General features: G+C 35.5%; 2 protein-coding genes, 1 long non-coding RNA gene and 1 pseudogene across 4 annotated transcripts in view; 2 read left to right on the top strand and 2 right to left on the bottom strand.

The window, feature by feature from the left end:
- The window catches only part of DGKH (diacylglycerol kinase eta), a 308050-nt gene extending 306954 nt beyond the window's left edge, over window positions 1-1096 (bottom strand). For both annotated transcript variants that reach the window (XM_074191736.1, XM_074191737.1), the window contains exon 1: window positions 945-1096. The gene's annotated coding sequence lies outside the window, so the exon portion shown is untranslated. The remainder of the gene's footprint in view (window positions 1-944) is intronic.
- A 15990-nt stretch (window positions 1097-17086) lies between these two features.
- Window positions 17087-486488, top strand: VWA8 (von Willebrand factor A domain containing 8). Its single transcript, XM_074191741.1, has 45 exons — window positions 17087-17270; window positions 40978-41055; window positions 63323-63453; window positions 64922-65032; window positions 114624-114791; window positions 121031-121195; window positions 121632-121681; window positions 125110-125218; window positions 127355-127459; window positions 133592-133714; window positions 134710-134838; window positions 134923-135000; window positions 158103-158263; window positions 160639-160752; window positions 179229-179397; window positions 179796-179873; window positions 208016-208131; window positions 219717-219823; window positions 227801-227907; window positions 234453-234524; window positions 241592-241668; window positions 275434-275509; window positions 277739-277874; window positions 280786-280905; window positions 282423-282628; window positions 284987-285138; window positions 307060-307168; window positions 307802-307940; window positions 311651-311850; window positions 318502-318615; window positions 320010-320074; window positions 320167-320292; window positions 322883-322992; window positions 323967-324121; window positions 336694-336889; window positions 343300-343381; window positions 360087-360288; window positions 417516-417624; window positions 420774-420930; window positions 434110-434218; window positions 470064-470189; window positions 472061-472219; window positions 481553-481648; window positions 482358-482596; window positions 485102-486488. Exons 1-45 carry the CDS (start codon window positions 17102-17104, stop codon window positions 485208-485210), a joined length of 5709 nt encoding a protein of 1902 aa, XP_074047842.1. The 5' UTR covers window positions 17087-17101; the 3' UTR covers window positions 485211-486488.
- Window positions 98330-103759, top strand: LOC141491120 (creatine kinase B-type pseudogene; annotated as a pseudogene).
- Window positions 169684-218559, bottom strand: LOC141491122 (uncharacterized). The gene is made up of 3 exons (XR_012469465.1): window positions 218453-218559; window positions 216355-216429; window positions 169684-170038 (listed from the first exon to the last, which is right to left on the bottom strand). It is a non-coding gene; the product is annotated as an uncharacterized LOC141491122 (long non-coding RNA).
- Window positions 486489-526029: the final 39541 nt, after the last annotated feature.

Consider the following 526029-nt stretch of genomic DNA (forward strand, 5'->3'; position numbering starts at 1 on the left):
GAAAGGGGTTCCTCTAATCTGACAGTGTCTTGCCATTTGCTTCAAGAAAGGAGTGGGAGGATTGCCAATTAATCTTGGCATTAGGTTATAGAGGCAGTTGCCTAGGTTTTCAATTAATTGAAGAAAAAAGTCCAAGGAGGCTTGAAACTATCTCACCAACAGAAAGCTAATTGCAAACTTACTCCTCTCTACAAATTTCCTAAGAAAAGTTTCCTTAAAATAATTGCTCCCATAACCTCAGTGATAGGGAATCAAGGTAGAGAACAGGATAGTAAAGAAATCTCAAGGTGGAGATGACAGAATGAAAAAGTTTAAAACCACTGTTCAGAACTGAAGACAAAGCTAACAACAAAAAGGAACTTCTTGTTGAATAAAGATAAAAATTCCTTAGTGCATTAGCTTTGTGGAACCTGGATAAAATGTGTCTCACTACTTTCAAAAGTCATCAAGACACACGAGGCATGGAACTAGACTTAAATTTATTCTGTTTCAGGAAGGATCACTATCACTCTTTGTGATATTTCATAAACAATATGACACAAGGAAACTGTATTCTGCAGCACTTTAATGTCTATCTTTTCCAACCAAACAGCTACCCTCTGCCTGTTACTGTTGATGAATGTGCTTATAAAAATATATGCGGTCAAATGTGTCTGCATTTCCTGTTCATTTTCACTTTGTCAAACCCTACTGCTCAGACCCAGATTAAGACTTACATTTGCCACTATATCTTTCCTGCCCCACAGTGATACTTTTCGTATTTCAACTATTCTTCTAATTATAATGTGAACAAGCATATCATTCATTTGTTGAAATTTTATCCTGACGTTTCTTTCCTCCAGCATTCAGCTTGGGTGGGAGGAAGCTGCTTCATGTAACAGGATAGATTTTTGTTTTCTCTAGCTTTTTTCCAATCTACACAATTCCTGTTATTTCACACTTACATATTTTGGGTGCTTTGGAACTGTCCTCTTCTTCCATTCAAATATGTCTCTTATCTTCATTGTAAAAGAAAGGATTATGGTGAGTTCAATATCACTTGCCTCCTCTCTTCCCAATATCTGGGAAGTATTTCTGCTCTTATCAAAACATCTTCAGTGGGTCTGAAAGTTCAAGAATAATGGAATCTTAGAGGTCTTCCTATCAAACCTATGTGTCATCAAGAATCCTCTCTATGACATATCTGAAAAATGACCATTCAGTCTTTTGTTAGAGAACTCTAGTGAAGGAGAATCCATTAACTTCTAAAAGGTAGCCCACTCATTTGGAGATTATTCTAATTGTTAAGAAATTTTTGTATGTTAAGCCTAAATGTCCCTCTCTATCACTTCTGCCTCTTGCTGCTAGAGGAAGTCAAATCCTACCCCCACTGCAGGAGAGTTCTTTAAAATACTTGAAAATAGCTATCATGTCTGCTCCTATGTCTTGTCTTCAGTATCCCCATTTCCATTAATGAATCGTCATCATGAACTCAAAGTCCTTTAGCATCCTGATCCTCCTCCTTTGGGTGATCTCCAGCTCATTAATGAAAAAAATTCCTAAAATGAGGCACCCCAAACTGAAGATATTCTAGATCTGGTCTGACCAGGGTATAGTATAGTACAGTATAGACCATTAAATCCATTATCCTGGCATTCTACCTCTCTTAATGCAGTTTAAGATAACAATTGCCTTTTTTGATGACTCCTATTATGCTTTCAATCCAGTAAAACCTTAGGTATTTTGAGGATAATCTGCTGTTTAACTACACCTCCCCCATCATAAGAGCACCTTTACTATCCTTCTATCCCTTGTTTAACCTGGAGTAAACTGGGGATGGGAGGAGGGGAGGGTGTTAGTCAAAGTAGCCCACAGCTCCTTCCTGAAAGATCTGTGAAAGGGAAAGAGGGAAAGACAGGCTCATTTCTCTCAGCAGGTGGTGTCCTGAGGAGAAAAAGATTTTTATATTTTCTGCAGCAAACTGTTTAGTCAGAAAAGAAAAAAAAAGAATTGTGAAGAGTTAGAATGTGTCAACAATCAATGGTTTATAGCAGGCAGGATACACCCAGTGAACTTTGTTCTTAGAAGTGGTGACTGAAGTAGTACCAGAAATTTCCTTGAAATTGCAATCTCATTTACATATATATAATTTATATATTTAACTGTAGAAATGTATGTGATCAAATTCTGCAGATTTTATTCACAGTTGGTGAATTTGTGTCCATCTTTTAGACAAGGGTAGATGCACTCTTCTTGCCTTCTGACATTAAAAAAAGATAAAGCTTAATAAACATGACTGTGCTATTACCTAATAGTTTTGAGTAAAAGGTTTCTTCATGAGACTCTGCCTACATTTTCTGCTCATTTCCTCTTCTGTTTTATACTCCTTTGTTTTGCAAAGTCTAATAACTCAGTTTTCTTCTTTTTTAACCACTACTTATAATAGCACTGTGATTTCATTAACATTAGGGAATACTTAAAACACTTATACTCCAGGCGCAAGGTCCCTGTCCTGTAGGAGTTGACAATACAAAACAATGACAAAGAGCTAAGAACAAAAAGGTAAAAATAGACATAGACTTACAGAACAAAAAAAGATATGTTGTGAGTGAGAAAATCAAATGAATATCAGAAAAATTTTTGTGTTGTGTGCAAATTTTATGTCGTGCATTTTTCTTTTCTTTTGTTTTTGCAATCTGTTTCTGGTTTAAATAGAGGGAAATACTATGCACCTCTTTGATCTGACCAAATTTAACATATCCTAGGCTTTAGAGCTGTTAAGAATCATAGAAATCATCTAGTCTAACCCCATAATTTTTATTAAATATTTTGACGATGCTTTTCCAAACCACTTTTATCACTTTCCATTGCATCCTCTCTCCTCAATCCTTGTAACAAAGACTATTTAAGCAAAACAACAGACACATTGACCATTTCTGGCAACATATGACTACATTCTGTATTATGCCATCACTTACTACTGAGATGGGGGAGATATTTTCTGGTAGAGATTCCTTTAGGGAATCTGAAATGCCTTTCTTTAAATTATATGATCTTGTGGTCCTCTGAAGTCAAGATTGGTTATGGGATTGATGCAAATTCTAAAGTATTTTAATATTGTTTCTTTTTTTAAAAGAGCATGGAAATATGTAAACACACTATTTAAATGTTACTGTTATATTATTCCCTTCTTTCAGATAACTTTAATCACTTCATACAAATCTTCCCAAGTTCTCTTACTCAAATTTATCATTTTATATCACATTTTTTCATTCCCAGATCCATAGGCACCACTTTTGTTTCCACAGAAAGTGCTGCTATAATTGTTAATGGAGTTATGAACTGATCCAAGCACTCTGGAGAGCAATTTAGAACTATGTCCAAAAGGTTATAACACTACGCACACCCTTTGAACCAGCAAGACTGCTACTAGGTCTGTATCCCAAAGAGATTATTAAAAGGGGGACAGATCCACAGTTGCAAAAATATTTATAGCATCTCTTTTTGTGATGGTAAAAAAAATTGGAAATTGAGGAGATATCCTTCAACTGGGAAATGGTTGAACAAGTTGTGTTATATGAATGTAATAGAATACTAAAGTTCTTTAAGAAATGATGAGCAGGAAAATTTCTGAAAAACATGGAAAGATTTACATGAATTGATGCTGAGTGAAATGAGGAGAACCAAGAGAACATGGTACACCTTAACAGCAACAGCAGCTCTGATATACTTAGACCTTCTCAGAAATACAGTGATCAAAACTCATTCTAAATGCCTTTTGAAGGAAAATACCATTCACAGCCATAGAAAGCAATCTGAATGCACATCAAAGCATACAATTTTTAAAATCTTTTTTGTTTTTTTCTTTCTCATTGTTTTCCCTTTTGTTCTGATTCTTCTTTCATAGTTATATCAGATTGCTTTCTATTTTGGGGAAGGAGAAAAATTTTGCAAAAATATATGTAGAAAACTATTTTCTATCTGTAATTGAGAAAGAAAATTAAAAAATAAAGTTAAAAAGAGAAAAAGTGCTATTATAAATACTTTAGTAAACCCAGGATACTTCCCTCGATCTATGATCTACTTTCTTGGGGTATATAAGTTACTTGATCAATGATACACAGTTAATTAGTAGGAAATGTAGTGATCTCAATATTGGTTCTCTGACTTTTTTCCTCCATTTTTTTCTACTACAGGTCACTTTCTTGTCCCTTATTTTTTTAACAATCCTTTAAAAAAGAAGTTAGAAAATAATATGTCTGTAGACCACAAAATGATAGTTTTTATTCCTGAGTTTTCTGTGTAAACCATAGTAGAAAAAGACTTTACCTAGAGTGCAAAAGTTGAGACATAATATAAAGGTCATATGATACAAACACACACATGCATATATGTAAAATGATAAAGTAAGTTGCATAGCATCTGAGATTTCCCATAGCATTCCAAGAATCATTGTTTTTTATAATCTAGATACTTCTAAAATTTAGAATATTTTAAATTTCTATAAATAAAATCACTATAGAAGTTTGTTATTTAAAGTAACTCTATGTTAAACCCTTTTATAATATAAAGAATTACTCTCTAATTTCACTTTTAAAAAATTTGGAGCAATTTAAAAATTATAAATCCTAAGCAAATGTTTATTTGTCACTTAGTAAATCCTTCAGCCACCATAAAATACTGAAATATTGTATTGTGAATACTCACTATGGCTAAATCATCTAAACTTTTGGGGTCACTCATTTTTTGAAAATCAGTACTCAGCTAACAGGATCAGTTATTTAATATATTATAGATATATAGATATATATAGATGTAAGCAATAAAAGGAAAAGTTAAAATACATCATTTTGGTCACAAATTTGAAAAGCTTTTGCTTGAACAAAAATTAATATTTCTAGGATAAGAAAGAAACTATTGATTGAGAAGCAATCTTCACATTAGATTTCTCTAATAAGGGTCTGATGACCATGTTATTTGGGGAATTAATGCAAATAAGGTCAAGATTCATTACTAAATGGGTAAGTGGTCATAGTGGTCACAGTAGTCACATGAAAATTTCTCAAAAGAATTGCAGACTATTAACAGTCATTCTAAGTCACACATAATGAGAAATACAGGTTAAAGCACAAACAGGGGTTCTAAACAGTAAATTGACAAAAAAAAAGAAAAACTTCAAAATTAGCAGAGGTATAGTGTGATTCAATAGTTCTGAAAAGCAATTTGGAATTATACTAAGAAAAATAGTTACTAAAATATCTACATGCTTAATTCAGACATCCCAGTACTAAGCAAGCACACACACACACACATCCTCAAAATATCCTTTGTAGTACTTTCTGTGGTAGGAATTAGAAACACAGTATCTTTTGGTAGGAGAATGCGTAAACACATTTTGGCTTGTGAAAATAGTGGAATATTTCAGTTTGGTAAGACGTGCATAATATGAAGAATTATGAAAAAATTCATGTGAAGTGAGGTGAAGTAAACAGAACCAAGAATTCATGACTGAAATAACAATGTAAAATGAAAGAGTAAAAAAAATAGCAATGTAAAGGGAAAGAACAAAAAGAAATAAGATACGTAATTATAATGACCAAACATCTCCATAGAAGGGTTGAGAAAATGCAACTCCCTCTCTTCATCAAAGCAGTAACTATGATACTTACCAAAGTAGTAACTCCATATTGTTAGACATAGTTGATATGCTGGTTTCAAACTTTTTTTTACTTTTTACAATTTTTCTTAGAAGGGGAGGTTGGAAGGGATCTATTCAGAAAGGAATATGTTGGAAAAAACAAAAAGCATCACTTATTTTTTTAAAAAAATAGGCAATGGAAGTGGAAATGCTTTCTATTCTACTTGTGTTCTCCATAGATCTCATCTCTTACTAACTCATGAAGAATCCTCAATTACCTTATTTTCTTATGTTTTACCACATCTATATGTTTCTTTTTTTTTTATCTCTTAAACCCACTGTTTTCTCTATTACTCTTTAACTTCTTTGTTCTGTGGCTAAACTTCTCCAAAATGTGGCTTGCAACCATTTCATCATTACTACTGTCTTCATTAACCTCCTATAATCTGGTTTGTGCCCCAACTGTTCAATGAAAATTTTGCTCTTGAAAGTGACCAATTACCTCTTTATCGTAATTTTCAATTACTTTTTCTCCTTTCTCATAAGTAATGAATTAATGAAGTGTTTATTAAATGTTTTCAAAAGCACTGTGCTAAGCCTAGACATACAATAAAACAAGACAGTCTGTGCTCTCAAGAAGCTCACATTCTAATGGAAGAAATTCTAAATGGGAGAAACACATAGAAGGTCTCAACTACAAGTCAGATGGAAAGGTCCCATTGTCCTTAGGGTATAACAGCAGTGATGATGCATCTTCTTTAATGTTATTTCCACTGATAAAGTTTTATTAATTTCTTATGTTGAACCATTTGACAGTGCCAAAGACTCTAATGGGCAAAATTTTCTTTTTCTGGGACATCAGTAGGTATATCTATAGCACTTTGAGGAGCAGTTGCTAAGCTGCATCTTCACATGGCTTGCTTTCCAGGATTGATGTCTGAGAGTATTGGGCTGGAACTAATGCTATTCCCAAGGTTCTTGGGTTAAAGGTCCAAGGTTGTCTATTAGCTTCAGGATTTAAGGGTAGATAGCAGCTAGTGTGATTGCAGTGGTTTAACTCATGAGCTATGATGTCTACCTTGGTTGTTTACCAGGAGATACTGTCCAGTGAGGCCTGGTACCTCAGGAAAAATAAGTGGATCAGGAAATGATGCAAAGACTGGGAGCCTTTACAGGCCTCTTATGGCATGCACCACCACCTACAGGAAGATATACTTAGTGTATGGTATACACTAAGGAGAAGCAGAAAAGGAAGTGATCAGAGAAAAACAGCAAGGTCAAACATCCTTGTATACTTCTCAGTAGGTAAGGCAGAGGGTCTCATATTTTTTTTGAAACTTTGAATGGTTTTTATGAAACCATAGGCTATAGAGATGACTTTAGGCCTGGGGAAGTACCATAGCCATCAGGAATACTGATCCTCTGCAGTCAGATAGTTTTTCTAAATGCTGGACATCTCCAGCCACACCAGGACATTGGTAACTAAGTTTTTTTTTAATTCCAGGAAGCACTGCCTCAATCTGTCCATGGCTTCCAGGGAAAAGAAAGGTGGGGAGAGGGGAGATAGGTGATTGGATCTTAGTTGGTCCTTTGGGGTCTCTTGTTCCACCTCTATCCAGAGGTCCCTTCCTCTATTCCCTCTCTATATTATACCTCATCTTTTATCTGCAATTTCCTAAAGCATAACTCTCCTGAGATTTGTTCTAGTATCACTTCAGACTTTACAAATCCACCTAAACTTTGTTTCCTCTTCTAATTTTCCTTATTTCTTGTAATGATATTACTGTCTTCCAAACATATAAGTCCCCAATCTAGGAATCCTTAGCTTCATTTTCATTATCTAGTAACTCATTATGTCCTATTTTTCCTTAAAAATATTTCTAGTATGCATTAGTTTCCCTTCTTTCCCATCACTACTACCCTAATTTAAGTGTTCATTCATTTCTATATCCCTAGACTATTTCAAGGAGAAATAGTCTTGGTGATTAGTTTTTTTTTTGTTTTGTTTGTTTGGTTTTTTTGCTTCTAGGACTTTTCCTCTAATCCATCCTATACTGCCTAAAACACTGATTTTTATCAGGTCATCCATAGTCAACAATCTCTTCTAGTTAACAGAGTTGCAAGGAGCCTGAGGGACTATCACTGCTTGTCTTTAAAAAAAATCAAAAAGAATTGGATGGCCTAGGAAAAAAATCACTAAACTGCGTATAGCCTTTAACAAGAAAATACCATTACTAGGCCTATACTCCAAAAAGATGAAAGAAGGAGGAAAAGGACAATAATATATCAGTTCTCTTTATATCAGTTCTTTTTTACAAAAACTTTGAATTTAAGGGGATATCATCAATTGGGGATTAACTGAACAAATTACAATATATGAATATAAAGTAAATCATTGTACAATAAGAAATTATGAAACGGATAGTTGCAGAAAAACCACAGAAAACCAGTATGAATTGATAAAGTGAAGTGAACAGAACCCTGGAAAACTATTTTTAGAATTACAGTGTGAACACAAATGAAATTGGAAACTTTAAGAATTCTGATCCATACAATAGCCAGTCATGATGCAAGAGGACCCATGAAGAAGCATGAGGTGTCTAGTGACAAAGAAATGATAGATTCATGGTGAAATATGAAAATTAAAAAAAAGATTTGATCAATGTGGAAATTCATTTTGCTTGACTACATTTGTTCTTAAGAGTTTTTACTTTATATTGGAGGAGAGAGAAAAAAATTCTTAAAAAAAGAAAGATTTTTGTTTTGTTTTGTCTTTTTAAGAGAAATCCAATATCTTAAAATTCTAAGGAATTTAGCCCAAGAAGGACAGGAAGCTGTTAAGAGTAAAATTCTGAAGATACAAGAAGATATACTTAAGGGTTTAAAGAGAATTATTTTCACCATGCCCTTTGATAAATGCTGGAAATACAAATAGAAAAGCAGGTTCATCCTTGCTCTCAAGAAATATGTATATATTCTTATACTCCTGGACAACTGTGAAGATCCAGTGAGCCTAAGGATATAGCAATAGAGAGAGTAGATGGTGATGTATTGTTTTTAGTGTCAATTCCATTGATAAAACCATACTTGCTTCTAATATTTAACTATTTTGATAGTAAAAAGAACATTCTTTTCTAGTCTTTTGAATTTGTGCCTTCTGAGAACATCCTCGATAACATCTACAAAGGCAGTTTCTAGGTATTAACTCCACAAGGACTGTTAGAAGCAGAGAAGTTGGTCTGGAGAATGTTGCTATTCCTATGGTAATTCCTATGTAATTACATCTCCAGAGGTGCAGTTGGTCAGGGATAGGTGGTAGCAGATATTGTAGGTCTCTGTAAGGGTTGCTACCTTGCATGAAGACTTCATGTTTTAAAATTTATGGTCCTCCAATTTTAGTTAGTACTCTAATCTACAGAGTGACAAGGGGGCAGATAGTCTCTGATACAAGGATCATTTTGTGGCATAATAGATGGCCTACTGGGATTTAGTATCTTAGGCATTCTGGGATTTAGATTTAGGAAGACCTGAGTTAGTTCCAATCCTGCCTTACTCATATAATAGCTATTTGATGTTGGCCAAGTCTTAACCTGTACATTATTGTTTTCTTATCTAGGAAATGGGAGAAATAAAAGATCCTACATCCAAGAGTAGTTTTGAGGGGAAAATGAAAGAATTTATTTAAAGAATTTTGAAAAATTTTAATGAATTATATAAATATTCATTTTATTAAACATCAAAGTATATAATTTCTCTCTTCTAGCAACTTCTTCTATAAGTCAAGTTCCAAATCTCAGCTCTTAAATTTCAGTAATACTAAAGTTCATAATTTGATAAAATTTTCCAGTGAAATTTATAGAAATGAATTTTACTGATGTCTTCTTTGTCTTATATTATCGTGGTAATCTCTATTCTTCTGCCTCTTCCTTCTCCTCCCAGAAAAAGAAAAAAAATCTTATCACTACACTGAAAATGTCCAAAAACATATGTATTGTGCAACATTTAGACATCTATAGTTGGAGCTATCTTCCAATTCAAGTCATGCTTGATCTTTATAATAGTTATTTTACTTTGGATCATTAGTATATGATTGCTCTTTCCATTTATATTGCAACTATCATGTATATTGTTTTCTTCCACTCTTGTGGAAGAATTATCATGTATATTGTTTTCTTCCACTCTTGTTTATTCCACTCTGAATTAATTTGTGTACTACATTTTTTAGCTATTCACCTATCAATAGGTATCTACTGTTTATAATTCTTTGCTATTACAAAAATGATGCTTTAAATATTTTGGTACGTATATGGAGACTTACTTCTTATTATTTATTTTCTTAAGCACAATAATGGCCAGGAATGAAGTTTCTAGTTCAAAGATTGTAAGCATTTTAGTCCCTCTATTTACATAATTCTAAACTACTTTTAAAGTGGTTTCACAGCTCCACCAATCCCTCTGTCATCAACTATTGCATTTTTTGTCATCTTTGCTAATTTGCAGGGTACAAAATGAAATGTCAGTTGTTTTCATTTACATTTCTCTCTCATTATTAGTTATTTAGACTAATCTTTCATGGTTTATGAATACTTTGCAATTATTCTGAGAACTATCTGTTCATATCCTTTGTAGAAGTGAATGTTAAGGGCAATTAAAAAGTGATAGTTTGTTCCAGCTACCTTGGGGAAAAGAGGAGAATCAGATAAGAGATATCCCATCTATCTGGGATAGATGATGATGATAGTAGACCACGGTGAGAAGACAGAATCATTAATCTCTTATCCTGCTTCTGTTTATTTTTGTTGGGTAGAATGATCTCAGATTATAAGGACATGACAAAAATATCAAAAAGGAAATTGAAGTCCAAGATAAGTAAAAGGATATTTGCTTGCCCTTCCTTAGGCCAAGTCTCTAGGCCTGAGGGACTGACAAGGAAACCCCCCCACACACACACACACAAAACTGGTGGATGTGAGTCTCTGAGGCAGAAAGTCTCTGAAGTGGGAAAGGATGGCAAGTGTTCCAATGTCAGAGAAAGGGCAACATTAGTTTTCAAATGATACAATAGGTGAGTTTGCTTTTGATTTCTAGCAAAATTCTAAAACATGTTTTTAATAGTGAAGTTAATAAAGAGGTGGCATATAAGGTGGGACAGTGGTAAGAATATTAGACCTAAAAGTCAGAAGACCAAAGTTTGCATCCCATTTCAGACTCTCACTGTGTGATGATGGATAAGTCATAACTTTGCAGAGGCTCATTTTTCTGTAAAATGAGAATAATAATTTTACTACTCATATCAAAGTTAATATGAAGAAAGTACTCTGCAGACACATGATGATCACTAGATTTCATTCTATTCTAATTTAATTTCTTCTTTTGATTGGTAGAATTAAGAATTATATTCATAAAACACTTAGATATATAGATATAGAATATATGTGTATATATATCTTAGGTAAAACAAACTACTATGTTTGGTTTTTAAAGCCTTTCAAAATTGGGCTCCAAGCTATCTTTCCAGCTTTGTGGTAAACAACAATATCCAAAGGTCCTGCCCCATTGCAGGTTAGTGTAGTTTTTCCTTAAAGGATATTGACACCATCCTCTAGATTTAATTGGCTCTGAGGCTAAGGTCCAGTCCACTGACATAATTTCCTGCTTGCCTAAGAATAAAAATAGCCAAGACACTTTGGACTCCAGCTCCTCCCTCAGGCTTCTGATTCCAAATCATCAGCATGACCAATCCAGCAAAAGAGAATTTCACTCAATTGAATAAAGGTTATATCATCAGTGAACATCCCTTCTTTATTCTGAGTATCATTCTTTTGCTATGACAAATTAACATTTTTTTTTGTTTGATGAGACTACAAAAAGTCTCATTTCATTGCTAGCTCAAGGATGTGGTACCAAACTGCTCTAAGCCAGGGTGGACTTATTACAAGCCTCAGTATACATAATGTTACTCCTCTTCCCTCACTTGATGGCCAGCTTTCTCTTTATTCCTTCCACACAGATCTATGTTCAATTTTCCTGTATTTTAGGTCATTATGAAAACACATTCCAGGTTTAAAATGGAATAAATTCTTGAGCATAAAACACAATTAAAATCAACTCCATTAATACTGGATAAAAAATTTAATTTAATAAATGCTTATAGGTTTATTGTCTGGAATTAAGCAAATAAAACAATTGGTATTCTCATGCATAAAGAGAAAATGTAGAAACTAGCCAGGCAATAGTATAGTTAGAAAGATTTAGAGTTGATTGAAAGAATAATTACTTTGATGGTCCAATGTTAATTTTGAGGGGGTTCTTTGGTGAATATTTTTGATGCTATGCTTTTCTTTTTTTTTTTGCCTTGAATGAAAGCACAAGTACCATGTTTATCAAATGCTCAGATAATACAAAGTCAGGAGGGATAATTTACGCAGTGGATGAGATAGTTGGAGCCAAAATGAGCTCCACTGAGTAAAAGGGAAACTTGGATCTAGATGGATGATTTTTCAGTGTCACATAAAAGGAACAGTCTAGGAATCAGGAGAAAGAGTTGGCTGAAACTGTACCTCTGCTATGTTACTATTTTACTGCTGTGTAATCCTGATTAAGTTATATATTTTCTCTTAGCTTCAAAACTGATGACAATACCTGCTTTATCTACTTCACAGGCTTATAATGAGGAGTAAATGAGATAAAAATGTGTAAAGTGCTTTGCAAACTTCAGTGTCAATTATGATTCTAGGAAAGCCATATGGCATGGTTGGTAGCATGCTGGGATTGGACCTCTCTGACACTTACTAGCTGTGTGACCAGGAGCAAATCAATTCACTTTCTGAGCCAGGTTCCTCATCTGGAAAATGAGGATAATAAACATATCTCACAGGATTTTTGTGAGGCTCAAATGGATGTGCAACTTTCAAAGAACTCTATAAAGGTAAACTAAAGTAGCAATATTTTAATACTTGTTCCCCAAATCAGCTATTTGGATGTCTCATCATACTGAGGAAGTGATCATGAGTTTATCAAGGCAACATTAGCAGATTACAAATTGGTTGGTTTTATTAAACTGAAAAGACTTTGGGTATAACCCAGATAACAATGTCCACTGTCTAAAGCCCAGAGGCAGCTAGATGGCAGAAGGGGTAGAGCACTGGCCCTGAAGATTGGAGGACAAGAGTTCAAATCCATCCTCAGACATTTACCAGCTTTGTGACCTTTGACATATCACTTAACCCTGATTGCCTCATATTCAGGACCATCTCAAGTCATTCCAATTTATATCTGGTCATTGGACCCAGATGACTCTGGAGAAGAAAGTGAGACTGGTGACTTAGCACAGCACCCCCTCACTCGAAGTCAATAATTCATGTGCTTGTCATGGCATCACTTCCTTGATTTCATGGTTTTCTTTGAAAACGAAGGACAAACATTATTATTATTAATTCCACCATCTACTTGAACCTACTATGACACATTCCCTCACCAGTCCCCATACTTAGTGAACTCCAGCAGCTTCCTATTAATTCTGGAAAAAATAGAAACTCCAGTTTGACATTCAAAACTCTTTATAATTTTTACTTCTCCTTCACATATTCTATGGCAGAGGGGGTCATATTCTGGCTACTGTCTCCAAATACCTGCAGAACCAGAAGAAAACATAATTGGGAAGTGTTAAAACATAAAAAGTGCAGCATAGATAAGGTTAATTTGTGGTTTGTAAGTCAAAACCAGTTTTTTGTTGTTTGGTTGCTTCTCTTTATGACCTCATTTGGGTTTAATTGGCAAAGATAATGGAAAGGTGAGCCATTTCCTTCTCCAGTTCATTTTACAGATGAGAAAACTGAGGCAAACAGAGTTAAGTGACTTGCCCAGGGTCACACACCTAGTAAGTATCTGAAGCCAGATTTCAACTCAGGAAGAAATTGTTCAGACTCCAGACCCAGCACTCTATCCACTGTGCCATTTAGCTGTCCCAAGTACTAAGAAGTCACCTATTCTATTTGTTTGACTCCTGGTTCCAGGTTACATTCAAACTGGCCTTCTTGCTACATTCTACTTTCTATTTCTAGCTGTCTCCCAAATTCAGAATGTTCTGTCTCTTCACCTCCATTTCCTTCAGAACTTACTTCAAGCGTTGTCTCTGCTTGAGACTTTTCCTTTATCTTCCATGCTTATCTTGTATTTGCTTTGGATGTTATAGATACCTACATTACACATACCCCTCCCTGCATATATACATACATAAATACATACATATATATATATATATATATATATATAAAATCCTTTTATAGATTATATGTGACTTCATCTTGTCTTCTTATTTAAAATGTAAACTCGAGGGTAGTTTTTCATTTTTGTTTTTCCATCTCCAGTATTATCTAGGACAGTACTTGACATACAGCAGTTGCTTAATAAGTGCTTTGGTGTGGACACAATTCTAAGCCTCAGCCTTTCTTCTTGCTATTCCTGTACATGAGATGTCTTCTCCTATTTCTACGCCTTTGTAAGGACTGTCCCTTCTGTACTTCTTGGATCTCTTCCATTATGAACTCAATTGCTGACTCCTACATAAGGGTCAATCCTGGAAAACCCTTGGTATATATATTTTTTTATTTATTTGTTTATGGTATTCCATCTCTCTCTTCTCTCCCTCCATTTAATAAAGCTTCTTGAAGGCAAAATTTGTCTTTGTATCCCCCAGGGCCTAGCACCTGTTGTATGCTTAATAAATATTTGTTCAATGAATTATTATATAGTTTGAAATCTTAGGGTTGGAATTAAAGAATGCATAATTTACTTTCTGTACCTATCTAACCTTTTACTTCCTTCTCACCAAGAATTCTAAAGCTAAAAAGATTCTCTCATTACTCATTCTTATTATAAGCTCCAGTCTAGAATTGACCTTCCCTGCAATCCATCTGTTTAATGCTTCATGGTCCATTTAAAATGCTGTTTTCTCCACTGGGCCTTCTCTGACTGCTCTTATCCCCACTGATTCCCTTTCTCATCCTGTGTTTTTTGAACTACTATACTTTTTTTTAAATCTATATTACTTTTTTTTTTTAGAATTTGTCTCTTGTTGTATATATATATATATTGATCCTGAATTCATGTATATGCTAGAAGAAACTGAATAAATATCTGTAGAATGAGAGTCTCTGATAGTTTCCTCTTTTTTTACCACTGGCATAAATCACGTATTGGAAAGGCTGAAAACCTGCTTATTTTGCTATTGTTTAGACATCATGGGCTGTTTCTGAGATATTTGTGAGAGAGGTCTCTAATTCAAGAAACTAAGAGACTGCCCAAATTAAAAAAACTTGTTTTACAGATTTGTGATACCGCTAGTAGCTGTCTCAAATGCCTTAGTTCATGTGCTTTTCAAGTTTTAATTGCTTAAAACTTCACTAAGACTGTCAGGATATGATACCTATATATGTATATATCCATATCCATATCTGTCTGTCCATCTAGCTACCGTCTCTTTGGTAGTACCAACTACAACTGCTTCATATCTTCTAATTCAGTACTCTTGTCTATGACATCCAAATATCTGCCTTAGGGTTTCAGCCTATTATTCTGGGGATCTTTCTTCCAATCTCTTGGTGTTGTGTGCATTCCAAGGAGCCCAGGGATGTAAATTCTCACTGCATTTCTTTGATAGCCTTCATCCTACTTCCACAGTTTTGGTATTTTGTGTATTTTGGCCTTATGCCTACAAGGCACCCCTTTTTCATTCTTTGAGTAATTTAAAATCACTGTGCAATTTCCACAGAATAATTCAGCTTCTAGACTCCTAACTCAGTTTTGGGTCAAGTTCACTGTTTAATGGATATATTACCTTTCTAAGAGTTTTATATATATATATATATATATATATATATATATATATTCATTGTTTAATGGATTTATAATCTTTCTAAAATACATATATATATAAAAGTTCGCTGTTTAATGCATATATATCTTTCTAAGCTATATATATATAGGTTCACTGTTTAAGGCATATATATATAAGTTCACTGTTTAATGCATATATATCTTTCTTATATATATAAAAGTTCACTGTTTAATGCATATATAATCTTTCTAAGATATATATAAAAGTTCACTATTTAATGCATATATATCTTTCTGATATATAAGCTCACTATTTAATGCATACATATCTTTCTAAGCTATATATATATGTATATAGGTTCACTGCTTAAGTCATATACATATATAAGTTCACTGTTTAATGCATATATGATATATAATATAAAAGTTAACTGTTTAATGCATATATATCTTTCTAAGATATATATCTAAGTTCACTGCTTAATGCATATCTATAAGACATAAAAGTTTACTGTTTAATTCATATATATATCTTTCTAAGATATATTATATATGTCAGTTCACTGCTTAAGGCATATATATATTTAAGATATATATATATATAAAAGTTTGCTGTTTAATGCATATATATCTAATATGTATCTATAAAAGTTTGTTGTTTTATGCATATATATCTTTCTAAAATATATATATAAGTTCACTGTTTAAGGCATATATATCTAAGATATATATATAAAAGTTCACTGTTTAATACATCTCTCTCTCTATATATATATATAAAAGTTCAGTTTAATGCATCTATCTTTCTAAGATATATATCTCTATATATCTAAGTTCACTGTTTAATGCATATGTCTCTCTAGGACATATCTATATCGATGAAGCAGCGAATGAACTGATGAGATGACCATTCAACCACTCGTCAAAGAAAATAGAAATCCATTCACCCAAGGAAAAGGATAGGTAGTTTAAAAATAAATAAAGTCAAAGATCCCAGATGGAACAATGAAAGTCATATTTCAAACTTTATTGCAAAAACTAGGGAGCGGCGCTTACACTGTGCAGCAATAGGTTAATACCATTGGCAATCGCTAAGCTAATACTCGGGGAGTCCCGAAGGGCTTGGTTCGGCGCAGGCTCCCAGAGCGCGCACCTGCACTAAGACTTTCCCGTCCCCAGGCCAGGCCTGCGGGTTTGGTGGGGTTTTCTCCGCATTTCACAGCGGGGAAGCCCGAGGCTGGGCCGGGCCCCTCCCGCCAGCGGCTCCTTCGGGGCGACGCGCGCCCCGGACCCCGCGGGCCGGGGCGGTGGGCGGGCCCCGGCCGCGCGGGCGCTGCTGGGAGAGCTGCCGCGGACACGCGGGAAGGGCCGGGGCGGCCGCCTCAGGTGACTGCGAGGGGGCGGGGCTCCCCCGGGAGCCTCTTTCCCGCCGCGGCCGCCCTCGCAGGAACCCGGGGAGAGGCGACGCGGCGGAGGGAAGGAGTTTCCGCACGGACGCGGTGCGGCCCCGCTTCCGGTCCCCCAGAGCCGGGGCCGCCGGCCGGTCTGCCGGGCCGCGGACCCTCTTCCGGCCTCGCGCCCGCCCCCCCGGCGCGGCGGCCCCTCCCCCTCTGCGCCCCGGGCCGGGGGCTCGGGCGGGCCGGCGTCATGCAGTCCCGGCTGCTGCTCCTCGGCTCCTCGGCCGCCCCGGCCGGAGGTGGCGGCGGCGGCGGCCCGGCCGCGCGGAGAGTCCGGCTGATCCTGCGGCAGGTGGCGCGGGGCCGCCCGGGCGCCGAGGGGCTCCGGCTCCGGCACACCGGGGCGGGGGCCGACGCAGGTAACCGGCCGCCCCCCCCCACCCGCCCGGCCCCTTCCCTCCTGGGGCTGCGGTGACTCCCCCCAGCCCGGGCACGCTGCCCTGCACGGGAGCGCGGCCGCGGAGCCCGCCTCCCTTCCCCGCCCCCACCCCGTGACCTTGCAGAGTTCAGCAGCTCTGCACCTTGACCCTGCGGCCGCCCCGCACCTTGACCTTTGAGGCCGCCCTGCACCTTGACCCTGCGGCAGCCCTGCACCTTGACCCTGCGGCCGCCCTGCACCTTGACCTTTGCGGCCGCCCTGCATAGTCTAGTCTAGTCCTGCTCGCTGCTGTCCCAGCCCGCAGGGAGACGACCTGGTCTGTGCCCCAGAGGAGAGCCTTGGCCGTGGCCAGGAGCCATCCCAGCGCTCCTTCCATGCTACAAGTCCTGCCTTCAAATGGACGGCGCTGGCCCCCCAAGACCCAGCCCAACTAGGGTTTTGTAGACTTCTACATCTTTTTAGGCTTTTTTTTTTTGCAAGGCAATGGGGTTAAGCAGCTTGCCCAAGGCCACACAACTAGGCAATTATTAAGTGTCTGAATCCGAATTTGAACTCAGGTACTCCTGACTCCACCAAGCCGCCCTGACTTTTACATTTTAAATTTAGAAAAATTTATTTTTCCCAGTTACATGTAAAAACAATTTTAAACATTCATTCCTTAACATTTTGAGTTCCAAATTCTCCCCTCCTAAACAGTAAGCAGTTTGTTACAGGTTGTTTGTGTATAGTCGGGCAAAACATTTCCATGTTAGTCATGCTTTGAAAGAAGATGAATCAAAAAAGAAAAAAAAAGGCAAAAAATAGTATAGTACTCTGATCTTTATTCAAGCAAAGTTCATTCTTTCTCTGGAGATGGGTAGTATTTTACATCTTGAGTCTTTTGGAATTGTCTTCAATCATTATATTTCTGAGAATAGTTAAGTCATTCACAACTGATTATCATACAATATTTATTTTAATTTTTTTTTTTTTGGCAAGGCAGTGGGGTTAAGTGGTTTGCCCAAAGCCACACAGCTAGGTAATTATTAAGTATCTGAGGCCTAGGCAGTACTGACTCCAGGGCCAGTGTTCTAGCTGCCCCCTATCATACAGTATTGCTGTTACTATGTACAATGTTCTGATTATGCTCTCTTGGTATCAATCTTCACGAAAGCCATTCCATAGTTTTCTGAACTCAGCCATTTTTCTCATTTCTTTTTCTTTTTTAAAGATTTTTATTTAGTTTGACTTTTACAATTCTTCCCCCAGTCTTACTTCCCTTCCCCCCTCCCACCTCCCACAGAAGGTGATCTGCTAGTCTCCACAGTTTCCACGGTTTACATGGATCCAAATTGAATATAAGTTTTTTCTCATTTATTATAGCACAATTATATTCATTATAATCATATACTACCACTTTTCCAGTCATTCACCAATTAATGACATCTCAATTTCCAATTCTTTGCCACCACCAAAAAATTGCTATGAGTATATAAAAATTTTTGTACAAATAATACTCTGTCTCCCCCCTTTAATTTTCCTTTTTTACATATCTCCTTGTAGTCACTTTGTACCCACACTTTCTATGTATACTCTTATGATTACTTCTAAAAGTGATAGAGTTACAGTATCATCTCAAGTAGGAATGTATGTAATGAAACCTTACTGAATATTTTATTTTCTCTTTCCTGAGTGCCTTTTTAAGCTTCTCTAGTCATTTATTTAGAAATCAAATTTTTTTGTCAGCTCTGATCTTTTCAGCAGGAATGCTTGAAAGTTCTCTACTTCATTGAGTTTCCATGAAGGAATTGACTTAGTTTTGCTGGGTAGATGATTCTTGGTTGTAATCCTAGTTCTAGGATATCAGGGTAGTTTTCCTTGACTATTTCTTGAAACGTGGTTTCCTGACTTTTTTTTTTTATTTGGTTATGGCTTTCAGATAGTTTAGCAGTTCTTTTTTCAGACAATCTGGGTTGCCCAGAGTCATATGGTTAGTGTGTGTGTGTGTGTGTGTGTGTGTGTGTGTGTGTGTGTATATATATATATATATATATGATTGGATTTGAACTCAGGACCTTCTGAGATCAGGACCATTGTACTATCCACTACACACCTAACTGCCCCAAATTCATAATTCTTAAATTATTTCTCTTCAATCCATTTTCTACATCAATTGTTCCTTCAGCGAGATAGTTTGCATTTTCTTCTATTTTTTCATTCCTTTGATTCTGTTTGATTAATTCTTTTTTTTTTTTTTTTTAGGTTTTTGCAAGGCAAAGTGGCTTGCCCAAGGCCACACAGCTAGGTAATTATTAAGTGTCTGAGACCAGATTTGAACCCAGGTACTCCTGACTCCAGCCAGTGCTTTATCCACTGCGTCACCTAGCTGCCCCTGTTTGATTAATTCTTGATTTCTGGTAGAGACATTAGCTTCTACTTGCTTAATTTTAATTTTTAAGAAATTATTTTCTTCAGAGCTTTTTTTTACCTTCTTTTCCATTTGGTCAGTTCTCCTTTTGTAAGGAGCTGTTTTCTTCAGTGAAGTTTTGCATGTCTTTTTCCATCTTTTTTTGCTTCCTTTACCAAACTATTGAGTTTCCCCATCATGATTTCCCTTGTACCACTCTTTCTTTTTCCATTTTTCATCTACTTCTCGTTTTGACTTTTAAAATCTTTTTTTGAGCTCTCCTAGGAGTTCTTTTTGGGCCTGAGACCAATTCTAATTTTTATTTGAGGCTTTCCATGTAGGTATTTTGACATTGTTGCCCTCTTCTGAATTTGTGCTTTGGTCTTTCCTCTTACCATCATAACTTTCTGTGATCAGGTTCTTCCCCCCCACCCCAGCTTTCCCAGTCTATTTTATGATTTTAAGTTGGATTCTGTACTGTTCCAAGCTTCTTGTAGGGTCTCATGCTGATCTGCCTGGGTCCAGCAGGCTGCACTGAGAGCTATGGGGACTTGCTGCTGTTTTGTGCCAGAGGCCAGGAGCTACTGGATTTAGCTCCTGGGCTGCACTAGTGGTGACAAAACTTCCCTCCAGAGAGGTTCTGTTGCTCAGGAGCCAAGGGACCTTGCTGCTGTTGTGTCAGGGCTACAAAGTCTGCCTGCTCTGGTGTTAGAGAGGTGGTGCCTTGGGATCTCACCTGTGCTGGAGATCTGAGCCTGATTGCTGGCTTTTCCAGATTGCTTGCCTTGAGCTGTGTTCTTGTTTTACCCCACTGAGAAAGATTTTTCTTGTTGACCTTCTAAGTTGTCTTAGATGTGAAAATTATTTCACCCTGTTGTTTATTCTGCTGCTACAAAAATTGTTTTGAGGTATTATTTTATTTGAGCTTAATATGGGAAAGTTCAGGTCAATTCCTGCCTTATTCCACCAATCTTCTTTCCACCCCCACCCTCCCATAGATTCTTTTTGAGAGTTGATTTGGCTAACCTGAAGATGAGGTTGTCTGAACTCAACTGCCCTGGGATAAATCCATCAGCCTCTAATCAGTCAATGCCATTTGAGTTTGTTATGACCCAAATTTGTGTGTTGCTGCAGTAAGTTTTGAGAAACCAAAGTTAACTACTTTGCCATGACTTCCAAGAAAGATTTTATTTTATTCTTTTCCTTTTAAATAGTATTTTTTTCTTATTACATGTAAAGAATTTTTAATATTCATCTTTTATATAAAATTTTGAGTTATAAATTTTTTCCCTCCCTCTTCTCCACCCTTTCTAAGAGAGTAAGCTATTTGACATAAGTTATATATGGAAATCATTGAAAGAAGAGACAGAATAAAAGGGAAAAAAAGAAAAAAGTGAAAATAGTATACTTAGATCTATCTTCAGACTCCATCATTTCTTTTTCTTTTTTTTTTTCTTTTTTTGATGTGGGTAGCATTTTCAATCCTAAGTCTTTTGGTCTTGTTTTGGACCATTGTATTGCTGAGAACTATGTAAATTGTAATTGATCATTGTACAATTTTGCTTGTACTCTGTGCGATGTTCTCCTGGATCTTTGCATCAGTGCATTGAAGTCTTTGCAGGTTTTTCTGAATTCAGACTGCTCCTCATTTCTTATAATATATCATATTATATGTAACACAGCTTGTTCAGTCTTTCTCCAGTTGATGGGCATCCTCTCAATTTCCAATTCTTTGCTGCCACTAAAAGAGTTGCTATCAATGTTTTTGTACATGGAGGTCCTTCTCCCCCCCTTTTTTTTATTGATCTCTTTGAAATATGAGACTTATTGCTGAATCGAAATGTATAAACAGTTTTTAATAGTCCTTTTTGCATACTTCCAAATTCTCTCTAGAATGGATGAATCATTTCACAATTCCACTAACAGTGCATTCGTGTCCTAATTTTTTTTCTCTCATTTTCTTTAACTTTTATCATTTTCCTTTTCATATCAGTCAATCTGATAGGTGTGAGGTGGTATCTCAAAATTGTTTTAATTTAGGGGTGGCTAGGTGGTGTAGTGGATAGAGCACCAGCCCTGGAGTCAGGAGTACCTGAGTTCAAATGTGACCTTAGACACTTAATAATTACCTAGCTGTGTGGCCTTGGGCAAGCCACTTAACCTCATTGCCTTGCCCCCCCCAATAAATTAAAGAAGCTAAGGTCTTAAAAAAAGAGATTTAAAGCATTTTTTTCATATAATTGTAGATAGTTTTGATTTTTTCTGAAAACTGCCAGCTCTTATCCTTTGGCCATTTATCAGTTGTGGGAATGACCTATTCTTGTAAATTTGACTCAGTTCTCTTTTTATTTGAGAAATGAGACCTTTATCAGAGATACTTGCTGTAAAACTTGTATACCAGCTTTATATAATCAAAATTATTCATTTTACATCTAGTAATACTCTTTATCTTTTCCGTTTACTCATAAATTCTTCCCTAGACTGACAAGTAAACCATTCTTTGCTCTCGTAATTTTTTATATTTTCAACCTTTTTATCTTCTTGCCCATATCATTTTCTACCATACTAGTTTATAATGTAATTTTCCAGTTTTCCCAGCTCAAAGAAGACTTTAATAGATGAATAATGACTGCTTGCATTTTCTTTGTGGTTACATTATCTCATTTGATCTTCCCAATGGCATGTTACATAATTTAACCTTAGAGCAACTTATCTCCATTTAATGGATGAGAAAACAGGCACAGAATGCTTATGCAATTTTTGAACATTAGTTAGTTGACCAGGCTCCAACTCAGCCCTAATGATTTTGCCCCATATTACTTCTGTTTCAGTAAAAAAAAAAAGCAACTTAAATTTCATAATGAGTAGTTTATTTAAAATATAGTGATCAGACTAGGACATAAGAAGTGAAGTATAGATAGGTAAGTAAAGTTTACTAGGTGGAATGTTGGTAGGAACATCACTGAACAGTAATGAACAAGCACCTCTGTATGCCTGGAAAATTTAGCTCAGCAACTCTACTCAAATGAGGGAGGCAGTTGTAAGCTTCATATGGTATGTGATATTTTGAGACACTTGAGTTATATGGAAAGATTGTTGCCTATTGGGAAGCAGTGAGAAAAGCTACATTGTCTTGGTAAGCTTCTATCCAAGTAGGACCAATAGGCAAACATCAAAGAACAAATAGAAAGCAGTGTGCTATAAGAATGAACAACTGGAAAGGAGGATACACTTCCAGATACACTTGTGGATTTCATTCTGCATACGAGGTCACTTCATATTAAATGTGTAAACCAAATGACAGGAGAATTTATTTCATATAGATAGTATAATTGGCTAAAAGTATAGTTGTTTTTAAAATAGTATTTTATTAAACTGATTATACTGTTTATATAGCTGATTATTATATTTTGGCTATTCAAGCCAAATTGATATATACTCTTATACCATATCCTATTTTCAGGTCAAGATACCAAGGATTTATTATTTGTACATTTACTATTTGCCAAGCCTTTTGCTAATCCTTGAGGTTACAAAGAAAAACAATCCCTGTTCTCAAGGATCTCATAGTCTAATGAGGGAGACAATATGTAATTATGTTACAAACAAGGTATAGGTGGAATAAATTAGAGATAATCTCAGAGGGAAGGCACTAGCATTAGGAGTGAGCAAGAAATAGATTTTGGTAGGAAGTGAGATTTTAGCTGAGACATCAAGGAAGCAGAGAAGTCAGGAAGTGGAGATGAGGGGGGAGAATTACAGGTATAAAAGATAACCACAAGTGAAAATGCATGTAATGGAATGCCTTAGAAAGAAAATATTCTTTTAATATTTTATTTGGGAAAATGCTTCAAATTAATTTACACTTACAGTTTGACCTTGATTCTACATTAATTTCTCAACCTGATCCTAAAAGTGCCTAAAGATGAGCCAAGTGTAGCACAACTTCTGTCAGACTCTGCTAAGCTGGAGAGGTTTTGAATCTTACTCTGGATAGATTTTTTTTTTTGTGGGGGATTCTATGTAAATTCAAAGAGCTAAACACCAGAAGGTTGGCTGAGAGATGATACCTTTTTTAGTCACAGACTCTAGAAAGACTATCAGCTAAGACAGAGATTGTGAGTTGTATTGGTATAATATCTACTCTGATGAAATCATGGATCTTTTATTTATTTATTTTTGGATTTTGCAATTTTCCCCAAAATCTTGCATCCCCCCCACCCCCCATTGAAGGCACTCTGTTAGTCTTTACATTGTTTCCATGCTATACATTGATCTAAATTGAATGTGTTGATAGAGAAATATCCTTAAGAAAAAAAATAAAATATAAGAGATAGCAACATTACATAATAAGATACTTTTTTAAAAAAAAATTAAAGGTAATAGTCTTTGGTCTTTGTTCAAACTCCACCATTTTTTTTTTTTTTTTTTTTTAGATTTTTGCAAGGCAGTGAGGTTAACTGGCTTGCCCAAGGCCACACAGCTAGGTAATTATTAAGTGTCTGAGGTCGGATTTGAACCCAGGTACTCCTGACTCCAAGGCTGGTTCTCTATCCACTGTACCACCTAGCTGCCCCCCTTCTTTCTCTGAATACAGATGGTATTCTCCATCACAGATACCCCAAAATTGTTCCTGATTGTTGCATTTATGAAATGAGCAAATCCATTAAGGTTGATCATCACCCCCATGTTGCTGTTAGGGTGTGCAGTGTTCTTCTGGTTCTGCTCATCTCACTCAGCATCAGTTCATGCAAATCCTTGCATGCTTCCCTTAATTCCCATCCCTCCTGGTTTCTAATAGAACAATAGTGTTCCATGACAGGCATATATCGCAGTTGGTTAAGCCATTCCCCAGTTGAAGGACATTTATGTGATTTCTAATTCTTTACTACCACAAATAGAGCTGCTATGAATATTTTTGTACAAGTGATGTTTTTACCCTTTTTCATGATCTCTTCAGGACATAGACCCAATAGTAGTATTGCTGGATCAAAAGGTATGCACATTTTTATTGCCCTTTGGCATAATTCCAAATTGCTCTCCAGAAAGACTAGATGATTTCACAGCTCCACCAATAATGCGTTAGTGTCCCAGATTTCCCACATCCCTTCCAACATTGATCATTGTCCTTTCTGGTCATATTGGCCAGTCTGAGAGGTGTGAGGTGGTACCTCAGAGATGCCTTAATTTTGCATTTCTCTAATCAGTAAAGATTTAGAGCAATTTTTCATATGACTATGAATAGCTTTGGAAATCATGGATCTTTTGAAGTATCACTTGAATTTTGTGCTACATCTTAAATTTGGTACCATTATTTGCATGTCATGGTGCTATTTAACAACAGTATTTATTAAATGCCTTGGTACTAGAAGAGATTCAAAATATATGTAAGACTTAACAAATGTCAAAGTATTTACAGTTAAGTAGGGGAATAACTCATAATCATAGGTAACTATAATATGAAACACTCTGTGATAAATGACATTAGAAGATCCAGTAAACTTTTTGGGGGACAAAGAAGGTAGATAATTTTGGGTGCATTATATATATATGGAGAGTAATGATATGAAGAACTGTAAAATTAGGATGGCACCAGAGTGTTAATCAATAGATTGTGAAGTTAAGAAATAGGGAACCACTAAATAAAAACACTAATAACAATACTGAATAACGATAATAAGCATTTATGTGTTACTTTTAAGGCTTGCAAAGTGCTTTGCATATGTTATCTGATCCTTGCCATTATCTTCATTTACTGATGAGGAAACCTAAGCTCAGGGAGTTTAAATACTTTGCTTATGATCACATAGATATTAAGTGTCAGAGGTTAGATTGGAAGCCAGGTGAGGGACATGGACTAGAGTGCTGACAATGGGATCAGAGAAGAGGGATTAGTGGTAGTAGAGTGGATGGAACCTGATAACTGGTGGTTTTATGAGAGGAAACAGAAATTGAAGGATTGAAGTTAACTCTATGGATGTAGACATGGAAAAGTGGTTGAAGGATGACACCTTAGATGGAAATAGTGAAGTCTGAAGGAAGAGTACCTTTAGAAGGAAAATTTTAAATTATCTATTAGCTATATTGAATGTGCTGTACTGGTAAGCACTTCTACATAGAAATGGACAGGTACTATGTGGTATAAGTAAATGCCAGTTGCTCTCTATTATCTCTAGGATCAGATATAGTCTATTTGGCATTTAAAAGCCCTTCATAAACTAATCCATATATGCAGTTGATCCTTTGATTTCCAAATTAAAAAACAAAGTTCAATTTCTTCATGTTTATTAGGCAATACTAAAATTTCAGGGATTGCCTCGTTTTGCTTTGGAGTCTCTCATCCTTCCCCTAAGTGACTGAATATGTTCAAATATGGTTATAGGATTGAAGAATGAAGCTACACTCTGCAAAAACCCCTTCAAAACTGAATGGTTTACACCTTAAAAGCAGTAAGGCCTACCTTTCACGAGAACATATTTATATTATTTTCTTCATGCTGAATGGTCAAAGGTATTTCACTTTCTTATCTTCCATTAGATTGGAATTCCCCGCAGTAAGTAATTACAATTTACAGAGTTAGGACCAAAATCACAGGACTCACCATCCTTAGCATTGCTCATCTTTGACCAGCTCATCATATTCCATTCCTGCAGACTCAGGTCAGTCCGCTGGGAGTTTAGGTTTGATATTAGGACAAAAGGAAATACTTGTAAATCTATATTTAGCAAAAAAAAAAAAAGATTTACTTTGCCATAGTAGAAGGAGAATATTCAAGTGAGCTAGGTGGCTCAGTGCTTTATGTCCTGGATTAATAGCCAGAAAGACTTGAGTTCAGATCTTGCATCAGTCTGATTAGCTATGGAAATTGATCTCTTTGTCTTGGTTTCCTTCTCTGTTAAGTGGGGATAAACATAACACTTTCCTCCCTCGTTATTGTGATAATCCCATGAGACAATATATGTAAAATGCTTTGCAAATCTTTTGTTATATAAATGCTAGTTCTTATTGTTGAATCATCTGAGCCAACCAAGCGTCAAGCAATATCTTTTTACTTTTTGAGAAAACAATAGCTCACCATGCATGGGTGTAGGGATGAATGAGAGCGAAAGCATATTACTTTTAGCTGAGTTTTAGAGTGCTGGATCCCCATGCAGATGTATCTATCCTGTGGGCTACATGGGGCTACACGTGGCCTGTGGGCCCACTTCTCTTTGCATTTGTTGTACTCATGGGTGGTGGGTGTTGCATTGTAGTCCATCAGTGGGTATTGAATTCTGTGTATGTGGCCCTTTGTTTTTTGTTGGGTGATGTGTCCTAGAAGAGCTTAAAGATTGGACAGCCCCTGTGTGGGATGGCAGGATGGAGTGATAAGCATCTTGGAACCACTGACCTTGGCTGCCCCTCTTTGAGAGCTGTTGTGCCTACAGTGGTTTCCATAGCAACTTGTACTTCTGGTCACTTCAGACAGTTTAGCTGACCATCAGTGCTTACTTCAGCATATGGAGTCTTTCAGACTACAGGTATATTGGTTGATTCTGTGGTTTTAGTCTTATTTGCCTTTGTTTGGTATTGGATTTTTTTTTTGTTGGACCTCCTTTCCTGTTGCCTTTGGGCTTTTGGCTGACTTTCTGTGTAATTATAGGATGATGTCATTTATTATTTAATTTCTTAGTGGATTTTTTGACCATTATTTAGTGTGGTATTATTTTTAGGCTTTTCCTTGAGTAGGAATGTAGAAGCTGGATTGCCTGCCGCTGTTCAAGAATCTTAGCCTGGTTTGGGAGTCATTTTGTCTTAAGACCTAGTCACATCTGTTCTTAAGGTTAGGGTTAGGGTCTTAAGGTCAATTTACACTATCTCTGATTTTTTTTTTTTTTTTTGGTCTCCCCAATCACTCTGGACCCTGATCGGCCTCAGGGATCCATATACCTCCTTTTGGTTTAGAATGTGGTCTTGGCTGTCATCCACTTCCTTGGGAAGTACACCTTCACTTGGAGAAGGATGACTGATTTTTTGTATTTTGATTCCAGGTGAATGAAATCTATTATGATTCCTTTCTATTTCTTACAATGGACATATACTGTTTTTGTACCTCTTCGTTGGAGAGATTACTCATATGTTCCTGAGATATCTTCCTCCTACTTTGTTAATTCTACTCTGAGGGTTCTGGTTCACATACTTATGTCCTATTATCTTCTTGCTGTCTTGCTATCTTATGTCCTATTATCTTAATGCTCTTTCAAACATTTCATATTTTTTCCCCTCCATGATCTCTGGGAAATTACAGAATTTTTTTCCATTGGGGATTCTTGATTCATTTTCCTGCATTGTATTATGATAATTTTTGTGTGAATTTTTGCTATTTTTTCTTTTTGAATCTCACTATTATTTTACCCTCTTGGAAACAAGGTTTATACTCACATTTTTCCCTTTAGAAGTTTGGTCTTTTTAGTTTCTGTCTTGTATTTCAAGTATTTTCTTTGCCATATCTTGTCAACTTTTGATTCTTTCCTCTTCTATTTGCTGCAAAAACTGACTGTCATCAACTTCCTTGGGTTAGGGAATGTGGGGCCTGTCTAATCTCTATCAGGGGTAAACACCATGGGAGGGGTTCTGAATGAGAAGACCGACCCCAGCTAGGTTTTAATCTCCTTTTCTTCTATTTGGTTCTGTTCTATGTATGGTTTCTTTCCCTATCATTTTAATTCCTTTTTTTTTTCTTATGGCTGGGCAGAATAAATATTTTCCACCTTATATCAAGTAGGGAGAAAGTTTATACTACATCCCTTTTGTTGCTGTTGGGTAGTCGGGGCAGGGTGGAATAAGACAAGGGCCCCCTACAGCTGAACCTGAGACACATCCATGTGAGGGTGCTCATAGCATCCATGGATGGGGTTGGGATGGAAATGAGAAGATGAACTTTTAGTTATTTGTTCTCTGATTTATTTCATGGTGCTTTTAGGGAGTTAAGTTTTTCTATCAAATTATAAATTTGGCTTTAGGACTACAAGTTTGATACATATTTATTACTTTTCAGGATGTTAGTTTGGAGTGATGTTCATAAAATGACTATTCCATTTTACAGGTCATATGACCTCAAGAACGTTTCTGGGAGAGAACTACTAGTACCAAATATGATGAACGCTGAATAGCATAAAAATTCAGTTGATATATCTTAACAGATGAGAAATGAAAGATTATATATCTTAATTTTTGTGAGATCTATTTTTATATTACCTCCATCCTATCCAGAGAGCAATTCCTTACATCTGAACTATCCAAAACTGTATCTTATAATCAGGAATAAAAAAAATAATGCATTTATCAATGAAATCAGACAAATGAAGTGGGAGGGAGCTAGACTTTTTTGTCCTTCCATTTATATTGTTATACTAGTATATATTGTTTTCTCATTCATTCTTATTCTTCATTTCATTATTTCATATGGTTTAATAATATTTTATAGTTATATTTTGACATGAGAGATACTTCATTTTCTATGTCTCTTTTCTGAAATAGAAATATTTTCAATAGAATGAAGTAACAGACTTTTGAAATCAGTAAAAGGGGGAAGGGAGTAAACATTTAATTAATAAAATTATAGAACTCTGGCTTCAGATGGACTTACTGAAGAAATTTGTCCTTAGACTTCTATGTAATGCTTTCACATCAAGATGGTTTCAAAAGATATAAAAAGACAACTTCATTTTCTTTAATTTTATTTGGAAATCTTTATCTTTTAAAAACTTTTTTTAGTGTATTTACAAGTTAATATATGCTGTAGATGAAAGAGTAATGAAATATCTAATGTGTTTTTGTTTAATAGCATTTATGTGACAGATTATTTACTAAAAATAAATGATGTTCAGTGATTTAGTTAAGAATGATATAAGGTTCATTTTTTGAATTATTTGTTTATTCATCTAACAAGCATAATTAGATGTTAAATTGCATATTATCACATAACAGTACAATCTCTTATTTTGTTAAATCATATTCATAATTCACTAATTATTATGAATTGTTTATGTTACAAATAATTTCATCTTCAGAGGAGTTGGATTTGGCTAATTTTGTGTTCGGTATACAGTCAATAGTTTTTATATGAAGAAAACTGTCATTAATTTAATTTAAATTGAGATATATATCTGATATACTATGATGTATGCTTCATTCATTTTATTATTCATATTTAAACCCTTTCATTAAATGTGCAGTGAGCCCATATGCAGAATTTATCCATTTGCCAGTGGGCTGGCCTCTCTCCAAAATTGCAGATGGGATTTTCCCAGGCCAAGTATAGACAAAAGCTTGATTCAGCATTTTGCAAAAACATTTAAGTTAATTAAAACAAACAAAACCCCTACTAAAATATTTTCAAGTTAAAAAATTAGAATAATTAAATACCATGTGCTTGGAGTTCAGAGTAAGTTAAGCAATGGAATTAATAAAAATATTTGGATACTTGACAAAAGGCAACAAGGAATACTTTATAGGACAAAGTACTTGTGGAATTTAAATGTACTATAAATCTTTAATTCTTTAGTAGAAAAATGACAAAGAACTTCAATTATAGTTAGTACAACAGAAAAAAGAAAACTTTGCAAGTTTTGAAAATTGATAGGTCTTTTAAATAAACAAAATTTATAAGTATGAAGTAAACAAAGAATTCTGAAACATTATATAATGGCTTGAAATTACATTGGCATTTCATTTATCTAGCCTTATAGTTATTTTATAGGAAAGGAAGAACAGAGGCTTGGAGGTCACTTCACTAGTATAATTTGAAGTCATAACTGAATTCTAATTTTCTACCCCTAAGACCCAGGGCTGCTACTTTTTATTGATATCACAACTGAGCCATCTCCCTTACTAATTTCCTTGAGGGCAGAAATTGTTTTTCGTCTGCTTTTATATGGATAGACAGATAGCCTTTGCTCTCCACTGGTATCTGTGTAGTACTGAGGGAACTTGAGAAGCATCCTCAGCTTATTTAGGTGAAATTTTCAGGATAAAAAAGCATGTTGTGATTTGAATTGTTGTAGTAGGTACTTAGATGATATCACAGATTCACTGAAGCATCTTCCCCAGAGCCTGGCAACTAGCAACAATGTTTAATAATGGTGCTTTGGTTTTTTTGGTTGAATGAGTAGTATCACTATCTCAGTATTTCAAGGTTTTGTGATTTCCTTAGTATGGGTAACCTGTTCTACCTAAAGAACCCTAACTCCTGCTACTTCTGCTGGTGGTGTTTGTCCTTTATTCTCATGACATCAGGAAAGTAATGCCATGACATGTATGTGAATTGGATTTGAGAGTGCTAAGTCATTGACCTCACTTTCTTCTTTGGAACCATCTGAGTCCAGTGATCAGATATAGATCATGATGACTGGAGATGGCCCTGGATATGAGGCAGTCAGGGTTAAGTGATTTGCCCAGGATCACACAATAAGTGTCACATGTCTAAGGTCAGATTTGAACCCAGGTTCTCCTGACCTGGTATTCTATCCACTTAACCACTTAGCTGTCCACAACCTAACTACTACACAACTACATGCTAGACCTTAGTAGGTGGTTTTAATGAATGCTTCCCCTCACCTTCACCAACCGCAAATCTGATCTGGTAATTGCTCTGTATTGATATTATTTATGTTATCCCAGCTTCAGTAGACCCTCCTGCAGATGGATTGTGCATTATTACGCCTTCTTTTAGACAGAAAAGATTGGAAGAAAAGCTGCTTAATTGTCATTCAGGAAGCTATTATGTCTAGATAATTTGAGGAGATGGAACCAAGAAAACTTATTTCCTGAGAGACTCTGCAAGTTAATTGTTAAAGAGAAAGAATCTGAAGAGATATTTCCTAAGAAAACGGTGTTTAAAGCTTACTTCTCTTGAGAATTTTACTATTATCTTGAAAGAGCTGAATAGTGAGAATGTAAGTCATTGACTTCACTGATAACTGGAGGTGATTTTGACCAATGTCTTTGATACATCTTTGAATTATTTAAGTATTTAGATATATTTTTGTTCATCACATGTTAATAATTTGTGTAGACATTTATCATTAAGCTCTTAAACCATTGATCTCTTTAGGATCATTAAACAGTATTTTAAAATGTTCACTTGTGAAGTCATGCAAAACATTTCCCTATTAGGTATGTTGCAAAACTTAAAAAAGTTTATGATAAAGTTTAAAAACTTGTTCAAATTATTGTTCAGTTTATCACTTCTCTCTGGAGGTGGATAAAGTTTTTCATCATAGTCCTTTGAATTTGTTGTCTATCATTCTATTGATCAGAATAACTATTATAGTTGATTATCATTACAGTATTGCTTTTAATGTGTACAGTGTTGTTCCAGTTTTGCTTGCTTCACTTGGCATCCATAATATAAGTCCTCCCAGGTTTCCCAGGTTTATCTGAAGTCATTCTGTTCATCATTTCTAATACAATAGTATTCTATTACATCCTATACCACAACTTGTTCATTTATTCCCCAGTTGATGGATACCCTCTCAATTTCTAATTCTTTGCCACCACAAAAAGAACTACTGTAGATAGTTTTGCACATAAGGGTCCTTTTCCTTTTCCTTTAATGTCTTTGGGATACAGATAGATTTAGAAGCAGTATTGTTGGGTTAAAGGGTATGCATAGTTTTATAGCCTTTGGGCACAGTTCCAAATTATTCTCCAGAATGGTTGAACCAGCTCATAACTCCATCAACTCCATCCATTAGTTAATGAATTTTTCATACCTCCAGGATTTGTCATTTTTGTTTTCTATCATGTTAATCAGTCTAATGGGTGTGACATGGTATCTCAGAGTTCTTTTCACTTTAAAATATGATTATTGATAGTTTTGATTTCTTTAGAAAACTGCTTGTTCATATCCTTTGATCATTTGTCAAGTGCGGATTGGCTCCTAATTTGATAAAATTGTCTTACTTTCCTCTCAAATTTGAGAAATGAAATCTTTATCAGAGAACTTGCTGTAAAAAATTTCCCCCAATTTTCTACTTTTCTTCTAATTTTGACTCTTGTTTTTTTTTTGTAAAACCCTTTTTTAATTTCATGTAATAAAAATTTATCCAATTTTACCTCTAATGACCCTCTTTCTCTTGTTTGGTCACAAATGCTTCCCTCGTCTATAAATCTGACAAGTAATTTTTTCCATGTTCCCTAATTTGCTTTTATTCATACACACATGTACTCAATTTTGACCTTATCTTGGTATATAATTGGTCAGTGCCTAATTTCTGCCAGACTACTTTCCAGTTTTCCCAGAAATTTTTATCAAACAGCAAGTTCTTATCACTAAAAGCTTGGATCTGTGGGTTTGTCAAACATTAGATTGCTGTGGTCATTTCATTATGTACTTAATCTCTTCCACTAATCAATTATTCTTATCCTATACCAGATTGTTTTGATGGTTACTGCTTTGTAATAAAGTTTGAGATCTAGACTTCTTTCCTTCACTTCTTGGCCCCCCCTTGATATTCTAGACCTTTTGTTCTTTGCAATTTTGTTACTTTTTCTAGTTCTATAGAATAATTCTTTAGTAATTTTATTTGCATGGCATTTAATAAGTAAATTAATTTAAATAGTATTGTCATTTTAATTATATTATCTTGGTCTACCCATGAGAAATTAGTATTTGTCCAGCACTTTAGATCTGTCTTTATTTATAAGAAAAGTATCTTGTAATTGTGTTCATATAGTTCCTGTGAGTGTCTTGGCAGTTAGATTCCAAACATGGTATATTTTTGGTTTAAGCAGTTGTTATCTTAAACATTGCTAGAACAGTAATTTAGCTAGTTCCTTTTTTTTTCAGAGAGAGGTATTTTCTTTAACTGAAATAAGGCTTTAGAGCTCATTGATTAATTAATGAAAGATTCATTTATGAAGAGACATAGAATCATACCTCTTGATTGCCTTAGAATCTGAGTTGAAAAGAGTTGAGTAGGCTGAGGTGTGGGAGTTTGACATAGTATACTACAGAAGCCATTTAACACTGACCTCTAAGCTACCCTAGGTAGCTTATTGTCATCCCTCAAACACTATTATATTTATAAATAGCCACAACCCAAGTCATAGACTTATAAATAACTTTATTAATATTTGTAGTTTCTGATTAGTGGGAGAGATTAAGTATGCAATATGCATAAGTAAAAAATAGTAGTACTATTTGTAGTCTTTTCCAGTGTCTGGAATTTTTTGGTTTTATGTTTTTAGTCTTTATAATTAAAGAAAAAAAATAACTTCATGAAGAAAGTTTACCACTTGTCTCCAAGTAGAAAGATTACTTCTAATCTAAATAATGATCATTATTTACATTTTTCACCAATTACATATAAAAGCAATTTTTAGAATGTTTTTAAATTTTGAATTTTAAAATCTCTCTCCCTTCCTTCTTCCCTCAATGAGAAGACAAGCAATTTGGTATGTTATACATATATAGTTATGTAAAACATTTCTATATTAGTCATGTGGTGAAAAAAAGAATAAATCATTAACCTCATTTAACATTTGACCTATTTTGTTTTTTAAGGTATTATTTTCTTCATTTTTTTTTTTTTGCTTTCCAAGCTATTGACTTTTCTTGCATCATACTCCTTACTTTTCCCATTTTTCCTCTACTTCTCTTAATTGATTTTCTAAGTTTTTCATGCAGCTGCTTTCAGAGCTAGTTTAGGAGATCTTTGCCTTGAGATCTTCCAAAGTCGTGATATGATGTTTGTCCTTCATTCTTGAAGAGGACTATGACATCAGGGAAATGGTGCCATGATAGGTAATTGATTTTGATTTGAATGAGGAGATGTTATGCTTGGTCACCAGTCTCATTTTTTTCCTCTGGACATCTGGGTCCATTGACCAGATATGAATTAGGACGATCAGAGGTGACCCTGGATGTGAGGCATTCAGGGTTAAGTGACAACCAAGGTTACACAGTTAATAAGTGTTAAGTATCTGGGGGGCCAGATTTGATCTCCTGATAGCTGCCCTATTCCAAAGTGGGAGGATTTGGGGAGAGGGATGATTACTTCTTTCCTGGTTTTTGTTCTTGTCAATGAGCAACCACAAGAGCTTTTTTCCCTGCCTGGAACTTTGGCTGCAAACCCAAATATGGATAATGCAACAGGATTCTGTACTCCATGCCAGTAAAGGGACCCATGTAATCTTCTCACCGGGTGTCTGTGTCATGAGAACTCTGGAAGCAGCCTCTGTTACTGCTGGTTAGGTCACCTTCAGGGCCTGCTGCTGGTGGGCCTGTGCTAGCATAATCTGGATTCCACCTCTCCCCCTGATTTGATTGACTGTGCCTTTCAGCCTTCTAAGTTGCTTTGGGCTGGAAAATTGTTTCACCCATTTATATTATGGGTTCTGCCACTCCAGAATTTGATTTGAGGTATTATTTAAAGTTGTTTGGTAGAGAATTAGGGAGAGCTTAGACAAGCCCCTGTTTCTCAACTATTTTGGCTCTGTTCCATTGATCATCATTTATTCTATTTTAGCACTTTCTAGGGGAAGAACTAGAATACTATATAATTGTGAAATGTTTAACAAAATAAGGTAGGTGTGTGTGTATATATATATATATATATATATATAAAACAATAGATAATAACAATAATAATTCTATTATGTTTTCTACACTAATATGCAGTCCATAGGCATCTTTATGTGCTGTTTAATGGCCCCTGTTTTCTATTTGAGTGTAATACCACTTTTCTAGAGCATAAATAACCACGCAATATTTAGGATGTCAGAAAACTCTTTGTAATTAATTTCTTATACTTAAGCCCACCTGGAGAAATGGAAAGAATATTACAATCAGAATCAGCAAACCTAGGTTTAAATCTAGCTTTGCTATATCCTACTTGTGTTGTTTTGGATAAGTTAGTTAAGCTGCCTGAGTCATACTTTGCTTATCTGTAAAGTAACCAGAGACTGACTTCATAATATTTAAGGTTTCTTTCAATCCTAAATTGGAATGATTATTTCCACTTTCCCTTGATTTTCCTGTAAAGAAAGTGAATTCATTTTTTTCCTATAATTCCATAGACTAGGGAATTTTTTATATGTTTTAAAATTTTATTGATTTAAGGCAGTGGGGTTAAGTGACTTGCCCAAGGCCACACAGCTATTAAGTGTCTGAGATGGATTTGAACTCAGGTCCTCCTGACTCTAGGGCCGGTGCTCTATCCACTGGACCACCTAGCTGTGCCAGTTTTCATTAGTCTAACCCAGTATAGAAAATATATTTTCCTCTTGAGTTGCATAGTATAAGCTATTTAAAATATAAAAAGGCCCTAACTGTTGAATGGTTTAGTGACTTGAGTATATGAATCAGTCAGGACACTTAATAGTTTGGAACCATGGGCCAGTCATTTAACATCTGTAAAATGGAACTGATAATACTTGTAGATTGTATTTTGTGTTGAGCATCAAATGAGATAATATGTATAAAGAGCTTTGCAAACATTAAAATGATATGTAAATGCCAGTTGTAATTAATTTCTGTCACTAATTCATATACTTGTATACAGGAGTTAGATTTTGTGTTTCTCATTTTGTTTCTCATGTGGTAATATGGTAAAGATTTAAGAATGAATTTGAAGATTTTTAAATTCCTTGAATATAAGATTATTTCTTAGCATTATTCTGGAGGTACATTCATGAAGGAACCAAGAGCATCCCTATTTTTTTATATTGATTAATCACAGTTTCATAATACACATTCTTGGAGGAACCAAGAGCATTCCTAATTTTTTTTGTTTTTTTTTTTAGTAAGGCAATGGGGTTAAGTGGCTTGCCCAAGGTCACACAGCTAGGTAATTATTAAGTGTCTGAGGCTGGATTTGCACTTGGGTACTCCTGACTCCAGGGCCAGTACTCTGTCCACTGTACCACCTAGCCACCCTGACATTCCTATTTTTAGTATTGATCAGTCACAGTTACATAATACATATCTCTGATTTGGGAAGCTCATGATATAGGAAAAATTAACTTCATGTTTATTTTCAAATATTGATTTTTTTTTTCCATCCAGACGAGAAGAAAAATTCAGGATTTTTTTGTCCCCCAACACTTCTTTGATTTTTGGTGGTCTCCTGTTAATAGAGAACTTTAGTATGATGTTTTCATAAATGCTTTATGGAAACATATCATTATTCCATATATTGTGCATAGGAATACTTTCAAAATATGTCTAGAAACAGTTTCTCCATGTTTAATTTTCAGTAATTTTTTGGCATAAAATATACTTAATTTCCTTTTATTTTGTTCCAAATTTTCCCCAGTTTCCCTTTTATCCCTGAGATATTACAGACTTCCTGGGTCTCTCAGACTAATGCTCTTTAAGTGGTGGGGGACAATACATATCTATGAGGCAGTGGTGTGATCCCTAGGAAACCTGAATATCATCTATTGGAAGGACAGGAAGATAGGTCTCAATTAGTTCTCATTCTAAACTTCTCTCCAACACAACTGCACCATCTCTACCCATTAATGCTCAAAATACCCAATTTACCCCCTTCACCCCCTTCTTCAACATCCTACCATGGCTATTGGGTATTGGGCCCTCAGGGCAGTTATAACCTAAACTCAACTTTGCATTCTCAGTAGGAAAAGTTTTCTTACTCCTCTCAGTGGTCTCCATGCCCTCTCCCCCAGATTACTTCAGACTCTGGGAGTAGAGGCTGAAGAGTAACAGCTCTATACCCTTGGTTTTCTTTTTATTGGGAAAGAGGATAATAGACATGAATAAATGGTTATCTTGATTAGAAGTTTCATTATGTCTTTTTCTTTAAACTCCCCTCTTCTGAACTTTCTTATTTTTATCAAGAGCACCATTATTCCAGTCACTTATATTTTTAATGTTGGTATCATCCTCTTTGCTGCATTCATCCTTACTCCATGTATCCAGCTAGTTGATAAATCTTTTCCTCCCCATCTCAAACCATAATTATCCTAGTTTAGGCTCTTTTCATCTTTTGCCTAAAAACTCTGCTTCTGTGGCCCCTATAAGATTCTTTTAATATAGTTCAAATCCCAAAGTGTTTGTGCCCTTTTTGACTTGGTAATTGCTTACTTTCTTTGCTCAATTAAAAGTCAAACTTTATTAAGTAGCTACTTTATTAAGCCTTAGGATTTAGGAATACAGAGGTGAATGAAATGGTGCATTTTCTTCCCTGATAGTTTACAACCTATTCACTTTCAGTCAGCATTCAGAAAAACACAGCGGGGAGGCTAGGTGGCTCAGTGCATAAAGTACTGGCCCTGGAGTCAGGAGTACCTGGGTTCAAATCCGGTCTCAGACACTTAATAATCACCTAGCTGTGTGACCTTGGGTAAGCCACTTAACCCCATTTGCCTTGCAAAAAAATACCTTAAAAAAAAAGAACACTTCTTTATTTGTTAATTGAAAACTGCTCTGAAGAGCTGTGCTGGACTGGAAAAAAATAGACTCTCTCCTCTAAAAGCTTCCTGTTGAAGACAGATGCTTATTATATGTTTGATTGTGGACACATAAAAGATAATCAGAGAGCAAAAGAAAACTAGTAAACCAACACAAAGCATAATATGAGAATATCATATGAAACAGAAGGGGACTTTAGAGATGGGATAGTGTTCAATTACCTTAACTACATTTAGACAATTTTGTATTACTTTGGTCTAGTAACAAAGAACTTTTTATTTTTCTCGCAGAATTCAGCACTGATAAATTTTACATGTAAGTAGTTAGTAAACAATTAGACTCCTCTATGTTGTTATTTAATGTTACTGACAGAAGTAGGGACTGGATCTGTTATTTTATTAGTTTAGAGAGCTCTCCGATATGTAAGCTGTTAACCTATGCAGGTTACAATTTTCTGTACAGTGTGTAGCAGTGCTGTCAAAGGTTGTAAACTATCAGGGAAGAAAATGCACCATTTCATTCACCTCTGTATTCCTAAATCCTAAGAAAAAAAAGATCACTTATCTGTACATAATAATCCCTCTAAGGCACATCTTGACTTAGTTTTAAAATGTAATGTTATCTGGGTTCTGTTGTATTTTTATTTATTTTTAAAATATTTTATAATTTGTCAAGATTAAATTTTTTGAATTTTTTTTTAGATTTTTGCAAGGCAAATGGGGTTAAGTGGCTTGCCCAAGGCCACACAGCTAGGTGATTATTAAGTGTCTGAGACCGGATTTGAACCCAGGTACTCCTGACTTCAAGGCGGGTGCTTTATCCACTACACCACCTAGCCGCCCTGAATATTTTTTAATTTTTAAACTATATTAACTTTTAAAAATGTTTCTCAACTATATTTACATATATGTCTAGGAAATATTTAGCAAAATAAATAGAATATTATATGATATAGATAATGTTAATATGTGATTTTCTAAGTCAATATGTGGCCTGCAAGAATCCTTATAAATGTTTTAGTCGCCTGTTTATAGTTCAGTTTGCTCCTACTACTTTAGAGTGTACTTTCTCAGGGCCACATGATTAATATGTGTTGGAAGTTGGTCACACTTATGTTTAATAGAACATTTAATTTAAAAAATCACATAGCTGAGGCAGAGACCCTTTTTTCAAAGAGTTTGAAAGGCTTAAGAGACAAGCACAAGTATAAGAATAACAGGGATATGAGATTAAGTGAGAGGAGTATAGAGGAAAGAAGTATAAGTAAAGTGCTTTTGAGAAATATAAGAAGAGAAAGAATATAGAAGGCTTTGACTTGGATTCTCCACATAGTTGCTTAGTTTGTGTAGGGTCCCATGTTAGCCTAGAATCACTCTTGTCTGAGGAGGCTGTTCAGGTTTTTATGTTCATTCTTAGGTTTTTTTTTTCTGAAAGGAGGCAAAAGTAATTTGTTCCCTTGTAACAAATAAAAAAACAGTTAAGCAAAAGCAAATATTCATATTTTATAAAATATGCATTTCAAGCCATTAATATCTTATCTCTCTTATGAAAGGTACTGCATTTCATCATTTCTTCCCTGGAGTTTTCAGTTTTGTTTTATTGTCATTTTAAAATTTTGTTGTAGTTATTTATGTCTGTTGTTCTTACAGATTTACTTCACTATAATTTTGAACAAGGATCCTGAATTTTTCTTACTCTTCATTTATTATAACTTAATAATATTCTATCACATTCATATAACTCACTTTGTTTAATCTTCTTTGGTGTATTCTTGTTCAATTCATTTTGTGTATGAGCCTTAGGTCAGTCTCTTGACAATATATTTCAGGTAGCTTATTATCAGGTCAGTTTTATCATTGAAGAAACAGTGAGCTTTTTTTTTTTTTTAGTGGGTTTTTTTTTTGTTGTTGTTGGTTTTTTTTTTAGTTTTTGAGAGGTAAATGGGGTTATGTGTCTTGCCCAAGGCCACACAGCTGGGTAATTATTAAGTGTCTGAGACCGGATTTGAACCCAGGTACTCCTGACTCCAGGGCTGGTGCTTTATCCACTATGCCACCTAGCCACCCCTAACAGTAAGCTTTTAAAATGAGAATATTTGTAGAGTATTTAGTGCAGTACTTTGAATATAGTTGAGGGACATGGAAGATTTGAAATGCTACTACTGAAGTAAAGGCACAGTGAAGAGCACTTCAATGATTCGACTATCTCAAATGTTATTATGCAGAGCAATATATTTGTTTTGGTTTCAGGTCCATTTTTCAATATCCAATGAAAAAAAGCAAAGAGTAGTGTGATCTCATTGGAAAGTGACTACCAATAGTGAAGTGAGACCCAGATTAGGGGGCCTAAGGGCATGTTGAGTGGGGATGAATTTAGGATAGGCATAAGGTCATGATTGCTAAAAATGAATGACAAGGTAGGTTCCTAAGGTTTTTATGATAGTAAAACATAGACATATTGAGAATCATCAGGTACATTTTTGAAGTTTGGGATAAAATTATGTTCATGTTGTTAGGTACCTTAGTGACCTGCTGCTAGAAATTTCCTAAGTCCTGATCTATGTAGTAGTACCCTATAAATAATACAAACGCTTTTTTTCTTTTTTAAACAGAGATTTATTTATTTCATTGTATTTCAATGTCATTTAAATTAAATGGGAGTTAATCCAAACATCCAGATGCTTCATTCCTCTGTTATGTAGCAGAAACTTCAAGGAGGAAATTTGCCCCAAAGTCTTTATACATACAAGTGCTAAGGTTTGGGGGTGAAAGACATTGATAAATAAATGACCCATTTGTATATTCCTCCCTGAAGGTGAAAAACATTATTGAACGTATTTTAACATCTTTTCCTGCAATTGATTTTACTTATTTTTGTTTTTAGGTGATACAATTCATATTGGAGATGTGTCTTATAAGCTGAAAACTCCCAAGAATCCAGAACTTGTACCAAAGAACTACAGTAAGAAGCATTAATTTTCCATAATGGTTATTAATTCATAGTTGTTATTTACTTGCATCTTAGTGTTAAGCAAAGTTTGTCCTTTGATGTTACGAAGAGATAGGGGTTAAATTCAATGACCTCCAAGTATCCTTCTACCTTTAAAAAAAGTCTTTAAATAATGACATATTTTGAAAAGTTAATATGACCTTAAAAGTACCTTTGAAATATGCTTGTCTAATATTCCAGGAAAAAAATCTTTTGATTCAGATTCAAATTTTCTTGAATGTTTCAAATCCTTAATAATTGAATTAAAATAAGAATAAGAAAATTTTATGTTTGTGAAGTGCTTTGGCAGCAAAGTGCTACATTATTGTTAATTATCACTTATTATTGATGACAATTTCTAGACCATATGTTGCTTGTAATGATTAGAAATACTAATTTTTGACGGTTATCTTAAGCTTTGGTGAGAAGGGTGAAAATCAAACATGATCTTTTTGCCTTTTGTGTAGACTTTTTTGATAGATGCATTTTTTGACATAGTAGATAAAATATTCTTAAAGTATATTCAGTTAACTACTAACAGTTAAGTAGGAAAATGGAAAAAAGTGACTACATACATTATTATTATATTTTGCAGTTTGAATTTGTTAAAGGAAAAGTGACTGCTTTCATCTTAAAAGTGGATGCTTTCATCTTTTTCATTTAGTAACCCTAAGTTTTGTTGCTATTTGATGAAATCACTATTTATTGATGAAATCACTATTTATTTCTAGGAAAAAGTCACTGTATGGAAGGAGCTTCTTTGCTTTCCTTTCCTGACAGTTAGGTATGCACATGCTGGCAAATAACCCAGAATTGTAGATATCAGGGTTTATGATACTTGGGAAAAAAATGGGGAGAGGGATCATATAAAAGAATAATACAAATTAGTATGGCCTTAAGACCCAGAGGACACGAATTTCAGTAAAAATTCAAATTTGATTCATGCTTCCAATATTATCCTCTTTATTGCAGTTGATGTTCTTGGCTAACAAAGGTCCATTCCTGCAAGTTTAAGAATAACTGACAGGCTTTTGAACTCAAGGATGTTAAATTTCAAAAAAGTTGTGTACACTATAAAAATCTTGTTATTTGCTGTTTGTCCTATTTACAATTGATTTTGTATTCATTCTCAGTGGGGTAGTTTGCAGTGTCACAAACAGCATAGTTCTTCAAATACCATCTGCTTTCACTAACCCAAGAACTTTTTGTGTACACTTTGTGAAAAGGTCTTTTCGTCATCAGTGAAGCAAAAAAAAAAAAGTTGTGGTTACTTTCGGCACTCTCTGAAAACCACCAAGAGCAACACAGTCATATCATATGATAGTAACCATACTTAATTTAATAACATTAATTTAATAACTACACTAATACTTTTGGGATATGTAACCGTATCTTCTATCTAGATTAGAGTATAGCATTCTACAATTTTCAAAATCCTTTTATATATTTTAGCTAATGTGGCCCTCACAAATTGAAGGATGACAGGTCTAATTTTCTTCATTTTACAGATGAAGAAATAGAGATTTAGAGAGGTTAAATGATTTGTTTAAGGTCAGGAGATTAAGTCTTCTGATCCTTAAACCTATATACTTTCCACTTTGTCTCTCATATCTCATAACTACACTTTTTGGAAGTACCTAGAATGGCATGGATTTTTGCCAATCCTCTTGGGATCAGCTGAATATTTTGGTTTCCTGCTGCAGTCACAGAAACAATCATTTGGAGCCCTCACTAAGAACTCCCCCGTCACATTCTGTAGGAACCATTGAGGACATCCAAGCAGGGGATCTTGACAGTGAGATATTTTATATCCCATGTCATAGGTGTTTAACTTCTAGCTGAGAGAAAGTACAAAAGAGCAAATTTTTTCCCAAATACATTAAAAAATCTTTGAAAGGAGTTCTCTTTTAGAATATTCTCTCATTTCACATCTTTAGATTTTTGTTGCACTTTTTGATGTGCTATTTAAATAGGTCACATTTTTCATAGCTTACTCTTAAGAATATTTGTTTCAGGGCAGAGCCATGAAGGTAGAGAAAACTCTAAATTGAACTCTCCCAAACTCTTCTTCAAACAACTTTAAAATAATATTTCAAATCAAATTCTGGAGTCACAGAACCAACAAAAGGTCAAACCTTAGGAGTTTGGAAAGAAAGATCTGTGACATGAGTATGAAGGCTGGCCTAGAACCACATGGAATCAACTACCTGGGGTGGCACTATTTGATGGAGACAGAAGCAGCAGCAATTTTGAAAGCTATCAAGCCAGAGACAAAAGAAGTCTTGCTAACCCATTAGAAAGAGATTAGTGGATATAGGATCAGATGCTATTTACCAACTCCTTTGTCTATACCTACTTCTGGGTCACAGTTTAAGGGCAGAGAGTAACACTTTTTGGTCAAGAGGGAACAGGGACCTTGAGGTACAATATTATTTCTAATCCCAAAGAACAGGGAATCAGAGGAACAGTATTGATTGCAGTCCCATGGAATCAAGGTCCCTTTCTGAAAAGCAGCAGAGTGCAAACCAAGAGAATAGTGGCCACACCTCTCCCTAGATCACATTATCTTAGAAGCACCAAAAGACTTCCAAATGCCCAGAACTAGCTTTGAAAAGATGATTTTGAAAAAGCCCCTTCTCCTTACCCCCCCCACTGGGAAGAGAGCTCAATTTTAACAAAGTTCAAAAATCAAGAAGTAGGTTGGAAAATAGCAACTAACAACAATAAAAAGCTATATGACCATAAAATGCTACTATAGTGATAGTGAGGCATGACTCAAAATCTGAAGAAGTTGATAATGTCAAATCAACTTCAAGGAAAGCCTCAAAGGGAAAAAAAATGTGTGAGCTAGACATAGTCTCAACAAGAATTTCTGGAATAGTGGGAAATTAATTTTAAAATCAAATGAGTGGTAGAAAAATTAAAGAAATGAGATCATGTAAAGATAATTATGAAAAGACAGTTAACTTCATAAAAGAGGCAAAAAAATGAAAAAAGTATCAACCTATAAAATTGAACTGATCATTTGCAAAAAGTGGCACAAATCTTCGCTGATGAAAATGTCCTTAAAAAAGCAGAATTAGTTTAATGGGAAAAGTACAAAGAGGTCCACTTAAGAAAATTATTCCTCAAAAATTAAAATTGGGCCAGTGGAATTTAGTGATTCCATGAAATTTCAAGTAAAAAAAAAAAAAGAAAGCCAAAAGAATAAAAGGAAAAAAAAGAAGAAATGTGAAATATTTCATCAGCAAAACAGAAATGTGACCTGGAAATTACATCTGGGAGAGATAATTTAATAATAAATTTTCTGAAAAGCATGATCAAAGAAAGAGTTTAGACATTATAGTTCAAGGAATTTTCAAGAAAAATTGTCTCACCAAAGGGTAGAATAGATATTGAAATCTCATCACCTGAGAGAGAGATTCCAAAATGAAAACTCTCAGGGATATATAATAGCCAAATTGCAGAACTCCCCCATCAAAGAGAAAGCAACCAGAAAAAAAAAGCAAAACTATTGTGTCTTAGAGGCATTGCCAAGTTAACATAAGATTTTAGCAACTATCATGTTAAATGAATGGAGGACTTGGAATATGATATTATGTAAGGCAAAAGAGTTAGAATTACAACCAAGAAAAACATTATAATCCTTTGAGGAAAAATGAATATTTAATGGAATAGAGTACTTTTTGATGAAAAGACTCTAGGACTGAAAAGAAAATTTGACTCTTAAATATAGGACTCAAGAAAATCATGAAAAGGTAAACATGAAAGAGAAATCATTTGGGACTCAGTAGGGTTTGACTGTTTGCATTTTTTATGGGAAGATGATTCCTATAACTTGTAATAACTTTATCATTATTAGGGCAGAAAAAAGTATTCTACATTTCTCTCATCACACTCAATTTGGATCAATGTACAACATGGAAATAATGTAGAGACTGACAAATTGATTTCTGTGGGGGAGCTAGGGGGAGGGAAGTAAGATTGGGGGAAAAATTATAAAACTCAAAATAAATGAAATCTTTAAAAAAGTATTCTACATTTGTGGGAGCATAGAAGTGAGTTGATTATGTTAGAAAGATAGAAAAAAATTGGATTGATTAGAAAGAGGGATACTTGAACCACACTCTTACCTAAGTTGGTTCAAAGAGGGGGGAGTGTGTGTTGTGTGTGTGTGTGTGTGTGTGTGTGTGTGTGTGTATGTGTACACAATAATCCATTCAATTGAATTTAGAAATCTATCTTACCCAACAGGGAAGAGAGGAATGAAAAGAAATAAGAGAAAGATGGGGTTGATAAAAGGGAGAGCAGGTAAAAGAAGGTAGTAGTCAGAAGCAACACAGACTTCAGAGGAGAGACAAGATAAAAAAAGAAAATAGGATGGAAATGCAAAATTAATAATCATAATTGTGAGTGTGAATGGGATGAACTCTCTCATAAAAGAGAAACAGGTAGCAGATTGAATTAGAAGCCAGAATCCAACAATCTGTTGGAATTTAGAATCCATACAGATGCAGACACTTGTCCAGGCTCATACAGCTAGTTAATACTAGAACTGGCTTTAGAATCCTGATCATCTGAATGCAAGTATTCTTTTCCTGCAATCACTATTGTATTTTGATTTTTTGTTTTTAAGAATATAAGAATAAGTAATGAAAATTAAAATGATTGGTTATATAGTTAACAGAAAATGGAAAGGCAGAGAAGTTTTGGAGAACATTTTTAGTTTGTGGTGTGAAAAAAATTACCAATATTAGACTTGTCATGCTATTTATTTAAAACACTAGAAATCAGTATTTTTTTGGGACTTTTTTAAAAGCAGTAAAGAATACATTAAATTTATATGTACTTTGTTAGTGATCTGGATGGTAGCACTGATATCTGCAGTCCTGGAAGTGAAAATCAGTGGATTTCATGCTACTTATTGAAACAGTGGACTGGAAGTATCCTTGAACACAGTGTGCTTGAGTAAAAATAATTATAGAACATCATAATCATCTCACCAGAGTAAATTTTCTTGTATTATTAATTATTGGAATTGAATTAATGTTTGTTTTTCATAGCTAGATGTTGTCTTTTCAACAGTATTGTTTTCTTTCACCTCTTCCAACACAGTCCATTTTTTAATCTCTTGTGTTAACTACTTTTTACTTTTTTTTTAGTGGACCTCTGTCTAGCTTCTCACATTTTTTATTTATTTATTGCTAAGGGATATAGTTGAAACTGAATTTCTTATACCTTTTCTGAAGACTGTTGTATTTTAGGTTAAATGTAAGTTTATGTATATATTACTACTTAAATGTGAGTTTATAATTCTCTACTAATTGATTCTGATTCATCACTTTCCTTGTTCTATATGAGTTAGTGTTGTGTTTTTTTTTTTCTATTTTTTGGTAATACAGGATGATGTTCTATTTCTTGCTTCTGGACTATTTCTTTATGCCAATGTATTGGAACATATGCCCATCTCAAGGCATATCACCATCTACCTATTAAAATTATAGGTCAATTCTCATATTTTCTCAAAAGCTTTCCTTCTCTTTTTTTTCCTTTTTAAATTGAAATGTTTTGTTGATATTTTTTATTTTTCACAGAAATTACTTCCTTATATTCTCCTTTGTTTCCCCAGCACACTCTCTTATAGAAAAAAGCAAAAACAACAGTTAATTCAGGCAAGATTCTCTTCTCCCAATGTAATGATTGTGATGTCTAGTTTGTATAAGATTCTATACTTATCTGCTGCCAATTTTTAGAGAGAGATAATGTATTATTACTGTATTGATTGTCAATTCCTGGCAGTTTTTGACTCTACTTTTGTGTTTCTCAAGTATTTTCCCGTGGTAGTAGTCATCTTTAGTCATCTTTCTATGTTTTCCATTCTAATCTTTTTTGGTCTGAGGGGGTATTGTCCTTTCTTAGTTTTCATCCCTGTATCATCTTTATCATGCCACCTCCACCAGTCTGTGGGTGATCCACAATCATCTATTCTGAACTTTCTTCTTTTTTCTCTCTCTCTCTCTATTGCAACACTTAATATCATATCTATGCAGATGAATTCCATATATATACATATACATATATATACATATATATATGTATATATATAAACTCATTATGTCAAAAATGGAGGTTATTGTATTTTTTCTAAAACCCTTCTATTCCCCTTCTGAATTTCCCTAAATCTCCAGAAATGACTTCCACCCATGCAATCAATCGCCCATGCAAATTCAGTAATATCCTTAACTCCTCACTATCCTTCATTCCATATATTTTGTTAGTTTCAAATCTTGTTTTTCCAACTTCACAATGTTTCTTTCATGTATTCTCATCTTTACATACATGGTCACAACTTTAGTTCAAATCTTCCATCACTTTTCATCTGGATTACTTCCCAGTTTTTCTACCTTCATGTTTTCCCTATTCAAATTCACCTCCTTCACAGCTTGCTGCCAAAATAATTTTCCTAAAGCAGAGGTCATTTTACTTCTTTACTCCATGACCTACTATAACTCCTCAATCCCTTTAGAGTCCTGTTATAAATTCTTCTTTTTGCTTTTTTTTGTGCTTTTTTTAATTGAAATTTTATTTTCTTCTTGACACGAATTGGTAGTTTTTCAACATTCGTTCATTTTCAAATTTATGAGTTCCTCTCTTCCCTTCTCCTCCCTCCCCTTGGCAGTGAACAATCTGATAAAAATTGTACAAGTACATTTGGTTTAACATATTTATATATTAGTCATTTTGTGAAAGAGGAATTAGAACTAAGGGGAAAGAAGAGAAAACATGAGAAAGGAAGAAAAAACATGAGATATCTTTAAAAAACTGGACATATGCATTCAGATTCTAGGTTTTTTCCCCTACTGGATATGGATGGCATTGTCTGTAACAGGTTTCTCAGGTTTGTCCTTGACCTCTGAATTTGAGATGAGTTGCATCTATTGTAGCTGATCATCTCACAATGTTGTTAATATATACAATGTTCTCTTGGTTCTGCTCCTTTCACTCAGTATCAATTCCTGTAATTCTTTCCAGGCTTCTCTAAAGTCTTATAACTCATGATTCCTTATAAAACATTAGTCCTCCATAACATTCATACACCATAACTTTTTCAGCTATTCCCCAATTGATGGTCACCCCCTCAATTTGCAATTCTTTGCCATTACAAAAGAGCTACTAATTTTGAACATGTGAGATTTTCCCCATTTTTTAAGATTTCTTTTGGCTATAGGCTTATTATTGGATCAAAGAGTATGATCATTTTTATTTCGCTTTGAGCATAGTTCCAGATTGCTCTCTAGAATGACTGGATCAGTTTACAACTCCACCAGTGTATTAATATCCCAATTTTTCCACAGCCTCTCCAACATTACTCGTTTCCCTTTTTTTGTCATCTTAGTCATAGATAGATGTGAGGTTAATTTGCTTATCTCTAATAATGATTTGGAGTTTTTTTCATATTACTAGTGATATCTTTAATTTCTTCATCTGATTACAGCCTGTTCATTTCCTTTGACCATTTATCAACTGGGGAATGACTTGTAATCTTATAAATTTCATTTAGTTCTCTATTTTAGAAATGAATCATTTATCAGAAACATTGGTTGTGAAAATTGTTTCCCAGCTTTCTATTTTCCTTCTAATATTGGCTACATTAGTTTGATTAGTGCAAAAACTTTTAATTTAATAGTCAAAATCATCCGTTTTGCGATTTATGATTTGTGATTTATTCTTGTTGAGTCATAAATTTCTCCCCTTTCCATAGATCTGACAGAGTATTTCTTGTTCTCTTAATGATCTATGGTATATCCCTTTATGTCTAAATTCTGTACCCATTTTGACTTTATTTTGGAATAGAGGGTTGTGTGTGGGTCTATGCTTAGTTTTTGCCATAATATTTTCCAGTTTTCATAGCAGTTTTTGTCCAAAAGTGGGTTCTTATCCCATAAGTTAAAGTCTTTGGTTTGTCAAACAATAGATCTCTATAATCATTTATTACTGTTTCTTTTAATACTTATTCAAGTCCACTGGACCATTACTCTGTTTCTAACCAGTATCAGGCAGTTTTGATGACTGACACATTATAATGTAGTTTTAGATCTGGTACCCTCCTTTGCATTTTTTCCCATTAATTCCCTTGATATTTTTGACCATATTCTTGCTTCAGATGAATTTTGTTACTATTTTTTCTAGTTCTGTAAAATAGTTTTTTGGTAGTTTGATTGTTTTGGCACTGAATAAATAATTTAATTTAGATTTTTAATTTTTAATTTATTTGCTTAGCCTAACCAAGGGCAATTGATGTTTATCTGGTTGTTTAGGTCTGATTTTATTTATGTGAAAATATTTTATAATTGTATTCATATTGTTTCTGGGTTTGTCTTGGGAGGTTGATTCCCAAGCATTTTATGTTGCTACAGTTATTTTAAATGGAGTTTATCTTTTATTTCTTGCCCTTGGACTTTATTGTTCATATACAGAAATGCTATTGATTTATGTGGGTTTTTTTTAATATCTTACTACTTTGCTGAAGTAATTGTTTCAAGTAGTTTTTTAGTTGATTTTCTAGGATTCTCTAAGTATACTATCATATCATTTACTAAAAATGAAAGTTTTGCTTCCTCATTGCCAATTCTAATTCCTTCAATTTTTTTCTCTTATTTCTAAACCTACATTTCTAATACTATACTGAATAGTGGTGGTGATAATGAGCATCCTTGTTCCTATTGTTTTAAGGAAAAACTCCATTTATTTCTATACTTTCTAGTGTTTTTAATAGAAGTGGGTATGTTATATTTTGTCAAAGGCTTCTTCAGCATGTATGAGATAATCATATGATATTTGTTAGTTTTGTTATTAATATGATAGCTATGTTGATTGTTTTCCTAATACTGAACCATCCTTACCTACCTGGCATAAATCCTACCTGATCATGGTGTATTATCCTAGGAATAACTAGTTATAATCTCTTATTCTCTTATATTACTGTTTCATTAGGGAGATTGGTGTATAATTTTCTTTCATTTGGCTCTTCCTGGTTTAGGTATTAGTATCATATTGGTGTCACAAAAGGAAATGTGACAAATCTCCTATTTTTAAAAATAGTTTATATAGAATTATACAGAATCCAATTATATAGGATTGGAATTAATTGTTCCTTACATGTTTTGTAGAATTCACTTATCTGGCCTGGAGATTTTTTTTTTTTCTTGAGGAGTTTGCTGATAGTTTCTCCGTTTTCTTTTTCTAAAATGAGGGTTAAGTATTTTATTTTCGCTTTTCTTTATCTGGGTATTTTATGTTTTTGTAAATATTCCTCATTTTCACTTAGATTGTCAAATTTATTGGTATCCAATTGGGTAAAATTGCTTGGAATTGTCATTTTAATTTCCTCCTCATTGATAGTGAATTCACCCTTTTCATGTTTTGATTTGGTTTTCTTCTTTCTTTTATTAAATCAGATTAGCTATCTATTTTATTGTTTTTTTCTTCAAAAACCATCTCTTAGTTTTATTTATTAGGTCAATGGTTTTTTCAGTTTTATTAATTTCTCCTTTGATTTTCAGAATTTTTAATTTTGTATTTAATTGGAGATTTTTAATTTGTTCTTTTCCTAGCTTTTTTAGTTGCATGTCCAATTCATTGATCTCTTCTTTCTCTATATTATTCATATAAACATTAAGAGATATAAAATTTCCCCTAAAAACTGCTTTGGCTTTATCCCAGACATTTTGGTATATCTTGTTGTAATTGTCTTGGATGAAATTGTTGATAATTTTTATGATTTGTTGTTTAATTCATTTATTCTTTAAATTTAGGTTATTTATTTTCTAATTAATTTTTGATTTCTTTCCATAACCCTTTATTATACATGAGTTTTATTGCATCATGATCTGAAAAAGGATGTATTTAATCATTCTGCCTTTATGCATTTGATTGTATGGTTCTTATGCCCTAGGATATGGTCAATTTTGATATAGGTGCCATGTACTGCAGAAAAAAGGTATATTCCTTTCTATCCCCTTTCAGTTTTCTTCAGAGGTATAAAATTCTATTCACCTTCTTTACTTCCTTCTTGTTTGTTTTTTTTGGTGGTTAGGTTTATCTAATTCTGAGAAAGGGAGGTTAAGATCCTCCACTCCTATAATTTTGCTACCTGTGTCTCCATGAAATTCATTTAACTTCTCTTCTAAGAATTTGAATGCAATAATACCATTTGGAGCATATATGTTTAATAATGATATAACTTCATTGACTATGGTGCCTTTTAAGATGATATAGTTTCCTTCCTTTATCCTTTTTAATGAAATTAAATTTTTTGATGAGTTGCATTCTTTTTCTTGTTGGTCATTATTACTTTTAAAGCATTTGATTTCTTCAGTCAATTTTTCATAATTCTTCTTCATAGCTCATTTCTTTTTTCCATTTTTCTTCTTTCTTTCTTCTTTAGTTTTTAAAATCCTTTTTGAGCTCTTCCATGAGGTTTCAGATTTGAGTTCAATTCACAAACTCCCTTGAAATTTCACATGTAGGTAATTTGTTACTGCTTTCTTTTTCTTAGATGGTATTTTTATCATTCCCACTTGAATAATATCTTACTATGGTTAGCACTTTTTCTTTTCTCATTTTGATAGTAAAGCTCTGCTCCTGGGATATAGGGAATATAGTCCCAAGCTTTTTATTTTGAGGCTGAGATCTGGTCCTTGTCTGATCGCTTGCCAAGATGTTGCCTATGCAGAGATTTGTTCCTCCTTTATGCCCAGGCTCTGCCTATGCAGTCGTTTGTTCCTAACCTAGTCCTATCTGTTGCCCCAACATTCTCAGGGCTCAGACTTTGTCTGGGGTTGGGACCCTCCCTGTTGGTCAGCTCTCTAGCTGATTTACTGAGCCCAGACCTGTGGCTAAGAAGCCTTCTCCCCGCCAAAAGCTTTCCCATTCTCCCACCTTCACTGGGCTGTTTCCCCCTTATCTATGAAATAAAGAACTTTACTGAAGATCCCTCCAATCTTGACTTAAGAACTTGTTTTTGCTCTTCTTTTTGGTAGGATCTGTTGCTTTAAGGTCTGTGTAGAAGCTTCATTTAAAGTTGTGTCAGGAAAAGCCTCCAGGAACATGCTAGCTTCAAGTAACCATCTTGACTCTACTCCAGAAGTGGAATTCTCTCTTTGGCTTTTAAAGCTCTTGACAACCAAGTCGCCAATCAACTTTTTGATCTTTTTCTGGATTATTCCCCTTCCTTCACTTGTGGTCCAGCCAGGGTCAACTGTACCTCGCATCCAATCCTTGCCCTCCCATCTCTGTGCTTTTATCATGAATGTCATCTATGTTTAGAATAAACTTCTTCTCCACTTTGACTCTTAAAATCTCTTATTTCTTTCAAAACTTAACACAGATATAGCCTTATTCAGTTAAACCTTTCCTGATACATTCCAGTTGTTAGTATTTCAGTTTTGCCTTATGGCTTAAAAGAAAGTTTCCCAGAATGTAATATAGTGTCTAGAACAAGTCAATAAGCAAGTATTTACTAAAGATGTTCCATGTGCCAAACACTCTGCTAAGGATTAAACATTATGCCCTTACAATAATGTTATATTGTAATAAGTACTTGATTGATTGCTATCAACTTTTAACTTTTCTCCCAAAGATAGCAATAGAGTTAACAGTGTAAACTACCCCAACTTTTCCCTAGTGTTTGTAGATAACAAATATTTAGTTTAGAATTTTTACTTTAATTTGCCTGTATTTTTATTAAAGCTCATTTGAGAAAAAGTTGCCTTTTTTTTTCAAAATTTTTATCATAGTAGAGACAACTTTCATGTGACATTCTGGATGACAATGAATATGCCTATATTATTTACACATAATAACCTTGTGGATGAAATGTGTGCATATGTATTATGTATACATATATATATATATATATATATATATATATATATATATATATAGTATATCATAGTCACCATCAGTAATCATTTAACATTAGGAATGTCTTCAAAGTTCCTTATCAGTTATATGTTACAGCCAGCTTATTTTTATTGTCTCTGAGCAATACTCATTTTAATTACTTAGAGCCATAAGCAACATCCATAGAATTCTGAAAAAATGAATCTTTTTACCAGAAGAAACTTAGGTTCTTTTAAAGAGCGCTACATTTTCTGAAGGCAATGCAGCCACCTTCCTCCTTCTGTTTATTTCTGGGTTCAACTCATTCTCCATTTGTTTTGTCTATTCTAAATAGATATACTCATGGGAAAATATTGTAGATGACTTCAAGATTCATTCCCACTCTAGGATTATGATTTCATGAAAGTCCTTTGGAAGGAATGCATGTTGACTACAATGTAAATAGGAAATTTTTCTTGCCATTAAAGAATCATTATAATTTTGTATGTAAAAGGAAAATAATATTATGAAGCAATAGAAATAATTGATTGTTGAATGATTGTGGACATTGTCTTGATTGTTAATATTATAACTAGCAATAGGAACTTTTGAAAAAGAATAGCTCAGGTCTGAATATTTTGAATCTTGGAAATTTCTTTGATGTACACTGAAGTTTTTATTATGCTCTTCAGGGCAGTTTGTTTTTCAGATGGTACCGATGTACGATTTTACATTTTTGTTTCCATTTTTGGCATTGTTTCTAAGTATGACCTACATGTTTTCAAGGCCATCCTAAAAATATAGCAAGTTTCAAATATTAATGTAAAATATACCACAAGCATTCATAGCAGCATGATACCTTTTATAGTAGGGTAATCTAATTTCTTAATAAGCCAATATAGCTGTGCCTTGCCTTAAGAGAATTTTTTTATGTATAACAACCTGAATTTTTTTCAAGACAGATAAAATAGACACTGATATTTTTGGTGAAGCGTGTCAGGATCATGGTTTTTGACTTCAGAGATCTATCTATCTGTTAGGAAGGGTACTATTCATAACAAAAAAAATTTGAACTTTTAATGGAAGAAGTAACTATGGTTTGATCTATAATTGTTGGACTGGGACTGAAAACTGGAATATAGCTCTGTGTGTGTGTGTGTGTGTGTGTGTGTGTGTGTGTGTGTATGTATTAATAATCCCTGCCTGCCTTCCTTTCTCCCTTCCTCCCTCCCACCCTTCCTTTTTGCATCTCCCTATGTTGTCTAGGTTGAAAGTGTAGCAGTCACACACAGGCTTGGTTCCATAGTTTATTATCACAGAATCTTTGACCTATTTTGTTTCTGATCTAGACCAGTTCTTCCTCCATAGTGTCTTTACACTGGGGAGTGCAGCATACAGATGGTCAATTTTTATATAGACAATCAACTCTCTTAAGTACTTCTAAGATCAGTAAACCTAATAGCCTCAGCCTCTCAGTTCCTGGAATTAGCAAATTCTTTATTTTTCTTTTAATTAAATTTGTTATCATTCAGTTGTTTTTCAGTCATATCTGACTCTTAATGACCTCATGTGGAATTTTCATGGCAAGGATACTAAAGTGGTTTGCCATTTTCTTCTCTAGCTTATTTTAGAACAGAAAAATAAGATTATATACAACACTGTTAATTTTTATTATGTATAGTTTATAATTTTCAAGCATATAAAATAAATATGGTAAAAGTATGTAAAATACTTGGTGATAGTGGAACTATTGCATTTAGAATTTTAACATCTTAGTCCCCCAAGACTAAAATGAGGGCACAGTAATAATATTTAATAAATTGAAGTCAGGAACAGTGTCTAGACCAAATTAAATACATGTTGAAGAAATCCATACTGAAGTATGTATTTTAGAGTGCATAAAATAAATGTTTAAAATATATAAAATAGCTATTGCATGTACCTTTCAAAGCTATCTTATTTGTTATCCCTTCTAACCTTATTTTCTGTTCCTTTGCATTAAAAATGCTTTAATTTTTTTTTCCTTTTTGGCATTATTTCTCTCCCTCAGTTTTTTCCTGCCCCATTAAAAAGCAAAATCTTTGTAACAAATATGGATAGTCAGACAAAGCAAATGCCCACATGACTGTGTCCTAAAAATATATGTCATATTCTGCAATGTGAGTTTATCAACTCTCTCAGGAGATGGGTAGAGTGCTTATCATTAGTTCTTTGGAAGAAGTTAACCAGGATTTCATCAAGTTCTTCATATAATTTATACTCTTCATCCTCTATATTGAGTGTAACATGCAGTTATTCTCTTGGCAACCATTTTTTTTAAAATTCAAAATGGATAATAATTAGCTAAATTTATTACTAACATTGTTTAGTATATGCTTTAAAAACTATATAACAATAGGTTATCATTCCATTATACAATCCTCTTTTTTTGTTCTTTTCTCTGTGTGTTTAAGATCAAGTTTATAAAAAAAAATAAAAGAAATATCTGTGGGAAGATAGGAGACAGCAGTAAGTACTTTTCCTAGTATTATTGCATTGTTTTAGGGGCCAAACTATAAGATGAAAGATTGACACTGTCACAGCAACCTAGGTTAAATTCTCAAACTATAAAGTATACTGATTTTCCATAGTGTTGTTGCTAGACCTGCTGCTTTTCTTTTTTTTTTGTTTTTTTAAATTTATTTTTATTAGAGATATTGGAGTTTTACAATCCCCCCCCCCCCATCTTGCCTCCCTCCCACCCCCCATGGAAAGCCATCTGTCAGTCTTTAGTTTGTTTCTATGTTGTACCTTGATCCAAATTGGGTGTGATGAGAGAGAAATCATATCCTTAAAGAAGAGAAGTCTAAGAGGTAACAAGATCAGACAATAAGATATCTGTTTTTTTCTAAATTAAAGGGAATAGTCCTTGTACTTGTTCAAACTCCACAGCTCCTTATCTGGATACAGATGGCACTCTCATTTGCAGACACAGCCCCAAATTGTTCCCGATTGTTGCCTTGATGGAATGAGTGAGTCCTTTAAGCTTGAACATCACTCCCATGTTGCTGTTAGGGTGTACAGTGTTTTTCTGCTTCTGCTCATCTCACTCAGCATCAGTTCATGCAAATCCCTCTAGGCTTCCCTGAAATCCCGTCCCTCCTGGTTTCTAATAGAACAATAGTGTTTCATGACATACATATACCACAGTTTGCTAAGCCATTCCCCAATTGAAGGACATTTACTGGATTTCCAATTCTTTGCCACCACAAACAGGACTGCTATAAATATTTTTGTACAAGTAATGTTTTGACCCTTTTTCATCATCTCTTCAGGGTATAGACCCAGTAGTGGTATTGCTGGGTCAAAGGGTATGCACATTTTTGTTGCCCTTTGGGCATAGTTCCAAATAGCTCTCCAGAAGGGTTGGATGAGTTCACAGCTCCACCAACAGTGTAACAGTGTCCCAGATTTCCCACATCCCTTCCAACAATGATCATTATCCTTCCTGGTCATATTGTCTTGACAGCCATGTTGTTTATATTTATCATGAGCATTGTAAGAGATGACAATATGTCCCAAGAAATATTTTTTATTGTCTTTCAGACTATGTTGTGATAACTGCACTAATCCCTTTATTTGTTGGTGCAAGGAAAACCTTTGAGCCATCTTTCCACCTAGCTAAATCTTGCTTTAGTTTTTCTAATTTTATTATGAGAATATTAATGTGCTCTAATTCTAATATTGTGACAGTCTAATATTGTAACTTATTGAACAAAAATCTTGCACTTAAATGGTCTAAAAACTTTGTGGTTCTTAGTTCATCCTTCTTCTACTCCATACCCCTTTCAATACCATCCATAATTGTTCCTGTGGAAGCCAAAAGGGTACTTCATAGGACTTTGAGTCTTGTGTATTTTTAATGTATTTTACTTAGTTTCATGAACTTCTGTGACTAAAGAATTGATCACCTACTGGTATTTAACCTTCTTGCCCTTTCCTAGCTCAGTCTTCATACCCATGAAGATGAAGCTTTTCTAGTGTGATTGACCCTATTAGAATGTGCACTATTTATAGCAACTCTCCTCTTTTCTCTATATCCCTCAGCCTTTTTTTCTGCAGCCACATAGATTTACTTTAGACCTTCATCACTCTTCATTCACCTGGTCTATTGCAAAATTTTCTCTCATGGAACTTTTTTTTTAATTAAAGATATTTGAGTTTTACAATTTTCACCCCAATCTTACTTCCCTCCCCCACCCCACCCCCCACAGAAAGCAATCTGTCAGTCTTTATTTTGTTTCCATGTTGTACATTGATCCAAATTGAGTGTGATGAGAGAGAAATCATATCCTTAAGGAAATGACAAAAAGTCTAAGAGATAACAAGATCAGATAATAAGATCTGTCCCCCCCCCCAAATTAAAGGGAGTAGTCCTTGAACTTTGTTCAAACTCCACAGCTCCTTATCTGGATACAGATGGCACTCTCCTTTGCAGACAGCCCAAAATTAGTCCAGATTGTTGCACTGATGGAATGAGCAGGTCCTTCAAGGTTGAACATCACCCCCATGTTGCTGTTAGGGTGTACAGTGTTTTTTCTGGTTCTGCTCATCTCACATAGCATCAGTTCATGCAAATCCCTCCAGGCTTGCCTGAATTCCCATCCCTCATGGTTTCTAATAGAACAGTAGTGTTCCATGACATACATATACCACAGTTTGCTAAGCCATTCCCCAATTGAAGGACATTTACTTGATTTCCAATTCTTTGCCACCACAAACAGGGCTGCTATAAATATTTTCATAAAGTGATGTTCTTACCCTTTTTCATCATCTCTTCAGGGTATAGACCCAGTAGTGGTATTTCTGGGTCAAAGGGTATGCACATTTTTGTTGCCCTTTGGGCATAGTTCCAAATTTCTCTCTAGAAAGATTGGATGAGTTCACAGCTCTGACAGCAGTGTAGTAGTGTCCCAGATTTCCCACAACCCTTCCAACAATGATCATTATCCTTTCTGGTTATATTGGCCAGTCTCTCATTGAACTTCTAAATCCCATCAAGCCTCAACTCAAATAATACTTTGTTTAAAAGATTCTTCTTCTTTTACCTAATTGTTAGGTAATCACTTAATATTTATTTACTATAAGTCTTCCATTAACCCCCTTCTCCACAGAAAAATGTTAACTTGTTGAGGTAAATGACTATTTTACTTTTGTACTTTTACCTCCAGTGACTGGCACATAGCAGAGACCTAGGAAACCTAGGTCACCTCCTTGGCATATTGAGGCTTTTAGAGGAGGACTTGTGTGGATGAAGAGTATCTATAGATAAGAGCTGGTAATTTGTTAACATTTTATTATCAGTTTTTTTATCATTGGTGATAGGGAAACTATTGCATTTAGAATTTTAATATCTTAGTCCCCCAGGACTAAAATGAGGACTATAAAGCATTTAATCAAAGTCAGGATCAGTGTCTGGACCAGACTAAATACTTGACAAATCCATTCTGAAGGCTACAGAATACTGAAAATACTAAGACATTCCTTTCTCCTTTTTTCTTTTTTAAAAAAAATCCTTTGGCTATAGATCCAGTACAAGTATTGCTAGATCAAAGGTATATGCAATTTATAGCTCTTTCCAAATTGTTCTCCAAAATGGTTGGATCAGTTCACAATTCCACCAACAGTGTATTAGTGTCCCAATTTTCCCACTTCCTCTCCAACACTGATCATTTTCCTTTTCATATTAGCCAATCTGATAGGTGTGAGGTGGTACTTCAGAGTTATTTTAATTTGTACATCTCTTACTAATAGTGATTTAGCATTTTTTTCATTTGATTGTAGATAGTTTTAATTTCTTCTTATGAAAACTGCCTGTTCATATCCTTTGACCCTTTTTCAACTGGGGAATGACTTGTATTATTGCAAATGTTATTCAGTTCTCTATATATTTAAGAAAATTAGCCTTTATCAGAGATACTGGAAAACTAGTTTCTCAGATTTCTGCTTTCTTTCTAATCTAATATAATATAATCAAAATTACCCTTTTTACATCTTGTAATGGTCTCTGTCTCTTGGTCATTATTCTTCCTTTCTAAATAGATCTGACAGATAAACTCTTCCTTACTCTTCTAATTTGCTTATGTTATCACCCTGTATATCTAAATCATGTATCATTTTGACCCTGTCTTAGTATATATATTGTAAGATTCTAGTCTATCCCCCAATTTCTGCCATGCTGTTTGTCAATTTTCTTCAGTAGTTTTTGTCAAATAATAAGTTGTATCCCAGAAGCTGGGATATTTGATTTTCACAAATAGTAAATAACTGGATTCATTTACTACTGTGCTTTGTGAACTTAATCAATTCCTTTGGTTTACCACTCTATTTCTTAGTCAATCCCAGATAATTGCCTTGATACTATTTACCTTTGGTTCTTCCAGATAAATTCTGTTATAATTTTTCCTAGCTTTATGAGGAAATTTTTTTTATAATTTGATTGTGTGACACTGAATAAATAAAAATTAATTTAGAATTTTCATTTTTATTATTTTTGTCTTGGCCTACCTATGAGTAGTTGAACTTTTTTCATTTGTTTAGATCTGACTTTATCTGTATGAAAAATGTTTTTTAATTATGTTCATATAGTTCTTGGGTTTGCCTTGGCAGGTAGATTCCCATTCATTTTTTATTGTATAGAGTGATTTTAAATGGAATTTCTCTTTCTGTTGCCGGGGTTCATATATATTATATATATAGGAATGCTGATGATTTATTATGTGTTTATTTTCTATCCTGAAATTTTCCTAGAGTTGTTGATTATTTCAAATAGATTCTCTAGGATTTTCTAAGTATGCCATATATCATCTGAGAAGACTGATAGTTTTGGGCCTCGTTGCTTATTTTTATTCCTTCAATGTCTTTTACTTCTTATAAGATCAAGATTGTAAACCTTTTTTGAATTATGGACTCTTCATAGTTTGGTGAATACTATGAACTTCTAAGAATAATGTTTTTAAATGCATAAAGTAAAATACATAAGCTTTTGAAGGAAAGTAATTATATTGAAATACAGTATCAAAATATTAAAAAAAAATTTAAAAATCTAAGTTCATTGGGGGCAGCTTGGTGGCACAGTGGATAAAGCACCAGCCCTGGGGTCAGGAGTACTTGAGTTCAAATCTGGCCTCAGATACTTAATTACCTAGTTGTGTGGCCTTAGACAAGCCACTTAACTCCACTGCCTTGCAAAAACCTAAAAACAAAAAAATCTAAGTTCACTGACTTGAGTCAGTAAATAAACATTTTAAAACATCTGCTACATGCCAGGCACTGCTAAATTAGAAAGTCCTTACCTTCATGGAGCTTACGATTTAATGGACATAGCAAAAGCAAACAAATATGTACCAAAAAAACCCCATATAAATGATAAATAGAAAAGAATTATAAATAAAAAACCCTAATATTAAGAGAGGTTAGAAAAGGTTTCTAACTAAAAAATAAGATTTTAGTTAGGTCTTGAAGGGAGCCATTCAAGTCAGTAGGAAGAGCAGAGGAGGAAAAGCATTCCAGGTATGTGTGACACCAGAGAAAATGCCTAGAGCTAAGAGATGGAGTGTATCTTGTTTGTTCAATATTCAGGAGACCAGTCTCACTAGATCAAAGTGTACATTTTGGGGAATGTGGTTTAAGAAGACTGGAAAAGTAGGAGAAGCTAGGATATGAAGGGCTTTGAATGCTTTAGTCTTTTGTATTTGGAGGCAATAGAGTTTATTGAATTGAGGAGGGTAAAGAGAGTGATATAATTGAATTTACACTTTAGAAAAGTCTCTTTAGAGGCTGAGTGGAGAATGACTAGGTATGTAGAAAGATTGGAGGCAGGCAGACCCATCAACAAGCATAACATTATAAAGGATTGTACTAGGGTGGCAGCAGTAGGGGGGAATGGGGGGGTGTATATCTGAAAGCTGTTACATAGATTGGATATGGGGGTTGAGATAGTGAAGAATTAAAGATTGTAATCTTAGGAACTAGGAAGGTGCCCTCAATAGAAATAGGGAAATTTGGAGTGGGGAGAGTTTATAGAGAAAGGTGATCAGTTCAGTTTTGAACTCTTGACTCCAGGTTAATAATTCCCACTGTATATGATTAGATCTTCCAAATATTGAATGCCTCAAGTCCTAGAATATTACTGGACTTCCTCAATGAGATACATAATTCCTCAAAAGAGATTGACTTAACAAATTCATACTAGAAGTCACATGGATAGACAGTGCGTATTTCCCAGACTTTGACATGCAGTCATAACTCCAGGGAACTGAATTAGTGTTTCATTCTATAATTTGAGGACAGGCTTTGCAAGTAGACATTTGAATATGAGGAAGAGAGCTGACTGGATTTTATTTGGGTAATTGTGTGGTGCTTTTCAGTATACCAAGTTTAAGTATAGCAACTGTTTTAATATAGATGTTCTTGATAATGTGCATTTACAAATCTTGAAATGTCAATCTCTGAAAAACCAAAATTGAGCAGAGGGCAGTGGACACATGGATTAGGTTAGAATACATTTCCAACTTCAAACAGTAAGCAAGTATTGGAATAGGAGATATTGGTGAGGAAGTGTCCAGAAAAGGAGCCAGTGAGATCAAAGATGGACAGCAAGTTGGACAGCCAGAGTGCTTCTCTGATATCCACTATACATAATATAGACTTGGAGGAAGGACTCCGCATGTGAGGTTGTCCCTCTACTGAGAATCTATGTGAGAACATCCACAGAAGTTTCACAGGATAAGAAGGCATGGATAGGTTGGATTTTCACACACAATTTTCAGAAGTCATAAAAGTCTTGTTAGAAGGGACATCAAGGTCATTTGATCTAGGGCCATACTGGTAGAAAAAAGGAAATTGAGGCCTAAGGAGGTTAAGTGACATTTCCAAGGTCATGCAAAAATTATTTTTCTTTTTGTCTTATTAGCCAATCTGATGGGTATGACATGGTGTCTCAGAGTTGTTTTTATTTACATTTCTTCAGAAATTTTCAGATATCAGAATTTATAAGCTATTTCTAATTCATTGCCAGCATGGATTGGTGTTATTCTGCTGGTGAGGTAGAAGAGATATTGAAGTATGTGATATTCTTTCTTATAACTTACTTCATATATGATTGGAAGTACCCAAAATAAGCACACAGAGAAAAGTATTTTATAATTATATCAGTGACAGGCCATGTTACTGTATCTTCTTAAATAGAGCATATAGGATGACCTCTGCCTAATTGTAGGAAAATGAAGTTCTAGAAAAGCAATTTACCTGCTAATTGTTTTAAGATTATTATCTCAGTGGAGCCCAGTTACTACTGTTTGAGGTTTCTTAGGGAGTACTGAATAGTAAAGGGAAAATGAAGGACCATTAAGGTTAATTTAATATTCTCTTAGCCACAGAGAATTACCCACTGGGGAACCTGCAGAGGTGAGTGTTAAAGAGGTTATGTTAGAGAGTCACAAACTGACAAGATAAATTCTAGGGCAAGCCATAAAAGAAATCAGGAGGCAAGCAGGGTATTTTTGCTTTTTTTATACACATGTACATGGACATATGTATGTGAGTGTGTGTATGTGTGAGGGGTGGAGGGGTCATGTGTATGCTTTGAAGGTCAGAGAGTGAAGGACTTTTTGATGTCACTCTTTTCCTAAGTTACTTTGCTTCTCTCACAGAAAGGCTTTTAAGTCTAAATCCTCTGAGGGTCAAACATATTTAGAAAATGATTAATTTAAATTTTTTAGCAAAAATCCAGAAATAAGGGTTAATTAACCTGAAAATGAGACAGAAGTGTGTTTTTAGCATCTGGATAGGATTTGAAAAGGATATTGTTTTGAAGGAGACTTATACCTGATGCATAGAAAAATCTCATAATCTTGTGAGAATTTTTATTTCATTACCAACAAAATTTAGATAGATAGGAACTTTTTCTCTTGTGTTTTTTTTTTTAAGCCTGAGCTTGACCAGGGGATGGTCGGGGAATGGTTTAAATATATTCTTTGAAATGGAGCATATGAAAACTGGACTGATGCCCTATTGAGGGGTGATTAAATGGAAGTAATGAGACAATTTTTACAAACAAGACAAAAGTCAACTAATCATGTAGTTATCACAAACTCATAGAAGAGCTTTCTGAGTCTGTGATTAATCCCCCTTTTATTGTATCAGAAATTTAACAGTTTAATCTTGCATCAACTTTGTTTCAGTGAAATTTACTTACATATTAAAATTTAAAGACTTACCAGCAATATATGTACTCTCTTGAAACTAATTCATGGTTTGAGTTTTGTGCTACATGTTTTTAGGAGTCTAATTTTGACATTTCCCCCCTTCTTAACAGTTTCAGATTCATTGGCACAAACTGTAGTTCAGCATCTAAGATGGATAATGCAGAAGGATCTTTTGGGGCAAGATGTTTTTCTTATTGGTCCTCCTGGACCTCTTCGCCGTTCTATTGCCATGCAGTACCTGGTGAGCTATTTATTTTATTTCTGTGAATTAGAGTATTAAAGTAACAATGATTTTCTGTGATTAAGAATACATAAAAATAGCAAAATAAATTCATTGCTTAAAAGATTTCTTTAAAATCTTTGAAGTCACCAGAGAAATTGTTAAACTTTTTGAAATACGTGACAAGGCATGTGTTTACTTCCCCTTTAGAAGCAAACATGCCCTTCAGAACTTTGCTAATTTTGCTATTAACCAGGCAACACCAAAACTCAGTAATTTAGAAATATAGTCATAGGACACAAGTAAAAGACAGAATCAACAAATTTCTGATTATAAAACAAAACTCAATTTTAGGATCCCTTAGGGACATTGCTTAATCCATTTTAAAAGGCCAATTCTGTTGACTTTTCTAAATGTTATGGCAATATTCATTTAACTGTTTTCTATTTTCTGGCAGCTATAGTACAGTAACTTGAAATTTTCAGATCTTTTTAACAGTAAAGAAAAAAATCCTACTCAGAAGCAGTTGTCATCTTTGTAATTTCCTTTCTTCAGTATTTAGGAGTCTAACACAGCATTGAAATATACTTGCCCTGACAGGATCTTATGAATGAATCATGGTTTGACTAAGATCTTGTGGAATAATAGTTAAAAATATATGCCAAAAAAGATAAAAACTGGATTTTTATCATAACCTAGCTTCCAGTGTTTTCTTCAATATCCAAGACATTTCTGTGGAGTAGAGAATGACAACTTCTATCATCTTTTACTTTGTAGACACATTGAAGAAAAAGCAATTTGCTCATGATCACACAATGACATACTACAACTTGTTCAACCATTCCCTATTTGATTGGCACCCCCTCAATTTCCAATTCTTTCCCACCCCAAAGAAAGTATCTATGAATATTTTTTACAAATTGGATCCCCCTCTTTTTGAAAATCTCTTTAGGATCCAGACTTAGTAGTGGTATTTCTACATCAAAGGATATGTATAGTTTTATATAATCTTTGGAGCTCTTGAATGGTTGGAACAGTTCACAACATCATCAGTAGTGTCCCCATTTTCCCACATTCCTGTCAACATATTTTTTTTTCTGTCTTATTAGCCAATCTGATGGGTATGACTTGGTGTCTCAGAGTTGTTTTTATTTACGTTTCTTTAGACAATAGTGATTTGTAACATTTTTTCTATGACTATACATAGCTTTGATTACTTTGTCTAAAAACTGCCAGTTCATATCCTTTGACCATTTATCAGTTGTGGAATTACTTGTATTCTACCTAACTCTAGGTCAGATACTCTTTCCACTGCTATACCTAGCTATCCCTATTAAAGTTCTAGAAATGCATTGATAAGTTTTAATGCAAAATTTTTCTTAAAATGGCTAATTGACTATTTTGAACATTTATACTGTAAAATGATTTGGTCAGAATTTGATGTAGGTAATACTTTGTTTTGTAATAATTTCACACTCTTTTCCCACAGGAGCTGACCAGGCGAGAAGTAGAGTATTTTGCACTGTCCAGAGATACTACTGAAACTGATCTGAAACAACGAAGGGAGATCCGAGCTGGAACTGCTTTCTACATTGACCAGGCAAGTTCCTGTTTCACTCCAGGACTCTTCTGGTTGCAGTAGAGTTGAACATAGAAGAGTGTCAGTTGAATCTTAGAGACATTGTTGTAATGTACTATCTTTCCTAGACAGTTTTAATGTAGTTACTTTTATTTTCCTACTCTTGAGAATGTAGTGATGATTTAATATTGAGATCTTAGATAAACATTACTATACAAAAACATGTGATTACAGACCAGTACTGCTGACTTTGTAGTTTCCTTTTCCTTTCTCTTCATTGCCCTATATTGGATGAATTTTTTTTTCACGAATGAAAAAAATACTAGAAGCAATATATCATCAACTTTGCACTAATGATTTTTAATTTTTAAAATCATTTAAAAAATGTGTTCATGACTAATAGGGAAATATGTTTTGCATTATTGAGTATAATGCATGCATAATCTATATCAAATTGCTTACTTTCTTAGAGAGGGGAAAGGGGACAAAGGGAGGGGTAGAATTTAGAACTGAAGATTTTATAAAGCAAATGTTGAAAATTGTTTTTGCAATTGGAAAACTATTATTTTAATCAGAAAGTAATGAAATTGAGAAAAGTTTGTGTTCAACTATAAAATTAGTTTTTCTTTAGTTTAGGTACTGATTAAACAATCAAGTTTAATCTATAGCAATGGAGTCACTTTAAATTCTTATTCAGAAGATTGACTTAGGTGTTCTAGATGTTCAGTGTAAGGAATTCCTTTAACCAGGTCAATTTGTAATTTACTTTACCTTTTAAGTTATTGTTATGCAGAGATCAGATATAATTTGACTGTGGTGAGCTAAGTAACTAGTCCAAAAAAAGAAAAAGGAAAAGTTATTTTATTTCTTTATCCAAACTAACATTCATATATGTGTATGTATAGGAATATAAATATGTGTATATATTTTAACTTCCCATTGAAATTTAACATACAATTTTCTAAATGATCTTTTAAATTACTAAATATTAGTATTTACCTGATGATATTTTATTTATTGTATTTTCTTCATTTCTGAAAAGAATTTTACCTTCTCATTGGTTGAAAATAGACACAGTGGCTTTTGTACAGTTTGTAACATCACATTTGTATGTAGGTGTAGGACTCTCTTCAGGCATGTATAGAGAAGGAAAATAAAAACTTTAGTGTAAGATGTTGAAAATATAAATTAATGTTTTCTCTCTACTTAGTATATCATTTTCAAGATGCTTTTAATTATCTATTACTAAGTCTTAGAGCCTTGTGCAAACAATGTGGGATACTGCTTGGAAGGTGTTTTTTTTTTATTATAGCCCAGATTACATAATGAATATAAGACAAATCAATTAAATAGACCTTTGTAAATTCATGCTGTGTGCATTGCACTGTGCTAGTTGGTAGAAGAGATATAAAATTAAGATAGGATATGATCCCTGCCTTCATATAAATAAGTAACTGATTAAGAAAAATTCAGAGTAAATTTTGGGACCTGTTTATTCTCTGACTCAAGCTTCAAGGAAGGGAAGAAATTCAACATGATGTAAACAAATAATTTAGGCACAGAGAATACTTAGCAAAGCCATGGAGTCAGGGAAGTGTGGGGAGGACTGGTACTGGGGGGAGTAGTTTAGAGTGTGATGTATGTGGAGCAGAATGGTGGAGACATGGGGTGGATGGGCAGAGTGCCACAAGCCTATGAAACTTCTTTCATTCTAGACAAGGGATTTGGAACTTAACCTGCTAGGCAATTTGCAGGATTTTAAGGAGGAACAAGTTCAAACCTGCATACATACCTACAGAACTAGAGTGATAATAATATGAAAAGATGAATTGACAGTAGTGGGACCTGTTTGGAGGCTATTATAATACTATAAGCAGGTGGCTATTAGGACCTTTATTAGGATGGTTGAAATTAGACTATAAAATGAGTTAAACAGTGGAATCAATGAAAATATATTAAGTACTTACTATGTACTATACATTCTGCTAAATATTGGGAACAAAAAATGCAAAAGGACAATAATCTCTGAACCCAAGGAGCAGTAGGGATATATAGGACTGATGCCCAGGAAAGATTTTATGTGATGAGTTGATCTATAGGACATTTGATTGATGTGGCTTTTTTAGGAAAAAATATATTTAGGAACAAAGGATTGAGTTGATTATTAAACAAGTCCAAAGCACAAACTACAAAGTATTAGTGGTAAGAAATATGTGTTTGGTAGCAGAGTTGATGGCAAAATGACAAGTAAATGTGACACAATCTGATCTTATGGTCTGAGCTGACTAGATATTACATGCTAATATCACAAACTAATTGAATTTGTGTTTACTTACTAGTCAAGATATCCTGACTCAGAATGAGAATTTCAAAATGGAGAATGCATGTAAGTGAGAGGCACTAGAGACAGAATTATCAAAAATTAGTAACTGATTAAATAGAGAGAAGAAAGAAATTTAGCAGGGCAGGGAGTTATGATGCTAAGAACCCTTTCTAGGTGAAGGATATGTTTAGTTTTGGTTATAATGTATTAGAGCAGTTGGCAACTGAGCTCTTAATTAGAATGATGTTTGTTAATGTTAGATATATATATATATACGTCCTAAGATCTGGGACTAGTAACTTTCATAATTTTCATAAAGCATAAAAGTAATTTTTATAACTTTAATGAAGCATAAAATATTACTTTCTATTTCTAGAAAGTCAGGTCAGGAAAAAGAATTGCAGATTATGGTCTATATTAATGTGGGAAATAATGGAAAGATAACAAAGATACAAAATAAATTGTTGAGAACTAATTAAGTTGTGGGATCTGAAGAAGAAGGAAGGGTCACTGATAATATCCAACTTGAGAGCGTGAATGACTTCATGAATGGTAGGTTATAGAATTCAAAAAGAGCTGTGATTTATTTTAGTAAGATTAAATTCTTTTATAAAATGTGGAATTTGAGGTGGATCCCAATAGGTCTAGGATGGAATTACAAATCTGTGTCTAGAGTTTGAAAGAGAAAGTAAGGTTACTTATTTAAGTTTGTGTGTGTATGTGTGTAATATTTTAGACCTGTGATATTGATGGGCTAAGAAATGCCTTTAAACATTGCAGATCATAAATTATTATTCAACTTTTAGTTGAATTATTCAACTTTTAGTCTGGGGTCTTATCCAAAGCTACCCACCCATTTTTGCTTCATATTTGAATGACACAATACACAATAGAGACTATTTGCCACCACCTTCCTCTTTTGTTCTTTATATCTCAAAACTCTTTGAAATCATCTCTCATTCTTTCCTCCTTTATTGTAGTCTCTAATGGAGAGTTGATCCTTCTCACCAAAACTAACCCTGCTACTTTTACCCTTATACAGTCTCCTCCTGACTTCTCCATGAAATTACTTCCATAATTATGCTTACTCTTTAATCTTTAGTTTCTCCCTGTTTGCTAGTTCCTTTCCTACAGCTTACAGACATGCTTAAGTCTCTTACATCCTTAAAAAAAACTTTTACTAAATCCTATCATTCCCTCAAACTATCTCTTCTTTTTGGACAAAAGTCATTTACATTAATTGCCTTTACTTCCTGTCCTTTTGCTGAATATTCAACCTTTTGCAGTCTGGCTTCCATCTGCATCATTTAACTAAAATTGTTCTCTTATAAAATGATCTCTTTAAAAAAAAGCATTTTTTAAAAAATTTTGAACTTAAACATTATTAGACACAAACATTTCTATACATGGGGAAGACTATATTATTTCTTATTAAAATATATCATAAATTCAACACATTATTTTCAAAGCCTATCTTCCCTTGAATCGTCTTTTTAATGCTTCGTACACTATCGGGTTTCTTCTCTTTGTTTTTGGTATCATTAATAATAATTTCCTAATTGCCAGATCTGATGGCTTTTTCCTCTTTCTCCATTTTTCTTGTCTTTTCTGCAGCATTAGACACAGTTAACCCATTCTCTTCTCCTGTAAATTATTTCCTCTTTGAGTTTTGGTAACATTGCTTTCACTTGGTTCTCCTATTCCTTTTTATTCAGTCTCTTTTGCTGGTTCATTATAACTATATGACGTTGCTTCCCAATTATAGATGTATTCCAAAGTTCTATCTTGGGTCCTCTCCTCTTTTTTCTACATTTTTCTCACTTGGTAATGTTGTCAGTTCCCATGTGTTAAATTATCTCAAAGCAAATGACATCCATATCCATGACAGCCACCCTCCAGGAGTACCTTTCTGCACATGGTAGACCCTAGGATAAACCCAGACCCTTGGTGGAGCTGCTGACTAGAGACTTCTTCCTGCTGGGAGTTCCAGACCTGGGAAGAACTCAGATTTAGAGATTGTCGAGTCTCCTCCTACATCACAAAGTGTCTTTTGACGTTGAGTTCATCAAATTCATCATATATGAACACAATTCATTGTCTTTCTCTCAAAATCCATCCACCTTTGCAAGTTGCTTTTCATTATTGAAGCTACCATCATCCTTCTAGCCCGAGTTCCACAATTTCTGTGTCGTACTTGACTTCTCATTCTTCTTTACCTTACATATAAGATTGTTGACCAGATCTTGTCCTTTATGTTGCCAAATCTCTTAATACTCTTCTCTCATGGCTATATGAGGATATAGCCATGAAGTCTTGCTAGACTTCCACCTAGATTATTGTAATTGCCTTTTACTGGAGGCATAATCAGATGCTTAGTTTGCAAAGGTATTTGTCCATCATGATCCCATTTGAACACAATATTCTTGAGGCAGGTGATAGTGAATTAACGAACGTCAGGGTATGAACACATTACTTTTCAATGTAGCCTAAAATGATGTGTTTTGACTCCTATGTCAGATAATTGACTTATATTGAATATGAAATCATCTAAAGTCCTCGAGTCTTTTTCACATGAACTATTGTTTAGATATACCTTTCCCCATGTTGTACATGTGAAGGTGTTATTTTAAGCCCAAGCATGAGACTTTTATCCATAAGCCTGTTCTTGAAAGGATAATTTGGCATTTATTTACAGAGTACTCAAGAGGAAGAGAAAGATAAAGACCATGTCATTTAGCAATAATAAAAATTTAAAACAAAATGCTTGTTTTTATTTTGAAGATTTAAGATTTGCAAAGATTTTGTATAGATTATCTCTTTTGTGCCTTACAACAAACTCTGGGTATGAGACAGGCACTTCAGGTAATCATTATTCTTTTCATTTTGTGCATTACAAAACTGACTTGCCCAGAGCCACATCAATTAAATATCTGAAGTGAATTGAATGAATAGTTGAAAGAGAAGGTATTACGTGCTAACATTATATATTTATAGTGCTGTATAGAAAGTATTATAATTCTGTATATATATGTGTGTGTGTGTGTATATATATATATATATATATATATATATATATATATATATATATATATATGTATATATCCTTTCAAGTATTTCCACTGTACTTCCAAGGATATTAGTTTTGTATATAGAGGAGACCCCATTTAAGAATACTAAAACACTCTCTTTATCAATGGACTATTTTCTGAACCAGAAAATCTTATATGTGATGGAAGTCTTGAGACACAATAAGAATGTAAGCTTTTAATAGATGGAGGATGATATATAATCAGTAGCATAGATTATAAATATCACATGATTCTATTTCTAGTAGTAATCACTGATCCCATGACTATAAAGATTTATTGTTAAACCCTATTTTCCCATTGTACTTTACATTAAAATATCTTTTCTCATATGAGTAAAAAGGATAGTTTATCTAAAATATAAATTTAATACAAATAGTATTGATTCTGGTCAGATTTCTCTGTTCGGAGAAATTGGTAAGCTTGTAGTCTTTAAACATGTTCCCAGCTTTAACCCTTGGGAAATAAAAATATAGCAAATATATTGTTAATTGGTTTTGCCTATCAAATATCTTTTTTCACTTCTGGCCAAGATGGCAGAGAGAAGCCAGGCACTGTCTTAACCTCTTGTGACTTTCCCTTAGAACTAATGCGAACTAAGCCTCCTAACAGAATTTGGATCCAGAAAAACTCAGAGAAGAACCTAGGAGAACGTCTACCAACAAGGTCTGTAAAAATCAGGGTAGTGTGGGCAAAAAGGGGGACAGAGAGAAGAGACCCATCACATGCGTGGTGGGGTGAGGCTGGGGGTTCTAACCTGAGAACAGCAGTGGAAGCTTTGGCTGTATAGGCAGCAGTAGGGAGAGCTCCAGCATGGTGGGCAGGAGAGCTCCAGCACAGCAGCTAGACATCTATCTGGAAAACTACACTGGTCTGGAAGACTCAGGTGGCTCTGTGTTATCAACGAATTCCCTGTGTTTCCAATTGAGTTCCCTGCCCCCCCCCCCATCCTGTAGGAGAAAGTGACTCTCCCCTGAACAAACACAGTAATAACCCCCATCCCACCCAGGCTCAGGTGTGATCTGCAGGTCTCCCCTAGCTAATTGAGGATTAAGTAGATTAACATATAGCCCCAGGGCCAAGCTCCCATTGTTTGAGGACAACCCAGAACTTGTAAAATTCTTCATTGGCAAAACAACTGACCTGGAGAATAGATCCAGGAAAGACAATTTAAGAATTATTGAGATTCTTGAAAACTTTGCAGATTAAAAAAAAAGCCTGGACTTCCTACTTCAGACTAGAGTGAAGGGGAATTGCCCTGATATCATTGAACCAGAGGGCAAAATAGTTATTCAAAGAATACATGGATCCCCTCCTGCAAGGGATCCCAAAATGAAAACACCAAGGAATGTTGTGGCCAAAGTCCAGAACTATCAGATAAATGAGAAAATGCTGCAAACAGCCAGAGTGTAACAATTTAAATTCCAAGAAGGAATACACAGGATTACACAGGACCTGGCTGTACCAACATTAAAGGATCAAAGGACCTGGAATATGATATTTCAAAGAGCAATGGAGGTAGGAATGCAGCCAAGATTTCACTATCTAGTAAAACTGATCCTTTTCTTCCAGGGGAAAATGTTGACAATTAACAAAATTCCTGATGAAAAGATCAGAACTAAATAGAATAATTGGACTTCAAACAGTAGACTCAAGAGAGAAATGAAAGGGGGAAAAAAGGGGAAAAGAAAAAAATTTTCCAATAAGATGAAACCAGCTATATCCCCACCTGGAAGAAAGATTCTCATAACTCTTGAGAGTTATAACTCTATTAAAAGGAATATATTTAGCCAGAAGTTTTGACACTCATGAGTTGTCTATGACTCAATGATTTAAAAATAATATCACCTTTAAAAGAGGGGACAGTAAAGAGATAGAAGGAAGGAGGACATTGAATGAGATGAATTGCATTACATCAAGAGGTGCAAAGGATCTATTACAATAGAAGGGAAGAAAGGAGGAAATGAAAAGTGCCTGAATCTCTTATCAGATTTGGCTCAAAGAGGGATTAACATATTCTCTCTCTCTCTCTCTCTCTCTCTCTCTCTCTCTCTCTCTCTCTCTCTCTCTCTCTCTCTGTCTCTCTGTCAATTTTAGAAACTTATCTTTTCAAGTATTAAGAAGGGAATGGAGGGCTGCTAGGTGGCATAGTGGATAAAGCGCCGGCTTTAGAGTCAGGAGTACCAGGGTTCAAATTTGGTCTCAGACACTTAATAATTACCTAGCTGTGTGGCCTTGGGCAAGCCACTTAACCCCATTTGCCTTGCAAAAATCTAAAAAAAAAAAACAGAAGGGAATGGGGAGAGGGCAGGAAAAGAGGAACTGATGGAAGGAAGGGAAGAAAGAAGGGACAAAGGGAAGGGGGAAAGAAAGGGGAAGGGGGTTGGATATAAGGGAGCAAACACACTGAAGAAGGTGGTATTCAGAAGCAAAATACTGAGGAATATGGATGAGGTGAAAAAAGGGAAAAATAGGAACAGAGGGAAGTTAGCATGGAAGGCAATAAAGAATTAGAATTATAACTTTGAATGTGAATGGGATGAACTTTCCCATAAAACAAACAAATAGCAGAGTGGATTAAAAAACTAGAATCCTACAATATGCTGCTTACAAGAAACTCATTTGAAGCAGAGAGATACATACAGAATAAAAGTAATAGGTTGGAGCAAAATATATTATGCTTCAACTGAGGTCAAAAAGGCAAGGGTAGTAATCCTTATCTCAGACAAAGCAGCTGCAAAAATAGATCCCATTAAAAGAGATAAGGAAGGAAACTATATCCTCCTAAAAGGTACCATAGACAGTGAAGGAATTTCAATATTAAATATGTGTGCACTAAGAGATCTAGCATCCAGATTATTAGCAGAGAAGCAGAATGAGTTACAGGAAGACATAGACAGCAAAACTACTAGTGGGAGACCTCAATCTCCCTCTCTCAGAATTAGATAAATCCAATTGTAAAATAAAAAAAGAAGGAAGTTAAGGAAGTAAATAGAATGTTAGAAAACCTAGACATGATAGATAGAGCTTTGGAGAAAATTGAAGTGGGAAAGAAAGGAATATATATCTTTTTTTCCTTCAGTACATGGCATCTTCACAAAAATTGACCATGTACTAGGGCATTTAAAAAGTCAATCAAAATACAGAAAGGCAGAAATAGTGAATACTTCCTTTTCAGACCATAATGCAATAAAAATCATGTGCACTAATGGGCCATGGAGAGATAGACCTAAAACTAATTGGAAACTAAAGAACCTCATTTTAAAGAAAAGAACAAATTATTGATAGTATAAATGATTTCATACTAGAGAATAACAGTAATAAGACAGCATACCAAAACTTATGGGACACAGCCAAAGCAGTTATTAGGGGATATATATTATATTTCTAAAATGCTTACATGAATAAAATAGAGAAAGAGGACATCAATAAACTGAGCATGCAATTAAAAAAAATTAAGAGAAAGAACAAATTTAAAAAAACCCAATTAGAAAGGGGGAAAATTGTGAGAAAAATGTGGGTGTTTGGGTTCCACAAGAATGTGAGGGGAGGATTCATAGTTTACATTACAAAGACTAAGGTCTGCCTATATTGTTACCTATACATAAGTGACCTCAATCTGATCAAAAACTGATGAGATTGCCCCACCTGCTTTTAACTTAACCTAGAGTCTTAACTTTCTCCTTTGCTCAAGGAGATCTAATTGTTCTTGCTCATTAGTATAATGAGTAGCCTGGGGGGAAATGTATAGGGACCAATGTATCAATTAAATTTGTAACTCTAGCCTAGGAACAAAACATTTCAAAGTACATAAAAAGAGCTTGCATTTTGGAATTTCCCCACTCCTCTCTCCCACCTTGAGAGAGATGTGCCAGTTTGTTAAGATATCTTAATAAAAACTATTTTAATAAAAAAAGCCCAATTAAGTACAAAATAAGAAATTCTAAAAGTAAAGGAGAAATTAATAAAATAAAAAAGCAAGAAAATTATTGAACTAATAAATAATATCAAGAGTTGGTTTTATGAAAAACCCAATAAAATAGCCAAACTTGTAGTTAATTTGATTAAAAAAAAGCAAAAACCAAATTATTAGCATTAGAAATGAAAAAGATGAACTCACTACCATTGAGGAGGAAATTAAAGTAATTATTCTGAATTATTTTGTCCAATTGTATGCAAATTTTATAATCTAAGTGAAATGGATGAATATTTACAAAAATATAAGTTGCCCAGGTTAAATGAAGAGGAAATTAAAAACCTAAATAACTCTATCTCAGAAAATAAATTCAGCAAGTCATCAAGGAACTCCTTAAGAAACTATCTCCAGGCAGGGCCAGATAGATTCACAAGTGAATTCTATCAAAGCCTTTAAGGAACAGTTGGTTCCAATTATATATAAACTCTTTGGAAAAATAGGTGAAGATGGAACTCTAACTCCTTCTATGACACCAATATTGTGCTGATACCTAAACCAGGAAGAGTCAAAACAGAGAAAGAAAATTATAAACCGATGTCTGAATATGGATACAAAAATCTTAAAATGTTAGCAAAGCGATTACATCAAGTTATCACTAGGATAACACACTATGACCAAACATGATTTATTCCAGGAATGCAGGGTTGGTTCAGTATAAGGAAAACTGTTAATATAATTGACTATATCAATAACAAATCTAATAGAAACCATATGATTATCTCAATAGATGCTGAAAAAGCCTTTGACAAAATACAGCACCCATTCCTACCAAAAACAATAAGTGGATTGTTCCATAGAATGATAAACAATATCTGTTTGAAATCATCAACAAGCATTATATGCAGTGGGAATAAGCAATAAGATCAGGAGTGAAATTAAGGATGCTCATTATCACCACTATTCAATATTGTAATAGAAATGATAGCTTCAGAAAGGAGAAGAAAAAGAAATTGAAGGAATTGGAATTGGGAAAGGAGAAACAAAACTCTTACTCTTTGTAGGTGACATGATGGTGTACCTGGTGAACCCTAAAAAAACTTCTAAAAAGCTACTGGAAATAATTAGGAACTTTAGGAAAGTTGCAGGATAGAAAATAGAAGCACATAAATTCTCAGCATTTTTATATATTAATAGCAAGATACAGCAACAAGAGTTAGAGAAATCCCATTTAATGTAACTTCAGACAGTGTAAAATAGTTGGGCATCTATCTGCCAAGGGAGACTCAGAAACGCTATGAAAACAATTACAAAACATTTTTTATACAAATAAAATCAGACCTAAATAACTGGGCAAACATCAACTGCTCATAGATAGATCAAGCTAATATAATAAAAATGCCTGTTCTACCCAAATTAAATAACTTATTTAGTGGCATACCAATCAAACTTCCAATAAATTACTTTATTGAGCTAGAAAAAAATTGTAACTAAATTCATATGGAGAAAGAAAAAAATCAAGAACATCAAGGGATTTAATGAAAAATAATGTAAAAGAAAGCAGCTTAGCCCTACCAGATCTAAAATTATAAAGCATCAGTCATCAAAGCTGTCTGGTACTGGCTAAGAAATAGAGTGGTAGATCTATGGAAAAGACTGGGTGCAAAAGAGACAGCAGGCAATGATTATCATAATATGCTGTTTGCTGAACTCAAAGAGTCCAGCTTCTGAGATCAGAACTCACTCTTTGATAAAGACTATTGGGAAAACTAGAAGATAGTATGGCAATGGGGTGGCTAGGTGGTGCAGTGGAAAGAGCACCAGCCTTGGAGTCAGGAATACCTGAGTTCAAATCTGGCCTCAGACACTTAATAATTACTTAGCAGTGTGGCCTTGGGCAAGCCACTTAACCCCATTGCCTTGCAAAAATCTGAAAAAATAAAGATAGTATGGCAATAACTTGGATTAGACCAACATCTCAAACCCTATACAAGTTAAAATCAAAATGGGTGCAGGATTTGGACATAGACAATATGATAAGTGAACTGAGAGAACAGGGCATAGTTTATCCATCAGACCTAGGGAAAGGGGAGTAGGTTATGCCCAGGGAAGTGATAGAGAACATCATAAAAACCAAATTGGGTAATTTTGATTCCCCTAAATTAAAAAGTGTTTGCACAAACAAAACCACTATAATCAAGATCAAAAGAAATGTAGGAAACTGGGAAACAACTTTTACAACTAGTGTTTCTGACAAAGGACTCATTTCTAAAATATATATAGAGAACTCAGTCAAATTTATTAAAAAACAAGCCGTTCCCCAATTGACAAATGGTCAAAGAATATGCAAAGGAAATTTGCAGACAAGGAAATCAAAGCTATCTATAGTAATATGAAAAATTGCTCAAAATCATTATTGTTTAGGGAAATGAAAATTAAAGCATCTCTGAGGTACCACTTCACACCTCTCAGATTGTCCAATATGACCAGAAAGTACAATGATCAGTGTTGTAAGGGATGTGGTAAATCTAGGACACTAATGCCTTATTTGTGGAACTGTGAACTGATCCAACCTTTCTGGAGAGCAATTTGGAATTATGCCCAAAGGGCAATAAAAATGTGCATACCCTTTTATCCAGCAATACTACTCCTGAGTCTAGATCCTGAAGAGATCATGGAAAAAGAGTAAAAACATCACTTATATAAAAATATTCATAGCAGCTCTGTTTGTAGTGGCAAAGAATTGGAAATTGAAGGGATGTCCAATCAAATAGGAAGTGGCTAAACAAATTGTGGTATATGTATGTGATGGAACAACATTGTTCTATTAGAAATCAGGATGAATGGTATTTTCAGAGAAGCTTGGAAAAATTTGGATCAATTGCTGAGGGAGATGAACAGAGCAAAGAATATTGTATACCTTAACAGCAAATGGGGTAGTGACCAACATTAATGGACTTGTTCACTCCATTATTGCAATAAGCAGGGACAATTTTAGGGTATTTGTGATGGAGAATACCATCTGTATCCAAAGAAAGAACTGTGGAGTTTAAACAAAGACCAAAGATTATCACCTTCAATTTTTAAAAAAGTTGTCTTATGTACTACATAATTTTGGTATCTGTTATTTTTATATCTTCCTCATCGATATGTTTTATTTCTCAATACATTCAGTTTTAATCAGTGCATGTTATGGAAACAAGGTAAATCTCTCAGATTGCCTTCTGTTGGAAGGAAGGAAGGAGGGAAAAATTGTAAAATTCAAAACCTTACAAAGAATTGCTGGTAGAAATTACTATTATATATAATTGGAAAACACTTAAAATATTAATACAATAAAAATAAAATATTTCTTTTCTGTGTCTACAGAACTTGATGTTATTGACCAAGAAGATAGGGCTAAATGCCCGTTTTAGAAATACATTTTTATTAAATCTTTTGTTTTTACATCACCCAAATTTCTCCCTGCAACCTTTCCCCTCCCAAAGAGCCATCTCATCTAATAAATATTATTTTTAAAGGAGGAAGAGAAAAAACATCAGCAAAACTAACAAATAGAAATTATCTAAAAATATTTGCAATGCTTGATACCCAACCATCCTCTCAAAAGTTTCTTCTCATACTTTTTGTTTGCAGCATTACTTTTCAGTTATTTTTGTACTAGTTGTTCTTTCCATTTTCATTGTAATCACCGTGGATAAAAGTTTTATGTAAGTCTCTTCATTAATTCCCTATAGTCATCATATTTGCCATTTCTTTCTTCCATTAAATTTGTTAGGCAATTTCCAGTTCTTTGCTCTGACAAAATTTTTTTACTATAATATTGTCTATTTTTAAATGAAGCAATACATATGTTAAAATCATTAAGTATGGTAGTCAAAAGACTCTATTAAGTAGTTTCCTTACTTGGGTCTTCATGATACCACACACCATAAAGTCATTTTCCTGTGAGTCTCTGTTTTTTCTGGCCCCTTCAGTGGCTCTTCATAGTTCTCCCAGTCCCTAAATTTCAGTGTGACCCAAAGTATTTTCTTTTCCTTTATCTCATTTCTCTTACCTTTTCCCATGGTCATTCCATTCTCTACTATGACTTCAATTAAAGCTGCCCTTTGAACATTTCAGACTGAATGTCTTAGAGGCACATGTCCTAAACAGAACTCATCTTTCCCTCAAAACTCCTTTTCTAGACTTCCCTATTTAAAGACACTACCATTATTTCAGTCTCATAGGTTCATTACTTTGACTTTTGAAAGCATCTACTAAGGGACTTTTGGGCAGAGCAAAGATGGGGGAATGAAAACTACATTTATAAATAAATAAAAAAATAAAATGACCCATTCACACCAACAAAGCTAAAAAAGAACATATTTAATAAAGTGATTATAAAACAGGTAGAAATAAATCAGTTTTACATCAAAAGTAACCAATAAGTCCCAATATAATAAAAAGAAGAGCAAAGTCTACATAAACATAGATATTAAGAGAAAACAGCATCAAATTGGTGGAGCTTCAACATCTGAATCAACAACAGCTGGGGTGTCCCAGGGTACAGCCTTCAGAGTCCCTATTGGGAAGGCCACAGGCACTGCATCCTCTCCATGGGTGAGGCTACAGTTAGACTGGGGTCTAATTAGATCTTATATAGCTTGAGAACAAAAAAAGCTTCTTGCAAATTTTTGTGGAATAAAACCAAATTTTCCAGGTTGTCCAAGGAGGGAGCCACTCCTCCCTGAACCCCAAGAATTATGTTGTTTACATTCAGGAATGGCTAGTTTGGGGAGGCAGAGCCAAGATGGCGACAGGAGAGGATGGTCTCTTAGGTGCTCTCGAACAAAACTTATAAGCTAAGGACTCTACATTTTTGAGAGAACCCAGAGGGATCGAGTGAGGCAGTTTTCCAACCCAAGGTAACCTGGAAAGGAGCGGAAAGGCTCGGCTCCCCTGGGTTGGAGGGGTGGCCCACCAGAGGGGCGGCCTGCCAGAACAAAGGAACTTCAGCCTCCTGGAGGTAGCGCCCTTGGCAGTGAGGGCAGTTTCCTGACCTATTCCCCAGGGAATACCAGGAACAATTTGGGGGATCAGCGGGGGCACCTCTGCCAGAGGGAGCATGTGAAACCCAACCCTCGGCACTCAGTGAGCAGTGTGGCTGGAACTGGAACTAGAAACAGGCAGAACCAGTAAGCAGGAGCCCCTAGGGCATGAGTGCTGAGCCTAGGGAGGGCAGTGGAGAGAGATTGCTGAACTCTGTCCTCTGCCCTTGGAACAGGACTCTGTGGTTCTGACCACATTCAGATCCTGATCTGTCTAGCCCCCCCACAATAGAACAGCAGGCCCCCCCACCTCAGCCCCCTGGCAGAGGGGTGTGCTTGTGGTCATTCACAGACCAGGAGGGAAGACAGAACCTCACACATGGAGATCCTTGTGGGGGGGGTGTCCCAATAATACTCTGAAGCTCAGGAAGCACCCCAAAACCAGGCAAAGGCTGGAGTGATGAGTAAGCAGAGAAAAAAGAGGAACACCATTGAGAAATACTTTGCCTGTGATCGCAAGAAGGATCAAAACACTCAATCGGAAGAGGAGGAAGCATAAGCTCCTGCATCTAAAGATTCCAAGAAAAAAACAAATTGGGTTCAGGCTATGACAAAGCTCAAAAGACTTTGAAAATCAAGTGAGGGAGATAGAGGAAAAACTGAGAAAAGAAATGAGAAAGATGCAGGAAAAACATGAAAAAGAAGTCAGCAGCTTAGTCAAGGAGATCCAAAAAATGCTGAATAAAATAACATGTTAAAAACCAGCATAGGTCAAATGGATAAAACAGTTCAAAAATTTATTGAGGAGAAGAATGCTTTAAAAAGCAGAATTGGCCAAATGGAGAAAGAGATAAGAAAGCTCTCCAAGGAAAACAAATCTTTCAGACAAAGAATGGAACTGATGGAGGATGCTGATTTTAAGAGAAATCAGGACTCAATACTCCAAAACCAAAAGAATGAAAAATTAGAAGAAAATGAAAAACATCTCATTGAAAAAACAACAGATAGGGAAAACAGATTTAGGAAAGATAATTTAAAAATTATTGGAATACCTGAAAGTCATGATCAGGAAAAGAGCCTTGACAGCATTTTCAAAGAATTATTACAGGAATGGCTAGTTCCTGAAGAGATAGGCAATGGTAATCAAGTATGGCCTTGAGAGTCTGGCCAGGATCAGCCAAGGATGTTCAGCAGTTCTTTTAAATACTCAAGCCATTTTACATATATGCATAAGATGAATTTTGCTCATCTTCCCTCCCTGTGCATTGGGGTGAATTGGGCGTCTGTGATTCTCTGTATAACGGGCAAATTTAGGATCAGTAATTCTCTGTAGCTAAACTATAAGATCTTATCATGGAAAATATTATATCCTATGTATTACCCATATACCCCTTCACAAGAAAATTGGAACTATATTCCCTATCCCCTAGGAGCAGAGCTCAATTATCAAAATGAGCCAAAAAAAAAAGCAATAAAGAGCACTAAGCATAGAAAGCTATTATGAATATAGAGATGAGAAAGCAGTAACAATTACCTGCATTAGTTTATGAATTGGAATCAAATCCAAAACCTTGTGGAGGAACTTAAAGAAGATTTTAAAAACCAAAGAAGAGAGGAAGAAGAAAAATAGAAAAAAGAAATGAGAATCCCATGCAAGGGAATTATGAAAAATTGACTGAAGAAATCACCTCCTTTAAAAGTAAAAATGACCAACTAGAAAAACAATACAAAAAACAAAATCGTCCAACTGGATAAGGAATGCAACTCATTAAAACTAAAACGTAAGTCTCCCTTAAGCCAGTAATTTTGCTGTGAGAACATGTCCCAGGACATGTCCAACTGTGTTCTGGAGTTATATCATTCACCATCGTCTTTTCACTTCCACCCTTGATGAAGATCAAGATTAATGGCATAATAAAGTAGCCCAGTGATCAAGATTAATCAGTCCATTAAAAAGTCACTGGTAGAGACCTACTTAGAACTAGTCACTGTTCTAGTCATGAGAATAAAAAGATTAAAAATCAAACAGTCGAAGATGGCGGAGAGAAGACAGGCACAGTTCTAGAGTCTCCTGATCTCTTCCCCATCTATCACATGAAACAAACCTCTTAGAGGAAGTCCGACTCACGGAACCCAGAGAGAAAAGCCAGGAGAAAGAGCATCTACCTCAGGATTTGTCTCCCGCTGCAGCTTTGGTAAAAGTCGGGCAGGTGAGTATCAGACCCAGATCAGCCAGAGTAACAGCTGAATTGGAACTGGGAGTCTGAGGGCCGGAGAGCGGGACTTGCTGATCAGCGGTGGGGCTGGATGAAAGGGGCTTGGGTCCGTGGGGAAGCAGTGGCGCTGGTGTTGGTACTGTCCCCCTGGAGCTTGGGGAAGGGGCTGCAGGGAGAGGTCTGGTGCAGGAGAGCTGCGGACACCATCCCTGGGCTCCTTCGGTCTGAGAAATTCTGAGCCCATGCCTCCATTGCACTGAGCCTCCTCCAAAACAAACAATTGCAAACTTCTTCTGCCTCAGGCCCAGGTGTGTGAGCTGAAGAACCAGCCCAGCTGTGGAATGACCTCAGGCCAGGGTAAAGCCCACCATTGATTGAAGGCAAAAGAATTCAATAGTTCTAACTCCTTCCTTTGGGCAAAGGGAGAAGGCCTCTCAACCTAGGTCACAGACACTCCAGAGAGGGCAACCAGCACCTCCTACTGGCCAGCCAGAGAAACTGTACTCAGTAAAGCCGTTAGCGATCCCAAGCCCAGGTGAACCAGTCCCCCCAACTCAAGGTCTTAGCATAATGAAGAAGGGTCAGCGGAAAGGTGAATCCGTAGAAAAGTTCCTGGAAGGGAAAGACCCCAACTCAGAGAGACCTGGAACCTCTGAGGAGAATACAATCTGGTCTCCAGCACAGAAAGACTTCCTCGAAGAAATAAGGAAGGAGCTTAAAAATTCAGGAGAGACAATTAAGACCTTGCAACACAAAAGGAAAATAAATCTCTCAGATCATCAATTGGACAATTACAAAATGAGAACAATTCTCTCAGATCCTCAAATGAGCAAATGGCAAAAAGAAATTAATTCTCTCAAAACCTCAATTGGTCAAATGGAAAGCTCTTTCAAAAGTAGAATTGACTAATTGGGAAAGGAGTTGCAAAAGGTTAATGAAGAAAACTCCCCCCCCCCCCAAAAAAAGAATGTAGTCTACAAACACTAATGACTCCACGAGACTGCAAGAGTCAGTTAAACAAAATCAAAAAGTAGAAGCAAATGTAAAATACTTCATCAACAAAACCACAGACCTTGATAATAGATCGAGGAGGAGCAACCTGAAAATTATAGGACTTCCTGAAAACATTGAAGAGAAAAAAAGCCTGGACTTAATATTACAGGATCTAGTGACGGAAAACTGCCCTGATATCATGGAATCGGAGGGCAAAGTAGTTATTGAAAGAGTACATCGATCCCCACCAGAAAAAGATCCTAAAATGAAAACACCAAGGAATGTTGTGGCCAAACTGCAGAACTATCAGCTAAAAGAGAAAATCCTATAAGCAGCCAGAAAGAAACAATTTAAATATCAAGGAGCCACAGTAAGGATCATGCAGGACCTGGCTGCATCAACATTAAGGGATCGAAGGGCCTGGAACGAGATATTTTGAAGAGCACGGGACCTTGGAATGCAGCCAAGAATCTACTTTTCTGCAAAGTTGAGCCTATTCTTCCAGGGAAAAAGATGGACATTTAATGAAATGGAAGAATTCCAAAAATTTCTGATGAAAAGACCAGAGCTAAACAGAAAATTTAGACATCAAACAGGAGGTTCAAGAGACACATGAAAAGCTAAAAAAAGGGGGGGGCGGTAAAAGAAAAAAATGCAGTAAATGTAACTCTAACAGCGAGAATACACCTTGGCAGAAATGATGGACATTCATGACCTATCCATGAGACTACTATCTAATGTGATGTAACTGGCTTTAACCCCATTTGGGAGAAAGACTCTAATAACTCTCAGGAATTTAGACTCTATTCAATAGAATATAGAGAACTAGAAGGGTCAGACACTCAGAATTTTCTATGACTTAGATAGAATAATCTAAAAAAAACCACTACCGCCCTAAAAAGGGGGACAGGAAAGAGACGGGAGGAGGGAGGGGATTGAATGGGGTAAATCTCATTACACTAAGAGGTACAAAAAAACCTATCGAATCATAAAACAAACAAGAAAAATTAGGGAGGCAAATAGATTGTTAGAAAAATTAGATATGGTAGATTTATGGAGGAAACTGAATGGGGATAGAAAGGAATATACCTTTTTCTCTGCAGTACATGGAACTTATACAAAAATTGACCATGTACTAGGACATAAAAACAATGATCAACTGCAGAAAGGCAGAAATAGTGAATACATCTTTCTCAGATCACAATGCAATAAAAGACATATGCAATACTGGGCCAAGGAGATACAGACCCAGAACAAATTGGAAACTGAGTAACCTCATTTTAAAAAATGAGTGTACCAAAAAACAAATTATAGAAAGAATTAACCATTTTATCATAGATAATGATAATAATGAAACAACTTACCAAAACCTATGGGATTCATTCAAAGCAACTCTCAGGGGATATATAATAGCTCTAAATGCTTATATGAATAAATTGGAGAAAGAGGAAATCAATGAACTAAACATGCAACTAAAAAAATTAGAGAAAGAACAAATCAAAAATCCCCAATTAAGTACCAAATTAGAAATTATAAAAATTAAAGGAGAAATTAATAAAATTGAAAGCAAAAAACTATTGAATCAATAAATAAAACCAAAAGTTGGTATTATGAAAAACCAATAAAATTGATAAACCTCTGGTCAATTTGATTAAAAAAAAAGAAAGGAAAACCAAATAGTATCATAAATGAAAAAGGTGAACTCACCACCAATGAGGAGGAAATTAAAGTAATAATTCGAAATTATTTTGCCCAACTCTATGCCAATAAATTTGATAATCTAAGTGAAATGGATGAATATTTACAAAAATATAAGTTGCCCAGGTTAAATGAAGAAGAGACTAAATACCTAAACAATCCTATCTCAGGAAAAGAAATTCAACAAGCCATTACTGAACTCCCTAAAAAAAAATCTCCAGGGCCTGATGGATTCACAAGTGAATTCTACCAAACATTTAAGGAACAATTGGTTCCAATCCTATATAACCTCTTTGGAAAAATAGGGAAAGATGAAACTCTGCCTAACTCTTTCTATGAAACTAATATGGTACTGTTACCTAAACCAGGAAGAGTTAGAACAGAAAGAAAATTATAGACCTATCTCTCTGATGAATATAGATGCAAAAATCCTAAATAAAATCTTAGCAAAACGATTACAACAAGTCATCACTAGGATAATACATTATGATCAAGTAGGATTTATCTCAGGAATGCAGGGTTGGTTCAATATTAGGAAAACTGTTAGTATATTCAACTATATCAACAACAAACCTATCAGGAATCATATAATCATATCAATAGATGCTGAAAAAGCTTTTGACAAAATACAGCATCCATTCCTATTAAAAACACTAGAGAGTGTAGGAATAAATGGACTGTTCCTTAGAATAATTAGCAGTATCTATCTGAAACCATCAACAAGCATTATATTCAATGGGGAGAGACTAGAGGCATTCCCAGTAAGATCAGGGGTGAAACAAGGGTGCCTATTATCACCACTACTATTCAATATTGTATTAGAAATGTTAGCATGAGCAATTAGAGAAGAAAAATAAATTAAAGGAATTAGAATTGGGAAGGAAGAGACAAAACTCACTGCAGAATACATGATGCTCTACCTAGAAAATCTCAAGAAATAATCTAAAAAACTACTGGAAACAATTAGCAATTTTAGCAAAGTTGCAGGTTATCAAATAAACCCTCATAAATCCTCAGCTTTTCTCTATATGTCTAGCAAGAAACAACAGGAAGAGCTAGAAAGAGAAATCCCATTCAAAGTAACCTCAAACAATATAAAATATTTGGGAGTCTATTTGCCAAGACAGACTCAGAATCTTTTTGAAAACAATCATAAAACACTTCTCACACAAATTAAATTAGATTTAAATAACTGGGCAAATATCAACTGCTCATGCATAGGTAGAGCTAATATAATAAAAATGACAATTCTACCAAAACTAAACTATCTGTTTAGTGCCCTACCAATCAAAATTCCAAAAAATTACTTTGATGAGTTAGAAAAAATTCTAAGTAAATTCATATGGAGAAATAAAGTCAAGAATTGCCAGGAGCTTAATGGAAAAAAGTGCAAAAGAAGGTGGCTTAGCCCTACCTGATCTAAAATTATATTACAAAGCATCAGTCATCAAAACTGTTCGGTATTGGCTAAGAAATAGAGTGGTGGACCAGTGGAATAGACTAGGTGTAAAAGCAGGAGATGATTATAGTAAGCTGCTGTTTGATAAACCCAAAGAGTCAGGCCATTGGGATAAAAACTCCCTCTTTGATAAAAATTGCTGGGAAAATTGGAAGAAATATCCTAATATACTAGGTCAAGAATTCAGAATAGACATTAAAAGAATACCTCCAGGAAAAGACCCCTCCAGAACCAAAACTCCAAGGAGGGAGAGAATGTACCAGATTCTTTCTTTGGGGAGACTTGAATGTTTATAGTTGGATACTTTAGAGATGGAGGGAGGGAGTGTACTTAGAAGGACTGGATATGAAAAGATCATAAAGTGATTTTGCTTTGCTTGATGCTTTGGCTACAGTGGTAGTGTGTTTAGGGGTGGAGTGGGGAAGATATGAAATGATTTGATTTTGTATGATGTTTTGAGTCCTAAGGATTGTGGAGTATACTTGAAAAGAGAGGGCATATACATTAATTATAATTTGATGTGATTTATGACTCTTGAGAAATGTTTTGCTAATGGAATAAATGAGAGGAGTATACTTAGTGACTATGAGACAATACTGTTTTATCAAACAATCAACCTTTGAGAATGGTACTTCTATCAGGACAGATATTTTGACAAAGGGGTTGTGGGTACAAGCCAAAGTTAAAGCAATGAAAACAAAAAGAAATCTGTACTTTGAGAAGTTTGGGCATTAGTTGATAGGTAACACAAGGACCTATTGTAGTAATGGGAAAGAAGGGAGGGTGCAAACATTGAGTAAATCTACTTTCAATAGATTCGACCCAGAGGGAATAACATACATTCCCAATTAGGTTTAAGTATCTTTCCTGCCCTACAGTGGAGTAGGTGCAGGAAGGGAATGAAAGGAAAAGAAGGGACTGATAAAAGGGAAAATTTTAGTAAAGTAAAATTTAAGTTAGAAGGGAAAGGGAGCAAAACATTGCTGAGGAAGTATAAGAGGAAAAAAAGAAAAGTACAAAAAAGGAAAGATAGTTTAGAGGGAAATATAGAATTAGTAATCTTAACTATAAATGAGAATGGGATGAACTCTCCCATAAAACAAAAGCAGATAGCAAAATGGATTAAAAACTGGAATCCTAGAATATGTTGTTTATAAGAAATACATTTGAAGCAGAGAGATTCACACAGGGTAAAGGTAAAAGAATGGAGCAAAATATATTATGCCTCAATAGATGCTGAAATACAACATTGATTCCTATTAAAAACACTAGAGAGTATAGGAATAAATGGAGTTTTTTCTTAAAATGATAAGTATTATCTGTCTAAAAAACAAGAAATATTTTTATGTAATGGTGATAAACTAGGAGCATTTCCAGTAAAATCAGGGGTGAAACAAGGAGGCCAATTATCGCCATTTCTATTCAATATGGTATTAGAAATGTTAGCTTTACAAATGAGAAAGAAATTGAAGGAATTAGAATTAGTAATGAGATGATTTGATGATACATTTAGAGAACCCTAGAAAATAAACTAAAAACTACTTCAAATAGTTAAAAACTTCAGCAAAGTAGCATGATAAATCATCTGCATTTTTGTATATGAACAACAAAACCCAAGGGCAAGAGATATAAAGAGAAATTCCATTTAAAGTACCTGAAGACAATATGAAATACTTGGTAATCTAAAGTCCAGAATCTGTATGAACACAATTACAAAATATTTTTCACACAAAGTCAAATCTAGACAACTGGAAAATGTCAACTGCTTATGGTTAGACCAAGATAATATAATAAAATGACAAATTGCTTAAATTACTTATTCAGGGCTATCCTAATCAAACTACCAAAAAGCTATTTTATAGATCTAGAAAAAATAGTAATAAAATTTATCTGGAACAAAAAAAGTTAAGAATATCAAGCAAATTGATTTAAAAGAAATTCAAAGTATTATTACGTGGCAGTCATCAAACTTCCTGGTACTGATTAGGAAGTAGAGTAATGGACCAGTGGATTTGAGTAGGTACAAAAGAAACAGTGGTAAATGATTATATACCCAAAGAATTTACCTTCTGGGATAAGAAATAATTTGACAAAACTGTAGGTAAAACTGGAAAATAGTTGGCAAAAACTAGGTATAGACCCACATTTCACACCCCATACCAAAATAAGGTCAAACTGGTTATAAGATGTAGACATAAAGGATGATGCCATAGAGTTCAATAAATACTCTTATCTGTTGGATCTGTGAAAAGAGTTTATGACCAACAAGAAATGAGTACTTTATAAATTTCAAAATGGATGATTTTGACTATTATGTTAAAGTAAAAAAAAAAAATTGCACTAATAAAACAGAAAGCTGGAAGCAATTTCCATAGCTTGGGTGTCATTTCTAAGTGAATTGAATTGAATCAAATTTATGAGGTTCCAAGTCATTGCCCAATTAATAAATGTTTAAAGGATATGAACAGAAGTTTTCAAACAAAGATATTAAAGCTATATATAATCAAAAGAAAATGCTCCATATGATTAGTGATTAGTGGAATGCAAATTATAACTATGTGGGACTACCTCACACATATCACATTGACTAAGATGACTAAAAGGGGAAAATAATCAATATGAGAGAGGATGTGGGAATATTGGTATATTAATGCATTGTTGGTGGAGTTGTGAAGTAGTCCAGCCATTCTGAAGAGTGATATGGAACTAGAACCAAAGAGCAATAAAACTGATCATACCCTTTGACCCAGCAATACTCAAAAGAAATTAGAAATTAGAAAAATGGCAAAGAATTGGAAATTGAAGAGATACCCAACAACTGGGGAATGGTTGAACAAATTATGGTATATGAATGTTATGGAGTGCTATTGTTCTATAAGAAATCATGAATGGTTGGACTTTAGAGAAGCATGGAAAGAATGACATGAAATGATACTGAGCGAATGGAGCAAAATAAAGAGAGCCTTGTACACAATAACAACATTGTCAGTTGAGCAACCATGATAGATGCAACTCCTCTCAGTGGTTCAGAGGTCTAAGATAGCCCTGAGAGACCTGTTATGGACAATATCATTCACAACCTGTGGGACAAAAAAAGTAAAATAAAAACCCATAGAATCTGGATGTACACAATTCACATTTTTAAAAACTTCTTTTGTGTTTTTCCTTCCTGTACCATGATTTTCTTTCTTTTCCTTAACCCTAATTCCTCAAACAGAAAATGATTAATATGTAAACATGTTAAACATAACTATAAATGTACCACTTTTTATCAGACTGAGGGGAGGGGGGGGTGGGTGGGAAAGGAGGGTGGTAGAAAAATATGTAACTTAGAAATATGCAAGTGTATGAATGTTGAAAAACTTTCATAACATGAAATTGGAAAAATAAAATAAAGTATCAATAAAAATGTAAGTATTAACCATTAAAATTTTAGAAATATTTTGCAACATGTAAAATTCAAGTGTAATATCTTATTCTTTTTTGGTATTTAATTTTCATCATTATTTAATACAGTGCCAAAGAATAGGTAAGTTAGTTTTAGGTATATGTAAGACTAACCTTTTACTTGTAGTAGATGAGATATTAGTCTAGATTGACAAGTGTAATTAATTGAGCATTTGGTGACCTTGAAAAATAGTTGCCATTTCCTAGCCATGGATTTTTAGGGTTTCTACAATTATCATTAATTGGCATCCCTCAACAGTAAATCAATAGATCATAGTCATTTAAATAAGAGGTCATTCTTAAGCAAGACTGATACTACTTTGACTGAATGCTATTGAGGTAAAACTGCTTCTTTTAAGGGCTAGAATGAGGTTAATTACTCCTTTTACTTATATGACTTTTTCTTTTACAAAGGCCTATTACTATCTGCCATCTCTTTAAACCAAATCAGCAAGTCTGTTGAGAGGGTCAGTAAGATATTATAATCCCCATTTTATGGATAACTTTGTCAAGGTCATAGAAATAAATGCTTACATAGCCAAATTGCAGCCCAAGGTATTTAATTCAATTCTGTCAGTCCTATTTAATTTCTTTTCAAAAGAAACATAGATATGTTAACTGTTTTGCAGATTACAGAAATTAAAGAAATCTTATAGCACATATGGAATTTTAAGATCTCTGTGGCCCTTGGGAGTTTCCATGACAACATCCACCATTCTTTCAAAGAAAAAAAAGTATATGTCTGCATCCCCATAGCAATCCTTTCTTTGCTTTTCCCTCACCTTAGTATTTTTACAGTGTCCTGTGGAGCAGATGCTCTCAATTACTAACCTGTTTTGTGGCAATAAAGGAACAGGTACACTTTGGACCTATTCATTTAGAATTGGCTGTTAGTGTTTCAAATTATGTTTAACTAATTATCTGCTTCCTGAGATTTAGTAAGAACACTTCTGATTCTTAATGATGAACATTACCAAGTGTTTCAGCTCTTTGGAAAAATATTTATTTTATTTATGTCCTAAACAGTTTGATTTTTCCTTCAGGTTATTTTCTTAATATTGTGTCATCATACAAATTATCTACTGGGTAAGAAATACATTTGATTAATTAATCCCTTAAAAATGGTGCTTTTCTTGTTTGATTCATTTGTAAATATTTAGATAAGCTGTAAAGAGGGTATAATTTACTTTGAATTTGAAAATTAGTCTGATATAAATATATTATAGTCCTCTGTCAAACTTTTTAATGTTTCATATTTATCCATCTAAATGATGTTTCATTTATATTTTTAAATTGTACCAAGTCAATTTATTAGACCTGAATTTTAAAGTATTTCTTTTTTTTATTTTAAAAGGCAATGGGGTTAAATGACTTGCCTGAAGTCACACAGCTAGGTAATTATTAAGTGTCTGAGGTCAGATTTGAACTCAGGTCTTCCTGATACCAGGGCTGGTGCTCTATCCACTGCACTATCTAACTGCCTCTAAAATATTTCTTAGATAATTGCATTGCAAGATAGGTATTATACATATGGATTTTAAAAACTCAATAAATCATATTAGCATTTGGTGCAATTAACACAAATATGAAAATTAATATAAAATTATTTTGTGTCCCTCTAAAGAATAAATTCACTACATGTACATTTTTCTTTTGTAAAATTGTAACATTAGCTTCTCCAAACTTCTGAGGATAAAACAACCTAAAAATAAATTAGTCAATGTCAATCTATCCCTTAAAAATCTTTTGCTGATGAATAGAGCACCGGCCCTGGAGTCAGGAGTACCTGAGTTCAAATTCGCCCTCAGACACTTAATAATTACCTAGCTGTGTGGCCTTGGGCAAGCCACTTAACCCCATTGCCTTGCAAAAAAAATCGATTGCTGAAATTACTTTTACTTAAGGTCAGCTCTTTTGTTGAGATGATAATGACTTTGTCCAGCAAAAGAAGGTAGGCTTGCAAACCTTTCATTGTAAAATATATGTTTTTCCTACTACCCATGGAAAAATATAAACCAGATAGTGATAGATCTAACTGAAAGAAAAAAACAAACCTCTTATCTGTTTGAAAGGTGTTATTTTCCATTCCCAGCATGCATTCCCCCAGCACCAGGGGAAGCATGGGGGAGCTAGAAAGTTCTTGAGTTTGGTTTTCACCATGGGGCTGCAATATTTTAAGTGTTGATATACTCATATAAATATATAAGCATAAAACATGAGTTCATTTCATAGCAGGGATATATTTTGACCATTTAAAATGAACATATACATCAAAATGTTTTGAAATCTTGTTTCATCTAAAATTGGTCTCCTTAAGAGCAATATTTAGTACTTAAGTTTTATCATTTTCTAAGAATCCTCTCAGTCCTGCTTTGATTATTCTAAAATGCTTAGTTTCACTGTATGTCATCCCCTGGGGAAGTTCCTATTTTGTGAATGAGGACAGTAAGTCTCAGATTAAACCCATTTGCCTAAGGTTGTACCTTTGGCCAGGAACAAAACTAGAACTGGGGCATAGAAATTTCTTTTTCCTTTCTTTTTTTTTTCTTTTTAGGTCATACTGATTTTATTGTGGGCAGGCTTCTTTTCTAAATGTTGCTATAATAATGCCATGATGTTTTCTGTCTGATTCAGAAGAAAAAGGAAGAAATTTCTCAGGACTGTATCCTTTCCCAGTTTCTGCTTGAGACCATTAGATCTATAAAAATTTTGAATCTGAAAGGACTGAAAATTCTAGAAAGGACTTTTAGAGGTTAACCATTCCCTGCTGTGGGCAAGAACCACAAAAACTCTTCCATATTCAGACCCTCATATACTTTAAGGCAAGTAATATTTCCCACCAAGTCTTGTCTTCTCTAAAAATTTCTTTTTCTTTAACTGATCCTAATATGGCAAGAATTTAGGCTCATCATCATTCCCTTTGCCTTCTTCTGAATGTACTCCAGCTTCTTAAGGTCCTTCCTATCAAATGACCACCCGAGAATTGACCTTAAGAGCCCTCCTTATGGTCTGACTTGGACTGAGTACAGTCACTTATTCAGCATGAAGAAAGAAAAAGGAAAGAAAGCTCTTCCTTTGGAGCCAGAATACTTGAGCACCAGATCCTTGCTGTGTGGGCTGAATTACTTCAGGGCTCTGGACTTGGGTTTCTTCATCTGTCAATGGTTGGGGTTGGACTCTATAAACTTTAGGGCCCTTTCTAACTAAGTCTAAATTTATGAACTTCTAAACCATTCAACATATATGAGAATCTATCTCATCATTTAATATCTCCAGAAAAAGGAGATTCCAGCAATTACTTAGTGTTTCATTATAGTGCTCAACCACCAGTTACTCTCAGAAAATTTTGAAAATAGAAGAGATCTCTTCTATTCATTTAAACAGGTTCTCTAATTCTGTGCTCAGAGAGCAGGTAAACACTTGGAACATGGCTTCCTTCCAACCTCTTCTGTAGAGAAACTCTTTCTTCCTTTCAGATTCACCACTTTCTTCTGCACAGTCTCATTTCACCAGCTATTTGTGCCCTCCCTCCCTAATTACCAGGCAAATCACCTCTTCAGATTTATTCTGTTTATCCTTTATGTATATGACTTTCCCCCATAAGAACATAATATCTATGGAAGAAAGGAAAGCTGTATTGTCTTTCTTAGTATTTCCAGCTCCTGCCACCTAGTAAATGCTTAATACATGTCTATTCCTCTACACATTTTTTTCTCATAGACTTGAAGAATGTTTTTAACATCAGCTTGCTGACAGGTTGCATTCTATTTAGCAGTCCCTACTTCATGTTATCTATATCTAGTGCTAGATAAGCATATACAGATAAATTATAATGCTCCTCCAAAGGCCAACTGAGATCCTTTCCAGGGTGAATCCTTCTTTCCAGGTCCTTTAGGACTTTAGGTATGACTGTCTTAATGCATTGTATGCTTAACCTTAGGAGTGGCTGCCTTAATGGATTGTATGTTTAACCTAAACAAACTAGCTTCATTTTAAAGACCAGACCAAGCTGATCATAAAATGAGCTACAAGGTAATGGGCTTTTTCCAACTCTTCAGACTTTACTTATAATTTCTTAATGTGGAAAGATTATCCTCTTTATCCAAAGGAGTACCTACAATGATGAAATTCTAGATCTTAGAGGTACTGAAATTTTGAAGAAGGAAGTGATAATGGATGGTATCTTATGCTTGGGCAATGCCTTATGACTTATCCAGGACTGCCCTCAACAACCCTGTGATTCAAGTCTTGCATCTCCATAAATGAAGAGTGTGAGCCTTACAGAGGTATGACTGGTCCAGCATTATAGCTAGTAAGTGAATTAATTGGTACACCACTCCAGGGCTGGTGACTTCAGTGTTCTTTGCTGTGCTTTCTTCATACTCTGCAAATAGAATATGATATAATAGTGGGATAGCATGTAATACAAAACTTATAGAAATTCTCCAAAAGTTCATAATCTGTTTGAGAAGACAGAGTAAATGTAGCTTCAGTCACACTGCATGTTATTTCTCATCATACATGCTGTATTCTAGCCAAGTCAGTTACTTGTATGAAACTATATATGACATTTCATCTCCCATCTACTTCCTTTTTTCTTTTTTTTCTACTTGCTTTTGTATGGACAGTTCCCCATGAATGGAATATATTTCTTCCACACCTCTACCTCTTAGAATCTCCCTGCAAAGATATAATGAGAAGAATTTTAAACTCAGAATCATAGGGTCTGTACTTACCTACATACTAGCTGTGTAACCTTTAAGGAGTTGGTTGTTCTGAGGTCTGCTGTTCTATGTAGATGAGTGTTGGACTTATCAAAGGTTATTTCATTTAGTGACTATCAAAAGTTTCCTCCTTAACAAATATAATCAATTTGCATGAATAACATTTAACTTTACTGAATTCAAGATCTCAATGAAGAGCTTTTGTACAAAGGTACTTTTTTTACTTAGCTTTTGTACTAAGTTTCAAAAAGTGGTAGAGTGGTAACTTAGTTATTTATGTCAATTTGATTTTCAGCTTTTGTTAGCTGAGCAGCATCTTCCTTAAGGAGCCCTAAGGTCTCTTCTACATTTCAGTCTGATTTTTGATAGACATCTCCCTTAGTTGATATGCCAACTTGTTTCAGTTACTGAATTTTTATTCTATACACCTCTTGATCCTGTAACTAAGTAACAGAAATGTGTAGGAAGACCAGTTAAAGAGCTTTGGTTGATCATTTTTTTGTTCTTCTGAGAAAACTCAAATTCTTATTAAGGTTAGGTGTATTATTGATTTTAGAACTAGATGGCATTTTAAGATGATCTGTTTTAGCTTTCTATTATATACATATTTTAAATGTAGTAAATGAGGCAAAAGGGACTTAAGTCTACAAATGTCATTTTTAAAAAATGCTTTTCTTTAGATGGTGAAAATATTCAATATTATCAGAAATTCAGATACTATTGGCATCAGTAGAATAGTTTCTATTTTGTATTCATGTTTCCTTGATACCTCTATTCTTCCTTTTTGAAAGGTTTTATTCAATACAGAACGATTTGTGGGAATCTCTTATTGTCTTATCCTTTTGTGTATTAAAAATTAAAAGCAGGAAGAATTTCTTTTTTTCTTTTTCTTTTGTTCTTTTTTTGTTTTTCTCTTAAAGATTTAATTTATTTTGAATTTTACAATTTTTTCCCCTAATCTTACTTCCCTACCCCCACCCCCCACAGAAGGCAATTTGCCAATCTTTACATTGTTTCCATGGTATACATTGATCCAAATTGAATGTGATGAGAGAGAAATCATATCCTTAAGAGGAAAAAAAAGCAGGAAAATTTTCAAAAGTTCTTTTTTTACTTCTTAAACACAGTGTACCTAGACAGTAACATAAGCAGTATTTCACACAATTCAAATTTGGATTTAGTATTTAACATTTCATTAGTTACTTTTATGAAAGGGTAGAAAATGTGTCTGTGTTAGCAGATGTCACTGAACTGAAAGAAAGCACACCTCAGAGAAGAGTTTGCAGAACAGCAGATTGAGCAAATTATGCAAATACAAAGTGGGAGTGGATTGCTGTTTGCAGGTCTGAAACATAACTAGAAGAACCAATGGAGAACTAGATGTCATTAATATTGTATTAAAATATAAAAATAAAGATCATAATGGATTGTATAAATAAGATCAAAGTTCAAAATCCAATAACAGTAAATATCATTATTACAGAACTACTTTTTTAGTCAAAAGATTCCCAAGCCAAAGACATTGGTTTCTTTTATTTCTAATAAAATTCAAATCTCAGGATTTGCTTTTGTCATAAAGCATTCTTATATAGAAAATGTAGGATTGTGAGGAGATAATGATTGATATAGAAATGATATAGATATAGAAAGAGGATATGGGACTTTCATGAAACAACTGATAGAATTATAAAATAATAGATTCTTTAAAATTTAGAAAACTGCTACTCATAATTTAGAATACATTGGAGAGTGTTTTTGACTTTACTTCCTTGTGCTTACAGATGAAGAAACTGATGTACAGTGATATTAGATGATTTATCCAGGATTTCATAGCTAGCTGATGACAAAGCTGATGTTAGAAGCATTATTTAATTATCTAATCAAAAAACATTTATTAAGGGCTTATTATGTACCAGACATGCAAAGAAAGTGGAATAGAAGCAGTCCTTGCCTTAAAGGACCTTACATTTTTATAGGACAGGCAACATGTAAATAGGTACATACAATATAATTACAAAATAGATGAAAGTAAAGTTTGTGAGATACTTAATATCTAGAAGTGACCTTTTCAGTTATGAATTACTAGACTTTAGTAACATTACATACTATTTGCCTGTTCTGGGTTTTTTTCATTTCTCAAAATACAACTGAAAAAAGTCCTGAGACTTAAAGCTAAAACACTCACTTCAGTTATAAATCTAATTTTAGTGGTTTGTGGTAAAAAATCTAAAGAAACATTTCCCAAACCTAGATTCAGAAATTTGAGATTATATTTTAATGAGTATTATTGCTTTAATTAATATATTATCCTTTAATGCGTTACTTAAATTCTTAGAGATCTATGTTTTCATCAGTAAGCATGCTACTTCGCATTGTACAGATTTTTACTTTATTCATGCATTTGCTTTTCATTCTACTGCCCTTTCACTAATCCTTAGCAGAAGTTTGCCTAATATGCTAGAGAGCCTTTTTTGGTTTTTAGTACTTCATGAATACCATTGTAGCACTAGGAGCAGCTAGATTACTGTGGATAAAGTGCTTGACCTGGAGTCAGGAAGGCCTGGTTTCCAATTTGTACTCTGGCACTTTATAACTGTGAGACCTTGGGAAAGTCATTTAACCCTGTTTGCAAAGAAGACAACCAGTTGACTCAGTGGATAGAGTGCTGGGACTGAAGTCAGGAAGACCTAAGTTTAAATCCAGTCTCAGAAATTTCTAGTTATGTGACCCTTGGACAAGTCTCTTAACCTCTATTTCCCTTAAACCACTTAAGAAGGAAATGTCTAAACTGTACTATCTTTGCCAAGAAAATGTCATGGACAGTATGGTCCATGGGTCATGAAGAGTCAGATGTGATCAAAGAACTGAAGACGTGTAGCACTGGTACTGTCCATCAGTTCTCTTAATTTTGCTATATATCCACCTCACTTTTTTCCACTAATTATACATGTCCTTAATGGATTTTCTATCACTTTCATATCAAAGTCATTGTTGGAAATGCATTTTGCTCTACTTAAAGTCAAAGTAAATCTTTTCTTTGGCCCTTTAGTCACTTGTGATTTTGAATTTTCAAAGATTTTGATGTTTTGTGATTGATAGGCATCGACTCTTCAAGGAGAAAAAGACTTTTAGAGGAGAGAACTGCTTGGAGTTATTTAATTCAGTTCAGCAAGTATTTATTAAATGCTGATAAATGCACTGCTTGCTATATACATTTTTTTCACCCAGCTCATTTTCCATCCATGATTCCTATCTAAGATGGGTGTATCCCTGGAAAGCCTTATTAGGCTACCAAAGTTTTGTCAAAATCCAGGCAGTATGAATTCTTCTACTTGTTTTTTTCTCTGTATGTAGCTAGACAGATTTTTCTTTTTCTTTTTGTATTTTCTTTTTTCCCAATTAAATGTAAATATAGTTTTCAACATTTCTTTTCTTTTTTTTATTTTCTAATTTTTTTATTCTCATTTCATACAAATGGTTTTTTTTTACATTAATAAAATATACTTGTTTACAAGTAAACAAAATACCCCTCCCCCCCATGAATATAGATAGATTTGCTTGGGCGAAAAAAGTAAAGGGGAGAGAAAAAAAATTAAAATTGAAAAAAAATAATAGTAATAATTGTAGGTATGGCCAGGTGGCGCAGTGGACGAAGCACCAGCCCTGGAGCCACGAGCACCCGAGTCCAAATCCAGCCTCGTCAACCCAATAATCACCCAGCCATGTGATATGCAAGCCACCCAATCCCCACTGCCCCGCAAAAACCAAAAAAGAAAAAGAAAAAAAAAGACCCAAAATAAAATAAAATAGTAATAATAGTAGGGGTGGCTGGGTGGCAGACAGAGCATTGGCCCTTGAGCCAGGAGCACCTGGGTCCAAATCCTGCCTCAGACACCCAAAGATCATTCTGCTGTGTGGCTCCAGGCAGGCCACCCAGCCCCACTTGCCCTGCACCCTCCCCCAAATAATAATAACAAAAAATGTGCTTCAGTCTTTGTTCCAACACCATCAACTCTGTCGTGAGTGGATCACATTCTTTATGATAAGTCCATCACAAAAGTTACTTCCATATTTTTCCAACATTGCCATTGCTGACTGCAACTCCCTCCTTTCTTATTTCTCCACTACCATGTACTATATTTTCTCTCTCCTTTCACTCTGACTCTGCTGTAGGGTTGCTGAGTGGTGCAGCAGACAGATCCCTGGTCCTGGGGCCAAGAAGCCCTGAGCCCCCATACCACCCCTTAGGCCCAGAATCCACCTGGCCTTATGGTCCTGGGCAGGCCATCCAATCCCAGCCCCTTGCAAGAAGTAAAAAAGAAAATGTGTTATATCTGACCACTGTCCCCCCATGGTCCATCCTCTCCTCCTTTATTCACATCCCCACCCCTCCCCCCTGCTCCCCCCTCCTTCTTACTCCAGATGTGTATACCCCATTGAGTATATTTGCTGTTTCCTCTCCTAGCCATCTCTGATGAGAGCAAAGGTTCCCTCATTCCCCCTTGCCTCCCCCACTTCCATATCATTGCAATAGCTCATTGTAATAAAAAAAAATCTTATTATGTGAAATATCTTGGCCTATTCCCCCTCTCCTTTTTCTTTCTCCCTTTCCATTTCCCTTTTTTTCCTATTGACTCCATTTTTACACCATATTTTATCTTCAAATTCAGCTTTCTCCTGTGCTTCAACTATAAAAGCTCCCTCTACCTGCTCTATTAACTGAGATAGTTCATATGAGTATTATCAGTATCATTTTTCTATACATGCAGTTCATTCTCATTAAGTCCCTCATATTTCCCCCCTCTCCTCCAATCTCCATGCTTCCCCTGAGTCCTGTATCTGAAGATCAAACCTTCTGTTCAGCTCTGGCCATTCCAAAAGGCCTGGTCTGTGAATGACCATAAGCGCTCCCCTCTGCCACGGGGCTGAGGTGGGGGGGCCCTGTTGTTCTATGGGGGGGGCCTAGACTGGGATCAGGATCTGAATGTGGTCAGAGCCCCAGAGTCCTGTTCCAGAGGGAGAGGACAGAGCTCTGCAGTCTCTCTCCACTCCCCTCCCTCAGCTCAGTGGGCTCATGCCCTGGGGGCTCCTGCTTACAGGCTCCACCTGCTTCTGTTTCCTGGATTTGGGCTGCAGAAAGAGCAAGCTGCTGGCTGCATGCCCTGAGGGCTGGGCTCCATGTGCTCCCTGTGGCAGAGGTCCCTGCTGTTCCCCCACTTTGTGCCAGTGCTTCCCGGGGTGCAGCTCAGGAGACTCCCCCACTGCTGTGAGCCGCAGCTCCCAGCGCCCTGGGGCTGCCTCTGGGAGGCTGAAGTTCTTTGGCTCTGGCAGGCCACCCCTCTAGCGGGCTGCCCCTCTGACCCCGGGGAGCAGGGCCTTTCTGCTCTTTTCCAGGTCACCTTGAGTAGGAGAACTGCCTCACTGGGTCCTTTTGTGGGTTCTGTCTCTCGAAAGTTTAGTTAGAGTCCTTAGTTTATTAGTTTTTATCAGAGAGCTCCTAAGACTGGATCCATTCATGATGCCATCTTGGCTCCGCCCCTCAACATTTCATTTTTTGTAAGATTTTGATTTCCACATTTTTCTACTATCCTTCTTTCTCTCCCCCCCTTTCCAAGAAAACAAGTAATCAAATACAGATTATTTATGTATAATTATGTTAAACATATTTTCATATTAGTGAAGTTGTGAAAGAAGAATCAGAACAAAAGGGAAAAAAGAAGAAAAACAAAAACAATTTTTAAGTGAAAATAGTATGCTTTCACTCAGACTACTTAACTCTTTCTTCTGGATATGCATAGCATTTCCCATCACAAGTCCTTTGAAATTTTTTTTGATCACTATAATGTTGAGAAGAGCTAAATCTATCATAATTGATCATCATACAATATTGCTGTTGCTGTGTATAATATTCTCCTGGTTCTATTCATTTCACTCAATATCACTTCATATAAGTGTGTCCAGGTTTTTCTGTTATCTGCCTGCTTGATATTCTTACAGAAGAATAGTATTCCATCTCATTCATATGCCAAAAGTTGTTCAACCATTCCTCAATTTATGGGTATCCTTCAGTTTCCAATTCTTTGCCATCCCAAAAAGGACTTCTATAAATATTTTGGTAATTGTAGGTACTAGTCCCTTTTTTATTTCTTTGGTTTACTGTTGCTGGATCAAAAGATATGCATAGTTTATATTGTACTCTGAGTATAGTTCCAAATTATTCTCCATTACAATTTGATGGATTCACACATCTACCTGGAGTGTATTAGTGTTAGAGTTTTCTTACATTCCCTCCAACATTTATTATTTTTTCTTTCATGATAGCCTATCTGATTGGTTTGAAGTGGTACTTCACAATTTTTTTAATTTGCATTTCTTTAACCAATAGTAATTTAGAACTTTTTTTCATATTGCTATAGATAGTTTTAATTTCTTCATCTGAAACTGTCTTAATATCCATTGGCCATTTATCAATTAGGGAATGACTTGCATTCTTATAAATTTGACTCAGTTCTTTGTCTAGTTCAGAAACACTTGCTGTAGAACTTGTTTTCCAGCTTTCGGCTTTACATCTAATTTTAGTTGTATTGATTTTGTTTGAGCAAAACCTTTTTAATTTAATGTAATCAAAAATTCCCCATTTTGCATATTGTTTTATTCTCTCTCTCTTGTTTGATTATCATTTCTTTCCCTCTTAATATCTCTTCCTTAGTCTCTTCCTTGTGCTCCTTTATGTCTAAATCTTGTACTCATTTTGACCATAGAATGTGAGTTGTTGGTCTTAGTTTCTGCCATGCTACTTTCTAGTTTTCCTAGCAGTTTTTGTCAAATAGTTCTCATCCCAGAAAATTGAATCTTTAGATTTATCTAATAGTAGATTACTAGATCTACTAACAGTAGATTTAGATTTATCTAAGAGTCATTTGCTCTTTTCCATTGATCCACCACTCTGTTTCTTAGACAAAACCAGTTTTGATGATTGCTACTTTAGTTTTAGATCTGGTCTAGCTAGATCACCTTACTTGCATTTTTTTTCTCCATTAATTTCCTTTAAATTCTTGACCTTTGCTCTTCCAGATGAATTATTTTTAACTACTTTTCCTAGTTCTTTAAAATAATTTTTAGTAGTTTGGTAGTTTGAATAAGTAGATTGTCATTTTTACTTTAATAGCTCTGTCTATTTAGGAGCAATTGACATTTTTCCATTTGTTTAGATCTAGCTATATTTGTTTGAGAAGAATTTTGTAATTGTGTTCATATAATTATGGGGTTTTGTGGCAGATAGATTCTCTCAAATATTTTATGTTGTCTGCAGTTCCTTAAAATGGAATTTCTCTTCTTATCTCTTGCTGCTGGACTTTGTTGGTAATATGTAGAAATGCCAATGATTTATGTGGGCTTATTTTATATCCTACACCTTTACTAAAGTTAATAATTTCAATTAGTTTTTTAGTTTTTGATCTACAAAGTGAGATTTTTAATTCTTCATTGCCTGTTCTGGTATCTTCAATTTCTTTTTCTTATTATGCTAAAGATAAAAATTTTTTCTTTTTTCTTTTTTTTAAGGCTACCATTTCTAATATAATATTGAATAATGGTAGTGATAATGGGCATCCTTGTTTTACCCCTCTTCTTATTGGTAATGCTTCTAGCTTATCCCTGTTCCATTGAATGACTGCTGATAATTTTAGATACATGCTGCTACTCTCTATAGTTTTTTTTTAATAGGAATGGTTTCTGTATTTTGTCAAAAAGCTTTTTCAGCATCTATTAAGATAATCTTTTGATTTCTGTTTGTATTTTTATTGATGTAATCAATTATACTGATTGTTTTCCTAATATTGAACCATCCCTGTATTCCTGGTTAAAATTCTACTTGATGGTACTGTATTATACAAGTGATAAATTGCTGTTAGCCTTTTTTTAGTAGCTTTATTTAAAATTTTTGCATCCAAATCAGTGACTGAGCTTCAGTTATAGCGGCCTGAGAGGTTAGTGTAGCAATGGCAGCAGCATCTTCTGAAACTCTAGCTGACTGCAATGCCCAAAGCACCCTCTCCTTTTGCCATCACCCATTCTCCATATCCACAATATGCTGAAGTCCTGCTACTCCACTGAGAATGAATATCCTTATTTCTCTTCGCACAGCAACCACATAACTAAGTTGCTGACACCAGAGCTCTATGAAAAACTCCAGGATAAGGCTATGTCTAGCAGCTTCACCCTGGATGATGTCATCCAGATCAGTGTGGACACCCATTCATCATGACTGTGGCCTGTGTGGCCAGAAATGAAGAGAGCTGACGCGTTCAAGGAACTGTTTTATCCTATCATTGAACACCAACATGGAGACCACAAGCCTTTAGATGAGTATAAGACTGACCTGATCCCTGACAATCTGCAAGGTGGTATTAACCTGGATACCAACTATTTGTTGAGTTTTTGTGTTTGAACTGACTGGAGCATTTGGGAATTCTGCCTGCCCCAGCATTGTAGCCAGGACAAGTTCTGTGCCAAAGAAAAACTGTGTGGAAGCTCTGGCCATCCTGGAAGGTGACTTGAATAGGAAGTACTATGCTTTGCAAAACATGACCAAGTAGAAACAGCAGCAGCTGATTGATGACCACTTCTTCTGCAAACCTGATTCCCCACTCCTCTTGGCATTTGACATAGCCCAAGACTGATCAGATGGCAGGGGCATTTGGCAACAGTGTCAACAAGATCTTTCTGGTATTAATAAGTGAGGAAGCTCACATGAAAGTCATCTCTATGAAGAAGGGGGAAACATGAAAGAGGTGTTCATATGCTTCTGCACTGGGATCACCCACATTGAAATCCTTTTTAATACCAAGAACTACAAGTTCATGTGGAACTCCATCTGGGCTATTTCCTATCATGCCCTTCCAACTTGCACACAGGCCTATTGCAGGTATACAAATCAAACTTTCCTATCTGGGCAAGCATGAGAAGTCCGGTGTGGGCTGCAGAAGCTGAGGCTGCAGAAGAGGGAGATAAAGGTTATGCAATAACAGCTATTTGTGGTGTCTGACATCTCCAGGCTTCTTAGAGATGAAACTGGTACAGATGGTGGTGGATAATGTGAAGTTGGTCATTGAGATGGAGAAATATTTGGAGCAGGGCCAGTCCTTCGATGTTATTATATCAGCCCTGAAATGTGGAGTTTCCCTCTTGAATTTTGCACTTTCTAATTAATTGGATGACTGAATAATCAATATCCTACCACCTTTGGTGCCCCAGGAACTCTGAATACAGCCCACCTAATCATGCTGTAGCGAAGTCTTTTCTTCCTTCCTTCAGTTTGATTTTTGATGACTGCAGTGTTGCTAAATGCTGTTGTTTGGCCTATAAAAAAGTTTTTCAACAGTATTCATTTGGGAAATTGGTCTATAATTTTCTTTCTATGTTTTGGTTCTTTCTGGTTTAGGTATCAGCACCATCTTTGTGTCATAAAAAAAGAATTTGTCAGGACTGCCTGTTTTTTCCAAATAATTTATATAAAATTGGATTTAATCATTCTCTAAATATTTTCTAGAATTCATTTATAAATCCATCTGGCCTTAAAGATTTTTTTTAGGGAATTCATTAATTATTTGTTCAATTTCTTTTGCTGAAATGGGATTATTTAGGTATTCTATTTATTATTCTATTAATCTGAGTAATTTTCACTTAGGTTGTTAATTTATTGGCATACAGTTGGGCAAAGCAGCTCTGAATTATTGTAGTTTCCTTTTCATTGGTGGGTAAATTCACCCTTTTCATTTTTGATATTGGTCATTTGATTTTCTTTTTTTAAAAATTAAATTAACCAGAGACTTATCCATTTTATTATCTTTTCCATAGAACCAACTCATAGTTTTTAGTTTTTTTAACTTTCAATTTCATTAATCTCTTCTTTGATCTTTCAGAATTTCTGATTTTGTATTTAATTTAGGATTTTTCAATTTGTTCTTTTTCTAGCTTCATTAGTTGCATGCTGAATTCATTGATCTTCTCTTCATTTTATTCATGTAAACATTGAGAGATATAAAATTTCCTCTAAAAACTGCCTTGATTGCATCCCATAAATTTTGATATGTTATCTCATTATTGTCTTAGATGAAATTACTGTTTCTATGATTTGTTGTTTGATCCACTCATTCTTTACAATTAGGATATTTAGTTTCTAACGAAGTTTTAGTCTGTCTCTCTGTGGTCCTTTATTTCACATGATTTTTTTAGGGATTTTTTCTTTCATTAAAGATTTTATTTGTATTTTGCAATTTTTCCCCCAATCTTACTTCCCTCCTCCACTCCACCCCCATAGAAAGCAATCTGTCAGTCTTTAATTTGTTTCCATGTTGTACATTGATCCAAATTGATTGTGATGAGAGAGAAATCATATCCTTAATGAAGAAACAAAAAGTATAAGAGATAACAAGATCAGACAATAAGATATCCATTTTTTTTCTAAATTTAAGGGAATAGTCCTTGAACTTTGTTCAAACTCCACAGCTCTTTATCTGGATACAGATGGCATTCTCCACTGCAGACAGCCCAAAATTGTCCCTAATTGTTCCAGTGATGGAACGAGCAAGTCCATCAAGGTTGATCATCACCCCCATGTTGCTGTTAGGGTGTACAGTGTTTTTTTGGTTCTGCTCATCTTGCTCAGAATCAGTTCGTGCAAATCTCTCCAGGCTTCCCTGAATTCCCATCCATCTTGGTTTCTAATAGAACAATAGTGTTCCATGACATACATATACTACAGTTTGCTAAGCCATTCCCGAATTGAAGGACATTTATTTGATTTCCAATTTTTTTGCTACCATAAACTGGGCTGCTGATTTCATATGATTTTTATTGCATCATGAGAAGAAAATGATTCATTTAATATTTGTCTTTCTTCATTTGATTGTGAGGTTTTTATGCCCTAATATGTGGACAGTTTTGTGTAGATGCCATGAATTTGAATGCTATACCACTTAGTGCATTTATATTTAGTATTGATATTACTTCATTGTCTAGAGTAATTTTTAGCAAGATGTAGTTTCCTTACTTATTTCTTTTAATTAGATCTATTTTTCTTTTGCTTTGGGTGAGATTAGTTTTGCTGTGCCGTCCTTTTTTTACTTCAACTGAAACATAATATATTCTTCTCTAACCTTCAGTGACCTCCACATTGGTAACCAGACCATTCCATATTTGATATTGTGATGTTTTTAAAAAAAAATTGTTCTTTCCATGGACATGGATATTCAAAACATGTGGTTTCTGGGTTGTCTTCAAGCCTTTGGCTTTTACAGGATTCTTTGGACCAAAAATCCAAACAACCTGCAACAAAATGAAGCTTTGCATAAACAGTTAAAATAAATAAACTGGATCATAAATTATATTTTAATTTCAGTTGTCTTAGTTCCCACATCTGATTGAAATACAGCTGATATTGAGACCACAAAGATATTGGAAAGTATCCTCTCTATGAAGTCTTGATTCCATTATGTCTGAGGGGAGAGAAAATTAGCACATATAATTTATAATAATTTTGGTGCCTTTTAAAATAATGCTGTGAATTCTCTTACATTGAGTTTGAAATATTTATTCAGAACTTTAATTTCAATTTTCTCCCTGATTTTCAGTCTGTTTCCATTTTCATATGTATTATATTTATTAAAAGTTATACATTAGCAGTGAATCTTAAAAAGTTAGTTTGGTCTTGATTCTAAACCAAGTGGAAGATCTTATAAATCAAATGATTTTCCCCTAATTTCTGGTTGTGGTTGATTTTAAAACAAATCAACAGAAGTGGTAGTGGCTGGAAGAGAAGTGAAGAAGGAAAGAACATAACACTTGTCATATTTGTATTACCATAGATTCAAGGAATACATATTCATTAATAGTAGATTTAAAGACAGAATTCCAAGGATAAGGATTAATGGTTATCTTGCTGTTGGTGGATAAATGTTAGTTTCTTTGTCTCCCACTGTTTAATATTGAACATTCAGTCTTATTTAAAAACTTCCTAAATAAGAGGAGAAAGGACAGAGGGAAATCTTGAAGTTTACAAATAGTACTTAACTTTTTGAACAGTGAAATGTCAAAGTAATAGGAATAAGCAATAGAAAGAGCTCTCAAAGTTTTGAAGTGGAAGAAAAGTGGTAGATTTTTCATTTTATAGTCCTGTAAGACTGTGAATTTGGTAGATTTTTTTTAATAGCCTAGGAAACTTTTTTTTTTTACTTTGGTAAAGGTTAAGGGTTGTCTGGCTGTAAGCAAAGCAGACAGGGGAAAAAAAATAGATCACAAAGCCAGAGCCAAGTGTTGAATCTCATGTTATATAAGCAGACCCAAAATGGTGGTTTTGTTTATCCCAGAATTTTAAAAGCGGGGGGGGAGGATTTTCCCTAATTTTTTCCCCAAATTTTCCCAGGATAAATGACAAAGAATGGAGTGGTAAAGAACTATAATAAAGGAGTGGGTATGAGCTGGGACTAACAGGTCATATTCATGATAAACCTCAATTCTGTTGCATATTATCAAAACTGTATTTATAAAATGATGGATTTGTGCTTTCTATTATATTAGTAATAGTAGAACTAGAACTAGGTAGCATTTAATATAATAAAACAATTTTGCTTTACAAAAGTTGTCTCATTGTATCCTCACAACTACTCCTGAAGTTATGTGCTATTGTTATTCCCATTTTACAATAAAGGAAAATGAAACAAATAGCAGTTATGTGACATAACCAATTAGTAAAGTGTGAGTAAAGTTTCTGAGGCTGGGTTTGAGCTCAAGTATTCATGACTCTAGGTCCATTACTTAATCTACTGTGCCACCTAATTGCCCCCAAGCTTGGGGAAAAAAAGAATATTGACTTTATTACTCCTTTTTTCTTTGAAATGAATAGTAAGGTAAGAAGACAGAGTGGAGGGAAGAAGATGTTGAGTTGAAATGTTGAGTTTCTGGTAGAAATACAATTGGATATTTCATTGAACCCCAAAACTGATAGTTTAGTAAGATCTCTGATTTACTCCCATCAATAATTGCCACACCAATGGGTTATTTAACTTGATGTACAGACAACTATACTTTGGAGGGGGGTTCTTATTAATTTTTTTATAGTTCTGTTTTATCTCTTGCTCTCAGTTCCTACTTTTTGATATTATCACAAAACCTTCATGAACTAGTCTTATTCTAAGCCATTGCTTTGAATCTTCTCTGGGTTCTGATATCTGGATTGCCAAACTTGTTAGGATTATGTGTAACTGGGCCATGACATATGTAAAAGTAGAATCTGAATGAGGAGAGAGACTTTCTTGTGAGTAAAGTTCTTGAGCTTTAGTGTATTATGACATTCAGTTTGGCAGACCAGAGACCTTTTTGGTACCTTTAGGGTTTCTTAGTTGTGTTGGAGATAGTGAAAGTTGCCTGAATGCAGAGTTTGGGAGGGTTGAAATATGGATGGCTATCACACACACACACACACACACACACACACACACACACACACAGAGAGAGAGAGAGAGAGAGAGAGAGAGAGAGAGAGAGAGAGAAAGTTTGCTTAGTTTTTAATCAGAAGTCAAATTATTTTGTTTCAGTGCTATTTTCATTGTTTTTTGTTACCTTATTATCTGGAGGGATTCAACCCATTTGAATAATGTTATCCAGAAGTGTTCTCTTTAGAACAGTATTGAACATTTATACTCTGTTGTCTACCTGAAATCCTTTTCCATGTTCCTTACTTTTTCTGGTCAAAGTTAGTTTGTTATGAAATTTATTTTTCTACATTCATTTTAATGAAATATATCTGTTTCCCATTTGCAAGAAATCCTTCAGCTTTCTCAAACTTCACAATAATTTAAACTTCTCATTCTATTCACCCTTATGATCTTATAAGGATCTTCTTTCTTCTTCCTCTTATCTGCTCCTTCTCTTGTAAAACAGCTTTTCCACTGCTGTCTGGCTGTACCCTTTGTTCCCTTCCTTTGATTCCTTTCTGAGATTTATTTTCTCTGGGAAGCCTCCTCCCAGTTACCTATGGATCTAACCCCTTGATATGCTTAGACAAAGTTGAATGCTATATACCATGGGAGTATAGACTGAATTTTTGCAATTGCTAACACTTTCCTTGTAAACCTGTCAGAAAAATCCTGAATGTGATGATGAGATGGGAGAGTGGAATTCACATTTTGAAAATACTCTCAACCCTTGGGTCCTTCTCTTTGATTGATTTTCCCCATTAGGTACTCTGAAAAACAACATGCATCCCCCAGGATAGGTTCATCACCAGAAGTCTCATTGTCATGGAAATTACTTAAGCTTTGATACTCAACTCTTCTGATTTCCTTTCCCCTCTGATTGGAGGGCTGTACAGAATTGAAAATTTTCCAATCAACTGTTTATTTTACACTAGCTACTGTTTGGTTTCAGCTCCACAAATATTTCCCAGGACAGATGCATTCTGGTATCCCCTTGCTCTTTTCAACTTCCTTTTGTGTATTTTCTTCCCTGATTAGAGTGTAAGTTCCTTGAGGGTGAAACTATGTTTCTTTTGCTTATTTGTATTCCCAGAGTACACAGTGCTTAGCACATAGATGGTAATTAATAAATTATTTGACTATGACTATGTTGAGTTTGTCGTAACTATGACTATGGATGTCTCCCAGAACCCACATTAGGTGGCTAAGTGACTTAGTGTATTCTGTCAGCACTCCAGTGTATCAAGTAATAACTTGGACTATGACAATAGCTTGCTACCAGTGGGTCTGCCTACCTCAAGTTGTTCTTCCCTTCAATTTGAGACAGACACACACACACACACACACACACCCTTTCCCTCTATGCCTTCCTGCCTCTTTATTGCCTCCAGGATCCATTAGAAAAGATTCATTTTCCTCTTAAAAGTCCTTCAGAAAGGGCAGCTAGGTGGCGCAGTGGATAGAGCACTGGCCCTGGAGCCAGGAGTACCTGAGTTCAAATATGACCTTGCACACTTAATAATTACCTAGTTGTGTGGCAAAGCCACTTAACCCCATTGCCTTCCAAAACCAAAAAAATAAAAAGTCCTTCAAAACTTAGTCCCCATACTAACTTTTCAGACTTCTTGGGTGCTCTTTGAGTTACCCTAGTCTCTAGGCTACTCTACAAACATGATGCTCCATCTCTCATCCCAAGGCATTTTCTTTGCCTCTCTCTCATGCCTGGAATGCTCTCTCAACTCTACCTGCTGACTTCTGTGGTTTCCTTTAAGTCCCAACTAAAATCTCATCTTCTCTAGGAAGCCTTTCCCACTTCCTCTTAATTCTTTTTCTGTCTTTTAATTCAGTCTGTTAATTATTTCCTATTTATCTTTACTATAGCTTGTTTTCTATGTGTTTGTTTCCATGAATGTTGTCTCCCGTTAGATTATCTTGTCCTTGAAGATATCTTTTTGTTGTTCAGTTGTTTCAGTTGTGTTCAAGTCTTCCTGCCCTCAATTTGGGTTTTGTTGGCAAAGAAATTGGAATGTTTTGCCTTTTCCTTCAGCTCATTTCATTTTATTTTATTATTTTATTTTTAAGAAACCAATGTTTATTTTCCATCAGCATTTTTCCAACACTATTAGAGCATCTGGGTAAAACTTAGGACCACTCTGTGGTAGTTCCTACCCATTCAGTGGCCTGAGCAGTAGGAGCTGCAGACTAGTCCTCAGTAGCTGGCTGAGCACTCCAATCTTCAATAGGGAACTGCTGAATGGGCACAGTTGGCACCTGGAAGCCCTCAGACCAATCAGCCACCTCTGGCTGAGCAGCAGTGAATTCTGGGGCAGGTGCAGTCCATTCACCCTGAAATTCCTCCTTTGTCATGGCCTGCTCTTCCTTTTCACTCTTCCCTGGATCTCTGTAGAAGTAAAGATCAGGCATGACCTCCCATGGGTGCTCACGGGAGATGGTACCACGCATCCACAGGACTTCTTGGACCAGCATCCACTACATCAGACCCACTGAGTGAGCTCCCTTGTTGTTGCATAGCGAAGTGTGGAGTCTGTGTTGCACAGTGCAATGGTTGGAAGGTTAACATATGATGCTTCAGTCAAAGGCTGATGATCTGCCTGAGGATCAGTGACCACCAAGAGGTGAGGCTCCCTGAAAGCTGCCTGGATCTGGTTAGTGAAGGTGCCTGGGGTGAAGCATCCAGAAATAGGTGTGGCGCCAGTGGCAGCAGCAAATTTCAGAACAGCTTTCTGGCCAGTGTTCCTGGATGAGATGACATTAACATCAGCTGGATTTTCAATGGCAACAATGGCACAAGCTGCCAGCAGAGGCTTTTCCCAAGTTCTCTTCAAATTAATGATATAGATGCCGTCACTCTTCCTTTTGTAGATATACTGTTCCATCTGGAAGTCCAGATTGGTGCCACCCAAATGGGTGTCTGCAGCAAGGAGTTTGAGGACATCCTCCTCCTTCATCTGCAAGACATCCAGCTCCAGACATTGTGAAAATTTCCTTTGAAAGTTACGACGGAGGGGTGGCTAGGTGGCGCAGTCGATAGAGCAGTGGCCTTGGAGTCAGGACACTTAATAATTACCTAGCCGTGTGGCCTTGGGCAAGCCGCTTAACCCCATTGCCTTGCAAAAAAAAAGTTACGATGGAAACCGTGAACAACGCCATATGGACCCCTCTTCTGTGCAGTGCGGAAAGAGCCCTTCAGCTCATTTTAAAGATAAGGATACTGAGGCAAACAGGATTAAGTGACTTACCCAGGGTCACACAGTTAATAAATCTTACTAAATCCAGGCATCTCATTGCCAGGCATCTAATAGGAGCTTAATAAAGGTTTGTTTGTTGGATTAATTGGTTGGATGCAGCCTGGGCCTGGAATTAGGAAAGATCTGAGTTCAAATATGGCCTCAGATATTTAGTAGCGGTGTGATCCTGAGGAATTCAGATGACCTCTGTCTGCCTTAATTTCCTCATCTGTAAAATGGAGATTATTGTGTAGTATCTGTAATGTACTTAGCATAATGCCCTTCATATAGTATGAACTTCATAAATACTTAACTTTATCCTTCCCCGCTGTCCTTCTCTGCTTTCTTTGAAGGAGGGTCTCAAGACCAGTCCTTTCTTTATTTCTCACCATGCTGCAGTTCTTACTCTTCCACCATGCCCGCAGGAGCATCTTTCCCACTGTCTTTCCCCACCACCCCCAACTTCCTTTTATACATTGTCAGGTAGAATGCAAGTTTCTTGAGCACAGAATATGTCTTTTGTTTTGCTTGTGTTTCTTTTAATATTCTTAGTCTCAGCATACTGTCTGGTTCATAGGAAGCTCATAAGAAGTTTTTGTGGACTGATGACCATACCTTTAATTTCTTTCACCTTCCTTACACAATTATTTTCTTTATTGAATAGTGGCTGTATCCACAATAGGAAATAGAGTCTTTCCTTCTTCCATTTGATCTGTATCCATACAGAGGGACTGGACTGTGTCAAAGACATCTACAGTAGTTAAAGCAAACTGTTTTAGAAGTCATTTCTCTCTAGGGTTAGGTGTTTAATTATATCCTATATATTTTCCCCTTGTATGACATTTGGGGGAAAAAAAATCTTAATTTGAGTAAAAAACATCTACTTTGATCTGGGAGAAATGAGTATTTTTTAGCTCTTTGGAGTTTGTAAATATAGAGTAGGATACTTACTCTGAGTTTTATGACAGACATAATAGAATAATTTTTCTTATTTTTAATAATCTTGCTAGCAGACCATAACAAACCATGTAGTTTATTTGTTTTTGGTAGGACCAGTACTTTTTTTGGAGTAAACGATGACCCAAAATATTCTTATAAAAAAAACAAACAAGTCATTTGGAACCCTGAAATGTGAATTTTAAAGACATCTGCCCATGTTTTCCATTTTTGATAATTGATGTAACAGAAACTTTTATATTAGGTTGTCCAGTATTCTTCAGTAGTTAGGTAACTCCACTTTTTTTGACTGTTTATAAAGTTATAGGGTTTTCATATTAGTGATCCATTGGTATTAAGTAAGAATTTTAAACCCAGAGGCATCATGTCTCTGACCCCAACATGTGGAAGGGATAACTGTGTGCTGTAAGCATAATGAGGACATGGATTTTCTCTTATCTATACTTTGATAGCTGCTGAAAGACCTAACACAGTCTTTTTTTTTTTTTGCTTATTTGAAACAAAGGTTCTGATCCTATCCTCTTTTGACTTTTATAGTATTGTTGGCTTTTGTTAACAGTCTTTGGCATTTATCATCTATTCTGAGCATTGTGTCCTATGATAGTAAGATAACTTTAGTTTATTGAGAAGTTTTCCCCTACTGTTTTGAATATTACAACTCTATCTTAGGGGTAATTCAAGTTTTTATCCCTGTTTTCTAGATGATGACAAGAAGTATACTTGTATACTTCAGACAGGGTAAAATTACAGATAAATTGAAAAGTAGAACCCTAGGAGAAATACAAAAATAAACATCATCATTATGAAGTAAAGTTCATACATGAATTATTGACAGTTCAAAGTGGAACTTAATGGGAGGGAGAATAACAAAAGCAATAGAAACAAGAACTAGCTCGTTTTCTTTTTTCCAATCTCAAAGTCCTTATTATCAATTTTTAGAAAGAAAGTACTTTCCTCAGATATGTTTGGGCTTCCAGAGGTAGTAGAGTGAATTTAGTTCTTAAAAAAACCTGGCAGATGATATCCTAGCCTTCTCTCTTCCCCCTCTCCTTTCCCCCCCCCTTCCTCCTTCCCTTCCTTCCTTTCTTTCCTTGCTTTCCGTCCTCTCTTCTCTTCATACCAAGTATGAATTACCTAATTAGGTCCTTATAAGTACCTAAATATATTATTCCAAGTCTGTGACTTTTTATAAGCTATATTTGAATATAATACAAGAGAACTTCGTCTAGTGACATTTTGTTTATAATATGCAAACACTTAGAATGTCTCCCAGAATATTTACTAAAGTGTTTTCTCTGTGTGTGTGTGTGTGTGTGTGTCTGTGTAGTATGCCTCTGATCCTATTTTAGCTTTGGAGCAATAGTAGTGTCTCCAGGAAGTGCTTTTATTACTCTGCTTTCATTATCTGAGATGGGGTTACACTAAATCAATGCAGTGGGTTTAGCATTAATGTGCTTTATTGAAACATCCCTCTGTTTGTTATTGAGCCTAGGAATTTTAGATCCTTAACAAAGAACTATCTCTCTTTTTGTATGAATTCATTCTTATTTCCTTATTTTTGAAGGAGAAAACCTTCAAAGGAATAAGACACTTAAATCTTATCACATAGACAGCTACTGTAGATTTTTTTGTATTTCATGACTGTATATTCATCTGGGTTCAGGTCTGATTAGGTGATAGATATTTATATTAAAAGTTTATCCCTGGCACAGTGGATAAAGCACCAGCCCTGGAGTCAGGAGTACCTGGGTTCAAATCTAGTCTCAGACGCTTAATAATTACCTAGCTGTGTGGCCTTGGGCAAGCCACTTAACCCCATTTGCCTTGCAAAAGCCTAAAAAAAAAGTTCATCCCTTTTTTTATTACTGAATAAAACAGTAAATCATTCTTTGTAGACTCTATAGACCCTTTACAGAAAAAAAAATGAGAATTTTCCCATTCTTTTTATTTTATTTTAAAAATTTTTTTGAAAATTATGACCTTAAGAAATAAAACAAGCATTTCCATAACAAAGTAGAATTGCACATGAAACTTCAATTCTGATGTATACAATTTACTTTCCCTTTTAAGTATATAATAAAATTCTCATTCTTTTTTTACTCCCATCCTCTTCCACCTAGAAGTAGCCACCATTAGACACAAGTGTTGTGGGTATGTGTATGTAAAATCATCAAGCTCATCATTTCTTTTAGAACAGTAGTATTCTATTATAATAATATACCACAACTTATTCAGTCATTCCCCAATTGTTGGGCATCGCCCTCAATTTCCAATTCCTTGGTACCATAAGGAATGCTGTTTTAAACATTTTAGAACATATGGTTCTTTTCCTTTTTTCTTAATCATCTCAGAAATCATCTAATAGTGGTTGGTGCTGAATCAAAGGGTATAATCAGTTTTGTAAATCTTTGAGCATAACTTCAAATTGTTCTCCAAAATGGTTGGATCAGTTCATGGTTCATGCCATAATAGTAAATTAATGTTACAGTTTTTCCATATCCCCTCCAACATTTGTAACTTTTATACTTTTTAGTTTGTTTGTTAGGTGAATTTTTTTCCCTGATGATCCATTATTGGTTATATTTAGAGTAAGTGAGTTTTCTATCATTGATTCCCCACAACTCCATATATTTATTTCCTAATTTTTCTGAATAATGTTCATTGAAAAAACCCTGAGATATTTATAGTACTTAAGAGTTATTATTGCCAGTGACTTTTTTCCTTTTTAGATTCCTGACTTGATACCACAACTTTTATTTTAATTTTATTTTTGGAATTTTATTGATAGTTTTTTTCCCATGCTATAGTTTCATGCCACATATATTCCCCCTTCACTGAACACTCTTTTGTAATCAACCCACTTTTCCAAACCTCCTGAATAGACTGACCAAATGTGCTATTCTTTGCACTCTTTGGATCTTATACTGCATTGTTTCCCTATAATTTATAACTTCATTTTTTTCCTTTGACTTCATGTGAAATTATACCATATTTTGGTCTTTTCTATATCCTAATTTTGATATTTTATTGCTGTTGGGAAAAGTGTGCTGTTCGTGCTGCCACAGAAGGTAGAACCCTCGTGCTTGAAGGTCTGGAGAAAGCAGAAAGGAATGTTTTGCCTGTTTTGAACAACTTACTGGAGAACAGGGAAATGCAGCTTGAAGATGGACGCTTCCTCATGTCTGCTGAGCGTTATGACAAACTCCTCCAGGTAGGTAGAGGACCATAAATGCTATTGCTTTTTCTTTACCTTGATCCTAAGGTAAAAAAAGGGGGGGGGACTTCTTCTCCCAAAGGATTGTCATAACCCCTCCATTTCCTTAGTCAAATCCATATGACTCAGCCATTTGCCCCATGATCCTTTGTTGGATGAATTCATGTGGATATTCCCCTTGGGGAGTTTTTGATTCCATTCTAAGGTGTTAACTGTTTCATGTAAACCATTTTCAGTCACCTTTAATAAATCCTATAGAATGATGCAGATGCTTTGGCTATTGCTTAGTGAAATAATGTCTGCTTGCATTTAAAGAATGTCTAATAATCCTTCTCTTTTTTTTGGCAAGGAAGTATTAATCTTTCTACAGTTTCTTATTATTATGCTATTTGCCTACCATACCATCATACTCAGCAAATACTTTGGGATTGATTCATTAATATGTGCTTAGTGACTAACAGAAATAGCAGAACTTTGTGGGGATTGTTGCTACTTCGGTATTTTTCCTCTCTAATGTTATCTAGCTCATTCATCAATCTATCAATAACTTGGGACTCATAAAAAAGCTGGTTCAAGAGCTAAGACAAAACTCTCAAGAAATAAATTTTGTTGACATGGAATCAAATTATTTCATTGAGTAATAAAATGAGGAGGTTTCACTTTTTTTTCCTGAAGTTTATCTGACAGTCTTCTAATCCACCAATATAACAATCAACAGAACTGGTCAGGAGAGAGCTCATGGATGGACTCAGATGTATAGGGATAAGAAGTGAAAGAGAGGAAAGATAACTAAGGTCAATATAAGAGTGATTTTATCTTATTTAAAAAAAGTTGTCAGGAAAGATGGGGTTAGAGAGGAATCATAGAATTTTAGCTCTAGATCTAGAAAGGTACCTTAAAATTTAGGATAGTCAAAGGCTCATAGATTGAGAGTTCAATGGGATCTTGTTATTGAGTTGTCCAATTTTCTCTGACTTCCATTTTGCAGAAGTGGAAACTGAGATTCCCAGATTTGAAATGACTTACTCAGGGTCACATAAGTAATGAGGTAACAGAGCAGTAATTGTCTTTTTAAAGATAAAGTAAAGCAATAAAACTAATGATAGTTGACATTTATAGCTTTGAAGTTTGTTAAAAAAAAATTTACATAGATTATCTAATTTGAGTCTCAGAGCTACCACAGGGGCTATTATCCCTATTTTAGAGATGAGAAGAATGAAGCTCAGATGTTCAGCATCTTGTTCCTAGTCAGGTATCACATGTCAAAGGTGAGTTTCAAAACCAAATCCAGCTAAGTCTAGCCCTCTACCTTCTGTGATAGACAAATAGACTTGCTGTTTAGGATGAGTGAAATAATGATAATTTATCAGGCATGTAGAAGAATCTAGAATTGGAAAATGATTAACTGTTATTAGAAAACTATGATCAATGAAGAGGTTTTTTTTTTAGGTTTTTGCAAGGCAAATGGGGTTAAGTGGCTTGCCCAGAGCTACATAGCTAGGTAATTATTAAGTGTCTGAGGCCAGATTTGAACTCAGGTATTCCTGATTCCAGGGCTGGTGCTCTATCCACTGCACCACCTAGTCGCCCCCCAATGAGGAGGTATTAAGGGAGTGCAAATGCTTTTTTTTACATAGAGGGTACTGAAAGAACTAGTTTATTAAAAGAACTAGATTGCTGAGCTGCTGTTTGAGGAGTTATTAAACACTGCAGAGTTGAGATGAGCAATTGTTATAATGATTTTGAAAACAAGGAAGAAGGTAGATTATTGTGAATTTGACATCAATTCCTGGTTCCATAATAATTTGGATTGTGCTGACCACTCACCCACAAATGATTGTGCTGACAAAGGAATGTGGATTAATTCTAAACAACACATTCTGGACTCACCTTATCTCTTTTCTGAAATGTTTCTAAAGTCATAGGGCAAGAGAATACTTTAGACCCATTGTGACTGGATGTCAGCAAGGCACTTGACAGTCACAGATCCTTATTGACAGTAAGGAGAGTCATAGGCTAGATAACAGCACAGTTAGGGCCACTTGGAACTTGTTGAAATACTTAACCCAGAGAGAGGAGATGAATGACCAAATGACTATCTGAATGCCACCCTGAAGGAATATACCTGGTGGAGTGTCTTTGGGTTTATTCTTGTCCACATTTTCATTTCAGTAACTTGAAAAAGTAGTTATGGATAGAGAGGCAAAGATGATACAGAGGAAAGAGTATGTTACATCACAACCTGAGAATCAACTACCCAGCAAAACTGAACATTCTTTTCCAGGGCAAGAGGTGGACATTCAGTGAAATAGGGGAATTTCACACTTTCCTTTTAAAACGACCAAAGCTGAACAGAAAATATGATCTTCAAGTACAGGACTCAGGTGAAGCATAGAGAGGATGGATGGGAAGGACAGACTTTGAGGAACTTAATGATGTTTTTTCTGCATGGGAAGATGATACTGATAACTCATGTGAACTTTCTCATTTTTTAGGGTAGTTAGAAGGAGCATATGTAGATAAGGCACAGGAGGGAGCTGAATATAATTGTATAATATAGCATAAAGGTGGAGTCAATGGACAAGAAAGGAAGAAAAGGGAAATGAGAGGTAGAATGGGCTAAGATAGGTCACATAAAAAAGGTGAAAAAAAGTTTTTGCAATGGAGTGGAAAGGGGGAAGGTGAGGGGGAATGAGTGAGTCTTCATTCTCACTGGAAATGGCTCAGAGGGGAAACAACATACACACTTAATAAAGTACAGAAATCTATCTTGCCCTAGAGGAAAAAAAAAAGAGGAAGGAGATGAAATAAAGGAGACAGGGAGAGGGGACGGGGTTTATAGGTGCTAGAGGAGAGGGTAGTCAAATATAACTTATTATTTTTGCAGGACATTGGCGTTGGGTGACTTGTCTGGGGTCATTTGGCTGGGTGATTGTTGGGTGTCTGGGGCCAGATTTGGTCTCAGGGACTCCTGGCTCCAATACCAGTGTTCTGTCCATGGCACCACTTGGCTCCCTGACAACACACTTTTAAGGAGGGGGAAAAAGTGAAAGGAGAGAGAGAGAATGGAATAAATGAGCGGGGGGCATGGAATTGATGGAGGGAAATACAGTTAGCAATAGCAACTGTGGGGAAAAATATTGAAGTAACTTCTCTGACAGATTTATGATAAAGAATATGATCTATCCCAGAGACAGAGCTGATGTTAAATGGACACAGAGTGGAGTACAATTTTTTTCTCTCACTTTATTTTTCATAAAGTGTATCTTTCTTTGTGGGGGGGAGGGGGATTATGTTTACTTTTACAACAAGACTATTTTAGTAATGTGTAAATAAATATATAGGGGGAAAAAAGGTATTGATTCTGAATCAGGAGGCCTGATTTCTGATCCTTTCTCTGATCTCTTTGCTCTGGAACTCAGGTCTCCCTTCTTTAAAAATAACATTTGGTTGGACTAAAGGACATCTACTTACATCTATCTCTGAATCTTGATACTGGGTTCAAGTCCTATCTCTGACACATGCTACCTGTTTGATTATTGAACAAGTCACTGAATCTCTCTCTTAGTCTGTAGGTACAGGCAGTTTGTTGATCTGCAGTGGGAGAGGGAATTTTCTCACTCAGAATTCCCTATTCAAATAAAATCAAGAATTAAACAACAACAAAAAAAAAAAACCTAAGATGAAGCCTGATGGCCTGCTAAGTAAAATTGTAGGTGACACAAAGCTTAGTGAATTAAGTGATTAAATACATTGGAAGATAGAACTGGGATGCCAAAATACCTTGAGAGTCAGAATAGGAGTTGGTAAATGACAGTCCTCGACCTGTTTTTGTACTAAGAATAGCTTTGTATTTTTATTGAAAGTTTTGTTTTATTTTAAAATGTAAAAAACATTCCTAGCTCTAGAAACAGACCTGAACTTTGGTCCTCTGGCTGTGATTTGATGACCCTTGATCTAGAAGAGGAATATATTTTAAAAGATAAATAATATTCAGGCTAAGCATCAAGTGCTGCACTTGAATTTTGAAAAATCAGATATCCAAAGTAAAAGTGAAGAACATAGAAATAGGTAATGGTTAATGTAATTAAAAGACTTAGGAGTTTTAGTAGACAATTAACATTTATGACATACCTGTTCTGTGCTAAATGCTGATAATGCACAGAGAGGCAAAAAGCAGTCCCTTCCTTCCAGGACTTTATGTGAAAGCTAGAGAAGTGTCTTTAGCTTCCAATACATTCACAGAAATATAATGACTCTAATGAAGTAAACTGATAGTCCTGTTATACCGCTCCCCTCTGCAGACAACACTGCAAGCGTTATGTTCTTTTCTGGGTGAGATATTTTATAGAAGACATTGACAAGCTGGAGGGAGTCCAGAGAAGGGTGGTTGAAAGGAACTTGAAACCATGCCACATCAACCTGTGGTAGAGGAATTGGAAATGGGGAGTCCAAAGTAGAAAGGACTATGGGAAGTCAGGATTGCAGTCTTAAAACATTTTAAGGATTGGGAAAGAGGGCATGGTTCCTCCTTACCTTCGATTCATGCCTCTGGAAACCAGGAGAGATGGTGCTTAACATAAGGCAATAATGTCCCAGCAGTTGGAACAGACCTGAAATAGAATGGTTTCCTCTGAATGCAGTGAATTTAAATCATTCAAATTTAAATCTTCAAAGTCTTTAATGAGAGGCTGGCTTTTCCTGCTTCAAAAATGGGCTCGACTAACTTCTGAGGTTCTCTTCTACCTTCTAAATTGGTGATATGCTTGTGTTTCTATGGCTAATAGCTTTCTTTCAGCCCTTTTCTAAAAATGATCTCATCCTGGTTCAATTAGGAGATGTAATTGAGTATAACCCAATTACCAGGCTTTAAAATATTGTTGTAGTTAATTTCCAGAAATGAATATTGACTTTAAATTCATTTGTGGGAATTGATTATGCAGAAGCAATGCCAAGTGGCTTTTATTTGACTCTTGGAAGAAGCATTAGTTAATAGCGCTCATATTAGCTAGCTGATTAGAAAAAATTTGTGCTATGTTGTTGAAACAGTTTTTTTTTCCACATTTTACAAGATTTTTCTTATTCTGTGTCTTTATTGTAGATTTGAGCCTGGACTTGGGAAAAGTCATTATTTATTTAAAAGACACTGAGCATAATTTTGTATCAGGTGAAAATAGGATTGTTCTGGGGCGGCTAGGTGGTGCAGTGGATAAAGCACAGGCCTTGGAGTCAGGAGTACTTGGGTTCAAATCTGGTCTCAGACACTTAATAATTACCTAGCTGTGTGTCTTTGGGCAAGCCACTTAACCCCATTTGCCTTGCAAAAACCTAAAAAAAACCCATAGGATTTTTCCATCACTTGGACTAGAGCTGTTCCTTACAAATTATTTCATATAACAATTATCTTAACTATACATAATCTTCTTAAAAGTAAATATTGTAAACTCAGAATCCTTCTAGTTAAATTTGATTAAAAGTGATTCAATATATTGACTTTTTTTCATAGCATTTAGTGCATTCCCCACTCACCGCTACCTCTTGTCTTATTATGTTGTGACACTTTTGTACCTAGGAGATTGAATTACTTAAAGATGTGATTTTTTTTCTTCTGAGTCTAACACAATTAATAACACAAATTGATATTTCCTAAGCAGTTCTTGAATTAAACTTAAAATTTTGGGGAAAAATTCTATATCTGTGTTTCTGTCATATTTCACTTTAGTTGGACCTAAACCTTAAAGAGTCTGTATTTTTTTAGCACATAAATTGGTTCTGGTATTTAGTTAGACACATGTCAGTATCTTCCTAGAAATGAAGTGGACTGGGAATGAACTAGTTACTCATAATCTTTATTCAGGTGATGAGAAAACATTGTTAGATTCAATCACTTATTCTGATCCCCAGGTATTCTCTTGCAAATGATTTGGTTTTTTCTCTTTTTCTAAACTATGAAGTTACCCATGGTGTCCCCCCCAACCTATTCATTATTAGATATGACCCGATTTTCCTTTACTAAAAGATCCCATGAACCATCATTCTGATTCCTTTACTGTAATCTTGCCACTAATTTCAGTTTGGTTATTTTTGCTTGATGGTTTACTTTTCATATTCTTGATACTGAACTATCCTGAAGTAAGATTAGCCAAAATATACAGTAGAAGCTTCACAGAAAGGTTTGAATATCATCTCCTTGCACAATTAGTTGCATTCTAATTATAGTCTTTTGATACCTGTAGGATCACACCAAAACAGAGCTAGATGAATGGAAGATAGTTAGAGTGAGTGAAGATTTTCGAGTGATTGCTTTGGGTTTACCAGTACCCAGGTATTCTGGAAATCCTTTAGACCCTCCTCTTCGCTCTCGATTTCAAGCAAGAGATATATACTATCTACCCTTTAAGGTTAGTTTTTATATTTTCACCACTGAATCTAATGTTTTAATTACATTATTTATATCTTTTTTTGCTGTCTTTTTTGGGGGAGGGGAGATGATCCCTAAGTAGTTATAGGAATTAGTAGTAGTAGTAGTGGTAGTGGTGATGGTGCTGATGGTGGTGGTGGTTGTAGTAATAATAGAAGAATTAGGTTGGATACATTCTTTAGACTAAAACAGGAGAAATTACAGTGGTATTAAATGTTGAAAGATATGGGTGGGGGACAGAGATAAGAGTGAAGCTTGGTGTTTTTTATTTTAGAACTAACATCATTGTACATTGGGAAGACCTTTTGATATAAATGGCTTAATATAGTGTCTCCTCATTTAGGAGGGTAGAAATGCTATATTTGACCTATACCTGAATAATTGATTTGATGAGTGTTCTTCATATTCTATTTTAGGACCAACTTAAATTGTTATACTCAATTGGCCCCAATGTTTCTGCGGAGAGGTAAGTGGTTCAAGCTATATTATGTTAGGCCAGGTTGAATCAACCATAAATTTTCAGACATATCCTTAAATTAGAATTATTCTCTCTGAGGACTTGAATAAATTCAATAAAAAACTGATCTTGAAATGTATGCTGGATCATATAGAAGATGACAAGGAGAGAAGCAGAAGAATAATGGATTATATTGTAAAAGATTTTAAAGGCCAAATGCTCCTCAGGTTAACAGGGAACCACTGGAGTTTATTGAATGAGAGGGAGATATGTTTAGACCAAGATTTTTCAGTATATTAATTTGGTAGCTGGGTGTAGGAGGGACTGAGATAGGGAGAGACTTCAGAGAGACACAGCAGAAATCCTGTCAAGAAGTGTTGGTGATTGGGGCGGACAGTGGATAGAGCACAGGCCCTGGAGTCAGGAGGACCTGAGTTCAAATCTGGTCTCAGACACTTAATAACTGCCTGGTTGTGTGACCTTGGGCAAGTCACTTAACCCTCTCACCTTACAACCCCCTCCCCCCAAAAAAGAAGCGGTGATTGTGGCAGAAGAAAGGGATCACAAGAATGTTATACAGGTAGGATTGACAGTATTTGCTACTTTGAGTGAGGAGTCAAATATGGTACCTAAAAGTTGTAAGTATAGGTCACTAGGAAGATGATGATGCCCTCAATATTAAGGAAAAAAATTGAGAAAAGGAAAAGATTTTGAGGTAAGGTATCAGCGAAAGGTTAGGACTGGATAAAAATTAGATTTTAGAATCATCTTCATAGAGATGATCATCGAATATATAGGTGTTGATGAGATCACCAAGTGAGAGTATATAGAGGGACAAGAGAATAGAGCCCAGAATGGAGCTTTGGGGGGTGCTTCTGGTTAGTGGGCATGACCTTGACAAAGATCCAGCAAAGGAGACTGAGAAAGAATAGTTAGATCCAAAGGAGGAAAAACAGGAGAGAGTAGTAATGTCATGAAACCTAAAGTGAAAACAATATCAGGAAAAAAGAGCATGACCAACGGTATCATTAAATTTGGTTGTTTGGGAAAGAGCAGTTTCAGTTCAGTTATGAAGTTGGGAAGCCAGACTGCAGAATCCAATGAGAAAAGTGTAAGTATAGGCACCAATTTTAGATGACTTTTTCCAGGAATTTAGCCTTGAAAGAGAGGAGAGATATAGTACAATAGAAGTAGAGATTAATGGATTGATTTTTTTTGTTGTTGTTAGTACGGGGAGACATGGGCATGTTTGTAAGTGTCAGAGAAGAAATCAGGAGATAAAAAGAGATTGAAAATTAGTAAGAAAATAAATAGGATAGTAAATAAAAAAAATAAAGTGGGTCTATACCTTGAAGAGATGATAAAAAAGGGTTAAAAACATCATTTGTACGAAAATATTCATAGCAGCCCTGTTTGTGGTGGCAAAGAATTGGCAATCAAGTAAAAGTCCTTCAATTGGGGAATGGCTTAACAAACTGTGATGTATGTATGTCATGGAACACTATTGTTCTATTAGAAACCAGAAGGGACGGGAATTCAGGGAAGCCTGGAAGGATTTGCATGAACTGATGCTGAGTGAGATGAGCAGAACCAGAAAAACACTGTACACCCCAACAGCAACATGGGGGTGATGATCAACCTTGATGGACTTGCTCGTTCCATTAGTGGAACAATCAGGGACAATTTTAGGCTGTCTGCAGTGGAGAATACCATCTGTATTCAGATAAAGAACCGTGGAGTTTGAACAAAGTTCAAGGACTATTCCCTTTAATTTAGGGGGAAAATAAAACCTATCTTATTGTCTGATCTTGTTATCTCTTATACTTTGTTTCTTCCTTAAGGATATGATTTCTCTCTCATCACACTCTGGATCAATGTACAACATAGAAACAATGTAAAGACTGACAGATTGCTTTTTGTGGGGGGGAGGGAAGTAAGATTGGGGGGGAAAATTGTAAAACTCAAAATAAACAAAATCTTTAACTACAACAAAAAGAGAGAACATAAAAAAAGAAAATAAAGTGGATAGAGAGGTAAATGTGTTAGGGAATACAGGATTTACAGGACTGAATGAATCAAGAGCCTGTGTAGAAATGTTTACCTTGGTAAGAAAAAAAGGTTATCTCCTAATGTGAGATGGGAATGAAGGTAGAGTTAATGAGGGAAAAAAAAATCTGAGTGTCATTAAATGAGAAGAGGTGAGAAGAAATAATCTTGTTGAATGAATTGCTGCTTTAATATTTTTGGGGAGGTGAGAGAGAGTTTGACATTTGAAGAGAGATTTTAAAAAAGTGTAAAAGGCCAGTAGTTGGGAGAGAGGAATGGTAGAGAATTGATTAAGGAACTATAAAAGGATGCCTTGCTGCAGTTTGAATTTGTTTAACAAATTTTTAGTGGATCCAGGCCTCATGGTTTCATGATTTCTCAAGCTTTGTTCAGGAGCATATGACTAGGAGTAAAGACAATAGGTGGTAGGAATTTCCATGATCAGCAATAGAATAAGGGTGATGATTTGAGTATAAAGGTTAGTGTAGAATTGAATGGATTTGCAAAAAGGTCAAGACTGGAAGGGGAGGTAGGAAAGTGTAGCCAGTGCAGGGAGAGAATTGGTGATACCTTGGAATAGAACTGATGGATGGAGAAATTAGGTCATTATGGATACAAAAAAAACAGGATTTGGGAATCATAAGACATAGGGATAAAAGATTATGATCAAGTAAAGAAATTGCAGAATTCATGAAAATGAAAAGGGAATTCTTGTGAATAACTGTATGACCATCTATACAGTTAAGTTGGAGTGGTAAAATAGGTAATGGGAAATAAATAAAAGAATTAGGAAGTTGGAATATTTGAGAGAATATCATGATATATTCTGAAATTCTCTTAGATAAATGCAGGATTTGAGGTGGAGAGAGACTCATTTAGGCACTGAAGTCTTTGAAGAGAGAAAAAAATGTCTTGAGGGCTTAGTAGATAGCAGCTACAAGAAGACTCTTGATAAAGTGATAAAAATTGAGTGAACTTCAAAGGAGAAGAGATTTCTGAGTGATGAAAGTGGTAGTGGGATAAATATTCTGCCTCTGTAACCATGAAAGTTCAACCAGCATTGGAACGGGTGGGCAAGGATGCAGTATCATCAGCAGATATCTAGGTCTTAATGAGAGCCAGAAGATTCAAGACAAAGATTTAAGATGAAAGCTTATTCTAAAACAGACAGGGTAAATCTGAAAAATTGAAGTATAACATTGAGGTAGCAGTAAGCAAGTAACCAGTGGGAGATGAGGAGCAGTGCTTGTACAATGGCACCCCAGAATGGATCACTGGGATAGGGAGGATATCATGATCTTGAAGCATGATAATAGCTGAACTTGTTAATTATTTCTTGCTTAAAGTGCAATAAAATTAAATTTATATTATACTTTTTTTTAATCCTTAAGAGTTTCTCAGGTATTGTCATTTGCTACTACACTCTGCTCTCAAGAATCTTCTACACTTGGACTTCCTGATTTTCCTTTAGATAGTTTGCCAGCTGCAGTTCAAATCCTGGTATGTACATAGAAGCAATGACCATCAAACAGGGCAAAAACATTGTGACTTTTCACAGAACAAATTTTATATAATTTATGTTTTTATTTAATTATATTTTGAGACTGACTTTAAAATGGTTATCAGAAAAAAATGGTTTCAAAGTATAATTCTTTGGAGAGAAGGGATTTTATTTTTGTTTTCTAGATTTCTTGAATTATATTACAATGTCTAAATTCTTTATTGAGATTAGGTTATATATTATTAATAGCACTAATAATACCATTAATGTTTGCAAAACATTACATTCATGTGATTCTTATAATGTTTTGCAGATTGTAAAGAAAAATAAAACAAAAATATGTTTTTTAATTGTTATTATCCAGGAACTAACTGTTTTTAAAGTCTTTTCTAGCTCCAAATTTTCTGATTCTTTTATGAATGGGTATAGGGAAAGAAAGATACTTGGCATTTTCTTCCACCAGATCAGAGTTATAGAAGAAGTTTGGTTTATTGGGGAAAAAATGTATTTTAATCCCATTTCTAATACTCTGATCATGGCCAAATCACTTAACCCTTGTAAACTTGTTTCCTCATTTTTTACAAAGGGGATATCATTTGTAATATTTGCCTGACAAATTGTAATGAAATTCATATGTAAAGTGTTCAGCCCAAAAGCCCTAGATGATTGTGATTTATCTTTTCAAATGCAAATAAGCTACAAATTAGTTTATGGACACTAAGAAACATTTGATTTGGTGAAGCAAAATACCAACATAAGACCTCATCTACATATACTAAAATCTCCCTGCATATCCTAAAATTAAACAATATTGCTTGAATATTGTACTATGATAAATAATGTTACATGATATCCTTTTGATTATTATTAAATGAGGCATAAAACAGGGAGATGCTTGCTACAGATTGTCACTGACATGGAGAATATCCATCTTAGAAGTCAAATGGAAGGGGAATTTTCTATAAATGGTGAGATATTCTAGCTATTCCATATTTGTGAATGATCTTTGAAGATTTGGAGAGCTTCCTAGAAAGAATTATAATTACTCAAAAGAATTTAGCTAGGTAGTGAGAGAGGAAAATGACAGTGAATGAAGAATGAAATTTTTTGACAACTCATAGATTTTTGTCATTTAATACCTATATTTTGGACATACTCTATAGGGGCACAAAGAATTGGGCCCAGAAATGAATAGAAGGTGATAAATATGCTGTATTTCATTAAGGAAATATAGCAGTGTTTTAAGTATCAAAGCTTCTGTCTGAAACACAGGCTAATCCTTTTTCACCAATAGTCTTCTGGTGATGCTTATTTATTGAGAATCATGGAGTGCTAGGATGTCAGGAATTAATGTTCGATAATTGAAAGGTCTGTAGTAGGGCCTGGATGTGCAGTAGCAAAGTAATGAAAACTTTTTTTTTTTTTTTAAGAAAAGAGGTATAAGAGATAGCATTTGGAAGATATATGGCTGGGGAAAGGAGGTAACCTGGTGGTGTGACAGAAATTTATGGAGATCCTAACTCTATTCTTAGATATTCAGTATCAAAAGAATTAGAAGGATTCTTGCATACTGAAACAGAGGATGGAATACTGAACCTGCAGTCAGGAAGTCCTTAGTTCAAATGTGGCATAAGTCATTTACTATCTGGGTCATCATGGACTCTGTTTTTGCCTTAGCTTCCATATTAGTAAAAAAAAGAATAATGATACGGTCTAGTGTATTTGTAAAATCCAATTTTTATGGAATGCTTTGCAAACCTCAAAGTGCTATTTAAATTCTAAATTTATTAGTATTACTTTTATTGTAGTTGTAATTATTCTTATTATCCATAATTTTAATTATTATTATCATCCCTTGAGGTCAACTTATAGGAGGACACAGACAGGAGTCAGGCAGAATCAGAAAGGATCTATCAGTTGTAATTTGTATATTGATGACTCAAAACTCCATTAAAATATTGAAGAAACTATTTGAAATGAGAGAAATTCATTAATAAAATTCATATTTTTGTTCCCTTAAATGAGAACGTTTTTCAGTTGCCAAAAGACTTTATATGATGATTTGTTATTACATTCTTTTTAAATAATGAATATCATGTTTTATGTGGTTTTTTCATATTTTTTATTCTGATTAGGATTCCTTTCCTGCAATGTCAGTCCAGCATTTAATCCAGTGGCTTTACCCGTACACAATTTTACTAGGACAAGAAGGCAAGATGGCAGTGGAAGATGTCTTAAAAGTAAGGACTTGATGTGATATTATTTGAGCTCTATGGAAGTGTAACTATAGCTCTTTTGCCATTGGGTGGCTTAGAGCAGAGCTCAGCACATCTTTCTTGGGGTTTTATCATATGTGAAAAAGTTTCTAATGGAAGATTAGCAAATGAAAAATAAGGATCAGAATGATATATCAGAAAGATTCCGTGAGCTTGAACAGGAAGCAGAACAAAGAGAATACGGGCACAGAAGAGGGAAATTTCTGACTGAAACAAATAAGTGGAAATCATAGAACCAGATCATAGGATAATAGATTAGGAGTCTAAAGAGACCTTAGAAGCCTTGGAAGATAGCTGGATGGTACAATGGACATAGTCCTAGGCCAAGAGTCAGGAAGACCTGAGTTTAAATCCTACCTCAGATTCTTGTCTGTGGGGTGTGACCATGGGCACTAAGCCACTTAACATATTTGCTTTGGTTTCCTCAAGTGTGAAATGGGGATAGTAATGGCATCTATTTCCCAGAGTTGTTATTGGGATCAACTGAGATAGCTATATCTCTTAAGAGAAAATCAGGAACTTATTTAGACTAAATATGTGAAAAGATAATTGTCTCTATGGAACCTAGAATGTTATATTTATTAAGTATTTTATCTTCCTTAAATTAACTAGTTCACACTTGAAATTTATAGTATTTCTTCAATTGAAGCATAATAGATTTTATTCTAGCCCCTTATTTTAACTTCGTGTATGTCTCTCTCTCTCTCTGTTTCAAGTATGTTTCTTGTAAACAGTATAATGTTGGATTCTAGTTTCTATTCCATTCTTCTATGTTTCTTTATTTTGAATTTTTAAAAAATTTATTTAAGGCAATGGGATTAAGTAATTTACCCAAGATCATAGAGTTAGGCAATTATTCAGTGTCTAAAGCTAAATTTGAACTCAAATGGAGAGTCAGGAGGCTCCTTTCTTAGCTATACAATATCAAAAGAATTAGAAGAATTCTTCAGGCCTTCCTGACCCCAGGGGCAGTGCTCTATCCATCGCATTACCTAGCTGCCCCCATATTTGTTTCTTTTTTCTGGGCGAATTCTTCCCCTTTGCATAGTGTATTTTCTTCCTTTCTTTTTTTCTTCTGTTTATTCTTCTATGTGTTTTATTGTCTTTCCTCGAAAGTTTATTTTACTTCTGACCACTGCCTCCCTTAATCTGCCCTCCTTTTAATCATGCTTATCCTTTTTTGTTATCCCCTTCCCCTTCTAATTCCATGTTGGGTAATATAGATACTCATACTTGTGTGTTTGTGTTCATGTTTGTTCTTTCCTGTTTGAATTAATTCAGATGAGAATGAGGTTCAAACATTGCCTGCTACTCCCCCCTCCTTTTTTCTTCTATTGTATAAGTTGTTCTTTGTGCACCTCTTTTAGGTATGATAATTTTCCCCATTCTTCTCTCCCTTTTCCCTTCTCCCAGTAGATCCCTCTCTCTTACCTGTCCATGTTTTTTGAGATGATCCCAACATAGTCAACTCATTTCCATGCTCTCTCCTTACATAGAATACTTCTAATTTGCCTAATAATGATAAAGATATCATCTTCTAATATAGGAATGTAAACAGTTTAACTTTGAGTCTCTTGTTTTTCTCTTTCATTTTTACCTTTTTTATGTTTCTTTTGAGTCTTGTTTTTGAAAGTCAAGTTTTTCTATTCATCATTTCTATTTATTTTCTTTTCATCAAGAATGTTTTAAAGTTTTCTATTACAATAAATATCCATTTTTTTTCTCCTGAAGGGATTATATACAGTTTCACTGGATAGGTTTTTCTTGGTTATAATCCTAGCTCTTTTGTCTTTCAGAATATCATATTCTAAGCTTTCCTCTTCTTTAATGTGATAGCTACTAAATCTTGTGTGACTATATTTTTACATTATTTGAGTGGTTTCTTTCTGTTTGAAATATTCTCTCTTTAACTTGGGATCTCTTTTGATTTAAATTTTACCCTATAGTTGGATATTGGAATCGTTTTCCTTTAAAAATTTTAAAATATAATATCTAGAGTTTTGGCTTTCAGATAACTCAATAATTCCTTGATTTCCTTTTCTCCATCTATTTTCCAGGTAAGTTGTTTTTCCAATGAGATAGTTTACATTTTCTTTGTTTTTTTTAATTTTTTAATCTTGTTTTATTCTTTCTTGATGGCTTATGAAATCATTAACTTCCCAATTGTAATTTTTAAGAAATAATTTTTCTTCATTGAACTTTTGTACCTCATACCTCTTTTTTCCATTTGGCCAATTCAGGTTTTATATTGTATTATTTTGATGCCTGTTATACCAAGCAGTTAAATGTATTTTTATAATTATCTTTCCTTGCTCTCATTTTTTGCCTAATTTTTCCTTTATCACCTTTTTTGTAAAAATTATTTTAACCCTTTCAGGAATTTTTATTGGGCTTGTTGGTAATTCATTTTTCTTTGAGGCTTTGCTTATAACTTTTTTACTGTTATCTTCTGAATTTATATCTTGTTTTTCCCTGTCATCATAATAGATTTTTTATGGTTGGGTTCTTTTTTGTTGTTTTTGTTTGCTTATTTTTTCTATTTCTTGAATTTGAACTCTTTGTTAAAGTTGACTTCATTCTGGTGATGAATGTAGCGTGGGACTGTCCCAAACTTTAGACTTTTTCACATGACCGTTTTCAGAGCTAGTTCTGCAAGTTTTCAGTGCATTCCCCAGGTAATGTGATCTGGGGAGAGATGTTGGCACTGCTTTCTTGCTCTGCAAGTAGATTCTTACCAAGGAAAGCCTGATCTCTTGCAGCCAAGTGATGCTGTTCCTTAGGGCCCCTGATCCCTTGTGACTGCAGGAACTCCTCTCTGCACATAAACTGTCCCAGAAGTATGTATAGCAATTGCCAAACAGCATCCAGCCCAATGCCTAGTGCTAATACAGGTAATCTTTTCCCCCTCGGTTGCTGGATCTCTTTTCCTTCTCTGTCTTGGCTGCTCCTAAAATTGCTATTTCCACTGTCATCATCATATTCAAGGCCCAAAGCTGGTGTTACCTTTAAGTGTGCTCTGGGCCATTCCTCACCTCTCTCTCTATCATTGACCTCTGGGGCTGGAAAAATCTCTTATCTTGACCTTTTTTTTGGCTATGCTGCTCCCTAATTTGATTTGAGACATTGTTTAAAAGTTGTTTGGAGGAGAATGTTGAGAGTTTGATTAATTCCTTTATTCCACAATTCTGGCTCTGCCTCCAGAAGTAAAAATATACATTATTTCTGACAAAATAATTATATGGTTGTGGCCATCTAGTTTAAGTTCTTTATTGTACAGATTTGGGAGCTCACTTATATGAGCGAATATGGTTAAAGGCTATATGTATGGTTTCATTGATACAGGGAACCTCCAAGGTAGGGAATCTCCCCCCCACCAATGCAGGTTAGCGTCTTCTCTGTAATTTATAATCTTATTCGGTGGATTTTCTCAATTTCTATTTTGCCCTCTGCTTCTATTGATATCAGGGTAGTTTTCCTGTAGTAATTCTTTGAAAATGATGTCAAGGTTCTTTTCCTGTTCATGACTTTCAGGTATTTAAATAATTTTTAGATTATCTTTCCTAAATCTGTTTTCCATATCAGTTATTTTTTCAATGAGATGTTTCACATTTTCTTCTAATTTTTCATTCTTTTGGTGTTGAAGTATTGTGTCCTGATTTCTCTTAAAATCAGCATCCTCCCTCAGTTCCATTCTTTGTCTGAAGGATTTATTTTCCTCAGAGAGCTTTCTTATCTCTTTTTCCATTTGGCCAATTCTGTTTATTAAAGCATTCTTCTCCTCAATAACTTTTTGAACTGCTTTATCCATTTGACCTATGCTGGTTTTTAACATGTTATTTTCTTCAGCATTTTTTTGGATCTCCTTGACTAAGCTGCTGACTTCTTTTTCATGATTTTTTCTGCATCTCTCTCATTTCTTTTCCCAATTTTTCTTCTACCTCCCTCACTTGATTTTCAAAGTCTTTTTTGAGCTCTGTCATAGCCTGAACCCAATTTCTGTTTTTCTTGGAGTCTTTAGATGCAAGAGCTTGTGTTTCCTCATCTTCAGACTGAGTGTTTTGATCCTTCTTGGGATCACAGGCAAAGTATTTCTCAATGGTGTTCCTCTTTTTTCTCTGCTTACTCATTTCTCCAACCTGTGCCTTGTTTTGGGGTGCTTCCTGAGCTTTTGAGTATTAGTGGGGCACCCCCCCCCCCCAAGGATCTCTGTTTGTGAGGCTCTGTCTTCCCTCCTGGTCTGTGAATGACCACGAGCAGCCCCCTCTGCCATGGGGCCGAGGTAGGGGGGGCCCCTACTGTTCTATGGGGGTCCTAGACTGCGATTAGGATCTGAATGTGGTCAGAGCCCCAGAGTCCTGTTCCATGGACAGAGGATAGACATTGGCAGTCTCTCTCCACTCCCCTACCTAGACTCAGCACTCATGCCCTGGGGGCTCCTGCTTACTGGCTACTGCTTCTGGTTCCTGGATCTGGGCTACCACGGCCACACTGCTTGCTGAGTGCCCTGAGAGCTGGGCTTCATGCGCTCACTCTGGCAGAGGTTTCCCCCTGCTGATCCCCCAAGCTGTGCCCGGTGCTCCCCAGGGCATAGGTCAGGAAACTGCCCTCGCTGCTGTGAGCCGCAGCTCCGAAAGCCCTGGGGTTGCCTCTGGGAAGCTGAAGTTCCTTCACTCTGGCGGGCTACCCCTACAACCCTGGGGAGTGGAGCCTTTCCACTCTTTCCCAGGTTACCTTGGGTTGGAGAACTGCCTCACTGGGTCCCTCTGTGGGTTCTGTCTCTCAAAAATTTAGTTAGAGTCCTTAGTTTATAAGTTTTGAGAGAGAGCACCTAAGAGATGATCCTCCCCTGTCGCCATCTTGGCTTCACTCCCCAATTTATAATCTTAGAGCATTGCCATGAACATTAAGAAATTAAACGATTTGTTGGGATCCCACAGCCAGAATGAGATTTGAATTCAAGTATTCTATTCTAGGCTCTTGTGTTCACCAATCCATGATACCTTTAGGCCATCCATATCATAGGAATCATCTTCACATGTCTAATTATCTTGAGGTCTCAAATTCAGAATTAGAGGAGTCGATAATTTAGGAAATTTTACTATATAATAATGTATGAAAGAGGCAGCTAGGTAGCACAGTGGATAGATCACTGGCCTTTTAGTCACGAGGACCTGAGTCTTAACCCCATTTGGCTTGGAGAAAAAAAACCCTGAAAAAAAAAGAGGAACCTGAGTTCAAATTAGGCCTCAGACACTTAATAATTGCCTAGCTGTGTGACCTTGGGCAAGTCACTTAACTCCATTTGCAATAATGATAGTAATAATAATAATGATGATGATGATGATGATATTTGCAAACAGCAATTTATATGCATTTTGTAACCTATCAGTCATTTTTTGATGGAAGATAAGTATGCTGTAATTCAGTTTTCATAAATATTAAGGACCCATTCAAATTACCAAGCCAATAATATCTTTATTCACTAATTAGGAAGAGTATATTTTTATGCTGAAAATGTAGGGGATTAAAATTCACATCTTTCTCTGAACAAGCTATATAAAAGTGACTGGAATTGAGCCATATGGCATGGTAAAATATATGTAATTCCTCAGCTTGCTACTACTGTATAGTGATAATCTGCTGAAGTTTTTATGTAAGTTTTAATTTAAAAAGTTGTTAAAGGAAATGTTCTCCTTTCTTTTACTTGTCCTTGTGAGTAGTATTTTTATACTATGGATAAAGGTTAGTGCTTGTTTATAGCATCATATAACCTTAAAGTTCACTAGTTCTACTCTGCACTGTTGCAAAAATGTTAGATGTACATAAGAAATTTCAGCCAGGGGGCACCTAGGTGGTGCAGTGGATAGAGCACTGGTCCTGGAGTCAGGAGTACCTGAGTTCAAATATGACCTCAGACACTTACCTAGCTGTGTGGCCTTGGGCAAGCTGCTTAACCCCATTGCCTTGCAAAAACAAAATAAAAAAAAAAACAAGCAAAAAGAAATTTCAGCCAGAAATAACAAACAACTTTTATTGCATTCCAGGCACTGAGGATTCAAATGGAACTTATGTTGTGATTTTCTTCTAATTTTGCAGCGCTTTGAGCTACAGGATTCAAGAAACTCTTCCCTTCCTAGTAGGATTGTAAAAGTAGAAATCATTCCTGGAAACAAAGCTGCTGTGACTCTTCAGTTGGGGAACAAAGAAGCAACCATCAAGGTGGTGATTCTCATCTTCTTAGTGTTTTAAGATTAATTCCCTTTGCTAAATAATAGTCTTTTTTTTTTTTTTTTTTTACTTCATACAAGGCCTTTCTGGATAGTTACTTTTAAGAAAGCATATCATAGGTGATTTTTTCTTTTCTTTATTTTTTTAGGTTTTTTTTTTTTTTGAAAGGCAATGGATTAAGTGATTTGTCCATGGTCACACAACTAGGTAATTATTAAGTGTCTGAGGTCACATTTGAATTCAGGTCCTCCTGACTCCAGGGCTTGTGCTCTATTCACTGCACCTAGCTGCCATTCACAAGTGATTTTTTTATGAAAGAAAAATCTAAAAAAGAGAATGTGAAGACTGAATCCCTCCAAAGACAAAATTTACTGTGTTGTTATCATGCAGTGTTGTTGCATTCCCATTATCTTTTTTTATTATTTGTAAATTTTTTAGTTAGTTCCTAGTAAAGGCAAGATGAGATTAATTTGTATTCCCTTTTTAATGGATTTTAGAGGCAAAATATCATCTTAAAATATGTAATTTTAAGCAGTTTTTCCCATGTTTTTCTCTAAAAAGGAAAATATTTAACAGCTCTCTAAAAAGTCACCAGTTTTATTATTAAAAGATGGAAAAAATCTATAATAGTGGCATCTATAATTTTTAGATTATATGCCTTAATTTTATGGATAGCTAAAGTAGGGACTTAGAAAATGAGAAATACATCTTTGTATGTATAAAAGACAAAAACAGAAGAAAATATTTGCTTCAGGGAAATTAGCTAATAAAATGTTTGTTTGGTATGCTTTTTGATGGATCTTATTTAAAAACTTGTCTCACTAAGCCCCTTAGTACATGGTTTAGATTTAGTGGACTAGAGAGGTTTTAGATTAAATTCCTTAAATAATGTATATTTTAAGAAAAGCTTGTTGGGGTACAAAAAGGAATAAGCTGAAAATAGAATAGACTTATGTATTATCACATTTACTTCTGTTTCATTATAGGTGCCAGCTGGGAGCAGGTATCAACATTCTGGATCAAACCATTTCATAAAGACTTTAAGCCATAAGCAGCTATTGGCAGAAATGATGCAGTCTCATATGGTTAAAGACATGTGTTTAATTGGAGGAAAAGTAAGAAGGACTGCATAAGTGCATTATTTGTTTCCTTTGTATTGTGCAATTGTAAATTCCTTCAACGAATGTTTTCTTTTCTAGGGTTGTGGAAAAACAGTCATTGCCAAGGAGTTTGCTGATACTTTAGGATATGACATAGAACCTATCATGCTTTATCAGGTAAAGTATTGTTCATTTGTATGTGTGTTCGTTGTAAAAATACATGTATAGGGCTGTTAAATCATCAAAGAATAACCAAATGAGAGTATGATAATTGTTTATAATTTTGACTATTGTCCTGAGTTGCCTGTGGATTACAAAATACCAGCTTTGGTCTATTATTCTAGCATGCATTGCTTCTTCAATAAAATGTTGCAATTGTTAAGAGTATTGTGGAAAACCAAGTAGAGTGGATGGTTCTAGCAAAGAATGAAACTATCAGGGCAGCTAGGTGGCGCAGTGGATAGAGCAACGGCCCTGGAGTCAGGAGTACCTGGGTTCAGATCCAGCTTCAGACATTTAATTATTACCTAGCTATGTGGCCTTGGGCAATCCACTTAACCCCATTGCCTTGTAAAAACCTAAAAAAAAAGAAAAAAAAAGAATGAAACTATCTTGGTTTATGGTTATTATAGTGATTCAGGGGATGAATTATACAGGTATATTAATGTGTCATGAATGTATTGCAGTAAAAAAAGCACTAACAGTTGGTATTCTAGTATATTATAATCTTTAAATATGTTTTTATTCCTGAAATCCACCTCTACCTCCTAAGCATGTTGAATGATTATGTGTTAGGTCTTGACTGATTAATATTATACTCTTTCTCTCTTCTCTTGTTTCATATACATCAATTAAGTAGATTTAGATGATATCCATGTGCTCTTTAGGAGGCAGTTTTACTGCACTAGTTTTGTCTTTGCTTAGCTTTTCATTTGGCACCAATGATTTCTATGATCTTGTCCATATTATTTATACTTGGTGGGACACATATTTGATATTTATTGAAATAAATTTAAACTAATTACTGCTCTGGCCTTGGTTCTAATTGCATTTTGAATGTTTCATTAAGTTATATTTTAAGGGAGTTTAAGGGAGTCAAGAAACACTTGTTGAATTAACGTGAATTGAGAAGAAATTAGACAAAGTAATATACCAGTAACTTTGATGCTACAGAATTAACTCTCTTTTATAAAAATACATTTTCAAACTCTCCGTTGCTATTTCTTTTTTCTCTTTATAATTGTTAGCACAAGCCCCCCCCCGCCAACTCAAGAATAATAAAGTGAGAGAAAAAAAGTGTATTTCAATTTTTATTCACATACCATTAGCTCTCTCTTTGGAATGGATCACATTCATTATCATAAGTCCATCAGAGAAGTTACTTCAATATTTTTTCTCACAGTTGCTATTGCTAGCTATATTACCCTTTATCCTATTCCTCCCCACCCAATTTATTCTGCTGTCTCCTTCCTTTCACTTCATCCTTCCTCAAAACTGTGTTGTACCTGACTACCCTATCCTGTGATCTTCCTTCTCTTCTATAACCTACAACTCCCCTCCCCCTGTCCCCTTTGTCCCATCTCTTTCCTCTCCTTTTTTCCGCTAGGGTAAGATAGATTTCCGTACACTATTGAGTATGTATGTTATTTCCTCTCTGAGTCATTTCCAATGAGAATGAAGGTTTACTCATTCCCCCTCACCTTCGCCCCTTCCACTCTATTGCAAAAGCTTTTCTTGCCTCTTTTCTGTGAAATATCTTAGCCCATTCTACCTCTCCTTTCCTTTTCTCCCAGTATATTCCTTTCTAATCCATTAACTCTATATTTAAAATATATTATACCTTCATGTTTGCCTCCCTCTTGTACTTTGTCTATATATACTCCTTCTAACTGCCCAAATAAATGAGAAGGTTTATATAAATTATCAGTATCATCTTCCCATGAAGTAATAGAAGCTGTTCTGCATCATTAAATCTCTCATCATTTGCCCTTCCCATTTACCATTTCTTTGCTTCACTTGAATTCTGTACTTTAAGATCAAACTTTCTGTTAACTCTGGTCATTTCAACAGGAAATTTTGTCTCCTATTTCACTGAATATCCATCTTTTCTCTTGAAAGAGTATGTTCAGTTTTGCTGGGTAGTTGATTCTTGGTTGTTACCCAAATTCTTTTGCTTCCTGAAATATCATATTCCAAGTCCTATAAGCCCTTAATGTAGATATTGCTTAATCTTGTGTAATCCTGACTGTAGTTCCATGATATTTGAATTTTTTTTACTGGTTACTTGTAATATTTTCTCCTTGACTTGGAAGTTCTGCAATCTGGCTATAAGATTCCTGGGAGTTTTTATTTTTGGGTCTCTTTCAGGGGTGATAAGTGGATTCCCTCAATTTCTATTTTATCTTCTGCTTCAAGGATATCAGGGAAATTTTCCTGGAGATTTTCTTGAAAAATCAAGTCTAAGGTCTTTTCCTAGTCATGACTCTCTGGGAGCCCAATATAATTTTTATATTTAATATTTATTTATTCTCATTTTGTACAAATAATTTTTATACATTAACAAAATATTCTTGTTTAAGAGTAAACAAAATACCCCTCCCCCCAAAAAATATAGACTCACTTGAGCAATAAAGGAAAGGGGAGAGAAAAAAATTAAAATTAAAAAAAATAATAGTAATAATTGTAGGTATGGTCAGGTGGCGCAATAGATGGAGCACCAGCCCTGGAGCCATGAGCACCTGAGCCCACATCCAGCCCCATACACCCAACAATCACCCAGCCGTGTGACACGCAAGCCACCCCACTGCCCTGCAAAAACCAAAAGAAGAAAAAAAAGATGCAAAATAAAATAGTAATAGTAATAGTAGGGGCGGCTGGGTGGCAGACAGAGCATTGGCCCTTGAGCCAGGAGCACCTGGGTCCAAATCTGGCCACAGACACCCAACCATCACCCTGCTATGTGGCCCCAGGCAGGCCACCCAGCCCCATTTGCCCTGCCCCCCCAAATAATAATAATAATAAAAAATGTGCTTCAGTCTTTGTTCCAACACCAACAACTCTGTCGCAGGTGGGTCACATTCTTTTTGATAAGTCCATCACAAAAGTTACTTCCATATTTTCCCACTGTTGCCTTTGTTGATCGAAATTCCTTCCTTTTGTATTTCTCCACTACCATGTACTATATTTTCTCTCTCCTTTCACTCTGACTCTGCTGTAGGGTAGCTGACTGGTGCAGCAGACAGATCCCTGGCCCTGGGTCCAAGAGGCCCTGAACCCCCATACCACCCCTTAGGTCCAGTATCCACCTGGCCCTATGGTCCCGGACAGGCCTTCCAATCCTAGCCCCTTGCAAGAAGTAAAAAAAGAAAATGTGTTATATCTGACCACTCTCCCCTCCATGGTCCATCCTTTCCTCCATCACTCACAGTCCCCCCCTTCCCCCTGTCCCTCTTCTTACTCCAGATGTCTATACCCCATTGAGTATATATGCTGTTTCCTCTCCTAGCCACCTCTGATGAGAGTGAAGATTCCCTCATTCCTCCCTTCCATATCATTGCAATAGCTCATTGTAATAAAGAAAAATCTTATTATATGAAATATCTTAGCCTATTCCTCCTCTCCTTTTTCTTTCTCCTATTACATTTCCCTTTAATCTATTGACTCCATTTTTACACCACAATATATCTTCAAATTCAGCTTTCTCCTGTGCTTCATCTATAAAAGCTCCTTCTATCTGTTCTATTAACTGAGAAGGTTCATATGAGTATTATCATTGTCATTTTCCTATACAGGAATACATGCAGTTCATCATCATCATTAAGTCCCTCATATTTTCCCCTTCTCCTCCAATCTCTGTGCTTCACCTGAGTCCTGTATTTGAAGATCAAACCTTCTGTTCAGCTCTGGCCATTCCAACAGGAACATTTGAAATTCCCCTGGTTCATTGAAAGTCCATCTTTTTCCCTGGAAGAAGACATTCATTTTTGCTGGGTAGTTTATTCTCAGTTGCATTCCAAGCTCTTTTGCCTTCTGGTATATTATATTCCAAGCCCTACGAGCTTTTAATGTAGTTGCTGCTAAGTCCTGTGTGATCCTGACTGCAGCTCCACGATATTTGAACTGTGTCCTTCTGGCTGCTTGTAATATTTTCTCTTTGACTTGGGAGTTCTGGAACTTGGCTATAATATTCCTAGGGGTTGTTTTTTTTGGGGGATCTCTTTCTTAGGGGGGATTGGTGGATTCTCTCCATTTCTATTTTGCCCTCTGCTTCAGGATATCAGGGCAATTTTCCTGTAGTAATTCTTTGAAAATGATGTCAAGGTTCTTTTCCTGATCATGACTTTCAGGTATTCCAATAATTTTCAGATTATCTTTCCTAAGTCTGTTTTCCATATCAGTTGTTTTTTCAATGAGATGTTACACATTTTCTTCTAATTTTTCATTTTTTTGGTTTTGAAGTGTTGTGTCCTGATTTCTCGTAAATTCGTCAATCTCCCTGTTTTCTATCCTTTGTTTGAAGGATTTATTTTCCTCAGAGAGTTTTCTTATCTCTTTTTCAATCTGGCCAATTTTGCTTTTTGAAGCATTCTTCTCCTCAATAACTTTTTGAACTGTTTTATCCATTTGACCTAAGCTGGTTTTTAACATGTTATTTTCTTCAGCATTTTTTTGGATCTCCTTGACTAGGCTGCTGACTTCATTTTCATGTTTTTCCTGCATCTCTCTCATTTCTTTTCCTCATTTTTCTTCTAACTCCTTCATTTGATTTTCAAAGTCTTTTTTGAGCTATATCATAGCCTGAGCTCAATTTCTGTTTTTCTTGTAGTCTTTAGATGAAGGAACTTGTGCTTCCTCATCTTCAGACAGAGTGTTTTGATCCTTCTTGGGCTCATATGCAAAATATTTCTCAATGGTGTTCCTTTTGTTTCTCTGCTTGCTCATTTTCCCAGCCTAAGACTGGTTTTGGGGTGCTTTCTTAGCTTTTGGGACACTCCCACAAGGATCTCAATGTGTGAGGCTCTGTCCTCCCTCCTGGTCTGTGAATGACCATAAGCGCCCCTCTCTGCCACGGGGCTGAATGTGGTCAGAGCTCCAGAGTCCTGCTCCAGGGGCAGAAGACAGAGCTCTTCAGTCTCTCTCTTCCCTCCCATCCCTCAGCTTAATGGGCTCATGTCCTGAGGGCTCCTGCTTACCTGCTCCGCCTGCTTTTGTTCCTGGATCTGGGCTGCAGTGAATACCAGGCTGTTCACTGTGTGCCCTGAGGGCTGGGCTTCATGTGCTCACTCTGGCAGAGGTACCTCCCCCACCTGCTATTCCCCCAGTTTGTGCCTGGTGCTCCCTGGGGTGTAGCTCAGAAAACTCCCCCCTGCTGTGAGCTGAGGCTCCCTGTGCTCCTGGGGCTGCCTCCGGGAGGCTGAAGTTCTTTCGTGCTGCCACCCCTCTGGCAGGCTGATCCTCCAACCCCGGGGAGCAGAGCCTTTCTGCTCTTTTCCAGGTTACTTTGAGTAGGAGAACTGCCTCACTGGCTCCCTCTGTGAGTTCTGTCTCTCGAAAATTTAGTTAGAGTCTTTAGTTACGAAGATTTATGAGAGAGCCCCAAAGACATGATTAGCTCTTGTCGCCATCTTGGCTCTGCCCTCCCAATATAATTTTTAAATTATCTCTCCTGGGTCTATTTTTCCAGGTCAGTTGTTTTTCCAATGAGATATTTTACATTTTTCTACTAATTTTTCATTCTTTTGGTTTTGTTTTATTGTTTCTAGTTTCTCACAAAGTCATCAACTTCCCTTAGCTCCATTTTACATTTGAAGGAATAATTTTCTTCATTGAGCTTTTTTAATCTCTTCTTTCTATCTGGTCAATTCTTCTGTTTAAGCAATTCTTCTCCTTATTGACCTTTAAACTGCTTTTTCCCACTTGACCTAAACTGGTTTTTAAGATGTTATTTCCTTCAGTATTTTTTGGTATCTCTTTCACCAAGCTGCTGAATTGGTTTTCATGATTTTCCTGTATCAGTCTCATTTTACTTCCCAATTTTTCCTCTACCTCTCTTACTTGATTTTTCAAAATCTTTTTTGACTCTTCCAAAACCTGAGACCAGTGAATATTTTTCTTGGAGTCTTGATACAGAAACTTTGACTTTGTCATCTTCTGAGTTTGTATTTTGATCCTCCTTGGCACCAAGGTAATTGTCCATTGTCAGATTCTTTTTCTTCTGTTTGTTTGCTCATTTTCCCAGCCTATGACTTGATTTTAACTCTTTGTTAAGGTGGGGATGTTTCCAGGAAGATGGAGGATGCACTTTCCCAAGCTTTTAAAGGATTTTGTAGCTCTTTTCAGGATCACCCCTAGGGACCTCAATTCCTTCAAGGGCTTATAAGAGGCTCTGACCTGTACTGCGGTCTGTAGATGACCACAAACACTCCCCTCTGTCCTGGAACTGTGAGGAGAGTCCCTGCTCCACTATGACAGTATGGGGGCCCAGATTGCAACCTGGCTTGAGTATGGGTAAAGCAACAGAGTCTTGCCCCAGGGATAGCGGAGAGACTTCTGCAGTCTACCCCGACCCCCTTACCATCCTTGAACTGAGCAATCTGGAAGCAACTGCTGGTTGGTTCTGCAGACTTGCTTCTGGTTCCCAGGATCTGGGCTCTGCATTCACTCTGATGCCAGAGTTTTCCCATTGTCCTTCCAAGTTGTCCTTGGCAATCCCTGGACTGAGAGAGAGGTCTGGAAACCACCTCTGCTGCCATGTACCCAGGTACTCAGGTGCCCCAGGGACTTTGCCTGGATGGTTATGCTATGGTCCTTTCCAACTCTGATGGAACAGATCCCCTCAGATCTTCCAATTTGTCTTGGGCTGGAAAATTGTTTCACTCAGTCTTTCTGTGGGTTTTGCCACATTGGAATTCGGTTAGAGTCACAATGTTAAGGCATTTGGAGTGGTCTGGGGGAGAGCTTATAGGATTTCCTGCCTTCACTCCTCCATCTTGACTCTGCCCCTGTGACCACATTTCTTACTTTGTAGTACATTAACTTTTTCAGTACACCAAGTTGCCAATTAGAAAAGGCTTTGGGCTGGGGTAAGGGGATTTATTGATATATTGAATGCTAGAAGGCATAATTACTTTTTTTGAATGGTGTCCTGAGAAAATACAGAGTTGAGTTTTTTTTAATTTCAGAGACAAATTTATCAAATAAATTTTAGAACATTTTTGCATGTTAAGGAAAAAATATTTTTCTTAAATCCTAAAGTAAGCAGTAAAGATAAATACAGTGCTTCAAATTGAAGAACATGGTAGTGGGGGGAGCAAAAAGTTATAACCTTACAGAGAAGCAATTCTTAGAAAATTTTTCTTTTTTTTTAAAATTTTGATCTTGAGTAGTGGCAAATAAGTATTTATCAAATGAGATAATGTTTGCAAAGCATTTATTATAGTCTTTACTTGTTTTACATTTATTTATTTGCATTCTCATTTGTGGATTATTTATGTACATGTCTTATAATTCTTATGTTAGATCCTTTAAGAGCAGGATCAATATCTTATTTAGATTTTTATCATTTCAGCTGCCTTAATCAGGGTATAGCATTTTCTCTTGCATATCATAGGTATCTACAAAAGTTTATTTATTGCAGATATTTTGCAAAAACTAAAAACACATCACTGCCTACCATGAAAGGTGCTAAGAGCTGTAACCTATACTTCATTCCTTCAAGGAGAAAAAGGCCAAATTAATAGAATCAAAAGATTATTTTGTTTTGATAGTATTAAGATTTCCATAAATATGCACGGAGGTCTGACTTCTAAATAATATGTAAGTAGGAGTAAACTTTGATTTTCCTAATATATTTGCTTGGAGATTTTCTGTTATTTGTGCATTAATAAAGCTACCCTTAATCTGTGGTTTTTACTGATGTGAACACTCAGCTATTTTTAGACCTGACTATTTTTAGCATTGGGTTTTATGTGATAAAGGCATAGCCTGAATATCTAAATTTATAGCAGTGCATCAAATATGTTTTATAATGGGCCATAAAACAGTTTTAAAGTATTTTGGCAGAATTGTTAGGTCAAATTATTTTACTTAGCTTGTTAGCATTTTTTTCAGGTTTTGAAGTTAATGATTTAATGGTATTTGAGAAAAGATCTATTTCCTTTTTAACCCAATTAGGTTATATTTACAGACCTCATTTTTTACATCTACCCAAAAATATTGCTGATTTGGGAGACTTCCTTGGTATTTAAACATTGGAATGACTTAAAAATTAAGTAGAATTCAAAAGAAACTATTTTTTATATTTTATTTATTTTTCCAACTACATGCAATGGTAGTTTTTTAACAATTGTTATTCTGCAAGATTTTGAATTTCACATTTTTCTCTTTCTCTTCCCTTCTCCCTCCCCCTGACAGAAAGTAATCTAATATCAGCTATACATGTATAACTATTACAAATATAGATCCATAATAATCACAACATAAACATTTAAGAAAGAATTATTTTACCAGTCTTTTGGTTAAAATAGTCACTGTATGAAGTACATTGCAATCTCAGGGTCATCTTTGAATTCTAAGCCAAACTTTCCTTCCTATATCTAGATTGATGCCAACTCCTTCTATTTCTTCCTACACAGTCTCTGAAATCTACCCCCCTTGCTATTTTTTTCCCTATGATGGAAGCTTTGTCCCCTTTTTTTTTCCTCTTTGTCACTAACTTTTTGTTAGACATCTCCTAAGACACTGAAACTATCCTTTTTAGAGGCTTCTTTGTCTCTTTTTACTTTACTTTTACAGTGTGTGAACCTCCGAGTCTAAATCTTCTGTTCTCTTGTTTACCAATGGCACTATATCCTGGCTTATATTTTTTTTTGGCAAGGAAATGGGGTTAAGTGACTTCTCCAAGGTCACAAAGCTAGGTAATTAGTAAGTGTCTGAGGCAGATTTTGAACTCAGGTCCTCCTGACTCATTGCGCCACCTAGCTTCCCTGCTATTCTTACTTTTGACTTCTTTTTTTTGTGACTTGTATAATCTCCAAATGTCTTTTAAGAAGTTACTTCATCCCCTTTATATATATTTTCTCTATGGTATTTACTTCTAATAATTGCCCTGGAAAGAATCAGAACCTTCCCACCTACTAGACCTTTACCCCCCATTGAAGTGGATGTTATTCTGACTACAGTTTTTGAGTGTAGTTTCAAATTGTTTAAAATTTAAGAGTGATTATGTTTGAAGATTTTAAAGACTGTACTAAGTGTACAAATAAATAAAACACAGTCACTTCTCTCAAGGAGATTACAATCTAATGGAATAAGACATAAAAAAAAAAAGCTGTAAAGGGATAGAAGGAAGAGGGAACTGGTGGAAAAGGACCTCTGGTGCCATGTGGAATCCTTCCAAGTAGGGTAGCTGGTGGGAAATGAAGAGCTGACTGGTCTATAAGACGTTTTGGAATGAGACTTTCAGAGGTGTTCTTTGATTGCCCTTTAGCCCAAATAAATTAAAGATACTTTTGACTTTAAAAAATTCTTTCATAATTTCATATTGTATTAGACAAACACTATTTTTGTCCTTTTTGCCTTTTATTAAATGAATGATGAAGCTCCTTGAGGTTAAAATATTAAAGTGAAAATATGGTGTGGAACAGTTATTTCATTTCATTAAGCACATGAAGCTGCATATATTAAGTAGATCACAAGAAATCATAACTTTGTTACAATGATTGGGATATATAATAGCATTACTTTCTATTAGGAAAAATAACACATATATATCAGGAAATTAAATATAAAATATGTACAGACTAAATGCAAAGTTATTTCAGGAGCTGCTTACAGGCAACTAGGGAGGTCAAATAATTTTCCTGAAGGAGGTAGCATATGAGCTGAGCTTTGAATAAAACTAGGAATTCTGTGAATTAAATAAGAGGGTCAAGGATGGGAGATACAGAGCAGGGATGGATAAATGGAATGTTTTTGATAGGAAACTGGAAGCCAGTAGGTTTGTTTGGAACATAGACTACTATAGAAAGAGAATAGTATAATCCTGTAAATGCAGACTGCCCTGTTGTGAAGAACTTAAAAAATCAGATATGTCTGTAATTGATCCTAGAAGCAAGAGAGAATCACTGAAATTTATTGTTTAAGGGAACGACATCATCAGATTTGTGTTTTAGGAATATCTCTTAGGCACTTGTGGAAGGCCAGGAGAGTGAGTAGGAGGCTATTAAAGTAGCCCAGGTGCATTAAACTAACCATCCACTCCCTTCTCTCCTGCCTATGTACTGTTGAATAGAGCTGGAGAAAATTACACAATGTACTGACTTAGAGCCCCTGAAAATTTATGTCACACAATCTCAACTGAGCTTTTGCTGCAGCCAAGGCACAACCCCTAATCAATTTGCCACCACAGAGGCTATTCCAAATATTTTCACCCTCCTTTGAGTTTCTTATGGTATCCTCAGCTGAGGACAATGCCTCATGCTTCATCTAAAATATTGATACCATTTCCTAAGCTCTCTCTCTCTCCTTTCTTCTACATCTCACATAACTCAGATGTTTTTCCTCACTATATCCTCTTTTACACCTGTCTCACATAAAGTCAGATGGTAGAGGGTTTCAAACTTTGTGAGAAGAGATAAACTGTTGAAGAAGATGTTATGTAAAATAGTCATGGGTTGCATGGAGGGGGGTTTATTCATGGCATGAGAAGGACCAGAATCTCAGGGACAGCTCAGGTTGGGAATCTGTGAGCTTTTCAGCTTTCCCAAAGTAGCCTCATCCAGGGAAAAATCTGATCACTGGTTCCTTGGTTTGAGCAAGTTCCTGATCAGAGTTTGGTTCTGAGCAATAAGTAGATGCCTCTATTGATGCCTCTATTATCTAGTCATCCCTGGATCTGTGACCTGGAACTGGGTATTGGGTGACAAAGTTTCTATTTATAACCTGTTCTTGTCCTTTGTACTGATTTGGATCTGCTCTGCTAGATCTGAAACCCCTTTCTGCAATTACCCAAAGTACTTCACGACCTCTCCTTGCAGTTAAATGCCTCACTCTTGATCAGACCTTATCCAGAGTGTGCACAGATATTTCTGGCTGTCTTCCTATGCTAATATTGATAGCAAAAATGACTTGCTGAGATTTTTATAAAAATTTCCATAGGATTAGTTCTGATGTTTTTCCTAGATTTTTTGGGGAAAGATGTTTAGGGGTGGGATTGGGAATGTGGAAGGAGGAAGTTGTCTATATAACTTTCTTGCTGCTTAGCCATCTTGTCTCTATCCTTGATAATAACTTCTAAACTATTTCCCCTGCCTCTAGTCTCTCCCCACTTCAATCCCTCCTCTACCCTCCAAGGGAATTTTCTAAAGTCTACATTGGGGTTTTGTAGACACCTTCATCCAGAACCCATAGTTTCTCTCAGTCCATCATATATTTCTGCTACTATCTCTGCCCCATCTCCTAACCCAGCCATCCATGTCCATGGTCCCACTTATTGTGTACTTCAGCATTACTGTTGTTCAGTTGAGTTAACTTTTGAACTATATGCAGATTTTAAAGAACATATAATTTTATGCTCATTTAGGCTTGGTAATTTTTTGTATTAATATTTTAAAGTCATTATGCCTTTAAATGACTTATTTCTGTCTATGACTCTGCTATTACTCTATAGATTATAAAAGTCTCATTTGAGGAGGTTGTCCTATGGAAATTAAGCTTGAGATTTATGATTAGTAAGTTTTGTTCTTTAAAAATCACTCTTGTAATTTAATTTAATGTTTAAATCTTTCAAGTAATATTCCAAATCATAAGAAGTAAAGTCAAATTTATATTCTAAGTCAATTTTAAGTAAAGGCCTTTGCAAAGATTCTTGGGTGATGGATATTATCTTTCATGCTATCTTGACAAATTTAGTCATCATGAGGAATTTATTTATTAGATTTCCCAGGACACAATAGGAAGCCTTTGGGTACATGTATAAAAGTAATCATTCCAATTAAATTCTCGGGCCCAAAGAGAAAAAAATAGTAATGAGACAAAAATCCTTCCAAATAAGGAATTTCTACCAGAAAGATTATTTTTCACCATCACTGGTGGTCCACAAACTTAGGTTTAGATGAACCAGAAGAAGGAAGGATTCTAGTTGGGGACTTTGCATGAAACAATTCCAAACTTAAGGGACACACTGTAATTAAATCCTGGGTATTTTGGCAATATATCTGTTTATTATGCTTTCCAACATGTTTTAAATATTTTGATAAATAATTTCTTACTGCTTCTATTCAATGGAAGTCAGACTCAGAAAAAGTCAGTGAGGGAAGTGGGGGAAAGAAAAGCATTGGATTTGAAGTCAGGAGACCTGTGTTTGAATTCTGATTCTATTGTGGTTCACCATATTTATGACTACTGGTCTGTCACTCATTCTGGGCCATAGTTGTTTCATTTCTTTTATGGAAATAATACTTAGAAGTGATATGGTGGATAGAGAGCTAATGTTAGGTTAGATTCAAGTCCTATTTCTGACACATAATGAATGTGATTGCCACCAGGCAAATCATTTAATGTCTTAGTATCAAACAACTAAGACTAAAAACTAAATGACAGGTACCTACCTGTAAAAGTAGAGGAAGTTCTTTACTCAGGACTCTCTACACCAGTGAAATCACAAATATCAGAAATTGGGGAGGTACTGAAGATAGGTCCCTACTTCCCTCATATACTATTGTGGGGAAAGCATTTGATCAGCTTGATAAAATAATAAGAATTCTTGCACCATGTAGTGTTTTTTGGGTTTTGTTTTTTTTTTAGGTTTTTGCAAGGCAAATGGGGTTAAGTGGCTTGCCCAAGGCCACACAGCTAGGTAATTACTAAGTGACTGAGACTGGATTTAAAGCCAAGTACTCCTGACTCCAGGGCCAGTGCTTTATCTACTATGCCACCTAGCTGCCCCCATGTAGTGTTTTCTTATGAATAATTAGAACTTACTCAAGTTTGTAAACCAATTGGTGATGGAACTATATAATCATGAAGACTTGTGTCTAAAGGCAGCTAGGTGGTGCAGTAGATAGAACACCAACCCTGGAGTCAGGAGGACCTGAGTTCAGTTATCTAGCTGTGTGACCTTGGGCAAGTTACTTAACCCCATTGCCTTGCAAAAGCCAAAAAAAAAAAAGATGTGTCTAAATTGATTGAACTGAAAAATAAAATACTCAGAAAAATATTTACTTCTTGTTTAAGAGGGTTAATTTTGAAGAGTCCAAATATTTATTCAATCCTAGCTCTGTCCCAGACCTGCACTGTATATCCTAGAGAGGTTCAACTGAATGGCATCTTACCCTCTTCCTTTTCTCTAAAACTACTCCTCTCAACTTCTTTGGTTTTATTGAAAGTACTGCTACCTTCTTGGTCATCTAGGCCCCAAATCTTGGAGTTACTCTTCATTCTTCCTTCTTCCCACCCCTACCCACCATGATCCATCAGTTGCCTAATAACATCAGTATAGCTTGTATTTGTCCCCTCCTGTTCATTATGCCCTATCTATCCCTACACTAATTCAGATTCTCATTACTGCTCACTTGAACTATCAAAATAGCTTCCTAACTAGTTTTCCTGCTGTTAACTTCTGTCTGCCTCATTTCATTCTTCACAGCAGTCAAAATAATAGTTTTTCTGTGGAAGTCTGACTGACTCCAGCTTACCTTTTTACCCACAGTTCACATTATTCCTCTTTATATTCTAATCAAACTGTATTATTTCCAGATTTAGTTTTATAAGGAAAAACTTCCAAACAAGTCTAGTAAATCAGAAATGGAAAGGGAGATATTGTGTTTTCCCTCTTCGGAAGCTTTAAAACAGAGGTTGGAAAAACTATTAGCCAGGTTTGTTTTAGAGAGGTGCCTATTCAAGTATTCTGTCACTTCTGCTTCTGAGATTTTGAGATTCTGTGATCCAGTGATGACTACCTCTTTCTTCCAAGTTGGTCATCCACATTTTTCTGTTGAAATCATTGTCTTTCAAGGACTGAGTTAGCTGTTGCATGTTCTGTGATGTCTTCCCTTATTCCCCCTCAACTCAAAGAGTTCTCTCTTCTTAATTTTTAAAACTATCTGGTCTGTCCCTAGCAAGTTGTAAATGAGGGGTTCTTCTCAGGACGGCACTGTTACTATATTCTAAGTACAAAGTGAACTATTTTCCCCTGCTTGTAGAAACATAAAATTAATATTTCCTATTTTACTCAACGAGACTGGCCGAAAACAATGACCCTCCTGACCCACTGTTGCCTTGCTTCCTAGTATAGTAAAGAATAGCCCAGGAACTTGACTGTGCTGTTCAGATCAGGAATACCCAGCAGGAACAGACCTGTTGACCAGCCATAACTGCTCTCACAGACTGCTTCATTTCTGTGAGTTTACCATGACTCCATAAGAAAAACTGCTTATCTAACATGCTGGTCATGCCTAGACATAAGGGATTTTTTATTCCCATGGAAATTTGGATTTTAGCATTGTAATTTGGTGAAATGACAAATGAACCACATTTTCAAGACTTAAAATTATTTCAGAAATAACTGTGTGCATATAGAAATATTTAATCATGGAAGTGCCACTTTGCACAGAGAAGGTCATCAGTTGTGTCCTTAGCAGTTGGATATTCCTGGCAATAAACAACTGCTTGTGAGTAATTTTGATATTTTAGAATTTTGGAATTGGGAAATAAATTCATTTAACTACCTAAAAATTAGGATATAAAGAATTCTGAATCCTGGATCCATCTTGGAATACTAGCACCTCTGAGTTGAATGAAGGCTCATATTCCACCTATGCCCCATGTTGTTAAGCAAAATGTACTGAATTTCCAGTCAGAAGACTGTGTCATTGAACCCCTCTTCTACAACTTGCTAGTAATATGACCTTGGGAAAGTCAGATCATCTCTCTCTCTTCATTCTAGTTTTCTAATTTTTGAAGGTGAGATTCAGAAATGTGCCTTGTCCAATGTTGCAGAGCTAGTTTGGCTGGGCCACTGATTCAGTCTGCTCACCCCCAGAACACTGATGTGGCTCTTCCTAATTTGTGTCCAGCAGTCAGTCAGTGGCTCAGTTCTGGGAATGCAGAGAAAGGCCCACTCCTCAAGGACCTTACTTTGTAATGAGAAATATAGCATGAAAATACCTAGGTAAAGACAAGATATAGTATTTGAAAGATAATCTCAGAGCAGTATTAACAGCTAGAAGGATTGGGAAAGGTCTGTGCAGAAGATGGGGTTTCAGATGAGACTTAAGGAAATCCAGGAGGGATTGATAAGGGGAACACAGCACTTTAGTCATGAGAAAATTCATACCAAAAGCTTGAAGTCAGAGGAGATCATAGAAGACCTTGGAATTTATTGGAGAGGAGATGGCATGATCAGACTAGTGCTTTAGGAAAATTACTTTGACAGCTGAGTAGATGCTGGATTGGAGTGGGGAGTACCTTGGGGCAGGTTGAAAGAATCTTGAAATAGTCCAGGAGAGAGTTGATGAGGGCCTGAACGAGGTCATGGCTGTGTGAGTGGAGAGAAAGGAATATCTAGAAGAGATGCTGACAGTCAAAGATTATTTATAAATTCCTGCTATTTACTAGGCACTATGCCAAGTGCTAGAGATGCAGTAAAAGGCAAAAAACTTGATTGCTACCCTCAAGGTGCTCATGTTCTAATGGTGAAAACAGCATGGAAATAATCATGTACTAGAAGATTTAAATAGTGTAAAAGCCAAGGTAATCTTTGAGTAAAGGTGAAGCTGAGGGACACTGGAAGGTGGAAATTTGAAAGTAGAAATTATAAGATTAGGCAGGAAATCAGATATGTGGAGTGAGTGTGAATGAGTGAGCAGTTTAAGGTAACTGAGATTTTGTAGGTCTATATGACCAGGAAAATATTAATGCCTTCAGCGATAATAGAGATGTTGGGAAGAGAAAAAGAAGATTTGTGGAGGGAAGATAATGTAATATGTTTTGAGGATGTTGAGTTTGAGATGCCTAAAGGATTTGAACTAAGAATAGTTATTTCTAGATGATTACACCCTTTAAGAATTTTTGGAGGAACTGCAAGAGAGGAGGTTGTGAAAATATAAGTTCATTAGAAATAGATTTTATTAGGTAGCATATTTGAAGCTGGAGAAAAAGAGAACTGAAAATCCGAGTGTGTTTTGGGTCTTACTTATTTGTGTGTAGGCTTCTACTTGTGTGATATGATGTAATCTGTGGAAAAGCCTCTGTCCCAAACTATCTTCCCCTATTCAATTTCTACCAGAACTCTGCCAGTCAAATATCTTTGAGTTAATTTATTATCCCTTGTTAGAATGATAATATGCCTGCAGAGGGTAACAAAATTAAGTTATTATCTGCTGTTGACATTTTAGTAGAGCTAATTGGATCTTTTGCCTTAAGACAGCTAACTGTAAGCAGATTTCCACAAAGAAGAGAGTCTAGAGAAGAGGACTATCTAGAGAAAGCAAAGTAGGGGAGACGTTGTACAGTGTGGTATACCAGTGGATTGATTCTGTGTTGGATAGTGTATATACCATGGCATTGATTATCAACAGTGTCTAGACCATAGGAGAAAATTAGCTTCCAAGATGACATAATTCACCTCTGTCTTTATTTTTTGCCTGAATCTAGTTCTGTGCTAGGTTAGTCTTTAACAAATTCAACAAAGATTTACTAGATACTTCTTTGTGCAGTGTTCTCTGCTAGATGCAGAATGGATACAGAGTTAAGGTAAGATAGTTAAGCCCTCCTGCAAACTATTGTCTAATATGAAGAAGTCCTATTAGATGTCCATGTCCTATTAGATGTTCTAATGGGGAGATGAAAAATAAACACAGATAATAATAATAATGGGCTATGTTATATAAAAGGCTTTATGGTGGTACACAGTGCTATGTTAGATTCATGGGGCACAATAGGAGTCTAATAAATGTTTGTTGATTAATTTCCAACAATGAGAACAAGGGAAACTATTATATATCCTGGGATACTTGCCCTTGTCTGCCTTTCTAATAAATCAATGTTATCCTAATGTTTTAATAATAAATCTGATAATATAGAACTCTTGCTTGTTTGTAAACTGCTATGAAAAGGAGAAAAATGTTAATTATTTATGTTCCAGTGTTAGTATGACAGAAAATTTAGACTTCCCCTTTTCTCAAGCTATCTCAATCTCTTTTCCCCAAAATCTCCTTGCCTTGATCTATGTACTCTTTAATTATTCATAACCTTTGCATCTATTCTGGCATTGAATGCAGTGGAAAAATGAGTTCAATTTGGAATGTTAGCTTTATAACCAATTTTTAGGAACCTGACTATTCTGTATATTTATTGTGTGTGTAAAATCAGTATTATTGCTATGAATGGGAGTTCTTTTATCCAGTTTTAATGCCCCTTTCCATGTAAAGTTACCTGACCACTCTAGCCTGAATCAATGTCATCTTTTTCTCTTAGCTCTTCTAGTATGTAGTGAGTGGAGAAATAGTGAAATACAATTTCTTCTTGTCTTAAAGTGGTGATGACTATGAGTGTAGAATGGCTTATGTATATTACAAGAGCTAGGTTTTGTCTGTGTCATTTCACTTTGATTAAATGTTTTTCTTTGTAGCCAGGAAAGATTCAGTGTGTATGCATGGGGAGATTAGATAAGGAAGAGGTGGGGTTAAAACCAAAATTCCAAACTTTCTCCTTTTAGAATTATATAAGAAGCTACAATTAGACAAGAGAGAAAACATTTCTATGAAAACAGCCATTCTTTACCAAAGTTGCACCAAGTCACAGATAGTTTCACCTAATCCACTATGTATTGTACAGTTATTTTCTACCAAAATATTTTTTGAAGATAACTAACCTTGCCTTGATAATTTAAATTTTGAACAGTTTTCCAGTAGTACTTAATAAATAATTGTTGCCTTGATATAGGATAACTTCTTTCCTCATTGAGTCTTTATTCTCAATCTAAATCAGTCTGTTCATGAAACTGGCCATAATTTTATGTTTTATTGCACTATTCATAATCTATGATCATTCAGTTGGTTGGAGCTATTTTTTGGATTAGATAATTACATCTGTTTTTTGATATTAATATTGGGATCTAGAGGAGGTGATGGAGATCGTCTCGTCCGGCCTGTCATTTAAAGATGAGAAAGTTGAGACCCAGGAATATTATGATTTGCCCAAGCTTAAGATTTCTTGTGAAATATAGAAAACTTATGTCTGTAACATTTCCTTAACCTGCTAGTTTAATAAATCTATTTAAAAAGAAAATTAGAGCTATTCTGACATAATTAGTTTTCAGAGAATCCATCCTAGTTCCTATTTTCTTAAATATCTTCTTAAAATTTGCATGTAATTGCCATCCAGGTCACATCTGTTTTGTAGAATCCACTTGCCTAATTTTCAAAAGTGGAACATTTCCCCTAGTCCATTGCATCTCTAGAAAATAGCCTCTTAAAGAAAGCTGAAGTGTAAATCAAGAAGGAGTTTAAAAATGCTTCTACAATATATGTAAAATGAGAGACTTTTTTTCTTAGAGATCAAACATTTGTGACAGTGAGGGATGTTGGAAAACTGCCATTAAGCATACTTAAAATCTGTAAATAAGTGTGAATTTCTATTCAGAGCACCTAGAAATTATTAACATTATTTGTTTACACAATATTCTACCACTAACAAGTAGCCACATAATTAATCCTTAATTGTCTGGCTCATGGATTATATGAAGAAATCTCATTGGAGTTAATATTATTTGAGTCTGAACATAAAACTCCCCCATTGTTATGTTTGACAGGACATTTATCCAGTGGAATCAATTATTTAAAGTAGCCCTCAGGACCCTATAGAATTCCAATTTTTTTTTCCATTCTAACCCCATATAAGATAAATTATTTTTTTCTATATCATAAAATGAAAGCTAACTTTCATCTCAGTTTTGATATTCACTTAAATTTCACATTTAGTCTGAAAGATTACATTTTTATATTGAATTTTCCTCTTTGAAAGATATTTTATTAGTTGTATTTCTTGTTTGTGAGCCTATCCACAACTAAACTACTTTGTGTGGTTATTTAACTCATAATTTCCATCTTCTAGATTTTATAGGTGTCTCAGAAAAAGTCAGTTAACATTTTGAGTATTACAAAATTGAATTAATCCTTAGTCCATATGTTTATTTTCTGATGTTTCTTAGTTACAGAATTATCCAGGGCACTGCTGTTTTTCTTCTCTTAAAAAATTAAATTTTCATTTCATGTGGGGGTTTTCCTTTGGGAAATCAGAGATCAAAATTCTGGAAAATTACAGTTTGTAGTAAGTATTAAGGATGTTTTCCAGGGATCTGAAGGTGAGGCTGTAGGTCAGACAATAGTAGTAACCCTGAAGGAACTAGATTTCCACGTCCTGTTATTTTAAGACTTTTAAGGAAATGCAGAAAAAGGAAATGGTTCAGGCTCTGTGACATCATTGGTGCTATTTTTACTTTCTGAGGTTCAAAGACTTTACAATTCAGGGATAAGAAAAATGTATACAAAAATGGAAATATTCATCTTTGCTTTACAGGATGGTGTGGATAGGCAGGAAGAAAATAAGGATATCTAACTATATATATGTAACTGTCTATATATGTCTGCATATATAGTCTTTATTTTTATCTTAATTTAATTTTAATATTTAATTATATTTATATACATATATTAAATATATAATATTTAAAATGTTAAAAATCAATAATACCATTAATGAAAGAAAGGAAGGTCAGTTTATGTTTAAAATGTTGTATATATTAAAACAACCTTGTATTAAAGTGTTTTCAGAGTAGTACAGAATCATTCTATAGATATGGATACTACAGAATATCCTTAATTTTATTTGAAAAGTTAATGTTTTACTTCAAATATCTACCTTTATTAACTAGTAAAGTTCATGATGTGATGAAGAATGTATTTGATATTTAAGGTTAATGAAGTAGTTATTTATTCTGTGAAACATCAATTTTGTTTTTGTTTCTGTCTGAGCTCCTTAACAGCATGATATGATTTTGTAACTGTTTCACATAAAATAACAACTTATAACTGATACTGTGAAAAGTAAGAATGACAGTATCTTTTTGTACTCCTGGGAAAAAGTTAGCTTTCATCTTGGTTAACAACCTGGGATTTTAACTGTATCAACCAGTGGCTTTTATCAAGGGAAATACTTCCATTCCCCAAACCCCCCAAAGATTTTCCTTTAATATGTAGGATGTGATAGAAATGAATACTTAACTCCTCCATAACCATGATGAGTGGAGAATTTAGAGATTGATATTAAATTGAGATTTATTTGAAGAATGCTTTATATTTCCCTTTTTTATTGTACTTGTGTTACTTTAAAAAAAAGATAATGAAACAACATTTAGTGGTTTTGAGATATGTAGATATCTCCCTTTTTAGGGAGCATCAGTTTATCAAGTGATGTAGCATCACAGTGCATATAATGAATAGAGCACTAAGTATAGAATTAAGAGATATGAATTCTTTTTGTTGTCAGGGTGGTTGTCAGTAAACATTTATTGAATATCTATTGGAGTAACAACTAAGCATTAGTTGTAAGAATAGAATGCAAAATAAATTGGAATGAAAATACTTTTTTCAAGCCATCCTTGGATAATACCACAATGTTATACTCATTTACTATGTTTTGGGATTTTGATGATTAATTTATGTGAATTAAAAAAAGAGAAATTTCCTCTTTTTAAAATGAAATATTCAAACATTCCTTATTTCTACATTTGAGCAATTTCTTTCACCAAAAGTACATGTCACAGATTCCTTTTCTTGAGCTAATGGAGAAAGTGGTAGGCCTAAAATACTGGGAAATTCTTTCTCTGTCAGATCTGAAGTGAAAAAAATGCACAAGCATCAAAATCTTCTCAGTCCAATTAAAAAAAAAGAAAGATGTTGACTTTTTAGTTTCTTCTAGGTCTAAATCTATGATCTTGTGATCTTTTGTTTTTATACCACAGTAATTTTCTAATTTCTTACCACCTTCCTTCCAATGAGCAACTCCCATGCAATAAAAAGTTACCTAAAAGTAACCAAAACACAAATTGCAATTAATTGGAATTTGACTATTTGTTAATGTTACATTTTAATTATATTATTGTAGCCAGTTTTGCATATTCATGTTTTGGTCTGCTTCAAAACATATCAGTTTATTTAGGTCTTTTCATTTTTTTTTCAAATTCCTAATATTTGTAATTTCTTATAGTATCATAATGTTATTTTAGATTTATATGCTCCAGTTTGTTCAGCCACTCCTTAGTATATGGAAACTCATTTCTCTTCCAGTTTTTTCTATCGCAAAAAAACAATACTAGTCCTAGCCACATTAATATTTATATTCTATTTATTAGTTTTATATGCATAAATTTAAAAAAAAATTTAAAAATTTCCAGCTATGATCATCATCTCTCTTTTCTAAGGTAAAACATTTTTTCACATTATATGTGTATCCTATCTTTGTTGGATAGTATCATATGTTAATAATGTATGGTAAATAGTGTGAACTATTTGTACCAAAAATATTTCCTTTTTTTTTTTAACTTAGCTTTCTAAGATGAACTATTTAATCATTGCTTTATGTTATGGGTTTTGCCTCTATTTTTGAGAAAGTGGCAGGAGTTTTAGCATATACAAATAGTAGGTGTTTAGTAAATGTTGAATTAGATAGAATTTTAAAATAACATACAGTTTAATTTACAGTTTTGATGCTATATTTGTTAACCTTACTATTTAGTAAAGGGCATGTAACTCTAATTCAGTATGTTTTTTTATGAATACAAGTTTTTGAATTTTTATTATCATTTACTTCAAAAATGTTGATACTGGGGGTGGCTGGTGGCGTAGTGGATAAAGCACTGGCCCTGGAGTCAGGAGTACCTGGGTTCAAATCCGGTCTCAGACACTTAATAATTACCTAGCTGTGTGGCCTTGGGCAAGCCACTTAACCCCATTTGCCTTGCAAAAATCTTAAAAAAAAAATGTTGATACCATTTTAAGATTGTGTGCACTTAATATTCAAGGAAAGAAAAAAAATAAAATTAATTTATATGCAAAGCTATGGAAAGTGCCAGTTTAGATTGTCAATCTGATGGTTCCATAGGACCTTGAAGCACTAAGGGCTTACTGATGTTGAATATCATTATTTTTGAATATTTTAAATTTAAACATAAACTTAAAAATAATAAATTTGTAAATATTTTCATAATAGTGAAATGTTTGCTAGAATTGTAACAGTTTTGGGTAGGTATTAAGTGTGTGCAATGGAGTTAAGATTTTCATTGGCTTTGTGGAACAAAAGAATACATTCATGATTACAAAGTACCATTTGGTTGACACTGCTGATACAATTGAAAGTCTACTTTTAGTTAGTATTTGATATACTTAGTACATGATTTGAAACCTAGAATAAATTAAAACTCAGAATTAAAAAAGAATCCATTGCCTGAATACTAATATCTAGGGATGGGGCAACCCCCTAGGTAGAGCAGATTAAGATACAGTTCCACACTTTATTGCCTTTTTTATGAAAGATCACAAATATGTCAGACCTATTAATAACTTGCTTTGATCTGTTGCATATTTTATTGTTAGTACATTGTATCTTTGTGTCATATTTTCTGATTGCATGTTAATACCATGCCTGGTATTCCAATTTTTGTAATTCTATTTAGTTTCCTTAAATTTCAAGCCTCACTCTAACATATAACTAATCACGGTAATGGTCATAACTGTTGACTTCTCTGCAAAGCTCATCAACTTCAGGAAGATGCACAGCATTTGATAAGAATCTCTGGGCATGCTCTTGAGTATGCAAAACCTTTAGTTCTTAAAAAAGAATTGACTCATTTTTATTCCTTCAGAATTTAACATAACATTGAGCTAAATTTGTCATGTGGAAATTACTGCCAAATACATCACCCATATAGAATGAATGAGTATATTCCAAAAGAGGAAAACAAGATTGTAAAGAAAAATGAGGGATCTGTTAAAAGGAATTTGTAAAAAATATCGATGTTACTAAACTTTTGAAGAATAATATTAAAAATTAAAACAAGCATACCCATTAAGAGACCATGAAAATGCATTTGGTTAGCTTCTTTACTTTGATAATGAGTTTTTTCATTAAGTAATCAAAGAAATTTCAAATACTTATGACAGTATTCCCAATTTAACATTCATTTTTGTATTTTCTTTTGTGTATCTGGGGATCATATTTAGGATATGACAGCCCGTGATTTAGTACAGCAGAGATATACTCTTCCCAATGGAGATACTGCTTGGAGATCTTCTTCACTTGTTACTGCTGCTCTAGAGGGAAAGCTTGTTCTCTTGGATGGCATTCATCGTGTCAATGCTGGTACATTGGCTGTACTTCAAAGGTTGGTATGAGTTACAAAAAATATGACTAAAAAATTGATGTACATATTATATCATTTTGTTATCTCTAATATTTTTTTCCTTCCTTTTGGATCTGTTTTTTCTCTCACAGCATGTTCAATTTCCATCTATGTTTAGCATGATTATAAATGTAAAGCCTATATCAGATTGTTTTTGGGAGGAGAGGGGGAGGAAGAGGGAGAAAAATTGTAAAACTCAAAACCTTACAAAAAAAGATTGATTAAAAACTACCATTTTATGGAGTTGGAGAAACAAATAAAATGTTTATACAATTTAAAAAAGAGTTGGAAGAACAAATTCTTTGCTTTTGGAAAAAATATGCAAAAAAATCTAGATTTTTCCCATAAATATACAGATAAAATATATTTATGTATATTTATATACATATATGTTTGTGGGATATATATCTATATTTATGCACAAATGTATTATGAGATATATGTATACATATATGCATATATATGCACACATACACACACACACACACACACACACACACACACACACACAAGGGATTATATTTAGCCATGTGTGTTAATGATTACAAATTCAAGCTTTAGGTGAACAGGTTTTACTCTTCTAGGGGGAAAAAGGATAGCTGTTTGAAAAATCCCTAATCTTAATATTGTTCTGTATCTTAAATCTATAAAAGAAAGTAAAGCCTTAATAGTTATTAAATTTGGAATCTTTCTACTCTAACACACAACTTGACTTTACATAGAAATCTAATGAAGCACAGGTCAAAAATATGTTCATTTTTTTTTGCTTTTTGGAAGGATTGAAAATATAATATCCTAAGTAAATAGTTGTCAGAATGTTTTATGAATAATGACTGATAAGGTTGTTTTTGGAATTAAGTCTTTTTCTTTAGTTCACCTTAGAAAATAATCCCTAACTTCTTTATATGAAATTTTATTTTGAGAAGTAGAATCTCATTTTGTTATTTTTATAGGGAAATAGCTTTATCTTATAGAGTTCAAAGAGAATGATAAAAAAAATTACCTTTTTCCCCCTCATTTAATCTTGCAATTGTGGAGATAAGTGAATGAGTTATACTTTGAGTATCTAGAAAATTATGTTAACCAGAGCACCCCTCCTTTCAAGAACACTTACAACCAATATTTATATTGCAAGTGTATTCTTGTGCTAATCCTTACTCATTTAAAGTATTTATTTGTGTTTTAAATATTAGAAAAGGTAGAAATAATCATATCAAAGCTTTCTCTTTTTTTACCTATTATAGACATGTTTTACAAAAAGCATTTCCCCCTCAAAAAAATCCCTCATCAACCTTACTCATCCCCCCAACAAAAAAATCTGACTTCCACAGGAAATCTTCTAAGAAGTATTTTTTTCTTCTTTTTCAACTGAGTAATGATGTTCTGAAATAAATAGTAGCCACAGTAGAGAGTCCATGACCTAGGAATGTTGGGAATAGCTCTAAAATAGTCAACAGAGGCTTTGAAGAAGTCTGTGGTTTAATGATGTCAGAACAGAATTAAGGGCTAGCATCCAAGGAAAAAAATCATACAGGGGGCAGCCCAGTCCTGGAGTCAGAAGGACCTGAATTCAAATTTGACCATATACATTTGACAACTACTATTTGAGTAAGTCATGTAATCTTGATTGCCTAGAAGAAAGAAAGGATGAATGGAAGGGTGGGAGGAAGAAAGGAAGGAAGGAGAGAGAGAGGGAGAGAGAGGGAGGGAGGGAGGGAGGGAGGGAGAGAGAGAGAGAGAGAGAGAGAGAGAGAGAGAGAGAGAGAGAGAGAGAGAGAGAAATTCAGATGGGATAATAATCTCACTATTTGTGAGACTGAAATGAAATCGTGTATGTAGAAGCACTATCTAGAGGTGATAACAAAATATTCCTAAAAAGAGAAAACTGAACCATCCAGCCTCTTTTTAAAAACCACAGCCACCAACACTCAGTATTCATGATCTGTGTTCTCTGACATTAAAACCAGCAGTGTAGCCAGCAGTTGCTACAGTAGAGCTGTCTAAGATTATTCCATCCATGTTCTTTGTCCATCTTGCCAGTAGATTTATTATAGAACTGTACTATTTTAGAACTGGATAGAACCTTAGAGATCATGTCATTCAAACTCTTTCATTGTATACAAGAGAAAATAGGGGACCCCAGAGGAGACGTATCTACAGTTATAGATCCAATAAATGTCAGAACTAAGAATACAACTTTGATACAACTTTTAGCTGATACCAAAACCCCTAGTTTTTTGCCTCCCCCCCAAGGCTTTACCAACTTTTCCATAATGTTAACACAGGGATTATAAATGAAACTGATGGCTAATTACTCAATAATTTGATTCTTTCTTCTTCCTTCTTAATGCCAATAGATTAATCCATGATAGAGAACTGACTTTATATGATGGCTCCAGACTTCTGAGGGAGGACAGGTATCAGCGTTTAAAAGATGAGCTGCAGTTGTCTGATGAGCAACTAAAGAAGAGGTAATTTGAAGAACCCTTTATTTTATGATATAAAATGTCAGGGATTCAAACTGATTCTGTATTTGACTCAATTCAGTATTTTTAATGAAGATCAACATAGATTAAATTTTTGAACTACAAAATAATTGCATTTTGTTTGAACTTTTAAACAGTGATTGTATCTTTGGATTTATTTCATATATGAACTATATAGCTTTATATTCATTATAATAATTTATGTGTATTATATATATGCTACTCTGTTATATGAAATTTGAAAAATGCTTTCTTTGCAATAATTCAATGAAATAGATTGGTTTACTATACTTGTCCCCATTTTGCAAGTAAAGAAAATGAGTATTTTAAAACGTAATTGCCATTGATCACACCGCTTATAAGTAACTCAGATGAAATGTGAATTTATGTTTATATCTCTTATACCTTGCTTCCCTGCTCACCAGTTAAATCAATCATTTATTAAACTTTTTTCTCTTCCCAGCACCATGTTAGATGATGAGAATCTCCCTGCCCACCTCAAAAAAAAAATATATCATTTGCCCTCAAGGAGCTTACATTATAATGGAGGAGACAATATGCTATATAAGTTAGTATAAAAAATCCTGAGTTCATTTTTATTTAAGGCAATGGGGTTAAGTGACTTGCCTAAGGTCACACAGCTAGGCAATTAAGTGTCTGAGGCTGCATTTGAACGCAGGACCTCCTGACTCCAGGGCCGGTGCCTTATCCATTGTACCACTTAGCTGCCCCCAAGTTAGTGGATAGAATAGATGTAAAGTAGTCTTAGGAGGAACAGGCCCTAATAGTTCAGGAAAGGAATACAGGAAATTTGTGTTTGAGTTACTTCGTTAAGAATGCAGAGAATCACAAAACCATAAGTTAGGAAGAGGAAAACATGCTAACTGTTTGCAAAGGAATAGAGCCAAGAGATTCCCTGTTGTTGGAGAAATAGCACATTAGGGTGTTACGGTTAGATTTTTGAGTATTTATATTTAGGAGTAATGTGTAAAACAACTGGAAAGTTAGAAAGGGGCTATATTATGAAGAATTTTAAGTGCCAAATAGAAGAGTTTATATGTAATCCTGAGGGTAACAGGTAACCATTACTGGCAGTCATTGAGAAGTAGGGTGTCATGGTCAGACCTATGCTTTAGGAGGATCATTGTGAAAACTGAATTAAAACTGAATTAAAGAGAGATTTATGATAAGGAGTCTGTGTGTGAAATGGTAAAATTCTGAACCAAGGGTAGTAGCAGTGTTAGTGGAGAAAAGGTGATATGTCTGAGGAATGTAGTAGAGAAGAAAATTTGAAGACTGCACCTGTTTGGACATAGTATGTGAACATGAGAAAAGATTTGAAGATAGCACCAATATTTTGAACCTAGGAGGTGTTGCCTCTGAAACAGGGAAGGAAAGTTTAGAAGGGGTAGGTAGTAAGATGAGTTCTGATTTTGATATTTTGAATTTCAGATGCCTATAAGATATCCAAATTGAAATATCTAAAACACAGTTGACAATTCAGTAGTAGAGTCCAGGAGGAAGATTGGTATGGAAAGAGAAAAGAGAAAAGGACATAAAGCAGAGCCTAAAAGGACATCCAAGTTAGGGTTCATTGTTTGGATGAAGATCCAGCAAAGGAGACTCATAGGGAGTGAGACGAGCAGGAGAATGTAGTCAGGAGTGTCAAATACAACAAAAAGATTAAGAAGTAGAAAGTTAGAGAAAAGACCACTACATCTATCAATTAAGAGATCACAGTTTTTATTTTCCTGGAGAAACCAATTTTAGTTGAGTAATGAAGTCAGAAGCCTGCTTGCAAAACATTAGAAGAGAGGATAGGGAAGAGAAGCAAAGAAAGCCAGTGTAGATAATCTTTTTCAAGGAGTTTTCCTGAGAAAAGGAAGAAAGCTAAATAGGAAAATGGTCTTATGAAGTTTTTTTTTGTTTGTTTTAACAATGATACTTGAATGTGTTTGTAGACAGCATGAAAGGAAGTAGCAGACAGAGATTGGTGTTTAAAGAGGGAGAATGGGTGATGGTAGACTAAGCTATTGGAAAAGGTGAAAAGGATAAGATCAAGGGTACCAATAGAGAAGGTGAACTTCGAAAGCAGTAGCACTACTTTATTATTATCAAAGATTTGAGTAATAGAGATAGTGGCGGGATGACATCTGAGAAATATGAAATGAGGAGGGAAGAAGAATCTCTTGTTGGATTGCCTTAAATTGGGTGAAGTATAAGGCGAAATCATCAGCTAAAAGAGGAGAGTTGGTAATAAGGGAAGCCTAAAAAAAGAAAGGAAGGTTTGGAACAGCTGCTGTGGTTTAAGTGGGATAGGGAGTCAATTAGAAAGTTATAGTAATTTGTACTTGATTCTGTCAATTTATGATTTCCTTCAGTTGGGTTTAGTAACATGTATATAGGAGTGACAATTGATAGTGGGAGTAAGATGGGAATGGGTTTTGACAGGGACTGATCAGTAGTAAGATATGAAAATAAGGAATTTAAGAATAGAACATATTGTAGAATTGAACTGGTTCACCAAAGGGTTGAGGTTGGGAAGTGAAGAGGATATAACTAGACTTGAGGGTGGTGTACAACACTAGAGATGAGAAGTTAAGAGGATATGTTGAAGATGAAGAGTACATTTGGGATGAATAGGGCATAGAGAGAGAGAGAGAGAGATGAAAATATAAAAGATCATATTTGTATAAAGAAAATGTTGAGTTCTCAAATGTAGAATGTTAAAACTTATGGGTGTTGATAGAATCAAAGTAGCAACTATTCTTTTGTGTAGTGGAAGTGTAGTGAGGGAATAAATCTACCTTCAGAAGACTGAGGAATTGGGAGTTTAAAATATGTAAGGGAACATTGATATTTATGTCAAAGTCCCCTGGACTGAGAGCATGAGTTAGGGGCAGAGATGAAGACTGTCAGCCTGGAACTGAACTCATTGAAAAAGGAGGGAGAACATCCCAGGGCTTGGTTGGTAATAGTTAACAGAATTTAGTTTGGGTAATAAATTTGTATGTCTTAAAACCTTGAGGTCAGAGAGATTGCTAAATGTTCTAGCTCCCTTAAACCGTCCTTGTAGAACTCATGGTGTAGGGAGAAGGTGGGAGATAGTATTACTTTATATCTCTTTATTAACATTCTTTTTTATTAACTTCTTGAAAAAGCCAACTTCAAAGATCATTCTCCTATTTCCTGAACTTCTACTCCCTAATAAACTTAAATTTGATAAACTTTCATGAATTGTTCATACATGAATCACATCATTAACTGTTCATTGACTCTCAAACTCAGCATTTCCCAAAAGGAACTCATTATTTTCTGTTCTAAAACCTCTCTTCCTTGAAACTTTCCTAGTCTTGATAATAGTGCAACTTTCTTTTTCATCACCCTGGTTTGTACACTTAGAGTAATCTTTGACTCTTTGACCCAAATCCCTTCCTCAGTGTTAAATCAGTTGTCAAGTCTTATCAAATGTCCCTTACATCCATCACTTTCCTGCTCCGCGTCCTCCTTATTTCTCATCTGAGATATTGAAATAATTTTTTAATTGGTCGGTCTTTTGCCAGTATCTTCTCTCTAATTTATCCTTCACACAGCTGCTAAGGTAATAATCTTAAAATGCAAGCCTGACTTTGTAATGTCCCTGCTCAGAAATCTTCAGGGGTTTACAGTTGCCACTTGGATAAAATATCCTTCAGTATGACATATGAAACATTTTACAATTTAATTTCTACCTATTTCTATGTATATATTACTGGCTTACTGGTTGCTCACTGCACTCCACATTCCATCTTCTGTAATCCAAAGCCTTTGCATGGCTGGTCTCCCCTTGGGGAATGTTCTTTCTCTTTACTTGTGCTTTTTAGAATACTTTAGAATACTTCAAGCTTTGGTTCAGGTGTTGCTTTCTCTGTTAAGATCTCTTCCTCCGTTATTAGTGCTGTCTTGCCTTTACTCATATATTTGTATGTTGTAATGTTCCCTCCTTCCAGAACAATATAAGTTGAAGACAGATTGTTTACCATTTTATGTTTATATCTCCAACGCTCAACACATTCTACCTAATTTGTACATATTAGAAATTTAATAAATGAGGAATTGAATTAAATGAACTTGACATTCAGCACTCTTTACTTACTGCCACATGACTTCTCAAAGGAGCTAAGCAGCAACTCATGGTGGGAAAATGTGCCAGGTCCTATTAGGAAGAGTGGAAGGATGTAATTCTTGCAGATATCCTGGGATGAATTAAATGTGAGAATGTTTTACTTCACATCCTTCTTTTGTGAATGAATGAAAAAATTATTTTTAATGATCATAAATAGTTCTTTAGATGGAAGCACCTGCAGGAACAGCTCCCAGAATTATAGTGCAGGTTTGTCTCATAAGTGATTCAGATTGTAGCTGGCAGTTCTTAGCTGATTCCCCTTATTTTGTCTTTTCAGCTGTTTTAAGATGTCAGAACTAAGAATACAACTTTGATACAACTTTTAGCTGATACCAAAACCCCTAGTTTTTTGCCTCCCCCCCAAGGCTTTACCAACTTTTCCATAATGTTAACACAGGGATTATAAATGAAACTGATGGCTAATTACTCAATAATTTGATTCTTTCTTCTTCCTTCTTAATGCCAATAGATTAATCCATGATAGAGAACTGACTTTATATGATGGCTCCAGACTTCTGAGGGAGGACAGGTATCAGCGTTTAAAAGATGAGCTGCAGTTGTCTGATGAGCAACTAAAGAAGAGGTAATTTGAAGAACCCTTTATTTTATGATATAAAAATGTCAGGGATTCAAACTGATTCTGTATTTGACTCAATTCAGTATTTTTAATGAAGATCAACATAGATTAAATTTTTGAACTACAAAATAATTGCATTTTGTTTGAACTTTTAAACAGTGATTGTATCTTTGGATTTATTTCATATATGAACTATATAGCTTTATATTCATTATAATAATTTATGTGTATTATATATATGCTACTCTGTTATATGAAATTTGAAAAATGCTTTCTTTGCAATAATTCAATGAAATAGATTGGTTTACTATACTTGTCCCCATTTTGCAAGTAAAGAAAATGAGTATTTTAAAACGTAATTGCCATTGATCACACCGCTTATAAGTAACTCAGATGAAATGTGAATTTATGTTTATATCTCTTATACCTTGCTTCCCTTCTCACCAGTTAAATCAATCATTTATTAAACTTTTTTCTCTTCCCAGCACCATGTTAGATGATGAGAATCTCCCTGCCCACCTCAAAAAAAAATATATCATTTGCCCTCAAGGAGCTTACATTATAATGGAGGAGACAATATGCTATATAAGTTAGTATAAAAAATCCTGAGTTCATTTTTATTTAAGGCAATGGGGTTAAGTGACTTGCCTAAGGTCACACAGCTAGGCAATTAAGTGTCTGAGGCTGCATTTGAACGCAGGACCTCCTGACTCCAGGGCCGGTGCCTTATCCATTGTACCACTTAGCTGCCCCCAAGTTAGTGGATAGAATAGATGTAAAGTAGTCTTAGGAGGAACAGGCCCTAATAGTTCAGGAAAGGAATACAGGAAATTTGTGTTTGAGTTACTTCGTTAAGAATGCAGAGAATCACAAAACCATAAGTTAGGAAGAGGAAAACATGCTAACTGTTTGCAAAGGAATAGAGCCAAGAGATTCCCTGTTGTTGGAGAAATAGCACATTAGGGTGTTACGGTTAGATTTTTTGAGTATTTATATTTAGGAGTAATGTGTAAAACAACTGGAAAGTTAGAAAGGGGCTATATTATGAAGAATTTTAAGTGCCAAATAGAAGAGTTTATATGTAATCCTGAGGGTAACAGGTAACCATTACTGGCAGTCATTGAGAAGTAGGGTGTCATGGTCAGACCTATGCTTTAGGAGGATCATTGTGAAAACTGAATTAAAACTGAATTAAAGAGAGATTTATGATAAGGAGTCTGTGTGTGAAATGGTAAAATTCTGAACCAAGGGTAGTAGCAGTGTTAGTGGAGAAAAGGTGATATGTCTGAGGAATGTAGTAGAGAAGAAAATTTCAAGACTGCACCTGTTTGGACATACTATGTGAACATGAGAAAAGATTTGAAGATAGCACCAATTTTTTGAACCTAGGAGGTGTTGCCTCTTAAACAGGGAAGGAAAGTTTAGAAGGGGTAGGTAGTAAGATGAGTTCTGATTTTGATATTTTGAATTTCAGATGCCTATAAGATATCCAAATTGAAATATCTAAAACACAGTTGACAATTCAGTAGTAGAGTCCAGGAGGAAGATTGGTATGGAAAGAGAAAAGAGAAAAGGACATAAAGCAGAGCCTAAAAGGACATCCAAGTTAGGGTTCATTGTTTGGATGAAGATCCAGCAAAGGAGACTCATAGGGAGTGAGACGAGCAGGAGAATGTAGTCAGGAGTGTCAAATACAACAAAAAGATTAAGAAGTAGAAAGTTAGAGAAAAGACCACTACATCTATCAATTAAGAGATCACAGTTTTTATTTTCCTGGAGAAACCAATTTTAGTTGAGTAATGAAGTCAGAAGCCTGCTTGCAAAACATTAGAAGAGAGGATAGGGAAGAGAAGCAAAGAAAGCCAGTGTAGATAATCTTTTTCAAGGAGTTTTCCTGAGAAAAGGAAGAAAGCTAAATAGGAAAATGGTCTTATGAAGTTTTTTTTTGTTTGTTTTAACAATGATACTTGAATGTGTTTGTAGACAGCATGAAAGGAAGTAGCAGACAGAGATTGGTGTTTAAAGAGGGAGAATGGGTGATGGTAGACTAAGCTATTGGAAAAGGTGAAAAGGATAAGATCAAGGGTACCAATAGAGAAGGTGAACTTCGAAAGCAGTAGCACTACTTTATTATTATCAAAGATTTGAGTAATAGAGATAGTGGCGGGATGACATCTGAGAAATATGAAATGAGGAGGGAAGAAGAATCTCTTGTTGGATTGCCTTAAATTGGGTGAAGTATAAGGTGAAATCATCAGCTAAAAGAGGAGAGTTGGTAATAAGGGAAGCCTAAAAAAAGAAAGGAAGGTTTGGAACAGCTGCTGTGGTTTAAGTGGGATAGGGAGTCAATTAGAAAGTTATAGTAATTTTTACTTGATTCTGTCAATTTATGATTTCCTTCAGTTGGGTTTAGTAACATGTATATAGGAGTGACAATTGATAGTGGGAGTAAGATGGGAATGGGTTTTGACAGGGACTGATCAGTAGTAAGATATGAAAATAAGGAATTTAAGAATAGAACATATTGTAGAATTGAACTGGTTCACCAAAGGGTTGAGGTTGGGAAGTGAAGAGGATATAACTAGACTTGAGGGTGGTGTACAACACTAGAGATGAGAAGTTAAGAGGATATGTTGAAGATGAAGAGTACATTTGGGATGAATAGGGCATAGAGAGAGAGAGAGAGAGATGAAAATATAAAAGATCATATTTGTATAAAGAAAATGTTGAGTTCTCAAATGTAGAATGTTAAAACTTATGGGTGTTGATAGAATCAAAGTAGCAACTATTCTTTTGTGTAGTGGAAGTGTAGTGAGGGAATAAATCTACCTTCAGAAGACTGAGGAATTGGGAGTTTAAAATATGTAAGGGAACATTGATATTTATGTCAAAGTCCCCTGGACTGAGAGCATGAGTTAGGGGCAGAGATGAAGACTGTCAGCCTGGAACTGAACTCATTGAAAAAGGAGGGAGAACATCCCAGGGCTTGGTTGGTAATAGTTAACAGAATTTAGTTTGGGTAATAAATTTGTATGTCTTAAAACCTTGAGGTCAGAGAGATTGCTAAATGTTCTAGCTCCCTTAAACCGTCCTTGTAGAACTCATGGTGTAGGGAGAAGGTGGGAGATAGTATTACTTTATATCTCTTTATTAACATTCTTTTTTATTAACTTCTTGAAAAAGCCAACTTCAAAGATCATTCTCCTATTTCCTGAACTTCTACTCCCTAATAAACTTAATTTGATAAACTTTCATGAATTGTTCATACATGAATCACATCATTAACTGTTCATTGACTCTCAAACTCAGCATTTCCCAAAAGGAACTCATTATTTTCTGTTCTAAAACCTCTCTTCCTTGAAACTTTCCTAGTCTTGATAATAGTGCAACTTTCTTTTTCATCACCCTGGTTTGTACACTTAGAGTAATCTTTGACTCTTTGACCCAAATCCCTTCCTCAGTGTTAAATCAGTTGTCAAGTCTTATCAAATGTCCCTTACATCCATCACTTTCCTGCTCCGCGTCCTCCTTATTTCTCATCTGAGATATTGAAATAATTTTTTAATTGGTCGGTCTTTTGCCAGTATCTTCTCTCTAATTTATCCTTCACACAGCTGCTAAGGTAATAATCTTAAAATGCAAGCCTGACTTTGTAATGTCCCTGCTCAGAAATCTTCAGGGGTTTACAGTTGCCACTTGGATAAAATATCCTTCAGTATGACATATGAAACATTTTACAATTTAATTTCTACCTATTTCTATGTATATATTACTGGCTTACTGGTTGCTCACTGCACTCCACATTCCATCTTCTGTAATCCAAAGCCTTTGCATGGCTGGTCTCCCCTTGGGGAATGTTCTTTCTCTTTACTTGTGCTTTTTAGAATACTTTAGAATACTTCAAGCTTTGGTTCAGGTGTTGCTTTCTCTGTTAAGATCTCTTCCTCCGTTATTAGTGCTGTCTTGCCTTTACTCATATATTTGTATGTTGTAATGTTCCCTCCTTCCAGAACAATATAAGTTGAAGACAGATTGTTTACCATTTTATGTTTATATCTCCAACGCTCAACACATTCTACCTAATTTGTACATATTAGAAATTTAATAAATGAGGAATTGAATTAAATGAACTTGACATTCAGCACTCTTTACTTACTGCCACATGACTTCTCAAAGGAGCTAAGCAGCAACTCATGGTGGGAAAATGTGCCAGGTCCTATTAGGAAGAGTGGAAGGATGTAATTCTTGCAGATATCCTGGGATGAATTAAATGTGAGAATGTTTTACTTCACATCCTTCTTTTGTGAATGAATGAAAAAATTATTTTTAATGATCATAAATAGTTCTTTAGATGGAAGCACCTGCAGGAACAGCTCCCAGAATTATAGTGCAGGTTTGTCTCATAAGTGATTCAGATTGTAGCTGGCAGTTCTTAGCTGATTCCCCTTATTTTGTCTTTTCAAAGACAGCTGTTTTCAGGATCAGGTATTTTCCATGCTTCAACTCCATTTTAGTTGCTGCTGTTGTAGCTAAAACAGGAATAACAGACAGGGGAAAAAAATCAATATTGAGATGTATTGAAAGAACCAAATTCAGCCTTGATCTGCAGAGTTCCCTGATCAAGTTGATATGCTGAAAGGATGACTCTTTGTTTAGAACTTTGTATCTTCTTTTAGAATTTACTGAGACCTGGAAAAGATGTTAGTTTAATAAAGTCAAGGTCTCCAACTGGATCCATAGATTGTCTTTATCCATATTTGGCCACTGGGCCAAGATGGCTCCAGAGGATGAGAGTGAGGCATGAGACTTTGCACAGCCTCCTCCCCTTCACTGCAATCCGATTTTCTTGCATGTCATGGTACCATCTCTCCAATGCCATGGTCTTCTTCAGGAATGAAGGACAAGGGGCGGCTAGTTGGTGTAGTGGATAGAGCACTGGCCCTGGAGTCAGGAGTACATGAGTTCAAATATGACCTCAGACATTTAATAATTACCAAGCTGTATGGCTTTGGGTAAGCCACTTAACCTTATTTGCCTTGCAAAAACCTAAAAAAAAAAATATGAAGGACAAACAGCAATAATATTTCCAAGTAAATCCAAAGGAAGTTCAATTCTGTTTGTTTCTGGAGTCTTTCTAGTAGTTAAGATAAAAGTTAAAATAAATAAGATAAATAAGGCCATAATATTTTTCCAATTTTATATATATATACATATATTTATGTATATATATTGCATATCTGTCTTGAATAACTGCAGTTATTGGGCCTTGTCAATCAGCAAGTATTTTCTAAGCATTTTATAAATATTAGATATTACTATTATTATAATAAGTGGCTGATGCAAGATTCAAACTACTCTCTTCAAACGCTCTTTCCATTGTACCACCTAGATGGCTTCACAGCAAGTTCCAGCAATTGTTTCTCCACACCAGTTATCTCCAAATTTCAGGGCTTCTGTTCATACCATTATTGTTGTAACACATCCACAGTTCTTTCAAACAATCCAAATATGATATGGTTTCAGTTACTTTCATTCACCACTCATTCTTGAATGGTTTTTATTTTGCTAATATATTAGTTGATTTTTATATATAAACATTTCCCTTGGTTTCTGTAGTAGTTTGGATAGAGGTATTGTTTTGTCCAGAGATTCATCATGCCGAAACCTAGTATGGATTTACCCCTTTCCTCTTGCTAGTAGACCTAAACTGAGTCTCCTCTACCATAACTTGTTTCTTTTTCCAATGAGATCTGAAAAGCTAGAGCATCTAGTAAAGAGTTCTGTAGTTGGAGAGCATGTAGGTATGTAGACTTTCCTTCCCACACAGCTTATCTGCAGGTGCATTGCAGAAGAAGATACCTAATAAACTGATTGTCAGAGCAATATGTGTTCAGAAAAATAAGCATCACTTAGGTATTGGGTTTTAGATGATATACAGTATAAGTTAAACAGGTAAATATACTCTTAATTTATTAATAATTTATTACATGCAAAAGTATCCACTGTGCTACCTAGCTGTCCTTGTTTGACATTATTTTTAAGATATATTCTCTTTTTTTATTTCTCCAAGGAGTTTGTTCAAATTTTACTTTAATGACTACTTCAGATGAGAATAAAGGATATTTGTCCACCAAGCTCAAATAACCATTTTCCAATTATGTTCCCTTCCAGTTTTGTCTTTGATTAACACTTCACAATGAAACCAATAAAATTATAAAAATTTATAATTCAAAATTTTAAATTTTAGCATTATACACAAATGCAAAATTTAGTACTTAGAAACAAAATAAATTAAAAACTTCAGTTGAAAGGGTATTGATAAGCTGTTTTAAGTTTTGCTAGAACAAATTGAAAATGTTGGAACAGTCTGTGAAAGAATGGGCAATTAACTCTAATATTGTTGTCTTTGATTTCTTAGTTAGGGCACAGCTCACTTGTAAAGCTTTCTGTTGGTACTGATTGCTAAAATTCAGAGACATGGATCAGGACAGCCAATATTAGCAGAATTATAGTAAGGTGGAAATGTGCTTCCCAGATCCCCCACTACTGTCACTCCTCTGAGATCTAGAAATATGTCTGAAAACAAATAGAGATGAATTGAGTCTCCTGAAGATTCATTCCTCCATTCAGAAGCCCACCACCACCAAATCCTATGGAATCTTGAGATAGACAGACTGGGTAAATGGAAAACGGATTGTAGGGCCATTCTGGAAAGTGAGAAAGAGTCCACTTAGTACCAGTTGCATCAGACCAAAGGATAAAAGAAAGAGCTAATGCTGTTTGTGGCAATAGTAGCTGACCATCAGGGGCAAGCTGTAGAAGACAGGATTTCTAAATAATTCTCATGCAAAGACTAGATCTGCATAGATCTTTTGAAATGGAAATGAAAAGAAATATGAGCAGTTAAAATTTAACTGAGTGAATAGAGAATATCTCCCAAGAAGCCCATTATTTTTTAAAGATCATAGAGAAACATAAAAATGACAAAAGTCTTATGGGTGTTTCTGTTAGGAGGGACAGGGGACTATACTTGGGTGGGGAAAGGAGAAGGAAAGGGAGAGAAGTCACATACTCATGAAGGGTATATAATTATAGAGGAAAATGTCAGAGGAATGAACATCACATAAATTGACCTTTCAGTTTTCATTTGGACATTTCATTCAAAGGAAGATTGAATACAGTCATATATATATATATATATATATATATATATATATATATATATATATACACATACATATATATAGATACCAATAGTTACATACACTGAGAGATTTTGGTATAGAAATGCACAAAACTCAGAAAGTATATAGGTGGGGACAAGAGTAAGGAGAGGAGAGGTATCCAAGAGGGCAGATGGGATTGGCAAGATAATAAATGTAATAAAAAATAAATTCAAGTTTTGTAGAGAGAGGAATATGAAAATGACATTAAAAGGAATGGAAGAGGGCAGCTAGGTGGCACAATGGATAGAGCACCAGCCCTGGAGTCAGGAGTACCTGAGTTCAAATCCGGCCTCAGACATTTAATAATTACCTAGCTGTGTGGCCTTGGGCAAGCCACTTGACCCCATTTGCCTTGCAAAAACCGAAAGAAAGAAAGGAAGGAAGGAAGGAAGGAAGAAAGAAAGAAAGAAAGAAAGAAAGAAAGAAAGAGAAATAGAAGAGAAAAGAAAAACTTGCAATTGTAAGTAAGACAAGGAAAGAGCTACCAAAAAAAAAGCTGTTTTGTTTATTGATCACAAGTATTTACCAAAAAACACTCTTACAATTTTCTTATTTGTTAAGAAAGGTAGATGAGAGCAAAGAGGAAAAACTACAAGAGGACAGGATAGAGAAAAGAATATTTCAATATATGAGCATGAATGTTATAAACTAACTCATTAAATGGAATAGAATAAATAGCACATGGAATTAGGAAACAATATGATAATTTGTGGTTTTTTAAAAAAAACTTGAAAAAACAGGAATTCACATGGAGTCAAATCTGAAAGAATGGAACAAAATATATTCTTAAGCTGAACTCCAAAAAGCAGGAGTTTAATTCTTATTTCATATAATTTTATAGTGAATAAGAAGAGATGGGATAAAGAAAATTGCATTAGACTTCAATGTTCTATAATGATATAATGAATCAATAATACTTGATACAAGTGTGATGATGTTTGTCTTTCATTCTCAAACAATCCATGGACATCAAAGAAGGGATGTCATGACAAGTTCATGAATTGGATTTGAGTGAGGTGGTGCTGTGCTAAGTCACCAGCCTCAGTTGTCTGAGTGGCCAGATATAAATCAGGATGACTGGAGATGGCCCTGGATGTAGGGCAATCAGAATTAAGTGACTTGCCTGAGGTCACACAGCTAGTAAGTGGCAAGTTTCTGAGGATGGACTCACACTCTGTTTTTCCTGACTTCTAAGGTCAGTTATCCACTGTGCCACCTAGCTGCCCCAACACAAATGTACCTAAAAGCAGAACAACTAGGTGGCACAGTAGATAGAGTGCCAAGGCTGAAGTCCTAATTTCAATTCTGACCTCAGATACTTAATAGCTGTGTGACCTTGGGCAAGTCATTTAATCCTGTTTGCCTCAGTTTTCTCATGTGTAAGATGAACTACAGAAGTAAGTGGCAAGCAATTTCAACATCTTTGCCAAGAAAAATCCAAGAGTTGGACATGACTGAAACAACTGAACAATACCAGCCTAATAGCATTTCATATAAATATTTTAAGGAAAATAATCTAGCTTGGAAAGAGAGATAGATAGTAGATATAGCAATATAGAACCATAATGTACCGATTCCAGACCAAGATAAAAAAATTGAGACAGCAATTTATATTTTAATATAAAATAAATCCTATGTATTAAACCATAACTCAGCAGGAAGAGCTAGAAAGAAATTCCATTCTAAATAACAACAAAAGTTATAAAATGGGAGTATAACTATCAAGATATATTCAAGCAACTATAGGAATTCAACTATAGCATAATCTTTGCAGAAATAAAAACAGACCTAAGTAATGTTAAAAGATAACATGAGACAGTAATAAAAATGACAGAACTATCTAAGTTTATCTCTTCAGTCCTAAACCAATCAAACTACTAAATGACTGTTTTCATAGAACTAGAAAAAATAATAATGACATTCCTATGGAGAAATAAAATGTCAAGAATCTTAAAGGTAACAATAAAAAGGGGGAAGTTTAGATTTTATGAGTACCAGATTTCAAACAATACTGTAAAATCAGTATTCATTTCAGTAATTTAGTAATGACTTTTACCAATTTAGAGGTTATTCACTGGAATTACTATTAGGTATACTGCATACAAATGCAAACAATTACAATAGCTTAGTGTTTGATAAATCTAAAGATTTTTAGTTACTGAGAGAAGGACTTAGATTTTGACAAAACTACTTGAAAAAGTGACAGAAATTAGTTTCAGACCATTACTTCACACCACATTTCAACAAATGACTATATGATCTACATATATAAAAAGTCATACCATAAACATGTAAGAAATTGCCTTTTATCATTTTGATTCCATCAAGTTAAAATTTTTCAAACAAATCAAATGTAGTTAAAATTAGAAGAGAAACAGGGGACAGAATTTACAGCAGGTTTCTCTGATTATGGGCTCCAAAAGGAATTAATTCAGATATATATGGAACTAATTTAGATATATAAGCTGAAATCATTTTCATAATGGTCTTTTTAAAATACTTGTCATCAGCACTGAAATACTTGATAACCAGAGAGCCAGTGAAAAATATGACATTTTGCCTTTTTTTTTAATAAAACAACTCTAAATATTCATTACTTTTTTCTCCAAGGAGTACCCAAGGAGTAGTTTACCTTGTCTTCTAGTTTTGTTAATTAAAGCACAAGAAGGAGACATTAGACTGATGACTTGATTAACTTCAAGAAGTTACACAGCTGTTTTTAATGACCCTGAACTTATGATGGAATCTAAGTCCTATCTTAATAGAACCATTTTACCAAGATTATCAGATGGAACCAAGACATGGGGATACAATAGTCATCAAATTATTAACAATGAATATCACTCAGGGCAATAGAGAAGCTTGTGATTAGTGTGAATGGTTTGCAATATAGAATACCCCCCAATGGTAACATGTCAAAAGGAAGAGATGGCTGGTAAACAGCAACCCCCAATAGTAACATGACAAAGGAAAGGAATGACTGGTGGGCAGCCAGAGTGCTTCATAGGATATCCTTACAATGTAAGGAAAAGTGAGAAGGATTCACATCTCTGATGTGAATTCTGGATGTCTTGGTAGTTTGATTCCCATATATGTTATCTTTAATAGAATTTCCCTTCCTGTTTTTGGCCCTATATCCTGTGTTTTATTGGCAATATACAGAAAAGTTAATGGTTTTATGAATTTATTTTATATTTTGCTACTTGAGTATTTAGTTATCTTAATTAATATTTTTGATCATCAAATTATCTCTGAACCCTGGCTTTGCCTCATCTTTGCCCATGCTTATTCCCTTCCTTGTCAAATAATAAGCAATGGGGCATTCATGCTTTGCAACCATAATCTTTTGTGGAGTGCATTCTATGTTTCCTTATTGTAATTAATATTTGTTCTTCATTTTACATAAATGCCTTTGATTAGAGTACTTATAGTTTTAAGTAGTTTTAATAGAAACGAATGTTGTTTTGTTTAAGATTTCTGCACTTAGGGGTGGCTAGGTGACGTAGTGGATAGAGCACACTGGCCCTGGAGTCAGGTACCTGAGTTCAAATCCAGCCTCAGACACTTAATAATTACCTAGCTGTGTGGTCTTGGGCAAGCCATTTAACCCCGTTACCTTACAAAAACTAAAGAGAAAAAAAAAGAAAAAAGATTTCTGCACTTAGTAATATAACTAGTTCAATTTTGTTATTTTGTTGCTAATATGAAAAATTGAATTTATTGTTTTCCTAGAATTGGATGGTGCTTACATTATTGGTATAAATCCAACTAGTTGTAATAAAGATATTCATTTTTTGCCTTCGTTTCTTTGCTAATATTTTTGCCTTCATTTCTTTTCTAATATTTTTGCATTAGTATTTTATTAGTGTTACTGTTACTAATTTATAGTTTTTCCTCCTTATTTTGCTCATCCTGTTTCAATGCCAGGATTTGGTAAGGGACCTAACCTTCTCTAATTTGTTTCATTTTTGTTGGGGTTTTTTTTTTTTTTTTTTGCAAGGCAATGGGGTTAATTGACTTGCTCTAGATCACACAGCTAGGTAATTATTAAGTGTCTGAGGCTGGATTTGAACTCTGGTCCTCCTAACTTCAGGGCTGGTACTCTATCCAGTACCCTGACTGCCCTATAACCTTCTCTATTTGTGAAATTTGTTTTTATAACATAGAAAATATTTGATCTTTAAGTTTGGGGGAAATTAACCTATAAATCCTTGACCAGCAAAATTTTATTTGGAGTTTATTTATCTATGATTTAATTTATCTTTTTGAGATTAAGTTGTTTAGATTGTATATTTTCACACATATTTTTAGAATTATCATTTCATTTAAGTTTTCAGGGATTTTACCAAATAATGTGACTTTTCCTTCTGATAATTTTCTTTTATTTCTTCTTTATAGGAATCTTCGCTTCTCATTTTATTTTGTAATTATTTGGTTTTCCTCCTAAAAAAAATGAAGCAAGCTAATGTTTTTAACTGCCTTATCACATCAGTAGAGTTTGCTTTAAATTTATCTCCTAATATTTTTATTTCTATTTATTATTTCATTCATTTATTTTTACTATTCAGATTATTTTCATACTTAATTTATAATACATATTATAAATTAAGTATGAAAAATATATATATAATATATAAAATTGATAATTTCTGGCCCTTAAAATGGCATGTTCAGTTAATTGGTCTTCTTGCTGTCTTTTGTTAATATGTATCTAGAGATATAAGTTTTCTGATAAAAGATAGTTTTAGATCCAACTTAGAAATTTCTGGATACTGACTAATTGTTATAATTTTCTTTAATATAAATATTTATTTTTTCTGTGATACAATCGAAGCAAATATTTTTCTATTATAACTTGTTAATTATTTACTATAAAACATCTTTTTAAAATCTTTTTATTCAATTAGAGATTTATGACCTTATTTTCTATAAACGATACCTTTAATATTTCTGTTTTCTCGATTGATTAATTTCATAAATCAATTTTGGGGTAGTTACATGGTGCAGTGGATAGAACACCTGGAGTCAGGAGGATCTGAATTCAAATCCAGCCCCAGATACTTAATAAATGCCTATCTGTGTGACCCTGGGCAAGTCACTTAACCCCATTGCCCTGCAAAAACCCCCCAAAACAAAAAAAAATAAAAAGGGGCCAATTTTTATAATGGTGTATCACATATTGATACATAGGAATCTGACTTATTAATCTTATTCAGTAATCTCTAAATGCAGTTTTTCTAATATTTTGTTCAGATTTTTATTTTCGTCAATATCTCCTGTGAGAATTGTATACATATGAACAAGGCATATTGAAGATAATTGTAATTGTTGTTTTATTAGATAGCTATCTTAATAGTTCAGTTAAGTATAATTCTTAGAGTTTTACACTTTAAATCAAGAGAGACTGTTACCTCTTGTAATATTTGGGAAGTATATGACAATGGAAAGACAGCTTCTAGCATCTGAATCCTTATCTCTAAAGGACTGCAATCTTTGTAAGAACCTTTTCCCCATAATTTCTGTGAATTTTCCATTAAATTCAAGTTTATAAAGTATTTTGAAAACTTTAAAGTGCTTCATGAATGCTATTGGTTTTATTATTTGTCATGTAATATGTATTTAATGTTGATATTGTTTCATTTTCTAGAGTGTCTTTAAGCATAGTTTCTTTACAGTCTCTTTACAGTATCTATTTTTTAAAATTTCTTTTTTGTTTTGTTTTGCCTTTTGCAAGGCAATGGGGTTAAGTGACTTGCCCAGCAGTATGTATTTTTTTAACTGTCATTTTGTCTGAAATAGAATTTGCCACACCAGCTCAACTCTGCTTGTGGTTCATCTGTCTCCTTGGGCTTATGTGATTTCCTCCTATCCATCTTTTCTTATGGAGCCATAATATTCTTTTACCTCAGTGTACAGCAATTTGTGTAGCCATTCTCTAATCTGTGGGCATCAAATGTGTTTTCATTTCTTTGCTACCATAATAATTGCTTCTGTGTTTATTTTCTTTTTGGCTGTCTTAAACCTCTTGGGGGGATATGCTATGCTTAGGAATTAGAATATCTGAATTGAGGATAATTTTAATGTGAGAAGAGATTTGGTATGATGGTTGTAAAATTAGGTGATGGTTATATTCCAAGGAGACTTCATAGAAAAAAAGCTGTTTTATGGAAAAAACAGAAACAGTATAAATCCTTTGGGATTTATGAGTTTCAAAATATAATTCAAGAATGTGAATTTGCTTTATTGGCTATAGTAACAGAATTGCAAGCAGTAATTTTTTTTTCATTTAATCTTACCTTCCTACTCTTTGTTCTTTTTTTTTCTTTTTTGACTTAGTTGGTTTTTCAAAGAATATACTCGGAATAAGAATTTTGACTCAGATGCAGTATAACATGTTTTGTTCATGCTTGCATTTCTCCAGCAAGTAGAGACTTGGTTTCACAACTCAAAAAAGTGGGAGGCAAATGTAATTTTCTCTAAACCTTCCCTTTAGGTTCATCTATCCTATCCACCCATCCTTCCGGATCATTGCCTTGGCAGAGCCTCCTGTCATAGGAAGCAGTACACAGCAGTGGCTGGGACCAGAATTCTTAACTCTGTTCTTTTTCCATCACATGAAACCCCTCATCAGAAGTGAAGAAATGGAAGTGATTAAAGAGATGGTAAGAGTTTGTCAAACTCTTATAATAGCCTTTTTAAAAGGCTATTATTAGGTACTGTGATGTTTTTGGTGATATCAATTTATCTTCTCCCCAAACCTGGCATACTTGATCCTTGACTTATATCTTTTGGCAAAAATCCCTTCTTCTGTCTCTTCAGAATGAAATGATATAAGCTATCCTAGTCATTTTCTGCCAAAGTTTATCCTATTAAGCTGCAGCAGAGACCTTTGAGTATTTCAGACTTAGTATTTGTCAGTTTACTTAGTTTACTGGTCTTCCAGTTTACATATTTTTGGAGTTGTAAAATCTTCTGCTTATTATACAGTATGATTTTAGCAGAATATTAAATTAATCTTGACTTTATTTTTATTTTCTCTTTAAACTCTTTCATCAAATAGGTTTTAAGTATACCTCAGGATGCAGTGGAGAAATTATTATCTTTTACACACAAGCTTCGGGAGACACAAGATCCAACAGTGAGTTTAGTTTTTTCATGCTATGCTGTATTGCTAATACAAGGTTCTCCTTTATTTTCATTAAAATTCTATTTAAATGTGGATATATATATATATATATATATATATATATACACACCCATTGTTATCTCTTGTGTTCCTTTGTCCTGTGTAAAATTTTTATTCCTTAGAAAATTTAATTATGTATTTCTAACTTTTCATGTGTGATAAACTTTGGACTCTGACTAATAAGATGAGATTCCTTACAGTTTCCACCCTAGCACCCTCTCTTCATTGCCCTGAGATTTGGAAGTAATCCATAAAACTAGCAGGTTTCTGTGCTGAAGCATCTCATTCAGAATTGCTGTTTTGGTCAGGTAAAGTTGAAAGAAAGATGATGAGGTCAATGAACTTGCTTTTCTAAATATTTTGATGATAATTGTATATCTATATAATTAGTTTCCTTTGAAAATCCTATTAATTTTATTTTATATATTTGATAACATCATTTTGAAAAGAGGCCCAAAGCTTTCTCCAGATGTCATGGTTTTGTGACCCAAAAAAGGTTATGAATTCCTGCTATTAAGAAATCAAGTCCTTTATTTTCTTTTTTTCTAAGGCTTAAACTCTTATGAAGTGCCATCACCTATCCATATCAACAACAACAAAAAAAAAGGTTTACACTTTGGCATGGAGCCAAGATGGTGGTGTTAAATTAGGAAGCTCCTGGAACTTTTCCCAAAACAACTTTGAATGAAACCTCTAAACAGATCCACAAAGTGAAAGAACTTTTCAGCAAGTTTTCTTGGAGTTATCAGAAAAAGGCCTGTCAAATTGGTAAAAGGGCAGTATAGCCCAGTATAGACAGGACAGCTGGGCAACCAGGGAGAGGATTTTAACCATAGTGTAGCTAAGACCTTCCCACAGCTCGACCAGCAATGAGAGTCCCAACACAAGCTCAGAGGAAAAGATTTCAGGTCCCACAACTCCAGTGCTGGTGGGATTTTGGACTATTCTAGTGTAGAGACCAAACTGGGAACCAGAGCAGAAAGCCAGAACCAGAACCCCAGCCTCCAGCAAAAAAAAAAAAAAGCTTGGGACTATACACCCACTATATTACCAGAACAGAACTCAAAAGACAAGATGAACAAAAAACTCCTCTGAAAAGCAATAACCTGAGGGGGCAGAGCCAAGATGGAGACAAGAGAGGATCATCTCTTAGGTGCTCTTCCTCAAAACTCATAAGCTAAGGACTCTAAAATTTTGAGAGACAGAACCCACAGAGAGACCCAGTGAGGCAGTTCTCCAGCCCAAGGTAACCTGGAAAAGAGCAGAAAGGCTCCACTCCCCAGGGTTGGAGGGGAGGCCCACCAGAGTGGAGGCAGCCCCAGGGAGCTAGGAACTGTAGCAGCGGGGGCAGTTTCCTGATCTACACTCAGGGAGCACCAGGCACAACTTGGGGGAACAGTGGGGGCACCTCTGTCAGAGTGAGCATGTGAAGCCCAGCCCTCAGGACACACAGCAAGCAGCATGGCAGCAGCAGATCCAAGAACTGGAAGCAGGCAGAGCCCTTAAGCAGGAGCTCCCAGGGCATGAGTGCTGAGCTTAGGGAGGGGAGTGGAGAGAGACTACTAAGCTCTGTCCCTGGAACAGGACTCTGGGGTTCTGAAACCATTCAGATCCTGATCGCAGTCTTAGGTCCCCCTCGTAGGGTAGCAGGGCACCCCCCACCTCAGCCCCCTGGCAGAGGGGTACCCTTACAGTCATTTACAGACCAGGAGGGTGGACAGAGCCTCACACATGGAGATCCTTGTGGGGGTGTCCTACTAATACTCAAAAGGAAGCACCCCAAAACCAGGCACACACTGGAGAAATGAGTAAGCAGAGAAAAAAGAGGAACACCATTGAGAAATACTTTGCCTGTGATCCCAAGAAGGATCAAAACACTCAATCTGAAGATGAGGAAGTACAAGCTCCTGCATCTAAAGACTCCAAGAAAAACAGAAATTGGGCTCAGGCTATGACAGAGCTCAAAAAAGACTTTGAAAATCAAGTAAGGGAGATAGAAGAAAAATTGGGAAAAGAAATGAGAGAGATGCAGGAAAAACATGAAAATGAAGTCAGCAACTTAGTCAAGGAGATCCAAAAAATGCTGAAGAAAATAACATGTTAAAAACCAGCATAGGTCAAATGGATAAAGCAGTTCAAAAAGTTATTGAGGAGAAGAATGCTTTAAAAAGCAGAATTGGTCAGATGGAAAAAGAGATAAGAAAACTCTCTGAGGAAAACAAATCCTTCAGACAAAGAATGGAACTGAGGGAGGTTGCTGATTTTACAAGAAATCAGGACACAATACTACAAAACCAAAAGAATGAAAAATTAGAAGAACATGTGAAATATCTCAGCTGATCTGGAAAAGAAATTTAAGAAAGATAAATTAAAAATTATTGTAATACCTGAAAGTCATGACTGGGAAAAGAGCCTTGACTTCATTTTCAAAGAATTACTACAGGAAAAATAGAAATTGAGAGAATCCACCAATCTTCCTGAGATCCAAAAAAAAAAAAAAACAATCCAGGAATATTATAGTCAAGTTCCAGAACTCCCAAGTCAAAGAAAAAATATTACAAGCAGGCAGGAGGACACAATTCATATATTGTGGAGCTGCAGTCAGGATCACACAGGACTTAGCAGCAACTTCATGAAAAGCTCATAGGGCTTGGAATATAATATTCTGGAAGGCAAAAGAGCTCAGAATGCAACCAAGAATCAACTACCTGGCAAAACTGAATGTCCTCTTCCAGGGTAAAAGATGGACTTTCAATGAACTAGGGGAATTTCAAATGTTCCTGTTGGAATGGGCAGAGCTGAACAGAAGATTTGATCTTCAAATACAGGACTAGGTGAAGCATAGAGAGTGGAGGAGAAGGGGAAAATATGAGAGACTTAATGATGTTGAACTACATGTATTCCTGTATAGAAAAATTACACTGATAATACTCATATGAATCTTCTCATTTAATAGAGCAGGTAGAAGGAGCTTTTATAGATGAAGCACAGGAGAAAGCTGAATTTGAAGATATATTGTGTTGTAAAATGGAGTCAATAGAAAAAAGGGAAATGTAATGGGAGAAAGAAAAAGGAGAGGAGGAATAGGCTAAGATATTTCATATAATAAGATTTTTCTTTATTACAATTAGCTATTGCAATGATATGGAAGGGAGGAATGAGGGAATCTTCACTCTCATCAGAGGTGGCTAGGAGAGGAAACAGCATATATACTCAATGGGGTATAGGCATCTGGAGTAAGAAGGAGGGGGGGACAGGGGAAAGGGGGGGGAATGTGAGTGATGGAGGAGAGGATGGACCATGAGGGGGAGAGTGGTCAGATATAACACATTTTCTTTTTTACTTCTTGCAAGGGGCTGGTAATGGAAGGCCTGTCCAGGACCATAGAGCCAGGTGGATGCTTGGCCTAAGGGGTGGTATGGGGGTTCAACGGGCTTCTTGGTCCCAGGGCCAGGGATCTATCTGCTGTGCCACTCAGCTACCCTACAGGAGAGACAGAGTGAAAGGAGAAAGAAAATATAGTACATGGTAGTGGAGAAGTACAAATGGAGGGAGTTGTGATCAGCAAAGGCAACTGTGGAAAAATATGGAAGTAATTTTTGTGAGGGACTTATCATAAACAATGTGATCCACCTGTGACAGAGCTGGTGGTGTTGGAACACAGACTGAAGTACACTTTTTATTATTATTATTTGGGGGGAGTGTTGCAGTGCAAATGGAGCTGGGTGGCCTGCCTGGGGCCGCACAGCTGGGTGACTGTTGGGTATCTAAGGCTGGATTTGAACCTGGGTGCTCCTGGCTCAAGGGCCAGTGCTATTTTATTTTATTTGGGGTCTTTTTGGGGGGGGGGCTTGCTGGGCAATGGGTTTGGGGGTGACTTGCGCGGGGTTACACAGCTGGGTGATTGTTGGGTGTCTGGGGCGAGATTTGGGCTCAGGTGCTTCTGGCTCCAGGGCCAGTGCTCGGTCCACTGCGCCTCCTGGCCATACCTACAATTATTATTATTGTTGTTGTTGTTGTTATTGTTATTATTATTATTTTTTAATTTTAATTTTAGTTTTTTTCCCCTCCCCTTTACTTTATCACTCATGCAGGTCTATATTTTTGGGGCAGGAGGGGGTATTATGTTTACTCTTAAACAAGAATATTTTAGTAATGCATAAAAAACATTATCTGTACAAAATAAGAATAAATAAATGATTTTTTAAAAAGCACTAACCATTCACAGCTACTATTCTGGTAAGCATGATAAAAATATTATCTCAGAAGAGAAGTGACAAAATGCCTACTGTAAAGCCTCATCAATTGATGACTTGGTTTCTTTTTTAAAAAGATCTCTTGGAAGAGTTCAAAAAGAATTTTAAAAACCAAAGAAGAGAGGAAAAAGAAAAATGAAGAAAAGAAATGAGAGTCTTTTAGGAGAATAATAAAAAATTGTAACTGAAGAAAATAATTTTAAAAGTAAAATTGACCAGCTGGAAAATAAAATTAACCAACTGGAAAAAGAAACAAAAAATCTAACTAAAGAAAATAAAACTTTAAAAACTAGAGTTGGACAACAAATGAAAACAAATGAATCTGTGAGAGACCAAGATTCCATTAAACACAACCAAAAGGCTGAAGAACTAGAAGAAAATGTAAAGTGCCTCTTAGGAATATGACTGACTTGGAAAAAAGATCCAGGAGAGATAATTTATAAACTATTATTCTATCTGAAACACACAATCAGGAAAAAAAAACCTAGACAATATCTTGCAGGGAATTATCATGGAAAACTCTCCTAGTATTCCAGAACAAGAAGATAAAATAATCCTTGAAATAATCCTTGCATCAATCACCCCCCCCCCACCAAGAGATTCTGAAATAAAAACTTCAAGTAGTATTGTAGCAATTTTGAAATTCTCAGCTAAAGGGGAAAATACTGCAAATAGCCAGAAAGAAGCAATTTAAATACCAGGGAACTACAATCAGGATTACTCAGGATTTACCAGCTTCAACATTATAGGATCTGAGAGTCTGGAATATGATGTTCTAGAGGGCAAAGGAGCTTGGATTACAACCAAGAATCAACTTCCCTGCAATTTTATAGCATGTTCTTTCAGGGGAAAAGGTGGATTTTCAGTGAAATAGCAGATTTTAAAACTTACCTGAAAAAAAAATTGATCTTCAAATACAAGATTCAAGAGATATACAAAAAAGGCAAACAGAAGGGGAGGAGGGGAAATGTTACATCCCAATGTGTGTAGACAATACTTGTAACTCTTGAGAACTGTATTTCTCTTAGGACAGTTGAAAGGAGCTCATTTAGACAGAGGGTGTGGGTATAAATTGACTTTGATGTGATCAAACTTTTAGTTCTTGAAGGTTGTATTCCTTTTGGATCAGTGGAAGGGAAGGTAAATTGGCTGATGTAATCAAACTCTTAGCTCTTAAGGGTGGTGTTTATACTAGTAAAATGATTTGATGAAGCTTATCAATCAATCAATCCATCCTTGAGAATTATGTTTCTAACAGGACAAATAAAAAGACCATACTTTGACAGAAAGTGTGGGTACAAGACAGGTATAAAAATACTTAAGACATGAAAAAGAGGATTTTACCAGTAGAAGAAGGCTTTAGAGGATTATTATCCATTTGATGAAGCACAAACAACCTATTATAGAAAAGGAAAGTAGTGAGGGCGTGAGCACTGAGTACATTTTGCTCTCAACAGATTTGGTTCAAAGAAGGAAAAATATACATTCCCAAATTAGTTTAAAAATTTATTCTGCCCTACAGAGAAGAAGGGGGGGGAAGGGAAAATAAAGAAGATGAGACTGATAAAAGGGAAGGGGAAAGTAAAAGTCAAGGTCAAGTTAAAGTAAATGTTAAAAAAGTAAATTAAAAGGTGAGAGGGAGAAGAAAAGGGAAGAGGGTTGGTAGAAGAGAGGGTAGAAAGAGATGCAGCAGTTAGAAGCAAAGCATCACTGAGGAGGGATAAGGGGAAAGGAGACAGAAAAGTACAAAGAAGGGGAAGATAAGATGGAATGAAATACAGAATTAAAAATCTTAACTACGAATGTGAAAAATATGAAATCTTCCATAAAACAGAAGTGTATAGCAGAATGGTTTAAAAGTTAGAATCCATGGGTGTCTAGATGGTGCAGTGGATAGAGCACCAGCCCTGGAGTCAGGAGTACCTGAGTTCAAATCCAACCTCTGACACTTAATAATTACCTTGCTGTGTGGCCTTGGGCAAGCCACTTAACCCCATTTGCCTTGCAAAAAAAAAAAACCCTAAAGAAAAATGTTAGGCTCCTACAATATTTTGTTTGCAAAAAAGCACATTTGAAGCAGGAAAATACTACACACAGGGTAAAGATGAAAGACTAGAGCAGTTGAAGTTTAAAAAGAAAGCAGGAGTAACAATCCTGATCTCAAAGCAAAAGCAAAAATATATCTAATTAAAGGAAAGAGAAATACATTATAAAAGTAAACCTATTAGATGTATTTGTGAAATTTTGTGAAATGCTCCTTATAATGCCCATCAATCGAGGAATGGCTGAACAAGCTATGTTACATGAATGTTACGGAATACTATTATTCTGTAAACAATAGTAAACATGAGTGACCTGACTTCAGTAAAGCCTGGAAAGACTTACATGAACTGATGCTGAGTTATGGGCGCAGAACCAGGAGAACATTTACACATTATCAATAGCACTGTGAGATGATCAATTATGAGAGACCTGTTTAGGAGAGTGCCATCCACTTCCAGAGAGAAAACTATGAATTTTGAATGTAGAGCAAAGCATACTGTGTTCACTTTTTAAAACTTCCTTTTATGTTTTTTTCTTACTTTCTCATGGATTTTTTTTCTCATAGTTCTAATTCTTTTTTTTCATACCATGTCTAATATGGAAATATACTAAGAATGATTTTACATGTACATGGGGAAGGAAGCAAGGATGATAGAAAAATGTTCAGAAGTTTGCAAAAGGAGCAATGTTGAAAAACTATCTTTATATGTAATTGGAAAATAGATCAATAAAATTTTAAAACTTGTTGAAAAAAGTTTTTTGTTATTTATCTGTTCTCTTTAATAAATAGTTATCCCTTTATAATTTCTTCGTAGTGGCATCATGATGCAATAGATAGAGACCTGAGAGTCAGAAGGACCCATATTCAAATCCCACCAAGGCTAGGTCCTAACTGTGATTCTGAACAATTCACTTAAATTCCCAGTGTCTTGAGGCAGCTCTCTAAGACCAGCCTTTTATTTGTCATAATAGCTTATTATCTGAATCAGTGCTAATGTGAATGTCATTTATATCAGTGTTTAATTAAAAATGGAAAAAAGCAATGTATTTGTTATTGCTTTTAATTGATTTGTTGTAGTATATGAAGAAAATAAAACCAACCAATAGTTGTAAAGGGAATCCCTATAAGAAGCAGTTAAATACTCCTTCCCTAAAGGATAAATACATCTTGCCACCCCTCCACAAAGCTTTTTTTCTTTTTGTAAAAAATATCAGCATCACCAGAAGGAACAAAAAGATTTTTTTTTTCTGAGAATATATGTTTGTATGTGTATGTCTCTCTGTGTGTATCGGAAGGTATTTCTTGAATATATAATATGAGATAATATTAATCATACCAATAAACAGCCACTGTCATAACCATGGCAACTATGGTACTATATACTAAAAATTCTTTTTATGCAAGGAGAGAAACTAATCCAGAAATTTGATGACTTATTTCCTTTTTAAAAATGTCCTTAGTATAAGTTATTTTGAAATGCCTGAATGCTTTATATTAATGTCCACAGTAGAATAATATATACTTGAAAATAAAATATCTTTTCTCTCACTTATTTTGATTTTAAATGCTGATTTTATTGTGCCATTATTGCAAGATTAATCTTTTTGTTGCTGGGACAATTTTGGTAAGACTTAGTTTTAAGAGGGTAGTCCAGAATTAAAGGAATAAATAAATTATTATGTTTAAAAGGCTTAAAATATTACTTATTTCCTTTGGTTTTTATTACTTGCTATTATTAAAGTAAATCAGCTTATATTTGTCAAAGGAGTGAGTCACTGTTCAGACTCTAGGGAAATATCTACAGATCATTGACTTGAAGCTTTTAAGCCAGTGTATAATATCATGTCTGTGCTATGAATGTAAATTTATGCTTTGGGAATCTAATATTTATAATAGGACTTGTTATATGCAAATGCTCTAGTGGGGGGTTATTTGATTCATTTTTCTTTCATTAAAATTTTGATGGTCAGGATGGTTTAGAATATTCAAACCCTTTGTTCTTACAAATAGTAAATGCTAGCAGGGTTTTCCCCCTCCTTTTAAAATTCATTAAGGCCTTTGTAAAGTACACAGTATCTACAAAGCAGAAAAGTTTTTGTTTTGTAATGTAAAGCCTGACAAATTCAAAGTCAGAAGTTCTTAGTTAATCACAGCACAAATGGCTAAGTTACTAGATTTCTCTGACTCTAATCTCTTCACTTCTGAAATTTGGAGAATGATTCTTGCAGCCTTATTATACAAATTAAAAGTACTTTGTGTGGGAGAGCCAGCTATATTAGAAGGAGGTTGGAATAAGGAGATAGGGGAAGATCTGGGTTCAAAAGCTCTCCTGACATTTACCAGCTGAGAAACCATTGGCAGATGATGTAACATTTCTGAATCCTAATTTCTAAATCTGAAATGGATTTAACAAAGCTATAGTCTTTACCTCACTAGATTCTCCTGAAACATAAATGAGATAATGTAGCTCACAAATCTTATCAGGATATGTCAACTGTTATTTTTATCATTATCATTATTACCTTTGTGACCTTGTGGAACTCACCCATACTTTGAAACCTCAGCTTCTTCATCTGCAAAATGAATGGTTATTCTCTATTTTATCTACTTTTTTCTAATTCTCATTCTGTGATGTCATGATTATTATTCCAAGTAAAGAATATGCTACATAATCAAATTTATATTTCTGTACATTGGTCTACGGACAATACATTTTTTTCTTTATAAGCCAGCAGGCATTTATTCACTATCCCTCCCAGTTATTGTTCACTCATTTCAGTCATACTCAACTCTTTGTAATCCTAGATGGGGTTTTCTTGGCAATAGTATTGGAGTAGTTTGCAATTTCCTTCTCTGGCTCTTTTTACAGATGAGAGATTGAGGCAAACAGGATTCAATAACTTGCCTAGAGTAAATGTCTATGACTGAATTTGAATTCATGAAGAGGAGTCTTCCTGACTCCAAACCTGTTCTCTGAATCTGTGCTCTGTACACCATGACATCAGCTCCATCCTAATACCTTCCCCTCAATTAACCAACAATAGTAAAAAAGAATAAGCAAAGCTCTGACAACAGACATACATAGTCAGTATCCACTTCTTTCCTTGCCATGGACAAAGATTCATGTCTCATTTTACATTTTGAGTTTATAATCTCTCTCTCTCAGAGTATAAGTTACCACGTTTTGTCTTAGGTCCCTCTGGACCTGTCATTACATCAGTTGGAATGCTAATATCTTTCTTAGTTGTTTGTCTTTACCATGCTGATGCCATTATTTAAATTATTCTCCTAGTTTATTTTTTTTACTCACTTTACTCAGCATTGGTTCACACAAATCTTCCCATATTTCTCTGTAACCCTCCATTTTTATCATTTTTATGGTGTAATAATATTCCATTAATTCATATGCCACCATTTGTTTAGCCGTTCTCCAGCAGGTGTGTAACCCTTACTTTCTATTTTTTTGCTACTATGACAAGGACTGATAGAAATTGGGGGAGGGTGTGTTCTCATTTTTGATCTCTAGTAGTGGTATTTCTGAGTCAACCAGTATACACAGTTATATTTTTATATAAAATATGCTTCTGCTTAGCTTATTCTTCATTTCTTTATAAAAGTCCTCAAAATTTTTCATACTCATTCTAGAAAATCAAAGATGAAACATACTATTACGCAGAAGTGACAGGTTCAGGAATCCACAGAATAAGATTAAAATGGATGTAACTGTAGATAGGTTTAGATGTGTGTGTGTGTGTGTGTGTGTGTAGTGGGGGTTGAGTGTATATACACTCATTTACACAAGAAATTTGCTTTTATTCTTATCTAATTTTTTAATTGATGTTTTATTTTTCCAAATACATATTTTAAAATTCTTTTTAACAATCATCCATATGCCTATGCATATTTCTTTTTTCTTTTTGCAAGGCAATGGGGTTAAATGGCTTGCCCAAGGCCACACAGCTAGGTAATTATTAAGTGTCTGAGGCCAAATTTGAACTCAGGTACTCCTGACTCCAGGGCTGGTGCTCTATCCACTGTGCCACCTAGCTGCCCCCCTATACATATTTCTAAGTTAAAAATTTCTTTCCACCCTCCCTTCCCATCCCCCTCCCATCAGTGGCAGTTAGGTTAATATTGTACTAACACATTTGTGTTAAGCATGTTTACAGTTTAGCCATTTTTGGAATGAGAAATTAGGATTAATGGAAAGAAATACATAAGAAATTTTTTTTAAAAAGTGAATGTAGTGTTCCTCATATTCTGAAGGATTGTTTTTTTGTTTTCTTTCTCTGGATAGGAATAGCATTGTCCATAGCCAGTCTAATACAGTTGTCCTAGCTCTCTGAACTGCTGAGAGCAGCTGCATCCATTGGGGTTACTCATCTCACAATGTTTTTTTTTTTTTTTACATTAAAAAAGGAATGAATTTTATTTTATTTTTTTCCCAATCTTACCTCCCTCACCCCCCACAGAAAGGAATCTGTCAGTCTTTGTTTTGTTTCCATGTCTCACAATGTTGTTAATGTGTCATTGTTCTCTTGGTTCTACTCCCTTTGCTCAGCTGTAATTCCTTCTATGCTTCCCTAAAGTTTCGACCATTTATGATTTCTTATAGAACAATAGTATTCCATAGTATTCATGTACCATAACTTGTTTAACCATTCCCCAATTGATTGGTATCCCCGCAATTTCTAATTCTTTGCCACTACAAAAAGAGCTGCTGTGAATATTTTGGAACATATGGAACTTTTCCTATTTTTTTTATGATTTCTTCTGGAATTGCTGGGTCAAAGGGAATGAACAGTTTTATTGCTCCTTGGTCAATGTTCCATATTGCTCTCCAGAATGGTTGGATCCATCACAACTCTATCAGCAATACATCAATGTCCCAATCCTCCCACAACTTCTCCAACATTGATCATTTTCCCTTTTTGTTATTTTAGCCAATCTGATAGGTGTGAGGTGATACCTCAGAGTTGTTTTAATTTGCATTTCTCTCATCAATAATGATTTGAAACATTTTTTCATATGAGTATATATAGTTTTACTTTTTTCAGTTGAAAACTGTCTATTCATATCCTTTAACCATTTATCAATTGGGGAATGACTAGCAAACCTTATAAATTTGATGCATTTCTCTATATATTTTAGAAATTAGACCTTTATCAGAACTCCCATGTGTGAAGATTGTTTCCCAGCTATCTGCTTTTCTTCTAATTTTGGCAGCATTGTTTTTTAGTGCAAAACCTTTTTAATTTAAGACAGTCAAAAGCATTCATTTTCAATTTATAATGTACTCCATTTTTTGTTTGGTCATAAATTTGGCCCTATTCCATAGTTCAGATAGAATGTTTCTTGGCCTATTACTTTATCTGTGGTGTCACCCTGTATGTCTTAATTCTGTCCCCCATTTTGACTTTATTTTGGTATAGGATGTGAGATGTAGGTCTGTGCCATACTATTTTCTAGTTTTCCCAACAATTTTTGTCAAATAAAGTGTTCTTATCCCAGAAGCAAATATCTTTGCGTTTGTCAGACAGTAGATTACTGTAGTCATTTACTACTGTTTCTTTTGTTTATTGATTTTTTTTTTGCAAGGCAAATGGCATTAAGTGGCTTGCCCAAGGCCACATAGCTAGATAATAATAAGTGTCTGAGATCAGATTTGAACCCAGGTACTCCTGACTCCAGGGCCGGTACTTTATTCACTGCACCACCTAGCCGCCCCTACTGTTTCTTTTGAACCTATCCTAATCCACTGATCCATTACTCTATTTCTTAACCAGTACCAGGCAGTTTTTGATGACTGCTGCTTTATAGTAAAGTTTTAGATCTAGTAGAGTTAGGCTACCTTCTTTTACATTTTCATCAGTTCCCTTGATATTCTTGATTTTTTTGTCCAGATGAATTTTGTTACTTATTTTTCTAGCTCAATAAAATAATTATTTGATAGTTTGATTGGTATGGCACTGAATAAGTAATTTAATTTGGGAAGAATTGTCATTTTTATTATATTAACTGGACCTAATCATGAGCAATTGATATTTTTCCAGTTGTTTAGATCTGGCTTTATTTGGGTGAGAAGTGCTTTGTAATTATGTTCATACAGTTTCTGGGTTTGCCTTGGGAGGCAGATTCCCAAATATTTATGTTGCCTGAAGTTACTTTAAATGAAATTTCCTCTTTCTATCTCTTGCCCTTGGGCTTTATTGTTCATATATAGAAATGCTGATGATTTAAGTAGGTTTAATTTATATCCTCCTACTGTGCTTTGTATTTTTGTAAATATTTAGCCATTTCATTTATATTGTCAAATCTATTTGTATACAGTGGGAAAAGTAGTTCCTAATTATCTCTTCAATTTTGTCCTCATTGATAATTAGTCACTCTTCTCATTTTTATTACTGGTAATTTGTCTTTTCTCTTTTTTTTTAAATCGGATTAACCAACAGTTTTTCTATTTTATTGGCTTTTTCATAAAACCATGTCTTAGTTTTATTTATTAGATCAATGGTTTTCTTCTTTCAATTTTATTAATCTCTCCCTTGATTTTCAGAATTTCTAATTTGTTTTTTAATTGGGGATTTTTTAATTTGTTCTTTTTCTAGCTTTTTTAGTTGCATAGCCAATTCATTGATCTCTTCTTCCTCTATTTTATTCATATAAGCATTTAGAGATATAAAGTTTCCCCTCAAAACTGCCTTGGCTGCATTCCATAAATTTTGGTATTATGTCTCATCATTATTATCATTTTCTTGGATATAATTATTGAAAATTCCTATGATTTCTATGATTTGATGTTTGATCCACTCGTTATTTAAAATTAAATTTTGTTTCCAATGTTTAATTTCTTTTTCTGTGACCCTTTATTACATGTAATTTTTATTACATTATGGTCTGAGTAGTGTGCATTTTTTTATTTCTGCCTTTCTTCTGCATTTGATTAAGAGCGTTTTTATGCCCTAGTACCTGGTCAATTGTGGTATAGCTATAATTCTTTTCTATCCCCATTAAGTTTTATCCAGAGGTCTATTATATCTAAGTTTTGGTTTTTTTTTACATTTTTGGAAATCAAATGGGGTTAAGTGGCTTGCCCAAGGCCACACGGCTAGGTAATTATTAAGTGTCTGAGGTCAGATTTGAACACAGGTATTCCTGACTCCAGGGCTGGTGCTCTATCCACTGCACCACCTAGCTGCCCCCAACATATCTAAGCTTTCTAAGATTTCATTCACCTTAACTTCCTTTTTGTTTATTTTGTGGTTATATTTATCTAGTTCAGAGAGAGGGAGGTTGAAGTCCCCTATCATTAAAGTTTTGCTGTCTATGTCTCCTTGTAATTCACTCAACTTTTCTCTAGGAATTTGAATGCACTTCATTACTTGTGTTGCCTTTTAATAGTTTCCTTCCTCATCCCTTTTAATGAGATCTATTTTTGCTCTTGCTTTATCTGAGATCAGGATGGCTACCCCTGATTTTTTTTACTTCAACTGAAGCATAGTATATTTTGTGCCATCCTTTTTCCTTTACCCTCTGTGTGTATCTCTCTGCTTCAAATGTGTTTCTTATAAACAACGTATTGTAGAAATCTGGTTTTTAAGCCATTCTGTCTGCTTGCAGTTTATGGGACATTTCATCCCATTCACATTTATAATTAATATTACTAATTCTGTATTTCCTTTATTTCCCTCCATGTTATCTTTCCCCTTTAAATTGTTTTCTTTCTTCTCTTATTTCTCCTCATCAAAGTTTTACTCTCTTTCCCCTTTAACTTTACTTTTAAAATTTAACTTTGTTTATTTTCACTCATGCCTTCGACTTCCCTTTCATCAGTCCCTTCTTCCCTTATCTTGTCTTTCCCCTACCTCTTCCCCCAGAGAGCAAGATAGATTTTAGACCCAAGTGAGAATGGGCCAAATCTATGGAATGGAATTTCCTCAATATTCACAGCCTAACTTCTTTCCCTCTAAAATTATAAATCTTTGTGCCTCTTCAACTATTGTTATTTATCACTCAAGTACTATTAATCAGGTGTCATCAATCATAATTTCATTGATTGCCTGATAAACTCAAATTTTTATCAAAGTACCATCACAGATTGGTTGATGCTTGATTGTTTGATAAGTAGCATTGCCTCAAAGTCACCAAGTAGCTTCTCCTCTTCTATCTCATTAAAAGAACACTTTTCAGGGGTGGCTAAGTAGTACAGTGCATAGAGCACAGGCCATGGAGTCAGGTGTACCTGAGTTCAAATCCGGCCTCAGACACTTAATAATTACCTAGTTGTGTGGTCTTGGGCAAGCCACTTGACCCCATTTGCCTTGCAAAAAAAAAAAACCCTAAAAAGAACACTTTTCAAGAGTCTTGAATTACATCATATTGTAATCATTTTTTTTCCTTACTCCCCTTTCAAGTGCCCTCCAAAGACACACAATCCTCATGAGCCAAATTATCATCCAAAGCCAAATCATTTCATGAACTCTTTGTACCCCTCCCCCCAAGACTATTTTCTCCCACACTTTATACCACCCCAGGGTACTTAATCCCTTTTTAAGTGAAGTAAGAATTAAGACAAACACTGATTTAATTCTATAAGAATCTTAAAGGACTCTTAAATACTGGGAGGCCCTGAAGGTCTCACTTGAGAACTTTACAAATGATTGTAAGTTAGGTGAGACACTGACTCAGGACCCCAGCTTATGATGCCCTCCTCAGAGAAAGTGCTAGGCTCTATCAGCACAACAGAATTGAAGTGGATCAAAGGATGCTGAGACACTTAAGTTTAGAGTTAACACCTCAGCTTTTCATCAGGGCTTTTTGTCTCAAACATAGTGATGCCAGCTTGGACCTCTTCAATGGAGAGAAAAGACCCAGTTTTACCCATATTCTTTAAGTCTGGTCTATTCAATTATATTTGACTCCTTTAATTTACTTATTCTAAGAAAAGTAACATTCTCAAGATTTAGAAGTATTATATCATGCCTTTTAGGGTTGTATACAATTTGATGGTCTTGACTAACTTGTTTTGTTTTGATTTTTCCTTCCCTTTTCATTTACCTTCTTATGCAGCTCTTCAGTTGTATATTTGGTGATTGGATTCTCTGTTCAGTTCTGATCTTTGTGTGAGGAAATTCTGAAAGTCCTCTGTTTCGTTGAACATCCATCTTTTCCCCCTGACAACATATGCTGAATTTTGCAGGGTAGTAAATGCTTGATTGTAATCCCCAAGTCCTTTGCCCTCAGATATATGGTGTATACCAGATCCTCCAGTCAGTCTGAGACTGATAGGTCCTATGATTGTGATTGCAATATTCTCCTTTATTTGAGACTTCTGGAATTTGGGTATAACAGCCCTTTGAGTTTTATCCTGGGGACTCTTTCTGGAGGGGTTCTGTGTATTCTTTCAGTGGTTATATTGTTTTCTTGTTCTAGCCAATTTGGACTGTTGTCTCTGATAATTGACTGCATGATGTTTTCCAGCTTTTTTTTTTTTTTGATCTAGGCTTTCTGGCAGTCTGATGACTCATAGATTATCTCTCCTGGATCTAATTTCCAGGTCATTTGTTTTTCCTAAAAGGTACTATTTGTTTTCTAAAATTTTTTCAAATTTTTTTATTTTGTTTGATGGAATCTTGTGGTCTCATAGATGCATTGGTTTCTATTTGTTCAATTCTAATTTTTAGGATTTTATTTTCTTCAATTAACTTTTGTGTTTCCATTTTATAGGTCTTGGATTTTCTGATGAATTTTTCATAATTTTCATGCATAACTCTCATTTCTTTTTTTTTCCATTTTTCTTCTTCCTCTTTTCTTTGTTTTTTTAAAATTTATTTTTATTAAAGATATTATTTGAGTTTTACAATTTTCCCCCCAATCTTGCTTCCCTCCCCCCACCCCCACCCCCATGGAAAGTACTCTGTCAGTCTTTACTTTGTTTCCATGTTGTCCTTTGATCCAAATTGGGTGTGATGAGAGAGAGAAATCATATCCTTAAAGAAGAGAAGAGAAGTCTCAGAGGTAAAAGATCAGACAATAAGATATCTGTTTTTTTCCCCTAAATTAAAGGGAATAGTCCTTGCACTTTGTTCAAACTCCACAGCTCCTTATCTGGATACAGATGGCACTCTCCTTTGCATACAGCCCAATATTGTTCCCAATTGTTGCACTGATGGAATGAGCAAGTCCTTCAAGGTTGAACATCACTCCCATGTTGCTGTTAGGCTGTACAGTGTTTTTCTGGTTCTGCTCATGTCACTCAGCATCAGTTCATGCAAATCCCTCCAGGCTTCCCTGAATTCCTGTCCCTCCTGGTTTCTAATAGAACAATAGTGTTCCATGACATACATATACCACAGTTTGCTAAGCCATTCCCCGATTGAAGGACATTTACTTTATTTCCAATTCTTTGCCACCACAAACAGGGCTGCTATAAATATTTTTGTATAAGTAATGTTTTTACCCTTTTTCATCATCTCTTCAGGGTATAGACCCAGTAGTGGTATTGCTAGATCAAAGGGTATGCACATTTTTGTTGCCCTTTCGGCATAGTTCCAAATAGCTCTCCAGAAGAGTTGGATGAGTTCACAGCTCCACCATCAGTATAGTAGTGTCCCAGATTTCCCACAACCCTTTCAACAATGATCATTATCCTTCCTGGTCATATTGGCCAATCTAAGAGATGTGAGGTGGTACCTCAGAGAAGCTTTAATTTGCATTTCTCTAATAATTAAAGATTTAGAGCATTTTTTCATATGGCTATGGATTGCTTTGATCTCCTCATCTGTAAATTGCCTTTGCATATCTTTTGACCATTTGTCAATTGGGGAATGGCTTTTTTGTTTTAAAAATATGACTCAGTTCTCTGTATATTTTGGAAATGAGTCCTTTGTCAGAATCATTAGTTGTAAAGATTGTTTCCCAATTTACTACATTTCTTTTGATCTTGGTTATATTGGTTTTTATCTGTGCAAAAGCTTTTTAATTTAATGTAATCGAAATCATCTAATTGGATTTTGGTGATGTTCTCCAACCCTTCCTTAGTCATAAACTGCTCCCCTTTCCATAGATCTGACAGGTAGACTAGTCCTTGATCTTCTAATTTACTTATAGTATTGTTTTTTATGTCTATGTCTTGTAATCATTTGGATCTTATTTTGGTAAAGGGTGTGAGGTTATTGGTCTAATCTAAGTTTCTTCCATACTAACTTCCAATTATCCCAGCAGTTTTTATCAAAGAGGGAGTTTTTATCCCAATGGCCTGACTCTTTGAGTGAGTTTTGTTTCTTCCTTCCCAATTCTAATTCCTTCAATTTCTTTTTCTTCTCTAATTTCTCATGCTAACATTTCTAATACAATATTGAATAGTAGTGTTGATAGTGGGCACCCTTGTTTCAACCCTGATCTTATTGGGAATGCCTCTAGCCTCTCCCCATTGAATATAATGCTTGTTGATGGTTTCAAATAGATACTGCTAATTATTTTAAGGAACAGTCCATTTATTCCTACACTCTCTAGTGTTTTTAATAGGAATGGATGCTGTATTTTGTCAAAAGCTTTTTCAGCATCTATTGATATGATCATATGGTTTCTGATAGGTTTGTTGTTGCTATAATTGAATATACTAACAGTTTTCCTAATATTGAACCAACCCTGCATTCCTGGAATAAATCCTACTTGATCATAATGTATTATACTAGTGATGACTTGTTGTAATCGTTTTGCTAAGATTTTATTTAGGATTTTTGCATGTATATTCATCAGGGAAATAGGTCTATAATTTTCTTTCTCTGTTTTAACTCTTCCTGGTTTAGGTAACAGTACCATATTGGTTTCATAGAAAGAGTTAGGCAGAGTTCCATTTTTTCCTATTTTTCCAAAGAGTGTATATAGGATTTGAACCAATTGTTCCTTAAAGGTTTGGTAGAATTCACTTCTGAATCCATCAGGCCCTGGAGATTTTTTTTTTAGGGAGTTCAGTAATGGCTTGTTGAATTTCTTTTTCTGAGATAGGGTTGTTTAGGTATTTAATCTCATCTTCATTTAACCTGGGCAACTTATATTTTTGTAAATATTCATCCATTTCACTTAGATTATCAAATTTAATGGCTTAGAGTTGGGCAAAATAATTTTGAATTATTACTTTAATTTCCTCCTCATTGGTGGTGAGTTCACCTTTTTCATTTATGATACTAGCAATTTGGTTTTCTTTTTTTTAAATCAAATTTACCAGAGGTTTATCAATTTTATTGGTTTTTCATAATACCAACTTTTGATTTAATTATTAATTCAATAGTTTTTTGCTTTCAATTTTATTAATTTCTCCTTTAATTTTTATAATTTCTAATTTGGTATTTTATTGGAGATTTTTGATTTGTTCTTTCTCTAATTTTTTTAGTTGCATGTTTAGTTCATTGATTTTCTCTTTCTCCAATTTATTCATGTAAGCATTTAGAGCTATAATATATCCCCTGAGAGTCGTTTTGAATGAATCCCATAGGTTTTGGTATGTTGTTTCATTATTATCATTATCTAGGATAAAATGGTTTATACTTTCTATTATTTGTTTTTTGGTCCACTCATTTTTTAAAAATGAGGTTATTCAGTTTCCAATTTGTTCTGGGTCTATATCTCCTTGGCCCAGTATTGCATATGACTTTTATTGCATTGTGATCTGAGAAAGATGTATTCACTATTTCTGCCTTTCTGTAGTTGACCATTAGGATTTTATGTCCTAGTATATGGTCAATTTTTTATATGTTCCATGTACTGCAGAGAAAAAGTTATATTCCTTTCTATCCCCATTCAGTTTCCTCCATAAGTCTACCATATCTAATTTTTCTTATAATCTATTTACCTCCTTAACTTCTTTCTTGTTTATTTTATGATTTGATTTATCTAGATCTGATAGCGGGAGGTTGAGGTCTCCCACTATTAGAGTTTTGCTGTCTATGTCTTCCTGTAGTTCTTTCAGATTCTCATCTAAGAATTTGGGTTCTGTCCCACTTGGTGCATATATATTCAATATTGAAATGACTTCATTGTCTATGGTACCTTTTAGGAGGATAAAGTTTCCTTCCTTATCTCTTTTAATGCTATCTATTTTTGCTGCTGAGTGTCTGTCCCTTCTAGTTCAGTATATTCTATCAAATAGAGTCAAAATTCCTGAGAGTTATTAGAGTCTTTCTCTAACGTGGGGTTAAAGCTAGTTATATCCCATTAGATAGCAGTTTCATGGATAGGTCATGAATGTCCATCATTTCTGGCTAGGTGTATTCTCTCTGTTAGAGTTACAGTTCTCAAGATTTATGAGAATCTTCCCCCCCCCATCCATGCTGGGACATAGCAAGTTTCAACTTACTGGATTGCATTTTTTTTTCCCTTTTACCGCCCCCCCCGCCTTTTTTTACCCTTTTTATGTGACTCTTGAACCTCCTGTTTGATGTCCAAATTTTTTGTTTAGGTCTGGTCTTTCAACATAAATTTTTGGAATTCTTCCAATTCGTTAAATGTCCATCTTTTTCCCTGGAAGAGAAGGCTCAACTTTGCAGGAAAGTAGATTCTTGGCTGCATTCCAAGCTCCCTTGTTCTTCAAAATATTTTGTTCCAGGCCCTTTGTTCCCTTATCGTTGATGCAGCCAGGTCCTGAGTGGTCCTTACTGTGGCTCCTTGATATTTAAATTATTTCTTTCTGGCTGCTTGCAGGATTTTCTCTTTTATCTGATAGTTCTGGAGTTTGGCCACAACATTCCTTGGTGTTTTCATTTTAGGATCTTTTTTTCTGGTGGGGATCGATGTACTCTTTTAATAACTACTTTGCCCTCCAATTCCATGATAACAGGGCAGTTTTCCATCACTAGATCCTGTAATATTAAGTCCAGGCTTTTTTTCTCTCTTCAGTGTTTTTCAGGAAGTCCTATAATTTTCAGGTTTTCCCTCCTCAATCTATTCTCGAGGTCATTGATTTTGTTGATGAGGTATTTTACATTTGCTTCTATTTTTTCTATTTTTTGATTTTGTTTAACTGACTCTTGCTGTCTCATGTAGTCATTAGTTTCTATAGACTCCATTCTTTTTTGGGGGGAGGAGTTTTCTTCATTAACCTTTTGCAACTCCTTTCCCAATTGGTCAATTCTACTTTTGAAAGAGCTTTCCATTTGACCAATTGAGGTTATGAGAAAATTAATTTCTTTTGCATTTGCCCATTTGAGGATCTGAGAGAATTATTCTCATTTTGTATTTGTCCATCTGATGCTGTGAGAGATTTATTATCATTTTGTAATTGTCCAATTGATGATCTGAGAGATTTATTCTCATTTTGTATTGGTCCAATTGATGCTGTGAGAGATTTATTCTCATTTTGTAATTGTCCAATTGATCTGAGAAATTTAGTCTCCTTTTGTATTTGTCCAATTGTATTTCCTAAGGTTTTGTTTTCTTGTTGCAAGGTATCATTTTCTCTCCCAGATTTTTAAGCTCCTTCCTTATTTCTTCAAGGAAGTTTTTCTGTGCTGGAGACCAGATTGTATTCTCCTCAGAGGTTCCAGGTCTCTCCGAGTTTTTTATACTATTACTTTCTAAGCACTATCTGGAGGTCTGACCTTGGGAACTCCTCTTTGTTCCTATGCAATGGCTAGGGTGCCCATCACACTTTCACTACAATCTCTCATTCCCTCTGATCCCTCCCCTGGCTGCAAACCTTAACTCACCCTTCTGTCCTGATACTGAAACCAGGGAATTTGCTCCCTTGCAGGTGCCCACAGCCAGCAAAGTCCTCATTTCTACTTTTTCACTCATTAGGCATAAGCTTGCTCCTTCCTGTCCACAGTCAGAGCCCAGGCCACATCAGGTCAGCATAACTAAACCTGGCTTCCTACAACAGTGGAGAATGCTTCTCTCTTCCCCTCCTCGACTGTTTAACTCCCACATTGTGGGTGAGGTTAATAATGGTTAAGTGGAGTCTACCTGGAGGCTTTTTCACTTGAATTTCCCCTGGTAGTTTAGGTCTTTCCTAAGGTCTTCTCAAGTTATCTTAGGAGGACAACTGCTGTCCCCTGACTTTAATTATTTCTGTGACTCTAAGCTTAATTTGTCTTCCTTGTGAGAGATATTTGAAAAGCCTCTTATTTTCTGACTTCCCCCCCTCTGTTCATATTTTCAGTCTTCCAGATGGAAACATTGGAGCTATCCTCTGATTCTTTATTTGCCCTTCATATCCAAATAGCTGTCAAATTCTGTTCATTTTTGCCCTTGAACTTCTCATGTGCTACAGACTTTTTTTACAAAGCTACCAGAATCAGGAGTTGTGAGTTAAGACAGCAATGTTAACACTGATATATATATTCTTCTATTGATGTCCTACTTGCCGGAAGACCTGTTTGATTTTCTTCAGTTGGTGCAACCTTTGGCTTCCATACTAGCCACATCGTTGGGACTAAAAATGAATTGGAATCCTCTGACAAGGTGACCTGAAGGAAGTTACATCAAAATTCAGTTATACTTAACCTCAAATTAGGTTTAAAAAATGTATCAAAACTTTTAAAAGAATTAAATAAAATTAGGAAACAAATTCCATAGGAAAAAATTCTACAGAGGTTTTCCTAGGAGCAATCAAATGTAATGAAGAAATAAAGTGGAGTAAGAAAATGTCTGAATAAGAGAAAATACCTTCCAATAGGTACAACTAGAATAAACATGTGAACATATAGAAATCTTAATAATATAATTGAATTAAGAAGTACATTACTACTTCTAATAAAAAACTTGGAGAATTTATGCCTTAGAACAGAAGCAGGTTAACAGAGCAAACAAAATGGAAGAGATACAAGTAACATTCATTAAGATAGTTAGATTAATGTTACATCAAAAGACAACAAAATTATAAGAAAATATTACATAAGAATTTTTTTAAATTTATGTAGAAAACAGAATCTTGAAAGCTCATATAAAAACATTGACCTTTCCAAAAAGGGCAAAGTGTAGACTGATAGAATCTATAAGTTCTCATTAGATGAAAACCCTGGTTTTAATGGAATTTACAAGTCAGGAACAGATACCAAGGAACTGTAGTCATAATCTTGTTAGATTACTCATCAGAATGGGCAGCTAGGTAGTGCAGTGAATGAAGCACCAGTCCTGGAGTCAGGAGAACCTGAGTTCAAATGTGGCCACAGTTACTTAATAAAAAAAACAAACAAACAAACAAACCTCATCAGCAATGAAAATGAAAAAGGAAATTAGAAAATAAGATACTGAAAAACAATTGAACCTTGTTTTTACTCAATAAAACTTTATCTTTCAAAAATGAACAAAATCCTATGAAGGAATAAAATGAACTTTTAAAAGAATTTATTTTCCAAGTATTCCTTCTGAAAAAACCCAGTGTTGTGTAGCTTCATTGAAATGTAGATCTAGTCTCATAAAACTCATAAACTAAACTTTGAGAGACAGAACCCACAGAAGGGACCCAGTGAGGCAGTTCTCCTACTCAAGGTAACCTGGAAAAGAGCAGAAAGGCTCTGCTCCCCAGGGTCGTAGGGGCAGCCCGCTGGAGGGGTGGCCCGCCAGAGCAAAAGAACTTCAGCCTCCTGGAGGCAGCCCCAGGGCGCTGGGAGCCTCAGCTCACAGCAGGGGGGAGTTTCCTGAGCTACACCTCAGGGAGCACCAGGCACAAATTGGGGGAACAGCTGGGGGACCTCTGTCAGAGCAAGCACTTGAAGCCCAGCCCTCAGGGCACACAGAGAGCAGGGTAGCCAGCACAGCCAAGTTCCAGGAACAGAAACAGGTGGAAACAGTAAGCAGGAGCCCCCAGGGCATGAGCCAATTGAGCTGAGGGAGGGGAGTGAAGAGAGAGACTACAGAGCTCTGCCCCTGGAACAGGACTCTGGGGCTCTGACCACATTCAGATCCTGATCGCAGTCTAGGCACCCCCACAGAACAGCAGCCCCCCCCACCTCAGCCCCATGGCTGAGGTGGGTACATATGCTCATTCACAGACCAGGAGGGAAGATAGAGCCTCACACACTGAGACCCTTGTGGGAGTGTCCCAAAAGCTCAGGAAGCACCCCAAAACTAGGCTCAGACTGGGAAAATGAGCAAGCAGAGAAAAAAGAGGAACACCATTGAGAAATATTTTCCATATGAGCCCAAGAAGGATCAATATACTCAGTCTGAAGATGAGGAAGTACAAGCTCCTGCATCTAAAGACTCCAAGAAAAACAAATTGGGCTCAGGCTATGACGGAGCTCAAAAAAGACTTTGAAAATCAAATTGAGGGAGTTAGAAGAAAAACTGGGAAAAGAAAGGAGAGAGATGCAGGAAAAACATGAAAATGAAGTCAGCATCCTAGTCAAGGAAATCCAAAAAAAAAAAATGCTGAAGAAAATAGCATGCTAAAAACCAGCTTAGGTCAAATGGATAAAACAGTTCAAAAAGTTATTGAGGAGAAGAATGCTTTAAAAAGCAAAATTGGCCAGATGGAAAAAGAGATAAGAAAACTCTCTGAGGAGAACAAATCCTTCAGACAAAGAATAGAATTCAGGGAGATTGATGAATATACCAAAAATCAGGAATCAATACTTCAAAACCAAAAAAATGAAAAATTAGAAGAAAATGTAAAATAACTCATTGAAAAAACAACTGATATAGAAAACAGACTTAGGAAAGATAATTTAAAAATTATTGGAATACCTGAAAGTCATGATCAGGAAAAGAGCCTTGACATCATTTTCAAAGAATTACTACAGGAAAATTGCCCTGATATTCTAGAAGCAGAGCAGAGGGCAAAATAGAAGTGGAGAGAATCCACCAATCCCCCCTGAGAAAGAGATCCCAAAAAAACCAACCCCTAGGAATATTATTGCCAAATTCCAGAACTCCCAAGTCAAAGAGAAAATATTACAAGCAGCCAGAAGGACACAGTTCAAATATCGTGGAGCTGCAGTCAGGATCACACAGGACTTAGCAGCAACTACATTGGAAGCTCGAAGGGTTTGGAATATAATATACTGGAAGGCAAAAGAGCTTAGAATGCAGCCAAGAATGAACTACCCAGCAAGGCTGAATGTCCTCTTCCAAGGAAAAAGATGGACTTTCAATGAACCAGGGGAATTTCAAAGGTTCCTTTTGGAATGGCCAGAGCTGAACAGAAGGTTTGATCTTCAGATACAGGACTCAGGTGAAGTATAGAGATTGAAGGAGAAGGGGAAAATATGAGGGACTTAATGATGATGAACGGCATGTATTCCTGTATAGAAAAATGACACTGATAATACTCATATGAACCTTCTCATTTAATAGAGCAGGTGGAAGGAGCTTTTATAGTTGAAGCACAGGAGAAAGCTGAATTTGAAGATATATTGTGGTGTAAAAATGGAGTCAATAGAAAAAAGGGAAATGTAATGGGAGAAAGAAAAATGAGAGGGGGTAATAGGCCAAGATATTTCATATAATAAGATTTTTCTTTATTATATTGAACTATTGCAATGATATGGAAGCGGGAAGGCAAGGGGGAATGAGGGAATCTTTGCTCTCATCAGAGGTGGCTAGGAGAGGAAATAGCATATATATGCAATGGGGTATAGACATCTAGAGTATAAGGGGCAGAGGATGGGGAAGGGGGGATGTGAGTGATGGAGGAGAGGATGGACCATGGGAGGGGGGGGAGAGTGGTCAGATATAATGCATTTTCTTTTTTTACTTCTTGCAAGGGGCTGGGATTGGATGGCCTGTCCAGGACTATAGGGCCAGGTGGATGCTGGGCCTAAGGGGTGGTATGGGGACTCAGGGCTTCTTGGCCCCAGAGCCAGGGATCTGTTAGTTGTGCCACTCAGCGACCCTACAGCAGAGTCAGAGTGAAAGGAGAGGGAAAATATAGTACATGGTAGTGGAGAAATATGAAACGAGGGAGTTGTGATCAGCAATGGCAACAGTGGAAAAATATGGAAGTAACCTTTGCCATGGACTTATCATAAAGAATGTGATCCCGCCGCAACAGAGTTGTTGGTGTTGGAACAAAGACTTAAGCACATTTTTTATTATTATTATTATTTTTTGGGGGGTGCAGGGCAGATTGGGCTGGGTAGCCTGCCTGATGCCACATAGCAGGGTGATCGTTGGGTGTCTGAGGCCGGATTTGGACCCGGGTGCTCCTGGCTCAAGGGCCAATGCTCTGTCTGCCATCCAGCCGCCCCTACTATTATTATAATTTTTTTTTTTTTGCAGGGCAGTGGGGTTTGGGTGGCTTGCATGTCACATGGCTGGGTGATTGTTGGGTGTATGGGGCCGGATGTAGGCTCTAGTGCTCATGGCTACAGGGCTGGTGCTTCGTCCATTGCGCCACCTGTCCATACCCACAATTATTACTATTATTTTTTTGTTTTAATTTTTTTCCTCTCCCCTTTACTTTATCGCTCAAGCAAGTCTAGAGCTAATGAACAACAACTGAATACTTCAGAAAATCACCAGTTTTGAAAATTCTGAAAAGTATAAAATGACCAGTTAGAGCATTGAAGAAACAAAAAGAGATAAACTCCATTGTGCTGGCCTTGTGTTTTTAATTAAAAAAAAAAACCTGATCACTTCTATATCATGGGGCCAAGAAAATATATATGATGATTTCTTTCATGAGTGAACATTTTTGTTTCTGGTAGGTACAGGAAAAAAAATCCTGTTAGAATCTATGTTTAAGTAATAGAATTTTCAAATGAGTTTGGTTCGATGGGTAAAGAAAGTTCTAGTAATAAAAAGTAATAAAATTCAAGTATTAAAAAATAACATTTTGGGGCAGCTAGGTGGTGCAGTGGATAGCACACCATCCCTGGAGTCAAGAATACCTGAGTTCAAATCTAGCCTCAGACACTTAATAATTACCTAGCTGTGTAGCCTTGTACAAGCCACCTAACTCCATTGCCTTGCAAAAAAACTAAAAATAAAATTTTCTTAAAAAGTGCATGTCTTTGAAAACTATCAAATGACTGTTGTTGTGGTCCTTCAAGTCATTTGCATTTAACTGCTTCAAGGTTTAAGATGGTAAAACATTGAAAATATTAAATAATTTGAGAGAGTATAAGATGATTAAATAAGGATAGTTGATTTCATAGCTGAAGTTTGATGAGTTTTTGCAACATAAATGAATGGTCTGTCACAGAATACCATGAACCTCGGATTTAAACCATTGAAAGTAATAAGAATGAAGAGCTAGCAGCAGAAAATTGAAGAAATAGCAGTGAGTAATAAAATGATCAATTTTTTTAGAACTAAAGAAATTGTAAGTCATGGTGGCAACAGTCTGGTAAAAGTTGCTTTGTATCCCTTTTTGCTGTAAACTCTATTGACTGTAAGCTTATTGGTCTAGCATCCGTGAGTAAACAACAGGCTAATTTTTCTGCCTTGTCCAAAGGGTCATCCTGAACAGTTTTACAAATGTTTTGTTTACTACAAACTGACAGATCAATGCAGCCCCCTAATGAGAGTCAAGTCTTGGGTTGAATGCATTGTTTAGAGAAAGTCAGTCTGAAGAATTTTGCATTTTTCTGAATTAAAAGGAGGGGTACTAAACTTCTAAAGGAGGCTGGAAGTTTAAAGAGCTTGTAAATGCTTTATCTTTTGGGGAATAAAATAGATTAATATTTGCCTGGTTTTAAAGTGGTGAGGAACATAAGAACATTACTAGAAAAGTAGTTTCATGGAGTGCAGATATTTCAGACTGGACCACTGAAATGAAATTTTGTAATTCATTGTTATGAGTGTTATGCCTGAACTTCCCAGAAGGTTAGTGAATACTTAGTGGGTGGCTTATGCATTGATTGCAACAAGAATAATTCATTTTGTAGGCAATGAGAAGCCTCTGCATGTTTTTGGACAACTTAGTTGTGCATTAGAAAGATTATTATATAGGCAGTGGTATGAAGGAAAAATTAAAGAGGAGCAAGGCTAGAAGCAAGAAGATAAATGAGTTTCTCTTACATTTCAATACTTGCAGATGAAAGGTAAAGAGAGCCTCAACAGGAGTTCTGAGAGTGAAAGAGAAGGGAGAAATACAAATGATGTGGAAATACCCTTCAGTGTATTTGATCTAAACTAGTTGCTAGGTTAAAGATAGTCTGATGGAATTTATTTACACCAATATATGACATCACATCAACCTTCCTGGCATTCTTTGTGTTTTAACTGGAGCATACTTGTTAACTCAAATTAATCCCAATCTGAGAAATTTCAGTTAGGCTAATCAAGTGCCTGTAAAATTTTAGACTATGTAGGGAACAATTTTATTTTGGTTCAAAGGAACCATCATATTCCAGCTACTTGAAACAGTTTGAATCCTCTTATCTTAAGCAGTTTCTGAACTTAGAACTTCTGAAAGCTCTGTGTTTTGGATACTTAATTCACTTGGTATACAGACCTCATTGGGATTGGTGCAAAATGGGGTGGCATGGCCATTTTCATATATATGGATCATTTATCAGGTCTGTGTTACCTGATAATAACTTTTAATGAAAGTAGCATTGAATTATACATTATTTTGTAATATTCTCTCTACCTCAACAAAAAATATCGAGGGGTGGGAACAAGGTTTAGCACTTAATAGATTCTCAGTGAATACTTGAATTAAGCTATGTTGATATATGTTGATATAGTTAGAAATTTATGGGAGTTTTAAATTTCTAGTTTGTTTAAAATTTTTATCATTAGTTTTTGCCTTTTTTTGAAAAGTTGTGAAATAATATGTCATAAATATGTGAAATAATATGCAGCATATTGAAAGAAGACACTAACATATTCCCTATACTCTTTAACAGGCACAGTCACTTGCAGCATCTCTGTCTACCCGGCAGCTGTTACGAATTGTTCGTCGATTATCAAAGTATCCTGATGAAAGTCTTCACAGGGCTGTAAATAAAGCTTGCCTGTCCAGGTATCCATATTTTATATTTTTGTCAAATGGAAATTATCTGTAATTTAATGCTGACATGCAAGTGTAAATTTGAATTAGTGTCAGAATGCTGACCAAAAGTTACAGTATTATGTGTTTAGAACTGGAAGACCTAAAGACCTTCCTTTGTCTAACCTCATTTTATATTTGGAGAAATGAGAATCAGTGAGGTTCAAAGAATACATCAGGCCTAAGATTCATTCCAAGATCTCTTTTTCTTAATAAATATATATTACTTTTATTTATCTCATTGAATATTTCCTAATTACATGTAAAAAATATTTTACAGACATTTTAAAAAATTTTGAGTTCCAAATTCTCTCCATCCCTTATGTCCATCCCCCTTCCTTGAAAAGGTAAGCAATTTGATTTTGATTATACATGTGAGGTCACAAAAACATATTTCCTTACCAATCATATTGCAAACAAAGCAATAAAAATTAAGAAAATTTTTAAAAGCATACTTCAATCTGCATTCAGAGTTCATCAGTTCTCTCTCTTGAAGTGGATAATATTTCTTTTTTTTTAATTTATTTTTATTCTCATTTTGTACAAATGTTTTTTACATTAATAAGATATTCTTGTTTACAAGTAAACAAAATACCCCTCCCCCCATGAATATAGATAGAATTGCTTGGGCTAAAAAAGTAAAGGGGAGAGAAAAAAAATTAAAATTAAAAAAAATAATAGTAATAATTGTAGGTATGGCCAGGTGGCACAATGGATGAAGCACCAGCCCTGGAGCCATGAGCACTGGCCATATCCTGCCTCGTAAACCCAATAATCACCCAGCCATGTTACATGCAAGCCACCCAATCCCCACTGCCCTGCAAAAACCAAAAAGAAGAAAAAAAAAGACCCAAAATAAAATAAAATAGTAATAATAGTAGGGGTGGCTGGGTGGCAGACAGAGCATTGGCCCTTGAGCCAGGAGCACTTGGGTTCGAATCTGGCCCCAGACACCCAAAGATCACCCTGCTATGTGGCCCCAGGTAGGCCACCCAGCCCCACTTGCCCTGCACCCTCCCCCAAATAATAATAACAAAAGATGTGCTTCAGTCTTTGTTCCAACACCATCAACTCTGTCATGGGTGAATCACATTCATTATGATAAGTCCATCACAAAAGTTACTTCCATATTTTTCCAAGGTTGCCATTGCTGATCGCAACTCCCTCCTTTCTTATTTCTCCACTACCATGTACTCTATTTTCTCTCTCCTTTCACTATGACTCTGCTGTAGGGTAGCTGAGTGGCACAGCAGACAGATCCCTGGTCCTGGGGCCAAGAGGCCCCGAGCCCCCTCTACCACCCCTTAGGCCCAGAATCCACCTGGCCCTGTGGTCCTGGGCAGGCCTTCCATTCCCAGCTCCTTGCAAGAAGTAAGAAAGAAAATGTGTTATATCTGGCCACTCTCCCCCCATGGTCTATTCCCCCTCTCCTTTTTCTTTCTCCCATTCCATTTCCCTTTTTTTTATTGACTCCATTTTTACACCCTATTTTATCTTCAAATTCAGCTTTCTCCTGTGCTTCAACTATAAAAGCTCCCTCTACCTGCTCTATTAACTGAGATGGTTCATATGAATATTATCAGTATTATTTTTCTATACATGCAGTTCATCCTCATTAAGTCCCTCATATTTCCCCCCTCTCCTCCAATCTCCATGCTTCACCTGAGTCCTGTATCTGAAGATCAAACCTTCTGTTCAGCTCTGGCCATTCCAAAAGGAACCTTTGAAATTCCCCGGGTTCATTGAAAGTCCATCTTTTTCCCTGGAAGAGGACATTCAGCCTTGCTGGGTAGTTCATTCTTGGCTGCATTCTAAGCTCTTTTGCCTTCCGGTATATTATATTCCAAGCCCTATGAGCTTCCAATGTAGTTGCTGCTAAGTCCTGTGTGATCCTGACTGCAGCTCCACCATATTTGAACTGTGTCCTTCTGGCTGCTTGTAATATTTTCTCTTTGACTTGGGAGTTCTGGAACTTGGCTATAATATTCCTGGGGGTTGGTTTTTTGGGATCTCTTTCTCGGGGGGAATCGGTGGATTCTCTCCATTTCTATTTTGCCCTCTGCTTCTAGAATATCAGGGCAATTTTCCTGTAGTAATTCTTTGAAAATGATGTCAAGGCTCTTTTCCTGATCATGACTTTCAGGTATCCCAATAATTTTTAAATTATCTTTCCTAAGTCTGTTTTCCTTATCAGTTGTTTTTTCAATGAGATATTTCACATTTTCTTCTAATTTTTCTTTTTTTTTTGTTTTGAAGTATTCATTCCTGATTTCTGGTAAATTTATCAATCTCCCTGAATTCTATTCTTTGTCTGAAGGATTTGTTCTCCTCAGAGAGTTTTCTTACCTCTTTTTCCATCTGGCCAATTTTGCTTTTTAAAGCATTCTTCTCCTCAATAACTTTTTGAACTGTTTTATCCATTTGCCCTAAGTTGGTTTTTAGCATGCTATTTTCTTCAGCATTTTTTTGGATTTCCTTGACTAAGCTGCTGATTTCTTTTTCATGTTTTTCCTGCATCTCTCTCCTTTCTTTTCCCAGTTTTTCTTCCAACTCCCTCATTTGATTTTCAAAGTCTTTTTTTGAGCTCTATCATAGTCTGAGCCCAATTTCTGTTTTTCCTGGAGTCTTTAGATGCAGGAGCTTGTGCTTCCTCATCTTCAGACTGAGTATTTTGATGCTTCTTGGGCTCATTTGCAAAATATTTCTCAATGGTCTTCTTGTTTCTTTGCTTGTTCATTTTCCCAGCCTAAGCCTGTTTTTTAGGGTGCTTCCTGAGCTTTTCGGACACTCCCACAGGGGTCTCAGTGTGTGAGGCTCTGTCTTCCCTCTTGGTCTGTGAATGACCATAAGCATCCCCCTCTGCCATGGGGCCGAGGTGGGGGGGGGGAACCCTGTTGTTCTATGGAGGGGCCTAGACTGGGATCAGGATCTGAATGTGGTCAGAGCCCCAGAGTCCTGTTCCAAAGGCTGAGGACAGAGCTTGGCAGTCTCTCTCTCTCTCTCTCTCTTCACTCCCCTCCCTCAGCTCAATGGGCTCATGCCCTGGGGGCTCCTCCTTACAGGCTCCACCTGCTTCTGTTTCCCACTCTGGGCTGCAGAAAGACCAAGCTGCTTGCTGTGTGCCCTGAGGGCTGGGCTCCATGTGCTTGCTCTGACAGATGTTCCCCAGCTGTTCCCCCACTTTGTGCCAGTGCTCCCCCGGTGTGCATCTCAGGAGACTCCCCCGCTGCTGTGAGCCCCGGCTCCTAGCGCCCTGGGGCTGCCTCCAGGAGGCTGAAGTTCTTTGGCTCTGGCAGGCCACCCCTCTGGCAGGCCGCCCCTCTGACCCCGGGGAGCAGAGCCTTTCTGCTCTTCTCCAGGTTACCTTGAGTAGGAGAACTGCCTCACTGGGTCCCTTTCTGGGTTCTGTCTCTCAAAAGTTTAGTTAGAGTCCTTAGCTTATGCGTTTTTATCAGAGAGCTCCTAAGACTGGATCCCTTCATGTCGCCATCTTGGCTCGGCCCCCCCCCCCCCCATAATATTTCTAATCATAGATCTTTTAGAATTTTTGTACACCAAAACCTTCTGATATTTCCCCCAAAGCCAATGTTCTTTCCACTTTTGCATTCCTGCTTTTCCAGGCTTGGAGACAATTTTGAAAGATTAACCTTCAGGATTTCCAGTGTGCTTGCTAAATTTTAATAAACTTTAACACATGAAATAGTATTACCCTGGATGTATATTTTTACCCAAAATTTTATCTTTCTATTTGCTTCCATTTCCCAAATTTACTGATTTAAAAAAGAAACAATCATTTGCTTCCAGAAGTTCATTATACATAATAATTCAACCAACTGACTAACAAATATTTATTGAGCATCTGATTTGTGCCAGGTACAAACACAATGAATGAAACACTTATTCTTTAGGAGTTTATATTCTAATGGGAGATATAAAAGTAAAGTAAAACATAGATATTAAAAAGACAAATACAGAATAGTTAAATCTAAGTTATTTAAGGTATACTTAAATACAAGATATTAAAAAGAGTCAAATATGAAATATTTTCCTTGGGTGGAGGGCACTAGCATTTAGGGCAATCAGGAAAGGCTTCATGTAGATGATGTCTGTCCTGTATTTTGAAAAAAAAAAGAGAGAATCCATGAAGTGAAGGTGAAAAACAAATGTTCTAGGAATGGGGAATAATCAAGGCAAAGGTATGGAGATAAGAGATGGTGTGTCCTAAAATGAAGAGCAAAGTAAAGACTTCTCTGAATGGCTTAAAGATTTCAAGATGAAAAGTTTTAAGCAATGAACCTTAGCCAATAAGAAAGACAAGTTGGAGTCAGGTTGTGGAGGGCTTTTAAAACTAAACAAAATGGTTTATTTTTAATTCAAGAGACAGAAGAAATCCACTAGGTTTGACTGAATAAGGAAGTTATATGATCATAATTATGTTTAGAGAAAATCAGTTTGGCAGTAGTATAAATTGGAGAGAAAATTAAGGTAGAGAAATCAATTAGGAGACTGTTAAGTCATCTAGGCAAGATATGATGAGGATCTGAACTAAGGTGATTTAACTGTGTGAGCATAGAGAAGAGGTCTGATTTAAGGAATTTAGTGGATGTAGAAACAGCAAGATTTGGCAACTGATTTGCAAAGTGATTTGAGGGAAAGTGAAGAGTTGTGATTTATGATTCTAAGATCTTAGATTCCATGAATCTAAGGTTACTGAGAGGATGGTAATATCCTACTCTAGATAGTAGTGTAGGTTTGGGAGAAAAAAGATTATAATGAGTTCTGTTTCTTCTATAGTGAGTTTGAGATATCCATGGAATACCCATTTTGAGATGTGTAACATCATTTGGAGATGCTTAACTGCAGTTCAGTAGAGAATAAGTTTAGGGATAGATAGATACATACATTGATAAATATACCTGCATTCATATAAATACACACATATATTATTAGATTCTTTTACATACAGATAATAACTGAATCTGTGAGGTCAAGTGAAATTATATAGGACAAAAAGAAGAGACCCAGGAGAGATAAGTCTTAGTAGAAATAGGGAAGAAATGGTCAGAATGACACAAGAGAGCAGTATCATAAAAATCTTAGAAAGGAGAAATTATACAAAAGAAAAAAATATTGATTTTGTAAAACACTGAAAAGAGGTCAAGAACATTTTTATTTGACTAATGATGTTGAAAACCAGATTGCAATATTTAGGATTGAAAGAGAGGAGAGTTTAGTAGACAAACCAATTATAGAGTTTTCTCAAGAAGTTTAGCCATAAAAGAGAGGAGCTATGAAAGATGGTCTTAGACAATAAGAATTTTTTTCCTTTTTTTTTTTTTTTAAGGTTTTTGCAAGGCAATGGGGTTAAGTGGCTTGGCCAAGGCCACACAGCTAGGTAATTATTAAGTGTCCGAGGCTAGATTTGAACTCAGGTCCTCCTGACTCCAGGGCTGTCTTTATCATTCTTAAAAAAAATTCTTATCCAGGGAGGCTAGGTGGCACAGTGGATAAAGCATGGGCCCTGGAGTCAGGAGTACCTGGGTTCAAATCTGGTCTGGGACACTTAATAATTACCTAGCTGTGTGGCCTTGGGCAAGCCACTTAACCCCATTTGCCTTGGAAAAAAAAAAACAAAAAAAAAAGAATGATGAAGACAAGGGGCAGCTAGGTTGGCACAGTGGATAAAGCACCAGCCCTGGAGTCAGGAGGACCTGAGTTCAAATCTAGCCTCAGACACTTTACCTAGTTGTGTGACCGTGGGCAAGTCACTTAACCCCGTTGTCTTGTGAAAAGCAAAAAAGAAAAAAAAAGAATGACGAAGACACAGGCACATTTGTAGGTGATAAGGAATTAACCAAGAAACATGGAAAGATTAAACATAAGTGAGAAAGTTGGGATAACAGTGGGATCAATTTGGCAGAGAAGTCAAAAGGAGATAGTATTTAGTACACATGTAGAGTGGTTGACTTCAGCAAAGAGATGTGCCACCTCTTCATGTGGAAATAATAAGAGATTCCTGAGAGATGTGAAATGAGGAATGGAGAAAGGGAACACTTGTGATAAATGATCTTAGTGAGGTGGTGAAGATTGGGGCAAATTCCTTCGATAAGAGAGTGGAAGTCTTGCAGAGAAAGTTTAGAAGAGCCAGTTCAAATCTCGCCTCTGACACAAAATAATTACCTAGCTGCATGGCCTTAGGCAAATCACTTAACCCCATTGTCTTGGTGGGGGAAAGAATAGAATATTTGTTTTTCTGAGGAATGGGCATGGTTGAGAATATGAATTTGTGTTAGGGGTACATAAGTAGGAATGAAGAAAGCAGATGGTGAGAGTAATACAGGGTTGGGATATGACAAAGCAATGAATATCAAGGATTTTGAGAATGGAGTACAGTATAAAGTTGAATTGGTTCATTGAGATAGAGGTAGGGAAAATAATCTATTAAGTCTATGAAGGGCTGATAGGTTGAGAAAAATAGGGGTGGAGGGAATAGAGATCATAATAATGATGAAAAACAAATTTAGAGAGCATAAGGAATAGGGAAAGGTGGAATGGTTAACTATGACATTACACTATTATACTATGACAAAAAGAAGTTACATGTGCTGGTATTTCAGAAGTGTGGGTAGGTTATAGGTCCACCTCTGCCACTAACTACATATCATTGGATATATTTCCTCATCTGTAAAAACAGAGTTTGGTCTAAATGATCTCTTAAGTTTTTTCTACGTCAATGATTGAAGGTAACTTCTGATAATTAACTTTTAAATTCTCCAAAACAACTTCTTCAGAAATCTTTTAGTTTGGAGAATTCTTTATATCTAAGTTTGCTTTGTCATTTTGTAGTTTAAGCCTTGTATTATCATCACTATATTTGAAAAGCAGCTCAATTCCATTCTCTTTTTTGTTTTTTTTGCAAAGCAGTGGGTTAAGTGACTTGCCCAAGGTCACACAGCTAGGTCATTATTAAGTGTCTGAAACAGGATTTGAACTCAGATCCTCCTAACTCCAGGGCTGGTGCTGTATCCACTAGCTGCCCCTAGATTCCATTCTCTTGTAGAATATCAGACTTAAATCTCAACATTTTCTAGTCCAAATCTTAGCTGATTAAGAATCTCTTTTGCAATATACCTAATCAATCATTATCCAGATTTTGATTCTCCTTTGGGTTAGTGCCCATTGTTAAAAATTCTTGCTTATACTTAGTCTAAATCTCAGTCTCCACCAGTTCCAATCATTGCTTCTAGTTATTTCTTCTTGATTCAAGGAAAATAAGATTAATAATCTTTTTTCTATATTCTCTAAAGAACCTTTTTTCCATTTTCTTATGTTTAAAGATAGCATGTAAAACTTTATATTTATCCTTATTAAAATTAATCTTCTTGGATTCAAGTCCTGTTCTAGCCTGTCACAATGTGGTATGAGAGAGAATCCTGATTCTCTTCTCCATTATGATGTTTATCCTTGCCATTTTTGTATCTTATGCATATTTCATAAGCATATTAACTATACTTATTTCATTTATGATAAAAATACTAAATCCAAGGCTAGTCACAAAAACTCTGGAGAGGGATACTGGAATCTTCTTCCCAAGTTGGAGTATTCTTTATTTACTGTTCTTTTGTAGTTTACCTTTCAACCAGAACTAAATCTGTTCCATTGTCTAGACTACATCTTATTATGTTTTTTCTACAATGGTACAGGAGAAACTTTGTCAAATATTTTGCTAGTCTAGCTAAACTACATGGAATTCTCTTAATTTGCCAATCTAGCAACTCTTTCAATAAAGGAAATATGATATTAAAGAAAAATATTTCCTGCTTTTGGCCAGAAACAAAATCACCATCATTTCTATGTCTAACTCATTCTTTGTTTATGAGAATGTGACTCAGTAAATAGTGTTTCCCTCATTGATTGCTCTATTATTGAAGGCTAAAATGATTATTAATACAAATGAAGAACTTACCTGTTCTTTTTACAGTAAGTTGTTTTTTTTTACAGTAAAAACTCCAGTAGTTACCAGCCAGTTTCTTGAGATCCCTTTCAACCCTAGATCTCTGACCTTAGTCTAGATAATTGAAGTTCACTCTCCCTACCATATATTATGCTTTTGTGCCCAGATTCTCAGGCTCCTTATCTCAGGCTTCCCAACTTTTCATATAAATAAGGGCCATGTCAATTAATTTTGAAACTTACAAATGTTTTTTAAGATATGTCCTCAGTTATTCAGCATAATGTTAGATAAATCAGATAGCATTCCTCAAAACGGACCTGAAAAAAATAAAGGCAGGATTTATTCTACCACAAACTCCACATTTACTCTTTATGGGGCTTAATTTCTTGTAGCTGATATTCTGTAGCTGATAATGTACATGGTTTTGTGGCATCTAAAAGAAAATATTAATTTGGTATTAATTCAGAGCCAGTGCTCTTTCTTGTATCATGTAATAAAAGTGATAAAAACAGGATGATTTAATGATTACAGCTGTGGGCCTGAAATTGGTTAGGAAGCTCTGGCATCGAATCCCACTTCATGTTCTTACTAGAGAGTGACCCTTGCCATGTCACCTTACCCCTCATAGCTTCAGTTTCCCCACTTGTCAAATGAAGGGATTGGGTATAATGATCCTCAATGTCCCTTATAGCTTTAAATCTGTGATCCTGTGATGAATGTTTTGGAAAATCAAGAAATTCAAGAAAAATTAAGACATCTTATTGTGTTCATACTTGAGAGTAAAACAACTCCCACTGAGGATTACTGCTTGCTTATTGGGAAATAGGGGAAGAATAGTTACGTCAACTGGTTTAATTAGTAAAAAATAATAAGTAAAGCATTACATTTTTATATAATGAGCATTAAAAATATTTAGCAATGCCTAGCAATAGTGAATAGAATAAAATGCACTGAGAGCTTTGATGAAAATTAACTGGATTTATCATTTTCTTTTTATCATGAATCTAGTGAATTGGAGTAGGGCATCCCTTGAAACTCAAAACAATTTTCATAATGTCTTTAAAAAAAGTGAAAATAATTCATGTTCAGCATCGGTATTTTGTACTTACACATACTTCACAAACTCCAAAATAAACTAATTTTTAATTCACTCTCCCCTGGTCACAGTAAAACTTGACTTGTCATCACCTCATATCCCTTTGCAAACAGAAACAAATAAATAAAGCAACTACCTTGTTTATGTGCCATCTATTGAATTTAGCTAAACTTCATTATCACTGTATCTTAATTTTTGCTACATACCCTCACTACAAAGCAAAGTGATTGAAAGCAACAAGGAAAACTGGAAAGAGTGCATATGATGATTAAAGAAAAATACTTTCTACTTTTAGCCAAAAACAAAAAAACTTTGCAGACTTTGATTCTATTGAAAATATTAAAAATTATTATATATTTTATCAACCTCATTTTTAAATGTTTCCAAATAAACAAATTCTGTCTAAAATCCAATCTGATTTATTTCAAACTTGAGCTGAAATTCTTTCTCCAACCTATAGTACTGTATATATATTTCCATAACTAGCAATATGTAATGGTATAGTGTGGTTGAGTAATGGACAAGATTAGGAGCTAACATTTATATTTACCTAGACTAGCAAAATATTTGACAGTTTCTCCTGTACCATTGCAGAAATTATTATTACAAATGAAGAACTTAGGAGCTAACAGTTTAAACTGAGTAGAAACTGAAAAAAGTTCCATTTTGAAAGTAGATCAGAACATAGATATCTATTAAAAAATTAAATATAGTGCTCATTACACACATTTCAAGAGGTGCTTTCTCTTTGTTAGCAAACATTTACAAAAATCCACTATATGCTAGCTACTGAAAGCCAATCCTATTCCTAAGATTTCTCAGTATAAGCCATTCCTACTTTCATAGTGAATTTAATATATAAAATATTGCAGGATTCCCTTATTTGAAAGGACCCTACAATGAACATATTTCAAAGTAAATATCTTGTAACACAACAATAAGGATAACAAACAATCTACTTCTCACTCTGATTTAGGCATTGTGTGTTAGAGGCTACAAATAAAAGAGAAAAATCAAATGGTCCCTGCTTTCATGAAGTTTACAGACCAAAAGAAAAAAAAACATAAAAAAATAAAGAAAGTGAAAAATAGTATGCTTCAATCTGAATTCAGAGTCCATAAATTCTTTCTTTGGATTTGGATAGTATTTTTCATCATGAGTCCTTTGGAATTGTATTGTGACACCTCTCTCTCTCTCTCTGGGTTTTCACATTTCTATTGTTTCCTGCTTCTCTTCCTACCTACCTGATCACTGCTTCTTAGTCTCCTTTGTTATATCTTCATTCAGCCCACACTCACTAATAGTAGATATCCCACAAGGCTTTGTCCTTTTCTCTTTTCCATCTATACCATTTCACTTGGTGATCTCATCAACTCCCATGGATTCAATTATTATCTCTATGCTGATGATTCTCAAATAGAATTATCCAGTCTTAACCTCTCTGCTGACTTCTAGTCTTGAATCTCAAACTGCCTTATCAGACATCTTGAACAGATGTCTCATAAACATATTAAACTCAAAATGTGCACAAATGAACTCATTAGATTTTCATTAAAATCATTCTTTTTAATTTTCCTGTTACTATTGAGAATACCACCATCCTCCCAATCTCCCATGCTCTTAATCTTCACCATATTCAATTCTTCATTCTCTCATATCCCTCCAACACCCATCTAATCTTTTAATTTCTGTCTTTTTTTCCCTTTATCATATCTCTTACATATACCATCTTCTTCCTCCACCCCCACCATCCAGGTGTTGGTCCTCAACTACTGTAGCCTCCACTACTGTAATAATAGCCTCTTTGATCTCCTTAGCATATATCTCACTTCACTCTAATCTATCACCAACTCATCTGCCAAAAGTTTTCTTAGACCTTTTGTCTTGTTCAGGTCTGACCATATTATAACACACACCCTACTCATTGGTTCCTTTGTAGCCTCTAGGATCAAATATAAAATTAGAAATAAGGGATGATTTTTAATTAAATCCTTTCATTTGGGGCTGTCCTCTGTCCAGTCTTCTTATTCCTAACTTGCTCCCACATATTCAGCTGTCTAGTGACACTGTCTTTCTTGCTATCCCTTGTGCAAGAAACTCCTGAATGTCAATTTTTCAATGGCTTCCTCCACCCATCCAATTATTGTATTTTCTTAATTTACTTATGGGTGGAAACTATTTGTAAGGAATTTTCGACATTGATATATAAATGGATGCTTCAAATTACAAATGAGTATTGTCTACTCACTAGGGCAAGTCTTTATGGTTACTTGGCAACTCTTTGTTCACTTAAATGTATATTGGAAGGCAATGAATTACATTGAGTTTAAAGTATTCTGCAAATATCATTACTTTAAAATGATCTTTCTCAGAAATTATTTTAAATTATTGAGACTTTGTGCTGTGCAAAAACTTTGGATAATATTGCATACATTGTGATTTTTAAATGTTAGAGATGATTGAATTTTAAAGAATTTTCTGTTAAATTTATTTTCTCCCCACCCCCAGGTTTTTACCAAGCCTTGCACAATCAGCATTAGAGAAAAATTTATTAGATGCTGGAATTGAAACAATCCCTGATACCCACCCAGAACCAGAGCCAAAGGATTATAAATGTAAGTTGCTTACATTTTCTTTCTTCCTTCAGTATTGATTTTTTGTCATATATGGGATATTATTAAACTTCTACCAGTTTCTCTACTTTCTTAATTATATAAAATGAAAAAGCATTTATTTAGCAATTAATACGTGCTATGCACTGTGTTAGATACTAGGGATGCAAATAGAAAAAGCATGAGTCCTTGCTCTCAGGGGTCTCACACTCCAATGAGGGGACACAACACATTAAAAAGAAATGATAAAATATCACAGAGTTCAGCACTGAGGTTGGCAAGATGCTGAAGTCCTTAAGTTACATCAGTAGGACAGATGACAGTGCCAGGAGCCTGTCATCATCAAAGCAGGGTACATGTAAAGACCTGGGGAATCTTCCATCTAATGGGAAGCTATAAGATTGGTGACTCTTCTCTTTTCTAAGTCTTGTGAGCAGTCAATCCTCTCAGATGAATTCTAGGTGAGCCAGGGCAGAGAGCAAAGGATGATACACAAAGGGAGAAAGGACTCCTACTGCTAGGCCATCCCAAACAGGTTCTGGACAGACCTGCTTCCAGAGGAAGAGGTGAAGGAGAAATCTCTCTGAAATGTCAGTTTTCCAGAAGGACTTAAGCTGGGGCCTTATTCCTCTCCATTTTCAAGGCTTTCCATAACTGAGTTCCCACAGCCTTCAGCAAAACTCTCTGCTGTAGTCTGAACCAGTTTCTTAGTTATCTCCTAAGCTTATGATTTCGAATTCAGTCTCTCTTTGTTCATGATCTTTCCCCAGTTAAAATGGTCCCCTTCTCTGCAGCTCTCCATTTACTAGTCCAAAAAGCTCTCCCAAACTCTAACAATTCCCATGGATCTTTCCTGTCATTGAATTCTTTGTGTATTTTTATAAATTTCATTATCACTTTTAGGAATTCACACAGTAAGCTATGATATGGTATGATAGTTATTATATTATATATTATTCACGTATAGATTTTTATATGTAAGGCTTTGCTCCTTTAAGTATACTATCATTTATTAATAAACTGTTTCATATACTTTTGCCACATTTCTATGTCTGTAGGGGTTTTTATTCAGTAGTTTAAATTTTATATACTTGTAAAAGTATACTTTCCTATGCTGTAACATACCATTAGAATTTAAATATCAGATTTTGCTTTGATTATAGCTGAAAGTCTATACAAGTTCAGTTAATCCCTTAATACTTCATTTATAACAACATGTACATTTGAATATTAGTAGTCTTCCCTCATTCTTTGTTATTGCATTCCTATCAGAATCCAGGAGCTACTCAGATAGCAGGAATACTTTTTTCCTGGCTTGAAGCATAGAGAAATATGGGGTGAAACCTACTAGCAATACTAAATAGTTCAGCTCCATTAGAAGTTACATAGGATTTTAATTTATGGCATCATTTCTATAGCATATTTCCTAGGTTCCAAATAACTCACATAAAAATGAACTTTGATGGGGCAGCTAGGTAGCGCAGTGGATAAAGCACTGGCCCTGGTTGTCGGGACCTGAGTTCAAATTCAGCCGCAGATTAATTACCTATGTGACCTTGGGCAAGTCACTTAACTCCATTGCCTTGCAGAAGCCTAAAAAAAACAAAACAAAAATGAACTTTTGGGGGCAGCTAGGTGGTACAGCCCTGAAGTCAGGAAGACTTGAGTTCAAGTGTGACTGCAGACACTTGATACTTACTAGCTGGGTGACCTTGGGCAAGTTACTTAACTCCAGTGTGTCTCCCCCTACACACAAAAATGAACTTTTGAAATACTCCATTAATAATTTGAGGGTTGCCCTTGTGTTTTATTTTAACTATCTCTAATGACTACTAACCAGGTTAATTTATTTCTAATATGTATATACCTATATGCATTTGTCACCTATTTCTAAGAATCAACTTTCCTATTAAATAGCTAATTCTGATAATATGAAATTGAAAGGCTTTAGATTTATTATCTCTAATAAGAATCTGATATTAAGATTTATCTGTCAACCAATCAATAGACATTTATTAAGCACCTACTATGTCAGACACTGTGTTAGATGCTAACCACTAAATGAATATACACACTCATTCTCTCTGTTCATCTGTCTTTGTTACACATTCACACACACACACACACACCAAAAAACATATGCATTTGTCACCTTGAGCTAGAAAGGAACTTAACAGTCATGTAGTCCAACTACCTATGTGGCCTATGAGGCTTCTCTTCAGTGTCCCTGATGGGCAGTTATTGAGCTTTCCTTTATATATTTGTAGTTTTGATGATCTAATTCCCTCATAAGAACCCTTTCCATTTGGTTAGAACTTTATTTAAACATTCTTTATAATGACTAGAATTCTTGACTCTTCTGTTATTATCTTCTCATTGGTTAGTTCTCTTGAAGGTTGGCAGAAAAAAAGAGAGAAATAACTAAATTTCTAGAGCTAGGTCTCTTTATCTAATACAAGACAACCTGAACAGATTAAAATGTAATTGGAAAATGTTTAAAAAAATAAATAGAAATATAGTACAAATTAGATAATGTTAATTTGTAGTTTTCTAAATTGAAATGCCATTTTAGGGGAATAATTTTCTTTTGAGTTTGATACACTGATCTAAAATAATCTACTTATTTTATAGATGAAGCACTGGTCAGTAAAACTGACTCAGAAGTCCAGCCCAGCCTCAAACGTATATTGGCCTGTGATCCTTAGCACCTCCTCAACCCTCTCAGTTGTGCCAGTCTCTAAAACCATCAGTTTCAGAGCAGTTGAGGACAGAGGTCTAATCCCAAAGCAAAACAAGCCTGAAATATACTTCTAGAAGTAGGTTCAGTATCACCAGTTCTTAGATGATTTCTTAGGTGATATAGTTTTGAATTCCCTCATCATCCTTGTTATTCTTCTTTGAACTTGATTCAATTTATCAATCTCCCTACTAAATGTGATTCAGAGATTGAGCACAGCACTCGACCCTACAATCATATCAGCTCTTCTTTGGCAGCCTGGTTACACTGTTGCCTAATATTGAGTCTCTAGCCCTCTAAAAACCTTGAGATTTTTTTAGACAAATGACTCTTAAGTCAGATCTCAACAAGTTGTACTTGTGCAGATTTGGGGGAAGGTGCTTGAGTCTAGGACACAGTACATGTATCCCATGGTGTTGCGGAAAGAACAATGTGATTGTGAATCCTAAGACTGAAGGTCAAGAAAGTTAAGTGATCATTGACAAATCATGTAAACTTGTTCGAGGTTTTCATGTGCTCTCTTTGCAAAACTGCAACATTGCTGCATTGTCTGTTTCATAGGATACTATTCTGTAAACCTTTCCATGCTGTATAAATGTGAGAGCTCTGGTTTCTAGATTTCATTCAGTTAGATCTGACCCTCATTCTAGGTCTTGACATCTTTTTTTAATACTGCTTTCATTCAGTTAAGAGCCAGTGTGTTAAGAAGCTGGTGGTGAATTGAGATCACTGGTCTTGACATCATCAGGAAAACCCTGTGTTCAATTCCTACCACTTTTATTTATCAACTTCTTACCTTGGATAAATCCCCTAACCTTACTGCACCCCAATTTCTTTATTTGTAAAGTGGAGACAATAAAACACTCTCTGTCTCAGAATCATTGTGACAAGCAAATGATCTAATGCATGGAAAACTCATCGTAACCCTTAAAGTATTATAAAAGGCAGCTATTAGTCAAATCTGCAAGTTCTTTCAGGACTTCATCCAGGAGTGCACATATTAACCCAGTTAGAAATTTCAGTGTTCTCTTACTTTCCCCTCCTGTAGCTTGGGTCTCAATTCTCACTGTTATTTTTGGTCTACCTTTTTCAATCTGATGACCAGTTTTCTTGTTAGTATTCTCAAATGTTCTCTTACTCTCTTCATTAGTATCTTGGATCTCAGTTCCCACTCGGTCATTTTTGTTCTACCCTTTTCAGTCTATTGGTCATTTTCCTTGTTTGAGAAAAAGAAACAAAAATAGGAGTCAAATAGTTTTCTGTTATATATCTCAAGTAGCATCTCTGTCCTTTCCTCGTTCTTCTTATCTTTGAGAGAACTTTGAAAAATTGTTGAGAATTTGTTCTTCCTATTTTTGCAAGGCTTAGGTAATTGTAGGTTTCAACTTTCCTCAGAAAGCAATATGCTTTTCTTCTATTTTTTTCTTTAAATACTAGTTTTTCCTTCAGTCCCTTTAATCTGGGACTGAAGAGAGATCCTAGTGAAGGCTTATAAATTACATTGCTTCATCCTCTTTTTTTCCCTCTCATTGGGATAATTAGAATTATGCTACCAGAATTTTACGTTTGGAAATTTCTTATCCCTTTTGAGATGTTTTTCCTTTAATGGCTCTTGCTCGTGGATAGGAATTTTAAAAATTCTTGCTCTTATTTTATTCAACTTTTCCCCTGGTCTTGGAGCATTTCCTTCCCCCTTTCTCTGCCCCCATGCTTATCCATTGACCTGATTTAACTTGCTTTTGGCTTAGATCTCAGGAGACATCTTTCTGTTCTGATGAGGTCCATTTTATTTTATGATCATATAACAGAGCATAAATATATTTAAAAATTAATTGTATTTTCTACCAGTACAATGTTTCATTGTCTGTTTTATCCCTAATAGATTCTCCTTATGAGTTTGCTATAGGAAAAGTATACTGGCTTGTGGCATCTGGACCCTTTGAAGAGGATATGGAAAGTCTTGAGTTTGTAAATTAGCATCTTTAACTTTGAAAGCAAAATTCTTTCATATTCACCCCTCAACGAAGTTGCTTTTCCTCATGAAAACACCATATATTTTATATATGATGATACTTTTAAGGTATTTAAAGTTGGGACATTGATTTTTACTTTGTTGTCTACCCTATAATATTACATTTTCTCTAAATAAATAGCAAATGATGGAATGAATGAAACTATTCCAGTGTGCAAATGAACTTGAAAAGAGACTAATAAATCAGTGATACAGATGATTCATTAGCACCTGAGGGACATGATAAACATGATAATAATGTCTCACACCTGAAGAGACTCTTAATATTTTTTAGAGCACTGTGTATTCATTATCCTATTTGATTCTTGCCACAACCTTGTCAAATATTTTTTTAGCTCCATTATGGGGTATTTTTGTCCCTATTTTACAGCTGATATAACTGAGGCTGAGAAATAAGTTACTTGGCAGAATCACCCCACTTAGTAAGTTTTGGATGGCATTCAAAAATCCAATCTCTTTAGACTCTCAAGCCTGTATTCTTTTCACTATACCCATATTGCTTCTCATCATGAGTCTCAATGAAATAATAAATGACATAAATAGCATCCATCAGTTGCTAGGGAAAAAACAACTCCTCTTACTATTGCTGTGTATATATGTGTGGGTAAGATATCTCAAAATTAAGACCAGCTTTGAGGAACAGAATGAAAAGCTGATAAATGATATTCCTTTTTTCTTGTGTTCCCCTTCCTTCAGTGACTGACGGATCAGTCAGTAGATGTAACCTTACTTGCTTTGCTTCTGTCTGCTTACCTTAGGTATTGTTGTTTTTTAATGATCACTTCTCCCTCTACCACAGGTGACTAGAGTTGTAAAGAGAGTTTTGTATGGGTTAAGAATAAGGACTTAATTTTTTTTCTGATAAAATGGAGGTGAGGGGAAAATGGGAATATAATAGCCAAGATAAAAGGAAAAGAAGGTAATTTAAGTGATTTTTTTTATTTCATAGAAGAAAACAGAAAGCCAGAAAAAAAACACAGAGAAGCAGGACAGGTTTGAAAGTTGCTTGTTGAATTTATTATATATTTTTAAGATTAGCAAGCTAAACATAGTGACGATCTTTAATTATAGACACAATTGTCTTTTTTCTATTCTATGTAAATAGAAATGGAAATGTCTATTTTATAGAGTTTAAGTTCAGTGAAAAATATAAATGAAACAATTAAAAAAATAAATAGCTTTCATTATTTCCTAGGAAGAAAGCACAGTGAATTAAAATTTTGGACTTGCAGTCAGGAGGACTTAAATACAAATATTGCCTGAGACCCTTACTAAGTGGATGACCTTATTCTAGTCACTTAACCTCTCTCATTTCAGTTTCCTTTATCTGTAAAATGGGGATAATAGCATCTAATGAACAAGACCATTGTGAGAATCAAATGAATTAACATATGTGATAGACTTTGTAAAACTTCAAGTTCTAAATAAATGCTAGTTGTTGCTACTGTTAGGAACACAAATACTTTCTTTTTCATGAAACTATTTTTGTCTATTTTGTGGAACATCCAGGGATGGTAGCTCTTTGATTAAGATTTCTGAATACATACATATTTAGACATATAATAAATATTTATAATTGAATAATTGCCTATATCCTCTGAGTATTAAATGCATTTCACATTAGTTTCTGTTCAATTACATTACCAATTACATCACCATTACAAATATGTAGCAAATTTATTCTTCTGCATTACTGTTCTTTCTAGTCAAACTTTTATAGTGGACTCATTCAAGAGATATTGGCAGTAAAGAAACAGGAAATTTCTCAGCTTGACAAACATAATTTATCTTTTCCTACAGAATGCATGAGTAAAGGAAAAAGATAGAGAGAAGAAATCTATTAGAGAGGGAGTCATCTCCCTCTGAGATCTGCTGTACTTTGCTGTATCTTCTTGTGTCACTGTAGAGATTAATTAGGGTTTTAGAATTCATTATTTTATTGGTGACTAATTAATTTATGAAACTTAATGTTTCTTCTCCTCTTCAATGTTTATAAATTTGTTGATAATATATTTTTAAAAAGTTCCCAGAAGAGAAATGATTTTTCTTTTACAAAGAAAATGATTGATAGCCATATAATAAAAATTAAGTGATTTAATTAATTTGGAAAGAGAATAAACTGTCCTTTGTAGACAAGTTATTTTTTAATTGTGGCTCTGCACAGTCTTCTGTATAGTCCCTGGAACTGTTAGTAATTTTTTATTGAGACCTACTCAGTATGGGTCTAGGTACTATAAGGAATGATTAGGAAAATAAGAAATAGGTAGCTCAGATTCAAATTGGAAAGGCCAAACTAACAGAGGTGAAACAATGAAAGAACAATCCAAAAGAAGCCAAAATTAAGTGCTGAGTGGAGTAGTGCACTTTGTAATTAAACAGTAAGTGGACAGATAGGGATCAGTCATGATTAGTGAAAGTGAGGAAGGCTTCCTGAACACAGGAAGAGAAGTAAGGAGCTTGGTAGAGATTTCCCAGTTAGATGAAGTCCCTTCTCTCATCCTCACTACAATAACAACAAAATTGTCTTTGTTACCTAGTCATGTTGAAGAGAAGGCCAACTAGAAAGCAGCATAGATTGCTACCCTCCTTTTCTACCTTTTCCCTCTCTTTTTGACTTAGCCAAGGATGGTTGTGATATATATATATATATATGATCTACTAAGGAGTCTCACCACTCCCCAGAGAGAAAATCTTCAGTATGTATACTGTCCTTCACATCCTTTGTATTCATATTGGCTTGGCTGTGTCATTGTATGGTGCTACTAGCTCTCTCTTTGATCATTTTTATGTGGCATATTGATATTTTAGTGTTTTTATTATCATTTTTGTGTTTTCCCTTTATGAACATTAAATAATCCTCCAAAATCCACAAAAATAATAACAATTAATAATGATGATGATAACTAGCATTTATATGACATTTCAAGGTTTGCAAAGCACTTTGCATTCATGATCTCATTTGATTCTGACAACCCTGAGGAATAGGTGTAGGAGGAAGGAGAAACTGAATTTAAGTTGCCTCTAGTCATTTATCTAGTAAATATCTGATGCAGGATTCAATTCACGTCTTCCTGACTCCAAGTTCAAAATTCTATCCACTATCTCAAATTCATAATCATATTACAGGTCTGGACCAAAAAGCATATTTGACTAATCTGGTGTCTTTATCAGTACTATTATGATTCATTCTTGCTTTGTATATCATTTTTAGGTGAAATAAAATCTGGATCTCTGAAGATTGGGGATATTAGCATACCAGTCCATAATACCAATGAGAAAATGAAAGTGCCTGATGTTTTATTTTATGAAAATTTCCAAGTAAGATCCTTTGTCTTAAATATTCAAAGGTAGTTTGCTTTAAATATAATGGTGCTTAGCTCAGTACACAAATTTGTCTGTGAGGTTTTAGCATCACTCATAAATTCAAAATATCCATTTATGTGACACAAGATGCACCTGTTAAAATTATATTATCAGCATTTTCCAAAACATACTTAAAATGTAGAGAATGGTTATTTCGTTCAGTATGTCAGCCTTTATGTATAAGTTAACAGACATTGTCACAAAATCCATTGAAAACTGAAAGTTTACTGTGCAGATATTTTGTAAGAAATCATATTACCAGTTTGTAAAAAAGTGATTGAAATAAAATTGCTACTGCTCATCTTTTTTCTGGATAATTGGTGAATAAACAGGAGTAGGAGTGAAAGAGAGGGGTCATACACAAACACACACACACACACACACACACATACACACACACACACACGCATACACGTGCGCCAATAATCTTTTTTTTCCCCAGCTTTTTTAAATATGGAAAACAATGGTGCATTTTAGTACTTTCTTCTATGTAGCGTTTTTATGAGGTTATATATATATATAATGTTTGTAAATAAATAATATTTTATATTCAAAATAAATTTGTACAAAAAACATTTTTTGCTTTAAAGAAGTACTCCCTTTTCCTCTCTGCACCCAGTTAACTGTTATAAATTTTGTTCCTCGTCTGATTGCTTCTACAGTGCAAGCAATGTAGCTAATGAACCAAAAAGTTAATAACATGTTATCCTTAAAATACAAAGAGATAAAATTCCACTTGTCAAATAGAAAAAGACAATGATTATAAATAAAATTTGCTTTTTTTTTCAAGTGTTAAATTAGTATTACCTCTGCCAGAAAGTAAAGAAGGTACTTCAGGAGTTTGTGATTAAGTATAATTAGGAAGATGCCTTGGATGTCAAGACATAAAAGAGAATATATCATAACAGGAAGACCTGAGTTTAAATTTTCCTCAGATACTTACTAGCTGTGAGACCATAGATAAGTCATTTCACTTAAGTCAATATCAGGTTCCTTAAATGTAAAATGAGAATAATAATAATAGCACCTAACTCCCAAGGTTGTTGTGAGGATCAAATGAGATAATATTTATAAAAAGCACTTAGCCTTGTATATAGTAGGCACTTAATAAATTTCCTTCTTTCCTCCCTCCCTCTCCTTCTTTCCATCTTTCCTCCCTTCTTTTCCTTCCTTCCTTATTTCCTGTCTTCCTTCCTTCTTCTCTCTTCCTCCATACATAAGATCAGAGATTCATCAAGTCCAGTACACAATCTTGTGACACCAAGGGAAGTTTTGTACATGGTGATTATAATAGATAAGAATTTATTTCTATTGTGCTTTAAAGTTTACTCAGAACTTCACTTACAATAACCACATAAAATGGTTACCAGAAGAATTATTTCCTCAATTCTGTGGATGGAGAAATTGAGAAGCAGAGAGAGGTTACATGATAAGAAAATTGTCAGAGTCAGGACTTGAATGCAGGTCCCCTGATTCTCATGTATAGTGTTCTTTTCAATAGAGTAGGCTTTCCCAAATGCTTCTTAGTTTCTTTTAGTAATTCATTTTTTGGAGGACATCCATAGATTTGATGTTTTATCCCTTGGTAAAATTTAAAATAGTTTTCTGCAGTTCTATATTTTGTGGGTAATAAATTTCATAAATTTACTCCCTCCTGTGTAAAATATCTCTTTTTAATATTAAAATATATCTTTTGAGCTACAAAGGGTATCCTATAATTGTAACACTCCAAGCAGTAGTAAAAACTAGGACTGGTTGGGTATGATTATGACCTTACTGATTGCTCTCAACTTCTTTGTCAACATCATCCTTGGTTTTCCTTATTTATTTTTAGGGTTTTTTTTCCCCAAAGCAATGGAGTTAAGTGGCTTGTCCAAGGCCACACGGCGAGGTAATTATTAATTGTCTGAGGCCAGATTTGAACTCAGGTACTCCTGACTCCAGGGCCAGTGCTCTATCCACTGCACCACCTAGCCGTCCCTTTCCGCATCTTTCTAATTTGTCCTTGTAAGGAATCGTTTCTCCCCACTCTTTTAGTTTTCCTTTTCTAAACTTCGCTATATTATGTTGCTTAGAGACACACATGCCTCCAATGAATAAAGTATATAAAACTTGATTATATAAAGGCAGGATGATGTTTTTCTGTTTAGTTTCAGTTCATTCATTCAGCAAATGATTATTTAGCACTTGATTTGGTTAGTCACTGTGCTAAATACTAGGAATACAAAAGGACACAAAGGACAGTTCTTGCCCTCAAAGAGATTATAAGTGCAATGAGAGGGAGGGAGGGAGGGAGGGAGAGAGAGAGAGAGAGAGAGAGAGAGAGACAGAGACAGAGACAGAGACAGAGACAGAGACAGAGACAAACAACATGCAAATAAATATATACAAAGCAAGCTATATGCAAGATAAATGGGAAGTAATTAACAGAAGGTGGAGACACTGTAATTAAACTTCTTTAGAAAGTGGCAATGGGGGGGGGTAGTTAGGTGGCTAGTGGATAGAGCACAGACCCTGGAATCAGGAGTACCTGAGTTCAAATCCAATCTCAGATACTTAATAATTGCCTAGCTGTGTGGCCTTGGTCAAGCCACTTAACCCCACTGCCTTGCAAAAACCTTAAAAAAAAAAAGCAAGAAAGTAGCAATAACTAGATTGATGTCTGTTATTTATCCACATCTCATGACTGATGTAAAAACAAAAGCTTTCCACATCTTATTTTTAAAAGTCTTTTGTCTTTAACCAATGACTGATATGACGTATATGTATATTAAAGTATCAGTTTAATTTTTCTGATTTTATGGGACATTTGTCATTTCTAGTCCCTCCTATCTTCTTAAAGAAAATATTAATGAGATAAACAGTCTTTGACTTTTCTATTACTTAAAGAACAGTTTTCCAGCATATTTTTGCCTTCTCCCATGCTTATCTTTTCATTGAAGTCACTAAATATTAATATTAATACAGAATTTCTCTATCTTTTCATCCTTTTTACAAAAGAAATTGATGTGACCCACAATTATCTCCATGTTAGGTTTTTACGTAAGCTTATCATCACTACTGTGCTACAAGATAACTAAATAACCTAAGAAGTGTTGTTTCTTCCTACCTTTGTAAGTGGCCTAAAGACCATCATTACCTTTTACCAGTTATCAGCCTTGTACTTGGTCTTCCTGCTTCTAGTTTATTCTGTCTCCAATCCATGACCCATACAGTAGTTGCACATTTCTTAAATGTTGTAGGCTATCTAGCTTCTAGAAAAATAGCTTTGAAATCTCAGTTCTAATGAATACTGACTGTGTGACCCTGGGTGAATTATGTGGCTCTTCATTGTTCTAGACATTTCTCAACCTATAAAGTTGCAGAACAAATTTGCACTGGTAGGAGGAGTTTTTCACATAGGCTTATAATACCAAAGAAATCACAGGTCTAGACCCCCTATTCTGCTCCCCTATAAAAAAGGCACAGGTCAGATCATGGTGGCATCCTCCTTAAAAATCCTCAGTACCTCCTTGCTGCCTCCAAGGCAAAATATAAACTTTTTAACCTAGCACTCAAATTTCTTTCAAATCATATTTCCACCTACTTTTATAGATTTATTTAATATTATTCATCCTCATATTATTCATCAAGCCTATTATTGTTCTCTACACTTAATCTATCTCCTGATTCTATAAATAACTCATCTCTCATGTCTTCCTTCTTTGTACCTTATAGAATTCTGGCCTCCTTTTAGATGAGAGATTCTTAACAATTTTTTGTATCTTGAATCCCTTTGGTGAAGCCTTTAGATCATTCAGAATAATGTGGGGTTTTAAAAAATTCATATTTGAATGAAAGGAAATACTAAATTTCAGTTAGAGGTAGTGAAAATAAAGGTATAATTATTTTCCCCACCTGATTTCACAAACCCCCTGAAAGTCTATGGACTATTCGAGTTCATGGACCCCTTGTTAAAAATCACTGTTCTATACTCAGATATTAATCTCATAAACAAAACCTTTCCCAACCCATCTAAATGCTATTCTCTCTTCTGCTTCAAGTTTCTTGAGTTTATTCATCTGAAAATATCTTGCATTGCCCCCAGTATAATGTAAGTTTCTTGAGGGGAGGGATTATTTTGGTTTTGGCTTTTTACCTCCAGGACCTAACCTATTGCCTTGCTTATAGGTTTAGAACTAGATTTAGATTCCATTTAGTCATGGGAATGTTAAGTGATTTACCTTGGAATGGTGGTATCACATAACCTGTAGAAAAGCTTGAACCGAAAATTTGAACCCAGATCTTTCTGCCTCCATAGTTTATTTGCTGAAAGAAATTTAAAACCCAGGTGTAGTTATTTGTTGATGAGTCAGTTCATGGTAAGTGCCCTTAATTTTTTTTTTACATGTCCTGGAAGATGAATCACTGAGCAAAATGGCATGCATTGTCAAAAGCAGCCATTATAATGCATATACATAGCTGTTTTTCCTTGTGACAAAGAAGGGTTCAGTTTGGGGCATGTTGAACATGATATATATGACTGATGTAGTAACAACAGGTTTGAATAAAATCTACTGTTGAGCAAGTGGGAGGTGAGATCATCTGCTATGAGAGAGAATGGAATGGTAAGGGTTTAAGGAGAGTTTATATATAGGAAAAAATTCTATAAGGGAAGTTAATCTGTTATATATTTATCAAAAGCACCAAATAGTATTTAAAATACTGATAAGTGCTTCAAATATATGCCATTAATGTATTTGACTTTTTAAATTTAAATTGGCTGAAGAATTGTCATGTGCACCATTTTTTTAGCTGTTTCCAAGAAATCTTGATAATTAGCCAATCAGCCAAAAAAGGCAATAATGTTTAAGAAAAATTTCCTTTGATGTGGGTGATTAAGATTTTGAAATACTAATTGCCATTTGTACAAGAATGTGCTTTTTAAAAATTAAGCTCCTTCAGGGAGTCTTTAAAAAATAACCACATCATCTTTTGTATCTTTTACAAATTAGTCTTCCACTAAGCTGTACATCAGTGACTCATTGTGGAAAAGAGGTGATCCTCATTCTTCATGGCTGTGCAGCAGAGCACTGCAAGAGATCAGCCAGGTTCTCCTAAGAGAAAAAGTGTGATTTTAGCAATACATCATGTTGATTTTCTATATTTTCTAACCTTGCTAAATTCAGAGTGGCTTAATACCAAAAGTATGACCACATAATTCATAAAACCAAAATTTGAGTCCAGATCTTCTTGCCTCCATAGTTTATTTATTTGCTGAAAGAAACTTAAACCCAGGGACTACCAATTTTGTGAAGACTATTCCCCACATAGTTGATACCACTTCCCCTTAATCCATTAGTCAAGAAACATTTATTAGGGGCCTAGTATGTGTCAAGTAAAGAGGATTAAAAGGAAGGCAAGAAACAACCTCTGCTCTTAAGGAAATTAACTTCAAACTGGGAGAGTAAACATAATCAAAGTATTCAATGCACTGAGAGAGTTAGACACAAGGTAACTTGGAGGACAAAAGCTTCATGTAAAACTATGGTGCTTGCGCTTGAATTGAGACATGAAGTAGAGTAGGGATTGTGAGAAATAGAAATTAGGAGGAGAGTTCAGGCATGAGTGTAAAGTATAAAGTCATAATTATAGGACATGAGTATCATGTAAGCAAACAGTAAGAAGACCAGTTTGACTGATTAGTAGTATGCTTGGAAGAGACTAATGGATAACTGAAATAACTGGAACATCGCTGTACTCATTATTTGTCAAAATACTGTTTATTATTGTATATAAATGAAACATTTTCATGGATTAAATATTAGTGAAGAAATTATTGGTTTTTTAAGGAAAGAAAAAAGTAGAGGGCAAATTGCATAATTTTTTTTTAATGATAATGTATCTAGTGATTCTGCCTGATCTATTTACTAAGGACCTGTTTTTAGTAAATGACAATGAGAAGTAGTATTTCTTCTGAGGAAGAATTTACTGCCCTCAAAAATTGAATTTTGTAATAAACTCTGTGTCAATTTAAATAAGTGAATTTTATTTTAGTAAACATTCAGTATCTTAATTTAATGTAGATAATCTTTATCAAAAATACTTCCCAAAAATTAATTTAAATCTCAAGTGATTTGGTGAACTCTGCATGGAGATGTTATACTTTTAGAATAATTGGTATTTCTAATAGTCAAACTTTGCATAATTTAAAGACTGAACATTTGAATTAAAGCATAAACTTCTTGGAAAATTTGTCTTGCCTGGTTAATATTAAATAAATAGAATTTTAAAAATTTTCAAAATTCATGTCCTCATTGATTAAGCATCTTTATTAATGACTGTAATGTGTGATTTATTTATGAGCTTAGTATGCCTAAAAGTTCTAATTATATTTTAATACTTTTTAGAACCTGTTTTGGCAACTTCTGTTCAGTTGTCTTTAAAGTAACTTTCATAGCAATTAAAAGGTCATTGGCCCATAATTCATCATTAACTTGAAGTTGATTTACTTTCTTTAGCACATGATACTGATGGAAGATATGCTCAAAGACTTTCTTCTGGGAGAACATCTGCTATTGGTTGGAAACCAGGTAAGTTTAAATAACCCTGGTTATCTCTGGTTTTCTATATAATGATTCCTAAAGAGATTTGTTTACTCTTTAAAATTTAGAATTGAAACAAGTACTATGTTTAAGTGAATTATTTTAGGGAGCCCATGAGGAGCCCCAGAACCTTCAAGCCCCATCACAGAGACAATCACTATCCAAGTAAACTCCTTTGAAATGTACCTCAATGTATAGTGCACATACATTCTCTTTCAAGGAGAGAGGTTTCTGGAGTTTCTGAAAATTTACATGATACTGTATTAATGAATTCTTCAAACTGGGAGAGTCAATGTACTCAAGAACTCAACATATGGAGATAGTTAGACTCAATGTAACTTGGAGGGCAAAAACTTCATGGAAAACTATGGTGCTTGTGCTTGACTTGAGACATAAAAATTGAGACATGAGACATTGACTCAAAGAAAAAAATTTCATTTCTACTATGATTTTATATATGTATATACATATATATATATACTTAAAGTACTTTTCATACATTATTCATACATTATTTCTTTGGATACTCACAGTAATCTGATGAGATAGGTGTTGCATGGATTATTTTCTATTCAGGTAAGGAAATTGAAGCTGAACTTGTCCATGGTCATCCTTTTGATAGGTATCAGCGGCAAGATTTGAAAGAGGCTGTCATGATTACAACATTTCATGACTATGCCATATTACCCCTCATATCTTTAAATTATTATAATAAGTAATTGCTATGCAGCATGATATAGAGAAAAACACTGGATTTGGAGTCAGAGGACCTGCCTTTATTACTTAATAGTATGTGAACCTTAATAAGTCCCTTTCACTTCTAGACCTTATTTCTAGACTGAAGACACCAAAATAGATCTTTCAGCTCCACAATCTATCTTATTTTGACCTACAACATAGAGGTTCTAGGAGGAGCAAAAAGATGCACAAGAAATTGTCCTAGTATTCCTTAAACAAAATTTTTGGCAGATGCAAATATGCCTTGTTTCCTACAATGATATCCCATCCCATGTGGAACAAATGTCTCATTTAAAAATCTCCATGTTTAGCCAACTTGACTTTAAATGTGAAGTGACTGAAAGTGTATTCATCAAGGAGACTGAGAATAGAGAGGTAGCGATAGGTAGGGTTGGTGAATGATATGTGTTGAATGGACTGAAGACACTGGGACTTAGAAAGATGGGCATTGAAAGGAGCTGCATGAGCAAGAGCTCAGGATATGAAAGAGAAAGAGTTAAGGAGCCTGTTTTCCTATAATGTCAAGTGACTTCCCTGTCCTCCCTTATGAGGGTAGAGTTAAGTAATGATTAGACCAGAGGGAGAGGCTCACCTGAGTGAGCTTGGTGACTTTCTTCCTAGATTTCCTTCAGTTTCTACCTACTGTACTATAGGAGCAGAAAGCTGTTTTCAACACACCACTCTTGAGAGGAAAAGTGAGAGGAATTTAATGGAGCAACCATAGATTTTACTCTTTTGTTTTCATGTGTGATATCAAGGCAATCTGATATATTTCCAATTAAGGATGGAGAAACTCAGGACCAGGGTAGGGATTAGGGGATAAAGGACTGCCAAGCAGATTATGCATTCTGTGCCTCTTCAATCCCATTTCCATGTGAGTCTAACTCATTTGGAAGTCTTCATTTGATTTGTACGTGCTACTTTGTAATCACTGACACAGATGTCCCTTCAGAATCTTAACAAATGTCCTGTTTCTTTTCTTTTCTTTATTCGGAGACTTTCTTTTCTTGCAACTTTTCCCCAAAATTTGCCTTCTCATTAATCTGAAAGAAGAAACAAACCAAAAAAAGCAAAGGTGGGGGGAATGGTTTAGAGTTTTTAACATTAAGTTCTTATAAGAATATCATTTACATATAAAGTGACAACCATCTGGAAACACAGAAATGCAAAATCTGTTTACATGATTCTTTTTTTAAGTTCTGTAAACCATAACACATGTTTAATAGTACTCAATTTCTTTGTGAAATATTAGATGATTATCATCCTAAAATCTTCCTGGGAAAGAAGCTTTAGATACCTGAATTAATATTCAACAGTGAATCTATAATCATTTATTAAATTCTTGCCTAATGCCTATGAGATAGTATTATGGTGTAGGGAGAACCCGAAAGATGTTGGGTTTCAGGCCCAAGTCAGATAGACAGCACACTTTCAGGGTGGTGTTCTTCAGGGTTGTGTTCTAGGCCAGTGGTGTCTAACCCAAATAGAAGTGGGAGGCCACTAACCATGCATAAAAATCTCTGCAGACAGAATATTGGCTCTAAAATGTGATGTGATCTAGCTTTTGTGGCAGTTCTGTTAAATGTTTTGTTAAATATTACCAATTGTATTATAATCTAGTTTGAACTATACTCAGGGGTTTTGTGGGCACTGTGTAGCACCTGTTCTATGCATTTGCTAAGACAAAGTTGCAAAAGAAGTATTGAGACTTTCATTGGCTTAGATCAAGGACATCTAGTCCTTATTCCTCACTCTCTATGAGTGAGGCACTATACTAACCCAAAATGAAATTGTCCTTGCCCTTAAATAGGGTAGATTCTATAAAATAAGCTCTCGGTAGTTTTTTCAAATTATAATGAATGTTCTTTTAAAATCAAACTGTCATTTGATAGATATATTCTACATTTTTGTCTGTTTGCATACTAGGAACTGGCAGAAAGCCCTGGACAAAGCTTTCTAAATAGTGTTAAAGTTGTAAATTTAGATGGACTTGGTAAGATTTCTTTATTACCCATGGTAACTTGTAGAATGAAGGAATTAAAAAGAACAACTGGTGACTGAGATATTTTAAACTCAGCCATACCCTTTCCTCAGAGATAACACCATCCTTTAAAGGAATCTGCAGCATTGGCTGAGATTCATATATGCCAGGCAGCTTAGAAGCTTTATAGATCTGTATATGTCACATTAAAAAATATTGAATTGGAAAAAATCTAGCAGCATATATCTTATTTCAGCAAAGTAATATTCAATTCAAAGTTCTTTAATCATCTGTATCATGGAATGAAATAATCTTCTGAGTGGGGTTAATGGCATGAACATAGTCCTTCCAGGAAGTCAAGCACAGCTACTACCATTTGGGCAAAATAGGAACAGAGGATCACCCTTATATTACACCTCAGATGGCTGTCTAGTTATCCTGGTAAATATCAGAGAGCCACAGCAATAGAGGAGGAGTACATATTATTTTCCACCTGCTGTAATTACGATAGCACTTAGACCTTCATACAAATTATGAGTTTCATGCTGTTCCTGATCATAACATTACTTTCTAATTATTTCATGCAAATAGTTAGGGAGAAAAAAAAGAAGAAATGGTCATTTTCCCTAGGGAAAGTCCATTTTCTCTGTTCTAAATGCTGCCTACAAAATAAATCTTTTGCCTTTCTCTTTCTTCCATAAATACTTCCCATTTGATTCCATTAAACATTTGCATTGAGTTTTTTCCTTATGTTTTTACTCAATAACTTGGGACCTACAGATTTTATCTTTGTCATCAGAATATTTTTATCTTCCTTGACTTACTCTAATAATAGGTTTTATTTGTTTAGTACAAGAAAAATTACTAGTGTTAAAGAGCAGAGTTCATCTTATATTTCCTAATACTTTACTTTTCTATATAGTGATTTGAGGTTTATTTTATTGCAAAGCATCTATCAGAAGAATTTTTAGAAATAAATATGTTGGTTTTTAGTAGAAACAAATCTATGTACACCTTACTATGTAATTCCTAATATATGATAAAAAATATAAACTTTGCACTTTGGTGATATAAGACTTAGAAGTAAATTAAATTTACTTTTTAAGTGACTTTCTAGTAAGTGATAACAATTTCTAATCACTTTTATCACAGTTAAATAATTTCTATTTTACCAGCTTTTTATCCAATATCTCTTTTATAATATCATGAATTATTAGTCAGTTATTATTTTGTTATCATTTTGTTATAATTTGTTTCTCTTTCATTATAAATTTCAAAAGGATTTTTGTCCTTATCAATCTACTCCTTTCCCCCTAAGTAATAAACTATGTTCTGCTTTTCTTACTAAATAGTTTTTCCAGCTTCTTTTTTCTCATATTTTGGTATTTGTTATTTTACCTATTCTCTTCTAATGGTATCATCTGATCTGTGGAATCAAGTAGCAGTCCCAGAAAGTACTGCTTTGCTCACTTTCCACTCTGTTGCCAGCCAGATGACAGAACCTCAAACCAGGAAAACCTGAATTCTAATCCCAATTCAAACTTCCTATCTATGTGGTCCTAGGCAGGTCCCAAACTCTTTCAGCCTTGCTTTCCTCATCTATAAAATGAGCTGGAGAAGAAAATGGCAAACTGCCTCCAGTATCTTTGCCAAGAAAATCCTACAAGGGATCACAAAGAATTGGACGCAACCAAAAATGACCTCATCAACAAAATTTAATTTATATAGTAACTTTCCAGTGAAGAGATCAAGGCATGATATAGTGGAAGGAAAATTTTTAAGTATTATAACAATGAATCAATTCCAAGAATCATTTTGAAAACAAAAGAAATAAACAGACCGAAGTATTAGAGATAATAAGAGTTAATAGAACTAAGTGGTACATAGTTATTTACTCCATTTTGATAATTACCACAGGTGAAAATGCCCTACCTGGGTTCTTTTTCTCTTTAGTCACTAGTAATTTTAATAAAGAGTTTGGGGAAAATTTTTAGGGTTATCTTCATCTAGTGCCTAATCTTATTCTCTGAGGAATAATTTTCTCTTCCCTTAAACTAACTTTTGTCTTAACTCCAGATAGACCCAAAAAAGCATATTAAGTTGTATGGTGGTGTGTTTTTTTTCTAGTGCCTTAATCTAATTTAACTGGAATATTCATGCACAGTTTATTTAGCTAAATGTATCATTTTTTTCCTATTTACTGCAACATGCTTTTTATAGCTTGTATAGTTGTTTTTCACAAACAAATGTGATTTTCTCTTTTTATGATGCTATACTAGAGTTGAAATTATTTTGAAACATTTGTATTATTTAAATATGACACAAAGATCTATGAAAGATAAAATCATCAGTTGCTTTTTATGTTTTATGGAGTTTATAAGTTTTGTTCTCAATCCTGATAACTCATGCAACTTCTGTAAAGAAAAGGTAGAAATTGACCTATTCTGTACCCTTTTTCTTAATTCAAACTTGATCTATTTGCTACTGCTGTCAGTATTAAAGGAATTCTTATATCATCACAATTCATATTTGTCCATACTACTTTTTCTAGATTTCACATATTCCCAGTGTTGATTGATGTACTTACCTAGAACTTTTGCAATTTGCAAACATCTCTCAAAAATACTTTGTAACTTTATCTATTACTTTTTATGAAATAATCCTCATAAAAGCATTCTATATGCCTGCATCTGAGTTTTGTACCATTTAGACATACCGGCTCTCTTGTAGCAGGAGATGGAGTCACCTATATAAATTGTTCACTAACTAGTGATCCACCTCTTTAAAATTCAAGATAATATTTCAGAAGGATATGTAATATTTCCATGTGAAAAGGTTATTGTTACCTCAGATTGGGCATCTCACCAAAGTTCCCCATTTCTGTCAGTGATAATGCCATTCTTTCAGCCCCAGTACTTATGTTGTAGACTGAACAATAACTTAAATTTCACTAAAGAATAAATATAGTAGTAGGTTAAGCAATGTGAAACCAACCACTAACTATGTGACTATGGCCAGCCATTATTTCTCTGGCCTGCAGTTTTCCTGTTTATGAAATGAGAAGTGGAAGAGAGTGTGAACTAAGTGTTGGCTAAAAATCTCTTGTAGCTCTGTAATTTCTCTTGATTTATATATAAATTTATCAGCATCTAGTTCCATAAAATTATAATTCCTTTATTTTTGAAAATATCTCCTGATTAAAAAGACGCCATACCTATTATGAAGAAGCGAAACTTCAAATCCATTCTTTCCTTTTATCACAGTATAATTTTTACCCATAATTAGGAAAAATTATGAAAAAATTATTTATTATCTACCATTTTAGGATAATGAATTTTCAAATAGCTGAAATTTCTTTACTTTTTAAAGAAATGGCCATAGCATATTTTATATTTTTAAAAACTCTGTTCCTAAAGAAAGAGTCATTCAATGGCACTTCCCAAAATTTGAGGAACCTTTCTAAATTGAGCATCTAAATGCAGAAAATTCACTTTGGTTTAAGAGATTTCATCCAGGCAGTTTCATCCAGAAAAAAGTATTAATTACAAATTACCATATAGAACCCAGCTTTTGAATCTATCCTTAGATTCCATCTTTTGCCAGGGCCATGCATACCTACTTGTTAAAATCCCACCCTTCATCTGCTGTATTCTCTAATGTTGGAACTTTGAAAATGGGAAATAGAAAGGGGGTGAATTTTTAATCTCTCCTTTTTCATTTCTTATATGCATGAAGTAAGGAAATAAGAGTAGGTCTAGAAAGAACATCTACAGTTATGACTAACTTTTTTTTGAACACAGGTTATGCTTTTATTTTTCCAGACTTTTGAAAGTTTAGAATAAGGTATGGGAGCAAGGATAAAACTTGGGAAAAAATCCATCATGATAGTTACCATTTTATTACTGAAAACAGTGATTTTGAGAGCCAGCTTTTGAGTCAGGAAGACCTGGCTTCATGTTCCACCTCTGATCCATTCTTTGCTATATCACCTTAGGCAAATCGTATCTTCTCAGTGACCCAGGAAACTCTCAAAGTTTCTCTGTTTGTAGAGGGAATCTGCTCACCTAGGAATTCCCTAGACCAGTGAACCACAAATGTGTATACATCCCTTCAAAAAAAGTTGAAGCAACAAAATAAATGTGAAAGTGGTGAAAGTGCACAGGTTACATGTATGTTATTGTGTTTGCCATAGAAAGCTTCCTATTTATGTTGCCAGTGTAATTTACTATTACAAATATATAAAATATTTATTTTTCAAAATATAGAAAAATGAGATTTGCTTTTTGACTGAAATTAAATGTAAAAATATTTTATTACATTTTTCTTTTAATTCCAGGGTGTAGGAAAAAACAAGATTGTTGACAGATTCCTTCACCTGCTTAATAGACCCAGAGAATATATTCAACTACATAGGTAAGAGAATAATTTCACCAGTCTATTAGACTTCTTGTTTTATAATCTGTTTCTCTCCCTGGAAGTTTCATTTTATGAACCTTTTTGTCTTTTCCATTCTTATTGTATTCATTTTTTCTTTCCCCATAAGTAAATGAAAACCTATAAAATTTGGTTTTCAATTCTCTGTAAATGAGGTTGATTCTCCAGGCTTTGATGAAATTTACAGGAAATGAGTGGGTATTTTTTTTTTCCCTCAGACCAAAGAACACTGAATCTGGAATTAGAGGCCATGATTTTAGGTTTTTGCAAGGCAAATGGGGTTAAGTGACTTGCCCAAGGCCACACAGCTAGGTAATTATTAAGTGTCTGAGACCATATTTGAATCCAGGTACTCCTGACTCCAGGGCTGGCGCTTTATCCACTGAGCCACCTAGCTGCCCCAAGGCCATGATTTTAAATCATACTTTTGAAGCTTACTATTCATGTTGATCTCAAGCAAGTTAATGTCTCTCTGGACTTTCTTCTTCTATAATGACTAGACACACTTTCCTGCTCCAGATCTAGCCAATAAAACAGATAATATGATTCATATCTATAAAATAGCCAGTTGATGATGGTGTTTTTCTTTCATTCTCAAAGAAGACCATGACATCAGGACGGTGATGCCATGGCAATCACATGAATTGGATTTGAGTGAGGGGGATGCTGTGCAAATTTACTCAGCTTAATGCTCAGTTACCTACTTCCCATCTGGGTCCAGTGGGCAGAAATGAATCAAGATGAGTGGAAATGACCCTGGATGCCTGTATAGCCAAATAAAGAAAAGAAAATGTAAGAAAAAAATGAGGGAAAGTGTAAGGAGAGAATAAGGTGGTGAGAGAAAAGAATAGTGATTAAAAAGAATAACAAATTAACCAGATTCTGGACTTAACTTCCCCAGACCATAAGCCCATTAGCCGGTTGGTTTCCCAGAGTAGAACTACCTATTCTGGTAGTAGTAGTAGTAGTAGTAGAGCTTGAGATGACAATTTTAGAAAGATATTTCCCACACCCTCGGGATCCTAGGTATAGTAATTCAAATTTGGGAAGTTCTCATTTCAGTTGATAATGAATGAGGAACATGTTATATTTTGCAACTGGAGTTCAATTTCAATGATTTCAGCCAAGTTGAACTGAAAATTTCCTAGAAAATGAGAAACTTATAAACTAAGAACACTGAGATTATCTATAGTTAATAAGTGACAGTTAGTGACTCATGGATAAAATGGTCGGACCTGAAGTCAGGAATACCTGAGTTCAGCAGCTGCAACTTACTAACTCTGTAGTTAGCAAGCCTGAGCTTGCATTGCCTAAGTGAGCCACTTAATCTCTATTTGCTCAGTGGTAAAATGGAACATTAATAGCAACTATCTCGAAGAATTGTGAGGATCACATGAAAACGTATTTGTAAGAAAATTTAGCTCAGTGCCAGGCCTCAGACATATTAGGTGCTCTGTGAATGCTTATTCACTTCCTTCTTCAAACCTGACCTGCTGGTGCTGACTGAAGAGTAGAGACACTGATTTTACCAGGAGATAACCTAAGATTGTTGAGCTGCAGGGTATTACATAAGTTCCATTTTTGAAAGGTTTTTATGTGTTACAGAATTACTGTTCTGTTTTTATTCTTAGGTCATTTTGTTTTGTTTATTCCTGCCACTTAATGATTTATTAATATAAGTTGGTGGTATTTAAAAAATGCAATTAACTATTCTAATGCTACCAAAGAGTGCAGTTTTATAATTCCAATATAAAACATTGATTAAACATATATAATTTTATAAATGTTAATATAGATATTTTATAAATTTTATATATGAATATCTTTTAATTGAGCATTTTAAAAAAGATGAATCAGAGTATAAATAATCTTCCTAAAATAGTCTCAGAAGTAGAAATTATCTCTTTTATCTCTCCTGCCACAGTCAGTGTATTTACTGTTAAACCAAGTCTACAAGTTCTAGTTTTTATCTAGACTGAAGAACTATAGATAATCACAGTAACGCTCAGTTCCCTGCTTCCCATTTATTAAGAATTTTTCAGCTGATTCAACAGAAACTTATTACCTATAAGGATCTTCAATGCTACAAATAAAGATGAAAATGGCACATCTCCTTGCTCTCAAATAGTTTGCATTCTATGGGATGTGACATGTGTACATGAGAATGTAATTCAGAGTAGAATATGATGGAGCAAGGGAGAGATCACTTTAGAAAAAAATTGATAATACTTTATTTGAGCACTGAAGGAAAAGGATTTCACCAGTGATGAAGAGGGAACTCATCCTAAGTAGCAGAGAATGGCTTGTACATATGTGTTCAGCACTAGGTTTTATCTGCACTGCTGGGAAAGGAAGCCTGCCCTAAAATGTGGATCACTATGTGAGAAAATCATGACAACTAACCTATTTCAGAGTCCTCCTTTAAAAAAAGGAATTAGAGAAGACAAATTTGCTAACTGATTTGCTGTTGTATCAGAATCATCCTAAGCCATCATTACAGTGCTTGTTGGTGACTTAGAAAACTCCAGCAGCTTTCAGAATAACAGTGGACATCTGTGGTGTGAGAATTGTCCCCACATCCTGTTCAGTTTTTCAAATCATCAATATTTAACTTTCAGACCATTTTAGCCTGTAATTTACATAGATAGCAATTTGCATACCATTTTACTTGCATCTTGATAGTTCTGATGCAAATAGAAAGGGACTCAGTCAGCTTTCTTATTGAGAAGAGTAGAAAGGGAATTTGTTAGCATTAATCAAGAATCCAAGTAGAAGAAAATTAAGATAAGTTTCATTACTCTTTCACCTTCTTTCCTAATAGTTTTTCTTTAAATATATGTCTGTTTTAAAAAAGTTTATTTTGGGATATGATGTTTATCATTGGTCTGACTAAAAAGGGGCTATAAAAATCAACTCCTTTCTGGTTTTTGTAAAATGCAGACTCTCTTTTGACCTGATTTTAATTGGTTTAATTTTTCTTTGACTGTGAATTTTCAGACCTTTCTCTTCCAAGATATTTTTTAAAAAAATTTTTAAGTTTTTGCAAGGCAAATGGGGTTAAGTGTCTTGCCCAAGGCCACACAGCTAGGTAATTATTAAGTGTCTGAGGCCGGATTTGAACTCAGGTACTCCTGACTCCAGGGCTGGTGCTCTATCAACTGTACCACCTAGCCACCCCTCTTTCAAGATATTTTAGATTTACTTTTATTATTTGATAGTTTATAGTATTAACAAAATAATTCAAGATTATTATGACCAAAACAAAAATTTAGAACACCATTGATTTATTGTTAAAGCATACTAATAAATAGGATCTCAGCTTCTCCAGCAGAGCTAAGACCCTGAGGAAGGGAATGGTTACCCTTTCAATAGTTTTTAGGGAAATGAAGAACAAAAAAGAAGACTTCATAAGAAGGGAACATGTTATGATTAGTTAAAAAAACTCAACATCATAAATGATGAAATCAGTTTGTTTGATTACAAAACTGAGGAGTAGGGGACAATATGACTTTTTGGAAATTGGAAAGGAGGAACTAGCAACAATGCTCTCCTCCTGTGACTAAAAAATATTCATAATTTGATTCCACCTGCAAGTTTAGAAATAGTGAACCAGATTCTTTGGATAACAAACCAGACATCTTTGGTAGTATAAAGATACCACATTAGATTTCTGGTGTCCATCTGTATCCTTCAAGGCTAACAGATTTCCTTGCCACAATAGAACAGTGATTAACAAAAGAGTTGGATTTCTAAACTTAGCTCATTACAAGACAGCTGAATTTCTGAAATAAGCTCAGAGAAAAAGAATCATTACTTAGGCAGTTACAAGACAAAATTAATTAATTGTAAATGGGATCAATTAAAAAGTGATACAGGATAAATTTGGTTATTTCAGGATATACTGCCACTTGTACTGCATGTGTTAATCATTCACTAAACTAATGGTTAACTAAGTACACGTCTCTCCCCCACCTCCACAAACTAAATAGGCTTGATTTTAGTAATTTTAAGTAAGATTGTTTATAAATATACAGAGGAAAATAAGTTCTTAAGATATAATTAGTTGTAAATATTGTGTCCATTATGAAATCATAGGATTTGTAGAGATGATTTTTCATAATTCATGTTACTTATTTGACAGTCTCAATATAAAAAAATGAGTTGGAAGCTACAGTAATTACTTACTGTAAGGATGAAATAATGTTTAGATTCTTGAAATAAAGTATCCATGACCCTTTATGCTTGAGAGATCCTAGCAGAGTTCAGGTCTAAAATTTGTTTGCTCTGAAGACAGGGAACATTTTAAAATTCAAAGTAGCCATCAACTAGAGATTGTAGGACTGCAGATAAGTCTAAATATATAAATAAGTACTTCTAAAAATCTGAGATTTTATTGATGTGATTACTTCTTCTGTACAGATGACAACCTCTATGAATTATCAGTTGGCCTATATGAATTTTAGCAGACAAAGAAAATATGTCTTATTTGGTATACAATCTTTTGGTAATAAGCAAAACATTGAGTTGCATTGTTGATCAGAAAATAGAGGTACAGACCATAATTGGTTCATACTAAAAACTTTCCCAGTTTTGTTAAACATGTGCTAAAACTTCCTCAGCTTTGTGGAACATTGAAGTTTGACTTTGATAGTATAGCATGGACGAGAAAAATAAATCAAAAATCCCAAAAGCCTAAACCTCTGAATCATCCTGGATAAGCCCGGTCTTGAACATTTCATGCCAAAGGACCTGTATCCAACTACTTGATATGTTTCCTATCTTATTATTTATTTAGTTTTTAAGGAGATTTATTTATTTATTTTGAATTTTACAATTTTTACGCTAATCATGCTTCCCTCACCCCACCTCCCACAGAAGGCAGTCTGTTAGTCTTTACATTGTTTCCTTAGTCTAAGGTGAATGTGATGAGAGACAAATCATATCCTTAAGGAAAAAAAAATGAAGTATAAGAGATAGGAAAATTGCATAATAAGATAATGTTTTTTTTTTTTAATTAAAGGTAATCATCTTTGGTCTTTGCTCAAACTCCGCAATTCTTTCTCTGGATGCAGATGGTATTCTCCATCTCAGATACCCCAAAATTGTGCCTGATAGAATGAGCAAGTCCATTAAGGTTGATCATCACCCCCATGTTGCTGTTAGGGTGTACAATGTTCTTCTGGTTCTGCTCATCTCACTCAACATCAGTTCATGCAGATCCTTCCAGGCTTCCCTGAATTCGCATTTCCTCCTGGTTTCTAATAGAACAGTAGTGTTCCATAACATACATATGCAACAATTTGTTCAGCCATTTCCCAAATGATGGACATTTACTCAATTTCCAATTCTTTTTGCCACCACAAATAGGGCTGCTATGAATATTTTTGTTCAAATGATGTTTTTACCCTTTTCCTATCTTATTATTTAGTAGAAGTCTTTGACTTAGAATAGAGCTGCTTGTGATTTGTGTTCTTGATTGGTCCTTTTTTCTTACCTTTCTCAACTTTAATGATCCTATTTTTCCCAGTAGATTCAATTCCTAATGCGTCTTTGATGTTACTGGCAATATAAATGTAGATTATATTCTCCCAAATATTTATTTATGAAAGCAAATTTTAAAATTCAACAAAAATCGTTTATCAACAGGCATTCATTAAGCCTCTGCTGTGTGCCAAGCTAAGACAAATTATGACACAATCTCTGTTTTCAAAGAGCTTTATATTATTAAGTATTAAATATATGTGTAATAAATACAAAGAAAGGGGGCGGGGCCAAGATGGCCACAAGAAGATATCAAGTCTTAGGAGCTCTCTGATAAAACTCATCAGCTAAGGACTCTAAACTTTCCAGAGACAGAAACCACAAAGGGACCCAGTGAGGCAGTTCTCCTACTCAAGGTAACCGGGAAAAGAGCAGAAAGGCTCTGCTCCCCGGGGTCGGAAGGGTGGCCCGCCAGAGGGGTGGCCCGCCAGAGCAAAAGAACTTCAGCCTCCCAGAGGCTGCCCCAAGGCGCTGGGAGCCGCAGCTCACAGCAGCTGGGGAGTCTCCTGAGCTGCACCCCCATCATGGGGCACAAAATGGGGGAATAGCTGGGGACCTCTGCCAGAATGAGCACTTGGAGCCCAGCCTTCAGGGCATACAGAGAGCAGCTTGGTCTTTCAGCCCAGATCCAGGAAACAGAAGCAGGCTGAGCAGGTAAGCAGGAGCCCCCAGGGCATGAGCCCATTGAGCTGAGGGAGGGGCGTGAAGAGAGACTGCCTAGCTCTGTCCTCTGCCCCTGAAACAGGACTCTGGGGCTCTGACCACATTCAGATCCTGATCGCAGTCTAGGCCCCCCCATAGAACAACAGGGCCCCCCCCACCTCGGCCCCATGGCAGAGGGGGGCGCTTATGGTCATTCACAGACCAGGAGGGAGGACAGAGCCTCACACACTGAGACCCTCGTGGGAGTGTCGCAAAAGCTCAGGAAGCACCCCAAAGCCAGGCCCAGGATGGGAAAATGAGCAAGCAGAGAAACAAAAGGAAGACTATTGAGAAATATTTTACAAATGAGCCCAAGAAGGATCAAAACACTCAGTCTGAAGATGAGGAAGCACAAGCTCCTTCATCTAAAGACTCCAAGAAAAACAGAAATTGGGCTCAGGCTATGACAGAGCTCAAGAAAGACTTTGAAAATCAAATGAGGGAGTTAGAAGAAAACCTGGGAAAAGAAAGGAGAGAGATGAAGGAAAAACATGACAATGAAGTCAGCAGCTTAGTCAAGGAAATCCCAAAAAAAAATGCTGACGAAAATAGCATGCTAAAAACCAGCTTAGGTCAAATGGATAAAACAGTTCAAAAAGTTATTGAGGAGAAGAATGCTTTAAAAAGCAAAATTGGCCAGATGGAAAAAGAGATAAGAAAACTCTGAGGAGAACAAATCCTTCAGACAAAGAATAGAATTCAGGGAGATTGATGAATTTACCAGAAATCAGGAATCAATACTTCAAAACCAAAAGAATGAAAAATTAGAAGAAAATGTGAAATATCTCATTGGAAAAACAACTGATATGGAAAACAGACTTAGGAAAGATAATTTAAAAATTATTGGAATACCTGAAAGTCATGATCAGGAAAAGAGCCTTGACATCATTTTCAAAGAATTACTACAGGAAAATTGCCCTGATATTCTAGAAGCAGAGGGCAAAATAGAAATGGAGAGAATCCACCGACCCCCCCCCCCAAGAAAGAGATCCCAAAAAACCAACCCCTAGGAATATTACAGCCAAGTTCCAGAACTCCCAAGTCAAAGAGATAATATTGCAAGCAGCCAGAAGGACACAGTTCAAATATCGTGGAGCTGCAGTCAGGATCACACAGGACTTAGCAGCAACTACATTGGAAGCTCGTAGGGCTTGGAATACAATATAGCGGAAGGCAAAAGAGCTTAGAATGCAGCCAAGAATGAACTACCCAGCAAGGCTGAATGTCCTCTTCCAAGGAAAAAGATGGACTTTCAATGAACCAGGGGAATTTCAAATGTTCCTGTTGGAATGGCCAGAGCTGAACAGAAGGTTTGATCTTCAGATACAGGACTCAGGTGAAGCATGGAGATTGGAGGAGAGGGGGGAAATATGAGGGACTTAATGAGGATGAACTGCATGTATTCCTGCATAGAAAAATGACACTGATAATACTCATATGAACCTTCTCAGTTAATAGAGCAGGTAGAGGGAGCTTTTATAGTTGAAGCACAGGAGAAAGCTGAATTTGAAGATAAAATATGGTATAAAAATGGAGTCAATAGAAAAAAAGGGAAAAGGAATGGGAGAAAGGAAAAGGAGAGGGGGAATGGTCCAAGATATTTCACATAATAAGATTTTTTTTATTACAATGAGATATTGCAATGATATGGAAGGGGGGAGGCAAGGGGCAATGAGGGAACCTTTGCTCTCATCAGAGATGGCTAGGAGAGGAAACAGCATATATACTCAATGGGCTATAGACATCTAGAGTAAGAAGGAGGGGGGAGCAGGGGGGAAGGGGTGGGGATGTGAACAAAGGAGGAGAGGATGGACCATGGGGGGAGAGTGGTCAGATATAACACATTTTCTCTTTTACTTCTTGCAAGGGGCTGGGATTGGAAGGCCTGCCCAGGACCATAGGGCCAGGTGGATTCTGGGCCTAAGGGGTGGTATGGGGGCTCAGGGCTTCTTGGCCCCAGGACCAGGGATCTGTCTGCTGCGCCACTCAGCGACCCTACAGCAGAGTCAGAGTGAAAGGAGAGAGAAAATATAGTACATGGTAGTGGAGAAATAAGAAAGGAGGGAGTTGCGATCAGCAATGGCAACCTTGGAAAAATATGGAAGTAACTTTTGTGATGGACTTATCATAAAGAATGTGATCCACCCGGGACAGAGTTGTTGATGTTGGAACAAAGACTGAAGCACATTTTTTTATTATTATTATTTGGGGGAGGGTGCAGGGTAAGTGGGGCTGGGTGGCCTGCCTGGGGCCACATAGTAGGGTGAACTTTGGGTGTCTGGGGCCGGATTTGGACCCAGGTGCTCCTGGCTCAAGGGCCAATGCTCTGTCTGCCACCCAGCCACCCCTACTATTATTACTATTTTATTTTATTTTGGGTCTTTTTTTTTCTTCTTTTTTGGTTTTTTGCAAGGCAGTGGGGATTGGGTGGCTTGCATGTCAAAGGGCCGGGTGATTGTTGGGTTTACGAGGCTGGATATGAGCTCAGGTGCTCGTGGCTCCAGGGCTGGTGCTTCCTCCATTGTGCCACCTGTCCATACCTACAATTATTACTATTATTTTTTAATTTTAATTTTTTTCTCTCCCCTTTACTTTTTTCACCCAAGCAAGTCTGTCTATATTCATAGTGGGGAGGGGTATTTTGTTTATTTGTAAACAAGAATATTTTATTAATGCAAAAAAACATTTGTACTATATGAGAATAAAAAATAAATTAAAAACAAAACAAAAAAACCAAATTGGACTCATCTATATAAATCCAGAGCTTGACTTTCTATACTAGAGCCAATAAAAACAAGAGAAAAGAAAAAATAAGTAAGCAAATAAATAAATAAATGAATGAATAAATGAATAAATGCAAGGAAATTAAAGTTAATGCAGTTTGTTTTTTAAAAGGTTTATAGTTGCTTTTACATCTTTTGTTAGATTAATATTTTCTCCCATATTTGAGCTACAGTATTAAGATCATCATTTAGAACCTTACATAATGGCAAAAAACCTTTTTTCCCCCGTGTCTTCTTTTTTGAGGACAGAGTGGTCTGTTTTACTGTGTCGAAACTGGGACAACTTTAACATGTGGATTTATATTTTTAGGTATTGAATAGGATGTGAAATATTGTTAGTTTTCATTATAATATCTGCAGATACAGTGCAAGAGAAATACTACTGAACTAAGAAGAAATCCAGGCCCTCACATTAAACTAGCTATTTGAGTTATTATTTGATCCATTGCTATCTTTTGTTGTATGAAGCTATTCTGTTACCAGATTATGAGCTAACAACTGCTGCATTTAGCTTTGCTCCCCTAATATCTGAACTCACTGATTTATTCCAAGGCTTTGATGTAACATCATTTTCCAAACATTTTCATTCTTCCTCAAATCTCTGATTTATCCCTTTTCTTTATTCTCTGTCATCTGAGAACCTTGACTCACATTTCACTGAAAATATTGAGACCATTCACCATAGTTCCCTCTTCTCCCCCCGCCTTCATTTCTCCTAGCTCACATGTCTTCTGCCATTTTACCCATCTCCTATGAAAAGGTGACCCTTCTCTTTACCAAGGCAAATATCTCAATATGAGTAAGTTATCTCATGACATTCTGTCATCTCCAGAAGATTACTCCTTCTATCATCTTCTTTATCTCACTAACCTTCAATCTCTCACCCATTCTATCCATCTGCTTCTACTAATTGTCATTCTCTAATTCTCTTTGCTTTTGATATTAAATGTTTCAGGAAAACTGTCTGCAATATGTATCTCTTCATTTACCCTCAATTTCTTAATTCTCTATAGTCTTCTGAACTCCTCTTTCAACCCAAGTCACTTTATAAAGTTACCAATGTTCTAATGAGCAACATGAACAGCATGATATTATTCTTATCTCAATTATTTTAGTTCACATTTTTCTTAATAGATTTAGAGCAGTCTTTCATCTGAATGCTAATATCTGTAGAGTACAATTCTTTTGAAAACTGTTCATGTCTTTTAATTATCTACTAGGAAATGACTATTAATCTTATTTTTTGTATTAGTTCTCTACCTTTCTTGAATTTCAGAATATTATTAGATATTTCAATGCTAAGATATTCTCCCCCCCGCAAGTTGTTTCTCTCCCTATCCTAGGTAATTTTTCAAATGCGAATTCAAAACCTTACCTCCCCCCCATATCTGAAATGTACTCTCACTTCACTTCACCCTAATAAAATCCCTAATTTCATTAATCAAGTGACAACATACTAAAAGCTTCTGATAGCACTTGCTAGTGCTCGTGGTTTTATGTACATATTTTTAACATTTATTTTTCTTTGCTGTGTTGAAATAAAACATAATTTTAGCAGTTTCCTTTGTTGTCTGAAAGAATTAACCAGCATTTATTATGCATTTACTATGGCCAAGAACTGTGCAAAATGATGGTGATACAAAAAGGGACAAATGTAAAGAGTTTACAATTTAATAGGAGAAGCAACATGCAAGCAAATTTGTAAAGCAAGCAATATACATAATAAATAGGAAATAATCAACAGAGGAAAGGCATTGGATTTAAAGAGTTTGTGAATGCTTCCTGTTTAAGGTGGGATTTTTATCTGGGACTTTAATGGAAGACAGGGAGGTCAATAATGAGAGTAGAGAGGGAAAGCATTCTCTGTATGGGGGAGAGCCAGAGAACACCTGAACCAAGATATGGTAATGTCTTGTTTCTGGAACAGCAGGAGGGCAATTTGAAGCTAAGAAATACGGCTATTTTAAGAATCCCTGAAGACTTATCTACAATGAAAATTTTAAAAATGGTAATAACTATTTTAGGCCAGGAACTAAAATTCCAATTTTCTAGTCTAGCTATCATTTGATATTTTGTACAATTCCTCAAAACTATGTAAAAACATTATCCTAATCAAAGATTTGTCAGAAGGCTTAATGACAACTGTTGTAAGGTTTTGTGCTTTTGAGTATGGCTTGTATAGTGTCCTGGGAATTCAGTGAAGGAAAACAGATTTTGCCTATCTCACTTAATATTTTTGACAATCATAAGTTGAATGTTTTGTTGAGGCTATTTAATACCTTCTGTCCTTGGCAGTGCATCTATTCCTGGGGGGGGGGGGGGAATCATCAGAAGAAACTTAATTCCACAAATATTTCTGCTTTACTTTGTCTTCTTTGCCTTTATAATTTGTTAGATTATCCTGAAGATGTGCAAAAATAAAAATTGAAGTGATTTCAAAGCAAATTGTTTCTATCACAAGTTTCTAATGTGACAATTTGTATTTTTTATAGCAGTTTGGCAGGAAAAATATTACATTTTGTTTATACTGGTACTGTAAAAACACTCAGTATTATACTATAAGGATACTATAGTAAGGACATTGACAAAAATTCACATAGCCCACTATATCCAGCTGGGTTCATATCCCTAACTGTGATTTACCTCAACCTTCCTACCACATCCCTACCCAATTATTTGTTCCAGGGACAGTAATCTACTTAATACAGCCATTGGTTCTGAAAAGGATATGTTACTGTTGGAAGAGTTGTGAACTGATCCAATTATTCTGGAATGAAATTTCAAATTATACCCAAAGGGTTATGAAGCTGTGCATACCCACTGATCTAGTACTTGTACTGCTAATTCTGGATCCCAAAAAGACTTAAAAAAAAAAAAAACTAGGGGAAAGGACCTATTGGTTCAAAGCATTATTTATAGCAGATCTTTTTATGGTGGCAAAAACTTGAAATTGAGGTGATATCTATCAGTTGAGGAATGGCTGAACAAGTTGTGGTATATGAATGTAATGGAAGACTATTGGGCTATAAGAAATGATGAGCAGTGGCAGCTTGGTGGCGCAGTGGATAGAGTCAGGAGTCAGGAGTACCTGAGTTCAAATATGGCCTCAGTCACTTAATAATTACCTAGCTATGTGGCCTTGGGCAAGCCACTTAACCCCTTTGCCTTGCAAAAAAAAAAAAACAAACCTAAAAATGATGAGCAGAATGATTTCGGAAAAATTTGGATTTACATGAACTGATACAAAGTGAAATGAGAAGAACTAGGGTAACATTGTACATGGTAGAAGCATTATTGCTGGATGATTAATTGTGAATGACTTAGCTATTCTCAGCAATACAATGATTTAAGACAATTCCAAAGCACTTATGATAAAAAAAAAAAAAGCTATCCATTAGGTGCTAGATGTCACAGTGGATAACTGGCCCTGGAGTCAGAAGTATCTGAGATCAAATCCAGCCTCAGACATTTAATAATTACCTACCTGGGTGCCCTTGGGCAAGTCATTTAACTCTGTTGCGTTAAATAAATAAAATTCCACTTCCAGAGAAAGAACTTAAGAATGTGGATCAAAGCAACACAATTTTTCACTTTCTCTTTTTCTTTTTGCTCTGTCTTCTTTCACAATGTGAGTAATATGAAAATATATTTTGCATGGGTAAATATACATAACCTATACCATCTCAGGTGAGAGAGAAAATTTAGGACCCAAATTTTTTTTAAATGTTAAAAAATGTTTTGCGTATAAATGAGAAAAAAATAAAATATTCAACATCAAAGAAAAGAAAAGGCTCCTCTTTGAAAGAATTTTTTAGAAAGGATATGTCAGTCAATTTTCCTGTATCTTTACTAATCCCCTCTATAGATTCCCAGAACAATACTCTATTCCCCTATATTTGTGTTTACCTATTGGAATGTAAGTTTCTTCAGTTTATTTCTCTTTAGTATTTGTAGTTTCAGAGCTTGGTACAGTCCTGGCACATAGTAAGAGGTTAATAAATACTTTCTTTTATTCATTCATTCATTTTACAAATGAGTTACAATAAAACTTTGCAACATTGTAAGTGACCTACTGCTATAGTCTGGATCCTCCAATGTAGTCTAATTCATTTTCCATTGTAATTCTTGTAACTATTTTTCCCTAGTTAAGATAGCTTTCAGTGTTCATTTTTTGTATGATTTTGAGTTCCACATTTTTCTCCCTCCCTCTTGATAGTAAATAATCTGATAAAAGTTATCTTGTAATTCTTTTAAAGTGTAAAGGGTAATCTATTTCTCAAAATTACTCTTATGTCTTTCTTTGATGGTTTCCTGTTAGTAAAGAGTTATCCTCCTTGAAGTTATTGTTTTTCTTTAGATAGTCTGAAAGCAAGGGGAAAATTTTATCAGCAATTCAAAAACCTTCTGTGATTTATCTTTACTTGCTATTTGGTTCTTAGGTTTTTTCCTAAAATCAAGTAAGCTATTAAATTAATACCCCATTATATTGGGGATATATTCAATTTTCATTGAACTTCAATGAAATCTTCCATGTTAGATTTTTCATATATCCAGGAGTTTATTCCTGTAGGAATGTACTCTTTCTCCTAATGCAAAACAAAGTAGTCAAAAATACAACATTACTTGATGCCCATCTTTCTAATCATAAACCTCTCTGATCTTAGCTTGAGTATTCAGAACTTCTATTTGTTAAAGTTGGACCTTCATGAGCTTGTGCCTAAAAATATAGCATTTTTTGTATGATACAGTGATAAAGCATTAGAATAGAATCTAATGAAAGAAAACAGACTTTTCCTCAAAATGCCACTTTTAAAAAAACAATTCACTAATTAGGAAGAAATTAATTCATTGGTATTTACAGGCAGTGTTTTGGTGCAGACTGTGCTTAACCTTTAGAGGTTTCTTTTCTTTTATAAATTGCCTGCTTCTTACATAATTTAATTGTTTTTATTGAATCTGGGATCATTGAAAGTTATCCTTCAAGCTGTAATGAGCCTAATTAAAAAAAAAACACCTTCAAATCACAGATTTGAACAAGGATAGTTTTAACAATTTAGTAATGCTTAAAATAGTTTTTCATTAAATTCCCTCCCAATGTCTTATAAAGTTTTAATTCATCATAGACTGCATTGCCTTCCCCCCTAAAAGTGACCTTTCATTTATTATACATGTTTTTATATATGCTTATTTGTATTATATCCATACTTATCTTGGAATTTAGTTCCATCTGATACCTCAAGTGCTTAGTAAATTTTTGTTGCTTGATTATAGTATTGGAGTTAACATTAGCCCTGAAGATATCAAACGATAGCATTCACATATGTTTAATTCCAAATAACCACTAAACTATTGTCCAAAATAATTTACTTTGAGTAATTTGGAATAGAAGTAAAGTCCTAGTATAATTTCACATTGTGTTGAGTTTTTCCCAAGGGCCTTTACCTGTAGGACAGAAAGGTTGGTAGGTCCTATAATCAGGAAGGGCTTCACATACAAAAAAAATGATAAACTTAAAAGACCAGTTGGCCTAAGTTCCAAAGAAGAGGCGCATTACCAGACTGATTAGCTTTAGCATTTTTCAAGATATCTAAATGCATGGAAGCAGATCCTCACCCTAATAAAATCACTCAAAATAAAAGTGAAATTTATTTTATTTGAGATTCTTTGGGGGGGGTGGCATTTTCTTTCTATCTTAATAGCCTTGGTTTCCTTAAATACATTGTAATTAGGTTTAATCCAGTAGAAACAGAGATCCAACTATAGCAGTCTTGAATTGTGATGAGTCATAACCTCATTTGTGTGAATAAATTCATGTTCTTGAAATTCTTTAATCTTCAGTAGCAAATAATTAACAAACAACTTACCTTCAGAATATTTTCCTTTTCTTAGGAAGTTAGTACAATCAATCTTTTTTTCCCAAATACTGTATAACTTTTTATTTAAAAAGACAACTTTGAGTTTTAATAAGTAGGGGTGCATTTACTGAAATAATGTCTAAACTATTTTAAAAATAATTTTATATATTAAATTTAAATATAAAATAAAATAATTTTCCATACTAAACAAAACTTTTTTCTTTTTCCTATGATGGGCGCCTGGAAAGAATGAGTAACGAGAACAGAACAAAAGCTGTTTTAAGATATAAAAAAATTAAATTTTTGTCTCTTTTACTGAGGATGAAACAAGAGTTTCTCTAGTCATTTCAATGCTGAAAAGTATCATGGTGATTCTAAGTATGTGACAGGGTGAAGAAACACATTATGTTGCTATAAAAAGTTTTTTTTTTGTCTTCCTACATTGTCCTCCTCCTGAAATACTAGAATATGAGCAGAGTGATTTAAGCACGATTGATTCCTGTTTTTGATTTGTTCTAAAACATTTAAAGATGATTTAAATTTGGATTTGAGTACAATCATTTAGTTGTTAGTAAAGTATATTCCAAAGGGTGTCCCAAAACTTTTATTACAATTTAAAAAAAATTTGCAAGGCAGTTGAGGTTAAATGACTTGCCCAGCATCATCCAGCTAGTAAGTGTCAAGTGTCTGAGACTGAATTTGAACTCAGGTCCTCCAGAACCAGTGCTGTATGCACTGTGCCACCTAGTTGCTCCTTGAAATTTAAAAACTTAAAACTGTTCTAAGATTTTATGTATGTAAAATGTATTAATAGCTTCACAAGGTTCTCCAGAAACAGAAAATAATCATATAAATATTGGTGCTTAACATCAGACTCTCATGTGTGAAAAGCTTTTTAATTTTGTTAATTTTTGATCAAGGATATTCCTTCCTGGAAGTTCCCTTTAATAATGAAATATTGACGAATTATAAGAGTACCTGGCTGCACTTGAACCAAAATCTTCCAAAGTTTCATTTTACAAAAATAGAATTTAGCGGTGGTAACTGCAGAAAAACATGACAGTTTAAAAAATTAGCTTTTAATTTTCTACATAAGTCAGTGATGGCAGATAATGGAATCTAGTCCTGAAATGAGGGAATGAAGAATTATATATACCAAGACATAAAACTGAGGCTAAGGTGGTGAGGAGTTTGGTGGCCACCACCATAGACATGTGTGGTCAGTGACAGGGAAGGGAAATATTAAGAGAAAGAGAGATTAGAGTCTGTCTGTGAGTTAAGGGGAAAAGAGATTTTTTTTTTTTTTACCCTTTATTGAAAGCTATGGGAGTAAGGGAAGCTTGGAACCAAAAAGAAAAGTCTGGTCCTCCCCAGCTGCAAGAATTCATAGTCTTTTTTCCTGTCATAGAGCCCTTTGACAATTCAGTAAAGTCTATGAACCCCTTCTCAGAATCATGTTTTTAAGTCCATAAAGCAAAATGTACTGGATTATTTTTTAAAAAACCTTCAATTTTTTAAAAGTTCACAGACCCCAGGTTAAGAACCTCTGCCTTCTACCCCTAGATTTTGAGGAACCTCTTAAAGATTCAGAGCTCAGAAAGTCATGTGCTGTGGGGGAAACAGCCTCTTCTACCACCAGGGCACTTGGTGCTGCTAGATTTGAGGCGGGGGCAGGAGACCTTAACAGATCTACAAAGGGCCGAGTAGAGATGTGTCTGCTTGAACTATTAGAAGTCACCACTGACCTGGTTACTTGTGTTAGGAACTAGAATGATACCTGGCAGGAGGGTACTCCTGCACATGCCCTAATTCCTACTGTTTTATGATGAACTATATTACATGATAGGGTTTAGAGAACTAAAAACGAAAGTATTTGATAAAGTCTGAGGAAAAAATTCATTATTGCTCAAGAAATCAACTCTTCCTGGAGGCAAGGTAGCATTTGAATTGGTGTATGTGAGCTAGAAAACCCTAGGGGGAAGAGGAAATGGAAGATCATATTTGCATCGGGCAGAGCATATATCAAAAAAAAAAGTACAGTGCCTGTTTAGGAATAAGAATAGGAAATAGAGAGGAATCCCTCTTGCTTGTTGCCATATTGGATACCAGTGGATAGAGCACCAGGTCTGGAGTCAGAAAAACTCTTCTTCCTGAGTTCAAAATCCAGACACTTTCTAACTGTCGGATCATGGGCAAATCACTTAACCCTTTTTGCCTCAGTTCCTCATCTCTGAAATGAGCTGGAGAAGGAAATGGAAAACTACTCTAGTATCTGCCAAGAAAACCAGAAATGGGATCACAAAGAGTCAGATACTACTAAAAAAAAAACTGAACAAACAACTTAGTAGTTAATTTTCAAGCAACTCAAATACTAATTTGGGCTGATTGATTTATATATGTAGTATTTTGCATAAATTACTTTTTTTCCTACAGAAACCCTGTGAGATAAATAATTCAAGTATTATCACTTCGCTTTAGAGATTAAAAGAATTTGAATGATTTGCCAAAGGGCACAGAGTAAGTGAAGTGGCAAAACCAGGCATTGATTCTGAACCCAAGACTTTATTCACTATCCCATATGTACAATAGTTTAAGCTACAATTCTCATCTCTGTTCTTATATCCCCAGCCCTCCTTATCCAGTTATGTTTTACTTTACAGCCATTTCAGTGCTTATAGTCCTAAGCATCAGACTCAGTTGATTAGCATTTCTCTCCCAAAATAATCTCAAGTCTGTGTGACTTTTTTGTTCAGGGTTAATTTTAAAGAGAAGGGTTAGTAACTAGATATACCAATAAAAAGAAGACACCGAAGTACAGCAAAGTATAGCAAGGGGATAGGAGTTAATACTTTATCCTCTGCCCCTGTGTCAGAACTCTTTTGGAGCATTGTGTTCCATTCTAGGTACTGGTTTAAGAAAATACTGATACACTAGAGAGTGTCCAGAGGAGGGCAGCCAAGATGCTAAAGGGCCTTGAATCTATATTACATAAAAATTGTATGTAGAAATTAAGGGTGTTTAACCTAGAGAAGAGAAGAAATATGGAAAGACATGATAGTTGTGATCAAAGAGATGCCTTGTAAAAGAAAGACTTGTTTCATTAGGCCCCAGAGGCCAGAACCTGGAGCAGAGAATATTTTTAAAAATGTAAATTAAGTTCAATGTCAGGAAAATATCTGAATATGGAACAATTAGCCTTGAGCTGTGTATTCCCCATCCTTGGGGAGGACTCATTTGTAATGTAAAAATGACCATTGTTTTCATGTTAGGTGTCTAAATCAATGTTTGTGAGGAACACATCTAATCTAACTCTCAGGATCTGCAAGTATCTGACCAGTATCAAGCTTGGGATGACTACTCTGAGCCATCAGAATCCAAACAGTGATCAAGTGAGACTAGGACCGGGGTTCAGTGTTGGACATTCATTAAGAATCAGAGTTGTTTAGGTTTAAGGAATGGTCCCATCTAACTCATTAATCTCAAAATATTTTGCTCGGCTTCAGTGATCAAAATTTATATCCCTTTGGGCAGAATACCCACAAGTAAGGGTATGATTTCATCTGTGGATGAAGGGAGCAGAAGGAGGAAAAGAAGGAAAGAAAGAAAAAAAAAGGAAAGAAAGGAAGGAGAGTGGGTATATTGTCCAACTGGAACTTGTCAGTTGAGTTTCCAATGGAGTAGCTACCACTACTCACAGGCTTTTTGTTCTTTGTTCTTGAAAAGGACTGTGACATCAGGAAAGAGATGTCATGACTTACAGGTGAGTTTAATTTAAGTGAAAGAAGGCTATGCAAAGTCACCAGCCTCATTCTATCCTCCCAGAGGGTCTTCCTCTCCCAGATTGGTATCACTTTTATTTTTTGACTAGGTAAAGGAGATTATTTGTTTCCTCATTTTTATCTAGACTTAATCACTGAATGAATTGGGGAGACAAAAAGAGAACTGGGGAAAAACCTTTACTCAGAAAGGCCAAGGCCTCCCACTGCTTCAGGACCATCTCCAGTTGTCCCGATTTGTATCTTGTCCCATTTATATCTTGATGGCTCCTGAGGAAAGAGTGAAATTGTTGACTTTGCTCAACCCTCCCTCACTTCCAATTCACTTGCAATTCACTTGTCTTGGTCCCCTTGAGAATGAAGGACAAACAATAGGGTTAACTAGACTGATCTGTTCCTGGGATTCAGGTACTATCAAAGTCAAACTTTGTGACCTCCTTTTCCTATTGTCTTGCCAGAACTCCTTAGGTACAGCCTACTGTAAGATTTTTAAAATTTCAACCAAATTATTTACATTTTATTTTTTTATTGTGAACTTAGTTGCCAGTTTTTAAAAAGTTTCAATGTTCAAAGAAAAAAAAGGATTGTCTTAGAACTATTACATGCCATTCATTTGTAAAATGTATGTGTCTATATATGTGCATATATGCATATACACATATACTTAGCATATGTAAATTATACATATTTCTAAATATAAATTAGAATAAATTATATATATATATGGAGAGAGAGAGAAAGACAGATAGAGGGAGAGAGGGTTCCTACACTCAAGAAACTTGGCATCTTTTGAAGGATTAGAGTAAAAAGAACCCTCAAAAATAAAGAATTTGTAAATTGTTAGAATGGGTTCTTCTTACAAATACATGTGAAAACTATTCTAAGTCTTAGTAGATAGTTTCTGTGACCCCCAGAATTCATCACTTGATTTTTCATCAACCTTTTTAGTATTGTATTGAGTAATAGTAACAAGATTAATACCGTTTTCCCATTGTCCTAAGATTTGATACCTTAGCCTCCAAAATAATCAGATATTCAATCTTATCTCCCTACACACTTTCTGTCCCAGACCCAGTTCAATCAATTCAATAAGCACTAATTCTTTTTAGGGAATTTAGGGAAACAGAGAGAAGTATTATAGAAAATTATTCCAGAGGATTTCTTCAGACAAAGATACCCTAGTATCTAGCATAGACAAAGATGATAATTAGGGACTGTAAAAAGATGGCTATCTCTGGAGTCAGGGAAACTGAATTCAGATCCTGCCTGTGAAACTTTACATTTGTGTGCCCTTAGACAAGTCAGTTAACCTCCATTTCTCAATTTTCTCTTTGTAACATAAGGGGATTATATGGTCTCTGAAGAACACTTCCAAACTCAGTGATCTATATCTAAGATCTTATGACCAGAAGGACTTAATTTAGATAAAGAATAGAAATTAGGTAGCCCTATGCTGTCCACAGTAGAATATTTGATTGTAACTCTTCTTGAACTGCCATCAGCTGACTGAGATTTCTCCATCTCCCTGCCCCTTAGAAATACATAAGGGCTTTTGAAGTCCTACCTGACCCCATCTGGGCCTGCTCTCCTTTTCTCAAATTTCTCAAAGCTCCAGTAAAAACTCATAATTCTTAGAAAACTACTGATCTTTTAGGGGTATAAATATGATTAAGATTATTTATGCATGTATATATAAAAATGATTAGTCATACCAATATTAAAGAGCATAATCTATTCTCAAGAAATGAGGGAATTTTAACAATCTTTTTTAGTATAACGTATGAGAGATTTTTTTGAATCGAAGTTCATTTTAGTATTCCTTACTCAGTACAGACCAGCACCTGTATCTACTCAACCCCAAACCCCTTCTTACTAGTCCATGTGGGGAATATTGTGTTCCATTTTGGGCTCAATATTTAGGTATGACATTAATAAATTGGAGAACATCCAGAGAAGAATGACTGAGATTGTAAAGGACTTTGACAGTATGCCATGTGAAGACCAATTGAAGGACTAAGAAATGTTTAGCCTGTTTTTAAAAAAGTCTTAGTTGAAATGTGATGGCTGTCTTCAAGTATTTGAAGGATGATGAAAATTTGTTTTGCTTATCCTTAGGTGACAAAACAGTGCAAAGGGTGGAAGTTTTACAAACAAATTTAAGATTAGTGTAAAGAAAAATATCAATTGATCATAAGTGGGAAAATTTGCATTAGAGGTAATGAGTTTCTCCTACTAAGGATATGCAATAAAAAGCTAGATGGTAGATTGGGAGTGAAATATTCAGGAGATTTTTGCTGAAGTTGGAATAGATAACTCTGAGGTAAGAGTCTGATTCTGTAAAGTTTCATAATGGTTGAGAGTTAAAAGAGATCTTAGAACTCTTATTTTCCAATCTACTACCACTTTTTTTTTGTATGGATGAGGTAATTAAAGTGAGAAAAGTAACACATCCCAATTAGCACAGAGCCAGGATTAACTGTTCTTCTCCCCATCCCATTATTCTTTTCACTTTGCCAAAAGGCCAATATTACTGAGTCTCAGCTCCTGAAAGAAGGCATTTATTCATGTACCATTCCAGTGCTCATCTTTTGACTTATATCCATGGCCTTTGCCTGCCTTGGATTCTTTTGCTAATAGCTACTACTTTTACTTTCTGGTTAATCTCTTGAAGTCCATTCAGTCTTTCTCATTCTAAGTCTTGTGCATCCTACTTAAGCTATAGCTGTACTTTGATGAACAGACATTTCATATGGTTTATTCAGTTTAAAAATTGTAGTGATATTGTAGAAGATTCTTTTCTTCTGTATTTTTATTTCAGATTTGAATTATAATTTGGAGACATTTTGAATTAATATTATAAAATGTAATTTTTTCCTTTAACTTTTAATTACAGTTGATAGAAGAATTAGCGTAATCTTAAGTTTGCTATTATCTAACCAATACATTGAAGAGAGAAAAATTTAAGTTTATAAAATTACTGGTAAATCTGAAAATGAAAGAAAGAATATGAAGAGTGAGTTTTGATCTGTGAGTATAGATGCTTGTATAATTATTATAAAAGTTTAGATTTAATTAAATTTGCTCATTATATCTTTCCAAGTAATTTAAATTAGTGAATCTAAAGGTCACTTTGAATACATCCAAGTTATTGTGGGAAAAAGCATTTACTTTGTTCTGACTGAAGAAAAATGGAGAAAAAAATTGAGTAGCAATTCATTAGAGTGCAAAAAAAAATTAATTCCCATGGATATCCTATTTTGTTCATCTAAAAATATATGAACTATTGGGTTATATTAAATCATTTGATAAAATGTAAGCTTTCTTGCAAAATGTCAACTATATAAGTAATTCTGATAATTAATTCTTTTTACTATCTTTATAATATATTCAAATTTATTTTAAAATATGGTGTCTTGTAACCAAATGTATCTACTAGAATACCTCACTAAATTAGTCAAAGAATAAAGATTTTAGAATGTCATAAACTGTTAAGTGATATATCTATATGGGGGGGCGGCTAGGTGCGCAGTGGATAGAACACCAGCCCTGGAGTCAGGAGTACCTGAGTTCGAATCTGGCTTCAGACAATAATTACCTAGCTGTGTGTGGCCTTGGGCAAGCCACTTAACTCCATTTGCCTTGCAAAAACCTAGAGAGAGAGAGAGAGAGAGAGAGAGAGAGAGAGAGAGAGAGAGAGAGAGAGAGAAAATATATTAGAAATCATTTAGTCCCAATCCCCCTCATTTTACAAAATAAAAAAAAATGAAGATCTAAAGCAGTGAAGTGATTTTGCTCAAGATTATTCCAAAGGGATTAAGAAACACAAAGTTTTAATCTTGAACATTAACCTTAAGTCTTTTTTCCACTCTACCAGTGAATTAGTCATGATTTTTTTTTTTAAATCCCTCCAGTTGATTTTGCTGGTGTAAGGGGAAATGTCTTGATCTAGGAAGAGGCCATTTCTGACTCCTCTTCATGATGATACTTCTGACTCTTTCCTAGCCTTCTCAGGGAGAGGAGTGCTAAAAATACAAGTCAATGAATATAATATTGATTTTATTTTCCCCTTATTTGAGGATATTGGAAAGTTGATGAGAGAACAGTGCATTAAAAGGGCAATTAGCCATTCTTCTCTTCTAGGAACCAGTCAATCATTAATCATTTCTTAAGTGTTCACTATGCTTCAAGCATTATTCTGAGTTCTGAGAATATAAAGTAGACAGCTCCTGCCCTCTAGGAGCTTTGAGTCTACCAAGGAGAGGTAGCATGTTTAAAGAAAAGAAAATAATGTAAGAGAATTGGGGGAGGGAGGAGGAGGATCAGGAAAAACTTTATATCAAAGAAATCATTTGAGCTGAATCTCAAAGTAGGTGAGGGATAATAAGAGTTGGAGGGAGGAGACAACCATACAAACATACAAAAATGGGAGATGTTACACTGTGGGGAGCATTAAGAAGAGCAATTAATTTCAACTATAATATGTGTGAGGGGGCTAATGTGTAAAAAAATGAAAGGTAAAGTGGGAGTCAGCTATTGAAGAGCTTTAAATACAATCATAATTTATATTTAGTATGATAGGAATTAGGGAACCATTGGGGGTTATTGAGGATGGGAGTGGCACTTTAGGAAAATCACTTTGACAGTAGTTTGGATACAGGTTTAGAAAGGGGAGAGACTTGAGGCTGGAAAATTAGTTAGGAGCTATTACAATAGTCCAGACAAGATATGTTGAGATCATGAAGGTGGCCATGTGATTAGCAAGAAAGAGATAACTGTTGTGCACATAAAACAGATAACACAATGAGAGGCCCAAGATGGCAGAGAAAAGGCAGGAACTTGCTTGAACTCAATGCTTCAAAACAAATTCTAGAGCAGCAGGACATCCCTCCCAAGACAACTTTGAAAGTCAGCAGGGAAAATCTATCACACCAGAGTGAGAGAGACATGTTGTCCAGTGCAGGCTGTGCAGTGAAGTTCAGACCTGGCCCCAGAAAACCAGGAGCAGGACTTAGGGTAACTGAATCAGTAGTAACCCTGATGGATTCTGGACCCCTTAGTCTACAGACAGAAAGGGTGGTTGGGAAACTGGTCAGAAGAATGCTACATGAGTCCTTTTGCCTAGCACAGGAGGGGCAGGACTCTGTTGCATTGCCCTTACTTGGATCTAGGTTGGAATCTTGGGTCTTAGTCCTGGGGGGAAGGAGGAACACTAGCATACCAGAGCTTGTGGCCACAAAGAAACTGGGACTCAAGTCACAATTACAGGGTAGAAAAGAGAATTTATGGTCACTCACTTAACATATAACAGCAGTGCATTGTAGAGGAAAATAGTAAACATACCTACACATGCCACCTTGGAAGAACTAAAAACTTATAGATCCCCAGAATTATTTTTGGAAACAGTTGCACAAAAAAACTGAAGCTTAGGATGGTGCCCCATCCATACTGGAAGCAGAGTATTTCTTTAACATGGAATTAAAGTCAAGAAAGAGGCAACAACAACAACAAAAAAGTATAGCTTTAAGAAAGTTGCAATGGTGACAAAGAAGATGAAATACAAACTCAGAAGACAATAGAGTCAAAACTCCCACATCCAAAGCCTCAGAGAAAAATATGGCTTTGATCCCAAAGTATGGAAGAGCTCAAGAGGATTTTGAAAATCAAGTAAAAGCAATAGGAAAAAAATTAGGAAGAGAAATGAGAGTGGTACAAGAAAATCATGAAAAAGAATCAGCAGCTTGGTAAAGGAGGCACAAAAAAAATACTGAAGAAAACAACACCTTAAAAAAAGCAGATAGATCAAATGATAAAAGAGACACAAAATAAAAAAAAAAAGATCTTCCCTTTTAACCAAAATTGACCAGATGGAACAGGGAGGACAAAAACTCACTGAAGAAAATAATTCCTTAAGAATTAGAATTGAACAAATGGAAGCTAATGAATTTATGAAACTTCAAAAAACAAAATCAAAAGAATGAAAAATAATAGAAAATGTGAAATATCTCATTTTAAAAATAATTGGCCTGGAAATTAGATCAATGAGAGGTAATTTGAGAATTATTGGACTGAAAGCCATGATTTTTAAAAGGAGCCTAGATATCATCTTTCAAGAAATTATCAAGGAAAACTGCCCTGATGTCCTAGAACCAGAGGGGAAAAATAAAAATTTAAAGAATTCAAAGGCCACTTCCTAAAAGAGATCCCAAAATGAAAACTCTCAGGAATATTATAACCAAATTCTAGAGCTCCTAAGTCAAAAAGAAATATTGCAATCAGCTGAAAAGAAACAATTCAAATATTTTTGAGCCACACTCAGAATCATATAAAACTTAGCATTTTTCACAGAAAAGGATTGGATGTCTTGGAATATAATATTCTGGAGGGCAAAAGAGTTAGGAGGATTACAACCAAGAATAACTTAACCAGCAAAACAGTATAATCTTTCAGGGGAAGAAAATAGATTATTTAATGAAATAGGGGATTTCCAAGCATTTATAATGAAATACAGTAGAGCTGAATAGAAAATTTGACTTTAAAAAAGCAAGACAAGAGAAGCATAAATAAATAGATGAAAATTTTTTTAAAAAGTAAACATGAGGTGTAGCTAGGCAGCACAATGGATAGAGCACTGGCTCTGAAATCAGGAGTACCTGCGTTAAAATCTGACCTCAGACACTTAATAATTACATAGCTATGTGACCTTGGGCAAATCACTTAATCCCATTGCCTTAAATAAATTTTTAAAAAGTAAAAAAAATAAACATTTAAAAGAAGTTATAAGAGATTCAATAAGGTTAAACTCTATGGGGAGGAAATGCTTATAACTCCTCAGAATGTTATCTTGATTAGGGCAGTTAGTAATATACATAGAGGGCACAGGTGTGAACTAATTATTATGGAATAATTTTGAAAAATAAAATTGAGGGGGTGAAAAAAATAGATGCTTTAGGAGAAGGAAGACGGTTGAGGAGGAATTAGAAAATTATGTAAAAGAGGTGTGCAAGTGGAGGAGAAGATAGGGAAGGGCTGCTGGGCAGCAGTATTTACTCTCTTCAGAATTGATTCATAGAAAGAATAAAATGCACACCCAGGTATAGAGAGGGGAAGGGGATAAGAGGAAGAGGGGATTCATGGAAAGGAAGATGAGTTCAGAGATACTGGTCAGAAGCAAAAAAGGTCTTTTAAGGGCAAAAAGAAAAAGAGAAAGGATAAATGGTAGGAAAATAGGAAACATGTAAATACAGAGTTATCATAATTGTAAAGGTGAATGGGATAAATAGCCATAAAATGGAACCAGAATGGATTAAAAACCAGAGTCCAAAAATTTATTATTTATAAGAAACTCATTTGAAACAAAGAAACAGAATAAATGAAGGGACTGGAGTAAGAATTTATTAGGCTTCAAATGAGGTTACAAAAAAAAGAACAACAGGTGTAGCAATTGTGAACTTAGACAAAGTAAAAGCAAAAATAGTGCTAATTAAAAGATGTAAGTGGGGAAACTACAATTTGCTAAAAGTTTCCATGGACATAGAAGCAATAACAATATTAAGCAAGTATCAAATGGTATAGGATCCAAATTCTTAAAGGAAAAGTTAAATGAATTAAAGGAGAAAATGGACAGTAAAACGGTACAATTAAGGGAACTCAACTTTCCCCTCTCAGAAATGAAGAAGAAAGAAATTTAGAATAGAATTTTAGAAGTTATATATGATAAGCCTCTAGAGAATATTATATTCAGTAAAGTGTTGTGGAAACAGATTTAAAATAATTGAAAACTAAAGAATATAATCCTAAAGAATGAGTGAGTCAAAGAAGAAATCATAGAAACAATCAGTAAGTTCATTAAAGAGAATGACAGTGAGACAATATACAAAAATTTATAGGATGCCTCCAGAACAGAACTTGGAGAAAATTTATATCTTTGAATGCTTGCATCAATACAATAGAGAAAAAAGTAGAGCAATGAATTGGGCATGAAACTAAAAGTAGCAGGAAAAGAATGAATTAAAAATGCCCAATTAAATACCAAATTGGAAATCCAGAAAATCAAAGAAAAGATAAATAAATTTGAATGTAAGAAAACTATTGCACTAATAAATAAAACTAGGATCTGTTATTTTGGGGAGAAAAAAACAACAAAATAGATAAGCCAATAGTTAATTTGATTTTTAAAAAAAGAAAAATTACCAATATCAAAAATGAAAAGGATGATTTCACCACCAATGAAAATGAATTAAAGTAATCATTGTATATGAATATTTACAAAAATATAAACTGTCCTAATTAATAGAGAAAGAAATTTTTGTTATTGCTCAGTCATTTCAGTTATGTGCAATTCTTTGTGATACAATTTGAAATTTTCTTGTCAAAGGTAACTGGAGTGGCTTGCCATTTCATTCTCCAATCTATTTTACAAATGAGGAAACTGAGGCAAACAGGGTTAAGTAAAGTCATGCAGAGAGTGTGTCTGAGGTCACATTCCTTAAGTTATCTTAATAAAAAAGAAATTGAACAAGCCATAAATGAACTCCTGAAGAAAAATCCCTCAGGACCAGATGGATTCACAAGTAAATTTTACCAAACATTTAAATAACAATTCAAATACTAAGTAAATCAGGGCTGTTCAAAATGACAGGGCAATTTTATGCAGCTGCCTATGGGTTTACTAAATGCTTCAATAAACAAAGCCAAATTACCGAAGAGCTCTTAATAAAATGACAAGTCAAAATATATTGTCTATTGTTTCAATAAAACTTTTTTTAGGTTTTTTTTTTTGCAAGTTAGTGGGGTTAAGTAGCTTGCCCAAGGCCACACAGCTAGGTAATTATTTAGTGTCTGAGGCCAGATTTGAACTCAGGTACTCCTGACTCCAGGGCTGGTGCTCTATCCATTGCACCACCTAGCCACCCCTCAGTAAAACTTTTAAAAGTAAGGTTGGACAGTCCTGATGGAAACTATTTAGCAAAGTATACAAAGAAGGAGTCCTACCAGATTCCTTTTATGACCCAAATAAGCAAAAGCTGAGAAAGAAAACCAACCTCCCTAATGAATATTGATGTAATTTGTTTAAAGAAATATTAACATAGAGATTACAATATTAAATCAGAAAGATCATACATTATGACTAGATGGAATTTATACCAGGAATGAAAGGCTAATTCAATATTTGGAATACAATTAGCATAATAAACATAACAATAAAAACAATTAAAATCATGTAATTTTCTCAATTAGTGCAGAAAAACTTGACAGAAATGTGGCACTTGTTCCTATTGAAAACACTAGAAAGCCCAGGAATAAAATGGATTTTTCCTTAAATGATAAGTAATAACTATCTAAAAACCATCAGTCAGCATTCTCTGTAAAGGAGATAAATAGAAACCTTTCCAGTCAGATCAGAGGTGAATCAAGAATGCCTACTATCACCACTATTATTCAGCATTGTGCTAGAAATGCTAACTGTAGTAATAAGAAAAAGAAATTGAAATTAGAATAGGCAATGAAACTATCTCTTCTTTGCAGACACTATGATGGCATATTAGAGAATTAACTAAAATCATATTAAAATGAACAACTTCAGCAAAGTTATAGGATTTAAAATAAACTGAGATAAATCATCAGCTTTCTTATATATTACCAACTAAGTCCAACAAGTAGAAATATAAGAAAAATTATTTTTAAAATACCTGGAGACAATATAAAATATTTGAGGTCTGCCAAGATAAACCCAGGAATTATGTGAATGCAATTACAAAATATTTTTTGCACAAAAAAAAATATTCAATTCATGGGTTGACTGAATCAATATAATAAAAATAACAATTCTGCCTAAATTAATTTACTTGTTCAGTGCTATACAGTCAGCTACCAAAAAATATTTTATAGCTCTAGAAAAAAAAACAATAAAATTCGTATTAAGGAAGGTGAAATGAAATATTAGATCTTAAACTGTATTACAAAGCATTAATCATCAAAATAATCTGATGCTGACTAAGAGACTGGTAGATCAATGGAATAGATTAGGTTTACAGTACACAGCAGTAAAATGGCCATAGTAATCTAGTATTTGTTAAACCCAAAGATCTGAGCTTTTGGGACAAGAACTCACAGTCAGAAATTGCTGGAAAAATCTGGAAAGCACCTTGACAGGAACTAAGTATAGACCAATATCTTATATACCATGTACTGAGTTAAGGTCAAAATACATAATTTAGACATAAAGGGTGATATCATAAGCAAATTAGAGAAGCATAGAAAATTTTACCCATAAGATCTATGGATTAGGAGAGAATTTTTGACTAAACACAAAAGCATTATAGAATCTAAAATGCATAATTTTGATCAAAAGATATGAATGGGTGGGTTTCAAAAGAAGAAATCAATTATATCCAAAACCTTGTGGAAAAAATGCTCTAAATCACTACTAATTAGAGAAAAACAAATTACCTCATTTTTGAGGTACTACCTCACATTTATCAGATTGGCTAATATGACAGAAAATGGAAAATGATAAATCTTAGAGGGGGTGTGGAAAACTGAGATACGGTTGCATTGTGGTGGAATTGTGAATTGATCCAACTATTTAGTAGAATAATTTGGAACTATGCCCAAAGGGCTATAAAACTGTACTTACCCTTTGACCCAGCAATACCACTACTACTAAATCTGTGTCCCAGAGACATTGCAGAAAAGGGAAAAGATCCATTTGTACAAAAATATAACAACTCTTGTGCAGGCAAAACATTGGAAATTGAAGGAATGCCCCTCAATTGGGGAATGTCTGAACAAGTTGTAGTTACGTAATTTTGATGGACTATTATTTTGCTATAAGAAATGATGAACATAATCTTTCAGAAAAAGCTGGAAAGAGATTATATGAACTGATGCAAAGTGAAGTAAGCAGAACCAAGAGAACATTGTAAAGACAATATTGTACTGTGATGAACTGTGAATTGACTTGGCTATTCTCGCCAATACATTGATCCAAGACAGTTCCAAATAACTTATGATAAAAAATGCTAACCTTCTGAGAGAATGTGAATGCAAATATTTTTTTAAATTTTCTTGCTCATGTTTTCTTCCCTGTTTTCTTTGTGGAAATATGGAAATATGTTTTATATGATTTCCCATATATAATATATATCAAATTGATTTCCTTCTTAAGAAAAGAATTTTGAACTCAAAATTAAAAAAAAATGTTTAAAAAGTGTGTATGTAATGGAGAAAAAAATTTAATTAAGGAAACATATATATGCATGAAAAAATTATTTGAACAGAAACTATACGGAGTGTCTCTTTGTAACTCTCTGTGGATAATTAGACTGATTATGATTAAACTATCTTTTCTATTTTGTATGTATGAAATGATTTTGTTAAATTTAACAAGCATGTATTAAGCATCTAGAATCCACAAAGTATTGTTCTATATGTTGGGCCTGCAATCATGGCTTTTACATAGACCTTCTTCTCAAGGAGACTAAGTGGGGAAAGACAAGTATACAAATAACTGTCATGCAGGGAAGAGTAACATAACTATAAGAGTTCTAGGTAGACTGCTATGAGAAATTTGAGGTAGGGAGAAAAACTTGAAGGGATTAATGAATGTTTCATAAAGGAATTAACATGTGAGTTTGACCTTGCAGGAAATATGGGATATCAAAGATGGAGATGTATGTATATTGGAGAAATTGTATGGAAAAATCACTAAAAAAATGGATAGGGCATGACAAGAACAGTGAAAAGTAACTTAGCATGGAACAGAAACTTTATGCAGGAGAGTAATATGAAATAAGACTGGAGTTCAATTTTATAAGTCATGTAAGGCCAAGGTCAAGAGTGTATATTTTATTTAGCAGGAAGTAGAAACCTATTGAGAAGTCATTTGAGTAAAGAAGTAACATGATTTAAGCCACTCATTACGAAGATTGCTCCTAAGGCTTTAATGAATATGGTATATTTTCTAGGAAGTAGACTAATGTTTGGAAGACCATTGAGGAGGCTATTTATAATAATGGTATAGTCAAGAAGACCAGTACTAAAGTAGCTTTAATCCAATCAGAGGAATAAATGATATGCTGGGTAAATTGGAATGTCTGAGCAATTTAATACAGATGAAAAATTGTTCTGTTTTAATAACCTCTGAGGGGTTTACATATAGAGCAATAAAAGTTTGTATGCAGAGCTTTAGTCCTGAAAAAGACTGCATTATTTTTTGGAGGTTCTATTTGAGAATATCATTACCAAAAAAAAAAAAAATCAGCTCTTTTAAAACTCAATATTATTTTCCTCTAATCCTTCATTTGCTCTGGAAAAATGATTTTGATCTGTGAACTTACCAAAAGGAAGGGAACTGAAGGAAAATAAAGCCAAGGACCTATGGAACATTTGTGAGATGTGCAAATGGCTTGAGACTGGGGGGCTACACCTCTCAAGAGTTCTGAAGGTACAAATTAAAGCTTCTCTGAGGTACCACCTCACACCTCTCAGATTGGCCAATATGACCAGGAAGGATAATGATCATTGTTGGAAGGGTTGTGGGAAATCTGGGACACTATTACACTGTTGGTGGAGCTGTGAACTCATCCAACCCTTCTGGAGAGCTATTTGGAACTATGCCCAAAGGGCAACAAAAATGTGCATACCCTTTGACCCAGCAATACCACTACTGGGTCTATATCCTGAAGAGATGAAGAAAAAGGGTAAAAACATCACTTGTACAAAAATATTTATAGCAGCCATTTGTGGTGGCAAAGAATTGGAAATCAAGTAAATGTCCTTCAATTGGGGAATGGCTTAGCAAACTGTGATATATGTATGTCATGGAACACTATTGTTCTATTAGAAGCCAGGAAGGATGGGATTTCAGGGAAGCCTGGAGGGATTTGCATGAACTGATGCTGAGTGAGATGAGCAGAACCAGAAAAACACTGTACACCCTAACAGCAGTATGGGAGTGATGATCAACCTTGAAGGATTTGCTCATTCCATAAGAGCAACAATCGGGAGCAGTTTGGGGCTGTCTGCAAAGGAGAGTGCCATCTGTATCCAGATAAGGAGCTGTGGAGTTTGACCAAAGTGCAAGAACTATTCCCTTTAATTTAGAAAAAAACAGATATCTTATTATCTGATCTTGTTACCTCTTAGACTTCTTGTCTCTTCTTTGGGATATGATTTCTCTCTCATCACACCCAATTTGGATCAAGGTACAACATGGAAACAAAGTAAAGACTGACAGATTGCTTTCCATGGGGGGTGGGGGGGAGGGAAGTAAGATTGGGGGGAAAATTGTAAAACTCAAATAATATCTTTAATAAAAATAAATTTAAAAAAAGAGTTCTGAAGGAAAAGATGACTACCAGTACTCACCACAGATACTCCTCAGTCTGTTATTGAGTCATTCCTTTATGTCATTTTTTTCTCTTGCTGGGTTTGAAGGTGAATCGAAGGAAAAGAGCTAGAGTTATTTTACAAATTACTTAAAATGCAAAAATCACACTCATTAATTAATTATTTATTTGGTCAATTAACTTGAGTCCCCAATCCAAGAAAACTTGGGAAATCTCTTCTTGAATAGGTTGTCTCTCCTCACTCACTCTCACACCCTGAACTTAACATTTAAACGTATTTTAACAATACTGGCCATATGATTTATTAAGAGTAATTAGGAATACAGAAACCTGGGTGAATGTTTACATGATATATTGTCTGCAGTGGGATATACAAACTCACCTCTGTGCCCTGGAAAGGCAGAGGAAAGAAGTTGCTGACTAAAAATTTCTATCACCCACCAACTTCTCCAAAACCCTGCAGCCACAGACCACAAATCAATTTTCTTCAGAATGTAGTTAATTCGGTTCCTCTCAAAATAACATTTTTCTCAGTTCATCTCAGAGATGTTAGTTAACTGCTCTTCTCAGTTCTCATCAGGCATGAAAGAGAATTAAATTCACCAAGGTCCTCTTTTTTTCCGTAAACAAAAGCTGTTGAATATTGTCTCACACAAGCATTTCTCCGAAGGCAATTAACTATCAGTCATTGAGAAGAGAATGTTCTTTAGTCTTTTCCAAGTGCTTCAGACAGGGTGGTTAGGTGACTATCCTAGGACAGAACCTGGATCATCAAGAAGTCTCATTTTCCTGAGTTCAAATCCATGTGATCCTGAGCAAGTCACTTCACCCTTTCTGCCTCAGTTTCCTCATCTATCAAATGAACTGGAGGAGGATATGGCAAGCCACTTCAGTCTCTTTGCCAAGAAAACCCCAAATAGGGTCACAAAGATTCAGACTTGATTGAACAATAAAAATACTTCCAGCAGCAGGAGGGCATTAAGCATTTTTAAGCTTTTACTGTGTACCAGATCCTTGGTTAAGTGGTGGGATACAAATACAAGATAAAAGCAAGACTATCTCTGCCCTCATGGAGCTTACATTCTAATGAGGGAAGTAACAAACAAAATGGAAAGATGGGGAAAGGGGAAAATGAGTGCAAGATGGCAAAGTTCAAAATACCAGAATCAGTGCAAAGAGGGAAAAGAAACTCCTTTCCAAAATGGAGGTCCTGGGACGAAATCACCACTAAAGGGTGGTAGGACATTCCCCCCAAAAGTAGGTGGTACATGGAGTCAAAGTCTGGAGGATTAGTAGCAGATCCAGGAGGGGAATTAAGAATGGTTGGCCAGAACCCTTTCTCAAATTGGATATTCTAAGAACTCATCAAAGGAAGAAGGAAACTGTCAGGGCAGAAGGATATAGGATAAGAAGATAGATTGCTTCCTAGGATAAGTGTCTCCAAGATTCTCACAGGTATATTAACACTATCTAAAGTCTCTATGTGAGTGAGGTACACCTGCAAACCCCTAAACCAGGTCACTTTATGGCTTCTGATCCCCTCAAATAGTATTGTCAACTCTTGATAATAGAATATTTCCACTTAGAAAAATGTATTGCTTTATTATGATGAAGCAAGCAATCTTGTTGCTCAAGATTATCAGGAAATAACAAGTGCTAATTTTATTTGTTTTATTTGATGATCAAAAAAGAATTTTATTTCACATGTCATTATAAAATTTGTTTGGTTTGATTTTAGGGATACAACTGTACAGACGCTTACTCTTCAGCCTTCTGTAAAAGATGGTCATATTGTATATGAAGATTCTCCACTGGTCAGTATTTCAATTATGAGTAAATTTTTAAAAAATTGTTTTCAGAATGATAACTGTCTTTCAGTTTTTGGGAAGAATACAGTTTCTAATTTAAAACTGGAAATTCAATATTTTTATTATGTCAATAGGGAGAGCAGATATGTAAATGTTAAACCTGGAAAAATAATTTTATTTGTCCTGTTTTTCCTTTCCCTTGTGTGAGAGATTTTATTGACCTTATAGAGACAAGTGAAAGTGGTGATTTTCTTCACAGTGGTATAATAAAAATAAAAAGAAGCAATATACTCTGTTGGATAGTATAATGCAGAAGTTTCAAACTCTAGCCAGCCAACAAGTGGAGATGAAAAAATTCTCAGCCAACCTAGGGTCAGATTAAAATGTCACTGGGAAATATTTAACAAATACAATACAACATAAGTTAATTTGTGGTTTCCTAAGTTAGTATTGGTCCTCCAGGGTCATCCTTTCCCCACCCCTTTGTATTTGAGTTGGGCACCTGTGGTGTCCTCTTTAAAGAGCTGGCATCCTGTTCAGACACATACTGACTGTATGATGTTGGGCAAGTCCCCTAACCCCTCTGAGAGCCTAAGGAGCTCTGTAAAGCTATGTGAGACAGATGAACTGACCCTGCATTGGAAGAGGGAGTTTTCTCACCTACAACTTACTTATCCCAATGAAATCATGGGTCTTGTTCCTATTTTTAATGTAATGATAATAATTGCTGACAATAATGAAGAACTTGTCATTCATTGTCTTCTTTGATTTTCATAAAAAACCAAGGAAGTAAGGAATGCAGGTCTTATTATCTTCATTTTATAGATGAGAAAACTCAGTATGAGAGATGCTAAGCAAATGGCCAAAGGTCAAGTAGATAACTGACAAGTCTGATACTGGAACCCAGGTCTTCTGACTCCAAATCCAGTACTTTTTCCACTGGACTCTAAAGCTTAGTCCTTACCACTTTCTTTGGGCATGAGGTATTAAAGTGTAAGCCACACTTTTGCCCAGGGGAAGAAATAGACCTAGTTTGAGTAATTCAAGGGAGCCTGAGACCATATAATAATGATCATTTATACATTTTTGTTTTACAAGATAGATGCTCCTGGCATTTAGTTATGAGCTACATTTGTAGGTGAAGAAACTGGATCATGGAGAGGCAGTTGGTGGAACAGAGAGAATGCTGGGCCTAGAATTAGGGAGACCTGAGTTCAAATATTTAATTGAAATATCTTGAACATTAAAATGATAAATTGATTCTTGTAAGATTGCATAGTGATACTTGCTTCCCCCCCCAGTATAATTGCTACTCTGCAAGCACACTGTAAGATGATTGATTTCATGTAAAGTCAGTTCATTTTCTGAATCATGCAATGATGTACTTTTCTTATTTATATCTTATCAAATGATCTAGGTAAAATCATCTGCTTTTAGAATCTAATTTGTTGAAGCAGCTAAGTAAAATATAAGAAGTTTGTTGTCAGCCAAATATGCCTTTCCTGCTTCATTTTACTTCTTTATGAAGTACCTGAAGAATACCGAGCATCTTCAGGCTTTGGATACTGAATTTCTTTTGCTTCCCCTGCCTAAACCCTAGAAACAGTAATTTTTTTTTTACATTTCCTCAGTTTTGCATATCTCCTTTCTCTGTCCCTTCCTAAAGACCTATTTCTTATCTTTAAAAAGCAAGAAGGAAATGCAAATGTAAAAAGGGGGGATGGGGTAGGAAATTTCATACAGATCATAAAAGTCTGACACTTAACAGGAAGTATATACCTATACTTCATGTTGTAGCTGAAATATGGAAATAATTGTGATTTCACTGCTTTAATGTAATTGACTTCTGCAAAATGTCTGAACCCTGAGCTGGGCACTTTCATTTGTTATTAAAATTCATGTAACTTACGTTTTCTGATATTTATTGGGTTTGAGCTAGTAATGGGCTGTCCTGGGGAGTTTGAAACTTTACCAGGCATTCCTCCTATTAGGAGTGGGGAAAAACACCAACATTTCCTTGGATCTTAAAGGAGAAAGACTGATTACTATTGTGGCTTTGCAGTCCTTTAGTAGAGACTCATAACTTTTGTTTTCATCTTTGCCACATAATTATGTATGACACTGGACAAATCACTGACACAAAATAAGCTATTATGAGTCTGGAAAAATAATCTAGACTATTGCAGTGGTATTTGATTTGATTCATTCATTTGTGATCATTTTTCTTTCTTCCAGGTGAAAGCAGTCAAGATGGGATATATTTTGGTTGTAGATGAGGCAGACAAAGCCCCAACAAATGTTACCTGTATTTTAAAAACCCTTGTAGAAAATGGAGAAATGATTCTGGCAGATGGACGAAGAATTGTTGCAAGTAAGTATTAAAAAGATTCCTTAGCTTTGAGAAAGGTAAATGGAGAGAATCATTTTTTTAATTTTTAAAGATTTTATTTGAGTTTTGAGTTTTACAATTTTTCTCCCAATCTTACTTCCCTCCTCCCACCCCCCCACCCCCCACAGAAAGCAATCTGTCAGTCTTTATTTTGTTTCCATGTTGTACATTGATCCAAATTGAGTGTGATGAGAGAGAAATCACATCCTTAAGGAAGAAACAAAAAGTATGAGAGAATCATTTTTCAAAGAGCTGTTAGGGTTTCTTTCTTGTTTGTGTGATTTGAGGACTCTAAATGATCAGTTCACAAACTGGTCCCTTACATACAAGTGATATGCTAAAAAGCAAGAATACTGTTACAAGGGTTTACTTACTGGATTTGGGAGAGAGACATTTGGAGTTAAGGCTGTTGTTGTTTCTTTAAGAATATCAAAAAATTTCCAGAAATTTTAAAGAAATTTTGTTTTAGTTTTTTTTTGCAAGGCAAATGGGGTTAAGTGGCTTGTCCAAGGCCACACAGCTAGGTAATTATTAAGTGTTTGAGACTGGATTTGAACCCAGGTACTCCTGACTCCAGGGCCGATGCTTTGTCCACTACTCCACCTAGTCGCCCCAAGAAATATTTTAAAATAGGGGTGACTAACCTGACACAGTGGATAGATAGTGGATAGATAAAGTGGCCTTGGGCAAGCCACTTTAACCCCATTTGCCTTGCAAAAAAAAATAATTAAAAAAAAGAAATATTTTAAAATATAACTAATATTTAAAAAGAAAGTTAAACAAAATCTTAATATCAGTGTACTTAAGTTTGTGTTACCTATAACTCTTCCAGCAGGAGAGTAAAAAAAAAACAGTGATTTCATAGCATGGTAAATGGCATCGCTGGATTAACAGTTCTCCCAAGGCTAGTGTTGCCAGTTTTTTCATCTTTAACAATGGATTATCTTTACAAATTTGCCCCCAAACTCCATCAATTTTAATTTGAGTATTGTATTATAAAGCAGGAGACCTGAGTTCAAATTCTGCCTTTAACCATTTCTCATTTTTCTGTGTGGACTACTTCCTTCATATATTGCCTATAGAATATTTTAAATTTTAGATGTCCACCAATATTCTTCTCTTGGTATCAGTTTGGAAAATTAAAACATTTTAACATTAGCTTGAGCATAGAATTAACAAATAAAATGACTTATGCTATGAGACAGTTGCTTTGGAATTATTGATTCTTTTGACTTGATCATGCTGCTGTGTCCCTTCCCTGTTAGGTATTATTGACTCTAATGACTATTAGGATTTTTATAGAAAAAAAAATCTTGCATTAATTTTTTTCATTCCCTAATTTGACAATATTTGTTGCTCTTTAACACTCAGTTTTGTTAGTCTTTTTTATTTCCTGAGAAATTCAGACTCAACCAGGACAGCACTGATAAATTTCTTGGCTCTTACATGCTAATTTATTCTACTTTTGCTTCCTGAAAAAAACTGAGTATTTACATCTGATTTTTGTGAAAAGATATAGTCAAAAGCAGTATAAGTATAAGCCAATTTTTAAGTAATCTTTTAATTTTTAGTGATTGAAAAGATCATCCAAATAAACCAGAGTAGCTTTTAAAGCTGAGGAAGGTAAACTCTGCCAAGCATTTCTGAGCATAAGAAAATAACAATTTTAAGATTGATCATTGTTAGCATTTCAATGTCAAAATGCTTTCAGTGGTAAATAAGTTTTTGATTTAGAGTTTTCATCAGCTTCCCTCAATGCTGCCTCTAAAAATGCCTCCTGAGCTACACCAAATAGGGTAAAAGAAATGCCAAAAGAATACGGCAGTAATAGAGTTGTCTGCCCTTCTGATTATGTTTCATACCCAGAGCAGATATTCTCAAAATTTTGGGAGGTGTGGAATTTTCTGAAAATTCTGTGGAATTTCATACTTTTCAATCTTAGTTTCTAAGAGATGACAAAGGAGTTACATATTTAAAATATCAAGACTGATTTAGATTTCTTTGAAATCTCAAGAGATTCCTTATGCCCCACTACACTATAATACTTGAGAACACTAAGACAAAACCCATGGTTTAAAGGCATGTTCCCCAAGTCACAATGATCCTCAACTCCCTCTCACCTCCAAAAAAAAAGTCTGCTATGTCACTCCAAAACTGAAGAGTGATCCCTTTATTATATACTAGTCTCACAACCACAAGCAATCAAGACATGATTTCAAGAAGTACAACTATTGCTGTACTCCTTGGAAACTGTGGGATTTAGGGTGGAGACTCACATCTATTCTCCTAGATGACCATAGTGTATAAAACTGTTTTTACTATATCTATTTTTTCTAATTGTAAATCTAATTATGTTCCAGAACTGACAGTTTGATCTGTAGTATATCCAAATTTCATGTTACAATAAACAGTAAGAAAACAAGATTCCATTGATTTTATATAATTGAAACTGTAGATTAAAGTTTACTGTTTTAGGATTTGATTCAAATGATAAAATGTACCTTTTAGGTATATTTAGGAATATTTCACTTTAATATTTTTGGAATTAATTTTCTAAACCAAATTTTGCAGGGTTGTGGATTAGATGCCTTTCTCAAAATCATTTTCGTAACTTTTCAATAAAAATCAGGCTTAGTTTAGTGTAAGTAATGTAAAATTATTCACTTCATATAATATTGCAAATTACTGCTCAAGGTGTAGACTTTATGGTTTGTCATTTTCTAATACTAGTTTTTAATTAGCACATCTCCTGGAGTGTTTGGCAATTAAACAATATGCCTTTTAGTTCATATTATCTTTTAAAAGGATACACCTCTTTGTTCCAACAAGATTTCTAGCTGTCAATAAATAATGCATTTAGAGATATTTTAAATACTTTGTTTATTTTCTACAGGTGCTGCTAATGTGAATGGAAGAGAAAATGTTATAGTGATTCACCCTGATTTTAGAATGATTGTCCTGGCCAATAGACCTGGATTTCCTTTCTTGGGCAACGATTTTTTTGGTACATTAGGTAAATTGCTTTGCCTTCCTAGGGAATAGGGACTAAGTATCAAAGCTGATTAATATTCCAGTATGGAGTATGCAGTAAGATGAATGACTTTTTGCCTAATTTTCTTAGGTAAATATGTTTGAATGTTGCTATTATCTTAAAGGATGCCATGTAGTGGCGCAGTGGCTAGAGCACCGGCCCTGGAGTCAGGAGTACCTGAGTTCGAAATCTGGCCTCAGACACTTAATACCTAGCTTTGTGGCCTTGGGCAAGCCACTTTAAACCCATTGCCTTGCAAAAACCAAAAAAAAAAAAAAAGATGCCATGTAATACCAGTTTCTAAATCTCATGGGAAAAATGACAAAGCCAGTAGATCCTCTAGCTGTAGCTTTGCATCAAAGGTATCTAGAACTCCTGAGTTTACTCTAGAACAGAATCCTAATTCCTGAGAACCAGAGTTCTTATGCTACTAAATACTAAGAACCTATTGTATCTTTTGTTAAATGAAATATTGTTCCAGTCCATGATGATAAAGTTCCTTTACCCTGGAGCCAAGTCTTTCTGGAAGACAGCAAAAAGGGCAAGGCCCAAATGTAGTGATTCACCCTGATTTTGAAATGATTGTCCTAGCCAACAGACTTTTAATTTGAGTCAAATTAGGGAGACAAGACATGATCCTATTAAATAACAGCAATTAGAAAATACAGCTAAAATGTATAAAATAGAAAATAAGTGCTAAAGAATAGAAAAGTAATTTTGTGACAGTAATTAGATAAGACTTCCTGGAATCTCTTTAAAGTTTGTACTTTTGATGCTCTAATGTTTATCCTTCATTCTCAAAGAAGACCATGACATCAAGGGAGATGACATCATTACAAGTCACATGAATTGGATTTGAATGAGGGGGTGCTATGCTAAGGCACCAGAATTACTTCCCCCTCTTGAACCATCTAAATACAGTGGCCAGATATGAATCTGGATGACTGGGTTCGGCCATGATTTTGAGTCAATCAGGATTAAGTGCTTTGTCCAAGACCACACAGCTAGTGTCTGAGACTGGATTTGAACTGCTATCCAAGACCAGTGCTTTATCCACTGTACCACCCAGCCCTGGGGCCATATTGTTCTGACATTGCCAAGGCAACCACAGATGGTAGGGGGGGATTCGAAAATTCAATAAATCTGGTAGCTTTTTAGGATCTAACGTTTGACCAAATATAGCCCACAAATGATTGTTATAAACATCCAAATAGCCCTTAGCAGAAAAAGCTCTCCCCACCCCTCGCTCTAAAGTCTAAATTAAAGGAATGCTGATCAACATTCATATATTGGACTGAAATGAATGTGATCTTTGATAAAGTAAATAGATTTATTGGTTAACAGAAAGATACTGTTTTTCATTTCACATATATATGAGTCAAACAAAAGAGAACAAGTATATTTATTTCCCTTCTACCTTGAGTCATTATTTGCTCATTACCTTTTTTTCCTTATCAAAATGGACATGTTCATATCATAGGTTTGTCTTCCTCCCCTAGGTGACATTTTTAGCTGCCATGCAGTTGATAATCCTAAACCACAGTCTGAACTTGAGATGCTCAGGCAATATGGACCAAGTGTCCCAGAGCCAATCCTTGAGAAGCTTGTTGCTGCATTTGGTGAACTGAGACACTTAGCTGATCAGGGAATCATTAACTACCCATATTCAACCAGAGAAGTTGTCAACATAGTCAAACACTTACAGGTATGGCATTAATCTTTGCAGACATTTGAAAACTTTCAGCCTTATTTCATGTTGAAAAATGTACATCAGTTTTCTTTCTAATTCTTTCAAGTTCTTGTTCAAGGGTGTATATCACAACAGGTAGCACACGTGGGCTGGAATAGAGTACTGTGGACACTAATGTATGCCTTTTATTTTAATTTCAGAAAATTTTTGACAAGGCCTCATATCAAAGGTCATTAAATTCTTTTTAAACGTTTCTTTTAGATTTTGGGGAAATTTTGTTAAAGAAAGAAAGCAGGCTTAGGGCTCAGACAAAAGAAGGAAGGAAAAAGCAAGTTCATCTCTGATTTAGAGCAATAAATATTCAACAATCGACCAGAATAAGCACCTACTTCATGCAGAACTCAGGTAGGGTGAGTTGTACAAGGTTAATGTAACCCATTGTCCCTCACTATTTAGAGTTTGCAATCTAATAATGAGGAGAGACACAAATTACATGATACATGTAATAGATAGTTGCTAAACCACATGTCACTTTTGCAATCTGAAGGGAAAGATTGCTACTGACCTAGGAGACCCTAAAAGATGTCTTGAAAGAAGTGACATTTGAGCTGGATTTTAAATGATAGGAATTCTGAAGAAAGAAAGAGGTCATTACAGGCCTAAGTAACAACATGAATAAAGGCATTATGAAAAGTGAACTCTTGTGGAAAGAGGGCAGACAACTAAGGCAAGGGAAGATTCCAGGGGGCCTGGAAAGTCAATCACAAGTCAGTTGTGAGCATGGCAGGTTTTTTTGAACAGTGACATGACTAAGCAGGGCCTGGAAGGTTTGCCAAAAAGAGAAACTGAAGACAGTTGCAGAAAAATTTCAGAATCTTACGCAAACAGACAATTGGGTGGTGGACACTTCATATCATGAGATGATGTAAAGTGAAATTTAACCAATTCAGTCATCCTCCATCTATAATACTTTTTACTGCTAAACTAAACCCTTCCCTGCTTCTCCCTAGGGTGAGGCTGCATTTAATCCTTTGCAATACCAGTTTCTGATTCTTCTCTTTCCAAGATCATCAGTGACCTACCTCTTCATTGCAAAATCCAGTAGTGTTTTTTCAATCATTCACTTCAACTTTTGGGGGCATTTGACACTATAGACTACCCCCTTTTCTGATAGTCTTTCTTCCTTTGACTTCTATGTAATCACTTTTTTTCCCTCTCCTAATGATCTAACAATTCACACTCAATCTCCTCCTATGATTCATCATTCACCCTGCCCCCTAAAGTTGGGGGTGTTCTCTTCTTTTTCTCTCTGTATCTTATCTCCTCCTCCTATATCTCAATTTTCACCTCTCTGTAGATAATTTGGAATCTGTATACATACACACCCACACATACATATACAAATATATCCCTGAGCTCTAGGTTTATGTCCTGAGTGATCTCCTGGACATCCTACCTTCACCTCAAAATCAACACGTCCCAAATAAATTTATCCTTTGGTTGTCTAGTAATTTGAAATTATAAGTAATTATTTCATTTAATATTTTACTTCCAATTTTCCAATTTTAAAACATTGTAAATGAAGACTCTTGGATTTTTACATTCCTCTCTATACTAGAGCAAGTTATTTAGTTCACTTATTGTTTATTTTTTATTAAAATATTTTAAAACTACTTGTTTAAAATCAGGTAAAAAGTATTTGTCTTCATTTATACAGTAAATAAATAGCTAAAAATTTGTCATTTTCCATCACCTCCAGAGATTATCCTCTCTATTCTCATTTCCTGGTGTTTCTTTCCTTTTTTCTAACTCATCTGTATTTCTTTCTCAACTTGCTTCATTACTTTCCTTTGGTTTCTTCCACCCTTCTGTTTTGTTTTGTCTTTCTGTTATTTATGATAGTAATGTAATCTTATTTAGTCCTTTCCATGGAGTTTATGAGAACTGGATATGTGTCTTATGGGATTTTTTTGCATCATCCATTGTCTAGTACAGAGTAGGTTTTTTTGGGGGGAACACTTCCACTCATATATCCTACTCAGTCTACCATACTTTTATACCACCTTTCCTGAAAGTTAAAGCTAGAATATTTCAGGAAGTAATAGTTTCTAGATCATTGAACATTTGAATAGGAAAAAGTGATTTATTCTGTGTGATGGAGTTGCTAACTCCAAAATTAGAAATAATTCTTTTTTGAGAGAGTAGTATTCTGGTCACTTAAGTGAATATCAAATATGACAAAGCTTAATTAGACTGAGTTTTTCTCATGCCCATTATTTTAAAAGATCCTATTATTTACTACTGTTTTTGTTTTATTACATGCTACATTTAATTGTATGTCTAAGAAATGTTATTTTTAATTTCTTAATACAGAAATTTCCCACTGAAGGACTTGCCAGCGTGGTAAGAAATGTGTTTGACTTTGATTCCTACAACAGTGATATGAGGGAGATTTTGATTAACACTTTACACAAATATGGGATACCTATTGGAGCAAAACCTACCAGTGTGCAGCTGGCAAAGGAGTAAGAGGAACATTTTTAAAAACTTCTTATTATCATAACACTTCTGATTTTTTTTCTGCTAAATTCATTTGGTCTTGAAGTGACTTTTCCTGCCAAAATATACAAATATATTTTATTACTCAATATAATTAATTCCTTTCTCTATGCACCTGTAAATTATTCTTTTTGAGTGTGACATTAGTAGTTGTAAGATAATTAAATAAAGGGAAATATTTGTTTCTTTGCTAGTCTGTGTTTTTTTGTTTAATTCCTGTTAACTCTCAATATTATTTAATCCATTTAAAAGTTAATAAAAATAATTCTACATAAGAAATTTGCACAAGAAACATTTTTCTGTTAAGATAGTTTTATTATATGTATATAAAGCATATATACATATATATTTATACACACACACCCACACATATATCACCTGAATAATTATGACATATAACATTTGAATTTTCAAGTCTTTGGCAAGTTTCTTCCACCCCTAGAAGATGATAGTAATGAGACCAGATCAGTTTAATCCTAATGTGGGTCAGTTAACTTCCTTTTATTCATGGTCATAATCTATACCTCTAACATTGATTTCTAAGTTGCAAATGTGTGCTCTTGATTAGAAACCGGTAAATAAAGTGTTCTTGATGGATCAGCACAAATCCATCATAGTTCCTGGAAAAATAGTTTTCAAAATAACCAGATAATATAAATATAAATAAGTTGAATAAATCTAGTATTGTACCTATAAGTTATAAATTTTATTAAAGGAAATTATTCAGTATTTCAAAACAACTTTAAAATTATAGTTTAGCTTAAACATTATATATGAAAAATGTACATTTATCATTTTAATAGAAAATAACATTTGACAGTGAGTTCAAAATTATTTCAGTAATTTTACATGTCTAATTTATATGTGCATCTACTTTTCCTATTTATTTAATAAATGGAAATATTTTAGAATAGTTTAATCAAAACTTTTGCCAATAAGAGCAAACCATTAAAACAACTCAGAAATTGCTTATACAGAAACAAATATTTCCCTTTTTTGTCATAAGAGCACAGGATGGAATTATGGAAAGCTTATATCTGCATTGGGTTTTATCATTAATGAGCAGGAGGGTTTTTTCTGGAAGAATGTTGTAGTTAATGCATAGAGTCCTGCAATAGTACTGCTGTGCTTGTTGCCTAGCAACCATGCGAGCATGTTGAAGCAAGGTTAGTAACCTAATTACTTTGCTATTTCTTGCTTAGGGCATTCCATTGCTAACTGCCCTCTACCTTAGAATGAAAGTGTGTCCTTTATACCCTAGTTTTTTGTGGTAAAAGTATTCCCCATTTGCTTGGTAATAATAATTTCTTAATTGTCAGGTACATATGTGAGGCTCTTCTACCTCTGCTTGTGCAATTCATTGTATTAATGTTGTTTATTTAAACTAGACATTTAAAATGAGTGTACCTTTATTTTTTCTTCATACAGGGGATACCTATATTGAATAATTAATCATAGGAGGGGCAGTTAGGTGGCACAGTGATAGAGTGAGTGCCTGGCTTAGAGTCAGGAAGACTCATCTTCTGGAGTTTAACACTTACTGACTGTGTGACCCTGGGGGGAAGTCACTTAATCTTGTTTACCTCAGTTTCCTCAACTGTAAAATGAGCTGGAGAAGGAAATGGCAAGCTATTCCATTATCATTACTGAGAAAAACACAAAAGAGTCACGAAAAGGCAGACATGACTGAAAACAAAAAACAAAATCATAATTGAGACTCCTAGAAATTTCAGTACCCTGAAAAGAAAGCAATTTTTTGTAGTTCCATCCTTTAATGGATAATGAATTTCACCGATTTAGCTAGGTGACACATGAGTAGAGCGCCAGCCCTAGAGTCAGCAGGACCTGAGTTCAAATTTGGCCTCAGGCACCTATTAACTGTGTGACCTTGGACAAATCACTTTACTCCAATGTCCTTGTATCCAAGGCCATCTGCAGTTGTCTTGATCTATATCTGTTCACTGGACCTGGATGACTCCAGAGGAGACTTAGCACAGCATCCCCCCACTCCAGTTCACATTCTTGTCATTGGCATCATCTCCCTGATGTCATGGTCTTCTTTGAGGAGGACAAACATTATTAGTATATGATCCTGCACAGTGTAAATCTCCACTCAGACTTTAATCCTGTTCCATAGCATTCAGCAGAGTTTCCTCAAAGCTTGCACCCAGTGTGAAGAAAGGCCTCCTCAAGGCCTTTGGCTAATTCATGCCTGCACATGCAAGCTTTCAGTCTTTTTGACCAAGCCACCTCCTTCTTTGTTTCTGTATGAAGCTGCTGATTGTTCCACTACCAAGGTTTTATGCTGTGGTCCCCTTACACTTACTCTGTGGGTGATTTTATCATCCATTAATTACCCTCAGCAAGAAAAACAACCACAACAATAATAAGTGCTCTAAAGTTTGCAAAGTCTTTACCAATATTATCTCATTTTATTCTCACAACACACACATTTTTGTATACTTATTTCTTCACATTGTAAATTCCAAAACATTTCTCCTTCACATTATACACACACACACACACACACACACACACACACATATATAAAGTAGTAGATGGACCATCTTGAGGAACAGTATGGTGTGGTTAGAGAACTGTTCTGAAAACCAGGAAGACCCAGTTCTGCTTTTGCTTCATGCTTAACTGTCTAAAGGTGAACAAGTTACTTTTCCTCTTGGTTCATGGCTGTAAATTCCAGAGAAAGGTTCACCTGAGTTTGTATCAGCAGTTTCCTCCCTGTCAGCTCCATAAACCAATGAAGTCATAGCTCCTCCATCAGTTCCCATTGTTGCTTTCTTGAATCAGGCTGGTAACTGTGTGAGTGAAGATGAGTTGAATGTGAGATACAATGTGGAGGTGGAAGGCTTGATGGTCACCAGAACCCCTCTAGAGAGACCCAATTCATCAAACTGTCCTTTAACAAAGTACAAGTCACAGAAAAATCACAAAATGAGATACTTGCTGAGTGACCTTCAGAAAATCATTTTCATCTCTGAAGTCTTTTCTTTCCTATACTGTAATCATAATAATTTTTCTTGTAGGGGAAGAATGCTTCTAAACCTTGGAACTCTATGAAAATATGAGTTACCAATATTATAAATATACAATAATAATAATAATAATAATAACTAGCATTTATATTATCTTTTAAGGTTTGCAGAGTATTTTTCATTGATCCTCACTATCCTGTGATGAAGATGATATTAGTAATGTCATTTCACAGGTGAGGAAACTGAGTCTGAGAGTGGTTAAGTGACTTGGTTAAGGTCACCCAATCAGTATAAATGGCAGGATTTGAACTCAGTCAAGTTGTACTCTAATTCCAATGCTCAATTCACTGAATCACCTAACTGCATATATATGTTTATTATGCGTGTGTGTGTGTGTGTGTGTGTGTGTGTGTGTGTGTGTGTATTTGGAATGTTAACAATTCTAATCTTGGACACATGCTTTGGCATTAACTAAGTGCACTAATGAACTAAGAGTATTTTCCTCAGAAATATTTCCTCTTTTCTAGTAGTATCTTTATCTAAAAGGGTTTGTGTAATTCCTTATGTTAGATTTACATGCTATTATCCACAAAAAGTACCACAGAATTTGTGGTTATTTCATGTAGCTAAAGGGAATTGCTTTGAAGATTGAATATACACCTCTTGATATAGTCATGTCATTGAGCAATAAAGGAAAAAGTAAATTCGACATTCAAGCCCTAAAAACAGTTTGGGCATACAAAGGCAGTTTCTTGAATTGGCTTTTATATCTGGACACTGAGGGTCCAAATACTCTACGTAAAAGGTTTTTAGAAAGATTAATGATCGCACTTAATAAAGCCTGTGATGGTTGCAATAGATCTGCCTTCTTTGTGGCACACATACTGCTAGATGAACTCTGACTTTTGGCTTTTAAGAAGTCTAAGAGTGAAAATTTGGCTGCAGATTCGAATCATCCAACAAAACAAAGTGATGCTTCTACTTTTCCTTGCCCTTTTGTACACATCAGAAATGACTCAGGATTAATAAATATCCTATAGTCATACATGATTTGACTTGGAAAAGCAAAAAGGGATTAAGCATTATATAGCGCCTTCTCTATGCTAAGCATTTTTTTTTTACAAATATTGTATCATTTGATTGACATAACAACCCTACAAGGGATGTGTGGTTATGATCGTCATTTTCTAACTGAGGAAACTGAGGCAGATGTTAGGGGATTTGACTTGGTTGTCCCCAAGCTAACAAGTGTCTAAGCCTGTTTTTTTGAATGTAGTCCTCTCTGATTGCAGGACTACCCCTGTCTCCACATTTCCACCATCTGCCTCCAAGGAATGAGCAACACGTTATACAAACCATTGTGTTGATAACACAAGCCTTTTGGTAGAGGAAGTGGTACAAGTGTGAATAGAATGTTAACTGAATATTTATTGCTATGAAATTGGATACAGCAGGCTCAAGTAAAGCAAAATAAGAGCCATAACAACTTAAGGGGAGTTTCAGGTCATTGTTTTATTATTATTAATTCAGAGTTCAAGTGTATCTTATGGAGCTCTGATTTAAAAAAAAAAATTCAATAGATGAGTTAAATAAAGAAAAAACAATGATACAGTCTATGTTCTCTATGAAGTCATCCATTTGAATCTCTTGATCCCCAGCATTCATTTATTTTGGCTTCAGCTGCTTATTTCCTCATTAATCCTTTTTTTTGAGTTGTACTATTTCTCATCTTGACTGTATAATATCTACTTAAAGTCACTCATTTGCCTGAACCAATTGCATTATTTGTAATCTGAGAATCACTAGAATTCTACCTTTTATTACCTTCTCTTAAAAATACATAATATTGCACTTTCATTTTTGAACAGTTTAGTTTTTAAAGAGTGGTCAAATCAAAACATTCTGCAAGATGTTTTCATTTTGATCTACAATAAACAAAAAACTTCTGCATAAAATCAGAATTTACAGTAGTACCAGACAAAACAAATATTTACAGACAGTGAAGTTACTAAATTATTACTTCTGTAGAAACAGGCAATATTTGAATGCAATTAGTCTTAAAGTATACTTATACCATTACTTTGAATGAAACTTTTTTCTCCTTTTCATTTTGCAGAGCACCTTTTTAATATGTGAAGTATTTTTGTGATTACTGTTTCAAAGAAAAAATTTAGAAAAAAAAGTTCATTTAAAGAATCTGAACTGGTATGCTAAATAAGCTGAATTGTTTGCAAGTTTTTTTTAATGCTTAAGTTCTAATAATATTTTATGGGAAGTTTGAAGCTGTTTGTAACAGTTAGAATAATACGAGTTCATTTAAGCAAAACTTTACTACAGACCTAGTTAATGCTACATTTTTCTCCAATGAACAATAAAGGCCAACTATTAGCGTTTTTCAATTTGTTAAAACTTAAAGAGATTTGTTTTTTCCTCATGGGACAAAGTACCATCCATGTATCTGGAAACAGAAAGTTGCCTGTAAAGTTTTGTAGCAAGTTAATCACTCCCAGACTACCACACTATCAAGAAAAATCCCTCTGGGAAAAAATTTATGTAGAATTAAAGGCAAGGTTTATTTAATTAAAGTTATTTAAAGTTCAGTTAAAACTCATCTAGTTTTGTGTAATGCTCTTCCATGTAACAAAACCATTTTTCACTGAGAAGTTACCTTCACTGAAAAGTTACTCATCTAGAATATTCACTTTTTGCTCTTACTCTTGTTTCTTGAGATTTTCAAGAAATTTCTTGATATTGATTCAAGAATTTTAAGATATTTATCCTTTATATAAGATATTTCTATATAAGATAATAAGATATTCAAGATATTTCTTCTTTATATTTTATATAAATAATAGGTTAATAAAATAATAGATGCAGTGTCTCGGGTCAAGAGAAAACCATTCACATCAACAGGTTGCTTGAATATTATCTGATGTGGGCAGACAAGAATGATTGCAATAGAAAAACCATACATGAAAATAATGAGCACATATGTGAAAGTACCTTAAAATAACTAAATTCAGGTAGAGACCTCTGTTCTAACCATGTAATAATGGTTCAGATATCTTCTTGTCATTCATTCTCCTTTTGATTTCCAAAAGGAAGTAAAATAAAATACAAAATCTCATTGCCTACATCTAACTATTCTTTGCTCTCTGGAGCCCTTGTTTTGTTTTGGTTTTGTTTTGGGGTTTTCTTGGGGGGGGGGTTGCATGACATTGGGGTTAAGTGACTTGCCAATGGTCACACAGGTAATTTTTAAGTGTCTGAGGTCATATTTGAACTCAGGTCCTCCTGACTTCAGGGCCAGTGCTGTATCCATCGCACCACCTAGCTGCCCCCCTTGTTTTCTTAATAATGAACTGCCCTTTGAATTAATCCATCTCCTCTTATACTCCTCTAACTTTTTACAGTAGATACATTATCCCTGGAAACTTTTTCCAATTCTGGATGCTCCTTCTCTTGTGCCCCTTGATACAACTGAGAGAGAGAGAGAGAAAGGAGAAGGTGTAGGCATCCTTGCTACCCACTGCTACTTCCAGACTCCCTTCTGCTGCTCTTACTCTTTAACTTCACCTTCTTTGAGATTCTTTCTATCTGTCTCTTCCCAAGTACTGGTAATGCTAAGACTCCAGATCTTTCTCTCTCCATTGTTAAGGAGTTTAGTAGTTGACTCAGACTTCCTCCAAACCCACACTCCTTTCCTTATAACTGGGGTCTTCATTATCATTGTTACTATTCCTTCAGACATTGTGGCTTCTTGTTTCATCAATCCTCTCAACCTCCATGACCTACCCATTCATTTTGCTTCACTAGATTCTAGGATGAAAGCTTAGAGTCAGAAGGGAACTTTTCTATCTAGTCCTATCTCCTTTTTTTTCTATGAACAACAAAACTGAGACCCAGAGAAATAATTTGCCAAGGATCACACGTATGCCCAGGGATGGATGCATGGGATTTGATCCTAGGTCCTATGATTTCAAATCCAGCACTCTTTGGATTGTACCATAGGCACAATCATAGCTTTGATTTCACAGTATCAGGGTTTTTGCTTGTCTCTCTGATATATCTGACCTTTGCTTTTCATTCTCCTTTGCTGGATCATCATCCATGTCCCATGCCCTATGAGTATACTCCATGACTGTCCTGGTTTGGTGTTAGTGATGACATTCGTTCTCTTGGAATCAGGGATTATCTCTGACATGTGTATGTGTGTAAATGTGTGTATATATAAATGTATAAGTATATATAAAATATGTATATGTTTATATATGTATGTATATATAAATATATATACACACACACATACACATATATACATAGTTGTTCCTTCTACATGATGACTTTCCCCATCATGACTTCAATATATCACAAGTTGGCAAAAGAAATTAAGTGGAATTGTTTTTGGATTTTTGCAAAAGCCATAGACAACACCTGGAGGCCAGCAATCAACACAGAAAAAGTTTAGAAACTTAGAAATCCATGTAATATACGTATAGTATTGTATAATATCAACATATTTTGCTATTTAATACCATAATAATTCAAATATCTTCTTTGGTATGAAGGGAGGACTAAAAAATTTTATATATGAGTTTTCTAGATTGTGGGGGTTGCCAAGTCCCATGAGGTGGAAGGGATCACTGTATGTCCATCTTTTCTTCTTTACACATCATAAATTTACTTATCTTTCATTATTTCCATAAACTTCATTCTCTCTACCTTTCTTCTACTTTCCCATTTCAGTACCCCTAGCTTCATCTTGAACTATTCAGCATCACTTGATTCTCTCCTTTTTTAAAGATGTATTTAAGGTAATGGGATTACATGACTTGCCCAAAGTCACACAGCTAGGTAATTATTCAATGTCTGAGGACAGATTTGAACTCAGGTCCTCCTGACTCCAGGGTCCGTACTCTATCCACTGTACCACTCAGCTGCCTCCCAAATATTGATTCTATAGTTAACCAGTTCAGATGAATCAACTGACAAACATTTATTAAGTACTTAATATATGCTTGATGCTGTGCTTAGGTAGACACTTGGGATAATAAAGATTTAGGGAAGTCAGTCTTTCTGTTTTTGTTTATGTTTTTGCAAGGCAATGGGGTTAAGAGACTTGCCCAAGGTCACCCAGCTAGGTGGGTATTAAGTGACTAACACCAGATTTGAACTCGGGTCCCCCTGACTCCAGAGCCAATGCTCTATCTGCTGTACCACCTAGCTGCCCCCAAAATCAGTCTGTTCTCTTAAGAAGCCTATGTTTTAATGAAAGCCAAAATGTATACATATAATATATGCAAAATAAATACACATTGGGGAAAGAAGGGATTAAATGATGGGAGGAATCAGATGACTACTATCCAATACCTATTCAATCCTTACCTCTCTCCTGGTTTCTAGTCCTGCATCATCAAAATTTCAGATATATCATGTCCAAAACAGAAACCACTATTTCTCCTAGTAAATCCACCCTATCTTCCCATTTCCCTATTTCTACTAAGGCTACCACAGCTCTTCCAGTCACCTAGATCTGCAGCTTTGAAAGCATCCTCAATTTTATGTCTCTTCCTTATCCTTCTAATACATGATCACTCTTTTTGAATCTACCGCCTCAGTATTTCTCATATTCTTCCCCTCCCTTCCACTCATATGGCTCCAATCCTTCTTTAGGACCTCATCACAACTCTCTTGGACTCTTACTTCTTTAAAAAAAATTAATTTTAGGGGTGGCTAGGTGGCACAGTGGATAAAGCACCGGCCTTGGAGTCAGGAGGACCTGGGTTTAAATCCGGTCTCAGACACTTAATAATTACCTAGCTGTGTGGCCTTAGGCAAGCCACTTAACCCTGTTTGCCTTACCAAAAAAAAAAAAACCTAAAAAAATTATTTTTTCTTAATTACATGTAGAAACAATTTTTAACATTTGTTTTTAAATTTTTAAAATTTTAAATTCCTATCCCTCCACTTGCTGAAGCAATTTTATATAGATTATACATATGAAAAATGTATAAAAAATTAAAGGAAGTAAAAACAAGTATACTTCAATATGTATTTAGACTTCATCAATTCTTTCTGTGGAGGTGGTTAGTATTTTTTATCCTAAATCCTACAGACTTTACAGCAACCTCTTAATCTCCAAGTTCTAATTTCTCCTCTTAGTGGTCCACACAGCTGCCAAAATGTTATCTCTAAAATACAAATCTGAGCATGTTGCTCCCCTGATAAAGCCAAAGCAGTTCTTAATTGTAAAATACAAATCATTCTCCAAGTTCTCCAGACATTTAACATGACTCTATCAACAAGCATTTAGTAAGGTTTACTTTGTGACAGGCTCTGTGTTTGCTCTCTTCCCTTGGCCCTTCACTATAGCCAGCCAAACAAGTCTACATGTTGATAGTCCCTGTCCCCAACATTGTCTCCCATGCCTGAAATGCATTTCCTCCTTGCCTCTGCCTCTTAAAGCCACTATCTCCCTTCAAGGCTTTGCCTGGGTACTTCCCACCATGTGTTAGAACTTCATCACCCTCTCTGAGAAATGATTTTACTTTTCCCTTAGCCTTGTATATAGCTTTGAGTATTTGAGGGCAGGGGGTTATTTTTAATTTTTGTCTTTGTTCTCCCAATGCAAGTGCTAGGTTTAAAAGTCAAGAAGGAAGGAATACCACCTACTCACAGGGCTAGTGTGAGGACTAAATGAGGTATTTGTTAAGTGCTTTACAAACTTTTAAATGCTGCATAAATTCCAACTAACTGCTAGTAGTAGTATCAGCAGTAGTAGTGGTAGTGATGGTAGAGGTGGTGGTATAGTAGTGGTAGCTGAAGCATCAGCAATAAAGAGTCTAGTTTTTACCAAGCATTTAACAAACAATAAATTAAACTGAATTTTAGAAAAAAAACCTTTGAATTAGCTGTGTCAAATTCTACAGTATTTTTATAGAGAATATAAAATGTAAATATAAAACTTAAAAAGTCATCCTAAAAGTACTAGTACAGAGCTACATAGAAATGTGTACACTGGCAACTTTCCTTTTCCTCCAGCTATTCCAGCTCTTATGCATACTCAAGAGGGATGCAAAAATACCCAATACTCTGAGCAGTTTACCTCCTTGGCATGTGAGGCAGGGCAAAAGGAGCTTCATAAACATCAAACAAAACATCTATCCATGGTGACAATTATAGTACTTTCTACTTCCCTGCCCAGAATTCCTTCCTTGTAGGGCTATTCTCTTTCCTCTAAACTATCTTTGATTTAGACTCAAACTGTCTCAGAAGTGTCTGTTCTTCTCTTCTTCCTGCTCTGACACCCAGGCAGGCCATAATGTCAAATGTGATGTGGAGCAGATTTGTTGTTTTTAGCTACAACCAAGATGGACAATAGCCAATGGAAAGGTAAATTAATAGTAACAACAACAATAACTAGCACTTTCAAAGCACTTGTAGATTTTCAAAACACTTTCTCTGTTATCTCAGCGAATTAACAAAATAATATTAAGTGTGTGAGTGTAATAAGATATTTTTTTTTTGCCTTTTTTTTTTTTTTTTTGGTTAGGCAAATGGGGTTAAGCGATTTGCCCAAGATCACACAGCTAGGATAATTATTAAGTGTCTGAGGTCAGATTTGAACTCGGGTCCTCCTGAATCCAGGGCCAGTGCCCTATCCACTGCACCACCTAGATGCCCCATAATAAGATATTTCTGTGCAATATGAGCTGAATTACACAGTATATTTTTATTTTTAATGGTATGGAATATATGGAATCTTTTTTTTTTTTACAAGGCAAATGGGGTTAAATGGCTTGCCCAAGGCCACACAGCTAGGTAATTATTAAGTGTCTGAGACCAGATTTGAACCCAGGTACTCCTGACTCCAAGACTGGTGCTTTATCCACTACACCACCTAACCACCCCTATATGGAATCTTAAAGCTAGGAAGGGCCTTTTCTGTTTCAGCATATTAGTCTTATTTTCTTATAAATAATTGTACAAACCAAGGCCAATGAGATTGTAGTTGTCCTTCTTGTTTGAAGAGGATCACACCAACCAAGTTAATGGCAGTATGCCTTATACATCATGTTTATTCTAATGAGGGGTATGCTGTGGAAAGTTATCCTTCTCCCTTGTCTTTCACCCTATGGTGACAGGAAACAGGACCTCTAGTGATGATCTGGGCATCCTCAGCCTCTGAGTGGTTCTTCTCCTCCCATATCAGAGAGACTCCTTAGTTAGTGCTCCAGCCATTCCAGTATGTGATATCTAGTGATGAAGTAGCAGCTCCCAGCACATCCAAGCCTGCCTCTCAAGGGACTAATCATCAGGATGGGTTTTCCTCATATATCAACGAGGCATCTTGGCATTACAGCAATACCAGGCTGCATCAGCCTGGTCATATAAACCTGACTTGTGATGGACTGATTGTCCCCTCAGAACCCACAGACTTTGGTTTCCAAAAGTTTCCAAGTGGGTCATGGGAATAACGCTTCAGGATTGCTAGACAGCATCGTTTATGATTAGAACTATGACAGTATCTGATCATCGAACCTCCAACTTTCATTCTTGATTAATGAAAACATTCCTTGTAAATGCTTTCACCCTGGTCCATCTTGCACTAGTCCAAGAATCTCATCCCTAGCAGCATATACAAATGTCCCCTCATGGGCCCAGTTCCAAAACCAACAAAATAGAACTGGGGCCCTATTCCATCATTCCTAACTGGGATGTCTAGGCAACTTGGGCCTATTTTGAACACTCTTAATTTTTTACAAAGGGGATCTGTTCAGTTCAGAACATCTAGGGCAAGTCAATCAATCAGCCATTCAGAATGTGGTACTGTGCTGTCCTGGAAAGATGGAGGTAAAAGATAGTCCCTGCTCTCAAAGAGTTTAAAGTCTTGGGAGGGAGACAACATGCAAACAACTATGTATAAATAAGATATACACAGATAAAGTAGAGATAGTCAGCAAAAGGAAGGAGTGGCTAGATGATGTGGTAGATAGAGTGCATGGCCTAGAGTCAAGAAGACCAAAGTTGAAGTATCCAGCCTCAGATACTTAGTTGTTGTGTGTTCATGGGCAAGTCACTTAGTTCTGTTGACTCAGTTTCTTCATTTATAAATTGAGCTTTATTAGAGTTCACAAGAGTCAGAAATAATGAACAAATACAAAAACGAAAGGAAAGCACTAACATTAAAAGGGATCTTGAAATCTCAACTTGAAAGAAACCAGACACAGATGAGAATGGAGAGAAATCCAAGCATGAAGGATTGCTAATGAAAAAACAGTTTAGATGTGAAGTGCTTTATGTGAAGAAAAGCAAAGAGATTATTATTGGAATACAGACTTTGTGGTGGGGCGGGGGATAAGGTTTAATAACTCTGGAGAGAGAGAGAGAAAGGTCCTAGGTTATGTAAGGCTTTATAAACCAAACAGGATTTTCCAGTTTATAACTCTTAGATGCAAGGTGGAACCATTGGAATTGATTAAATTGAGGGAGGGGAAGCTAGGGTTTGATCAGATTTTGACTTTAGAAAGATCAGAATGGCGGCTAATTGGAGGAGGAACTGAAATGGATAGAGACTTGAGATAGAGAGAGACTAATCAATAGGTTATTACAATAGTCCAAGCATGAGATTATGAGGCTTTGCACCAGGATGGTGGCAGTGTTAGAAGAAAGAGGAGGGAATATACAAAAGAGATTGAGAAGGTAGAATTGATTGGATAAGAGGACTGAGAGAAGTGAATAGTCAAGTATAACAGTTTTGGAGCCTTAATGACAGGAGGATTGGTAGTTCCGTCTCCATTAGTAAGGGACTTTAGAAGATGGAATGATTTGTAGGGGAAAAATGAATTCACTTTTGAGCATGTTGAGTTTCTGATGTCCACATCCATTTCATGATGTTCAGTAGTGAGAGACATAATTTCCCCAAAGTTATGCAGAGATGAGGATTGAACCCCAGTCTCTTTCTTTCATTTCTAGTGCTTTCTCCACTCTTTATCTGGGAATGGGAAGCACTTTACTTAATAATCTGTAATGTAGAGCAAGAATATTAATGGTTCCAAGAGCAATTTTCAAAAAAGACTTGGTAAACAACAGATACAAAATTTTGTATAAAATGATTGTCCATTTGCTTCCAGAACCTCTTGAGATGCCTGGGGGTCCATAAGATTCTGTAAAATAGTGTGAAGACTGACAGCACACTGCTAAAGAATAGAAGTTCAGTGTTCTTTTCCTGACTTACTTGACATATAACACTTGACATGACCATTGCTACATATACAGTTTTTTTTAAAGTTATTTATTTATTTATTTTGAATTTTGCGATTTTTCCCCTAATCTTGCTTCCCTTCCCTTGCCCCTCCCCACAGAGGGCAGTCTGTTAGCCTTTACATTGTTTCCAGGGTATACACTGACCCAAGTTGAATGGGATGAGAGAGAAATCATATCCTTAAGGAAGAAAAATAAAGTATAAGAGATAGCAAAATTGTATAATAAGATAATTATTTTTTTTAAATTAAAGGTATAATAGTATGTGGTCTTTGTTCAAACTCCACAATTCTTTCTCTGGATACAGATGGTATTTTCCAACCCAAATACCCCCAAAATTGTATCTGATTCTTGCATTGGTGGGATGAGCAAGTCTATTGAGGTTGATCATCACCATGAGCAAGTCTATTGAGGTTGATCATCACCCCCATGCAGTTTTAATAACATTAATTCTATTTATTAGAAATAACAGTTTATTCATTTCCAGTTCTGCAGTTAAGATCCTACAGTGTGCAAAGCATTGCATTAGATACTGGAAATGGAAAGATGAAGTAAGGTAGTGACAGTTTCCTTTTCTGCAAGAAGTATAGTTCTGACTCTTTCTACCTTCCTTTGTTACATCTGTAATGATCTCAATGCTAGGGGTTTTTCTTAGACTCTTCACCTCTAGCCAGTCTTTGTAGAAAACTTTTCACTATTTAGATTCTTCCATTTGAGCCACAGGGAGCTTTCTCCTTAAAATGAGCTCTCCTGAGAACACTTAATTTGGCATTGTTGGCCTCATCACCATTAATGTAATGCAAGGCAGTTTGAGCAGAGCAATTGTTAATCCCTGCAGCATGACTATATTCCCTAACATGTGTGACCTCAGGCTCATATAAAGAGTCAGCCCCTAAGTCTTTGTGGAGAAAACACAATTCACTAAAAAATTTGGCAGACCTTCAAACTTCAAAAAAAAAAAAAAAAGAATTGTTCACAAAGAAGGTGCTTCCCCTCATGAGTTTTCATATTTCTTTTCACTCTTGAATAGCTATATTTTCTCATCAAAGCTTTTGTGTGTGTGCTACAGCACAGAATTTAGCTAATTTTTTATATTTCTTTGCTGCATCATAAAACACCCCTCACAGCTAACAGTGCCTCTCTGCACGTCTTTGACTAGCTTCATTTATCCTGAATACCTTTTTAAAGGTACTAAAATTGTCTTAAATTAACTTCCTTAGTTGTAGTATTAATTGTAGCTACTTTTCAATAAAGAGAAACTATTGACTATAATGGAGCCATCCATTATAGTATTTCTGTTCAACATCCTTCTTTGGAAGAATTCCACTTTCGTTTTTTTCTTTTTTCTTTCAAAACAGTATCATTTATTAGATTTCTACTTTTTTTTCCTCATTTGGAGAAGGGATAGAAATGTTCAGGTAGTTTTGTTGTCTACTCTGCCTTGTACTTTTCATTTTATTTTTAAATTCACTATTTACTATGGGTATAATCATAGGATCATAAACTTTAAAACTGGGAAGGATCTCAGTGGTTGTCTGGCTTGACTCTGCTCATTTTACAAATAAAGATAATGAGGTCTACAGAGTTGAAGGGACCTGCTTAAAGGACAAATAGGTAATTAAGCACAGAGCCGAGGTTCAAACTCATATCTACGTACTCAAAAATCTATCATTTTCTTTCCATTGTACTCACCATACTTCTTGTCCTTCTTCATCTCATCTGCTTTGCTGTACTAAGGAAACATTCACCCTGAAATCCTGGTTTCCTGGTTAGAGGTTGCTCAGAACACTCAGGATAAACCCCATAAATCCTCTACATTCCTCTTCCAAATTCAATGTCTGGACTTCCTTTCTTCATCCCTGATATTCCTATTCCCTTTCCAACACCCCTTCATGTGTTCTGTTAAAATGCAGGTTTTTGTCTTTCTTGCATTTGTATCCCTGGTATTTAATAGTGGCCTGGCACATAATAACAATCAATAAATGCCTTGTCTGCTTATACCATATTGTTTCTTGTATATCCATATTAATGTTTGAATAGTATCCCCTTTTCCTATTTAATAAGTTTTCCACGATTCTCAATTTTTTAAAGTAGAGCTGTAAAGGTTATATGCAACCTTATCATTTATTTCCCTTCTTATTCTTACTGTCACTTTCACTTCATAGACTTGCAGTTTATTTTAATGGAAAGAACTTTGAACATTGAATCAAGAGATTGAGTTAGACTATTTCATTAACTAGGAATGTGACTGAGTAAATTGCTTCAACTCTGGGCTCTAATTTTCTTACCTATATAATGAGAGTATTTCATCTCTGATATTCTCTGTTTCCATGATTTAACTTTTGAGAAATATTCAGAATTCAGTGCTGATGGCAAACAAGGGATCTTTTATTGGATTTGGTTAAATTTGGGGGGTTTTTTTGGCCTCTTTCAGCTTTTGCTTTCCATTCTTGTACATTATTATAGCATAACTTCAGTTATTTTAATCTTCCTTTAGCTATATTATGACATGCTTAGAAAAAATATTCATCTCTATATAAGACTTCTATAAGTCAAAGCAGAAATTATATAGATCTGGTTTGTGTATCTTTTTCTTACATTATCATAACTTAGATTGTGATAGTTTATCAGATTTTATTATGTCAATTCTGCCTTATTAGAGTCACAATTCACTCTTTAACAAACATTGTAATATATAATTGGTATATCATTCAGTAATATTACTTAACTTTTTTCATTTATAAAATTTAGAACCTGAATTAAATAACTAAAACCCTTTCTAGTTCTAAAAATATTGATTTCTGTTCTGATTTCGAAATTATTGAATTTGGAAAGTTAAAAAGTAGAAAGAAGAGTTAGTCACCCTTCAAGTGACTAAGTTCCTAAAATTCAAGATTCATGATGGTAGAGGAACCATTCATTCTCACATCCACTATAGGGACCCAACTCAGAGCTTTACACCTAGAAAGTACCCTGTAAATATTTATAGGAGCCTCTTCTAGGGACTTGCATTGCAAAAATAAAGTGTAGAGTTAGCATTAAAAAGAATCATTAATAGATTAGGATAATTGATTGAAATTTTCTTTTATGAGAAACCTTCAAAATGGAAAAGATAGCCATTTCTTATGGACCTGTAAGGGATACCAAACCAGAAGGAAAGAAATGAAGTAGAGATCCCTTTAGCTTTTCATTTCTAAGATTACCACAAACAAATATTTTGTAATTATGAGAATTAGTCTTATCAAGTTCCTACTCATTTTTTAAAACCCAACTCAAATGCCATGTCTAACTTGAAAACTTTACTGGTATATTCTTCACTTTCTAGGTAGTAACAATCTCCCCCTTTGGTCTTCTCCTGACATTTTTTATCTAATAAAATATTGCTTAATAATATATACTAGTTTATAATTAGTATATATATTATGATTATCCATGTGCCATTATCATCATCATCATTATTTATATGGCATTTAAATAGTTCTTTGAGGTTTCTAAAGTATTTTACATAAACTTTCTAATTGAACCTCACAATCTTGCAAAAAAGTTGCAACTTTTATCACAATTTTGCAAATGAAGCAACTGGGGCTGAGAGATCTAGTTGTACAGTGGTTACAGTGCAGGACTTGGAGTCAAGAAGCCCTGAATTCAGATCCTGACTCAGACTCTAGCTGTGTGGCTTTGGACAAATCACTTAATCTCTATCAGCCTCAGTAGACGCAGCTGTAAAATAGGAATAATTAATTGCATACCTCATAGATTTGTTGATATAATAAATACAAAGCACTTTGCAGACCTTAAACTTCTAAATAATTTCTAACTGTTATTATTGTTATTGTTATGTGACTTGCTTACACTCAGACAGCTGATATGTGAAATGGCATTTGACCTTGGTTTGGTCTATCTTCAAGTCCAATGCTATGCTGTACCATTTAACCTCTTTCTTTTACACCCTCTACTACAGTGTAACTTCCATAAAGTCAAAGACCATGTGTTTTTTAAATTTTTATCTCCCAGTGTCTAATATCAACTTTTTTTCTCACATAGTAGGCATTTAATAAATATTTTCTCCATACGTGTTGCAAATGATCCTACTCTAAATCATTAGAAGTGTGGATGAAAAATCATGAAATCTTGTTGAAGTTGACATTCTCTGCTTTTCTCTCAAAATGGCATTCAGTAGGGAATTTTTGAGGCTCTAACCACTTTCCTAAAGAGTTCCATTGGGTTTTCATGAAAGCTAGTGATTATTTCAACTAAAAAGTGTTCAAATAAATTGATAAAAATAAGTATGCCAATAACTTTGAAATTCATAATGCCTATAGAAAGATCCTAATCTTTTTCATATGTTTCCTTTATAGCAGAAACATCTCTGGCAAAAGTTCAGAAAAAAAAAAAAGCAGAAATTTGCCAGAACACTCTCTCAAAATCTAAAATCACTTCTTTTTATAGAAGCAAACTTAGACAAATCCATTATATATCATTTAGATTATGAACCATTTTTCATTTTATTGTCTATTCATAGGCAGCACTTAGAATTTGCATAAAAAGACAATTTTTCTTTCTTTTTTTTTCTTTAATCTAGCTCAGTGACTGGACTTGTCTCATAGTGTAACTAACTGTTCACGTTTCTTTTATTTGAGGGTTTCATTTGTCCTCTAGCTTTTGATCAAAATTTCCACAAAGGATTAAAAAACATCATAGCATAGGAATTAGAGTCTGTGGCAGATCAAGTGCCTCGTTGTTTTATGAAATATGAATTCATAAATGACATTGAAGATGAAAAATTGTACTATTTATAGTTTCTGAGTTTCATCTCCCTCCTCCCTTGAAAATCAAAGCCAGACTTCATTCCTGTAAGGACTTTTTGACAAAGTGAAATAAAACAAGAGGCAAGGTTTTTGAAGCTATGGAAATTACTGTTATTATTTTAATTCCATTGGCATACAAAGTCAACTTGTTAGTGGTAGATAACAAGAGGTTTCAGTAATGGAATTCAGAATATTTCACATCATGATAATCAGTTTGGAGTTAGCCTGAATTAGTGGTGACTCTATTGTAGATTCTGTACCTTGGTTGCCCACCACAAAATAATAAGCTTGGTCCCTGAGAAATTTCCTCTTCCTCTCTGCCCACCTACCAGAAATGGGAAGAGATAATGATAGCCAAATTCTCTCAGAGTTTTTGGGGGAACCTTTAGTAAAAATTGAATATAAACTTCTGCAGCCTCCCATTCCCCATATGGTTAAAAAAAACTTTGCACAGTCTCACACTCTGGCTCTTGAAATGACCTTTGGCTGGTTTTGAATCTCTTTTGCAGAAGAGTAGGGTGGAGTTATTTTCTAAAATTTCATGAACATGTATGTGCCTTTGTGATCCAGAAGTTGCTGCCAATAATGCTTCCTCATCAAATTGTTCCGGACTTTCTCAATAGTCCTTGAATGTTCTCTGCTATTCCAATCCAACAACTTGCCCAAATTATTTTTAGATGCCTGAAGCAACAGGGCAATCGATAATTTCTATGATTTTTTTAAAATGTGTTGGCAGAGAACAACAAAATTTTTTGACCAGGTCGTGAAAAACAGCCTACCCAACTGGTGCTAGCAATAAGCAATAAGGATCTCCTCTTGGGTTGCTTTTGACATTTGCAACAGCTGGGGGTAGTATCATTGATTTAGAGCTGGAAAGGACTAAGTATCATATAGTTCAACCCCTTTTGTTTTCCAGATGAGGAAACAGATCCAGAGAGTTTACTTCTTCAAAATCATGCAGATGAATAGGAGGTCATTATTGTTATACAAGTTGTATGATTCCAAAATGATGGAATTTTTCCCCCCTACTATATCATGTTTCTTTAATACTCATAAAATAGAAGATGTTTTGGACCAACTCTTAATGTGGTGTCATTAGGTTAACAAGTAAAGAGATAAAAAGAGATAAAATTAATGAATTACTATGTGTCTGCACCAGAGTTGCAAACCCCAGGAAGCCAGAACAGCCTTGGGGGAAGAATAAAGGAGTCCTGGAAAGTAGGGAAGGTATGCGACAGAAATAACCAGTGCAGCCATTCTGTAGATCAGGAAATAGTCTGAAAATAGTGAGTGACTTGCCTAGAAGTGTCTGAGACGAAATTTGAACACAAGTTTTGTTTTTGTATTCTAAACTTAATGTCTCTCCACTATACCACCTTGAGCTCAATTTTTCATCTTTCTGTCCTGTGTCTTTACACGAGCTGTCACCCAAGTCTAGAAATACTCTGTCCTCCTCTCCCAAGCATCTTCAGAAGTGAGAGGGGAGAACACTGGAACCATAGGAGGCAGCATGTAGAGTGAAGTGATGAGTTCTGTGTGCAAAGATCAGCAAGTGGAATAAATATCTCATAGACTGGTACTTGTAGCTTGGAAAGACTTTGGGTATGGATATTGTGAACTGATCTAAAATTGAAAAGTAAGAGGAGAGTAGACTGGATTGTCTGGGTTTTTTTTAAGATCCCTTGCATTAGATAGGCCCATGTTGTCTTCCCCAGTAGAATATAAGCTCCTTAAGGACAAGAACTCTTTCATTTTCATTTTTGCATTCCCAAGACCTAGCATAATGCCTAATGTAAAGGACACATTAAATAAAAGTTTGTTGATTGATTTTTTGCATGATCTATTCTAAGAATGCTAAGATTGCTATGATCTAGTTTCTCCTATAGTATATGAATCATAGCCACAGATTTTGGTATGGAAGTGACCTTGGAAGGAATTTGTAGTAAAAATAGTCTTTTAAACAAGACCTATGCTTCAATTATTTACTTACTGGAAAAGGATTTATCATTTAGAATACCAATAACTAAGGTAATGTTTATGGATAGTCTAAAAAGTCTGTGATTCTTAGCATCCTTTGCCACATCTTTCCTCAGTACTTCCATAACTGGATCAGTGGAAGTGATATGTAGGAATAGTTATTTATGTATTCTATTCACTGGTTCAAGACTCACCATGGTCACAGAGTTATCACTAAAAAGCCAAGCTACTGATGATAAATCACCAGTAAATAAATCAGTTAATCACCTAGCATTAATAAAGTACTTACTATGTGCTGGCACTGTGCTAAGCACTAGGAATATAAAGAAATGCTTAGCTCTGATAAATTTCTAGCTACAGATATGCTTACAATATTTCAAAGAGAAAACAAATAGTACATCTGGCAGTATTCTTTCACTTTTAATAGAGGACTGGAGCAGAGAAGAGTGGGTGGCCAGTCACAATAACAAAACTGCAATGAATATTTACTAAGAATTATAAGCAATTAGACAATTTATTTTTGGATGGTAGGTGAAAATTTCTTTCCTATCAATAATTCTTATTGGAATTTCAGGTCATATAAGCTAAGTTAGAGTCTTGGAAAATTCTTTTTATTATTTTCATTCTTCTCATCCAAAATATTTTCCTTTGTAAAGAGACAAAAAGACCACAGTAATTTTATATACAGATTTAATTAGAATTGCGTTTTTCAATCATTTCTAGACAAAAACATATCCATGCTTTGAATTAACTGTTAGAGATCATATTGTAGATAATAAAACAAAATTTTCATGTCTTTTTCTGGAGTATATTTTTACAAACATATGTGTATATATATATATATGCATACACATACATGTGAATATATATATACACACTATTTTAAGAATCAGAATACCAATTTTAAAAACTCATTTCAATGAATATCATTTTTCAGTAAATCTTTTCAATCTTAGCTAATTACCATTTACTGTTATTTTTGTGTGGGAAAACAATGGAAATATCTTTTTTTAATTTTAAAAATCCATAGAAGAAGTAGTTTAAATTTTTTTGTGCTTTTGAAGGAAGTACTAACTGACAAGTAAATTAATTATTTCTTCTCCATGATTTCATCTATATTGAACCTTTAGGGTTGTGGCAGAAATGGATAAAGCATGAGATCTGGAATCAGAAAGACCCCAGTTCAAATATGATCTCACTTACTAGTTGTGTGACCCTAGATAAATCATTTTACCTCTTTCTGCCTTAGTTTTCTCAGCTGTAAAATGGGATGATAATAGGTCCTATTCCCAGAATTATTGTTAGGATAAAATGAGAAATTTGTAAATTGTTCTGTATAACCTGAAACACAATATAAATGCCAGATATTATTAGTGTTATGATGATGATGGTGATGGTGATGGTGGTAATGATAATACTGTACTGCCAAAACTATGTTACAAAAGGGATAGGGGTTAGCTATAGAATCTAAATATTTTCCCTGAAATTTGAAGATGTAGATTATTCAGTTTTTTTCTGTATTAATCAGTCTCTTTTGTATAGAACTCAGAAAAACTGAATGTCCTTTTAAATCAGATAACTGGAAAAAAATCTGACTTCACAAATTATTCATCTTTGTCCTTTGTTTGTAAATAGAACAAGCTATTGCTTTTTAAATTTCTGCAATAGAAAAATATTTTTCTTCCTTTTTAAAGGATGTATAGAATTACATCCTACTAATGCTATCTCTAACCAATAAAATTATATTTATTGAAAATTTATCTTGTCAAATGGTAATGGATTAAAGTGTCTTTTCTTTATCTTTTAAACTATTACATATATTTACTTTTCAAATTTTACTTGATAGGTTACCATTACCAGAGCAAACATTCATGGGCTACTGGACAATCAATCAACCAAAAAATGGAATGCAAAAACTTTTGAGTCCAGCAGAAACTCATCTCATTGACGTAAAGGTTAATTTTTTTTTCCTTATTAAAATTTTAATTATTTAAAAGTCTTCTTACTTTCTGTGTAAAATCAAATAACCTTTAATTCTTGATTATAGCATTATGGTTTCCTTGCTGTTCAGCATAAATCTATTTGCTAGGGACACTTGCTGGTTTTTGGAATAAATTTAATTCCTGGTTTGGCCTTAAATTCATCTTCTCCTTTGAGGATTATGTAATTAGGATAAGTAAGAGCTTAGGTTGGCCCTCCAAAAGCCCTTCAGGAAGCCAGGAGCATTTGGATAGTAGGGTTTTCTTTGCCTGGGCAATGATATTTGTTTTATGAGTAGACTTATTAGATTAGTAGTCTTCATAACTGAGGATTCTCAGATTGCCACAAATTAAGTAATTTAGGCTAGATTAGTTATTTGCAGTATGTAAATATATAAACCTCTTGTTTGCTCATTGGGTTCTCATGGTTCCTATGTTTTGTCATGGTATGCTTTCCAAATCTAAGTTACCTCAGAGAGAAAAGTAAACCATGGTTTCAGAAATCAAATGTTAGATTATGAATCACTTTGGTGGACTAGAAGGACCTTAGATTTTCTAGAAATTGTTAGTTGAAAAGTATTAACTACATTGCTTAACACTTTGTTATAGGGTCCAGTGCTTTTAAGCTTCCAGGAATATCCTTTAGAGAGACATGAAGCAAGGACTCTAACTTTTACTGAAGAATGTGTTTCTTGGAAATTGCCAATGGATGAAGTTAACTTTGTTTGTGACATTGCTGTAGCACAAGGTATGTTACTCTACTCGTGTAATTTTCTTTCCAATATTCACTTTCCAGTTAAATGTATTTAAGACTCATTTTCCAAATTAGCCTAGCAGCATGATTGTAGGAGAACCATATAAATACTGCTGAATATGTGTGCGTATGTCTGTTTTTCATTATAATTGTAGCATGAAGTCCAACACACTCTCAGCCATTTGCCAAAAATAGAAGTACAAAAAAGAGAAACATTGGATTCCTAGGCTGTGATTCCATTTTTGTGATACCATGAAGCATGAAGGCTGAGCTGCAGGGACTTCCAGGATCTCCAGACCTGCCTGATGGGGCAGAGAGCAGACAGGGCAGGGGGATGGGGCGGGGTGGGGGGGCACATGAATTCTCAGAATGTGTACTTCAGCTTGGCTCTAGTGGAGACTCCATGTTCCCATTCCCTTAAGTTACTTGAGTGATCCAAGTCTTCTCAGGCAGAGGCTAGTCTTCCGACCCATGGGAAGCCTCTGGGCAGAGCTAGTAGACACTAAGCATAACATTAGAGGAAGAGCTGAAGGCAGTCATAGTATTGTCACAACTCATTGGCAGTTGGATATGACAGAAACACAAAGGAAAAATACTTTTGTTCAAACATAATTTTATTTTTATTAAGTTTTCATTGTTTTCCTGACATATATAATGTTATGCTAAATTTTTGGTAATTATAGGGCATTGTTTTGCGTTTTGACTTATTTTGGAGAACATATCAATTAATCATCTGGTATTTATTAAACATCTACCATGTGCTAGCCACTGCATGTAGGCAATAGCTATAAATAGCTATTATATAGATACCATCTGACATGAAACTTTTTTTTGAAAGTAAACTTCTCTAATTAGAATTAATTAGAATTAACTGTCCTGAAAGTTTAGAGACTTCCTGTCAAGTCTCTGTCGCACTAACTTCTTATAAATATTAGAAAATCTTTGTTTCCCCATCTCAATTTCCTGAGAGAAACAAGATGTTTTCTAAGTTCTACTTGAGCCCTAAAAGGTAATGAATCTTTAGCAATAGAAGACTAAAACAAGATAGATGAACATAGATAAAAAAAGAAGCAAAGCCTGAAGGAAACAAGTAGTTATTTTCATATTTTTGTAATGATAGTGATACACAAAGTATCACATGCATGTCAATAAGAAGATTTAAACCTTGGAAACAGATGGAAAGATGTTACATTTACCTTTCCCTTTAAGGTATAGCATGAAATGGGCCTCTAGAACTTTGAGCGGTTCTGCCTCATAGCTAGTACCTAATTTACCATATTATAGTCTGTAAGTTTTCTCCAAAAAAATGATTCTCATTTTGATAGTTTATTATATTTAACAGCAATCAACAGCATGTATGTTACAATGGTGAGTTGGAAAGAGTTCTGTATTTGGAACCAGAGACGTTGAGTTTTGAATCTTTACTTTGACACTTCCTGCCTCATTAATTTACTTCATCTTCCCAGTTATCAGTATTCTCAACTGCAAAATAAACAAGTTAGCCCAATCGGTTTCTACAGTTCCTTCTGGCTCTAAATCTTTAATCCTTTGAAATATGCCTGCTGTGCACATAAGCTATATAGAACAACTAATGTCTGGTGTGTGGCCTTCCTTTTCAAGGGCAAGTACCTAGTTGAATAGAATTAAGATTGAGTATATTATTTCATAATCAGAAATAGAACAGCACCTAATGTGTTTAAATACACAAAAAATAACCATTCTTATTGCCAAAATGAACTAAATATGAATTTTTCCTAGTTTTCATCTACTACTACTACTACTACCTACTGATTACTAGCTGAAAATAAGTGTTGATGATCACAACTCTCTCCTTCTAGACATTCAGATTCATCCTTATAGACATAAGGCCTTTCTTAAATCATTTGTTTTAATAATAAAGTACTAAATAAAGTTGTAATTCATTGATTTGATAAGACTGGAACAAGTCTCTGGAATTTTTTTTATTTTTATTGTCTAGAATTTTGCTTCATTATATTACTTTCATATTTTTAGGTAACCATGCTTGAGATTACCATCTTAATCACATATTTCATGAGAAACAAAAATAGTGAGATTTATCTAATTTTACAAATTCTTCCTACACTACTCTCTTTCTTTTGCATTTCTGTTGAAATGTATATTGGGTCAAGATATACATTTATTGCTGAATTTTTACTTATCATTCTTAATTCTATAATAACTTTTTATATTCACTATCAAAAGTATATGTCATATACTGCTCTATGATTAGTATGTACTATAAGAAGTGTAAATTTATGGTGGCAGCATGATATAGTGGGTAAAATGCTTGGCATGTTCTTAGGAAGATGAAGGTTTGAATTCTGCCTCAGATATTTAATATCTTTTTGATCTTGAACAAGTCACTGCATCTTTGGACTTCATTTTCCTCATCTGAAAAACTGGAACAATATTGTCAGTTGAGACATTATGTGTGAGGTACTTTGAAAATCTTTATATTTAAATATATTTATATAAATATATTTAAATATGAATTGGTCATTATTATTACAAATATTCTTGTATAGTTTGTTTGACACAAAAGTTCCAATCTTCTTCGCTATAAGGAATAGACAATTCCTGATCTCAAGAAGCTTATATTAGAGGTAAAGAAAGTACAGTCAGGTACATAGCTAATCAATCACTGAGAGACTAGTAGAAGAATAATGTTAATTTTGGAGAGGTTTTAAGAAAGCTTTAAAGAATTGGAAAATATCCATAGAAAGAAAATAATGCATTAAGATTCTTTGTTCTGGTCAAAATTGGTTAAAGAATGGGGAGGCTAGGTGGCATAGTGGATAAAGCACCGGCCTTGGAGTCAGGAGTACCTGGGTTCAAATCCAGTCTCAGACACTTAATAATTACCTAGCTGTGTGGCCTTGGGCAAGCCACTTAACCCCATTTTCCTTGCAAAAAACCTTTAAAAAATGGTTAAAGTAAACAAAATAGCTTCACAAATTTATGTAAAATTACCAGAGGATATTAATTACTATTGTCCATCTTCATTGACAATAGAACAAGAGGAATTGAGTTTATGCTGCAATATACATCCTAAATATTTAGAATACAAATAAGGAAAAATTTCTTTATAGACAGATTTAATAAATAAAGCAAAGGAGATTGAGGAATTTAGTGTTTTAGAAGCATAACTTTTTATTTCACTGAGAAGACTTAAGTGTAGTCCTATCTCCATTAAAAAAGGAAGAGAAGACATCTCCTAAAACCTTTTCCAGCTCAATGAATCCCTTAACAAATATTTATTGAGCCTTTAGTTATGTTCCTAAAACTCAATTTCTGTTGATCCTCCTAGCAAAATAGAATTGAGAAGAGGGGCATCAGAGAGGGTGTGAAGGTAGGATCAATTAGACTTGACAACCTATGGGATTTAGGGCAATTGGAGGGGATGAGAGGGCTAAGATTAGGTAAAGGGAGGAATTTAATATAGTATGAGTTAAGTATCTGTATGTATATTATTTTTCCTTCCACCACCTAACCCTCCCCCGAAGTAAGAAGTACGCCCTCTGAATACAGACACTGATTCTCTTAGCTTTCTATCCCAATGCCTAATATAGAGTTTTACATATAGTAGGTATTTAATAAATGCTTAATTGAATTTTGCTGAACTGAATTGAATTGTGAGAAATCCCATTGTGTATCCTAAATTCAATGCCTTTTTTTCATTTCAGAAAATGAGGAAAATATTCTCTATGTAATTACATGCAATCCTGTTTCTGTATATTTTATGAATACTTCTGAGACTAGAGGTTACTTTGTGGACCTTTATGATATATTTCCAAGGACATCCAGTGGAATATGGCATCCCTTTGTGACTGTAGCACCTCTGGGAAATCCTCTCAAAGGTCTAGTTATTCTTCATGAAGAAAAGGTAAATAACAGCAGAAAAGGTTCCTATGTCTATATAATAATTAACAAGAAAAGGAAAAGGCAAGAGAAATGACATGATTTATAGTGTGAAATTGAAAGAATGTTCCTTCCTGTCATGTCCATTGGTTATTATTGTTTATAGCATATGATTCACATACGACATAAAGTGTCCCTGCCCTCCACTGAAGCAAGAAAAGGTTCTAGATTTTGTTAGTTTTTTTTGAGTTTGCTGTTTTGGCACTTTTTAAGAATTTTACTAAATGAACATTATTCCTACCCAACAGTTTTTTTTTTCATTTATTTTCTTCCCCAACTAAGAAGGTTAAGGCTGAGTTATGAAGGGCTTTTAAAACTAAACAGAGGAGCTTAGATTTTTAAGAGAGGCAATAAGGGGCAGTTAGGTAGCACAGTGGATATGGCACAAGCCCTGTGTCAGGAGAACCTGAGTTCAAATGTGACCCCAGACACTTAATAATTACCTAACTGTATGACCTTGGGCAAGTCACTTAACCCCATTGCCTTGCAAAAACAAAAACAAAAAAAATTAAAATATAGACTATAAGAAGCCATTGGAGTTGATTGAGTAAGGGAGTGACATAGTCAGATCTGTATTGAAGAAAAATCACATTGTCAAGATGGCCTGGAGTGGTGGTGAAAAGACTTGAGGCAGGGAGATAATCAAATAAACTAGGCAGGAGGGAATGATGGTCTGAACTAAGGTCTCTGGGGAAAGAGAAAGGATTGCATTTGAGAGATATTGGAAAAAAACAGTAAGATTTAACAACTGATTAGATATGTGAGGCAAAGGAGACAGAAGGCTCTCTGGTTTAATAGAAATAAAGAATTTTGGGAAAGCAATAGTTTTGGGGAGGAAAAATATTTCTTTTTAGTTTTGAAAATGTCGAATTTGAGATATTGAAATATTTCAGGGACATCTAGTTTGAAATATCTAATATCCAGAGAGTGAATGTAGTGGAGAAAAAGAAGAGAAAAGAATGTTGAAATATATCCACATTTAGGAATCATGATATGGATGATGAGCCAAAGGAGATAGAAAAAGAATATTCCAATGGTTAGGAAGAGAACCAGGAGAGAACAATAGCACAAAAACATAGAGAAGAGAGAGTATCTAGAAGGAGAGGGTAGTCACTTGGTGTTAGATGTCATAGATAGGTTGAGAAGGAGAACCACGAGAATTGTTAATCAAATCATTGCTAATTTTGGAGAGAGCAGTTTCTGTAGAGTGATGAGATAAGAAACCAGACTGCAGAGGATTTAGGAGTAAGCAAAAGAGGAGGAAGTGAACACTGGAATATGATTTCATTTTTCAAGTTTAGATCTGAAATAGAGGAAATATAGTGTAATTGTTTAAGGTAATAAAAGCTTCTAATAAAAATTGTAACTATTTGGGAGACTTGTAACTATTGGAGAGGGAGCTAGTAGGTAAGAGAGTTTGAAGATGGGAAACAGACAGACAGAAATGATTGAGTATTCAGTTCATGAAGAAAATAGAAAGAAATATGATTGGGGCGACTAGGTGGCGTAGTGGATAAAGCACCGGCCTTGGAGTCAGGAGTACCTGGGTTCAAATCCGGTCTCAGACACTTAATAATTACCTAGCTGTGTGGCTTTGGGCAAGCCACTTAACCTCATTTGCCTTGCAAAAAAAAAAAAACTAAAAAAAAAGAAATATGATACAATTATATGTGAAAAAGTATTTTTGTTAGAAATTAGAAGGAAGAAAGAGTAGGATAGGTTACCAAGAAGATTTCCAATGAAAAGAAAGAAAGAAAAAACAAGGAGTCTAGATTGAATGGATTTTATTTTTCCTCAGTTAATTAAACAGCAAGATTCCTTAGCTGAAAGGAAGTAGGTGGAGGTATGGAAGGCATGAAAAGGGAAGAAGATATTTGAAATAGCTTTTCTGGGAAGTAAGATAAAGAATCAATTAGAGAAGAGTAAAAGGACTACTTTTCTTCAGTTGTGTCCCCCTCTCCTACCCTGAGAGTAAAGATGTTATAAATGTTTTTATTATTAATATTAATTTGTTAATATTAATTCACCTTCTGAATTAATGTGGTTTTACTGTACTTTGAAGGTTTAGCTTCTCTTCACATTTTTTTCTGCAATCAGGATATTGTTGGTCCAGAGGTTGTTCCTTGATTAATGAATTGCTAGCTAGAATTAAGAGGTCACTTTATACCATTTTTTGCCAGGCACTGAGTGCATTGATTTTGCAGTCACAGGAGGACAAATGCTCTGAAGAATTTTACCATCAAAAGTACAACTCATCAAAGTTTGAAGATGAAACTCAACTTTCAGACCTTTATTCAAATGGCTCTTTTGTTTCTGTTCAAATATAGATCTTTTTAAAATGTCCAGATTTAAACTCAGTGCAACTATTTTCTTTTCAAAGTATGTGAATTAAAAGTATTAGATTATTAAATCTAAATGATTTTGTCAACTGCAATCACATTTATCACTGAGAAAGTCTTTTCTTTGGAAAGATATAGACCTATATGGCTAGTACTGCCTTGCTGCTACCTCTAGCATTTTTATATTTCCTACTTTGACAATTCACTTCTGGAGGGAAGTTTCTTCACTGATAAATGATAGAACTGAACTAGATGATCTCTAAAATTATTTCCAGATCTATAGTTCTGTCACCATGACTGAAATTCTTAATCTTTTGTGTTTTATGGATTCTTATGAATTCTTTATGAAACTTATGAACCCTTTCTCTTAATTGTGGGTTTAAATGCATAATATTGTGTGTGTGTGTGTATGAATATAAAGGAGAGCAGTTAGATTGAACTATCAAAAATATTACCAGAAACAAATTCAGAGATCCCAGCTTAAGAAACCTACAACCTATAAAGGTGTCAGACAGTTAAATCAACTCATTTCTTTACTGATTACTGAGAACAACTGAAGATAAAAGTAATGAATATTCTCACCTCTCTGTTGCCATTTACAGTCTAATTGCCTCATTTCTCCAAGTTTCTATTTTGTCTACCTGTTTTTTTTTTTATTTTACTCATTTAAGGCAATGGGGTTAAGTGTCTTGCTCAGGTCACACAGTCAGGCAATTATTATGTGTCTGATGACTGAATTCAGGTCCTCCTGACTCCAGGACCAGTGTTCTATCCACTGGGCCACCTATCTGCCCCTTATACTTGTTTTTGATGAAGGTATGGATGGGAAGAACCTTTTTTGAATTCCATATTTATGACATGAACCATAAAATTTGAAAAATAAGTAATGATAGCTATTAAATATGAAAATAATGTTCATCATTACTAGTTTCCTCATCTACAAAATAAAAGTCTTGGACTCAACTATCTTCCAGGTCTTTTATGGTTTTAAAATCCTATGAATTCTACTATTCCTCGTTAAAATGAGCCAAGAAGCATTTCAGAAAACACTGAGTGCCTGCATTACTTCACTGTTTCCTCCTTTTAAAAATAAAGTTTTGTTATAAATGTGCTTCTCTTTTCAGTTTAAGAAATTGTTGAGAATTTCTTGCTAAAATAATAGCATAAACAAGGAAAGTGAAACTTTACTCTGACTAAAAATAAAGATTTTTTGCATTCCCCACCCCCATCCTTGAGTTTGCTTATTACAACTGTCCCAAGTTTGGAATTCCAGACTTCAGGACTGTGAGGTCATCCAAAGGTGACTTTGCTCTCAGTCAAGTACAAACATAACAAAATGGCACACCAGCCTCTCCTCCCAGCTCCCTTGAAGGAGAGCCAAAGCCATAGTTAGATGTACTCAGAGATGACGCAAATTTCTATTATTAAACTCAGACAGAATATGCCATTAGTCATTGGGGACAGAAGGAAACTATTAACATCCAAAGGGGTGGAGCACAACAGCTCCCTCATATTGCCCACTGCTCAAAAACGTAAAAACTAAATCAACAGAGCAACGTGGCTGGTAACATGTATGCCGTATGTCACTTCCATTTTCAGTTCAGTTAGCTTGATTTATTAGCACTTAAAAAAAAATCTTCCTGCCATGCTAACTGCTTTCTTACCATAAATATATTCTTAAATTTATTTTAGCATTTTGAATTTTTCCTTTTATTAGGAAAATTAAAGGCATTCAGATTATTTGATGCAGAATATATATGTGATTATTTTTACCAGTCTTACCATATTTAACCAGAAAGGCTCTTCCTTTTAAAAAAAAAAAGTTATCTTCAAATAATGTAATCTAAAAATGAAGAATTTGCTAAACCAGTGGAATGGTAATTCATCTATATAGTGTTTTACTAAGGGGAAACTCCTAGGAGGTTACTATTACATATAAAACCGTCAGATGCCAATGGATTAAAGAATATTTTTAAGTTGTTAACTTTTTTAAATATCTCTAACAAATTCTTAATGAGTAATCACACTGAATGACAAGTACTGGGGTTAAAGACACTTGCCAAAAAAAAAAAAACACTAAAATCTGTGCAAACATTTTTAGTTTCTTTTATTATATCCAGAACTTCTATTATCTCCAGAACTAGTTAAAGCAAACTGTGAATTTTATTTTTAATCTTTAGTTCTTCCTCAAAATTAGCTCACAAGTAAAGCTAACCTTTTAACTACTATATGCAGAAACAAAATTATTGATATTAACCATTGATATTGATTATATAAACTAAAGAGCACAAATTGTGTACTGTTTATATTGGTATCAATCAATCAATCAAAAACATTTATTGTGCTGGACATTGGAAATAAAAATACAAAGAATGAAACAAACTCTATTCAGCCTATATTTAAATAATTGCATACAGAAAGAAGTTAGGATCCTGAAAGTCATCTTGTAGTAGGTATTATTTGAGCTGTATATTGAAAAGAATTCTATGAAGCAAAATGTGCACCTTCCTCATAAATTCCCATTAATATTTGTTGAATGTGGGGCGGCTAGGTGGCATAGTGGATAAAGCACTGGCCCTGGAGTCAGGAGTACCTGAGTTCAAATCTGACTTCAGACACTTAATAATTACCTAGCTGTGAGGACTTGGGCAAGCCTCTTAACCCCATTTGCCTTGCAAAAAAAAATATATATATTTGTTGAATGTACTAAAGCATCTATGAGTGAACAAACAGAGCCATATTATGATTTTTCCTGTTCTTTACATAGAAATTATAGTATCTAAGAGTTAAAAGGACCAATTCTTCACCTAATTTGTGACCTTTCTCCCCCTGAAGGAAGTGCTTTTGTTCTTAATTGAAAAAACCTAAATGCCAATAAAACATGAACTGCCCTTCAAAAACAAGACTATGAATAACAATTAAGAGCTGAAAAATTTTATAATTTCATTTACTAATTTACTGTTTTGAGTCCCTAGCAGTTTTTACTATTTTTTCAAAAAAGAAAAAAGATCTTTCACCCATTCCTTCAATAAAGATCTTTCTTTTCTGCTTTCAGTTTTTAAAGATCACATTTCTTCTTTTCTGTTCATTTATTTAACCTAAGACTTATAAAAGCAAAATGAATTTCCTTTGAAATAGACCACTACTTAAAGAGAGATTATGGCTTCATTTGCATTACTGTGCCCAGAAAGAGGGTTAATGATGTTGTAGAAATCTTTGTGTAAACTTTAAAAATCATTATCGTGCTATTTTTGAAAGTTTATCTCATTAAGCTGTAACTCTTAGTCAACTTCAATATTAAGAATCATTCATTACTGCCCAGACTTCCCATAGTGTTTGATGTTTTGCTATTTGAATACCAACCTATTTTAATTAGTAACTTGTACCAACCTATTTTAATATAATGTCAATGTTTTTTGTGCTCAGTCTGAATATTTTGAAGAGGATAAAATGAGGCTTAATCTATAAATTTCTTCAGTTTTCTGAAGAAATAAATCAATGCAGATGAGTGTAATTATATTTTAACTTTGCAATGATCTTCATTCTGCATTAAAGCTAAACTGTGTTTTGATTAGTATTTATTGAATTGGGATATGATTTAAGATGAGGGACTGTGTTGTTTAATGGAGAGAAGAGACTTTGAAATCAGGAAGACTTCAGTTCAGGGCCAGTATCTGTCTCATTCTAAAAGTGTGACCTTGGGTGAATCATTTACCTTTCAGTGACCCAGGCAGCATGGTGCAATGGGAAGAACATTGAATTTGGAATCAGAGGACTAGATTTAAATCCTGCCTCTTTTCTATTTACTATCTTTATGATCCCTTTGGGTAAGCCATTTACTATTAACCTCTCTATTTACAAAGAGAGGAGGGAACTGAATGACAGCTTAAATTCCTTCTTTTTCTGAATCTTTAACCCTAAAATATAAGACTTTTGGTCAGTCTGTTTTGGTAGAAATCTTTTTCTCAATAGGAATATTCATTTCAAAGAAATTACAGGTCCAAGTAAATAAACACTTCAGAGTTACAATCTTGAAAAGAATGCCTTTTAGCTTAATCTAATAATAAAATTTCAGAACCATTTCAGAGTTAAGATTTTCTAGCAAGTGAAAATCATTTTGTATTTTCAGCGTTTTTTAAGTTCATTTTTTATGTCTTCCATTTGATTTATAACTAAAATGAGTTCCTTCACTTCCAGTATACTAAGACATCCTATAGTCAGTGTTACAGCTTTTTAAAAAATGAACTAACTTTACTCATTCTCTTCTCTGTTTACAGAGTAATGCTATCCTGTTGTTAGATACCAACAACCGAACCCTCCGAAGACTTGTCCTCCCTTCAGAAGAGGAGGTTGCCCCTACAAAAGCTTCCTGGTGGAGCAAGGAAGAATTTGTAAGAAGTTTCAAACTATTCCAAAATGTAAAACTCAAAGCAATTATGAAAAAGGATATTTTATCACTATAAAATTCTCACTTTTTTGTTATACCCCACCACACTTTGGATAGCATACAATAAAATTTAACTATTATATAAGTGTAGAATATGATCACACAAAAGGATAACAAAAGATAATCACATTTTCCTAGTAATCCTGCATTTATAAGAATGTACCAGAAATACTGAACCAGAACATGATAAGCTAAAGAAGGACAGTATTCATATCTAATTTATTAGCCATGTGGTAAACATAATCCATATTTTAAATTTTTATTTATATTTTATATTTATGTGTGCATAAAAACCTTGTGCATTTCCTCCCAGACAGATCTCTTATATAGAGCAAGCTTTTCACTGTACTGAGCAGAAACATACCTGATCATATGAGACTGGAACAAAAAAAGCATTCCAATCTATTTACTATATTGATGTAATAGAATTGCAGTGTTCCTCATGTTATTTGTGATACAGCAAATGCTTCCATTAGTTAATTATTTAGAGACTTGTTTACCTTCTATATTGAATTTTGGTCATTTTCTTAGTACATCTTAAATGAGTGTGTATACCATCAACCCTGAAATATAATTTAATCTGGTAATGCCACAAAAACAATGGGTTGAGAAAACAAATATCTTAACTATGAACTACACATGAACATAGTGGAATGTTTTACTAAAGGAGACTGGAAGAAGAGGCATGAATGTTGAGTCATAGAATTACAGTTGGAACTTTAGAGCCTAGAAATCATCAAGTCTATGGGGATGGTAACATAAACATATAGTCTTTGCTACTGAGAAGACTAAGGATAGTAGATCACTTGAACACAGAAGTACTCAACTATGGGGCAGCTTTTAGAAGGCAGTTGATAGAGCTGGCCTGGAATCAGGAGGACCTGAATTCAAATCCGACCTCAGATACTTAATAATCACCTAGCTGTGTGACTTTGGTCAAGTCACTTAACCCCCATTGCTTTGCAAAACTAAAAAAAAGAAAAAAGAAACAAAAGAAGTTTTCAGTTACAATGGACTAAACCATTCAGGTATCTTCACTTAAGCATCAATGTGGTGTATTCTTAGGAGCAGGAGATCACCAAGTTGCAGTGGCATCATCAAATTCAGTGTCCTTGTTTTCCAAATGAGAAGATAAGAGAAGTTAAAATACTCAGCCAATGGCATCAAAGGCATTAGTAAGCTGCAGAACTAGGACTTGACCCCAGGCTCTTTGAATTCTCTTCTTCTACTTTACCTTTCTAATCAATATTAATGTAAATTTATTCCCACAGCAAGGTGAACCATATGAAATATACTGACATATTTAATGTGAATAATGTGTAGTTTTCTTTATTTTAGGGAGATTACAAAATGTGTAAAGAGTTTTCACACAAAAACTGGCTTGTTTTCTACAAAGAAAATGGGTAAGAACTTGTTTTTTTAAAAGAATCTGAAGTGTTACCCTATTTTATCCATTCCCTTTACAAATGAATTTTTTTTTGTTTGTCTTTTACAGAAATAGCCTGATTGTTCTAGATGTCCTAGAGGGTCGAACACACACCATCTCCCTTCCCATTAACCTCCAGTCAGTTTTCCTAGTAGCTGAAGACAGATGGCTTCTGATTGAGAACAATACAAATCAGTAGGTTTAACCATACAGTATCTGACATGAAATTTAAAGAGATAATTTCCTTTGTGAATTATGCAGACTTTTTTCCCTCTTCTCTACCCTTTAACTGTTTGTCATCGCCTCTTTTAGGTGGGAATTATTAGGAAGAAAAGGAAGGAAACTTAAAAGAATTAAATATGATCATTTCTTAAAGTACTTATAGTCTTCAATTGATATGGAGCTTGAAATTAATAGCAGAAATTAGCTTTGCTGTTGTCTGTAACTTATCCTTGTTTTTGTCTTTTTCCTCATTAGAATAGATAATTCATGTCTAATTAGAAGTACTCTAAATTAGTTTCAGGTCATATATTCCTATTTTTTAGAGTCTTCCATCTTCTTTCCAGATCATTTATTTTCTTGTCAGATGATGGAATTTGCCCCAACAAGTTTCATCTGTTTGTCTGTTTCTATTTCAGTTTTATGTGTCCTTATTTGGAAGCGCTTGTGTTTGTGCGACCTCTCCTACTGAAGCTGTCAGGGCCGCTGAATGCAGTGTTTTGGGCCCCCTGGAAGCTTGGTCCGTAGCAGCTTGCTCACATCCCCACACCCCTGCTTCATGTGCTTTCACTCCCCTCCAGAGGGATGAGTGAAGGCAGCCTGTCAAGGCACATCATGCCATTGATGGATTTGGTCCCGCTGGTTTTCAAACAAGGTCAGGGTGACAGCTCCTGGCAGTTCCTAGAAAGAAGCACAGATGAGCCAGCTATAAGAGTGAAAACTGCTTAGGGGAATGAGCAAGGTCACCATTTTGTCATTGTTGCCCCTTTTGACTGCACCTTCTCTTTTTGGAGAATGTCACTTAGTTATCATCACTTTTTTCATGTGCTGTCTTTTTCTAAACCCCCTTCTAAACACCATTTCTGTTTCCTCATACAAACAGTCCTCAGCTGTCATTTAACAGAATCACATATTTTGCCTCCAAATCTGAGTAAAGTTTTAAGCTACTAAAGCCTGAACTAAAACTTTTGTGTCACTCCCTTAAGTTGGTTGCTGTCATTGGTTCTCAAAGAAGACCAAAATGACAATCACTATTCTAGAGACAAGCTACAGTGTGTCCAACTATGGCCGATCAGGCCAATATGAGCTCGGAATGTTCTACCAAACTTCTGGCACAAATAGTTCACGTGAAATTTTGTATGCAATCTTTAAATCTGCATAGTTCGCATTTCTCTTCAGCTATTACAAGTCGGCTTTGGTCACAAAGCACAGCACCTTCTCTGATAAGGGCATGCAGTGCTGAGTGGTTCCAAGCCTGACAGAGAGGCAGAGGCAGAGGCAGTGGCAGAGAGTGTTAGCCAGATTTACATACACATGCATGCATGCCTACATTTGTAGACATGTATGGGTATTGCATGGTATGTACATAGACACTTACATATGTATGTGTATACTGAGTGTCTTAAAAGTCTGATGCAACTTTAAAGATTTTTAAGTTTGAATTAGGACTTCTAGGTTATCCTGTGTATACAACTTTTTATAAGTATATGTCATGTTGCATAATTATATACCTATGTGTATTTATGTGTATGTATGTGTGTGTACATGTGAACAGAATGTCCCAAAGGTTTTAGTGAGGTTTTAATCATTTTTAGCAACACTAAAACTTTTGGGATACCCTGGGTGGTATGAATATAGGATGAAGAAGATGTATAAAAGAAAAATCTGAATGAAAATTTTTTAGTGAGCCATAAGCTCACAGTGTTAGTTTTATTTTGTGATCTAGATTTGTGAAGTCATTTGTTAGAGGAATCACAGTAAGAAAATTCTTCCTCCATTACAAATCAGCAACTGATTTATAATTTAGAAAATTGCCTGGGAGATCCAGGAGGAAGTTAAGTGACTTGACTGGGATCATATAGCCCATGTGCGAGTCTCCTCAACTCTAAAGTCATCTCTTCATCCATTATGCTGCACTGCTTGCCTCTCAGCACACTCTTGAGTTACATTAAAAAGTGTCTAGAATGAGCTAAGGTTATCCTGGTTCTATCAGACCTCAAGTACCATCTCTCATTCTAGGAATCACATTTTAGGAAAAAAATTGAGAAGACTGAGAGGAGTGGTCCATCAGAGGATCACTCAAAACTTTTCCAGACAAGAATATTTCTAAGGATGTGAGAAGATTTAGCTTGGAGAAGGAAAGATTGAGGGCAGAGGGAGGCAAGATAGGGGAAAAGGATTTGAAGGATTTTTATGTGAAAAATAAATTAGGTTTGTTTCAATTCAATGACCTACAGGTCTGCCATATGACAAATCAATTCTCTGAATAGAAGGAAATACTTTTTAACCATCCAGGACTCCCAAATATGGAATGGGCTGCCTCTGGAGCGGTGGATTTACTCTCACCTGTTGAGGGTATTATAGAAAAGGTTTGTATATAGAAGATGATTGGTCTAAATGGCTATTTCAGCTCTGAGGTTCTGTAATTCTGCAGAGGTTTTAAATATTAGAAGAAAAGTATCATGGATATGAAAGCAAACTTTCTCTCAGACTTCAGATTGATTTGGAAAAAAAGAGAGAAAACTTCATTTAACTCAGATCTACTGTGTATTTTCATTGTTTACAGGAAATTCCTTTTAGCTAAGCCTGGACATGTGGAATCAAAAGATAAAGGAGTTTGCCAGTTGCATATGTTGAAAGAAGAGCCAGTGAGCACAGGATTTGGATTTGTTAAAGGTGAATGTTTTGCATTCTGTCTGTTTAATTATGTATTATATCTGTTTGTTTGGGTGTGTACTGGGGTACACATACTGCCCTTAGCTGTCATTTAACAGAAACATTATGTTTGATAAGAAAAAAAGAAGTAATTAGCTCTCATATGTGTAGTACTCTGGAATCTGTAAATGCTTTTTGAATGCATTCTCTTAGTTGACCATTGTAACACTATTTTCAGTTAGGTAGGAAGGGTATTAGCTTAGAAGAAACTGAGTCCTGGAAAAGTTTTCATTTGCCAAAAGTCATATTCCATCACTGGACAAATAGAAAATTTTTCTAATTTTTAGAGCTGTATGTTGTGTCTGTGTCTATTAAATTTCTTCTAAATACTTATAGTAAAAACTTAACTAATGTTGAATGATTAATATATTGATGGCCTTATAAATTCAGTTGCTGTTATTTTAGAATAATTATGAGAAAATAGGGGTGGCTAGGTGGCACAGTGGATAAAGCACCGGCCCTGAAGTCAGGAGTACCTGAGTTCAAATCCGGTCTCAGACACTTAATAATTACCTAGCTGTGTGGCCTTGGACAAGCCACTTAACCCCATTTGCCTTGCAAAAACCTAAATAATAATAATAATAATAATAATAATAATAATAATAATAATAATAATAGTGGGAAAATATCATGCTTCTGCCTAAGTAGTATGTGTCAGTTTGAGATCTTCTGTTGGGTTCTTTTATTGACACTATTTAATAAAATTAGTATATCCCATGCCTACTTGAAATGATTTTTAGAAAAATGCCTAAAATGATAAATAGTAATACATCCATAGTCAAATGTAATGTTAGTATTTCTGTCTCTTTGATCTTAATTTTGGGAGAGACCATTGGTGAATAGTGGGGGAAAGGACAGAAAATAGATAACTTGCATTAACTTGTATTTTTTCCAAGAGAGTTTCAACTAATATGCATTTTAATTCCTTACTTCAGAATCAGAACTCAGCTTACCCCATAAAGTTTCAAGCAACCAATTATCTTCAGAAAATCTAAGTTTGGCTGTCGGACAAAAGATTGCTTCTCCTAACCGGATTCTCTCTGATAAGAATAGTTATGCTACTGTACTTGTTGGTTTCCCAGATCTCATGGTAAGCAAAAAGATAATATAATTATTGATATGGCATGTTTCTTAGGTGACTTACTTAATTTATAGTATGTAAGCTTTTTATTTTTGCCAAGGCAGTGGGTTTAAGTGACTTGTCCAAGATTACACAGCTAGGTAATTACTAAATGTCTGAGGCTGAATTTGAACTCAGGACCTCCTGACTCCAGGGCCAGTGCTCTATTCAATATAATATGTAAACTGTGATAATTAAAAAGTAATAATCATTTTTCAATAAAATGTTTGGAAAATAAATCACAAGTGCCCCACCTAACTCCTAGAATTTTAAAGTATTATATTTCTTTGTCTTTTACCTTAGCATTTAAATATCACAAAGGTATCTATTGTATTATATTATTTCCAGTCCAGAAGGAGAATGAATGAATGAGAGAATGTGAGAAAAAAAGAATTGATAAAACTCTAATGTATCAAATATTGTGTTAAATCCTGGGGATATAGAAAAATCAAGACAACTCCTGCCTTCAAGAAGTTTCTATTTTTAAGGAGATATTATACACATTATAGAATTTAATTATAGATGAGATGGTAATGCTACAAAGTCTTCAGGAGTACCATTGTTAATAAATCACTACAACTGATGATTCCCTCCTTACTGAAGTCTTAATCACCAGAGCCTAGGCACAATTCCACTGTCTTATTAGTGGCCATGTTTTCCCTATAGTTGACTGGAAGACAAACGGAAGGAAAAAGAAAAACAAAGATCTCTCATTCAATAGGAGTCTGCATGACAAAGTTAAATATCCAGACACCCTGCAGAGTGTGTGTGTGTGTGTGTGTGTGTGTGTGTGTGTTTGTGTGTGTGTACATGTATCTATCTATCTATATATTATTGTTGTTCAGTTGTTTCAGTTCTGTCCTACTCTTGTGATTCTATTTGGGATTTTCTCAGCAAAGATACTGGAATAGTTTGACATTTTCTTCTCCAGCTCATTTTGGAGATGAGAAAACTGAGACAAACAGGGTTAAATGATTTGCCGGATCACACTGCTACTAAGTATCTGAGACTGGATTTGAACTCAAGAAGATGAATCTTCCTGGTTTTCATTATGCCATCTAGCAGCCACAAATATATGACATTATCTACAAACCTCTATAGAAGATAGCAGAGTACTCAGTTGAATTCACCCAACATTCCCTTCCATGCAACCTTAAAATAATGCCTCAAATGAAATTTTGGAGTAACAAAGTCAGTAAAAGATCAGAAGGAGACATTTTTCCAGTTTAAGATAACTTAGGATGTCTGCAGGAGAGGTCTATAACCTGGGTGAGCATAATCCTAGAGTAGGTAAGGGCATCGGCTGTGATCTCTAGAGGTGGCCAAGGCCACCGCAGCAATTTTGGGATCCCTCAGCCCAGAGACAGGAACAAGTCAGACAACTGGTCAGAAAGAGATTTCAGAGAATCTTTTGCTGGCCCTGGCTTCAGCTGATACTGATTGGAAACTCTTGCCCATAAGGAGTTGTGGGTGAAAAGGAGCACTTATGATCACTCAGAAGAGCCTTTCCTAGTTAAAGAGCAGAGCGCAGACCAAGAAAGCAGTGAACATACTTCACCCATGATAACACCACTTTGGAAATACTGAAAACCTGCTGATCCCCTCAGCCCAACCTGAACTAGCTTTTAACACAGTACCTCCCCAGCACAAGGGGAGCAGAGACCAACTTATATAAAAAAGTTTTAATAAAAAGTGAAGAAATGACCTGGGAAATGAGTAAACAACAACAAACAAAAACTGACTACAAAAAGCTACTGCAGTGGCAGGGAAGACCAAGACAAACTTAGAGGACAACACTGGGAAAACAACCATAGGCAATACCTCAAAGAAAAAAACCATTTCAACCCAAAGTCAGCAGAAATTCCTGGAAGAGTTAAAGAAAGAATGCAGAATTGTAGAGCAAAAATTAGGAAAGTAAATGAGAGTATTGCAAGAAAATTATGGAAAGAAAATTAACAGTTTAGTAAAAGAAACACTAAAATCACTGGAGAAAAGAACTTATAAAGCAGAATTGAACAGATGGGGAAAAATGGTATGCAAGCTCACTGAAGAAAATAATTTAAAAATTAGAATTGGGCAAGTGGAAGTTAATGACTATATGACTGTGACAAAAAAAGAAAACAAACCAAAAAGAATTTTAAAATATGAGAAAATATGAAATATCTCAAGAAATTATAAAGGTAAACTGCACTATTTTAAATCCAGAACATAAAGTAGAAATTGAAAGAATCCACCTATCACCTCCTGAAATAGATCCCCAAATGAAAACTCCCAGGAATATTATAATTAATTCCAGGATTCATAGGACATAAAGAAAATATTGCAAGCAGCTTGAAACAATTCAGGGGCAGCTAGGTGGCACAGTGGGTAAAGCACTGGCCCTGGAGTCAGGAGTACCTGGGTTCAAATCCAGTCTCAGACAATTAATAATTACCTAGCCTGTGTGGCCTTGGGCAAGCCACTTAACCCCATTTGCCTTGCAAAAAAACTAAAAAAAAAAAGGAGAAGAAACAATTCGGGTATTGTGGAACCACAGTCACAATCACACAAGATTTAGCACTTCCACATTAAAGGATTAGATGACTTGGAATGATATTTAGGAAGACAAAGGAGTTAGGATTACAACCAAGAATCACCCATCCAGCAAAACTGAGCCTAATTCTTCAGGGGGAAAATATGGATATTTAATGAAAAAGAGGATTTTCAGTAGTTCTAATGAAAAGACCAGAACTGAATAGAAAACTTGACATTCACACACAATACCCAAGAAAAGCATAAAAGCAAGAAAAGCAAACATGAAAGAGACTTAATAGAGGACTCACTAAGGATAAATTATTTATACTCCCATATGGGGAAGATGATGCATATAACTCCTAAGAATTTTATCATTTTTAGAACAATTAAGGAATCCCAATAGATGGAGGTGTAAGTACAAGTTGATTATGTTGGGATGATCTCCAAAAAGGAATGTAGGTGTGAGAAGAAGGAATACACTAGGAGAAGGGAGAAGTGAGAGGTAGAATGGGGAAAATTTTCTCATTTAAAGGAGGCATGCAAGGACAATCTATTATAGTTGAGGGGGAAATGGAGGGGTGGCAGGCAATGCTTTAACTTCCCTCTCATTATAATTGGCTCAAAGGGGGAAAACATACACACACACACACACACACACACACACACACACACACACACACACACTCAACTGGGTATCCAAATCTATCTTACCCAATAGGAGAAGAGGGAAATAAGAGATGGAGGGATATATTACAATGAAGGGGGGGAGGCTGATTGGGGAAGGCAGTAGTCAGTAGTAAGAGACTTTTGAGGAGGAATAGGATAAAAAAAAGAGGATAGTAAGAGGAAAATGTGATAGAAAGAAATTCACAGTGATTAAAATTGATAATTTGGATAGGATAAATATATCTCTAGAATTGAAGGGATAACAAAAGGGATTGGAAAACAATCTAACAATTTTTTGTGTTCAAGAGACACAATTGGAACAGAAAGACACACACAAAGTTGAAATGAAGGACTGGAGCAGGGTCTGTTATTCTTCAACTGAAATGAAGAGGGCAGGGGTGCAATCAAGATCTCAGACAAAACATAAGCAAAAATAGACCTAATTGAAAGAAATAATCAGGCAAGCTATATTTTGCTAAAAGGTATCATAGATAATAAAGTAATATCAAAAATATTAGAGCAAATTTCTCTGATAAAGGCCTTATTTCTCAAATATGTAGAGAACTGAGTCAAATTATAAGAGTCATTCTGCTATTGATAAGTGGTCAAAGGATATTGTTGCAAGTAAAATTCAACCAAAAGTTCACTGAGGCACATTTTCTCAGATCAATATTATCCACAGGGCATGAGCCTATTAATAAAGCAAGTCTAATAGCTGCCTCAGTTTAGCCAAAAAAAAAGAATTGAAGGTGTAACTTCTTTTATAAGAATAAAGAAAAGAACTGAGAAGGTAAGGAAATCATACCATTGGTTATAGGATTGGCAATTATAGAGGGCTATAGAGGGGGTTAGGGCAACATGATTGGTTACATTAAGGAAAGTGGATATATACATACATGTAGGACCAGGTCCAATCTTCTCTGCCTTAAAAGAATACATTATGGATTTATGGGACCCGCTACATCTGGAAACTCCTGATACTGGACCCAGGGATATGGACTCACAAGAATAAGCAGAGATGAGACCACATTAGTTTGTGACCTCTTAAGAAAAAACACAACATAAAGGAGCTGAAGTTATGAAGGATAATAAATTTCCTTGGCACAAAGTGATTTGAAAATGGTATTAGGATAACAATTCCCTTAAAATTAGAATTTTTAATGAGAGTATCAAGCTTCTGTACATTACTTAAAGTATTTATTTAAAAATGATCAAAAAGAAAACAACTGTGGCATCTCAATTATGAATGACTAAACTTTTGGATTAATGAGCTTTTTCAGTCAGAGACAAGAGTTCTAAGATGGTTATATAGACTATGGAATATAGTTGCAAAATATAATCAATTACAGATGAAATAAAATTTCAAATACATGATCAATAAGTCATTTTCACAACATGAACAGTTTTCTGAAGAAAAAAATCAAAGCTATCTTTAGTCATGAAAAAGTGCTCAAATTCACTATTGATCAGAGGAAAACCTCATTAAAACAACTCTGAGTTATTATCATACACCTATAAAAATTGACAAACTCTGGAGGGGATGAGAGAAATAAATACATTGATAAATTACTGATGAAATGATGAACTGGTCCAACTATTCTGGAAAACAGTCTGGATTTGCCCAAAGGACTTTGAAACTCTGCATACCCTTTGATCCAGCAATGCCACTTCTTGAAGGGGTTCAAAGGGATGAAAGAAGAAAGGAAAACGATCTCTATGTACAAAGTAAATTTATAGTGCTCTTTTTTGGTGGCAAAGAATTGAAAGTTGAGGGATGCCCATCCATTGGAGAAGAACTGAACAAGTTGTGGTACATGATTATAATGGATTACTATCATGCTATAAGAAATTATAAATGGGGTAATTTCAGAAAAAAAAGATGGCAAGACCAATATGAACTGATAAAAAAGTAAGTCAGTATTGTAATAGCAATATTGTAGTGATAATACACTGTGAAAGACTTGGCTACTTTTAGAACTGCATTGATCCAAGATATTTCCAAAGTACCCATGATGAAAAAAAAGAATGCTATCCAACTCCAGAGAAAGAATTGATGATCTTTGCATACAAATTGAAGTTGAATTTTATCACTTTTTTTTACTTTTTTTTTATAATCTGGCTAATAAGAAAATGCTTTGCATGATTTCTTTGTTTTCTTTTTTTCTTTTTTGGTTTATTTCCCTTCCCCCCCCCCAAAAAAAGGATAGAGAAACCTCAAGAGAAATGGAGAGAGAAAAAAGTGTATTTCAATTTGTGTTCAGATTCCATCAGCTCTGTCTCTGTGATGAGTTACTTTCTTTATCATAAGTCCATTAGAGAAGTTGGTTCAATATCTTTTCCCACAGTTGCTATTACTAGCTGTATTTCCCTCCATTCTCTTCCTCCCACTCCTATTTATTCTATTCTCTCTATCCTTTCACCCTGTCCCTCCTCAGAAGTATATTATTTCTGAGTACCCTCTCCCAAGTTCTTCCCTCTTTTCTATCACCCACTCTACCCTTCCCTCCCCTATCCCCCTTATCCCATCCCTTTCCTCTCATTTTTTCCCTAGGGTAAGATAGATTTCTATATCCTATTGTGTTTATATGAATTTCTTCCCTGAGACATTTCTGATGAGAATGAAACCTCACTCATTCCCCCCACTTCTCCCCCGCCTCCACTCCATTGCAAAAGCTTATTCTTGCTTCTTTTATGTGGAATATCTTAGCCCATTCTACCTCTCCTTTCCTTTCCCCGACTACTTTCCTTTATCACCCACTGGCTCCATCTTTCTACTATATTATACCATTATAGTCAACTCCCCCTGTGCCTTGTCTATATATGCTCCTTCTAACTGCTTTTTTTTATTTTGGTTTTTTTTTTTTAGGTTTTTCCAAAGCAAATGGGGTTAAGTGGCTTGCCCAAGGCCACACAGCTAGGTAATTATTAAGTGTCTGAGACCGGATTTGAACTCAGGTACTCCTGACTCCAGGGCCTGTGCTCTATCCACTGCGCCACCTAGCTGCCCCTCCTTCTAACTGCTCTTATAAATGAGAAGGTTCATATGAGGTGGTTGAATTGTTTCTCTCTGGCAGCTTGTAGTATTTTCTCTTTGACTTGGCAGTTTTGGAATTTGGCTATAATATTCCTGGGAGTTTTTTGGGGGGAGGATCTCTTTCAGGAGGTGATCGATGGGTTTCTGTTTTACTCTTTGCTTCTAAGATCTCAGGGCAATTTTGCCATTATTATTTCTTGAAAAATGAAGTCCAGGGGCGGCTAGGTGGCATGGGGGTGGCTAGGTGGCGTAGTGGGTAAAGCACCGGCCTTGGAGTCAGGAGTACCTGTGTTCAATTCCAGTCTCAGACACTTAATAATTACCTAGCTGTGTGGCCTTGGGCAAGCCACTTAACCCCATTTGCCTTGCAAAAAAAAAAAAAAACCTAAAAAAAAATAAGGAAAGAAAAATGAAGTCCAGGACCTTTTCCTGGTCATGACTTTCAGGTAGCCCAATAATTTTTAAATTATCTCTCCTGGATCTGTTTTCTAGACCTTTTTAATAAATTTTTGTTTTATTTCCACCCATGGTTTCCCAAGTCTGAATAATGATTCCTCATAGGCAGAACCAAACCCAAGTAGCCAGTGGCTACTGTTGGCTATTTCAAAATCTTAATATATACATATAAGAAATTCCTCAAGAAATTATGATTGATTCTAAAAGAAAGTTATTTTTTCAACTGGTCTTAATTGGTACATTCAAAAAAAATATATAAAATAAATATGTGTGCATACGTGTGTATTTAAACATCAATGGGACATTTTCACGGCTCTCCACTGGCCTGGATATCTTTTGGTTTTCACATCTCTCCACTGGTCTGGATATCTTTTGGTTTTGTTTTATTGTTTCTTGATTTCTCACGTTTAGCTTGATTTAGTTCCATTCTACATTGAAGGAGTTGTTTTCTTCAGAGAGCTTTTTTATCTCCTTTTCCAGCTGGCCAGTTATGCTTTTAAGGCATTCTTCTTCTCACTGGCTTTTTGGGTTGCTTTTTTCCATTTGACCTAAGCTGGTTTTTAACATGTTATTTTCTTCAGTATTTTTTTTTTGCATTTCCTTCACCAAATAGTTGACTTGGTTTTCATGATTTACTTGCATTGCTCTCATTTCTCTTTCCAATTTTTCCTTTACCTCCCTTATTTGCTTTTCAAAAGTATTTTTTTTTGAGTTTATCCATAGCCTGAGCCCATTTCCTGTTTCTCTTGGATACAGAAGTTTTGACTTTGTCTTCTTCTGAATCTGTATTTTGATCCTCCGTGGGACGAAAGTAATTTTCTATGGTCAGGTTCATCTTTTTTCTGTTGTTTGTTCATTTCCTCAGCATATGACTGATTTACCACACTTCCAAAGCTTATGGGGGTTTTTGGGATACATCCCTTAGGACCCCAATTCCTTATGGGAGGCTCTGACTGCTCTCTTGCCTGTGCTGTGGTCTGTTCTCCCCCTCTGCTCTGGGGCTATGAGGAGGGTTCCTGCTTCTCTATGGTGGTGTGGGAGCCCAGACTGCAACCTGAATCTGAGTGTGGGCAAATGGCAGAGTCTTGCCCCAGGGAGAGCAGAGAGACTTCTGTAGTCTCTCCCCACCCCCTTACTGTCTGTGGGCTGAGCATACTGGAAGCAGCTTCTAGGTGACTCCACAGTTCCCCCACAGGTTTCCACCACAGGGCTGCTCTGAGGCTGGCACTGTCTCAGGCTCTGCACTCGCTCTGGTGTGGCAGAGTTCTCTCACCACCCCTTCAAGCTGTCCCAGGTGATCCCTAAACCAAGAGGTCTAAAAACTTGCACCAGGGACCAAGGTGCCCCCATGGACCTAGGTACCCCGAAGGCTATTCCTAGAAGGCTGGAGCTACTTTGCTCTGACTGGATGCACTGAGGCCCAGCTGTGCTGCAGTTCTTTCCAACCCCAGGTCCTAGTGAAATAGACCTTTCCCTCATATCTTCTAAGTTGTCTTGAACTGGGAAATTGAATCCTTCAATCTTTCTGCGGGTTCTGCCTCTCTACATTTTGTCTAGAGTCATAATTTGACGGCTTTTGAGTTTCTGGGAATTCCTGCCTTTTTGGCACCATCTTGGTTCTGTCCCCTGCATAATTAAACATGTATAACTGACATTAGGTTGTTTGCCTTCTCAGTGGGTTTCTGAGGGGTAGGAGGAAATCTAGACCTCAAAATGTTAAAAATAAGTAAATAAAGTTTTAAAAAGAAAAACTTTTTTTTTCCTATACTGCAGAAAAAAGGAATGGACTGAGGATAGAAAAATAATGTGACCCTATGATATATTTTGTGATTGAATTTGCTTGATGATTTTTACTATGGAAAGAACAACCTCAAATATAGAACTGTCATGCCACTTCGGGTGTGTTTGGGGCTGCTTTATCTTTGACAACTCAATATAAGAAAAGTTGTTGATCTGAACTCATTTCCTTCTTGGATGAACAATTCCCCTTGAAGAAAAAGATGTTTAAAGTCAAATGAACAGAAAACTGTTAGCCCTATCAGCCACACAGCCAGCATATTATCTGGTCTTGGATGTATCCTCAAAAAACCTTAACTAAAAAGTTCATTTTCTGTTCATGCCATTTGGGTAGGATGAGAATATCATTTGCAGTGGAAGATGTGAGTCTTGTTCATTATGTAGCTTTTCTGCCTTAAAATGTTAATGCAATTGCCTAAATGAGTCAGTTTACTTCACTGTATAAAATCTAATCTAATAATTTGAAATGCAAAACCTAAATAATAATATTGGGTGTAAAGTTCAGTCATGTGCTTTTCTCAATTGCATGAATTATCAAATAAAAAAACAGCTGTTATGGTATCACATTACAGAGACTGGAATATATTCTTGTAATACAGTATCTACTGTGGTCTTGACTATAGAATGGCAATAATTATATTTTTTTTCCTGCAAAACTTTTGTATCAGTTGTCTTTCTAAAGATGGAGATAGAGAAACTTAACATTTTGCTACACACCTAAAAGAGTTATAAATATGTCCTAAGATACCCCAGAACAGGAGTTCTTAACCAGGGATCCATGAATCTGTGAATAAATTTCAGGAGTTCCATGAACTTGAATGGGAAAAATTATATCCTTATTTTCAGTAATAACTTTTAACTTAAATTTAACACTTTTTTCAGTAATGATTTTTAAAGAAAATTTTCGAAAGGATCCAAAGAAGTCCATAACAAAAAAATTAAGAAACTCTAGTTTAGAGTTTTTATAAAATTTTAGAAAATACCATTTTAATATATAAAACTAATCTTACAACTGACTAGACTGTCTTCATTTCACTTAATTTTTTTCTAATCTTTTTTCTTAATGATGTAATAATATATAATAATAGCTTCTTTAGTCTGTGTAAAGATAACCATAAATAATACTGGCAGAGTTGGAAAATATAGGGAAAATGACAAATTTATTTTAAAGCATTATTTAAATTTGATTATTTGGTTTAAATTTAAATCTGATTTTAAAATCTTTTGTTATGTGGTACAAAATTATTTCTATCTTCTCTTTAAAGGAAAAGTAGAATAAACTTAATTTAAAAGTAGTGAATATGGAAAGAATCCCCTTTAATGAGATTAAATGATATCAAAATTATTTTAACATCTCCAGATTTTATTAAAATGTAATCATTTTGAGGCAGCTAGGTGGCACAGAGGATAGAGCACCAGCCCTAGAGTCAGGAGGACCTGAGTTCAAATGCGACCTCAGACACTTAATAATTGCCTAGCCATGTGACCTTGGGCAAGTCACTTAACCCCATTGCCTCAAATAAATAAAAAAAAAACTTTTAAAAAAGTTTTTTAAAATGTAATAATTTTGGATTGAAGATGTAAAATTATAATATTATGCACTATTCATTTTTAAATATTTTATGCAAATCTTATATATATTACATTTATTAAAAAGATGAATTCTACAAAAGAAAATTGTAAAATAATGTTGCTGAGAAGATAAATATAATTATATATTTATTTATCCTTTCACTGTATTTTAGTTGAATATAAGATATTCTTAATGAAAGTTTACATAGTTTTTAAATTTTTTGATTGACTTAGTAGAGAAGGATTTATAGTTACAGAATTAGTTTCAGTAAAAGATAAGATCTCTCATAGATTGAAGGCTAGTTGAAGTTACAAACTAACATTGCACATTGCTTTCAGATCTTCCAAAAATGACCTCTCAAGCACAGTAAATTACTTTATGATGAGTGCTATCTACAGTATTTCAATTTGTTTCCATCATGAATAGATTGATGCTTTTAATTTACTGTTAATTGCATTGATAAGAAACATTGATCATTTTTACTTTTCAAAGTAATTTCAAAAAAATATCTGCACCAGAAATTATTTTGAAAATATTTAATGTAATCAATGATAATTAATATTGTATAGAAATTTAAATGAGTGCTCCATAGAAATGCCTTATCAAAAGTATCTTTGTTAAATCAATTGCCTCCTAAATAAATAATTCATGAACATACTTGTTTTATAATAACTCAACCTAATTCACTTTACTATATTCCTAAATGTGTAGGCATCATGTGGAAATTCTCTTGTTTTATAGAATGGGATACAGTTTGTTAGAATGGAATTCTTCCTGAATAATGCACATTGCATCAAGTTTGAAACAATGTCCCTACCCTATAAATCTTGCCTATGTTACTTACAAATGCTAGTGGTATTTCCCTTTGAAATAATGGTTCTGAAATTCCAATTTAGAGCCCTTTCCCACTATTACCATGAGTTAGGAATGTGTTAAAAAAAAAAAAGTCTTGCTACACTATATGAAAGCAGGATGAGCATGAGGTCCTTGGACATAACTGTTAGCTCAGGATCATAGTTTCTCTGTCTGGACAGGTTTTTAGAAAAACAAAAACACTTGAGAATCTCATAGTACATAGAAAAATATTTAGACTACAGAGGAATGAGAACTATTACTTTAAGTTTTGTCTTTATTGCTTAAAGTTCTCATCTGCTAAGTAAATGTAGTTTTCCTTTTTTTCCTCCATGTAGTTTGAGCTATCTTCTGACAAGTATTTATTAAAACTTTTGTATCAAGCACTGTGCTAGGTACTGAGAAAAAAAATCTCTCCTCATAAGCAGCTTATATCTATTCTTTATTAAATTTATCATTGGCATATAATTTCCTTCATACAACAGAGCTAGTTTCTAGACCATTAGAGAATGGTTTTTCACCTTGTTATATTCGAAAATGAGTTACAGTCTAGATTTCTCGGTTAATTTTCTCTCTGCTTGTAGCAGCAACAGCTTGATCTTTCCAGTTGCTATGTATGGATTTAAAATAAAAATATTCTTATTTGAGGACTGTGGTTAAGATGGTAGTGTGAAAGGTCATGGAAAAACCCAGTTTTCCCTCATTTACTCCAGCAAAATTAGAATAACCATTTTCTTCTAGCTCATAACTGCATAAAAATATAGTCAACTTCCAGAGAAGCAAATGTCATGGCAAGCAGACCAGCCCAAAGCCAATTAGCACTTTTATTGGACATGCCTAAAGCCTATAGAACTTCAAAACCAAGAGAAAGGAAGCCCAGGGTGAGCACATGGAGAAGCCTCACCAGATTCAGAAACCCCATACTTTTTGTTTGAGTCTGATCTGCATCACCTCAAAGAATCTTGAAGCCTGAAGTAGTCTATATTAGAGGTTTCAGGTCCTAAGTACTTGGAGAATCTGTCTTCACTTTGATATAACTACCTGGCAAAAGACCATAACAGTCTGACCTGAGATGGTCCAAAGAACCCTGAAGACAGCAGCATTCTGAACCAGGATAATAGATGGGCTGAAACTTGCCAGCTTTCTGAATACCAAAAAAGATTGAATTCAGTGGCAGGAGCCCAAGAAATGTGTGACTGTAATTTGATTGTTGATACTCATTTATTATAAGTAAAAGGTTTTTTTTTTTATTTCCCGATATACAGAGGACATAGTGACAGTGATGCTCCCACAAAAAGGGAAGCAGGAGGAGAATCATTAAAGACTTTTTTCAATATACAAAAGAAAGCGAATGTTATTAAAAGGAAGACACAGACAAGTAGTACTGTTTTGAAACTTTTGAGTTTACTATATTTCCCCCCTAAAAACCAAACCTCTATATGATAGACTTTTTGCAGTTTCAGGTACAACCCTCTTTTTATATTCTTCTTAAATAGAAATATTTATATTTACTAGTGTTCATTCCCATAATTTAAAAGATATAAATACATACATAAATTATTTCATTATACTTGTGAAATGAGAGTTTAGAACTGATATTTAAGTAAGAGCTGAGTAAGTTATGACACACTAATTGGTTATCTTTTTCAGTCACCCAGTGAAGTTTACTCCTGGAAAAGACAGTCACCTTTGGGCACAAAGACTGTATCTATTTCTGATTTGTCTAAAGGAAAAAGTAAATCTGGAAGACCAAAACAGAACAATTGTGTGATACTATTAGAAACTAATCAAGTGATCAGAATCTTACCTCCTGGAGCAGTACCTCTGAAAGAAATTTTTCCAAAAGGTAAGAAACCACCAGATTTTCAACATTCCAAAACAGGGTAAAGTTAGGTTTGTTAGGAGTCAAGGGGCGAAGAAATATTCAATCCTATGAGTTTTCTAAGTTAAAAAATGACATGGATAAGAACTATCCATGGATTTTCCTTAATGCAGAAAAATCTCAGGTAAGGAAATTCCCTCTACCAAAGCAGCTTGGCACTTTCTCTGCATTTTATAGTCATATATTGTGCAGTGCACTGAAAAGTTAAGAGCAGCCCAGTAATGTCAGTAGCCAGTAAGTGTCAGAGATGAATCTGAACCCAAACCTTCCTGAGTCTGGAATAAGTTCTCTATTAATTACTTCATGCTTCCTCTCCCTTAAAAAAATGATACTGTAATAATTTTGGGATGAATTTGAATTTCACAAAGTAGAATCATAACAGTATCTTCCAATTAGGTCAATCACTATTCAGTGACTATTTAAGAGCCTACAACACATGAAGCAGTCTACATAATACTCAGAAACAATGAAAGGCAAAAGACCCCTAATTCTATAGGCTAAATGTCACCAGCTTCATTAACTAAATTTTTCATGTGACATGGTTTTAATGCCCTCCTGATTACTAGATTTGGGGCATACACACACACATACACACACACACACACACACACACACACACACACACACACACACACACAAACACACTTTTTAATATCAACATTTTCCCTATCTATGGTTACTAACCTTGGGGCAACATAGTAGGTTTTTTTTTTTTTTTTTTTTTTAGGTTTTTGCAAGGAAAATTGGGTTAAGTGGCTTGCCCAAGGCCACACGGCTAAGTAATTATTAAGTGCTTGAGATCGGATCTGAACCCAGGTACTCCTGACTCCAGGGCCGGTGCTTTATCCATTGCGCCACCTAGCTGCCCCTGGGCAACATAATGTTTTAACCAAATTTCAGGTGACTGAAGAACAGTGGACTAACTGTATTGTACCATTTTCAAAGATATGCAAATAGAAAATGGGAGAATAAGGTAGAACAAATTAAACAACCCATAACGCTAAAACTGATTCCCATGAAATATAGAGAGGAAGGCTTCCAGTGAGATATATAGAGCTTTAAATAATTTATGAGAGAACTTCAGTTGTGAGTAAACTGATTCCTTTGGTTTATGACTTTCTTTAGATGTCACCTGAATGATGAATGCAATTGAAACTCTTTGAAAATTTATATTCAAAAATCTCTGTCCTTACTACTCAGTTGTGTATTGAAACATTCAGAATTGACTGACAAGAACTTGGCTGATTTGGAAAGAAAATTTGGCCACAATCCTTGTCTTCTTTAACTCCGTCTTATTTTCTGTCTAAGGTCAATTAAGAAACTTTTTTCCTTTAAGAAAACTCATTTCAGGGGCAGCTAGGTGGCACAGTGAATAGAGCACCAGCCCTGGCGTCAGGAGTACCTGGGTTCAAATCTGGTCTCAGACACTTAATAATTACCTAGCCATGTGGCCTTGGGCAAGCCACTTAACCCCATTGCCTTGAAAAAAATCTAAAAAAAAACAAACCCTCATTTCCAGTATCAGCTAGTTAGTGCAGTGGATAGAGCCCTGGCCCTGGAACACCTGAGTTCAAATTTGACCTTAGACTCTTAATAGTTATCTAACTGTGACCTTGAGCAACCCCATTGAGTTGTAAAAACCAAAAAAAAAGGGGGGGGGAGCAGCTAGATGGCACAGTGGATAGATCACTGCCTTGGACTCAGGAGAACCTGAGTTCAAATCTGGCCTCAGACTCTTAATAATTGCCTAGCTATGTGACCTTGGGCAAGTCACTTAATTCATTGCCTTAAATATAAATTTTAAGAAATTTTAAAAAAAGAAAAGAAAACTCATTTCCTAAATATTCATGTAATCTGATTTGTTTTCAAATCAGTTAGCATTCAGTTTGTTCATTTGTCAAATGCTTACCAAAAATAACCTTCAAAATACTTTTCCTAAAGGACTTTGAAGCAACCAATCCTGATGTGTAACAATGTTTTTTAATGTTAGAAATTAAGTGAATATTCCTTCTTGAAACAGAAGACAGAATTGTTCCTTTTCTTTTTCTCTATGTCATGAAGCTAATTTGTACTTTGAAACAGAAGAAAGTCACTGATAAAAATGACTTTTAAGAAAATTATTGCTACTACGGCTTTATACTTAGCAATAGTGTAGAAGTTCTCATGATGGTCATCACTCAGTTTCAAATTGCTACTTATAAAGAAAAAAAATCAAATGTGCTCTTAAGTGACAAGCACAGAATGTGGGGAAAGTGATTAGCCAGACAGCCTTAAGTCTTCTCATCCTCAATAGCAACTAGTTCTGTTTAACCACACCCTTCTATAAATAATTCAAGCTATTTGGGCCAAAACATAGCAACAGAGTGTGTCAAAGTGATGTATTATGCAGCACTTTGTAGTTCAGGCAAGACTGGCCTAGTGTCAGGCAATAAATATTCTTTCCATTATAACTCTTTAACTAGAAACCAAGGTGGTGGTGACCTGGACTGGTCCTCCTCAGGATTGTATCTTTAAATTTTTTTCTGGCACATACCCTCTCTGTTTAGAGTCCCTCTCATTTCTTCCTGCTCAGTGCTTGCCTGCTTTCTCAGTGCTTCTAACATATTAGCCTTTTCTGAAACTTCCTTGACCAGGCAATGAGAACCCAGGCTTAAACACTCCCTTCCCTTCCTTCCTTCCATCTCCTCAAATGAGGGTACTAGGATCATGAAAGAAATTTAAATGGTGTGTAGTCTTTTCACCGATGAGGAGATTGAATCCCAGAGAGGAGAGATGACTTGCCATGACAAGGCTTTGAACTGGCAGGACCAGGCTTTGAACTCTGTTTAGCTCCAAACTCAGCACACTTTCTATGGCAATACATGTCTCTTAACTGTAAGATCCTTCTTACTTCCCTGCAGCCATTGCTAGGGAGGTGGCTAGCTAAAAATTTTAGGAACTCAATCATAGTAAGGTTTTGGTAGTTAATAATAGCTTAATATGTTACCTCATGCTTGCCTCCAACTTAACACTTTTACATTTTATAGCTAACTTCAAGACAAAAAAGACAATATGCCATGTTTCTGGAAGAGAAGTTTTTTAGAAGACTTTTAATATCCCTCATATTATACTTGTGGATTGCTATGTACTCTAAACAGTTATAGGACCAATATCTGGTAGTGTCTTTATAATACAATTTTGAAATGTATCAAGAACTAATGCTGTGTAAGCATTGTCCATTCATTTTTTTTTTTTAGGTTTTTGCAAGGCAAATGGGGTTAACTGGCTTGCCCAAGGCCACACAGCTAGGTAATTATTAAGTGTCTGAGACCGGATTTGAACCCAGGTACTTCTGACTCCAAGGCCGGTGCTCTATCCACTACACCACCTAGCCGCCCCCATTCATTTTACTGAACAAAGCCTTTCCAGACTGTAATCTTGGATTACTTCCACATTGTCTTTCTCTTCTGCTCCTCTTCACAGGTTACTAATACACCTGGAGGAAGCCATAAAACCAAGCTGATTAGGTTCACTATGTATTTATATTTTCTAATCTCAATAGAACCCTCTCTGCTACAAGGCTATCCTTTTATTTCTCCCTAATTCTTTATCTCACTTTTCACAAGTATTAGTTCTAAACCTTCTCTTCTCTTACCAAGTTTCCTTTGGGGCCCCACCCTCCTAACTGAGGGTCTGGACTCCTATTTTAGTGAGCAAATTTAGGTCATTCATCCTAATCACCTCTTCATCTCTAAACCCCTTATCATCAGTTCTCATTTTCTCCTCTAATCTGTACGGAAGAGAGGACTCCTCTCCTCAGCAAGGCCTATGCTTCTCCCGTGTACCCTTAATCCCATACCTAACTGTTTCAGATCCCACAATCACCTTTCAAATCTCCAGACTTCCCCTTGTGCCTTCCATTTTACCTAGAAATTTGTCTTTCACCTTTATTCTTAAAAAAACTCTCATTTGGGGGCGGCTAGGTGGTGGAGTGGATAGAGCACCAGCCCTGAAGTCAGGAGTACCTGGGTTCAAATCTGGTCTCAGACACTTAATAATTACCCAGCTGTGTGGCCTTGGGTAAGCCACTTAACCCCATTTGCCTTGCAAAAAAAAAAAAAACCCTAAAAAACAAACAAACTCTCATTCACTTGGACCATTCCAGAAAATACTCCCAGAAAAAGCTGCTAAGATCATTGCCTTCACTTCCTCTCCTGTCATATTAGCAGTCTAGCTTCCAACCTCATCATATGACTGAAATAGCTTTCTCCAAAATTATCATTGCTCTTTTAACTGGCAAATATAATGCCTTTTTTCTCATTCCTCCTCCTTCTTGGTCCCTCTGTACTATCTGACACTGCTTGCCACCCGCTCCTTCTAGACATTTTCTCCTCTCTGGGTTTTCTAATCACTACACTGTCTGTCTGTCTGTCTGTCTGTCTGTCTGTCTGTCTGTCTGTCTCTCTCTCTCTCTCTCTCTCTCTCTCACACACACACACACACACACACACACACACACACACACACACACACGTTTATTCTGTTGTCTAGTAGCCCCTGCACAGTCTTCATGCTAGATATTATGTGTGTTTTACCTCCTAACTACCCTCATGCTTCTAGGCCCTAACTGACCCTTCTCATCACTCCCTTTGTCCCACCATTTGATGACTACATTATCTCTATTTAGTTGAAAATCTACATATTCTGTGTAAGATCTCTAGGTGCAACCTTGATCTCTTTTGTGAATTCTAAAACTACATTATTAACTGCCTATTGGACATGTCAAACCAGATAAACTCAATATGTCCCAAAACAAAGATTATTATCTTTCTACCCCCAAACTCACCCAGTATTCCGAACTTTCCTATTTCTTTTGAGGATACCATCACCCTCCAAGTCACCTTAGCCTACAACCTTAAAGTCATCATCCACTCCTCATTTTCTTTTACCCCATATATCCAGTAATTACCAGATCTTGTCATTTTTTTTAATCCACAGCATTTCCTGCTTCTGTCATTCATTCAAAAGCATTTAAGTGCTTCCTGTATGCCCTATACTTTGTCTGCTAGATACTGGGAATTCAGAAATAAAAATACTTATTGGTTTCATTTGAGTGATCAAAATTCCATGTCCTTTCCACATCCCACAGTTTTACAATTCTTAGTTTCTGTCAAAACAATTCAAGTAAATCATACTACATAAAGTGTTTTCTGTTCTCCCAAGATCCTAGAGTACCTCTCTCCAAAGAAATCCCTTGTATTTCTTTTGTATACATATATTATCTCCCCCAATAGTTTTTTGAGGGTAAAGATTGCTACATGTTTGCCTTTGCATTTTTATTGTTGACCCAGAGCAGATTCTTAGTAAATGGGTTTATTGAGAGCTCTGCAAAACTTTTTGACCTGCCTTTTTCATCCCCCCAAATTTTACAAACCAAATAAATTTTAGTCTTTTATTACCATTCATAGTAGTTTTAAGGAAGAAGACAACTTTAGGAAGTTCATAAAAGGCTAAGATAAAACTAAATAAGGATAAGACTTTGAATTGCCTTGCATGTATAATTGCTTAAAATCAGAATCTCAAGGAGAAAAGTCTAAAACAACAGGCTAGTTTAGAGAGTAAGGAAGATGCCCAAAGATCTGGGACTTTGGGAGAAGCAGTATGTCAGAGAAGCATAAGTGAGAAGAATACATTCTGGAAAGCTTCATCTTCTTCCCCTCAACATACACCCCTCCCTTATTATTTTAACTTCAATGGCTATTAACAACCCCAGACACAAGAAAAAGATAGAAGAGAATAAGTACATTGAAAGCCTCACTGTAGCTTTGCTCCTTTTCTTCCTAATGGTAAAATATTTTTGTATGAATATCTTTTAGGAAGACTGAATTTGGATACAAGAGTATTTTCAAATAAAGTTAAAAATTCTAAAGCTCTGACCTGTGTTTGACTAGATTTGAAAAACCAATTTCGTACAAGTATTCATGATCTAATACAGGGCTGTCCAACCTTACTTTTAAAAGTTTTTATTGAAACAATAGACAATATATTTTTGACTTGACATTTTAGTGAGAGTTCTGCCCAATTCAGATTCATTTACTAAAGCATTTAGTAAGTCCACAGGCAGACTGCATAAAATCTCACTGTGAGTCGCATTTTGGACAACCCTAATCTATATGTTTGTGTTTGACAAACTTTTTATTTCCCTAAAGCAAAATAACCATGAGAGGTATATCCTTTGGAGTAGACTTGGCTGTAATACATCTTGAAAGGGTTCTACTATAGGTCACATTTGATCTTCTTCTACAGGATGTGGGGCTGCAAAGTTTGATCTTTTTCCATTTCAATCTTGCACAATAATTTAATACTCAGCACTTACAACTGTTATTTATTTGCAGATGTTACTCCTCCACAAACATCTGGATATATAGAAGTAACAGATCTTCAATCAAAAAAACTCAGATACGTCCCTGTTCCTGGGTAATCAACTTTTTTTTTAGGTTTTTGCAAGGCAAATGGGGTTAAGTGGCTTGCCCAGCAATCAACTTTTACCAGAGTTTTTATCTTAATATACCAGATCCAAAAAAAGAAAGCAAAAAATATTAAAATTTTGTCTCTTTCCTATCTCTTAAGTAATAATTAAGTCATTTCTCAATAAGTTGTTTTATATTCTCTTTGTATTCTTCATGCCATACTAATATTTTCTTTCATTTTGTAAAATTTGTCAGTTTTTATGCCACTGTAAATCCAAATCTTTCCACTCTAAACCTTTACACAATTTTTCTTTGATTAATCAATATTTGAAGTGGTACTTTTAATATAGAAAACTCAGTATTTTCTTGTTAGCTATGTGTGTTATACTTTAGAAGTAAATGTGGCCATAATATTGGGATGAAAAAAAGGCATTCATTTTAATATTGTTCATAGCAATATTCACTTGGGATTTAAACAGGTGGTAGATATTTTTCTGTTATTTTTCTTTTTTCTTCTCTAAATTCAAGCAAACACAAAGAGGAAGCCAGTTTCATTTCTCAAGACATTTCAGGTTCCAGGAATATTTAAGCATTGCTCAGATATAGGAAGAGTCCCATTCATTTCAGATTATTTGATCAGTTCACTTTTGGTAACTATTGAGTCTGTGAAATAGGAACTGATTTTTAGTTTTCTGTAAATTCTTTCTATAAGTAAAATGCTGTTAAATTATTTTCTTGTATAAATATATCCTTGTTCCACTTAGGACCTAGAAAATGATAATCCTTTCCTACATTCTTTTCTAATTAAGATGTTTTTAAATCCTTTCTTTCTCTGTCTTTCCCTTTAACATCACTAGCAATATTTCCCTATCTTTCTTTTCCCTCTTTGTTTATATCATATGCTATAATTGCTGCTGTTAGAATATCTGGAAGAACAAAATTGTATTTAAGTAATTTCCTATATTTTTTAGAATGTTTTAAACATTTATAGTTCTCTTCTTTCATTATTCCATTCATAAATATTTGTTAAGCACCTGTTATATGCAGAGCATTGTGATAGAGGAGATAAAGATTTTAGAGAAGCGATATTACCACTTTTCATGAAGTTGATAGAGTAGTTGGAGAACTAGATATAAACATAGATCATACGGTCACTTGAAGAAGTTCATATACTAAGAACTGGCAAGGATCTTTTTGTCTCTTTAGCCCTTTAGCCCAACCTCCCCATCTTGCAGATAAGACAACTGAAGACCAGAGAGGTTAAAGGCCCAAACTTACATAGATATAATTAGCAGAACCAAGAGGTAAACCCAGGTTTTGACTCTAAACCCAACACTCTATCATGTTCTCCCAAGCTGCCATAGAGCATGGTTTGACTTAATTAAGTGAATTGGAGAATTCCAAAACAAGCTGCTATGAAAGAAATGCTTTTTGGAGGAGATTCATTCAAGCTGAACTTGGCAAAATGAATAGAAGTTCAATATAAGAGGAGGGAAGAAATTCTACATGTAAAAAAATGTTCAAAAAATATTGGCACAAAAACCATAAAAGCTTATTTAGAGGTATAAAGTTTAGTTTTATGGGAGTGTAGCATGTACAGAAAAGAACAGTTTGTAAGAAGGCTGAAAAGGTAAGATAGAATCATATTCAGAGTTAGGGGAGTCTTGAATAAAGAACAAGAGTAGTCAGCTTTTACAGATTCTTCGCTTTGATTTTCCCCGAGCAACGATATGTTATGACCAGATCAATACATACAAACCTATTCTTGGTACAATCTTCCATCTCTTGTTGTTAGATATTGCATGGACTAGTAATATATGTTGTAATTCAAACATATGAATTTCACATGTTGAGGTTTTTCATTTTACACCTATCTGCAATGTTCCAGAGAAAGTCAGAATATGATTCCAGACCTGTTAACCAAATCATAAGAAATGTGATTTCTCCAGCATTTTTTGAAGTCAAGAAATTGCCCATGTAGGGGCAGCTAGGTGGCATAGTGGATAAAGCACCGGCCCTGGAGTCAGGAGTACCTGGGTTCAAATCTGGTCTCAGACACTAAATAATTACCTAGCTGTGTGGCCTTGGGCAAACCACTTAACCCCATTTGCCTTACAAAAAACCTTAAAAAAATTTCCCATGTAAATTTAAATTTACCCTATACTATTATTTACAGCCTGCAACAGAGTACCATATACTTCAAATGTCATTGGCAGAATTTCAAGAAATATTTTCCTGTGATTAGACTGTAATTTATCCCAACTAATCTTTATCTCACCATCTATGTCAATATTTTTTCTTCATTTCTTAATAAAGTCAACAGACTTTCATGCTTAGGTGAAATCTTATTTTCTATTAAACCCTACTTTCCTTAAGTCCTTCTATGGGAGTGTCTTACAATAGTTTAGAGGTCTTTCTAGTATTTCTTCCTTGTCCTTAAGTCATGTCCAGAATTATCCCCTGAATGCATCTCTCACTGTTACTCTTCTCTCCAAGTGTAATTCTGGTAAACTCTGGTAAGACCTGTGATTAAGAATAGCTGTGAATAAGAATGTCTTTTTTATTGATATTTTATTTTTACAAATACATGTTTTGAAAGTTTTTAACATTCATCCATATGCATATGTATATTTATAAGTTAAAATTTCCTTCCACATTCCCTTCCCACCCCTCTCCTCTCAGTGGTGAACCTGAAATCAGGTTAATATCATACATATACATTTGTGTTAAACATGATTATAGATTATTCATTTTTGATATGAGGAATTAAGATGATTAAGGGAAAGAAGTACATAAGAGATATTTTTCAAAATATGAATATAATGTTCATCAGATTCTGAGGTTTTCTCATTGTTATTATTTGTTTAGTTTTGTTTTTCTTCCTCTGGATGGGGATAGCATTGTCCTTAGCTGTTTTAATGGGTTGTCCTAACTCTCTGAATTGTTGAGAATAGCCGCATCCATCAAGGTGGATCAACTCACAATGTTGTTGTTAATGTGTATAATGTTCTCTTGGTTCTGCTCCCATTGCTCAAGATCAGATCCTGTAATTCCTTCCATGCTTCTCTGGGGTCCAACCATTTATGGTTTCTTATAGAAGAATAGTATTCCATAATATTCATATACTATAACTTGTTCAGCCATTCCCCAATTGATGGGCATCCCCTCAATTTCCAATTCTTTATCACTATATAAAGAGTTGCTATGAATATTTTGGAACATTTTTTCCTATTTTTTATAATTTCTTCTGGATATAGGCCTGGAATTGGAATTGCTGTGTCAAAGAATATGATCAGTTTTATTGCTCTTTAGGCAGAGTTCTGTATTGCTCTCCAGAGCATTGGAACATTTGGAACATTTCATAACTCCACCAGCAATGCATTAATGTCTTAATCCTCCCACAACCTCTCCAACATTGATCATGTTCTCTTTCCGTTATCTTAACCAATCTGATAGGTGTGAGGTGATACCTCATAATTGTTTTAATTTGCATTTCTGTAATTAATAATGATTTGGAGCATTTTGTTTCTTTTTTAAGTTAATTTATTTATTCTTATTTTGTACAAATGTTTTTATACATTACTAAAATATTCTTTTTAAGAGTAAATATAATACACCCTCCTCCCAAAAAATATAGACCTGCATGAACGTAAAGGGGAGAGAAAAAATTAAAATTAAAAAATAATAATAATAATAAAAAATTGTAGGTATGGCCAGGTGGCTCAGTGGACTGAGCACCGGCCCTGGAGCCAGGAGCACCTGAGCCCAAATCTGGCCCCAGACACCCAACAATCACCCAGCTGTGTGACCCTGTGCAAGCCACCCCAACCCCATTGCCCTACAAAAACCAAAAAAAAAAAAAAAGACAAAATAAAATAGTAATAATAATAGTGGGGCAGCCAGGTTGCAGACAGAGCACTGGCCCTTGAGCCAGGAGCACCCAGGTCCAAATACGGCCTCAGACACCGAACAATCACCCAGCTGTGTGGCCCCAGGCAGGCTACCCAGCCCCATTTGCCCTGCAACACCCCCCAAAAAAAATAATAATAAAAAATGTGCTTCAGTCTGTGTTCCAACACCACTCACATTCTTCAGGATAAGTCCATTACAAAAGTTACTTCCATATTTTTCCACCGTTGCCATTGCTGATCACAACTCCCTCCTTTCGCATTTCTCCACTACCATGTACTATGTTTTCTCCTTTCACTCTGACTCTGCTGTAGGGTAGCTGAGTGGCACAGCAGACAGATCCCTGGCCCTGGGGCCAAGAGGCCCTGAGCCCCCATACCACCGCTTAGGCCCAGCATCCACCTGGCCCTATGGTCCCGGACAGGCCATCCAATCCCAGCCCCTTGCAAGAAGTAAAAAAGAAAATGTGTTATATCTGACCACTCTCCCCCTCATGGTCCATCCTCAACTCCATCACTCACATCCCCCCTTCCCCCATCCCCCTTCTCTCCTTTTTACTCCAGATGTCTATACCCCATTAAGTAGATATGCTGTTTCCTCTCCTAGCCACCTCTGATAAGAACAAAGATTCCCTCATTCCCCCTTGCCTTCCCCCCTTTATATCATTGCAATAGCTCACTGTAATAAAGAAAAATCTTATTATGTGAAGTATCTTAGCCTATTCCTCCTCTCATTTTTCTTTCTCCCATTACATTTCCTTTTTATCTATTGACTCCATTTTTACACCACATTATATCTTCAAATTCAGCTTTCTCCTGTGCTTCATCTATAAAAGCTCCTTCTACCTGCTCTATTAAATGATAAGGTTCATATGAGTATTATCAATATCATTTTTCTATACAGGAATACATGTAGTTCATCATCATTAAGTCCCTCATATTTTTTCCCTTCTCCTCCACTCTCTATGCTTCATCTGAGTCCTGTTTTTGAAGACCAAACCTTCTGTTCAGCTCTGGCCATTTCAAAAGGAACATTTGAAAATCCCCTGGTTCATTGAAAATCCAACTTTTTCCCTGGAAGAGGATGTTCACTTTTGCTGGGTAGTTGATTCTTGGTTGCATTCTAAGCTCTTTTGCCTTCCGGAATATTATGTTCCAAGCCCTACGAGCTTCCAGTGTAGTTGCTGCTAAGTCCTATGTGATCCTGACTGCAGCTCCACAGTATATGAATTGTGTCCTTCTGGCTGCTTGTAATATTTTCTCTTTGACTTGGGAGTTCTGGAAATTGGCTGTAATATTCCTGGGGGTTACGGTTTTTTTGGGGGGGGATCTCTTTCTCAGGGAGATCGGTGGATTCTCTCAATTTCTATTTTACCCTCTGCTTCTAGGATATCAGGGCAATTTTCCTGTACTAATTCTTTGAAAATGATGTCAAGGTTTTTTCCTGGTCATGACTTTCAGGCATTCCAATGATTTTTAAATTATCTTTCCTAAATCTGTTTTTCATATCAGTTGTTTTTTCCATGAGATGTTTCACATTTTCTTCTAATTTTTCATTCTTTTGGTTTTGAAGTATTGTGTCCTAATTTCTTGTAAAATCTGCAACCTCCCTCAGTTCCATTTTTGTCTGAAGGATTTGTTTTCCTTGGAGAACTTTCTTATCTCTTCTTCCATCTGGTCAATTCTGCTTTTTAAAGCATTCTTCTCCTCCATAACTTTTTTGAATTGTTTGATCTATTTGACCTATGCTGGTTTTTTAACATGTTATTTTCTTCAGCATTTTTTTTTGGATCTCCTTGACTAAGCTGCTAACTTCATTTTCATGATTTTCCTTCATCTCTCTCATTTCTTTTCCCAATTTTTCTTCTATCTCCCTCACTTGATTTTCAAAGTCTTTTTTGAGCTCTGTCATAGCCTGAGCCCAATTTCTGTTTTTCTTGGAGTCTTTAGATGCAGAAGCTTGTACTTCCTCATCTTCAGATTGAGTGTCTTGATCCTTCTTTGGCTCACAGGCAAAGTATTTCTCAGTGGTGTTCCTCTTTTTTCTCTGCTTACTCATTTCCCCAGCCAGTACCTGGTTTTGGGGTTCTTCCTGAGCTTTTGAGTATTAGTGAGATACCCCCACAAGGATCTCAGTGTGTGAGGCTTTGTATTTCTACCGGGTCTGTGAATGACCACAAGCGCACCCCTCTACCACAGGGCTGAGGTGGGGGGGGGCTGCTGTTCTATGGGGGGGCCTAGACTGCAATCAGGATCTGAATGTGATCAGAGCCCCAGAGTCCTGTTCCAGGGACAGAGGACAGAGCTCATCAGTCTCTCTCCACTCCCCTCCCTAGGCTCAGCACTCATGCCCTAGGGGCTTGGAGCATTTTTTCATATAATTATATATAGCTTTAATTTCTTCATTTGAAACCTGTCTATTCATATCCTTTGACCATTTTTCAACTGGGGAATGTCTTGTAACCTAGACCCACATCTCACACCCTTTACCAAAATAAGGTCAAAATGGCTAGAGGATTTAGACATAAAAATGTGACACCATAAATAAATTGATAGACCAAGAAATACTCTTTCTATCAGATCTATGGAAAAGGGACAAATTTATGACCAAACTAGAAATAGAGTATATTATAAATTGCAAAATTAATGATTTGATTATATTAAATTAAAAAGGTTTTGCACAAATAAAATCAATGTTGCCAGAATTAGAAGGAAAGAAGAAAGCTTGGAAACAATCTTCACAACTGGGAGTTCTGATAAAGGTCTCACTTCTAAAATGTGTAGAGAATTATATCAAATTTATAAGGTTACAAATCATTTCCCAATTGATAAATGGTCAAAGGATATGAATAGAGATTATGTCTTAATCCTTGAGTATGTGTCTTTTATCAAATAGAGGGTGCCAAGTGAGGGATGGTGGTTTTGTGGTCATCTCTATCTTGTCTCAATTAAATTGTCCCTCTAATAGAAAGCATCAGTTTCCTAAAAACCAAGTGAGAGAAATAGATGGACAATATGAGTAGTTATTTAATCCACTGTTACTGATTACTCTAAAGGATATTTCATAGATAAAAGGAAGCACATTTTTGTACCTGGTCCAAAGGTCTGCAAAGTATTAACCATATTGTTCTGTTGGCATTTTATGTTTCAATACTCATTTTGTTCAAATTTTTGATAGAAATTCAAGTGGTTCTGTATCACCACAGTTTGATTCTTGTGCTTGGAGAAACAAAGATAATGTCTGAAAAGACGTAATATTAACCTCATCCTACAAATGGTCTTGAAATTTTAGAGTAGAATTAATATTCCTTTTTTTCTTTATTCTGATCATAATTATATTCCTTGGAAAACTCTATGATCTCATTAGTGTAGTATCCTCTATTTAACCCCTAAATATGTGATTCCTGTCCTTTTTTAAAATAAATCCTTTACTGATAAATGACTGCCCACCATTTATCTTTCTTCCTCCTATATGTTCAACCTACCTTCTTGCCCATGATGATATCTTTTAGGGTATTGATACTTGAGAAATCATCATTAGTGTTAGTAAAATTCTATAGCTTATTTTTTTTCAATTACTCTTCAGGTTACTTGTGTTTTTAATTCTAAGATCATTATGCTTCATGATCCTCAGTCTTATAAAATCACTGAGAGAATCTGGTTCTTTAAAAATAGATATTTGCACATTAAAGGCACTGTTTGTTGATTTTTCTAAAAAGTATCCAGGCTAATCTCTTCTTACTCAGTTCTGAGAAGTTTATTGAGGGGAGTGGAGTAGGGAGAGGTGTAGAACTGTGATTTCATCCAAATCCTCAAAGAATTTGTGGTAAAGAAACTTCCTTTACTACAGTGTGTTTCTTCGTTGTAACTATTGTCTTTTAGTGATCTCAATTACCTATTGCTTTCCCCTCAGATACTTTCTCTTTATTCTCCCTTAGTCCCCATTTCAGCTTAGTTAGGAAGTTTAATCGTTTCCAACTCCTCTACATCTCATATCTATTGCTTTGTTGCTGCTCACACCCAACTGTCCTACCTATTACAATAATCTGATCTCCTGCAATAATCTCCTATTTAGTCTACTTATACTGTATCTAGTCTCCCCCCCCCCACCCCAATTCATCCTTCACATAGTGGCCAATGTGATCCTAAAGCACAAGTCTGACTATGTCATTCCTCTTCTCAAGAGGCTTCAGCAAGTACCCATTATCTGTATGATAAATTGCAAACTCTTTGGCATTTAAAATCCTTCCAAATAAAACAGACACTTCCTTATTTATTGTATATGAAACTGTAAGTCTGTTGTGTGTATTGTAAGTATAGCAGATAGCAGATGAAAAATAAAATGACTTAGGAAACAAAGGCTGGAGCTTCCAAGCATTTTGGATTATTGAGTAATATAGAGCAATTGCCTAAAATATTGGGTCCAGGCTCCCTCCTCATCTTAGGAATGGACCCTGAAAATGGGAGAAACAGACAATACAGTATTAGGCAATCTGATTTCTAATTGGATGAAAGACTGAAGATTTTCCAAGTTGGGAGGAGAGTGAACAAATCTTATTCTCTGAAATTAGAAAAAAGCGATGTCTTATTCTCCCCCAAGTTTCTATGAATAATCAAAGGAACATGGAAACAATAACTGATTGATCAGTACAGTGTCAGTTTTCTGACAAAACATATGAGCTGCTTGAGATGTAAACTTGTGAGAAAACTATTAGGATCACTCTTTGGATCTGACTGAGTTGTTTGTCAGCTAGCCTAGGGTTCTTAGTTAAGGGTCTCTAAAGAGTAAGTAGTGACGGTTCAGCTTCCCAGGCATGCAGGATTGGGAATAAATAGTGCAATAAGATTTTTCTCCCAATTATCACAATTGAATAAAGTTTTCTCACAAGACAGTAGTTGGACTAGACCCATAATTGAATAGAAATGGAATTGAACCAGCTCCAGAATTAAGTCACATGATGGAGTCAATGTGGTTCGCTCAGTTTCCATAATTAACTACTTGTTGCCTTAATTTCCTAGTTCCTCCATAAATATATAATAATTTCAGTTTGTAACTTTCAAAGCTTTCCTGCTTGTCAGATTCCTTCTGGCCTTCATTCTCTTCTTTTGAGGAAGAAGGAAAGAACTTTAGCCCATCCCTTTTACTAACTCCCCTCCCTAGAAAATTTGCAAAAGAAAAATGCTTGTAATAATTGTGCTTAGTCAAGCAAAACAAATTTCCTCATGACCAAAAAATATATTACTTGTTCTTTATAGAGGCCATTACCTCTCTACCAGAGTAGGATAATATACTTAATTATTAGTCCACTGGAATTATGATTGAGTATTGGTTGAAGTTTTAAGTCTTTCAGAGTTGTCTTATAATGTTTTCATTATTATATAAATTGTTCTGGTTCTGCTCCACTTACTCTGTTTCCATTTTTTTATACTTTCATTAATTTAGTTTTTTAATTTAATTTTATTTAATTTTCCCCCAGTATTACAATGCAAAAAGAAGTTTAACATTCACTTCAAAAACCTTGATTTCCAAATTCTCTCCCTTCCTCCCACCCCACTCACCTTATTGAGAAAGCAAGTTACTTGGTATAGGTTAAAAATGTTTAGTCTTGAAGAATATTACAATAAGAGTCATATTATAAAGATAAACATGATCCCCCTCTTTAAAAAAAAGAGAAGCTTAAAGAAAAATATGGTGAAAAAAGCATACTTCAGGCACCATAAGCTCTGTCTTTGGAATGGATAGTATTCTTTATCATAAGTCCTTCAGAGTTCTCTTAGGTTGCAGCATTGCTGAGAAAAGGTAGGTCATTCACAGCTCATCACCCTGCAATATTGCTGTTACTTTGTACAAAGTACACATCCCATTGCATCTGTTCATGTAAGTTTTCTACTGAGAGCATCCTGTTCATCATTTCCCATAACAGAACAGCATTTCATCTCAAACACATACCACAAGCACTGAGGATTCCCTCATTCTCCAGCTCCCTGTCACCAGAAAAGAACTGCTTTAAATATCATTATACATATAGTTTATTTTCTTCCACATTTCATCTCTTCTGAAATATAGACCTAGCAGTGGCATGACTAGGCCAAAGGGTAGGCATGGTTTCCCAAATTGCTCTACAGAATTATTGAATCATTTCACAAATCCTAACAGTGCAATAGTCTCTCAGTTTCCCTACATTCCTTCCCACATTTGTGTGTTTCTCTTTCAGTCCGATTAACCAATCAAATAAATATAATGTAGTACCTCAGAGTTGTTCCAACCCACATTTCTCCTATAAATAGTGAATTAAAGCATTTAATTGATTGCATTGATAACCTCATCTGAAAATTGTTTCTATCTCTCGATCATTTATCACTTAAGGAATGGCTCTTTTTTTAAAATATATTTGACTCAGTTCTCTGTATGTCTGAGAAATAAGGTCTTTATCAGAGAAATTTGTTTCAATATTTTTTCTCACAAATACTGTTGCTAATTGTATTTCCCCTCCATCCTATTCCCCCTACCCCCATTTATTCTACTCTCTCCTTTCACCCTGTCCCTCCTCAAAAAATATTTTGTAGCTGACTAGCCCCTCCCACAGTCTTCCCTCCCTTCTGTCACCTTCATTCCCACCCAGCCCCTTTCTCCCATCCCTTTCCTCTCCAACTTTCCCCAATCGAGTGTAGATGTTATTCCCTCTCTCAGCCATTTTGGAAGAGATTATAGCTCACTCACTCCCCTTCATCTTCCCTCTCTTCCACTCCACTGCAAAGGCTTTTTCTTACCTCTTGTATGTAAAATAATTTACCCCATTCTACCTCTCCTTTGCCTTTCTCTGGTACATACTTTCTTGCCCATTTACTCCATCTTTGTAATATATTATCCCCTCAAATTCAATTCCCACCTGTGCCTTGTTGTAAATGTTCCTTCTAACTGCCCTAATAAATGAAAAAGTTCATCTGAGTTATCAGTATCATCTTCCTATGCAGAAATATCAGCAGTTCAATATAATTAAATCCCGTATGATTTGGCTTTTCTGTTCAGCTATGGTCAATTCAACTGGAAAGTTTAAAAGTCCCTTACTTTATTGAATGTCCACCTTCTCCCCTGAAAGAGTATGTTTAGTTTTTATAGATAGTTGATCCTTGATTATAATCCAAACTCCTTTGCCTTCTGAAATATAATATTCCAAGTCCTACGATCTCTTAACATAGAAGCTGTTAAACCTTGTATTATCCAGACTGTAACTCCACAGTATCTTAATTTTTTCTTTACGGCTGCTTACAATATTTTCTTCTTGACTTGGGAGTTCTGAATTTTGGCTATAATATTCCTGGCAGTTTTCTTTTGAGATTTCTTTCAGGGGGTGATCGGTGAATTCTTTCAGTTTCCATTTGATCCTCTGCTTCTAGGTTATCGGTCAGTTTTCCAGTGTAATTTCTTGAAAAATGATGTCTAGGCCCTTTTTTGGTCTTCAGGCTTTCAGGTAGTCCAGTAATTTTAAAATTATCTCTCCAGGATTGTTTTCCAGTCAGTTGTTTTTCCAATGAGATATTTTGCATTTTCTTCTAGTTTTTCATTCTTCTGGTTTTGTTTTATTGTTTCTTGATTTCTAATACAGTCATCAGCTTTCCTTAGCTCCATTCTATATTTTAAGGAATTATTTTCTTTGGAGAGCTTTTGTAACTCCTTTTCCATTTGATGAATTCTTTTTTTAAGACATTTTTAAGGCATTCTTCTCCTCCCTGGACTTTTGAACCACTTTTTTTCTATTTCCATGGTTTTTCATTTCCATTTCCATGGTTTTTAAAATGTTATTTTTTTAATCTCCTTCATTAAGCTGCTGACTCAGTTTTCATGATTTTTCCCTGTATCACTCTCATTTCTCTTCACAATTTTTTAAAATCTTTTTTTAGTTCTTCCATGACCTGAAACCAATTCATATTTTTTCCTTGGAGACCTAGGATGCAGAAGCTTTGACTTTTTAAAAAATTATAATTATTTAAGGCAATAGGGTTAAAAGTAACTTGCCCAAGGTCACACAGCTAGGAAATTATTAAGTTTTGAGGCTGAATTTTAACTCCCATCCTCCTGATTCCAGCACAACCTGGCTGCCCCAGAAGCTTTGATTTTGTTATCTTCTTCAGAATGTGTATTTTGATCCTCTATAGGACCAAAGTAACTGTCTGTAGTCAGATTTTTTTTCCCTTCTGGTGTTTGCTCATTTCCCCAGCCTATGACTTGATATTAATGCTTTGTTAAAGTGGAACTCTGCTTCCAGGCTGGAGGATGCATTGTCTCAAGTTTTTGAGGGTTTTTGCAGTTATTTCCAGAGATACTCCCAAGGACCTCAAAGTTTTCAATTCCTCCAAGGTATTATGAGAAATTCTGATTACTCTCCTGAGCTTTGCTATGGTCTATGGGAGACCACAAACAATCCTTTCTGCTCTAGATCTGTGAGGAGAGTCTCTTCTCCACTGCAAGCAGTAAACTCTGATGTTCTTTTGCTTGTTTTCCTGAGACTGAGTCTCTAGACTACAGCCTGGATCTGAGCATGAACAAAACAACTGAGGGATAGCTGCAACATCCAGGATTGATTCTTGAGCCCATTCTTCTAAAGTCCTAAGACTCCACTCCTTCCTTGTTCAAAAGAGTCAGAAGGCACTTCCAGATGCTAGTCAAGCAAAGACGTGATTGAAACTGACTCAGACCTTTTTTGAAAACTAATAGTTACAGCTTGTTGTCAGTCAAAAAATGTTCCTCTCAACCATATGATTAGATAACCACAACAAATTTAAAAACATCCACTCGTGTTCCACAAGTCTCCACATCAATTACCTTATACTTTGTACAATTCTCCTCAAAGCAAGATCCCAGGTGTTCCTTGGGTAGTTTGCTTCAGTCAAAGAAATTGTTAGAGTCTATACGTGACGCACCATGCCTTCATTACATAAAATTGAAAAGTTTTTGCCAAAACAAAATCAATGTAGTTAAAATAAGAAGAAACAGTAAAGAAAAATCTTTTGAATAAATCTCTCTATTATATCCTAATAAGGATATATCTTTCAAGGAAGGATATAAATAGTTTTCTAAAGAAGTTCTTCTAAAGAAGAAATATGACCTAATGAAACCCAAATACCTACATGGAAAAAATAAATACTCTGAGTCATTTGAAATTCACATTAGATCAATTCTGAGACTCTACTTCAACATTCAACAGATTGACAAAAACAAAAGAAAGGAGGAAAATGACTGACAGTGTGCACTGTTGGTAGAGTTGTGCATTGAACCAACCATTCTGCATGATGATATAGATTTATAACCCCAAAGTTATCAAGTTAAACAAACCTAATGATCTTATAATATCATTTTGACCTATAATCTAAATAAATATTTTTAAAGTTCTTTTTATTTATACATATACCAGATTGTTTGCCACATGAGGAGGAGGGAGAGACTCATAACTTGCAAATGATGTTTTATCCTTCATTCTTGAAGAGGACCATGACATTAGGGAGGTGATGCCTTGACAAGCACATGAATTGAATTTGAGTGAAGGAGTACTGTACTAAGTCACCAGCTTTACTCTCTCCTCCAGAGAAATAGATGAATGTTGAAAACTACCTTTGCATGTAATTTTAAAAATAAAATAAAATGAAGTTCTTTTTATTGTAACAAAGAACTAAAAATAAAGTGAGTATCCATCAAGTACAGAAAATTGTGGTAAGCCAATGTAATGGAGTATTACTATGCTTTAAGAAATGATGATAAAGAGATGGTTTCAGAGAATCCATTATATGAATGAAGCAGTGAAGTGAGAAGAACAAGGTGAATAATTATATGCTAATAGCAATGTAAGGAAGACTACTTTGAAATATTTAAGAACTTTGATTAATGTCATAAAATAACTGCAATTCAAGAGTACCACTGATTAAATATAATACCTACTCTGAGGCAGGAATATGAGGACTCAAATACAAAAGGAAATATAAACATTGGTTTTGTGTGAATATACCTATTGTTCTGAGATTTTTTTCTGCTTTTAATTGGGGTATGGTTTTTAGGAGGAAAAAGCAGACTAGTTCTTATACTATTAAAAAAGAATGACAGTCATTGAAGCACATAAAAAATACACAAAAGAAATCAGAAGGGCAACAAAGACAAATAGGATAACTTTGAAAGTATCAAGTGAATTTATTATGTATCTTCAAAAAACTAAATGAGAGAGATTGAAGAAAAATTAGGAAAAAATAAAAACAATTCAAGAAAATTATGAAAAGAAAGTCAGCCAATTGAAAAAAATAGTTTAAAAAACTTAAGGAAGAAAATAATTCCTTAAACATTAGAATTGGAATGAGGCAGTTCTCCTACTCAAGGTAACCTGGAAAAGAGTAGAAAGACTCTGCTCCCTGGGGTTGGAAGGGCGGCCTGGGTGCTCCTGGCTCAAGGGCCAATGCTCTGTCTACCACACAGCCACCCCTACTATTATTACTACTATTTTATTTTATTTTGGGTCTTTTTTTTCTTTTTTTTAGTTTTTTTGCAGGGCAGTGGGGTTCGGGTGGCTTGCATGTCACACGGCTAGGTGATTGTTGGGTGTACAGGGCCGGATGTGGGCTCGGGTGCTCATGACTCCAGGACTGGTGCTTCGTCCATTGCATCACCTGGCCATACCTACAATCTTTACTATTATTATTTTTTAATTTTAATTTTTTTCTCTCCCCTTTACTTTATTGCTCAACCGAGTCTATATTTATGGGGGGAGGGGGTATTTCATTTACTCTTAAACAAGAATATTTTATTAATGTATTAAAAATTATTTATACAAAATGAAAATAAATATTAATAAAAAATAAACATTAGAATTGGGCATGGGAAAGCCAATCATGTTTTAAGACACCAAAAATTAATAAAATAAAAAGAATGAAAAAATAGAAGATAATATGAAATATTAGAAAAGCAACTGATTTGTAGAACAGATCAAGGAGAGAGACAATATAAAGATTGTTGGACTACTTGTAAGTTGTGACAAAAAAAAATCTAAATATGATATTATAAGAAATCAGGCAGGAAAATTGCCCTGAAGTACTAGAATGAAAGGGTAAAATGGAAATAGAAAAAAGATTGACTAATCACCACCTGAAAAAGATACTAAGATGGAGACTTACAGGAATTTTACAGCCAAGTTTCAAAACTCCAGGTTAAGAAGAAACTATTACAAGCAAGAAGAAAAAACAATTTAACTACTATGGAACAATCAGGATAACACAAGATGTTGTAGTTTCTATTTTAAAAGAATATTATATATTGAAGAGTAGAAGCCCTGGATTGTGACCAAAAAATAACTTAGCCAAACTGAGTATAATTCTGAAGAAAAAAAGTAAACATTTAATGAACTTTGGACTTTATGGGCTTTCAAGTATTTGTGACAAAATTACCAGGACTCAGTAGGAAATTTAACATATGAGATCAAGGAGAAATATAAGGTAGACATTAAATAACAGTTTTAAAGTATAAAATACTCACCCCTGATATGAAAAGATGTTATCTCTACTCTTGAGATTGCTGTCATTACTTGTTAGTTTGAAAGGTCCTACATACAATTGGTAAAAGGCTTGAGATTGAATTGAGCATGAAGGAATGATTCTAAAAAATAAAAATGGGTAAGAAGAGGTAAAATAGAAAAATTATACAAATGAAGTATGAATGAAAAAACTTACAAAACAAGCAGGTGGAGATGGAAAGTTGTGCTGGAAGCTTACATTGTAATTGGTGGTTTAAAGAGAAACATCATATACATCTAAAGGAGATAAAATTCTTCTAAATTTATAAAGAAATAGGACAGGGGAATAGGATAAGGAAGGGAATTCTGGAGGCAAGAGTATAAGAGGAACTCTTAGGGGGTAGCTAAATTGAGGAATAGGAAAATGATGTAGTATATGGAAATAAGTTAAATGCATGAGGAAGGAAAAATAGGATGGAGGGAAATACACAACTAATAATTATAATTTTGAATGTGAATGAGGTGAACTCACCAACAAAACGGAAATGGACTAAAAATCAGAATTGGACATTATGTTGTTTATAAAATGTCATTGAAAATGAGAGATACACACAATCAAAAAAGTTCTAGAAAAGAATTTGTTATGCTGCAGTTGATGTAAAAAAATCAGGAATAGCAATCATGACAAAGTTCAAGCTAAAAGAGACTTGGATGTGTGTTTGTGTGTGTGTGTTTGTGTGTATAATTGTAGCCTTCTCTAGGATGGGAGAAAAAAATTAAAAGGGCACAGCAGAGAACAAAAGAAGACTTAGAAGGAAGCACAGAAAAGCAGGGTAGCTTTGAAAACAATGTATACTATTTATTACATGGTTTTTCAAAAAAAAAGAGTAAACCATCAGAAATAGAAATTTATTTCTAGTTTTATAATGACTTCTCTTTATGTTGTACTGTGTACCTGGAAATGTTTCTTTTTTGTCTTTTTTTTTTTTAAGTTCAAATTGAATTAAAAAATTTTAAATAGAAAATAGGCTTTGGAGAGATTCTTGAATCTTTTTTCTAACCTACTGTGCCATTTTTCTTTTGGCATTTATTAAGTGCAAAATTCATAAAGTTAAAATAAAAAAAGAAGATCCAGGAGCATTTTCATACAACTGTAAGAACTGAGAATAAGACTTTTTGTAAAAAAGTTATACTACCTCACTATCCCTTTCTTCTTAGAGCCTCAAGGCTTAAAACATCCTCACAGTGATAAAAGTAACTATTATTATCCTTATTTGACAATTATGGTCAAATTGCATTTTTGTTTTATTTTTAGATCAGCATCTCTCTCTCCATATACAACATGGATCTCTACTATTTCCGACACAGATGCCTTAATAGCTGAGTGGGGCAAAGGTGGTGTTGTTACTGTTGATATGGGAGGCACTGTCCGACTTTGGGAAACTGGGCTTGAGCATCTGCAGCGGTCTCTTCTAGAATGGAAAAACATGATTGGGCAAGAAGGAAAAGCTGAGCAGGTAATATCAGTTTTGTAAAGTCTCAAGAGAAAATATCATATTTGTATTGAAATATCCTAGCCAGATAATTGAAGTGGTTTTTGAAACATTACCACTAGAGAAAATCAAGAGAAGCTTTTATAGACATTTATGATGAAATGTTGAGTATCTCTTCTTTAGCTATTTAAATAAATGTCTTTTCACATTACAACACATAAAATCTTGCAAGAGTTATTCCCTTTTGCAAAAGCCTATTTACTAGAACCACTTCTATGAAAGCCTTACTGTTTTTAATGCTATTACTGTAAGCATTCTCTGCAGGCCACCCTGGGAATTTGAGAAACTAGGCTTTGAGTGCATCCGATTACTGGTCTAAGAACAAAGTCAGTATGTTTAGCACAGACATATTTTGCCAGCCCCTTTGTTTCCAAATAACATGTGTCTTGAAGCTAAAATAACAATGACAACCTAATGTCATAGTGAAAAGAGGTAGAGAAAGACTGGCATCAAAATTAAAGGTAGAGTTAATAATGAAATTAAGAAATCAGTCCAACAACAGAATCTAGTTGCCCTTTAAATGTAATTTGAAGAATCCAAGGTGCTACCTACTGAATGTTCACAAAAGAGCATGGTTGAGTAGAGAGAAACTACCAGGAATGAGTGATTCATTGCAATTTAATTTCTGTCACATTGATATATGCAAGTTCTCAATTGAAATGGTGTTTTTATATAATAAAGGTCAGGTAGGTTCCTGTCAGCCATGTTGCTCTGCAATGTATAAATTATCAGGAAAGATGTTATGAATAACATTTCTACAGCCTGTTTCCTTGAGTTCTAATTAATAAATGCAACTTTGTCTACCTAATATTTTCTTTAACAATCTTTATGGATTATCATAGAAGAGAAATAATTTGTTGCAGCATCCTGAACATTAGGAAGGGAAAAAAAGTAAACAAAATACTTTGAAATGGAGATACCATTGTATATTACTAACTACATATTACAGCCAAAGGCTGAGCATTAGCAGTTCTCCCAACAAAGATAATTGGCAAATTCTTTAAGTGCAGTCCTGTTTGCATTTTTTAAAATATTTCTGATCTGGTTTTTTTTGACTCAACTCATATCTTAGAGTAATAGGAGCCTGAGAGCATATGATGCTGTTTTTAAAACTTCACCAAGTTATCTGAATTTTAGATACTGTAGAAGAGAAAAGTCAGTCAGTGTTTTCAAACACTAAAGTTTATAAAAGTTGCGCTTCATCATAATGTAAATCAAACTTCTTTTCATACTGTACTCTCTTCTTTTTTTATTAATTTAATTTAATTATTTCCAATTACATTTTAAGATAGTTTTCAAAATTTATTTTTGTAAGATTTTGAGTCACAACTTTTTCTGCCTCCTTCCCTTTCCATGACAGCAAGTAATCTGATATAGGTTTTATATGAGCAATCTTGTTTAACAAATTTCTATATGTCATGTTGTAAAACAAAATCAGAACAAAAAGGATAAAAAACATGAGGGGAAAAATATAAAACCAATTTTTTAAAATGAAAATTATATACTTTGGTCTACATTCAGACTCCATATTTTTTTCCCTGTATGTGGATGGCATTTTTCTTCACAAGTCTTTTAGAATTGTTTTTGTTCACTGTACTGCTAGAAGAGCTAAGTGTCTATCATAGTTGATCATCTTACAATGTTGCTGTTAATTGTACTCTCTTTAGAGAAGCCTTCTATGACTTTTACCCATTTATATACATGCAAATACTGTATTGAATGAAGCGAGTTGGAATTCAAATATTACTTTCATTTGAAATGTGGCAAATGCTGAATTGGCACCAACTCATTAATTTAGTGTGTTTAAGTTAAGTTGAAGTTCGGGGGGGGGGGTGGCTTGACGAGAGAAAAGCTTTGGAATAGTTGTTGTGAGTTGAATGGAGAATCAATCAGGTGGGAATAGAATGGTAAATTTGCTGCGAGAAGGGTATAGCCAAGATTAGATGATATAAATTTGCTGTGGTCCCAGTCTATCTGGTTGCTTAAGTTCCCACAGTTCTATTCATCAGCATGTGAGAGATACAGAGGAAGATTGTGAGTTTAGCCAAGGGTGGAGAAGACAAGATGTGGTCGAAGACAGGGCAGTGGAACAAGGCATTTAAGAGCAAGAGAGAATTATAAAGTGAGTTGGATGAAGGATCACTATTCAGAAGGAAAGAAAATTGGGAGGTTGATATGAGAAAGTACTGCGGGTTAGAGGGACTGGAGATAACAATGAGGCTGAAGAATAGTGTTGTAGTGGTAAGGAATGTGGAAGAATGAAATGATAATGTATTATGATCAGATAAAGAATTTCAAAGTTCTGAATTATAGAATTGGAATACTTGTGGGTAATGTCAAAGTCAAAGAATGTATGACTGAGGTAAACTGGAGGAGTAAGTCATAAGAGTTGAGTAGATGGAAGAAATGGAAGGTCGGGGTTAAGTATGGTATACTGAAGTCCTCTGCTTTGAGGGCAGGAATTCATTGAACAAGGAGAGAAAATGCTGGGGAGGGTAGATAACACAGAAACTGAATGAAATGATCTTCAAAGGAGGAAAGGTTGTTTAAATAATGTTGGCAGAAGAAGGAATCCAAAAGTGGCAAGAAAGAACAAGTAATATTCTGACTGCATTTTAGAGATCAGAAAGGGTTTAAGAGAGAAGTACATCTAATACCAGATAAAATGGTTAATATTGCAGGGTTTAGGGAAAATTATATCTCAGAACCAAAAAATTTAAGGAGTCTGAAAGGAAGATCTCTAAAATGAAGGGTTTTTTATGGTAGTTTTCATAGAGGGTATAATTGATAGAAAGGGCAGATGTGGAGTGGGACAATGTAGGAGTAATTTCAAGGTCTCATCACTGCTTCATCAATCCTCTATCTAGGGCATTGAACTCATAGCCTTACTTGGATTGTCAAAAATCAGCTGCATAAATATAACATAAGATCTTATTTGAGTGTACTGCAGGATGAATTATTTGTCAACAGACATTATAAATGCATAGTCTTAGACTGCATTAACCAATGCAATATGTCTAAAATAAGAATGATAATCACACTGTACTTTGTTCAGATCAGATGACATATAGAATTTTATATTCAGGACAGCCAAGGGACTGAAAAAGGATCCTGCTTTAGGCAAAAACAAGATGAAGTAACTAGGGACTGTAGCTGAGAGAGGAGATTTAAGATAAAACATATCTGTCTTCAAATATCCAAAGGGTAGCCATGTGGAAGAAGCATTAGATGTACTTTTTTCAGTTCTGGAGAGCAGAAGTAGGAACAGTAGGTGGAAAATGCTATGAAGTAGTTTCCCATTCTAATAAAAGAAAAATTTCCTCATACTTAGAGTGATCCAGAAAGTGAGGTGACCCATTTTGTGAGGTAGTGAGTTCTCCATCACTGGAAGTTTCCAGGCTGAGACTGAGTGGCCAGGCTATGAGGTTAAGGGTCGGGTAAGGAATCAGATTTTAATTCTGATACCTGCTAGTTGTATGACGTTGGATAACTTTGGTTCTTAACTGTAAAATGAAGGTGAGAATAATGTTTGCATAATATACCTCTTTGATTCATTGAGAGAAAAGCATATTATGAACTTTAAAATAGTGATCATGTGTGGTCATGACTATTATTCCTCTTATTATTTACATTATTTTGTGTCAAAGGACAAACCTATTTATGTATCTGTTGGAGAAAATAAAATATGAGAAAACAATGAATTTTTCCACTGAATGATAGTTGTGTGTGTGTGTGTGTGTGTGTGTGTATGCTGTCTATCTTAGATCATTTTACAGAACTCAATTGTGACCTGTATATTCTTATTTGGGGAACTTGATTACTTGACTAATTTTAGCCTGTAAATTTTTTGTACTTTACTTCCTATCTTTTCTCTTGGTGAATCATCAACAATGGGCTAAATAGCACTTTAATTTCTCCTATTACGTAAGTTCATATTGTTATTTAAAAGGATTCTAGGTAAAACTAATTCAAATGAAATTCTTATAATAATGACAAGTGATATTTGGTAGAAAGTCAAGTCCTCTCTCTCTCTCTCTCTCTCTCTCTCTCTCTCTCTCTCTCTCTCTCTCTCTCTCTCTCTCTCTCTCGGATCAGAGAACCATTTGACATTAAGAGAAACTTCTGTAACCACACATAAGTTCTTTTTGAGTTTAACAAATACCTTTCATAGAAGTCATGAGGAAAGAAAACAGGTTTCCAGTAGCACATTTGTGTTATTATTTATTATGTGGTGAAACCAGCAACCTTCACTATTACTGACAGAGTAACATGCTCACCATCTAGTGGACAATTTAATTTTATAAAAGGGAATTAAAGTAGTTGTTTAATGCACAGGCAGGCAGGCAAAGGCAGGCTTTGGAGGTCCTAACTAGTCAAAAAGCAAGGAGAAAGAAAGATTGGTAACTTGGTGTGTCCATGGGACCTTCTTTCAGGGAATGACAGAAAAGACTCATCAGGATCAGACAGCATCAGGAAAATAAGTTGTAGAGCCAGAGTACCTGGGCTAAGATCCCACCTCTGATGTTTTCTTTATGTGTAGCCTTAAGCAAATCATTACATCCCATCCCTGGATATCAGTTTTTCTTCTACAGAATGGAAAAGTTGAACTAGATGGTTCATCTCTGAGGTCCCTTCCAGCTCTAAACTGATGATTCAATGAACCTGAAAACATTCTTCCCCATCCCTGGGGTTCCAAAGCATTTTGGTAAATGAGCTACGCACTTGGATAGTGTCATTTTATTGACTACAGTATTTACTGTGCTTCCTAGAGTTACTAATCTTGAAGCCATTGTTGATTTCAATTTTATCTTTAATAGATTCTTTTGGGATTGGATGATAAGAAACATGTTTTCCTGTAATTTAGAAAACCTAGCAATTGAAATTAGATTTTCTTCATAATTTTATCCTAAAAACATCTTTTATAGGACTTCCAGCATCATCTCAGAATGATAAATAAACTGATTGGTGTAAGGGGCAGGAGACTCTATCTTGGTCAATTTGGGGACAGACTGTGATCTCCTTGGCAATGAAAAATCTTTTGCCTGCCCTGCACTTCATATTCCTTTTTTTAAATTAATTTTTATTAAAGATATTATTTGAGTTTTACAATTTTTCCCCCAATCTTGCACTTCATATTCCAAGAGTTTCCTGGGACATTAAGAGATTAAGGAACTTACCCTGTGTAACAAGCCAGTATGTGTCAGAGACAGGACTTGACCCAAGATCCTCCTGATTCAAAGTTCAAGTATGTTGTAATGACTCAGCCATAATTTTAAAAAACAATTAAAATAAATTGTTTGAACTCCATATTTTAAAATTTATTTTAATAAACAAAAGTCAGATTTTTCTTTCCCCACCACTGTGCCCTATGTCAAATAGAAAAGCAACAAAAAACAAAGCTTTTATAACAAATGTGCATAGTCAAGCAAAACAAATTTCCACATTTGCTTTTGTCTTTACATTGGTTCAGTGTCTTTATTTTGGATTAAATGTCTAAAATACATGAAACCCTCGAACTCATATTTATTCACATTATATTTAGGCTGTATATCCATACGTTTGTAATTTTCTTCTTCCCATTTTAGAATGTGGACTCCTTGTGAGTAAGGATTGTTTCATTTTTCTACTTGTGTCCCAAACATCTTGTATAGTTATTGGCACAAGTGCTTAATAAATGTTTGGTGATAAATGATTGACTTGACTTGCACTTAGAAACCTTCCAACTCACTTGAGACAGCTCTTTAGGTTTTTCCCTCAAATATCAGTTACTATCCCCATAAGATTCCCATTGACTATATATTCTGACATATGTTTAAAAAAAAACATGAAAAATCTATAGTTCAGTTTTTCTTCCAAATTTACCATAAATACACCAGAAACCTAGTCTAACTAGGTTTTTCTTTTGAGGGTGTTTTAAAGGTGCTTCATAAATACACACTACTTTTAAAAAGTCTTGAATGAAATGCCAACATTTTGTGTTTTATTCATCTTTATCTTTCTCAAAGTATCTTGCACATTTCAGATACTCAGAAATTAATATATGAATGACAAAGTTAATGTAGAATTTAAAAAGTTTTTAAAAGTTCTCTTTTAGGGGAGGCTAGGTGGCACAGTGGATAGAGCACTGGCCCTGGAGTCAGGAGTACCTGAGTTCAAATGCAGCCTCAGACACTTTAATAACTACCTAGCTGTGTGGCCTTGGGCAAACCACTTAACTCCATTTGCCTTACAAAAACCTAAAAAAAAAAAAAAAAAAAAAAAAAAGTTCTCTTTTAGAAAAATAGCTAACATTGTTTCTGTTCATCTTGATATTTAAGCCATACCTCTTTCCCAATTTAAACTTGTCCATCTTTAGTTTCCTTGGGGCAGTGGGAAAGTGAAGGCAGGATATTTCAAATTTTGAAATCTTTTAAGTGATATTCACAGTGCTATGGTCATTCAGTTTTTCATTATAGTGGCTATTATCTGTTCTCTTTGAGTCTGACTGTCTGTATGAGCATGTGATTTAAGGATAATGGTCTGCAGTTAACTTTTGACTCCAAAGTCAGTAAATCTGGAAGAACACAATATCCTGATTCTCTTGTCCCAGGATCAGAGAATAGTTTTTATAAACCTCTGGATGATGGCTCTCTACAGAACCCATCTCCTCCCATGGATTGAAAAAGGAGCTATTTGTGTCTCTAGAAATTCTCTTGAGGTCAAAGCAACCTCTCATTTATCATTTTCCATATATCAGATGTACTTGGGTAGGGATTGTCTGTATAATGCGTGGGGACCAGAGGATGGGAATAGGTGACAGGAGAACAGGGGTCAAGTGAGATTCCCCCATTTAGAGAATCATTAATTTGCTAAATACTGCAAAGTCCCATGCCAAATGTTGGATAAAATATTTTTCCTGTACCACCTAAGAGAGTAACTAAAAGCCAATCATTAGCTATTTATCCTCAGGGTATTTAAAAAAAAATCAACTATTGTGCTCTGTGAAGATGTAGTATCCTTAAGAATGGTGGTACTTTAAGCCTCTATCAACCAATACCTTATAGAAGATTATGACAGTTATGAGAGCAAGATCCAGAAGGAATAAGACATAACAGAAATGCCTGGAGTCACATGCATAAGTATATAAACTATACATGTACCTCAAACATACTCAAAAGGAAAGGGAAATTTCAAACATATTGGAAATGTTGACTCCTGCCATTACACAAAAGACCACCAACTTTAAATTAATGACACTAACTAGGAATGCAGTTATGAAAAGTGAAGGGAGAGGGGGTGGATTGCTAAGTTTATATTTTTTCATGTCTCATTTATATTGATATGTGTAAAACATTATTTGCATGCTGTCTTTTCTATTTATCTAAAAATCTTCCTCCTCCATTATAGTTATTAATGTTTCACAGTGAATTATCATGTGTTTATGAATTGATGTTAGGGTGTCACAAGTTTTATATTTTGAGGAGCCTAAGGTTCAGGCTTTACCAAAGTGAATTAATCAGAATTATTTTTATAGTTACTTACAAACTATAAAACAAAGAACAGTAATGGTAACTCCGATAAATTTTCTCATTTTCTTCATTACAGTGGACACAGTATCTGTTCTGTATTAACCATACTCTGGAGGCTTAGAACTGAGATATTATTGATAGAATAATCTTTCCTTTCGTGCATATTTCAGTTCCTCTATGCTTGTTATACTGGGCAATTCATAACTCCTTTCTCTTTCTGAATTGTCCATTGAAAATCTGCCCAATAGAGGCTTTTCTCCATATCATTTAATATTTTTTGGGGCTATCACAATTGTACTTCAGTTATCTTACACAGTGGTGTTAAAAATCAAGTAGGAATATTGGCTAAGAAAATTTACACTCTAATAAAAGAGACAATATACAAAGAAATATATTCAAAACAATGTATGTACATGATAATAGAAAAGAGGTTTTTTTTTTAAGAGAAAGAAAATAGTTAACAGTGGGAAGTAATTGGAATTAAGAGGAGGTAGGGAAGACTCAGTAAAAGGGATTTAATCTGAAACCTGAAGGAATCCAGAGAGGTCTGTAGACAGTACTGAGGAGAGAAAACATTCCATGACAGTGAGAGAAAAATGCCAGGAGCCAAGAGATGGCATGTCTTCTTCAAAGAGTAGCCAGAATATTAATGTTGCTGGATTGAAGAATATGTGAGAGTAAGGTATAAGAAGACAAGAAAGTCATAAAGGGGCCAAGGTATGAAACAAACAAAAGGATTTTTATATTTGATTCTGGAGGTGGATAGGAAGTTAGATTGAATGTCAGACTGGCCTTAGACACTTACTAGCTGCGTGACATTTGGGCAAGTCACTTAACCCTGTTTACCTCAGTTCCTCATCTGTAAAATAGTCAGGAGAAGAAAATGGCAAACTACTAGCATCTTTACCAAGAAAACCTCAAATAAATTTACAAAGAGTCAAACATGACTGAAGCTATTGAACAAAATAGTTGAGCAATGACATGGCCAGACCTGCTTTTTAAGAGGACAACAGAAGTGTATTGGAGTGGGCACAAACTTAGAAAAATGAACCAACCAGCTATTCCTTTATTCAGGTGTAAGATGAAAACAGGGTGCACCAAGTTGGGAACAATGTCAGAAAAGAGAAAAGGGTATATTCAAGAGATATTGGGAAGGCAGAATTGACAGGACTTGGCAACAGTTTAAATATAGGGAATAAGAGAAAACGAGGTGCCAAGTGTAGCTCCTCGATTGTGAGCTTAGGTGACTAGAAAGACTAGAAAGAAAGGAAATTAGGGAGAAGGTAGGATGTTGGGACAAAGATAGTGTCTCTTGATTTTCCCATATCACTCTCATTTCTCTTCCCAGTATGTCCTCTACCTCCCTTACTTGTTTTTCAAAATCCCCCTTTGAGAGTTCTTTCTTGCCCTGAGACTAATTCATATTTTTCTTGAAGGCCTTGGATGTGGGAGATTTGACTTTGTTATCTTCTTCTGGTTGTGTGTTTTAATCTTCTTTATTACCATAGTAATTTTCTATGATCAGATTTTTTTTTCTATTGCTTGCTCCTTTCCTCAAGCTTCCAGGGTAGAGTATGCTCTGACTCAAGCATTTGGGGGTTTGTGCAGCTGTTTTCATAGATACTTCTAGGAATCTGCAGGTTTTCAGTTCTTCTAAGGTGGTATCATCTAAGGAGAGGTTTTTTACTAGTCTCCTGGCCTGGCTCTGATCTGTGCTCTCATTTCTGTTCTAATACTGTGAGGAGGGGTTCCCTGTCCTCTGAGGCAGCTACTGCTTCTCCTCTTGTGGGACTGCAACCCAGGACTCCAACCCAGAACCAAGTAGAGACAAAACAATAGAGTCCTCCCTCAGTGATAACAAAGAGACTCCTGTAATCTCCTCCTGACTCCCTTACTACCTGTGGGCCAAGAGCTCTGGAAGCATCTGCCATTGCCACCAATTTATTGTCTCCCAAGGACTGCTCCTGATTCTCTGTGGCCTGGTCTGCCCTGCTGACTGGACCGTGCTCCCTTCTCTCCCTGGTACGGCAGACTTTTCCTGCTGACTTTTCAGGTTGTCCCTGGTAGTCTCTGAGCTTAGAGGTCTGGAGTGCCACTGATTTAGCCATCCCGCTGCCTGTTCCTTACTTGCTGGGACCCATCACCGGCGTAGCCAGAGCTACACTGTGCTCCTCTCTCACCCCAGGGCAGCAAACTTTTCCTGCCGATCTTGCGAGTAGTCTTGGGCTGAAAAATTGTTCTACTCTGTCTTTTTGTGGGTTCTACCTCTCTAGAATTTGTTTAGAACCATTATAAAAAAGGAATTTTGAGGAGTTTGAGGGAGAGCGCAGGAGAGTTTCTGCCTTAATTCCTCCATCTTGACTCTCTTGTCCCTGTACTCTTAATTGTCATTTAACCACAATAAGCCTCAACTTTTTCCTTGCTAGAGTAGGTATAAGAATATTCCAACTTCATTACAGGTTATTTGAGAAATGTGTTTTACAAGCTCAAATTATTCTTCTAAGGAATAGCACAGACTGGACCTTTCTCCTAGGCTTCAATGTAACTATATATACATATATATATATATATGTGTGTGTATATATATATATATACACACACACACACACACACAAATGATCTTAGCTTTCTTCAAAAAACTGCTAAAAGCATTGGACCCCAGAAGAAAAGCTAGAGTTTTATTTGTGTGTTGATGCAAAACCCTTAACTGCTCCCCTTGAGTACAACTTCCAACCTAAGCACAAAACCTAAGGGGAATGAGTGTCCCCAAAGAAACTAGTGTTTCATTTGCCTCAGAGGTTCTTTCTAACTGCTCCATTAGCAGCATGCTCAAGATTTCATTTTAGTCAGTCAAGTATCAACCTTTGTGCACACAAGAAAAAGCCCTGTCAGAAATTGTAAATGTTTTTGAGAACAGATGGCTTTACTAGTAGTTGCCTGCATAAAATAAAAATAAAAGATTAAAGTAGTTCTTTGAAAGAAAGAAATTGAAACAATTGGCACAAATAAATGATCTTTCAGCACCTCATATACACTGACAAAAATGTCCACCTCTAAATACTATAATGCATATTTCCAACTTAAAAACTCTTTCTAGGCTCAGGCTGGGAAAAAATCCTGTGGTCCTTCCTATCTTTCCAGACTTTTACATTCTCTTCCAATTAGTCTGTGATCCAGCTACACTGGCCTACTTTTTTATTGCTAAAATACAACACTCGGGGGCTGCTAGGTGGCGTATGGATAGAGCACGAGCCCTGGAGTCAGGAGTACCTGATTTCAAATCCGGCCTCAGACACTTAATAATTACCTAGGCATGTGGCCTTGGGCAAGCCATTTAACCCCATTGCCTTACCAAAAAAAACCCCAAAAACCTAAAAAAGAATAAAATAAAATACAACACTCCATCTCCATTCTCTGACTTTGCCAGGCTATTCTCTATGCCATTCTTAGAAAATAGAGTAGCGTGAAAGAAATGTGGGTATAGGAAAACCCATGTTTGGGAAATAGCAATAATTATTTTTGATTGGATCATAAGGGATAAAGAAAAAAGCCATAGCTGATGAAGATAGAAAGAGCCTTTTTTTCTGTGAAGGATCTTGAATTCTATGTTAAGGTTTTGGACTTTGTTCAATACCCTCTGAGGGTGGACATGTGAATTCTTAGGTCAGTGGCGTGAGATAATGAACTAGTTTAAATTTTAGCTCTGCTACATCACTAATTTGAACTGAGACAAATTACATCTCATTTGTAAAACTGGTGTAATTAGTCTATCATTAAGGTCCCTTTCAACCTTAAATCCATTATCTCTTACATAACATAAATATGATCTTTTTCTCTTTAATGCAGTTTAAACCTTGATTTGAGAATGCATAAGAAACAAATTTCTCTTCGTGTAAGAAGAACCAGGCAATATTAGTTGACTGTCCAATAAATCAATGGTATAATTTGTCCAGTTTTTTTTTTTACTATTTTCATTTGCTAATTCAATCTAAGGCCACATTAATAAACATTTAGTAGTCAGAGTCAAGGATGTATTAGCACTCTAATATACACTTAGCAGAATGCATTTCCAATAATGTCATTCAATTCTGGACAGCACATTTAGAGGAATGTAATTCAATTCTGAGCAACTCTGAATAGCAGCCAGAAGAGAGAAGCGAAGTTAGTGAGGAATTTCAAAATCTTGACATATGAGGAACAGCTGGAGAAATCGGTCATGTTCAGCCTGGAGAAGAATCATGGAATTGAAAGAGAATTCAGAGACCTTCTGGTCCGTAATACTTATAATATACTTAAATGATTCCCTCAGAGTTTGCCTGAAGACCCCCCAATGAGGCAGAAACCCCCATCTCAAAAGACTTCTCATTTCATTCAACCAGCTCATACTTTTAGGAAATATTTCCTTGCATCAAGCCTAAATTATTTTTTTGTTACCTTTCACCTATTGCTACTAATTCTGTCCTTTGGCTCCAGAACAGAACAAAGCTATTCCCTCTTCATGTGACAGGTCTTAAAATCTTAAGATAGCCTGATGACCTCCCAAAGTCTTCTGTTCTCCTGATCAAATCACCCATTTCCTTCAATCGTGGTTGCCTTCCTCTGGATATTCTCCAGTTTATAGATGTCTTTCTGAAAAACATGCAACCCAGGACACAATTCTATATTTTAGGGGTAATTTGATGGTAGTTTGAGGAGCTTGAGGGAGAGTGCAGGAGAGTTTCTGCCTTAATTCCTCCATCTTGACTCTCTTGTCCCTGTGCTCTTAATTGTCATTTAACCACAATAAGCCTCAACTTTTTTCCTTGCTAGAGTAGGTACAAGAATGTTCCAACTTCATTACAGGTTATTTGAGAAATGTGTTTTACAAGCTCAAATTATTCTTCTAAGGAATAGCACAGACTGGACCTTTCTCCTAGGTTTCAATGTAACAATACCTGGTATATCATATCCTTTTTCCTAGAAGTTGTTCCTCTCTTAAGATAGCATAACGTTGCATTAACTATAATTTTACTCCGCTCCACTTAGTCTGTGATCTAGGCTACACTGGCCTACTTTGTTACTGCTCACCCACAACACTTCATTTCCATTCCCTATGACCTTGCTGGTCTATGCCATTGTTAGAAAACAGAGTAGTAAAAACAGAAATGTATGTATAGGAAATTGTGCTTAAGAGAATATTTAAGGGGGAGATAATCTCTGTCTTCAAATATTTGAAGGACTATCATTTAATAGAAGAATTAGATTAGACTTATTCTGTATAACCTTATGAGGAGGCAAATTTTGACTGAGTATTAAATAAAACTTTTAACAATTTAAGTTGAGGGAGCAGCTAAGTGGTGTACCAGTCCTGGAGTCCAGAGGACCTGAGTTCAAATTCGGCCTCAGACACTTAATAATTGCCTAGCTATGTGACCTTGGGCAAGTCACCTAACCCCATTGCCTTAAATAAAATAAATTTTTTAAAAGTTGGAGTTGAAAATATTAAAAAGTATTAAAGAAGAAGCTATCAATATTGTAGAGTAGATTCCTTCATTGGGTGGAAGGCTAAATTAGATGACTTCTAAGATCCTTTAAAATTCTAAGATTCTGTGAGATATATATGTTTATTTATATAATGATTATTAGATTTATGGATATATATAAATATGAATTATTCTCTTGACATCTGTTCAGTGTGAATGCTTAAATCTTTTAGAAAGGGGACTTAAAATATTTCAACTTCTATCATATTTAAGTATGAATATTAAATACTGAAGTTCAACTCTCACATGAAAGTCAGTTATTTGCTTGAATGGCAAAGAAGATGATGTATTAGACTTAAGGTCATGAAAACCTGGACTCAAATTTCACCTGAGATAAAGAGGGCTGGGCTCAATGGCCCCTTCAGTTCCTTCCAGCTCTAATTTTGTGAGTCTATGATGCTTTAGATTGAAAATCCTCCATTGTATTATTCTAAACTTGATAACACATAGTAAAGAAAATAATTATTAACAAGCTAATAGAGTCATCAGAGAGTACTCTTATTCTTGGCACTGTAATTAACTTTATTTATAGTCTCTTTTAGGACAGGGTTATTGTCAGTAGCTAAAGAGCATTCCCTCATAGCATCATGCATATGTGTACACTTAATAAATAGTATTTTGTGATAATGCTGACACTGCTGATGTATATAATCTCTTTGTTTTACCTCCCATTTCATTCTTCCTGCTGCCTACTTATATAGAATGGTAATCTGAGAGATACCTACTTGGAATCAGAACATTAGAGTTCAAAGAGATCATATAGTCCTGACCTCATTATAGTACTTCCATTGCTAAGGATATCACTGACATTTCATTTGATTACTTTCTTTAATGCTGTTCCTGTGTTTTGTCTAAATGAAATATCTTCACAATAATAAATCCATAGATTAATATTTGTTTTGGAAATGTTTTCATTTTAATCCATAAAATACTTCTATTTTTAAGAAGTGAAAATATGGATAGTAAAGACCTAACATTTCATATTGCAGTCAGGGTTGAGCAATTCCATCCTGAGCAATGGTGTCATCCACTGAGAAACAACAGGACATTTTAAAGCTTAAATTAGATTCATAATTGAAAAAGGGGAATGCCCTAGAATGGATGCTGAGCCACCCATTACCTCAATCACTGTCTGAATATTTACCTATGAGTCATCCAGAAAAGGGGAAATTATTCCATAAATAAACTTTAAATTCACATGTTCCTTCCTAGTCCATCCTAACCCACAGAGCTATACCATATGACAACTATTTTAAGTCTTAAGCCCAAAAGTTTACACATTATTTTATTCTTTTCATATAGTTCATAATTTAACAAGAAGTGAAAATACTAGCTAGAAATATCTTCCTTGTGCTCTCTTTAGTATAAGTTATACTGATAAATTTATGGACATTATGTACATATGCTCACAGATTCTAAGCTTTGTAGATAGTGAAATCAAGGCCCACTATACTAGGTACTGATGAACATACAAAGATAAATAAGAAAGTTCTACCCTCAAGGAATTTAACTGTGTACATAAGATATACAAATAATGTGTACACAGATATCCATAATAAAAAACTCAATGGAATGAGAGATCAGAGATAGAGAATCATGTAAGATGCCATAGAGAAAATGATCAAATCAAACCAACCATTAAGCTGACAGTGTGCCAAATAGCAGGTCAGAAGCTAATGATTCAAAGACAAAAGTGAAACAACTCCTGCCCTTAAGTATCTTACATTCTTACAGAGGAGATAATATGAACATAGAGAGGTGTATAGAAAATATACATAATGTAAATGCAAGCTAATTCTGGTGGGGGAGGGAAAGCTTTAGAGAGAAGATAACACTTGAATTAAGTCTTGATTACCAGAGATTCAAAGACATGGTCATGAGAAGGGAGTACAATCCAAGCATAGGCACAGAAATCTCAAGAAGGCCAGGATGGCATGAAAGGGAATAAGTCTAGAAGGAACCATGGAGAAAGGGTTTTAAATGCCCAACAGGAATTGACATTTTAGCCTTCCCATGCGAGGGGAACCACTAAAGTTGACTGAGTTGAGGTTTGACAGACCTGCACCATTAACAGAATCAGTTGAGTGTGGAGGATGAGTGGGAAGAGGCTTGGGTCGGAGAGCATGCTGCAAAAGTTCATGCAAGAGCCAATCAGGCCCTGAATGAGAATAGTCTCTATGTGTGTAGGGGGAAAAAAACTAGTACCTAAAATTGTAGAGATAGTAAGGTCAAAACTTGGCAACTAATTTTAACAGTTAGGGTGAGAGAGTAGGAAGTCAGGTGTAACCCCAGGAGATCAAGGCTTTGAATGATGAGAAGGATTCAAATGGATTGTATGAACAAATATAAAAAGGGGAAAACTGAAAAGAGTTCAAGGAGTAGCAATTGGGCTAAAGCTGGAGTGTCAGGTTGGTTTTTGGTGTTTGTTCAGAAGGCAGTGAGGAACTAAGTTTTTGGAGCCAGAGTAGTAAGGTGATTAGGTTGCTAAGATTAGTCTAGAGGATGAATTGGAAGGAGGTAGAGAGACAAGAAGATTGGTTACTATGATACATACATAGAAAAGGTAATTTTTTTTTTCCTGATCTCAAACCTGACTCTACAACTTTTCATCCAGCTAATTCTGCCTCCTGGAGTCAAACAGAACAAGACTAATCCAGCTTCTGCATGACAGCCCTTCAAATATTATCATGACCTCTGTGTCTTCTCTTTTTATAAGCTTATCATCCCCAACGTTTCATCTGATCCTCATATGACATATACCCAAGATCTGTCACCATTCTAGTTGCCTTCCTCTGGTTTTCCAGCTTATAATTTTTTTTTTCCAAAATGAGATACCCGGAACTGAGCTTAGTAACACAAATGAAATTTTAGCACAGTTTGGTGCCTCTTAATGTCACTCAAAATGGCATTAGTTTTTTTGGTTGTCATATCACATTTCAATTTCCAGACCATATAACTACCTCATAACTTTTTTCAGAAAAACTGCTGTCAACTTGTATTTGTGAAATCGATTTCTTGAACTCAAGTGAGCCTTTACATCTATCTGTATTGCCCCTTATCCCTTAGTACTCTGAGCAGTAACCATCCAGATTTAGAGAGAGAGAGACTCTTCTCTTGGGGGAGAATTCTAGGACTCATCTGGGGCAGAACTGACTGTGGTTTGGAGATGATTAATGAACCCTCTTACATTTGCTCATCAGTCAAGGCATAGATTGTCTCGAGGTCATCCTCAATTTCTCATTGTCCTCCCATATCCACTCTGTTGTCATCCATGTCTGGTTCTGTCTCTCTATACAACCTCTCTCAAATATGGCCCCTTCTCCGCTCACACAGCCCTTCTCCCCTCTCACCTCTCCTTGCCTAGCATACCTTTTCTCTTCAACCCACTTCTTAGGACAATCTTAGAACTTCACAGCGGAGTTAAAGTGCCACCTACAGCCAGTTTTTCATGATTCCCCCAACTGTTATTGCCTAATACAAAGAGGCTGGTTTCAAATCTTGTCTTTGATATACCAATGTACAACATAGGTTTCTTGCTAAAATAATCACTCTTGCTCCCCAATTATCTACTTAATTGTAGAATCTTATTGTTTCTTGGTGGTTCTCCTGCCTCGGAGCTTTTCTCTTCTCAGTTACTATCAAAGTGATTTTCCTAAAAGCACTAGTGGTCATTCTGTTACCTCAAGACAATACAAACTCCTCTTTTTGTTCTTTAAGGCCACCTTGTGGTTCATTACTCTGCTCTTGGCTCCCTGCTTTTGCACTGGCTGCCTCCTTTGCCTGGAATGCTTTCCCTCTTCACCTCTAAGTTTCAGAATTCCTTATTCCTTCAAAGTTTGACTTGAGCATCACTTTTTACATGACACTTTTCTGATCTGCTTCACAATGGATGTAAATTTTCTATATACATAAATCTTACATGTTGGCCCTTCTTAGATTGTAAATTCCTTGGGGCATTTCTTCTTTTTCTCCCCAGCACTCAGAAAAGTCCAGAAACATAGAGTAGGCTTTGAATAAGTGGATCTTACTAGGTTTAGTCCAGTTTTCTAGCCCATTGAAATCTTTCTGTATCCCAACTGTAATCCCATGTATTAGTTATCGATCCTAGATTTGTTATTGTTGGAAATAGTAATAGTAATAATATAATAGCTAGCTTTTACATAGCACTTTAAGGTTTGCAGTGCTTTACAATTATGATTCCATTTGATCTTTACTGCAACCACGAGGGGTAGGTACTATTCTTATTCCCATCTTATAGTTAAGGAAACTAATACAAGAGTTAAGTTTTTTGCTCAGGTGAGCCATTAAGTATCTGAGACCATATTTAAATTCAGCTCTTTCTGATTCTAGGGCCAACATTCTAGACCCTGACCCAGCTAATTGTTATTAAGGTTTTGAACACCTGTGATTTCAGTAATGGGGGAGGGAGGAATAAAAGGATTACTATGTAGCAGTAAAATCCAGTTGAGATTAGATAACCTAAATTTGTATGACTTACTTCTGGGGCATTCAACAACATAGGATGGTGGATGTCATGTAGCTTGGAGTTTGGGAAGTCATGGTCAACCGTAGAACAAGAAGGAAACGAATTCAAGAGTACAGAGCAATGTATAATTGAACTGATTTATTAGGAAGTGAAGACTGCAAAAGGAAGACAGTAAGCAGTGACATAAGGGATGAGCAGCAAAAGATGGAGAAATTTGAAGTCTTGTGAGATAAAGAATAGGTTTAATGAGAGTAAAATGGAAGACTTGGAAGCTGCAATTAAGAAATAGCTACAATTTATATCATACTTTTAGGTGTGCAAAGCTCTACACATGTGTTTCATCATTTGATTTTCATTTGGCTTAATAAAAGAATTTCAGAGTTCTGGATCATAGAGATGTCAGCAAGGTAATTTGTCATAGAAAATCATAAAGTTAAAGATTTTGGAGGCCAGGATGTTTGTCTGTCCCCAAGCATGAGGGCAGGAGGTCAGTTTGGGGCTAAATTCCTTGAGAAAGCAGGGAGAAAGACCATAGATGACCATATGAGAGAGAGAGAGAGAGAGAGAGAGAGAGAGAGAGAGAGAGAGAGAGAGAGAGAGAGAGAGAGAGAGAGAGAGAGACAGACATCCAGAGCAAGGCTCTGGAAGCAATGATGAAGACAAAGTAGGAGGCCAACTCCTCTCCTTTGTTCAGTATATTCTAGGATTTAGCAGCAGTGAAGGTATATGAGAGGAAATGAGCTTCCAGAGCACACAATGAAAAGGGAAAACAAAAGTATAGGGACTGGGCAGATGGGATTATGTTGAGAGATTAGAAAATTTACCAAGGACAATAAGGTACAGTCTTACACTAACTTTTTATCTTGAATTTCAATTGCCTATAAATCATTTTTATTCATTTTTTCCCAGTTCAAAGTCATTCTCCTTGATAGAAGATTTTGGAAAAAAAATGACATTAAATAATTCTATCTTCTTTCCAGAAGCACCATACTCTCCTTTTGACCATCCTCTCTTTCCAAATTCAACCTTTTAAAAACAATCCTTTCTCTCCTTAGCATTTATCTCCAGCCTAAGCTCATTCTGAACTTTACCCCTCCTGATCCAGTAATGCTTTTGTGTTCCTTCTCTGTTATCTGATCCTACTTTCACTTCTGTAATATCTTTTTTAAGAGATCTAAGTCAGCCCCATGAGTTTCCTCTGCATCCACATTGGTCTTTTCCCTTTCTAATCTGAATTGCTTTTGTTTGTATCTTAGATTATAATTCTTTAAGAGCTACCACCTTGCTTAAGATGACTTCCTTTAAAAAATTTAAGTCATAGATTCTAATATCCACTCTCAGTAATTGAACAAGAAATATTAAAAATAAAACCCTTGTAACAAATATAACTGGAACTCTGATTTTCAACTTTGACCAAATTTATTCACCCCATCACCACAGGAGGGTGGTAGTGAGCTTAAAATATGAATACTTCAACTATATAAGTGTCTCTTCAGCACATCTGTAAATTGCAATGAGCAAGGCTGGCCAAGTTAACCTTCAGATTTTAGTCACTGTCCCTTTCAATACTAAAGTGAAGTCTCTTTGAGAAGATTACAGAATACATATTTTCTATATCCATGCAAAGGATTTTCCTTGTTGTTTAGTCATTATAGTCATGTTTGGCTCTTCATGATCCCATTTGGAGTTTTCTTGGCAAAGATACTAGATTAGTTTGCCATTTCCTATTCCAGCTGATTTTTACAGATGAGGAAACTGAGGCAAACAGGCCAAGTGGTTTGCTCAGGATCACACAGCTGGTAAGTATCTGAGGTCAAATTTCAATTCTTATCTCCCTGACTCCAGGTATGGCTTTCTACCCACTATACTACCATACAGTTGCACCTCCATACAATGAAAATAGGTTTAAGTGATAATTTTTGAATAATATAAATTTAAGTGATAATTTTGAATACTACAAACCATTTTTAGTTGTAGGTCACAGAAATGAGGGAAATGAACTAAATGATCTCCAAGTCCTCTTCCAACTCTTTAATTTATGATGTTGGAGACGCCATCCTTAAGATTCTCAAGAAGAAATTTTACATTTTTCTGTCTAAAATGATTAATTGAAGTCAGAAAAATGAACCAAATGATCTCTAGGTCTCTTCTAGCTCCACTTTCAAGAGGCTTTGCCTCTTTCATGTCCTTTCCTAATTCTCCTTCTTGATAAGCACCACTATTTTTTTGCATTGTCTGCATATAATTTATATCTACTTATATGTGTATATATTGTTTACCCCAATAGAATTTAAGCCTATTTAGGGCTAGAGTTGACTCTTTGTTTCTGTATATACCATGCCTAATACAATCTGGCAGATAGTTGGTACTAATTATATATATATATATATATATATATATATATATATATATATATATATATATATATATAATTATTACTCTCAAAGGAATACACATGGTGGAAGAGTCTAGTTCATTTAATGACTTTGATTACTTCCCAGCCTTTCTATATTTCTGTTTCTTGCTCAATAAATTATAATTTTCTGGTTACATAAAAAAAGCAATTGGCTATTTTTCCAGTGAAAAAAACTAGTATTTTTGATCATAGAAACTCTCCTTAGTGACCCTAACATCATGAATATTTTTCTCCAACTTTTTGTGGATAAAATATAGTCTTTATCTGTCTCCTAAATTATTATGAGGAAAAGCTAGTAGGAATGGTGGTAAAGGAATGAGGAACATTTAATTGCTAAGTTATGATAATCATATAATAGTATTTCCATCATAACCCTCATTTTTGAAAGTTTAGAATGCATGTATCTTCTTTTAAAAATTTTTTCTTTTATTTATTTAAGGCAATGGGGTTAAGATTGACTTGCCAAAGGTCACACAACACAGCTAGGCAATTATTTAGTCTGAGACCAAATTTGAACTCAGATCCTCCTGACTCCAGGACTGGTACTCTATCCACTGTGCCACCTAACTACCCCTGAATGTAACTTTTCAAAGAAAGACTTAATTCAACATTATCCCTTTGTTAATTTTACATTTTCTAAGAGAAACAGAAAATAAAACCCAAGGTACTTAAAAAATACAAGTAGCTAACCATCAGAGAATAAATAGAAAAACATGAACTGACTGTTCTAAAAGTGGATTTAATTTCAGAAACTAGAAAGGAACCATTTTTCAGGTATATATCGAGATTGTTGGTTTTTAGATTCCATGGTTGGATATTCCATTTACCCATATTAATGGCATTTTTCAATAGTCTTTAACAATTTTTTAAGTCAAGAATCTTATAATGTTACACTTGAATCTTGTACCTCAGTTCTCAACATATATATATATATATATATATGTATGTATATGCCTATCCTTTTCAAAAATCAACATACTTGAATTACACAATGAGATAAAATTTTGAGAAGATAAAAATTTTAAATAATCCCATGAGACAAGTACCTAATATAGATATAGTGGTACATTATATGGTATGTAAAAATATCTTCCATTAAAATTCTGTAGCTGTGATGAGGAAAAATCCTGAAACTTGATCATTTGTAAGAGAAATGTGTAAGGGATTAATTAATACTAGACAGTAGAACCGTACTAGACAGTAGATATTTCTGTTCATATTTTTTAATTACCAGTTTGAAATTAATCTTACTTTGATTTTTTATTACAGTGAATTTCACAGCAGAAGCAAAATGTCTTAGTAGTATAAACACTCAATGAAAGCAGTATAAAGCTGAAATAATGAATTTGAAGGGCTTACAAGGGTCTTAAAAGACAAAAATAAAAAAGATTGGAAGTTTCATTGGTATTGCCTAAAGAATCTTGAGGACATAATCTTCTGTATTTTGTTATTAGTTAACTGGGTGATCATATGAAATCTGAATTGGAAGAGTCAAATGATAATGTTTCTCCTCATTCTTTGTATGTCATTTTATCATAATTTTTTAAAATTATTTTTTCATTGTCTTTCAATGGTTTTTCATCTCATTTGTAGTTTTTTTTGACAAAGATGCTGGAGTAGTTTGCCATTTCATTCTCCAGTTCATTTTATAGATGAGGAAACTGAAATAAAAAGGGGTTAAGTGATTAGCTCAAGATCACACAGTTAGTATTTAAGGCCATATTTGAACTCAGGAAAATGAGTCTTCCTCACTCCATGCACTGAACCAGCTAACTTCCCACTTTTAAAATATACTAGATAGAAAAAAGGGTAAGTAGTGATTGTTCCTCATTACCCCATCAAGGTGATATGAAAGAGAAAGTTGTTTGAACATAAGGCCTCCTCTTGCCCTGGAGTAAGGCCTTATTTTCATCTACTCCATATCCTTTAGGAGTCAAGAGTTAAGATCAAGGGCTAAAAGTTCTGGCAGAAGTGCTTAGATTTATGCAACAGAGGGGTGGCTAGGTGGCACAGTGAATAGAGCACCGGCCCTGGAGTCAGGAGGACCTGAGTTCAAATCTAGCCTCAGACACTTAATAATTACCTAGCTGTGTGGTCTTGGACAAACCACCTAACCCCATCTGCCTTGCAAAAAAAAAAAAAAAACCTGAAGAAAAGATTTATGCAACAGCAGTGACAGTGCAGGTGCAGTCTTTTCTTATTCAACCTCCTGTTTCATTCAGCTCCGACTGTACCCCTAAACAGTTCAATTTTAAACGAAAATGGGGTAGGGGCAGCTAGGTGGTGCAGTAGATAGAGCATTGGCCCTGGAATTAGGAGTACCTGAGTTCAAATCTGGCCTCAGATTTAATAATTACCTAGCTGTGTGACCTTGGGCAAGTCACTTAACCCCACTGCCTTGGGGGGAAAAAAGAAAAGAAAAAAAGGGAGTAATTCAATTAACAGAACAGATGAAATTCCATCCAGCTAAAAAGTTCTCTGATTATATGAATGTGCTATAAAGATAACTTCTGTACAACATACTGTATTTTCCTTCTTAATATCAAAAAATTAAAGGTATTTTTCCTCTTGGTGGAAGGAATTGCCCTAAAAAAATAGCAAAAAATAATATAGGAAGTGTTTCATCATTTTACAATAAAACAAAAAATAAAATAACAATCATATTGAAAAATTAAAGTAAATAGCACTACTTTACTATTTTTAAAATAATTCACAAATTGAAAAATATCAAAAGGGGAAGAATACTATGATATCAGAAATACTGACCACATAACCATCTGCCTCAACCTGCCTCAGTGATTGATGCCACTGGAAAAATGATCATTTTTAGCATTCACCTGTTTTCTACCAGTGTAAAACTTTCATGGCACATTAAAGTTCATATCCAAGTCTCTTACCTTTTTCTGAGCCTATCCCTTCTTTTAAACTCTTTTGACATTTCTGCTCCCTTATTTGCCTGGTTAATGCCTGTTCATTTTGCTTTCAGAGTTTAAGCACATCTCCTTCCTTTGTCCTGGATCTTCCCTCTTAATAAATTCTATCTGGAATTATAGGATCATGGATTTAGAGCTGGGAGAAACATTATCATCTTGTTCCAACTTGCCTATTTTACAAATGAGGAAACTGAGTCCCATTTACTTAACCTTCATGGGACTTAATTTCTCATTTGTAAAATGAAAGGGTAATTTGGCTTCTCAAGTTTCTTCTGGCTCTAGGGCTATGATCCTAATCAGATCTGAGTTTGGAACTTCTGCCTTCTGACTCCTAATCTTCTTTCTATTTCCTCAGCAATTCAGACAGAGGATGATTTACTTCAATGAGTTTCTTTCTTTTCATCTAAAACACCTTTTTTCATTCATTAAATAATTTAATGCCTTCTCTTTTAATAATCCTGAAGAAACAGAATGCTTTCTTTCAATGCCTATATTATTATAAAGATTATCATATGTTATCAATCATATGAAGCTAAAAATGCATCACAGGTAAGGCAAAGTATGATAGTCCTGATCTTCCCGCCATGTTTCTTCTCTGGGTAAAATGGTATGATTATCATTAAATTATAAACTATTTGTCTGTATATTCCATGAGACCAGGACAAATCCTTGTATCACCCATCACCTCATGCACAGCAAATGGCTGAGGTGGGGATTATGTCAGAGAGTCAGTGGTAAATAAATAGTATCCTTGCATTGCATTTGAGAATCCAGTTTAAAATTCAGTAGATGAAATGTGGACCAAATTACAAGACAGGTAGATTTGGAAACTGTCATGACAAGTCCTGAATTTAATTTCATTCAGATAGAAAACTAGTTGGAATCATGCTTTGTCATTCATTCATTCATTCATTCATACTACATGCAGTACATAGTAAAAAAAGATAAAAAGCAATATAGCTTCTTCCTTTGATTTAATTAAACAAACATTTATTTAGTACTTAAAGTATGTAGAACTCTCTGCTTGACGGGTTGGGGGGGGGATAAACAAAATGTAGAGAGAAATACTAGCCTTAATGGACCTCATAGTGGGGATAAGCTGTAATATATATATAATATTACGTGATAAATCCATTGGAAAGTTCCAAAACAAAGTACTACAGTCCAAGAAACGATATTTGCTATTTCCTTTAGGAGGAACGATTTGAGTTGAGTTTTAAAGAATTTGGATAAGCTTTGTATTCATTTTAACAGCTAATGTACTAAAAGGGCCACATTAGGAGAAAAATGAGCATAGCTCCTACACAAGGATACAATTCATAAAACATGTCTTTTTCCCAAGATTTATTTTATTTTGTTCTAACATTGATTCTCTTTGATATGTATTTGTTTTCTTTTGTTTTTTCAATCATATGATTTTACTTGTACTGCCTTTCTTTTGGCTCTTATTCATACATCTGAATTGCATCTGTTGATGAAAAGTAAAATGTATCGATTTGAAAAAAGAATGAATGGCATTAAGCAGTAAAAGAGGATCATCTAGACAAATCTGTTTATGAATTGCAATCTCTACTTACCTGCTGAGCATCTCTACTTGAATGATTCATTATCATGAACATCAACATGTCTAAAACTGAACATCATTTTCTCAACTTAGAAAGCCCTAATACACCTTGACCTCTCTGTAAACATGATCCTCTTATTTTGGGTATCTTCTGGATTCTCTCTTCTCTTTATGACACTTCTCTCTTCTGGTTTTCTTCCTGCCTGTCAACCACTCCTGTCTTTTATTACTAGGTTTTTAACCAGGTTATACCCTCTTAACTGTGGATGACCCTTAAGCTGTCTTTCTCTTCTCCCCCTGTGGTGTCTCATTTGGTGACCACATCAGCTCCCATGGATTCAAATAACTTCTGTATGATGATAATTTTTAAATCTGTGTATCTAATACCAAACTCTCTCCTGATCTCCAATCTCCCATCACCAACAGTCTTGTGGACATATTTGATATACCACAGACTTCTCAAACTCAATGTTTTTAAAGTAGAACTCATTATATTTCCCCCAAAAAGCCTTGACCTATTCCATATTTCTGTGGAGGGTACCAGCATCCTCCCAGTTCACAACCTTGTATCATCCCTTAACTCCTCTTCCCCATTCACTCCGCATATACAATTTGTCACCAAGTCTTGTTAGTTCTGTCTTCACATCTCTCCTACACATCCCCTTCTCATCACTCACATAACACTACCACACCAGCTTGATTACAATAGCCTTCTAGTTTGTCTGGCTGCCTTATCTCTCCCCACCCTAGTCCATCCTTTACTCAGCTACTAGTGATTTTCCTAAAGCATATGTCTATGTCATTCTATATACACTTTATCATTATATCCCAGTAGCTATGTAATTCCTGCAGAATCAAGTGCTTATAATTTAAAGCCTTTCATGACCTATCCCTTTACTATATCTTTCTAGTGTTCTTATGGGTAGCCAGGTGACACAGTGGATAGTGTGTTGGGATAGAAAATCAGGAATACTCATCATCATTCTCAGACACTTACAAGCTGTGTGACTTTGGGAAAGTCAATTAACTCTATTTGCCTCAATTTCCTCATCTATAAAATGAGCTGGAGAAGAAAATGGCAAACCACTTGAGAATCTTTGCCAAGAAATCCTCAAATAGGGTCACAAAGAGTCAAACATGACTAAAACAAATCAAGAAATGTCTTCTTTTACTTTACTCTCCTCCATATTCTCTAGGATCTGATAACCCAGATCAGAGTATATGTATTGTTCCTCATACAGAGCACATCTTCCACTGTCTGTCCCCCATGCCTAAAGTGCTCCTCTTCCTTACCTCTCCATTCTTGGTTTCCTTAACTTCCTTCAGAATGTCACTTTCCCAAACTCCTTTTTCGTCTTTTCTACTGTCCCCCCACCAGTGACTTCTCTGAGATTATCTTCCATTTACACTGTGAGTGTGTGTGTGTGTATTATATGTGCATAGTTGTTTGCTTGTCTTCACCTCCATTCAAATGTGAGTCCCTTGGGATCAAGGACTGTATTTTTGTCTTTCTTTGCATACTCAGCAGTTAGCACTGTACCTAGCAGAGTAAAGTGTTTAATAAATACTTGTTGATTGACTTGGTACAGTTCTGTTTAAAAGTATAGTATGTTCTGGTGACATCTTTAAATTCATTCCATTTATTCTACATAGCATATCTCTATTCTTTAGTTCAGATCTTCCCCTTTATCTGGGATACTCTTTCCCCCCAAATCTTGAAATATTTATTTTCCTTCAGGCCAAATTAAGGAGTTATCTCTTCCATGAAACTTTCCATAATCCTCCTGGACTGAACATAATGTTTCCTTCCTGAACTTTTCTCTGAGCACTTTATCTGGAACTCTCTTTGCCCCTGTTACATTCTACCTTGTGTCATATTTCTCTTAAGATAGCAAACCCTTGAAGATAATGACTGCTTTGTTTTTCACCTTTCCATTCTTATCCTTTTATAGAGTAGTATATTCTTAAATGCCTTGAATTTGGAGAACAGGAAGGGATAAAATAATAGGAATCATGATAGGGTAAAGAAGTTAAGGAGGAATGAGAGAGAGGGAGAGAGAGAGAGAGAGAGAGAGAGAGAGAGAGAGAGAGAGAGAGAATAAAGGAAGATTATAATGAGATTTTTTTAAGACTAGACCTTAGGCACAAAAGTTCTACATGATGAATTCTGAACCATAGTATTGAAAATGGCATAAATTTGAATATTGAAATCACTAAGCATTATGGTAAGAATGGTGTTAGAGAAAACTAAGCAAAATTCTACTGTTATTAAGAAAAGTGGGTAAATTCCCTAGAAATGAGAAGATGACAAAACAAGAATCCAGTCAGATTCAAGATTGTATATATTTCAAAATATTAAGGGTTATGAATACACATGGCAGAGCAAAAAATCTGTGAATGGTAGTATGACACAAAGAATATATCACTATCCCCTGCTGTCCTGATAAAAGAAATCAGATGTGAGAGACCTAAAAATTTGTAGTGGTGAGGAGGCATGTGGATTCTTTAGGAGGCAACCATATTTTGCTTTTTACCAGATTTGGAAGGGAAAAAAAGCTTATTGAATGGATGAGGAGTTTCCTGAGTGGAAAGAAGAGGTGGATAATAGAAGATATGGACTGAGATGAAACTTCAAAGAGAGATAGCTCAATATGAGCTTTTGTTAATGTTTTTAAAGGTACTTGCACAGGATAAGGGAAATATAATGGGGCAAGTGCTTATGTGAAAAAATATAAATGTTCTGGTGGACTAGGAGCTCAAGATGAGCTAATAGGAAAAAAAAGAAAAACTCATAATGTGTTTTAAGACTTTATTGACTAATAAAAAAGCATAGTGTTCAGATTGAGAGTGCTTATTCTCTTGCTATCCTTGGTCAATGAATATGGGATATTATATAAGTCTTCTATAAGGCCCAATTTGGAATATTGATAAGCCAGAATCTATCCAAGTGAGAACAATCTTGGGCCTTATTATAGTCATCTCACTGAAAACTGACTTTTCCCAAAACACCCTACATCTCTGGCCACCCTTTATATTATGTCTCTCTTCTCATGCCAATAATTAAGAAGAGAAAGGGGCATTCTTCTTGTTTCTTGTTGTCACTTGTAACCTATTGAGCATTTTCTCTGTTGCTATCAACACTCAATAACCTCTAATCCTCTGTGATTCATTCCTTTTCTCTATATCAAACTAGATTCTAATTACAGACATTTTGTCAACCCCAAAAGTCATTCCTGATCCTTCTGTGAGAAGTTTCTTAATTGAATCACAAACTACATCTTCTCCCCTGCCACTAATGTTCACATACTTGGGGACTTAAGGTTACATACCATGCCTTTCAGAACCATACTGTCAATCATTCCTTTCAACTCAGTCCAACTCAAACTACCCCTTCCTCTTAGTCTTCTGAAATTCCCATTCTATAACGAACAAACTTGTCTTCATTGTGGACCTCTTCCTCTCATATTCCTTCCATCTACTTATAGCTATTTGGCTTCCAACTTTGGCTGAACCTTCCCTATTATCTCCAGCTGCCAAAATTATTTTCCTCAAGCATAGATCTGAATATGATCACTCTTCAACTCAGTAAACTATAGTTTATTTATAAATCTCCATTTTCCAGCATAAAATACATGTTCTTTTTGACTTCACTACCTGGCTTCTACCACATGTCCACTGATCAATCAACAGTCTATTATGAAGCATCTCCTTTGTGGAACCATATATTCTTCTTCCTATACAATATAGTCTACCCAGACTATCTCCTCTTGCCATTTTCTACACAAAACACTCCATACCTTGGCTCTATACCTTTACACTGGCCATCTCCCATTCTTGGAATGCACTCCCTCCTTACCTCAAGAGACCTTTTAGAATCCCTTACTTCCTTCAAGACTTAAGCTCTGTCTTCCACATGAAGCCCAGTTGATGCCCCTGTTCATCTGCCCAACTGCTTGGGCCTTCTCCTTAAAAGCTGCCTTATATTTATTCTGTGGACACACAAATGCTTGTAGATTGTCTCCCCTGATAGAATGGAAACTCTTGTAGAGCATCACCTACCCATCACACTTGGTACAAAGTAGATGCTTCATCAGTGTTTGATTGATGGTAAGTCAGATTTTGATTTGTCTTCATTCTTCACAACGTGGCTTCAACTTATCTTTCTAGAAAACCTCATTTATACATTACTCCTTTTGAGGCACTCTATGATCCACCCAAACTGGCCTTCTTCCTGGAACTCCTTCTCCCACCTCTATGACATTTTTCACCCTTGCCTGGAATTCATTCCCTTCCCCCCCCATCTCTCAGAATCCTGTGCTTACTTCGAAACTCAACTCAGATGCTTTCTTCTAGACCAGGGTTGTCCAACCTGACTTTTCAAAGTTTTTATTGAAACAATAGACAATATATTTTGATTTGCCATTTTAATGAGAGCTCTGTGATATCTCAGCTTCATTTACTAAAGCATTTAGTAATCCCATAGATGGGCTGCATTAAATGACCCTGCGCCCTCCGCATTTTGGATAGCCCTATTCTAGACATTCTCCCTCTTTTCTCCTTAGCCTAGGTATTAATATCTATCCTCCCCCAAAATAGATTTTGTACTCATTTTGTGAATATTGTACAAGCTTATTTTAGTACATATTGTTTCTCACAATAAAATGTAAGCTTCTTCAAGAGAAAAAACTATTTAGTTTTTGATTTTGAATCCCTAGCAGCTTGCACAATGCCTAATATATTGGAATTGCTTAATAAATTATTGATTAACTCCCAAGTTCTGAGCTCTTTCCACCACACTGCCTCTCTTAAAGAATAAGGAATCTTCCTATTACTAGAAATGATTAGAGAAAAGTGCATTACCCACTGATGTAGGTGACTTGTCAAGGCTGTTGTAGTAAGAATTCTAGAATTGGATTAGAGCTTCACTTATTTTCCCCCCACCTGCAGTTTTCTTTGCATTATAATGATTATAAGATCCCTTGCTTTTGAAAGACTGCAACTTTTACATAATTTATGGGTTTGCTTTAGCAATAAATTAATCTATTTCTACTTGTGATCTTCATTTCTTTCACTACTATAAATATTGTTGTCAATCTTCTGCAAAGAAAAAGGGAATTTTTTGTAAATCTTTATTTGGAGGAAATGTTATCTTAGAAATTATTTATTGTAGTTCCAGGTCAGAATAGTATTTTTACATTCAGGAAAATTTAGAGTTGAGCCTTTGACACACACAGTGAAGGGATCTTTTGTTCTGTAGAAAAACATACTTCCTCATCCTTTGAGTCACCTTGTTTTTATTCCTTTGTTTACTTTTCAAGAGGAAGAATACTCACCTCCCAAAGTGATGTAAAAGGGAAAGCCTGTTTCAGAAATTAGTGTAGCAGCCTCAGTGTCTGTCCCTGCCCAAAGAGGTTTGAATGTTGGCACAGATTCACTAGAATATTTTTAAAATCTGAATTTCTTAAAAAATGTTATCTCCTGCTTCAGAATTCTTTGAACAGGAATATTTGTTCCTGAGCAGAAAAGAAAAAACAAAAACAAATGCACTCTCATGCAATAGCAAAGAAAAAAAAAGGTAAAATCTGGTATTAAATGTTAATTAACTTCTATTATACCTAATAGGTATGGAGTACTATAATAGCCATCTCATATATAGATAGGAAAACCTGGGTTCAAAATCTATGATACCCCCTCCACATACACACACCCTAAATTAAGTCCCTTAACCTCCCAGTGCTACCATGCAACTCTCTAAGTCTCTTAAATTATGTATGAGATGCTGTGTTACAGTGCGTTATAGTGAACATAGTTTGTATAATGTTTCCCATATAGATAAAAAAAATTTCAAGTTCCATAGAAAAACTATAGTCAGTAACAGGCACCTAACATTTTGGCAAGGAGCTTCCTGCTACAAAAAATGTAGAACAAGGTTCTTCACCTGAGATTTTTCCCAAAGGGTTCATATAAGGGCTGTGAACTTGGATGGGAAAAGTTCTTTCTTTATCTTCTTTCAAAATGTTACTCTGAGAAGATGTCTATGACTTCACCAGACTGTCAAAGGAGTCCATGACACAAAAAAGACTAAGAATCCCCTATGGAGATATTTAAGTAGGTTAATGATGTTTAATTTTGTGCTTGTTTTGTGAAATTCAAGACTAGATTATTGCTGAGTTCTGGATTTATCTTCCTTTGTAGGCATTAGGTCATGAATAATCAGAAAGAGGTCCTGATTTCCTAATTTTGAAAATAAGTCCAAAAGAGGAGCCCTACAAAATGTTTCAGTCACCCAAACAGTGAAATAAGTCAGATTCTGAATACACTTGAATCTTTTGTCCCAAGTCTCTGATCCTCCTCTTAAGCCTTTCTTGGCACAGGGTTGTTGCTGGAAATATTCTGAGTATTTCATGCCACAGTTCTCATTGCTGATCCTGAACCTGTTTTCAGGAGCTTAGCACTAATTGAGTTTCAGACTTGCTGCCAGGACAGACTGAAGAAGGCTGCCCCATCTTCTGGGCAAAGCCAGAAGACTGGAGGTGTGAATCTTACCTCCTCTGGCAGTTGGAGAAAAAACATTCTAATTACAATTCAGAAATTATTCTCAAGTAAGACTCTGAGAGTTTAGAGTAAGTTTTGTTGCTGCCATTTGACTAGGTCTTGAGAAAGGACATCTTAAAATAAGACTGCTCTACTTTTATAAAGATAAAATTGATTTGTCATCAAGGCATAGTAAAGGGCTGATCTTCAAACCTGAGAGACCTGGTTTTAAGTCCCGCCTATGAAAAATACTGGATATGTGATTTAGCAAATCACTTAATCTCTCAATGTACTAGGCAACTAACTGTTTTAAGACTAGAAATTGCAGAGACAGATGAGATAGAAAGTATTGAAATGAGTTGGGAGAAGTGAATTCTTCATCCAAGGGTCCCCTCTACCAATGAAATTACAACCACTTCTCTTCTTTATCCATAGCACCTCCATAAACACCTAAGACAGTGCCTAGCCCAGAGTCATTTTACAAATTATATTTGTTTACTGATATGATTTTACAAGAGGGCTTGTACATTTTTCAAGTCTCTTTTAGATTTATTTCAGCTGTAGTATGCCTGGAGGAAAGTCTCAAGCATCATTGTTTAGAGGCCTGTTTGTCATAGTATCAAATATGGAAGCCCCCTAAGGGCTTAAAAAAAGGTAGGAATATTTGTCTTTCCTCCCAGTATGGAAGGCAAATATACATTGCAACTCCAGAAGAAGAGCAGTGTGTTTATGTTCTCTTATATTAAATGTTTTATGCTTAAATATTTTAGGGTTTTTAATTATCCTTTGATTATGACTTAAAGGTTCTTTAAAATATCACCCATAAAGACAAAAGGTCTATATAACAAAATGTCATTGAATTGGGGAGTGTATATTATTGTGGCATTTTCCTTACTTGTTACTCAAGTACTCCTACTCGTCTGGCAACTTCAGATCCTCCAGTACTTTAGTGACAGGAGAGTATTTTCTATAAAAGAGTTGAGCTCCACAGGTGAGGGATCTAAGATAAATGAGATCATAAAAAAGAATGTTAATAAATATGTCATATGATCTTACATATTTAGACACTAAATGAGCTGAAACTTCCTCATTAATTATATAGGCACAACCAGGTTTGGACAAATGAAACATGTTGGTGCTTAAAATAATATTTTAGCTGAAAAGAATTGTTATATTTTATCAAAAGATATTGCTTATTACTAATCTGGAAACTTATAGCACCAACTTATAAATGTTTATGTAGACATTTGAAATAATCATTTTGTAGTCATATTATATGTTTTAAGTTTATTCCCATACAATCCTATTTATCCATTATAATTATCTAAAAATAGAAAAGAAAGCCTAGTAGAAAAGTTCAAAAGAAAATAAGAATTATTCTATTGAAGCCATATTTAAATGTTTATCTTTACATTTTGGAGAGTTTATAGTTTAATAATATTACAAGAGAAACTAATTTGCTTTAGTAGTAAGAAGAAATTTTTTTATATAACATATATATATATATATATATATATAATATATACTTTAAATGGAGATCTATGGATGCTGTTCATTTTCATTCTCAGAAATGATAAACATAGAAGTTAAATGAATATACTAATTAACATGACAAGTTTATTTGTAAGACTTTTTCAGCCAGTAATTAGAATTCCTAAAATAAAAGTATATTAATGCTAAATATGAATAAATGCATTCATGTGGAATGCTGGTAAAAGCATATATATGCTCTTTTTCTCCTGACAATAGGACTCTCAAAAGCAACATTTCACATATTAGAATTTTGGATCTTCAATGAAAGAAAAATGTCTAGTTATTACTTGAGTCATTTCATAATTAAATGAGAAATTAACAACAAAAATGAGATTTTGATTTCAATTTTATACATTTTTAACAATAATACTGATCATTTAAACTAGTGTATACAGTTATCAAATTCATATTCCTGGTAAATAGAAATATTTTCAAATGTTTAGGCTGTGTGCTCAATATTTTCCACATAAAGCATATGGTCAGCTGATGGATGTTAATGTCATAATGGAGACTGTGTATTCCTCCACAGCTACTCTTGGCTCATTGCTTCTCATTTTCCTTTAAAACCAGATCTCAGAAACAATAGAAAGTGGTCACAACCTACCTCTCCTATGTAAGCCATACTACTTAATCATCGCCTAGGGAATCACAGATTGTCTTGTGTCTCTCTCTGTTCTGGGAAGTTATAAAAACTTGTCAAATTTTACAGCTCAAGCCCCCAGCAATAGAAAATTTGCTCTGGCAAAATATATATGGTAACAATTGTCATAAAACTGTCCTTTATTAACTCTCTCTACCAAATTTGCTAAATGACATAAGTAAGATAGCAAAAAGAAAGTTAATTACATTTCTCTTACTAGAACTGTAAACCCTTAAGAAATGGAGATTTTTGGGAGCAGGCATATGGTTTGTGGAAAGAGAGAGGAAGAAAAAAAAGGGGAAGAAGGAAATAAAATTTCATTATCCCTGTTCTCAGTTATTTCAGTTGTTTTAGCAACACAAACTATTTCCTGGAGGCTGTTGCTGAAGATCTTAGGTCTGACACTTTCCTTCCATGATTCATTGTGGCATTCTTCTCTCTTTTTAGCTGCTAGTAGTAGCCCCCTCTTCCTAACTTGTTTCTGGTACCTATTCAGCTCCAAGGTGCTCCTTCTGTCTTCCTTAAGATGGGAGGAGACTAGATTGTTAGTCAGTGTCTGGATCCGATAGTCACAGGGTTGGGGCAACTCCAGGAGGGATCAAGGACAAACTCTCTGGGTGACTTCTGTCCTGACCAATAAGTATCCATCTCCAACATATCCATCTCCTTGGCAACCCCAAGATGTACTATATATATAATTTCATTAATTTAAATATTTCATGCAGTCATATAAAACACAACTGATTTATGCTTGTTCCTATCCTCCCCTAAGCTTCCCATAGAGTGATGGAACACCATCCTGTGTACTGAGATAGAAACACCATCCTTGCTGGTCAGTGTCACAAGGACGACCAGTTGGGTATTCAGATCTTCTAGCCGTTACCCTCTCCTTCATTCTTTCCACATGACATGTCATTTTTTCACTCTGGTTCTTCAAAGTTCCTAGTTCATCCATCATATGCTCAATAGAAAGATTTATTGTCATATTTGTTATATCTCAGTTCAGTTTTTTTATACTGACCCCAGTATCTATCCACTGACACTGACACTTGGCTTATAATCAAACACATATGTGAGGAAATTCAAAATACCATGAATATTACCAATTTATACCCAATGTTCTAATCTAGCATCTGTTGTATAAAATTTTTTATGAGATCAATGTAGCATGGATTATTATATTAATATAAAATATAGCATGGATATTATTATTAATATATTATTGTAGCATGGATGTCAAGCCATCTAAGAATCTTTGGTTGCTTGGAGAGACCTCATTCCTGCAGTCAAAAACTCTATAAATTGATGGAAATTTTTCTTCTTAAATTACTTTTATATAACAAAGAATGAAGTAATGATAAACCAAGTCATCAGTTCCACCCCAGCGCTGCTGCCTTGCCAACAACCCTTTTAGCAACAGCTCTCCTAAAGCAAAGGAATTACAACAAAGGATAGTCAAACCAAGTTATCAAAGAATCATATTCATTTATTTTCCCAATGCAGAGCATTGATCCATTAAAAGGGGCAGATATTTCAAAGACTAATCATGTCATTAAATACTTTAGAAATTAATTATGCATTGTGAAGTGTATAATATATTTTCTTTTTATCCATAAATTCTATTTATTAACTTATTTTCTTTACCCAATGCTATTTTTCCAATAGGAAATCATTGCAGTATCTTTCCCTGACAAGTATCCCTTAACTTTTGTCAACCTATATCTCACAAGAACTACCCTCTCCACTCTACCAGTCTTCCTCTCCAACATCTCTGTCTTTGTTCTAGTCTGGTTCCCTTGGGTGCTGCTTAAAGGGGGAAAAGAAGATGCCACTCACTAGGAAAAATTGAGGCAACATTCAGAAAACAAAGGGTACTGTTGGAAGTCAGCAAATTCTATGCACTGATGATTATGGCTCTTATGATTTATGTGTCATTAGAATTCTGATTTGGTAGACATTATCATTTTGATGTTCTCAGAGTGCCCCAAACTTCCCAATTTAATTCTTGGAAAAAGTATTCATTGTATATACAAGCCTTCAATTTCTCTAATTTCTTAATCTTAAGGCACATTCCTCCCATCATCTCCCTGCCAACTTTCCCTTTTAACTTACTGAAAGTCAGGTCTTGATGTGTGTGTACGAAAGTATACACATAGAAATGAGCAGAGGTGTGTGTTGACTTGATTTGAAGGATGTTTTCAAGTTCTTGAAATTTCTTTGCTAAAGATGGTGAACATTAGGCACAATTATCTTCATGGTATATTGACCAATACTTATAGGTAACCAAATCTTTCACAAAATGCTATTCCTTGTATAGATAATGAAACCAACCCTTGCATTTCATTTTTTGCTTCTCTGCAGACATCTTTCCATTTAACTTTCCGTGTTTCCAAACTCTTCAGGTCTTCTGGTTTCATTTATACATTTATAACAAGAATGTCTATATAGACATGATTTATTTCCTCTAGTAATGCATCATTTTGATTGGAGTTGGACCAGGATCTCATATTTGAAAATATCAACAATAAAATTCATGCTTGTAGAAGATCAAAAATCTATGATTCTTGGTACTCTGTTCCTTTTTTTAGCACACTTTCACCATTATCATGGAAATGGAAGAGGGACTTTTGTTCTAAAGGAATAAAAGTTTTCTTGTATTTTTATCTCTTTCTTGTGCTGCAGTAGTCAAAACAATTAATTACCTAGTAGACAACTTGTTGGTGATGAGATGAACTTTTGTATATTTTCTATATATGTATATTTGTATATTTATATTTTTCTATATATAAATATGTAAATGTATTTCCAAACCCTCAAGTCCCTGTATTTGGTTACACTAATCCTTTGACACCTGTTGCTATATATCACTGAAGGACATATTACTGAAACCATAAGGCTATTATGATGCTATCTAAACAATAGTGAACTTGTTTATCAAGAGCTTTTTAAGGCCCATAAGATATAGACCAGTCTGTCAGAAATCTTAAGTCATACAGCCTTGCTTAGGAATTAGCTTCTGGATAAAGCGACCCAGTTCCAATTAGAAAAATAGATAGATACCTTGCCTATTGATTGAGTAAACTACCCCCAAACAAACTCCTTGACAGCAAGGTGATAACAGGGAACAGAGCACTCATCTGGAGTCAGGAAGACCTGAGTTCATATTCAGCCTCAGAAGCTTACTAGCTATGTGACCCTGGGTAAGTCATTTAACCCTGTCTGCCTCAGTTTCCTCATCAGTAAAATGAGCTGGAGAAGGAAGTGACAAAGGAGAGGATACTCTAGTAACTTTGCCAAGAAAACCTCAAATGGAATCACAAAGAATTGTACATACCTAAAACAATTGAATAACAACCAAAAAAAAAAAAAAAATAAAATAACAACCACCTAATCTCCTATACTTTTTGCTTAATTTACCAATACTTTAAGTAACTCCTTTCTTCTCCCAGATTGATTTTTTTTTTCTTTTTGGTTGATTCATCCAAGAGATTTGAAATGTTCACATTTATCAAGCAAAAGAAATATTCCAGAAATTCATTATGTCTTCATTCATTTAAGTGCCCTAGCAGGAGATTTTATCTCCTCCCTTCAATCCTTCTCCACCATGATGAATGCGAGCCATTCAAGTTTGGCTGCCTGTTTTACCATTTCTTTTTATTTATGATCCATGTAATATTTGGGAGAGCAGAAGTTGGCCCCATTGTCAGTATTGTTTAATCCCCCACAGATATGCCTCAGTTAAAAACACCAAAGTGAATAGAATCTATTATGGCTCAAAGGTCACACATTTCCATCTTGTTTGTATTGAGAAATGCTTTAGATAATTATCTGCCTTTTGTATCTCATAAGAATAGATGTATAGGTAGAAGGAGCTCATTTTATTTCCTTAACTTTTCCTCCAAAGCTTAAAGTAAAACTTTTTTGAAGTTACAAAATAATGGTATTGATGAAATATAAGTAGTCCTCTATGGAACTTCACAGACTAGCCTACTTTGTTTGTTGGGATACTGATATTTTAGAGTACTTTTTGTCCAAGTGGCTTTGAATGTGTTATTAGTACAAACCTACAATAGCTATTTCCCTAAAAAATATGTAACTCAGTCATTTCAAGGCCTGTGCCCTATCTCCTTTTTCTGATTGGAAAGTCTCATCTAATTCCTGACTCTCACCCCAAATAATCTGGCAAGTCTGTTCATCTACCACTATCTCTACCTTATCTAAAACTTATGATCTAAAAATAAATACCTGGACTGGATTTTTTAAAGACTTTTTTCATAACAATGAGAAATCATTTCATGATGCAAACTTGTAATTTTTAGATTTTTATCTTATTTAAGAAAGATTTTATTTATTTTGAGGCTTAAATTTTTCTCCCATTCTTGCCTCCCTCCCCCCCTTATTAATTTCTTAAAGCAAAGCATTCATATAGAGTATACAGGATGAAAAATACTAAAAAAAAAAAAAAACTTAATTGAACAAACTAGAAGGTAACTTAGAAAGCATCTAATCCAACTTCTTTATTTTACAAATGAGAAAACTAAGGCCCAGGAAGAAGAAAGGAGATGCTCAAAGTCATGTAAGATAGTTATGTAGGGGCGGCTAGGTGGCATAGTGGAGAAAGCACCATAGTGGATAAAGCACTGGTCCTGGAGTCAGGAGTACCTGGGTTCAGATTTGGTCTCAGACACTTAATAATTACCTAGATGTGTGACCTTAGGCAAGCCACTTAACCCCATTTGCCTTGCAAAAACCTAAAAAAAAAAAAAAAAAAGATAGTTATGTAGAAGAGATAGGATTCAAACCCAAATCCTGACTCCAAATCCTAAATCCTTTCTACTATGGCACATGGAAATGTCTTCTCAGACATAAGGGGAAAATGTGTTTTAGAAGATATATTATCTTCATTTAATTTAATTTTAAAAAAACCTAAAAAGTCATCACATAATGCTTTATGTAAACTCTTTGAGTCCAGGAATAGTTGTCTTTGTATCGCTAGAACCTATGATTGGTGCATTTTGTTGTTGTTCAGTTATTTCAATTGCATTCAACTTTTCATGATACCATTTGAGGTTTTCTTGGCAAGGACACTGGAATGATTTGTTGTTAGTAGGCATCTAATAAATACTTATTACATTTAATTTATTTAAGAGAGACAAATCAACAAGTCCTTTGTTTGAAATTGGTAATTCTTTAAATTCATGTCCATTTTTGCCACTGGAAACTTTCAACACAGACCTAAACCTGGAAAAATTGCTATGTTGGGATCACAAGCAATTCATTTTGTGTCTCATTTTAAGAGTCATGAGTCATGAGTGAGTGACTGTTTACTTCCATGTAGCTATGAAGTTAAGGATGCTGGTATGAAGATAATTGAACTCTTATTTGATGTTAAAAAGATCCAAATGTATCATTAAATGAAATCTCTCTTGTAATATTACTATTACTAGTTATCTGACTAGCTGCTAACTAGTCATATAAAATTCAAAACTGATGTATAAGTATATCTACATAGATTGTCAAATACAGATTGTTAGTGTCCTGGATGGATATGAACTGAAGCCTGGACTACCTCTGCCAAGATGAAGAGAACCCAAGGACAGGGCCTATACCCCCAGGCAAGATAGAGGCAGTAATACCAATAAAGCTGTCTGGTATTTTTTTTTCAGTTTCCAAGTAGGGTATTAGACTAGAATTATACATCTGTCTCTCCTCAATTATCTGTTTGGTCTAGAGGTACAAGTCCAGGTTCTGAAGGAAAGCCAACTCCGTGGTCACTCTTAATTAGGAAAGTAGCCCTTGCCTTTTATTTGTCAGATTAGCTCCTTCCTAATAAATGCTGGTTAAACCAAAAAAAAAATCAATAAGCAGTGAGTAAAAATCATGTAAATAACAAAGAAAAATCATAGAAACTATAAAGATTTGAAAATAAAAGTATACACAAGAGAAAATTATCTCTTCACTTGAATCAAGATGAAATCTCAGCTCAAGCCAAGAGACTATATTTCCATCCAGAGAAGGTCAATTCCAACAGTCTCTAGGATTCAGGTGAGTCGAGAGCCATAATGGGCCAGTTTCTCATGTATGTCTGTCACTCCAAAATCTTTCTCTCTGTCTATCTGCCTCTTCCCAGAAGTGGAACCATCTCAGTGAGTCCCTTGCATCAGTGAGTGGTGCCAAGCTCAGCATTTTCTCTGCTTTAGGAGCTCTTCAGCTCTCTCTGGGCTTTTCTTAATCTTATGTAATACTTCTTTTTTTGCTGCCAATTTATTCTCCATCCCTTAGTCTTATCATCTTTAAAACTTAACAAAATATTTTTGTTATCAAGGTTTTTCTCAGGGAAACACTGGCTCCTAATTTACATGACACATACTTCAAATGTACTCATTTAAATCATTCATATTAATTCTAGGTACCTCTTTAATTTATTGACCATATAACCAGGAGAGAGATATTGATGTCACTGATGGAAAAAACTGAGCAGAGAAATTATTCTTGGGGAGGATATTTGTAGTGTCAACCTCAACTAACACATTGTTATTATTACTTAATGTTTTATTCCTTCCCACTGTGTTTCCCTTTTTTCCTTTTCTTTTAGTCCTTGCTTTTTAGGTTTTCCAAAAGTATTTTTCTTCTAAATGACCTCTGTGGATTTAGCCCCAGTATTAGCCTTTATTCTTGTATTCAACTGGTCTCTGGCATTGAATGGTGAACTATACCAGGACTTGGGATAGAGCATTGATGGGTGTGCACAGACTGGAAAACATTTTAGCAGACTTGTAGCTATTTTTAAACATACATGTGATAAATGTGTTTGGTATTTCAGAAGTTGTTTGTAGCTGGTGAACTAGCGATAGAGTTTAGACATCCTGATTAGTTAGCTATTCATATTCTTCTACAGGATTACAGGTGTAAGTAGATTGAAAAGGAGATATTCTGGACATAATTTTCTTGAGGTTTCAGAAGGTTCAGCACCAACAATGACTCATGAACACTCATGAACTTAGGAATCTTTGCTACTTTCACAGGCAATAGAACTTTTCAGTAATATGCCTTAAAATAGCCAATATGTTTTATCTAATTATTTCCATTTCCATATAAATTTCAGTATTTTTAATTAAATTATTTTAGAGAAAGTAGAATAGCAACATGAAGCAAAAGGGCAACTGGGTGCACAGTAGATAGAACACTAGATCTAGAATCAGGAAGACCTGAGATCAGATGTGGCCTCAGGCACAGTGGGGTAGCTATGTGACCCTCAGCAAGTCACTTAACCCTGTTTGCCTCATTTCTCCATCTGTAAGATGAACTGGGAAAGGAAATGGTAAACCATTTCAGTATCTTTGCCAAGAAAGCCCCAAGTGGAGTCACAAAGAGTCAGATATGATTGAAATGACTGAACAACAACAGCAAAACATGAAGTAATGGGGGAAAAAGAGTCATTCTCAGAATGAGGAAGGTGAGTTCAAGTCTGGACTCTGATATGTACTGACTGTAACACTGGACAAGTCCCTTAAATCCCAGAAAGTATAAGAATTATACAAGAAGAATAGGTCTTAATCTGCCTAGATAGAAGCATTTATTTTATAATTTCTTCTGGTTCTTTATATTAATGAAATCATTATTCTAAAACATTTTTCTTAAATTCAACAGAATGAGGATGGAGTATTTCATCTTCATGGATACCAGTTAATATTTTAAAGTAGTATTTAATATAGGTCTCAGATACCTTTATAAAAATCCTGCTTTATTCCTTTACCTGTGGAGAGGACATTGGATTCTTGAAAACTGGATCAATAAAGAACAATCTTTGACAGATTCTACCAAGTTGAAAAGGCTAATTAGTTTTATTACTAAAAGGACACAATATATCAATTTATGAAATAAAAAAATTTAGACACTTGAAATTTGAAAACTCTTAAGTATTCCCTACTTCATATTTGATCTATTTTTCTATATTTTTGCTATCAATACTCATTTTCATTCTAAGACTTTTTTAAATTAAAAAAAAGAAAGAAAACATTTAGTTCTACCTATAAGGACTAGAATCATCAAATGATGATTCCTATACTTAACAGAAGGACTGCTATGAACTAAGGACTGTGCTAGGCACTGGTAATACAAATAGAGAAGTCAAATAATCCCTCCCCTCCAGGAGCTTGCATTCTGCTGAGGTTTGAGGAAGTGTGTTCTTCATCAAAAGGCGCTCACACCAGCAAAGACACAAGAACATTCCCCTCCTGGAACATCATCTCTGTCTCTTCAGCCCCAAGATTTAAAGGCACTAGAAATCCAAAGGCTATATTCATTCTTCCTATCCTTTCCTTCAGCCCCCAGATCAATAATCTTGTGATCACATGATATGATAACCTATGTCAAATTTGCCTTTGGTACCCAAGTCACACAGAACTGGTCAAGTGGGAAGAACAGAACCAGATTATTAGGCATTAATAAGAACTAGATGTACCACACAAGAAGCTTATTGGTGATTGGAACCATGATCTTTATTTTGGTTTTGGTATGAGGTTTTGGATTTCTATTATTCTGGACCTAAATAAAGAAAGAAAGAAATATAAATAAATAAATTAAATGGACATTTCCACCTACAAAGTAGTACAGAAAAGGAGCATTATACAAGAAACTATTACAACTTACTTTTCTTTTGAAAGCATATAATAAATTAAACATGTAACTTGCAAAGTTATACTCCTTTTCTGTTTTGTTTCTGGCTTTCCTTTTGTTCTCTTCTGAGCATTTCATTTCTTTTTTGAACTTTTTTTATTTCAATTAACAAAGATCCACCTTCTCTCCCACACACTTCTTCCCCCTCAGTTGAAAAAGAAAGAAAAATAAAACCTTACAAAAATTAGATATAGGCAAGCAAAATAAATTCCCACATTGGCCAGATCCATTTTTTAAAAATTTCCCATTATGCCCCTGCATGAGGAACCTTCCCTTTCCCATTCCTGCTTGTCAGTTTCCTTTTTTGTGTTATCTTTCCCCATTAGATTGTAAGCTTCTTGAAGGCAAGAACCATCTTTCTTTTTTTTTCTTTTGAATTTGTATTCCCAGCATTTATCACAGTGCCCAGCAGCCACAGAGTGAATATTTAAGAATGTTTATTGACTTACTTTTTTTTAATTTAAAAAAATACAGGGATATTTAAAACCTACATTTGGCACAAAAAAAGTAATGTCCACTTATGACTAATTTTCAGAATGTATGTATCATTAGATTAACCGTGGTAGAAGTTTTATTTGAATATAATAGTCACTTCTGCCTGTGTATGCGTAGTCATCATAGTTTCTTTATATAATCATAGAATTGAAGAATTGTAAAAAGCATCAGGGTAAAATAGTTCAGCCCTCAAAGCACAAGTCCATTCAAAAAAATTCTTAAAACAAGTGCTCATCAATACTCCACTTAGAGATCTCTAGCTTCATAGAACTCATTATTCTAAGGCAGCCTATTTCCATTGCTAGAAATCTCTAGTCAGTGGAAAGTGATTTAATTTCTTCATTGAAATGAAATCTTCTTCCTTGTACCTTGTACCTGTTAGTCCTAATTTCGTCTTCCAGGACCAGCATCTCTCTTCCATCTGAAAACCTGTCCAAAGATAGCAATCAATCTCCCTCAGCCTTCTCTTCTCCAGGCTAAAACTTCTCTTTCTCCACCAAGTCCTCATTCACTTTCCTAGTCACATTCCAGCTGGTCAGTGGCCATTCTAAAATTAAATTCCGTACTCAAAAAGTGATCTGGTGAGGACAAATCATGACAGGGCTATCCCTTCCCTTATTTTGGATACTCTGTTTCTGTTAACATAACCCAAATTGTCATTACCATATTTAGCTGCCACATCATGCTGCTGACTCACCATTGGGGTTTTAAAAGACAGCAAACTCAGTGGTCATGGCTTATGTTGCTTGGGGCAACAGTTTGTTGCTCATGTACAGAAAAATGTATCTGAGCACCACTGGATAAAATTAAAGGACATATTTCCAAAAATTTGTTATTCCAGCCAAATCAAAATAATGCCAAATATTTTCCCCTAATTTAAAATTCATTAGTTTATTGATCTATATCCAAAATAGAATTTAGAAGTTAATCCTATTCTCTCAATCAACAGATAAAGAAACTAAGTCCCCATGACTGAAAAGATAAGTAGCAGGAAATGTGAGAGGCAGGATTTGAACCCAGCTCCTTTGACTGCAGAGAGATTACTCATAATAGATGTCCAGATGGAAAAAAAAAAATACTCTGCTCTTTGAGAACCAATAAATCATATCTGTTTAATGTACTTTTTGTAGTAATTGCACCAAAGATATATTTTGAATGTAAGATATCAATAGCAATGTCAGTAGTGATTTACTGATTGGAATACTTCTCTTTACCTATTACCTCTGGTGAATTCTCCCAACATATTTAGATGTGTTCATATTCAAACACTCTAATCCTCTGCTTCTTCTAATAGTATTTTTAATTTTTTTCTCCAATTACATGTAAAATAATTTTTGACATTTATTTTTTTTAAATTTGTGTTCTGAATTCTCTCCCCTTCCTCTCTTCCCCCCTTGAAAAGGCAAGCAATTTCATATTAAAAATAGTCTTGCAAAAGAAGCATTCATATAGCTGTGTAAAAGAAAGCACAGAGCAAGAAAAAAAAGAAAAAGAAATAAAGTTTTTTAAAAAGTATGCTTGTTGATAATAGGTTTCTAATAGCATTATTAGTTATTAATTTTATTATAGTATATTGTTTTATATATCAATTAATTTTATAATGGATATTATTATTATTGCCATTAATATTAATAGTATTAAAAATAATCTCCCTGTCTCTCTTTTTGCAACTATATTTAATGTAGCTGTCCAGGAATTGGTTTTGTCATGAAAAAAAATAATAACTTTAACAATCACCAAACAGATCATCACATGTTTTAAAGAAAACAGGCTATATAATACTTAGTTTAACTGACTGGTAAGAGAGATGCTTATTGAAGATCCCTTATTGTCAGGATTGATAACAGCTCAGTAGTGTTAAAAGTGGCACCATCAGTTCACTACTCCTCTCTTAGAACCAACAAGTATGTGTATCTAGCTGTAGTGGATGAACTTGCCTTTGTATAGCTAGCCTTTCTGTCAGGACACCCATGAATACAGAAGTAGGGTTATTGCCCTTTAATTTCCTGGACCAGTTAATGTTAACCTTTGAGTGAAAACAAAGACTCTACTAAAACAAACTGGACAGAATGTATAAGTCTCAAACCATGCTGCGTCTGCATTTAATTAACAATTGTTTTTGTTTGAATATTTGGAATGCTGAATGTGCTCACACATGTGAAGTGCAACAGAGGGTCCACATTTCCAGGCCGAGGAGCTATTCTCCTTCCAGCTATTTGTGTATTTTAACAAGTGCTTTTTAACACACACCCACACACGATGATAGCAATGTTTGGTTTCCCTTGAACATTTGTTTGTGATTATATAATTTTTAACATTCTCTTGATTCCAGTTTATCATATTCCATATTCCTAAGGTACTAAAACCAGATGTTCCAAAAATTGTTCTTTACTTTTTTGTGTTCAAATTTGAGGAGAAAATGTAAAATGTATAATTCCTTTCCTTTCCTTGAGATTTATTAAGTATTTACTATGTGTAGAGCATTGAGTTAGAGTCTGGATGCATGTAGATGAGAAATCACACCAAGCCTGTTCACAAAAAACTTATGTTTGGGGGATAGGGGTGGGGTGAAGAGGCATAGAATATGTCATATATATATATATATATATATATATATATATATATATATATATATATATATATGACAAGTATGAGCATGATTATGATAAAGGAGAGAACCAAAACACAATGAAAATTGAGGAAGAGAGGTAACAGAGCAGCAGGATTTTCCTGGTAAAAGTGGCACATGCTGGGCTTGGGAAGGAAAAAAGAGATTTCAAGTGAACCAGGGCATTCCAGCATCAGGGCAGGATGTAGGGATGAAGCCTTCTCTAATGCATAGAGCTAGATAGAAGAGTACAGCAGGAAATTAACTTTATAGCACATATAATCCAGGGGGGCTGAAACAGTATTTGGAGAGAAATCATGTGAAATATAAACACTGAATAAGGTGAAATAAGTTGTTCAGTCATTGTTATGTTCCTCACCATCATTCAGAAGATACCCTAGGCCCCACCTTAAATGACTAGGACAGAACCTGGGATGGTGAATCATGAGAGGGTCTATGACCTAGTATCAGGACTAGAGGAAAAAGACAGAAACCCGGGAGCAGGAGATCAAATGCAGTGGTAGTAATAACTTGGGTGGGAGGAATAGGTATAGAAAAAGGAGACAAAAACAAAAATCACATACATTGCAAAGCCAGGAGCTAAAATGAATATGAATATTTTCTCCAACACCACATCACAACTTCCTGAGAGATATTCCTAAGCTCAGAACAAGAAGGGACTTAGGGGGCCATCAAGTCCGACCTTTTATTGTTTTTTGTAATTTAATATTTATTTATTCTCATTTTGTACAATGTTTTTTTATACATTAATAAAATATTCTTGTTTAAGAGTAAATAAAGTACCCCCTCCCCCCAAAAAATATAGACTCACTTGAGCAATAAAGTAAAGGGGAGAGGAAAAAAATTAAAATAAAAAAAAATAATAGTAATAATTGTAGGTATGGCCAGGTGGTGCAGTGGACGGAGCACCAGCTCTGGAGCCAGGAGCACCCAAGCCTATATCTGGCCCCATACACCCAACAACCACCCAGCTGTGTGACATGCAAGCTACCCCAACCCCACTGCCCTGCATAAACCAAAAAAAGAAAAAAAAGACCTAAAATAAAATAGTAATAATAGTAGGGGCAGCTGGGTGGTGGACAGAGCACTGGCCCTTGAGCCAGGAGCACCTGGGTCCAAATCCGGCCTCAGACACCCAACGATCACCCTGCTGTACAGCCCAGGCAGACCACCCAGCCCCATTTGCCCTGCACCCCCCCAAATAATAATAATTATAAAAATGTGCTTCAGTCTGTGTTCCAGCACCACCAACTCTGTCGTGGGTCGATCACATTATTTACAATAAGTCCATCACAAAAGTTACTTCCATATTTTTCCACCGTTGCCAATTGCTGATTGCAACTCCCTCCTTTCATATTTCTCCACTACCATGTACTATATTTTCTCTCTCCTTTCACTGACTCTGCTGTAGGGTATCTGAGTGGTGCAGCAGACAAGATCCCTGGCCCTGGGGCCAAGAGGCCCTGAGCCCCCACACCACCCCTTAGGCCCAGCATCCACCTGGCCTTATGGTCCCGGACAGGCCATCCAATCCCAGCCCCTTGCAAGAAGTAAAAAAGGAAATGTGTTATATCTGACCATTCTACCCCCATAGTCCATCCTCTCCTCCTTCATTCACATTCCCCCCTTCCTCCTGTCCCCTGCCCTCTCTCCTTCTTACTACAGATGTCTATACACCATTGAGTATATATGCTGTTTCCTCTCCTAACCACCTCTGATGAGAGCAAAGATTCCCTCATTCCCCCTTGCCTCCCCCCCTTCCATATCATTGCAATAGCTCATTGTAATAAAGAAAAATCTTATTATATGAAATATCTTGGCCTATTCCCCCTCTCCTTTTCCTTTCTCCCATTACATTTCCCTTTTTTCTATTGACTCCATTTTTACACCATATTTTATCTTCAAATTCAGCTTTCTCCTGTGCTTCATCTATAAAAGCTCCTTCTACCTGCTCTGATAATTGAGAAGGTTCATATGAGTATTATCAGTGTCATTTTTCTATGCAGGAATACATGCAGTTCATCAAGTCCGTCATATTTTCCCCTTCTTCTCCAATCTCTATGCTTCTCCTGAGTCCTGTATCTGAAGATCAAACCTTCTGTTCAGCCCTGGCCATTCCAACAGGAACATTTGAAATTCCCCTGGTTCATTGAAAGTCCATCTTTTTTCCCCTGGAAGAGGACATTCAGTTTTGCTGGGTAGTTGATTCTCGGTTACATCCTAAGCTCTTTTGCCTTCTGGTATATTATTTTCCAAGCCCTACGAGCTTTTAATGTAGTTGCTGCTAAGTCCTGTGAGATCCTGATTGCAGCTCCACAGTATTTGAATTGTGTCCTTCTGGCTGCTTGTAATATTTTCTCTTTGACTTGGGAGTTCTGGAACTTGGCTATAATAGTCCTGGGGTTTGGTTTTTTGGGATCTCTTTCTCAGGGGATCTGTGGATTCTCTCCATTTCTATTTTGCCCTCTGCTTCTAGGAAATCAGGGAAATTTTCCTGTAGTAATTCTTTGAAAATGATGTCAAGGCTCTTTTCCTGATCATGACTTTCAGGTATTCCAATAATTTTTAAATTATCTTTCCTAAATCTGTTTTCCATATCAGTCGTTTTTTAAATGAGATGTTTCACATTTTCTTCTTTTCTTTCTTTTGGTTTTGAAGTATTGAGTCCTGATTTCTTGTAAATTCATCAATCTCCCTGAGTTCTATTCTTTGTCTAAAGGATTTGTTTTCCTCAGAGAGTTTTCTTATCTCTTTTTCCGTCTGGCCAATTTTGCTTGCGATTGGGTTAAGTGGCTTGCCCAAGGCCACACAGCTAGGTAATTATTAAGTGTCTGAGGTCGTATTAGAACTCAGGTACTCCTGACTCCAAAGCCAATGCTCTATCCACTGTGCCACCTAGCCTCCCCTATTTTTTTTTTAGGTTTTTGCAAGGCAAATGGGGTTAAGTGGCTTTCCCCAGGCCACACAGCTAGGTAATTATTAAGTGTCTGAGACCGGATTTGAAACCAGATACTCCTGACTCCAAGGCCGGTGCTTTATCCACTACGCCACCCAGCTGCCCCCGATTTTGCTTTTTAAAGCATTCTTCTCCTCAATAACTTTTTGAACTGTTTTATCCATTTCACTAAGCTGGTTTTTAGCATGCTATTTTCTTCAGCATTTTTTTTTTTGGATTTCCTTGACTAGGCTGCTGACTTCTTTTTCATGTTTTTCTGCATCTCTCTCATTTCTTTTTTCCCAGTTTTTCTTCTAACTCCCTCATTTGATTTTCAAAGTCTTTTTTGAGCTCTGTCATAGCCTGATCCCAATTTCTGTTTTTTCTTGGAGTCTTTAGATGTAGGAGCTTGTGCTTCCACATCTTCAGACTGAGTGTTTTGATTCTTCTTGGGCTCACAGGTAAAATATTTCTCAATGGTGTTCCTCTTGTTTCTCTGCTTGCTCATTTTCCCAGCCTTAGCCTGTTTTGGGGGTGCTTCCTGAGCTTTTGGTATACTCCCACAAGGGTCTCAGTGTGAGAGTCCTCCCTCCTGGTCTGTGAATGACCATATGCACCCCCCCTCTGCCACGGGGCTGAGGTGGGGAGGGCCCTAGTGTTCTGGGGGGGGGCCTAGACTGCGATCAGGATCTGAATGTGGTCAGAACCCCAGATTCCTGTTCCAGGGGCAAGGCTTGGCAGTCTCTCTCTTCACTCCCCTCCCTAGGTTCAATAGGCTCATGCCCTGGGGGCTCCTGCTTACCAGCTTCCCCCGCTTCTTTTTCCTGGATTAGGACTTCCTTGGCCAGGCTGCTGCTCACTGCTCCCTGTATGCCCTGAGGGCTGGGCTCCACGTGCTCGCTCTGGCAGAGGTCCCCCGATGTTCCCCCACTTTGTGCCCAGTGCTCCCCGGGGTGCAGCTCAGGAGACTCCCCTGCTGCTGTGAGCTGTGGCTCCCAGTCCCCTGGGGCTGCCTCCGGGAGGCTGAAGTTCTTTTGCTCTGGCGGGCCACCCCTCTGGTGGGCTGCCCCTCCGCCCCAGGGAGCAGAGCCTTTCTGCTCTTTTCCAGGTTACCTTGAGTAGGAGAACTGCCTCACTGAGTCCCTCTGTGGGTTCTGCCTCTTGAAAATTTAGTTAGAGTCCTTAGTTTAAAAGTTTTATGAGAGAGCGCCCAAGACAGAATCTGCTGCTCTTGTCACCATCTTGGCTCCGCCCCAAGTCCAGCCTTTTCATTTTACATGTTAAGTGATTTGCCCAAGTGCACACAGCTCAGTATTTTAGGATTAGAACTCAGTCTTCAAAGTCCTAGTCTAGGATTCTATGCATTATACCATCTAGCTACCTCTCAATTTTCATGCTTTCCTTTTGAGTAGAGCACTTGGGTTGGATCTAATTAGATTTGAGATTTGATACATGCTTTATATGGTTCGGAGATCAGAGTAGAAAAAAGCTTGGGTAAGTATCATGCAAGTAATATAAAGCAATGTATAGTTTTCCTATACACAGAGCAAGTCAGTATAAATTTATTTACTTAATATGTATAAGTACATAATGTATACAATATGGATATTATATGCAGATAATATATGTATTAATAGTGAATATCTGCTATGTATATGTAGGACCCTATGGTAACATTTTTGAAATACCATGAAATGAAAAGTATGGTTTGTCCAATTACTAATTTTATCCACTATTATGTATATTCTAGTGCTTTGATAATGTGATATTAAAGAGGATAGTCATCCCATGAATTATTTTTAATATATACATAAATATTTTCTTTTATAAATTATCCCATTTCCATAACCCCTCACTCTACCTTCACCCATAACAAGTATGGTTAAAGCAATTAGAAGCAATAAATAGCTCAGAAACAGTATGAGCATATCAAGATCACATAGAATCCCAGAATAATATAGGAACTGTCATGGTACATTCTACAGTTGGGTAAAGGACTATGCTTTAATAAAAATCACGTCAAATGCTAATGAAAACTACATTAAATGGGCTATAAAAATCTGTTTGGCTCTGGGAATCTTGGGAAGAGTGAAGGAAAGACAGAGAAAGAGAAAGATGTTAAGCCTAATACCTTGGAAGTATAGGTTCTAGAATCCATCTTGAATTAATATTTGCTAATTCCAGGTATCCAGTAATTGGAGCATGATTGAGACAGAGTCATCACTTGCAGTTTTGTATATGTGAAATGAGGAAGAGGGACTATGATTAAGGTTTTCAGTACATTTCTGAAGATTTTCATAAATAAATAAGAAAATTAGAAAATTATACTTCCTTTTGCATTTGGAATCAATTCTCTCTGATGTTAGCATTTTTTTTATCATGAGTCCTTTGAAATTGTAGTCAATCATATTGATCAGAGTAGCCAAGTCTTTCATAGTTGATTATCATTATATCATTATAATCATTATCATTATATAATTATATATATATAATCATAATAATGTTACTGTACACAGTGATCTCCTAGTTCTTCTGACTTCATTTTACATCCATTCATATAGTTTTTGCCAGCTCATATAGTTTTTTAAATCACCCCTTCATCATTTCTTACAACACAATAATATTTCATCTCAAGCATGTGCCACAATTTGTTAAGCCATTCTCCAATCAATAGGTATTCCTTCATTTTCCTTTTCTTTGCCACTGCAGAAAGAATAACTAAGTCTTTTTCCTTTTTCTTAGATCTCTTTGGAATATAAACTTAGTGATATTGCTGGCTCAGTGGGTATGGACAGTTTTATAGCTCTTTGGATCCAGTTCCAAATTGTGGTACCTCAAAGTTGTTTTAATTTGTATTTCTATAATCGATAATGATTTAGAGAACTGTTTCTTATGACTTTAGATAGTTTTTATTTTTTCTTTTGAATATTGCCTGTTTATATTTTTTGACCACTTATCAATTGGGGAATAGCTCTTATTTCTATAAATCTGACTCAATTCTATACCCATTATATATTTGAGAAGCAAGGTCTTTATCAGAAAACCGTGCTGTAAAAATTTTTGGTATTACTTCCATTGCTTCTGTTACCTTTTAGCACCATATGATTTCTCTGTTTATCTTTTTTATGTCACTATTTTATTTTTTATTTTGTCAGAGATCATAATTGCTACCTGTCTTTTTTGCTTTAGCTGAAGCATATTATATTCTACTCTATTTCTTTGTTTTAATTCTGTGTTTGTCTTTCTGTTTCAAACATGTCTCTTATAAACAACAGATTAAGAGTCTGCTTTCTAATCCATTGTGCTATTTGCTTCCATTTTATGGGTGTGCTCATCCCATTCCCATTCACAATTATGATTATTAACACTGTATTTCCCTGCATCTTATTTTCTCCGCATCTCATTCATGTTTAATGTCTTAGGGCAATATATATATGGGAAAAATATGAAAATGTAGTGCTAAAAATTCATTAAGCATTACATTCAGGTCAAAATAGACTAGCAAACTTAAATTTAGATATTGTAGCTAGACTAACTGCATATTTGGTCTTACATGGTGTTATTTTTATGAAAACTAAAATCTTCCAGAACAAGAAATGTTCAAAATACAATTGCTTGGGTGGCTAGGTGTCATAGTGGATAAAGCACCAGCCTTGGAGTGAGGAGTACCTGGGTTCAAATACAGTCTCAGACACTTAATAATTACCTAGCTGTGTGGCCTTGGGCAAGCCATTTAACCCCCTATGCCTTGCAAAAACCTAAAAAAAAATACAATTGCTTGCCCCTCAGGAAGTAATTTAATTGATAAGAACAAGTAGAATTCCCCTATTGATCTTATCAGCTTAGCATAATGGACAGAGATCTGGACTTGTACTTAGAAGCCTTAGGTTGAAATCTTATCTCCCATACTTTCTAGCTTTGTTATCCCAGGCAAATCCTATAACTTCTCAGTGACCAGGTCTCCTCACCTGTGCAAAGAGGATAATCACATAGTAGAGCTATCATTGTGAGGAAAACTTTCTATACATGTGGGTAGTTATTATTGGCAATTTCTAAGTGAAAAAAAAAGTCAGATTTTTTTTTTTGTCCTTGATAGAAGCAGTACTCTTTAGAGAATCAGTAGCCCACAGTTCCCATCTTAAGTCTTCCTGCACCAAGTGTCTGGCTGGATACAGCTGATTGAATAGCAGTACAATTGTGTTACTTATACCACCATGAACTGATTCAGCCACCAGGATTACATCCAGAATTTTATGTACCATCTCCTTGATGAGCCCTGAGTTTGACTGAGGGAAAGCCTGCAGTTCTGTGAGTCATTGATGGGAATTCCAGGTATCTGGTGACTGCCTTCTGCTTTTCTACCCCATCTTATTATAAGGGGAAATTTTTATGAGCTATAATTTACAAGATCCATATTTTTTCCATTTAAATTCATAGAGAAGCAAGTCACCAATGTTCAGTATATACCACACTTCCCTTGAAAGGTTGTGGAGGTGGGCTTGCTCTGAGCTGCACATTGAGTGTCTTGGCATGTGGTACCATGTAAATAAAAGTTTTTAGAACCCAAGATTGTCCGTGGTTTGGAGACCTTCTTTGATCCCTTTAAGTGAATTCATCAGTTTTACACTTCAGCACTTGGAATAGCTTTCTTGGTCTCTTTCCAGATGGGACCGGCCATTCTCAGGAAATGAGTTCCAAGTGTTTCTCCCTAGGTTTATATGACAACTCAAAGAAGCTTATCAGTTTTCTGAATAATCAGTAGCATTGTACAGCACACTTCTGTCCCCTCAAACTTGCTTATGCAAATTATTTACACTTTCCTGGTGTTGGTTCCAATATCAATCCTGGGTTAATATATGCTAACCTTTCTTGCACCTTTTATGAATCATTGTCAAATTATGTAAGATATGTGCTGAAGTAGGTATAAAAGCCCTTTGGCAAATATATTCCTTCCCAACAATTTAGAAGAATGCATTTTACTCCCATGAAGGAAGATAAATGAATTCATAAAATGTCACAAGAGGGAAAAACACCCCAATGTCTTTGTTTTCTGCTGGTATTGATGTGTGGGGAAATTGGGTAGAGGGTTGGAGCCTAAGAGCTGTTTTGTGTTAAATGAAAATATCCCTGGAATTAATTTTTATGTGCTTTTTGTCAAACTCTTGCTAAACTGAAGATATTTTTAGACTCCAAATCAGGGGTTGATTTTTGGCTTCCATATTGGTGGTAGTGCCATATAGGGTCATTTCACAGACAGATGGCCTGGCATGAAGTGGAGATAACACAGAATTAGTCATTTTATTCTATCCAGAAATTTCACATACAATTTTTTTCCCTAAGTCCCAAATGGTAGACACATGTGGCCAGGAAATTTCAAGAACATTACTTGGGGACAGTACAAACAGTACTTTATTATTTGATCATTTATTATTTTTATATATGTGTATATATGTATACACACACACACAGACACACACACACACACACACACACACACACACACACACACATATATATATATAATTTACAGTCACTTATCTTCAACCCTGTATTATCACTTTTAGTAGTCAGACCAGTCTCAATAATTGCTACAGGCTGATAAGGCTAGACCTCTTCCCCTTAGGAGGAAGGAGTGTGGAGGGACTAGTAGACAAAATATTGAGAATAGCTGATGAGTCCATAAGTTTAGTCCCCTTAATCATAAAATTCTTTTGAATTCTTACCAACCTTTGAATACATAATATATTTTAAGGTACCTGGGTCTGCTTATTGTAGATGAATACATTTTTAAAGGTGCCAGCCCTGTCTTCAGTTTCCTGAATGTAATATAATGTTGGCTCAGATGACTTTGAACCTTTCCAAATCAACCTATAGTCCTAGATAGAGCAAGTTTCTAAGTTGCCAATATTTGTATACAGTTTCATTTCACAAGACAAAAAAAGTGATTGAGAATTAGGGTGATGAGGAAGCAGAGAGCATCATGTCTTCTATCTTTTTTATTGATGTATATCACCAGAGTTTAAAAGGAATAAAGGGCTATATTTCTGTTCCCTGGGACTCCTAAACCAAACTGGCAAAATAGCACATTACTGATGTTAATCACTATCTAAATTAAGCTATATTAATTATCTTAAAAGATGAACATTTCAATTCACAACCAACAAAAGTGAAATTTTCTGCCATCCAAGGGCTTGCATTCTATCAATGGGAAGCACTATTTACATAAATAGAAAATACAGTCAAAGTCCATACAAGGTTATTTTAAGGGAAAATAGGCACTGGCTACTATAAGCGGTTTAAAAAAGCCTAATACTTAAAAGAAGCTTTGAAGAACTTGTGAGACAGGCTAAGCAAATATCCAACCAAGGGAGGTGGAATTCCATGTATAAAGAATAAAAGAGAGGCCAGTTTTCATAGTGTAACATGAAGGGGGATAAGCAGAATTGTTTAATCTATAAAAATGTGACTAATTTTTATGATTGATAATAATTTGGATATTTTTTAAAGTCCCATTACTTCATAAAAACAACTTTATTCTCTAATTTTTTTCACAACGAACAGATCAAAATTGTATTCCAGCATCAAACTATTCCCATTTTCTTTTGCTTTGGACTCAGAGTGGGAAGGATGTTGAGTTTGAGGAGGGAACAAATAAATACAGCATACATGAAACCTCAAAACAATGTCTGAAGATGAAGAAGCCTGGTTGTTAACAAGCCAGAATTTTTGAAGTGATTTCTTTTGTTATCCTGACACAGTGGATAAATAAGATATTTATTTAAGTGATAGATATGAAAAGAGCCACAAGTGTTTGAGAATGAATATTTTGAATGTTTATTTGTTATAGAAATGTTGCCAGATGTTTCAACAATAGATGTATTTTAATCATCAAAAACATTGCTTCACTAGTAGATCTTTGACAATCTTTAAAGGTGGATGGGGGGAAGGAAGGAATTTTTGACAGTTTTCAAAAACAGAATATATATGTATAAATCTTATCTATGGATAAACTCAGACCATAGAAGTGTGACAGAATCATGAGTAATTATATAAATTCTCGCAAAAATTTTCCAGTGCCACAGAAGTTGTTGGCAGGAAAGCTCAATAAATTATATATTATCTGTTTACATTATCATAAATTATAAAGTATATTTATCTGAACATAGTAGGAGGAGACTATAGATCCAGTCATAAGAACTCAATTTACCTCAAAGGCTTCATATTTTCTCCCTTTGTCCAAATTTTTCATCCCTGTACCAAGCATTATAAGTAAATGTATAAATAAAAATAATAACTAGCATTCATATAAGACTTTAAGATTTGCAAAGCACTTTTTAAAACTTTTATCATTTAATCCTTACAACAAACCTGGGAAGTAGGTGCTGTATTATTATTATCACCATTTTATGGTTGAGGAAACTAAAGCAGCAGAGGTTTAAGTGACTTACCCAGGGACAGTAATCTAGTAAGTGACTGAATTTCAACTCAAATCTTCCTGTGTTAATTTTAGATAGTTGTATAATCAAGCATCAGAGAGGACTTATAACAGAGTGGTGGCATAAAATGGAAATTAAAAAAAAAGGAGATAAATGTGAAAGACATTATAAAGGTAAATTCCATAAAGCTTGGTGACAAATATGGATTTGAAAAGAGGGGAAAAGGAAAAACTAAAGATAATTTCAAGACAAATAGTGCTACATAGATGGAGGGAGTCAAGAAAAAATAGGAATAGCTTTGGGAGGAAAATGACAAGTTCCATTTTTGGACAGGATGAGTTTGTGATGCTGATAGAATATCTTTGTGAAAATATCTTATACACAGTTAGAAATATGTGTCTGAAAGACATCAAAGATGTTAGAATTAGAGATATAGTTTGGGGAGCTCTGTGCATAAAAGGTGTAATCAGAGCCATTTGTCAAGGTAATATCTGTGTAGTATAAAGAAAATGACCATTGAGGAGCAGCTATACTATGGAAGAGAAGAGGAGGAGACATAAGAAAGGTAGAAGAAAAAAACATTTGGTTGAAACTACTTTTAAATTATATGAAAAGTGCCTGTTTCATGGGTTCATTTATTATTTTTATTTTGTTCCTTTTTCCTTGATTAATCACATAGTACAGCTATCTGAGTTAAATGCATACCAATATCAAATGCTCAGTGTAAATGCTTTCAGATTTGTTTCCAATATTTGATTCATTGACATTATTCCATATTAAATGAAAGCGGAGTTTCTCAACTGGTAAATGGTCTAAAGACATCAGCATGCTTTTCTCAAAAAAAAAAATCTAAGCTATCAATAGCCTGTTGAAAAAGTGTTCCAAATCATTAATAATTAAAGAAATGCAAATTAAAAACCATTCTGAGGAAGTTCTATGTCATACTAGATTGATAAAGGAGACAGAAAAAAAGGAGAAAAACAAATATTGGAATGACTTCAGATAAAAGGCATTTTGATGCACTCTTGACAGAGCTATAAATTAGTCCAGCCACTCTGGAAAATAATCTGGAACTGTGCTCAAAGAAATCACATACTTCTGCATACCTGTGGACCAGTGATACTACCAGTAGAACTAAACTTTAAAGAGATTAAAGAAAGCAGAGAAGGAATAGTGTATGCAAAAATATTTATAGCAGTTCTTTTTGTTGTAGAAAAGAACTAACAACTAAGGGGATACCCAACAATCAAGGAATGAATGAACAAATTATGTATATGAATGTAATGAAATGCTATTGCTCTATAGGAAATTATGAAATAGAGGGTACAAAGAAACTTTATAAAGCTTTATGAACTGATGCAGAATGAAATGAGCAAAGAAATAGGAAAACCATTTATTACTATAACAACATTACAAAGATTTATTACTATAACAACATCACAAAGACTTAAGAACTATGATTGATAGAATGACTGCCTAATTTCAGAGAACCAGTGTTGAGCTCTGTTTCCCACCTACTGACAGAGTAGTGATAGATTCAAAATGCTGAATGAGATATACATTGTTGGACATGGAAAAATGTAGGAATTTGTTTTGTTTGATTATGTATATTCATTACAAGTTTTGGTTTTTCTTATTTTTCTGTTCAGTTGATCAGAGCAGGAGAGTCACAAAGGTAAATTTAAAAAATAAAACAAAATTTTAAAATAAAAATTGTGAAAGCCAATAATACTAAAAATATCTGCACTAAAGGGAGCAGAGAATGAAAGCCAGCTCAGGGTCTTTCTAACTCTAATCAGTATTTGGGTATTAAAGGGATACTTTCCCCCCTAGACATTCAAAAGAATATTAATAATATCTCAATCTTTTGATTCTTTTTAGATAACAATCAACAGAGATAGCAACGAAGATGTGAGCTCCCCTAAACATGGAAAAGAAGACCCAAAAAATGAGCCCCATGTAGGGGGCAATACTTGGGCTGGTGGAACAGGTTGGTATTCACTACTCTGGGAAGACACCATAATGTATGAGTTCCATAAATTCTGAAACCTCACAATTTTTCAAAGGCAATGACTGGAATTCCTTTTCTGACTTCCTAACATAAAAACTATCCACACTGCCGTCCTTCATGCCCCCAGCTCATTTTAGTTCTGGCCAAGTGCCAGAAGTCTGTACAGAATTTGTCTGTTGCCCAGGTGAGGGAAGAATGATGGCCCCAGCTTGAATTTGATGGCTCTGGCCAACTCCTTCCTCTTGGCTGCCTTGCCAGTCCATTGTTCCCCATCACAACCATCTTCCTCCTGCTTCCTCTGTGGCTCCATCTGATGTGACTCAAGAATACAACCAGAATGGATGCTTTCTGTCTGATCTTATCAGAGTCTGTGAGGAATGTGAGAGCCCCATTCATCCTTCCTCTCCCCTCAGTTCAAGTGAGAGCTGCTTCTAGCCTTCTCAAGAGGAAGTGAGCTTCCACCTTAGGACACTGTGCTCTCCAGCACGCCTGAGGACATCATGTCTGCTTCATCTATTTGTGAAATTTCATCTGTAGAGCTGGAATATTTTTAGAAATGTACTTTAATCTGAAAATTAGTGTCAAACTGACAAGACTTAATCCACATGGAATGCATTGAAGAAGAGGGGAACAGATGTAGGGTTTCCAGAATCAAGCTACTTTACATTCTAACATTTCATCTTTTTTGAAAGTTCTTCATTTCTGAAACCTCCTATTGCTTAAGGGATAACAAAGAGCTAGTCTCTATTTTTGTATAGACCCTTGGCTCTTCATTTCTATTCTATTCTTTCCTTTAATCTTTGTTTTTATCTTCTGTCATTCTTCTCACTGGGAATCTTCTGATTTGAGCTCCCCTGTTATCTAACAATCTTCTCAGTTTCTTTTTCTTTGCTGTAACCCCTCCCCTGCTCTGGCCCAGCTTTTTTGTACTAATCTCCTGTGCTTACCACCTTTGTCAGTGTAGAAGAGCCCCAGAGGTTCAGTTCAACCCTTTATTAAGCCCCTACTTCATATTTTCAAAGTGAATATATAAACAAAAAAAAGCATTAATCCCTGCCCTCGAGGAGTCTCCTTTTCCAGAGAGGTAGAAATTTGGACATTTGTACTATCTGTCAAAGGATCTAGAAAGCTGGGTGTGTCATGCTGTCTACCCAGAGCTCCATCAGTTAGAGGTCACAGAGAAATCTTCTCCCCTACCCCTACCACCAGGAAATATTGTTATTCCCAATGTATCCTGTGACCTGCATCACATAATATTCTCATAGTATTATAATATCCTCAAAATAGCTGTGGATCCTTTCACCAGTCCTAGAGATAATCCCAGTCTCATTCATCATTTTATCATACCTATGAATAAATTATTTTTGGAAAGGAAGACATTTCAAGAAACAAAGACTAAAAGGCATAGTGGAGACTAAACATTTTAAATTCACTTACAAGAGAAGGGATTACAGTATGCTATAGTCCTTTAAACACTGAACTCCCTCAGGAATTGGGAATGTTTTTCCTACAGAAGAAGGAGTTTAGATTGTTTCTGTCTTTAGATATTTGAAGGATTGTCATGTGAAAGAGGGATTAAATTTGTTTTGCATAGAGCCTAAAGGCAAACTGACATCAGAGGTTAGAAGTTACACAGAGACAAATTGGGAGCTCCCCCAAAATGCCAAGACTTGCCCTTTAGATAGAGTGCTCCTTGTCAGGGCATGTCTCCAACAGAAGGTAGATGACCAGATTGGTTGGAGACATAGCAAAGTGAGTCTTGTTCAGTAGAGATTGAACTCAGAAATCCCTTTAAATTCCGAGATTTGAGGATTCTGAGGATTCACCCACTATGTATGAGTGGGGGGGGGGAAGCCTTTTGGGCACTTTCCTGCAATTTATGAGTTTTCATACAATAATAATAATAATAAAGTAATTATGCAGCTGTGGGGAATGTACAAAGTATGTTTGGCTGTAGGTTGAGAGTCAGGAGACCCAACTTTACGATTGGATGACCTAGGACCTAGGCAAGTCAGATGAATTCTTCTCCACTGGACATCAATTTTTTTCTCTTATGGTAATTATGGAAATATTTTCTATATTATACCCACCCACAAAGTGTTACAAAGAGGAATAAGGTAATATCTGTGAAGTGTTTTTTGAGTATTTAGATTTCTTTAGCTTTTGACTTCACACTAATTAGAATTTTATTAATCACCTTGGAATCTTCCTGTACTTGAACAAAATATATGACCCTGCTTAGTCACTTAACTTCTCTCAATCTCAGTTTCTTCATCTATAAAGTGGGTGTAATAATAGCATCTACTTTAGGGTTGCTGTGAGGATCAAATAAGAGCAAATATAAAATGCTTTGCAACACAAAGCAAATGTTAGCTTGCTATCATTCTTATTACTTCAAAAATGCTTGACTTTGTTATATATTCAGTCTATAAAATGTATGTTTATTTTTTATTGGATTCATGGATCTCTGAATCCTTTGCAGGGATCTAAGGCCCACAATGATGAGCTATAGCTCCAGAACTACCCATTATATTCAAAACACAGTTCTGGATACAGTAGGCTGGAGGTCAAACATGAAGCCTGGGAACCAAATTAGATGTAATTGAGAAATATTGAATGAATAAAAACAGTGCAACATAAATAATTTTTATTTGTGACTCTCTAAGTCAGTGGGTGGCAAGCAACAGGGACTTGTTTCTGTTTAAGTTTGAACCCATCACTAAAAAGGATGTAGAAAATAACCAGTGATCATCCTGCCTTCAGTAAGCTTCCAGTGTAGTTGGGAGATAAGAGGCACACCAATGAACAGTTAACCAAATACACTAGGCAATATGTTGAGTTCTAGTGTGTGGTTATTAAAAAACCAAATGCTATTGAAATTAAAATTTATGGGTAAGGAAGGCTTCATGGAGCTGAAAAGATAGGATTTGGAGAGATGGAAAAGAGTTGGAAGAATAGCCTTTACTTTCCAAAAATATAATCATGTTTAATTATATTTTAGTTAACTTATATTTTAGTTCTATTATGTATATTAATTATTTTAATTGATACACAATTTTGAAGGGGCAGGTAACTTTCTCTGGGGTAAAAGCAAACTCAAGCCCCTAATTTCTGTGTTTTTCCTTCAGGGGGCAGAGACACTGCTGGTCTAGGAGGCAAAGGGGGACCATACCGGTTGGATGCAGGCCATAATGTGTACCAGATATCTCAAGCAGAGAAAGATGCCGTCCCTGAAGAAGTGAAGAGGGCTGCAAGAGAGATGAGTCAAAAGGCTTTTCAAGAAAGGTTCTTAGTCATACACAATAGAAATATTCTGTTTCTTGTGTAGAGAAGTTCACATTTGTTGTATTGGAATACCTTGGGTAGAACAAACTATTTCATTAACAAACTATTTCACATGATTAGTAGGACAAATAGGCTTAATCTGTCCTATGGGTTCAGGATGATAGAAAGTAGATGAAGTCAGCATTCTCTTCAGTTTGTGTCTCTGCATTTCACCTAATGCCCCACACAAAGAAAACAATATAAATTGCTGAAAAGTAGAAGCAAAGAAAAAGAATCAGGAGACCTGAGTTCAAATCCTGAATAAACCCTTACTTTGTAAACATAGGCAGGCTACAACCTTTGTGAGCCTTGGTTTTCTAAAATAAGGGCCGTCCCTTTGCAATGTCTACCTTGTACATCCTGTTCTCCAAAATAGGCATGGGCCCTAAAGCTAGATCAGGTGACAAAGGCCTTCTAGGCCATTTTTGATATGAGGAGAGCTCAACTCCCCTAAAGACCTGACATGGTAGAGGTGTTTCTCACAGTTCTACAACTAAAAAGTAGAAGAGCTCGGTTCTAACCTGATTCCAAATCTTCCCATTGATCAACTTCTTCTCATTAAGCTTAAATGAGTATCTATTAAATATAGCTGTGTGGGGATGCAGAAGCACTATGAAACTTGACCCTGCCTTCTAAGAGCTTAGTCTGGTTGCTGAAGTAAATGTACTAGCAAGAAATTTGATGCTAAATCAATGACTCTTAAGTGTTCTTCAGTTCAGAGAAGACAGAGATACATGTATAAACTGAAATAGTCAGGGAGGACTTCTGGGAGGATCTGGGAGTTGAGGTAAAGTTTGAAGGACAGCTTTGAATTAAGTTGAAGGGAACACCCTCTGGGTGAGGAAAACAGCATAAGCAAAGGTCCAGAGGTGGGAAGGAACATTGTGTCCATGGGAGCAGGTAGGGAACTTATTGAACACAATGGAGAGCATGTGTCTGATGTTCATAGAATGTGGATGAGGCTGCCCAGGCTCATTCTCTCTGTGTACCTATATCTGGGAAGAGAGAGAGGTAGACCCATCTATGAGAGTCAGGCAGAGAAGGAGACCTTGGTTGGCAATTTAAGAGCTAATTTTTTTTTAAACCAACCTATTATTTCCTGAATATAGAGAAGTCCTGGGAGAGGAAACTTCTTTTTCCAATGCAGATTTGTAGCTGCTCTTCTCAAGTGTCTTCTCAAAATGATGCCCAGAAAAAGCAACCAGAATCATCTGAGGGCAGACCCAGGTCGTCCTCATTCCATGACCTGCTCTCCATCTACCATGGCATTCATTTAACCATTATTCTTTTTTCTATCTCATAAAACTGTTTTTCATGCTTTAACTAGAATACCAAGTTAGCTCTTCAACCAAAATGAAAAATATAAAACAATTTCTCCCTCAGGAAATACTGGAGCTGGGTACTTTGCAGGTGGTTTAGACAACAGTTTCCCTTATTTGTAGCATACTTGAAGGACTTCTACATATTCAAAGTGGAACATATTCAAGTAGGCAAGAATCAGTAAATTCCTCCCACTCTGGACATCTGGCATCATGTGCTTAAACATCCTGTAAATAAATAGCACAGAACAATAGAGACATACGTGCAGACCCCTCCTGTCAATCCCTCAGGAAAGACTGCAGCTCCAGTAACCCCGCCCCCCCAGTCATTAGACAAAACAAGAGAGTCAGGAGGCCAGAATTCTGGCCTTAGCTTTGCCTCTTATTCATTTTTTAACTTTGAACAATTAATTTAACCTCTCTGTGCCTGAATTTCCATATCTCTATAATGAGAATGGCAAAAATTTGCCTTTGTTCTCATGTTAGAGATGTTAAAAGACTAAGTGATAGTTTAGAAATGAATGCATTTAAAGCCCTTTAGAAGAAAAGGGCTACAGAAATCCAAGATAATAACCATTTATTATTAAAATGCTGTTTCATTTTTTATAAATAAATATAACAGCTAAAAAAAGGCATTCAACAATTAGAAAGAGTATTAGAAACTAGTCCTTGTTTATCTTTCCTTTCCTTAATTCCCCATTTCTACTAGTCTGTTCTGATAGGCTTAAAATTCACTAATAGTTTTCTGGATTGGGATTATTGCAGGGATAGATAGCCAGATATACCTAACTTGCTAGAAAGGTGAATATGCCCTGATTTTACTGTGGGATTGATAGAAGATATGGGATAGAAACCTGTTCTTTTTCATAAAGAAAGGATGAGAAACCTCTTTCTGGCAACTTACATACAAGGAGAAAAGTAGAAGAGAAGGCCATCTGAGGTTTTTTTGGGGGTGGGGTGGGGGAGGATGGAACAAGGAATATAATTCAGTTTAGAGAAATTTTTAGAGAGAAGTAAATGGGAACGGCTAGGTGGTGCAGTGGATAAAGTACCGGCCTTGGAGTCAGGAGTACCTGGGTTCAAATCCAGTCTCAGACACTTAATAATTACCTAGCTGTGTGGCCTTGGGCAAGCCACTTAACCCCATTTGCCTTGCTAAAAATAAAAAGTCAGGGAGAGAAGTAAATGTTCCACTTTCCCTCCAAATTAATAATAATGAACATAAAACTAATGAATAAAGAGAGATTGGACTTGTCATTATGTTAGGGTGGGATTCTTTTATCTTTGTACTAGATGTCTATCAAGGTCTCTTCCAGCTCTCAGATTTTGTGATTCTATGAAATGCTCCAATAATTTTGCATTTTCATTATTTTGAATGTTTCTCTAGAGCTGCAGTTGCCCAGTTCTATACATCTTTTTGTTCATGTCTTCTCATATGCTTACCACATGCTGAACACCTTCTACTTTTTTCCCCTGACATTATGAAGATACCTTTGGGATATACAAGCTGTCCTTCCCTTGCACCTCACCTTCACCACATAAACGGTCTCTCTTCTTTTTTTGTTAAAATATTTCTTGGAAAACATCCTCTCTTCTGATTTTTCTTTGTCATTCTTATATTCTGTGGGACAACCTGCCAAAAAACAAAAAAAACACACTAAAGCCACAGATGCTTCTCTAGCTCCCACTGAATAACAGTAATTTCTAATTCTTTAGAGGCTAAAGTTCCATGACTTGTGGCTATATAATACCAACATAATTCTATTAAAAACTAAATGTTGAGTTCAAGTCGAAATTTGGGGTCATTAAAGGAATCTTCCCCCTTTACTGAAGCCAGTTTACCTTGTTCTTTTTCTATTTCATTCTGGACTCAATTCATTGGTCATTTATAGTCTACAATCAATTAACAAGAATATATTAAGCAGTTTTCTCAAACTCCATTCACTAGCATGTGAAGAGGAACAAAGGCAATAGATGGTTGTAGTATTCCACTGTTGAAGTTTGATCAGCAGTAGGAGAAGGGATCAAGGGATTCAAGGATAGAAAATAGTTTCTACTCAAGCTACTTCACCAAGATCTCATGGAGGAAGTTCAGTAAAGATCTGTCTCTTCTGAGCAAAAGCTAATATGAGACTCTTAACTACAGTGCAGGCCAGGTCCAGCTTAGCAAACCAAGAGTACAACAGACCAGAAGTGTGAATCCCAACCCTAAGTGGGAAGAAAAAGTTCAAGCCCTGGGAATGCTAGTACAAGTGGGACTAGGTTAGGCTACCCTAACACAGGGAACAAACCCACAGGGACCAGATCCCAGCCTCAGAACAAAAAGCTTGGAACTATCCTCCCTGTGCCCCAGGAGCAGAGCTCAACTATCAAAATGAGCAAAAAACTCAAAAAAGCACTAATCATAGATAGCTACTATTCTAATAGATTTGATAAAAATCCCATCTCAGAAGAAGAAAGCAGTGACAAAATGCCTATATCTGAATCCTCAAAGGAGTTTATAAATTGACTTCAAATCCAAAAACAGGAGAATTATGAAAAATAGACCAGGGAAGTCAACTTCTTCAAATGACCAATTGGAAAAAGGAATTAGCTCATCAAAAAATAAAATTCATCAACTAGAAAAGGAAAACAACTCATTTAAAAATAAAGTTAACTATGGGTGGCTAGGTGGTGGCACAGTGGATAAAGCACCGGCCTTGGAGTCAGGAGTACCTGAGTTCAAATCCAGCCTCAGACACTTAATAATTACCTAGCCATGTGGCCTTGGGTAAGCCACTTAACTCCATTGCCTTGAAAAAACCTTCAAAAAAAAAATAATAAAGTTAACTAACTAGAAAAAGAAATACAAAAGCTAACTGAAGAAAATAAAACCCTAAAAATTAGAATTGGTGAAATGGAAACTAATGTCTTATGAGACATCAAGATTCCATCAAACAAAGCAAAAAAACTGAAAAAAAATGTAAAATAACATCCTAGGAAAACTTAACAATCTGGAAAATAGATCCAGGATATATAATTTACAAATTATTAGTCTACCTGAAGTCCTTGATCCAAAAAAATAAAAACAACCTGGAAATTTTCATGGAAAACTGTCCTAATATTCTGGAATGAGACAAAATGTCCTTGAAAGAACCTATCAATCACTTCCAGAATAAAAATTTCAAGAAATATTGTAAGGTGGCTAGGTGGCGCAGTGGATAGAGCACCAGTCTGGAGTCAGGAGTACCTGAGTTCAAATCCAGCCTCAAGACATTTAATAATTACCTAGCTGTGTGGCCTTGGGCAAGCCACTTAACCCCATTTGCCTTGCTAAAACTTAAAAAATATATATTGTAGCCAAATTTCAGAATTTTCAGCTAAAGGAGAAAATATCTCATGCAGTCAAAAAGAAACAATACTAAGGAATCACAGTAAGATTATGCAGGACTTATCAGCTTCAACATTAATTGGGTAGTAGGGAATATGATATTCTGGAGGGCAAAGGACTGTGGATTGTAACCAAGATAAACTAACCTGCAAAATTCACATATTCTTTCAAGGGAAAAGATGAATTTTCAGTGAAATAAAGGAATTTCAATCTCTGATAAAAAGGCCAAAACTGAACAGAAAATTTGATCTTCAAATTCAAGACTCAAGAGATACATAAAAAGAAAAATAGGGGGAAAAATTAGTCAAGAACATTAATATATATATATATATATATATCCCTACATGGTAAGACAATACTTATTACTCTTGACTGCTGTGTTTCTCTTAGGATAGTTAAAAGAAGCATACTTAGAGAGAGAGTGTGAGTAAAGATTGATCATGAAAATTATGATGCTTTAGCTGATATTTTATATCATGAGTGCCATAATGAGTTTAATTAGAAGATATAGGTATAAGTGAATCATGAAGTGATTTTGCTCATGAGAGTTGTATTATAGAGAGAGCAGGAGGGAGTGAATTTAGAGGGTCTGGGCATAAATGAATCATAAAGTGATTTTGCTTTACATGATACTTGAGCTCATTAAGATTGTATTTCTATAGAGAGTACTTAGAAAGAGGTTGTGGTATGGATTAATTATAATTTGATGATGTTTATGGCTCTTGAGAATTGTATTTCTAATGGAACAATTGAAGGGAGTGTATTTGGACAGAGGCTATGGCTATGACGTGATTATGAGATTATGTTGCTTATAAATCAATCAACCTTTGAGAATTTTATTTTTATCAGGACAGATAAAAGGAGTATATATCTTGACAGAGGTTGTGGGAATGAGACAGGTTTAAAACAAGAAATGAAAAGGATTATACTAGGAGAAGACAAGGCATTAGAGGATAAATAACACCACATGAAAAAGTACAAAGACCTATTATTATAGTAGAGGGAAAGAAGGGAGGATGTGAGCACTGTATAAATCTTACTCTCAACAGATTGGCCCCAAAAGAGAATAACATATATTCCCATTTGGGTTTAAAATTTTATTCCACACTTCAGAAAAGTGGGACCGAAGGGTAAAGAAAGGGGAAGAAGAGACTGATAAAAGAGAAGGCAAAAGTAAAGGTAAAGGTAAAGTAAAAGCTAAAAAAGAGAGTAGGAAAAGAAAAAAGGCTGGTAGAAAGAAGGACTGATCTAGAGGCAACAATCAGAAACAAAACATTGTTGAGGAGGGATAAGGGGAAAGGAAAGAGAAAAATATAAGTAGGGGGAGATAACATGAAGTGAAATACAGAATTAGTAATCATAAATATAAATGTGAATGGGATGAACTCTCCCTTAAAACCAAAGAGGATAGCAGAATGGATTAAAAACCAGAATCTTACAGTATGCTGATTATGGGAAGGGATTTAAGATGAAAGTCTACTATTTACCAGGTATATAGTAGTTCGTTAATCAGACATTTCCAAAGATCACAGAGATCAGATGGGTAGTTCTGGAGTGCCAAGCAATGCTGTGTATCAGGAACTATACATAAGGCACCATGCTGAAATACATACAAAGATGCATATATAATGTATGCATGCACACATACTGATGGATGAAAGCTATATGTGGTCCATCCTACTTTCTCAAAATTTGGAAAGTAGATATTCTATATTCACTTGGGTTTTTTTTCTCTCTGTGAATGGTAATGCTAAGCTGTTTTGAGTGGTTTGATTTGAAGAGAAATTCTTCTCAACATGCATTGTTAATAAGGAGCTCAGCAAAATAATGAAAATAATTGCAACTTATTGATTGGGGACAGACAGAACAAATTATGTTTCATAAATGTAATGCAATATTGCTATTCTCTAAGAAATGATAAACATGATGAATACAGAGAAACATGGACAGATTTGTATGCATTGATGTTGAGTGAAGTAAAGATAGTCAAGAAGACAGTCAACACAGTAACACAATAGAAAGACTGACAAGCCCAAAATAATCTAAATGAACATAGCAAAATTACAAAGAACAAGTATGACTCCAACAAAGAGACATGAGAAGATGGAACCTTATACATTTTTTTCAGATTGGGGGGGGGTATCAATTGATTTTGCTGGTTGTTTTTTCTTCTCTTCTTATTTTTCTTTTAAAAAATATTTTTTGTTGTCAAGATGGTTTTCTGGGATAAGGATGGAAAAACATACGGGGAAACTTGGGTGATATCAAGAAAAGATATCAAAAAAAGAAAGGATATCAATAAAAATCTATTTTAAACAATTTTCATGCTATGTGCCTAAACTAATTAAAGAGAATAAAAAAAGTGGAGAAATTCTGTGATGATTTTGGAAAAATTCTTCAAATAAGGCAACATATTTAATCTGCAAAGACTTTAGTGAAAAGATAGGCCCAAAAGAGAATGGTAAAAATTATGTGGAAAATATGGTTACAGATCAAAAAATGAAAAAGACCAAAGTCTTTTGTATGGTACTTACAAGCTTTGTGCAGAGTAACTAGAAATCTCTAGATACTGAAAATTTCAGACTCTGTCCAATAGCACAAAGTGAAATTAATTACATCTGAACAGGAAATAGCTGATTACAGACAGAGCTCTCATTTCAGAGGCAGCTGCCGATGTGCAATCCAAGAGTCCACTGGTTAATGCCAAATTAGAAGGAATAAGATGATTTACTGCAAGTAATTATAGATAAGACAGTTTGACCTGTTCAAAGTGTTGACACTATCCTGTAGCCAAAGGGCATCTGCAAAGGCAACAACTGTTTAGACTATAAACTAATTTGTAAAATTTAACAGAAGAGGAAAATAGAAGATTATGAACAGCATCATTTCACAAAAATCTGTCAAGGCAAAATTATGCTTTGCATAAGATACAATTAAGCAAGATCATCCTTATCACCTTTAGATAAAATCAGAAGAAATAAACAGCTCCCTTGGTGGTTCTTTCATTGCTTATTCTTATCAACAACAGTGATAGATCCACCACTTTTGTCTTTTGCAACTTCAATCCCTGCTGAAGTGGCCAGGAGCAATAGCATTTAAGCATATAGTCAGGAAGAATGATTCTACCTGAACAAATTCATATAGAACAAGCTCAAACCGGAAGCCACACACTTTTAAAGACCTTCAAAAAATTTATTTTCAAGGCATTTCAAAGATTGGATGAATACAAGAATAGAAAAGATCAAAGGCCAAATTATTCCCTCACCAACAAAAAAAGAAAAGAAAATTCAAATCTTTAATCTTATTTGTGGCCTTTTTCATATTGTTAAAAACCTTTATAGACTACATGCTTCAGATGAAATTTTGATCAAAACAAAAAGAAGAGATCAAAACTAATAGTAGTGACTTTTTGATTCAGGGTGACTTTCCAGAAGGGACCAAATCTTATCAATAACTTACTGAGTAGTATAGAAACAAAATCCCCCCTGATATTTTTATAAAAATATTTTGTAATATCTTAAAATGTTCTCCTCTTTCCCCCCAATGCATGTGTTAAAATTACACAATATTATATAGCAGATGCTACAAAAAAAAAAAACAACTTTCCTCAAAGATCCTCTGGGTATCCCCAGGATATTGCAAAGCATCCTCCATGAAATTCATAATTATTCAAAAGAAAAACAGTCTAACCATGACACTGGAAAAACAAAACAAATGGAAAACACATATTGCTTAGGCACATAGCCCAGTGGTCGGGAAGTATATTGAATTAGTATTGTATGTATATATCTGTAAACACACATATACCTACCTATATGTACTCCCCATATACATGTCTGTGCTTCTGCATATGCTTATTCCTACTATACTCAATGTGTGTGTGTATTTATATGTGCACATAAGGAGGGACTAGATCAGTGGCTTTATTGGTAAAGGAAACTCCTAGATGAGGGAATGCCTGCTACCAGTTCAGGTTGGCAGCTACTCTGTACCTTACAGACTTAGAAAGTAAGCTGCCTGGAGTTTTAGAGGTGAAGTGACTTGTTTGTGATCACATAGGCAATGTGTGTCACAGGTGAGGCTTAAACCTAGGGTTTTGGCTTCAAGACCACCTCTATCCATCATACCAGGTAATCTCAGGTAATCTATTCTCATGCTCTCTCTCTCTCTCTCTCTTTTTCTCTCCCCCCCACTCTCTCCTCTCTCTTCCTCTCCGTATATGGCTGTATGCATGTATGTATGTGTGTGTGTGTGTGTGTGTGTGTGTGTGTGTATCTTTATGAAAAGTCCACACATATAATGCATATTCTTTTTTTTAAAGAAAGATTTTATTTTGAGTTTTACAATTTTCCCCCCATTCTTGCTTCCCTCCCCCACCCTCCACAGAAGGCATTCTGTTAGTGTTTACATTGGTTCCATGGTATACATTGATCTAAATTCAATGTGATGACAGAGAAATCATATCCTTAAGGAAGAAAAATAAAGTATGAGATAGTAAAATTACATAATAATATAACGCATTTTTTTCTAATTTGACGGTAATAGTCTTTGGTCTTTGTTCAAGTCCATAATTTTTTCTCTGGATATACTCTTGATTAAAATGGAAAGAGAGCAATCAAGTTTTCACAGGTTATTCAACAAGAATTTATTAAACATTTACTCTATGCCAGAGGACTAAAAGTCTCTCTTTAATGCAAGTTTTTCCTTCTAGAGGTGTGATACGGCAGAAAACCCATGGAGTTTTGGAAAAAATAAAGATTACACTCAGCCCAGAGCATCATATTAGGATGTATGCTGGCTATATTTAGGTTATAATGTCACCAATAATGACATGGTCACATGAAAGGACATGAGACTTAAGAATATGTATGGCCAAAAAAAGATACACTGATTATGTAACAAGATTGAGAGGCATTGGATGAACAGTCAATTTGCTACATATTTGTCTCCAAAATATCTTTTTTAACTTAAGGTAAGGTTCTACCACTTTGAATGAATCCTTTTAGAGATTTTTACAAAAGAGCATAGATAAGAATTCTACAAAATGTGAATGGGTGGAGAGTTTATAATCTCTTCAGGGAGATCAGATTCATTTTTATATTTAAGGGAACGAGAAAAAGGGGAAATAGAGAAAGGACAGGGAAGAAAAGGGAAGAGAAAGAAAGAAGAAAGTGAAAAAATAGAAGGTATCACAGAAGAAAAGATAGACATATCAGTAATAAAACAGTGTAGAACAGAACTAAGAAAACCCTATAATTGAGACTGGTCCAAGAGAACTATAGGCACACATATAGACATCTCCTTTTCGTCCTTTCTATCCTAGACCATACAAAATTGAACTGAGTGGACCTAACCCACAGCGCAAGGGTTCTCTAAATCTGAAATATAAGTATTTCCTAGCCATTAGATTAGTTGTCTAAGTTCATCCATTATCATTAAAAGGCTTAAATATATATAAATATAAATATATATAATATAATTGTAAAACTTACTTTCCTGGGGTTGTATAAAGAAAATTACATAAATCTGACTCTTCTGTAGGAAAATATGGTATAAAATTAGCATATTAACACTGAGCCATGATGCTTTATATTCTAATCCTTGCAACCACCCTCTAAGGGTGGTTCCTCTAAGGAAGATTCTCCCTTTATAGATGAGGAAACTGAAATAGAGATTAAGTGACCTACTCAACACTCTGGTACAGGCCCTCATCACTTCATCCCTGAACTATTATAGTAACTTGCTTGGGAGTATTTAAGGAGATGTCTGCCTGCCTCAAGTCTCTCCCCTCTATAATACAGCCTCGATTCAAGTGTTTCTTTTAAAGTTCAATTGTAAGGTCCAATCATGTTACCCCCTATTCAATAAACTCCAATGTTTTCCACTTGCCTCCTGGAACAAATAAAAAATGTTCTGTTTGGCATTCAAAGCCCTTCATAACCTAGTCCCCTCCTCCCTTTACTGGCCAATCTTATTTTAGTCTCCTGATTGTTCCACCAACACCACCTCCATCTCTTGACTTTGGACATTTTTTCTGGTATCCCCATACCTAGGACTCTCTCCCTCCTTTGCTTCAATTACTATCTTCCCTGGCCTCCTTTAAGTCCCGCCTAAAATCCCAGCTTTTATAGGAAATCTTCCTCAACCATACTGCTTTCCCCTCTATTAATTATTTCCTATTTATTTATTTCTATAGATTGCTTTTTATGTATTTGTTTACTTGTTACCTCCCCACCTAGAGAATAATTTCCTTGTGAGCAGGGATTATCATTTGCCTCTTTTGTATCCTTAGCATAGTACCTAGCACATAGTAGGCATTTAATAAATGTTGATTGATCAGTTGCCCAGGATCACAGGGCTAATAAGTATCTGAGGCAGGATTTGATTTCAGAAATTCCTGACCTCCAGACTAATGCTCTACCCATTCTGCACCAGTCAATTCTGGTACATGAGTTCAGAATAAAAACAAGCTAACATATGGATTATGTAATAAAGTGTTTGTGAACACAATGAGAAGAGACCAAGATATATACCAGCTTTAGCACTAGCTGATACTGCCACTTCGAGAAGCTAATTGATATTCATCTGGGTAGCCTGAATTTCCTCTCTTTTCTTCATAGAACCATACATAATTGACTCAAACACTAAACCACAAGGAAAGATAAACCAACATCTAAAAATTCATAAGTTGTTATTCAATTAAAACCAACCTTTGGAAAAAATAAAAATCTATCATCATTTCACAGTGGTTCTAGCATCTCACAATTTTGATTAAGCTTTAGTACTTCCGAAGATCCTTAATCTTGTCAGTGTCAATGAGATCACATGCCCTATATAGATAACTTTTTACTAAACAGTTTTATGAATTGCTTAATGATGGTTCTTAAAGTAGCAAAATATATTTACAATTATTCTGCTTTATGGATTAGATGGTATTGATATTGAAAAACATTTTCAAATCCAATGGCTAAAAAGTTGTTTTCCTATTCTGCTTCAAATTTCTTCCTCCAGTCCCTCTCTGACAGTTTTCCAGACCTTGTAGGTGATTTTTTTTCTGAAAGCAGACACAATAGGGTATATTGTTTTCATATTTTTTTCATCATTGAGAGCACATAGCTTATTTTTATGCATCATACTTACACTCAAAACCTAGACCTATAAACCTATAACCAGAGATAATTCTGCTGTCTTTACCAAGATATTTCAGTGAATAGAATCAAACAAACCTCATCCATTCCTTCCTGAAACTTAAAATATGTTGGCATTGGCTTTGCTTTAAACAAAATCATGTTTCTGGTTTCCTTAACAGCCTAAGTTAAGATAACTCAACTTGGGAAAAGAGTGCATAACTTCTTTAACCATTAAAGTGGGAAGTAGCAGGCTGCAGTATAGCCAGCATGTAGCTTGAGACACTTAAACTCATTTGTTAATCTCATGGAGGAGCACAAGGATCCTGGTGAGACTTCCAGATAGAAATATCAAAGATATCACCAAGCCCATAAAAATCAAGTTATTTACCCAAGGTCACATAGTGGCAGCCAGGATCTAGACTCAGGACCTCCAGACCCAGAGCCACTAAGTGCTCTTTTCACCATTCCAAATTGTGTGATTCACAAATTCTTTACAAAGCTTTGACAGATGTTTGATGAAAGTAACAAAATAGCCAACATGGAGGCCATCCTTTTTCATGCTGGATTCCAGTTCTAATACCTTGTGATAAAAATATACTTTAGACAGAAATTTCACTTGAGAACTGTACTTCAAATAGTATACATGCCAATTTAGAGGAACAAGAAATTTAATCCATTGGGTGGACATTTTCTGAGAGTAGTCTTTTATGGGCATAGAAATCTTATCAAGGTTATCAAATTACTATAAATGAGATAGTGATAAAAGAGAGAGAGAGCACATAGAAGAATCTATCGAGATCAGACCCCTTCTACTTAAGAGAGAGAACTAATTTTAAAAATGCTTTGATTCTTTTAATATGTATAAAAGGTGATAGAAGGAAAATGAGATCAATAACTAAAATTCACAAATTTATTAGAATTTACAGGTAGTATTTCTCAATAATAATAATAACACCATTGAGAGCATTACTTTGAGGTTAACAATGTATTATCAATCATTTTAGGACACTTGCATTTTAACATGTAGCAATATATTTATCATGATTTTGGTACTCATTGTGTATTTTTTTAAAACCCTCAAACACTTGAAAAAAGATTTCATGCTAGATTAAAGGATATCTAGATTGAGTTCATATTCATCACACTTTTTTTTCTCTGTCCTTTGAAGCTATTAGCCAGAAATTGCTCTCCTTTTTTTCTCTAATATCCCCTTATATATTTACAGGATTTTTATTGTCCATTTGATACAGGTTTGAGTAGATGGAGACAACTTGTACTATATGATTTATTTTGCTTTATTTCCCCCTTCCTCTCACTTCAGGTTAAAAGAGATTAAAATGAGTGAGTATGATGCAGCCACTTATGAGAGGTTTTCAAGTGCTGTCCGGCGACAAGTACATTCCCTCCGGATCATCTTGGATAATTTACAGGTAATCCTCATTTTATTTAGCCAAGCAGATAACCTGAGACCAAAACTTATAATACTAGAGAAAGCCACTTAAAATCTTATTTGCCATTAAAGAAAAATAAATCAGTACCATCTTTCTTTAGATAATACTTCAACCTTATCCAAATAACTGTTCTAAATGAGAAGTACAAGAAAACAGTAAATTCAGTTTACCTTTCCTTCTGGCCTGGTGGCAAGGATTTGTTAAGCAGGAAGCTGCCTTGATTTTCTCAAATATGAATTTAACAATTACATTGGTACTAAAAGATTCATAAGCAACTCATCTTTACTAGAAATATAGAGGCATCATTTATGTCACAAATGAGATAATTGTTTTTAGATTCTACTTATGTATAAATGTACCTTTACTTCACTGACTCTGTAGTTCTCTGAAAAGAGGGATCTGATTCATTAATGTCTGCCTCTCAATTTCTATCTGTGACTCACTTCTTTCTTCAGGTTCACAGATTATTTGCTCTCACTTCAGAAGATGAGAAAGAAAAGATTAGGAAATGACATGGATAAGAGTCAGTCAGTTTTGCCTCTTCTCACAGACTTTCAGAAGCTAAATTGAAAGCTGAAATTATTTGTTTAAAGGGAATCTGTTATCTGATGGTTTAATTTTTCTGTTCTATCTTTTTCTGCATTTAGCATGGATAATTAAGAGTTGAGTGATTGACTAAATAGAAGCCTGGGCTTGGGATCTGTCAGGAAGATCTAGGTTCATGTCCCACCCTGATACAGACCAGCTTTGTAAGCCTCCCAGCAGCCCCAGGCAAACTCCAAGTCTAAGTTACAGAGGGGTTGCTAATCTGTCTATATTAGAGAAGGGCTTTCATACATCAGGACTTTGCTATTCTAATGGAAAAACAGGTCAGATTCCCTATCCCTCCAAAAAAGAAAAAAACATTTAGAGTTCTTTTAGAGTCAGCTTGTAAAATTAAAATAAATTACCCACACATAGCAATACTGTCTGGCAGAGAATCAATTACTTTATTTCAAAAGAGCTAAACTGTACCAAAAAGAAAGGGCATATATATGTTTTATAGTAGCATTTTTTTTTGTACTAGAAAAAACCCTGGATCCAAAAATGGATAACCATCAACTGGAAAACTGTTTCAACATATGATATATGAATAAAATGAAATCTTATTTTGCCATAAGGCACAATGAATATGATGTAAACCAAAGCAAAGGAAAAACTAAACTGATACAATGTAAATGTAAAAGAAAAATAACAAAAGCATCTCTCAATAAGCATTTATTAAGCACCCAATACAGACTAGCCACTGTCCTAAGCATTTGTCCCCAGAGAAAAGATGTGAAAAAGTGTCTCCTTCCCTTCTTTGCAGAGGTAGACAACTATGGATATGGAACATTGACTACAATGTCAGATTTTTTGTAATGTGTTTATTAGTTTAGGTGAACTGTTTTCTTTTTCCCTTTTTTGTATTCTTATTCCAGATAAGGAGAAAGTTAAATACATTGGAGAAATGTAGGTAATGTAAAAAACAAAAGATATCAGTAAAAATTTATTTTTATTTTCTTTTTTAAATAACTTGTATCACTGTCTTGCTTTTACATCACTGTGGTTTTTCCCAGTATACCTCCTCCTCCTCCTCCCAGAGAGCCATTCTATATAACACATAGTATTTATTTTATTTATTTTATTTTATTTTATTTTATTTTATTTTATTTTATTTTATTTTATTTTTTAGGTTTTTGCAAGGCAAACAGAGTTAAGTGGCTTGCCCAAGGCCACACAGCTAGGTAATTATTAAGTGTCTGAGACCGGATTTGAACCCAGGTACTCCTGACTCCAGGGCTGGTGCTTTATCCACTACGCCCGCCACCTAGCCGCCCCTAACACATAGTATTTATAATTTATTTTTGAAGATCAGAAAAAACTAGATGTACTGTTCTATTTCTCCTGAGGGGGAAAAAAAGAATTATTTCTATAATTATAGGTTATTGAACTTAAGTATGAAGCAAAGGACTATGTTGAAATAAATAATCAAAAGATCAGTTTATAATGACAAAAAATTACAGTTTAGACAGCTTCCATCTTTTACATAGCTCTTGCTTGAAGTTTATAAGTCTGTTGTTATAAATCTAGCATTTTTTCCATTTAAAAAAGTTGTCTAAATTTTATTAGAATAGAAAAGCCTCATATCGCTTCTTTAATTTATGAGTAGCCAGAGTTTAGGTATCTGGAATCCAAGACAATATAATTTAAAGAAAGAAAACAAACAAAAAATTTCTTCCCCAATTAGCATGCACAGACCCTAGTTGAATTGTCCTTACTATAACCAGAAAAGCACATACTTAAATAGCAATTTAAGATTTACAAAGTACTTTCCCCATAACAACCCTGTGGGCTCATTACTGCAAGTATTTATATTTTAAGAGAGAAAAGAGTAAGGCTCAGAAAAATTTGCCCATAATAACAGTTAGTGACTTTCTTTGATTGCTTCTAGCTCCTTTTTCCTACCCTTTGTCCTCCTGCTGGTTTCCTTTTATGAATTTTTAGGGGCTGAGTGGCCTTGTAACACCTACAGCCTCCACTCTCACACCTCTCCCAGGAATACCTGCCTCCCAAAGAGGTCCTGCCTCCCTTCCCTAGTGGAGAACACGTATTACCTCTGTGCAGACATTCATTGCTAGATAGAAGGAGAGGTATAAACTGATTGAATTAATTCCTACAGAGACACAAATCTATAATGCTCTCAGAGACACTGGTATTTTCAAAAAGAGGAGGTAATACTTGATACTTACTAGCTGTTATCCTAAACAAGTTACTTAACCCCAATTGCCTTGCAAAAAAAAAAAAAAATAGGAGGCTTATTTTAAGTATGAGCAGTGTCTCACAGGGAAGTAAAAAAATACAGACCATTCAGGGAAAGATATTTTTGGACAGCAGATTTCTGTATGTAAGGGGTCACTTGTAAAGTGGTAGACTCACTATATTAGATTCAGAATCATCCTTGGGATGGGGGGGAATGCAGAAGGAAGAAATATGACTAAAAAAAGTGATTGAGATGATGCTTGCTAGAAGAGTTAGAGTTTATGCAATTAATGGTGGTTAGACTGTGTGAGTGAGAGAGAGAGAAGCATCAAAGACACACACAGGTGCTTCATCGAAGGCTAGATCTCAAAGATAGGAGAAGAAATCTTAACCAATCTGAACAAAAAATTAGAGTTGGCAATGGGTATGTTTGGGGAGTGATGATAAGAACAGCCTGCCTGGAGGGACTCTGTTGTTGAGTTGTAGGAGATAAGATAAAATGGGCACAGAGGTCTGAGGGTTATAAAGCTGGAAAGGTTTTTAGAGGTCACTAAGTCTGTCCCAGTCTGACCCCTTCATTTTCAGTCAATGAAATTGATACCCAAAGAAATGAAAACTCTTCTTCAATATCATAGAGCTAATTGTTGGAAAAGTTAAGATTTGAAGCAAAAATCCATTACTCCAAATTCTAATGTTCTTTCTACTCTACCAGAGGTAGTGGCTTATTAAAATGGTACCATATTAAGGAGAACCTTGAATGCCAGAAAGAAATTTTAGAACTCTCTCCTATTGATAGGTATGAGGACTTTGGAAGGTCGTTGAATAGGAAAATAACATGATCAAAATTGGTATTTTAATTAATCAGGTAGTGGCAGACAAAATGAACTGATGGGGTAGAAGGAGACCTCACAAAGGAGACTGATTTCTCATAGTTAGAAGCTGTTCAGGCATGAAATAAAGAAAACTTGACAAAGGTTGATATCCCTGATAATTTAAAGGAATGGATGGTTCTGGATGGTGAAAGGTTGAAGGAAGATTAAGATTCACTAAACTTAATGTTATTTTTGATTAAGAAAGGAACCCCCCCCCCCAGTACTTGAAGAAGTCAAAGACATTGATGGGGGAATTAACTTGTGAGTAAGGTGATACATTTTTGAAAATATCTCATAGATATCCAAAGATTTGGATTGCTTTAAGGTCTAAGACTGGATATGGAGGCTAAGAATATGAGTAGTATACATTTTAAAGTGATAAGTAAGATAGGATAGTTAAGACAGGAAACAAGATCAGTTTACTAAATGGAAGGAAGGTAGCAAAGACTTCAGAGGACCAGTAGGAGTTATGTTGAAAAAAAAACAGATTCAATTAAAAATTAAATTAGGGAGAATTTCAAGAAAGATAGTGTATTACTGTGTAAAAAAACAGAAGACCTCAAGATTACAAGTGATATCTTCACTGTTACCAAATGAAGAGCTTCCAGGAAAAAAAAAAAGGTGGTTCTGGGAAATAAATACTAGTTAAGAACATGGCATCTGAGAACAGAATTTGACTTTATGGAATTTGACTTAAAATGAAGAAATGACAGACTCCTAGCCAAGGAATTTAAAAAAGTGATGGGAGGTATTCAGTGAGACTCACGCAAAGACATTTAAATGGGGCAGCTAGGTGGCGCAGTGGATAGAGCACCAGCCCTGGAATCAGGAGTACCTGAGTTCAAATCCAGCCTCAGACATTTAATTACCTAGCTGTGTGGCCTTGAGCAAGCCACTTAACCCCATTGTCTTGCAAAAAAAAAAAACTAAAAAAAAAGAAAAAGACCCTTAAATGGAAAAAAAGAAAGGGAAGAAAGAAAACTGTCTCTGTATGTCTACCAAGGAGTAATTAAAATGTAGAAAAAGATCTAGAACTAGAAACATCTGGAAACGCATAGTATACAAAATCTAAGAGACCAGTCATAAAACCCATAGGGCTCAGATATCCATATGCAAATGTATATACTATGGACAATAAGCAAAGCAAAAAGAAACAGATATTCTAATGCGAATCTGACCTCAAAGATATCCCTGGAACTTGATAGGACAGAACCATAATTAACTCGTATTCCATATTCAAAAAGAACAATATATGGAAATGAGGAGACAGAGTGGTCTTTTATACTAAAAAGCATCTTTATACAGGGGTGGGAGTGGGGAACCAGGAAACAGAAAAGCAATATTATCACCATCCCCAATTGACTGGGAATCATGGAGGAAATTATGTGAAATTGGTTAGCAATTTAATGTTAATCTGACCTGGAAGAGGATACTAGAGGAATGTTGTGTTGTTTAACATTTTTAGCAACAAATTTTAGCAAGGCATCAATGGAATACTTATCAAATCTTCAGACGACCCAAAACTAGGAGGCACTGCTACCATGTTGGATGACAGTCAATATCCACAAAGATCTTGACCAATTAGAACATTGTGTTTAATGAAATCAAATTTAAATGTGGGATAAATTAATTTGTGTTCAAAAAACTAACTCCTCAGTAACAAGATGGGGAAGGTATAAATAGATAATAACTCATATTTAAGCTTTAAAGTTTACAAAGTACTTTGTATGTCTTGTCTTATTTTATCCTCACAAATTTCCATTTCTATTTTTCAAATGAGAAAGCTGGAGGTAAGAGAAATTAAGTGACTTGCCTACGGTAATGTATCTCATAAATGTCTAGAAGGAATTCAAATCCAGATACTCCTGTCTCAAAAAAAAATCGTATACTCTATCCACTATACTGTAATGCTTCTCAGCAGATAATAGTTGGTCTGAAAATAAATCCATCCATGTGTTTTGAGGAACTGCAAATTCATTATGAGTCAGTAATAAAACATGGCAGTCAAAAAAGTTAATGCAGTATTAGATTACATTAGGAGGGACATAGTGTCCATGACTAGGGAAATGATAGCCCTGTTGTACTCTGCCCTTATCAGATCACATCTGCAGTATTATGTTCTGTTCTGGACACCACATTTTTAATAGTAAAATATTTAATTGAAACATACTTGCAGAGCAAAACAATAAAGAAATTTATATTAACAATCACTGTCCAGAAGGGTGCGAGCCTGTCTCTGTTTTCCACAAAAAAAAAAATTAATGTTTCCAAGATTCACACCTTCAAAAAAGTTGAGAGAGAGAAATTGAGGGAAGCATGACACAGTCCTTGGTATGGTTAAGTCTGAGGAACACTGAAGTCTGAGTAACACATTTTAGGAATGATGTTAAAAAATTAGACAGTTGAAAAGCTTCTATAGGAAGCCTACCAGGACAATAAAGATCCTCAAGATTTTGTTTTGCCTCTACTATTATTATTATTGACATTCATTTTAACTAGCACTTTAAGTTTTACAAATATCATATTTGACAAATATTATCTCACTTTATCCTTATAATGACTGTGGGAGAAAGTTGCTTTTCTCCCATTTACAGACAAGGAAACCGGGGCAGTCAGAAGTTGAGTCATTTGCCCAAGGTCTCACATTTAAGAAGTATCTGAGGCTAGATTTGAGCTCAAGTCTTCCAACACTATCTACTGTGCTGCCCCCAGCTGCATCACTGAAGAAGCTAAGAGGAGATATTGTACTGGGGTGTGATTCCTGTCTTCAAGTTTGTGAAGGAAGGTCATGTAAAGTAGGAACCTGATTTGTTCTGCTTGGTCTCAGAGGACAGGTAATTGGTATAAATTACAAAGAGGTAGATTTCATTGTTACATAAGGGAATAATGCTAACCATTTGAAGTATCCAAAAGTAGAATTAGCTCCACAAAAAGGTTCAAGCAGAAGCTGAGCAGCCACTTTTAGGGGTATCATAGGATCTAGAGCTGAAAGGACTGAGAGGTTCCCCTGTTCACCCTTAAAATGCACACCCACATGCACACACACACCTGAAGCCCAGAGAAATGATTAGACTAACATCATGCAGTAATGAGGGACAGCAGTTAGATTTACCCAAAAGACCTTTGAATCTAAATCCAGCCCTCTTACCATTATACTGAGATGCTTCTATAATTCAGAGGCTTCATAACTGGTAGAATAACCAGATCCAATGAGTAACCATTAGTAATAACCAGTGTCAGCCTGGAATATCTCTAAAGGAGTATCCCAGGAATCAGTGCTTGGTCTGTGCTGTGCAGATTATTAGAGGAGATTCTTAGTAAGGAACAAAATGGACCAAATGACCTCTGATCTTTTTAGCTCTTAGATTTTCTGATTATAAATCCTGGGAACAAAAGTGGTAGAATGGGGATAGGGGGTATAAACTAGAATAGAATTTGGGAGGCCTAGAGGTCTAGACCCAGTTGCACAACTTTCCAATCATATGATTTTGGAAAAATGATTGAGTTCCCTCATTTATTGACTGCAAATATTAGTTAGCTGCCCTCCTTTCCCTAAATCACAGAATTGTTGGCAGGATCAAATGAGTTCAGCACTTTCAAATACAATACAAAGATGAAAAGTGGTACAGTTAATAATGGATCAAAGAACATGAATATTAAAAGAAAGTTTTTGGATTTGGTGAGAAAGTGGTCATTGAGGAACTTTGAGAATACAGAAATGTGACTTCTGGATCATATGTTAGTCCAGTTAAAGTTGAACTAACACTAGTCCTCAGTGGCTCTATATCAACCAAGGAAGCCATCAACCAACCTCATTATCCCCTTACTTCCCCTACCATCCTCTAAGTGTAGACCTGGAGTCAGAAAGGTTCTTTATGAGAACCTCCAGGTTTGGAGGCATAATCAAAAAGCCTTAGAATTGGCAAGGACTTTTTTTTTTAGGTTTTTTGCAAGGCAAATAGGGTTAAGTGGCTTGCCCAAGGCCACATGGCTAGGTAATTATTAAGTGTCTGAGATCAGATTTGAACCCAGGTACTCCTGACTCCAAGGCCGGTGCTTTATCCACTGTGCCAACTAGCTGCCCCTATTGGCAAGGACTTTAAGAAAATTTCCTGCCTTATTCAAAGTCTTATTGCCACTTTGGCATATTATGAGGGGCAAATTGGATAATATGTAAAATACCTTGCAAGCTTTAAAGTGCTATCTATTTTATTATGATTATTATCATCATCAATAAAAATCATATCTGTGGCAGGTAAATTTTCTGATATCTGCTACTAATTTAGCAATCCTCTTTGATTTGGGAACTAACTATACAAACTAATACCTTCTGAAGGTTATATTAATTGCTAGAAAGTTCATCATCATGTCTTCATCATAACATCTATGCAGTGAGTTACAAGCTTCAAAAAACTTCCATTTATATTATCCCACGAGTCTTGTGGGATGGCCACTAGAAGGGCATTCTCATCCCAGTGTTCTGAATGGGGCTCAAAGACAATGTCCAAGTCCCCAAGAGTGACAGAGCCCAGTCTCCATTGGAGCGAAGGTCTGTTTCCTTATAGCTTGAGTTTCCATTCCTTCTTAATTAGGTTTGTTCTACCCTTTTTTAATATATAGGTGGACTAAGTGTTTATTGTTAAATGGAAAGCTCCTTCTTGGTGAATAACATGTACATTGCTTTCTCTCTAATATTGTCTAACCTTACACCAAATGTCACCAGCAATGGACCTATGCCTTCCTTTTTTTCTTGAGCCAAAGATACTTTGTTTCTTTTTTGCATTTATAGTAAGCTCCTGCATAGTGTGGGATATACTCTTGTTGTTATTATTCTTACTCATCCACACTTTCTGTTTTTGTTTTTTTTTAGACCTCCCTCCTCCCGTATTTTGTTTATAAAGGTATAGTTAAGGACTACATCTGTGATTTCTTTGGCATAGTGAGCTCTGGGACAAGTAAACTCCCCCTTCAAATGAAGATTGGTATCTTTTTTGAATTGATAATCTTACGGAATTACCTAGGCAACTTAAAGGTTGTGTTCTAGAACTTAAAATAATAAGGAAGTTTAGCTGAAAAAAATAGGGGAACAAACTATTGTAGGATACAGACCTACCCCAACAGATTTTAAAATCTATTACAAAGGCAATCATCCAGAAACATGGGTTTCAGTTGAAAACAAAAAAAATGATTATGTATATATTTATATATATAATCAAATTATTATAAGAACTTACAGAAGTAACAATTATAAAAATTTAATGTTATTGTAACAACTGGATAGCTGTATGTACAAGAGTTAATTTGAAGCTATGGCCCATACTGTATATTGAAATAGTTTCCAGATGTGCAAAAGAGTTAAAGTTTTTAAAAGAAAACTAGAAGAAAATGGAAAAATAAAATTATCCCATTAGAGGAGGGGAAAAAAATTACTGACTATTGCAAAAAGTAGAAGATGTAATCAGAGGCAATCTAGAAGACTTCATGTGATTAAAAAATTTTTTAACTCTGTACAAAATATGTAATAAACTGAGTCTTTAAGAGAACTAGCAGAATAGGTAAATATGTTTCAAAGATAATTAATAAAAGCAAATTGTTCAGAATATACAAAGTACTGAAACATATGGTCAATACCCAGATTCTGTTTGATGAGTGCACCTAGAAAATTAACTAAATACACATAAGGAAAGAAGGAATAAATTATCAGTTTCAAAAATAGATCTCTCTGCAGTTAGAGAAATAAAAATTAAATCAACCTTAAAATAATACATATATGAAGAAGTGGAAGACTTAGGAGGGGATAACAACTATCTTCAATTATTTTAAGTCTAGCCATGGGCAAGAAGAAAAAGATGGTTCTGCTTGGTCCCAAAAGGCAAAAGTAAGAAAAATGCATCACAGTTTTAGTTAGATTTCATTTCAGTACAAACTTCCTCACAGTGAGAATGATCTTAAAATGAATTGGAAAGCCTCAGGAGATAGGAAATTCTCTGTCCTAGAAGGTCTATGGAAAAAGGGTTTCTTTTTCCTTATACATTGGACTAAATTGGCTTTTCAGAGGTCTTTTCTATGATTCTAATGAAAAATATTAAGTAAAATAATCAAAACAAAATGGCACTGATTTAAATTATGTAAGATGTATGCATATGAATTTGAAATTTTAAAAAATATTATGCATTTAAATTCATATATTTTGACCTCTATATGAAAATTGTTACATTAGAATAGTATTAATATTAGACTACCTATTGGCAAAAATCCATATCTGCTTAAAATTGGACCAAATCATTTCTTTAGAGTTTTCTTTTGACTGTGTGATTCTATAAAAATTGTCATCTTCATATATGCCAGTAAAAGTTTCTATTTGTTATATATATTTGCCAGTAATGCAGTATTAAATATTTATGAAAAATTTATCTAAGGAAAATTTTCAACAATTCCCATCACAAAATTATAATTTATAATACATGCATGCAACATGACTATTTTTTATAAACTTCTATTAAGATTGTAGAATTTAGAACCAGAAGGGACCTTCAAAATCATTTAGTGCAGTAATTTTTAAGCTAGTGTCAGTGAACCTGTCTTGGTTAATATTTGGAGACCAATGTCTCAAAATACTTTGTTTCTTTTGTAATGCTATGTGTTTTGTTTTGTGCTTTTAAATGCATTTTTCTAGGAAAGAATCCATAGACTTAGTAAGATACAAGATTAAAAATCCCTTATCTACTCCAGCCCTGGCATTTTACATGTGAAAAAAAGCTAGAATTTAAGCTGCTAGGCCAGGTTGGGGAAAATTTCCTCAGGGAAATTCTTTTCAGTTCATAAACAGAATAAGACATTTCTGACTTGGTAATTTTCATGACCCTCCTTTTTTTAAGATCTGAGTGGTTCTGGGTGACTAATGCTTTCCAAAAGTTTTGAGACTGATGTTTAATTCTGGTAACTATGAGAATTTCCTTGGTGAACAGTATAGTAGTTGGTCAAAAACCAGCCAACTTGCCATTTATGTTGTGTTTCCAAAGCAGAACTTGCACCTCGTCTTGTATGACTGATGAGGCTGCCATAGAAGAACAAGAGATATTGTTACCACCAATATCTAACCTGCTTGCCATTTTTTTTCCAAGAGCTATCTCTGTCAACCTTCTTCCTTCACTGTACTTCTTGGGTACACTTTGTATATGAATAATCTAGAACTGTGATTAGTAAGAGGCAGTATTGAAAGTTATCTAAAGTTCAATTTAAAAGACCCAGGTTTGAGTTTCCATTCTGCTTCTTATGTGCTATGTAGCAAAAGGCTACAACTTCCTTATCTAAAAAATGAACAGATTGGTTTGTGATTTCTGAGTTTCCAACTCTAACATTCAGTGGGATGAGTCTGTGTGTTTCATCTCAGAACTGACAACAAATAGATCTTTTGCAGGTATATAGTCTGAAGCTACTTTAGAATCTGAGTTTTCTGTTCCCTGTTCCCTATAGTCACAGTATTGCTGGTGATTTTAATGCATTTCCTGTCCAGTGTTTTTCGGACATCTCCCCCCACTAATGATTGTGATTGTCATAGTACTCCAAATTCATTATATTTGTTATTCCACATTAGCACCCTATGATTAGTCACAGCCACCAGGTACTTAGCAGTAGCTCACTCATTCAATTTGGATTGTGAAAGCTTGCCCTTGTCAGGGAGAGCACTAGGCATTGGAAAGAACATCTAGCTTAATCTACCTACCTCTGGATAATCTCAAATTTTCTTTGCATTTCTCAGCATTCACCAATCAAATAATTGTTGTTTCTTGAGAACTGCTTTTTTAAAGAGTGAAGGGAGTTAGAAGGAAGTACTAGGTGTGAGAGCTGTGGAAGGTGGAGGAGGAGGTCACTATCCAACTTCGAAAGAATTTCTGGAGCACAAAATCCTGCGCTTTCAGAACAATGAAATGCCTTGTCACTGGTGAACTGGTACTGCAAATCATAACTTATCCCTTGGGCTGTTGTGAGATATTTACCCTTTGGATAACTACAGAAGAGGCTTTCCTAATAGGAAACTAATAAAGTGAAAATTTAAGGGGAGAGGGGTGGTTAATGAGGAAGTTTAAAGAGGTAATGTGATATGATGTATTAGATACCCTGCCTCAAAGTTAGGAAGACTTTGGGTTCAAGTTCTGATTAACTTCTTAGTCCTTCAAGGAAGCTCACCAAAACCATCAGTGGCAGAGCACAGGATGAATCTGAATTGACAGAGAGAGCTTATTCTTGAGGAGCTCATAGCACCAGTCCCCAAAAATGAAAGTTTAAGATTGGTGATGTTTTAATTTAGGGTTTGGCAAAGGACACCTTTTGTATCCAGGGATGTTGGGGCACAATTGAAGTCTTGAGAGAGAATAAACCCTGCCTTTGGAAGGTCAGTGAAGAGATGCTGGCTAACTAAGCTTACTTAGTTTGACAGCTCCAAGCCAGAACAACCATAATAGCTTTGTATCATGCAAGGAAGCTCTGCTTTGGAAACACAACCAAGTTGGCTGGTTTCTGACCAACTACATACTGTTCACCAAGGAAATTCCCATAGTTACCAGAAGCTTCCTTTTCAGTTCAGATTTTTCCTCAAACCAGAGTGTGCATTTTTGGTAACAAGCACATAAGGAAAGAAATCACTAAGACAGAACTATGACTTTTATTTTTAATAACTGACTTTGATTAGTATTCATATCTTGAAGACAAATAAACAAGAGAATAGTGAAAAAATATAGGTGTAATTGAAAATTCATCTGATTTAAGAAGATTTATCTTGCAAACTGCTTTTTTATCTCTTTTGAACATATTTACAATTAAAGCAAACACATGAATTCTATCAGAGTCTTAATTATAATGTTTTGTTCTCAGCTCCCATTCCCATTCTTTGCTATTTGCTTTGATTCTAAAATAATCCTCTGTAACCTAGAGAAACCCTTTCCCATATTAAGTTGATAGTCCAGCATTTTCTGAAGGCTTGGTGCAATTCTTGAAAGAATATAAACCAATTTTTTACTTATTCTTTTTTTTCTATTAAAGATTTTATTTGAGTTTTACAATTTTTCTCCCAATCTTACTTCCCTCCCCCACCCCCCCACAAAAGTAATCTATCAATCTTTATTTTGTTTCCATGTTGTACATTGATCCAAATTGAGTTGAACCAATTCTTATACCTGCATTTTTATTTGAAATTCTTAGATTTAAACATGTGTGGAATTTTAATAAGACAAAGCTCCACATTTAAGTAAAGGAAGCATATCTTGTTACAATCTCTCCAGGGAAGGTTGGTTTTAATGTTAAAGAAAATAGTTGAATGTGCCTCTGTTTCCTGAGAATGGTCTCTCTTCTTGGCAAATGCATAAGTGAACCAATTAACCAGAGAGCAGGCTATTTAAAAAACAGCTTTTATGTGGTACATGATGTAAAAAGAAACTATTTTACCTTGCAAAGATGATTTTCTTTTTTTTTTAAGGTTTTTGCAAGGCAAATAGGGTTAAGTGGCTTGCCCAAGGCCACCCAGCTAGGTAATAATTATTAAATTCCTGAGGTCAGATTTGAACTCAGGTACTCCTGACTCCAGGGCCAGTGCTCTATCCACTGCGCCACCTAGCCACCCCACAAAGATGATTTTAAGATAGGCCATTAGAGAATTTCAGAAACTCGTCCCTAGTTTTGCATTTGCCCATTCTAATATTTTTAAAAGCTATTTTGTTATAGAATAGCTCAGGAGGTTAACATTTAGCATCAAGCTAAAAAAGACATATAAACATTATCCTTAAAGCATCCTTATTCTCTTGTCAAGTGATGCTATACCAATGAGAGGTATTCAATTCAGATCTAAAAATAACAGTCTGAAAAATTAAAAATTATTCTATTTATTTGAAAAAACATTGGAAATTATAATACTTGTAGATGATTTTGGTAATTTATCTTTCATATTTGAGTTCTAGCTTTTGTGAAAGGGGAATTTAAGTATTTCATTTGTTCAGGTAATATCTTTTTAATCTTCCTTTTTCTTTCATATTCTTTGTTTTTTAAGGTTTTTTGGTTTGGTTTTGTTTTGGGTTTTTTTTTCCAATTTTTGCAAGGCAATGGGGTTAAGTGACTTGCCCAAGGCCAACAGCTAGGTAATTATTAAGTGTCTGAAGTCGTATTTGAACTCAGGTCCTCCTGATTCCAGCACTAGTACTCTATTCACTGTGCCACCTAGCTGCCCTTCTTTCATATTCTTTTTTTTTAAGGTTTTTGCAAGGCAAATGGGGTTAAGTGGCTTGCCTGAGGCCACACAGCTAGGTAATTATTAAGTGTTTGAGGCTGAATTTGAACTCAGGTACTCCTGACTCCAGGGCCAGTGTTCTATCCACTGTGCCATCTAGCTGTCCCCTCTTTCATGTTCTTTAAAAAAAACCTCAGATTTATCATCTACATTCATGCTGTTGATATAGAAAGTAAAATTTATTCCAAATTCTAATCAGAATCTTTCAGTGTTTTCTTCTAGCTTTTGAGATCCCAACCTCATTTTTAAAATAAAGATACATGAAAATGAAATAGAACTAAAAAAAAGTAAGACATGATTTAATTCTTTAAATTTAGTACATAATTTTTCAGTATACTTCTATGCAGTTGTAAAATTGATAGAATCCTAGATTTCATGCAGTGTCACAAATGATATTTGGGAGTCAGGAGAAGACTATTCAAATATTCTTATCCTTTAACTGAACATTGTTCTATACCTGATAAATTTGAAGTAACTTTTAATCCTGAGACCAGAAACACTTACCCCTCTGATTGATTCTAAAATTGTCCAACTGTCCTAAAATATTCTTGTGTATTGCCCTTAAAGATAAACATTTTGGCCACATGACAATATGCTGGGTCCTCAAACAGTATAAATTGTCCAATGATTAGAAAAACTGTTTAGAAGATTTAAGAATCAACAAGTTCCTAAAATGAAATTGAAGGATTTTAGTAAAGTCATGTGATGTAGTATCCTGGTTTGTTGAGAGGGTCTGAAGGAGCAAGAATTCTTAAATTGGTTTCCCTCTAACATTGTCAGCTTAAACCCTCTCCATGAATGCATAATCAGAATAGCAAATAAGTTTAAAGAAAGCTGCTTTGTACTATGAGCTGAATCTGTAGAAGCTTAACAAAAGTATGCTTTTTCCCACACTTGATCACTTTTTCTTCATTTGGTAGTGAGTTCCCCCATATACTGGCTAAGGGAATGACTATACTAGATTTGTGTGTGTGTGTGTGTGTGTGTGTGTGTGTGTGTGTGTGTGTGTGTGTGTGTAAACACAAGTATATGTATGTGTGTGTATACATATTCAGGGAAATAATTTTTTAACACTCTATCAGTATATTGTTTTCACCTTGCTATTCACCAACCTGAAACAATTCACTGATTTCCCAAACATCAGCCCCTATCAGACACATAAAAAAAAACCATTCACTCCCACACAGTACTTCGCATCCATTTCGGGAATATTAAAGAACAGTGAGTGATATGAAAAATTAATAATAATCACCCATTTATGGATGAATGGCTATAGACAGATGTCTGTTTAATAGTTTACCCAAGAGGCTTTTTTGATTCTTTATTTTCCCAAATACATGTTAAGAAGGTTTTTCAACATTCATCCATATGCATATGTATATTTTTCATTTTTTTAAATTTTTTTTATTCTCATTTTGTACAAATGGGTTTTTTACATTAATAAAATATTCTTGTTTAAGAGTAAACAAAATACCGCTCCCCCCATGAATATAGACTTGTGTAGACTTGCTTGGGCGATAAAGGAGAGAGAAAAAAAATTAAAATTAAAAAAAATAATAGTAAGAATTGTAGGTATGGCCAGGTGGCGCAATGGATGATGCACCAGCCCTGGAGCCACGAGCACCCAAGCCCATATCCAGCCCCATAGACCCAACAAATCACCCAGCCGTGTGACATGCAAGCCACCCAATCCCCACTGCCCTGCAAAAACCAAAAAGAAGGAAAAAAAAAAGACACAAAATAAAATAAAATAGTAATCATAGTAGGGATGGCTGGGTGGCAGACAGAGCATTAGCCCTTGAGGCAGGAGCACCCGGGTCCAAATCCGGCCTCAGACACCCAAAGATTACCCTGCTATGCGGCCCCAGGCAGGCCACCCAGCCCCATTTGCCCTTGCACCCTCCCCCAAATAATAGTAATAAAAAATGTGCTTTAGTCTTTGTTCCAACACCAACTTTGTTCCAACACCAACAACTCTGTCATGGGTGGATTGCATTCTTTATGGTAAGTCCATCGCAAAAGTTGCTTCCATATTTTTCCAACGTTGCCATTGCTGCTTGCAACTCCGTCCTTTGTTATTTCTCCACTACCATGTACTATATTTTCTTTCTCCTTTCACTCTGACTGCTGTAGGGTCGCTGAGTGGCACAGCAGACAGATCCCTGGTCCTGGGGCCAAGAAGCCCTGAGCCCCCATACCACCCCTTAGGCCCAGAATCCACCTGGCCCTATGGTCCTGCGCAGGCCTTCCAATCCCAGCCCCTTGCAAGAAGTAAAAAAGAAAATGTGTTATATCTGACCACTCTCCCCCCATGGTCCATCCTCTCCTCCATCACTCACATTCCCCCCTTCCCCCTATTCCCCCCCTTTTCTTCTTACTCCAGATATCTATACCCCATTGAGTATATTTGCTGTTTCCTCTCCTAGCCATCTCTGATGAGAGCAAAGGTTCGCTCATTCCCCCTTGCCTCTCCCCTTCCATATCATTGCAATAGCTCATTGTAATAAAGAAAAAAACTTATTATGTGAAATATCTTGGCCTGTTCCCGCTCTCCTTTTTCTTTCTGCCATTACATTTCCCTTTTTTTCTATTCACTCCATTTTTACACCATATTTTATCTTTGAATTCAGCTTTCTCCTGTGCTTCAACTATAAAAGCTCCCTCTACCTGCTCCATTAACTGAGAAGGTTCATATGAGTATTATCAGTGTCATTTTTCTATGCAGGAATACATGCAGTTCATCATCATTAAGTCCCTCATATTTTCCCCCTCTCCTCCAATCTCCATGCCTCACCTGAGTCCTTTATCTGAAGATCAAACCTTGTGTTCAGCTCTGGCCATTCCAAAAGGAACCTTTGAAATTCCCCTGGTTCATTGAAAGTCCATCTTTTTCCCTGGAAGAGGACATTCAGCCTTGCTGGGTAGTTCATCCTTGGTTGCATTCTAAGCTCTTTTGCCTTCCGGTATGTTATATTCCAAGCCCTACGACCTTCCAGTGTAGTTGTTGCTAAGTCCTGTGTGATCCTGACTGCAGCTCCACGATATTTGAACTGTGTCCTTCTGGCTGCTTGTAATATTTTCTCTTTGACTTGGGAGTTCTGGAACTTGGCTATAATATTCCTAGGGGTTGGTTTTTTGGGATCTCTTTCTTGGGGAGATCGGTGGATTCTCCATTTCTATTTTGCCCTCTGCTTCTAGAATATCAGGGCAATTTTCCTGTAGTAATTCTTTGAAAATGATGTCAAGGCTCTTTTCCTGATCATGACTTTCATGTATTCCAATAATTTTTAAATTATCTTTCCTAAGTCTGTTTTCCATATCAGTTTTTCCATGAAATATTTCACATTTTCTTCTAATTTTTCATTTTTTTGGTTTTGAAGTATTGATTCCTGATTTCTGGTAAATTCATCAATCTCCCTGAATTCTATTCTTTGTCTGAAGGATTTGTTCTCCTCAGAGAGTTTTCTTATCTCTTTTTCCATCTGGCCAATTTTGCTTTTTAAGGCATTCTTCTCCTCAATAACTTTGTGAACTATTTTATCCATTTGACCTAAGCTGGTTTTTAGTATGCTATTTTCTTCAGCATTTTTTTGGATTTCCTTGACTAGGCTGCTGACTTCATTTTCATGTTTTTCCTGCATCTCTCTCTCCTTTCTTTTCCCAGTTTTTCTTCCAACTCCCTCATTTGATTTTCAAAGTCTTTTTTGAACTCTGTCATAGCCTGAGCTCGATTTCTGTTTTTCTTGGAGTCTTTAGATGCAGGATCTTGTGCTTCCTCATCTTCAGACTGAGTGTTTTGATCCTTCTTGGGCTCATATGCAAAATATTTCTCAATGGTCTTCCTCTTATTTCTCTGCTCATTTTCCTAGTCTGGGCCTGGTTTTGGGGTGCTTCCTGAGCTTTCGGGACACTCCCACAAGGATCTTAGTGTGTGAAGCTCTGTCCTCCCTCCTGATCTGTGAATGACCATAAGCGCCCCCCTCTGCCACGGGGCCAAGGTGGGGGGGGCCTGCTGTTCTATTGGGGGGCCTACACTGCGATCAGGATCTGAATGTGGTCAGAGCCCCAGAGTCCTGTTCCAGGGATAGAGGACAGAGCTTGGCAGTCTCTCTTCACTCCCCTCCCTCAGCTCAATAGGCTCATGCCCTGGGGGCTCCTGCTTACTGGCTCTGCCTGTTTCTGTTTCCAGATCTGGAATGCAGTGGTCACACTACTTGCTGTGTGCCCTGAGGGCTGGGCTCCATGTGCTCGCTCTGGCAGAGGTCCTCCCCTGTTCCCCCACTTTGTGCCGGTGCTCCCTGGGGTGCAGCTCAGGAGACTCCCCCGCTGCTGTGAGCTGAGGCTCCCAGCGCCCTGGGGCTGCCTCCGGGAGGCTGAAGTTCTTTTGCTCTGGCAGGCCGCCCCTCTGACCCCAGGGAGCAGAGCCTTTCTACTCTTTTCCAGGTTACCTTGAGTAGGAGAACTGCCTCGCTGGGTCCCTTTGTGGGTTCTGTCTCTCGAAAGTTTAGTTAAGAGTCCTTAGTTACAAGTTTTATCACAGAGCATCTAAGAATAGACCCCCTTCTTGTCGCCATCTTGGCTCCGCCCTGTATATTTTTAAGTAACAAAATTTCCTTCCATCCTCCATTCCCACCTCCCTCCCCTTAGAGACAACAGTCAGGTTAATATTGTATATACACATTTATGTTAAGCATGATTACAGATTAGTCATTTTCAGGATGAGGAATTAGGATTAAGGAAAAGAAATACATAAAAGATCTTTTTTTAAAAAGTGAATGTGAGGTGGCACAGTGGATAGAGCACCAGCCATGAAGTCAGTGGATCTTAGTTCAAATTTGTCCTCAGACACTTAGTAATTGCCTAGCTGTGTGACCTTGGGCAAGTCATTTAACCCTATTGCCTTAAATAAAAATTAAAAAAATAATAAAAAGTGAATGTGGTGTTAATCAGATTCTGAAGGATTTTTTTGTTTTGTTTTATTTTGTTTTTCTTCCTCTGGATGGGGATAACATTAGACTGACATAGTCTAATATGGTTGTCTTAGCTCTCTCAACTGCTGAGAACAGCTGCATCCATCAGGGTAGATCATCTCACAGTGCTGTTGTTGATGTATACATTGTTCTCTTGGTTCTACTCCCTTCACTCAGCATCAGATCCTGTAAATCATTCCATGCTTCTCTTGAGTCTGACCATTTATGATTTCTTATAGAACAATAGTATTCCATATTATTCATATACCATAACTTGTTTAACCATTACCCAATTGATGGGCATCCCCTCAACTTCCAATTCTTTGGCACTACAAAAGGAGCTGCTATGAATATTTTGGAACATGTGGGACTTGACCCATTTTTTATGATTTCTTCAGGATATAGGCCTAGAATTGGAATTTGTTGGGTCAAAGAGTATGAACATTTTTATTGCTCTTTGTATACAGTTCCATATTTCTTTCCAGAATGGTTGGATACATTCACAACTCCCACCAGCAATGCATTAATGTCCCAGTCCTCCCACAACCTCTCTAACATTGATCGTTTTCCCTTTGTCTCATCTTGGCCAATCTGATAGGTGTGAGGTGATATCTCATAATTGTTTTAATTTGCATTTCTCTAAACCATAATAATTTGGAGCATTTTTACATATATATATTTATGTATCTTTAATTTCTTCATTCAAAAACTGGCAGTTCCTATCCTTTGACCATTTATCAATTGGAGAATGACTTATGATCTTATAAATTTGATGCTGTTCCCTGTATATTTTAGAAATGAGACTTTTATCAAAACTCCTATTTGTGAAGATTGTTTCCCAACTTTCTGCTTTCCTTCTGATTTTGGCAGCATTGATTTTATTGGTACAAAATGTTTTTAATTAATATAATCAAAATCATTCATTTTGCAGTTTATAATGTGATCTAATTCTTGTTTGGTCATAAATTTGTCCCCTTTCCATATATCAGATAGATAAAAGTATTTCTTGGTCTATTAATTTATCTAGGGTATCACTCTTTCTATCTAAATCCTGTAGCTATTTTGACCTTATTTTGGTATAGGGTGTGAGATGTGGATCTATGCTAGTTTTTGCCATACTATTTTCCAGTTTTCCCAACAATTTTTGTCAAATAGTGAGTTCTTATCCCAGAAGCTGATGTCTTTGGGTTTGTCAAATAGTATATTGCTGTAGTCATTTACTGTGACTTCTTTAGGTCCTAATCCTAATTCACTGATCCATTACTCTATTTCTTAACTAATTCCAGGAAGTTTTGATGACTGCCGCTTTTAGATCTGGTAGAACTAGGCCTCTTTCCTTTACATTTTTTCAACAGTCCCCTTGCTATTCTTGATCTTCTGTTGCTCTAGATGAATTTTGTTACTATTTTTCTAGCTTAGTAAAATAATTACTTGATAGTTTGATTTGTATGGCACTGAACAATTTGGGTAGAATCGTCATTTTTATTATATTAGCTCAGGCTAACATGAGCAATTGACATTTTTTCAGTTATTTAGATCTGATTTTATTTGGGTGAGAAGTGCTTTATAATTGTGTTCATACAGTTTCTGGGTTAGTAGTTTCCCACGTATTTAATGTTGCCTACACTTATTTTAAATGGAATTTCTCTTTCTATCTTTTACTCTTGGGCTTTGTTGTTCATATATAGAAATGCTGATGATTTATGTAGGTTTATTTTATATCCTGCTATTTAGCTGAATTTGTTAATTGTTTCAAGGAGTTTTTGTAGAAGATTTTCTCAGGTTCTCCAAGTGTACCATCGTATCATCTGCAAAGAGTGAAAACTTTGTTTTCTCATTGCCCATTCTGATTCCTTCAATTTCTTTTTCTTCTCTTATTACTAGAGCTAATATTTCTAAAACTTTATTGAATAATAATGGTGATAATGGACATGCTTGTTTCATCCCTGATCTTACTGGAAATGCTCTGAGTTTATCCCCATTAAATATTATATTTATTGATGGTTTTAGATGGATCCTACTTATTTTAAGGAATACTCCATTTATTCCTAAACTTTCTAGTGTTTTTAATAAATAGATATTGTATTTTATCAAGGGCTTTTTCAGCATCTATTAAGGTAATCATATGATTTCTGTTGGTTTTGCTTTTTTTGTGTCCAATTATGTTGAGTGATTTCCTAATATTGAACCATCCCTGTCTACCTGGAATAAGTCCTACCTGATCATGGGGTATTATCCTAATAATAACTTGCTGTAATCTCATTGCTGAAATTTTATTGAAGATTTTTGCAATTATGTTCATTAGGGAGATTGATCTATAATTTTCTTTGACTGTTTTGGTTATTCCTGGTTTAGTTATCAGCACCATGTTGACATAAAAGGAATTTGGCAGAATCACTATTTTTTTTAGATAGTTTATGTAGAATAGGAATTAATTGTTCCTTAAATGTTTCATAGAATTCACTTGTAAATCCATCTGAACCTGGAAACTTTTTCTTATGGAGTTTATTAATGGTTTCTTCAATTTCTTTTTCTTATGTGGGTTTTTTTTTTTTAGTTTTTGCAAGGCATTAGGGGTTAAGTGGCTTGTCCAAGGCCACACAGCTAGGTAATTATTATGTGTCTGAGGCCGGATTTGAACTCAGGTACTCCTGACTCCAGGGCCAGTGCTCTATCCACTGCGCCACCTAGCCACCCCTTGATATGGGGTTATTTAAGTAATTTATTTCCTCTTCTCTTAATCTGGGAAGTTTATATTTTGGTAAAAATTCATCCATTTCATTCAGGTTATCAAATTTATTAGCATACAGTTGAGTAAAGTAGCTTCTAATTATCTCTTTAATTTCCTCCTCATTGGTGGTTAGTTCAACCTTTCCATTTTTGATACTGGTCATTTGGTTATCTTCTTTCTTTTTTTTTTAAATCAGATTAACCAAAGGTTCATCTATTTTATTGGCTTTTTCATAAAACCAACTCTTAGTTTTATTTATTAGATCAATGAGTTTCTTGCTTTTAATTTTATTAATCTCTCCCTTGAGTTTCAGAATTTCTAATTTGGAATTTCTCCAAGGTTTGAAAGTAGGATAAAGAAAAAGTCTACAGACTACTTTTGTCTAACAGTATCTTTCATAGTAGCTACATATGTTTATGACGGTATAGGAGCATTCTCCAGTTTGGCCTATAGGCTAATCTTAAATGCCTGTCATGGAAAAGACTGGGCAGTTTGAGTGAACATTCCTCACTCCAGTGTGAATCTAATAATAATAGTAATAATAACTGACATGTAACCCATTGAAGTTTGCTGAGAATTTTATATACATGATCTCATTTGAGCTTATGAAGAGGGTACTACAGAAATAGTATCGCTTTGTTACCCATGAAGAAATTTAGACTTTAGATTAAAATGTACAAAACTGAACATTTTTCAAGCTTACTTCAGTGAATCTCTGTTTCTTCAATATTTATGTTTCCTTCAATAATGAAAGAGAAATAATTCACTGTCACTGTATTGCAATCAATATCAGTCAATCTGACATAATTACAGGAGGCTGGTGTTTATAAACTCTATATATTAGGTCCCTGAAGTGTGAAGTGCAGATGGTAGTGTCACTTATGCAATCATCTCCATGCTTGGTTTTCCTTATCTTGGTGATAAAATCCCATGTCAAAGGTGACTCAACTGCATGGAAAGTCCTCCAATCTATGTTTGTACCTCCAGACCATTTTCTCTCATTCAACATAAGCAAGTGCCTCGTGCCTACCATGTGCTTCTCCATTGCCCTTTGAGTGATCCTCAACTTGAATTCTTCAGAAATTATACTATTCCATTGAGGGTCATTAAAAATATTTTACAGTTTCCTAGAAGATAGTCACCTTGCTCTACTTATGTTCAGTTCTGTCCATTTGCAATATTAAATCAACAGCTTATATCTTGAGTTCTATGGGTTATCTATCCAACTGAATATCATAGACTAGATAATAGGTATTTTTAATCCAAATAGTTTTTCTAATGTGTCAAATTAGGCTGATTATGGATTTCATTTGGGATGTTCTGCATTGATTTATCAGTGGCCTAATGCAATTAGCACAGTGTCATATATAAAAAGTATTTTGAGATGCTGATTATTTATAAGTAATCATCTTCCATTTAGAATCCATAGTGGAAATTATCCATGACAGGTGGCAAACAGATCTGGCAAAAATACATCCTCCTCTTTTATTATTTACTTAACAATAATCAGGTAGTTATAGCACAAAGTTATATCTTTCCTAGAATCTTAAATAATTTTTATATCTCCATAGGAGATGCCTTGTAAAAGGAAAGCATTTAGTTCTACCAAAGCAAATACTTTTTTTATATTCAACAAACAATAAGCATTGTTAAAATCTTGCATCCTTTACATATTTCATTCAGTTGTATGATAATGATCTGCTTGCAAAAGGCTACTTTTTTCTTTCTAATATATTCATCAAGAATAACCTTAATATATATGCAGCATACTATCACAAAAATTTTATATTCATAAGAAAATAGTTATATGATCAGTGGTTGCTGATACTTTTCAGGTTAGTGTTTTGGAAGGCAAAAATAAGGTTCAGGTTTTTTTAATCCACCCTTTTGCTCTCTTCCCTTCCTTCAGATCCCTCAACACCCTCTTATCTCCAGTATATACTACTATTGAATATAATTTAGTCCAACTACTCTTCCCATTTTTGTTTTCTTCAGTATCATTGTCCTCAAGACACACATCTGAGACTGTTGTTAGAGACTAAATGTGGCTGCATTGTCCTTGATGATAAAAAGCTATACAGATCTTTTCCATTTTTTTTAATCCATTGATTGTTGTCCTTCTAGTTTCATCCTTCAGTTTCCTTGGAATGACTTCATTGTGTCTCTCACCAAGTTTCTTTTTAAATAGTTTTATGAAATGTTAACACTCAAAGTCCTTCACTATTTTTCTCCAGAAGATTTTTCAAATTTATACTCTAGTACATCTTCTTAGTTTCCAGTTCTTTGTTAGTATAAAAAGAGATGCTATAAAACTAGAATTTCTCTTGGCTGCCATAGCTCTGCTCTTAACAAAGATATTAAGTTGTGCTAACTATGATGGTTTTTAGGCTCTTATAGTCTGCTACTTATGACTTTGCTCAATTATATTATATGAAATTTGTTGTCCTTTTAAATGTTCTTTCCTCTATCCTTCATTTTTCTGTATCAGTAACTTGTTTTTAATAGTTCACATTATTTTATGCAAGTCATAACTTTTTCTAATTTTTATTCTTATACTTTTGTATTAATTTTTCTTTGTTCTAACAAATAAAAATTACTTGTTAGAACTGTCTAACAAATAGGAATTACATGTTAGAACTGATTCAGAAATTGCTATCGCATCAGTAACCAGACATTTCCTGTGTATTAAAATATGATAAATGTCATTTGTCATTATGGTATTTAGTGTTGACCATGTCCAGGATCTCCTGGTTCTTTTTGTGAAGAAAATATTCTTCATGAAAAAACAAGGGATAGAGGAGATCACAGAAGTGATCTGATGGATGTTTGACAAAGAGGAGGAAAAATGGGAAAAAAACACATCCTGGAGGGACTATAGAAAAACAGGCATTTGCCTGTTTTATTTTTTTGGTGTAACTGTGAATTAGTCCAAGCCATCCTGGATGCCTTTGACCTAGCAATACCACTATTGGACCTATCCCCCAGAGACACCAAAGAAAGAAGAAAGGAACGATATGTACAAAAATATTTATAGCATCTCTTTTTATAGTAACAAAGAATTGGAAACTAAGATGTACATTGGAGAATTGTTGAATAAAGTATGATTTATGAAAGCAATATAATCCTACTTACTATACTAAAAGAAATGAAGAAATGGCAGTGTTAGAGAAGGAAGTGAGCAGTACCAGGAGCACAATTTATATAATGACAATAATGGAATAAAGTTGAACTTTGAAAGATTTAAGAAATTTGGTAACTCCAATGAATAATCACAATTTTAGTAGACAAATGATACATATGCTATCTCTCTTGACAGAGATGAGACCTGTATTTTTTATATAGGTAATTTGGGAATTTATTTTATTTGACTGTGCAAAATAGAATACAAATAAGATCTTAACCTCACAATAACCACAATGATGTATTTACTAATCTATAGCCAGACATCCAGACACAATAACCATAATGATATTTACTAATCTATAGCCAGACAACCTATAGCCAGAAGTTGAGTGGACCCTAGAAAGCTTTGTTATATAATAAGGCTAGTGGAAGTGATGGAACTGCCACTGAACTATTTAAAACCTTAAAAGTTAAAGTGATGTACTTAGTGTACCAGCAAATTTGGAAAAAATGCAACAGTGGCCACTGAATTGGAAAAGTTCAATTTACATCCCAGTCTTAAAAAAAAAAGGAATATTCAAATTAACAAAACTTGCCTTCATTTCATATGCCCGTAAGGTTAGACTTAAGATTCTGCAAACAAAGCTTCAGCAATATGTGTACCAAGAATTATCAAAAGAGCAGGCTGGTTTTCCAAGAGGCAAAGGAACTAGAAACCAAATTGCCAACTGGATTACAGTGAAAGCAGGGGAGTTCTAGAAAAACATCTATTTCTATTTCATTAACTACACTTAATCCTTGACTTTGCGGATCACAACAAAATTCTCGTGAGGAATCTGTATGCATACCAAGAAGCAAACTAGAACCAAACATGAAACAACTGTTTAGTCTAACATTAGAAAAGGAGTATGACAAGGTTGTACATTGTCATCTTATTTAACTTATATGCAGAATAAATCACATGAAATGCCAGACTGGATGAATCAAAAACTGAACATAAGGTTCCTGGAACAAATAAAAACAATCTGTGATATGTACCTACTACTACTCTGGAGGCAGAAAATTGAGAGGAATTAAGAAGCCTCTTGATGAGAGTGAAAAGAGAGAATGTAAAAAACTGGCTTGAAGCTTAACATCAAAAAACCTTTGGTTAGCTCTCCCATCATTCTTGACAAATAGACAAATTGAAAAATGGAAGCAGTGTCAGATTTTCTATCTGGATTCAAAGATCACTACAGTTGATGATTACAGGCACAAAATTAAAGGATGCTTTTTCCTTGGAAGGAAAACTGTGGCAGAATAGAGATGTCACCTTGCCAACAAATATTGCCAAAGCTGTTGTTTTTCCAGTAACAGTATTTGACTGAGAGAGTGTTGGACTATAGGGAAAACTGAAAGCTGCAGAATCAATGCTTTCAAATTGCAGTACTAGAGATAATTTTTGAGAGTCCCTTTTACAGCAGGGAGAGGAAATCAGTCAATACTGGCATATTTAAAGGCAAATTACATTTACTAACTGAAGATACACAAAAGAGCAGACTACCAATCCTCTCATACTGGTGAGAGGTCACAAGCAGGACCAGGAAGGGGAGGGGTTTCCATCAGGGTAGCTACCATGGAACCTCAGATACCATGATTTCTGGGCTACTGAAGAAAACAGAAGAAAAACCAAGAGTCCATAGTGGTCTTTGGGGGAACTGTTTTCAGACTTGGTGTCCGTGTTCAGTAGGTCAGACAGCTCTTCAATCAGAAACACCTAGGTTTTTATAGGGAGGAGAAGGATCCCATTCATGATTGTTTTTTTTTTACCTCTTAAAATCACAAGAAGGGAGGTAAAAAGAGATTAATATTTCTAGATGGTCTAAAAACTAACTGATTTTTAGTGTATAGTGACAGGAAAAAAGGGGAGTAAAATAAACAGTATGACAGTACATTTTGCATCTTTTTCTGTTTGTTTCATGAGCTCTAATGACCAAAAGAAAGAAAAAATCACCAAGAAAGTGACCCATCTATGATAATGAGACTTTTCATGTTAGCTAGTCTGATCCACAGAAAGTAAGCATAGTTGGTAGCTGAGAGCATCCAGGAAGCCTCTTAGCCTGGTAAAGGCTATTTAGGCCTTGCTGATAGAATCTTAGAGAGCCCAGCACTATCCCCTGTCATGATGACACAGGAGAAAGACTTTTTGTGAGGGCACACCCTTCTAAAATAGTTATTTAGAGAAAGTATCACATCACTTTTTATATTCCCCATAAATTGTGAGATTTCAGTAGACATTTTACAGGATCTTTGCCCTGTTAAAATGATCTCCTGATCCAAAAAGCTTGAAAACTGCTACTTTAATATAATACAATAAGGGCAGCTAGATAGTGCAGTGGGTAGAGAACTGGCCCTGGAGACAGGAGGATCTGAGTTCAAATATGACCCCAGACACTTAATAATTACCTAGCTGTGTGTCCTTTTGCAAGTCACTTAATCCTATTGCCTTGAAAAAAAATTTATATTAATATATATTATATATATATATAATACAATAGAAGATTTGTCATATGAAATCCTGTAACTTCTCTATAGTCCAAATCCTATATATCCTTCAAAATCCAACTCCAGATTTATATCCTAGACCTTATTCTATTTATTCAGTCCCAGAATGATCTTTCACTTCCTTTGATTTCCCTTAGTATTTAGGCATACAATCTCTGATCTGTTTGTTTACATATCCCTTTAGAAGCTTAGCACATAATTATTCTCTGATTATAAAAAACCTATCTTACCCTACTTCTGCATTATTTACAACTCCTAGCAAAGATACTAGGTTATAGGTTCAGCAACAAGAGGAAAAAACATTAAGCTTTGTACAGAGTCCTAAGGGAAAAAGAAATTTAAATGAGGCATCTCTCAGTGTAGCAGATCGAGTAAATAAGCAAAAATTTTATAATGCAAAAAGCATAAGAGAAACACACCAACTGTGAGGTGTGGTATGGGATATGAAAAGGAAAGGATCATTTCAACTGGAGGATCAGGGAAGGCTTCATGGAAGAGGTGAGCTTGATATTAAAGTATGCACAGTATTACCAAAGGAAATGAGCAAGAGGGAAGTCATTCTAGGTATAAAAAAATAATATAAGCAAGAAAGGCAGGAGGACACTAAACATGTAAGTTACTAGCAAATACTATTGTTTTTCTGTTGAGAAGAGTATCCTCTGAGATAAGGATCAGATGGAAGAGTTGTACCAGATTATTGAGATCATTGAATGACAGATGAAGATATTTTAACTTTGGTATCGAATAGAGAATTATTAAAGAATTGTTAATAGTCAAATGGCATGTGCATAAGAAACATGAAGAATACATTGGAGAGAAAAAAGGAAGAGACAGAAACATAGTAAGTTTGAAATAAAGAGTAGATTAATTGAGGTTTTTTTGATTATGCAATTTTTTTTAGAGATAGTGTTCTTACTGGTTCTTTTAAGCCTTCATGCTGAATTTATAACCCAGGTCTTCAGTGCCTATTTTATATGTGTAAAGGGGAACTATCTTTTTTTCTGAAAGTATGCAAATGGTATTCTCTTGTTTTCTAATGAAAGAGAGAAAAAGGCATTTATTTAATTAATTAATTTATTTAGTTGCCACTCACTATGTACCAAACTGAACTAAGAGTTTGTGGTAAGGTACAAAAGTGGCGAGAGAGAGTCTGGACTCCTATATTTTAATAGGGGAGGCAATACATATAGAGGAGTGATGGTTAGGACTGAAGGGTCTTTCAGTCTAGGATATTACAGAAATAATAATGAATAGAATAGTAAGGCAGAATCCTGATAGATTTTTGATTAGTTGTAGAGAAGAAGAGATGTGACTACAGAAAGATGCCCTATTCCTTTAACCTAGTTTTTTTTTTTTTGCTTTATAGCCCCATGACAGAAAATGGCTAGAGTGAATGAGCACAATTCCAGCCTTCTCTATTTCAGCTTCCAGGACTCTGCCACTTTGTATGTAATGGGAAAAACACTCAACAGGAAGATAAGAGTCCTGGGTTCTAATCTCACCAATATAACTTTGGTCACTTTTAATCTGGGCATTGTGTCCTCAGCTTTAAAATGAAGGGGTGATCTCTAAGTGATCTCTAATATTTCCTATTATAACCTCCTAGGATCTTCTAAACTATTTTCATGACTTTCTTTTGTAAAGTAACAAGAATTTCATGAAGTTATTCATTTGTGGTGGTTCTCAATCACTGTATGTGATTGAAAATTCTGACAATTTCACCTGAAAATATTAATTTCTTTAAGAGACAACTTTAAGAGAAAGTTGTCCATAATTCTCAAATTTTATTCAAAACATTATCAATTATAAAATTTGGATAGGGAAAAATTCTACTTTCTCAGTGTCATAAAAAACCAAGCTACAGATTCATTAATCCATTCTTGTACAAATGCAGCTAATAAAATCATCATAACAAAAATTTACTTTCTTTATCAGTTTATATTTTACAGTTATATTTATATTTCATACATATATATTTTGCAATTCTGACAGAAGGGGGCATGATTTTAGCATACTTTTGTTTTGCATGTTATTAGTAACAAAACCCCTTCATGTCTCTCAAAGAGCAGTGTCAAGAAAATTAAGCTCATATGAGTAAAGTCAAAATAATTCAGAATTTATAATATATAATATAATAATAATGTTCACATTATTAATGGTGAGGGGAGTGAGAAAAGGAATGTACTTTGCATATATATATATATATATATATATATATATATATATTTTTTTTTTAGATTTTTCAAGGTAATGGGGTTAAGTGGCTTGCCCAAGGCCACACAGCTAGGTAATTATTAAGTGTCTGAGGTCGGATTTGAACCCAGGTACTCCTGACTCCAAGGCCGGTGCTCTATCCACTGCACCACCTAGCTGCCCCCAGCTTTGTATATATTTTTAAAAAGATATGAACCATTGCATAAATATAAACTTTGGTATAGCATGTGATCTAGAAAGGCCACCCAATAAAAGGGCAACCCAGTGAAGACTTAAGTAGTCGGCATTAACAAGCTCACAAAAGTTGAAAGTGGATTAAAGTACATAGTCTTCTGAGCTACTGTCCTGGACTCTCATTTGATGCCTTGGGATCACCTCTGACTCCTCAGTTGCTCTTAACCTTGCCAGACTATAGCATTCCTCAGACATAGCAATTATCCCCATTGGCATGGGCCTCATACACAGTGTGACTGTACTCTAGTGAGACTGATTGTGTAAGCCCCATGTAAGAATGGGTCTCACTATCATGAGGTTCGCAATGTAGAGCTGAGAGGGACTTCAGAGGCACTGAATCAAGCCCCCTTATTTCTCAAATGGGGAATTCAGGCCCAAGGGGACAAATAGTTTGCCCAAGATCACACACACATAATAAATACCTAAAGTAGGAATTGAACCAAGGTCTTCTGACTTTAGAAATATTGTAGTGTATTGTGGCACCATGTTGCCTTCATCCTGGCCAATCTTTATTGCCACTCTCTGAAAACAGGGTCTTTGGCCAACTGAACCACCATTGGCATAGGACCAGGGCAGTTACTCACTACAATTTTATTTGGTTTAATATTTTACATTTATATAATGTTTTAAAGTTTAAAATATTTTATCTCATTTGATCATTGCAACCACCACATGAGGTAAGGACTATTATTATTATCCTCATTTTATGAACAAACTATGGCTCCAAGAACTTGAATATTTTCCTTAGAGTTGGTAGAGGGCTAAGGTAAGATTTAAGCCTAGGTCTTCTTGAGGCTTCTGGGTGGTATAGTAGATAGAGAATTGGACCCATAATCAGGAAGATCTGAGTTCAGATCAGGCCTCAGATACTTCTAAGCTATGTGACCCTAGGAAAGGCACCTAACCTGTCTGTTCCAGTTTCCTCAAATATAAAATAGAGATGATGGTACTATTTTCACCCGGAGTTGTTGTGAGATTCAAATGAGACTATTTGTAAAATGCTTACTTAGCACAGTGGCCAACAGAGTAGGCACTTAATAAATTTTTGTTTTCCTTCCTTCCTTCTTGACTTCCAGTTCACTGTGTTATTACTGTATAGTTTCTTCCTATAGGAATAAACTTTCAGACTTTTCCACTACATTAAATATGGGCAGTTTCCTTTTCACTGGAGCCATTTACCATCATTTGTTGAAATGAATGGATCATTTGCACTTGAAATAAAGGATCTAAAATATTTTAAAAACTATGCCCAAAGTTCAATAAAACTGTGCATACCCCACTGTGAAACAGCAATCCCACTACTAGATCTGAATCCCAAAGAGATCTTTAAAAAGGGGGGAAAAACCTACATGTATAGGAATATTCATAGTTGCTTTTTTTGGTGGTAAAGAATTAGAAATTGAAGAGATGCCCATTGATTGGGGAATGCCTGAACAAATTGTGGTATATAACTAGATGGAATATTATTGTTCTGTAAGAAATGATGAAAACAAGGGCACAGCAGATAGAGTACCAGCCTTGGAGTAAGGAGAATCTGAGTTCAAATGTGGTATCAGACACTTGATACTTGTTAACTATCTGACCCTGGGCAAGTCACTTAGCCCCATTGATGCAAAAAAAAAAAAAAAAAGGACTAATGAGAAGGCAGATTTCAGAAAAGCCCAGAAAGACTTACATGAATTGGTGCTAAGTGAAATGAGCAGAAAAAGAAGAACATTATATACATCAACAACAGCACTGGGTGATGATCAACTCCAACAGACTTAGCTCTTCCCAGCTGTACAACAATCAAAGACAATTCTAAAGGACTTGTGATGGAAAATGCTATTCACATCAAGAAAAAGATATGGAATATGAATGCAGATCAAAGTATACTGCCTTCACTTTTTTTTAATTTGTCTTTTGCTTTTTCCTTCTGGTTTTTTTCCTTTGTTTTGATTCTTCTTTCACAGCACAACTAATGTGGAAATATGTATAACACAATTGTATATGTGTAATTTATATCAGATTGCTTGCTATCCTAAGGTAGGGAGAGGGAGGTGTGGGAGGGAGAAAACATTTCAAAAATAAATGTAGAAAATTATCTTTACATATAATTGGAAAAATAAATAAATAGATTTTATTTTTAGGTTTTATAGGCAAATGTGGTTAAGTGGCTTGCCCAAGGCCACACAGCTAGGTAATTATTAAGTGTCTGAGACCGGATTTGAACCCAGGTACTCCTGACTCCACGGCCGGTGCTTTATCCACTACGCCACCTAGCTGCCCCTAATAAATAGATTTTTAAAATAAAATATTCCAAAGCAAAATGCTTCAGTACCTGGAATTTGTTAGCACAGTGCCTAAAACATGTCTTAATAAATTTTTTTTTTCATTTATTCATTTTCCAACCTCTCAGAATGGTTGGAATCTGTTTGAGGGTATAATCCCAATTACCCTGAAATAGCTTAACAACAGAATTTAGAGTTACCAATATTAGTGACCTTTTCTCAGCCCTCATCCTTCTGGGGCTCTCTTTGTCTTTTGACACTGATGATCATTTCTCCTTCCTTGTTGTGTTTTCATAACCCTGAGCTTTCCTGATGCTTCTTTTACCCTTATCCTTCTCAGTGTTCACTGGATCATCATTTATGTTCCAACACCTTTCTCTTTCTGCATACTCTCTTAGAGATTGAATCGGTTTCTATGGGTTGTTAATTAAAACATTCTCAGGGCAGCTAGGTGGTGCAGTGGACAGAGCACCAGCCCTGGAGTCAAGAGAACCTGAGTTCAAATCCAGCCTCAGATACTTAATAATTGCCTAGCTGTGTGACCTTGGGCAAGTCACATAAATCTATTGACTTGTAAATGACAGAAAAAAATATTCTGACTGTGCAAATGACTCTCAAATCTCTTTATCCAGTTGTCATGTCTCTTTGGAACTCTTGCCCTTCATAACTAGCTGCCAGCTGGACATTTCTACCTTATATTGGTCTCCCTACCACAAATATTTCCCCTTGCCATTCATCCTTCATTCAGCTTCTTGTCAGTTGTTGGGTGGTGTTTGATTCTTCATGACACCATGGACCATAGCACACCAGGTCCTTCTTCTATCCTTCAGTACCTCTGAAAGTCTGTCCGTGCTCATGTTCATTGCTTCCATGACACTATCTATCTATCTCATCCCCTTCTTTTGCCTTCAGTCTTTCACAACATCAGGGTCTTTTCCAGAGTGTTCTGTCTTCTCATTATGTGGTCAACGTATTAAACTTCAGGATTTGACCTTCCAATGAATAGTCTGAATTAATTTCTTTAAGCATTGACTGATTTGATCTCCTTGTTACCCAAGAGTTTCTCAAAAGTCTTTTCCAACACCAAAATTTGAAAGAGTTGATTCTGTGGTACCTGTCTTTCCTTATAGTCCAGCTCTCACAGCCAGACATTACTGCTGGAAAACCATAGCTTTGACTATATGGACTTTTGTCAGCAAAATGATGGCTCTTCTTTTCAGGTGTGTTGTTCAGGTTTATCATAGTTTTCCTTCCAAGGAACCAGGGTCTTTTAATTCCATGTTTGCAGCTACCATCTGCAGTGATCTTTGAATCCAAGAATATAATATCTGACACTGCTTTCTTATTTTCTCCCTCTGCTTGCCAGGCAATTGATTGAGACCAGTTACTATAACTTTAATTTTTTTTTGTTCTTTTTTAAGTCATCTTTAAGTCATCTTTTCCATCCTTCTATCTCACTCTCATCCAGCAGATTCTTAATTCTTATTCTCCTTCTACCTTCAGAGTATTATTGTCTGCTACCAGATTGATAATTCTTAATGAACAATTTCCACCATATATAACTCCTGCTCATAAACCTTTAATGGCAACTTCTTGTCTCTAGAATGAAATATAATCTCCTTTGTTTGGCTATAAAGCTTTTTTGTAATTTTCTTCTAGCCTGTTTTTCCAGATTGATGTCACATTGTTCCTCCTCACACAAGCTATGTTTCAGTCAAAATGGCCTACTTATTGCACATAACAATCCATCTCCCACCTCCATCACCACACACACACACACACACACACACACACACACACACCCTCTACTTCTTGGAATTCCTAGTTCCTTTCAAAACATAATATAAGTACCACCTTCTACATGAGGTTCCTCCTCATCCCCCTACCCCTCAGTTGTTAATGCTCTCCAAAATTACTTCTATTTATTTTGAGTCTTCTTTGTATAGGCTTATCTATGTAGGTGTTATCCTACCCACCAAGGTCTTTGAGGAGAGGGACCTTTATTTTTTCCTTTGTGTAGCCCCAGAACTAAATAGTTGTTTAATTTAATGGCATTTAATTAAATGCTTTTTGAATTGAGCTGAAAATGACCACCTTCCCAAGGTCCAGGTGTAACCAGCTAGTATCCTGTTATTGTTCCCTGTGCTTTAGGATTCATGTGCAGTAATTGTCTCTATGAGGAGAGCTAAACAGAGTCAGGATGAATGCGAGGATAGAACAAGTCTTTCAGCATCCTTTTCTTTCTGAATTCTAATGCCTTCCTATCTTTCCCATCTTTTTTCCATTTTCTTGTTCTCCCTGCACTGTAGGACCTTCTTGGCCTTTTTTCCTGATCCTTGAACATAATACTTCATATCTTTTCTATGACTTTGTAGTAGATTTAGAATGCCTGACTTTTCCCTCTCAGTCTCTGACTCTTAGAGTGAAATCCTGGTTTCCTTTAAGACTCAAATCAAGGACAACTTCCTCCAGGAGATTTTTCTGATCCCCCAGCTACTAATTCCATCCCCTCCAAGATTACCTTCCATCAACTCTGTATTAATCTTATAAATTCTAATTTAAATACATTGTCTCCCTCATTAGAATGTAAGCTCCTTGGTAATAGGGACTGGCTTTGCCTTTTCATTGTAGCCACAGCACTCAGCACAGTGTATCACACATAGAAAGCCCTGAGTAAATGCTAAACTTATTGATTGATTAGTTCATCTAAGTAATTTCTCCATAAACCATACTGTATATATTGTTACTTGTGAGCATGTAAAGTCAGTGGGAACCTTGGGTCACCTAAGAGGCGACTGGAATATCAACCTTCAACCAATGTACTCATTCTTGCCTATCATGGGCTAACCATTGGGCTAGTGTTCATCATCAAATACCAGTCCAACTTTAGTGCCTTGAGGATACTCAAAGTATCCTGATGCTAGCCTAGGTTTTTACTATGCTCTAGGATCATTCTGGGAGATGCAAGAGAAATGAACAGGAAACCCTGAACTCAAAAATCTTATTACAGAAGCTTTGCTAGCTTAAAGCTACAATAGGACTTTTGACCACCCCATTTATGTATGTTATAGTTTTTATATTTAATTTAGTTATTATATTCATTGTTATTGAACTATCATTTTATTCTGTTTTTCATTGGAAATGACTAAGTTCATATTGCAAATAATTTAAACATCCTAATGCAATTATTGGAAAATGGTGAAAATATCTTCTGAAAGATAATTCATGTATCAGTAATTATCATAGAAAAACCATGAACTCAATTCACAAAAAATATACATACCACTGTTTTCAGCTGTTAATAATGTTCAGGGTGAGTCATGGAAAACTTCCAAGTTTGAATTACTTTCTAATGAAAGAACTTTTAACTGTAGTTACTCATAGATAATTTTAATGAGTTCTTGCCTTTTTACGTAATAAATTTTCCAAGAGCAATGTGACAGAAGAACCAGAACAAATGCTTCTCTGTTACATCTCTTCATACAGTACATTTCTCCAGGGTTTCATTTGCATGTTATTTTCTAGTTTGTATGAACTTTAAATGTTAACATTTCATCATTAAACTACCATATGTGAAAAACATTAAAACTGACAAAATCATCAGAAAGAACTTATTCTTTGTCAGTAGGATAAATCTCACTGTGGAAGAGGTCAGTCTTTTTATGACAGTGTTCAGGTTTCAGTGAGTTAAGCCTTAGTGACTATCAGTTACTGAAAAAACCCATGAGTCCTTTTCTTTCCCTGCATAATTGTTTACCTGCACAATTAAATGGGACTCATTCAGCATATATATTTTGTCATTTTAGGCCAAGGGTAAAGAGCGACAATGGCTGAGACACCAACCTAGTGGGGAGTTAGATGATACCAAAATAATCGATGGATTGACTGGAGAAAAAGCCATCTACAAACGTCGGGGAGAAATGCAACCAGAAGTAAGTATTCAGGGTTTACTGACCTCAGAAAATGAGCCTGATGACTGATCAGGTCTTGTGTATTTTTAACTTTCATTGGTGTCACCTATTTTTACTTTGCTAGTGTCATCAAAAAAAACAGTTATGAAATTTAAATACAGTAGTAAAAAAAAAGGAATTGGAAAGAAAATATCATTGAAAACAGCAATATTGTCCCCAACAGGCAGTATCACACAACATTTTCAGTGTGAAAACACAGAACATTTTTAGCATCCTCCTGCTGATTGTTTTTTAAGTTTTTATGGAAAATATGACTTATAATAAAAGAAGGTCTTTTCCCCAATTGAAATGTGATCAGTATATACAAATTATTTGATGAATTAAATAGTTGGGTCTTTGGACTTGGAATTAGGAAAATCTAGATTCAAATCCTGCCTGAGATACTTATTAGCTATTTGAACTTGGGAAAGTCCCTTAAACTCTGTCTACATCAGTTTCCCCATCATTAAAAAATGACAAGGTTGAGTTCAGTGGACTCTGAGGTCCCTTCTATCTCTAAATTTGTTATTCTATGATGATATATAAGTAAATCAAGCCAAAAATTGGCAGTGAGGGTGAAACATTGAGCTACTAAAAGAAATTGGTGATTTCCTATCTTCATGAGTAATTAAAATTGCTGCATAGTCATTTGCCATGTTAAAATGTTGACTCAGAGAAAGTATCTTGGTTATTTGGGGATCTCTTGTTTCTATTTTATTGGCATGACAACAATTACATCTCTGAACAGCCATTTCTCTTAACTGACTCAGACCATAGTAATCAAATATCCTTAAAAGAATGTTTGAAATCATTAGTGGTTGATCATAGCAGTGTATGTGGCCACTGAACTTAATTTAGATGTTACACCCATATTCATGAAAAACATTAACCATTGAACCAAACTGCCCCTGCCTAGTGTCCATCATATTTGAAGTTCTTTGGTCATGAGATCATAGACCATGAAAGTAAAAAAAAAAAAAAGAAGAAGAACATTTCCCTACATTTGCTAAATTTCCTGCAAATACGCATTGCCAAATTAATTTGGAATTGATGCATTAAAGGAAAGATATAATAGTCATTCCTTTACACCTTGAATATTGACTGGCAAAATTACAGAATTCAGTTTAATCTAGACATTTTACATTTCAATTGACAAGATTTGTTACTTGATTATTTTTAATTTTATAAGGAAAGAGAAAATAAGCAGTTTACCAATTGGTGGAGATAGGTAATAAGACTAAAGAGAAAAGAAACACTCAAATATTTTTTTCTTAAACCTTTTGCCAGACTATCTCTTCAAACAACTTTGTTCAGGAATTCAGACACATCCCATGGCACATGGGGAAAATGATGTTGGGGTAGGAAAGGATGGAAAGAAATTCTTTGTACCAGTGATTGTTAAAACAGATGTGGATTTTTTCCCTGAGGTATTTTTTTACCTATAGCCAAAATTGATGACATTATAGTATTAAGAATGATGTGAATTTTCTTACAGATTTTGTTACTATTTGGGGGTAAGTATTAACTGCAAATTATTAACTAATTTTACATTCCCAAAAGGGTACTGCCACAAGCAGATTTCTAAGATTCCATGTACTGAAGCAAAATCTGCAGAAACCTTTCTACCTGCTACTCAGTAAAATCTGAGCCCCAGCTAAAGTTGTTAGCCTGCTGGCCCTCACAGTAAAGATCTTGTGCTTTGAGAGCTAATATTAACAGCTTATGTGAGGGAGCAATATTCACTCTCAGAGTAATTTACTTATCCTAGATTTCTCACATGATGAACAATAAGTAATTCTTAGTTTATAAGGATCTCCTACTTAAGCATTACTGGGTTTGTTTTTTTCCCTCAGCTTGGGAGTCCACAACAGAAACCCAAACGTCTTCGACTCTTGGTGGACGTATCAGGCAGCATGTATCGTTTTAATGGGGTGGATGGTCGACTAGAGCGCTCCATGGAAGCTGTCTGCATGGTCATGGAAGCTTTTGAGAACTATGAAGAGAAGTTCAAGGTAACTGAATTTGCAAAGAGTTCATAAAAGAATTTGTTAACACATTTCATCCAAAATTCAGGTAAAGAATTGAATGATAATGCATCGTTGATATAGACTGCATGCAGCAATGGAAAAAAAGTTTTTTCATGATTTAGTCTAAGCAGAAAACTCATTCATTAGTGTAAGGAAAATGTGTCATTCATTTTATCTATTTCTAAGCATCAAAAAAAATATCCTCAAGTTATTGGGACAAGAAATCACTCCAACAAACTGCTAGAAAAACTGGAAAACAGTCTGGCAGAAACTAGACATAGACCAACATCTCACACCGTATACCCGGATAGGCTCAAATGGGTACATGATTTAAATATAACAGATTTAGGAGAGCATGGAAAAAAATATCTATCAAATCTATGGAAAAAGAAAGAGTTCATGACCAAAAAACATTACAGAAGTTGAAAAGGATAATTTTGATTACACTAAATGAAAAGTTTTTGTACAAACAAAACAAATGGAGCCAAAATTAGGATGAAAACAAGAAACTGGGGAAATGTACCATAGGTTTCTGTGATAAAGGTCTCATTTCTCAAATATGTAGAGAACTAAGCAAATTTTTTAAAAATAAGAGCCATTTCCCAATTGATAAATGGTCAAAAGATATGAATAGGCAGTTTTCAGGAGAGAAAAAAAAACAAAGCTATTAATACTTCTATGACAAAATGCTCTAAATCTCTATCAAAGAAATACAGCTTGGAACAACTCTGACATACCAGTTCACACCTATCATATTGGCTAACATAACAGAAGAGGAAAATGACAAATGCTAAAGGGAATGTGGAAAAATAGGAACACTAATGATGTACTGTTGGTGGAATGGTACAACCATTCTGGAGAACAATTTGGAGCTATACTGAAAAAAAACAAAAAGCTTTGTTTATACCTTTTGACCCAGCAATACCACTATAGCTCTCTTCTCTCTCAGAGAGAAAAAAAAAGGGAAAGGACCTACATATATAAATATATACATATATCTATGAATATATGTGAGAGTATGTGTATGTATACACACACACACACACATACGTGTGTATGTATACAGAAATATAAAAGGATTAGAAATTGAGGAGATGCCCATCAGTGGGAAAAATGGCTGAACAAGTCATGGTATATGATTGTAATGGAATACATTGTGCTATGAAAAGTTGAGCAGAATGGTTTCAATAAAACCTCAGAGTTATATAAACTAATGCAAAGTATAGTGAGCAGAACCAGAAGACCATCCTATACAGTGACAGCAGTATTGTGATGATAATCAACTGTGCAAGACCTACCTACTCTGATCTTTATAATGCTAATAATGAGATATACAGTTTTGGTTTGTTGTCTTTTTAATTGTCTGCCACAATAGGATGAATGGAAGAAAGAAGGGCTAGACATTATTCTGGACATTTTTCTTTTGTCTATAAATATTTAGTGGATTCAAATGATATTTATTAGTGATATTGTGGTTTTTTAAGTATTAGATTATAATATACATACCATTGGGAAAACTCCACATTTGGATGTGCTCTGAATTCCTCCCAGGCATTTTATTTACTTTGGGCAATCACGTTATCTCCCTATATAAGGAAAAATATAAAAACTTCTTGAACCCATTGAGTAGGTCTGCTCAGGCATTATTATATGACTCCTGAATTATAAGAACCAGAATAGATATCAAGATCTGACATGACATGACAAAATTACGTTCCTTGTACCTCTGGATGAGGAAACGTCTTCTACCAATGCATGCCAGCACTTTCTTCAAACCTACAATTCAAACAGAATGTGGCTAGAGCCCTGACAGGTTAAATGACTTGCCAGGCACACCCATGATATGTGTCCAAGGTAGGTCTTAAGACCAAGTTATTTAGCCAGTACACCAAAGTTACTGCCACTGCTGCTGCTGCTGCTACTACTGCTAATAAATGAATAATAAAATAATAATAACAGTAGTATTTATATTGTATTTTAAAGTTTGTCAAACAAGATCCCTCTAAAGATCATTATTACTGAAATCAAAAGGAGAAAATTACTTTTTGCAGTGGAATTTTTCTCACCTATCTTCAATACTTGGATTTTCTAGAGGAGAAAATGATAGAAGAGATAGATATTGCAGGGTTTCTGTGACACCCAAACACTATTGTAAAAAGTGAAAGATCTAGGCATTCAATTATTTATTTTGTCTATAAAATCCATACTAACTGTTTGACTGAATTTTAGAAAGGACTTTTTTTGACTCCATTGACCAGCAGTTCTGGCATTGGATAGATACAGATAATCTTCCTCAGAGAGGGAAATGAGGCAGTGGGCAGACTCCTAGGAGCCAAGAAGTTTGAAAAGGAAGAGAGCTTTGCATAACTTCATCTGATGTCATGTGAATAATAAGAAGTTTAACCATCATCTAAAAGGAAGTATAAAAGGCATGTTCATTTATAGCCCACTGACTCCCCTCTGCAGGAAAACCACTTGTATTTCAGGGAACTGATCATGTTTCTTCACAAGTGAGTTATGTTCCTATTTAGCAAATTACTTCATCAAGTCCTGCAATATAGACAGTCAGCCTGGCACCATCTTGGAGCAGTGCCCTCTAGACTACAGACAGTTCCCTCCAAGGCCACTTTTGAATCAGATTTGTCAAGATCTCCAGCACTCATCTTCATAGGAACCTTAAAGAAATGTTGTCATCTAATTAGTGCTAAATACCAGATTTTGAATAATACAAGGCCTCAAGGATATTTGCTAAAGGTAATTTTTGCAATCTCTCAAATCCTCCTTATCCTTGTTTTTTCTACTGCTATCACCCGAAAAGCAACTATCGTACAGTGGATAGAGACAGGACCTAAGTCAAAATTCAGTTTCACAGTCTTGCTAGCTGAGGGACCCCGAGCAAATCACTTAACAACTGTCTTCCTCAGCTTTCCTCTCTGTAAAATAAAGAGAACCAGGTGATACAGTGGATGGAGGACTGGGCCTGAAAGCAGGAAAACCCATCTTCCTGAGTTCCAATATGGCCTCAGACACTCACTAGCTGGGTGACTTGTGCAAATCATTTAATCCCATTTGCCTCAGTTTAAAATGAGCTGAGAAGAAACTGGCAAACCACTCTGCTATCTTTGCCAAGAAGTCCTTAAATATTTTAATGAAGAGTTGGACATGGAACAACTGAAAAACAACATAAAAAATTTAAGACCTACCAGGGTTGAAGTGAGGATCAATCAGCCAGTAAACATTTATTAAGTACCCCTCGTAAGCATTATGTTATGCATGAGAAATACCGAAAAAAAAAAGAAAAAAAAAAAGACAGTTCTTGCTCCTTGAGGAGCTTACAAACTATGAAATATTTGTGAAGCATTTTGCAAACCTTAAGATACTACATAAATGGGGCGGCTAGGTGGTGCAGTGGATAAGAGCACTGGCCTTGGAGTCAGGAGTACCTGAGTTCAAATCCGGCCTCAGACACTTAATAATTACCTAGCTGTGTGGCCTTGGGCAAGCCACTTAACCCCATTGCCTTGAAAAAAAAATCTAAAAAAAAATACTACATAAATGCCAATATTATTATTTCTATTATTCCTTTGTTACCACCTGCCTCAACTATTCCAGTGGCTTATCAAGGCCTTCTGACTCCGTTCTCTCTTCTCCCCAGAAAATAAATGAATGAATGAAAAGGGGTTTTTTTTGTTGTTTGTTTGTTCACTGTCGATGGTCTGCCCATCTCACCCAAGCTGGGTGATCCTCCTCCTGATTATCTGGGGAGCTCTGACATGGACTGTTCAACCCTCTGTAGACAGCCTGGTGGTCCCCTGCTCCCAGGGGCCTACCCTATTGATGCTGGACCTAGTGTTCCACCAGTCAGCTTTAGCCCCAAATCCCAAATTCATGTGATCCACAGACCTCAGCCTCCATGGTAGCAGTAATTATTGGCATGTTCCTCCACAGTAGGTGAGTGCCTTCTATTTAAGCACTAGGGATACAGAATATAAAAGCAAGATGATCTCTACCCTCAAGTTGTTCACATGCTAATGAAGGAGATAATATGTACCTATAATATAATAGGTATCCCTATATAAGTAGGAAGGATGAGGAAAGCATTACCAACTTGAGCATCTAGGAAAGGCAAGAGTGGCATATAAGAGGGCTATTGAAAAAAAAAACGAGCAATTTCTGTTTCCCTCCTCCATGCCTCAAAAATGCTTAAAATCATCAACCTTTAGTGCCTGCGCTTCCTCAGTCTTTTCGAGGACCCAGCAGTCATTCCCTTTCTCATTAAATCTCCACTAACCACTTCCCCAATGGCTTTCCCAAGACCCTTCAATATATCAGCCAATATCTCTCTTATCCATTACATTTATATTTCCTGAATATTTTGTAATAACTTCCATATGTAGTCTTATTAAATAAACAAAGAGATACCAATTAAACAACATTGAGGTGTACCACCTCATATCTATCAAATTAGCAAAAATAATTTAAAACAATGAAACTCATTGCTAGCAGGAGATAGAGAAATAGGTTTACTCTCATTGGTGGAATTATGAACTCACAAAAATTTTTTTTAATGAGCATTCTGATGAAGTGCAATAAAAATTACAAAAATAGCCATACCCTTTAGCCCAGTTAAATACCTAGAGAATTATCTCAAAAACAAAACAAAAAATAACTATCTTAAATATATCCATAGCAACCTCATATGCAAAAAAAAAAGTGAAAGCAAGTTAATGTCTAGCAGGGAAATGATTGAGTAAATCAGGACACTTTAATGTAGTGGAATACTGTAATGCAATTTCAAAGGACAAGAATGGGAATTATAAGGAAAATTGTAAAAAATCTCTATGAAATAATATAGAAAATAAGAAATCAGATCAGAAGAATGGAGTGTACACTAGATATAAGAGAAGTCAGTGAAAATAAAGGAACAAAGATAGATTCCTGAGCAATAACTGAAAAGAGAATGTTATGAATTTAAATTCATTTAAATATGTAATTGCAAAGCAATTTTAATGTTAATATTGATGTTCCATGTTATCTAAAATAAATCAGTTTTGTGTCAAAAACTTTAACTAATAAAAATTTTATTAAATAGAAAATATAAGCAACATGAAAGGCTAGTATTTCCCTCTGTCTGGACAACTATCTTTCTATTGAGAAAGAAAAAATTAAATGCTCTTTTCATCAAGGAAAATAGTATAAATCAATTGAATTTCATATTTACAGTAAATTTAATGGGGGGGGTGTCAGGGAAAAAAACCTAAGTTGCATCATGGAGAAATAAACATTCAGTAACTTCTTAGCATTGATGGATCTACAGCCAATCTAAATAGTTACCATCTAAGGGTATCTGCTATTCAATTTCTCTGACAATAAAATTATAATTAAAAAGCTTAATGGTTCTCAGACAGGATTGGAAGTTTTTAGAGATCCAAGCATAAGGCCATTTTATCCTGAAAGATTTGGTATAATTTTTAGAAAATATTACAAAGTTTGTTTCGGTGTTTAAAAATTGTAGTTGTTCAACCAATAGAACCTCTCTTTTTTTAACTTTTTTTGCAAGGCAATAGGGTTAAGTGACTTGCCCAAGGTCACACAGCTAGGTAATTATTAAGTGTCTGAGGCCAGATTTGAATTCAGGTATTCCAAACTCCAGGTAGGGTGGCCTATCCACTGTACCACCTACCTGCCCCCCTAATTCAACCTGTTTTGAACTTCACTAAAATTTTATGTCAGTCACTCAACAAGTATTCGTTAAGTACTTATTAAGTGTCAGACAACATTTTAGGGGAACAAAGACAAAAGCAAAATGATTCCCTGACCCCAAGGATCTCACTAGGAACCAGTGATGACAGCATGCCTGTTCTTGAAAAAGAATTACAGTCTATGGTGGGGAAAGAGCCTGAAAAGCTGGAGGTATCTGGAAAGATGATGCAGAAGGAGGGGTCTAAGCTAAACCCTGTTGGAGGAAATGGGGGGGGGGGTGGCTCATGCAGAGGTCCAGAGACAAGAGCTGAAGGGCAATAATATGTCAGTTGACTGGAAAGGTGGGTTGGATCAGATGTTAAAGGTTTTATGTACCAAACACAGAGGTTAATATTTGATCCTAGAGATACAAGAAACCCCCACAATTATCAAGTAAGTTCTAGTCATTCTTGCCCTTTAGAAAATTACTTTGGCCACTCTGTGGAGATTTGGAGTGGGGAGAGAGGTTTGAAATGTGGGACCAATTAGGCAGCTGCAGCTAGAAGGAATGAAGACCTAATCTGGGTTGGTGGCCATGTAAGCCTTTTGGAGGAGTCAGTCAGATGCAAAAGATGTTGTGGACATAAAATGTATAGGTATCTGTAAGGGCAAAGAGGACACACATGGAGGTTACAAACTTGGTTGAACCTCACACCCTATACCAAGATAAGATGCAAATAGATACAGGATTTAGACATAAAAAAAATACTATAAGCAAATTAGAAGATTAAGGACTAGTTTATCTGCCAGATCTATGGAAAGGGAAGCAGTTTATGACTAAGGAAGAGATGGAGAACATCACTAAAAACAAACAAGATGATTTCGATTACATTAAATAAAAAAGCTTTTGCACAGACAAAACCACTGTAACCAAGATCAAAAGAAATGTGGCTGGGGGGGGGGGGGGCAGCTAGGTGGTGCAGTGGATAAAGCACCGTCCTTGGAGTCAGGAGTACCTGGGTTCAAATCCGGTCTCAGACACTTAATAATTACCTAGCTGTGTGGCCTTGGGCAAGCCACTTAACCCCATTTGCCTTACAAAAACCTAAAAAAAAAATGTAGTAAACTGGGAAACAATCTTTCTAAAATATACAGAGAACTGAGTCATATTTAAAAAAAAAAGCCATTCCCCAATTGACAAATGGTCAGCGGATATGCAAAGGCAATTTACAGATAAGGAAATCAAAGCAATCCATAGTCATATGAAAAATTGCTCTAAGTCATTACTTATTAGAGAAATGCAAATTCAAGCTTCTCTGAGGAAGCTCACACCTCTCAGACTGGCCAATATGACCAGAAAGGATGATGATCATTGTTGGAAGGGTTGTGGAAATTCTGGGACACTAACACATTGTTGGTGGAGCTGTGAACTCATGCAACCTTTCTGGAGAGAAATTTGGAACTAATGCCCAAAGGGCAACAAAAATATGCATACCCTTTGATCCAGCAATACCACTACTGGGTCTATACCCTGAAGAGATGATGAAAAAGGGTAAAAACATCACTTGTACAAAAATATTCATAGCAGCCCTGTTTATGGTGGCAAAGAATTGGAAATTAAGTAAATGTCCTTCAATTGGGGAATGGCATAGCAAACTGTGGTATATGTATGTATGTCATGGAACACTATTCTATTAGAAACCAGGAGGGATGGGAATTCAGAGAAGCCTGGAGGGATTTGCATGAACTGATGCTGAGTGAGATGAGCAGAACCAGAAAAACACTGTACACCCTAACAGCAACATGGGGGTGATGATCAAACTTGATGATCTCACTCATTCCATCAGTGCAACAACCAGGTACAATTTTGGGCTGTCTGCAAATGGAGATTATCATCTGTATCCAGATAAAGAACTGTGGAGTTTGAAACAAAGACCAAGGACTATTACCTTAAATTTAGGGGAAAAACCTGATATCTTATTGTCTGATCTTGCAATCTCTTATACTTTATGTTTCTTCCTTAAGGATGTAATTTCTCTCTCATCACACTCAGTTTGGATCAGTGTATACCATGGAAACAATTTAAAGACTAACAAATTGCTTTCTGTGGGCAGTGAGGGAGGGAAGTAAGATTAGGGGAAACATTGTAAAACTCAAAATAAATAAAATCTTTAAAAAAAAAAAAAGCAAACTTGGTTGAATGGGAGCTTGGTAGTACAGATCCATAATGCCTCTGCTGACCAGTGCTGTCTTTCAGATATCAGAAGTGTTAGGAATGAGACATGAAGCAATGTTAAAAAAATAATTTTAATCCTAAAACTTTTAGAATCAGCCTCTCTGCAATAGAGTCCTTCCTCATAACAAAGAAAAACAATTAAATAAAACCATCTGACAGCCCCTGAACCCGAGAGCATATGCCACATCCTGAATCTGTGATCCCCTACCAGTGCTGCTTTGACCATGAATGCTAATGATAGCATTTATATAGAGCTTTGAGGTTTTCAAAGCTTATTATACATATTATCTCATGTGATCCTCACATCAACCCGGGAGGGAGGTGCAGATGAGACAACTAAAGCTAAAAGAAGAGTCACCCCAGTTAATAAGTAACTGAGCAGGAAATGGTGCACAGGTTTTCCTCATTCTGATGAGATGAGGAAGATGTGTTTTTTCATTGGTGTTTTAGCATTTACAATATCTTGGTCTTCTGGTTTGACTTACAAGTCTTCCCATATAACTACTAATTCTTTATGGTCATTACAAATTATGATTATTCACATATCTGAATTTGTTCAGTCGTTGCTCAATCAATGAATACATATTGTATATCTTTTTCAACTTTAAAAAGTACTTCTATAAATATTTTGTCACCTAGAGACCATTTCCTACATATCTATTTGTTGTAGCTTTTCAGAAAGTAGTTAATAAATATTTGATGACTGATATTTGTGTTTCTTAAACTTTTCTATTCCAAAGTTACATGAAGATGCACATATCTTCTTCTCAAGTCCTTTATCATCCTTAGAGTTGAAATAATCAACCAGAAGCTATAGTATGTCTCTTAGGACATCACTTAGCTAGCTCCACAGGACTAGTCATAGAATGATTGATTTAGATGAGAGTTTAGTTATCACTTAATCCAGTTTCCTAACCAATATATTAATTCTCTCTCTAACATCCTTGGAAAATATATATCAGCCTTCTGTTTGAATCCCATAGAAGCAAGGATCTGATTACCAAATCATTCCTCTTCCCAAGAATTATATTAAGACATTCTTTATTTTGAAGAAAACCTAGCTCTCTATAAAATTGTCTTCTAAATGATACCTCTTCAGATTTTCAAAGATTGTTTTTATATTTATACACACTCTCAATGCTATATATTCTCATTTTTTTCAAAAGTTTTTCTTAAGGCATAGCTTTCAGATCTTTCTCTAACCTTAGTATTCTTCTCTGGATATGGTCAACTTTGTCAGAGTTCTTCCTGAAAGATAGTACCCAGGATTAAATACAGATTAAATACAGTTCCCCAGAAGTGGAACTGCTACCTCATTTGGGATCTGCTGGTGGTGATAGTTGGATCGAGTGTGTGTGTGTGTGTGTGTATTTCTGACAGTTTCATTCTCTTGCATGCAGTATGACATTGCTGGACACTCTGGAGATGGTTATGTCAACCTGGTTCCATTGGATAAAATCCCCAAGGACAATAATCAAAGACTTCAGATTCTGAAGGTAAAGATATTCTGAGGATACATGCTATGTACTGAAGGCTTCTGTAGATCTACATCATGAAGAAGAAATATCAACACAGGAATTTATTGATTTTCCAATGTTAATACACCACCTTGAGGGAAAACCCAGCAATATATTTCACCCTACCTTGGACCTCCACCAAAGAGAATCTAAAACCAGTGTCATCATAGACCCTCTTCTACTACTTAGAACCCTATTTCTGTGATTTATCTCAGACCCTCGATCCCATTGGTAGCCTGTGTGTGCTGTTCTTTAAAATATTGATGTTATAAAGAGGATTTTTGTTTTGTTTTTTTGTCTTTTTTGAGGAGGGTGGAGAGACAAGGGAGAAGGGAAAGGGAAAATACATTTTCTCCTAAGCTCTCTTTCACATCAAAATTTGTAATTCTATGAATAGTCTCTAACCAGAAGAAAGAACAGATATACTTGGAGTAGTTGCCCAGAAAAATCAAAACAGAAAAGGAGGTGATTTTGCTCTATCCCCATAGCAAAGAGGAAACAATTCAAAGATTTAGCTTTATATCACGTAACTTCCCAAGGATCTTTCACAGAAGTAGTGCAAGTATGTCCAATCCTTAGTATCCATGTTAATAGCCAATTTACCTCAACAACTGCTATTGAAAATGTCCTTTTTTTTTTTAAATGTGCTTCTTCACCAAGATTTTTGATCCATATCTTCTGCTCACAGACAATGCACGCGCATGCCCAATTCTGCATGAGTGGAGACTATACTTTAGAAGGAACGGAACATGCCATCAAGGAGATTGCCAAAGAGGAAGCTGATGAATTCTTTGTCATTGTCCTGAGTGATGCTAACCTGGATCGATATGGCATACATCCAATGAGCTTCTCCAGGGTCTTGACAGCCAACCCCCAAGTAAACGCTTTTGCCATATTCATTGGATCTTTAGGTGACCAAGCAGTAAGGTAGGTGTTCATAACAAAGGAAATGTCTATGTAATGTTTCAACTCTCCTTCTTGCCTCCAGTGCACAACTTCTGTCTTTCAGCCCCCCATTTTCTAACAAAGTTCAACTCATACACCCCCTTATATATGAAATATTTGCTGATCCCCATAGCTGCTAATGCCTTCCCAAAAATGTTACCTTGTATTTATTCTTCTATGTAGAAATATGTATGAATATATATTTGTCTATATAAATAACTTTTATATTATGTATTTGCAACTCTATATTACCTACAGATATATTATAAATATATGTATATCTTTCTATATAGAAGTATATATATATGTGTGTGTGTGTATATATAATGTGTGAGTTCATGTTAGCTCCCTTGACAAAGATAGTTCCCCTGTATTTAGAATAGGGACTGTCCATGTTTGTCTCTGTATCTCCAGTACCTCAGTGCCCAACCCAGAGCAGGCCTTCATGACTACCAATTGAATGACTTGCTCAGCCCTTCTTTCTTTCTCTCATTTTTTTAATCTCTTCCTCTCTATTTTGTCCTTCCCTTATATCTACAAATATCCTCAAATCTTTCCTATCCTAAAAACAAAAACAAACTTCACTTGACACTGTTATTTCTTCCATCTTCTCTACTCACTTTTTATACTTTTCATTGCCTGAATCTCCTTGTCATCCCTTGTTGGTACAGTGGAAAATTCAAATCCTCCCACAATGAGTTACTAGTTGTGTGACTGGTCAAGATACTTTATACACAGTTGGTTTCCTTATCTGTAAAATGGGAATAAAAACAGTACCTACTTCTCAAGGGTTGTTCTGAAGATCAAATGAGATAACATGTATAAGCACTTTGTGAGTATTAAAGCACCATATAAACTACTACTATTATTATTAATTTCCCCACTTCTCAACCTGATGCAACTAGGCTTCTCTCGCTAATGCCTCTTCTGAATCCTCATCACCCTTTACCATTCCACAGTATCTGGTCCTATTGATTATGTCCTCCTTTGGTGAGTTTCCTCCAAAGACACCACTTCCTCCTGGTTCTCTCCCCTCTTGGACTGTTGTTTCCTGTTCTCTTTTATGGGTTGGTCTTCCATTTTCCTGTTACATAAATGTAGGAGTTTCCCCAAACTATTTTTTGACCCTCATCCATTCTGCTCACCCACAAGAGATGGCTTCCCCATTCAATTCCACCTCTATCCTCAATTCTGTGTCTAGTTCTCCAGTCTAGCCTAGTCTCCCTATTCCCAGTTTCTCATCTTCCTAGAACATGGGTCTCTTCATGCAGCTCCATCACAGAGAAGGCTCCTGGGGTTCCCTATTATGGTTCCTACATAGGAACATACAGACTCCTCAGGCTGACCTTCTTTCACTCTTCTATTTCATTGTAATGAAAGGGACTGGATGGGCCATTTCACATTCCGCTGCACTACCGCAGTGTCCTAGAGGCAGTGGAACCCCTCTATCCCAACCTGTCCCAGCCTCCGCACCCTCTGTTCCTTCTTCCCCCCTCCCATCCCTTCCTATTGAATTCCAGCTCTTTGGGACTCACCTCTTCCAGGAGGAAGTCTCCTATTCCCTGCAGCCCCTAAAACAACCCTTTCCTCCTCAAATAGAGGTAGAAGAGAAGGAGCACAGGATTTGAAGGTAGAGGACCTGGGTTCAGATCCTGATAGATTATTAAACTTCTTGAGGTGAGATGACTGTGTCTTCTTTCATCCTCACCTCTGGTTCCCCAGTCCCATGACTTTCATATCCTCTCTGCTCAGGAAATGTTTTGAACTGAATTGAAATGTCCGTCTTTCTAAATCAATGTCACCTGGAACCAAAATAACTCACATTTATAAAGTCCTTCCTCACAGCAGCTCCAGATGGAAGGAATACAAGTCTGATCATTCTTGTTTTAGGGGTGAAGAACCTGAACTTGTCATATTCAGACAGCTAGTAAATATTTACAGTGGGATTCGAATCTAGCACGCCAGAATCCAAGTCCAGTGCTCTCTTTGCTTTGCTCAGCTACTTAGTAGCAGATAGAAAATGAAAACTGCTTCTCAGTCATTATACACCAGGATGTAAAAAGTGATCCTTGAGTCTACAGCTTTTTGCAAGGGCGGTTAAAAATTCTGAGAATAAACTCCATGACACCCCAGACCCCTTACTGCCACTGGATCAGCCAAGTTAATGGAGTCCTCTAAGGAGGGGATTTCAAACAACAGAAACAGTGACTATAATAAATGAAAGGAAATCCTTTGAAAGAGGCTCATTGTCTTACTAAAAAAGACCCTTATGCTGGGACCTTCCCCCCTTCAGTGGTTCCTCTCTCTGCTTTCCCAAGCCCTTTATCCCTGCTGACAACTGGATGACTGGCCAGTGACTGGCCAGGTAATAGAAAGTAAAAACTTCCTTTTTTAAGAAACCCTGAAGACTCTGGGTTGCTGAGGCCGCCAGAAGAAGGGGAGACCCAATTTGCATTGGTAATTTTCTTTCCTATTCTAAACCCACAGACTTCAGAAAACTCTGCCAGCAGGTCGCTCCTTCGTTGCCATGGATACCAAGGAGATCCCTCAAATTCTGCAGCAGATCTTCACTTCCACCATGTTGTCCAGTGTCTAAGAAGGTCTTTAATGGCCCCCTCTAGCTTAGCCACTACAAGAGGTAAATTAAAGCAAGAATATATAGCCCTCTGAAAAGGTCTACTTCTCAAAAAAGAAGGAATGCTGGAAGATTTCAATGTGTATTTTCCTAAGTCTCTCTAAATAATTCTATTTTAGTTAGAATTCTGAAAGACAGAGATGTGGGGCTTGCCTACAGAAATTCAGTCACTGATTCATAAGTGAAGTGAGAAACCCATTTCTACACAGAGTAACCATATTAAACTAAACTGACCTCACACCAAATTATGGAAATGCAAGTCACCACATGTCCAACGCAACCTGCTCTTGTCCAGTAATTCCTGCCACCCATTTCCTCCCCCTCTCTCCTCAGCCCTTGAGTTCCTGAGAACACTACTTATAGTCTGAGTGTGGAATGTTCCAGTGTTCAGTCAATGAAACATATTCTTCTAACAGGAGAATTTTAGAAAAGGCTGAATTCTCTCAATAATTCTTTTTTCTTTAACATAGCAAATAGGAAATCCAAGGACTCTTAGATTGTCTTTTCTCCCCACATAAATTTAAAGGTTACACTACCATGACTTTCCAATGAAACATTTAAGACCAAGTGTCATATTTTGTCTGTCACCTGGGGGAAGGGAGGAAGAGGGGCAGGGAGAGAATGGTTGATTAATTCAACAAACATTTATTCTCATTTATTCTCTGCTTCCCCACCCCTTATGATTTCTTCCCCTTTCACTCTTTTTTTCACAAAAATTCTTTCTACTACGCAAAGCTTGTAACGCTGTCTGTCTACATGAAAAGCATTATTTTAGGAGACAGCATAAGGAGGGTTACCCCCCCCAAAAGAAGGCATCAAGGAGATCCAACACCCAGCTGTGTTCCAGAAGCCCCAAAGACTGGTCAGGCACCTTTGGGAAGGATGGAAACATCCTCACACTGATGCCTTTCCTCACCTCATTCACAAACTTGCTTCAGCTGGTTGACCTTTCCCAACCGGCTAGATGTCACTGTTGCAACAACGTGCACCCCCTTAGCAAGAGCCAGACCCCACCATTAATAAAACAGCCTGAGGTCAGGGGCTCCATGTCTGTGCGTTTTCATCCTGAATTGGGAAAACAAAGGTCTATAAATAATGTAACCTTAAAATCTAATAGGAATTGAAGTTGTATATAGTTCATTATGTCTTCTTAATTAAGTCTAAAGATCTGGGAAGAACATCAGGCCAGTGGGTTCCACTCTCCAGATTTGACTGTCCAATAAAGATCAATCCAATTTCTTATGTGTTTTGTTGCTGTCGCCTAACTCCATGTCCACAGTCTGACTCCAAGCTTGTGGCCACCACAGGATTCAGGGGAAGGAAGGATTCAAGCCTTTGAAAGTAATGGGAGAGAGCATTGCCCTGGGGGTTTGTACACTGGAGGCCTTCATTTTTCCATTCTCATTTGCATTTTAAAGTAGTTTCCCCCTTTTTTTTCCCAGAATGAATAATGATGCTTTTGGTTATCATTTTCTGCAACCTCTCGCTGAACTATCCTCCTACAGATACCAGTCAGGCATCGTTTCACTAGCCCTGGATACCTCTCAGCTTACCCTTAGCCAGGGACATTAAGGGACTGTAGGAGACAAGAATGAATTCTTCAAAGTTTTTTGTCAGTAAGCTTAATCAAAACTACCCAGTTGGAAAAACAACTGCTTTCAACTTCTGCTATGAACTTTGGCAATTAGCTTGTGGGCCATGTGGGTGACCTTCTGGACCACAGTCTACCCTCATTCTCCCAGTTATCACAGTGCCTTTAACCAGATAGGAGCTGCAGGATCCAAAACTTTCCCCTAATAATTGTCTCCTCCTCCCTCACCTCATTTGAAATCCTACTCTATGGATAAATGACCCCATTTTCTTAATGGGGAAGGATTTGGGGGGGGGGAGTAATTCATCACCACTTCTATAGTCACCCAAAGCTTATGCCTTTATTACTGAATGTGTTTCATTATAAGCTAATACATAGGTGCTTCTTGGTGTCAGGACCACAAGGTTTTTCCATGCCAACATGTCTTAACATCTATTTTAGTAGGAGATTCACAAATGTTGAGAAGATTTTTATTATATATCATGGTGGGGACTGGGGGAGGGGGTTAAAGAGTAGCCCCTTTGATCCAACGAAACCACTACTGGATCTATGCCCTGAAGACAATGTGAAAAAGGGTAAAAACATCACTTAATACAAAAATATTCATAGCAACTCTGTTTGTGGTGGCAAAGAATTGGAAACTGAATGAATGTCCATCAATTGGGGAATGGCTGAACAAATTGTGGTATATGTATGGGATGGAACACTATTGTTTTATTAGAAACCAGAAGGGATGGGAATTCAAAGGAATCCTGAAAGGATTCATAAATTGATGTTGAGAGAGATGAGCAGAACCAGAAAAACACTGTACATCCTAACAGCAACATGGGGGTGATGATCAACCTTAATGGACTTGTTCATCCCTTCAGTGCAACAACCAGGGACAATTTTAGAATATCTGAGCTGTAGAATGCCATCTGTATCCAAAGAGGGAATTGTGGAATTTGAACAAAAACCAAAGATTATTACCTTCAATTTAAAAAAAAGTCTTATATACTATGCAATTTTCCTATCTCTAATATTTTATTTCTTACTTGAGGATATGTTTTTTTTTTCCTCAACACTTTCAATTTTAATCAGTGCATAGCATGGAAACAATGTAAAAACTATTAGACTGCCTTCTGTGGGGGTGGGGGGGAAAATTTTTAAATTCAAAGCCTTATAAAAAATTATAGGTAGAAACAGCTATTGTGTATAATTGGAAAACAAATAAAATATTTTTTTTAAAAAGAGTAACCACAGGATCTGCCAAGGACCTTCCCAGGAGTCTTGTGTTCACCTACCAAGTGCTAAGAGCAAAGCAGAACTATAAGAAAAACTCCATAAGTGCTTCCTATATTTAACATGAGTCATTCTTTAGAGCCGCTTCCTATGAAATGTCAGAGGTGGAGAACTCTATTGTCAGCAACATTTTTTCTGAAAACAAGCAACAAGCCTTCAAATGCCATATTTCCATTTAGAAGGTGATTTTTCCACATAGAATACTGAAAGTTTGTGGGAGAGGAGCAAGTGAGAGTAGGAGTATTAAGCCTTGTATTCCAGAGAGTTTTCAAGCCCTGCTTCCACCTCACACCCATTAGGGCATAGAAAGAAATTTACAGAATTACAAACAGCAGAAGAACCTGAGGGCCTGGGAGAAAAGAAAAAAGGGCTTCCTGGTAGCATTGTTTATTCTATGAAAGGCAGTTACCAGAACAAATCAATAAGTCATAATTCTCCCTGACTTGCATGTTTCTCTGAGGTCAAGTTCCATGCAGGGTTAAACGTCCCTGCATTCATCTGGCAAATGGAACACAACCGGCTATTTTATTACAATATTTTAAAATTCACAGTGACATTTATAGGGTGTTTTAAGATGCTTGGATGAAAAAGTCTTATTTGCTGCAATTTTTAAAATGCCTTGCTATGGTTAAGAAAAAAAGATATATAAAGTCTAAGTAATGTAAAGGAATTCTTTCCTATTTATCCATTTTTTTCTCTTGTAGAAAAATGTGTGAAATCTCTGTATATATTTTGTCCCCAGAACATCTGGCAGGAGCCTTGCAACTTCTTTTGAAATCATCAAAAGCTCACCAACATTTTAGAGAATGATAAAGCATCCCCCAATTTTCATCTGCAGTGGAGCAGTTTTTTGTGGGGCCTTCTTATATGCATCTATGGGTTTGTTGTCCAATATAAGCAATCTCAGTGGCCTTCACAGAGTCAAGGCAGAGGGGAAGAGGCCCACCCACTAATCTGTTAGAAGTGGGCAAGGTGATTTTATTCAGAGGCTGGGCAGACTTCTCTTCAACCTTAGGTTTCAAGGTTTGCTCATTGCTACTTTAAGAGAAGAATTAACAGAACCCTCTGCTCCCCAAGAGAAGGACAATTACAGAACCCCCTGCTCCCCACTGGGGAATCAAACAGAAGATTAGGAGGGGAAGTGGAAAACCACTATGCACCCAAAGCCCACGTGACCTTTGTGCTCCTACTGAACAAAGAGCCATTGTGCTTTTTTAAGTTGTTAAATCCTAGTAAACAAAAAAAAAAAAAATCTCCCTGGAGAGAGGGGAAACTGCTTGGCAAGCACACAGCTCAAGTTGCGAATGATCTGACGCTCTTTTCCAAGATGAAATGCCACTGGGTCACTAGCCTTTAAACAGAGAGAGCATCTGTTGGTGCACAGCGGGGCGGTTTGTTTTAGAATGCCAGTGTTACATAATTCTAAAATAGAATGGCGTTTGCGGTATTTGGCCCTTTGCTGGAGATGGAAGATGAAGGATGAATGCTCACTGGAGCTGTCTTGGGGCCAGAGGCCAAAGACAGAACGTTGTGTTCCACTGGATCAAGCCTTATTACAAACTCTGAAGAATCACAGGCCACGTCATTTGGGACCTCTCAGGCCAAAAAACTGTGACGGGAGCCTCTGCTACCAAGACATTTCTTCTCTGGTACTTTTGCCCATCTTCTATTGGGCTTATGGAGAAGCTCCTGAACTGAGGGAAATTGGGGTGGGGGGGCAGGGATGAGCAGTATTTGAACTCATAGCAGGTGGGAGTAATTCATCAAAATTGTACCCTAAGGAGATCAAGTACCCCATTGAATCAGATTAAGGGTGCAAGACTCGTGTTCCAATGCTTTTATAAAGTATGGAAGCTGAGAAGAAGCAAGACTGTCATACATCATGAAGCAGACCTTGCTACTGTTGGGTATCAGTCAATAAATGTTTACTATTCACTGACTCTGCCAAGCCCCCCCCCCCAAAAAAAAACCCCAGCAAAAGACAGTCCCTGACCTCAAGGAACTTCCAATCAACTTCCTCTTGTGTAAAATGAAGGTGTGCGACCAGATGAACCTCTAAGGTTCCTGCCATCTCCGGACCAACCTCATTATAAACCCAGTTATGAAGAAGGGAGTAGGGTAAAGCAATCATATTTATTTCAAGCATGGCCGGAGGAAAGTCATCATAGCCAACAAGCATCTGCTAACAGTCTGTTATGAGTTAGGTGCTGCGGATCACAGATTTAGGGCCAGATATTGAGAATACAGAAGCAAGAATAAAAGAGCTCTCAAGGAGTGAGACAACATGAATATACATAAGTATGAGCAAATTAAATAAACGCAAAGTAATTTAATAGGGAGACTATCAACTAGAAGGATCAAGAAGGGTCACATAAAGAAGGAAACCTTTAAGCGGACATTGAAGGATGCTTCTGGTACAGATGTGTACAAAGACTTGGAGATGGGATTTGGAAAGGAGTAAGATAAAATAAAACTTGAACCATAGATCGGAGCCAAGTTGTGAAGAGATTTGAAAGAGAAACAGAGGGGAGGGGTCTATATTTGATCCTAGAGGTAATAAGGAGTCAGAGGGATTTCTTGAATGAAATCATTCTGTGCTTTAGGAAATAATTACTTTGGCATTAGATTAGAGAATAGATGTCTTGCTCTGGAAAGTACCATCAGTTTAAACCTTTTGGGATGCAATTAAAATTAAAATATATAACTATATAAGATAAAATTTATTAAAATTTCATATGGGGGGCAGCTAGGTGGCACAGTGGATAAAGCACTGGCCCTGGAGTCAGGAGTACCTGGGTTCAAATCCAGCCTCAGACACTTAATAATAACCTAGCTGTGTGGCCTTGGGCAAGCCACTTAACCCTGTGTGCCTTGCAAAAACCTAAAAAAAAAATAAATAAAATTTTAAAAATTTTAAAAATTAAATTTCATATGATCATATACAAATAAAGACAAGTGCTGATAATGGGAACTATGGCAGTTTTTGAATGTGGACAGTGTGTTATATTTAAAAATCATTCTCTAGTTAAAATCTTCGAGCATAGGAGCTCCAGTTCTAGACAAATACTGTGCAAAGTTAAAAACATGGATGGACCCTTCACGTATTTAACTTTTAATTAACAAGATTTAACATTAAAACCTCATAAATATAATAACTTCGCATAGTAAATGGAAAATCAGTCTTGGAGTCAAAAAGAACTGAGTCTGAGTTGTTTGACACACAGTGTGATGAGTTATCAAATAGTTCAGCAGGAATGAACAAAGGAAATACACATTTTTTAAGTGGCAGCTGTTATCTCATTTGATACAAATTAAAAACCTGGATGGTGGATATTGTTATTTTCCCCATTTCACAGTTGTGAAAATGGAGGCTGACAGATGGTAAGCGACTTACTCAAGGACACTCAGCTAGTAAATATCTGAGTCCCATTTGAACTCAGGTCTGCCCAGTTCCAACCCAGCATTTGATACGCTGAGCCACCTAGCTAACAGGTAACTCTAATGAACCTACTTGTGAGAACAAGTTCGGCTTCATGATGTTGGCAGGTTCAAAACTCTCTCTTCATTCTGGCTTCCAACTTAAGAAATGCATTTGATGTCAGACCCTTGAACTTGGAATCTGCTAGAATAACTCTGCATGCCACAGATAACTCTTAAGACTAACTTACTGCTCAATGGCAAATTTGCATCAAGTGGGGCAATTTCCCTCACCCATGATATGTCCAGTCAAAATGAAGAAACTACATAAGGCATTGTGCTTAAGCATAAGGGATACCAAAGATCAACACAATACAAAGTCTGTTCTAAGGGACTTAAATCTAATGGAAGGAAGAACATGAACAGTGAAAACTGATAATGATGTTTTGTTTCTTCATTCTCCAAGAAGAACATGATATCAGAGAGGTGGTATCATGGCATACACATGATAATATTACTAATGTCTATCCTTCATTTTCAGCGAAGACCATGACATCAGGGGAGACGCCATGACAAGCATATGAATAGGACTGTGCTAAGTCACCAACCTCACTTTCTCATCCAGAACCATCTGGGTCCAGTGGCCAGAAATGAATCAGGAGATGGTCCTGAATGAAAGGCAATAAAGGTTGAGTGATTTGGCCCAGGTCACACAGCTAGTAAATGTCCATGGTCAAATTTGAACTCAGGTCCTCCTGACTTCAGGACTGGCACTTAACCCACTATTCCAGTTAGCTCCCAATGAAAACTATGACGCAGAGGATCACAAACTGTTATGTGACATCATGAGAAGGATACTAGATGTAAGTGGATTGTTGTATTAAAGATAGGATGCTTTTAATGAAGTTTTATCCTAATGATTCCTTGTAGGGTGGGGGTGACCTTGTCCCCGAATTTAATGCCAGCAGAACACAAGTTCTGGCAAGTCTTACCAACCTGACAGGTACAGGCATAGTCTTAAATTGTGTATTTGTCATCAAAGAACCCAACCTCACTAAAAAGAGTATCATTGCCAGGGCATTGGCATCCATGAAACTTAGTTTAAAAGGGTTGTGTTCTGCATCAGTACAAAGAGCAATGCTGAATGGAATCACAGCTCCTTGAAGTAATAAGAAGAAGGAGGGAGGGACAAGGAGTGATAATATAAACAGAGCAAATCAACTTGGATAAACCATAAGAATAACTATTGTCCAAGCAGCCTCAGTCATTAAAGAAAGCTCAAGAATGGAGAGTTGTTAATGTTGCAGATAACAAAAAGGAAAGCCAGTTTTCTGGAACTTTCCATTACCATCCTATATAATGCCTTAATTCAGAAAATTTCCCTTCAATATCAATACACATAAATGGTGGACCCAATGAAAGACTCATCCTAGAAAACGTGCAGTTCCAAACCTAGGGAATTTCTTGACCTTTTATTGAAAGGTGCAGAGTAACTGTTGCCTACAGAAAGAACTCGGTTGTGGTTAGCAAGAATATTGGGAATCTACTGAGCTCAGATAAAAATGGTATCTCCTTTTCTACTTCTGAGTAAACTTCTCTACTTAGCTGACTGAGGGAGGGGGAAACATGCTCTGCTTGTATGGTATGTTTATTGAAGTTAAGCTTTATAAAATTTAGAAAGAATTCATTTTTTAAAACCCCTTAAAAAGCTCCAAAGTAATGAAAGAGCAAAAGCTTCAAATGAATAAATATTGCAACATGGCAAAAAAAAAAAACAACTTAAGGATTAAGAAGACCTAGATCCAAATTCTGACTGGCATACTAGCTACAGGCCCAGGGGAAAACACACCCTCTCAGGGTCCCTAAGCAATTCTTTTTAAGAGCAAGTTTGGTATAGTGGATCATGGGTGGTACTTGAAGTCAAAAAGTCCTGCCTCAACTATTTAAGTGATCCTATAAAAAGAGTTGTAAGAATCAAGTGAAGTTGTTATATATAAAGAGTTTTGCAAACCTTAAAGGACAATATCAATATTACCTATTGTTGCATTTTCAAATTCAACATCTATTAAGCACATAAATGTGCTAGGGTTGGGGGTGCAGGAAGAGACTCAAAAATCCAGATAATATGTCATCTTGAAGCTGACAGTCTAGTAAAGGAATAAAATGCAAGCACATATAAGCATATGACATGATAGTTACTTTAAAGGAATTGCAAAATGAAGTGTGATATGACAGGGAGGAAGGCCATCCCTGATAGGATCAAAGAGGGCTTCATGAGATCATAGATATAAAACTGAAAAGGATTTTAGATGCCATCCAGTCCAATGGCCTGATATTTTGTTTTCACATCCAACTACATTAAGGAAATTGTTATATAATTTTCTTTCTCTCCTTTGTAACATAGAAGGTTTAGGTATCATAATCCAATTTATAACAGAAGAAATAATAGGATGTTTTAGTTTCCTATTTTTGACTTCAGTTTATTAAATATGGGTACTAATTATTCTTGAAATATTTGATAGAATTCACTTGTAAATTCACATCTTCCTGTAAATTTTTATTTTGGGAGTTCATTTATGTTTTGTTCAGTTTCTTTTCTGAGAGGTATATAAATTCTGTTTCTTCTTTCAATCTGAATATCTTTTTTAATTATTTATTTCATTAAAATATCAATTTGCTGCCATATAATTAAGGAAAATAGTTTCTTATAATTTCATTAATTTCTTCATTTGTTATAAATCTCATTTTTATATTAGTGATCTATTTTCCTCTTTTTTAAACTAACAGGTTTTTTGTGGGGTTTTTTCTCACTTTTCTACTTTTATTTATTTGGTGGGTTTGTTTTGAATTTTCTTAATCTCTACTTCAATTTTTTCATAATTTTTATTTTAGTGTTTAATTGAAGGTTTGAGATTTATTGTTTTTCTGGTTTTTTAGTTGCATTCCTAAAGCAATGATCAATTCTTTCTCTCTTTTGTTGATGAAAGTGTTTAGAAAGAAAATTTTCCCAAGAATTACTTTGTCTGTATCCCAAAAGTTTTGGCATACTTTCTCATTGTTGTCATTTTCTTTGATGAAAATTACCTATTTAATGAAATTACCTATTGTTACTATGATTTGTTCTTTGAATCACAGATTCTTTAAAATTAAATCGTGTGGTTTCCATTTCAGTTTGAATTCTTTCTTCAAAGGCACTTTAATATAAATTTTATTGTGTTGTGGTCAGTAATGGATGTTTAGTGTTTCTGTTTTTCTGCTTTTTGTTTATAAGATTTTTGTGCCCCAATACATGGTAAGCTTTATTAAAGATTCCATTCATAGTGGAGAAATGTGTGTACTTGTAATACCCTCTGAAGGCTGACTCTTTCAGACTCTATTTGCCCTAATAGATTAGGTCTCCAGAGATCACCTAGCTACTTCTCTCTTAGTCAGTCAATAAACATTAATATCTTCTATGTACTACACACTGTGCTGTGTGCTAGAGGATATGAGAAGAGGAAAAAGACAGTCAATTTTTACCCTCAAGGAATTCACAATCTAATGGGGGAGACACCAAGTAAACAAATATGTTCACATAAGCCATATTCCAGATAAATAGGAACTCATAAGAAAAGAAATAAAAGAAGCACTAGAGGGGTAGGAAAGCCTTTCTGTAGAAGATAGGATTTAATTGTAACTTGAAACCAAGGATGAAAAAGATGGAGAATGAAGAGGGACAGGATTCCAGACATGGAAACAAAGATAATGATCTGAGCCAAGAGAAGGAGTGCCATGTTTGTAGAACCAGAAGGAGGCCAGTATCACTGGAATTTCTAATTCTGTCAGTGAACTGGGAACATACTGTCCTCTCTGCAATTATACCATCCCAAAGGGAGAGTAGGGACCTTAAGTACATATCAGGGAGAGTAAGGAACTCCCTAGTTTGTCTGGCTCCTTTCAAGACAGGTCAGTCCATTGAACTAGATCAAGCAGGTAACTCAGTTGCTGCTTGGCTACTGCATTTACTTGTTCTAATGGTCTTTTCTACCACTTCTTTGGTTCTTATGTTCACAAGATAATAGCTTGCCCAATTTCTTCTTCCCTCTTTCACCTAAGAATAGGCAAAACCAAACACAAAAGAAAGCAATGGAGGCATCAAACATTCCAGAACTCATGAAGGTTGGGTGGAAGGGTAAGCCCACTGTCCCTTCCCAACCCACAACTCATAATTGTCATCCTTACTCCAGTCATCAGTCCTCCTGACTCCTCAGCCAATTGGAAGAACTTTCATTATCCCAAAGTAGTATCTTGAGTCATTAGAGACAAAACTGAGTTCCAAAGTTCCCCATGTTGAAATGTCAACAATATTCTCTACTACATATTATCTATTGAATCTAACAGAAACAGCACCAGATCCTTGTGGTAATCCATTACTCTTTAACATCAAAACATTCATAACTACTCTCAGGGCTGAGCCATTCAACCAGCTTGGAATCTATTCAACTGTACTAACTAGCCCACATTTTTTAAATTTATCTCCAATGGTACCATGAGACTTTGTCAGATACTCTGTTGAAACTCCAGTCTTTTAAACACAGAGTGATCTCCTGATTTACCCTCCTAGTATATAAACATATGAAGGTACTGGAATTTCATCTGTATAGGGTCATGACCCAGGCATGACATGGATAATAAGTCCTAGAAAGTTTTCTAAGATAGAGGTAAAGTGACTTGTCTAGGATATAGTAAGGATTTGAAATTAGGATAATGAAGTGGGGCTTAAAAGAAAAGAAAGGATAAGAAAACCTGAATATATGCATATACACAAAGAGAAAAAGAGAAAGATTCATATACATATATATATATGGGTTTTATTATTAGGGTTTCATTAAATGAGTTTTAATCAATTTTGACAACCAAGCAAAAAAAATACATTAAAATGCTAATAATAGTGTCTCTTGGTCAGAAGCCACACCTGCTTTAAAATAGTTCAGCTGAATCTAAAGTTCTCATCTGGTGCTGTCATTTTATAAAAAATAATAATTACTCTTGGCTTCAAAAATCAACAGGATGGGAGATGTGTGTTCTGACAACAATGGATAAGTTGAAGGAAGCTAGCATGTTTATACTGGAGAAGGGAAGATTTAGGGGGAACATGATAACTATCTTCAAGAATTTGAAGGGCAGTCATGTAGAAGAATGAGATTTGTTCTTCATGACCTCCAAGGAGAGAGCTAGGAACAATGGGGGGAAGTTGGAAAGAGACATATTTCAGTTCAATGTAAGGAAAATCTTTCTAATAACTACAGCTATCCCAATGTGGAACAGGCCTCTTCAGACGATAGTGACTTAACCATCAGTGGAGGTCTCCAAAAACGATTCTTCTATCTTGTGAGGGAGGTTGTAAAGGGAAGTCCTGGTCAGGTAGGAGCTGACCAGCTCAGAGATTCGGGGAAGTCTATCAATGCACAGCTATAAACTTACATAACTCCCCTGACCCATCTGCATCTTGTCCAGAAGAAATTATGAAAGATTTTATCAAGTGCTTTGCTGCAATCCAAATATTCCAAGATCCACCAATATAATAATCCTGGATAAGATTAGTTTTTCTTGACTAGTACTTATCGAACCCCATGACATGCAATGCTTATGGCATATTGCTAGGTTAACATATGATCGTAGGTTCAGAGCCAGAACCTTCAAAACCAACTTCAGCTTTTACAGAGAAGGAAAATAGGGATGACCAGCCCACCATGCTACCTCTCAAACATCAACAAGGAATCAAATTCTTAGTATCTGTAGAGGCTGGTGTACTCAGGGAAATTCTCTAGAGAATATAGAATTATTCTAGGTCTGAAAAAACTGAAAAAAAATTCATGACTCAGAGACATAGAGCCTTAGAACCATTTCAGCTCTCTCAGTTTACAAATGAGATCTTCAGAATAAATGGCTTGCCCAAGTTCTCACCACCAATTAGGGATGGGGTCAGAGAAAGCAAGATTCCCTCCCTAGTTTTGTCTTTTCCAACAGCTCAAAGATTAAGGGAAGATTCAGAAAATTCAACATTTCTTTTCCCCAGGAGTCACCAAGAGAGCTTGAGAGCTTCCCTCACTGCCTGTCCTATGTCTGACCTCAGGCCCAACAGTTAGGGTATGAATTGGGAGGTAAGCTCAGTAATCAAGCACCCCCTGGAGCTGAGGATAATAACAGCTCACAGTCTGAGGCCTTATTATGTGTGGTGACTTTAAATGGAAGTCTTTGTTTTTTTTTTTCTCCCTAAAAAGGAGCTGATCATCATTTTCCCCAAGATTACAAGTTGAGTTGATGATGAAAGGTCAAACATGGAAGAGGGGACTTTCAGAAAGAAGTGTCTGGGTTTATAAGCCATTTTGTTAAAAATAAAAAATAAAAATTATTTTTAAAAGTTGGCTCTTAGTGGATCAATGAGGAAATACAAAACTGGTATTAGAGTCCTCAAGGTTCTGTGACAGCAGTCAGGGATTCCTCTACTGAGCATCATAACTACAGAGCTTTTTCCCAGACCTTCCCCAAGAAAGAATTATACCAGGATTCCCAGATTTATAATAAAGGACCGATCCCTCTGGGCCACCAGTACACCTTTGACTAGGAATCATGGACATGATTACAACTAGAATACCCAGTCCACTTCTCTTTACAGATGAGAAAGGGCTGTCAAAAAAGAAAAAAAGTAAGGTTAGATTATTCATCAAGAATAATCTTTGCTAGATGTTCATCTCAGTAATATATTATAGAACTTTCCTCTTTCCCTCACTATAACTTTTTTCTGTCCTGTACTATTCTCACTGGCCTCAACTCCTGAGTTTTAGAACTTCAACACTATTTTTACAGGGTCATGACATACTTTTGTGTTCATCCTCTGTTTCCATCCTTTCTTCTATCCTCTCTAAGTATCCTTCTAAAAATCTGAGTTGAATAGTGAGTTCTCTATGCATCCACATCTGTCTCTTCAAATAACTCCCATCTTTTTTTCTTCATGTTTCTTCAGAATTTCATTCTGGAGATCTCCCTATCACAATGAGGTATTCTTCCTCTCTAGACTTTTAATCCATGGGATCATAAGATCATGGCTCTAAAATTGGTCATCTAGGAGAATTCCATCATTTTATAGACAAGAAAACTGATTTCCAATAGTAAGAAGTGACTTGTCTGAGGTCATACTGTAAGTAAAGGAAAGCCTGAATTTTAACTCTGGTTCCCTGGGACTCCAAATTCATTGCTCTTTCCACTTTATCATGCTAAATTTTTTCACTAGGATTATTGTATTAGTCTCCAAAATGGTCTCCATGCCTTAGGTCTCACCCCCCACAATGCCACACAGCTGCCAAGGTAATTCTCCTAAAGCTAGATCTGACTCTCCAACTCAACAGACTTTACTGGCTATCCTTCACTTTTAGGATCAATAGAAATTTCTATGTTTGACTTTCAAGTATTTTACAACTGTGCCCTTACTTACCTTTTTAGACTAAGCAGGAATTATTCTCCTTCATGCCATAATGGCCTTTTTTAACTGTTCCCCAAGAATGGAACTTTAACTTTTAACTTTTAACTTTAACTTTTAACTGTTCCCCTTATGCCATTGCACTGTCTGGAATGCATTCCCCCTCAGTCAAGAACAAATTTCCTCCATGCGTCTGACTCTTAGAACCCCTAGTTTCCTTAAAGATTTAGTTCTAGAACTACTTTCTACTTGAGGTCATTCCTGAATCTTATAGCTTCCAGTATATTCTTCCCTTCCTCAAAAAAAGAAAACAACTTTTTGTTTATATTTTGCATTTATACTCATAGATAAAAATTTGCCTGCACCAAAGAATGAAATTCCTTAAGGGCAGGGTCTATTTTTCTTATTTCACCACAGAGCACACAGTAAGCATTTCAAAAACGATTAACTGAGTCTTCCAAATCCTTTAAAATCTGTTGCCTTAATTCATGTCAGACTATATTCAACTTTCCTCAATTTTTCTGTCACAAGCTCAGCAAAACTACCATCAGATTTACCTCAGCAACAATTTTGTCCCTGTTGGTGACAAAAAAAAAAGAATATAATTTCTCTTTGTTAGAGCAGAATTTGGCAATGATTCCTAAGTTATTTCTAGCAGTTTTATTTGTGCCCACATGAATCTCAAGACATGGGTAATCATCACCAGTTTGGACAAGTCTTGGGGGATTCTCTGGTATGTCTTAGAAAACAACAGACCTCTCTATTATAGTTATCATGTTGGCCAATAGTTACTTCAGTTCCCTTCATCAAAGAATTATCAACCACTTCTACCCATCACCCTTAGGGATGATCTTCCACCTAACAATGCCTATGGCATCCTTTCATCATTCCAAAAAACAACTGCTTCCCCTCAGAATAATCTGTTCCATCACCTTGAAGAGACTCAAATTGATTTTTTAGTTCCAAGTGTCTTTCCTCCTCTGTGTGACATTCTTCTAACTTTCCTGAAATACATCCCTTCCTTTCTGACTCTTCAGATCCTCCTTCTTCTTAGTTTGCACAATGAAGACAGCACCAGTTGACCATCCCTGAAAACCTAGTCTGTGGATAGCTGTTCTTCATTCCCCTTTACCTCTTTTGGAAAGTAGACCTGCATTTTAAGTAGCAGTCATATGTCCAAGACAAAAATTTAAACATTGTACACTCAGTTCTACAAAATTCTCCCTGATTTCCATTCCTTTTCTTGCATTTTACTTTTTTTTTTTAGGTTTTTGCAAGGCAAATGGGGTTAAGTGGCTTGCCCAAGGCCACACAGCTAGGTAATTACTAAGTGTCTGAGGTCAAATTTGAACTTTGGTATTCCTGACTCCAGGGCTGGTGCTCTATCCACTGCACCAACCATTGCATTTTACTTTTCAATAAAAATTTTATTGACATCCTTTGTTTTTCATGTGTCCCACTGTATTCTTCACCTCTCAAAAAGCAACCCTTTACAATAAAGTAAGAAGAAAAGAAAAAAATCTGGAAAACTAAAATATATATCCCCCAAAATTCTGAGATTGTATGCAGCTTTACCCACTAGTGATGTCCCTCTTCTTTAAAAGATTGAAGAAGGCAAAGAAATATTTACTTCTCTTTAGGGGCAAGATTAGTCAATATAATTAACTGAGAATTTGATTTCCAATATTTTGTGGTTATTCTTCCTGTATATTATTTCACTTTGAATATGGGCCCCCAGAACAAGCATCCCTCATTCTCTAGCTGCCATGCCTCAGCTACCTCCTGACTCCATTTTGGGGGGAAACCTCAGAACAGCCATCACTTCTTATTCACTGGTCTGCATAGAGCACTAAGTATGAAATCAGAGACACCTGAGTTCAAATTTTGTCTCAGACTTTTACTAGCAGTGTGACCCTGGGCCAGTCACTTAACCTTTTTGTCTTAATTTCCTCAACTGTAAAAAACACTATATACAGGAAGAATAACCACACATACTTTTTTCATTATGTATATTATTTTCCATATTCTGCTTGCTTTCCTTTGAGTCATTGAGTCATATATCTTCCCCTGCTTCTTGGAATTCTTATTTCTTACAACACAATAATATTCCATTATGGTCATGTACCTCAATTTGTTTAACCACTAGCTCTTCATTCTTATCGATCATTTATACTATTTTATCACCTTTTGAACCTATTTCCTTTTATTTTGCAGATTCACTGCTTTTGCACCTATTATTGCTTTGAGAGACTTATACAATTTCCCTATTTCCACAATATGTTCTTAGCTTTTAATATCAATTCATTTTATTTACCTTTTCTCACTATAGTTTTGTTACCAGCTAACTTCCTCCTTTGGATCATTTATTTAATGCTTGTTTCCACTTAAATTTAGTCTTCCCTCACCTTGAATCAATCTTCAAGTTTCCTTCCAAATTTCTTTGCACAAAATTAATCTCTAGCCATATAAGCTGTAGGTAGAGTTGGGTAGCTATTTATCAAATCCAAGATAAGGATTTTCTTGGGAATATTGTTAGTAGTTCTTGGAAAGATTGAATGAGATAATGTAGATATCATAATTTGTGACCTAAAAATATCAGCTATTGCTATTATCTTTATTTCATCTCATTAAATTTGGTCCATTGTTCTACTCTGTCAATATCTATAGGAATCCCATATCTCTCGTCCAAAATGTAAGCCACCCCTCTAAATTGGTGTCATCATTGTGTCTTATTTGATTAAGTATGTCATTGATTAAAAATATTCACCAAGACAATCCAAAAGCAGAATTCTTTCAAGCTTCCAAGTATAGAGTACAGAATGTGTTCCATTCTACTCTGGGAACCATATTTTAGGAAAAAACACTGTTAAACTAGAGATTCCAGAGGAGGGCAAAAAAAAAATCTCATGCTATCTGAGGATTGATTGGGAGAGTTAGGGATATTTAGTCTGAAAAAAAAGTCAGATAGGATATAACAGCTATCTTCAAGTGTGTGAAAGATTACCTTTGAAGGAAGAAAGATTAGATTTTTTAAATATTTGTGTTTGTCACCAGACAGGAGAACCCTGGATAGAAGTTACAAAAAGACAAATTTAGGCTTCATATGAGGGAAAGCTTTCTAAGAATTTGAGCTGTCCAAAAATGTAAGGTCTTGCTTCAAGAAGTGAGTTCCTCTTATGGGAGCTTCTTAAGCAAAGGTTATAATAGACAACTTGTCCAAAACGTTGTGGAAAAAGATGTTTATTCAGTGATGGTTTGGATGGGCTAGATGTCCACTCATTCAAATCTGAAATTCTTTGCTTCTCTTATCCCTAAAGCCTCTTAGAGATTTACTTCCAGCTTGGCACCCGCCCATTAATCACTGAGCTTTGGGTCAGGGCAATCAACTGATGTCACTTGAGTTTTGACTATTCCTGCAGGGTTTGCTTTCCTCCCATTGATGAGTTCTTCTAGGAGCCTTCATTTTGAATATGGGCCCCCAGAACAATCATCCCTCATTCTCTAGCTGCCATGCCTCAGCTACCTCCTGACTCCATTTTGGGGGGAAACCTCAGAACAGCCATCACTTCTTATTCACTGGTCTGCATAGAGCACTAAGTATGAAATCAGAGAGACCTGAGTTCAAATTTTGTCTCACACTTTTACTAGCAGTGTGACCCTGGGCCAGTCACTCAACCTTTTTGTCTTAATTTCCTCAACTGTAAAATGGAGGTAATAATAAAATATACCTCCCAGGGTTATTATGAGAATCAAATGAGATGTTTATAGAGAGTTTAGCACAGTGCCTGTTAAATAGTAGGTGCTTGGGGGCAGCTAGGTGGCACAGTGGATAGAGCACAGGCCCTGGAGTCAGGAGTACCTGGGTTCAAATCCGACCTCAGACACTTAATAATTACCTGGCTGTGTGGCCTTGGGCAAGCCACTTAACCCCATTGCCTTGAAAAATCTAAAAAAAAAAATAGTAGATGCATAATAAATGCTTGTACCCTTTCCTTTCCCTTCTCATTATACCCCCCCACATTGGGTTACCTCCCTGCCTCCTTTTTAAGTCTTGTTTTATGTGTTATCTTTCCCCAGTTAGAATATTAGTCAGTGAGAGCAGGGACCATCCCTTTTCTTCTTATAATATCCAGTTATTAGTACAGTGCCTGGAACTTATAAATGTCAACTACTCTTCTTACTATAATTACTTTAATTTCATGAATACCAGTAGTGATGTAGTTGTTTTACCTCTTCTAATCAATATCCTGGGCACTGAGACTACAGTGATAAAGATGAAAGGTCCCCATCCCCAAGAAGGTAATGATAATGATGAATATAGCAGCCAGAGTGTTCTGATAAATGTTTAACAATAGGCTCTGGAGGGTGGAGATGTATGCACGATTATTAAATAAATTTAAAATGGACTAGTAGCATTTCCTCCATCATTTTCTAAGGCTAGACAATCAACAAATCAATAAATCAAGTAATTTCCAAGATAAATACTTAAACAGAAAATTTAATAAATGCTTGAACAGAAAATTTAACAATCAGCTCTCCAGATCTGGCAAAGTCTAGCTCCAACACAGCTCTTATGGCTGCTCACATTCATCTAGTTGTAATGGTAACAGTTGGTATTTATATAGCACTTGGAGGTTTGCTGAACATTTTACATGTTAAAAAAAGAATTCTCAAGTCCTTTCTTCTCAATACCAGGAGGGTGGAAGTTTAAGCTTTAGTATCTCAATTTTAGAAATAAGAAAACAAAAAAGCAAGGACTTAGCCTCACACCTCCCTCGGGAGCAGCTAAGCATGGTACCTGTTCAGGTATAATTGAGTGACTTGGCTTCCGGGAATCCCTTTTGACTATGACATCCATTGCAGACAGGTGACACAACAGATCCAGTGCTGGACCTAGCAATAGGAAGACCTGAGTCCAAATCCTACCAGCCTTAGACACTTACTGGCTGTGTGACCTAGGACAAGTCATTTAACTTTCATCTGATTCAGCTTCCTCAAATGTAAAACAAGATAATATTAGTAGCAAATGAGATATTTGTAAAATGTTTTCTCTTCCCCTCTTCCCTCTTGCCATATCCACTAGAGATTGACTTCCAGCCAATCAACAGATTGCACAAATCTCTGATAAAACCATCAGTCCACCCTCATCTCTCCATTGTGCCCCAAGGCCATATTCAGGTCTAGACATATAGACTTCCTATGTTTTTTGATAGAGAATGAAGTGAGAGTTGGGGGCAGGGGAGGTATTTCTGGACCTGTGATTTCATCTGTTTGGGGAACTTCTACTGTAAAAATTACTTCCATAGATGCAGATCAATTTGTGTATAACATTTTAGTCTTAGAGAGGCATCTTGACAAGTTGCAGGGTTCGTATGGGTGAAGGCAGAGCTGGAGCTTTCCCAGCTCAAGACTCCAAGACATCCACCAAACTATACTGCTGCTTCTCACTTTGCACAGAGTAGGCACATAATATAAATAGTAGTCTTTGAATTTTATCTTATTTTTATGTTTATGTCTAGCACTATTCCATTTCAGTCAGCCCTTCCTCGAGCCCTGATAGAGGTTTACTTTACAGATTTTTGAAATGTAACCTGGGGAATGTACATCTGTTTGAAAATCTCTTTTCATCTGGGAGCACCTATTGTTTCCAGGAGGGAGCAGAGAGAGCACTGTGGACTCTTGTGGTGGTATTGGTTTCCCAACTTTAAAACCTCAGGATAGTGGTATGGTGGCTGGAGGCCAGGAGAGAATGAGAGAACCATTTACAGAACAGAAAGGAGGATTCCCAGAGGTTTTATTGACTTGGAAGCAAGTCAAACATCGATTCCAGGCATGTGAGCCTAAGTTCTTTCCCCCTCATTTATACTCCATCTGTTAGCTAGATCACGTCTGACGGACTGATGAACTAATCATTGAAACTCAAGCTAACCCCCAATCCTGGGGATTAATGAAGTCTCCTTTTAGGTATTTCTTTTCCCCAGGCATGCATCCAAAAAAATTGTTCAAGATAAAGTCTGATGAGAAGCCCTAAAAAAATCAGTGCCATTCACATTCAAGAGCTATCAGAAGTGAGAACTGTTTATGTGCAGGTAATAAAGACTTGGAGACTGCTTGATTCTGTATTTTCAAGGAAATGCTAGTGCATCTAAACTACAATCTCCAGGATACCAGTCAGTTCTCAAACTCCTGTTACTTATAGAATGCTCATTTTCATATGTAATAGAAAGAAGCAGAACTCTACTGTCCTGCTCTTATCTTTCCTGTCCTCTGGTTCTCATTGACGTCACTTCTTATTGGCTGGCAAAGAACAATACCTTAAGTTAAAAGCCAGATTCTGACTTATTTCCACCCCCTGCTGATCCCCTTTCTTGTATTTACTTTGAAGGATCCCAAGAGGGAGAAGAATGAAATCATAGAACTGTCCACACAGAACATTATTAGTTTTGCTAAATAGCATCGGTGAGAGCTCCTAAACTCCTTGGACCCTATGGCCAACTTTATACTGCAAATATAAATGTTTGGAGAAAGTAGAAAGAGATGAGGACATAGAGACATCATTACATTTCTACAATCATCTAAGATTATATAAAATACTTCCCTTTCAACAATCCAGTGAACAAGTATTTTTTTCTCCTCATTGAGATATTTGTGTAGAATTTAACACAGTATCCAGCAGATATAAGCATTTAATAAATGCTTCTTCCATTCTCTTCCCTTACCCCATCTTACAAATGAGGAATCTGAAATTCAGAGTTTTGCCTAAAATCCCAAAGCTAGGGTTTCAAACTTGGGTCCCCGTATGCAAGTCTAACCCTTTTCAAGATTCCTCACTCACTACTACTCTTGAACTACTTCTCTTGGCTGACCCTGGAGAGAGGACTCCATGGTACAGATGGTGAAAGTTAAGTCTAGAGAAGTTAGGGGATACATTAGCCTGAAGGCTAATGTATTGAGCACCTTCAGTGTGCAGGATTCTGTGCTTGTCAGTGGGAGTTGAGGACAAAGATGTACAATTGTAGAAATGTCTCATTATTGATCCAAGTCAGAAATGTATGTTATTTTCAAAAAGAGTATGTTTGCTCCCAGAGTAGGCTTCAAGCAGAACATTCCTTGGAGGGCTTCTTGCTACTACTACCCACCACCCCAAGGGACAAGGAAAATTGGAGCAGGGGGAGCAAGATGGCACCAGTTTGGGAGTTAATGGACCTGCTTTGAATAGCAATTTTGCCACTTACTACCTGTGTGACCTTGGGTAAGTCACAACCTCTTTGAGCTTCAAGTCAATAAAATCGTGACTTTAGAGCTGGAAGGAATTTTAACGTCTATCAGGTTGAATTTCTCATTTTTCAAATGAGAAAACTGAGTATCAGAGAAGTTAAGAAACTTTAGGATATAAGCCTTGTTGTCATATGAGTATCTCAGAATTAATTATGTCCAACCATCTCATATTACAGAGAAGGAAACTGAAATTCAGGAAGTTTAAGTGACTTGCCCGCAGGTTATATGTCTAACAAGCATCTGAGGCAGCGGTTGAACCCAGATTTTCCAGACTTCAGTTCCAACATGCAATCTACCACCTCTTTCATCTGGAAAATGAAACAATCCTCTAAGGTCCCTTCTAGTTTCAAGTTTATGATCTAATGAGATTTTTTTTCAGCAAAGATGACATACATGAGGTCTAGAGCCTTTTCTTCTCCATCTTCTCCAGTGGCACTCTTCTCCTAGCACCATCCCCAGTAGGACAGCACACACATGGCCAACTTGTGAACTTAACTTGTGTTTCTAGAGTGTAGGAATCTTGGGGCACCAACTGTACTTGGGTTTGGAGCAATAAAAATCACATTCCTCAAGTAGGTTGGCCAGAGTTAATGCGCTAAACATCTAGTTCCACTCATCCCCAGTTTGATTCCCCGTCCAAACAGCTGGATCCTAAATCCCAGTCCAGACTTCTATTCACAGCAACATACTAATGAGCATGTGAATGAACAAATTAACCATTTGTGTAGTGCCTTTACTAGGAACTTCAAATTTAGGTTTCTGAAGGTTTGAGCTCAGAATTACCCACAGTTCAAGGTGTTCTGCGAGTTTATACCTGAAGACTAGCACCACTTCCTGCCAATTCCAGAAGTTCTAGTGTCCATCTGTAATTCAAATTTAACAAGTATTTATTAAATACTGCTGAGGGCAGAAGACAATGTCAGGCACTAGGGAAAGAATCAAAAAGAAGCTAAGGATTGGCTCTGTGTCCAAATGCACCTTATATTAAATTGGTGATGGTCAGTTCAAGGGGTTGCTAGTTATACTTGCATGTGAAAAAAATCAGAAATTTGAAAGAAAGGAACTGAGGGGGGAGGAGAGGACTCACTATGACCTTACCTACACCTTTTCATTATTTCTTTCCTCCTACCTTTTTCATTTGCACAAAAGGACCCAAATTATCTTTAGTACAATGAAATGTTTTGATTTGCTTGAAGTTTCAGATTCTCATAACCCACTGGGTATATTGGAAGGCAGCTCCAAAAAGATATGAAGGGGAATTCAGGTTGGTAATACAGAATTGACTACAGTTAAAAGAAATTTTCTAATACTAAGTTATTCGGTGACTTGGGGCAGAGATTAATCCTACCATCTAGATTTTAAAAGAATAGACTGAATCTTAGTCTAGGGACAATCTAATTGGCTCCCCTGGCCAATGCAGAAGATAATAGCCTTTGCTGTGACTAAAGATCTATCACCTTACTGCCATAAATGAAAGATTTTCCAGGCATTGCAGATAGGAGCTGAGATAATCAGAAGGAGCCTCATCACTGATCCAGCCTTTCTGGAGAGCAATCTGGAATTACACCCAAAGGGCAATAAAAATGTGCATAGTCTTTGATTCAGCAATACCACCTGAAGAGATCATGAAAAAGGGTAAAAACATCACTTGTACAAAAATATTCATAGCAGCTCTATTTGGTAGCAAAGAATTGGAAATAGAATGAATGTCCATCAATTGGGGAATGGCTGAACAAATCGTGGTGTATGTACATTATGGAACACTATTGTTCTATTAGAACCAGGAGGGATGGGAAGTCAGAGAAGCCTGGAAGTATTTGCATGAACTGATGCTGAGGGAGATGAACAGAACCAGAAGACATTGTACACCATAACAGCCACATGGGGTGATGATCTACCTTAATGGACTTGCTCATTCCATCAGTGTAATAATCAGGGACAATTTTAGAGTACCTATGACAGAGAATACTATCTGTATTCAGAGAAAGAAGTATGGAATTTAAACAAAGACCAAAGTCTATTACCTTCAATTTTAAAAAAAAGTATCTTATGTATTACATAATTTTGCTATCTGTAATATTTTATTTTCTCCTCATTGATATGATTTCTCTCTCAACACATTCAATTTTGATCCATGTACACCATAGAAACAATGTAAAAATTATCAAACTGCCTTCTGGGGGGGGATGGGGGAAGGAAGGGAGGGTGGGGGAGAAATTGTAAAATTCAAAACCTTATAAAAAATGATAGGTGGAAACTACTATTGCATATAACTGGAAAACAAATAAAATATTAAGGAAAAAGAGAAACTCACTACCACCACCAAAGAAATAAAGCCTGTAAATTAGGATCACAAAGAACGCTGGAAGACAATGAAATGAAGAGAACAACAGAATCTCACCCAAAGAAGAGCTAAGACTGATGGGGGAAATGTTCCATTACTACTTTTGACTACTATTTCATGAAATATCATTGCTTTGAGTTAATTGAGTCCTTTAGCTAACTACTAAAAGCAAATGCATCAGTCAGGACTGGAGACTTAGTCAAACTGGGTGAATTAGAGGCAACTGGGAGTTGTAGTCCCAAATGAATGCTAATTTATACAGTATCATTCTTGTAGTCCCAAATGAATGCTAATTCATATAGTATATCATACAGTAGGTTTCTTAGAAGCCCTATAAGAGAAACTGCATTGCCCCAGGTCCAACCTAAGAAATAATATACTTGTAGATATATGTTAAATGCACAAAAGGATACAGAATAATATTCTATTTAATTCTTCAGGGGAAAGGAAGATTTGGTGAAGAATTAGACATCTGTGTTGTTTTATAGGGTGGGGAGGAATTCAAGAAGCTGGGAGGAGAGTGTTTGAAATGTAAACTATAGTGTGAGCAAAGGCTGAAAAGGGCAAGGCCTATTCGGGGAGCAGAAAAGTTGTCTAATCCAAACTGGAACATAAGAGAAATAATATAAAATAAGCCTGGAAAGATAAGTAGCACCACATTGAGGCAGGTCTTGATGCCAAAGACTTTAAAATTCATCCAATTAGACAATAAAAAATCATTGAAGATATTTGGCCAGAAGATATTAACTAATCTATGCATAAGAAAGATTATATGATAAGACTGTAAAACATGGATTGAATGGAGAGACTGAAAGTAGGAGGACCTGTAGAAAGCTACTAAATAATGTCCTTTACTCTAGTAGTGGCAATGAGCATGGCGAATGGGGTCAGGAAAGATAACAAAAAAATTGAGTGTGAGAGGATAGACAACAGGGCATTCAAAACTCGCCTCAAGTTTTTAAACATGAAAAACCAGGTAAATGGTTATGCCATTAAAAGAAAGAGTGGAGTCAGAAGGAAATGGAAGTTTGGGGGGGGGAAGGGGTCCATTTGAGGGGAGTCACTGAATGGAGATATCTCATAGATAATGTAATGGGGGGAAAAGATCTGGGTTAGAGAGATAGGGAACTGCAAGTTTTCTCCAAAGGTGATTCCATAACTGGGCAGGACTAGGAATGCTAAGAGAGATAAGATAGAGATAGAAAAAAAAGTTAACCAAGGGCACAAGGGCATAGGGAGGTGATGGTCATGACAAGCACATGAATTTGTTCTGAGTGAGGGGATGCTAAATCACCAGCCTCACTTTCTCCTTTAGAGCCACCTGGGTCCAGGGGTCAAATATGAATCAAGACAACTGAAGATGGCCCTGCAGTGAGGCAATCAAGGTTAAGTGACTTGCCCAAGGTCACATAGTAAGTATCTGAGGCTGGATTTGAACTCAGATCCTTCTGACTTCAGGGTCAGTGCTCAACCCATTGCTCCAAGTAGCTGCCCCTATAGGAGGAAGGAGTATCCCAGAAGGATGGAATGTTCAATAGTGTTAAATGCTAAAAAGTACTGTTGAATGAAACCAGAAAACAAAGAACTCTGGACTTGATAACAATGGAAAAAGTTAGAGACCTGGGTTCAAATCATGCTTTTGACACTTGTTTTCTGTTTGCCTTTGGAGTAGTTATACTGGTTAACCTCTATGGTTTTATAGAGCCTCAGTTTGGACCAGTGCTTAGCAGAGTACCAGTCACATAGTAGGTGAGGTTTTTTTTAATTCTAAAGGGTCTCTATTGACATATTGGTTTGAATATTTTCAAGAAATTTGGCAGTAAAAGGAGGAGAGATCAAGGAAAAATAGCTGGAAGAGATGAAAAGACCAAGGGAAGGTTGTGGGGACCATGGAAAACTTTGAGCATGCTTACAGACAGATGGGAAGGGGCCAATGGTGTAGGACAGATAAACCCTTTCCGAGAGAACTGACAGCTGAAGCAAGAAGGTGGCTGGCAGAAACAGATCTTCTGTATTTTTTTTTCTGTCCCCTCTCTTCCTCCTTTGAATAAAGCACTAATTTTAACTCAAGAACTTAAAATGCATTAGGAATAGTTCACAGTCACTCAATGACTTGCTTAGAGACATTTACTGGTACAAAAGACTTATGCTCTGTGTTGAATTTTATTCCTGAAATTCTGTTCACTCCTATTCCAGTTTCACCAATGAACTGAATTGAGGCATAAAGACTCACCCTGTAACTGGACTTTTAAAGGGTCTTTATTCCCCTTCTCCATCCCCACACAAGCCCAGGAGGATACTGACTGGTCAATTGGAAGTATTAATAAATTCAGTTTCTAAAGGGCGGCTAGGTGGCGTAGTGGATAAAGCACCGGCCCTGGAGTCAGGAGTACCTGGGTTCAAATCCAGTCTCAGACACTTAATAATTACCTAGCTGTGTGGCCTTGGGCAAGCCACTTAACCCCGTTTGCCTTGCAAAAAAACCTAAAAAAAAATTCAGTTTCTTCTCTGTTACTGTTAAATAACAGAAGCACCTGCACCATCCACCCCCAGCTAGGTCTTCTTGATTGAGTTGTTCTGGTCCTTGTATTGTAAATAGATCTTTAACCATTCAGACTCCAAAAAACATGATAAATCTCCATGATGTTGGGCTGGTGGTCAGGGCAGTGGGGGCGGGGGGAGAGGAAGGAAAGGAATAGCTATCTTCTAAGACAGGGAAAAATGGTACTCAATATGGTTGAAGACCATCCAGATGAAAAAAATTGAAGGAATTGAAGTAAATATGAATTAATCTGAACTGCATACTGACTTAGGGAGTAGATAGAGCTCTCCCACCTTAGGGTCAGAACAGCCTAGATTCAAATCTGACGTTAATGGACATTGGGTGATGTCATTTAACCTCTTAGGCAACTCCTTAAGACTGTAAGTTGCAGACAAGGAAAGAAAAAAAAATAAGTATTAATTAAGCACATGTGCTAGTTAATATTTATATTACTTAAAACTATATATTTATATTATTTATAATTAGATATAAAAATAAATATGTATTTATATGAAAATTCTTAAAATATGTAAAATTTATTAGTATATAAACATAAATATTATAAAATATTTATATTATATAAATAGTTTATAAGAATATTATCTCTTTTAATCCTCATGAAAACCCTAGGATGAAGTTGATATTTTTAGCTCCATTGAGAAAACTGGAGCAGGTAGGAGTTAAGTGACTGGGCTGGGGTTGCTTAGCTAATAAGAATCTGGGACAGCATTTGAACTTAGTTCTTACTGCAACTGATCCAGGGTTCTATCTACTGTGCCTCTAAAATTAATATTGTGCATTGATAGAGGCAGTTTTCTCAGTGTTCTCTACATGAATGTAATCACAGCATTGGACATGAATGAATGAATGAAGGATTAAATGAATGAATAAACTAAATTTAATAATTAATTGGATGAATGAGTAGATAGATGAATAGATGGATCAATAGATGGATGGATAGATAAATAATGAGATTCATTTGTTGGATCACTGAAACCAAAGAGAAGTACAAAAGATACATAGCAGTTCAACACATTAAAGTTGGTTAAGTTTGTGGGAGATGAGAATAAGTCTAAAATACTGTTCCAAGATAAACAGACCAATCTGAGGTCCCTGGATATCTGTAGGACAAAGTAAGAGCCTGAAAAAGGGAAAGAAGACTTCCAGGCAAAAGATAGGCAGAGGATGCTGAAGGTGAAATTGGTTTCCCTCACATTCTCACTTAGGGCTAGAAGTGAGCCCTGCCCTACCTCTTGGAGGGAGGTATGTTCCAGAGAGAGATCAAACATCTTGCTCAAGATCATGAAGCCCGTATGTTCCAAGGTAGAACTTGAACCCATAACTTTCCTAGTTCTAAGACAGTCATTCTAGCTATTGCCTTAAAATGGAAGATAAAAATGTTAACTTTCTGCTTCCTAAATCTGGTTGTGAAAGAAGGGTTAACTGTTCCTGGAAATGAAATATTCTGGAAAATGTACTCTCTTAATATGGCATGCCTTTGCCCTTCAGCATGAAGCTTAGCAAAGGGGGAAACATTGTTCTCTCTACCCTGCCCCCCACCCAGTCCCCAGCAATCATCACCTCCCCACAAAGAGGAGGCCTATGGCAGGGACTTCAGGGGTGGTTGGATCAGAGCCAGTCTGAGAAACAGAGAGTAGGGGGCTAGGGGAAAGGGGGAAGCTGGATTCTACTGCCACCACCACTATAGGTCAAGGCCATGGGATTGAATTGCTACTGACCGTTCTATAAACCCCAGCTCATTGGCTAAACTCTTTCCAAAGCATTGTAGAGGTCCCTTGAGATTTAAATGGAGCCAGACTCCTAACAGAAGACACACTGTTCCTCTCTGCTTTTTTATCCCCTTCTCAATAGGACATGGCTAATGTGGGATTTTTTTAAAATTATTATTATTGCTGCCACTTTGGCAAAAAAGTGAGTGAAAGTTCAAAGCGATTGCCAATAGAGTAGACTTGATTATTCTATCTGATGGATTAGGATGATTGATGGGTTAAAACTCCAGCTATTTTTGCTGGAGGTCTTGTAGACCACAGACTCTGAGACCTCCAGGAGGAGGAGACATGTTTTGTTTTCCCCGTTCTATAAAGAAGAATGGGAGAAAATGTGGGCAGCCCCTTGCTGAGAACTGGCACTAACAAGAGTCAAAGAGTGCTCTAAAGTCCCTATAGTGAAACAATTTTGTTTTTCATAGGCTGCTGATGGACGTTTCAGCTAATAATAATAACCAGTCTGAGCTGACGGGTCTCTTTGTAACATACAGCATAGTTGGTCTCAACTTTCTTACAGCAAGAAGTAAATAAATAAAAATTAAAAATCATCATCATCTTCTTCATCATCATCATCATCATCATCATCCTATGACCAATCTGGTCTTTTTCTGAGTTTAACAATGTTAGTCTTTTCATGACAGGCATCCCTACAATCCATCCCTGGGACCATTCCTGAAGTCCTTCCAACTTGGAGCTACTAGTAGAGCTTAACCTCTTCTGGTATAGTCTTGGTGAACCAAAGGTTCCCTCTATACCACAAGGAAGTAGCAGGGTCAGACTGTAAAGGAAGATTATTATCCCCATTTTCTAGGTGAGACTTGAGGAGTTGTGCCTGATCATATAACTAGGTAGAATCAGAACTAGGATCCAGAGGACCACAGAATTTAGAGCTAGAAGGGACCAAAGTAATCAACCAGTCTAATCCTCTCACCTTACTGACGGAGATCATGAGGTCAACCAGTGAACATTTATGGAGATGATGCTAAGAGATAGTGCAGAGTCCAGGATGACTCCTAGGTTACAAACCTGAGAGACTGATAGTGTTGTCCTCTATGGCAATAGGGAAGGTAGGAAAGAGAGATGATTTAGGGAGAAAGATAATGAGTTCCATTTTGGACGTAATTGAGTTTGAGATGTCTATTGGTGGGGCAGCTAGGTGATGTAGTAGATAGAATGCTGGCTCTGGAATCAGGAAGACCTGAGTTTAAATTCAGCCTCAGACACTTAATAATTACTTAGCTGTGTGACCTTGGATAAGTCAGTTAACCCCATTGCCTTGCAAAAAAAAAACACTAAACAAAAAAAAAAAAGATTTCTCCTGAACAACCAGTTCAAGATATCTGAAACAATTGGAGATGTGAGATTGGAGGTCAGCAGAGAGATCGGGGAAGGAAAGATAGATTTGAGACTTAGTGCATAGTGATGGTAATTAAATCCAAAAGAGCTGATGATATCTTCAAGTGAAGGGAGGAAGAAGAAGAAGAAAAGAAGACCCAAGAGGGACCTCCAAGGAATTCCTATAGTTAGAAAAAATGATCTGGAGAAGGATTCAGCAAAGGATCCAGAGCAAGAGAAATAAAAGAAATAGGAGGAGACCCAAGAGAGAGTGGGGTCCTAAAAACCTCGAGAGAAGAGAGTGTCAGCAGGAGAGTGTGATCAACAGTGTCAAAGTCTACAGAGACCAAGGACAGTGAAAACTAAGAAAAGACCTTTGGATTTGTTGACTAAGAGATATTTGTGACTTTGGAGAGAGAAGTTTTGGTGGAATAATAAATTTAGAAGCCAGATTATAAGGGGTTGAAAAGAGAAAAAGTGGAGGTAGCTACTATGGATGACCATTTCAAGGAATTTAGGTACAAAGGGCAGGGAGGTATAAGATAATAGCTAAACACAGAAGGATCTATTTTTCAAGATGGAAGATAGGATCAGGATGGAATGGTCATCACTTGAACAAGCTGAGAGCTAGCCTTGCTTGGGAGGACAGGCAATTCATCATGTGGGAGAGGAGTAGAGGAGAGAAAGAAGGAGGCATCTGAGTGACAGGAGTTGAGGAAGAAGGAAGGAAAGGGAGTTCCCAGCAAATAGTCTCATTTTTTTCTGTAAAATATGTGGCTCAGCTGAGAATGGTAGGAGGGGGAGCCCTGGTAGGTTTGAGGAAGAATGAAAAGATCTGGCAGAGCACTGTGGACAGTGGGAGAGGGAGTTGACAAGGAAGGTCCTGAAGAAGGTCCTAGAAGTAGTGAGGACCCTGATGAGGTTGTGTAACACAGATTTGTAGCAGAACCAGTCAGTATGATTTTCCCCACCTTCATTCAGCAGCACATGTGTAGACAGGAAGTCAATGAGATCTAAGGCTGAAACTAGATAGAGCAAAATCAGTGATACGATGAAGGAATTAGAGATTCAAGATAGGATGATGGTGAAGAGTTCAATTGTTCCACCAAGCAGTTAAGATATAGCAGCAGAGCAGCATCTTCCTCCTTCCCCTTTTGCTAAGGTTTGGCCATAGGGAGGAAGGCAGGGTGATGTGTGTTTGCATGTGTGTGTATGTATGTATGTGCATGTATGAATGCAATGTGCCTGGGGGAGGAGATGTGCTATTTGGGCTAGGAGATAGCTATTGTGTGGTAGTGTGGTTTCAGGTAGAAGAGATGGGCAGGGATAGATGGATGACTGTTTGGAGAGTGTGGGGAGGGTGAAGGATGGAAGGGGAAGAGACAGGGATGGACAAGTTAGCTGAGCAGTAGATGAACTTTTAATAATATTTTACAGATAAAGTAACTGAAGCAGGTAGCAGTTAAATGACTTTCCCAGGGTCACACAACAAGGGACAGGCCAGATTTGAACTCATCTTCCTGACTCTAACTTTAATACTCAATCTACCCCTTCACCTAGCTCACAAGGTTATCCTGAGGCTCAAAGGAGATAAAATACCAGAAGACTCTTTACAAACTATAAATCTAAGTTATTATTATGGTTATTGTGCAAATTGATTCCTTGCAAATCATTATTAAATATTTGTTGTTCTGCTCTGAGTCTTCTCCAGCCAAGACATTTGAAGTTGTCCTATATCAACTTAATACCTTGACTTACATGTCCAGTCAGAGGTCTTTGAAGTAGATGATGTAACCTGAATTCCAGAACTTTGTTACTGGGAATTCTGCCTTGCCAAGAATAATGTTTTTTGTAAAATAAGTTTTATTGAAGCCTTCTATTTTTATACTACATACATATGTGTGTGTGTGTGTATTTTATAGTGCCTTCTAGATGTCTTACCCCACCTTCACTACCTCTCTACACCTAGCCTTAAAACTTCTCTTGTAACAAAGGGAAAAATAGTCCTTCAAGGAAGGTGATAAAGTCAGTCTTAGACTGTTACTGAAGATCCTTTCTTGCCATGTATATTTTTTTGATAAATCCAGTTTTATTGTTAACTTTTTTTGTAACAAAGAGTGACCAATTCTGATTATGTTTGCAACATTCAGTTCTGATGAAAGCATTGTTACTTTCAAACACTGTAACTGCTTTACAGATATGTCATTCGATATTCAGAACATTTCAAAGTAGGATCTGTTATTATCCCCATTTTATAGTTGGGGAAATTGAGGCAAACAGCGGCAAAGTGACTATCCTAGAGTCACACTAGTTTCTGAGGCCAAAGAGGAACCCTGGTCTTCCTGACGCCAGGCCCTGTGCCCTATCCATTGAACCACCTAGCTGCCTCTCTGGTGATGATTTGGACAACTTCAAATTGTCATTTTCTACCTTTGGAAGAATAATCCAGGCAAAAGACCTCAAGGAAATATCTTCATTACTTTTAAATGCTTATTCTTGAACCTTGTAATATTAGTCTCTTTCTTATTCTCCAGACAAATAAAAATGGGCCAGTTCTCTGAGACTGAAAGCAATTTGACCCTTGAATATTTGCAGTAATAGTCAACTTTTCCTCCTCCCCTTCCTTAGCAGGAACCTTGGGGAAAAGAGTCTTGCTGAGTTCCACAGGTTCCCAGAAGGAGCCCCCTTGGGTCCAATTTGTGGTTTCTATTGAAAATTAATCAGTTCAAGTTATTGGCAATGAGCTGCTGCTAAGGAAAGAACCCACCCTATTCATATTCCCATTCACAACTCTGGGGCTCCCTTGGTTCTTTGCAAAGACATGGCACTCTTCTCCTAAAGGACTGAGTGGGATCAAAGGGATGGTCATTAATGGGCTCCTAGTATTGGTTAACCATTCTCACTTTTAACAAGGGTTTGGCTTCAGAAGCATTTGGATGTAATGACTGAGTCTCAGTAAGGGAGGCCTTCCCATTTCTTAGAGTCTTTGGTCCTCTGGAAAATCTGGCTCTAAGGAAAGAATGTTCAATCCCAAGCAATAGGGATTGTTCAAGGTTTCTTGTTCAAGGATCCTACTGAGTGATTGCTCCATGGCCTGGAAGGCCTAAGAATTACCAAGAAATGTCTCAGGCTTGGCAAAAAATCTGACTCTCTTGTAATCAGTTTTGGTCCAGGTAGAGTTAGAAAATGGAGGTCAGAACTCTAGGAGACAGGAAGCAGAGGACAGGGTGGGTCCCTAAAGGTCCAAGTACCAAGTCAATCTTGGCAGATCTCCATCAAAGAAGAAAACATCCAGATCATGAAGTACTCCTCCTCAGCCTGGCCCTGGTTTAAAGGTTAACTCCTGCTCCCCTAGCCAGCCTGATGAGCCCTCCTACAGGACAAGAGTAGAGACTCTGAAAGGTAAGTCTCCTTTGACCATCAAGTGATATGGCAAGCACTGAATTAGCCTTATCCTTCTGCTGTGCTTAGCAATTTCCATTATTAGTCATTTGGCTTTTTTCCAGTGCAAAACTGTACAAAAGATGGAAAGATTTAAGGGGCTGAGATGGGGAATTGGGGCTTGTTTTTTTATTCACTAATCCTCAAATCCCTTTGCCATGGTCCATTTAGCTGCCTTAGAAAGCTATGCTTTGTATCCACGGGAATTGGTTTTGAACATGATTGAAGTCTATGACTCAGAACTCAGACCCCTTTCTCCACAGTGAGACTATGACCTGTCTGGTGCTTTGTTGAAGTTTGTGGGACAAGTTCCTCTCTCCAACCCCTGCCCACCTTTCCCCAAGTCTTCTCTGCTCCACTTTGGATTTCTTGACAAGGAAACTGAACTATGACTTACTTATTCAGGCAACCTCAATTAGGGCATTATTCCAGATACTGCAAAGGGAAATCCTCCTGGCAGGAAGAAATATGTTTAGTGATGAGTAGGAATCCAACAAAAAAGTAATGCTAGCCTTAGCTAGATTATCAGATCCATAGACCCTCTTTCTTTATTCTGTGATGGGCAAGGCAATGGGCAAACCATCCAGCTCTTGAACTCCCAAATGTTTGTGTCTGTATCTCTCTATTTCTGTGTGTGTGTGTGTTTCTATCTGTCTCTCTTTGTCTCTGTCTGTCCCTGCCTTTGTTTCTCCCTATCTCTCTGTCTGTCTATCTCTTACTCTATCTCTCTATCTCTTTTTGTTTATCTCTGCCTGTCCCTGCCTTTGTTTCTCCCTATCACTGACTCTCTCTCTCTCTCTCTCTCTCTCTCTCTGTTTCTCTATCTCTGCCTGTCCCTACTTTTTTTCCTCTCTATCTCAGTCTATCTGTGTCTCTCTTTGTCTCTGTCTCTCTTTGTCTCGCTCTGTCTCTCTTCTTGCACCTTATAGAAGACAGAAGACTCACTTTATAATCAGGAAGATCAAGATTTAAAGCCTGCATCTGACACATATTCGTGATTAAAGCCAAGTCACTCTTTCAGGGTACTGGCCAAATATTAAAGATGAATTATTATTCTCCAATTTTGAAAGGAGTTTCTATTCCAAATATTCCTTGTTCTGATAAAATTATAAATCTGGACCAAAAAAAGAAAAAGAAAAAAGACAAATCTCTCTCTACTGCTCCTTTCATCAGTGTTTATTTTTACCTTTTGTCTAGGTCCACTAGAAATATTAAGGCAGCTAGCTGGTGCAGTGAAGAAAATATCAAACCTGGAGTCAGAAAGACAGCTTTGTAAATTCAAATCTAGCTTCAGACACTTACTAGCTGTGTGATCCTGGGCAAGTCACTTAAGTGTCACAATTTCCTCTTCTGTAAAAAGAGCTGGAAATGCAAATCGTAAACCACTCCAGGCTCTTTGCCAAGAAAACTTCAAATGGAGTCACAAAGAGTCAGACATGACTGAAAAACAAGAGAACCTCTGAACTAGAAAGGTCCTTGCAACTGAGCAAGGATAGCTAGCAACTAAGGACCATAAGTGAATGTTAACTCTAGTGAAGAAATTGCTTAAGATGAATCAGTTCTTTTCTCTTTCATTGTGTGTTGTAGCCATAGAAATGGAGTCAAGGGAATCAGATCTGAATCATAACTGCCCTTCGTTCCTTTGTGTCATTGTGCAAACTACTGTTTAGCCTCCTTGACCCAGAATTTCCTCGGAAGGAGTCTGACTAAATCATCCCAAAGGTACCTTCGAACTCTAATTCCTGTGGAACATTCCTGTCTCCATACTAACAGCATTCCTGAGAGCTCTTGAAACTGACGCTACCTCCTACCTTGGCCTCCAGTTTGATTATCCTTTGAACTCTGATTTGAATCAGAATGGCAGATTCAGAATGGTTTGCTCTCTCCAAGGTCTCTTTGCCTCAGAAAGGTATTTTCCCTTGACCCAGATAGTTGCACTCCAGTCATTGTCATAGGAATGTGAAATCTTTGGTGCTGGCCCAATGGTGAAGAAGTAGACCAAATTCAAAACCAAAAGCCAGATTATAAACTGCACTACTCACGTCACTCTTTGACCCTACTTCAAAATTCTCCTCAATCCTCACCTTTTACCTGAAAGCTTTGCTGATCTTCCCCATCTGCTACAGTCTTTTTCCCAAGATTACCTGCCCAATACCTAGTATTTTTGTATTTAACCATTTATCATTTATATGTTTTATATGTTTTTGTATCTCACTTGGTAGACTGAAAGTTTCTTGAGAGAAGAATTTTTTTGTTTGTTTGTTTCTTGTATCTCTGGGACAAAGCACAGGACCTAGAATATGGTCAAAGGGACTAAATCTATGATTTCATTTATATGAGTGAGCTCTTGGACCAGCAGCTTCTCTAAAACCTTAGAGTCCTTGAGAGTTGCATAGAGTATTCAGAGTTTAAGTGACTTATCCTGGATCATAGAGCATGTGTGTCAAAGACAGGACTTAACTAAGGTCGTTCTGAGGACAACCCTCTCTTCACTACTCTATCTTACCTCTCCTGGCTCAGAGTGGGCACTTATTTAATATTTGTTGACAGACTGTTTTATTGCTTTATCTATAAGATAGGAATGATGCTTCTCACCTTTCCCTTATTAATCACACAATGCCCACTGCCTCAGGGAGAATATTTTTCTCACTTAGAACCTGCTGAACTGATGTAGAGGATTAATTATGACAGTAACTTACTTGATCTGTCGATAAGAACTTCAGGTGAGAAAGAACAGATAAGTTTGAGAAGAAAAAAATTCCTCCACCCACCACCACCTCCCATCATTGCAAAGTTGGATGATTTCCAATTTCCAATAACTAATCAAAGTAAAAACTGTAAAAGAGGAAGGTTGGACCAAATGTTCAGTTCTTACATTCTATGATTCTAATTTCTTATCTTATAAAACATAATAACATGAATAAAAAAGACCCCTCAAACCAGAGTAGTAAATGAAGTTTATTCCTAATGATCTATAAAGAAGTGCAATAAGGGGGAGGGTAGGTGGCATAGTGGATAAAGCACTGGCCCTGGAGTCAGGAGTACCTGGGTTCAAATCCTGTCTCAGACACTTAATAATTACCTAGCTGTGTGGCCTTGGGCAAGCCACTTAACCCCATTTGCCTTGAAAAAACCTAAAAAAAAAGTGCAATAAGAGTGTGACCTTATTCTGCTTTCCCAAACAACCGCTCCCAGATCTCTGATTCTCTGGAGTAGGAAAAACTGTTTACTCACCACTCAAAACAACTTGATTTGAAGTCTACATTGTAACAAAAGTCACTTTCTAAGTGAATACAGGATAAAAGATACAGGAACTGAATTCTCTTGAAGGGAAATCTATTTTCAATGACCAACATTTCAGAATCTCACTTTAGAGCACATAAATTATAGTAAGATTAAAATGTGTGTATGCATACAAATGCATATATGTATATATGATTAATTTGTTGTGATTATTAAGAATAAGCCATAGTAATTGCTAGCTACATGTGTCATGGAGCAACTAAGTAACCCAGTGGAGAGAGTGCTAGACTTGGAGTCAGGAAGACCTGAGTTTAAATTCTGCCTTAGACATTATCTGTGTGATTCTTAAACAAGTCCCTAGAGACCTCTAAGATCCAGGTTCTTCATCTGTAAAACAAAGAGACTCTCTTTCAAGGCAGCTAAAGTTCCCTGTGGTTTTAAAAACCACATCCCTATGACCTAAACCTAAATGATTCTCATTTATGAATTTGTAAAATAAATGATTCTTACATTACTTACTTCCCACATTTTTGTGAAGAAAATGCTTTTCAAACCTTAAGGTAATGATGAAAGAGATAGATAGATAGATAGATAGATAGATAGATAGATAGATAGATAGATGATAGATAGATAGATGATAGATAGATCCATAGCTACATTTATATAGATAGATAGATAGATACATAGATACATAGATACATAGATACCTAGATTGATTGGTAAAGAGACAGACAATGGACAGATAACCAGTATGCATGTGTGCTATTGTCTTTATTATCATCATAAAAATAATACAAGCTAGCCAATTAGGCTATAAGTAATTCAATGACTTGCTTGAAAGATTCCAAACAAATGACTTCCTTTGGTATTCTTTCAGCAAGACAATGAATCAAGGCTAGAAAAGTTCTATGACCTTTTTACCAATCTAAGATAATGCTTCTGGGTCTATTCCCCATGCCAAGTCCTCGATTACCACCCTTACTAATTTGGGTAGGTTCTTTGGAAAGCAGAGAGTAATGAAAAAACTATTGTCTCTGATGCACAGAGACATCGGTTTGAAGTTTGGTTCTAAAACTACTAGCTGTATGCCCCAAGATCCATCGCAACTGTTTTGGGGTACTTAGGAGATTTCCACAGAAGAGATAGGCTGTCCAGTAGATACTGAAAACCTTTGTTCATTCTATGTCAAAGGAAGGCACCTAACTCACAAAAGGCGAGGTACATGAAAGTACCCATGGTGTAGGAGGTACAAGAGAAAAAAGGGGAGATGCATTAGGATCACAGGTACCAGAGAGACAAAAATATAACCAGCTCTCCAGAAAAGCTAGGTATATCTGTTTCAGAGAAATTGTCTTCAAGCCATGGAAGGAGAAGGAAAGATATTGATAACTCAGTGCCCAGATTAATTTCTCTGATCAGCGCAGACACACCTAGATTCCACCCAATATTATGAGGTTGCCATCAGTATTTCATAGAGAGTAAGTTTGATTGTGATTTTTTCCATTTTCTGCCTTCATAAGCAGAGATGACAATAAATGACACTAGGAAGCTACTAGAACAAAAGATTCAACTGTAGGGGATTCCAGAAAAGGGAGGAGGAGGGAGAAACAGAACACAGACAGCCTATCACCAAAAAAAAAAAAGAGGAGGTCCAAACCCTACCTCCCAAGATTTACAAATTGTCAGTATATAACCCTGGACAAGTTATTTAACCTCCTAAGCCTCAGTTTCCTTATTGAGACAATGGGGATTAAAAACACTTGCCCTCCCAACTTCCTAAGGTTTTTGCAAGGAAAGCACTTTGTGAATTGGAAATCAAGTGAATGTCCATCGATTGGAAAACAGCTGAACAAACTGTAGTACATGTATGTTATGGAACACTATTGTTCTATTAGAAGCCAAGAGGGACAGGAATTCAGAGAAGCCTGGAAAGACTTGCATGAACTGATGATGAGTGAGATGAGCAGAACCAGAAGAACTCTGTACACCCTAACATCATGGGGGTGATGATAAATCATATTGGACTTGCTCATTCCATCAGTGCAATAATCAGGGACAATTTTAGAGTGCCTGTGACAAAGAATACCTTCTGTACCCAGAGAAAGAATTGTGGAGTTTAAACAAAGACCAAAGTCTATTTATTACCTTCAATTTCTTTAATAAAAAACTGTCTTATGTACTACATAATTTTTCTGTCTCTAATATTTTATTTTCTCCTCAAGGATATGATTTCTCTCCCAACACATTCAATTTCGATCAATGTATAACCTGGAAACAATGTAAAGATTACCAGACTGTCTTCTGTGGAGGGATGGGGGAAGAAAAGGAGGGTAGAGGAAAGATTGTAAAATTCAAAACCTTACAGAAAATAATGGGTAGAAACTACTATTGTATATAATTGGAAAACAAATAAAATATTAATTTAATAAGAAAAAGAAAAGCACTTTGTGAACCTCAAAGTGATACAGAAATGTGAGGTAAATGAGTCCAGAAGAGCTGAATCCCCTCAATCCAGCAAGATATTAGCTATCAGACTGAACAGTGACCATTCTGTGTTCCGGCAGCTTCATGCTTCTTTCTCTGTCTCTTCTTTGTCTGTCTGTCTGTCTGTCTGGGTGTCCCTACCCCTTTGTCTATATTTCTCCTTTCTCCTCTCTTTTTGTCTCTATCTCTGCCCATCTTTCTCTCATCTCTTCTCTCCTCTTTTTCTCTATGTTTCCTTTGTTCTCTTTTTCTATCTCTCTCTGTCTCTCCTTCCCCTCGCCCCTCACCCCTCTTGCTCTCTTCTCTCTCTCTCCTGTTTTTCTTTCTCTCTCCCTACTTGGGTTTGGCAGTAACTCCCAACATTTACAACAAACACATAAAACCACATTCATTCCTGGAATATGATGAATGTACCCCACCCCCACACCCATATGCAGGAGAATAAGTTGAACGCATGATGGAATGTTTAGTAATTTTCAAGAAGTTGAAATAGTTTATTGCAGAAATCATTAATTTGTCTTCATCAAAACCACCCTTTCATGTCCCATCACCATGTACTTTATGGAAAAGCTCCAAGGAGAGTGACAACTCAGCAAAGTTTTTTCCAACACAGTGCAATCCAAACACCAGGAAAATACACAGATAAGAGACAATTAAAAAGTCAGAAGCCACAATTGAAGGATGACTCCAGGGAAAAACTGACAAATCTCATGTCTCCCAGGTTGTGAAAAGGGCCCCACTTTGATAAGACAATATGATTTCCAACACAATAATCAACTACTTGAGGGCAAAGATTGTGCTTTTTCTTTCTATATCCTTAAAGTACTAAATTCTGCCTTCTGCCAAAGAATTGACAAGTTGACTGTGCCATGCAGATTTGGAGTTTCCAAAGGAAAAAGGACAGAGAATTGGGAACAGCCACAAAGATGCAGAGCAATTCCCTCCCCCAAGCCCTGCAGTGTGGATAGCTTCTTTTTTTCTTAAGTTTTTGCAAGGCAAAGGGGTTAAGTGGCTTGCCCAAGGCCACACAGCTAAGTAATTATTAAGGGTCTGAGATCGTATTTGAACCCAGGTACTCCTGACTCCAGAGCCGGTGCTTTATCCACTGCGCCACCTAGCCGTCCCATGTGTATAGCTTCTTGAGACTTGTAGAAGCTCTTTGTAAGTTACTTGGTCTTGCCTAGACTCTAGACACATAAAAGGAATCAAAATGAACTTACCCCAAAGTAACTTTCAAGGGGACCCAGGGAAGTTTCCACCAAGGGGCACCAAAGTGTATAGAAAAAGTTGCCTTGACTTGAACTTTTTTTCTGTGGGGCTTAATATAGGCATAAACCTAGCTAACAGAAGAGCATTAGATGCAAGGTCTAATGATAAGTTAACCAGACAAAAGATGATAACACTCCCATTTAAGTAGAAGTCCCAGCATCCTTGTCTGTCCTTCATTTAAAAAGAGGACCATGATATCAGGGAGATGATGCCATGACATACAAGTGAATTGGATTTTAGTGAGAGGGTGTGTGAGCAAAATCACTATAGTCTCATTTTGTCCTCCAGAGCCATCTTGGTCCAGTGGCCAGATAAAAATCAGGATGACTGGAGATGACCCTGAATGCATGGAAGACCTTGGCCTTTTAAAACTAAGGTCTTCAACAGGTCTCAATTTGAGACAACACCCATTCAGTGATGAAGGCTTGGTATGAAAGAAATCAGGCAAAGAATGGCCTCTTTTACCTAATCAAAATTAATCTCCCAACAAGATTGTGCCAATAGATTTCAACAATTAAACAAAGAAAAAACAGCCCAACAACAGATGAACACAGAAGTTGTGCAAATAACAACTAATAGCTACTTCATGGGCAGAGAGAAATATCCCTTGAAATGATGAAAATTACTGGAACAAGTCTCCTGAAAAGAAGTGGAATTCATTGACAGCAACAAATTGCTGGATTCAAAGAAGTTCTAAGTCAAGGAAGAAGTTAAAGCCAAGTTAGTGAGAGTAGGAAGAGCAATTCAATACCTCACCCTTCAATGGTACTGTCAGTATGTGGAAATAAATTATCTTTCTAGTAATCACAATTATTTTTTCTTTTTTGGAAAGCACAAATCTTAGAAAGATACTAAAAGTCTAAAGGAATGATCTAATTCCTCAGGGACAGAGGGAATTACAAGAAGAGCAAAGACAGCTATCTTTACTGGGGTTTGGGTTCAAGTTCATTGTACTTTGTGTTGGGTTTCTGAAGATTAAAATAAAGTTTGTACTGTATTTTATATGTCATTAGCCTGAGTACTTAAAAATAAGCTGTACTATAATTTACCTTTTCTATAGAGAGTTGGACAGAAACCAAATTCTGATGTTCCTAAGGGAAATCCTAGATGAGAACAAAATAAGCTGAAGAGAAAGATTTACCAAAGATGGGCATATATTGTCAAAATGGGAAGTGAATTTTGTGATAACTGTAATCTTTGTAGACAGCTAGAAGGAAATCTTGGAAGACAGTAATGAGCTATCTTAGGAGAAAATATCACAGATGGGCTGATTATTTTTTATTACAAAGACCTAAATCCCCAGGGTTTC

Source organism: Macrotis lagotis, chromosome 6, assembly GCF_037893015.1.
Source record: "Macrotis lagotis isolate mMagLag1 chromosome 6, bilby.v1.9.chrom.fasta, whole genome shotgun sequence".
NCBI lineage: Eukaryota > Metazoa > Chordata > Mammalia > Peramelemorphia > Peramelidae > Macrotis > Macrotis lagotis.

What these genes read in the sequence shown, in the direction of transcription:
- VWA8 (XM_074191741.1), top strand. Translation starts at nt 17,102, where the DNA reads ATGCAGTCCCGGCTGCTGCTCCTCGGCTCCTCGGCCGCCCCGGCCGGA. An exon ending in AACCTATCATGCTTTATCAG is followed by an intron (nt 135,001 to 158,102) that starts GTAAAGTATTGT and finishes GATCATATTTAG; the next exon opens with GATATGACAGCCCGTGATTT. An exon ending in GGGAGACACAAGATCCAACA is followed by an intron (nt 179,874 to 208,015) that starts GTGAGTTTAGTT and finishes ACTCTTTAACAG; the next exon opens with GCACAGTCACTTGCAGCATC.